Source organism: Sabethes cyaneus, chromosome 1, assembly GCF_943734655.1.
Source record: "Sabethes cyaneus chromosome 1, idSabCyanKW18_F2, whole genome shotgun sequence".
Taxonomy (NCBI): Eukaryota; Metazoa; Arthropoda; class Insecta; order Diptera; family Culicidae; genus Sabethes; species Sabethes cyaneus.
In genome coordinates this window covers 112,991,784-113,568,499 of record NC_071353.1, presented here as the reverse complement: position 1 = coordinate 113,568,499, position 576,716 = coordinate 112,991,784, and the positions used below count along the sequence as shown (strand labels likewise).

Below are 576,716 nucleotides of genomic sequence, written 5' to 3'. Positions count from 1 at the left end.
TTGGCCTTTTTTTATCACGTTGTTTTGAAGCGCAATGGCTAGAAAAGGTTAACAATTCGTAACTGGGACACCGATCAGCTTTATTATTTCTACTAGAAAAGTTGGGGTTTAGTTTCATCGGCAAATCTGCCACCGTTGAACAGGTTTGTGAAGCGGGACGTGTTACCCGTGAGGTGCGGCAGTGCGGCAGTCGCTATTGCACTATGGGGGATTTCCATACAAGCAGGCGGACAAAAATATTTTCGAATTTTTCCTAGGATTTTTGACGTTTTTCTAGTTGATATGATTAAAATATGTTGTTAGAGTACATTTGCAAACATTTCACGAACATATTTTGAAAAGGGTTTAACTGTTTACCTTTGCCATATGTGAAAAACTAATATGGGTCATTCCATCTCAAACGTTTGGATTCGACCATCAGCGATTTCAACCAAAGTTGGCATAATTGTTCATTCCGACCCCACAACCAATTTCCCGAAGTTATACGACGATTGATTAATTTCCCTAGCAGCGGCGCTGCTTACTTTTTTACAGATTTTCAAAAAAAGTCATTTTTCGGGCTTAAATATCTCTGCAACAGTTTGATGTGAAGACATGCCAATATACTTTTTCTATGGGTTTTTGACCGCGCAATCGAGTGATGTTATCAGTTTTTATCTAATTTGTCAAGATCATACATTTTTTTGCAATTTAAAACCAAAAATGCGAATATCTCAAAACCCCCCCAATTTTATTTTCAATTAAATATGCTCAAAATATTCCCCAGACAAATTCTACATAAGAATCACTTAACTAGAAAAGACAATATTGGTAGTTCGGGAGATATGGTGTTTTGAATATCCGGGGCATGCGTTATTCTATCTGAATTATTAGTAAAAGTATGTTTAAATACGTTTACCTGAAGCTGTCAGACATTTGTATGACTAAATAATGTATTTTAATGAAAAAGATGCATTTTCAACATAGAATCAACATAATAAATTTTGAGGTTCTGGATACATTTATATGTATTTAAATAAAAGTAATAATTTCGTACCAATTTTTATAGTTCTATTTAATTGTGCTATTTATTTGTGCAATATTATTATGGTAAATTATTAATAAAATTAATAAATAAATTTTAAATAATAATAAATTAATAAAATTATTATGGTATTTCACTTCTGAAATTATTCGAAACTTCGAAGTAATTTTGAAAATGGCTTTATTAGCACTACGGGAAAACCTAGCCTAAAACGAACGAAATTCAGAAACTGCCTGGCAATTGATCAAATATAACTGACCTTATGTAAAATTTTCCGGCAAATCTCATGGTGTCCACCCCTTCCTTAATTGTCATCGGAAAGTATTGCTGATTTTCCCCTATTCTTAACAATATTTTAACTTAATGGAGTTTATCAGGCCAGTTAAGTTATTCATTCGTCCCATATAAGCTTTGTAAGATTTACCGATATTGGTCCATAAGTTCAGCAGATCTAGAACATATCTTGAAATAGGCCATAGGTCTAAAAATTCAGCATACTCAATATGGATTGCAATTTAAAATTTTCGAAGACATTTCTTCGATGAACTTAACAGGAGGGGCGCATGTTTTCTTCATTTAGTTCCATTAACGTTGTATGGAGGAAATCTCGATGGTGACTCCCTATTTATTATTTCATATTGAAATCTGTTTAACCCAGTTTCTAAATATGCCCAGTAAACCATTTGGTTTGTATATCTCGATTGCAACTGAGGTATACGAAATCATATCTGAACGATAAAGTTATATTTCACACCATATAAGAGCATATATGCACCAAAGTGGAGGCGATATACGTGCGAAAATTTTGACAACTATTTGTGATTCTATTTTGCGCAGTTTTTATAACACGCAACTAAATACTCCTGAATATATGATATAGATATAATCAAATATTGCAATTGTCTATCCTGCTTTATAATTCACAGTCATGAATTGTATATGAAGACACGCACGACTGCAAAACAACTTATTGTTCACTTCAATTTGACATACTCTAATCATTATAGAACTCCAATATGAAATTGACATGAAAACGATTTAATGTGAATTTTCTATTACGATTTTGTGTTATCTGGGTGATTATACTAAATGCTTCTTCTGTTGACATAATTTCACGTTGAGCAGTTAGCCGTGTTAGCGCTTGTGTGTGTGTGTGTGTGTGTGTGTGTGTGTGTGTGTGTGTGTGTGTGTGTGTGTGTGTGTGTGTGTGTGTGTGTGTGTGTGTGTGTGTGTGTGTGTGTGTGTGTGTGTGTGTGTGTGTGTGTGTGTGTGTGTGTGTGTGTGTGTGTGTGTGTGTGTGTGTGTGTGTGTGTGTGTGTGTGTGTGTGTGTGTGTGTGTGTGTGTGTGTGTGTGTGTGTGTGTGTGTGTGTGTGTGTGTGTGTGTGTGTGTGTGTGTGTGTGTGTGTGTGTGTGTGTGTGTGTGTGTGTGTGTGTGTGTGTGTGTGTGTGTGTGTGTGTGTGTGTGTGTGTGTGTGTGTGTGTGTGTGTGTGTGTGTGTGTGTGTGTGTGTGTGTGTGTGTGTGTGTGTGTGTGTGTGTGTGTGTTATTCGCTGGAAATATATTTAATCTTGAAATCTCTCATGGTAACTAGAAATTTTCAAAACACTATATTTCGCAGAGTGGCGCATGGTGGCACGTAATTCTTTCATAAGTTGATAGTATATACCTGAGACTTAACCCAGAAGGAGAAATTAACCTGGAGATATCTGGAGAAAAAAAGTTCTCGACTAAGAAAGCAGAAAATTCTCTTATTTTTTTATATTTTCCTGCTTCTCATGCTTTTTATTATTATAATTTCTCCTCTAGCCGTCTAAACAATCTATTTTCCGGAAAGCTCATTTCATTACCTTTCTAATGACATATAATACATAAGATTTAATTTTGGAAATAGTGTTTAAAAATTGATTTGAAAGTAAACGTGTTTGAATGGCAAAAAGCGTATATGTCATATCGTTTTTCAACTTTGACAGCCTCTATCTCAGAAACAACATCGACTACAGACTTTCTTTTTTGGGTTTTTCTTAATTGAAGTATTTGCTATCAATAGAAAATTTCATTAAGCGGATTAGTGAAAGTCAGTTTTCTGATTTTTGTCCGCCTGATATCTCATAGTGTAGTGTGAAGCAGCAGCAGTTCATTCATTTAGCATTTCTAACTCACCACAGCGTGCAAGTGCATCACGCCTTGGCAGTTCAGCGATAGTAAATGTCTCGGGCGCGCAACTAACGAACTCTGTCCGGTTCCTCCACAGGTGATATATATATATACAGCGAAATAGCTTTTTTCGTGTAAGCCGAAAAGTAACTTAAATTTTTGTTGCCGCGCAGGCTTAAGTACTAAACATGTCGTGTCTGTGAATGACCGTGTTATTTATGCAGGTAGCATCGTATTGTTTTTTTTCGGTCGTCCGTCGAGTCTCTCGCGCAATTGTACGGCGGGGATCATCTTCGCAGCAGCAACTGCAGAACTGGCTGTTTCTAAAATATTTAATTTGCACTGTTAACAATTGATTACCAACGGAAATTCAAAAATTGTGTATTTATTACTTACTAAACGTACTTAACCGGAGATGGCCAGTGATTATTCGCCACTATGCGTAGAAATCCCACAACAAAAATAGGGCCGAATGCAAAACAAAACACAAACTGCGTATAGGCTTTTTCATACAGAAGGGCCAAAGCACAAAATGAAAACTTTGTTGCCAGTTTTCACATAAGGCTTTTTCAAATTTGCTTTTTAAGACTCATAAAGTTTTCAAATCGCTATGATGTTTGGTATTATTATAGATACTTAAAAAAGCTTTAAATATAACCAAAAAACCAGTTTTTTTATATTTTGCACTTGGGCCCTATTGAAATGTTGCTCTTGAATTAATCATCGAACAGTGTCTTTCGTTTCAACAAAGCCCGTTACCGGGCGAAGCAAAACAAATTTCGTTTCAACAAAGCCCGTTACCGGGCGAAGCAAAACAAAGCAAAATGACTTCAGTGCAGTGTAATGTGTGTGCGCACACTATTTCGGCCGAATCGGATCGCATCTATTGCTTCGTGGGCTGCGAGAGGATCATGCATGCGAGGTGCGGTGACGTGAGCTCAGCGGCTGTGAGCGCTATGCAGGAGAATGTTGCCCTGAAGTATACAGCAGTCCCCCGAATAACGCAGTGGGTGGTGGTGTAGGCCCATGGCGATTTCTTGGTTGTCCATTGGCCGGTAAAGTTGATTTTTGGTATATTGTTAGTATGTAATACATTCTAGTCTGCTGCCAAGGATCAGCTTTATTGGTTGATGGACCGCTGAGATGTCGCAATGGGCGTACAGCCCCACCCATCGCGTTGTTCGGGGGATTCCTGTATGTGTTTTGAATGTCGGAAGAAACAGATCTGCCTTAATGAGGTGCATTCGATGTGCAATGTTCTATTGCAGAGAATTGATAAACTGACCGATGTTGTGAATAAATGCGAATCGAAAGTAAATGTTATCGCTTCCGGTCAATGTGCTTTGGTTGAAAAACATCTTATTCCGAAAATAAAATCTACGGTTAAAGAAATTATTACTAATGAATTGAGCGTCCTGGGCTCGTTTTCGGTTGGGCGAGATGCCTCTGGTGAAACAACGACTAATGTTGAAAGCGGTAATACTGCAGCTACCAATAACACTGCACACGGTGCTGCTGCAAAATCCTATGCGAGTGTAGCACGTGGTAATAAAGCAACACTACCCAAACGTAAAGCCACTGATGCAATACCGAGTGTTTTAATAGATTGCGATGATGACTGTGGTGCTCTGAGATCAGGCAAGCGGCGAAGGGTGGTAAATCCTAGCGTTTCGACTGAACTTCTAACAGAGCTACCAAATACCCCCCCGCCTCGTTCTACGCCAAATCCGACAATATCGAGGATGGAACAAACTGTAGTCATTAGACCGAAGGCTAGTCAACGAGCCGAAGTGACAAAGCAGGCTATCCGCTCGAAACTTGACCCTACAGCCTTTTCAGTCAAGGTTGTTCGATGCAAAGAAAATGGGGACGTTGATGTTCTATGCGAAACGAATGATCTTGCTCAGAAATTAGTCAATGCTGCTGCAGATATCATGTCTGAAAACTACGAAATTTCAATTAGGCAACCTCTGAAACCGAGAATAAAAATTATTGGAATTTGCGGTGACTTGACAGCTGACGAAATCGTTCTCAAACTGAAACAGCAAAACAATCTTCCGCTTTCCTCGAATATCAGCGTTATTCGCATCCGCAAAAATGAGAATTGGACTTACAATCCACTGGTGGCTGTCCTAGAGACTGATGCCCTGACATTCGAAACACTAATAAACCTACAAAGTGTCAACGTGGGATGGGATCGATGCAGAGTGGTCGAAGAAGTTAATGTTTTGCGCTGCTTCAAATGTTCGAAGTACGGACATAAGGCATCTTCCTGCAATAATCCTTTCTGCTGCCCGAAGTATGCTGGAGATCATGAAGCAAAAGATTGTGCATCCTCGTTCGAAAAGTGCGTGAATTGTGAATTGACGAACAAAAAACGTAACCTTCCGAAGGATAAGGAGGTCTGCATAGACCATTCAGCGTGGAGCGCCAACTGTCCTGTTTATCAAAACCGTCTCAAGAATGCCCGGCAAATGGTTAACGACTCGATTTAGCAATCAACCGAATCTTCCGTGGATGGTACTGGTTCTTCACTGGGACGCAACGATTTTGGTATTATGGAAGCCACTGGTCTACCCACCACAGTCGCGCTACTGCAGCAGCCTTCGTTCATCAGTCGTCCCGGCCCTGTGTGTGGTGTTGGAGCAGTGGTCTTCCAACCTGAGAAAAATGGCTAGTACAACAATTTAACGACCATATCAGCTTGTGACCCGTTCACCAGTTCCAGCTACCTGACGACCTATTACCAGCCTGACATGACGACCCATTATCAGCCTGACATGACGACCCATTATCAGCCTGACCTGACGACTCATAATCTACCTGAACCTGAATTCCTGTTTCCGGGACGCAATAGTGTTGGTACCATGGACGCCCCAAGTCCCCCCCAGTCGTCCTGGCCCTGTGTGTGGGTGTGGAGGAGGGGTCTGCCGTCGCTTTACCCAAGGCAAGTACGATCAAGTCTCGAGCCATTCTTCTCCTGAATTGTCTCATGGTTCTAGCGCTGTGGATGGGCTGAATGGCGGAGGCGACACGTTGGCCCCATCGGCAGTTGCTGACGTTACGGTGGAGGAACACTGCTACCCTCCTTCTGCTACTGTGGACACCCTTCCAAAATCTATCTTCCAAATTCGCCTATACTATCAAAATGTTAGAGGTCTCCGCACCAAAGTCGACGACTTCTTCATCTCAGTCAGCGATGCTGAATTTGACGTGGTGATTCTCACCGAGACCTGGCTCAATGACCGGTTCCATTCACCGCAGTTGTTTGGAACGGAATATGATGTTTACCGCAATGACCGCGACCCCCTTGGCTCGGGCAAATTAAGAGGTGGAGATGTGCTTATAGCAGTTTCAAAACGATACAGTTCTTCTGAGTCAGCAGTTGTCGATGATCGTGAGATTGAACAGCTTTGGGTTAATGTGAATGGAGGCAATCGAACTATCTGTCTAGGCGTTGTTTATATTCCCCCTGTTTTCTCTACTTCGCCGAAGTGCGTCGAGCGACATATAGATTCTGCATTCACGTTATCCGAGAAACTAGGACCATTAGACTTTCACCTACTGTTCGGTGATTACAACCAACCCGGCCTTCGTTGGAATTGCCCAACTTCTGGAAAAGTTCGAATCGATCAGACTAACTCAGTATTCACTGCTGCAAACAGTGCGCTCGTGGATGGTATGGCATTACTCGACATGCAGCAGATAAATCCATTCACGAATGACAGTGACCGGGCCCTGGACTTGGTGTTTGCTAATGTCAATGCAGTCAATCAGTGCGATGTAATTCAACCACCTGAAGCCATTATCAAAATCGATCCGTTACATCCTCCAATTCTTGTCACTCTTAGCTGTCCACCTCTCATTCGTTACGAAGAGGTACTTGACGAACGAGAGTTTGATTTCTATCGCACCGATTTTTCTGGCCTGAACGAAGCTTTGCATTCAACGGATTGGTCGTTCCTGGGTGGGGTTGATGTGAATATGGCTGTATCCCTTTTTAACCAACTGCTTCTATCATTCTTTCGTGACTTCGTCCCTCGACCCAGGCCTAAGCGGAAACCACCCTGGTCAAATTCATGGCTTCGTCGTTTAAAACGTAAGAGATCTGCAGCACTGAATAAGTACTCCCGTTTACGGAACGAGATCACCAAACAAGAGTTTGTTAGAACCAGTCGTCGATACGGAACACATAACCGCCATCTTTACTCGAGATATGTTTTTGGTCATTCGTTCACGAGAAGCGCAAGGAAACTGGACTTCCTGCCCAAATGTCACTAGGGGATCTATCTGCCAGCAATACTGAAGACATCTGTAATCGTTTTGCTCAGCAATTCTCTAGCGTATTCGTCAGCAGCAGTACTTCAGCCCATGACGTCCAGGAAGCTCTAAAGTTCGTTCTTGCAAACGTGTGCGATATAAATATAACTAGTTTCACGCAAAATGAAGTTGAAGCTGCCTTGAAGCAGTTGAAATCATCGGTGTCTCCCGGGCCGGATGGAATACCGTCGATTATACTGAAAAATTGTGCATCTACTCTTTCGAAACCTCTACAGTTTATTATTAACCAATCGCTTCTTCAGGAAGCATTTCCAGTATGCTGGAAAAAATCCTATATGTTTCCCGTGTTCAAAAAGGGAAACAAAAACGATATTGCCAATTACCGCGGAATTACGTCGCTTTGCGCTGGCTCGAAATTATTTGAAATCCTCACACAGAAGTTTTGCACAATACATCTCAACTGATCAGCATGGCTTTTTTCCTGGTCGCTCGATCAGCACAAATCTGGTGGAATTCAGCTCATTTTGTCTACAACATATGGAAGGTGGAGCACAAGTCGACACGGTGTATACTGACATCAAAGCTGCGTTCGATCGAGTTGACCACACCATACTGCTTGCTAAGATAAAGCATCTCGGTGCCTCTGCTGCTTTTGTCCGGTGGTTGAAATCTTTTCTTGAAAACCGCTGTCTTTCTGTGAAATTGGGAAGTACTGAGTCTTGCGGCTTCCGGAGTACCTCAGGTGTCCCTCAGGGCAGCAACGTCGGACCCTTGCTATTTTCGCTGTATTACAACGATGTCTGCATGATACTCCCTCCAGGATGCAGAATCGTGTATGCTGATGACCTCAAAATCAACGCTGATTGCATCGAATTACAGAAGCTAATCGATTTGTTTTATGGTTGGTGTGTATGTAACCGGCTCAGTATCAGTGTCTCCAAGTGCTCTGTAATCAGCTACAGCCGACAGAAGGCTCCAATCCAATACAGTTATTCCATAAACGGCCAGAATATTGAACGCGTAACTGTCGTCAAGGATCTTGGTGTTCTGTTGGATACCGAGCTTACATTTCAGGACCACTACAGTAGCATCATTTCCAAAGCAAACAAGAACCTGGGGTTCATAATGAAAATTGCAAGAGAGTTTCGTGATCCATACTGCCTAAGAGCCTTGTATTATGCACTTGTACGCTCATCATTGGAGACGGCAGCTGTTGTTTGGAGCCCTTACACCGGCCTTTGGACTGCACGGATCGAATCTGTACAAAAAAGGTTTATCAGATACGCGCTTCTTGATCTGCCCTGGACGGATCCAGTCGAACTTCCTCCATATGAACACAGGTGTAAGCTGCTGGACATGGACACATTGGAAAAGAGAAGGGATGATATGCGTGCTGTATTTGTTAGAAATATTTTATGTGGAAGAATTGATGCCCCTTGGATTCTGGCAAGGGTCAATATGAACGCGCCCTCGCGAGTTCTACGTTCTACTGACTTCCTCAGAATTCCATTTCATCGGACATTATATGGACAAAATGCACCTGTTACCGCTATGTGTGCAGTTTTTAACTCTGTGTTCTACTTGTTTGATTTTAATATTGGCAGTGAAACGTTCAAGTGTCGTTTACGTAATCGTAGTTCATTTTAATTTGTTAGTTAGTAGTTTTTTTATCTCATGTAGACCTTGTTGTCAGATGATCCGAAGAATAAATAAATAAATAAATAAATAAATAAATAAATAAATAAATAAATAAATAACATTTTTCGAAACTTTGTACTTTTTGAGCTTCACGGGGGTGAGATTGTGCCAAGCCATAATGATCGATCCAATTTGTGGATTTCACATACACAACAAAAGTACGTTAGTATACACCAGCACAGTCACATTCTTTACTATTGAGCACAATATGTTGACAGATTAGATTGCATCATCCATTTTGGAGCAAACAGCATCATAGGTCTGCTAAATAATTTAAACTAATTTTTACCTTTTCTCTGGAAATTTCAGATACTTTGAATAAACACTCTAATACAAGATGAATATATTATACCGTGTATAAACTGCCAGTTTTAAGGAGGGGGGAGGGGGGTGGGAGGGGGCCACGTGTTCTGCGGCCGCGGATTCTCGAACGAAGTAATGGTTACTGTTGTTAAATGATCAAATAGGTATGCCTCCTTAGAATACACCCCTTCATATATCTCCCCATTGTTAACCCTAGAAACGCTACTGGCTATATAAAGGCCGTCCATTGACTACGAACTTATTTTTAGTTATTTCAGACCTCTTCGGGTTATTTTCGTTCATACTTTTTGTATGATGCGTTGTTTTTGGCCGACCCCCTGCCCCTAATAGTCCACTTAGTTCATTGACGGCCCCATGTAAACTACTTTATACTGATATTTAGGTCGCAATGTTGCAAATTTTCATCACGATGAAGGCTCACCACCTGCTCATCAGCGATTTAAATCTTATCAACTGGCAACTGTATCGTATCCTGATTGCTTGCGATGAATCGCCGACGCAAAAACTGGTGAGTAAAATATGAATTGAAGATAGAATTAACAAAAGGGCGAATGTCGCAAGCGTAAACAAACCGAGTGAGGGTTGATTTTCCTATGCTGGGCCAGCAAAAAGTAACTCTCACCCGTTTTGTTTACATTTGCGACATTCGCCCTTTTGTTAATTCTATCTAGAATTGATTACGCTCGAAAATACTCGCTCGGTATCTCAGTCTCACACTCATCGCTAATCACCGTTAATCGCTGTCATCCAACCGAGAATGTGTTTTGCGATGAAACGTAAACAAACATATTTTTTGGCAAATTACAAAAGAAATATTACTCGTTGAAATATAAAACGTTATTCCTATCACATATAATAATTATGAATTTGTCAAACGTCAACATATACTTGCAACGCCATACACAACCAGTAACTTCAAGCGGCACACGGACAAACAAAATGGTTTCAAGATTTAGTTTCAATGAAATGCAAACCTGGTGCAATATTATTATTATTAATTGGTGCCTCGAAGGTTCGAAGCTATGAAAAATAATACACCTTCTTCTTGTGTGACTAACGATGAAGGCTCATAATAAAAATATCGTCAGCTACTGTTCAAAATTGGATCCTTTGAGCTTGTCATTGTCACGAAAAAAAAAGATTTATGCTGCACTCTACCTGAATGTTGAAAAATTATGAATAGCATGTTAAAATAATTTAATGAGATTAAAAGTCTTCTGGGTGTAGAAAAACGTTGATGTTTTGAAGTGCATTTATGTATTATGTCGCAAAAATGTATATTCCAAGTATCTCAGGTGCTAATAGTCGAACTGAAAAACCAACATAAATGTTAGGTACATGTTTTTTTTTTTGACGGTATAATTCAATATCCGATAGCGCTTTTGCCCGTTTTCCAAAATTGATAAATCATCGCTACTCATCGCGATGAGTAAAATGCGAGGTATTCGTTTTTGATTCGCATCACTAGCGATCAAATCATTGCGTGAAAAAGAGTGGTAATTCGCTTTTCTCGCACTCTCATTAAACAATTCTCAGCTAGAAAAGCATTGCCAGAGAATTTGACGTTATGGAATCACCTTTGAGTGTGTTTCGAACCGAATCAGTACTTTTATCGATGAATAGCAATATTGTTTATGTGTATTGTTTATAAACATGCTAATGTGCACTGTTTAGGTTTTTAGCCTAACTTTATGTTTTTGGCACAATGTCACCCCCTAGAAGGGGTGAGATTGTGCCAAAGTTCATGCACTTCCAGTAAAATTAGGTTTCATTGTAACTAAACCATCTCTACGGTAGATGTTAATTGAACAATTTAGTATATATTGACAGGTTTGAAATCAACTTAGTTCCTAAATTGTGTGTATACTGAGCTAAAGAACAAAAATATATGCTTTTTTGGCACAATCTCGCCCCGGATGACGGTAGCTTTAACCAAGTTATAGTTAAACTAGTTGAGCCCGAATCTTACGATCCGGAAAATATAAATGTCTGTTCAGAATTCAGAAAACTACGGATACATTCCATTGGCCAGTGTTTGCGAAAATGTTTAATCTTAGTATTAGATCTTTGAGTTCTTATATTGCATATTATAGCTCCAAGATGTTGTACATAAAAGAGTCATAGCCGGAAAGTGAAACAAATAGTTTTTATGGTCGTATTGGATTTTATTTAACTGAATAAAAACATTACCTCCACTGTACTGATTCTACAGGCGGGCAATATGGCTCTTTTGTGTGAGTGGCTCTGAACCGTCCATTGTCTGCCGCAAACAGATTCATATGGTCGGTGTTAAGTCAGACAGAATCGAGTGGCAAAATTCTGACTTCGAGAAAAACGCATTGAAAGTTTGCTGCATTCGAAATCATCTTCTAACTCTGGCTGTTTGCCACGTTTATGTACACTGAGGCAAATTTCCTTATACGCTTTATGTGTGAAACTACATAAATTTTTGCAATTTGACCTGACAAATAACATTTACGTGTGAGGCACATAAATATCATTTGTATCGCCATGAATAACATTTATGGCCCTATCAAAAGTATGTACAAGAGCACATAATTTTCGACTATAGGATATGAAACATAATTATTATAGCAGTTCACACATAAATATAATTTCTGAGTCATATACCTTTTATGGGCTGCCTCATTGTTGCGGATAGTTAAACACCGTTTTGTTAGTTGCTTATACTTAGCAGCTACAAAGCTGGAATATATTATAATTTCAATTACAATTGTGTTTACCAGGTAAGTATTTAATTTTAACTTACATTTTCAGTGTTTTTTCTCTATTTACAGGTTCTTTATCTACTGGATTCGGAAACACGGGCAATCTACAACTACAGGTAAGTATACAAGTATGTACTTTCAGGTTACGGACTAGTAACGCGACGGTAAGTAATTTCTTTTATTCAACCTACCTTGACTGGAATAAACTGTATTTATTTTCGACTTTTACTGTACTAGGTGAACTAATTACTTATTACGGCTACTGCTACTGCTTTCAACTGTTGACTAAACTATATATTTTACTGCAACTTTATTTACAACTGATTCTGCAACTAGCGATATCGATGTTCGGTTTATTTATAAGCGACTGTCATTCCGTCAATGTATTCGCTCGTGAAGAAAGGTAAGTTGTTCACTTTTTCACCATGACGAGGGGCTCGTCAACATACCCCGACCCGTGAACCACTACCGTTTCCGAAGCGACTACATCCACATCCTTATTGCCCAACATATTTAGCACTTCTCAATTTCACGCTGTTTTATCGAACACTACTCTAGCTGTTTGAACTGAGGCGCACCTGCCCAAGTATTCCTAAAATTCTCTGCAGAATAATTCGTGCCATCAGCTGCGTCACACCGACTAGTGTGTAACAGCGTATGATGACGTAAGCGGCACCCATCTATTCCGCACTCTCTCTGTGAACGACACGGCCATTTCCGATGCGGAATCAAGCACAATCGGCACAAATTCTTCTGCCGCATTGCCTTCCAGCGGGCTCCAATATCCAAGGACTTGAAATTGCAGCAATTCGCGATCTGATGACTGTCCCTCTCGCAGTACGAACAAGCGTTCGATGCCAAACCGCCGACTGCATTGTCCGTGTACGACGTGGTCGGTGACTCACTCCTGTGAACGAACAGCCTTTCCTTGTGCGGACTGTCCGTGCTTGATTGCTCGGTGTAATTTTGCACGAAATCGCTCCCAACGCACAGCTCAGAAGCCAGATTTACTAGCTTAGACATGAAGGCGTTGAACGTCGCCAGGTTCACGCACATGAATCCTTGTTTGAAGGATGCCCACTGCATTTTCAACGGGGTTGGTAACTTCTCAATCAACTCCTGAAGCAGCATGGGGTTGGACAAGTGAGCTTGCTGATCGGTCAAGACAATATGATCAACGAGATTCTGAATCACTAAGCCGTAAGCAACTATGCTGGTTAGGTTTTCCGACTTCGGCGGAGGAGCATTCCTGACCTTCTTCAGCAACGAGCTGATGAGTATCTCGGGCCTTCCGAACAGCTTCTGCAACGTTGCCATTACGTATGGAACGGATGCGGGCAAGAGCAGACGGCTTTTAACTGCTTCCAATGCCGCACCCACTAAACTACGCTGCAGTCGAGCTAAGTTCTCGGCATCCCTGTATCCGCAGACTTCCGTCGTGTTCTTGAACGAACTCAAGAAAATTGGCCACTCTTCGGGATCCCCGCTAAACCTCGGTAACTCCCGCGGCATGACTTGCCTAGCCGCCAACTGGGCGCTGGTTGGTCCTATTATACTGATCGATGGACTTATCACAGCTTCGCTGACTCCTACAGCTGGTATCGTAAAAGTCCTACTCCAGATCTCGTTACTGGGAACGGAACTGTTGTTTCTGGATACGGATATGACACTGAATTCGCGGGAAACGCCATACTAGATTGAGTATACAAGTGAGGATAACCTGACGGTGGCCCAATGAAAGTTGTTGGTAACCCGAACGAACCTACCGTGGAGAACGCCATGGGATCTACATACACCGCAGGCGCAGGATGAAGAGAAACTGGAATCGGTACTTGTGACGATCCTTGTTGATGTACATAACCTCCACTCACATCATACGGGTTCAAGCCAGCTGCTCTCGGAACATTTGTTCCGTAAATGGCACTTGACCCGTACGAAATTACCGGAATTAACCCAGCTGAACTCGCAATCATTTCAGAATAAACCGGTGTTTTACCGAGACTACTGGGGAGATTGTGGATCCCGCTGCCCATAGAAATAGGAATCCTTGGAATCGTCGGAGCACACGAAACAATCGTCGAAGAAACAATTGGGGTAGCAACTACGGACGTAACCCTATTTTCACTAACTGTTGCCACTACCGTCACTGGATTCGTCGATATGGTGGATACACATGTTGAAATACTTCCAGGTATCGGTGTAACAGCTAAAGCTTCGTATGACTTCGTTAACGAAGTGACGGTACTACCGGGAACGGGGATAGTTGGATCCGAATACAGCATACCCTGATTCAGTGTAATCATCTGGGAAGAGGTTCCTACGGTCGTGGTTGGTGGTAGCGCAGTGGTTACTGAATTCACCTTACTGACGGTTGCAACTGGTAGGGTATCTTTCTGTACCGGTATAGATGGCTTGGAATGTCCAATTTCGTCCCTCTGAGCTTCCTTGGCGGACCACTCCTTCCTCCGATCGCGTTTACTTTTCACGCTGACTTCACTTTTCCTACTACACGACTCCTTTTCGTCCTCTATCTGCACCATCAACTCGTGTCTTTGGTTCAGGTACTCCTGCTCCTCGTCTATCTCCTTCAACTTGGCCTCTTCTTCCAGCTTCCGCATACGTAGTTCCTCTTCGGCACGCTTCTTTTTCAATTTCCGTTGCTCCTCTAGAAGTTGCAGACTGAGCTGCAATTTCTGCGACACTCGGCTACTCTTGCTGACCGACGACTCGTTGAATGATACACCTGACTTCGATGCAACATCCCAATTTGCCATGCAATCACTGCACTTCCAGCTTCTATCTGGCTCTGCAATTGAATCAGTCACGCCCGCGCAGCAAAAATGTACCCACGTATCACACCCGTCACAACACACCATGCCTTCCTGCACATCGGTACGGTCGCACTTTTTGCAATATTGCGTATTGCTCGCGGCGGTCGTATTATTGTTCCCGTCCGACATTTCGAGACGCGACCTAGCTTGCCTAACAGCTGATTAACTCTAACGGTACTTAAGACTATTTTTACAACTAGCAGCTTACAACGGCTGGGCAGAATTAAATGATACTGACTATTTGTTGTAGTTCAACTCCGGTCCGCACTCAACGCTGCAGATGAAACCCGTTGCTCCGGCAATGACGTCCTATTTGCAGGTTGGTAAACTCCAACAAATCATCCAACTTCGGATGAAAATCTTTGTAGAATGTTGCGGATAGTTAAACACCGTTTTGTTAGTTGCTTATACTTAGCAGCTACAAAGCTGGAATATATTATAATTTCAATTACAATTGTGTTTACCAGGTAAGTATTTAATTTTAACTTACATTTTCAGTGTTTTTTCTCTATTTACAGGTTCTTTATCTACTGGATTCGGAAACACGGGCAATCTACAACTACAGGTAAGTATACAAGTATGTACTTTCAGGTTACGGACTAGTAACGCGACGGTAAGTAATTTCTTTTATTCAACCTACCTTGACTGGAATAAACTGTATTTATTTCCGACTTTTACTGTACTAGGTGAACTAATTACTTATTACGGCTACTGCTACTGCTTTCAACTGTTGACTAAACTATATATTTTACTGCAACTTTATTTACAACTGATTCTGCAACTAGCGATATCGATGTTCGGTTTATTTATAAGCGACTGTCATTCCGTCAATGTATTCGCTCGTGAAGAAAGGTAAGTTGTTCACTTTTTCACCATGACGAGGGGCTCGTCAACACTCATAATAAATAAGAAAATTCTTTTGACATTTATATTTAAGCAAATAAATAAAATGTTTTAAGTAACATGAAAAGTATGTGTTCAGGTCCTATGATTGTTGGGTTTACAATTTTATAAGTGTAGTTTGATTAGAGTAAAATGTTGCTTAGAAAATTCTTGATCGTTTGCTATTATTAACTCATTTTTTAAAATTTTGCGACTTGGTCCGGTCTGATTTAACACCGACCATATGGTATCACGACAAGCAATCGAATAAAGCAATCGAGTCAAGAAGTTGGGTCGAGCAGTCGAGTCGAGCAGTTGAATCGAGTGGTCGAGCCGAGCAGCCAAGTCGAGGAGTTAAATTGAGCAGTCCTGTCAAACAGTTTAATCGAGTAGTTAAGTCGAGTAGTCGAGTCGAGCAGTTGAATCGAGTAGTCTAGTCGAGCACTTAAGTCGAGCAATCGAATCATATGGTTCAGTCAAGCAGTCGGATCAAGCGGTTAAGTCGAATAGTTGAGTCAAGCAGTTCATTCGAGTAGTCTAGGCGAGCTGTTGAATCAAGCTGTCAGTTGAGTTGAGCAATCAAATTTAGTAGACTAGTCGAGCTGTTGAATCGAGCAATCGGGTTGAGCTGTTGAGTCGAGCAGTCGATTCGAAACGTCCAATCGAGCAGTTTGTTTATTCGTTTATTTGTAAAAAAAATCATCGGACACAAGGTGGTCTTCATGATATAACCACATATGACAGTAAATACATACAATAGTACAATTACAAATTTATCGTCTACGAGAGAGTCGTCATTGAAACTTATTAGGCGTCATGTTGAAATCGAACCAACTGTAGAGTTCGTTGAACCGCATTGCCATTGCGCGTTCCGTCCCTGCAGGTGCAGGAAATACCTAGTTCTAAGGGATCGTTCAGGAGCATACAGATTCAGTTGACTCAGAAGTTGACTCTCCTAATAGCAATCTAGCCAGGAACGTGGCTTGAGCGTTGGCACGTCTTCTTTCAAGAGTCTCCAAATTAAGCACACGGCAGCGTTCCTCATATGGTGGAAAGTTTCTGGGATCACGCCATGGAAGACTGCGCAAAGCATACCGTAGAAATTTTTTCTGCACTGCTTCGATTCTAGTGATCCAAATTTGTTGATAAGGACACCAGATCACTGATCCGAATTCCAAAACAGACCTTACAAGTGCATAGTACAAAGATCGAAAACAGTACAGGTCACGTAACTCCTTTAAAAATAAATAAATAAATTATTTTAAAAATAAAATAAATCCGAGTTGCTTATTGGCTCTGGAGATAATGTCGTTGTAGTGTATACGGAAGGTTAGTGCGCTATCCAGGACGACACCAAGATCACGAATGTGATAGGCGCGTTGTAACAAATGTCCTGCCATGTTGTAGCTAAAAGCTATAGGCTTATTTTTACTATGAACGGAGGTGGTAAAGCACTTTGAGATACTGACGGTAATCATATTATTCGAGCACCAATCTTCAAATTTGTCCACAAGGTGTTGCAGTTCAATGCAGTCGGAGTTCATTTTAATTACCTTAAAGATTTTTACATCGTCGGCATAAAAAGACCGACAGTCTGGTGGCAGAAGAGATGATAGTTCGTTTATAAAAAGAGAAAAGAGCAAGGGTCCAAGGTTGCTCCCCTGTGTGTTAGGTACGAATGTAGCCACTTGCAGAACGGTGCGGAAACTCCCAGCTTCTCCAGCCTAGTAAGTAGGATGCCGTGATCTACCCGATCAAACGCAACTTTCAGGTCCGTGTACACTGCAACAATTTGCACCCCTTCATCCATGTTGCGCAGGCAGACCGAAACGAAATCGACGAGATTCGTGGAGACTGAACGTTTCGGAAAAAAAACCATGCTGGTCTGAGGAAATGTAGTGTTTACAGCTAACGAACAAAGCGTCGTTCACGATTTTCTCGAGCACTTTAGAAGTTGTTCATTCGAGCAGTTGGATCGAGTCCAGTCGAGCAGTGGAATAAAGCAGTTGAATCGAGCAATTGAGTCGAGCGTCGAATCGAACCGTTGAGTCGAGCAGTCTACTCGAGCAGATGAGTCATGCTGTCCAGTCAAGTAGTCCAGTCGAGTCGAATAGTCGAATCAAACAGTCCAGTTGACCAGTTCAATTTTGTAGTTAAGTTGAGCAGTCGGGTCGAGTAGTAAGTCAAACAAATGCGTCAAGCAGTCGAATCGTATAGTTAAGTCGAGTAGTCCACTCGAGCAGTTAAATCGAGCTATTCAGTCAAGCAGTCAAGTCGATCTGTCCAATCAAGCAGTTGAGTCGAGCAGTCGAATCGACCAGCCCAGTCGAGCAGTCTTGTCAACCAGTTAAGCAATCGAGCAGTCCAGCAGTCGACCCGTGAGGTGACTGAAAATACAACCCATTGCTACGAAAGCGTGATGTCATGTCAGGGACCTGTTTTTAGTTACCGATAAGCCTCTTAGGACTTCGGTACAGTCATAAGCCTCTTATATAAATAGATAGATAGAAGATAGATTCTACCACTTTATAGGGACTGTTGTGCCCAGGCTGCAGCAGGATCTCTGTTTGAAATTTAACAAAAAACAAAATAATTTCTGTAACCTCAAATTTGTGTAATTTGTGATTTATCATATTTGACAATATGTCGAAATAAATCATATATACTTTTCTGTTCCAATTAGTACTTCTAGTAACAAACTTCGAAGCAGCTGCGAGAGAGGTGCTACTGTTTTACTTGACTCACTGCGGATATGCGTATTATTGAAATAAAACGTAACCATACGTTTTATTCGTTTATAACGCATATGCAGTTTATATCGATAACAAACGATTTTTCATAAGTTGTGCTTTTGTTATTGCATTTAATTTGTAAAAAGTTGCATAAATAACTATTCAGTTTCCCGATACAATTATTGCGTACTACTGGCACATGAAATACATCGTTTAAGTACGTTATTTTTAGTGATCAAAATTAACGATATTTTCGATACAAGGGCGATATTTTTCGAAACCTTTCGAACCAACACGATCCTGCGAATACAACGCATATTCGCAGTGAGTCAGGTAACACAGTAGGCACGACGCGTGGAAGACAGCGTGACAGGCTGACAGGGATACCAGACTTGCAGATTTGTCTGCAAATTCCAGATTTTTGGAACGGTCTTGCAGATCATTATAAATTTGCAGATATTTGCAGTTTTTCTGACTTTAATTGTTTTGGTGCAGATTTTTGTTCGAAGCTCTTTAAACTTTCACAGACTGCCTAAAAAAGTGTGCAGATTTTCCCAGATTATTTTTAAACCAGAAAATTCGAGTAGCCGCAAACTGCTCGATTTTTTCGGTTTTCGAGCAGTTGCAGACATTTTTTTAGAAAATATGGCATCTCTGGTGACAGCTGGTTTGATGCCGAATGCCAGAGAGTGACAGATGAAAAGAACCAGGCCAGGAGTCGCATGCTCTCTGCGGCAATGCGTCAAAACAGAGAGAGGTACAGAGAGACTAGAGCTGCGGAAAAAAGAATCCATCGTCTAAAGAAACGCGAGTACGAGGACGAGTACGAGCAACGACACAAGGAGCTTCTATAAAACAGTGAGATGAAGGAATTTTGCAATGCTTGTGATGTGCAATGATAGTGCTGGCAACCTGCTACCGACAAAACGATGGTAGCAGCCAGGTGGAAGGAGCACTTCCAGACACTGTTAAATGGAGAGGTAAATGCGGAGATCAGCAGGGACAGGATAGGAATTGTAAGCGATGGCCAAGCTGTGGAACCACCAACGCAGGAAGAGGTTAAAAAGGCAATCAGTGAGCTGAAAAACGGTAAGGCTGCTGGGAAGGACGGTATCCCGGCTGAACTTCTAAAAGCTGGGAGCGAGCGGTCGTACGAAGCAGTCCACCGGATCATTGTCAGGATCTGGGAGGAAGAACAAATGCCGGAGAGTGGCTGGATAGCCTCATTTTCCCAATTTTCAAAAAGGGACATCGACTGGAGTGTAAAAACTATCGAGGAATTACATTGCTCAATTCTGCCTACAAGGTGCTTTCCCGTATCCTGTTCTGCAGACTGAGGCCGTTAGCGGAGTCCTTTGTCGGCGAGTACCAAGCTGGTTTTCGTGAGGATCGCTCCACGACGGATCAGATGTTTACCCTGCGTCAGTTGCTAGACAAGTTCCGGGAGTACAACTTGCAGACACACCATCTGTTTGTGGACTTTAAAGCGGCGTACGATTCAGTCAAACGAAATGAGCTGTGGCAGATAATAACAGAACATGGCTTTCCGACGAAACTAATTACGCTGATTACGATACCATCGGAATCAACCGTAGAGCAGTGGAAGAGGCCTTCAGGCCTTTTAAAAGAGAAGCGGCGAGAATGGGACTTACCATTACCACAGCCAAAACGAAGTACATGGTTGCTGGTAGGGAACGTGGGAGTCCAAGTGGTTTTGGTGCCGAGGTGGAGTTAGATAGGGAACGATATGAAGTAGTGGAGGAATTTATATACCTTGGTACACTCGTGACATGTGACAACGATGTAAGCCGCGAAGCGAAACGACGAGTTGCAACCGCGAATCGGGCTTTCTACGGATTACGCAGCCAGCTGAAGTCCCGTAGTTTGCAAATTCGCATAAAACTGGCGCTCTACAGAACACTAATCCTCCCGGTGGCCCTTTACGGACACAAATTATGGACGCTAAAGGAAGCTGATCGGCGAGTGCTTGGGATTTTTGAGCGTAAAATTCTGCGATCTATACTTGGTGGCAAAATGGAAAATTCAAAAAAATGGCAAAATGGAATCACGAGCTGTACCAAGTATACAAATATGATGATATAGTGAAGGTAGCGCAATGTGGTAGGCTGCGGTGGGCTGGACACGTGGCCAGAATGCCCGACGAAAGAGTAGCCAAAACTATTTTCAGCAGAGAACCAGGAAGAGGCCGTAGACTCCGAGGCAGACCCCGCATCCGGTGGGTGTGTGCTGTCGAAGACGATGCACGTTCAGCTGGTGTTCGTGGGGATTTGAGAATGGCAGCCCAGGACCGACGGTACTGGAGGACCATAATTCGTTCGGCGCAGGATCGGTAACGGACCGTTACAAACTTTGTTGATAATCATGAGCCGAAAAAGTAATCCTAGTTTGTTGGAAGATTGAGATATATTAACGAGACTGTAATGTGAAACAATATATCATCAGTTACAATATCTAGACATTATTATTGAGCGCGCCCTTGCAAATAAAAAGAGTATGCTTAGCTCGAACTGAATACGACGCATCAGAAAATTTGGTCCAATAGACAGGGTCAGGGCGGTATCCGTAATGCAATCCTCCATCATCCAGAGCCACGGCGAGTCGAGTCAACTACGTGACAACCGTGTCACCTAGGTGACAAACCCCTATCACCTAAGTGACATACCGTGTCACCTAGGTGACAAAGTGAGTCCCCTAGGTGACAATTGTCACCTGATTCGCGGCGACTCCAAAATAGTCACGTCACTCGCCTCGCAGAATAACGGTGAATGTGTTATATTGAAACACATTCTTATATTTTTGAGTCAATGTGAATAATAACTTTAGTTTCTTAGGCACAAATTTTCTTATAAGTATGAGGAGCGTGCTGGTTGAGGCAAAATATTCTGATTCCCGATTTCTGGTAGACGGCTCTACAGTAACGTTAGGTAAAAATATGAATGTGATATGATGCTCACTCTATGGACATAACCCTAACATACAGATCTAAAACTGAGTAAAAATATTATATTATAATGCATTAAGCTGATATGGTTGCACGATACAGAATGGGTTCTGAAAAGCTTTTATCGGCCGATATTCTAAGCATCCCGTCGATGCGCAACCTACCATTAGTTCAATTTCTGCGCAATAATAGCATATGATGTGTGTGCAAAAATTTAATAAAAATTAAACATCTGCATTTTCCACAGTGGCGCAAACCGCACGCAACAACCATAAAAAGACCCGCACCATTTTCGCTGTTCCATCAGCCAGCGTGCTTCTCTGTTATTATTTATCATCATCTGGGACCAGGGTCGGAGCAGGTTGGCGCGAGCGGGAATCCAGCCCGATTCCATTATTTCTTATCGGAACGTATATTATTCCATTGTGAGGGACAGCAAGCCAGCCAGCCAGCCCAGCAGCAGGCTGTTCTGCTTGTTGTCCTCATCGCGCTATGACCGATGAAGAAGGCATTGAGGATGATGCTCGTCTTTCCTACCTGTTTGGCCCGTACTTCTGTACCATAACAGGCTGGCCGGTCGGTGCTGGTGGAGTACCGTATACTTTCATTATACAAATTATCGACTTTCAAGCTACGGGTAACATATGGTTGATGGTATCATAAATAAAGTATTCGGCGCTGGCTGTGCAAAAAAATAGAATTTTGGCACGTTTGCGGGGATTTGGGGAGGTTGGCGGCTGTACTGGCCTTCGTTGTCCGGCGGGATAAATGGGTTGGCTAATTTAGACGCAGATCTTGCAAAAGTGGCTGATTTATTCTAAAGATAATTTGAGCGAAGAAGACTTGTAAATGTTACTCATATTATCGTCCATGTTTGAAGCGCATACAATCAAAGACGGCAGGAGTTTTCCGCTCTTGGAAGTTAACCCTTTAATGGGCAACATCGTAAAAAAGATGCCACTATTTTTTCTTGAAAGTACACCTCAAAGAAGATCAAGTTTTGATTTTCATGCGAAAATAATTATCTGGAGGAGAGCGCCTGGTAAGAAATAATCTAAGTTTTTTTGTCTTCAAGCATTCTTCCATGTATACACTTGATGTCATTATTGAAGAAGTGATGAATGGGTCAGTCATCAGTCTACAACTACATATCCCTTGCCAGTTCATGGCATTCTTTGCGAATTTATCAGCAAACGTGAACTTAAACTTGCCTGAAACATCGCCACGCTCAGTGGCAATGTAAAATTTTTGACCGGGAGGCTGCTTGAAATCCATTTTTACGTAGGATCCGTCGTCCATCCAAATACATCCGATGAATTTCGTTAAAACTTGCCCGTACAAACAGCTAGTATGCTTCTTGGATGTTTACTGGCACTGTAAGATCTATAGCCTTCTCGAGCGAGGATATTCCGCGTGATTTTATAGTTGGCATCGTGCCTTTTAGCCATATCCCGGATGGAGATGCCAGGGTTAGACTAAACGCACCTCAATATCTTCCCCCTCAGCTTTCGGTCCCTAGTTCCGGTTTTCTTAAAAGTTCTTTGCCACCTCTCCACACCTAGGTTCTCCTTATAACCTTTTAGAGCATTTCACACTGTTGATTTTAGTATTTTTAGCACTTTCGCCAACTTTGATCCAGACCTCACTAGCTTTTCCAGGTGTTTGCGCAAGATTTTTTACGTCTATCGAGTTCCATTCCGTACCGCTCCGCAATGTGATGGACTATTTTGACGAAGCTTGCACCAATTGTTCTTAGTAAACATGTAAACAAAGTTATGTCAAATGGTTCCAATTTCTACCACAAGAGGATCCCACACGAGGGGCGTTCAGATTTGCTTTTAGTGAGTCTGTACGTCAAACAGATATTTCCAGTTCAGCCAAAGCAGAAACCAAACGACACAATTCCTCTGGCGTCTAGACGTTAAGTCGTTTTCATACTACACCACAATTATTCTACTAATTGTACATCATTTCAGGTGCTATAAAGTTCATCTATCACACAACCTTTAACGATAGTGTAATCAATAGGGAAGATAATGTTATTTTTCTCAAGCCGTTATGAATACTACGTCACGGAATTTCCCCCACATCCATACCCCCGTTCGTAATTGGCACCAAGTCGGAAGCGCTTATAGACTACAAGTTGCCACAATAATCTGATTATTGTGCACATTTTATTTTTACCATATATTAGCCGTACGTACTGCCATCGCTATATCGACGGCAGGGCCTATTTAAATAACAAATTAGAACGGGAGAGAACTAGACAACAATGGGCAATGGGCCGCCCTGGAAGGCAGCGGCGGCGCGGCGGTTATCTCGTGCATCTATTTAGATTTTCATTCAATGGGAAATGTTTCCCCACTTTTGCACCCGGTGGCGGACCTTCGTCACCGAGCCCGTGCTGTACCAAAAAAAAACTCGATGAAATGAAATTCTCCCATGACGGTCGCCCGAACTCGATGAGAGTGGCCTCTGTACGAAAGATGCAAAGAAAAATAGCGAATGAATTATCTCTTCCCTATTCTCATATTTTTATAATAAATTTTCCTCGGGTTTTCGAGTTCGGCAGAAGCAATAAGAAGGAAACTGTTTAAATGGCTGCGCGATTGCGAGAATCGAGTGGGAAAAAACCTCCGAATGGAAAGCGCTGCGAGTATGCATATCCACGCTTCCAGAATAGGAGAAAAATAGTGAAAAAAAGTGGCCGACCAAGCGAAAAAAAACCTATAATGCAGTCGACCGACTGCGTCCAATCAGCAGATCGCCCTAATCAATGGGGATTAATTCTAAACCTTTCCGTTCTTTTTGCCTCGTTTCGGGTGGTGTTGAGAGCGCGCGATAGCTCCGACCGACGACCGTGAGAGGACGCTTGACTCACACGCATCGTCGGCCTTCAAAGTGTCACCCGCCGAGGGGTATAATGTATGGTCATCCAATGGGACCGACTCGATTTTCGCAGGGTTCGTTCACTAGCCGCGCATTGATGTTTTTCTTGTTCTATTCATCCGAGAGCGAAATGAACTTCAATTTTTTTGTTGCTAACTTTAGTGGAACCAATGTGAATTTGATAAAAAATAAGAAAGAAATACATTTAATTGTTGAGGCGATTAATGACTTTTGAGAATCGAAATATATGGTTGAAATCCGTTTTTTCACTGAATTGGATGATTTCATACACTTGTACGTACAATTAACGTTCGTGGATCATTTGTATAAAAACCGGCACGTTTAGTCGCAGAAGGGTAACATAAGTATTAGGTAGTTTTCTGTTACCAAATTCCGTTGTATATCTTATAAAATCTATGTTAGAATGCAAAATGAAATCCGTTTTTCGTGTTCCGTACTCTTAAAAACTAAAAGCAAGGCAACGCCTGGCGCTACATTCCATTTTCGTAATACTACCGACGCTTTACTATTACTAGGTCCGTAACTATTCGGTATGATTCTGGTCACCGCTTTGACAGCTTTTTCGCAAGCGTAGTCGACGTGGCAGTTGAAGTTCAACCGGTCGTCTATCACGCGCAGCACGCGTTGAAGTACTATCGTATTCTCTGACAGTAATGCGTACGCGTACAAGCGGTACATTACAGTTCACAACCAGAAGAACCTCTGTTTTATAGAGGTCAATTTGCAGCTTTTACCCTTGCATCCAGTTCTCGATAGTTCCAATCGCCTCTTTCACCAGCATTTCTACCAACTCCAGTGACTCACCTGTCACACCGATAACACGATGTCATCGACAAAGCCGACGAGCACCATGCCTCTGAGCAACTGCCTCTGAGTTCAAGTCCTGTTCCTCCTCTACTCTGCTCTCCACCTCATTCGTTTCTTTGTTTTTCGGCAGAGAGAGCTTGCGCGGTAAGAAATCGTCCACTGCATCAGTGACCGGCTCGATGCAGCAAGGGCAAATTGCTGTGGAGGGCGCCCTGGTACTCCACAGGCTCCGTTGCGGCGAGAGAATTTATAGAACCCCCTCCACCATTCATTCCTCGGCACGGGTCACGTCACACCTTGGATTAGGGGTTTACCCATTCAAGTTTTTACATAATAGCCATGGATAACAGCTATTACAACCATCTTCTTTAGGGGTTTTGGACCCTCTGCTTTGGTTCCTGGGAGTCAAGAGAACCGTCCTGCAGGCGGAGAGTTTACACTTCAGTCTTGGCATGAGTGCCCCCTTCTCTGTCCGCATACGACCCTAGTTTCCACCGGTTGTCCGATTTCCACTAAGGAACGTATCCCGGATGGTACCACGAGGAGGTCGAGATAGGAGTTGCTTAATAAGAGACTGTGGAACCTCATGGTGGTTCTGGAGCGCATTATTCAACCATTTACCATCCTCTGAGCAACTCCAAAGACAGTGAACCGTGGCCGGTGAATGCCCTAACCCAGCGAAGTTATGGTGCCGAACAAAGCCGCATTCGACTTTGCGCGACCTCATATAGCCACTAAGATGGGAGCGGGATCTCTTATCTCTATCTCCACGCTGCCTACCTTCACCCTCAGTTATGTACTAACAGGGAGAGGGGGGCACGTTGTGCTTGCGGGTGGCGTGGTGCAGTGGTGGTGTAGGCTCAGATGATACATTCCTGACTAACGCTGATCGGATGCTGACATCTCTGCCCCCATGAAGGGTAGGGGAGAGTGTCCCTAGCCATGGCCTCACTGCTTGCGTAGATCACCATGGGATCGTTAAGGCTACTACACAATACGAGTGGAGTTAGCGGCTTAGAGTTTGGACCCATAACCAATAAGACTCAAAAACTGACAGGGGAATCGAACGCGAGCGCTGCTGGAGGCAAAGAAGATATCTTTGCCATAAGCAGTAAATTGGCGCACTCGCCGCCAACGAGGACTGGTAGCCCCCCGTTACCGGGGACGCGACCCAAGAAGGGAAGCCCGCCGAAATCGGGGGCACAGCCCAAACAGGGAAACAGCCGAACGGGGGTGATACCGAAGAAAAAGTTGACTCCACCAAAGTCTAACACCCAGTTAGAACGCCGGTGGCTACCGCTGCTAACTCAGCCAAGAAGACGGGCGACAGCGGTAGGAAAAAGTCAACTGAGGACGTGGTGCATCCTCTTGCAGCGGGAGTTGGGCTCCCTCCAGCCAGTAGCAAGCTGGAGGAAATCAAAAGGTTGGTGGACGAGTTGTACTCGTTCATCAACTCGTGGTCAAATGTCCATCTCGGCATTAAAAAGCTGGCGGTGAGCCTCCGCTCTACCATCATAGCTGCCGAGGTGGAGAAGTAGGAGCTTCTGCAGCGATGCGAGATCGCCGAAGCTCTGGTCATAGCCGCTAAGGCTGTTGCCATGCCTAGTCAGGCGCGTACGCCGCTTACCAAGCGCAAGGCGGCTACGCCCGACCATGGACCAACGCTGGTGGCCAAGAGGCAGCAGACTACGGACCGCTCCTCTACCAGCGAACACGCGGAGGCGGTCCTGGATGGTGCTGCAGGAGCTTGGGGCCAACGTGGTGAAGACCCGCCGAACCCAGGCCGGGGATATGCTCTTCGTGCTCAAAAAGGACCCAACGGGTCCAGAGCTCGAATTACAGGCGACTGGTTGAGCAGTCCCTGGGCGAAGCGGGCCAGGTCAAGGCGCTGTCGCAGCGTATTCTTGTCGAGTATAAAAACCTCGATGAGATTACGACGGCAATTGACCTGAAGGATGCTCTGCGGGATCAGCATAATGTTGATGTGCCACCCGCAGACATCCGGTTGCGGAAGGGATATGGAGATATGCAAACCGCAACCTTAAACGTGCCGGAGGCAATCGCCAACAACATGTTGGCGTCTGGCAAAATTAAGGTGGGCTGGTCAGTCTGAACACTTGCGTCCAAACGGCGTATCGCACGCTGTTTCAGGTGTATGGGCTTTGGCCATCGGGCAGCCAAGTGTAAGGCCCCCGATCGGTCTAAGCTGTGCAGGCGGTGCGGCGAAGATGACCGCTTCGCCAGGGGATGTAGCAATCGCCCCAGGTGCTCGCTCTGCAAAGCCGAAGCGTGAAATAAGGATGACACAGGTGGCCCACTGTGTGCGGCTTATAGGAGGGCTTTGGAACGATAATGGTGCCGATTATAGAGATTAACCTGAATCACTGTGAGATGGCACAGGAGTTGCTTCGGCAAACGGCAGCCGAAACGGGGTGCGATATTGCCATTATCGCGGATCCCAACCGGGTCCCCCGGGGCGGCGCAAACTAGGTAATCGACAAGGGTCGGATGGCATCGATCGCTGTGATGGGGAGATACACGATTCAGGAGGTGGCTTCGTCCAACCAAGAAGGGTTCGTGATTGCTGTAATCGATGGCGTCTGCATTTGTAGCTGCTACGCTTCACCTAGGTGGTCGCCGGAGCAGTTCGACCGGATGCTAGACGTGCTCACCGACGAGCCCACGGGCTGCAAGCCCGTTGTCATTGGAGGAGACTTCAAAGTTGGGCTGTCGAATGGGGTAGCAGGTGCACTACGTCTAGGGGACAAAGCTTGCTGGAAGCTCTGTCCAAGCTGGATCGTAAGGCTAACGTGGGATCCGTCAATATCTTTTGTAGGGGAATACAGCAATCGATCATCGATATCACCTTCTGCAACCCAACGTTACTTGCCAACATGAGCTGGAGGGTGTCAGATGAGTACACGCATAGCGACTACCAAGCTATACGGTACACGATTGAACGACGGATGCCACGGCCACGCGAGTTGAAGTCGACAGGGAGGAGGTGAAAAGTGAAGTCCTTCGACAAAGACTTGTTCGTCGAAGCACTCAGCGCAGAGAGCAACCGCTCGAATCTGACTGCCCGTGAGCTGACTAACGTCCTAGTACGGGCATGTGATGCCACTATGCCCAGGACGGGGTAGCCAACGAACAGTCGTCGCTCGGTATACTGGTGGAGTGATACCATTACCCAGCTCCGCTCCAGACGCCACAGAGCGAGAAGGCTAGCGCAGAGGGCCCGGACCGATGCAGATGCTGAAGCACGGGGGGTCGAACTTAGAACAGCCAGGTTGTCGCTCAACAAGTAGGTTAGGCGTAGCAAGCAATCCTGTTTTCAGGAGCTTTGCCGCGATGCGGATTCGAACCCCTGGGGTGGTGATGATGAAATAGATGAGGGGTGCATCCGTTAAGCAGGAAACCTGCTCCCACAAGCTGAAAGTCATCGTGGAAGGGCTCTTTCCGTAACACCATTCAGTTTGGTGGCCTCCGACTCCGCACGGTCAATCGAACGATGTCCTCATTCCGGTCACGAATGAGAAACTCATCGTAATTGCCAAGGGTTTAAAAACGAAGAAAGTGCCCGGTCCTGACGGGATTCCAAACGAGGCACTCAAAGTGGCGCATATCCCGATATGTTTAGAGAGACGCTTCAGAACTGCCTAATGGTATGCGAATTTCCAGACAAATGGAAAGTCCAAAGATTGGTATTGCTGCCAAAGCCGGGGAAACCACCTGATGATCCCTCGTCGTACAGGCCAATTTGCCTATTGGACACGGTAGGCAAATTGCTAGAGCTGGTAATCCTAAACAGGCTGGTGCCTATGGTGGAAAGTGATGTCGGACTGGCAAGCACGCAGTTTGGCTTCCGTAAGGGGAAGTCCACTGTAGACGCCACAAAGTCCGTGGTGGAGAGGACCGAGAAGCCTATGAAACGGAAAAGGTGAGGCGACAGGTATTGTGCCATAGTCATCCGGATACCGGAGTCCGAAGTCATAGGTACCGGATCATCTATGCAGGTTACTTAAAAGTTACTTCGAGAACCGGACGTTAGTGTGCGACACGACGGATGGGGCGAAGAAGTACAAAGTGAAAGCGGATGTTCCACAGGGTTCGATTCTCGGCCCCACGCTCTGGAATGCCATGTACGATGGGGTGCTGAGGCTCGAACTACCCACTGGGTCGAGATCACTGGCTTCGCCGATGATATTGTCCTTACAGTGCTAGGCGAGTTTCTAGAGGAGGTTGGAATGCTGGCATCGGACGCCATAAGCATAATAGAGGGTTGGATGGCGGGCGTCAATCTACGATTGGCCACAAGACCACAAGACGGAAGCGGTGATGATCAGTAACCGTAAGTCGGTCTTAGAGGCCAAAATCATAGTTGGAGGACAGGTGATTGTCTCCAAACGAAGTGTGAAGTACCTGGGTGTTATGGAAGACAACAGGTTGAACTTTACCAGCCATGCGGATTATGCTTGTGGTAAAGCGTCAACGGCGGTTACTGTGCTGTCCAAGATCAAGCCGAACGGCTACAGTCCTAGCAGAAGTAAGAGACGCCTGATGGCCAGCGTTGCCATGTCGGTGCTACGGTATGGTGCATCGGCATGGGCCCCGGCTTTGGAGAGTAAGCGCAATCAGGCATGTCTGAACAAGGTAAAGCTTAACGTAGATCTAGCCAACGTCGGCAACACTGAAGGTACTTCAGTAGGAACGGTGCGTCGTCTATCATCGACGTGACTTTTGGCAGTCCTGTTCTGATAGGAGACTGGAGGGTAGACAATGGCTACACTCACAGTGACCATCAGGCGGTCCGCAATAGGGTCGGTCAGATAACGAGGCGGCAGGCGGCGTGGCAGGTGGCCAACCACCCGTGCATGCAAGACATCATACTTCGATTTCGAAGTATTTGTGGAAGCGATCCGAAGAGAGTGCGGTGATCGCGATATGCCCGATCCGAACGCTGATCATTTGATTGAGATACTGTCACGAGCGTGTGAGTGTGTGCTCACGTGTGCAGCGTGTGCTGCCATGCCTAGGAAAAGCCGTCCTAGGTATGGGAGGTCACTGGCTTACTGGTGGACAGCTGAAATTGCGGAACTCCGAGGATCGTGCTTTCGTGCGAGGAGAATTATGCAAAGAGCTCGTTCGAACGAACGTTGGGCTGAATGTCGAGTAGCACTTGTCGCTGCACGCACAGCGCTTAAGAGTGGGATAAAAGCTAGTAAACGAGCCTGCTTTGAAAGGTTATGTGCTAGTGCTAATGCGAACCCGTGGGGTGATGCTTGGAGGGTCGTAATGGCAAAGACCAAGGTCGTGATGGCGCCCGCAGAGCGATCGCCAGAGATACTGGAGCGAATCATCGAGGGCCTCTTTCCGGGCCACGAGCCAAGGCCCTGGTCTCAAGCCGCTGAGTCGTCCCACGGCCGACGTTCCAGTATCTCAGACCATAGCGAAGGATGGTCGGCCTCCAGGCCGAACATCCAAAGTAACGTGGGCGACGGTGGCTTAGAGGTTAGGGAGGAAGCGACGGTTACGAATAAGGAACTCATTGAGATCGCTAAATCCCTAAAGGTGAGCAAGGCACCGTGACCAGACGGAATCCCGAATTTGGCCATTAAACCGGCTATTTTGGAGGCTCCTGAATTATTCGGGGCAGTAAGGAGTAGATGCCTGGAAAATGGGTACTTCCCGGACAGATGGAAACGACAGAACCTGGTCCTATTGCCGAAGCCGGGAAAACCTCCGGGGGTCCCCTCGTCATATAGGCCGATCTGTCTGCTCGATACTGCCGGCAAGGTGCTGGAGACAGCTATCCTTAACAGACTCGTACAGTACACGGAGGGTACAAACGGTCTGTCAAGGAACCAATTCGGCTTCCGTAAAGGCAAATCTACGGTGGATGCCATTTTGTCAGTCACTAAGACAGCCGAGGTGGCAATCCAGCCTAAGAGGACAGGTATCCGTTATTGCGCAGTTATCACGCTTGACGTGAGAAATGCGTTTAATAGCGCTAGCTGGGACTCCATAGCCAACTCGCTTCGGAACGTCCAAGTGCCGGTGTCGCTGTACAGAATTCTAGAAAATTATTTCCAGAATCGTGCGCTATGCTACAACACGGAGGAGGGTCAGAAGTGCGTTCCAATCACCGCAGGGGTTCCGCAAGGTTCCATACTGGGCCCGGTGTTGTGGAAAGTCATGTACGACGTGGTGTTGAAGCTAAAGTTCCCAGTAGGGGTGGTGATTGTCGGCTTTGCGGACGCCGGACGATATCACCTTGGAAATCTACGGTGAATCTATCAGAGAGGTTGAGTTGACGGCCGCCCACTCTATAAGCATTGTTGAAGATTGGATGCGCTCCAAGAAACTGGATCTAGCGCATCATAAAACGGAGGTTATCGTGGTGAACAACCGCAAGTCGGTGCAGCAAGCAAATATCAGCGTCGGGGACTGCACTATTTCGTCAACGTGGTTCTTAAAACTCCTGGGAGTCATGGTCGACGACAAGCTCAAGTTCGGGAGCCACGTCGACTATGCCTGCAAGAAGGTTTTCACAGCTATTTCGGCATTGTCTCGTATGATGTCTAATAGCTCTGCGGTATATGGCGGCAAGCGAAGGCTTTTAGCCAACGTGGTCCAGCCCATACTTAGGTATGGCGGGCCGGTGTGGTCATCGGCGTTAGGAACCAAAAGCTACCTAGGTAAGCTGGAAAGTACTTATCGTCTCATGTGCTTGAGAGTGGCGAGTGTGTATCGCACAGTTTCACAGGACGCAATCTGCCTCTTAGCGGGTATGATGCCTATTGGCATCATCATCAGTGAGGATGTTGAGTGCTTCAACCAACGTGGAACTAGGGACATACGGTGTACCACAAGATCGGCCTCGATGACCACATGGCAGCGGGCATGGTCTGATTCCACAAAGGGCCGGTGGACACACCGACTTATTCCGGAAGAATCCGGGTGGGTCGACAGGCGCCACGGCGAAGTCAACTTCCACCTGACACAGATTCTGTCAGGGCATGGTTGTTTTAGACAGTATCTGCACAAGTTCGGGCATGCGGAGTCCCCCGCGTGTCCCGATTGCGTGGATGTTGAAGAAACTGCAGAACATACTTTCTTCATAAGCCCTCGTTTCGCGGGCGCGAGAAGCAACATGATGGCAATGAGCGGACAGGATACAAGAAACAGCTGAGGAGAGACGAGCACGAGAAATACTCGAGCAAACTACAAAACGGGTTGGCGACCGCTTGGAAACTGGATTGCTATGGAAGACAGATGATCATTGGTTCCCTGACAGTTTTCCCATGGCCCTGCGAAGGATGAAACAACTGGAGAAGCGATTGGAAAAAAATCCCGAGCTGCATGAAAACGTGTGCAGGCAAATCGACGAGTACCAGTTGAAAGGCTACGCGCAACTTGCTACTGCGGAGCAGTTGAACGGAACAGAAGCAGGAAAGTCCTGGTACCTTCCACTTAACGTCGTGCAGAACCCGAAAAGCCCGGGAAAGTGCGCCTTGTGTGGGACGCGGCAGCTACTGTGCAGGGAGTGTCTTTAAATTCACAGCTGTTAAAAGGTCCGGATATGCTGGTTCCTTTAGTGAAGGTTATGGTCGGATTTCGCGAACGACGGATCGCTTTCGGTGCTGACCTGAAAGAAATGTTTCACCAGCTTAAAATTCGTACAGAAGATAGGCAAGCACAGCGGTTTGTGTTCAGGAAGCACGCGAACATGAAACCAAGCGTTTACGTCATGGACGTAGCGACATTTGGGTCGACAAGCTCCCCTTGTTCGGCCCAATTCGTGAAAAACAAGAATGCGGAAGATTTCGCTGCTCAGTATCCAAGAGCAGCTACGGCGATTATAAACCGCCATTATGTCGACGATTATTTCGACAGTGTCGATCATGCAGCTGAAGCAGTGCAGTTGGCTAAGGAGGTGCGCTTCGTTCATTCGAAGGCGGGTTTCGAAATCCGCAACTGGGTATCGAATTCGTTGGACGTATTGAAGGGTTTGGGCGAAGAGAAACCGTTGTCGCCGGTACATTTTAACCAAGATAAACACACTTCCGAAGAGCGCGTCTTAGGAGTGATTTGGGATCCGATGTTGGACGAATTTGCTTTCTCGACGAAGCACCGTGTGGAAGTTTTACCGTACCTGTTTGAAGAGAAAAGACCAACAAAAAGACTCGTCGCTAGCTGTGTGATGGGATTTTTTGACCCACTCGGGCTGCTCTCCCCGTTCACAATACATGGAAAAATAATCATCCAGCATTTATGGTGCTCTCAATGTGACTGGGATCAAGAAATCGATGTCAGGTGCTGGAATTTGTGGAAACGTTGGACTGGTTTGTTACCGGAAGTCGAGGCTATTCGGATTCCACGTTGCTATCTCGGCAAAGCATTGACCGCTGAAGTGGATTCATTGGAAGTCCACATATTCACTGATGCAAGCGAGCACGCTTATGGCTGCATGGCATACTTGCGCGCCGTCGTCAAGGGAACAGTGCAATGCAGCTTGATAATGTCCAGGGCAAAAGTTGCACCGTTGAAACGCCAGTCAATTCCTCGCCTGGTTTGTTGCCAATTGCCGACGAAAAGTGAAGGGTGAACCGATGGTGACCACGCCGGCTACAGTTAAACAGAAGAGGTTAACCAAACGAATGATAAACTATGTCACGGTTCAAGTTTCTCTTACAAAGGAAGAACTCCAGCAGGCAGAAACGATTCTGTGGCGACAGGCGCAGTGGGACAGCTGTCCTGATGAAATGAGTCTCTAAAACTTGAACTTGAACCGCCAAACGGGCGAGCCTTAGGAGTTGATCAAAAAGTTCAGTCCGATATACAAGAGCTCGCCAGTGCTTGACGATGAGGGCGTGCTGCGAATGGAAGGAAGACTAGCAGAAGCAGTTTCGGAATCCTTTGACAGGAAATATCCCATTATTCTGTCACGTACACACGGGATTACGAAGAAGCTCATTCAGCATTACCACGAAGAATTCGGGCACGGAAATTCAGATACCGTGTTTAATGAAATGCGTCAGCGGTTCCATATTCCGAAACTACGTTCAGCAGTACAACAAGTGGTACGAAATTGCGTTTGGTGTAAGGTGAATGAGTGTTCTCCAAGTTTCCCTAGAATGGCTCCGTTGCCAGTTGAACGTGTAACCGCTCATAAAAGGCCCTTTGATTCTGTGGGTATTGACTATCTTGGTCCACTGGAGATAACAATTGGTCGGCGAAGAGAGAAACGTTGGGTGGCGGTATTTACTTGCCTGACAATTCGGGCGGTGCACCTGGAGGTTGTGCATAGCCTCACCACTGTATCGTGTCGGATGGCAATTAGTCGTTTCCAGAGTAAATTTGGCAAGCCAACGCACATTTTCTCGGACAACGCTACGTGCTTTAGGGGAGCAAATAACGAAATAGTGAAGATGAAGAGGATCAATCAAGAGTGCGCAGAAGAACTCACCAGTCCTGTTACCGCCTGGCACTTCAATCCTCCCGGTACGCCGCAAATGGGCGGGATCTGGGAAAGGATGGTGCGTTCTTTGAAGGAAGCAATGCGTGCGTTGATGGATGGTCGGAAATTGACGGAGGAGGTACTAGTAACAGTACTAGCAAAAGCAGCGGATATAATCAACAGACGTCCGTTGACATACTTACCGCAAACTGCAGAGGAAACAGCGGCACTGACACCGAACCATTTCTTACGGGGGACGGTGACCAGCGCTGACGTCGAAGAGGATAGCCAAGTTACGAGCTCAGGAGATGCACTCCGGAACAGTATCTCGCCGACAAGATGTGGGAGAGATGGAGCAGGGAATACCTACCTACGATCAACCAGCGTACGAAGTGGTTCGACGAGCAAAAACCGCTAGAGAAGGGCGATTTGGTGTTTGTTATCGACGGTAAGAACCGGAAGTGTTGGAAAAGGGGTATCATCGAAGCAACAGTAAAAGGTGCCGATGGACGTGTTAGACAGGCGGACGTGAGGACCTCTGATGGCAGCGCACAGAGACGTGGTGCGGTGAATTTAGCGATACTAGAGATTCAAATCCGGAAGTGCCGGATGTTACGGGCGGGGGTGTTACGACATAGCATATACAGCAACACTGCCAACATAGCGGTTGACGTTTATGTTAGGCAGAATAGAAAAAGAGTTGCAGGTAAATAAATAGAAAAAAAAATCACCATTGTAGAAAGTGCTCCATATTGTAGTTCAACAGCTTAATCCCAATTAATCTAAGAAAAATTCTCTGTAAAGTGCAAAATATTAGCAGGATTGCGAAATAGCTTCTGCCAAGTGCTAGAGAAATTAGAAAAAAAGTGATTAGAGTGGTAAGAAATGAGATAGTGAATGAGTGTAAACCTAAGGATGTAAACAATATATATTTAACTTACCTGCAGATACAGCGATCACTGAAATTTACCTGGAATACTTACCTGTTAAAAGAATACTAACCGTAGTTCCCAAAAATCCTGTAAGTAACCTGAAACAAAACGAAAATTTATACTTACCAGATTAAATTTCCTAATAGCATTTGCAACCGCAGAAGTCAGAAGTAGGGTAGCTCACCCCAAAGTTGTCCCTAGTCACAAATAAATTGCCGAACCGTAAGTTGAAATAAATATTTAAGTGAAGCGAAATAAACAAACTGATGTGCATTGATAGGTAAACTGAGATCAGCGTAGGATAGGGAGAAGGTCTAAACGGTTATCAGTGAAACCACTTCTTGTAAGTAATCAGTAATTATTCTCTAAATTTATTCTAACGAAAATATATATTATTTAGTTTGAGCATTACCGAAAAATAATCGGTTGCTACAAAAACTGGTTCATATCCGAACAAGCACAATAGCCCCTCCCTGAAGTAATACCGATAAGGTGGTGCCAGGGGGGATTTAGGCTGGAGACTCGAGTAGAGTTTTAGTGGGTCTGGGTTCTCACGCTCCATTAGGGGGGTCGGGATACCAAACTCCACTCCCTGAGTTGTCTTCTCGGGTGTCTGATAGTACCGTATCTTCTAAGGTGGTCAGCAGATTTTCCTACTCGTAAAAAAAAATATGACGCCGATCAAATTGCAAACCTTATTTCAAATCAAAAATCTGGTTTAATTTCAAAGTCCAATTTAAGTACGATTTCATGTCCAATAATCCAGGGAGCAATTTGCTGCACAGAGTGCTCTGGTACCATGCAGGCTCCGTTCAACCTTTGAAAAATTAATTCAAGCATTCATCCCTAGGCACGGCTCACGTTACATCGAGGATTGTAGTCGAGGGATTCGCTTAGAACGTAGCATGCTCCAAAACTGCTTACTACATTGAGAATTGTAAATTTTTTACAAGATTTGTCGCGGCAGTAATTCGGATCCGGATGAATCCACTACAAATTTTCCATTAAGTCATCCGGAGCTGCACACCAAGGGACAAATCTCTACACTACTTTTTTATCCTGGCTTGTGGCTTAGTCCTAACCCGATCCCCATCACTGTGCTTGTCGTGTCTACCTTTATCGATCATTTCAGTGTCCTGTTCGACATTGGGGATTCGATGGCTGGTTTTTCAACGCCAAAGTGGCTTCAGGTCGATCTTCGGCGGTAGGTGTGGATTCTTCTGTTGCTTGAAGGCTATAGAAATAGCAGCGAGTGGATGCGCAATATTTGCAATGGCTTAAGCTTGAAGTTCAAATAAACGATAGCTATTAATTTTAGGCACGTAACGTTTCGTTACGCGCCAATGAATCTCCAGTATTCATTTGGTAATAAAAATGACGGAACTTTAAAAGCAGGAAACGTCATTAACGTAATTTTACGTTTTAACGTTTGATTACAGCAAAACTGTATGAGTCAATTCAAGAGCATCACGGAACACTAGGACACATTAAATGTCATAAAATGGCAATAAATTGAAATATAAACTGTCATCAGCTGGAAGAAAGCGCCTCAAAGAATTCTCTCCTGAGTTAACTTCCTACCCGACGTTCGTTGGCCCAAATAGTCCCAATTGGTTCCGGTGGAGTCAAATTAGCTGGAACTAGCCAAACGTTTCTCCATTCATTCCACGGATAGTTGCGTTGATTGCATGATTATTACACAACATACAACATCAAGTGAGTTGTTTACCACAGCGAGAGAACAAAAAAAAAAACAATTACAGAGGTACCTCTCAGTCGCAACATGCTTGCTTCCAGTGTTTTAGTAACTCGCAAGTCAAGTCGAATGGGTCGCTTTTTCTCCCATCTCGGAGCAAACCCACTGGATCGTGTTATTTTTCTGTTAACAATTTACACTAGGATGCGACTGTGTGACTGTTTCGCACTGTTACTAGCCGGGTAGCTATAATTTCCATCCCATTATTGCACGCTTTTCGGGTGTCTCTCGACCCACCCACCTCCTCCATGGTAGTTTTCCTCGCGAGGTTTTTCTACTTGCGAAAAAAAAAACCTCACAGATCGGGTTCAACAAACTCATAAAGTCACGACGGATTGCGCTTTGGTATGTGCCGGTTTTATTTGTTTTATTCTTCCGTCACTTTTGTCTTGAAACCGTCGATTCGCGGTGGTCTTCTTTTTCGGGAAAACGAACGCGAAAAACGGCGATGGTAAACTTCCGGGAATGGGATTTTTTATGGCTCTCATTTCGTACTTGCCTCCGCTGCTTCTGTCATGCCACCGGACCGCACCACACCGCGCTGCGGCGCTGGTCCAGAAGATATGGTTCAGTTTTTACGGTCGTGCTGCTAGTTAATTTGTGCACGCTGACCGCTGAATTAATTTATTTCGTTTTTTTAGTGAGCGTGAAATGGAATCCAGAATGGCCGCAAAATTAACACGGCATTGTTGTTTGCGATGTTACAATTGAAAGACAACGGAACCTTGCAGTTGTTGCTCGGAAAAAAAGAGAAAGAAGATGAGAATGTTACAAACGAGTTGATAAAATATAATCAGCTCGACGGGAATTGCCTCTTGTCAGAACAGAGGAAACATGCTATTCGCAAGTATGTTCAAAGTTCAATTATCTACGATCGGGTTATAAAGTTTATGTTTGAAAAATTTCAAGAAAATCGTAGAGTGAATCTTCATGCCCGAAGAGCCATCCATTTACATCATTTACCTGAAATTGCAAAAATAGACAAGCCGACATATTCTACCTGTTGGCTACAGACGTTGCTGAAGTTCATTATAATTCTCTCGTTGCCCTTCAATAAAAAAAATCGTTTTTTACTAAATTGGCAGTTTTTTACCATTTATAGGATTAGCTATACAACAGAAGGAACGGGTTCCGCAGCAACCCCTAACTGAAATGATCTTCTGTCGTACCTTTCTTTCCAGTTCTAATAGCTCATTCTTAACTAGACCTACCGCCTGAACTACCTGGACAAATTCTGCAGAAAATATCGAACCAGGTACAATCCGACTCATTCTTAAAATTGGCAAACATATTGGAAAGCAATTGTGGGCGGTTTGTTTTGGATAATAATCAAAAAGTTTATGACATTCTATTGTACCGGTTCTTACCCCCTTTTGAAAGCTTTCAGTTCGCCGCTTCCCCACAAGGTCGAACGGGTACGTACGGGTGTGACACTAGACGATCGTAATGAGTGGGCGTGACCCGGTTGTTCCTTGTTGTTGCCGTTTTCAGTCACGACGGAACGTGAGAAAAATTAGCAAGAAAAAAGGCTTCCCATGTTCGCCAATTGGATTATTGCCTTGCATTTTGCCTTATGCGGAACGTCGCTCATTCAAGCGTGACTACCAAAAGGATTGACGAAAAGGATTTTATTGGTTTATTTTCAAATCTGGTAAAAGATGCAAAATTTGCAAAGTTTTTTGCTTGAATTGAAGGCAATCAACGCAATTTTACAGCATAGTAACAGTGACAAATCACTGATAAATATTAGATTTCTCTCACTAATTTAATCACTTTTTAGATGCAGGTAAATTTTCTAAGCATCCCAGAAAATATCCTTTAGGTCCTCCAGCGCCGCAGGTCCTGCAAGACGCTATACAACTATAAAAAAAATCAATAGGCAACGATCGAATAACAAAAACTTTAAGGTATACAGCCCTAAGGGTTGTACGAAAGGGTAACGTAGGACTATGTCGGATCATTAGTTCAAAGACTAATGTAAACTGCATTTCTGGCATACCGTTCTGATTCAAGCTTAGAACAGTCTCAAACTTCGAACACTTCAGAATAAAATGCTCGTTAGGACCGCTAATTTGATAGAATATTATACTTGTTGTACACCACCATATTCGTTAGGATGTCCTCTATCCGGTGAGGTATGACATTGAACTGTAGGACACGTTATAAGAATTCAGCAGGCGCTGGAAAAAGTGAGAACTCAGATTTTAACTTGGTTCGCTTACTCTTAGCGTTTCGTATAAAAGTCGCTGTTTTTTCGTTTGCATTATTTCACAAAATTTAGAACATTTACCTTCCCATTTAGCGATTATTAGATAAGCGCAAGAAATGTATTTACTACAGCATTGTTGAAATACAATATTTCATGCATTACTTCAAAGATATTAGATAAATTAAAGTGTTCGAAGTTTGAATCACGTTTTGAGGAGTGATTCAACCTTCGAACAGCCACGAAAAATCTTAGGTTTTTCCCGTTTTTCCTTCCGGTAAATGAATTGTCATGATCGTAAAGCTGTAAACAGTCAATTTGCATGAGATGTGATACATGCAGATCGAAAACATTAGCAATTAACTACAAAAGTGCAGATTGTAACTAATTTTTATGTGAAAAATTTAAATCACACTATTAGATGGATTTAAAAACACAGTATTTAGAAAAAAGGATATAATTTCACTTATTTATGTTGAGTGGCACTAAAAACATTAATATTTATCAAAATAAAACTAGTCTTCGATGTCTGAGTCAGAAAAATTCGACGTGTTTTTGCATTGTAAAACGATATTTTATCGCCATTTTGAACATTTTCCCAAGAAAATAAATAAATTGTCATGCTGTTAAACCATTCGAGACGGTAAGATAACGAAAAATTCGAGCATTTTTCTTTGAACAAAGTTTCAGCATAGCTTAAGTGTTCGAAGGGTGAATCAGAACGGTATGTATGTTTGTAAGAATCAGTGAGTGCCATTGTTTAAGTGAATGTTTAAAACAGAAGAGCGAAATATTCAGATTCGATTCTTCATTGAAAGCAATGGTGGCTTTGAAAATACGTGGACGGGGGTTCATAAGTACAACGCCTGCGACCATTGAGACATACAGATTTCTTTCAAAAATTACTTGAGTGCATCATACAGGTTGAAATAGCAATGAATGACCAGCCCACAGATTATTGTATTAAATATGATTATGCGTATGCGTTGGGTATGAAATGGAGAGAGTTACCTGGAAGGAGCGTCAAACATAGCTCTGGCTCTCTCAAGCTCCCACCTGGCGCCTCCACGCAGATCTAAGTCAAATGATGACGGTCGATGGCCTTACCCGGAAATGCTTCATGTACTTACTGAAGCAGCTAAGCTAGGAGGTGCGAACCAGAGTGCCTGTTCATCAGGTGAGGGGCGGCTCACACAGCGTCTGTCTCGTAACGGGCGGCTGAATATGAAATGCTATATCCCGCAAGCTATACCTAAGATGGCAGACCCATCAGCGGTATGTAGGTATCGCGACCCCGGTGAGGTAGTATACCGAAAACTCAATTACCACGAACAACGAACAAAGAAATTCAGGAAGGAACAATCGGTATAGGACACGGCAAGGGACAAGGAAACGAATTAGGGATAACGATTGGAAACTTGGTACCTGGAATGTCCGAATTCTCCATGAACCGGCACGGGCTGGCTTGCTTGCTCGAGAGCTGCATCAACTCGGAGTGGAGATCGCTGCTATTCAGGAAGTTCGGTGGCCAAATTCCGGAGAAAGGGAGTTCCGTGCAGTAGACCCTATTGCAGGCACTTCTTTTAAGTACCACATCTACTACAGTGGCGGTAAGAAAGCAGAACATAGAGTCGGTTTCGTAGTGTTGGGAAAGCAAAAGCAATGAGTTATCCGGTGGAGGCCCGTAGATAACTGTATATCTCAACTGTGTTGAGGATTAAGGGCAAATTCTTCAACTATAGCCTAATCAACTTATACGCACCGACAAATAATAAATCCGATGATGCTAAAGACGAGTTTTACGACAAGCTTGAGAGGACCTATGGAGAGTTCCCAAAACACGACGTGAAAATCATCGTCGGAGATGCAAACGCGCTGATCGGGAGGGAGAAATTCTTCCGTCCAGTTATTGGAAGACACAGCCTGCATCTGTCTACCAATGATAACGGTCTGAGGCTCATAAATTTTGCCGCGGCCAGAGGGATGGCCATCTGTAGCTCCTACTTTCCACGTTTGAATATTCGGAAACACACCTGGAGGCATCCAAATGGAGACTCTAGCTCTCAGATCGATCATGTCTTGATTGACGGTCGACACTTTTCGGATGTTATCGATGTACGGTCTTTTCGTGGACCAAATATCGACTCTGACCACTATCTCGTAGTGAGTAAGATTCGCGCAAGGCTGTCGAACACGGCGAAAGCTCAGACTGAGAGGACGCTGCGTTTCAACATCCAGCGGTTAACGGCAGACGGCGTAGCAGTGGAGTTCGCCAGGAAGCTTGACCAGCGAATCGCAGAACAACAGGTAGAAGAAGAAGATGTAAATGGGCTGTGGAGGAACATCCATGGTGCCATCCAAACAGCAGCGAGAGAGGTGGTAGGCACGACGCGTGAAGACAGCGTAACAGCTGGTTTGATGCCGGATGCCAGAGAGTGACAGATGAAAAGAACCAGGCCAGGAGTCGCATGCTCACTGCGGCAACGCGTCAAAACAGAGAGAGATACAAAGAGACTAGAGCTGCGGAAAAAAGAATCCATCGTCTAAAGAAACGCGAGTACGAGGACGAGTACGAGCAACGACACACGGAGTTTCTATAAATCGGTGAGATGTAGGAATTTTACCATGCCTGTGATGTGCAATGATAGTGCTGGCAACCTGCTTACCGACAAAACGATGGTAGCAGCCAGGTGGAAGGAGCACTTTCAGACACTATTGAATGGAGAGAGAAATGCGGAGATCAGCAGGGACAGGATAGATATTGTTAGCGATGGTCAAGCTGTGGAGCCACCAACACAGGAGGAGGTTAAGAAGGCAATCAGTGAGCTGAAAAACGGTAAGGCTGCTGGGAAGGACGGCATCCCGGCTGAACTTCTAAAAGCGGGGAGCGAGAGGCTGTACGAAGCAATCCACCGGATCATTGACAGGATCTGGGAGGAAGAGCAAATGCCGGAGGAGTGGTTGGATGGCCTCATTTGCCCAATTTTCAAAAAGGGACATCGAATGGAGTGTAAAAACTATCGAGGAATTACATTGCTCAATTCTGCCTACAAGGTGCTTTCCCGTATCCTGTTCTGCAGACTGAGACCGTTAGCGGAGTCCTTCGTCGGCGAGTACCAAGCTGGTTTTCGTGAGGGTCGCTCTACGATGGCTCAGATGTTTACCCTGCGTCAGTTGCTAGACAAGTTCCGGGAGTACAACTTGCAGACACACCATCTGTGAGTGGACTTTAAAGCGGCGTACGATTCAGTTAAACGAAATGAGCTGTGGCAGATAATGCTAGAACATGGTTTTCCGACGAAACTAGTTACGCTGATTCGTGCGACGCTGGACGGATCCAAATCATGCGCTAGAATAGCGGGTGAGACCTCAGCTGCTTTCGTGACGTTGGATGGACTGAAGCAAGGGGATGCACTCTCTAACCTGCTATTCAACATTGCCTTGCATTACGAAGGGCAAACCTGGAAAGGAATGGAACTATCATCACGAAATCTCACATACTTCTTGGTTTTGCGGATGACGTCGATATCATCGGAATCAACCGTAGAGCAGTGGAAGAGGCGTTCAGGCCTTTTAAAAGGAAAGCAGTGAGATTAGTACTTACCATTAACACCGCTAAAACGATGTACATGGTTGCTGGTAGGGAACGTGGGAGCCCAAGTGGTGTTGGTGCCGAGGTGGAGTTTGATGGGGAACGATATGAAGTAGTGGAGGAATTTATATACCTTGGTACACTCATGACATATGACAACGATGTAAGCCGGGAAGTGAAACGACGAGTTGCAGCCGCGAATCGGGTTTTCTCCGGATTACGTAGCCAGCTGAAGTCCCGTTGTTTGCAAATTCGCACAAAACTGGCGCTCTACAGAACACTAATCCTCCCGGTGGCCCTTTACGGACACGAATCATGGACGCCAAAGGAAGCTGATCGGCGAGTGCCTGGGGTTTTTGAGCGTAAAATTCTGCGATCTATACTTGGTGGCAAAATGAAAACTGGAGTGTGGCGCAGACGCATGAATCACGAGCTGTACCAAGTATACAAATATGCTGATATAGTGAAGGTAGTGCAATGTGGCAGGCTGCGGTGAGCTAGACACGTAGCCAGAATGCCCGACGAAAAAGTAGCCAAAACTATTTTCAGCAGAGAACCAGGAAGAGGTCGTTAGACTCCGAGGCAGACCCCGCACCCGGAGGGTGTGTGCTGTCGAAGACGATGCACGTTCAGCTGGTGTTCGTGGGGATTGGAGAACGGCAGCCTAGGACCAACAACGAAGAAGAAAATAGGGATCGGAACAATCGGCGTCGACCTACGCGACGAAATGAGGACTACGATTGGAAACTCGGAAACATGGAATTGCAAATCGCTCGCCTTCCCGGGTTGCGATAGGATAATCTATGATGAACTACATCCCCGAAACTTCGAAGTCGTAGCTCTGCAGGAACAGGGCTGGACAGGGCAGAAGGTATGGAAAAGCGGGCACCGAGCGGCTTCATCTACCAGAGCTGTGGCACCACCAACAAGCTGGGAACCGGCTTTATAGTACTGGGAAAAATGCGCCAGCGTGTGATTGGTTGGCAACCGATCAACGCAAGGATGTGCAAGTTGGGGATTAAGGGTCGTTTCTTCAATTACAGTATCATCAATGTGCACTGCCCTCGCGAAGGGAGACCTGATGACGAGAAGGAGGCGTTCTACGCGCAGCTGGAGCAGGTGTAAGATGGCTGTCCGCGACGGGACGTGAAAATCGGCATCGGTGACATGAACGCGCAGGTAGGACGGGAAGCTATATACAGACCGGTAATTGGGCCAAACAGCCTGCATGCCGCAACGAACGACAACGGCCAACGATGCGTAAAATTGCAGCTTCCCGCGGTATGGTAGTCCGAAGTATCTTCTTCCCCCGCAAAAATATCCACAAGGCCAGCTGGAGATCACCAGACCAACGAATAGAAAACCAAATTGACCATATTCTAATCGACGGTAAATTCTTCTCTGATGTTATAAACGTTCGCAGTTCGCACCTACCGCAGTGCGAATATAGATTCGGACCATTTCCTAGTTGCAAACTGCATGCGATCAAAACTCTCGATGGTGTATAACACGCGTCGAAGTCGTACGCCGCCACCCAACATCGAGCAGCTACGAGACACTGGAGTTGCCCAGGAATATGCACGGCAGATGGAAGCAGCGCTACCAACGGAGCTAGCAACTTGGCGCAGCAACTCTTGAAGATGGTTGGAAAGTCATTAAGGTTGCCATCGGTAGTACTGCTCTAGCGGCCCTAGGTGCACTGAATCCAAACCGAAAAAACGATTGGTTCGATGGAGAATGCAAACAGTTAGTGCAGGAGAAGAATGCCGCACGTGCGAGAATGCTGCAACACCGTACGAGGGCGAATATGGAGTGATATAAACAAGCACGGAACAGGTAAAACTTGCTCTTCCGGAGGAAGAACGAGTTCAAGAGGCGTTGGAAGAACTGTATACAACGGACAACGATAAACGGAAGTTCGACGAGAAGTTAAACCGTTCGCGTAAAGGTTATGTGCCGCAGGCCGATATGTGTCGGGACTCAGACGGTAATCTTCTCACGAACGAACGTGAGGTGATCGAGAGGTGGAAGCAGTATTATGACGAGCGCCTTAACAGCAATATAGCTGAACTTGAAGGTGACGATATGGCAATAGATCTTGGAGCACGTGCAGTAGACGACAGAATACCAGTCCCTGGCCTCCAGGAAGTAGCAGAAGAGATCGGTCGGCTGAAGAACAATAAAGCGGCTGGGGCTGATCAGCTACCCGACGAGCTGCTAAAATACGCTGGTGACGCACTGGCTAGAGCGCTGCATTGGGTCATTGTCAAGATTTGGGGGGAGGAGCTACTACCGGAGGAGTGGACGGAAGGCATCGTGTGTCCGATCTACAAAAAGGGCGACAAGTTGGATTGTTATAATTACCGCGCAATCACACTGTTGAACGCCGCCTACAAGGTACTTTTATGTCGTCGATTATCAAGATTTGCAAAGGAGTTCGTGGGGCAATATCAAGCGGGATTCATGGGTGCCCTTGCCACCACGGACGTTGCAGAAATGTCGCGAATACAACGTTCCCACGCATCATTTATTCATCGACTTCAAATCGGCGTACGACACGATCGATCGAGATCAGCTATGGCAGATTATGCACTACTACGGATTTCCGGATAAACTAACGCGATTGGTCAAGGCGACGGTCAAGGGGCAGTCTCGAGTTCCTTTGAATCTCGAAGAGGGTTACGGCAAGGTGTTGGGTTTTCATGTTTGCTGTTCAACATCGCTTTGGAGGGTGTGATAAGAAGAGCGGGGATAGACACGAGTGGCACGATATTCACGAAGTCCGTCCAGCTTCTTGGTTTCGCTGACGACGTTGACATCATTACACGTACCTTTGAGAGGATGGCGGAAACGTAACTCAAAGCTGAAGCCATACGGATTGGACTTGTTATTAATGTATCGAAAACAAAATACATGAAAGGAAGAGGTTCTAGAGAAGTGAATGCTGACCTCCCTCCCCGGATTCATTTAGACGATGATGAAATCGAGGTGGTAGAAGAGTTCGTGTATCTGGGCTCACTGGTTACCGCAGACAACGACACCAGCAGAGAAATACACAAACGCATTATGGCAGGAAATCGTGCCTACTTTGGACTCCGTAGAAAGCTGCGATCGAGCAAAATTCGCCACCGCACGAAGTTAACAATCTACAAGACGCTGATTAGACCGGTACTCCTACACGGCCATAACGCATGGACTGTGCGTGGAGAGCCAACGCGCCCTTAGTGTTTTCGAACGGAAGGTGTTGCGCACCATCTGCGGTGGAGTGCAGATGGAAGACGGAACGTGGAGGAGGCGAACGAACCACGAATTGTATCAGCTGCTTGAGGAACCACCCACCGCTCACACCGCAAAAATCGGTCACCTGCGATGGGCTGGACATGTCGTGTGGATGTCGGACGACAGCCCGGTAAAAAAAAGTTCTCAATATTGATCTGACTAAAACGAGACGAAGGGGCGCGCAGCGAGCAAGATGGATCGATGAAGTGGAAGGCGACCTGCGGACCCTACGCAGACTACTTACTTACTTACTTACTTACTTAGGTGGCTTGCCATCCTAACACAAAGCCTGTTGAACAAAGTTTCTCCATGTAACTCGGTTGAGGGCTACCGCCCTCCAATTCCTCGGACACCGAGTACTCTCCGCCAGATCTCGCTCCACCTGGTCTAACCATCTTGCTCGCTGCGCTCCTGGTGGTCTTGTCCCTACCGAATTTGAGGCGAACACCATCTTTGCAGGGTAGTTGTCCGGCATTCTTGCAACATGTCCTGCCCATCGTATCCGTCCACCTTTAGCCACCTTCTGGATATTGGGTTCACCATAGAGCTGTGCGAGTTCATGGTTCATCCTCCGCCTGCATACTCCGTTCTCCTGTACGCCGTCGAAGATCGTTCTTAGCACTCGTCGTTCGAAAACTCCTAGCACTCGCAGGTCCTCCTCGAGCATTGTCCATGCCCGTAGAGAACAACCGGTCTAATAAGCGTCGTGTACAGGGTGCACTTTGTACGGGGACTTAGTCTGCTCGACCGCAATTGCTTGTGGAGTCCATAGTAAGCACGACTTCCACTGATAATACGCCTCCGAATCTCACGGCTGGTATCATTGTCCGCCGTTACCAGTGAGCCAAGGTAGACAAATTCATCGACTACATCAAACTCATCGCCGTCGATCAATATACTACTGTCCAAGCGGTGTCGGTCGGTTCCGCTGGCCAGCATGTACTTTGTTTTAGACGTATTTACCTTTATCCCAATCTTTTCTGCTTCGCGCTTTAGTCTGGTATACTGTTCAACCACCGCCACAGATGTTCTGCCGATAATATCCATGTCATCGGCAAAGCAGACGAATTGACTAGATTTGTTAAATATCGTGCCCCGCGTGTTGATATCCACTCGGTTCATAACACCTTGTAGCGCTATGTTGAACAGCAGGCATGAAAGACCATCACCTTGACGAAGCCCTCTGTGTGATTCGAATGAACTTGACAATCCACCCGAAATCCGAACACAGCACTGTATACTATCCATCGTAGATTTAATCAGTTTGATGATCTTCCTGGGGAAGCTGTTCTCGTCCATGATTTTCCATAGCTCTTTCCGGTCGATGGTAGCATATGCGGCTTTGAAGTCAACGAATAAATGAAGCGTAGGAACTCTGTATTTACGGCCCTGTTGGAGGATTTGCCGCAGTGTAAATATTTGATTTGATTTGATATTAATATATGTATGACCTCATTCCAAGGTCAAGACTAAAAACTTGAGATTAGTCTATTACATAGGAACGGGGCCTTCCCTCGAAAAACCGCGCTGAGAAACGCGGCTAACATACGCTGACAGACGAACAGCGTCACGTGCAGTACCTTGCAAGTCGTAAGGGCCGGCATAGTGTCGTCGTCCTGAAAGTAAATAGTAGTTAGATTAAAACTTCTCGCTCGGTGGTAATCTGCAATTGATGCAGGAAGCGGCACAATATGTGTCGATAGCCCAACCAAAAAACGCATCGCTATCCTTGAGAAGTGGATTTTGCGGTCTCCTTTTGTCCAGCGCCTCTATGGTTCAAAGGTACAAGTACCAGCGAACCACATGCCCTGGAGGGTGTTGTGAGTTCGAATCCGGTTGTAATCTCAGATTACAGCTTGATTCGACTCATGCACCTTCCAGCATTGGACAAAACGTAGGAGTCAAAATGACTACTTGCCAAGCATAGCTACCAATACCCCCCCCCCCTTTCCTTTCCGCTCTTCCCCCTCCTCCTTCACCAAAAAATTTTCCATTTCTTTCCCCTACCGTCCCTTCATCAATTGTAGAACCATCGTTTCAAAAAAAAATATTTGATCCGTTGTAGACCAACCTTCGATGAAGCCGGCTTGATAAGTTCCCAAAAATCTATTCGCAACTGATGATAGACGGCGGAAAATGATTTGGGACAGCACTTTATAGGCGGCATTGAGAACGGTGATCGCTCGATAGTTCTCACAGTTCAACTTGTCGCCCTTTTTATAGATCGGGCAGATAATCCCATCTTCCCACTCCCATCGGTAGCTGTTCCGTATCCCAAATTTTAAGAATTAGCCGGTGTATGCAAACGGCCAGCTTTTCTGGTCCCATTTTAATAAGCTCCGCTCCGATGCCATCTTTCCCAGCTGACTTGTTGTTCTTTAGCTGCATGATGGCCTCCTTAACTTCGCCTATCGTTGTGGCTGGCACCTCTTCCCCGTTTGTTGCACCGTCGAAATCGTTTTCTCCGCCGCCATGATTCTCCGTCTGGGCGCCATTCAGGTGTTCGTCGTAGTGCTGCTTCTACTTATCGGTCACCTCACGATCGTCCTTCAGAATACTGCCAGTCTTATCCCGACATATTTCGGCTCGCGGCACAAAGCCTTTGTGGGATCCGTTCAGTTTCTGGTAGAACTTTCGCGTTTCTTGAGAACGATGCAACCGCTTCAACTCTGCATATTCCTGCTCTTCCAGGTGCACTTTTTCTCCCGAAAGATTTGGTTTCGCTGCATCTTCTTCTGTTTGTGTTTTTCCACGTTCTGACGTGTGGCACTGCATATCTTGGTCGCCCGCGCAGCGTTCCCCTCATCCATCACCCTCCTACATTCATCGTCAAACCATTCTTTCCGCTGATTCCGATGGAGCTCTCCGCTACACTGCTGATGGCTGTTTCGATAGTGTTCCAACAGTCCTCGAGAGAGGCTTCGTCCAGCTTGTCCTCTTCCGGCAGCGCAGCTTCGAGTGAATGCGCGTAGTTTGCGGCGACCTTTGGCTGCTTCAGCCGCGCGAGATCTAACCGAGGCTGGTGTCGGTACCGAATGTTGTTCACAACGGAGAGTCTTGGGTGCATTTTAACCATCACTAGGTAGTGGTCCGAGTCAACGTTAGCGCTTCGATAGGATCTGACGTCGATAATGTCTGAGAAGTGCCGACTGTCGATCAAAACGTGGTCGATCTGTGATTTTGTCTGATTTGGTAGTAGCAAGTGTACTTGTGATGGACTCTGTGCTGGAAAAAGGTACTACGTACGGCCATATTCTTGGAGGCGGCAAGGTCGATAAGTCTTAGGCCCATTTCATTGGTTCGCTGATGCGCACTGAACCTTCCAATCACCGGTTTGTATTCCTCCTCCTGGCCGACCTGAGCATTGAAATCCCCGATGACGATCTTGATATCATGTTTTGGGCAGCGGTCGTATTCACTCTCCAACTGCGCGTAGAATTCATCTTTGTTGTCATCGGTACTTCTGAGGTGAGGGCTGTGCACGTTAATAATGCTTATGTTGAAGAATCGACCCTTGATTCTCAACCTACACATTCGAGGATTGATTGGCCACCACCCAATCACCCGTTTCCGCATCTCGCCCATCACTATGAAAGCTGTACCCAGCTCGTGTGTGTTGCCGCAGCTCTGGTAGATGGTATGTCCATCTCTGAACGTACGTACCGTTGAGCTCTTCCAGCACACCTCCTGCAGTGCTACGACATCGAACTTGCGGCTCTTCGATACGTCGGAGAGCACTCGAGTGCTCCCTTGGAAGTTGAGAGATCGGTAGTTCCACGTCCCGAGTTTCCAATCCATAGTCCTTTTTCGTCACGTGGATTTATTCCGATTGTTCCAGTAAGAATTTATTTGTTCTTCGGTCCGTGCTTTAGTATTTTTCGTGGTGACGGCTTGCAAAGGCTGCTACATCAACGAGGGCCAACGAAGCTCGACAGAGCCCTTCTTTCCTGTCAGCATACGACCTTGGCTTCCACCGGGGTTGGTTACCCAATCTCCTCCAAAGTTGCTCGTATCCTGGCTGGTACCACGAGGAGGTAGGAATAGGAGTTGCTGAATAAGAGGCTATGAACCACTGTAGAGTCTATTTTATGCCCTCACGTGCACAAGGCACCGACGGTACGCATTATTCAGCCGTTTACCAGCCTACGCAGACTACGTGGCTGCCGAATTGCGGCCATGGACCGAGTGGAATGGAGTCGATTTCTTCGTACAGCAGAGGAAACCACGGCCTGGAGCTGATTAAGTAAGTAAGTGGAGTGGAAAAGATAGAAAAAGTAACCCGCTAAATAAAGGAAAAATATGAAGTCATAAACAGAATAAACGTGACAGAAAAGGAGAAAAGATCATAGTTCAAAAGATGAATAGAGTTAAAACAGAACAAACGAAGACGAGAAACGAGAAGGAGGAGAGTTAGACAAAGGCGAAAACTGTAAATGAAAAATTGAATGTGTGAAGGAAAAAGACAGAAAACGGGAAAAATAATTACAAAAACGAGCGAAAAACAGAACTGAAAATAAAAAAAATGGGTCAGAAATGTTGAAACAGAAGAGAACGGAAGAAAAAAGAAATTTAGTGAAAGCAAAAATCAATAAAAAGGTGCAAATTGGAGAAAAAACGGAACAAAAAGTGGTAATGGGACTGGAAAAGAGAAAAAAGGAACAGAAAAGAGGAACAAAAAGTGGAAAAACGCAACTGGAAAAGAGAACAAATTCATAGAAAAGAGGTAAAACGTGTAAGTGAGTAAAACGAAATATACGCAAAGCTCTGGCTTATAAAAGTCATTAAGACTTGATCTTTCTTTATCGACAGACTTCGCAGGTCGCAGTTGGTTATTAGAGTACAGGACAATTACGGGGCTAGTGCAACGATCCTACTTGGCTCTAGCAGCACCACCTAGCCGAGATACTAACATACGATGACTCACCAGCATCGTACTTCGCAGCTAGCTGAGTGGTTGAAGACGAAATATGTTAATCCTAAATTCAGGTCTAACGTCGGGTCTAATGTTTAAATTCAAGTCTAATTTGAATTCCAATTTCAAGTCTACCCATGTTCCCAATAAGCATTAATATAAGCAGTAAATCAATCGTTTATTAGCATCATTGGTGTTTTATACTGCACGTTGCTGTATATCAGCATTTTGACAGCTGTTGTGTTGTAATTGTAATATTCCCAGGCAGTTAGCTTCTATTGTCCTGCGGAATCTAGTCACAAAAAACTATTGTCCGTTCGACCGAACGGGATACGCAGGAGCTATTGTTCTGAATGTGGAAGAAATCTATTTACTACAAGTGTATACAAAGCGTTCAATAAATAGCAATCAGTATTCAGTGCACTAATAGCCACCGCCGCTAGCGGATGGTTGTCTCTAGACATCTTGTTTTATTTTACTGTGTCCTGTGTGAAGAAGCCAGGCCCGTTAGTAATCGGCCTACCCTAACGACGATCCCGAACAGAAGGTTATCAGTAAAGCGATTATATTTTGTCTTTTAAATAGCATTTGAGGTAACTTAAATGCTTATTGGCTTATATTTAAACTGTTCTAATAATGTTTATTGGTTACCTGGATAATTTCAAATGTAATTCTAAACCAAATCTCAAGTCTAATTTAATTCTAATTTTAAGTTCAATATCGAGCATAGTTTCAAATCCAAGTTCATGTCCAACTTCATTCATAATTTCAAATTCAATTTCAAGTCTAATTCCAAGTCTTATTCAAGTAAAATTTCAAGTCTGACGATTACCCGATATTCCTGGCCAAAACATTCTTCGGGTGCCCCACCTTTTGTTTATGTCCGGGCCAGCTAGCGCTAATACAACTAATAATTTACAACTAATATGAGCTAAGCGCTATAAATGAATACTTGTTTCTTTATCCACATTCTTCCAAGAGTCTAAAAAAATCGCATAACATTTGTTTCGTTTTTCATCACTGCATTCAAGAACATCCAGATGCGCCTACTGAATGCAAAAGGATCCAGATGCAAGAAGGCAAAAGCCTTCTGAAATCTTAAAATCAAAGTAATTACGAACAAATCAGAAAATCGAATAAATCTTTTTCTATTATTTCCTACCATCGGAACCGCACGGATGTAATTAACCGCAGGTATGGGATTTTTAATGTTTTGTACACAATTAAACTCAACGGCGATCTTGCAACACGAACAGTTTCCGTGATACCGTGCATTACGTAACAATTAAAAGCTCTTCAAACCGGCAATCAGAAACGGCACCGCCGCTGACTTCGACCCTAATGATGACGTTATTGCCTACGCACGGTTGCAATTTCACCTGTCTTCGGATGGACCGTTTGCTGGAGCCGCGGAGGTTCAGGTGAACAACAAACACTCGCACACACACACACACGGACATGCCACTAATGTTCCACCTGTGCCGTACCGGTGCTCGGGCGGTGCGGTAAATTGGATTGCACAATCTGGGGAAGCGTAAGGAGCCAAAACCGTCTATCAGATCATCATCATCATCATCATCATCATCATCAGCAGCAAAATCATCGAAACCATTCGGGCATCGTCAGCCAGCGGGTGGATTTCTGCCGCGTGTTCCGTCAAGTTGCGCTTAGAACCGATACCGGGAAAGACGCGAACCGGGGGCTGTTCTTCGGCTAAGGTAGATTACACTTCTTTCTTCACGGCTCAGGGCTTTCCACGGTACAGTAAATTGTTTTATTATTATGCTATTTTCTTCTAGCATGAAGAATTTCGTCTTCTTCGCCCTCTTCTTGTCCGCGAGTTACTAGACTAGATACCACCGACATGGGAAGATATCCGGTGGAGCAGCTGGGTGCTGTGAGAGGAGGACGAAGGGGGTTAGTAGCTAGTTCTGCATGAGGAACAAACTTTCCGGGAACTTCCAGCAGCAGTAGCATCTGAGATGAGAAGAAAAAAAAGCATTTCGAACAGCAGAGCATAGAACAGTGTTATTTAGTTTCGCCGAAGCAGAAGTGGTAAACCCACCAAGTGGAACAGCACATACGAATGGAGGTGGAGCGTGGAGCGTGGAGCGTGGAAACGAAAGCGGAGGTCTATGCCTACAAGTCTTTCTCGAGTCAAGTTCGTGTTCTTCCGACGTGGCTCGAAGCCCTAGTTATTCTAATAGATTTTTTACAACTCTCAGAACAAAACAACATGCGATACAGTGGTTGTTAGTGTAATTGAAATTAGCTCAAAGATAACATTTTCCTGGAAACTGCACACAGTCAATGATTCTAATCAAACCGTCGATCAGGTTTCCCTCGAATTAAATACCTATTGAACCAACTATAGAAGACATAATTAATTCCCAATCGAAATCAGAGCAACGGAAAAATTTAAAGCACACGATTAGGGCAACCGCGCCCGTATCTTTACAGATATGATATCATAAATATCGAACCTGAATTCAACGCCTAAATAATCAGGGAATTGGTCTTTCTAACCCAATGACTGGGTCCAATCCAATTCCGCATGGAAGAGATCATAAAATGCTTAAGATATACATACCGAACGCGCCCCTCACGAGCCGATTACAAAACGCACCTAACTAGTTTCGGTTCAATCGGTCCTAATTAATCGCCAATCGACGAGCAACGGTGCGTCGTCGTTTCGGAGTAATTCTACATTCATCCGTCGCTGTAGGGTCGATTAATCTGATTTTAAGAGGTCTCGGGAATGTGACACACTCTACACTATTAACTGTAAACGGCCTACAGGGGGAATGAGCAACGGGCAGAAAGGATTCGAATGAAAAAAGGTCACTATCAAAAGAAACTGGCCCAAAAAAACAAACTGGAAAGCAGTTGTCCCATCTTACCTAAACTTAAAACATGAACTAGAATTTTTTTCTCCTAAAAATACCCAGTTCCACACCTGATGCGAAGGTCAGGTCACGCGTTCCCGTTGTGATCGCCGATCGGTGCGGCGGCGACGGCCGACGGGATGGATTTCCCGAGTAACATTTTGCGTTTACCTTTCCGGCTGCCTGCCTGCCTACCGGTCATCATTTTCATGGTCGGAGGGTCAATGGCCTTCCGCTCGTTCTCTGTGTACATTCGCTCTCCTCCAACGGCCAGCCCAGCCAGCCGGCAGCTCCGGTAGCGCTTTTCCTTACCACCCGCCAAACTATCGCGAAAATTGCACCGAAATAAGCATTGCTGATCCGAAAGTATTTACCGAAATAGAAGTGCTGCTTCCAGCCAGCGAAAAGCTTACCGAAGCAGAAAACGAAATCATCAACAACATCTTTGGACTAATTGGAAATACAGTTTTTACTTCTCGCTTTATTCGGGACTGATAAAATTGAGTGGAAGGTTGAGCTCATCTTATGGCTTTATTTGCTGTTTTTAAAAATTTGAATCGAATTAGACTTTGAGAGGTTCAGTTCCAGTGCTATCGTATTGTTATTTATTTATTTACTTACCAATTTGTATAGTTCATTAATTGCTATCGTTTGTTGTGAAAAATAGTTATACTAAAAACATAAACAGAGCATTGTGTTCATTATATCAACTTAAATTTTGCTAGTTTTCGATTTCTGATTTTGACTTATATTTTTATCGGCTACGGAAGGTTCGAAAATTAAGATTCACTCAACTGTTCTAGCAGGGATGGTTCGATCACTTTGACTCAATTTTGATTCATTTGACACTACCGTCTCAGCCGAGCAAAATTTGACAAAGTTAAGTATGAGACATTTGTAGAACTCGTTATTGTTTATAATTTTGCAGAATAAAGTGTTGCTGTAACTTTTATAGTTACGGCGCTACAATGCTAGTACCTCTTTAGTAAGTAAATGAACGTTCATTTAGTTACTAATGCGGTACTAGCATTGTAGCACCGTAACTACAAAAGATACAGCAACACTTTATTAAGCAAAATTGTAGATCTAGTTATTATCTACAAATGTCCCATATATCAATTTGCCAAATTTTGCTTGGTTACGACGCTACTGTCAAATGAATCAAAATTGAGTCAAAGTGATCGAACCATCCCTGTGTTCTAGTTATATGCTATAATTATTTGGTATAATCACGCACACTTGCGTGCCCAGACATATAAAAGGTGGGGCACCGAGCCTTTCAGGAAAATGATAATTGGACATTAAATCACACTTGAATTTGGACATGCACACGAAATTGGACATGAAGTTTTACTTGAAATTGACATATTTCATTTTACTCTGTCTCACGTTTAACCTCCTTTCTGCTCTTTTTTTCTTTTCTGGTCCGTTTTTTCACGTTTTGTTCCATTTATCTTCTTTTCTGTACCGTTTTGTTGGTTTTTGGTTTAACTTTTCTTCTTTTCCCTTACGCTTGTTTCTCTTTTAGTCTCGTTTTTCTGTTTATTTCCTCTCCATTTTTTTCAGACTTTTTCCTTTTGATTTACTTTTGATTTACATTTCTTATACTATAACAAAGGTTTAGAAATTGGTCGAAAAACATGAAACTGACCTAAGCCTCATATACCAATTGATAGGATTCGACGTATTGAGCAATGTCTGTGTGTGTATGTATGTGTGTAAGTGACGCTTGACTTTAGTCGTCTGCTTCTCGGGGATGGCTGAACCGATTCGTTATGCTTATTTGAAAGGTGTTATCACCTTGTAGATCACTATTGAATTGTTTTGCGATCCGACATTTCGTCTAAAAGTTACAAGCAAAAATGTAAAAATTGCGTGACGTGATTTTCTCCGGAACCACTCCATCGGTTTAAACAATTTTAGTATCAACTGAAACCTCGTGCTACCCCAAAAGTTCTGGGAGAGTTTTATTGAAAACAGTCAAGCAGGTCGAAAGTTACGCTTAAAAATGAGCATAATATATCTAATGCCCGCACGAAGGTAGACCTGACGATGAGAAAGAAGCGTTCTACGCGAGGCTGGAGGCAACGTACGACAGCTGGTCGTCACGGGACATCAAGATCGTCATCGGGGATATGAACGCCCAGGTCGGTAGGGAAGAGATGTATAGACCGGTGGTAGGACCCCATAGCCTGCACACCGACACAAACGATAACGGCCAACGATGTATAAATTTCGCAGCTTTTCGAGGCCTGGTGATCCGAAGCACCTTTTTCCCACGCAAGGATATCCACAAAGCCACCTGGAGATCACCTGACCAACGTACAATGAACCAAATTGACCACGTTTTCATAGAGGGCCGGTTTTTCTCGAACATCACGAACGTACGCTCCAGTCGGGGTGCGGATTGATTCTGACCATTACCTAGTAGCAGTACATGTGCGCTCAAAGCTGTCCACCATATACCGGACACGTCAAAGCCGCCCTCCTCGGCTGAAAATCAGGCAGCTAGATAACCCACAAGCTGCCGAGAACTACGAGCGAGTATTGAATGAGGCACTGCCTTCTTCCGAGGAGTTAGGTGCTTCAAACCTCGAAGACGGTTGGGGCAGAATACGCTCGGCCATCGAAGAGGCCCTAGGTTGGTTTGATGGGGAATGCCAACAAGCGGTGGAGGGGAAAAACTGCTTGGAAAAATTATCTAAGTATTACCTTTAGACTTGGGTTTTATCGGCTCATCAGTCAGAAAAAAAAAATAAACGAAATTTAGCTTTGCCCTAACGTTTCAACATTATATTATGTCTTTTTCAAAGAGCTGTAAGGGAAAGGGGTACACAAAATATATATGGTTTTACATTAATCGGAAACATTTCTTACAAACAAATTTTTCTCAGTGTACTTACATAGCTATTCGTTTTGTCGTATTATTGTTTATATAGGTATCGTCATTGTGCGTCAAATGTATCGTCCTGTTATATGAATTGTCAAAGGTTTCTTAATATATAAACGTATAGTGTAGACGAAAAAAACTCACATGCATATAAATAAAAACAAAAATAAAAACAGAAACGTACACTAACATCACACACTAAACAATTCTGCTCATACCGCCATCACATCATTCACATGCAGCGGTTTGTCCTGCGTTCTGTTTGCTATTGTTGACAATGGTATGAAAGATGCCGGCGTATGTTGTACTAAGGCCTGCGATGTCACTTCTCTTGTTGACTGTGTTGGTGTTTGTCGCTATGTGGCACATCTCGAGAATCGGCAGTGCTGCCATATTCTGGTGTTGGTCGAGTATTGTTGTGTCGTGAAGATTGAAAGTGTGTTTTGTTTTTATACAATGTGCCAACAATGCTGTTTTTTCACTGAGTGTTGTAAATTGTGAATCATCGAAACTAGTATCTGAGCTAATCAATTTTTTTTTTCGTCTACACTATACGTTTATATATTAAGAAACCTTTGACAATTCATATAACAGGACGATACATTTGACGCACAATGACGATACCTATATAAACAATAATACGACAAAACGAATAGCTATGTAAGTACACTGAGAAAAATTTGTTTGTAAGAAATGTTTCCGATTAATGTAAAACCATATATATTTTGTGTACCCCTTTCCCTTCAGCTCTTTGAAAAAGACATAATATAATGTTGAAACGTTAGGGCAAAGCTAAATTTCGTTTATTTTTTTTTTTCTGACTGATGAGCCGATAAAACCCAAGTCTAAAGAATTATTGAATACAGTCGATAACCACGTCAAATACTAAGTATTACCACTAGAAAGAACCTGGCCAAATACCGACGAGCTAGGAACCAGTTGACCACGATCCTGAGGAGGGAAAAGCGTCAAAAGGAGGACAGAGATCGTGAAGAATTAGAGCAACTATTCCGAGCTAATGACACGCGCAAGTTTTATGAGAAGGTGAACCAAACTCGGAAGGGCTACACACCGAAACCTGACGTGTGTAGGGACGAGGGAAGGAATATAATCACAAACGAGCGCGAGGTGGTCGACAGATGGCAGTTCTTCGATGAACACCTCAATGGCGAAGTCGCAGAAGGAGGCGGAACGGAAATTAACCAAGGAGCGCCCATGGAAGATAGTAATGTCCTAACACCTGATCTCCAAGAAGTCAAACGAGAAATCAGGCTGCTGAAGACCAATAAAGCCGCTGAGAAGGACCGCCTACCGGCAGAGTTTTATAAACATGGCGGAGAAACGCTAGCAAGGGCTACATTGGGTAATTTCGAGGATATGGGAGGAAAAGCTACCGGAGGAATGGATGGAAGGAGTGGTTTGTCCCAGCTACAAAAAGGGTGATCGGCTAGACTGCTGCAACTATCGTGGTATTACGCTGGTAAACGCCGCCTACAAGGTACTCTCCCAGATCCTGTTACGTCGGTTGTCACCGATAGCACAAGATTTCGTAGCGAATTATCAGGCGGGTTTCATGGGGGCTCGCGCAACTACGGACCAAATTTTTACTATCCGACAGATCTTGCAGAAATGTCGGAAGTACAACGTGCCCACGGATCACATCTTTATTGATTTCAAAGCAGCATACGATACAGTCGATCGAGACAAGCATTGGCAGATAATGCACGAACACGGTTTTCCGGACAAACTGACGCGACTGATCAGAGCTACATTGGATCGAGTGATGTGTTTCGTACATATCTCTGGGACACTCTCGAATCCCTTCGAGACGCGGCGAGGGTTGAGACAAGGTGACGGTTTATCCTGCATGCTGTTCAACATCGCTCTTGAGGGGGTGCTCCGACGAGCGGGCATCGAAACGAGAGGCACGATTTTTACCAAGGGTAGCCAACTTCTAGGCTTTGCAAATGACTTCGATATCGTGCCTACTTTTTCCTTCGTAAAACGCTACGATCAGGAAGCGTACGCCGCCGCAGCTAACGATGTACAAAACCCTTATTAGACCGGTAGTTCTTTATGGACTTAAAGTCGTGACGCAGCTCACGGAGGACATACGCGCCCTTGCCGTGTTCGAGCGGAAGTGCTGCGGACGATATATGGCAGAGTACAAACTGAAAGTGGAGAGTGGTGGAGGCGTATGAATCTGCAGCTACAGACTCTGCTTTGGGAGACTCCCATCGTACATCTAGCGAAAGTAAGCAGGCTACGGTGGGCCGGACACGTCGTAAGGATGCCGGACGGCAGTGCGACAAAAATAGTGCTCTTCAACAACCCCACCGGCACCAGGAACAGGGGGGCCCAACATGCACGATGGCTCGACCAGGTCGAGAGCGATATGCGACTTCTGAGACGACTAGGAAATTGGCGACGAGTGGACCAAGACCGATTTGAATAGAGACGAGTGCTTGAAACAGCACGAGCCACCCCGGCTCTATGCTGCTGAAGAAGTAATGCAAAAAATCTTTGAAAAAATCAAAGGGGTTGTGTACAAGACACGACCGCATATATAGGTGACGCAGGACTACGTAAGTCTCTTTGTATAGTGATAGTAGCATGTATTCATGCTTGTAATCATTTGATTCTTCATGTATACATGCTATATGTAACATATTTACATGCTACATGCGTTGTATGTAACATTTATCAAAGTAGTAACATTGCATACGTTCAATTCTCAAAAGATTGTGCATTTGAAAACAATTTAACAAAATCAAAAACACAAACTATTGCTTTCCTGCTACCTTACTGAAATTAAAGATTGTTTTTATTATCCATGGCTTCCCACGTTGAAGGGATTTTACAAATTCAATCCTATTTTATCAACAGCACATCTTTTCACTACACTTCTAATGAAACGGCAAGCATGCATATTCATTAGAGTGTCCCAAAATAGCACTATGTCAGAAAACCCGGGGGCTCACCCTTCAAATGATAGCTTAGGGTGTCACAACAAAACTTTTATATGACGTCAACATTGGTTGACGCGGTTTAGGGGTCGCATATTTGAGTTTTATGAAAAAATGGCATTTTTCAGGAGTAAATTCAAAAAAATATTTCTAGAAATGTTAAAGTAGGTGAAACAAGGTACTTAACTATTTTTTCACAATCATTGAGATCTGATACATTCATAAAAAAGATATGGGTGCATGTCTGGAGTCATATTTGGTTAGAAAAATTTATTGAATTCGGCCAAAATTTAAAATTTTCGAAATTTCATTTAAATAAACGTCAAAACAGGGTATCGAACAGTGTCTCAGAGTAACGTGGCTATACTGTATGAATAGGAAATTTTATGACGAACAACTTTGCCGAAGAAAGTATAGACGTATGTCCAAATCTCGCTGAGGTATTCACGTTTTTCTGAAGGCGGAACAAAACATATTTTCGCAATTTTTAAATTTTTGCAGTTCCACGTGAAAAAGGTAAATGATAAAACTTGAACTTTTTATACTAAACGTCACTTACCTTTTTGATAAGAGGAAATATGCACCTTTCAAAGAATTCGGCACCATTTAGGCTCAAGAATCACTTTTGAAAAGGGCGTATTTATTTTATTAGGTACTATGTTTGAAAAATTGTTTGCTCCAAAATGATGGCTAAGCGTGAGTTGTTGAAAATTGAGTTTTAAACATGAAAAAATAAACACTGAAAAAAAATTCCACTATGTTCTAAAGTCAGGAAAAAATGTAAAATAAGATATACAGGAAATGGTAACTTAGATTTTTTTCTTTTGGAAAAATAGTGGTGATTTGATGCATTTTGAGACTTTTTTCTGAAATGGTGCAATATTTATCAAAGGATTTTGTAGAACAACGACTTTTACGAATATTTTGTAACCTAAGATTATTATTGTATTTCTTATTATCATTCTTATATTTCTCGTTATACATATATGTAATTTGAATTTTAAGAACAACTTCTTATGTGCTTGACAACACAGTGTTCAAAATAATAATTAGCTTCTAAATGCAGCCGTATTCAAGATATTTAAAAAAAAGTTTAATATATTTTATTTTTTTATTTTAAACGTACCCTTTTCATATGTTATCCGTGTCATATTACCAAGTTATGAAATTGTTAGCAAATAGAATAAATATTACCTTTCAATTTGTCCGAATACATCTCGCTGATTCTACCATCTACTGATTGTACAAAAATGGTTAAAAAAAATTTCAGTGTTTATTTTTTCAGGTTTAAAAATCAATTTTCTACAACTCACGCTTAGGCATCATTTTGGAGCAACCCTAGTTTCGGGAGGTACGACTCTTCAAACATAGTACCTGTTAAAATAAATACGCCCTTTTCAAAAGTGATTCTTGAGCCTAAATGGTGCCAAATTCTGTGGAAGGTGCATATTTCGTCCCATCAAACACGTAGGTAACGCTTAGAATAAATAGTTCAAGTTTTATCATTTACCTTTTTTACGTGGAACTGCAAAAATTTAAAAATTGCGAAAATATGTTTCGATCTGCCTTCAGAAAAACGTGAATACCTCAGCGAGATTTGGACATACGTCTATACTTTCTTCGGCAAAGTTTTTCGTCATAAAATTTCCTATTCATACAGTATAGCCACGTTACTCTGAGAGACTGTTCGATACCCTGTTTTGACGTTTATTTAAATGAAATTTCGAAAATTTTAAATTTTTGCCGAATTCAATAAATTTTTGTAACCAAATATGACTCCAAACATGCACCCATATCTTTTTTATGAATGTATCAGATCTCAATGATTGTGAAAAAAATAGTTAAGTACCTTGTTTCACCTACTTTGACATTTCTAGAAATATTTTTTTGAATTTACTCCTGAAAAACGCCATTTTTTCATAAAACTCAAATGTGCGACCCCTAAATCGCGACAACCAATATTGACGTCATATAAAAGTTTTGTTGTGACACCCTAAGCTATCATTTGACGGGTGAGCCCCCGGGTTTTCTGACATAGTGCTATTTTGGGACACTCTAATATTCATACAGAGTCATATTGTAACCGAACACTACAGCTGTAGCACATTTTTCCAACACAGATTTCAAAATCGCCTAGGTTTAATCGTCTCGCAGCAAAGAATTTGCGATCTATTGGGACAACGAGCTTGTGTCAATTTTTCTGGCTCACTTCCCTAACACAGACATCAAATTGGACTAGGTTTAATCGCGTTCGTAAGAAATCTGTTGGCACGAGGGGGCTTTGTTTCTCTCTCTGGCGTACTTCCCAAGCAAGGACATCAAAATGGTCTAGGTTGAACCGCGGTGTTAAGAAATCTTGTTGAAATGAGGAAGCTTTTTCACTTGTTTTGGCTTACTTCCCAAGCACAGATATCAAATTGGTATAGGTTTAGATCATCGTGTAGAATCTTCCAACCAATCACGAAGCGAGAACTCTGGTAAAACATAGGTTCATTATTTTCAATTTTTCACTAGTTCAACATCAAGAATCCATACTTTTCTTCATTTGAGTCAATTCTTAGAAGATTTTCCGATAGATTGGTGTAACAATATTGAAAATCGATCGGAAAACCGCTGAGCTATTAGCGCTCAAAACCTTTCATTTTTCGTGACGCTCGCATTTTTCGATTTTTTGGAATGACACCCTATCTCAAAACTTGCCGTAAGACGTAGTCCTACGTCATAATCATGTTTCACATGCTTGTTGTTATAAAATAATTTTTTGAAATAATACATTGTCTTATACCGAGGTGAGCGACCAAAGGCGTTATAACCTAGGTATTTACCAAGGGCAAGTAAGTAAATGTACGTGCCCCATCCCCGGAGGATCCGGAGTATTATTTAAACTTTACTAGCTAAATACTCCCAACGAAATTAAAATTGCAAATAATCAGAATCGGTTGGTACGAGACGTCCCCGACTCTTCGTCCCCTGTTGATTTAGAAATGCATCTATGTTTGAATAATTTATTCACACAAGATTCATTTCGTATAATCGTCTTTGCGGCAATACTTGGCAAGAAAATAATTTAAAATATTTCTATATTTAGAAATCCTTTCTATAATTAGAAATCCAGGAATTCTTTATTATTGCTGTGATGGTATTAATAAGAATAAGGATAAGAAATAAATTGTCTTATATCGAGGTATACCTGTATGACTCTTTTAGTACAAAATGGTAGAATTAGGTCGATAAGTTGAAACTGCGTAAGAAGTTCAAATCAAATAGAATTCATGATAAAAATTCAACCAAAAAATATAAATATATTTGGCATATTTTCGAACTGCGTATTAAATCAAAAGTGACAAATTAAAATCGATTCGCGCCACTCCGTGGAATCACTCAGTAGGTTAACAATACTAAAATCGATTTACGCGAATATAGCATAAGAGTCTTGCGGAAGTTTGCAGCCTCTGGCTTCTACCACCGCAAATCACACGGAATTAAACCGCATTCCACAGGGGCTGGTCGATCAACTGCAGTACTCTTCCGATCGTTACCATAATCCTCCTTCTTTACAAAAAAAGCAAAGCCTAGCCTAACTAAACAAAAAGCAAACACAACAAACCCATCAATGAAATGGCGCTTGCTTGCCTCGCACTCTTCGTTCCGCTATCCGAAACACATTAAACACCTCGTGCAAACCGACAAAACAACAGTCTGTCGGGTGATGGGTGCAATCGCCCCCACACACCACCCAGCAAAGAACAGCCAGCGAACCCACCCGGTCGGAGAAAACTCGATCCGCTTCTAACGAGAGCCGCCGCAACCAATTTGCATCCCAGCAGAAGCGCAAAACCCATCTTCTGATTGAACAAATTTGATCGATCCCGTTGCACTACTACTGGCTGGAAGCAAACTTTCTTCCCAAATTTCCCCACATGGGAGATTATTTTTAAACGCCACCGCTGCGCTGTTTTCTGCTTTCCACACTTGCTAGGAAAAGCACGGTAGAGGAAGGCAGCCAACGAACGCAACGGTAGGAAAACTTTCTTCGCTTTCCTGTCGCCATGTAGATGCGCGATCCCGAAGGAGGTGCTGCGGAACGGATCGCTGACTGGGAAGAAAAAGTTCATTCACCCCAACCGGCAGCACCTTCTGGTGTTGGTTCCGTTGCTTTTTCCGACGATAATATTTCCGATCTTCTGCGCGAGTCATTAGCGCGTGGTTGGTGAGGGGATGAGCGGAGAATGAACAGATACGAATCGGAAGTGATAATTATGATGGGTTTTGGATGCAGCTGAAGGCTTGCCAAAAATAACTGAGAGGATGCCAGTTTCCTCCGCAACGCTCTGCACCAGCAGGGGAGAAGGTGATCCAAATGGGTAAAAAAAAGATTATATTTGAACTCACAATCACGACTACTGCTGGGTGGGTACTGGGTAATTATTTCCCCCGAAAGCTGGCCAAATAAGGAGTCTCATAAATGATATGTATCAAATAGAAAGAACTGCGCATCCAAGTGGTGAAGTTAAGTTTCCAAAGCGATTTATTTGGGTTGTTATCTGTGGTTCTCTAGCGTAGCGATAGAGCACTGTGATTTCGTGAGATTTATTGCTTCGAGATTTCAGGATGTCGCGATGCGTGAAATGAATGATATCTCTATGATTTTGAGCTTTGTGCCGGAGCTTCATTTAGACGCAGAATGACAGAATGTCTTGATCAGTTAGTGCTAGTGTATTCAGTTATCGAATATTTATTCGAAGTTCCGCTTTGTGAAACCGAGTCTGTTTGCTTGATTGTATGTCTTTTTAGATAGACAAAAAATAAAAACGAATTATGTTATAATTTGGAGAGATTTATAGTACTTCGGTCATTAAATTTGTAACCGATTCCATAATATTTCTAGGGCTCGAATAATTTGAAATGTCACAGAAAATGTGGACATATATAGCGAGTTCATAAATTAAAGCTTGCTTCAGATAGTATTGGAAAAAAACAATTGCGTGTATTTCCGTTATTTATTACTGGATTCAACATCTTTTCTTACACAAGTGTAACATTCTCTTCATACTTTTAAGAAAAAATACGGATAAAATTATTCGTCACGATTTCGAAGGAATTCTCGAACTTTTCCTGTAATATGGCTCATTAGGCGGCGCACACTTTCTTCGGCCTTCGTTTTGGCCACGGGAATGACACTTGCTATTCGCTATGACGGCACCGCACGACCTCTTCCACTTACAGAACTGCCCGTAGCTGAATGCGTGAAAATTATTTCCGACATATTTCTGTCTTTTGCACTCTTTAACAAATCGCTATTCTGCTTCACGCATACTCGAAACTAATGTAGGTGTCTCCACTGCGGCGCCGTCATAGCGAATACCAACCTTTTTTTTTGTATTGTTTATGCAGGGAGAAAATCTTCATAGACAGCACCTTCACGGTGCCGAATAGGATTCACATGGTGCCAACATGCGCCTACCTACTAAACACTATCCTGCTGCTCCTTACTGACCCTAGCTAAGCTATCTCAGGCCCTGTCGTTGCAAACGTTCTAGCCGTTGCAACTCCGTTATCACCTCCGTTGCCACCCTATCGATGGCACCCCATGCGCGCTGCTCAGCGCACATTCTCTGCACGACGTTGTCGGCATTGATGTCTTCCCCAACGACCGCAAGCATCACCCGCCGAGTGGACGTGAACCGCGGGCAGTGAAAAATCACATGCTCCGCCGTTTCCTCGGCTACCGTGCAAACGGGGCAAAAGGGTGAACCTACCCGCCCACGTGTATGTAGATGCTTCCTAAAGCATCCCTGCCCCGACAGAAATTGGGTAAGGAAAATGTTTACCTCACCATGTCCTCTACCGATCCAGGACGATATGTTCTGGATCAGCCTATGGGTCCACCTACCATGATCGGTGCAATCCCATTCCGCCTGCCGACGCCTAATAGAGGATAGCCTAACTCTGTCCCTAGCGCCCCTGACGTTCCTGTGCCTATGGCACTCGATATCCTCACCTAGAAGTATGCATATGGGAATCATGGCTGCAATAACCCCAATCGCATCCAACGATATGGTACGGTAGCCGCACGCAACGCGCAATGCTAACAGCCTGAACACCTTGTTCAGACATACCTGATTGCGCTTACTCTCCAAAGCCGGGGCCCATGCCGGTGCACCGTATCGTAGCACCGACATGGCAACGCTGGCCATCAAGCGTCTTTTACTGCTGCTAGGACCGTAGTCGTTCGGCATGATCTTAGACACCGCAGTAACCGCCGTTGACGCTTTACCACAAGCATAATCCACATGGCTGGTGAAGTTCAGCCTGTTGTCTGCCATAACACCCAGGTATTTCACACTTCGTTTGGAGACAATCACCTGTCCTCCAACGATGATTTTGGCCTCTAGGGCCGACTTGTGATTGCTGATCATCACCGCTTCCGTCTTGTGGTGGGCCAATCGTAGATTGACGCTCTCTATAATGCTTATGGCGTCTGCTGCCAGCATTTCCACCTCCTCTAGAAACTCGCCTACCACTGTAAGGACGATATCATCGGTGAAGCCAGTGACCTCGACTCCAGTTCAAGCCTCAGCACCCCATCGTACATGGCATTCCAGAGCGTGGGGTCAAGAATCGAGCCCTGTGGAACACCCGCCGTCACTTTGTACTTCTTCGCCCCATCCGCCGTGTCGTACACTAGCGTCCGGTTCTCGAAGTAACTTTTAAGCAACCTGCATAGATGATCCGGTACCCTCATCCTATGCAGCGCTAACGCGATTGCACCCCAGATAGCGCTGTTAAAGGTGTTTTTGACATCGATTGTGACTATGGCACAATACCTATCGCCTCGTCTTTTCCATTTCATAGGCTTCTTGGCCCTCTCCACCACGGACTTTATGGCCTCTACAGTGGACTTCCCCTTACGGGAGCCAAAGTGCGCGCTTGCCAGTCCGACATCCCTTTCTAGTTTCCACCACAAGCGTCAGCCTGTTTAGGATTAGCAGCTCTAGCAATTTGCCTAATGTGTCCAATAGGCAAATTAGCCTGTACGACGAGGGATCACCAGGCGGTTTCCCGGGCTTTGGCAGCAGTAGCAATCTTTGGACTTTCCATTTGTATGGAAATTCGCATACCTCTAGGCAATTCTGAAGCGTCTCTCTAAACATATCGGGATATGCTTGGATCGTCACTTTGAGTGCCTCGTTCGGAATCCCGTCAGGACCGGGCGCTTTCTACGTTTTTAAGCCCCTGGCAATTACGATGAGTTCCTCATTCGTGACCGGAATGAGGACATCATTAGATTGACCGTACGGGGTCGGACGCCATCAAACTGGATCGTGTTACGGAAAGAGCCCTTCCACGATGACTTTCAGCTTTTGGGATGCGCGGATGCACCCTTCATCTTTTTCATCACCACCTGGTTTGAATCCGCATCGCGACATAGCTCCAGAAAACAGGATTTTTTGCTACGCCTAACCTCCTTCTTGAGCGCCGACCTGGCAGCTCTAAGTTCGACCCCCCGAGCTTCAGCGTCTGCATCGGACTGGGTCATCTGCGCTAGCCTTCTCGCTCTGTGGCACCTGGAGCGGAGCTGGGCAATGGTATCACTCCACCAGTATACCGAGCGACGACTGTTCGTTGGCTGCCCCGTCCTGGGCATAGTGGTATCACATGCCCGTACTAGGACGTTGGTCAGCTCACGAGCACTCAGGTTCGAGCGGATGCTCTCTGCACTGAGTGCTTCAACGAACAGGTCTTTGTCGAAGGACTTCACTTTCCACCTCCTCCCTGTCGACTTTAACCCGCCTGGTCATAGCGTCCGTCGTTCAATCGTGTACTGTATAGCTTGGTGGTCGATATGCGTGTACTCATCTGACACCCTCCAACCCATGTTGGCAAGCAACGTTGGGCTGCAGAAGGTAATGTCGATGATCGATTGTTGTACCCCCCTACAAAAGGTGCTGACGGATCCCATGTTAGCCAGACTTACATCCAGCAGGGACAGAGCTTCCAGCAAGCTTTGTCCCCTAGGGGTAGTGCACCTGCTACCCCATTCGACAGCCCAAGCATTGAAGTCTCCTCCAATGACAACGGACTTGCGACCCGTGAGCTCGTCGGTGAGCACGTCTAGCATCCGGTCAAACTGCTCCGGCGACCACCTAGGTGGAACTTAGCAGCTAAAGATGCAGACGCCATCGACCACAGCAATCACGAACCCCTCTTGGTTGGACGAAACCACCTCCTGGATCGGGTATCTACCCATCACGGCAATCGCTGCCATCCGACCCTTGTCGATTACCCAGTTTGCGCCGCCCCGGGGGACCCGGTAGGGATCCGCGATAATGGCAATATCGCACCCCGTTTCGGCTGCCGTTTGCCAAAGCAACTCCTGTGCCGTTTCACAGTGGTTTAGGTTAATCTGTATAACCTGCACCATTATCGTTGCAAAGCCCTCCTATAAACCGCACACAGTGGGCCACCTGTGGCATGCTTATTTCCCGCGTCGGCTGTGCAGAGCAAGCATCTGGGGGAATTACTACATCACCTGGTGAAGTGGCCATCTTCTCCGCACCGCCTGCATAGCTTAGACCGATCGGGGGCCTTACACTTGCCTTTTTTTTAACGAGTAGGGAAATCTGCTATCAGACACCTGAGAAGAGAACTCAGGGAGTGGGGTTTGGTATCCCGACCCCCCTACTGGGGCGTGAGGATCCACACCCACTAAAACCCTACTCGAGTCTCCAGCCTCAATCCCCCTGAAATCACCTTATCGGTATTACTTTAGGGAGTGGCTATTGTGCTCAACGCACGCTCTTAGATAACTACTGGACTATGGTAGTTAGTCTGTTTATTCGCCGTTGATCGGCTTTCCAGCGGTTTTGTAGCTCAAATACGATCTGGGTAGCAGTCGCATTGACCGCACCCCAGACGTCCGAGCTAGAACACATCCTTTGGACTAAGTTATCCGGAGTAGTGTCCTATCCGCTAACTGCCATCATGTTGCTTCTCACGCCCGCGAAACGAGGGCATATGAAGAAAGCATGTTCTGCAGTTTCCTCAACGTCCGCGCATTCGGGACACTCGGGGGACTCCGCATGCCCAAATTTGTGCAGATACTGTCTAAAAAAACCATGCCCTGACAGAATCTGTGTCAGGTGGAAGTTGACTTCGCCATGGCGCCTGTTGACCCATCCGGATAGTTCCGGGATAAGTCTATGTGTCCACCGGCCTTTTGTGGAATCAGACCATGCCCGCTGCCATGTGATCATCGAGGCCGATCTTGTGGTACTCCGTATGCCTCTAGTTCCACGTTGGTTGAAGCACTCTACGTCCTCGCTGATGATGATACCAATAGGCATCATACCCGCTAAGACGCAGATTGCGTCATGTGAAACTGTGCGGTACGCACTCGCCACTCTTAAGCACATGATTACACTTGCCTGCCCGATGGCCAAAGCCCATACACCTGAAACAGCGTTCGATACGCCGTTTCGACGCCAGTGTACAGACTGGCCAGCCCACTCTAATTTTGCCAGACGCCAACATTTTGTTGGCGATTGCCTCTGGCACGTTTAAAGTTGCGGTTTGCATATCTCCATATGCCTTCCGCAATCGGATGTCTGCGGCATGCAGTGTGGCAACATTAACATTAAGCTGATCCCGCAGAGTATCCTTCAGGTCAACTGCCGTCGTGATTACGTCGAGGTTTTTACACTCGACAAGAACACGCTGCGACAGTCCCTTGACCTGGCCCGCTTCGCCCAGGGACTGCTCAACCAGTTGCCTGTAATTCGAGCTCTGGACCGTTGGGTCCTTTTTGAGCTCGAAGAGCATATCCCGGCCTGGGTTCGGCGGGTCTTCACTACGTTGGCCCAAAGCTCCTGCAACTTGGGGTCCACCCGAACCTTACGCAGTAGGTCGGCGTACGATAGAATACCTGTCAGTTTCACTACTAAGGCGTTGCCCTTATGGACACGCCTTGGCTTTGGCTTTGCAGCCGCAGCCTCGCTCGGTTTCGACCTAGGCGGTTTACGCCTAACCACCCGCCAGTCGTCTTCCCCGGTCCCGGCAGCACCGTCCGGGACCGCCTCTGCGTGTTCGCTGGTAGAGGCGCGGTCCAAGGTCCGCTGCCTCTTGGCCACCAGCGTTGACCCATGGTCGGGCGTAGTCGCCTTGCGCTTGGCAAGCGGCGTACGCGCCTGACTAGGCATGGCCACAGCCTTAACAGCTATGACCCGAGCTTCGGCGATTTCGCATCGCTGCAGAAGCTCCTGCCTCTCCACCTCGGCAGCTATGACGGTAGAGCGAAGGCTCACCGCCAGCTTTTCAATGTCGAGGTGGACATTTGACCTTGAGTTCATGAACGAATACAAGTCGTCCACCAACCTTTTGGCTTCCTCCAGCATGCTACTGGCTGGAGGAAGCCCAACTCCCGCCTCAAGAGGTAGCGGTAGCCACCGGCGTTCTAACTGGGGTGCTAGACTTTGGTGGAGTCAACTTTCTTTTCGGTATCGCCCCCGTTTTCGGGGGGCTTCCCTTCTTGGGTTGCGCCCCCGGTAACGGGGAGCTACCTGTCTTTGCCGGCGGTGATCTCGCCAGCTTACTACTTTTGGCAGAGATATCATCTTTGCCTCCAGTAGCACCCGCATTCGTTTCCTCGGTACAAATTTTAAAAAATTTATCCATACTTATGGGTCCCAACTCTAGGTCGCTATCTCCACTCGTAATTGTGTAGTCGCCTTAACGATCCCGTGGTGATCTATGCAAGCAGTGAGGCCATAGCTAGCGACACTCCCCCTACCCTTCATGGGGGCAGGGATGTCAGCATCCGATCAGCGTTAGTCAGGAATATATCATCTGAGTCCACACCACCGCACTTTGACGTGAGTGACGAGCTTTGAACGTACCTAGAGACCAGCCACGGTTTTAACGGGACGGAAGGCAGCTGTACCATTAGCCTACTCGCCGTTTCTGGAAGGTACCACCCTTCCTTACCTAAGGTAATAGAATAGCACAGTCACCAGCCCTATAGCGCCGAATCCAAACGTTTTTTCCCGCCCTTCCTGTACACCATAATTAGGATCTTCCTGGAACCAATCCTAATGTGCCCACGGCACTCCTGACCCGGCTTTTTCGCTTAAAGTCCTGAGCTCTACCAGGACACTACGGCGTCCGCAGCTAGCTTATAGGAGTTGAGCCCCGCTCGCCTCTTAACACCACTGCGCCACGCTACCCGCAAGCACAACGTGCCCCCCTTTCCCTGTTAGCACACAACTAAGGGTGTAACCAAAGACTAGTATTTGGTCCATAGGGACCCTAGGCCCAATTGCGTCCCGGCCGGCACCGCGTGGAGGTAGGGATAAGAGTTCCCGCTCCCATCTTATAGTCGAATGCAATTTTGTTCGGCACCATAACATCGCTGGGCTATACCAACCTGTACAAAAAAACGTAGCCAACATAGAGCGGGCCCAAGCTGACAACTTCATAGATGGACTCAAGCTGACAACTGAGTCGGATGTGTGAATTGTTGAATTTTGTTAGTTTTAGCTTGATTTTTGTTAGTTTTAGCTTGAGCAAGGTTTTAACATCACACAGCCAATGCCAGGCAGGTAATTGATTCGATATATGTGAAACTGTGAAAATGGTTAGTTAAATTCGTTTTGTGAAATCGTTTTGCGTTTGCCGCCTTTTTCATGTGAGCAACGAAAATATGACGTCATATCAGCCCCCTGGTTTTGACTATCTTATTCCACCAGGTCTTCATCTGATTGATGTCTTTGGCCACTTTTCTCTTTGCCTTGAGTCTCCTTTTCATGATTGCCCAGTATTTCTCAATAGACTGGATCTGGGCACAATTGGGTGGGTTAAGATATTTCGGAACAAACTGGATCCCTTTCTCTGCATACCATTCTTGAACGACTTTGCTGTACTGACAGCTTGTCAAATCTGGCCAATGGGATGGGTCACGGGATGGTGGTGAGATCGAATGCACGGTTAAATTCGTTTTCAGAGACACTTCTTTTGGTACGGTTTCGACGTCATTGTCTTATTTGTAACGAAAACTTTCAACTTACAAATGCCCTGCCAAGTTATAAATTTGCGTGCAAATTTGTCGACAAAAATAAATTTAAATTTGCTTGGAACATCCCCCCGAGCCGTTGTCAAGTAAAATTTTTGACCTGGCATTTGCCCAAAGTCAGCCTTGACATAAGTTTCATCGTCCATCAGAAGACACCCGTCAAACTTGGTTAGCACCCGGTTGTACACACTTAACAAAAAGCACCGAATTCGGTAAAATTTTACCGAAATCTAAACAGCTGAACGTTCGGTAAAAATTTCGATGGTGCCAATCGACGTTTACAGATCATTAATAATGTTTGGTGCAATAAAAAATTTTACCGAATGTTCTGTTGTTTCGATTTCGGTAAAATTTTACCGAACCGATTAAGTGTGTATAGCTTTCGAGCTCGGATTTCTGTCACACTATTCTGTTTTATGGTTCGGTTTGGCTGTTTGCTAGCTCGCTACGACTCGATTCCTTCCCGGAGTCGAATTCTCCTCACGGTACTACCCAGGTAACCAATAAGCATTAGTATAAGTAGTAAATCAATCGTTTATTAGCATCCCTGGCGTTTTATACTGTAGGTTGTTGTTTATCAGCCTTTTGACTGCATAATTGTTGTATATTGGCATCCACAATTCTATTTAAATTCTTCTTGTCGGTAACTAGCTGCAAATAAGCATTGTCAGCACTATAAGACGGCTAGCAGTAAAGTAGCCGTATAGTTTGCCAAAATAGCATTTAAGTAGCAATTAAGCGAAGACTCCAGAACTCAAGACTAGGCATAGAAGGAGGTTCGCATATACACAGCAAAGGATGATACTACTAACGCCATCTTTTACCTTAAGGGAGTTACTACTGCTTATGAGTGTTGATGATCGCCAGCATCTGAAAGAATGCATGCGTGTGATGTTGATGTACGATGTCATACAATGATGTTTGTTGTGATGCTAGAGTGATGACACATATATAAGTTAAAAGTTACCACCGTCATCCATAGAGGGCGTACCGACCCTGTCCGTCGAGATTTGACATTGTGATAGAAGGGTGAATTAAGGAAACTTAAATGTTTATTTGCTTGCATTTAAATTGCATTGTAAATGCTTATTGGTTACCTGGGTATGGGCAGCACCGAATTTTCTGGCCAAATCACGGTCCGACAGATGGGTTTTCCTCTTGATGGTCTTCAAAATCTTATCACGCAGGTTCCGGTCGACAGTTCTACTCCGATGATTAGCTGGAGGCTTCCAAATTGTCGTCAATATTTCCTTATACCTAAAGAAACTGACTAGCTCTAGACTAGACTTTCGAGCTCAATATTTAGGCGATTTTATGAACTGTACGCTACTAATTTGATTGCCTGGTGTTTCTGGTGGTGGTTTGATGATACGATGATATTTGTTGCCATTTGCTTGCAGTCAATATTTTCTCCCGCGTTTTCTCCTCAAGTTTTCGAGCAAAAGATTTAGAAGTTTTTATCGAGATTTATGTGCACTTGGTTTCGGCGAACCGTTAATGAGCTCCAATGTCATTTCTTCAGTCAGTTTCTTTACTTATACCGTTTGATAACGCGCCATACGGTATTTCTGGGCGATTTCAGCTGTTTAGTTAGCCTAGATGCAGCCCACAATGGATTTTCCAAGCGCTACTCTTTTTGTTTGGACGCCATTTTTGTAACTGAAGAGCAAATGTCAAAATTAAAATAGAGGCATAATTCTGAACGCACACTCTTACAACATTAGGGATGTCTAGGTTTCTTAATGCTCGATTAAAAGTAATGCGTTAAGTATAAGTCGACCAAATTTGACCTAGGGCATGGAGCACGGATCATAAAGGATGGTGTCTTCATAACTTAAGTGCCATAAGTCGCACTTACGCCACCTGCGTCGGCACCTTTCTACTACAGTATGCCTTACTTACTTATTTACTTAGGTTGCTTGTCGTCCTACGACAAAGTCTGTTGAACATAGTTTCTCCATGTAACTCGGTAGAGGGCTACCGCACTCCAATTCCTCGGACACCGAGTACTCTCCGTCAGATCTCGCTCCACCTGGTCTAACCATCTTGCTCACTGCGCTCCTGGTCCTCTTGTTCCTACCAGATTTGACCGGTAGTTGTCCGGCATTCTTGCAACATACCCTGCCCATCGTATCCGTCCAGCTTTAGCCACCTTCTGGATACTGGGTTCGCCATAGAGCTGTGCGAGTTCATGGTTCATCCTCCGCCTCCATACTCCGTTCTCCTGTACTCTGCCGAAGATCGGTCTTAGCACTCGTCGTTCGAAAACTCCTAGCACTCGCAGGTCCTCCTCGAGCATTGTCCATGTTTCATGCCCGTAGAGAACAACCTGTCTAATAAGCGTCTTGTACAGGGTGCACTTTGTACGGGGACTTAGTCTGCTCGACCGCAATTGCTTGCATAGTAAGCACGACTTCCGCTGATAATACGCCTCCGAATCTCACGGCTGGTATCATTGTCCGTCGTTACCAGTGAGCCAAGGTAGACAAATTCGTCGATTACCTCAAGCTCAACGCCGTCGATCAATACACTACTGCCCTTGCGGCATCGTTCGGCCTCGGTTCCGCTGGCCAGCATGTACTTTGTTTTAGACATATATACCTTTGACCCAATCTTTTCTGCTTCGCGCTTTAGTCTGGTGTACTGTTCAGCCACCGCCACAGATGTGCTACCGATAATGTCCATGTCATCGGCAAAGCAGACGAATCGACTAAATTTGTTGAATATCGTGCCCCGCGTGTTGATATCCGCTCGGTTCATAACACCTTGTAGCGCTATGTTGCACAGCAGGCATGAAAGACCATCACCTTGACGAAGCTCTCTGTGTGATTCGAATAACTTGACAATCTACCTGAAGCCCGAACACAGCACTGTGTACCATCCATCGTAGATTTAATCAGTTTGATGAGCTTCCTGGGGAAGCTGTTCTCGTCCATGATTTTCCATAGCTCTTTCCGATCGATGGTATCATATGCGGCTTTGAAGTCAACGAACAAATGATGCGTGGGAACTCTATATTCACGGCCCTTTTGGAGGATTTTGTGTCCATGTCCGCCGGTCTGGCAGAACAAAGGGATGAAATCAGAGACCCGCCATGGCTTTTACCTGTCGCCAGGACAGGTTCTCGTCTACCACCCGGATGTCGTTGGTAAGCTCCGTCGCCATGAGCCTCTGGGTCTGCCTCTTCTACGTTGTCCTTGTGGATTCCTGTCGAGTGCTTCTCTGCAAACCTCATTCGCTCCTTTCCTCACGGTGTGTCCGATCCACTTCCATCTACGTTCACGAATTTCTGTGGCTATCGGCCGTTAATGACACCGACGATGGAGTTCCTCATTGGATATCCAGTTATCAGGCCACCAGGCATGAATGATGTATCGCAGGCACCGGTTAATGAATACCTGCAGTTTTTGCGTTGTGTTGCGTTGAGACGCACCACGTTTCGCAGGCATACAGCAGTACGGATTTAACGTTTAAATTAAAAATTCGGGTTTTCTTACGTAGAGTGATCTGGTTTGAGCGCCAAATGTTTCGCAGACCTGCAAAGGCACCCCTGGGAGCCTTGATGAGATGGGCTAGCTTATCTGGAACTCCTCTACGCCTAAGTGCGCCCCAGATGTTTTCGTGGTTGAGTCGGTCGAACGCCTTTTCGAAGTCAACGAACTCCAGCAGAAGAGAGTCCTGGAGCCTTGATGAGATGGGCTAGCTTATCTGGAACTCCTCTACGCCTAAGTGCGCCCCAGATGTTTTCGTGGTTGAGTCGGTCGAACGCCTTTTCGAAGTCAACGAACTCCAGCAGAAGAGAGTCCTGGAATTCGTTGATCTGCTCCAATATAATGCGGAGCGTTGTGATATGGTCTACACATGATCGGCCAGCACGGAATCCAGCGGAGGATTTGCCGCAGCGTAAATATTTGATCCGTTGTAGACCGACCTTCGACGAAGCCGGCTTGATAAATTCCCACAAATCTGTTCGCAATTGGTAATAGTCGGCGAAAAATTATTTGAGACAGCACTTTATAGGCGGCGTTGAGAACAGTGATCGCTCGATAGTTCTCACAGTTCAACTTGTCGCCCTTTTTATAGATCGGGCAGATAACCCCATCTTTCCACTCCTCCGGTAGCTGTTCCGTATCCCAAATTCTAACAATTAGTCGGTGTATACAAACGGCCAGCTTTTTTGACCCCACTTAACTTCGCCTATCGTTGGCGCTGGCACCTCTTCCCCGTTTGTTACACCGTCGAAATCGCTTTTCCCGTCGCCATGGTTTTCCGCCTGGGCGCCATTCAGGTGGTCGTCGAAGTGCTGCTTTCACCTATCGGTTACCTCATGATCGTCCGTCAGAATACTGCCAGTCTTATCCCGACACATTTCGGCTCGCGGCACAAAGCCTTTGCGGGATCCGTTCAGTTTCTGGTAGAACTTTCGCGTTTCCTGAGAACGATGCAGCCACTCCAACTCTGCATATTCCTAATCTTCCAGGTAGCGCTTCTTCTGTCGAAAGATTTGGTTTCGCTGCATCTTCCTCTGTTTGTGTCTTTCCGCGTTTTGACGTGTGGCACTGCGCATCTTGGCCGCCCGCGCAGCGTTCTCCTCATCCATCACCCTAGTACATTCATCGTCACACCCATCGTTCCGCTGATTCCGGGCCACATGCTCGATGGAGCTCTGCGCTACACTGCTGATGGCTGTTTTAATAGTGTTCCAACAGTCCTCGAGAGGGACTTCGTCCAGCTCGTCCTCTTCCGGCAGCACAGCTTCGAGTGATTGCGCGTAGTTTGCGGCGACGACTTGGGCTTTAGCCGCGCGAGATCTAACCGAGGCTGGCGTCGGAACCGAATGTTGTTCACCATGGAGAGTCCTGGGCGCATCCTAACCATCACTAGGTAGTGGTCCGAGTCAACGTTAGCGCTTCGATAGGATCTGACGTCGATAATGTCTGAGAAGTGCCGACTGTCGATCAAAACGTGGTCGATCTGTGATTCTGTCTGATTTGGTGACCTCCATGCGTACTTGTGATGAATTCCGTGCTGGTAAAAGGTACTACGTACGGCCATATTCTTGGAGGCAGGAAAGTCGATAAGTCTTAGGCCCATTTCATTGGTCCGCTGGTGTGCGCTGAACCTTCCAATCACCGGTTTGTATTCCTCCTCCTGGCCGACCTGTGCATTGAAATCCCCGATGACGATCTTAATATCATGTTTTGGGCAGCGGTCGCATTCACTCTCCAACTGCGCGTAGAATTCATCCTTTTCGTCATCGGTACTTCTGAGGTGAAGGCCGTGCACGTTGATGATGCTCATATTGAAGAATCGGCCCTTGATTCTCAACCTGCAGATTCGAGGATTGATTGGCCACCACCCAATCACCCGTTTCCGTATCCGTCAAGCTTTCGTCAAGCTTCGAGTGGTCCCTCTGAAGTTGAGAGATCGGTAGTTCCACGTCTCGAGTTTCCAATCCATAGTCCTTTTTTGTCGCGTGGGTCTATTTCGATTGTTCCAGTAAGAATTTCCTTGTTCTTCGTTTCGTGCTTTAGTATTTTTTGTGGTGACGGCTTGCAAAGCCTGCTACATTAACCCCCTGTTTCGCCGGAGAGCCAAACAAGGCTCGAACGAGCCGTCCTATCCTGTTGGCATACGACCTTGGCTTCCACCGGGGTTGGTTACTCGATCTCCACCAAAGTTGCTCGTATCCCGGCTGGTACCACGAGGAGGTAGGAGTAAGAGTTGCTGAATAAGAGGCTATGAACCACTGTAGGGTATATTTTATGCCTACACGTGCACAGTCCAAGCAACAATGTGGGTTTTATTGTACTCTTATGGCGGTTTTCATGACCAATTTTGGTCTGAAATGCCATCATATGAATGTAATAAAACCCAAATTGTTTCTTGGGAGGGCACCGACGGTACGCATTATTCAGCCGTTTACCAGCCAATGCAGCATGCCTTACGAAAGGCAATTAACCATAAGCAGAAAAAATCTCTTCTGAGTATCTTATTTAACTTAGCGTAATGGCATACATTATATATTTTAACTTCACTTATATGAAGGAATCTTATGCTAAATTTGTCGATGAAGTATACCATAATTTTCTGTCTCGCCTAGACCGGTTCATTTAAAAAGTACCTTCAAAAACATACATTTTCGGGACAATTTATGTCATACAACGATTTGCTTACGAGTCATTGTTTACATGATAGTTATTTTTCTTTTGTTTTCAAATAAAATTTAGATTGAAAAAAATTAGCTTACATTCTACAGTCTTTGTTCAAATTGAAATTACTTAGGGTAAGGGATCTAGTTTTCAACCCTGTGCTAGTTTTCGCACCACTGCTGAAACATTCATCAAACAGATTCCTAAGAAAAAGGTAGAGAAAAGCTATTATTTAGGATATTGTCAAGGTTGTTATTTTGCTAGAAATTTTGCAATACTTCATCAAAATTGGCGTCTATACGTCCAAATAATCAAATTTTTTAAGCTGGGACTGGAGTTCGAGTGTTTTCTTTTCGTCTTGTGAATACAGATACGAAATCAAAATTTCCGTAAATTGTGTATATTAGGACACTGAATTCATGCAATATGTTATTATACAAAGAAAAGGCAATATATCTGTCCAATTTTCTTTTGTTACAGTGCATATTTGTTTTTTATAATGTAATTAAAGACGTTTAAAAAAGTACGAAAATTGAAACGCGAAACTGTTTGTGATCTAGCTTTCGACCGGTCGAAACAGCCTGCTCTATGCTTTCAAAGACGCTTGTTTCATTTTTCGACCTCGTTCAAAAGTCATGGAAGTGGAAAGTAACCAGACCCGAAAGTAATTGTATGATTTCAGGCGTTTTCCGGGATTGCATTTCAAACATTTTCCATCTATTCATTCAAAGCAGAAGGGTAACTGAAATAGTCTACAAAACCCGATTTAATCCACCTAGTGGTGAAAGGAACCTTTGTTATACGGTCTTACTTGCTATTTGAGATAGAAATCGAAATCGTCTTCGAAACATAATTCATCTCTTGGTTATCGTTGCGTAGTACGTTGGTTTACATAAATTTTTTGAAAATTGAATAAGTTTACAAAATTTGAACAAAATAGGAACACTTTTAAATTTTGATAGGTCCTTTTTTCATGAAATTTCTGAGTACGGATAAGTAAGTTGTTATTAACCTGAGTAAGTGCAAATAAAAGTAAGTTGTAAGAGGAAATCTAATTCTTTAACATATACATTGTCTACTAAAGGTCTAGTTTATAGGTTTTTGAGCTATGCATAGTTTCCTGTAATGCCATTCTATTTTAATCACATCAATAGAGTTTTATTGAATAATTTTCATCAATTTTTATTAACCTTCGGTTACTCACGCTGTTGTATTTTGTACAACACGTGTAGGTTTTTCAACGCCATATTGTTATAAAGTTACAAAACGTTGTTTAACTAACGTATATTCTTCAACAAACTTATTGTGCGCAAAATGTCATAATTATTCAATGCATTAATAATTTAAATTGTTGGGAAAGTGTCTAAGTGTAAGTGACTATCAGCAAATGTAAATGTTTGAAATGTATCCGTCTACCCGACTACCAGGGTAATTCTGAGTCAAAATCAGGGTATTCTTTATAATCAAAGTTCTACAGTTCCTAAACAAGCAAACATAGAGGTATACTATTTTCAGCAAAGTTGTGTATTTTTACTATTTGTACAATTTTGTAGTACATGAAAAAGTCATACAACAATTACAAAAAGAGCAAAAATAGAAAAACTGATTTTACAAATTCATATACAATAAATAAGATTTTTCTATCTTCGCTGCAGAGATAGAAGCTTACTGTCTTTAGCAAAATATCTTGTAATAATATGCTCTATAATTTTGCAGAACACATCAATGTGTTATATTGACACTGAAGAAAAATATTTTATTTATTTCACTTTTAGGGGGATTAATCAAAATTTGAATTCCACCAAACGATAGAGCTTTCAATTTCAAGAAACTCTTCCAAAGGTTCGATAAACCTAAAACCAAGTTTTCCCAGTCAAAACTCTAGTGCACACGTTTTGTTTAGTTTGAGGCTATCGTGCGCGCGAGTAACTGCGTTACAAAAGTTGGCGCGAGTGTTGAAGGGTTAATATCTTTTGACCGGTAAAACCAATTCTTATGAAATTTTGCATATATATTCGTAGTGTCAAAACCTCTCGTTTGATACTAAAATAATTGAAATTAGGTTAATTATCTTGGTTAAAATCTGAATTAATTTTTGTTAATTTTGGTGTGGTGTATACAGTTGCTCGTAGCTTTCAAATTAAACGTCCAATCAAAAAATCATTCAATAGTGATCTATTAGGATATATTATCTTTCAAATGAGACTAATAGCGCATAAATCGGTTTGGTCATCTCTAAGAAACAGGCGATAATTATTACCTTGTCAAAACAGATTTTTTAAGCATAACTTTTAAACTGCTTGTTTGTTTTCAATTAAAAATCGCTGAACAATTTAGTTTTAATAAGGGCTTTCATTTGTTACTAAGATCGTTGAAATCGCTCATGTAGTTCTAGAGAAACCAGTGTCACGTATTTTTCACATTTTTGCTTATAACTTTTAAACGAAACGTCGTGTCACGAAGCAACTCAATAGTGATCTACTAGACAATAATACCTTTCAAACAAGAGTAATAGCGAACGATTCGGTTCAGCCATCTCTGAGAAACAGGCGATAGAAAAAATCATTACATACATACACACACACACACACACACACAGACATTGCTCAAATCGTCGAACCCTATCGATTGGTATATGTGACTTGGCCCTCCGGGCCTCGGATCAATTTCGTGTTTTTCGACCAATTTTTAAACCTTTGTTATAGTATAACAAAGGTAAAAAAGGTTTACGGTTTAGTTTAAAAAAAAAATAACACCAAAAAGATATTACAGAAATGTTGCAGTTATTTTCTTGCATTAAATTCATCAATTTAAACAACCCTCGACTTTGAAAATACTTTAGTTTGTAATTGGGTCGAATATTAGAACACGCAAGGGTCGAAAACTAAAACGAGGGGTCGAAAATTAGCCCAATGGAATATTGAATTGAAACGATAAAATGAGTGAAAAATATGCATCGTACACTTATTTCCTTTAAAATGTTATTTAAATATACATCCTTTTGTACTATTCTATCATATTTTCGTAAAAATGGCGCTATTTGGACAATATATTGCAGTTTGTTAGCCTTGTGTTGGTTTCATAGGTCGAATTATAGTGCCCTTACCCTATAAATATTGAGAAAGACGAGAAAAATAAAAAATAATGATCGTGAAAAAACATCGGGTGCAAATTAGAATAACAACGGAAACATCACTGATCGCTGTTAATTGTGTTCTGTGAAATGATTTTCACCATCACCACCTCACTGTCCCTCACTATCTGATCGCTGCTATTGACCGCGTACAAATTGCTTCATCGAAATAATTATAGGAAGCTCTAGCGATCCTTGTCACCGTCGCGTCGTGGCCGCCCTTGCGCTGAACTTTAGCCGTTTGCGCACAATAACTTGTACCTACCTTTTCTTACTCCATAACCCGTTGTTGGCAGCGGACAGGAGCGAGTGTCCGACCCGCTGACGATATCTGCTCGGGGTGCATTTGCATTTATTATCTGGCCGGTCATTTAACGTTGAGCTGATTAGTTCATTGCTCGATCATATTTTGCATAATATGCAAAGTGCAGTCCTCACACGAAAACAGACGCAGCTTGCGGCAGCCTGAGGGCCACAAAAACCGGAATCCGCTACCGCAAGCGGTTCAGTGTCACCGGTTACTACTTCCCCGTGTACTTATTTCTAATGACGGCAACTGCTGTGGATTTATTGCTTCAGCCGTTTTTAATACATTAATTTAAATGTACAGGGAGAATGATTTGTTCAATCAGCAATTAATGAGAATGTTCCGGTTCTACATGCGACGAACGCCACGAGCCTAGTTTTCCAAATAGGAGAAAAAATTACGAACGCTCCAAATTCTCGCCTGCAGCAAAAGTTGTCCGTTTTCAAGATCAGCTCTTGCATCAGCAGCAGCACAGCACAGCACACCACGGCAAGGTCTGCTCCCAAAAACCACATGGGTTCAATGGCCTCCCGTTTATGGTGGTGGCGCCACGTGAGAAAGCGCACAAAAACAAAATTAAAAGTAGATTGAAGTTTCTTCTTTTCGCGCGATTCCTCTAGCCAAGTATGCTATCGAAAATTTTGGCTCTGCTCGTGATGCGAAACGTACCCGGGAAGCGGAAAAGGCAACAAAACACCCTACGCGGCTAGAGAGGAAGCGATCGCGTTTAGAGTTGTTGCCCCTAGGTTTTGGGCCAAACTAAATTTGTTGACTGTTTACTGTTAAGCGTGCTAATCAGAACTGTCATAAATTTTAGTATCTTTTTTCAAACTAATAAACTATAATACAGAAAACAGCTGCTGTCCCAGGAATTCTTAGGCTGAAACTGGCACCACCTCCTCTAGTTGCCTATGCGCAAACCCAGCGCTCAAGCGCGAGTGATGATGCAAATCGTGGCCGGTGGATGGCCGATGTGAGGAATTTGTAATTGCGCGCTGAATCGAGCGGCCTGGCCCAAATCCCAATTTCTCCCAAAACATGGAAAATAAATACGCAATAGCTACTCAGTGGCCAGCTCACGTTGGCAAGTGTTGTACGAGTGTCCGAAGAGGGCAATAACCTCCTGGGGATGGGATTCCTCCATCCAAGCATCTTGTCCGCATGCCGTCGTAATCGGATAGTGTTATAATGATGCTCTTCAGGTTGAGTTGAACAGTAGCACTCTTACTGCTGAATCGGATCTTCGTAGAAAGAGTTAAGTATTAAAACACTAAACAGTCATATTAAAACTTGGAAAAAGGAAGCCAATGAAGAGTGTCAGCCGATATCTTCCAGTGCAATTCTTCGCCGAACGGGTTGTCATGTTCGATCCGGTTCTGATGGCAATCGGCACTCCAGCACATCCCTTTCCGCCGCGGTTGGACGCAAAACAAGAAACGAGAATTGTGCCTGCCAGTCTTTGGGGAGGGGGAAGAAGAAATCCGGGAAGACTTGTTTGTCTTTGACAAACAGGTCCCGAACGGCTTCCTTCCTAAAGGGTATTTATATACTTTCCTGCAATAACAGCAAGTAAGATGATGTTTCATCTGGATTCGACTTATAAAATTCTATCAAACTGCTATGCACGCTCCGCCGCCACTGCCTTTGGTTATTAGTCTCTCGAGATCCGTGTCACATCTTCACACAAACAAAATTGAGGTTATGATAATTGTCTGATCTAACAAACTGTCTGTCAGAACTGACTAATGGGGGAATACTAGCTTTTTGCCGCAGTCAGGTTGCATTAAATCTATACAACAAACAGATCATTTCTATTAAAAAATTTGTTTGTTGGTTTTTATCATATTTTAGTAGTTATTTTCTAAATTTTACTTCGACTCCGTGTATCTACAGTTGAATCAAAGCCTATCAATTTATACTTCAATGTTTAGTTAACAACTGCCACAAAGATGGTTTAGTTACAATGAACATTGATTATATTAAGGTGAAATTAATCATCATCGATGCTGCCAATTTCAAAAGCAGTTTTTTTGTTTGAAATAAAAATTTTGCTCATGAAAATATATTCGCTGTGTTCAGATTGACAAGAAGAATGCAGAATTTACATTTTTACAAACAGAACTCCGTTTTTTGGGCCCAAAAACTGCTTCCGAAACTGGGCTTTCCAACGAAAAATCAATGACTGCGGTTAAAATTTCCCGTTAAAATTAAATAAACTTTGGCACAATTTCATCCCTTCTAGGGGACAATAGTCCGTATGAATAAAACAGTTTACTTTGCTTTTCCCGTTTAAATCGTATGGGAGCATTTGCTCTAACTCTTTTATTCATACAGCCTAATGTGCCAAAAACATAAAAATTAGTTAAATAAATAATAAACCAACAGTAGCTTATCTATGAGTAATACACATAAATAACAGCATGAACTAGTTCGTATGGGGCCGACCGTGAACTACGTATACTATTAAAAGTCGGCGGACGATGTATGCAATGTAGGGAATGTCCCAAATTTTGTTAATGTTAATGGTCCTAGACCTCACTCTGTGCAGCACTTCCATAGCTGAGAAGGTCAAAAACTGGCATGTCTCTGACGAATCAAGTTTATCAGACCACAGGCAAATCGTTTTTGATATGGAGGCAAACCCTCTCAGAAGAGAACAATACAGAAATCCGAAGAAAACCAACTGGAGTTCATTCAGAGAACATCTGGGAAATTCTCGGAATTCCTGTCACATTAATATACGTGCACCAGCTGAGCTGGACGCTGCAGCCAATGACCTACACGCCGTTGCTCTGCAAAATGATGTTTTGCTTAAGCGGTGCATTCTGCACCACTTTACCCAACGTCTACTTTTCGTTTATCATATGATCGTTATGGTTTGAAAAATAGTCCATTATACCATATGTGAAACCCAACGAAAAATAAATATTTTGGATAATAAATGTAATGTACTCAAACTTGCTCTCGTACTATGCTGGCAACAGGTTATGTGGGAAATTAAGGGAGGCCCTTTTTATTTCTGCGATATTCATAAAATTATAATTTTCTTATATTACCCAAGCAACAAACTGAGCTTTATTGTAGTCTTATGGTGGTCTTGAAGACCAATTTTGGTCCTAAATACCACAATAAGAGTATAATAAAACCCAAATTGTTACTCGGATAGTTTCATTTAAGTTATAAGGGAAAATATCAGAAATTTGATTTAGTTTCATCTAAAGCTGTGTTATTAGCCATATATTTCATCAATTGACACTTAAATACAAGTATGGCCAAAACAGGTGCTATGGCTAAAACCGGTGCTTCTGCCCTATGGGACATACAACAATGAAGAGTGACCCACATCACATTGCATCACGATAAAAACGCTGCAGAAAATTACCCATTGGGTATTTTCTGTTGAAAATTTGGGTACAAGTAGTTTAGAGTGTATTGTTTACACTGTATTTTTATCGCTGTCAATTTTTCGAAAATTGCAAAAAAAAAGCGTCACCCGAAAACCGCGAATTGATTTTGCGCAATCACCTGGAAAATCCTCAACTCTCTCACCGGGACATTGGAAATCGACTCGGAATCGTGCAGTCAGCGGTGAGTCGTGTGATTAAACGTTAAACGGAATCCCAATGCTCCGGTCAGGGGTGTAGTCAAAAAGTTGAATCTGCCCACGACTTTTATTCAGACAGCTAAGGACCGGGAGGGACTGCATACGCACAAAGAAATTTGCAGAAGACTCCAAATCGTGACGAACGGCAAAATACGGTGGGAAAGTCACGGGCATTGAATGTTGTACGCCCAGATGCTGACGAAGCCTCATTGTCTCATCATGGGTGATGAGAGTTAAGTCAAGTGGGACTTCCGGCAGCTTTCCGGGCTACTGTTCCTCACTGTCTAGTACAAGTTTGATGTTCCAGAGGAAGTAAGGAGGCCGGTTAAGGCCCTAACCCAGCGAGGTTAAGGTGCCAAACAAAGTCGCATTTGACTTTGCGCGACTCCGTATAGCCAATAAGATAGGAGCCGGGACTCTTATCCCTACCTCCACGCGGTGCCGGCCGGGACGCAACTGGGCCTAGGGTCGACCATATACCAGTCTTTGGTTACACCCTCAGTTATGTGCTAACAGGGAAAGGGGGGCACGTTGTGCTTGCGGGTAGCGTGGTGCAGTGGTGTAAAGAGGCGAGCGGGGCTCAACTCCTATAATTCAGCTGCGGACCGCAGAACTTTAAACGAAAAAGTCGGGTCAGGAGTGCCGTGGGCACATTAGGATCGGTTCTAGGAAGATCCTAATTATGGTGTACTGGACGGGCGGGAAAAAACGTTTAGATTCGGCGCTATAGGGCTGACGGCTGTGCTATTTTACTACCTTAGGTAAGGAAGGGTGGTACCTTCCCGAAATGGCGAGTAGGCTAATGGTACAGCTGCCTTCCGTCCCGTTAAAACCGTGACTGGTCTCTAGGTACGTTCAAAGCTCGTCACGTGTAGGCTCAGATGATACATTCCTGACTAACGTTGATCGGATGCTGACGTCCCTGCCCATGAAGGGTAGGGGGAGTGTCCCTAGCCATGGCCTCCCTGCTTGCATAGATCACCATGGGATCGTTAAGGCGACTACACAACTACGAGTGGAGATAGCGGCCTAGAGTAGAAACCCATAAGCATGGAAAAATAGCTAATTTTGACAGAGGAAACGAATGCGGGTGCTACTGGTGGATGATAAGACGATATCTTTGCCAAAAGCAGTAAGTTGGCGAGATCACCAACGGCAAAGACAGGTAGCCCCCCGTTATCGGGGGCGCGACCCAAGAAGGGAAGCCCGCCGAAATCGGAGGAACAGCCCATACAGGGAAGCCACCCGAAAACGGAGGCGATACCGAAGAAAAAGTTGACTCCACCAAAGTCTAACATAAGTCTAACGCCGGTGAGCACCGCTGCTAGCTCAGTCAAGAGGGCGGGCGACAGCGACAGGAAAATGTCAACGGAGGGCGCGGTGCACCCTCTTGAAGCGGAAGTTGGGCTTCCTCCAGCCAGTAGCAAGCTGGAGGAATGCTGCGTATGCTGACCTACTGCGTGAGGTTCGGGTGGACCCCAAGTTGCAAGAGCTTGGAGCCAACGTAATGAAGACCCGCCGAACCCAGGCCGGGGATATGCTCTTCGAGCTCAAAAAGGACCCAACGGTCCAGAGCTCGAATTTCAGGCAACTGGTTAAGCAGTCCCTGGGCGAAGCGGGCGAAGTAAAGGCGCTGTCGCAGCGTGTTCTTGTCGAGTGTAGAAACCTCGACGAGATTACGACGGCAGTTGACCTGAAGGATGCTCTGCGGGATCAGCTTAAGGTTGATGTGGCACCCGCAGACATCCGGTTGCGGAAGGCATATGGAAATATGCAAACCGCAACCTTAAACGTGCCAGAGGCAATCGCCAACAAAATGTTGGCGTCTGGCAAAATTAAGGTGGGCTGGTCAGTCTGAACACTTGCGTCCAAACGGCGTATCGAACGCTGTTTCAGGTGTATGGGCTTTGGCCATCGGGCAGGCAAGTGTAAGGCCCCCGATCGGTTCAAGCTTTGCAGGCGGTGCGGCGAAGATGTAGCGATCCCCCCAGGTACTTGCTCTGCACAGCCGAAGCGGGAAATAAGCATGCCACAGGTGACCCACTGTGTGCGGTTTATAAGAGGGCCTTGCAACGATAATGGTGCAGGTTATACAGATCAACCTAAACCACTGTGAGACGGCACAGAAGTTGCTTTGGCAAACGGCAGCCGAAACGAGGTGCGATATTGCCATTATCGTGGATCCTTACCGGATCCCCCGGGGCGGCGCCAACTGGGTAATCGACAAGGGTCGGATGGCAGCGATTGCCGTGATGGGTAGATACCCGATCCAGGAGGTGGTTTCGTCCAAACAAGAGGGGTTCGTGATTGCTGTGGTCTATGGCGTCTGCATCTGTAGCTGCTACGCGCCACCTAGGTGGTCGCCGGAGCAGTTTGACCGGATGCTAGACGTGCTCACCGACGAACTCACGGACCGCAAGCCCGTTGTCATTGGAGGAGACTTCAATGCTTGGGCTATCGAATGGGGTAGCAGGTACACTACCCCTAGGGGACAAAGCTTGCTGGAAGCTCTGTCCCTGCTGGATGTAAGTCTGGGTAACATGGGATCCGTCAGCACCTTTTGTTTTGTAACAATCGATCATCGACATCACCTTCTGCAGCCCAACGTTGCTTGCCAACATGACCTGGAGGGTGTCAGATGAGTACACGCATAGCGACCACCAAGCTATACGGTACACGATTGAACGACGGACGCTACGGCCACGCGGGTTGAAGTCGACAGGGAGGAGGTGGAAAGTGAAGTCCTTCGACAAAGACCTGTTCGTTGAAGCACTCAGTGCAGAGAGCATCCGCTCGAACCTAAGTGCTCGTGAGCTGACCAACGTCCTAGTACGGGCATGTGATACCACTATGCCCTGAACGGGGCAGCCAATGAACGGTCGTCGCTCGGTATACTGGTGGAGTGATACCATTGGCCAGCTCTGCTCTATGTGCCACAGAGCGAGAAGGCTAGCGCAGAGAGCCCGGAACGATGCAGATGCTGAAGCTCGGGGGGTCGAATTTAGAAGCAGCCAGGTCGGCGATCAAGAAGGAGGTTGGGCGTAGCAAGAAATCCTGTTTTCAGGAGCTATGCCGCGATGCGGATTCAAACCCCTGGAGCGGTGCATACCAGGCGGTGATGAAAAAGATGAAGGGTACATCCGCTCCGCAGGAAACCTGCCCCCAAAAGCTGAAAGTCATCGTGGAAGGGGGCTCTTTCCGCAACACGATCCAGTTTGGTGGCCTCTGACCCCGAACGATCAATCGAATGAATGTCCAGCGCCTCTATGGTTCAAAGGTACAAGTACCAGCGAACCACATGCCCTGGCGGGTGTTGTGGGTTAGAATCCGGTTGTAATCTCAGATTACAGCTTGGTTCGACTCATGCACCTTCCAGTATTGGATAAAAGGTAGGAGTCAAAATGACTACTTGTCAAGCATAGCTACCAATACCCCCCCCCCCCCTTCCTTTCCGCTCTTCCCCACCTTCACCAAAAAATTTTCATTTCTTTCCCTACCGTCCCTTCATCAATTGTAGAACCATCGTTTCAAAATACATTAATATATATGTATGACCGCATCTCAAGGTCAAGACTAAAAACTTGAGATTAGTCTAATCGAATGATGTCCTCATTCCGGTGACGAATGAGGAACTCATCGTAATTGCCAGGGGTTTAAAAAAGAAGAACCGAACGAGGCACTCAAAGTGGCGATCCAAGCATATCCCGATATGTTTAGAGAGACGTTGCAGAATTGCCTAGAGGTATGCGAATTTCCAGACAAATGCAAAGTCCAAAGATTGGTACTGCTGCCAAAGCCAGGGAAACCGCCTGGTTCCCTGGTTTCCAAAGCCGGGGAAATCCCTCGTCGTATAGGCCAATTTGCCTATTGGACAGGTTAGGCAAATTGCTACAGCGGGTGATCCTAAACAGGCTGACGCCTGTGGTGGAAAGTGATGTCGGACTGGCAAGCACGCAGTTTGGCTTCCGTAAGGGGAAGTCCACTGTAGACGCCATAAAGCCCGTGGTGGAGAGGGCCGAGAAGCCTATGAAACGGAAAAGGCGAGGCGACAGGTATTGTGTCATAGTCACAATCGATGTCAAAAACGCCTTTAACAGCGCTAACAGGGGTGCAATCGCGTTAGCGCTGCGTAGGATGAGGGTACCGGATCATCTATGCAGGTTGCTTAAAAGTTACTTCGAGAACCGGACACTAGTGTACGACACGGCGGATGGGGCGAAGTACAAAGTGGCGGCGAGTGTTCCACAGGGCTCGATTCTTGGCCCCACGCTCTGGAATGCCATGTACGATGGGGTGCTGAGGTTCGAACAACCCACTGGAGTCAAGATCGCTGGCTTCGCCGATGATATCGTCCTTACAGTGGTAGGCGAGTTTCTAGAGGAGTTTGAAATGCTGGCATCGGACGTCACAAGCATAATAGAGGGTTGGATGGCGGGCGTCAATCTACGATTGGCCACAAGACCACAAGACGGAAGCGGCGATGATCAGTAACCGTAAGTCGGTCTTAGAGGCCAAAATCATCGTTGGAGGACAGGTGATTGTCTCCAAACGAAGTGTGAAGTACCTGGGTGTTATGGCATGCAACAGGCTGAACTTCACCAGTCATGTGGATTATGCTTGTGGTAAAGCGTCAACGGCGGTTACTGCGCTGTCCAAGATCATGCCGAACGGCTACGGTCCTAGCAGCAGTAAAAGACGCTTGATGGCCAGCGTTGCCATGTCGGTGCTACGATACGGTGCACCGGCATGGGCCCCGGCTTTGGAGAGTAAGTGCAATCAGGCATGTCTGAACAAGGTGTTCTGGCTGTAAGCATTGCGCGTTGTGTGCGGCTACCGTACCATATCGTTGGAAGCGATTGGGGTTATTGCGGCCATGATTCCCATATGCATACTTCTAGGTGAGGAACGTCAGGAGCGCTAGGGACAGAGTTAGGTTTGATTCTATTGGCGTTGGCAGGCGGAATGGGATCGCACCAACCATGGTAGGTGGACCCATAGGCTGATCCAGAACATATCGTCCTGGATCGGTAGAGGACATGGTGAGGTAAACTTTTTCCTTACCCAGTTTCTGTCGGGACATGGATGCTTTAAGAAGTATCTACATACGCGTGGGCGGGTAGGCTAACCCTTTTGCCCCGTTTGCACGGTAGCCGAGGAAACGGCGGAACATGTGATGTTTCACTACCCGCGTTTCACGACCACTCGGCGGGTGATACTGGCGATCGTTGGGGAAGACACCAACGCCGACAACGCCGTGCAGAGAATGTGCACTGAGCAGCGCGCATGGGGTGCCGTCGATAGGGCGGCAGCGGTGGTGATAACGGAGTTGCAACGACCAGAACGATTGCAACGACAGGGCCTGACATAGCTTAGCTAGGGTCAGTAATGGGCTGACAGGGCAGCCCTGGCCCTAGGTGAAGGGTAGTGGCGGTATGAAGTGACAAGGGAGTTGTGTGAACCCATATACGCAACGGATGAGTCGGAGGGCTTAAGCACGTCCTCCCACCTGAAGTAAAACCTAACAGTAGTTCCGAGAGGGGTTCAGGAACGGGCAGCAGGATAGTTTTTAGTAGGTAGGCGCATGTTGGCACCATGTGAATCCTATTCGGCACCGTGAAGGTGCTGTCTATGAAGATTTTCTCCCTGCATAAACAATACAAAAAAAGAGGAAGTACGGATGCAGAAATTTTCAAAGTTTGCCAAGAAGTACATGATTTGGCAAGCCATCTGCTCATGGCCTGCCATCTGTGGCAAACGGAGTGTGCTGTTCGTGACTACCGCGATTGTAAACGGGCAGATCTACCCCAAGGAGTGTCTACAGAAGCCTCTGCTTTTTCTGTTGAAGTAACACGAGAGCCCTACGATCTTCTGACCGGATCTAGTTCGTGTCACTATTCATAGGATGTCCTGGAGTGGTACGAAGCTTACGGGGTTACTCTCGTACCCAAGGACGTGAACCTCCCAACGCAGGCGCTTCGGAAGCATCCCAAGGAGGTCAAATCTGAGGAAGACATGAAGAAAAAGTGGGTTTCCGTACAGAAGAAGCTGTAGCCAGATGTTGTACAGAACCATATGAGTGGAGTTAAGTGTAAGGTGCAAGCATACGATTATGGTGTTGAAGTTGAATGAAATAAATATGCAAAAAGTTCAATTAAGTAATTTTCAACAGCGTTTTTCCGTGATGCAATTTGTTGTGGGATACCCTTTATTCCTTATCAATGGACTCAGTTATGATATGGCTCTTAGGAAAGGGAAAAAGCGTAAAAAAACTCAATCGATCAACCGGGTACAATCGTACCCATACCATTAGGCATCAGATCCTTGTTATTTATACAATTTTTAGTACATTTGAACGTTTGTATAGAAGCGTTCATATTGACAACCGGGGGTTCCGGTTACGCGAATTTTTGCCGGATTTTCCGTCAATCATTCCAATGTTAAAAAAGCTTACATTATATTTCCGTCAATTGAACGGGTTCGTTCTATGTATCGGCCGAAAGGCAATTCGAGCTTTTATTGGACAAACTTCCTGCTTCCTATTTTGTGCCGGAAACAACCGTAATGTCTCACTTTACATGCACCAACCATCTGCACCCACTCGAAAATATTCCCATGCCGGATTTGACGGAGGGCGGAAAAAAGTTTGAAATTCACACACGCACAAATTCCGTTTTTGCCAAGAAATTTCCCACCGAAAGCCTATTATCGCCATTCTTTGCGATAGCAAATCGAAAGCCACAAAATATGGATTTGCTCTACTTTGAATTCATTCACGCTATTCATGTCATTCACTTCTAACAAACAAATCATATCTCATCGTTGTTGAGGCCCACGAAAAAAAAGGTCGCTACTGCACATCTGTAGCCGAAAGAGAACAAAATCATGCATTCATCCGTATCACTTCTATTAGTCTTTATTTTTTTTTTTTGCTTTTTTACTTTTGCAGGAAACCCAAGAACCTTTCTGGATCGAGTTGCGCCTCCATGGGAAAGCCGTCTACCTACTTCGGCAGCTACCGGCAGGTCGTAAAAGCAGCTCGTATGAATTAAGCAAATCCAAAGATGCAAAGGAAACTGCCAAACTGCTTCATCATTTCCGATCACTGCGTTCAATCGGTAGGTAACACGCTTCGTACTGGAGAAAATAGAATGGACGGACGAGGTGAAATGCAAAACATTTTAACGTGCAATCCCAGATTCGGAAGCTGACTTCGTGAGGTTTGCACTGCATTTCGACCTACCTTTTGCGGAATCAATAACTAGGTGCAAAAACATCCTAAACATACAGTGAATCGAACGGGTTGAAGTTTATGATGTTCTTCTATTATTTTGATATCTCGTTCATGAGACAAGCCGACAGGAAAAAGGATCGATCTTGATGAGCCGGGATCCGACAGCCTTCCGGCACAGCGGCGCGGCGGGGGTGTGAGAAACAGGGCCAGATTAGGATCAGGTCGTTTCCACCCGAACGAGCAGATCGGATATCATAAATTTATTACGGTTATCGGTGGGAAACGAACGGCGAACATGTACAGAAATACACAGGAGGCGAATAAAAATGACAAACTATCGATCTTCACCTGGCACACATGACTGCCATCGATGGGAAAGGGATTAGCCAAAATCGTGAAAGGATGCATAAATCGCAAGCGTGGGAAACCGCGACTGTTGAACCAGAACGTGGAAGGGCCCGGAAAAGAGACATTCAGTTGCCCGACTGAAGGGATTGACGGGAATTGTATTGAAAAGCAGATCGTAGCAAAGACAATATCGGCGAAATGTGGACATTAAAGTGAATAATTTATAATTTGAATTTGAATGCCTCTAATCCTTTTCGAATGAGTTGTTACGAAATCAGCGAGTAAATAGTGTACCTGCCTAATTTTGACGAACAAGAACCAGATCACCGGTATTCCATCGACCATGCCAAAACTTCGGTTTTCCTATAAGAACCACGAAGAATTTCTCGTTTCTCTGTTCCGCAGATAAACTGCTTGGTGCATCGGGAATACCGCACATTCCGGACACAAACAGTTTTGCCTCTAAAAGGAGGTTAGTACGGCCGTCTGGCCGACTGCAGTGGACGCAATTCTGCTTGTTTCTTGTTTGGGGAATGTTTTCATTTCTTGTGCTCTTCTGCTAGCCAGCACGCTCCAGCACGGCCAAGCTGCTGCTAATTTATTTTACCCGTTCTGTGTTAGGTATTTTATCTTCTACCTCAAAGTTTATTGACAGTTTACAAGGTAGCTGTTGATTGTTCAGTGAATGTTTACCTCAATGGCCCTCATTGAGGAACCAAATTGAGAACAAATAATATTTATTTCGATTTCAACATAACATAAAAATCAATCGTCAATCATCAAACCGTCATACCTTTTATTTTCCAAAAGTACTTTGCATTCCCATACCCACAACCCATGCGCGATGGTAGTGCGCCTACAAGGAATTAAATTCGTCGTCCGAGCTTGCATCCGAACGGCATGAATGCCAGTGCAGCTTGTTCTCAGAAAGGACCTGTTTCCTGACTTGTTCCTGTTCGCAGTTGTCATTTAGGGCTTATGTTTGCAAAGATGTTTCAAAGAAGCCTTCAGTCTGCTTATAGAATGCAATGTTGTTAATGGAAGAACACTGTCTTGGGCTTTGGAAAAGTTTTTTGTGGATATTGGACCAATCGAATGCACAATAAGTGTGGCTCCTACATCGGAATGCGTTCAACTTGAATAATTTCCAGCTCAAAGTTGGTTAACAGTGGTAAATAACGTGGCATTTAACCAGTGATCGTAGAAAAGGAAGGTTACTCAACTATTTCACATCAAGTACGGAATGCGGAGTCCACATAAAGCCAAAGCTAGCCAGCTATTCAGCATTTATAAGCATTAACAAAAAATTTTTTCTGAATCTTTAGTAAATTGGTGGTCAAATCCGCTAAATGCACACTAAATATCTTATTATACAAACGATCAAATGATTCAAAGGTTCTGCTTGATGATTACCCAATATTTTTCGATTCGCGCGACCCCCAGCGAGGAGGCTTTTTGTACTTGTAGTATACCATTTCTGCGCCATTTTCTCGTAGTGACAGACAACGAGATCTGGCCAAAACAGCACGGAGCAACTGTGCAAAAGCCACTTGCACTGTTGTTTTCTGTAAAAAGGTCGCAAGGAACGGTTCAAATATAATTACATTAATGTCAATCAAATTTCTGCATTTTTGCAGCCTCCGCCTCCGCTGCCTCTGCCGAACTGTGTCACAAAACTCACTCCTTTTTCTATTATGTACGCCACACAAACTAACATAGTCATGTTTGGTTATTTTTACCACCATAAAAAGGGGGATTTTAAAAGTACAAACAGACAAACAGACGAGACACTTGCGTTAAATTCATCATCCATGCATCACCAATCAATGCAATGGGTGGATTGGCAGTGGTAATATTGGTACTTTTCCCTGGAATACGCGATCACTCCACCTGAAACATATTCCTTTCTACGCCTACGTCAAATTTGGGCTTAGTTGGGAATGTCTCCGTTTTGGTCAAAGTGGCGCTTTTTGACGAAAGAAGGGAAATTCCCCATAAAAATACTTGCTACTTCGAGGGACACCCATGTTGCTATTTGATATTCGGGAATGTCGATCATAGATGGTGCTAGTGTTCAGGCTAAATGTGAGGTATGATAATTTTTGCTGATTTTTCTTCCAAGAGTTATCTCTGTTTGTCTGTGCTTAATCGTTTCAATTTATGTAAAATTATGTAAATAACAAGTATTTGGAGTCTTTTGACGATATTTCGAAAGGAACTGTGCGAAATTGGAACTCGAAAATTTTGACAAGGGTACAGGTGTACCCGGTTGATCAATTGAGGGTTAAATAAACATGATTGTTAGCAGACAAATATTTGGCATAGAAAATTACCTTATTAAATTCGACTCTTAGTAGAACCAAAATACGCCGAAAGCTTACAGTTTATGGTTTAAGAAATGACTCATCAAATTTGAGTTTTTAGATCTCAACAAAAAGCAAATCTTTTTCATATTACTTTCTATTCCTCTTAAAATACCTGCATTCATAATGTTCGATTAAATAAATAACTATATTGTCCTATTTTTTCAATGTGTATTGGTTAATAATTGGAAAAAGATTAGGATTTTGTCAATTTCTTGCACACTAGTCGCAAATGCCGCTAAGCTATCCTTTACTTTGTCATTCTTACTTGATCCAACTTGATCCAACTCCTTGAAATTTCACCACTATTTTGATGTCTGATTAAAATAATTTCAATAATTAGGGGAACTGTGGGTAAGATGAACTGGTTAAGAAGAACATCTAATATAATACAGAGAACTTATGATTTATAAAAGCTAAATACAGTTTACTTCAGTTCAATATACTGTTTTCAAAAGCAGCTAGTGAAATATTTAATAAAGAATGTTTTTCAATGTGTATTTTGAGTTTCAAAAATTGTCCGAAAAAGTAAACTTTTTTAGTGCTGCGGGTGAAACGGATAATGTGTGGGGGTAACATGGACAGGTACTGTAAATCGCCCCAACTGAGAGCATATAACACTATTTTTGACCATTAACAGATTAAATACGTAAAATGTGGTGGTGTAGTGTGCAAGAAGTGAAGGAGGCAACCCCCCTCCCTCCGGGTGCTACCAATCGAAAATTGTTTAATAGCGGCAGTATGAACAAGTATTCCAAAAACTATTTCATGGCTGGCCGCTGCTAATTTAGTTGAAGTCCACGTTTTCCGGTTAAATTTTCGTTTATATGCATGAGATGTTACTAAGAAGCAAAATCAACAATTTTATTATAACACTAGCTGACCCGACAACCTTCGTATTGCCACAAATTAAACTGTGTTGTACATAAATTGTCACAATCTTCAGTTTTGCAAGTTTCTAGGGAGTTCGTGAGTGTCTTAATATACAAATTTTTCTCACAGTTAAGTAGAAAACAACTCTCCCATTGCTTAGTCTGATAAAATAAAGCGGATAGCATTTAAATATTCATTACAAACCATTTTGCCGAATACCATTTTGCGGAACACCAATTATCGGTTGACCATAACGCGGAATATAGAATTTCGCAAAATACCATTTCACGAAAAACCTTACGCGGGATGTACCCTTTCACGGAAAATCTTTTCGTAGAAAGTACCATTTCGCAGGGGTGATCCAACTGAAGGTAAGTGATAGAGATCAGTAGATCTAGGAAAATAAATAAACCTAGATAGAGGTGATCTCTACGGGGGGCTGCCCCCCGCAGTGGCCGGCGCTTCTGACAGCAGGTCGCCGGCAACACTTGCGGCCTGTGGCCGGCTCGCGCTGAATTATCTAATGTTACTATTGATAGTTTTTGGTGGTCTTGATATTGATTAATGTTTTATGAAAGAGTCTAAAATTTCTCGAGTTCGATTAGTTTTTGAGTTACGCAAAAATTTCTGTTTTATTTGTATGATAGTCCTTATCCACCTACCACAGGGGTGAGGGGTCTCAAACCATCATTAAAAAAAATCTTGTCTCCAAAACCCCCCACATACCAAATTTGGTTCCATTTGCTAGATTAGTTCAGGAGTTATGAGGAAATTTGTATTTCATTTGTATAGGAGCCCCCTCCTAAAAAGGTAGGGGGTCTCAATTCATCATAGAAAAAATTCATGCCTCCAAAAACACCCACATGCCAAATATGGTTCCATTTGATTAATTAGTTCTCGAGTTATGAGGAAATTTGTATTTCATTTGTATAGGAGCCCCCCTCCTAAAGTGGGGAGGGGTCTCGATTCACCATAGAAAAAATTCTGTCTTCAAAAACACCCACATGTAAAATTTGGTTCCATTTGCTTGATTAGTTCTCGAGTTATGCAGAAATTTGTGTTTCATTTGTATGGGAGCCCCTCCCCTTGGTGGGGGAGGGGTCTCTAACCACCATAAGAACCTTCCCTGGCCCCAAAACCCCCTATATGCAAATTTTCACGCCGATCGGTTCAGTAGTTTTCGATTCTATAAGGAACATTCGGGCAGACAGATAGAAATCCATTTTTATAGGCATAGATTTGTATGGGAGCCCCCCTCTTAGTGGGGGGAGGGATCTCTAACCATCATAAGAACCTTCCCTGGCATCAAAAACCCCTACATGCAAATTTTCACTCCGATCGGTTCAATAGTTTTCGATTCTATAAGGAACATAGAGCAGACAGAAATCCATTTTTATAGGCATAGATTTGTATGGGAGTCCCCCCTCTTAGTGGGGGGAGGGGTCTTTTGCCATCGAGAGAACCTTCCGTAGCCCCAAAAACCCCTACATGCAAATGTTCAAATTTTCATATTTTTTTGAAACGATGGTTCTACAATTGATGAAGGGACGGTAGGGGAAAGAAATGAAAATTTTTGGTGAAGGAGGGGAAGAGCGGAAAGGAAGGGGGGGTATTGGTAGCTATGCTTGACAAGTAGTCATTTTGACTCCTACCTTTTGTCCAATGCTGGAAGGTGCATGAGTCGAACCAAGCTGTAATCTGAGATTCTCAGATCTCTCAGATTCTCAGATCTCAGATTACAGCTTGGTGTGTAACTTGTTGATACATTAATTAGAAAAGTAGAAATTGGGGGGATGAAGATAGTCTCCTGTGGCTCCTTACGATATCTTGGCTTCTACATGACGGCCACGTTGAATCGACCCGAAACCGTGCGTCAAAGAACCCTAAAAGCAACGCGAGTGAGTAAGGTTATACTACCGTTTCTACAAAAAAACAAACCACCCTGGAATATAGTTCGGAGAATCTACGCAACGGTCATTATCCCAACGGTATCTTTTGGCCTTAATGCAATGTCGCTCACCTCTCAAAACCGTAGATCACTTCGAAGATTTGAGAGAAAAACCATTTTGGAATGGCTTGAGGCTTGCGGGTATAAGAAAAGTACATCTACAAGACGATTGTTATTGAATCGTACCATCACAAAGAAAAGTGCAGACCATGAGTGCAGACCATGCGCTACCTGGCATCAATCATTGGATAAAGACCTAGCAGTGTTTGGGAAAACAAGAGACGACTACATGGGGTTGCTTCATGATAAATCTCTATTACGTAAGGAGGTGTACAAACTGTACGAATTACCGGAAGTTTCGGACAGTGAAGAGTCTGAACCTGACTTAACAGAAGCAGAAGGCTGCTCGGAAAGCAGCCTCTCAGACTGAATATAAATTTATAAAATATAAAATATAGCAAATATATAAATGATACGACTTTGCAGAAAAAGTATGTGAATAGGAGTCATTCTTCGAAGGTAAAGTAGAAAAGAAAACAGAATTTTGAATTCGTTTACTAATATACAAATACACCTATACACCTATAAATACACCTATAAATATCCATTTCTTCTCATATCTTCTTCTGGTCAAAATTATTTGCGCCGGTAAGATTATTTTATTACTTTATACCATATTTCTGCGGTTCCCTTGATTGCCTTGTTATGCTTTTGTTTTGTTTTGTTTTTGTTTTTGTTTTGTTTTGTCTCTTTTCAGAGAGCGAATTAAGGCGCTATAACCTTGGCCTATTGCAGCCTGGCTTTTGGTCTAAAAACCACAAGCTCATCCCCGAGGGTCCGGAGTATTACTTAATCCTTATTAGGAAAGATACTCCCAACGACTGTATACTGTACAATGAAAACTGGAAATATATCAATTCCTTTATTGGAAGCGTTGGTACGGGAGGTTCACGCTTTCTTCCTTCCCCTCGATTTCAAAGGTTTGATTGGAATTAAGTATAATTTCTAATTCCACTGGAATCTTTGGAATTCTCTCTGCGGTACATGCTGCGCAGTTGGCCTGGCCGTTGACAAGAAAAATGATTGATTCAAGCAATCGTCATTTTCCAGGATGCCTTCAAGTATTGGCTGCGTTAGTGTGAGATTAGATTAGATTAGATTAGTAACTTGTTGATACATTAATTACAATACAATTGTAATACAATAATATTTTAGTTAGTTATCTATCATACGCGATCAATCAAAGTGAGCTGAGATCCATTTTAAATGCTTTCTATCATTAAAGAAGTCCTACCAACCAAATTTCCTACGTCAATGTCGACTAATCGTTTTATTTTCCGTCATTCATAAATGAAAATAATAATTCACGCAAGGCATTGTTGTTATTCTACAGCCAGGAAAACTTGCCTGACCTGCAGAAATTTGGCAGTATAACATTTGTCATGTCGTCCTACAGAAATACATGCGCGTTAAAGCCTAGTATCCAGCTGAAAAGAAAACAGCTCAAGAAATAATGCTGGTATTTACCGAAGAAATTTTGACAACTGCAAGGCAAGCAATTATCTGTCATTTTTCTTGTGGTAATAATTGCGCCGGATATTATTCCGTACGCAAAAGTGACGTTTCAATTCACTAACATGTAAAACTGCGCCATCTGAAAGTAAAACAATATTTCTTATGAGGTGCATACTGGTAAAGAAATCGCAAACGGAAAATCTTTTCTTTAGCATTTCTTGGCCTATCTTATTGCCCATTTCTTTTCAGGTCGATACTAGGCTTACCTTCGTAAACATTGTTGTGATTTTTAGTTCGGACGATGAAATATTTTGATGGACGGATTTTAAAACGGTACGACGAATTTTAGAAATAAAGTCAGTTGCGTAATTTCAATAATATGCTTTAATAGTCGCTTTTCAGTGATTTCCAAGGTCACGGATCGGAAGGTAAGTGTGTTTTAGTCAAATCAGCACAAGAACTTTTGGAGTATTCATTAAATCCAACCAACAAATGATGAAAATTAGAATGGCTTTACTTATTACGACGGGAATTAGAAAAAAACCTAACAGATACAGACGATTGGCTGTGTGCATCGTGTGAATCACAATACAAACAAAATGAGTGACCTTTTTTTCGCAGCTAGCTAAGATGTAACACTGTGATCGACTGCTGAGATTGTTTAGAGAACAAAATCTTGTGATTAACGCTAAAGATTCACTGTTTGTCATGATCTGTACGGATCGTGAACTGTGCCTGTGGCGATAACTCACAGATTTTATCAAAATCACTGATCTTCCATCTCTGGTCGGAAAACAATAAAAAACTGATTTTCTCAAAATTTTGAACCAATCCTTATATTTTTTGGTATGACTTTCTATGATAGTATCTAAAATACATTATGTAGACTTATCTTTTTATCAAAACAATGATTCTAGCTAAAATTACAAGACTTTAAAGTTGATGGATATTTGGGGTTTCTCAAACAAACGAGAAATTTTCGGTGCACTTGAGTAGTTTTAGGCCGTTTTTATTCAAACTTGTGATCTATTCATGTTCATAGTATGTAATTTGCTACCATATATCACTGGGGATGTTAATTTAGTACGTACCGCTAAAAAGAAGAAGAGGGGAGGGGCGCTAAATATTATTTATTAAAAATTTTGAAGTAGAATAATACAAGTTTTAGAAAAAGTTTTGTTCCTTTTTTAAACGAATTTTTTACCATAGTTTGCATTTACCTATTAAAAAATAAAAGGTAAGTGGAATAACGGCGGTTTTTGAATTGCATAAATGGACCAGAGTAACATGAATTCACATCGAATAGAATACCTTGATACTTTGCTAGTAGTAATCAAATATATTACACCCAGAAAATAAGCATTTTAAATCTTGGATAACAACCGTACTATGATTATGGAGCAGAATCTGAGAATAAGGGTCTGTTCTCAAATTACGTTATACCAAAAAGAAATGGAGATTCAATATTTCGAACGGATAAAATATTGATTTTACAGTTACTCGGGAGTGCTCGACGGATTACTCACATTAGGAAAAGCAACGAGTTAACAAAAAAGATAAATAGAAGATTAAACCTTTTATTTATATGTTGTGCTATTATTAACATTGTATAGTAAATGGTGAGTTACTGCTTTTATGTGAGAAACGCATGGATAGTTTAGTCTGTCGATTTCCGGAACGTGATTGCTACAGTTTTTACTGTATCTAGATTACAAGAATGGTTTATTTACGTTTATCTTGTCGACCAACTAATCCAAGCTTGTCTAAATTTGCAATCAGCTCTCACTAATTCAGTTAAAATATCCTTTTCTTTTCGATTTTATACGCCGTTCTTTTACTTAACTTTCGCCTTGTATTCAGTAGTCCGCCGAACACTATGTTTCTTCTTTTTGACTGACTCCAAGTCGAAATTTTTCGATTCCAAAGACATTTTGATAGTATTGAATTGTGTTGCGAATACTGCTTACAACATTGCACGTAAATATTGAATGATAATTCTGAACCTATTTGTATGAATGGCTTGGTATGACCATTTGTATGGAATGGCTCAGTACGACCGTTGAACAAATAACCAGGTAACAATATAAATGTCAAACGGTTTTGTAGCACCATTATATGAAGTGGTTTGGTGGCTGGAATAAAAATAAGTTTTAGAAAATGATTCGGTACGATCATTATTTTAGGAAGTACATGGTACGACCATCAGTAAGTGAAATAAGTCAGTACGATCATTGTAGATGAAGTATGTGGTTCGGTACAACCATAGATGAATTAAATGATTTGGTACGATCATTGTTGAATGATATATATGGTTCGATACGCCCATCGATAAGACCATAGACGGATGAAACTGCTTGATACCATCAGAGATAAATAAAATGGTTTTACACTCAGTCCACAATCATGGATCACATACAACTGGGGATCATTTTAGCTTCATCTGCTAATTTCCGTCTAAATATCGCCTAATGATAGATCAAATTATTAGTGTTATATATGAGTAACAATTTTACCAATCATGTACTATAATATTCACGCATTAATTGGCAGATAAAGCTAAAATGACCCATAATTTTTTGTGACCCATGGTTGTGGAGTGACTGTATATGATCATTGTCGAAAAGATGGCTTTAATCAGTGTGAATCAAGTACCAGATTATATGCATAAGCAGTAATACAGATTTGCGCTATTGATTTATTTGGATTTTTGGCGTTTAAAATGGTACTTCGGTTGGAAATCTCAATTGTATCGTCTCGGCAAAGAATCCTACGTGACCAGAAAGACATAACAAAGCGGGTGCAGAAAAGTTTACTTGTCAGACTAGAAGGAATGGTACTTTTCCACATTGCTGAAAAGACAACAATAGCAATTACGTGAAGTCAAAGTTGCTCTTAAGCTTACCCTGCGAGTCAAATCATCTTCAATGCTGAAAGAACTAGAGACTTGTGTTTTTCTCTCAGAGAAAAGTAAATGATATGGGGGTGTTAGGATAATCCATTTGTTTTCACCAGGTAACTTCTCCTTGTAGCAATAAATCGTGTTCTTAAAGGTGCAATTAGTCGTCGTCGATTCTGCAAATTTCAAAAGCAATTTTTTTGTTTGAAAAAAAATTTTGTTCATGAAAACATACTCGCTGTGTTCAGATTGACAAGAAGAATGCAGAAACAGAGCTCCTGTTTTATGTCCAAAAACTGCTTCCGAAATTGGGCTTTCCGGCGAAAAGTGAATGACTGCTAGTTTCCCGTTAAGCGGCAGCATAGCTGTCATCTGGAAATATCATCAAAGCATTATATACATATAAGAGGAAGTTGTCCGGTACTCAGAAATAGAATAGATTTTACCTTGTTAACACATGGATTTATTCACTCGACAGATGTATGTGTATGTATATATGGGGTTAGCCACCATCACCTCAAGGGTTTCCCATTGTATGCAAGTAGAATTACTGCAGAATCGAATTTATCTACCTAGCAACTTTCATATCAATGCCAAAGGGCCAAAAGGGGTTGGGTGGATCGATAAGCAATGTCGCTTATATGATTCCACGGGATATAAGACACTCCTTCCACCATAGACTTCCGGTTTCTAGATACATAACTTCGCCGTACAAACTTATCTTGCATGATGATTTGTGACTTGGGCTAGTTACCACATCCCTCATCCAGTCTTCGATTCATTCGATACCTTGATGCTCCTTCCCCTTTACGATAATGATGGTATATGGCAATGTAATAAAATATGTGTTATTTGAATATACATTATATGAAGATATATAGACAAAAACAGAACAATCTCACCAGCAGTTCTTCGAATGGAAAAGAGTTGCATCATTTGAGTTTACATGAGTGCTTCCATTATTAATTTAATTTTTTCTTGTGGTATCCATAAGCATTATTCAAACTTTCTTCGGCCCGAGTTTTCTTTGTATAGTAGGAGGTGCTTGCTCCATGAGCTAAAACGAAACAATTCATTAAAATAGCTTATGTTAAGCTTACCTACTAACAAGGTCGTGTTGCTCAGCCGTCATCCAAATCCGCAGTTTTGAGATCAGGCAGCCGGGAACCACCCATCATCGCAGCTCCTAGCTTGGCTACTCAAAAGAGCATTACCGGGTAAGGCCACGTGGAGGCGCTAGGTAGGGGCTTGGGATGGCTGGAGCTATGTTGGACGCTTCCTCATTTGCTTTCCCCATTTCATATCCAGATTTATTCACTCGACAGATGGTCCGAAAATTTAGCAATTTTATCATGGTCCGCGTCCCAGGATACCACGTAGCGTAATCGGCCATCAGCGCTCAGTCGTGAGATGCAACAATATGATTCTATTTTCTGTATCGTATATTGCGTGGCTTCTCATCTGCTGGCCGCAATTGTTGCGTTATTATGGCCATCTCGGTTGAAGTATAGTACAAATCGACTTCCAGATTCGCACACAGAATTGTTGGAGAAACGCTAAAGTGCCTAGTTCCTTGGCGGCATGACATTGACCTGTACATTTATGGCAGTCAAACGTTTTAAAGTTGTTTCTACCTGTCTCTAACAGTTCTAAATAAAACGCCAATTCACCTCGTCACCACACACCGGTTAAACAGTTGAACGCCCCACCGTTGAGACTAATTTCATGATGCATTAGGCCACTGTAATCAACATTTTTACAGCAGAAAATTAGCCACCGCTTAAGTTTCGGCCCCTCGTATCGGCAATATTCATTTAGCTTATAGAACAAGTTATATGTATCTTTCTTTGCGTCTTTGCGTCCTGTGCGTTTAAATAATGTTCTGTCCCATTAGCCGATAACGATAGCGTTTGGCAGCGCTGACTGCAAGCTGCATTTTACATGATGGGCGCCCATCCCAAATATTTATTCCGGAATAAAAGGTGCTTTTCGATCTGCGCGAACGCGCTCTGGCAGCGAGGGTAAGTCATTTACCGTGTCTTAGCGCAGGTGCAAATTACGCTAAACATCCAAAAACGTGATCATTTTCAATTAATTTGAAAATCAGTTTTTTTAGCAACATTACCACGAGCCGTCACTGTTCGTAGCGAATTTGATACGTCGTTCTTCAACAATGTTGACGCAGCAGCCGTCCGTCGCTTTCGTTAGCATAGGAAATAAATTGATTCCGACGATTGGGCAAAGTCAGTCGCTGGCAATGTAACGCTACGCAGCTCGTTCCGCCGCTCCGAATGCAAAACGTGTCCCAAAACTGCAACTATCTATAGAGCGGAGCGGTGCGGTGGCACGGCACTCACACAGCCAACACAACCGGGAGGACTAAACTGAACCGGAGTATTTAATTTGATGGACAACACGTATTAAATTATACACTCACCGCGGGCGAGCAGCTTCAAATTACGCACATTGAGCCTAAAGCTGACGACGGTGGCACGGAATGACATCGCCATTCTTCGAGTGGCTGGCGGCGCGGCGGTGCGGCCGAAGGTGGTACCTTGGCGGAAACGCGCGAATCGTGCGGTAACACCACCGCTACTGCCCGGTTGGCTCATACATAAAGAGAGCTGACTGTGCCTGCCACTGCCACCGCACCGGCACCACGGCGGCTCGGCGGAGGTAACCTTAGCCTTGAAGGAACAGTTCTTCTTATTTTCTTCTTCCACCGCGATGTTGTTCACATTATTGTTCACCTTACCTACCTACCCATTGCGGACGTAGGATCGTTTTTTTTTGCAGCAGCAGTATGTGAGCGGAAACGCAGCATGCTGTGCTAAATTAGTTTGGACGATTAGATCGAATACAATAAAATACAGAATGTTGATGTGCTTTTGATGGGGTTATTGATTTGAATCACTTATTGAAAAGCAAAACTACTTCAGCTTACCGTACAGTTAGTCTTCCCCGCAAAGCCTTCGTTCGATTTCGATCATTGATTTCCTATAAAATTATGTTAAACAGTTTTTCGATAGAAGTACATTTGTGCATTTAAAAATAATAACAATTAGTGAAGCAATTTAAGGAAATTGGCATCAAAGAGATAAAGTCTAATTTTCACTCAATGCTAGTTTAACTAATAAATATTTTAATATTTGTTTAATGATAAACTTGGAATTTGTTTCTTTTTTTTCTTATGAATACCTACCTAATCAAATCGATTTTTAGAGAATTGAATAAAAAAATATAATCAAAGAAAATGCTCATAAAAACTGTACTCGGAAAAAGTGAGAAATACAAAAAAATTACGCCACCAATTCATTTTAAGTTGGATTATCTCGAAGACTACAGCACTCAAGACTAGGCATTCTGTCAAATCTCAACGGACAGGGTTAGTACAGCCCTTACCGCATCGTGAGGGGCTCTGACGTGGCGGACTTTTCTTTCCCCTCAACTCGTGGGATTCTTATGGAATACAAAATCAAAAATACAACACGCGTAGGTACGGTGAAAAACCCGTTCGCGAGAGGAAGCATCCAGCGTTCTCCACCAAGGGTGGAGAAGGATGCAACTAGGAGCGCTAGTGTGGGTGGCAAAGGCAGCGGTATGCCTACCACGCTGGACGCAGCGATGAACGACCCAGGGCGATGGAGAAGAATAGAGACGCTGTACCTAAAGTGGTAGCAGCATCACAGCAGCTCGATATAATAATCGAGTTCACGTCAGGTCGCGGCAATTTCTCCAAGGACCTGAAGCAGAACTTGCTCATGCTTCGGAGAACCTTGAATGCAGCGACCAAAATGCACAACGACCTCGTGGCGTGTGCAGGAGAGGGAAGAAGGTGACCGTGACGGCGTCGAAGGCAGTACAGACGGACGCCTGACCGTTGACGGAGGGTCGCAACGCGGCCCAGGAGGCCAGCAGCGATAAGGCGTCCGCCAAGCGTTTGAGACAGTCCCTGGGGGATAGAACGTCTGGTGGACCGAAAAACGCCTTATCCGCAAAAGCCCCCAAGCTAGCGGGTTGGCAGAGCTAACCGATGAATCAGCGGGAAGCACCAAGACGGGTGGCCCGTGGACCAAGGTTAAGGCCAAGAGGAAAGGCGGAGGAGGCCCCAGTAAAAAAACAGCTCCTCCTAAACCGGCAAGGAAGCGAGCGAAGAAGGGTGACGCTCTTATCCTGAAAATCGACGGGTCGAAATACTCGGAGGTTCTGAAGGCCATGAGAGGGGACGCCCTACTCAAGGATCTGGGCGCGGACGTGCGGAGCATCCGCCCGCCGCTCACGCACGAGCGATGTGATCCTCGAGTTAAAGAAGAACGCCACCAAGAAAAGTTCCGCATACAAGTCCATAGCGGAAGAAGTGCTCGGGGACGGAGTTCAGGTACGTGCTCTCACACCAGAAGTGACTCTCCAGCTTAAGAACCTGGACGAGATCACCGAAGTGCGCGAGGTCGTACAAGCTCTCGAAGAACAAAGTGGCGTGGTGGTGGCAACCGACGCGGTTGACCTACGCAAGAGTCCGGCCGGGACCCAGGTAGCCGCCATACGACTTCCGCTGATTGACGGAAACGAAGCCCTGAAAGCTGCTAGGCTAAACGTGGGGTGGTCGGTATGGCCACTGAGCGTGCTCAAGCAGTCGGAAGCTTGCTTCCGGTGCTGCGAGCACGGACATAAAGCCTGGAACTGCAAGGGGCCAGATAGGAGCCAGTTGTGCAGGAGATGTGGCAGTGCTGGCCATAAAGCAAGGGACTGCGCGGAGCCTACCAAGTACCTGATCAGCACCGGTAAACGGGACGCAAAGCACGTAACGGGAGGTCCAAGGTGCCCGGCCGGTGTGCCGGCGACTAAGCCACTGCAGCACGGCTCAGCAGTTGGTACACCAAGCAGTTCCTGAGTTAGCAATGGACATTGCCATAATCTCGGATCCATATCGCGTCCCTGCCGGAAACGGCAACTGGGTCTCGGATAGGTCTGGGACGGTGGCTATATGGACGACAAGCAGGTTCCCGATTCAGGAGGTTGTGTCTACTGCAGACAAGGGATTTGCGGTTACCAAAGTGGGTGGAGTGTTCTACTGCAGCTGTTATCCTCCGCCGAGTTGGTCTATCGAGCAGTTTACGCGGATGGTAGACCGAGTATCAGTTGTGCTAACTGGTCTAAGGCCGGTGGGAAGTCGTCGCACGAACCATAGGGGTCGGATTCTGCTTGAGGCTCTGGCAAAACTCAACGTAGATTTGGCCAACGTCGGCACCATAAGTACCTTCAGTAGGAACGGTGCGTCGTCTATCATCGACGAGACATTCGGCAGTCCTGATCTGATAGGAGACTGGAGGGTAGACAATGGCTACACTCACAGTGACCATCATGCGGTCCGATATGGTGTTGGTCAGATAACGAGGCGGCAGGCAGCGAGTAGAGCCGACACTCCAACCACCCGTGGATGGAAGACATCATACTTCGACCCCGAAGTAATTGTGGAAGCAATCCGAAGAGAGTGCGATGATCGCGGTATGCCCGATCCGAACGCTGATCATTTGATTGAGGTACTGTCACGAGCGTGTGACGCTACCATGCCTAGGAAAAGCCGACCTAGGTATGGGAGGTCACCAGCTTACTGGTGGACAGTTGAAATTGCGGAACTTCGCGGAGCGTGCTTTCGTGCGAGCAGAATTATGCAAAGAGCTCGTTCGGACGAAGGTAGGACTGAATGTCGAGTAGCACTTGTTGCTGCACGCGCTTAAGAGTGGGATAAAAGCTAGTAAACGAGCCTGCTTTGAAAGGTTATGTGCTAGTGCTAATGCGAACCCGTGGAGCGATGCCTACAGGATCGTAATGGCAAAGACCAAGGGCGTGATCCTTATGGGAAAACTTCGAGATGATATATGTCGCTTATGTGGCATAGAAAAAGGAGACTCGGAACACCTGTTATGCCGATGTCCGGCAATTTTTAATAAAATATTAAGGTTCTTCGACAGAGGGCTGTTAAACCTTTGATATTTGGAGAACAATTCCCAGTACGGTAGTGCACTTTATCCGAAATGTATCACCGGACTGGACAAATGCTATTAGTCAAACAATGACGGTCGCTTCTAATAGTGGTGCGTCATCTTGACAACATAGCTATAGTAAAATGGGGGATAAATCACAATAGATCAAACAAATGGTCGCAGTAATAAAAATACCCAACATGGAAAAAACGTGTGCGATGGTTCATTTTGCTATTTTGGAGACTCCCGAATTACTCGGAGCAGTAATGAGTAGATGGCTGGAAGCAGGCCACTTCCCGGACAGATGGAAGAGACAGAACCTGGTCCTATTGCCGAAGCCGGGAAAACCTCCGGGTGTTCCCTCGTCATATAGACCGAACTATCTGCTCGATACTGCCGGCAAGGTGCTGGAGAGGGCTATCCTTAACAGACTCGTACAGTACACGGAGGGTACAAACGGTCTGTCAAGGAACCAATTCGGCTTCCGTAAAGGCAAATCTACGGTAGATGCCATCTTGTCTGTCACTAAGACAACCGAGGTGGCAATCCAGTGTAAGAGGACGGGTATCCGCTATTGCGCAGTTGTCACGCTCGACGTGAGAAATGCGTTTAATAGCGCAAGTTTAGACTCCATAGCTAACTCGCTTCGGAACGTCCAAGTGCCGGTGTCGCTGTACAGGATTCTGGAAAATTAGTTCCAGAATCGGGTGCTATGCTACAACACGGAGGAGGGTCAGAAGTGCGTTCCAACCACCGCAGGGGTTCCGCAAGGTTCTATACTGGGCCCGGTGTTGTGGAACGTCATGTATGACGAGGTGTTGAAGCTAAAGTTTCCGGTAGGGGTGGTGATTGTCGGCTTTGCGGACGACATCACCTTAGAAGTCTACGGTGAATCTATCGGAGAGGTCGAGTTGACGGCTGCCCACTCTATAAGCATTGTTGAAGATTGGATGCGCTCCAAGAAACTGGAGCTAGCGCATCACAAAACGAAGGTTATCATGGTGAACAACCGCAAGTCGGTGCAGCAAGCAATGATCAGCGTCGGGAACTGCACTATTTTGTTAACGCGATCCTTAAAACTCCTGGGAGTCATGGTCGACGACAAGCTCGAGTTCGGGAGCCACGTCGACGTTCGTCTGCAAGAAGGCTTCCACAGCTATTTCAGCATTGTCTCGTATGATGTCTAATAGCTCTGCGGTATATGGCAGCAAGCGAAGGCTATTAGCCAACGTGGTCCAGTCCATACTCAGGTATGGCGGGTCGGTGTGGTCATCGGCGTTAGGTAGCAAAAGCTATCTAGCCAAGCTGGAAAGCACCTATCGTCTCATGTGCTTGAGAGGGCCGAGTGCGTATCGCACAGTTTCGCATGACGCAATCTGCGTCTTAGTGGGTATGATGCCTACTGGCATCACCATCAGCCGTAGACACGTAGAGTGCTTCAACCAACTTGGAACTAGAGGCATACGGAATACCACAAGATCGGCCTCGATGACCACAAGGCAGCGGGTGTGGTCTAATTCCACAAAAGGTGGTGGACACTTCGACTTATCCTGGAACTATCCGAGTGGATCATCAGGCACCACGGCGAAGTCAAATTCCACCTGACACAGATTCTGCCAGGGCATGGTTGTTTTAGACAGTATCTGCACAAGTTTGGGCATTCGGAGTCTCCCATATGTCCCGAATGCGCGGATGTTGAGGAAACTGCAGAACATGAATTCTTCATATGCCCTCGTTTCGTGGGCGCGAGAAGCAACATGAAGGCAGTGAGCGGACAGGACACTACTCCGGATAACTTAGTCCAAATGATGTGTTCTAGCTCGGACGTCTGGGGAGCGGTTGTTACCCAGTTTGTACTTGAGCTACAAAACCGCTGGAGAGCCGAACGGCGAATAAACAGCCTAACTACCATAGTCCACTGGTTATCTAAGTCAGTGCGTTAAGTACCATAACCCCTTCCTGAAGTAATACCGATGAGGTTGTGCCAGGGGGGCATGAAGGCTGGAGACTCGAGTAGGGTTTTAGTGGGTCTGGATCCTCACGCCCCATTAGGAAGGTCGGGAAACCAAACCCCACTCCCTGAGTTGTCTTCTCAGGTGTCTGATAGTACCGTATCTTCTAAGGTGCTCAGCAGATTTCCCTACTCGTAAAAAAAATCTTGCGAGATTTACCGCGGTGGGTGTTGGTACCGAATGTTATTCACAACAAAGAGTTTTAGGCGCATCTTAACCATTACTAAGCAGTGGTCCGAATCAACGTTATTGCTTCGATAAAATCTGACGTCAATGATGTCTGAGAAATGCGGATAGTCGACTAAACTTGGTAAACCTGTGATTCTATTCGAATCGATGACCTTTTAGGGGTAATTGTGTTGGAGTCTGTGCTGAAAGAAACCTCTACATATGGCCATGTTCTTGGAGGCGGTAAAGTCGATAAGTCTTAGGTCCATTCCATCGGGCAGCTGGTTGGCGCTGAACCCTCCCATAACCGGTTTGTCTTTCCCATCCTGGTCATCTTGTTTTGGACAGTGGTCCTATTCACTCTTCAACTGCGCATAGAATTCATTCTTGTCGTCATCGGTACTTCTGAGGTGATGACTGTGCACGCTATGATACTAATGTTAAAGCTCTTAATTCTCAATCTGCGCATTCGAGGATTGATTGGTCACCACCCGTTTCCGCATCTCACCCATCACTATGAAAGCTGTATCCAGCTCGTGTGTGTTGCCACAGCTCTGGCAGATTGTATGTCCATCTCTGAACGTACGTACCGTTGAGCTCTTTCAACGCACCTTCTGCAGCGCTACGACGTAGTTGGTACCACGAGGAGATAGGGATAGGAGTTGCTGAGTAAGAAGCTGTGAACCACTGTAGGGTATATTTTATACCTACAGGTGCGCAAGGCACCGACGGTACGCATTATTCAGCCGTTTACTAGCCAACTGTATGGTCCATTGTATCTAGGCGAATTCCGTTTGCCCGGTTCGGTATTGGTGGATAAAAAATCGCCAAGCGGGGTTGTCTCTACACGAGGAATTGTCAGCAACAACTGAGTGGTAGACGTAGCCCAATAACTTTTGGAATTGGGGTTATCAAATTCTCGGAAAGCAATACCTTTTAGCTAAGGACTTGGATCAAGTGCGACACTGCGATATATTTTATCCAAAGCAATTTTGAACGAGATGTAGTTCATCGCATTTAGTTAAGCATCGTTCTTCAGAAGCGGAATCATTGTAAGCAGTCCCAAACTAATTCTGTAACGATTTCGGACTTTACGCTAGGATGGAATCCAGTCATGTTCAGCCAAAAGAGCTCCTTTGGGGGAGGGACAGTCGGTACAGCCACTGAAGTGGTAGACTTGGAGCCGATGAGGAGTGGCAAGTAAGTCTTCACTCGCTCTTCACGGAGACGTTTCAGTGCTGGTTCTCTTAAAGCGATTTTGGAAGTTAGCGGTGTCAATGCTGTCTTGGTGACCTTTTTGACCGAAAAAGCTTCTTTATGCTCACTAATGACTTCACGATGGCTGTCTTCAATCGAAGAGACAGCTAGGCTGACTAATGACATGCCCGCTTGGAAGCAAACCATTTTCACCCATCCAAAGTAGGTTTTTTCGCTCAAGCAGAGCTTTCATGAAAGGCGAGTTCATTTTGGCACAATTTTAGGTTTATTTTGCGCAAAACATAAAATGCGAGTACAAAGTTTGGAAAGTACCGAAACGAAGTGACAAATAGAACACGCATTGGCGTGGCTAGAGGGGTTGCCTGGGGGACAAGGCCCCCTCCAGAAATTTTCCACACTGGAATTTGCAAACCGGAAAAAAATCACTGAATATGTTCGCAATGAGTAGATGTATTTTTGCAAACACGCAGTTATTGTCGTCGTCAGCAGCCTAGAGTCGAGGTGGCTCACGAGTAATTCTCGCTGAAACGGGGCCACTACTGACACGAGGTCCTCAAATATTGGAACTTTTGCGCTTAAATGGTTGAAAATGATTAAAAAATAAGAATTACACTTTTGATACCCCGAAATAGTGGATCCCTCGTTCGCCAAGGGGTCTAACAGGTTAAAAAAAGTTGGATTTTTAGCAAACCTTAAGATCTATAGCATGTGATATTTCATAAATTTGCCATGAAACAACTAACACATGGCCCGCTTCTGTAAAGAAGAAGAACAGGGCTATCAAATGGAAAAAAAAATTTTTGGCGGCCTTCTGGATCGGTCGCCATATTGGATTTTATCAAACAATCGCCGTTTTCACCATGAGCCTCCCCAACTGATTTTCATTTTAAGACAGCCATTGGATAGCTGAGGAAAAATGCTACAAGAAACATTCATAAAATTAGGTGTGCAATGGCATTAACTGAATAAAACAACCAGTTATTGGTAGCAAAGTTCACAACTTTCATACAATTATTGTGATATTTCCAAAATTTGCTATGAAACAAACTACAAACGACACGGTTTTGTAACGAGGTGAGATAGGGTTTATAAACAAAGTGAAAAAAAATCGACGGCCATCTTGGATTTGGCCGCCATGTTGGATTTTATCAAAAAATCGCCGTTTTCGCCATGATCCTCCAAACCGATTTTAATTTTTAAACCACCATCGAAAAACTGAGAAAAAATTCTATAAGGAACATTTATCAAATTACATGTGTAGTGGCATTAAATAAACGAAACAATTTATTATCTGTATCAAGGTTTACAGCTCTCATATAATGGAATATCTTGCTACAGAAAATTAATTGTTTTATTTAGTTAATGCCATTGTACACCTAACTTGATGTATACTTCTTATAGCATTTTTTCTCAGCTTTCCGAGGGTTGTTTAAAATAAAATCGGTTGGGGGAATCATGGCGAAAACGGCATTTTTTTATAAAATCCAACACGGCGGCCAAATCCAAGATGGCCGCCAATTTTTTTTTGACTTTGTTTATATCCCCTATCTCTTCTCTTTACATAACCGTGTCGTTTGTAGTTTGTTTCGTAGCAAATCTAGGAAATATCCCAAAAATCATATGAAAATTGTGATCCTTGCTACCAATAACTGGTTGTTTTATTCAGTTAATGCCATTGCACACCTAATTTTATGAATGTTTCTTGTAGCATTTTTTCTCAGCTTTCCAATGGTGGTCTTAAAATGAAAGTAACTTGGGAGGCTCATGGTGAAAATGGCGATTGCTTGATAAAATCCAATAATGCGACCAAATCCAAGATGGCGACCAAAAAAAATTTACTCCACTTGAAAGCCCTGTTCTTCTTTTTCACAGAACCGGGCCATTTGTTAGTTGTTTCATGGAAAATTTATGAAATATCACATGATATAGATCTTAAGGTTTGCTCAAAATTCAACTTTTTTTTAACCTGTTAGGCCCCTTGGCGCACGAGGGGTTCACAATTTCGAGGTATCAAAAGTGTAATTCTTATTTTTTTACCATTTTCAACCAATTAAGCGCAAAAGTTCCAATATTTGAAGACCTCGTGTCAGTAGTGGCTCGTTTCAGCGAGAATTACTCTATGCTGTTTTGAGCAGTCGCCATTCAACTTGATTTTGGGCCACTCGTCGCCAATTTCCCAGTCGTTTCAGAATTCGCAATCGACCATCGAATCACTTTGGACCTGGTCGAGGCATCTTGAACGTTAAGCTCCGCCGTTGAGGTTATTAAAGAGAGCTGTTTTCGTCGTACTGCATCTCCGGCATCCGGCATCTTAACGACGTGTCCGGCCCACCGCATCCAGATGTACGATGGGAATCTCTCCAAGCAGTGCCTGTAACGGTATGAATCACGATACGCCTCCGCCAATCTCTACCTTCAGTAGAGACTCCGCCAAATATCGTCCGCAGTGCCTTCCGCTCGAACATGGTCAGGACGCGTATGTCTTCCGTGAGCAGTGTCAAGGCTTCAAGTCTGCGTTTTGCGTAGGGCAAAGTAGCCCCAATGTCCCGTTTGAATGCATGATTTCCCGATCCCAAATACATGAACTCATCTACCACTTCTAGTTCGCCCCGTCAACGGTTAACGTCCGTGGGAGGCACACGCATTTGTTTCCTTTTAGCCTCTTCCTTTCATGTATTTGGTCATCGACGCATTTTTTTGTTAACTTTGAACCCGGGTCCTCGGCGTGAATGCTAACCACTACACCGGGACTGCATTTCTTTTTAGCTCAATCCTCCTACACTTCGCTTGCAATCTGGCACAGATTGCCGACGCAGTTGAAACATACCTGGCTATGATTTGAAAGTCATCTGCAAAGCCTAGGAATTAGTGAAAATCATGCCTCCCCGATCAGACAAACATAACAAAATTATAACAAATCATGATATTCTGTTATGACGGCATTTCTAACATGATTTGCTATAATTTCGGTCTCGTTAGTAGTTAAAATATCAAAAATTCTATCAGAACTTCTTAGCAGCAGTAGCAAAAATGTAACAAAATTTGTTATGTTTTGAACAAAATTGTATCAAAATTGGTTATGGTATTTGTGACAGGTTTTGTTATAATTTTGTTAAAGTATAAAAAAAAACTTCTTTGCCTTCATCTGCTATATCGACATTTTATTTCGGCTAAATTGCCAAAAATAGTACAACTGTGTATTAGGAATATTCACAAATAGCACAGAAAAAAACTTTCAGACATTTTCAAAAATCCTTCCGGCCTCGACCGGGATTGAACTCACGACGCATCGCACAGAATGCAACAGTCTTAACCTCTGTGCCAGAACTACTCTTGAATGAAGGTAGATTAAATGATTATATGATTTAGCTGATAGCTCATTCGGGGCTGTCAGTTTTTGCTTCGAGACGTTTATAAATAGATATAAAGCGTTCAATCCAAAGCCGATATCAAGAAGACGAAGAAATCGAATCCGTTTTATCAGTGTTGCGCCATTTTAAGAATGTTGCACGAATTGCCATCAAATATGTTCGGTGTTAAATCAGACTGGACCAAGTCGCAAATTCAAAAAAATGAGTCAATGACAGCTAGCGATCCACAATTTTCTAAGCTGCATTTTACTTTAATCAGACTATTATAAATGTTGCAATCAGCCATAGTTATCAGATGATTTCGAACGATTAATAGGTATTAACCATATAGAGCAACAAACTTTGAACGCTTTTTCCTCGAAGAGTTTTGTCAGTTCGGTTTGACTTAAAGACGACCATATATGATCGGTGTTAAGTCAGACTGAACCAACTGACAAAACTCTGATTTCGAGAAAAACGCGTTCAAAGTTAGCTGCTGCTGTGTAGTTTAAAGCTATCAATCATTCGAAATCATTGCATATCTTTGGCTGTTTGCAACATTTATGTAATCTGATTAGAGTAAAATGTAGCTTAGGAAATTCTCAATCGTTTGCTGTCATCAACTTACTTACTTACTTTACTTTAGTGGCAACGGTCCGTTACCGATCCTGCGCCGAACGAATTATGGTCCTCCAGTACCGTCGGTCCTGGGCTGCCGTTCTCCAATCCCCACGAACACCAGCTGAACGTGCTGAACGATCTGAGAGCTAGAGTCTCCATTTGGATGCCTCCAGGTGTGTTTCCGAATATTCAAACGTGGAAAGTAGGTGCTACAGATGGCCATCCCTCTGGCCGCGGCAAAATTTATGAGCCTCAGACCGTTATCATTGGTAGACAGATGCAGGCTGTGTCTTCCAATAACTGGACGGAAGAATTTCTCCCTCCCGATCTGCGCGTTTGCATCTCCGATGATGATTTTCACGTCGTGTTTTGGGCACTCTCCATAGGTCCTCTCAAGCTTGTTGTAAAACTCGTCTTTAGCATCATCGGATTTATCATTTGTCGGTGCGTATAAGTTGATTAGGCTATAGTTGAAGAATTTGCCCTTAATCCTCAACACGCATATACAGTTATCTACGGGCCTCCACCGGATAACTCGTTGCTTTTGTTTTCCCAACACTACGAAACCGACTCCATGTTCTGCTTTCTTACCGCCACTAGTAGATGTGGTACTTGAAAGAAGTGCCTGCAATAGGGTCTACTGCACGGAACTCCCTTTCTCCGGAGTTTGGCCATCGAACTTCCTGAATAGCAGCGATCTCCACTCCGAGTTGATGCAGCTCTCGAGCAAGCAAGCCAGCCCGTGCCGGTTCATGGAGAGTTCGGACATTCCAGGTACCAAGTTTCCAATCGTTATCCCTTAATCGTTTCCTTGTCCCTTGCCGTGTCCTATACCGATTGTTCCGTCCTGAATTTCTTTGTTCGTTGTTCGTGGTAATTGAGTTTTCGGTATACTACCTCACCGGGGTCGCGATACCTACATCCCGCTGATGGGTCTGCCATCTTAGGTATAGCTTGCGGGATACAGCATTTCATATTCAGCCGCCCGTTACGAGACAGACGCTGTGTGAGCCGCCCCTCACCTGGAGAACAGGCGCTCTAGTTCGCGCACCTCCTAGCTCCTAGCTTAGCTGCTTCAGTAAGTACATGAAGCATTTCCGGGTAAGGCCATCGACCGTCATCATTTGACTTAGATCTGCGTGGAGGCGCCAGGTGGGAGCTTGAGAGAGCAAGAGCTATGTTTGACGCTCCTTCCAGGTAACTCTCTCCATTTCATACCCACTCATCAACTTATTTTTTGAAATTTTGCGGCTTTGTCCGGTCTGATTTACCACCGACCATATAAGAAAATAATGCAATGACTCCTATGCTTCAGTTTTCGAGTTTGTAGACTTTTCTGCTCATTATAGCAGGATTCAACCACAGAAAAAATCAAATACAACCATGAACTTAATTATTTAAATGATGTGTACGGTTGAAAGCCCAATTAAGAAGTAAATAAATAAATAAATGATATGTAGAAGAAACTATTTCTCAGTAATTATGCGACCTATTTATTATTTATACCTATGTGCGACCAATTTTTTTGTTTTGTTGGTAAAGGTTTGGAGAAAATTTTAACTACTTTTGAACTTTGTAAACATACATAAACCGAGAATATAAAAGATAAGATTTTATTTTATCGTCCATCCATATTTTATATGTTGTTTTGCTCAGTTATGTTTAGTTCCATGTATCTTGCAATAAAATATAAGTGTGAGTAAACGAGACATTCTCCAACTACATGCCATTAACTAAACAAACTGGTTCTCTCATATATGAAATTCTACAATGACATTCAAAAATAACTCTGTAGGTTATTTAAACAAAGACTTCTGTCAATACGTTCTTTAATTTATAGTAATAAACTGCATGAAATTCCCCAAGCGTGACTTGGCAGGAGCGGCATCATGTTACTGCATCGAGTACGTTTCTTAAGGTGCATTTAGATTAGAACATTTTTTAGCAACATGTAGAATGCGACATGTTGCTAGTTGTTGCTCGCATTAATCGTGGAGAGGACCAACCAGCACCAAATTTAGAATTTTTACATTCTTACCTAAAACAAACAATCTGACAAAATCTGGTTCAAATCCGTGAAGGTCGATTACATCTCGGACACTTCGCGTAGAATTACCCTAATACGTCATTTTTGGATTTTAAATTTGCAATAATTTGAGAACGACTTAAGAAAAAAGTTTATATGGCATAATTCAATATTATTGTTCAATATTATGCGTAGAATTTGATGTTATTTTAGTTTTGCAAAAACTTGTCAATTTTCAAAGATTATAAAAATTCCGAAAGAGTTCTTTACCAGATTTTAGATCATTATTTGCGCTTAAAAAAATCTTTAAAAAAAGACATGTTTTGAGATAATTCACAATTTATGGTTTTTATCGCGTATTTGCAAAGCTTTTTCTTTCAGTGCAATTGTTTACTGAAAATACACTTAATTTACTACAACTTTTCCTTTGACGTCATATTCATAAAATAAATAGTTTTCGAGATAGAATTTTTTGAAAAAAATAATCTCATTTCTAAATACGATCTTTTTAAAAGTTACTCTTGACGAAAAAATATATTTCGAGGAAAACGTTTCGGTGCGTGATTGTAATGTATTCGTAAAACTTCATTGCAATCAAAAATAGTCGAGACAGACCGTTTGCAAGCTGAAACAAGCAGAAATTGCTCTGTAACAAAATTATAACAAATTTTGATATAAAAACAAAACTTTTGATATAAAAACTGATCAAAAATATAACAAGTTCTGTTATTTCTATCTAATTGAGATATTTTTTGTTATATATTTGTTATAATCATTTACTCGGGTCTCGTTTCGATTCCCGCTCGTATCCTTGTCTCAACTCTCGTCGCATCTCGATAGGATTCGAGAGTGTTCCCGAAATGTGCATGAAACACATCACTCGATGCAATATAGATCTGATCAGTCGCGTCAGTTTATTCGGAAAACCGGGTTCGAGCAATAGCTGGTATCGATGGACTGTATCGTACGCTGCTTTGAAATATATAAAGATGTGATGAGTGGGTATGATGTATTCTCGAGATTTCTACAAGATCTGTCCATTGCTGTTAGTGCTATTGGCGACAGCCGCCGTAATAGGATCTGAGAGAGCACCTTGTGGGCGACGTTTTCCAGCCTTTTTTGTAGATACGACAAGCCACTCATTCCTCCGGCAGCTTATCTTCCCATATCTTTGAAATAACCCAGCATACAGCCGTTGTCAGAATTTCTCGGGAATGTTTATAAATATCTGCTGGTAGGCAGTTCTTACCAACGGCTTTTTTGGTCTTCCATGGGCACTCCTAGGTTAACTACCGTTCCGCCTTCTTCTGCAACTTCGGCATTGAGGTGTTCATCGTAGAACTGCTTCCCCCTGTCGGCCACCTCAAGCTCGGTTATCATTAGATTCCCTCCTTCGTCCCTACACATGCCAGGTATCGGTGTGTAGCCCTTACTAATTCACTGTCTCGTAAAACTGCAACCTGAAAAGTTTTGCGTTTGAGAGTTTTCCGCTGGAGCATTCGTATTACTCTTTACATCGACGCGACGTCTCGGCAATAGTTTAGAAAATAAATGAAATATTGATGGTGAGAAAATTATAGATGTTTTTATAGATTATTATAGATGTGCCCCCTCCAGCAAAAATTCCTAGCTACGTAGTGGAATTTTTTTGGAAATTGAAAAAGTTTACAAAATTTGAACAAAATAGGAGCACTTATAAATTATGTTAGAGCTTTTTTTTCATGAAATTGCTGAGTAAGTATAAGTGAGTTGTTACTAATTTCAGTAAATGCAAGTAAAAGTAAGTTGTAAGAGGAAATATTATTATTTAACATATACATTGCGTAGTAAAGGTCTAGTTTAAAGCTTTTGAACTATGCATAATTTCCTGTAATGCCATTCTATTTGATTCAATAAAGTTTTCATCAATTTTTATTAACCTTCGGTTACTCACGCTGTTGTATTTTGTACAACATGTGTAGGATAAAGTTACAAATCGATATTTAACCAACGTATATTCTTCAATAAACTTGTTATGAGCAAAATGACATAATTATTTAATGCATTAATACTTTAAACTGCTGGCAAAATAGATCAGCAAAAACTGACATCACAGAAACGAAGCAATCAGTATGTGAGGTGTACCGCAATCGGTCCCAACTGGAATTTACTCTCGTTTTTCCATATGGAAAAATGGTGTCTGTATGCAACAAAACTATCAGTAAATGTTTTTTTTTTTTTTTTTTTTTTTTTTTTTTTTTGAAACGATGGTTCTACAATTGATGAAGGGACGGTAGGGGAAAGAAATGAAAATTTTTGGTGAAGGAGGGGGAAGAGCGGAAAGGAAGGGGGGGGGTATTGGTAGCTATGCTTGACAAGTAGTCATTTTGACTCCTACCTTTTGTCCAAAGCTGGAAGGTGCATGAGTCGAACCAAGCTGTAATCTGAGATTATAACCGGATTCGAACCCACAACACCCTCCAGGGCATGTGGTTCGCTGGTACTTGTACCTTTGAACCATAGAGGCGCTGGACAAAAGGAGACCGCAAAATCCACTTCTCAAGGATAGCTACGCGTGTTGGTTGTGTTATCGACACATATTGTGCCGCTTCCTGCATCAATTGCAGATTACCACCGAGCGAGAAGTTTTTTTTTTTTTTTTTTAATCTAACTACTATTTACTTTCAGGACGACGACACTGTGCCGGCCCTTACGACTTGCAAGGTACTGCACGTGACGCTGTTCGTCCGTCAGCGTATGTTAGCCGCGTTTCTCGGCGCGGGTTTTCGAGGGAAGGCCCCGTTCCTATGTAATAGACTAATCTCAAGATTTTAGTCTTGACCTTGGAATGAGGTCATACATATATTAATATTTTTTTTTTTTTTTTTTTTTTTTTTTTTTTTTTTGAAACGATGGTTCTACAATTGATGAAGGGACGGTAGGGGAAAGAAATGAAAATTTTTTGGTGAAGGAGGGGGAAGAGCGGAAAGGAAGGGGGGGGGTATTGGTAGCTATGCTTGACAAGTAGTCATTTTGACTCCTACCTTTTGTCCAATGCTGGAAGGTGCATGAGTCGAACCAAGCTGTAATCTGAGATTATAACCGGATTCGAACCCACAACACCCTCCAGGGCATGTGGTTCGCTGGTACTTGTACCTTTGAACCATAGAGGCGCTGGACAAAAGGAGACCGCAAAATCCACTTCTCAAGGATAGCTACGCGTGTTGGTTGTGTTATCGACACATATTGTGCCGCTTCCTGCATCAATTGCAGATTACCACCGAGCGAGAAGTTTTTTTTTTTTTTTTTAATCTAACTACTATTTACTTTCAGGACGACGACACTGTGCCGGCCCTTACGACTTGCAAGGTACTGCACGTGACGCTGTTCGTCCGTCAGCGTATGTTAGCCGCGTTTCTCGGCGCGGGTTTTCGAGGGAAGGCCCCGTTCCTATGTAATAGACTAATCTCAAGATTTTAGTCTTGACCTTGGAATGAGGTCATACATATATTAATATTTTTTTTTTTTTTTTTTTGAAACGATGGTTCTACAATTGATGAAGGGACGGTAGGGGAAAGAAATGAAAATTTTTTGGTGAAGGAGGGGGAAGAGCGGAAAGGAAGGGGGGGGGTATTGGTAGCTATGCTTGACAAGTAGTCATTTTGACTCCTACCTTTTGTCCAATGCTGGAAGGTGCATGAGTCGAACCAAGCTGTAATCTGAGATTATAACCGGATTCGAACCCACAACACCCTCCAGGGCATGTGGTTCGCTGGTACTTGTACCTTTGAACCATAGAGGCGCTGGACAAAAGGAGACCGCAAAATCCACTTCTCAAGGATAGCTACGCGTGTTGGTTGTGTTATCGACACATATTGTGCCGCTTCCTGCATCAATTGCAGATTACCACCGAGCGAGAAGTTTTTTTTTTTTTTTTTTAATCTAACTACTATTTACTTTCAGGACGACGACACTGTGCCGGCCCTTACGACTTGCAAGGTACTGCACGTGACGCTGTTCGTCCGTCAGCGTATGTTAGCCGCGTTTCTCGGCGCGGGTTTTCGAGGGAAGGCCCCGTTCCTATGTAATAGACTAATCTCAAGATTTTAGTCTTGACCTTGGAATGAGGTCATACATATATTAATATTTTTTTTTTTTTTTTTTTTTTTTTTTTTGAAACGATGGTTCTACAATTGATGAAGGGACGGTAGGGGAAAGAAATGAAAATTTTTTGGTGAAGGAGGGGGAAGAGCGGAAAGGAAGGGGGGGGGTGGATTTTGCGGTCTCCTTTTGTCCAGCGCCTCTATGGTTCAAAGGTACAAGTACCAGCGAACCACATGCCCTGGAGGGTGTTGTGGGTTCGAATCCGGTTATAATCTCAGATTACAGCTTGGTTCGACTCATGCACCTTCCAGCATTGGACAAAAGGTAGGAGTCAAAATGACTACTTGTCAAGCATAGCTACCAATACCCCCCCCCTTCCTTTCCGCTCTTCCCCCTCCTTCACCAAAAAATTTTCATTTCTTTCCCCTACCGTCCCTTCATCAATTGTAGAACCATCGTTTCAAAAAAAAAAAAAAATATTAATATATGTATGACCTCATTCCAAGGTCAAGACTAAAATCTTGAGATTAGTCTATTACATAGGAACGGGGCCTTCCCTCGAAAACCCGCGCCGAGAAACGCGGCTAACATACGCTGACGGACGAACAGCGTCACGTGCAGTACCTTGCAAGTCGTAAGGGCCGGCACAGTGTCGTCGTCCTGAAAGTAAATAGTAGTTAGATTAAAAAAAAAAAAACTTCTCGCTCGGTGGTAATCTGCAATTGATGCAGGAAGCGGCACAATATGTGTCGATAACACAACCAACACGCGTAGCTATCCTTGAGAAGTGGATTTTGCGGTCTCCTTTTGTCCAGCGCCTCTATGGTTCAAAGGTACAAGTACCAGCGAACCACATGCCCTGGAGGGTGTTGTGGGTTCGAATCCGGTTATAATCTCAGATTACAGCTTGGTTCGACTCATGCACCTTCCAGCATTGGACAAAAGGTAGGAGTCAAAATGACTACTTGTCAAGCATAGCTACCAATACCCCCCCCCCTTCCTTTCCGCTCTTCCCCCTCCTTCACCAAAAATTTTCATTTCTTTCCCCTACCGTCCCTTCATCAATTGTAGAACCATCGTTTCAAAAAAAAAAAAAAAAAAAAAAAATATTAATATATGTATGACCTCATTCCAAGGTCAAGACTAAAATCTTGAGATTAGTCTATATCAGTAAATGTAAAATGTTTCAAATGTATCCGTCTGTCTATAGTCGAGTAATTCGGGGTCAAAATTAGGATATTTTTATAATCAAAGTTCTACAGTTTCTAAACAAGCAATCATAGAGGTATACTATATTTAGCAAAGTTGTGTATTTTTACTATTTGTACAACATGAAAAAGTCATACAACAATTACAAAACGAGGTAAAATGGAAAAATTTACAAATTCATATAAAATAAATGAGATTTTTCTCTCTTCGCTGAAGAGATAGAAGGTTACTGTCTTCAGCAAAGTTTCTTGTAATAATATACTCTTAAACTTTACAGAACACATCAATGTGTTATATTGAAACTGAAGAAAAATATTTTTTTTATTTCACTTTTAGGGGGATTAATCAAAATTTAAATTCTACCATATGATAGAGCTTGCAATTTCAAGAAACTCTTCCGAAGGTGTGATAAACCTAAAACTGGGGTTTCCTAGTCAAAACTCTAATGCGCACGTTTTTTTGGTTTTGGGCTATTGTCTCCCGCGAGCAACCGTGTTACAAAAGTTGGCGCGTGTGTTCAAGGGTTAATATCTTTTGACCGGCAAAACCAATTCTTCTGAAATTTTGCAGATATATTTGCAGCAATAAAACCTCTAATTTGATGCCAAACTAATTTAAACTAGATAAATTATCTAAGATGAAATCGTCGAAAATAATTGTCAATTTTAATTTGTTGTATACGATTGCTCATAACTTTTGAATTAAACGTCCAATCAAAAAACAAATCAATAGTGATCTATCCGGCTATATTATCTTTCAAATGAGAATAATAGCGCATAAATCGGTTCAGCCAACTCTGAGAAACAGGCGATTATTTGTACCTAGTCAAAACAGGTTTTTTAAGGCTAACTTTTAAACTGCTTGTCCGTTTTCAATGAAACTTGGTAAAAAGTTTATTAATAGAAAGAGCTTTCGTTTGGTACTAAGATCGTTAAAATTGGTTGCGTAGTTCCGAAGAAACGCGTGGTACGTAATTTTCACATTTTTGCTTATAACTTTTAAACGAAACGTCGGACCGCAAAGCAATTCAATAGTGATATACTAGGCAATAATACCTTTCAAATAAAAGTAAAAGCGGTCAAAAAAAAAGTCAAATCGGTTCAGCCACCTTCGAGAAACAGGTGATAGAAAATGAGCTGCGCACACACACATACACACACACACACAGACATTGCCCAGTTTGTCGAGCTCTATCGATTGGTATATGTGATTCGGTCCTCCGGGCCTCGGATCAATTTCGTGTTTTTCGACCAATTTCTAAACCTTTGTTATATAGTATAACAAAGGTAAAACTTAAAAAAATCAAAAATGGATTATTTTTGTTATCTTGACTTTAAGTTTATTTTTCTGTTCTTCTTTCTAAAACGAAGCTTAGTTCCTAAGCTCCTAACACTGAGAAACTTTCACCAAGATCGAAGGATTTCTCCCATAAATAGATTGTGCTAAAAGATTTCGTTTTCATTGATTTAAAATCTCTACCTCAATTCACGACCGACAAAGTAAGACCGACGTGTGTTTGTTAGTAAGTACCTACGTCAGAATACCTGCGCTGCGACAGCTTCCGTAGAAACAGCAATAACAGTTAGCATAATTCCGTACGTAAAACAAAATACAATTAAATCCGTAGGTATAACCGTGATAATGGCTGTCCTGCCCCCCAAATAATTGTCTTTTCCTCGACAGGGCCGGGCCGGATCGGACCGGACAACCAGCAAGCAGGCACAGGCAGGTTTTTACTTTTTTCTTGTATTCTAGCTTCTCCGTCCAATGTTAAGTGCTGGCCATCCTCCTCATCATTGTCGCTTTTCCTTTTTTGTTGACGCTTGCTGCTGTTAGTCGAAGATCGCTCATTGTTACTCGTTTTTTTTCTTGTTCCTCAGTAAGAGCATTTTGGTATCACCGTGGCTGTGTGGTAGTGGACATGCTTCAGTTCACAGTGTGTCACATAGCCAATTCCAATCGAAGCCACCGCAAGTAGCCAGCACAAGCAGCAGTCATTGATCAGTAGGTAATAGGGGAAACGGGAGCTGCTCTCCACGAGTTCTTTTCTTACTCGTCTTCTTCGGCTCTTCATTCTAGTTCGAACCACATATCATATCTACGGAAGAAGACGATCGGCTACGGAACGGTGCTTAAGCATATCTTTTCGCTAACCTCTGCTTATGGCAGTCTTCGTTCAATTCGACTTCATTCGTTCGCGTATGCATGCGAACGCGGTGGAGCACCTATACGCTCTTACTCGCGCATACGAACGACAAAAAAACATTCTCGATCACGTCCGTTGATCGTCAAATTATTTTCGCTGTGTGAAGGCAGTAGAACAATGAAGAATTGATGGGGATGGGAGAGAATGAATAATAATTCGATCGTCTGTGATGCGTCTCTCTGGTCTCCGCTGTTAGCTCGCAAGGAGAATTGAAGAAAAAAGAGATCGCGAACCGATCGATCGATCTGCACCTTTTGCTGTATAGATAAATCTGGTTACATACATGCAGCCGATTCACCTGCGAGCATTAACGCACACATTGATGCCCAAGCTGGTGCAGTTTACTCTTGTGGTGAAGCTCGCCGGTCGTTGGCACTGTGGACTGGAACCGGTGATTAATGGACAAAATATGTTTATCGTACATTAATCAAATGGAACAAATAATCAAAATTAATTGCATAAACTAATAAACAGATAAACTATTACTGGTATATCTATCCTATAAGGAGTCTAGTACGGAATGAAATCGATAAAAAGTTATTAACGCTATATCACTACCATTTATATTTAGTAATTGCCTGGTTCGCTGTTTTTGTAAAATTTCATTCATAATCCTTCTTTCATACTTTAGCTGTTGATTTATTGGATTGGAATGGTTGAACGAAGATAGAGTCAGGAGGATTTTTGCCCTAGCCCCGTAACTGTTCTGTACTCTAATAGCCGGCTGCGAAGTCTGTCGATAAAGAAAGGTCAAGTCTTAGGAAGCAAGTTTAATCCCACCGCTTTGCTTTGCTTTGATTGAATGGAAATTTTGTTTAACTACCCGGGCAACCATTTCTTCAACTTTCTTTATTTTTCGTTATCTCGATCTTTAAAGTTGTTCATAACAGAAATCGATAGCGATCGTCACCATTTCTTACAGAAATTTATTTATTCGCATTATTGGTTTAAAGTTCTCTCTGTAAAGACGTTTGTCGAAATATCGATACCAATTGAAACCGATGGAAAGTTAAAGATTTATTTTTTAATATCGATATCAACCCCTAACGATAAAATGATGATTCTCGTTGACAGTTTATTCGTAATGTTTACATGAATCTATTTTTAGAAATACAGTAATGACCCGATTTTGTCACCCCCATGATGAATTTAGGGGTGACAAAAACGGGACAGTGACAAAATCGGGTATTTTTTCAATTTTTATTTTTTGCAGATAACTTAAAACGAACTACGTATATTTCATTCTGACTTTTAGGACATTTCGCACTTCCATCTACCTCTCTGTAGATATTTGTCACCTGTTCACAGCACAGGTCCCACAGGTATGAAAACATGCGTTTTTTAATTGCGCCGAAATGGTTGATTATACTGGTTAACTACGTTCAGAGAAATTTCACAGCGTAAAAAGCTCTTTCTTATGGTATGAACGATTCTTTGATTAATCCCCCTAAAAGTAAGATAGAAAATTTATTTTTCAAGCAGTAAGAGATAGAGCAAAACAATGTTCTACAAAATTTTCGAGAAAATTATTATAAAGAACTTTGCCAAAGAAAGTGATCTTCTAGCTATTATAGTTGTTGAGATAAGAAACAACTTTTGTGAAAACTCCACGATGATCAACACAGTTCTTTTCACAGTGTTTTAACACATTTGACATGTTTGAAAATGATTTTCAAACTAAGCTTTTAATAAATCAAAAGCGTGACAAAATCGGGTAAGAAACGTGACAAAATCGGGGGTGACAAAATCGGGTCAAAAACGTGACAAAATCGGGGGTGACAAAATCGGGGAGTGACAAAATCGGGGAGTGACAAAATCGGGTTACCACTGTATTAAAATAGTAGTAGTAGTATTAGTAATAGCTTTTTTATTACGGGGTTTTCAGCCGTAGACTGGTTCGCCCCGGAAGTATAAGGTTACATTTCATTTTAAATCTAAATTATATATTATTGAATAAATTTGCATTTTTTAGGAATTGGATCATTGTTGATTCTGTCACTGGATCGTTATTGAGCGCTTCTCTTAAGCTATTAAAATATTTTTAATCACAGAAACAGTTAAAAAAAGAATCAGGTATTGGTTTTTAAAAATTCAACCACACATTTGGTGTGGTATGTTATTTATATTGTCAATTACATTTTGATTGTTTTACACGAGATTTTTTTCATTTACGTTGCTATACCTGTCGCTGCTAACCTCGGATCTATGGACGCTGTTGAAGAGCTGCGTTCATAATGAGGAATACATTATACCATTTGGTACAATGGAATATCGATGCATTCAGTCATACATCTTTGAACTTGTTTTGTCTTTGTCAATAACATCCTAATCTAGTCGGTCCAGCAAACGAAATGCCAAGAATCTTACCATGGGTACTGAAAAACCGGCGCAGAGTGTATCGTCGTAAGGTTAAGGAACATCCGTATCAGTTTCCGACCGGTATCCCCGTTAAGTTACCTGTATATAATACTTTAACAGATGTGTTGGAGCTATGGTCAGAGATTTTTTCTTCGAATGATTTTATAGACGTGGAGTATTCGACTGAAGGGTTTGAGCAGACAACATGCCAAATCGTTGATCCTAGGATTAAAAATGATGTACCCTAATAAATTTTAATTCACACTTGTGTTAAATATAATATTCTTTGTTTTCTTTGCAGCTTTCCTATGAAATAAACACAACAGTTTCTCATAACTCCCAACTAGGGCTGTCTAACCGGTAGTACCGGTAGTACCGAAACCGGTAATACCGGCCAATTTTTGGATACGGTTTTGGAAAGGCAAAAAAACCGGTATTTCCGGTATTTTCTAATCTGCTTGTTTTTTCCAACTCCTTATTCGAATAAGAACTAAATTTGATAAGAGATTATAAAACTCTTAGAAAAACAACTTGGTGTTAATGCCGACGAGATTCTTCGACTACTAACAATGAAGAGAGTGAAATTGTGGGTCATATAATTATAGCTCTTGAAACCGCTTAAAGCACAGTAGCGTAACATTGCTGTAAAAATGTTTCATTGTATGAGCCAGACGTCGCGTTTCAATTTATTTTTGAACAATTTGATATTCAAAAGCCACCAAATTATTCGAAGGCCTCAATTAACGAATTTAGGAAACAAGATCAGGGACTAGAAATGTCACTTACAATAGTAAATTGTTATTCAACAATAAAGCAATGAAGCTTCAGTTTCAACAGAAGCAGCGCCGCTTCGTTTCAAAATTGGCTTCAAACAGCGTCATTGAAAGGATTTTCATTTCATCATGACGACCGGTTTTAAGGCTGCATTTGAATTTCTCTATCATATATTCAGAAAATGGTCAGCCTAGACTTTGAATGCAATTGAATTGATTTTGAGTAACATTTCCTACAATTTACCGCATATTATGATTAATCTACTCAACATCGATAATTCGTGGCTGACTGTCAATCGTCGTCATTTGACACAGTCAGTAGCTTCAGCTGAAGCTTGCTTGAAACGTTCTGTTCAACAAATGAAACGAGTCGCTTCATGTATGAAGCGAAGGTAAGGGAAAGTTAGCTTCATTTATTTGTTTCGACGATGCCGGGCTTTGATTAGAATACGGGGATCTTTGCGCTTTTTGAGCATTCTTGCCATCAAAGGATCTACCAGGAAAGAATTTGGAATATTTTTCAAGCCTTTCGAGTGATACATTAATCCCACTATCTTCGAATAGTGGAATTGTTAATAGAGAAGAGAAGGTATTTGTGAACGATGATGAAGAGGATGACGTTATGCAGGAGTTCCGGTTTGGGGATGGAGTAAAAATTGTTGAGAAGCTGTAGAAGACCGGGGCATTAATTATGCTGGAAGCTACAAAGCAAGATATTTTGTAAATAATTAAAGGCGGGTTTCCCTGCTATAAATTTGAAGAAATGAAAGAAAAATGCCTGATGTGCTTAGAGCCGTTCACCAGACATCGATGAAAGCAGAAGTTTTTTCAATTGTTGGAAGTCAGGCTTGGCATACACTTTTCGCTTTGATTTTGTTCTTTTGATTACTGCTCCTCAGCCAAGCAGAATTTCAGAAAGTGTTATATGGGGCATTTGTAGAGCTAGTAATTATCTATAATAATGCTGAAGAAAGTGAAGTTGTATCTTTAGTATTTACGGCGCTGTAAGGCAGCAACGCCGTTGGTAGCAAAAAGAGCGCTCTTTTTGCTACCAAGAGGGTAGCAGCCTTATAGCGCCATAAATACAAAATGCACAGTAATGCCAACTTCAGCAATATTGAAGATAATAACACAATTCTACAAATGCCCCATACATCACTTTTTCAAATTTTGCTTGGCTGAGATGCAGTAATCAAAAGAGCAAAATCGAGGCGAAAAGTGTATGCCAAGCCTGTTGGAAGTGTTTGCAAATGAATTCGTTCTAGTAAGGGAATTAAATCACTAAGAGTATTATATCTACTTAAATTCTACTTTGCTAAGCAACAATACTGAAGCTAAAATTTCAAAATGAAAAGATTTACTGAAAAACAACGACATTTCTATTGATTTCGAATAATCTGCCAATACCGGAATTTAACCGGTATTACCGGTATTTTCTACGCCAATACCGAAATACCGGTTTTTACCAAAAGCGCCCAATACCGACAGCCCTACTCTCAACTGAAAGCAGATCTGGTTGGATGGGTTTCGAAATACAGTGTTCCGCTGGTCGGTGTTTCCGACTTGTTAAAAATTTTAAAGCAAAATACAGTATTGGATTTGCCAGAGGACGCGCGTAGTCTGCTCAAAACACCAAGGAAATCGAACATACGAAAAATGTGCAATGGAGAATACATTCACTTTGGTGTAGTAAAGTATTTGAATCATTTTAATTTCACCAAACATATCAAAGAAGGGCAACAAATTATGCTATCTTTTTCTGTGGACGGAACAACAGTTTCAAAAAGTGGTGCCAACGATTTGTGGATTATATCAGGAGCCGTCCATACCGAAAGGTTAATGCGTCATGTGTTTATTGTTGGTGCTTTTAATGGGCCGTCGAAACCAATATCTTTTAATACATTTCTTGAAGAATTTGTCAACGAAATGAATGAGTTGCTTACCTACGGTTTTCATAAAGATGATAGAGTATATACATTGGCGGAACTAGCGCTCATTTCTAGGGGGGGCTATAGCCCCGGAATTTTTTTCCACCGTTTTGTTGGTCGGCCAAGTCAATTTTCCTAGTGGGGGCTAAATTTCTCCTAGGGGAGGCTTAGCCCCCCCTAGCCCTCCCCTAGTTTCGCCAATGAGTATATACCGTAAAAATTAAATTTTTCACCGCAGATGCGCCAGCACATCAAGTGCATTAAATCACACGGAGGATATTCAGCATGCCCAAAATACGAGATTCGAGGGATTAATATTCCAGGTACAAGAAAAATAGTATACCTGGATGTAAATGCTCCTTTACGTACTGATGCAAAATTTAGACAAAGAATGTCGAACATTGATAAAGATGATCACCATATGTCTACGGTCCATTCGATTCTGGAACACTTACCAATTGATATGATCGAAGATTTCGTAATTGACAAAATGCATTCTGTTGACGAAGGAGTCTGTAAAAAAATACTCGTCACATTTACGGACAATTTTGCTATTGGGCAATTTTGAAGACGGGGCTAAGACTTTTCCTTTGAATACATCGTTAGCTAAAATGGTTTGCATTCCTTATAATTTCAATGGCTCTGAATATTTTGTCACACTTCTCATTCATACTAGTGAATAATTGTAAGTCATTTTTTGTTATTTTATTAAAGATATTGAAAGTTCAAAAGCTTCTCTTTCATTTCAAAATTTACATTTCCGTATCTTCATCCTCGTCCTTTGCATGTCGAAACTCCGCTTCAAGTGGAATAGACATTTTTTGTCTACCGATTCGTTTCCGGTTCATAGGTTCGGATTGCTTGCGTTTGTTGCTCCTGATTCGATCACATGCGTGTTGCATTTGGTACCTAAATTCAGCGCACGCTTGGGTAGCCGGGTCATCCGTGTTGTCGAATAGCGAATGATCAACGAGAGCTTCTGTAAAAATAATAATGAATACATTTTGACATGAATGAGAAGAATGAGCTTACTTATCAACACTTGCGTTGAGCACAAACTTTTCAGTGCCTGTTTGTCACCAGCCCCTAAGTAGTTAACTTGAGCTTGCAATTCCAAGGCGTACACCGTCTCTATAAAAGCCATGGTCATTTCTTTCAGAGGCTTTTTGAACAAAACAAAAGACGCTAAGAATAGCTCCTATAAAAAAGAAAGCGGTATCAAGCATTAAAAATCAAGAGATTAAAAAATACACAACTTACAAATTTCTTCCGATTTTCGTCGTTTCCTAGCGAGTCATCAAACTTGATTAGTGCATTTATAGATTCTAGAGGCATGAGCTCTTTGATAGAATCAAAATATCTGTTTGATGGTACCGCTGGTGTTCCTTGCTGAATTAAGAACTGGATTTGCTCCTTAATAAAAGTTACATCCGTCTGCAGCGCTTTGATTGCATCTAATTGCTCGTTGTACACGTCCAACGGCAGGGTCACTACTATTGGATTATTGTTGGTTGTTTCGTCCAACACCTCTTCCTTAATTTCACAATCAGACATTTTAAAATTATATGAAAGGATTCGAAATAATCCTGTACGATCCGATCCACTGAGTTTTTTTTTCCTTTTTTTTACCAGTTCAATGTTGTCATTTCATATACATCGAGCTTTTTTTTACCTATCGATGCAATTCGATATCGAGGGGTTTGTATAAATTCGGCGATACCATTCTTAATTATTCTTTGTCGAAGTTTGCCGTTTTCATGGTATCGGAATTTAATGTATTCTTAATAAATATCTCTGAAGAAAATTAAAGTTTCTTTGATATATCGATTTTGAACGAAATTATTTAGAATATCTTTGAAGATTTCTGTCATATGATAGACAAAGTAGTTTTCTTATATGGGTGTATCGATCTATAAACATACTTAAATAAATATAAAAGGAGTAAAGAAAGTTGGAATGTAAAGATGTATTGCATCTATTGCATCTATCATGTATTGCAGTTGTATTTGTTTTTGCATAAAGAACTCTAAAGAAGTATCACGTGTGGTTGGCCGGGTACGTATAGAGCAATTTCAGATTAAAATGCTGAAAAAACTCGACTATTTTTCACTGGAATTAAATTTTCCTGATATGTTGGTTACCACGCAAGAATACATTTTCCACTAAACTTGTTATTTTTTGACATAGGACTACGTCTCACTGCGAGACGCAGTGATGGTTGAGAGAAGGTGACGGCTTGTCCTGCATGCTGTTCAACAGTGCACATGAGGGGGTGATCCGACGAAATCCGAGTCTAGGAGGAGTGGGCTAAACATTGATGCGTCGAAGACCAAGTACTCAAAGGAAACAAACGCGTGCCTCTCGCGGACGGTAACTGTTGACGGCGGCGAACTATAAGTGGCAGATAAGTTCGTGTATTTGGGATTGCTGGTGCACACGGACAACAACGCTAGTAAGGGGATCCAGCAGCACATTTAAGCGGGAAATCGGGCCTACTTTGCCTTTCGCAAAAGGCTACGATTTAGAAGCATACTCTACCATACGAAGACCAGTAGTTCTTTATGGACTTGAAGTTGAAGCCATGACACTGCTCACGGAGGACATATGCGCGCTTGCCATGTTCGAGCGGAAGGCACTGCGGCAAATATTTGGCGGAGTACAAAATGAATGCGGAGAGTAGCGACGATGTATGAATCTTGAACTACACGCTCTGTTTGGAGAGATCGCCATCGTCACCTGGCTACATTGCAGAGAAAATAATATAACTATGCATCGCAAACGGATGCATAATAAAAAGTAAATATTTACGCAGCTAGAACATATACACTGAATTTGTTTCCGGTTTTGAAATTCTAATGGAGAAATTTTCTGGAGGGGATCTGCAGTATTCTGCAGGGGGCCTGGCACCCCTATAGCTACGCCAATGGCAGCCACTAATGTTTTACTATGATTTGAACACGGGGACGAAAGACTAATACATCGAATTTTTGTGTGCTATTTTTCGCCCCCTTTTGAAAACAATAAAATCTCTCTAAAATTCACCATTATTACGCGTTAATGCATTTTAATCATAACTATCATCAATGTATATCAACGTATATCATCAATCTATATCAACGTATCATAAATAGCATTAATTTATTGTATTTTCCAGCATTTCAAAATAAGCTCAATTTTCTACATCCGTAGAAAATACTGTTGTTTAGTGTGAAAATAGTGGCGGCATTTTAAAGTTCAAAATTTCAACATAAATAAATTACAAAATTCTACGCAATTGATGTAAAATGAAAATGGGTCATTCCACGTCAAGTGTCCGAGTCACTTGTAATCGACCTCCTCGGATTTCTACCAAATTGGGCCAGATTGTTCATTTTGGACCAAAAAATAAAACTTCCAAGTTTGGTGCCGATTGGACATCCCCTCGATTTATGGGAGCCCCCCTTTTTATAAGAAAAAGCCTCATTTTCGTCAAATCCGCTTATTTTCTTTGGTTTATATCTCCGAAAGTAATCGGTTTAGAAAGAAACTCTTCTCTACATTTTCAAGGGAAATTATCTGAGAAATCTGAAAAAGATATTGGTTTATAACGGCAGTGTTTTTATTTTTCGATATTTTTCGGCCAAGTATTTTTATTTTCGATCTTGAAACTAAATTTGCATTTTTCTCTCAATGAGTACAATTTGATCTCAAAAATTTCAACACCGTCGTATTCCTCAGAATTTTTTACATGAGAATCACTCATAACCACGAGGTGTTCTTTGCCGATCTCGAGATATAGCGTTTTGGAATAAACAATTCCTGATTTTTCAAGTAAAATCATAAGCAAAATAGAGCTTCTTAACAATAAAAGCAAATAAAAAAAATCAGATGGGTTGTGTACACGACTGCATATATAGGTGACGCAGGACTACGTAAGTCTCTTTATAATGATAGTAGCATGTATTCATGCTTGTAATCATTCGGTTCTTCATGTATACATGCTATATGTAACATATATACATGCTACATGCATTGTATGTAACATTTATCAAAGTAGTAACATTGCATACGTTCAATTCTCAAAAGAGTGCATTTGAAAACAATTTAACAAAATCAAGAACACAAACTATTGCTTTCCTGCTACCTTACTGAAATTAAGGATTGTTTTTATTATCCATGGTTACCACGTTGAAGGGATTTTACGAATTCAATCCTATTTTATCAACAACACATCTTTTCACTGCACTTCTAATGAAACGGCAAGCATGCGTATTCACAGAGTCTATTATAACCGAACACTACAGCTGTAGCACATTTTTCCAACACAGATATCAAATTCGCCGAAGTTTAATCGTCTCGCAGTAAAGAATTTGCGATCTGTTGGGACAACGAGCTTGTGTCATTTTTTCTGGCACACTTCCCTAACACAGACACCAAATTGGACTAGGCTTAATTGCGTTCGTAAGAAATCTGTTGGCAAGAGGGGGCTTTGTCACTCTTTCTGGCGTACTTCCCAAGCAAGGACATCAAAATGATCTAGGTTTAACCGCGGTGTTAAGAAATCTTGTTGAAATGAGGGAACTTGGTCACTTGTTTTGGCTTACTTCCCAAGCACAGATATCAAATTGGTATAGGTTTAGATCATCACAAAGAATCTTCCAACCAATCACGAAGCGAGAATTCTGGTAAAGCATAGGTTCATTATTTTCAATTTTTCAATAGTTCAACATCAAGAACCCATACTTTTCTTCATTTGGGTCAATTCTTAGAAGATTTTCCGATCCTTTCATTTTTCGTGACGCTCGCATTTTTCGACTTTTGGAATGACACCCTATCTCAAAACTTGCCGTAAGACGTAGTCCTACGTCAAAAGCAATATAAACCTGAGCAATCTAAAGACAGTTTGGACTATTGTGGAAGAAAATAAACAGTATAAAATATAACTATAGAGTGTGTTTCTGAGTGTCTTAGTAGAATACGAAAGTTGAGGGAGCGAAAAGTCAGAACTATTTTCATAATTAAATTCCACTATTAGTTATAGTTCAACAGATACGCGTTTCACCTACGAATTGCAGACTTCATCAGTGTCTGTTTTCGAATTGTTTCGAAGCTTCAATTTTTCTGTCATTCTACAGTATATAATACAGTTTTCTGAACAGTATTATTAACTTAACAGTATCATGATCAGTTTTCAGTATTATTGAAACGCTATCAAACCGTATCAATATTAGTATCAACAGTATTGATATATTTTTATTTCTCTTAATAATTATTCCCTTGTACTTTTTCTGCTAACTTCCTTGATACTACCTTGAATGTAGTCTTTTATTTTGATTCGAAAACCGTTTTCATTATAACAGGGTTGCTACTAGAAGGAATTGCAGCATTATAGATCAGATACCAAGAATAGATGCTGCTGACTTGAAACGGTCCTTTTCTTCGCAACATTCTGCGGCCGAAACGAATTTTTCCTTTAGGTTATAATTATTTAGCGCCTAGTCCTGAAGTTGTTTGGGTATCTGTAGAGTGGCCTTTTTATAGTTTCCCCTATTCCGTCTTTCAGTTCTTTTCCATGTGCTGTAGCGAAGTAGTACCGCTTCAGCAGAAAACCCAAAATCCTTATGATAGTTATGTAAGTTACTTTCACCCTCTCCTACCCCCAAAATGGCTTATGTTGAAAAATGTATTGAAAAATTAACAAATTTTTCTCAAACTACATCATGTAATATAGGTTCATAAATTTCCCTTTCCAGGAAAACATCATGGATCTTGAATGCTTTATGGCGAAGTTATTCCCGTTGTGTCACTGTTTCTGCTGTCTCACTGTAGACTACTCTCCCCTACAGTAATTTTTTTGTCGCAGGCGGACACAACCCCACTGGCTTGTCTGATTGGACGCTGTCTTGAATAGTGTTCGACATCGGAACGAAAATTGAAGTCCGGGCTCAGGTCCAGTCCGGTTAAAAGCCGGCGCGAACTTTGTTATTCCGACTATAACGACTAATAATATACTATTTTAATAAACTAATCGATTGTGACTTGCTTTTGCTTATGTGTGGCATATTTGTATATGTTTGATAGATGAGGGCGAAAACTGGTTCACGCAGTAAGTTCGGTTAAGTATATACAGATTCGACCCGGGCGAATTTTGGAACTCATATGATTCACAATACCCAGTTTTCGCCCAGTGCATTTATGTTCTATTTTCTGCAGAATTGTGAAAAAATATTAAAATAAAAGCACAATTATGAAATTTGAATCAGATATAACCAAATTGATGCGAAAAAAGTGCAAGGAGATACGATTTTCCGTCGCGTCCTAAATACAATACCTATTTTTCAAACCACATTAAATCAAAACCCGAATTAATCCACCTAGCGGCGTGACCTAGCCTTTCTACTGCCACAATAATCATTATTTAATTTCTCAGGAACATCTATAATTAACTTGACTATATTTTTAAATATCCGTTCCGTATTCCTCAAAATCCTTATTTGCCAGTAAAATTCACAACGTATTGCGTAGAATAATTATATTTTCTTTCCTTGGGTGCGTAAATACTTGTAAGCGTCATTTATGTTATTTGATGAACACCTTATTTAGTTTTATAATCGGTCGGCCTTAACTTTTGGGTTTCAGAGCCACATACGAAACTTGTTTTGAACTGACAATATGAAATATATGTTCATAGCAGATTTTTTGATTTTTTTTTTGAGTGGTTTTAGCCCAAAGGGTAGATTTTTTTTGATATTTTGATATTAATACCATGCGTTCAAAAGTTAGCATCTTTGCAAAACAAGAGTTCAGAAAAATTATTATATACTTCACTTTTGAAGAAAAAGGATTTCGACAACAAAATGATTAATCTCAAAATTTTACTATTAGTTTGCTTGGCTTCAATTGTGCAATATATCTGAATCAGAAAAAATAACTAAATAGAGCATTAGATATGAAAAAGAGAAATTGAACTTTTTCTTAGATGGCGCTCCTTCAGATAATTATTTTTGCATGGAAATCAAAACTTGAGCTTCTTTTGAATGTACTTTCATGAAAAGATAGTCATTAGCTTGATCGCATCGTTTTTACAATGTTAGAGGGTTAGGAAAACAAGATGAGGTCGAAAAATAGTGCAAAAACTGCCATAAACATGCTTGAGAATGAGATATATGATCTGATAAGACATCTGACATAAGACATCTGTCCTTTAAAATGTCACTAACGAAAACAAATCTTACAAAGTTACTACCGTGCAACGTTTACTTCCTATTTTTCATACAACATTTCTAAGTTCTAGTATCTATGGATTGAAAAGAGCATATATTGATGCGCAAAATTTGTTTGAAATTTGTATAAATTTATTTGGAAAAATCAACTCACTAGTATTTTGATCCTATACACCACTATACTTATATACTTAAATTAACTGCTTTTCTCCGCTTTTTGCTTTTCGTGTACAATTGTGAGTAACAGCAAGTGAAGAAAATGACAATTGAAATCTAAAATCAAAGAAAAGAAAAAACTTTGCAATTGAATCCCGCTATTTAATATTTATTTGCGACAGATACGTAGTTCACCTACGACGTGCAGGCTTCATCAGTGTCTTATTTCAAAGCGTATACGTACCTGTCGCGAATAAATATTAAATAGTGGAATTTAGTCGGTAAAAGTTTTTTTCTTTTCTTTTATTTCAGAGTTCGTATTCCACTAAGAGGCTTCAAAAACTTCTGACTATTGACATGTTTCTCACTTTTCTTGAATTTCATTGCAAATTGTCATCACATACACATACATACATACATACATACATACATACATACATACATACATACATACATACATACATACATACATACATACATACATACATGCATACATACATACATACATACATACTTACATCGTACACATTGAATACAATCAACATTTGATTGATACGTTTTGATTTCACACGTTTTAACGGTTTAATATACGGTGCTTAAGTGTTAAAGTTTGAATAACTTTTGAATGAACCGTCCGATTTTAAATAACTCGGTTTCGTTTGATAGATCTCAGCAGTAATTTTCAAATAATAATAAAATGTGTGACGTTTTTCATTGAATTAATTCTTAAATGTTACAAAAATATGTTTTAAATACTATTTTTTCACATTTCTTTATGTAACTTTCAAACTACAAGTCCAATCATCATGAAATTTAGAAGTTAAGGGTTTGGAAGGCTCCTCTTTCATATGCAATCAATTTTGTTCAAATCGGTTAAGGGATCTATGAGATAATGAAGTCCCATATTTTTCGTATTTTTATACATAACTTTTGAACTAAAAGTCCGATCAGTATGAAATTCAGTAGCGACCAATGGGACACCTAGACCTTTCATTTGACACTAAGAACATTAAAATCGGTCCAGCCATCTCCGAGAAAAGTGAGTGAGATTAAAAGCGTTACATACACACACACACACACACACACACACACACACACACACACATACATACACACACACAGAAAATGCTCAGTTTTCGAAACTGAGTCGAATGGTATATAACATTCGGCCCGCAGGACCTTCTTTCCATTTTCGGTTTTCCAAGTGATTTCTATACCTTTATACTATATATTTATATAGTAGAAAGGCAAAAAATACATAAAACAACACAACGAATTCTATTCAAATAAAGCTATTACAAATATTTTAAAAAGTTTTTGTCCCTCCGGTGTTAGGCCCACTGAAGGAGGGGGGGGGGGGGCAAAGAAAAACAAAGTGAATTTTTTAATCGAGCAAAAAAATATTTGGATTTTAGGTATTTTTATTTTAAGTTCAAACGTGAAAACCAAATCTATTGCTTTTATTATATACGTTATTAATTTCCATGCAAAAATCTACGAAAAAAGACAAAAACGAAAGATAATTTTTTTGACCGATTTTCGGTAATTCCGCTGTTTGAATTTCCATTTCTATTTCATGCTAGAAGCGTTAACTCAACTCGTATACTCATTTTTTAAGTTTTTCAGGTTGAAGAGTCCACAGACAATTGATTTTATAAAAAAAAAATTAACTCATATCCTGCAAATTATTTTTTTGCCCCCCCCCCCACCCCCATTATTCAAGCCAATATCAAAGGGGGGGTGTGGCAAAAACTTTTAAAATGATTTGCAATGGCTTAACTGAAAACTGAGTTAAATTGAATATACATTAAACTAACAACTTATAATTCAACTATATATTGAGCTAAATCACGTGAATACCAATGGGAAGGTGAATTCTAGGGTGGGGTCGAATTGTGGGGTTCTTAACCCATACATTTTGTTCCAATGCCTAAAGGTTGAGATATATAATAAAAGCAACTTTTACCTGGGGCGCGAAAGATTGGGGAGGGGGCGAAGGCCAATGCATCTCCCCTAACACCATTCAAACGCGAAATAAAAATTTTGGATTTTCTTCTAGGCAACAAAAGTTTTCTTTTATTTTTTTTGTCTAATTCATTATAACTATTTCACCGTTTTAGCTGTCAATTGAACAAACATTTTTGATTTTTGTACAATTTATTAGTGTTGATCATTTGTTCATTCATTCGAAAAATCGCATAAAAATGCTAGACATAATTCTTTGATAAAAATTGAAAATAGATCAGAAATAACTTAAATAATAAACTAAGATGAAAATATTTACTGAATGTTTTAAATAATAAAAACACTCCTTTTGTTTTGTTAATACCGCACCCACTATCCCGTACGTTAAAGGCCGGCTTCGCCGCAGCCAGCCGGGAACGTGTTTGTATGGGTGTTTCTAAGCTCAAGTAAAGCTCCCGTGGTACCAGTATAAACTCGGTCATGAGATTGTAGTATGCGCAAGAATGTAGCGACATGCGCGGCATGCCGCTGCAGCACACATTACCACCTTCTCATCTCACCTGTACACGCAGTACAGTAAGCAGGCGAATTATGTGCTTGGCTTGCTTGCCGTGCCCTGCTCTGCTCTGCTCCGCTCTGCTGGTGCTGGCAGAGAGCCAGCGGAACAAACCGTAAACTTCTTAAGGTACCAGTACACTGTTTGCTTTATCGTCAAATTTTCTTCCTGTCAGAATTTGGGCAAATTTTGGTATTTGACAGACATATTTGTCTTGCCCAGTACACTGTTTGTCAAATTTGATGTCAAAAATTCGATCTGAGACGTTACCCGTGTTACAAAATCAAATAAATTTTGACATATTTTGTGGGGCCAGTACACTGTTTGCAAAACAGCATGAAATTCGTGAGATTATCAAATACATTCGGCCCGAAAATGTTTGCGCCAGCAGATTTCTGTGCAGATCAAACAGAGCAAATACGCAAAAAAAAGTACGCTCGGAAAGTGAGGCTATTCATTTAACAGGAAGCTGAAAGCCATTTTAATTTTTTTAAACACGTTTTAATACAGGCATTATTATTAATTCAAAATAATTAATACAAATTACTGCGGTATGAAAAAATGCAATTTATATACACTGAAGTCGCCTTTTACGCGACTATTTTCACGCGGTTTTCGGAATTTACGCGGGTTTTTACGCGGTTTTCGGAATTTACGCGGTTTTCGGAATTTAGGCGGTTTTCGGAATTTACGCGGTTTTGATTTACGCGGGACGTATCCTTCGCGTAAAAAGCGACTTGAGTGTAAATTCAATTTCTACATTTAGTGATGTCCGGTAATTTCTCGATTAATCGATTACAGCATGGAATAATCGAATAATTTGTAATCGAATACTGCCGGCACGAGTAATTCATTAATCGAATAGTTTAAATAAGATTAACCCTTTGTCTGTACACTGGGGTCAATTTGACCCCAGGCCACTTTGAGTAGCTATAACTTTTTTATTTTTCAATGAATTAATCTACTTTTTTCGCGACTAGGTGTGTCTACCGGAGATCTTTTATAATAGAAGTTAATTGATAAAAAAATCTCGAAAGCTTACGTTTTGCGACAATTTTATTGAAAAACTTACGTTGTCTGTACATTGGAGTCAATTTGACCCCAAAATTCAAATTGCTATATCTCAGCGAAAAATTGACGGATTTCCGAATTTTCAGATGTTTTAGAAAGGTAATTGAATGGACCAAATGGTAAAATTATGAATGGTGACTTGGCGAGGGGGACCTTTTACAAGGAGGGGTTTTAGTAAAGAAAAGTCGGAAAAATCGAATTTTTTCAGATTTGTGACGTTTATATCACGAAATCCTTACCACCTACAGCGATGGTTCCTTCTACAAAAATATACGCGTACATGGGATCTTCAAGTTACTTGCTACATTTTACAGGATTTGCTCGCTAGGTGGCGGTAAGGCGAGAATAATAAACTTTTTTTGTCTTAAATTTATGAATGGTACTCGTGTAAATCGTTCTTGCTCGCGGAAAATTAGACAGATAGACAAGATTTGCAGTAAATATGGTCTTGTGACACATAAAATCTATGGCTAATAGTGTGATTCAGAATTTGATCGCTAGGTGGCATTGATGCTCCATTTGTTTTTATGTTTTTATCGCAGCTTAGTATACTGACTAGATAGAATATTTTTTGCCTACGGTGTAATTGTTCAAATAGTCGAGACCACTCTATTCCGAAAATTTTGGTACAAAATTCGGTCGCCAGGTGACGCTGACGATGTATTCATTTTCTTCCGGTAGTATGTTCAATTTTTGCGGATCGTTTTAACATACATCCTGGCTGAATCGGTAATGTATTGGCTATATAGTATTGCGAATAATTGTTACTAGTTTATTTTTGCTAATTAATGTGGAAGACGACGATCTCTTGTCGAAACAATATGTTCATACACAATAAATAAATTAAAACAAAAGGTATACTAGCGCCACCTGGTGGTTAAATACTGTGCTAAGCTGTCTATCATAGAATGACCTGACCAATCTTGCCGTAGACAGGAAACTTGCAAGTCATCTACTTGTTTGACTGCGACCAATATTTATAAAATAGTACACGTACACCACCTGGTGGATGAATTCTGAACCGTTCACCAAGGTCTTATCTACCACCGGACTATGTATACTTCGTATCTTGTCTATATAATCAACTTCAGCGAGAACGATTTACACGAGCAGAAACCAAAAATTTGAGACCAGAAAATATCGTTTTTTTGGATAAACGCCACCTAGCGAGCAAATCCTGTAAAATGCCACACGTAACTTTGAAGATCCCATGTACGCGTATATTTTTGTAGAAGGAACCATCGCTCTAGGTGGTAAGGATTTCGTGATATAAACGTCACAAATCTGGAAAAATCCGATTTTTCCGATTTGTTTTCACTAAAACCCCTCCTTGTAAAACGTCCCCCCCGTCAAGTCGCCATTCATAATTTTATCATTTAGCACATTAAATTACCTTTCTAAAACATTTGAAAATTCGGAAATCCGTCTATTTTTCGCTGAGATATAGCAGTTTGAATTTTGGGGTCAAATTGACCCCAATGTACAGACAACGTAAGTATTTTTTTGTACAGACAGAAGGTTAAAAAAATGAGAATAATCCCCATTAATCGCTCATAATCGTAAGATTAATCGAATAATTTAACGAAATATTCGAATATTTATAGTCGAATACTACTAGCTAGTGTTCGACATCGGAACGAAAATTGAAGTCCGGGTTCCGGTCCGGTCCGGTTAAAAGGCGGCACGAACTTTGTTATTCCGACTATAAAGACTAATGATCCGGTCCGATTTGGCTCTGTTCAGGTTCCGGAACCGGAACAGAGCCAAATCGGACCGGAATAAAGTCGGAATAAGAAAATTCGTGCCGATTTTTACCGGACCGGAACCCGGACCTCAATTTTCGTTCCGACGTCGAACACTGGAACACTACTACTAGCACGAATACTGAACTAATCGACCAGTGCCTACTCGATCGATTAATCGGCAATTGAATAATTAAAAATTTCGGACATCACTAATATCAATACCAATGTCAGCCGTGTCGCTGATATTGGTATTGGAATACCAGCCGACTTGTCCGTGTTACGAACCATAACAACATTGCTGATATGAAGTATTCCACCACGCACACATATAAAGATTTTTTGACATTAGCTGAGGCCCGCGCTGAGGCTGTTTGCAGTAGGAGTAATATCAACAACAGCAAATTCCAAACTCCCGGATCCCCTCCTCCACTCTTTGCTCCCCTCTCACTCCTACATAAGCGATCCTCAGCAAATGTCATTCTCGTTGGTGACGAAACCGCAAATTACTTCATTGATTTTGCTTCACAGCTGCCAGAAATACAGATATTTGTGCATGCATAAATTTGGAACCCTACCGTTTTCTCCGGAGTATTTAATTTTCTCAATCTAATCTTTTAAATAATTGCTTATTGCTATTTAATGTGGTTTTAACCAATTGGTCATTCACCAATTCTTTTAAATAACATAAATAGTTTATGGACTACTTTAAAATTCAGGAACATTAGTAGCGCCAGAAATCACAGCAACTGAAATAATTGATGGGTCCCAAATTTATGTATGCACAAATATCTGTATTTGTGGCAGCTCTGTTTTGCTTTCCCGTGGGGCATCTGCGGATTGTCAAAGTACCAGCACAGCACAGGGAAAGCGCAACATCGATATCAACAAGTCAGCATGTCGCTTTGTCACGTAAAATGCTCTTTACATAAAGGCATTGCTTGGTATATAATAAGTTCGGCACCAACTTTTCAAAAGGTCGTAAGCAGATGCCAGATATATCCAACAAACATTTCTGTTGAATAACAGTTAATCAAGCGCTTATTACCCGGTAATCTATACCCCTACTATTCAAGAAAAATGAATACTGCGGAAAAATAATGTCCCAAATTTATGCATGCACATAAATTTGGGACATTATTTTTCCGCAGTATTTCATTTTTGCAGTCTAATTTTTGCTATAATGTACATAGTTTATGAAGTACTAGTACGTATTATAGATATTGCTGACATTTACCGCACGCACAGTTCGCCGAGTATACGTATACGCGGTTTGTTTGCATCTCCAAATTTTTTTTCGCTGCGAAAAATTTTTCACGATGCACACAAACCACTGTATTAGTCGCACATTAGCAATCCTGATACCGTCCGTTATTATGTCAGATGGTGTAAAAAGCTGGATAGCGCATCACTGTGCGACTACAGCGCACTATTTGCGACACACAAAACCAGAATAAAATTGAATGTCACACAGCTATCCACCTATTCGCGTGCGTAATGACGGCTATTGGATACAACTTTCGGAAAACGTTAGCATGCTTTTGGCAGCTTTGTTCACGTTAAGTTAATATTTCCAGCCTTAATTGTCGTTGTAGAACTTTCAAGCATACGTGAGCGAAGTTCCCAAAAGCAAATAAACATTGTCGAAAAACGTACCCACTAGCCGCCATTAAGCGCGCGAAAAGGTGGATATGCATACAATTATTGTTCATATTTTCTAGTAAATTATCCATGTTAACAGAAACAGAATGTAGCCTTTCGATCCTGAAATGAACGTTTACATGCTGACTATTTACTAGATTTACTAGAATAATGTTTCACATATGTAGTATTATATACGTGGTAGTGCCTAATTTTAGAGGGTATTTAAGGTGAAATTAGTCGTCATCGATTCTGCCAATTTCAAAAGCAGTTTTTTTGTTTGAAACAAAAATTCTGTTAATGAAAATATATTCGCTGTGTTCAGATTGGCAAGAAGAAGGCAGTATTTATATTTTTACAACCAGACCCCAGCTATTGGGTCCAAAAACTGCTTTCGAAATTGGGCTCTCCGACGAAAAGTTAATGACTGCTATTTTCCCGTTAAACAAATCATGTTCGAAAAACAGGTATATTAAGTGATCTCCTCATTATTCATAATCTTTTTAACTTTTCACTATTGATTTAATAATGTCCTGATTTATTCCAGTGTCATTTCCTTTGCAAAACTTCCTTTCTGCACGATTTTTCCTGTACCAAATTCTATTTTGACAGCAGTTCAAATAATAAACATTGTGAGCTTTTTTGATAAGTTTCAAGCAAACAAACCGGCGAACAGCGCAAAATGTTGCGAAAACAAATTTAATTTGAATGGCATATTACACTGTTTTACAAACCGCCAAATTTTATTGGAAAAGCTCGGCGACATTTTGAAAAATAAAATTTGTTCGAATATTTGGTTGGGTCAGTACACGGGTTTTCAAATTTATTTGATGAAATAGATCAAATATTGGATGATTCAGCAAACAGTGTACTAGTACCTTTATGCCCGCTTGTTTGTTGAACACGATCGGCTCAACATCGGCAGTTCTCCCACACATGCAAATATATGGCAGCAGCAAGCAACGGGGCACAGCAAAGAATAATAATAACAGAACTCGGCCTACTCACACAGCGGTCGAAGCAATACAACAGGTATTGGCGGTGTCGGGAAGAGAAAAAAAGCATACATAGAGCTTTCCATCCCGTTCCGACTGCTGGATAAAGTTCTGCAGTTCACTTCACACCCACAGCCTCTCTCCGCTAGGCACCTTAGCGATCGACAACGGTGGCTGAGTGGTGTTAGTGTTGCGTTCCGAATCTAGCTGTAATTCTGTTTTTTTTTCGCTTAGCTGCTGGAGCGGTTCAGCAAGCAGACTCTCGGAACTTGGGAACTGTGGAACACAGTGTACAGTAAGTGAAAGAACGCCGCCAAGAACGAACGTATCTGCTTAAGTAGCGCGCGTGTGTTACACTTTTCCCCAACATTTTTTTTCTGCTCTCCATTGTGTGTGACGCCAACAGTGACATCCCCGAGAACGGAACAGTGCGTTACCGACCAACCGTCCGGTTTGGGAAGAGCTTTGTGACCCAAATATCTATATGTCCAGGAGTGTTGCGCAGCAGCGAAGTTGCTAATAATTCAATTATTATTGTTACCGGAAGAATGTAAAACGAACGTCCATTCCGACTGATTTTTTTTTTTGCTTTCTAAATGCTCCATACATACTACTCAAAGTGCAATATTTTCTAAGAATTAGATTTAAGCGTACAAGTTTGTAAGAGTAATTAAGGATTGTGTCCGCCTCTTTGGAAACGAGTTTGGATGATTCGGATCTACCTACGGTGTGAAAGTTATACATTATACTTCTAAGTTTAGTGATGATCAAGGCCTGTAACGTACTAGCAAGTCAGTGAACAGTGGAACCAAGTCCCCGTGTGTGTGTTGTTCTGATCACGAATGAAATTGAATGAAAAGTGATGAAAAGCGCTGACTGACAGCAACTGACAAGTGACAGCATCATTAACGCGCGCACCGCGTAACCGTTCGCGAAATTTGGATTACTCTTTTTGTGCCTCGTTAACTGGGGCTGTCCGTTTCCCGAGCGGCTGATCCCGAGCAACCGCCGCCACCATGCCGAAGCCTAAACGATTGATCAAGGACTGGATCCACCTCGAGCGGCTGCTCGAGCCGATGCCGCTGAAAGAACGCTGGCTGTGGTTGATCGAATCGCAGGAACATGGCGCACCGGATGCCGACGGAACGGGTCCCCCGGGCACCGGTACCGGTTCCGGCAGTGAACCACTGTCGCTGGTCGCGCGTGACAAGGAACCGAAGGAAGCAACAGGTGAGTGTTGTGGGTTGTTGGCAGACCATACCGCAAGGTTCGGGTTGCGATAAATGACCGGTAGAGAGAGCTTACATGGGGAATTTCGTATGCCGTCTTTTAGCAGAACAGTAGGAATTCGAATTTGGCATGCCTCGATTTTGGCAACAAAAGTATCCGTTTTTGGCAACACAAAATATTTCCCTTACAAAATATGCTTAAAAATTAGTCAGTTTTCGCATACATGCTTTAAATGATGCAAAAATGATGCCCTCAGTGTGTTCATGAAAAAAGTTTGTTGTTATAGAATGTTTCGAACAATAATGTTTTTATTGTTCGTAGGACCACGTTTTACCGCAGGTTGCCAAAAATTTACTTGCACCGAACGGCTAGCTCTTGGCGGACTTTTCAAGCATAAAATGATTGCAATCGTCGATTAATAATGATTACTCAATTTCTAACGCATTTACATTAAATTTTTTCATATCAAAAAGGGTCTCGATTTTGGCACGGATTCGGCGACACGCATTTGTTGCCAAATTCGAAATCCAACTGTATAAATATAAACTATACGGTATAAAATGTGTCGGAATTTTCCATATATTCGACTCTGAAGCTTAAAGAGGCCTGAATTGGTTGACCTACAAAGGGACATCATCGCAAAATTGGAAGTTGCCAATTGGAAAATCATTGATTTTTAATATATTGAACAAATTTAAAGTAACAATTTCAATTTTTTCAATTAAACTGCTGGAATTGATTAGTGGGCCAGAGGTCTATAACGGTAATTTCAATGGAAAATTGTCAATTTCTTCTTCCGAAATTGCTTTTGGCCGCCTGCTGATTTTTGTAGACGTTTTTACCTTTTTTGCACATATTTTGAGTTCGTTATGGACTCTTTTCCGATTGTTTATCGACTCTATGGACCCTTTCTGAGCGCTTTTTAGATTCTGTTTTAGAAATTTTTCGGATTTGTTCTGGATTTTTGAGACTTTCTGAACTTTTTTCGCAGTATTTTTAATTTTTTAAAAGTTTTATCGATTCTTCACGTGCTTTTGGTTTTTCTTTACCGCGTTTTAGATTCTCGTTGGACCCCTTTCGAGCATTTTTAGACGCTTTCGGGACTTTTTGTACACTTTTTGGTCCTTATTTTGCACTTTATTTTGGACTGTTTTGTGACTCTCTGATTTGAAAATCAAGTCCAATATTTTGGGTTCATTTGTGACTCTCTTTGGATTTCTTTTAGACTGTTTTCGGACTCGTTTTGGATTTATATTTGTCTTTTTCAACTTTTTTGGACTCTTCATAATCTCTTCAAACCTTTTCAGATACTTTTATGGAATTTTTGAATTCTTTTTGGTTTCGCAAAGGATTTTTGGAACTTTCTGGACAAAAAATATTTTTTTTTAAATCTTAAACACGTTTTGAACGTAAGCACATTTCAAAAAACCTATTTAAAATTTTTTTTTTCACCCGGATAATCGAGTCCGACCTGCATTTTGAATTTTTTAGAGATTTTTTCGACTCCTTTTATATAGTTTTGGACCCCTTTTTTACTTCATTTTGGAATCGTGGCCCCTCTCGCCCGTCTTTTGCTTTATTTCTGGACTTTTTGTAGAGTTTTTGGTCTTTATTTTGCGCCCATTTGTGACCAAAATAAAAACTGTTTTTGGACCGATTTTGGATTTATTTTAGTCTCTTTCGACTTCTTTAGAGGCTGTTGAGACTCTTTTTGGACTCTTCATAATCGCCTTCGAACATTTTCAAACATTTTTAGGGTATTTTTGAATCCTTTTTGTGTTCGTTTTGGATGTTTGAGACTTTTTTTATTTTAACTTTTTCGAGTCTTATTGTATGTTTTAGTTTTTTTTAGCTCGTTTTGTGTTCTTCTTGGGCCACTCGGGTGTTTTTAGACTCTCTAGACTTTCGGTACACTTTTTGAACTTTATTTTGGGCTCACGGAAAAGAGTTCCAAATCTTTCTGAATTTGCTTTGAACTGTTTCTGGACTTATTTGGAATTTATTTTAGTGTTTTTCGACTCTTTTAAGAGGCTATTTAAGCTCTTTTTGGAACCCTCGAGATCGCTTCGAACCTTTTCAATCATTTTTATGGTATTTTTAGAATTCTTTTTAGATTAGCTTTGGAATTTTGAAACTTTCTGGACTCCTTTCCTACTGTTTTGAATTTTTTAAAGATTTTTTCGACTTTTATGTGATTTTGGACTGGTTTTTACTTCGTTTAGGATTCTTCTTGGACCCCTCTCGCGTATTTTTATGACTTTCTGGACTATTTGGTCCTTATTATGGATATTAATTTGGGCTCTTTTATGACACTTTCTGGATTCGTTTTGGACTGGTTTTGGATTCGTTTTGGATATTAATTTAGTATCTTTCGATTCTTTTTGGACTCTTCATAATGCCTTGCAACCTTTTTGAACACTTTTACGGTATATCCAACGAATTCAGGATTTTTGAGACTTTCGGGTCCGTTTTCGGACTATTTTGAATTGTTTAGAAGTTTTTTTTATGTGCTTTTGGACTCTTTTTTTAACTCGTTCTGGATACTTCTGGACCTCTCCCAGACGTTTTTAGACCTTTTCTGGACTTTTTGTACACTTTTTGGTCCTTATTATGGACTTTATTTTGGGTTCTTTTGTGACTCTTTCTGGATTCGATTTACACTGTTTTCGAACTCGTTTTAGATATTAATTTACTATCTTTCGAAAGCCCTTTTTAGGCTTTTCGTAATCGCGACGAACATTTTCAGACGCTTTTATGACATTTTTGAATTCTTTTTTAAATCGTTTTGGGTTTTTGAGAATTTTTGGACCGTTTGGACAGGTTTTTTCGACTTTTCATGTGCTTTTGGCCTATTTTTATACTCGTTTTGGATTCTTCTTAGGCTGCTAAAGGGCGGTTTTTAGACTCCTTCTGGACTTTTTGTACGCTTTTTGGTCCTAATTGTGGATTTTCTATTTGGCTTGTCTATTTTGTAAAGGCCCAGACACAATGCATACGGATTTTACTACGTTGCGGCAATTTGATAGTTTTTCCATGGGTTTTCTGGCAAATTGTTGCAACGTAGTAAAATCCGTGTGCATTGTGTCTGAGCCTTAACTCTTTCTGGGTCCGCTTTAGACTGCTTTTGGACGCATTTTGAATTTATTTTAGCATCTTTCGATTCTTTATGGACTCTTAATATTCTTTTCGAACCTTTCCAGACAATTTTATGGCATTTTTGAATTCTTTCAATTCAGGATTTTTCAGACCTTGACAATTTGGTTTTTGGACTTTTTATGTGCTTTTGGGCTTTTTTGAACTTGTTTAAGATTCTTCTTGGATCCCTCTTGGATCTTCTATAGACTCTTTATACTGGTTTTAGCCCTTATTATGGACTCTGTCTGTCATCTTTTTAGACGCTTTTACGGAATTTTTAAATTTCTTTTGGATTCGTTTTGGATTTTTGAGATTTTCTGGACCCTTTTTGGACTATTTTCCATTTAGTAAAAGTTTTTTTTTCTATTTTTTGTGTGCTTTTGACTTTTTTATACTCGTTTTGGATTCTGCTTAGGCTCCCAAAGGTTGTTTCTTAGGCTGCTCTTGGAGTTTTTGTACAATTTTTGTGGTCCTTATTATGGATTTTATATTGGGCTCTTTTGTAACTCTTTCTGGACTCATTTTGCATTTATTTTAGTCTCTTTCGACTCTTTTTGTGCTCTTCATAATCTCTTCGAACCTTTTCAGACCCTTTTATGGTATTTTTTAAATTCTTTTGAGATTCGTTTACGATTTTTGGGATGTTCAGGATTCTTCGGATTATTTTTAAATTTAAAGATTTTTTCGGCTCTAATCATGTGCTTTTGATCGTTTTTTGATTCGTTTTGGACCCCTCTGGGGCGGGTTTTTCACTTTTTCTGGACTTTTTGCACACTTTTTGGTCCTTATTTTGGACTTTATTTTAGGCCATTTCATTATTCTTTCTGGATTTGTTGTAGCTTGTTTTTGGACTTGTTCTGGATTTATTTTAGCCTTTTCCAACTCTTCCAGAGGTTATTTAAACTTTTTTTTATACTCTTCAAATTCCCTTCGAAACTTTTTGGAAACATTTATGGCATTTTTGTATTATTTTTGAATTCGTTTTGGATTTTTGAGACTTTCTGGACACTGTTGGGAATATTTTAAATTATTTTGAATAATGATTTGACTCTTTCCATGCGCTTTTGGATTCTTTTTGGACTCGTTTTGGATTCTTCTTGAACCCGTCTCGGACATTTTTAGTCTCTTTCTGAACTTTTTGTACGCTTTTTGGTTCCTATTATGGACTTTGTTTTTGGCTCTTTTGTGACTCTTTCTGGATTCATTGTAGCCGGTTTTTCAGACTCGTTTTGGATTTAATCCAGTATCTTTTGTCTCTGTTTGGTTTTTTCATAATCTCTTCGAAACTTTTCAGACACTTTTACGGTGTTTTTGAATTTGTTTCGGATTTTTTGGATTTTCTGGACCATATTCGGACTATTTTGAAATTATTTAAAGTTTTTTCGCCTCTTTTCGTGTGTTTTGGACTATTTTTGAACTCGTCTTGGATTCTTTTTTGGATCCCCCTAGAGTGTTTTTTAGACTCTTTCTCGAATTTTTGTACACGGTACAGTCCTTATTCTGAACTTTATTTTGGGTTCTTTTGTGACTCTTTCTAGATTCGTTGTAGACTCTTTGCGGATTCAATTCGGACGCGTTATGGATTTGGATGGTCTCTTTCAACTCCTTAAGAGGCTATTTAAACTCTTTAAACTTTTTTGGACTCTTCCAAAACCTTTACTGCTACTCTCTTCGAATCTTTTCAGATACTTTCACAGTAATTTTGAATTCGTTTTGGATTCGGTCTGGATTTTTGAGACTCTCTGAACTCTTTTCGGATTCTTTTAACTCTTTTTATTATTCTGTTTTGACCCTTGCGAACTCGTTGTGGATTCTTTTTTAACTCTTTTTAGCTATTAGCAAATCGAGTTTCAATTTCACTGCCGAAACCAATGAAATTCTTGATATTTTTATGAACTGACGATGTGAAGATGATGTTTATTTCACATCGTCAATCAGCGTTCGGAACGTAAATCTGGTTAATTAACACAAATAAACAGTACGGTTAATACTGAAACTATTATTCTACTACAATAAAGTCTGAGGGTCACCGTCATAATAAACTAGCGCATAGACCACATACTTCGGATACATATGAAAATGCTAGCTGGGCCTATCCTTACCTTATTTTCCGTTCTTTTCCTTCACGTCTTGTCACACGCTGGAGTGGAGATACTATTAAACACCTACGTTTCATGGCCTTTTTTGTCCCATTTTCTTCACCCATTGGAAAGACTGTACAATAGAATCTCTTCTTACGTCGATTCATTTTATGTGGCTTGTTTTTACGTCCAGTTTTTTACGTCCGAAATTTGAAATAACGTCTTTTCTTTTTGTGTTGTCTCGGTTTATGTCAAAAATTATTAATTAACGTCTTCGTCAAAAACCATGAGGTAATTAGGAGGAAATTCGAAATTCCTCTCTTTTTACGTCCAATATTTGAATTGACATCCTCTCTTTTTAAGTCCAAAATTCGAATTGACGTCTTTTGTTTTTACGTCTAAGATTTGAATTAACATCCTCTCTTTTCACGTCCAAAATTAGAATTTACGTCTTCTATTTTAACGTCTAAAATTTAAATTACCTTTACGTCCCAAATTTGAATTGACGTCTGCTCGTTTTACGTCCAATATTTGAATAAACGTACTCTCTTCTTACGTCTAAAATTTGAATTAACGTGCTCTCTTTTTACGACCAAAATTCGAATTGACCGTCCTCTGTTTACGTCCGAAATTTGAAATAACGTCATTGTTTTTAAGTCCAAAATTCGAATTGATCGTCCTCTGTTTACGTCTGAAATTTAAAATAACGTCCTCTGTTTTTACGTCCAAAATTTGAATGAATGTCCTCTCTTTTTACGTCCAATATTTGAATTAACGTCCTCTCTTTTTACGTCCAAAATTCGAATTGACGTCCTCTGTTTTTACGTTCAATATTTGAATTAACGTCCCCTCTTTTTGCGTCCAAAATTCGAATTGACGTCCACTCTTTTGACGTCGAACATTTGAATCGATGTCGTCTCTTTTTATGTCTGAAATTTGAATTAACATCCTCTCTTTTTGTTCTAAAATTTCAATTAACGTTCTCTCTTTTTATACATCCAAATTTGGAGTTAATTTCTTCTTTTATAATCTCAAACATTTGGATTAACAAAGGGACTAAAACGGTTGACATGTTTTTCCGACATTTTCCAGCATACAGTGTCATGTCGTCCTCTAAATCAAAACCGTCGTTCCGTACTAGTTTTGTATCGACTTTGCCTATCTCTTACGAGAGTGGAGAGCAACCCGATTACGTACATGACAGTAAGAAAACATTTTCTTATATACGGTGACTGTTCATTTAAAATGTCATGACATTTTTTCCCTGTTGTGATTTCTTTTGTTGTAATGTTGCAATGACCGAAACTGAAACGATGAATGAAACGAAAATGAGGTGTAAATTGTTAATCTGGTTTTCACTTAGCAGCACCTTTTAACCAATTTACTATTTTGGGGCAGACTGTATTGATATGATCCAATAGACCAATAGACCGAATGAATAAAACAGTTTACTTTACTTGCTCCATAAGGTTTATACGGGCAAAGCCAAAATCATCCCTTGATGTGCTCAACAAATGCGGACTAACAACGGGTTAAGAAATCTCGTTTGTACTTGTTACGTACTAGTGAACAAAATAAAGTTAAAAAAACACGTCTGGATTCGTCACAGCAGCGATCATAGTCTGCAAACACTTCATACATTTCTTGTGATGCATATCATTAGAAGGATGGAGAAGAGTCTGTACCGCACCGAAGTGTAAACGACACAGAGGGAAAAATGCCATCTCCTTCATGACATTTTTTCTTGGTGCGTGAATAATAAAAAATGTCGAATTAGGGTTTATTTCTAATTCCCGTCGTAGTAAGTGAAGCCATTCTAATTTTCATCATTTGTTGGATGGATTTAATAAATACTCCAAAAGTTCTTGTGCTGATTTGAATAAAATACACTTACCTTCCGATCCGTGAAGTTTGAAATCACTGAAAAGCGATTATTAAAGCATATTATTGAAATTACGTAACTGACTTTATTACTTAAATTCGTCGTACCGTTTTAAAATCCGTCCATCAAAATTTTTCATCATCCGAACTAAATCACAACAATTTTTACGATACTAACGCGCATGTATTTGTGTTGGACGGCATGACAAATGTTATTCTGCAAAATTTCTGCAGGTCAGGCAAGTTTTCCTGGTCGTAGAATAACAACAATGCCTTGCGTGAGTTATTTTCATTCATGAATGACGGAAATTGAAACGATTAGTCGACATTTTCTTCTTCGTCGCACGAAAAAACGTAGGAAATTTGGCTGGTAGGACTTCTTTAATGATAAAACGCATTTAAAAAGATCTCAGCTCACTTTGATTGATCGCGTATGATAGACAACAAACTAAAATATTAGGGAATAACTAGTTTTATATTGTGTCATAAAAATGCTCATATTTTGAATAATTTTTGTTGGATAGGACGGGAATAGGCAATTACGACGAAGTAGCAGCATACCCTACTTTAAATTCATGTCACCAACCAGTACATTTAACAGTCCTGAACTTATGTCCTCTCTTTTTACGTTAAAATTTTGAATTGACGTCCTCTCTTTTTTCGTCCAAAATTTGAATTAAGGTTCTTTCTTTTTATTACCAATTTTTTTCACATCTCCCAATAGTGGTTAAAAAAAAATCAAAAGTCTGACTTCATTAAAATGTTAACACAAAAACATGAGGTTCAATCTTGGTATTAAATAAAAAGAAAACTTATCCAATTTAATTCTACTATGTATATTTATCTACTAAGACGCTCCAAAAACTTCAATGAGGTTCAACTAAAAAAATGAACTCGACGAGGTTTTCAACAGAACTGGTTTCGTCAATTTTTTCATGACGCACATTTGGCTCACGAAGAACATTGTGCAATTTTACTGATTCGGGTCAATAACGGAGTGCAACCGTTGATATGTGAAATCAGTCTATGCTAAAACACACTCGGTTTTGTTGTCCGTGCTTGGGAAATTAAGCGATCGTGAAGAGAGTGGTCAGACTGATGTCTGTGCTAGTGAAACACCTCATTTTCTTAGCAGTTCTAAAATTGACAAAAATAAAACCTGCCACAACATTTCGTAATTTTTCAAAATGGAGCCTATAAGTGGAAGATTTTCCATCTTTCTCATTTCAATTCTGTCCCAGAAAATTAAACGATCTTCAGTATAAGTTAAAAAAATACACGGAAACGGGTCAACTGTTTTGAAATTAGAATCCACAAAATTAAACTTTCATCGACTTGCTTTCAAATTATTCGAAAAAACAACATGCAGCGTTCATTAAAAGTCAGATTGTTGCTTCGCACGGGTCGTCACGTTGGTTGTTGGTCTGCAGTTGAAGTTTGCAAATTTAGCAGGAAAATATGCGACATCAAGTGGCGGCAGGATGCATTCCGGCAGCGATAAAGTAGAGTTGAGTGGCGATCGGATTTGGTACGTGATAACGCTGTGGATCGAACACGATCTAAAAACATTTTTTTTTCAATAAATTTATTCTAGATTAGATTCCAGATCGTGGTCTGAGCAACAATCACAGTGCATCATTACGAAAGCCACAAGCATTGGAGTGATTCGTGCAGTTTTTACAGCCCTGTTTATTTTTTTTCTTCACCAATGCATAAACACATTCCGAATGCATTTGGAGCATCTGTGGTGGATGCATACCAATGGAAAGGTCGAGAATTTTTCAAACCAGAACAAATCGTCTGTCCTGTCCGACCAGCAGTGACCAGTGAGTGGTCAGCTGGGAAGTCTATCCCAAAGACGGCGCAGCCGCAGCGCAGCCAGCTCTGAATTATTTCAATTATTCATATGTTTGTTTGTTTGCTTGTCCGTTTCGACAGGCCGGCCGCAGAAACGGAACCGCTTCACACTGTCACACTGTATGTGTCGCTGCTTGGTTGGATGGCTATACACTAAACAGGAGAACAGTTAGGAGCTGCGGGCGCGCGAACGCTCGCACAATCGCATTTCGCAAATCAAATAGAACGACGATTTTGTTACGAAATCGGAGAATGTCACGTGGTTCGTCGACCTCGGTGGTTACGTGAAGGACAACACTGTTTTCTGTTTTTCTCACTCTCTATCCAGATGAGTTTAGCAAGTCCAATGTGCATCGTGTTGCCGAAATTTGCATATGATCTTGCATTTTATCTTCCGAGCACCATCCACCATCGGGTGAATATTTACCGTCCTTCGCATCCCAGCTGGTCAAGCTTTCAAACTTTGGGATTTTGAATTGTTCTTCTTAAGTTTTGCGTAATTGAGAATACTTTCCGTTCTGCAACCAGAACCAGTACGCAGTACTGCTGTGCAAGGCAGTGCAGCTAAACGTCAACAACAAAGTTTCGGTGTTTGGTGTGGAAAAAAGTCACGCCCTAAAGCAGCATCAAACCAGCCGAAAATGCAACAACAATCGTTGTTCTGTGCCGTGCTGTGTTTTGCCATCATTTTCATTGCAAATTTTCGGTTGTTTACGAGCCTGTCAAGAAATTGTTTCTTCGATCAAGCATGCTAGATTATGCGCATATCTAGCAGAGCAGCTCGTGTTCGCCTTTTTTTTTTGAGTGATACTCTTCCTGGAAAACAAAAAACAATATTCGAGCAGTTTTCGAGCACTTTTCGAGTAGTTGAAAAATGAATCCTTCGATGGTTTTTAAGGCCGCTGGATGTTTCTTAACTTATTTGGAGCAGCTTTTGATGGTTTTAAACTGCTCGAAAGATGTAACAGGTTTGTTTGGTGCGCACTTTTCCGGTGGCAGCCTTGAAAATCGAACCGGCCGGTAGTTGAACTCGCCTGCACTGGCATAAATAGGCATGATTTGATTGACACACGGGCTGCAAGTCAGCAGAAAATATGCGAGCTGCGTTCGGTTCGGTCCCGACTGTCGTGTTGTCACTAGCTGACACGGTTTCTGCGTGGCGCGCGGTGTGCATGATTTTTCACACCGTGATGTGATAATAATTTCGCACCTAGACGCGCTCCACTGACCATCACCTGTCGCTGCCTCTACCGGCCAACCGGAGTACCGTTACCATTTTTATCGCATCGCGCATGCCTGCTTGGCTCGCGAACGCAAACATTGTCACGAAGGCAACCCCTTCTTCTCGGGATTGTTTGTGTGTTTGTGTTCAAGTTTTGTCATTAGCATCGTTCGCCTTACTATAATAGTTGCAACTACGGCCAACGATGACTGCGCGACGTTCATGGTTCTCACCTTGGCAGTCAGGCAGAGGTGTTGTTGTTGTTTTATTTCGTTTTATTTTCGCGATCATGAAATCCGACTCCACGAACGCGACGCGATAAGACGCGCGGTTTTGCATACCAACTGAACCTGAGACCGCGCACGGCAGGCAAAAGCAGGTGATTTTTTTTTCGAAGAGGTCGCCGCCGATGAGCAATCGACGGTGGGTTCGCACAAAATAGGCGATGTGCTCAAAAATTCAAGAGTGCCAGTTTCATGTTTCGCCTCAAATCATCGGCTCGAGTTTCGTCTGATTGAAACCCCAAACCTTGCCCACCTTTTTTCATGACGTCAGCACCCTTTCAAGTGGCAGTCGCAACCATGATCTTCGCCTTCGTTCACCAAAAAAAATGCGATTGACATTGACTCCTAGTTCCTCTCGTTTTTATTTATGGGAGCGTCAAAGTAACTCCAACACACAAGCCGTCGCCGTCGCCGCCGCCGGAGCATGTGCCGTTTGAGGTGTGTGTGGGCGTAATCTATGCGGTGTCCAAACTTGACCCAGATTCTCCGTGGGCTTCGCGAACCGGTATTTCGCGTGCGGCCAAAAGCATTCCTCCGCGCCGTTAGTGTGCAGCTAGACTGGTGCGCTGCCTGTTGACGCTGCCGATCTACTTCCGAAGGATATCGACATTAAGTCCAGCCGTGACTGATGGCGACGGAGATCGGAGATTTGTGAAGGGTCCAATGGAGATAAACGAAAAAAAATCAGTTTCATTATCATACCACACAGTCAAGTGGTGCGCGTTGCTTTTAACGACGACGGCCCATATAAGCGCCGGCAGTTGCCATCAACGACATGTCGTCAACCCTGACCTAAAAGCTTTATTTACGCTATGAGTGATTATTTCGCGCTCCGTACCTTGCCTTACCGTACGGCGCATAGCGGTCGATTCACGCTACTTATGGCGACTGAGGTGCACGATATTTCAAGCGTCGTCCGTATCGTCCGTCACCCGACGGATTACCGATGGTCAAATGGGTGGCTAATAACGGCTAGTGCCGTTTGCTAAACTACCACAACCGTAGGCGATTTGGCCTCCGAGAACCTGATCGGCCCCGAGGGGTCTCTCGGTTTTCGTCATTCAACTGAAATTTCACCACCAACCTGAAGGGTTTCAGCCGTTTGTTACCGGCGGGAGACCCCTCACCGGTTTGGTGGAACCACTACTAACTGTTCTGAGTCGCCCAGCTAGTTCCCATCGAAGCTCTGCTGCAAGTTGTAGCATTAATCAACGCAGCAACTTGTTCGTGACTGTCATGATCGGAAAATAATTCTGCCACCTTCCCGCCTGCTGTCTCTTTCTCGCTCTGTCGCGCGCGCCGCAGCATCGCCGTCGGCGCAAGCTGCCTCTGGAAAAGGAAAATGTATGCCAAGACCAAGGTTACTCTTATGACGGACGGCGGAAAGAACGAGCGAGCTCCGGGCTCGAACCGCGAAATCTCCGTCGCACTCTCCACCGTGAACGTTCCAACGATCGAAGTGTTGGGGTGCGCGAAACAAAGATCAAGGGTACAGCAGCCGTCGTCGTTTGTCGCTCTCTCGCGCGCCGCTAAGGTGAGCAAGTACCAGCCGAAGCGGTTCGTGCGCCTTTGCCGGTGCAGGAACCGTCAGCACGGGCTCGAATGCGGGCTCGGACTCGCGACTTCTCAATTAACTTCTGACGGTCAGCCGGATTTTCACTCTCCACTCTGAAGGATGTTTCCGCCATCCGCACGCTAATGGGGGAGGGAAATTTTAAAAGTCGAGGAAAGGCGGTGAAATCTATTCGAGGCAAGGACCATCCGGTTTTCCGTTTGTTTCCGCGGTAGTCCCGTGCTGGCCCGATCAGTAGAAATGTGGGCCGGCTAAGCTAACCTAACCTAGCCAGCCAGCTCTTTACCTCGCCCATAAAAGCGGAATTTTTTCCAACCCAAGATTTTTTGTTTGGCTCGCTGTTCGAACCGAACCTCTCTCTAGCTGTGGAGGACTTTAATGGCTTTACAACGACCGTAACTTGTTTTTTACGATTACTGCAAATAATGAATTAATGGCCCATTGCCTATAAAACCTTTTCACCCCGTTCCTGTTGGTTTGCGTTCATAACGAAGAAGATTCCAGCAGATAGAACATCCGTACCGAAGCGGAGAACGAAAACAAGCTCCATCTACCTACCTTCGTGTCCTGCTGGCCAAAGAAAATAGGTGCAACAAACGGGGCGGAAAAGAAGAAGTCCGCTGGTTCTATTTTGTTGTTCTTCTCTTTGTTCCCTCTTGAATGGATGTTTTTGCTTACGTTCGTACCTACTGTCTGAAGAATTCTTATTTTTATGAGATAACCGAATATGTAACTGAATGCAAAACTAAGCCCTTCGCTGGTTAACAGTTGGAGAATTTTTCCGTTTTTTTTTTGATTATTTAAACTAGAGACAAAACAATTTTATAATGATGTTTGCCCTAAACTAATATCGAACTATGATATTTCAAGCTATATTAAACACAATAATGATTCTTGCTATGAAACCATCTAAAAACAGCTTTGTAGTCAATAAAACATGCGTAAAACTGCACTTGAAATATTCTCCCTAATTCATAAAGGATTTAATTTCGCGTGCCGTTCAACTTCTAGCGCTAAGTGGAATTTTACCATCCATTAATTGTTTAAATCAATAAAATGTCGAATAATTGCAGGTAATATTCAAAATACACGTAACTGTAAAATGAAACGCACCATGATGACCATTGATGGTGCAACCATCAAAAATACCAACATAAAAGATGCAATTTTCTGCATGGCATTATGTTCCGAGAGACCCAATGATAAAATCCTGCAGCATACTTTATAACCCAGTAGATAATGAAGATGATCTGCCCTTGTGTATACTTCGAGATAAACTACCCAATGTTTCGCAAAAAAAAGAAACGTTGAGCCTTGAAACCAAAAGGAAAAAGACGAACATTGCGAATTTTTGAAAGACGATGGTATTGTCGAAACAGCTCTTAACCCCGCGACAAGATAACACCTAAGTATGTCAAAAATGAAAATACGTTACCAGCCATCGATGATGAAATAAGTTTTGCTAACGATGACGGATTGAATTTAGTATTGAAGTATGCAGAAGAAAATGGTTGGCAACTGAACTCTCAGTTTATGTTGTAGCAACTGCGTTTTCAGTTTTGATAAGATAAATGGTCTCAAATGATCGATCTCATTAAAAACAGTTTTTCTTAGATGTAAAAAAGTATATAAATAAATAAAACGAGCAAACCATCCTGTTTGTTGTTTCTTCAAATAAAATGCTTAATACTACCCAAAACAGGAACTTTCTTTTGTCTATATGAGTACTGATTTGGTTCGAAAGATCTTAAAATACTACACAAAATCAAAAATAGTACACTCAAGTAGGGATGACACAATCACTTTGATTCAATTCACATTCATGTAACAGTACCGTCTCAGTCATGCAGAATTTGAAATAGCTATATATGGGACGATTGCAGAACTAGTTATTATCTACAACTTTTCTGAATAAAGTATTGCTGTATCTTTTGTATTTACGGTGCTACAATGCTAGTACCTCTTTAGTGACTAAGTGAACGTTCGGCAAGTTGACAAATCGTGAAGGGAATGGCCCCAAAAACAAGTTCATTCAAATTTTCCAAAGCGTGAAAAAATTACTCTAAATCAAGCGCACATTTGTCTGAAGCTGCCCTGTCGATAATCAAACTTTGATGTCTGTGGTAGTAAAATACTTCGTTTTCTCAGCAAAAGTACTGAAAATGTTAAAAATAGGTGCATGACATTTATCAACTTTTTTATGGAACAAATCAAGATTCATCGTTTTTTAAATTCTTTATTCAATACTGAAGTGTTGCACGAAAATGTGGGAATAAAGAAAGATTCATTATTCTCTCGGTTCAACTGCCAATCGTAGTGGTCGTTTGGAATTAATTACCCTACTCTCTTAAACATTTTCATCCACAAATTGGTTGAGCTCATTCAAAATCCCCCTCAAACATATCAAATTTTTGAGTCGCTTTGATCAAAAAATAGCTAGAAGAAACTTCGAATTAGATTTTTACAGTTACAACTATGCATTGACAGAAAACAATATCTACTCAGAATCGCGCGTTTGTACACTTTAAGAAGACCTTTAAGCTCCCGACATCAAAACTAAGGATGCCTACTTGATTTTATCGCCATTAATTTTTGTACGATTTTTATCTAACGCGTCTTCAAAGAACCACATTAGAATGGTCTTTAATGGAAAAATATGTTGTCAAAATTATCCTGGAGCTATTCCGGATCGCTGAGAGATCACTTTTCACGTCATAGGTAGTAACTTATCTGACTTGCTGCACACTCCACATTATCGGTGGACAGAACTACCGAAACATAAAATTAGTTATTTTCAATTCTTTTTCCTACAAACGTGGCAAATGAAGTACACAGGATTTTTGAAGACTACTTGGATGACCATTTCTACTTATTTTGACTTTGAGCCAATCTAGATAGTCCTAAATATTTTGAATTAACTTTGAAGCCGAATTTTACCTAAAATTTTTCTTATTTTCGAGCTCAATTTGGATCGAAATTAAGAACTGAAAATGGATTTCAATTTAAACCTGAATTTGAACCGGATTTGGACACCGGACTTCGGTCCTAATTTGGATTGAAACTTAAAATATACCTGAGCTCGGACCCAAATTTGGACCTGAATCGAAACCTAAATATGGCACTGAACTCAGACTTGAGCTTGTACTTCAATTTAGACCTGAATTTTAAATAAACTTTGGTTCCAAAGTCGCACCTTGAGTTGGACCTCAATTTTTTCTTATTATAGAGCTTAATATGTATTCAAATTTGGATCTTGCAATAAATTTGGGAGGTAATTTAAATTTGAACTAGAATCTAAACTTGAATTCAGATCTAATTATGGACCTGAATTTTAACTGGATTGGCACATGAATTTGGTCCTCGGTATTGAAGCTAATTTGGACTTGAGTTTGGACTGGAATCTAGAGCTGAATTCGAATCAAATTTTGAACCTGAATATAAACCTTAATTTGGGTCTGAACTAGGACTTGAGCTTATACTCCTATTAGACCTGAATTTTGAATAAACGTTGTACCCAGATTTAGACCTTGATTTAGACCTGGAATTTTTCTAATTACAGAGCTCAATTTTAATTCAACTTAAATTTGGACTGGAATCTAGAACTGAATACGGACCTCAATATAAACCTAAATATGGGGCTGAACTCGGACTTGAACTTGTACATCATTTTAGACCTGAATTTTGGATATACTTTGGACCCAAATTCTCGATTAAATTTTTCTTATTTCAGGGCTTAATTTGTATCCAAATTTGGATCCAAGAGTAGATTTTTATTTAGACCTAAATTTAAGATGAATTTGGTCATGAACTTGAAAGGCAAGTTGAGCCTGAATTTATATTTGGACTAGAAGCCACTAAGCCAGACCCAAATATGGACTTGTATTTGGATCTGAATCTGTACTGGTATTTCAATTTTATCTGGATTTTGAATTAAATTTGAAGCCGGATTCGCACCTTGATTTGGATCTGAAATTTTGCTTATTTCATAGCATAATTTGGACCAAAATTTGGATTTGAGTATGCATTTTAATTTAGTCCTGAATTTGGAAGAACCTTCTGAGAACCTGAACATGTTTTTGAAGTAAAATTTAGACTTGAGTTGAGTCCCAAATGAAGACTTGAATATAAACCTAAACATTACTAAACATGGCTGAATTCTAACTTGAGTTTTGTAGTTCAATTTAGCTCTGAAATTAGAATTAATTTGGACCAAAATTTAGATCTGAGTATGCATTTTAATTTAGTCCTGAATTTGAACATGAATTTGGACCTAAATTTGGAACCTAATTTGGATGCTATTTTAAATTTTAGACGGACTTGAATATGAACTAGAATCTAGATCTGATCTAGATTCAGACCCAAACATGGAGCAGCATTTGAACCTGAATGCGGATTTGAACTGGTCCACTGAAGTCACTTTTTACGCGACTATTTTTACAAGACTTTCAGAATTTACGGTAAAGCGACTGGAGTATATTTCAATTTGAACCTGAAGTTGAACATGAATTTTGATTTTAACTTTGCATTTGAATTCGGCCTCCTATTTGTACTTCAAATTTGGATCTGGAATTTGGATGGAAGTTAATTTAAACCTGAATTTGGATTGGAATTCAGATTTGACTTTGAACCTGGTTTTGATACTAAATTTGGATGCCATTTTGAATCTGCATTAGGACCTGATTGGGGCTTGATATAAACTTTCGGAACTGATTCTGGACTCGAATTCAAAGCTGAATTTGGATCTCTAGATCAGAATTCTGAAATCTGAAACGCACTGAAGTATGGACCTGAATTTAAACCTGAGTTTGGACTTGAACTCGTATTTCAATTTGGACCTAAACTTGAACGTGAATTAGGACCTGAATTTAAGTTAACTTTGAGTTAACTGGATTCGGTCTGGATGCGAAAAAAAAAATAGTTTCAGTTGGGATCCTAGTTTAGACCCGAATTTGGATCCCAACTTGTCCGTTAATATGAACCTAAATTTGGACCGGTACCGAAACCTGAGTTTGAGCCTGTATTCGAAACAAAATTTCGTTGAACTTTAAACTGGAAGTTGATTTCAATTTCGACTTGAATCTAAACTTATATTTCTTTCTGAATATGGACCTGAATCCAGATCTAAGTTGAGATGAAAATGGTTATTAATTCGAACCTAAATTTAGATTTGAACTCGTATTTTAATTTGGACCTCTTCTTGGGTCTGAACAGGAACCTAAATTTGCACTTGGATTTAGACTTGAATTTAGACCTGTATTAAAACTTGAATTTGGAATTGACTATTTGAATTTGGAACTTAATTTGCATCTGAATTTGGAGTTGGGTCTGAATTTTGACGCAAATGTTTAGTGAAATTTTGACCTGAATTATGACCTAGACAATTGGACATGAATTTGGATTGGAACTTAGACCAAGGACCTGAATTTGAATCTAAATATCGATCAGAATTTGGAGTGAAATTCGAACCTCAATTTGCTCCTAAACTAAGACCAGAAACATTAATCTTGATTTACACTTAAATTTGGTCCTTAATTTATTCCTGAATTTTGACCTGAAGCTTGAAATTATTTAAATTCAAAACTGAACTTGGATTCGAATGTTAAACTTTAAGGGTTGATGAAAATTCGAAAGAAGATTGCATTTTAATGTGGACTTGGCTTTGGATCTTAATTTGGATCTGAATTCTGAATTGAATTTGAGCTTGAATCTTGACCTGAGTCTGTACCTGAATGTGGATCTGAGTTTGTACATGAACTTGAAGCCAAATTTTAACCCTCTAACGGGCAACATCGTAAAAACGATGCGATCCAGCAAATGACTACCTTGTCATGAAAGGACACTCAAAAGAAGCTCGAGTGTTGATTTTCATGGAAAAATATTCATCTGGAGGACCGCCAGGTATGAAAAAGTCCAATTTCTCTGTTTTGTTTTTCATGCCTGACGCTCTACCCAAATATTTTTTCAGTTCAAATTTATTACAAAATTGAAATAAAGCATGTAAATGACTAATGGAAAACATTTGAGGTCGAACATTTTGTTCTAGATGTTCTTTTTCTTTAAAATTAAAAAAGCGAATATTCGCGCCATAATTTTTTTTGGAATTTTTCGGAATTCTTGTTTTTGAAAGATGATAACTTTTAAACGCATGGTCAGAATGTTGTGATATATTTACCACAATAGATCAAAATAATGGTCGCAGTGGTCAAATCTTCCGACAAAAAATGTTCTGATATTAATATCAAAATGTTAGGGAATCTGTTCTGAACATATTTTTCATATTGTCAATTCAAGGCAAATTTCGTATGTGGGGAGTTGATTTGCTCTTTTCACTTGTTTTCACACAGCTCCAGTGTCGTTAGTAACAAAAATATGAACAGCTGTAATCACAAGAGCAAAACAAGCCTGTAAGGTTTAAGAATATAAATCTGAATTTACATGTGAATTTGAACCTAAATTTGGGACCGAATATAAACCTGAGTTTGGTACTCACTTTGAATTTGGATTGGATTATAAATTTTCTTCTAAATTTTTAAATTTAATTTTGACTTGAATTTCGATGCAATCAGGCCTTGAAACTGGACCTGACTGTATGCTGAATTTGGCCCTCGATTTTGACTTGAAGTTGGATACGAATTTGGGGTTCAATTTGGATCCGAATTTTTGACCGAATTCGGATCTAAACTTGTGCCTGAGTTAGGACCTAATTTTTTATTTAAATTAAAATTTAAATCGAATCCTGAGTTTGAACTCGAAGTTAAAACCGAATTTGCTGCATTTCAAACTGGAATTGGATCTGAATTTCTGAATCTAAACTTGCATTTCGATCTGAATATAGACCTGAATCTAGAATCGGCGTAGAAATCTAAATCAAATTCAGATTCCTTATAACGAACTTTTTTGAATCTGAATTTGAACTTGAACTTGTACTACAGTTTTTTTTTAAAGTTAGAGAAGCGTTTGGTTGGAAGAATGATAGACTAAATGAAACTTCGATATGGGGCCAAAAATATATTGAGTAGTTCCATTGCTGAGTGGAACTCTACCCAAGTAATAATTTGGGTTTTATTACACTCTTATGGTGGCATTAAAGACTAAAATTGGTCATGAAAACCGCCATAAAACTCATATTGTTGCGTGGGTAGTTCGCACTCTTTCGGTTTGCGCCCAAGTGTTTTGACAGTTAAACTATCCGCGCACGACACACTGTACATATTAGATAGCCTTACGTCTAGTTTCGATCACTCCAGTCTAACCATTCATTCGTACGCACACACATACGCTCTGTTCTTTGTACTGAATTCGAACCTAAACTTGTACCTCGATTTAGATTTCAATTAGGACTTGAACTTAAATTTAAATTTGAAGTTGAATTTCTTTGTTGAATTGGGGTAAAATTGGAACTAAATTTTAACCTGAATTTGAATTTCGATTTAAATTGGGACATGACAAATCCCAAATTAGAATTTAGAAAATTGGACTTGAATTTGGAAGCCAATTAACTGTAGCTAGTTGGATCTAAATTTGGAAGCTAATTAGTATCAAAATTTCAATCTACACTTGAATTGGGATTAAAATCTGAATCTGAGTTTGGACATGAGTTTTTAATTAAATTTGGTTATAAATTAGGATCTGGAAAATTGGACACAAATATAGACCTGCTAATTTGGCAGCTACCTCGAATCTGAATTTGGACTGGATTCTAGGCCTGAATTCGGACCCAAATCGGAACCAGCAAATTGATCTGAATTCGGACTTGAACTTGTACTCTAATTTAGACTTGAATTTTGAATTAACTTTAAACCCGATCTCGTACCTTGATTTGAACTTGATATTTTTCTTATTTTGAAACTTAATTTGAATCTGAGTATGGATTTTGATTTAAATAAAAATTTTGGACCTGGATTCAGATCTGACTTTTGGACCATAATTTGAACCGGAATCGACGCTCAATTTAAGCCCGAATCAGGACCTGAACATGAACCTTTTAATTGGTCGGTGTTAAATCAGACCGGACCAAGTCGCAAAATAAGTTAATGACAGCAAACGATTAAGAATTTCCTTAGCTACATTTTACTCTAATCAGATTACTTAAATGTTGCAAACAGCCAGAGATAGGAAATAATTTCGAACGATTGATAGCGTTGAACTACTCAACAGCAGCAAAGTTTGCCTTCGTTTTTCTTGAAATCAGATTTTTGTCACTTGGTTCGGTCTGACTCAACACCGACCAATTAAGATCTTAATTTATAGTCTTAATTTAGTCCTGAATTTGGGCCTGAAGCTTTATATTGATTTGGAAAGTCGGAACTGATTCTGAATTCGTGTTTCAAAGCTGAATTTAGGCACGAATCGAACTTGAATTTAAATCTCAATGTGGATCTGATTTTGTACTTGAATTTTCAGGACCAAAACTGTAAATTTTAAGGATTGAAGTCGAAAGAAGAGTGAATCTTAATATGAACCTGAATTTGGATCTTAATTTAAACTTGCATTGCAATTTAAACTTGCGATCTGTATTTAAATCTGAGCTTTGAACTGAATTTAGATTCGAACGTGGATATGAATTTGAATCTGAATGCGGTCTTGAATTTGTATTTTAATAAATTTGAACCTTAATCTAAAGCCGAATATTGAAGTCAATTTAAAAGGGGATTAAACTTTATTTTGGACTAGAAATAATCCCAAATCCAATGATAGGATTCGAAAGCAATTCGAAGATTTCAATCTATATTAAAATATTCAACAAACAAGTTTCATTGATCCATCGTAATCTGATAGCAAGTGCCAAGCACCCTTCGGACAAAAAAATTGGAGAAATTCCTACCTAGAAAGATAAACAAACTGCGAATCCAATTACTTACTTCTTCGTGCTAAACGACGGTTGGGACGGTGAAACCGTACCCCGATAGGAAGCTGCATCGGATGTAGCACAAACGTTCTCCTAGAAGAGCCACAGAGCGCGTTTGATAGAGAGCCCAATGCAACACTGCGTTGCAATGCAGAAAAGAATCAATATGCGGCCGGGTTAAAAAAGGTCCCCGTAAAAGCTACCTGCCTAGATTCTTTGTTTTGTCGTTTTTTTCTCTCTTTTTCTATACATTCAATTTTATTTTCCTGCTGATCAAACAACAAACGGGTGAGCCTCGAACGTACGAATGGGATAGGAAAAGAACTTCCAGAATCATCCTCGATCGCGTTGCGAATCTGAAAAGGTCGAGGTCGTGAACCGTGTGTGTCGGGACTGAGGGTAGGGCTGGCACACCGATTCGAATAGAAATCGTGGGAGAATTTTTGCGTGCGGCCCGGACCAGCCAGCGCAGCGCAGCGCAACAGTTGGGACGCGTCGAAGGAGGAGGCCCGGCAAGGATAGGATAGGAGAAACCTTCGTCGCTCTCTTTCTTCGCCCTCTGGTTGCTCAAGCATTTGTCTCGTCGTCGCATGGCAGCATGCAGGATCTGGTAGGCTGTCGCAAGTGGCAAGATCTATTGTCTAATAGCCGCATAGGATCGGCATCATGTGAGCGATTCGAAGGCTCGGCGTGACAGTCGATAATTTCCCGGTATCGAGGGGTGCAGGGGAAGATGACTATCAAATTTCTAATGCTTCTTCTCATGCCAGTCGGAATCGGAATCGGGTAAACTGATTCAGGAAGGGGTGGAATTTGATCGAAATAAATCTCGATAATTGGAGGCCGGATTTACGGATTTATAGAGGTTGAGAGTATAGACTTTTGTTCGAATCCCATCGGGTGTCGGTTTGTGATTCTGGAGGAAATTTTCAAGCATAAATCATTCCGTGGGTGTAGGCACGGTAATTTCCTCTATTTTGAGCGATTTGGTTAGCGGGTTAAAGTCAGTTGGATGCCGCATGTTGCGTCTAATTGACAGTGCCTGCAAGCGGTTTGTTATTTCTCTCTGCGCCAGTTCTTCCTCTAGCAGCAAACGAAAAGACAATCTGCGATAATTATTTTTCTCGAAAAAAAAATCCATGCTAAAGGAATAACCGTTCTTGCTCCACTGGTTGTGAATCCTAGCTGTTACGTGCCGGCCCGGTAGGCAGCCAATGCAAGGTCAATATCTTCTAAAAGTTTGACCTTGATAAAACCTGATTTCGCTTGGTGCGGTTCGGTACAGAAGCATTGTGGCCTCGTATGTAGTGTAGCTGTGGGGGACGAGGGTGAGGAGAACCCGCAACAGCCACTAGTCCGAGCAGCGTGTAGAAGAATGTTTTCATATAAGTATAAAGACGGGACCAGCGATGGTCCGCTATATAGCAGCGCACACATTCTTGCCTGCTTCGTGTCGTTTGCGCGAGGTCTTCTCCCGTCCCGATGATGATGGTCGTCGTCCACAGCACCGGGCGGACAGATAGCAGGAAATTGTATACAAGGCACTCCATAAAAGCACCGGTTGTTGTTGTACTCGGCTGCACACTGAGCCGCGCACAACCGGACGGACTGGGGCGGGAGCTCGCGGTTGGGGTTGGGGGGATAGTTCGGGGCTGGCCCATTATATTGGCGAAGGCAGGCAAACACTTTTCATGCCTTTGTGCTGTTACAGCAAGCGGGCAGAGAGAAGAAGGAAAAAACCAGGCCCGCTGGAAATAAAACGAACGAACATGGGTCTGCCATCGCTCCTGGCACGGGAACGAAGCTTTTCTTCACGGTTCTTGGCCACTTGCACGGTAAGATGGGTTCGTTGCCTAGAAGAGTGCGAACGGATGTTTTCTATTTGCGCGTTGAAGTCTTTTGTTGGCTGGAACCTGGTGCAAGCAAGGGATCGGCGCGGCGGCGGTTCCTTCGAAACGCCCGACGAGGGCGAAGGAAAAAATGGCTAGCCGAAGAAAAGGGGGGAGGAAGTAAAGATTCTTGATGAGATGAAACATTGCTCGTTTCGGTGGGTATTTTTAGATTAAGCACTTGAACGGGGCGCACCTTCTGGTTAGATTTCAGTACCTACATAGCCAAGTTGTAACTTGACGGTTGATTTCTGCGCCGTTTTGCAGTTTGATTTGTCAGCTCTCTAAGAAACGTTTTATGACGATGATGGTTGGTCATGAAATTCTATCCCATCAATTTTATGAACTATTTCAATCGTTCCCGAGAAACCGTAACCGGACGTAGAAAAGTGATTATTTTTGGATTTGTCGCAAAGGTTCTTCTGGTTTAATGTTTGTGGCTCTACTGCCACATATACGCAGAAAAAAGGTTTTACCTGGTCATTGAATTTCCCGTTCAAATATATGTTCTTTAGTTTCATTCAATGAAAATAACGTTCATTTTTGTATTGTTTCGTTGCAGGTAAATCACTCAATCGGATAGTAAACTCAAACACTACACTGACAGGGCTGTAATGTGAAACGTGAAAGAACTACGCGCTAGCAACAATTCCCTGATCCCACCAAAAAACTGAGAATTTCGATCAAGAGGATTCGGCTGGATTTATCATTGTTCCGATAGGAACGCACCGCACAATGTGGCGCACAGCACTTCGCAAGTAGTAAAGTCTACATGCTTTCAGCGTCCCGGTTAGAAAACACATTAGATTAAACTTCTCATTCGACAGGCGGGTTGACACAATACGTGGGTCTAAAAATGATTCAGCTCAACCAGTGATGATTTTGGTGTCGAATCCGATAGCAATCGGATCGAATTTACAAATCGTTACTTACTCAGTATTTGCCTAGCTGACCAAAATACGATGTACTATGAATCTAATAAGTGTCCTTTGAATAATCCCAATTTTCTCGCTCTTTCCCCCTCATTTCTTGTTCTACGCTAAGAATACTCTTCATACCTTTATTCGATTACATTTCGCTACATTGCATTACATTTCAATATACTCTGTCTATTGTAAAGATAGCAATTTTTAATCTAACAAACGCGACACATTGCAGCAAACCTTGAAAAAGACTTAAATATAAAGTCGAAACGTCGGAATTGAAAAGCTGTTCTGACTTTAACAACAGACTGAAAAGCCAGACAGAAAGCAAAAATTAAGATAGTAAAGACACAGACAAACAGACGATACAGTCGCATTAATTCCATCATCCATTCAAAAACCATTCATTTTTCAAAAAAGAATATTTCGCAACATGGCCACACCGTGGATTTCGAGTGTTTCTTCGAGTTTTCAATTCAAAAGCATTCAAATGTAAAAACCTTATGATTTAAAACCCTACAAATATAAGCTACATCGCAACATGTATAACAGAGCGTGCTAGTGTGCCATGTGTATGTATAGGACGATGGTTTTTAAAGCATTTTCTTCTTTGTGTTATGTCAGTTCGCGAGTGGTAAAGATTATCACTACAAAAAATTACTCCACAGAATGGTCTTAAATTTGACAGCAAAGCAAAGCTTTGGGCATAATTAGAAAGACATTTATGCCTTCTTTATCAACAGGCTTCACAGCCGGCTGTTAGAGTACAGGACAGTTACGTGGCTAGTGCAAAAACTCTACTGACTCTATCTAGCAGCGTCTAGCCTAGCCGAGCTTCAAACATACGACGACTGGCTTATTAGACCAATATCGTGCCCCGAAGCTAAATTTGGCAGTTTGATACTAAAATAGTTTATTACTCAATTAGAAACAAAGAATCGATACAAACAAAAGCGGAAATAGCAAAGCCGACGCTTTCAGGAGAAGAAGTGCGACGAACTCGAGCAGCTGTACCGCTTTCACGACACATGGAAGTTCTTCCAAAGACTCAACGAATCTCGCAAAGGCTTTGTACGATCATTATCCTCAATACCGACTACAAGGTGCTTTTCCAAGTCATCTTCCATCGACTATCTCCAATAGCCAATAGAATTGCGGAAAGTTACCCGCCCGGCTTCATGAACGGTCGATCCACGACGGACCAAATCTTCACCCTGCGGCGAATTCCTAGTTTCCATGCATCACCTGTTCATCGATTTGAAAGCCGCATATGATAGTGTAAACCGACAAAAGCCAGGGAAAACTCTGGACGAAAATGGTTTTCCGAATAATCATACATATATCATACTAGACGCACCATAACCACGATGGATGGGATCCAGTGCTGTGTAAGAATCTAGGGTGGATTATCGGACCCATTCGATTCGCAGAGGACTTCGACAAGAAGATGGTCTTTCTTGCCTGCTATTCAACATTGCGTTTGAAGTTACTCCAAGACGAGCAGCGATCGAAATGTGGGGCATGAACTTCAATGAAACCAGTCAATTTATCTGCTTTGTCGACGACGTGGATGGTATCAGTAGAACATTTAAGGAGGGCACCAATAGTCGGTGGATCAAAGAATCACTAGGTGTAAGAACATCTGGTTCATCTGGATATTACTTAAGAGCTGCGTAAGCAGTCTGGAGCTTAAGCTTAACTTACTCTAGATCATCCTTTAACAAGACTGATGTAGCCATCAGATGGCTCTTGCAGGATTTTATGGCGGCTTCCCGTATTCCCCCGAAGTTTGGAGAATGCGGAGGAATGAACGGTATGCCTGTTTCACTGCGGTGTGAGTTTACGATGTGTTGGTGATGTTGGAAAGAATACTGCTTGGACATATTCGTTAACAGGGTCCAACGAAATTTTTCGCATTATTGCATTCGATCACGGCTGGACCTCGACATGATGCCAAGTGCTGTAAAGCTGTCGTGAGCGCAATTAGAGGTATTAAAGCGTTTTGTCGCTGTAGCTTCGATAAGTTTGGCAATTAGAGCATGTGCCACTAGAAATTATGGCTAGTTGGTTACTCATACGCAATGTACCTTGCGTACAAGTTAGCGGAGTTTTCTCTTTCTTAGAGCCGCTCATTTGCTATTCGCAAAACTCAAATTTCGAAGCACGAAGCTTGGACTGGCTTGCCATGTTTTTCTTCAAATTAGCCCGAAGGAAGTTCATTAAACTCGGGAACATGAAATCAGCACTTTTAGCTGCATAAACTTATTTATAACCAGAATTAGTCACATACCAGTTACCACAACTACTTTATAACAACTGTGTTAGTAGGCAAAAATGGCAACGTAGGCTTTAACTGGAACTGATTTCCGTTCAGACATCTGTGATGGTGGTACCCCACACAGATCGACCCCAGTGTGTAAAAGCGGGTAGGTTGGTTGGAGTTACTCGTTCGGCAGATAAATCTCCCTTTTCAAACAGCTCATATTTTCCTAGTCAGGTTGCGAGCTCGCAATGACCAAAACCTTTCGCGTATGCTGACTATCAGTAGCTGCGAGGTCCTGCGTGTAAGTGTTTCTCCTGGTAGTGCATCATGACGAGGCTAGTGAATGGGTTAGAGAACGGGTCTCTAACGAGGTTAGAGACAACCTCCTACTTTTATTATCCTAAAAGTCTTGAAGAATAGGTGCGAGGGTTTCTAACGCAGAGTTGGGTTTAGTCCTCGCAAATGGGCAAAAAATACTCTCATATTATGGCTCATATTCCTGCTGAATTGCGTTATGAATGCACCGTTCTGGAATTTGATTCCAAGGCCACAGTTAAAACTTTGGGTCTGAAGTGGGAACCTGCATCAAATGAATTTGGTTTCCATCTAAGTGCCTATGTGAATCAACAACAAATTTATGATCGAAATTCTTTGCAATGATCAAATTACCCAGTATAATTAGAAAGAATAATTAGTTTTAGTCATGTTTTAGACAAAAAGAGTGATTGCATGCATTGCTTTCCTTAGAAAAATGTGATGCAATAATGCGCATTTTTAGGCACAGATTTTTTATTCATGTTCCAAATTCTGCGCAGTAATGTATCCTACGAAGAAAGCGCGAAAGAATACGGAACCTCGCCCAAATGGCTGAGGTATGGAGGCATGAAAATTCAAGTAGAATCTTTAACTTCCATTGATTGGAATCCTGTGCTGTGTCTCGGGGTTCGAACCCACGAGCGCCAATTCATGAAACCATGTCTTCTATTTTTTTTAATGTCCAACCTCAAAGGGCTGTCAGAGAGTGGGGCAGTGGTTTCTATATGAAAACACAATTTTTGGTATTAGTCTAAAGTGTAATGTTCAGTATGCAGAAAACCCGAATCAATTCCCCCCTCACGTTATCGAGAAAAAAATATTTAAAATGAAGCAATCAAAATGGTAACAATATTCCTTTGCCACCCGGACAGCACAAGAAGGCCGGATCATGGATTTAATTATGGTAATGGCTAATGTCGGATTTTTTGGTGTGCTTTCAGCGTATAAAGACATAAACAGCATGACAGTGGTATTTATTTTCACTTTTTGGGTGCGCAGAATTAGGAGCAAACATGCGCAGAATTAGGAACATGGGCAAGAAAGTGCGCAGAATTAGGCACCGTGGATAAATTTACAAAACGAAAAATGCACTCAATTGTTGGTCGACTTATAATTCCCATATTTTTTACCAGATATTATTGACCGTAGCACTACACGTTGCTGCTATCCACGTTGTTAATTTAAATCTAGAATACTTAGAATAGCGGAAGAATCATACAAATGTCTTAACTGCGCAGAATATGGTACGTTCACGGTATGCATATAGATTAATTGCCATAATTAGGATTGGTTTGCCTACACAAACAAAACTATTTACTGGTACCGCTTAAAATATTCGTGTCAAGTTAAAAATAATAAAACAATTAATCTAGTATTTAACCCAATTTATGATAGTTAAAGAGTGCTAATCATTGGAGTACAGGAATGCCACCCTTTTTGTTGGAAATTTGTGTGTCAATTTTGTTTGACATAACTTCAAGGGTCTTAGCACCAGTAGCAGTAAGTCCATTATTTTGATCTTTGGATTTTATTATATTTGGTCTTTTGGAGAGTAAGTCCATTAGCAAATTCATAAAGTAACCTGGCTCATGTTACAATCGATTAGCGCTCAGTTTTAATCGAACTGCTGTCAAAGCGTTCATAAACTAATCGAGAGTTCATACTGAGTTAAACTGCCAATGTTCAGCTCAGTACTATCGCGTAAGTACATATAATTTGTTTCAATTCGAGCTACTCGGCAATTCGTGTCATATTTTGTCTTAAAGTATTCTGTAGTTGTCGTACTTATAACTGGGCTGATACTGGAGCCGTACTTATTACTTAATTGCAACTGTTTAAATTCCACATTCCGCTGTCGGTTATTAACATTGGAAAAGTAACATTTAGCAAAGCGAAATTGCTGAAGTATATTCAGCATTACTCGCGGATTTCCCAGATTGGATAAAAAGGAGTGGTACACTACTACTTAAGCATTGCTTCAAGGGCCCTTCCTTAACTCATTTTGCCGCTTCTTTCCCTTCGCGACTGGTACAGTTTGAATCCTACCAACATCTTTTTTTTCGATACTTTTTTCTGCGTTCCGAGATATCGTCAAATATTAAAAAAATAGTGTTAAAGCTCCTGATGCCATACGACAGATTCAAATAAACAACAACACTGCAGAAGGAAACATGAAAAAATACTCCTTGATGTAAAAACCCGCTGGAACTCTACTTACTACATGATTGAAAGGTTTCCAGAGATGTGAAAAACATTGCTCCAGTTGCTAATAAATGATAACAATTCAATGCCTTCATCTACTGAAATAGCAATTTCCCGGCAACTTATGTTAGAAGGGTCTCAAATACATGACGAGAGAATTAAGCGGAGAAAAATATGTTACATTGTCACACAAATCATCCTTATAATCAATTGCCTTACACTTCAGATCGGTTCACTTAAAAGTAATATAGCTGAAACGAAATTAGTACAAAAATACTTTATGAAGGAAATTAAAAAACGTTTTGGCCAAATAGAACCGTTGTCTTAAATTGCGATCGCTACAATACTCGACCAGAGATTAAAAAAGACTCTGCTGGTTGCGCAAAACCATTAAATTGGATTCGCAACACCATCTCAAAGAATACAGAAAACAATCAATGTCATGGATATCGCGTATAAACAATAAAATCCGTAATTGTTTGTGGAAAAATGCTTTTGAACGATCCGATTCTCAAGAGAATCGAGGCTCAGGCAACAAATTTTTCTATACTAGTATCGAATCGATGCTTTTGTAAATTCCAACGTCACTACCTGTAGCTTCACTGTTAATGGTCGATAGACAATCTGCTTTATGACTATCCAATAATATTCCTTTCCGTCCGAACAGGTTTTGTTCTATTTTCTGTGTTCCATCGCAACCAGGAAGCCACGAAAATTGGTACACAGCAGTCACAGCGTATACAGTTATGACGTCCGTGCTTGAGACATTGCGAACAATCGTGCCGAAATTGATTTTAAAGAGGATTTCTAAGCTAAATTTTCAAAAGTGAAAAAAAAAAATTTGACCAGTCGGCAGCTGCACTTTTACAATGATCAAACTGATGTCTGTGCTAGTAAAACATCTCGTTTTCGTTGTATCATTACTGAACATGACGTTAAAAAACGTTAAAAAATCGGTGCAGTCCCACCTAGGGTATTGAGGCTGGATCATCGATCATAGAACCACCGCATTAACGAGAGCATAGAACTAATGATTGTAACATAACTCAACCACAAAAAACATCTTAAGCCTTCCAGCTAGAGCACATTCCACACTTTCTTCTTCAACACCACCGGTTTATTAGTTCTATTTTCAACCAGTCAAAGATAGCCTGGATCCGATGGTATCTGCTCTAGAATGACCTTTTGGCTGGAAGTGACGGAGACCGATAACATCGATTGATCGGCGCCCACTTTTTTGCGTTCATTTTTTTTTTGTTTTTGTTTCTTCTTTAGAAACAAAGCAACTTCAACTCAAGCTGCAAGTAAGTAAGGAACCCTCATCATCCACTCATCGATCAATGATCGAGTGAAAGTTCATTAACCTTGCTTTTCCTCTCGGAAGCGCACAATCTATCGCAAAGCTCGTCGCTGGTGGTCCTCGCCGCAAGAACAGAACACGCGGCACTACTGGGTGACGATGATGAGCTCTAATTGCTGCTGCACCCCTTTCACCGAGATTAATTCAAACCACCGTCGTTGTTGTGTCCCTCAAACATCTAAACCGACAGCAGTGAGATGACGACGGATGGCCAAGCGGTCAGAACAGACGCGAAGGAAAAAGGAAAACCCCCATTCTAATTTAATTTCTCATTTCCTTTCTCCGCCATTTTAAATCGCCACCAGAAGTCTTGAGCTTGAAACAAAAACCAACCAGCGGCAGCGGCAACCGCGCGGCTTCAAGTCCAAGATCTCCGCCGAGCAAACATGCTGCCGCTGTTACTGTTCATGGCTCACGGCCACGGCACTGAGTGTCATGATCAAAGTCACGGTGAAATGGTGGTCTTCTATGTTGCCTGCTGCTGCTGCTGCTGCTGCCTCGGTTCGGCTGTAGACAAAAACATACCAGCAGAAAGCCACGCTAGAAAACCAAGTCTCGAGCTTAGGAGATCTTGAACGACTTCGCCCGAAACAGCGAACCACCAACTACCCCTCGATCTCGTCTCACTCGCTCGCTTCCCTTGACAGAGAATGCGACTGTGGGGTCGGGTCTGGCGGAGCGAACCAGGTGTGGGGTGGGGTGGTGCGACCATAAAGAAACAGAAAAAAGTTAAATGAAGGTGAAGAACGCCGAGTCAGCTTTTTTTCAGTCGTCGACGAACACACCACCAACACACCCTTGGAGAGAAGCAGCAATACTAGCACCACAGTAGAAACAACGGCAAAGCACTGGTGCTGCTAACTGTACTTCTGCGGCGCGGTTCGTTATGCGGGAAGGCTTGAGCGCACTCTCGCGAGTCAGCCAGCCCCGGTGACGCGAAATCGAGAAGGTAACGCACACCACCAGCCGGCGCGATGTGCGATCAGGTATCGTCTATACAAGCCTGCTGACGCAGCCGGCAGCGACTGTGTGAGTAATATGTACGCGCCGCGATTCGGGTTCGATCTTCGGAGGCCCACAATCGTAGACTAACTAACATAAACTTGATTACATCATTAAACCGAGTTACTTATTCTGTAAGCCAGTTTTTCCTTACCTCTCTTTTCCTGCAATCCGAGCTGATGGTGTTCGGGATGTACAGGTATGTTAGTTCATCATACTGTGAGTGCTGTGCGCACATACAGCGAAATGGTTGGCAGTATGCGATCGATCACGATCGCAGACCGAGTGCGCTAGATGCGACAGGGTTATAAAATTCGAAAATTTACTGTGAAATTTAACGAGAGAAGAGCGCATCAAGATTTCAAGAATGTGCTGAGCTGCACTATGTGCCGCGGAAGAAAAAGGTCTATCCTGAAACTTACACGGCGAAAAACTCTATTCCTGGGGCTTTCCAGGTAGAGCGGCAGTAGGTGGATAGCATTTTGGCTTAATTTCCGAGATTCCGACAAATTTTTTACTCGAGTTTTTAATGAACTTTGACTATATGCGAAATTCCTGCGAAAGAGCCAGAAATTGAGACAATGTGGTTTCTGGGCCATTCGTAAGTGGGCTAGGGTAAATGGTTGAGTCATAGTTTATCTGCATTAGCACCGTACTTTTCCTATGCATGCCATGAACTTGAGCTTGTTTTCTTTCTTTTCGTTCTTTTCAGTTGCCCAACACTGGGAGGACAAAAACTTTATAAAATATTTGTAATAACCTTATTGACTAATGTTTTATGGAAGAGTCTAAAATTTCTCGAGTTCGATTAGTTTTTGAGTTACGCAAAAAATTATGTTTTGTTTGTATGAGAGTCCATATCCCACTACCGCAGGGGTGAGGGGTCTCAAACCATCATAAAATAAATTCATGCCTCCAAGAACCCCCATATGCCAAATTTGGTTCCATTTGCTTGATTAGTTATCGAGTTATGAGGATATTTGTATTTAATTTGTATGGGAACCCCCCTCCTAAACAGGGGAGGGGTCCTAACTCATCATAGAACCATTTCTTGCCTCCGAAAACTCCCACATATCAAATTTGGTTCCATTTGCTTGATTAGTTCTCGAGATAAGAGGAAACTTGTATTTCATTCGTATGGGAGCCCCCCCCCCACCTCTTAAAGGGGGGGAGGGGTCATAATTCCCCTCCAAACGAGAGGAGGGGTCTCAATTCATCATATATTATTCACCATTGTATATTCACCATATGTTATTATATTGGTACTTTTGACATCATGCTTGTGCTGTTTTAATGGCAATCTGGAGTATTTTACACTTTATCCGTGAACCACTTTTGCATCGCTTTTGTGCTTATTTGTCACTTGTGACCTTTTTGTGACCCGCTCAGTTAGCTTCGGGGTACGATGCTGGCCTAACAAGCCAGCATTCGTATGTTCAAATCTCGGCTGGGAGGTGCTGCTATAGAGTCAATAGGATCATTACACTAGCACCGTAAAAGAGGTTTTCCGTCAGATCATACTCCTCCTTTTCTTATTTTTTCTTGAAAGTACTCCCAATACGAGTGACAATGGTGCAAAAATATATTTTTTGCGTTGACTCTAGAATTTATTACGATTTTTCAAATAATGGCACAAATGGTTCCGAAGTGGTGAAAATAGAGGACACTGGTACAAAAAGGCATGTAATACATCCGAGAAGTGACGGGTTGAAATATACGTATTTTAGTTTTTCATTTTTACAGTAGTTAGGGTCTTTATTACAGAAAGTGAAGCGACCCTCATGCACAAGCCCATGGAATGCACCTGTGCTGTGCGTACCAAAGAGGCCAGATGCGGATGGTTACAAAAAGTACCGCATTGTGGTAGACTTCAGAGCCTTGAATGAGGTATCTATATGGGTATCATTTCTAAGAGTCAAAACCGAACATTTAATGAAAAAAAATGTTTGACGGAAAACCTCTATTGTCCTGTACTCTAATAACCGGTTGCGAAGTCTGTTGATAAAGAAGGGTTAAGTTCTCAACAGGACATTTATACCCATGTCTTTGATTTTTTTTACCTTTTTGGGTCGTTGCTACGTTTACATCAGTTTATGTTATTTTTGTCTCAATTTAGAGTCATTTTTGGGCAGTTTTTGTTCCATTTTGCGCCAATTTTGAATAATTTTGTTTTATCTTTGTGTTATTTTTTATCATTTTGTGTCATTTTTGTATCATATCTTACATATTATTATGAATTTTGTCTTTTTTGTGTCATTTTTGCATACTTTCTTTTATAATTTAATTTTTTTTTTGCTCTTATATTTTTGTTTCAGTTCTGGCCCATTTTTGTATATTGTATATTGTTCATGTCATGTTTGAATCTAGTTTGTTTAATTTTTTAATCACTTTTATAGGTACGTTGTACTTTTATTTGGTACTTTTATTGTGTACTTTTATAGGTTTTGTTAAATTTTTGTTTTATCTTTGTATTGTTTTGAATCCCCTTGGATTATGTTTTGTGTTCTCTTTGTACCCCTTTTTGTATTTTTTATTTTTATTTACTGAAAAGGGAAGAAGTGTCTGATGTGAAGAATGATTAATTGGGCGAACTGGAATTTTCGATATAGACTAATAATACACTAAAGTCGCTTTTTACGCGGTTCTTTTTTCACGCGACTATTTTTACGCAAATTTCGGAATTTACGCGATTTTCGGAATTTAGGCGGATGTGCTCAATTTTTTCACGTAGTGTTGAAATCCAGTTTTTTACGCAAAATTTTGGTTGTTTTTACGCGAATTGCGGAATTTACGCAGTTTTTTTACGCGAATTTCGGAATTCACGCGGTTTTTTATGCGAATTTCGGAATTTACGGGGGACGTATCCATCGCGTAAAAAGCGACTTGAATGTATATCAGATTTTTCATGGCCCCCACGCCCCCACGTTCTTTCGGTTTTATGTTTTACTCACTGAACTACTACTGCCCGTTGAATCCCTTTTCAGTAAAAATGAATTGTGTTATTTTTGTATCATATTTCAAACATTTTTGTATTTTGTAAATATTTTGGCTTGCATGTTTCGTCATTATTTCTCTTTCGTGCGTTGTTTTATCATTTCTTGAATTGTTTTCGTATTACGTTCTTCTATTTGTGAATAATTTTTTTGTCATTTTCGCGTCATTTTTGTTCATTTTTCGAGTTATCATTACCATGATATTTGTATTATTTTTTTCATGTCGTTTTTGTGTCATTTTTGCATCTTTTGTGTTAATTTCGTATTTCATTTAGGTTATTTTGAATTAACTTTGAATCCCATGTTGTATCGTTTTCTATTTTTTTTTATTATCTTTGTAATATTTTTATGTCAAACATCATTCAATTTTTTTCATCGTTTTAGTATCATATTCTCGGTGCCACTTTTTGTATCAATTTTCATCATTTTCATCATTTTTGTGTAATTTTTTATAACTATTTATAACATTGTTGTTTCATATTTTGATGTCGAATATCGGTTACTAGTACCGTTTCTATTTCATTCTTGTCATGAAATTTTGATGATTTTAGATTTTCAACAAAACTTGATTCAACATTTTATAATTTTTAATTATTAGTCAAAATATATTGAACAAATTTATTTGAAGTATTTTTACATCATTTCTGCCATAGTTTTGTGTCCTTTCTGTGACAGTTTTCGTGTTATTTTTTGTCTCTTTGGGGTTCTTTTCTGTCTTTTTATTAAATGTTTATTTGTACGTTATTTATTATATTAATTGGTGTCATTTTTGTAAAACAATTTTTGTAAATCGAAAGGTTTTAAACCCGTATTGTTGATTTGGTGCTTAAGTTGCCCCCTTAGGAGGCAACATAAAATGAAAAACAATTAAGTTCGCCTAATTTGAACAAAGTTAATGCACTTTCAAATTTCGATAGTACCTTTTTCCATGGAATTGCTGATTTAATGTAAGGGGTCATCCGCAAATCATTATGTAATGACACTGAATTTTAAACGAAATTTTTATTCGCGGTTCTGTTCTTTGAAGTCAGCAACTAGATGTTAGTAAGTTTAAAGAATATGATACGAATGTTTTTAAAATTTTGGTTTTTCCATTTTTTGGAAGAATGTTTTTTATAAAATTTTATTGGCAAATTTTATTGACTAAATAGGTTCAAATGAACCAATTGATGTTTTAATTCAATGATTACGAGGTTCTAAATCTTAACATTTGAAACTTGATTAAGATGTGACTTTTTGTGACTTGATCCAGTGAAGATAAAATCTGCAGTTCCACAAGGCTTACGTGTTGGACTTTTGCTGTTCATTTTAGTCGTTTTTGATATTTCTCCCCTAAAGTACTAGTTTTGGTCATTAATTCTTAGTTTTCAAAGTAGACTAATAAAAAAATTGAGCATTTAAAAATTGTGCATCGGCGAAGCTTCCCACAAAATCATCAGATTTGTGCAACAATTTTAATAATAACTTGCTTTTAACTGCCCAGTTAGCTTCGAGGTACGATACTGGTCTAGCATACCAGTCGTGGTATGTCCGATTCTTGGCTAGGTGGTGCCGCAAGATAGGGTCAGTAGGATTGTTGCACTAGCTAGCCTCGTACAGGACAGGTAATTGTTCTGTACTCTAATAGCCGGCTACGAAGACTATCGATATAGCAGGGTCAAGGCTTAGAAAGACCAAGCCCATGGATTTGCGTTTTTGTTCTTTACAGCAACGTGAAATAAAATGGAGTGGTTCTTTACTAACAATATAATTGCAATTGAATTATATAGCACTATACTCAATTGATTCAGACTTGCCTTAAAAAAGTTAGTGCTAGTATCCTACCATTTTCGTTATTTTTCAATTACGATTCCAAGAATGTAGTCTACGATAATAGTCGAAACAAATAAAGAAACCAAATTTTCGACGTGGAAGTCGATCGTCGATGCGCCAGCGGCGGGCAGGTGAGGTGGACGAAAACAATTGACAGTTGAGGGGTGGGACAGCGGACCGTTGCTTCTCACTTTCCGTTTGTTTAGTAGGATGGTATTCGAACGGCATTTGCATTGCTCGGAATGGTCTCAAATTCACGACGTACATATGGCGGCCAAAAATTGTCGCGTTCACTGGTTGTTTGCCAATTTTGTTGCCATTCAGCAGCTATCGCAAAAGCCGTATCGCTGCTGTTCAATGCGCTTCGTCCGGCCGCCGCCGACAGGTGCTACTTAGTAATTCAAATGACGTAAATAAACAGCACTAACAACGGCCCAAATGAAGCTCGGTCCTCCCGGGTGGGAAAGACAATGGATCGACTGCCTATCTGGGGGAAGGGGATCTCTGCATTCCGGAAGGCGGGAAGGTACTGTCGAATGGCGTGCAATTCAGCCTGCTTCTAGTAACATTGTTACTAGATAATTCGAAATGAAAAAAGTTCTAGTAAATAATACAAAGAACTGTACAAAGAAACCACCGCTCACGGTACGGGTACGGACACGCTTTGCCCCGAGCAAGCCATGCTTTAATTTCCGACCGACTGAGCGCAGAGAATGTTGCACTCTATTATACTTAGTAGAACAAAGCTTGTCGGTTGACAACAACGGGCTTAGGTTGAAACTGGTTCTGATAACAACACCGACGACGGTGTGATGGTTCTGGCGACGACGACATACGGCGCGGCGGGTCCACTGATAAATCTGTCGAGGTGGCTGAACTGTCGCAGGGCCGATGTTCGGTTTTGTTTTTCGATTCAAACTCGGTGGAAAAGCATTTTCAAACTGTTTATTGTTACTTTCAGCACATCTATGTGAAACGTTTACAGCATTCCGCTGTGAACTGCGCCCCGCTGGCACCCAAACTGACGGTGGTGAGCATCGTTACGGATGGAAAGAGTTGCATCATTTCCGTGCTGTTGCTGGCATCACTTCTTCTGCGTACCGATCGCTTACAGCAGTGTCGTCCAGCACCGGAGCGAACCAGATGGAGAAAACTGTGGCGAAACTTTTCGTTCATGTAGCAGTAGATGATCGGATTATAGCAACTGTGGGACATGGCTAGCCAGTGGAAGAGAAACCACAGGTAGGGCAGCGGTCGCCATTCCGGATCCAGCGGGATCAGCATGAAGATGTTGAACGGCAGCCAGCAGACGGTAAAAACCAGTACGACGGTGATCATCATTTTAATCATTTTGCGCTTGGATCGAAGGATGCGCTGGTCACGTTGTTTCACCGATTCGCCGGGTGGAATTTTAGCCCAAACTTTGAAGGCTATCCGGCTATAGGTGAAGACGAGTACGACCAGCGGAAGCAGGAACTGGAGGGTGATCAGCGTTATGGAGTAGTTCCAGTCGGAGCGATCGTCCGGCCAGACTTCGGTGCAGATTGAGAGGTCACACTGATCGTACCATTCGGTCGGTTGGATGAGAGTTGAAAACACTGGAATCGGCGCTGCTGTGAACAGTGCTCCTGTCCACACTAGGAGTATGAGGAATTTGGCGATTTTTTTAGTGACCCGTGGCCGAAACGGGTACATTATTGCGATGTATCGGTCGGCACTGATTGCGATCATCGTGTAGGCACTGATCAGAACCGAGATCGCTTGGGAGTAGTTAACCAGCTGGCAGATGGCCGCTCCGAAGGGCCAATACTGCAGCACGAAGATCGACACGAAACTGAACGGAATGCAGAAGATGGTCATCAGTATGTCGCCGACGGCGAGATTCGCTATGAAGTAGTTGGTAACGGTTTGCATGCGTGGAATGAACGCGACCACCAGAAACACTGCCACGTTACCGACGATCGAGACCAGGAAGATGGCCGTGTAAGCCAGGTAGATCAGAATCTGGAAACGCAGGGTGGCGATCCCTTCCGGAATGGCGGCAGAAGCGGCACAGTCGTACTCGTAGTAGATGGTTCCGTTGATCCAACTGTCGTTCTGATGATGGTAGCTTTCGTCGTCGTCGGGCAGCACCGTTCGGTTCATTTCGTTCGGTTGGGTTTGCCGGCTAAACTTGAACTGACCGCAATTCCATCTGCCACCAACGCAGACGCACACGGTCGCCATCCGATGAATATGGTCACCTGTAACTATCGTACCGATGATAAATGATCAGCTAGTTAGCGTGGAGATAAGAAAAATTTCACTTGCTTCCAATGCACAGTGATGTTGCCCAGTTTGTCTGAATGGAAGTCCGTTTATTGAACCTAAAATTTTATACTCACTGTTTATGCGATTGCGCCACAGCTTTTTATTCGATTTGGGATGGTTTTTTTTGCGCGTCCTTCCATTTGAAGTTTGATGTCATACGTAATAATTCGTACCCTACCCTAAGTTCCATTAAAACGTAGTTCTCTGTTCATAGGCCAAGTTATTTCACTAACCTGATTCACCTGATGACTAGGAATGACTGAGGAGCGTAAAAATTTTCAATTTTCTCGCACATCGCTTATCCAAAACAATTTATGACTCTTGAACCAATCTTTGATGATCATATTTTTCAATGAAAATGCAAATAAGATTTCTCACTTATCCCGAAAAAATAATTAACAAAATTTCGGATACCATTTTCTCTAGAACGCTGAGGAAATTCGCTTACATTTTCATAAAAAACCAGTGTTTGAATCGACCTTAAAGAAGCAAGTATGAGATAAAATACGCATCTGTCAAACTTCTGCGCAAGTAGCAGATTTAAAAGATATAGTCATCTTCCTCAATATCATGGAAGGGACATCAGATAATATTAAAAATGATACAAAGATGACACCAAAATATTATAAAATCGACAGGAAAAAATGACATGATTAATGCACAAATTTATACGAAAATAATAAAAGAAATAATATAACACAGAAAGAAATAAAAATTTGAAAAATCTGAAAGGTACAAAAATAACAAAAAAAAACTAGAACAGGAATGAAAAATAATACGGAAAAGATACCAAAATGACACACCAAACTGTCGGTTTTTGGCTAAAAACTAGGTTAATGGTACGCCAATTCGCATCACGCTTTAACAAAAAAATGTAATCGTATTGCCAATGAAATGTGGTTTGCATGGTCCAAAAATGATATAAAAATAATACAAATAAGGCTTGTTCGCGACAAAATCTGGACGCCTCAATTTTGCAATAAAACAAATTTGCTAGAAGTTTAATCCATGAAACAATTTTATATCATTTATGTGTGTATCGTTATTAATTATCAAACAAATTAACATTACTTATTTGGTCTGGATGAAAAATTGGCGAATTTTGGAGTTTACCCTTGCCATGAGGGTCAGTGCCGACTTGTTGTCAACCAATTCAGCTGCGTTTGTCCAAGATTTTCGAAATTTATCTATAGTTGTTGCTTGCTGTTTGTGCTGGGACAGCTCTCTCTCTCTCTCTTCACCAAAGCCCAATACCGCTCGAAGGGGCGTAATTCTGGACAGTTAGGTGGATTCGCCTTCTTCGGTACAATATGGACTCCATTAGCATCATACCATTCCAAAACATCTTTGGCGTAGTGACAGGATGCCAAATCAGGCCAAAACAGCGAGGGTACATCATGGCTGTGTAGGAACGGTAACAATCGTTTCTGCAGGCATTCTTCACGGTATATTTCCTTGTTAACCGTTCCCGTAGTGATGTAACTTTTGCTTGCTCGAGCACAGCTGCATATGGCCTGCCTTACTAAATATTTTTTGGGGAACTTGGCTTTCTTCTTTGTCCTAAAATGCTCTGCAACGCCATTCCGTTTCATGGCAGTGTAAAAAGACATACCAGGAAGCTGTTTAAAGCCTTCTAGGACATACGTTTCATCGTCCATTATAACGCGTGGAAACTTCGTTAATTATTCGCGATAAAGCTTACGAGCGCGTGTTTTGGCCGTCGTATTTTGCTTATCATTACGGTTTGGCACAGTCCTCACCTTGAAAGACTTCATGTCTTGTCGTTGCTTACAAGTGTGCACGAATGTTGGCGACATTTTTATTTTACGAGCAATGGTACGTACAGAAAGATCTGATCTCCTCCGTAATATTTGTTTTACCTTCGCATCCTTGTGGTGGTTCCTCAGATCCGTTTTTGTTCCACTTTCCTTCTTCCCAGCTGTTGTCAAGCAAGTATCGAACGATTTTAAAACACTGTGAACAGTGCTTGGAGGAAATCCAAGCTGTTTGGCAAGTTTTCTTAACGAGAGATCCGGATTTTCATTGCGACCGCACACAATTGCTTTTCGCACCTGCTCTTCTTTCGACGCCATTTTACGCTGAGCGCTTGTAATATAAACAAGTGTTATATTTTTAGAAAGAACAGACATACGTCTACCACTTTGCAAAATATTTCACTCATTGTTAATGTATTTCTGAAACTGTGTGTGTTTAGGGGTGTCCAAATTATGTCGCGAACATGCCTTAATGATAGAGAAATGACGAAAATGACATAAAAATGATACAAAAATGGCCTGAAAATACAAAACTAAAACCAAAATTACACAAAAAATATCAAAAATGTTACTTATTCCTATTTATACCTTTTTTCTCGGGAAGGACTTGAAAAAGTTTTTATTGGAAGAACTTTTATTCCTTAAATATTCCAATTTTGCAATATATTCAGAAGATTTTCTAAAAGCCATCCATAGATAATTTTTTTGTAGGTCCTATAATTTTCGAGTGATATTTTTATAACAAAAAAATCAGAGGGGTTGTGTACAAGACACGACCGCATATATAGGTGACGCAGGACTACGTAAGTCTCTTTGTAGTGATAGTAGCATGTATTCATGCTTGTAATCATTCGATTCTTCATGTATACATGCTATATGCAACATATATACATGCTACATGCGTTGTATGTAACATTTATCAAAGTAGTACCTAGTAACATTGCATACGTTCAATTCTCAAAAGATTGTGCATTTGAAAACAATTTAACAAAATCAAGAACACAAACTATTGCTTTCTTGCTACCTTACTGAAATTAAAGATTGTTTTTACTACCCATCGTTCAAGGGATTTTACCAATTCAATCCTATTTTATCAACAGCACATCTTTTCACTACACTTTTAATGAAACGGCAAGCATGCGTATTCATACAGAGCCGCATTTTAACCGAACACTACAGCTGTAGCACATTTTTCCAACACAGATATCTAGTTCGCCGAGGTTTAATCGTCTCGCGGTAAAGAATTTGTGATCTGTTGGGACAGTGAGCTTGTGTCATTTTTTCTGGCACACTTCCCTAACACAGACATCAAAATGGACTAGGTTTAATCGCGTTCGTAAGAAATCTGTTGGCACGAGGGGGCTTTGTCACTCTTTCTGGCGTACTTCCCAAGCAAGGACATCAAAATGGTCTAGGTTGAACCGCGGTGTTAAGAAATCTTGTTGAAATGAGGGGACTTTGTTACTTGTTTTGGCTTACTTCCCAAGCACAGATATCAAATTGGTACAGGTCTAGATCATTGCAAAGAATCTTCCAACCAATCACGAAGCGAGAATTTTGGTAAAACATAGGTTCATTATTTTCAATTTTTCAATAGTACAACATCAAGAATCCAAACTTTTCTTCATTTGGGTCAATTCTTAGAAGATTTTCCGATCGATTGGGGTAAGAATATTGAAAATCGATCGAAAAACCGCTGAGCTATTAGCGCTCAAAACCTTTCATTTTTCGTGACGCTCGCATTTTTCGATTTTTTGGAATGACACCCTATCTCAAAACTTGCCGTAAGACGTAGTCCTACGTCAAAAAATTAAGCACTTTCCAAAAGTAGGTCTAGACCAATTTTCGAAAATACCAAAATACCTTTTTTCCGGATAAAGTTTTTGTTAGAAAAACTTTTTTCCCTTAAATATGCACCATTTTGCGATGTGTGGAACAATTGTAGGCCATATAATTACCTATCTTCAAAAAAAGTCCATCAATTTCTGAGATGGCTTTTTTTGGAAAATCGATTTTTAGTTTTCAAAATGCTTTTTTCTCAGTGTAGAAATTGATTTTTATTTTTTTCAGTATTTTTTTATGAAAACTCAGAAGATTTTCCAACAGTCTTCCATAGATCATTTTTTGTAGGTCCTATAATTTTCGAGTTATATTTTTTTTAACATAAAAGAAAAAAAATTAAGCTTTTTCCAAAAGTTAGTCTAGACCAATTTTCGAAAAACTAAGTATGCAAAGTAGTTTATTTACATGAACTCTTTACACACACAAAGTTCCATTGAAATCTGAGAGGGTGCTGCCAACTCCATAGACGAGTTGGCGTGAAATCCGTCCCTTGTGGCACTCCAGAAAGGTTGTCCCCCAGAGCATTAGATCCAAGTGGGATCCAAGTTTTACACACAAACGACGGTTGGCAAGACATGACGCTACCGCTTTACACCTTATAAAGTCTGGGTGCAGCCACACCAATCGGGTGCACCTAGACGATCGATTTTGTCGAAAAAATTTTGTGATAGACTCTATCAAACGCTAATTTCAAGTCCATGTAGATTAAAAATATAGAAAACGAAAATAATACAAAAGGGTTCGTTACAACTATGATACACATAAATTATCAAAATCCAAGAATAACAAAAATACAAAAATCTTTAAAAATATCACGAAAGGTATTTAAAAATGATACAAAAATGTCACGAAAATGACATAAAAGCTACATCAAAATGACAAAAATGAATCAAAAATAGTATTTATACGGTTTTACCGGCGAATTTTGGAATTTACGTGGACTACGCAATTTATGCGTAGGTTTGGAAATGCCAATTCTTTCAATCGAAAAAGTATGGAGGACTGTGCTTAAAATCAATTAAAATATCAATTAGCTAAAGTCCTCTGCATCGCATGCTACCGCCCAGTTAGCTTCGAGGTACGATGCTGTTCTAATAAGCCAGTCGTCGTATATTCGAATTTCGGCTACTTTACAGCTATTTGCATACTTGACAGAAATACAATTGAAACTATGTAAAGAATTGCAAATAACTAACTGTTGAAAAGCAGCAAATGAAACGCTCAAAAACTATTTTCGGATAAGACAGTCGCTTATTTTCCTTGCTTCGAGAATTGCTGCACCATTTTACATGCACAAATATCCGTTCAGCCCTATTTTCGTGCAAGACAACTGTTTAGAACAAACTGTAGTAGGCAGGATATGGATGCAATCTGGCAAAAGAAAAGGATGGTCGCTCACTTCTCTAAGACGGCTTACTTTCAAGACTTCAAATTTGTCTAGGCTCAACAACAATAAGATTTTCGGTGAATTTCGGATGTCTTTTTGAGTTTCGAAATTTATTCGGTTTTTGACGCAAGTGCCGGGGCAAGTGGGACCTATATTCAAATTTGAATAAAAAGTGTAAAACAACAGAAAACTGTGTATGTTAATACACAGCAACGTTAAAGCATTGCAAGAAACAATCAAAGACAATGTTTTTACGAATGGTTCATTCAAAAATGACGTAACAAAATCAGATCACAACGAGCGACTTTATAATAAATATAAAACACAGATCGTGAGCAATTACGATGTAATGCATTATTGTAATGAAATGTAGTTGAATCCAATTCTTGGGAGACGTAATTTATGACTAACCATTCTTTAATAGCTCGAAAATACGATTATGATCTGTTTGTTCTAACATACCCAAATACGATAGAGTTACTAGTGAAAATATCATAAGCGATAGTTATGCTGTAACAACCACAACACTTTATTGTTTCAATTCCAGTTGTAGATTTGCTTAATTATATCAACTTTGCCTTTCCAGTCTCAATTAACATTGTTTAGGTATAACCGAAATGTGACCAAACTGTTTATTCCCTCATAAACTGTACTAATCGATTTCTTTTTTGGGTCAGCTTGGATTAGTCCTTTATTTCGGTTTTATTTAAAGCTTTACTGATATAAATATTAGGCCATTACAAATATTTTAAAAAGTTTTTGTCCCTCCGGTGTTGGGCCACTGAAGGCGGAGGCAAAAAAAAACAAAGAGAATTTTTTAATCGAGCAAAAAAAATATGGATTTTAGACATTTTTACTTAAAGTTTAAACGTGAAAACCAAATCTATTCTTGCTTTTAATATATACCTACGTTGTTATTTTCCATGCAAAAATCTACGAAAAAAAGACAAAAACGAAAGAAAATTTTTGGGTGACAAAATCTTTAAAAATGATTTGCAATGGCCTTATGTGATTGAACTAAAATTGCTCGGAAGTACTTGTAAAAAATGTATTAAGACAGGATGTTTTGCGCTGAAACACTTTATTTTTAATAGGTCCCACTTGCCCCGGGTGCTCTGGAGTGCCGACCTTATTTCGACTCAAATTAAACAGCTAGTTTTCATGTGTAACCTATTAATACACTCATTATGTTCACCTACTATCAAAGAAACATGTACTTCCACGGAAACCTGTGGCCAAAATATAGAAAGGTACCTCAAACTCACAACGCAAGTTGAAAATAACGCTCAAATTTAAAGTCCAATTTTGGTGTTGGGAATTCCAATTATAAATAACTTATAATTTTAATGCATGCGTTTGAGTTGTATCTTTCATTTCCAGAATTCTTCGGTTGGAGAAAATGAGGTTGAAGAGAGTTATGAGCTCCGTTCCCACTTACCCCGTATTCCCACTTGCCCCGGGGTACCTCACTAAAATTGACAAAAATAATACAAAAATGGCATAAAAATCTATTGCACTTATGTCACTTTTTACGCGGTATAGAAATAACATAAAAATAACACGAAAGACAAACAAATTTAAAATGCATACAATAACGACCCACAGGTGATTCAAAAATAGCACAAAAATAATTTCAAGATGATGCAAAACCTTATGTAAAACAACTACAATTAAAATGACACAAAAATGACAAACATGATACAGAAATGGTATAATGACACAAAAACATACGAAAATAACCTAAAAATATACAAAAATGGCACAAAGATGATTTGAAAAAATTTAAATATACAAAACAGATACAAAAGTGTCAAAAACGATACAAACGTAAGAAAAAAAAAGATTAAATACGATTGAAATGTAATGCATTACAGAAATGAAACATTCGTGCTTGGGCTTACCATTACCAAACTGGGCGTCACAGTAGATCCAATTTTATCTCACCAAACGCTTCGCTTTTATCAGTATTAATTCGTTTTGTTTCGAGATACCATCTGGCGTGCCCCGAAGTAGCCATCTAGGGCCTTTGATACTGGTACTTTTGACGTAGAACTACGTCTTTCAGGCAGACTTGTTATAAACACCGCCCGGTGCGACACGGTTGCCACCCGTCCACATACGCACGGCACTTTGTGCTTTCGATAATAGAACGCACTGGCGTTGCTACATACTAGCACGCTCCCCGACAACACGAAAACCCGATCGAAGTGCCTTGCCTTCGGTTAGGCACCAACGAGCACGGTACTACCGACGCGCCATATGACGGCTTGCATGATTTCGTTCTTTGCTTTCTTTCTCATTCGTTCATATTCGGTGTACGTCACTGAGTTGGCAGGACGTTCAGGCACCGTTCTCTTGCCGTGCTTTTGCCGTGCTCTAGCAAGTGCCGACTGGTGTACTGGCACGCCGTTTCGCTCGCAAACTAAAAAACCTATATAACTGCTTGGAGCGATACGGTAAAAACTTATGAACGGTAGCGGGTGCCTTCCACAACGCCAACGGGTTTTCAATTGAGAGATGTGAATATAATATTCAAATAAAGTATGGTTTAAAAATTCGTTAATTTAATCTTTAATCGTTTTAACTTTCATGTCCATATTATTCGCTAAACGCTACAGAATGTTTTCGGATAGGTAGATAAGTGCGCAGCGCAGATAGCACGAAAGAAAGAAAACAGCAGAGTGGGATGCTCGGCTGTCGGGGTTTCGCCCGGTGCCGCACGGTGCCCACTCAACACACATAAAACCAAACCTAACAAAAAAAATCGGCACCGATGTGCGGAGTCATATTTGTTCGTACGAGAGTCGGCGTAATGCACTGAAACCGGGTGCGTGTGACGTATGAACGAAGGAGAATGTTTTAGCACGGCGTGCGGAGCGGCGCGTGCTTTCACATATCTGCTTTCAGGAAGGTAGCTGGTATAGGGGGTAATCCCAAAAAAACCTTTCTCGAAAAGTGGTCAGGTTTCGAACGCTAATAGCTTAGTGGTTTTCCGAACGATTTTAAATATTCTTACACCAATCGATTGGAAAATCTTCTAAGAATTGGCCCAAACGAAGAAAAGTATGGATTCTTGATGTTGAACTATTGAAAAATTAAAAATAATGAACCTATGTTTTACCAGAATTCTCGCTTCGTGATTGGTTGGAAGATTCTTTACGATGATCTAAACCTATACCAATTTGATACCTGTGCTTGGGAAGTAAGTCAAAACAAGTGACAAAGTTTCCTCATTTCAATAAGATTTCTTAACACCGCGATTAAACCTAGACCATTTTGATGTCCTTGCTTGGGAAGTACGTCAGAAAGAGTGACAAAACCCCCTCGTGCCAACAGATTTCTTACGAACGCGATTAAACCTAGTCCAATTTGATGTCTGTGTTAGGGAAGTGTGCCAGAAAAAATGACAAAAGTTCGTTGTCCCAACAGATAGCAAATTCTTTACTGTGAGAGGATTAAACCAAGGCGAATTTGATATCTGTGTTGGAAAATTGTGCTACAGCTGTAGTGTTCGGTTATAATATGACTGTGGATGAATACGCATGCTTGTCGTTTCATTAGAAGTGTAGTGAAAAGATGTGTTGTTGATAAAATGGGATTGAATTGGTAAAATTCCTTCAACGTGGGGAACCATGGGTAATAAAAACAATCTTTAATTTCTGTAAGGTAGCAGGAAAGCAATAGTTTGTGTTCTTGATTTTGTTAAATTGTTTCCAAATGCACATAGAAATAACTCTGAAATCTTTTGAGAATTGAACGTATGCAATGTTACTACTTTGATAAATGTTACATACAACGCATGTAGCATGTATTTTTTTAACGAGCTGGGCAGCCTCGAGACCTCAAGACCACTTGGGAAGCTTTTAATATTTTTGGCCTTAAATTAGTATTCGATTGATATTAGTTTTTACTCAGTTGAACCATTGAAGTTGCTTTTTATCTATTCACAATTGATTTTCACTTAACCTGGTTCGTCTCAGACTAAGCTTGAAGGGGTTTCAACAGATTACGTCAGTTTGGCTTAATTTCGTTTCACAATTGCGCCCAATTTGGCTCTAGTTTTTCCTTAAATTTAATTAAATTGTCTACAGTAAAGTTCTTTGTCAATTTTCCGAGAACACTTGAAATCATAGCGGAAGAAAGCTTGCTCGAACACCACAGATTTGGGCTGCCATCGAATTACGCACAACCGTTGTTTCATATTCTAATCAGACACGGAATGCGTGCCGTATCGTGCCGCGGTCGCCATATGGAAGTGACGAAATTTGACACATTAGCATAAACGCGCCATCAGGAACGGCCACCAAAATGGACAGTTCGTGTTCCTCCACAACGCCCGGGAGCGATCGCCTTTACAAAGAGAATGTTAATTACCACGATGATGCGAAAGCATGAAATATATGGAGGAAAAAAACACCGAACATAACAGAACTGTTTCAGGCGGTCATTATAAAATGACACATTCACTAGCTCGCAGCGCAGCGGTGCTGTAATCTCCTGTGTGATGGAAACGACCGACTGTATTCGAAGCTGCGTCTCGCCCACCAGCTCAATTCGCATAATTAGTCAGCAAATGAATGTTCTGGTGGAAATCAACGGAAAATTACGTCGGAGGAAGTAGTCCCCTTTGTGGGGTCGTAAAGAGTTACCTCGGATGATGCTGCTGCCTGCTGCCTGATGGTGAGCAGCACCTATCAAACCACACCGGAACACCGTTTGAATGCTGATGAATGTGCGTTTTATGCTAAACATGAATGAACTGAACTGATCATTAACCTTCCCGTCGCGGCATCTGAAGAACCGGAGCGAATCCGATGGAACATCATTAGATGCAAATTTCAGTTTTCCAGCAAAGAATGACGATCGAACCAACGGCGGCAGCGGCACGGCCACGAAGAGAACAGAGGAACAAACCGGCTTAGGGCTTGGGAACGACGCACGTCACACGCTGTGCTGTCGTTTCTGCAATGTTCACTGACTTAATCAGGCCAGGCGCTAGTTTTTTAGTTAGTTATCAGTGAAGAAGACGGATTTTTAAATTTCCATAAATATTGCAATTAAAATCCAGTGATTTATAGTTTGTTTTTAATCTTTTTGACCAGAAATTAACGAACGAGACCCTAGAACAGATTTGCTCTTTTTCCCCTCGTCCTGTTATGGTTTTGATTTTGGATCGAACCGCCAAGAGTTTTTCCAATCTAGTAGAGGTTCGCGAATGTCATCCGTTATACGATTTATATTTTTATGACATCAATTAGACCTGCTCGTAAAATGCAAAATTAGTTCTAATAGATTCAATCAGAATCATAATAAAACCCGCTTCGGTTCGCGACGTCGGAAATGTTGGCGGAATTTTTCCATGCCCATATACGTGTACAAAACAATTATAATACAGTTTCAGTTACATTTTGTTTCATCAATTTTCATCAGCGCAGCGCCCCGGTGGAATACAGCGTATCGGGAAATAAATTTAAAATGAACAGCCGCTTTTATGTGGTTGGCCCAATAGCGGCGGGTGTAATATACAGGGGTTTATGATTTTATACGTCGTCATATAAGAAGAGAATTACCTTTGTTGTAACCCTTTCGACGTCGGCATGAATGTCGTAAAAGCCGCAGTTGATTCTGCTACTTTTCTCAACCTGTTGTCAGTTTAAATTCTACTGAAATACTATTTACATTTTCCACTCACCATTCACTCCGTTTTTTGTACGCACTGTTTTGGATCTTGACATTGTCGTTTTTATTATCTGAGAAACAGTGGTAAAAGCTCTGTTTTTGTTAATGGAAAAATAGGTTTGATTTAATTAAAACAACCTGAAGAAATATTCCTCTTATCTGCGAAGAAACAGATATTTCAAGCAAGGAAATGAACAATTTGGCTTTGTTTTTTTTTTATTTGTCGTTTTCATAATAGTTCAGAAAGACACTATGCGCCTCCGTTGCCTTATCGAAACTTAACTTCTTAAAAAAAAATATTTGAGATACATAGAAAAAAAAGAACTTCCTGGGGAAAATACTAAAGTCGAGCTACAAATTATGCATCATTGCGAAGGAAGTTGTTCACTGCTCCTTTTTATTCAAGCTGGAAGATCCGCAGATCGAACCAAGCTGTAATTGGAGTCAATTATAACCGGATTCCATCCTACTTCTCCTGCTAGGCCTTGTGGCTCGCAGGTAGTGATGAACCTTTGAACCACAAACCACAGCAGACTGGACAAAAGGAAGACTCCAGAACCCCTTAATTAAGCGTGCAAAGTACTTCAAACTCTACCAACACTGGCGGACACAAATCGTGCCTCTTCCTCCGTCTATTGTAGTCAAACCACCGAACGTGAGGTTTAATTTAACTTGTTTACTAACCGGGACGACGAAACTGTGCAGGCACTCACTACTTACGTCGTTCGTCCGTTAGTGTATTAGCCGTGATTCTTAACGCTCCGGCGAACGGGGAAGAATCCGTTCCTATGCAATAGCTCAATCTCGTGTTTTTGTCGACCTTTATTGTGGTCAAGCCAGGCAACGGTTGGACTGATATTGCTTTTGTCGCTTAAACATTGACTAATAAGATGCCCTGAAAGCACACTAACCAAACGTTTAAAGTTAAAGCAAGCCAATTCAATAACTTATCAAAGTAAGTATTGATCAGATTACCGTTGCAATATCTTCGTTAATAAAAAAAGACATTATTATACTACAGCATTACTATTTGAATTATATAACAATTTGCCAGGATGTGAGAATTAATAGAACGCGCTTCAGACCACGTTATATCGTCAAATATGAAAAAAGGCGGAGAAAATCGGAAAATGTAATATTGCTACTAGTTGCCAAATGTGAATCTAAATATTCTTTTGTTATTTAAGAATTAAATGTAAATTTCAACTGTTATTCGTTTTCCAAGTAAATAGTTTGCAAATTGTCATTAGGGTCAGCAGACAGAAAATTTGTACAAGAAAAACTTCCAGTCTGTGGAAATATGATGAACAACATAGTAGTGCAGATGAATCTTATTTCGTAAGTTAAAAATTTAATATTAACAAACTGTTACAAAATGGTAAAATATATTAATAAAACCTACTGCAGTGTGACATATTAGTAATATGACTAACAACTGTCTGAAAGCCAGAACGTGCGCAATAATACCTTCACTTTAAACCGATTGTATGGATATGCCGATCAAAACTGATGTCTGGCAAGAAAAAGATTTTGAAAATGATGTAAATCTTTTGTTTTGTCTTCACGTTTTCTAATTTACTTGAGGTATTAGAAATAACAGAGTCAAACATCAAATGAAATGAACAAATTTTTATTGATTTGAAACGCACAAGATTAAATCTGTGCTAGTTTCTAGTAAAATTACAAATTCAATTTCAAATCCGGGTTGAAGTCCAATTTTAAGCTCGATTTAATTCCGATTTCCGATGGCCCTGTAATTTCCCTGTACTCTAATAACCGGCGGCGAAGTCTGTCGATAAAGAAGGGTAATGTCTAATGACGATTTAAGCCCAAGGTTTTGCTTTTTAATTCCGATTTCCAGTTTTGATCTTTATCTTTTAACTTTTGATTTTCAAATGTAAAATTTTGATTTGACTTCTGATTTGTGTTGGATTTCAAATGTTGTTTTTATTTTAATTTGCTTTTTGACTTGATCTTCGTGTTTTTTTGGTTTTGATTTTGAGCGCTCGACTTTGGATTTTCGCCTTTTAACTATTAATTTTTGATATTTAATTATTAAATTTTGACTTGATTTCGAACTTCTGTTTTTATCTCTTGGCCTTTGACTTTCGACTTTCAGAATTTACCTTCGGATTATTGGCTTTTAGCGCTGAAACTTTGACTCTGTTCATTTCTATCTTTTGACTTTGGAATTTGGTTATCGACTTTTGACTTGTGTAATGTTGGCTTATGGCGTTTGACATTCATTTTTTCAACTTTGACTTCTGAATTTTAACTTTTGTCTTTTGTCGGATGTTCGAGATTTTATTTTTATGCTTTGTGTTTTGACTTCTTGCTTGTGACTTTGACACTTTATACATTTGATGTTTGACTTTTTGAATTCTGAATTTTATGTTTTCGACTTTTGACTTTACACTCGAACTTTAACTCCGATTTTTCTAATTACAAATTCAATTCTAAGTCTTATCTCAAGTCCTATTTCATGTTTACTTTAGGCCCAATATGTACAATTTCAAACAAAACTTCAAGTTAAAGTTTGAGTTCGAATTCAGACATTTTTAACCTGTAGCGCGAATGTTGCTCGATAATTACCTGGAAGCTACGCAGATTTATGTCGCTATATCAAGACTAGTTACCGGAAACATGTGAAAGATCACAGCTTGATATAACCTGTTCGACCTGATAATGCCTCAACTTGGTATCTTTATACGAAATTCATGAAAAGCTCTATACTATCAATATTGAGGAGTGGCACTGTAGCTACATTTGTAGTCCTATGCCAAGCCTGCTTGATTGTGTCCCGAGACACAGACATTTCTACTTTTATTTTCAAGCTTTGAATTTTCTACAATTTTTTTTCGGTAGAGCTCATTTATACAGGTATACCTCGATAGTACGTCCACCTTCGCTTCGTTTAGCGTACGTATTACCGAAATGTACGTACTATCGAATCTATAAATATATATTTTAGTGGTATTGATTTAATATAGCGGGTATTTTTTAACTTTTTTAAATCAATGATTTTCCCTATTGTGAAACTTGGAATGAAACAAATAAAGCGTTACTGGAAAGTGTACGTACTATCGAGGCAAAATGTACGTACTATCGAGGATACGTACTATCGAGGCAAAATGTACGTATTATGGAGGGTACGTACTATCGAGGGTACGTACTATCGAGGTATACCTGTACAAAGAAACGTAACAAATAGAGAGAGAGAGATCGAATTTGGCATTCCCCGATTTTGTCTCGAGTAAAAGTGGTTGTTTTTAGCATCAGAAAATAGCCTGTCTACTAAAAATGTGATAAAACGCCAGCTTTTTTAACATATCTTACGAGCCGGAAAATATATATGTCTGTCAAGAAAACTGCTCTGAGATGTAGTAGATAAAAGAGTCATAGCCTGAAACGAAACAAATAGTTTTAATGCTCGCATTGGGTTTTATCGAAGACCCCATTATTAAAAAGACTGGCCTCTCCAGTATTTTTCCATCTAAATGTTATGCGTCAGCATCAGCAACACTTCTATTTGCGAAGGTGGTAAATTGTGCATGAGTGCTAGTAAGCTCACTGAAATTCTGTATTGGTGTTTGTTCGACTACGTTGGTACGATGGTATGCATATTAGCACTCACACAGATACATCCAGGGACCACCTTGGCCGGCAGAGCGAGCTACCATCAGTTTCTCCCGAATAATGGCAGAGCTGCCAGTCTTCTTGTTATGGGGTTTTATTTAACTGAATAAAAACATCATCATACATTATGATGGAACAACATCGCTTTTTTCAAAAGTGATGCACAAACTTGCTGCAGTTTAGTTCGTTCTGTCTCCGTCCTATGGAGAAGGCTGCTCGAGTTGATACAGTATATACGGATCTCAAAGCAGCTTTCGATCGCATAGATCACCAAATTGTGCTACAGAAACTCAACTGACTAGGGGCTTCTAATGAATTCGCAAGCTGGCTCCAGACATATCTGACGAACCGCAGCCTATCAGTAAAGCTTGGTTCTACCGAATCGTTTAGTTTCTGCAACCAGTCCGGCGTTCCACAGGGTACTAATTTGGGACCACTATTTTGCATCATTTACTTCAATGATGTTTATTTCGTAATCCCACCGGGATGCAAACTTCTATACGTGGTTGATCCAAAAAATTTCCTTGCTGTGCGATCTGCAGAGGACTGCAAGCAATTACAAGAATTTATTAATCGAGCTGCGGACTGGTGTCGTATGAACAACCTGACTATAAACGTCAACAAAGGTTCAGTGATCACCTTCACTTGAGGTAAAACGCCAAACCAGTATGATTACTGGATCGAAGAGTTTCTTCTTCAACGTGTCGTTAATGTCAAACACCTGGGAGTAGAAATGGATTCCAAGCTCACCTTCCAAAACCACTATTCCAACATCATATCCAAAGCAAACCGAAACTTGGGGTTTATCATGCGCTTAGTTAAGGACTTCCGTGATCCGTACTGTATGCGCGCCCTCTCCTTTCCTTAGTACGATCTATTCTGGACACTGCCTTCGTTGTATGGAGCCCATACACACGTCTCTGGAGTTCAAGAATCGAAGCTGTGCAACGGAGATTTGTTAGGCATGCATTACGACACTTTCCATGGTCTGATCCACCGTACGAAGACAGGTGTAAATTAATAAATATGGACACCTTAATTAAAAGAAGGAATGCTTCTCGAGAGCTATTTTCGTAGCTAAGTTGTTGAAAAATGACATTGACGCAAGGGGGGCCAATCCCGGCATAGTGGTTAGCATTCAGGCCGCTCACGACGAGAACCCGGGTTCAAATCCCAACCCCGCAGAAGTTACGAATGATCTAAAAGTGTTGAAGTGACTATAATCTAACAAAAAAAAAAACATTGACGCACCAGAAATTTTATCGATGCTGAACATTAACATCGCACCTAGATCTCTGAGATCCCGAGAATTTTTTCGACCAGAATTCCACCGTACTATCTGCTATGTATGGAATGCATAAGCCAGTCCAAGAAATGTGCCGAATTTTTAACAGGGTTTATCATTTGTTCGATTTGCACCACTCATCAGACTATTTCAATCATAAAATATACCAGTGTGACAGTGTGGCATACCAGTGATAGATGCATAATGCTGAAAATTTGCTTAATTGTAATCTTGCAACCAAAAGCTTTCTTTTTGACAAACCAAAATATTCCTAAATCATACCGCAAATTTCTAATCCCACGTAACCATTTGGGTTTGAATATATTAGTTCTGAGGATGGCTGAATAAAGTAAGCAGAAACGTTAACAATACTAAATTAATTCAATAAATTCACCAAAAAGAGTTAATTTGAATCTGATAAGAAAAAAAATTGGGTTTTATTACCAACCCTAAAATGGTAATGTTGGCAGAATCCCAATAAAATATCAGTGCAGTTCGTTTGACATCCGTTAAAAACTGGTCAGAAACCATAAACTTAGAGGAATCTCCACATTTTTTTCTTTCATTTTTTTTCATTTCAACAATGAATTTTTTCTTGAATTTTGTTTTTAAAATAAGTATTATATTTTCTTACTTTTATATAAGGCCATTACAAATATTTTATAAAGTTTTTGTCCTTCCGGTGTTCGGCCACTGAAGGGGGGGGGGGCCAAAAAAAACAAAGTGAATTTTTTAATCGAGCAAAAAAACATGGATTTTAAGAACTTTTATTTAAGATTTAAACGTGAAAACCGAATCTATTCTTGCTTATAATTTATACGTTATTATTTTCTATGCAAAAATATACGAAAAAAGACAAAAACGAAGGAAAATTTTTTTGGACGATTTTCGGAAATTCCATTGTTCGAATTTCCATTTCTGTTTCGTGCTAGAAGTGTTAATTCAACTCGGAGACTTATATTTCGAGTGTTTCAGACGGTAGAGCCCACAGACAATTGATTTTATAAAAAGAAATTTGACTCATATCCTACAGATTATTTTTTTTTTCAAGTCAATTTCCAAGGGGGGGGGGGGGGGGGGGGTGACAAAAACTTTAAATATGATTTGCAATGGCCTAATGTGACTCATTATCAAGGCTTTACCGAATTGTTATTAACAATTTTGTTCCTAATTTATTCTATATTTTATTATGGACGGCAACACTCGCGACCTGGGCCGTCTCGCTCTGGATCGTCTAGTTTTACTATAGGTAGTTTTTGGTGGCATTGTTATCGACTAATGTTTTATGGAAGAATCTAAAATTTCTCGAGTTCGAATACTTTTTGAATTGTGCAAAAATTTCTGTTTATTTTGTATAAGAACCCTCCTCCCTTTCAGAGGGGTCACAAACTACCATAGAAAAAAAACTTGCCTCCTAAAACCCCCACATGCCACATTTGATTAGTTCTCAAGTTATGCAGAAATTTGGGTTTTCTTTGTAGAGCCCCTTCTACTAAAGGTGAGAGGAGTATGAATCCGGCATAGAACAAATTCTGCCTCCAGTAATTCCCACACGCCAAATTTGGTTCCATTCGCTTGATTAATAGTCGAGTTATGAGGAAATTTTTTGTTTATTTGTATGAAAGCCCCCCCCTCTCAGAAGAAGGAGGGGTCTCAGTCCACCATAGAAAATATGTTTGCCTCCAGAAACTTTCACATGCCAAATTTTGTGCCAATTGCTTGATTAGTTCCCAAGTTATGCAGAAATTTGTGTTTTATTTGTATGGGAGCCCCCACTTCTAGAGGGGAGGGGGGTCTTAAACCATGCTAACAACATTCCTCACATCATACGCAATGTGTATGCTAATTTTCATCAAAATCCGTCGAGCGGTTGGCGAGTCTATACCGGACACACGAACAGCATTTCATTTTTATATATAAAAAAAGAAAAAGATGAAGAAGAAGAAGATATTTAAAGTAAGCTTCTAGACGTGTATGTTTGCAATAGTCCTTGACCATGACAATCTATGTAATTTCTATTTGTAAGGCTGTACGCAGTAGTGAAGCAAAAGATTATGGATTTTTATGCCGATTTGAGAATGATGTCAAAGTTGTCAACTCAAATCGGCTTTTCCCATACACTTCCAGAAGATGTTAAATCCGTTGAAGTTAAATAAAGAAAATAAAATAAAATAAAAATTATCTCCACTATGCTGATTCTATAGGTGGGCAAAAGGGCTCTTTTGTGTGGCTCTGAACCGCTCATTTTCTGCCGCGAACCGATTCAAATGAGCATCATGTTGATATCGCGACGAGCAATCGAGTCTAGCTGTCAAAACAGGCAGTCGAGTCAAGCAGTTAAGTCGAGCAGTTTAGTCGATAAATAATAAATAGAGTAGGGCGGGGCATAAGTGCGATGTTTGAAGTTGTCATCAATTTTCATGAGATATAAATAAATAAGCACAACAATAAAATATATTTTATATCGTTGCAATAATTCAATATCTTCACATTGAACTATAAATCATCTGGGGTTATAGTGTTATGCAAAACAAATTCTTTATTTTTCTGATTAGCTGCCGAATCGCACTTTTACCCCACTAGCGGGGCAAAAGTACGAATACGGCGGGGCAAAAGTACGAAGCTCGAATCCATGAAATTAGCACAGCAGTAGCTAACAAAACCATAATATCTTCAATCTGCGATACGTTTCGGTAAGGAGAATATTTGTACCTTTCCTATTTTCCGCTGGCGTGCTGCAGCCCCCGTCAGATCGAAACTTTACCAAACGTTTTTTTCTTGTTACACCAGCGGATAGTCAGTGTTTTCCTTCATCCAGCATCTATAGAGCACTCACTTTTCTGCGTAGTATCTGTAATATAGTTCCTAAAACTGTATATATTTATCTATGTATTTTGGCCTCGTCCATCACTCGCACTTTTACCCCCATAGGCGCTTGACAGGGTTTAATCAAATTATGGAAAAGCGAAATATATTTTGTAAACTCTTCTCACCGCATTTTCAAAAGAGATGTGTGAATGATGTAAAACGCGGCTACAAATTTTCAATAAGTAATATCCTCCTGCTGACATTGTATTTGCCGTGTAACGAAAAATTACATCAAAACGGCCCTAAAATAACATTTGCACGTAACTCAGCAACTATGCTTTGTAAACAACCAAAGTTTACGTTAGATTTTAGCTGTCAAAGTAGTCATCCATCCATGCCAAAATAGTCAATTTACTCTGAATCTGCACCGATAAACCATTGAATCGCACTTTTACCTCCATCGCACTTTTGCCCCTGCTTACTCTAATAGTTTTGATTGTTTGACATGACTGCAAAGCTATTTTTGTGCTTAATTGAATCCTGTGAATTAACTGTGTCCATATGTCATTTTCGCAGCTTGCTTCTTTAAGTTTCATCATCAAAACAGCTGTCGGATCAAGGCGCGAAGATAAAGCAGATTTGCTCGATGGGTACATAAATATGCTGAGATCAGAACACCGTTGAAAGTCGAGCTCAAAAAATATCCTATTTGTATGACTAAAAAAGAGGTAGTAGTAGTAGTAGTAGTAGTAGTAGTAGTAGTAGTAGTAGTAGGGGAAAGCCAGCATCATTTCAAGGACTTGCCAATGTATGTGGGTAGAATTACAGTAGATCAAAATTTGATTATCAAATGAATTTCACACTAATGCTGTTACAAAAGGGCCAAAAGCGATTGGGCGGACCCACAAGCTGAGGCACTTGTGCGCATTCCGGGGTTATAAGAGTCGCTTTCCAGCATTAGGATCCTTCCATGTAATAATCAATTTTGCTGTACCAACTTTAACCCACGTGATGATTTGCTTGTTTTGAATTGAGAAATGCCATATTTGCTTCAGACCTTAAGGATTCAGGTTGGCAATCCAGCCTTCCACATTTATGATATCAATAATAATACTGTTAATAATATGATATTAAGTTGAAATGTTGTATATATGGTAAAAATAGAACAATCTCACCAGCAGTCCTTCGTATGGAATAGGGTAGCGTCTTTTGAGGTTCCATAATTGCTTCTAATAGTTAATTTAATTTTTCATTCTGGTATCCATTCTGGTATAGTATTAAAACTCGTTTTGGCCAAAGCTTTTACTATATAGCACGAGATGCTTCATAAGCTAAAACGAAAAAAAAAATAACTTATTAGATAACCTATTAGCTAGGCCGTGTGGCTCCGCCGTCTGCGGTTTTGAGACCAGGCAGCCGGGAACCACCCAGCATCGCACCTTCTAGCTTGGCTACTCAATAGAGCATTACCAGGTATGGCCACGTGGAATCGCTAGGTAGGGGCTTGGGATGGCTAGAGCTATATTGGACGCTTCTCATTGTATTTGTATGACTAAAAGAGAGGTTAGTATAAATTTAAAAAAAAATTACAGCTTTGAATGTTTTACAAAAAAAAAACAAAAACAATAATGCAGCATCCTTGATCCATAGAAGATCGATCTATTTACTTCGAATGTTTGGATCACCGTTCAATTATATGTTTGGGTTTGGTTGATTTTTTTCGGTGAGGAATGAAACAGTTTTAGATTTTCTGCGTTACGCGTTTCAGCCTACTGTATTTCATTCAGCCATCTTCGGACGCAAGAAAACACGTCTTAATCCTATGAATGTTTCATACTAATTAGTATGAAACATTCATAGGATTAAGACGTGTTTTCTTGTTTACTTTTCATACTAATTAGTATGAAACATTCATAGGATTAAGACGTGTTTTCTTGCGTCCGAAGATGGCTGAATGAAATACAGTAGGCTGAAACGCGTAACGCAGAAAATCTAAAACTGTTTCATTCCTCACCGAAAAAAATCAACCAAACCCAAACACGATCTATTTACTTGTTGATGTCGGAATTTTAATCGCAATAACAATTAAATTGCAGCTAAAAATGTTCTTCCCGAAAGGTCAACGGTAAAATCGAGCAACGGTTTGCTTTTGCTGTTTTAGTTAAATAAGTATTTGAAAAGGTAAGATTTCTTGGATAGTGATCTTATTATCTTAGGGAGTATTGACCTTTGTCGATCAAACCCTGAAAAAGAATGAGTTACAGGATGAAACAAGCTCGTCTGCGGAGAATTCGTATACATTTAATATCAAGCTTTTTTTTATGGCATCAGGCATCAAAACAAGAATTTTATTTCCTGTGCTTGCCATTTACTACGTTTCTAATTAGAAAAGCAGTAAACTAAGACTATCTGATTAATATAAGTTTGTCGGCAGCGACACATAATTTGCGCTAATGACAGCTATAATTAAAAATGTTCTAAAGTGTTTATTAAAAGTTTTTAATTCTATCTGACGTCTCCTGTAACAGTGGAACCGTTCAACACAAAACTCCCGTTAGCAATAACAACATCGACAAATGGTGTTCTAGACGTGTGTGCCAAGAAATTTACTTATTATGAACAAGGTTAGAACGATCCGGGGGGAAAAGGTCTTACTAACCTAACTCAACACTAGCACCAGCACCAGCACCAGGCTTTATAATAGGGGTTTAACACCTGATGAAGACGTGTGCAACTGGCGCTGCTCGATGTTCAGTTTCGTCGTCGTTACAACTCAGTGTCAGCAGTGCTATGTTGTTGACGGGGACGGGGGCAGGGGGAGACCTCAGCCCCGAATGACCCCGTTTTTCGCAGTGCGCGAACCGTTCCCGTTGACTGGGCTCTCTACTCTTACTAAACTCGTTGTTGTTCCCGGGACTTCTCCGCGCCTGCTGTCGATTTCGTAACCGTTTCCCGTGAGGAAATTGGATAATTATGCCTGCACGGATGCAAGAGAGAAACATGTTGCTGCCGCCGCGGTCGGGAATTGCGTCTGTTGCGTTGTTTCGCCGGAATTGCGGAACTTCTCTCGTTTGACACATGTAAAACATGTGCGAAAAAAGGCAAAAGGCAAACAACGATAGAGGACCACGATAGTGTTGACCTTAGCGGTCCGTTAGCGATGTGCACTTTTGTCGGTTCGGTCTGTCCGTCGGTCGGTCGGTCGGCCGGTTTCCAGCTAACCGGAAAGAATCCCCTTTTTATCCCTTCCGAGCGAGTGCCGGCTGCCCGGTTTTTGGCTCCCCAGCAACCGTAGCGGGGAATAAAATTGGTACAAGTGTTTCATTATTTTGATGTTTTTTTGCTGCTCTTTACTCCGGCCGTACCATATGCCAAGTTAATAGCTTATTTCCAAAGTGTTATTATCGCCTGTTCCTCTGGATGTTGAATTTGATGTTACTTCTCCGTCTATTTCGGTTGCCGTACTACCGTGACTGCTGGTAATTCCGCGCACTTAAGGCGCAGACAATGTTATGATCTGTGTAAAAAATTCAAATGGTGAGTTAGAATAACCATAACTTCACCATCGGATAGAATTTTTAGTCCTTTTTATGAGAAAAATATGACGGTTGGTGTAAAGTTCCAATAAACAAGAAAAAAATGCTTCAGCCGGTTACGTGTCAGTGCACATAATTCCGCGCACTAATTTATGACTTGATTATAATTCCGCTCAGACGCGTACATAATTCCGCGCACTATATTTTCATCGTAATAATCACAGGCACAAAGTCTAAAAAAAATTTTGCCCATAGGCAAACTTAGTCTAAAATTGAAACGAGTACATTTTAGGTCCGGACTTCTGGTAGGAACTGGAACCATAGACAAACAGACTTAGCAACACAAACAAGCATGTACATAACATCTTGGAGTATAATAAGAAAGAGTGCTAATAATAACACATGGCAACAACTAAATAAAAAATGGACTGCACTCATCAACGATAATAGATTAAAACTGCATAAAGCCGGAAAATAGCTCAAGCTAAAATGTTTGGACAAATTTAATTGAATAGCCTCTAGGCCTACACGATCGCTACATTTTAAAATTAGCTTAGCGATAATAATTATATTGATGACTAAAATTTGCTTCTTTATTTTTCTGTCACACATATTTACAATTGTTGAAAAGGTATTAAACGCGTTCAGCGTAATTCGATAGTTCAGAGTTTTATTCTCGTTTGTGATGCTGAAATTACGCCATTTCACATTGGTCCAAAACTAAAAAAACGTGCGCACATGAATTTTACGTAGGAAAAGTGTTTGTGAAACCTTTGCAAGTGTTGCTTAAAATTGAAAGCTCTATCCTTTGGTGGAATTCAACTTTTGATTGATCCCCCTAAAAGTAAAATAAAAAATTTATTTTTCGTCATTTTCCATATAATACATTGATGTGTTCTGCAAAGTTTTAGAGCATATTATTATAAGAAATTTTGCTGAAGACATTAACCTTCTATCTCTTTAGCGAAGATAAAAAAAACCGAAGATTGAAAAAATCGTTAAACTCTGTTTTAGCTCTTTTTGTAACTGTTGTATGACTTTTTCATGTTTTACAAAGTTGTACAAATGGTAAAAATACACTACTATGCCAAATATAGTATACCTCTATGGCGACATCCATTTAGTATGTCACGCAAATTTAGACCAAAAACATCCCCTCCTCCCCCCTTTCAATATAAAAAAAGCCAATTTCGACCCCGATTTACTCAACTAGTATGTATCGGCAGACGGTTACGAATGAAACCTTCTGGATTTTGTAGCATTTTTCATATAGTTTCTAGTTAATGTTATTACTTAGCTGACGGCTGCCGATAGTCGAGTAATTCGAGGTCAAAATTGGGGAATTTTTTATATTAAAAGTTCTACAGTTCCTAAACAAGCAACCACAGAGTTATACTATATTTAGCAAAGTTGTGTATTTTTCCTATTTGTACAACTTTATAAAACATGGAAAAATCATACAACAACTACAGAAAGAGCTACAGTAGAAAAATTGATTTTAACAATTCACATATAAGAAGTAGAATTTTTCTATCTTCGCTGAAGAGATAGAAGATTACTGTCTTCAGCAAAATTTCTCATAATAATATGCTCGAAAACTTCGCAGAACACATCAGTGTGTTATATTGAAACTGAAGAAAACTGAGTTTTTCATTTCACTTGTAGGGGGATTAATCAAAAGTTGAATTCCACCAAACGAAAGATCTTTTAATCTAAAGAAACTGTTGCAAAGGTTCCACAGACCTAAAACCAAGATTTCCTACTCAAAACTCTAGTGGGAACGTTTTGGTTCACTGATTTTAGATCACTGTGCATTTGGTGCTTTTCATTCCGTAAGGTACTGACCGGAATCCTGGTCATTTTCGCAGATTTCCGTACTGAACAACCTTATTTTACTTTCTTCAACGTATCTACAAAGTTTTCTGTAGAGTAATGCATATTCTGCTATCCGTTTTTTCCCCGATATGATCCTGCTACATCCGCGCGGAATTATAAACAACACTAATTTATCTGCTCTTAATTCCGCTCACAACAAATCTTTAAACAAAACAAACAGAAAAATGAGTTATTCATAACTATTTCCATAAAACAGTTAAGTGTACATCTATGTACCTATGTAGCACAAATTCATAATAAAAAATACTTTTTGGAGCGAAAAAAACCTTCCGATAATTTAGGCCTCCGCTTAGAACAATTGTTAACAAAACATTCGGAAATCACGTTTTGGTCAGCGTGCAATGAAATGGCCTTTGGTTTGGCCAGACGAACGAAGCAAAAGTTGTCAGTTTTTAACAAAAACAATAAAGGAACATGGTATTCCATGATAGTATACTTATTAATGACGTTTTAGTGAAATTTACTGTTGAAAAATAGATTTTTAGGATGAGTGCGCGGAATAATGTGCTGCGCGGAATTACCCGCAGGCACGGTAATTAGAGGAATTATTTTTTTTTTGGTGCGTTTTTCTTCTCATTGTATGCTACCCGATATTGTTGAGGTTTTGCATCGATTTTAAAAATGTTTTCGATCGGTTAAGCTGCTGATAAAAATGGTTGAAAACTCTTCAACTCCGTTGAGCCAGCATCCGAATGCAAGGAAATATCCATGATGGAGCACAGCACGACAGCATCATTTCGAACAGCCTCGAATCCAAGGAAAGAAATTTCAAATTTATTATTCTCATCAGATTCTTTTCCCCTCGCGAGCCGGAAAACCGGTTTGCGATGAGTTGCTTTTGGGTTGTTGCTGCTTTCCATCCAGACCAGATCGGACCAGTTACTGTTGCTGTTGTTGCTGCTGCTGCTGCTGCTGCTGTTGTTGCTAATGTTGTTGATTTTCGCTTGCGGTCTCGCCGTGTTTTGTTCCTCTGTAGTGCCACTACTCGCTTTATTGAGCGTACAAGCATTTATTGAAGCCACGAAGCGTTCTTCTTTAGCGAAGCGATATTCTTGTCCTGTTAAGTTTTATGACCGTGTTTGGTACTGTTGAATTCAACGCACTCTTCCTTGGATGGGTACTGGCATTTTTTCTGGATTGTTTGTTCTGGTTTCGCTACTTTTAGCGGCCATTCGGTACTCACACTAACCTAAATAAGGTACTTTCAAACAAGAGACTTCATTGCGTGCATTAAGTGACGAACCTCAACCAGTGTAATTTCGTTTTATTTTTATCTTTTTGCATCACTTCAAATTCTAAGCGTTTCATAACTTTTTTTTGCAGAGCTATTCGTTGAGGGGGAGCGAGTCACTCAACATACTTTAAGTTTCACAGTTAAGTGTGCAAATTGCGTCCCATGACAGAGCATTTGGTACGCTGTGTCCGTTGTCAAGTACTCCACCCGTGTAGATTCACCATGACGTAATGTTACCCCGGGTCCATTTCGCTTGATAGCAATCCAAGGTGGTGGCTATTTTAAACGGACCATCCCGAACCAACCAGAGGAATGAATCACATTTCCTTTCACGCCCTCAAACAGCGGCACGGTTCGACCTACATTTAAACCGTTCACAGCACAGCCAGGCAGACTCGCGCAAATGACCGTCAACCAACGCAACGCGCGCTCGGAACCCCGCAGGCGCAGATCACAAACGGTGCGCACGGCCCACACTTGAGACGCGACGCATGTCGATCGGTTCCTTCTCTGCGGCAGTAGCCGCGCACGCGGTTGCATAAGGTCGCCCTGCGAAAATCGTGCCGCGGTCTTGGGGTGTTTTTCATTGTCAATATCGACCGACGTGTGTGCGAGCGAGGTGTATCACACCTCGTTTGCCTTCGCCGGGCTGAACCGCATCTCTCGCCGAATGCAGCTTCCGCCCGATCGGGCCCGTCTCTGTCTGATAGTCATCTCCGCGCGTAGCCCCACTTATTGCCACGTTTTATGGGTTATTTTTTTTTTGTTATCGTGCTGTTGTTTATTATTGAATTTGGCTTGCAGTCGCGTGAAGTCGGTGTCTGTGAACTATTAACACTTGTGGGATTCCTTGTCGGTGTATGTCCTTCCGTTGATTTGCGTTCGCAAACAACCGCTCGACGCCTTCGGAACTGGCGTATGGAAATGCATTCAAGCAGGAAGTGCGCAGCTAAGTCTAATCGTTGTGACTTGTGAATCCTTGACTGCGCGCCTCTCGTGCCGCTCGGACCATATTTTAATGATACACAATTCACTTACAGTAAATCAAACGCTGGATCGCGGCATCTAATTACCGGTACTTGTACATGTCGAAGTTAAGCAGGAGACAGTTTCGAAACAACGATTTACTGGCGAATGGCAGTCTCGAGGAAGTGCAATAAGACACGGTACACATGATTGTTGTAGCGTCAAACTTCAGTTATAGTATGGAACAGCTGCACCCAAAATCTCCCTCATCATGCTTTAAAAGTAATACGTAAAATTCTCCCTTAACTGTTAATTTTGTTACTTAGAAAGTAACCAGTCAAACAATGTCTTAAACTAACGTTTTGGACATTTTCTAAATGTTAACGAATTTTGCTTTGAGCGCAGCCCTTTCTTGTCCCGAAACGACATTTTCATGCAGCTGCGATTCTCTTTACTTCGATTCCAAAAAATATCGGAGTCTACTTCGATCCTAACAGATACAATGGATACTAATTTTTTTCACCATCTAAAATGGATTATAAATCTGATGACACCACAACTATTTCGTACGTTGAGAATTCATTTGCCCTTCAATTACTCTAGGATAGCCATTTGGCGGTAAACTTTCTACTTCGTTATTGTCTGATGTAGAAGAAAGATTATTAGCAAGAATGCCAGCGAGGAAATGATATGAATAATCTACTACAGTGGTATTCCGATTATATCTACACCTGTTTTAATCTACACCCGAATTTAGGTACCCCCGATTTTGTCTATCATTTAGACCCGGTTTTATCTACCTTTTTTTAAATTGTCATTTCGGCATGAAAATTTGGAAGATTTCATGAATTTATGCATAACAGAGAATATTTCTCTGTATTTTATAGTTTACTATATGGCATCTGTGGCACATGTAATTATAATGCTGAAGTCAAATACGCAACGTAACTTCCATTTATTTTGTAATGCATATTTTTAACATTTCATAAAGATCCTTTGTGATATTTTTCTATACCGTAACGCTTACGGGCACACCCCGTCTCCGCCAGAAACTATGGTTATCACCTTTCTTTCCATAAAAATTCTAATCTTTTGAACCATTGAACCGATTTTAATAAGTTTATTTCCATATAAAAGGAATTTTATGAGCTTTTCAGAAAAAAAAACAATAAACTGATGTTCAAGGCTTTTTATGATTGCAAAAACATTTTTTGTAGGGGCCTTGAAACTCTCAAAATCACTTAAAACAATTAAAATATTTTGCCTTTCGAAATGCCTTTGCCACTCGAAAACCCGGAATGGCAAGCTAGTTGTTCATATACGATATCAAAAAACAGATATCTGACAGTTTTAGTTTTTTAGATACTCTTTTTTAAGAAATAAAGATACGAAAATGCAATGAACTCGCATGGCGTTTTATATTAGAGACACATTTCTTTGTCAAAAAAACTCTTTTATTACAAGTAAAAACAAAAACCATGCGTCTCCATTGTATTCTCGATACTTTAAGAAAACTTTCTTTGGTTTTTTGGTCTGCACACCATGGAAACATAAGAAGTGAATGTTTTCAATGTTTTTGCGATAATAAAAAAAAGTTTGGGCTTTAGTCCAATATTTTTTTCTGAAAAGCTCATTAAAATACTTTCCATTTGGTATTAACATCATTGAAATCGGCTCAATGGATCAAAAGTTATGACTTTTCAAAGAAAAAAAGGTGGAAAAATGGAAACTTTTGGGACCACACTTACTCAGAAAAGGAAACCCTAAGAAATAAAAATAACCAAATAAAAATACGAATCTAAAATTTACTGCAAAGGAATAAGTACACAAAATTTGAATAAAATCGGAGTAATTTTGAATTTCGATATGTCTTTTTTCATAATATTGCTGAGTTGACATGCATTATGGCTAATGGTTGATATGAATAAAATGTGCCCTATGCGTAAAATTACGCTGAAATCTATACCTATAAAAAAGGATTTCTGTTTGTCTGTCCCTATGTTCCTTATAGAATCAAAAACTACTGAACCAATCGGCGTGAAAATTTGCATGTAGAGGTTTTTGGAGCCAGGAAAGTGATGGTTAGAGACCCCTCCCCCAACTAAGAGGGGGGGCTCCCATACAAACAAAACACATATTTCTGCATAACTCGAGAACTAATCAAGCAAATAGAACAAAATTTGGCATGTGGGTGTTTTTGGTGACAAGAATTTATTCTATGGTAAATTGGGACCCCTCCTCTCTTTAGAAAGGGAATTATGACTCCTCTCCCCTTTAAGAGGGGGGGCTTCCATACAAATGAAATACAAATTTGCTCATAACTCGAGAACTAATCAAGCAAATGAAATAAAATTTGGCATGTGAAAGTTTTCGAGGGCAAGAATATTTTCTATGGTGAATTAGGACCCCTCCCCACTTTAAGAGGGAGGGCTCCTATACAAACGAAATACAGATTTCCTCATAACTCGAGAACTAATCAAGCAAATGGAACCAAATTTGGCATGTGAAAGTTTTCGAGGGCAACAATATTTTCTATGGTGAATTAGGACCCCTCCCCACTTCAAGTGGAGGGGCTCCTATACAAATGAAATAAAAATTTCCTCATAAGTGAAGAACTAGTCAAGCAAATGGAACAAAATTTGGCATGTGAAAGTTTTCGAGGGCAAGAAAATTTTGTATGGTAAATAAGGACCCCTCCCAACTTTAAGAGGGGGGGCTCCTATACAAACGAAATACAAATTGCCTCATAACTCGAGAACTAATCAAGCAAATGGAACCAAATTTGGCACGTGGGTGTTTTTGGAGACAAAATTTTTTTCTATGATGAATTGGGACCCCTCCCCACTTTAGGAAGAGGGGCTCCTATACAAATGAAATGCAAATTTCCTCATAACTCGAGAATTAATCAAGCAAATGGAACAAAATTTGGCATGTGAAAGTTTTCGAGGGCAAGAATATTTTCTATGGTAAATAAGGACCCCTCCCCACTTTAAGAGGGGGGGCTCCTATAAAAACGAAATACAAATTTTCTCATAACTCGAGAACAAATCAAGCAACTGGAACCAAATTTGGCACGTGGGTGTTTTCGGAGACAAAAATTTTTTCTATGATGAATTGGGACCCCTACCCACTTTAGGAGGGGGGCTCCTATACAAACGAAATACAAATTTCCTCATAACTCGAGAACTAATCAAGCAAATGGAACCAAATTTGACACGTGGGTGTTTTTGGAGACAAAATTTTTTTCTATGATGAACTGGGACCCCTCCTCACTTTAGGAGGGGGCTCCTATACAAATGAAATAAAAATTTCCTCATAAGTGAAGAACTAGTCAAGCAAATGGAACAAAATTTGGCATGTGAAAGTTTTCTAGAGCAAGAATATTTTCTATGGTGAATTAGAACCCCTCCCCACTTTAAGAGGGGGGGCTCCTATAAAAACGAAATACAAATTTTCTCATAACTCGAGAACAAATCAAGCAAATGGAACCAAATTTGGCACGTGGGTGTTTTCGGAGACAAAAATTTTTTCTATGATGAATTGGGACCCCTCCCCACTTTAAGAGGAGGGGCTCCTGTACCAATGAAATACAAATTTCCTCATAACTCAAGAACTAATCAAGCAAATGGAACAAAATTTGGCATGTGCGTGTTTTTGGAGACAAAATTTTTTTCTATGATGAATTGGGACCCTTTCCTCTATAGAAAGCGAGTTATGACCCATCTCCCCTTTAAGAGGGGGGCTTGTACACAAATGAAATACAAATTTCCTCATAATTCGAGAACTAATCAAGCAAATGAAACCAAATTTGGCATGTGGGAGATTTTGGAGTCCTGAATTTATTTTATGATAGTTAGAGACCTCTCACCCCTGTGGTAGGGGGATATGGACTCTCATACAAATAAAACAGAATTTTTTGCGAAAATCAAAAACTAATCGAACTCGAGAAATTCGAGACTCTTCCATAAAACATTAGTCAATAACAAGACCACAAAAACTATTTATAGTAACACTAGATCATTCAGGACGAGACGAGACGGCCGCGAGTGTTGCCGGTGACCCGCCGTCGGAAGCGCCGCCCACTGGGGGGAGGCAACTCCCCGCAGAAATCACTACTGTCTAGGTTTATTTGTTTTCCTAGGTCTACCTGGGTTTCCTGGAACGAGCGATAGCGAGTAAGGAGAGGATCGCGAAATGGTACTTTCCACGAAAAAGTTTTCCGTGAAATGGTACATTCCGCTTAAGGTTTTTCGCAAAATGATATTCGGCGAAATGTTGTACAATCATGGCGAATATTACTATCCGCTTTCAGGCTATGCACTGAGGGGACAGGGGAGTTGTTTTCTACTTTACTGTGAGGAAAAATTGCCAATTTGCATATTAAACTACCCATTCCTGCATTAACATAAGCAGCAAATCAGCATATCTGGCATTTTATACTGCACGTTGTTGTATTGTATATTAGCTTCTGCATAGGTGTTGTAAATTGGCTTCCAAAATTGTATTCAAATTCTTCGTATCGGTAATTAGCTGTAAATTAGCATTATCAGCACTATAAGAAGGTTATCAGTAAAGTAGTTGAATAGCATTGGTGATGCTTATTGGTTACCTGGGATGCTTTCATAGTTACGTAACTGCCAAAATGAATCATCTAAGGTTGAACTCCTTAGAAGCTTGCAAAACTCGAGATTGTGACAAAGATCATCCGATATTCATGATTTATGTACAACACAGGTTAATTTGTGGCAATACGAAGTTTGTCGGGTCAGCTTGTTATTAGAGAGTTATAATAAAAAGTGAGCACCTAGTCGCAAATGGCAACTGCGAAAATGTAAACAAGTGCCGAGTTACTAAACTTATACTGTGCTAAACAGTGCTTAGTAACGAAGTTAAAAGTGCACTAACTGCGGAACTGTTTGTTACGTTATAAAATTGCACGAAAGAACCTAGTATAATTTGATGTCCTGAAAGTAAGCAGTGTTGTAGCAGTTTATAACTTCAGTAGAATTTCGAATTTGGCAGCAATGCGTATCGCCTTTGTTGCTAAAATCGAAACCCTTTTTATATGCAAAGAATCAATTGAAGTGTGTCTGCAAGTCTGCAATGATTCTGCAAGCATCAACGAAACAGTATCCTGCCAACGGAGTCATGCCGGTGCTGTATTCGGTGGTTTGGAAGGGGTCTTCCAGCCTGCTATCTCCGGCAAGTACTCGTGAATTCTCAACTTTTCCCGCCCTGATGTTTTTCAAAATTTCAGGGAAAACACTTCGAACACTTCAATGCTTCAATGCGATATCTCTTCGCGTGTCGACTCTTTGCGTTCCAGCATAATCGCCACTAACGGTCCGATCGCGGTGCTGAATACTATTGCAACGGCAAGTGACCAGCCAAAAACCCCCAATGAGCCCATCTGCATCTTCTACCAGAACATCCGTGGATTGAAGTCCAAGATCTCCGAAGTGTTTCTGGGTACCTCAGAGTTCGCGTACGACGCGTACGTTTTTACTGAGACGTGGCTTGACGATCACATCGCCTCTCGCCAATTGTTCAGCAATGATTACAATGTCTTCCGGGTTGATCGTGGTGCGCATAATAGTTTACGGCATAGAGGTGGAGGATTTTTAGTAGCCGTTGCAAAAAACATAATGGATCAAAATCGCTTTTCATGACAAAGTTATTTTCCTTGGTGTTGTTTATGTTCCGCCGAACAATAGCAAGAATTGCGACCACATTCAATTGCATTTGGACACTGTTGTTGAAATCGTGAACCGTTCTGACTGTAATGAGATAATCCTCTTTGGTGACTTACACCAGCTTGTCGCACATTACTCGATGGTTTGTCGTTTTGCCGTTTGAGACAACGTAATGCAGTTCGCAACTCCAGGGACCGAATTCTTGGCTTGATTTACACTTCTGACTCTATCACTAGTACTGTAGTAGTAGTAGTACCGCCGAAGAAGCTCCCGAACCTGTTGTGCGACTGGATCCTGATCATCCTGCTCTTTTGTTCACCATCAAGGGTCTGCCCGCTGTTGCTCATACCAATGACGTTGATGTATCCGAGTACAACTTCCGTAAAACTAATTTTGACGCCCTCAATGGATTGATCTGATGTATACGCCACTCTGAATGTTGATGACGCAGTCACTGCTTTCAATAATAAATTGCGTCGCTGTTTTCCTAAGGTGGTACCCCCTTTTAGACCTCCGAAAAAAACACCTTGGTCTAATGCGCGGTTGAGGTATCTGAAACGACAACGTTCTAAAATGCTAAAGAAATATTGTCTGCATAAAAACTAGTTTTCCAAACGCCAATTTGAGGAAGCGAGTCGAAGATACCGTTGCTACAATCGACCGCTGTATAGACGACATCTCAATCAGACAGAACGTAGCTTACGCAGGCACCCGAAACGGTTCTGGACGTTTGTAAACTCTAAGCGGAAGGATTATGGTCTACCTACGTGTATGAAGTTTGGTGATCTAACCGCTTCTACTGTCGATTGAAAGTGCCAACTTTTTGCTTCACATTTCGGGAGTGTATTCAACTCTACCGCAGCCCTCCATCCCGGTGTTGTCCCCGACGTTGTTGACGTGGATGTTTTCAGTATTAATGCCGAGATGACAGTTGCGACTCTCGTGAAGTGGAAGTCATCATATATTGCTGGGCCGGACGGCATCCCATCGTGTGTGCTGAAAAAGTGTTCCGGTGATCTAGTAGAACCTCTGCAAGCGATTTTCAATCTCTCACTGCAACGTCGAACATTTCCTACAATCTGGAAAAGCTCGTGCATGCAAAAACTACATTACACCATCTCAGCACGGATTCTTCCGCAAGCGATCTGTGGAGTCGAACCTCTGTGAGTTTACTTCCTTCTGTATCAGCAAAATGGATGCTGGTGTACCAATTGATGCAATATACACGGATATCAAGGCTGCTTTCGACACAGTGAACCACGAAATACTTTACGCCAAACTTCGACGTCTCGGTTTCTCAGATAGACTCTGTGATTGACTGAAATCTTACTTAGCAAACCGACAGCTATACGTAAAGATAGGATCTACTGAATCAACAACATTCAGTCCGTAGTGCAGGGTTCCTCAAGGAAGTAACCAAGGACCACTTCTATTCGCTCTTCTCTTCAATGATGTCTCTTCGATTATACCGAACGCGGATGATTTAAAAATTTATCTCGTCGTCCGCAAGCTAGATGATTGTTTCCGTCTACAGGATATGCTCGACAGCTTTACCAGGTGGTGCCGGCTGAATCATCTCGTGATTAGTATAGCAAAATGCTGTGTGATTTCCTATCGGCGTCTGAAGAATCCTATTCTGTTCAACTACTCCATCTACGGAACTGTTTTGAATCGTGTCGATCAAATTAAGGATCTAGGCGTTCTGTTAGATTACCAACTGTCTTTCAAAGCGCACTACTCTGCTACTGTGGACAAGGCTAATCGCCAGCTTGGTTGTGTTTCGAAAGTTGCTGCTAATTTAACTGATCCACTGTGTCTACGCGCATTGTACTGTAACCTTCCATGGACGAATCCGCAAGACCTGCCTCCTTATAAAGACCGGTGTGCATTGATTGGCATCGAAACATTGAAAGATCGACGAAATGCCAACCAAGCTGTATTTCGTGCAAAAATTTTACAAGGTGAAATTGATAGTCCCGCCCTGTTTGATCAACTTCACATCTACGCACCACAGCGCATTCTAAGGCCCAGACAGTGGCTACGACAACCTCCTAGAAACACTGTGTACTACCACAATAGATCAAAATAATGGTCGCAGTGGTCAAATCTTCCGACAAAAAAAAACACTGTATATGTCAATAATGACCCAATGTTGAGTGTGAGCGGACGATTCCAAGAGGCGTATCATTTATTCCGTTTTAACGTGTCTACAAAGACACGTTCCGTCAGCGAGTTTATAAAAGCATGTGATATATTACGTTACTTTAGATCATTAAGACTATATGCTGTCAGATGATTTTTTATATAATAAACAAATAAAAAATAATAGTTATCACTAATCAATGATTTTTCCACGAGCACGCAAGCATGTTTTTCGTAATCATAACAAAAGTTCAATTCAATGGACAAAGTAGTCTAAGTACCCCCCAATAAAAAAGACGTAATCATACGTTAATAAAAATATCTTTCGAAACGTTCTATAACTAATGTTTTACAACTGATATTTTGATTTGATTTGATATGAATTGCCATGAATTTTTTTTTGCATTCTTCATAAAAAACTTCTATTCTACGATGCTTGGTTCAATAGTTATGAACTTTAGACATAATGCCCGAGAAAATCGGAAAAATTCAATTGAATTTGTCTGGGAAAACAGGACAGAATAGTCTTTCCATTAATAAGGTGATAAACTGTGCCCTTATGGGAAATTAATTTTGAACGAAGCTGTCAAATAAGGTTGTTATTATAACCAAGTCGTCGGAATCCTTGTTCTATTTGCACTAATTAGGTTTACTCATTTTACACAACTGCCCCTAATAATAATCTTATTACTTAATAATTTTAAACTGTTGAACATTTAAGCCTTTAGATACAAAGAACATACAACAAAGAAACGGTGAGATGATGAAAAAGTCATGAAAAGATGACGAAAATACGATGAAAAGTGGACAAAAAGTAACAACATGAAAATACGATGAGAAATCGACGAAAAGACACCAAGAACGCGACAAAAAACAAGACACACGAGTGTCAAAAAGGCGACATAACATGCAAAAAGGATGCCGAAAAGAGGACGAACACGAGAGACAGAAAGAGAGCGAAAAATCAGTAAGAAGACAACATTTGTGTTGCCTCCACAACAAATGGAATATCAAAAAAATTGCATACATAGACGAAAAGACAACAAAAACGGCCAAATAATGACAAATGCCGATGAAAAGATGACAACAAAACGAAGAAAAGATCATAGCATAACGACAAAAAAATGCCTTGCGCATTTGAAAAATTGCACAAAAAAAGATGACAATTTGTCGAAAATTTGTCGTTAAAACTGCTAAAAAAACTAAAAGCAGACGTCGAAATCCAACAATCAGACGTCAAAGAACGTCGAATACGGTGAAAAGATGTCAAAAAGACCATGTAAAAGACGACAAAGGGATGATGCAAAGACGATGAATAGGAAGAAAAAACGATAAGGAGATGACAAAGGACGGTGAAAAGAAATCGAAAATAAAATTAAATAATAAGATGACGAAAAGAACGACGAAGAGGCGGTGGCAACGAAAAGACGGTAAAATGACAAAAAAGTGATGTTAAGTAGGCGAAAAGTCGAAACTTGAGAAAAATACGGTGAAAAGACAACGAAAAAACGCTAAAAAAGCAACAAAACAAAAAACGACAATAAAACGTTTATAAAACGTCAAAAAGAACTCATTGATAGCAAAAAGACGACGGAAAGATGACGAAAACGTGTTGGCAAGTAGACGAAGAGACGTCGAAAAATAGACGAAAAACAACAAAAGTGCGATAAAAGGACACTGAAAAGTCGCGAAAACAGCGAAAAACAAAACGAAAAAGCATGGCAACAAGACGTTTAAAAAGCTCCAAATAGGTGACAAAACATGCAAAAAAGATAACAAGAAGATGACCAATTTACGGCAAAAAGATGACGAAAGAACGACGACAAGGCAGTAACAAGACAACATTTTAGTTGCCTTGACAACAAATAGGACGACGAAAAAACACCAAAACAGTAACGAAAACGACGATAAAAACGAACAAAGCAGCCGAAAAGGCAACAATAGACAAAACAGATCCCAAAAACGATGAAAATATGACAAAAAAGCAATGAAAAGCTGACAAAAATACGAAAGAGAGATGACACACAGATGGCGAAAAGAAGTCGATAAAACGTCAATAGGACGACGAAAAGAGAACAAAAAGGCAATGAAAGGGCGTCGAAAAGACGACAGAAAGATGATGACAAGTAGACGAAAAGACGTCGAAAAACAGACGTAAGACATCAAAAATACGATAAAAAGAAAACGAAAAGTCACAAAAACAGCGACAAAAAAAAAACAAAAAACATGACAAAAAGATGTTTAAAATACGCCTAAGAGGTGACAACACATGCAAAAAAGACGATGAAAAGATGACGAATATACGACTACAAAACGATAAAGGAACAACGAAAAGGCAACTTGTTGTCTTCACAACAAAGAAGACGTCCAGTAAATTGCAAGCATAGACAAAAAGACAACAAAAAACGGCGAAATGATGACAATATACGACGAACAGGTACAAAAATAAAAAAGAGGAAATGACGATAAAACGACAACAAAAAGATGCCAAACCACCAACAACAAAAAAGACGACAAAAAAGGCTGAAAGTAGGCCGAAAACAGCAACAAAGAAAATGAAAACCTTAACGTCTGGTTTTCGATCAGTCGTCAAAAAACGTCGAACACTGTGGAAAGATGTCAAAAGCCCCATAAAAAGACGACAAAGAGATGATACAAAGACGATGAAATGAAGAAATGACAATAAAGAGATGACAATGAATGGCGAAAAGAAGTCGAAAAGAAAGCAATAAGATGACGAAAAGAACAACAAAAAGGCGGCGAAAAGGCAGTGAAAAGATGACGAAAGACGCTAAAAAGAAAACAGAAAGACACCAATACAGTGACAATATAATAAATATTACAAAACCGACAAACGCATCAAAAAAGGGACAAAAAATGTCAAAGAAGACGATAAAAAGATAACAAATATACCACAGAAAGACTACCAAAAACAAAGCAAAGCCTTGGGAATACCATCTTTAGACATTACCCTTCTTTATCGACAAACCGCAGCCGGTTATTAGTGTACAGGACAATAACGGGGCTAGTCATCGATCCTACTGGCTTTAGCAGCGCTGCCCAGCCGAGAATCGAACATACGACGACTGGCTTATTAGACCAGCATCGTACCTCGAAACTAACTAGGCGGTTACAAAGACGACCAAATGCTAGTAAAAAGATGCCATATTTGCTATCCTGATAGGACGACGAAAAACGACAAAGACGAAAAGACCACAAAAAATCAAAACCAAGCCAAAAGACAATGCAAAGAAAACGTCAAAAAGCAACAAACGGTGAAATGATGTCAAAAATATCATAAAATATTCGACACGAATGCACTAACAGGTGTAAAGTGTTGCGAATAAAAAATAACAACAAAAACAACAACCATAAAATATGACAAAAATGTGACGGAGACGTGAAACAAAAACGACTAAAATGAAAAAAAGACAAGGAAGAGATAAAAAAATACGGTTGAGAAGTCGTAACGAAAACAACGAGAAGATGGTAAAATGACGAAACAATGATGACAAGTACGTAAAAAGATGTTTAAAAAGACGAAAGAAGACAAAAAATACAATGAAAAGTTTTTGCCTAAATAGTGATAAAAGAAAAAAAAAGATGACAAACAAAAGCAAAACGTCAAAAAGGTGGGAAAGATGTCGAAAGTACGACAGAAAGGTAGTAACAAAAGAACATTTTTGTTTTCTTGACCACAAACAGGACGATGAGAAAATAGCAAAAGAAAATAAAAAACGACGAAAAGAAAATAAAAAACGACGAAAAGCAGGGTGTCGATTTCCTGGAAAAACCTGGAAAATCAGGGAATATCAGGGAATTCATTTTTGGATCAGGGAAATCAGGGAATATCAGGGAATTTCGAAATTCAATCAGGGAAATTTTGTTCACGCGGCAATATTGTTGATCAACTTTGGAATCAAATCAATTTTCGTGTAAAATATACGCAGATTGATCGGCTGAATTAAAACTTGTTACATGTCAAGTGGCGATTCGATTATCTTTCAGTTTGCCGTAAATTTTTTATTTGTTTTGCGCCGTACAATTGTCAGACTTCACTCGCTGTAGTGCTCGAAATCGGCAATGGCAGGCCTCACGCACTTCACGGTGCAGACATCAAGAGCACAAAGCGGGACACATACTGTTATTTACACGCGATCTACAGTGTTTTCACCAATTGCAGAATTTTACACTCAGAAGCCCCAAGCATTGATCATCTTCCTTCAGTATCCATGATTCATGTCCGTTAAGGGTTACCGGGAGCATTAACGTTCTGTAGAATTTGCGTTTATGCGAGTTGGCAACCTTCGGGACTGGTTCAGCTGGATGCGTAATGCGCAGAAAGCTTACATGTTTCTCTGTTCTGATATGATCCGCAGTGAGCAACCGACTCTTGGCCTGGTTCTTCTCATCTGTCATTTTCTGGCATTCGACATCAAACAAGCTGTTACACTCACCCTTATTCTGCGAGGCGAGTGACGTAACTAATTTGGAGTCATCGCATTGTCACCTAGGTAACACGCTTTGTCACCTGGCGAGTCGCAGCGAGTGACAATTGTCGTATTGAGTCACGTGACTCGCAGAATAAGGGTGATTGTCTTCCCCACGTCGTGCCTATCACTTCCCTCGTAGTTGTTGGCGCCATGGCGGATCCTCCACAGCCTACTTAGACTTAAGTCTTATTCCCTGTCGTCATGCTGTTCTGCGATTCGTTGATCAAGCTTGCTGGTGTACTCCACTGCAACGTCATATGCCGTAAACCGCTAGATGTTGAAATGCAACATCCTCTCAGTGCGAGCCTTCGCCGATTTCGATAACCTTGCGTGGATCTTACGACGAGATAGTGGTCAAAGTCGCTAAGAAAAGACTGTATATTGTGAATCCCAAAAAGTATTGACCGAAACAGGATCGATCTGGGAGCTAGAGTCTTGAATTTTCAAGTTGTGCGCACCCCATAAATCCTTTCGAACCTGTCATAGAATTCGTCCCTAGCAAAGCAAAGCAAAGTCTTGAGCATTAACTGTCACTAGACATTATCCTTCTTTTTCGACAGACTTCGCAGCCCGCTGTTAGAGTACCGGAAAATTACGGGGTCAGTGCAACGATCCTACTGATTCTATCTAACAAAAACCGGCTAGCCGAGATTCGAACACAACTGGCTTGATAGATCAGCATCGTACCTCGAAGCTAACTGGGCGGTTCAATTCGTCCCTAGTATCATCGAATTTATGATTTGTTGGTGACTATACGTTGATTTAGCTGTAGTTGAAGAATTTGCGTTAATTTTCAACGCCCATATACGGTCATCGGACCGAACGGCCGGCCACCGAACTACCTTCGAGTCAATGTTGCTCTCAAGCCTCGATAGTTGCAATCCGAAACCATGACACACAGCTTTAGTCTTAACTTCGCATACTGTCCACCATTGAGGGTTAAAATATTTGCCATTTGGACATTTTCTAACAATACATCTAGCTAAAGTTTTGCCGTACCTCGAAGCCAGTAAAACGCACATGTTTGTACCAAAAATCTTTGGGGAATCATCTCCTTAACCCCATACTTTTTGCAGCAAAGATCGAGAATTCTGTGTGATGCCGCACTGCTACTGCTGGGAGATTGCGATTGTACGCAAAGCTGAGTGATATCGATTCTCTATATTTGACTTCTGGACTGCAAACATCTGATCGTCTATTACAAGCGTTGATTGAACTGTGATCTATGCGAACTGAATGAATTTTAGTTGTAGTGGATGTAGGCGTAGGTTGTGTTTCCTCCTTAGTTTGGCGTTTTTTGTGCTGGTGAGTTTTGTGGGTTACTGTCGTTTAATGACTACTCGCTATATCATTGATGACTAAGGATAATTTAATGAACAGCAATGTCTCTAACACTAATTTACTTATTCCTAGAGCTGTACTCAATGTTGCTTTGAACAATGATAAATTGAATGTTTGTCACATTAATGTGCAAAGTTTATGCGCTCGGAAACTGATTAAATTTAACGAACTGAAAGCCACTTTTATGAATACCAAAATTGATATAATATGCATGTCTGAGACTTGGTTGAATGAATCAATTAACAATTCCATGATAAATATTGATGGATTCAAACTTATTCGACATGATCGAAATAGGCACGGAGGAGGAGTATGTGTTTATATTAGGAAAAACTTGTACTGTAAAGTAATTCGTAAATCCGATGATGATCGAACGGAGTTTCTGCTGCTTGATATTAAATGCGGCGAGAAGAAATTCTTTTTAGGAGTTTATTACAATCCCCCGGATAACGATTGTTCGAACATTCTACTGCATCACTTAGATGAGTTTATTGCGAAATATGATCATTCATTCTTTATAGGCGATTTTAATACTGATCTACTGAAAAACTCAAGCAGATGTCGGCGTTTTCGAGACGCACTCGAAAGTACTTCTTGTTCTTGTATTAACATTGAACCAACGTTTTTCTTCAATTCAGGCTGTTCTTTACTTGATTTAATAATTTCAGACTCCCCTCACATAATAGTCAAACAAGATCAAGTTTCTTTGCCTGGTATCTCCAACCATGATTTAGTTTTCTTTTCTCTAGATATCCTGTCGGTTGCTCCTGTACAAACGAATTCGTATAGGGATTACGTTAACTATGATATTGCACCGCTTCATGAAGCATGTCGTCGTATAAATTGGAACGAAGCTATGAATATCAGTGACCCTGATCGTATCGTCCAACTGTTGAACAGCCATTTGAATTATTTACATAATGAGTTTATACCATTGAGACCTATTAGGACGAGACCGAATGCTTGGTTCACTAGTGAAGTGGAGACAGCTATCATTAATAGGGCATTGGCTTATAGAAAATGGAAACAAACCAAGCTACCTGATGATTTGGCTGCTTACAAACATGCTCGAAACAGAGTTAATAATTTAATTAGGAGAGCTAAAAATGAGTATGATAGGAGAAAATTTAATATCAATGTTACCTGCAAGCAGTTTTGGAGTAACATTAACAAACTTGGTGTAACAAAAAAAGCTTCCGTCGACAATATAGAGTACACAGCGCATGAGATTAATGATTATTTCATCTCAAATTTTAGTACCGATCAATCTCCCTCATTACCTTTGAGTGATCATAACAGTTTTGGTTTTCGTCGCGTTGACGACAATGAAACCATAAATGCTATCTACTCAATCAAATCAAATGCGTATGGTTTGGATAATATTCCAATTGCCTTTATAAAAATAATGTTGCCTTTGATTCTTCCAGTGATTACACATCTATTTAATTCTATTCTTTGTACATCAAAGTATCCAAGAGACTGGAAGCTCGTGAAAGTAATACCGCTTAAGAAGAAAAGCAATTCAAATGACATTACAAACCCCAGACCTATTAGTCTCCTGAGTACTCTTTCTAAGGCTTTTGAGAAGTTACTTAAAGCACAGATCTCAAATCATATTCAAATAATGAACTATATCAGTCCTTTTCAATCGGGTTTTCGAAAAAATCATAGCACAGAAACTGCGTTATTAAAGATTCACAACGACATTGCACAGACCCTAGATAGAAAGGGAATTGTTATTCTTCTCATGGTAGATTTCGCCAAAGCCTTCGATCGTGTTTCGCATAATAAGCTTGTTAATAAATTAGTGTCATTGTTTGATTTTTCTGCAACTGCCGCCAAGTTGATTAGGTCGTATCTAACAAATCGGTATCAAGCTGTTTCATGTAATGAGGTTTTATCTTCCCTTGAACCAATTTTGTCTGGGGTCCCTCAAGGATCTGTTCTAGGCCCACTTTTATTCTCGCTTTTTATTAACGACCTTCCGACTAACTTGGACTATTGTTCTATTCATTTATTTGCCGATGATGTGCAAATATACTGCTGTACTAATGGTGACTCTGGTCTAAATGATGTTGCTCGCAAAATAAATCATGATCTAAACAAATTATCTGCATGGTCCAATACAAACCTTTTGTCGATCAATCCGAGTAAAACAAAGGCTGTATTATTTGCTAAAAACAATAACAACATGACTCCTCCTCAGTTATTCCTACAAGGTGAACCTATTCAATTTTTTGACAAAGTTACCAACTTAGGTGTCATTTTTACATCTCAGCTTAAATGGGAAGCTCACATAAATGCCCAGTGTGGTAAAATATATGGAACGCTAAAGCAGCTCAATTTGGCTACTAAACATTTTCAAACATCAACTAAGTTAAAGCTTTTTACATCAATATTGCTACCACATTTTGTTTATGGTGATGCACTCTACGCTAACACTTCTGTAGGAATCTTGAATAAATTTCGAATGGCGTTAAACGCATGTGTTAGATACGTATACAACCTTTCCAGATTTTCTCACGTTTCTCACCTACACAAGTCGCTATTAGGTTGCACCTTCTCAGATTTTTATAAATATAGGTCCTGTTTATCGATATTTAAGATTAACTATACTAGGAAACCTGAATATCAATTTACTATTTTGCAACCCCTAGGAAACTTGAGAACTAGAAATTTTTCCGTGCCGCATCACAGCACCAGAGACTACAGTTCGTCACTTTTCGTTAGAGGCATTGTCCATTGGAACTCACTACCAACTTCGATAAAATCGAGCTCAAGCACGAGAGTTTTTAAGCGTCAGTTGCTTGCACGGCTCAACAGCACATAGTTATTCCCTTAATTCAATGTAGAGGAAACACAATATCACTTAGAATAAATATCAATTTAGAAATAAGTTTGGTAGTCCAACTAAATTCGAGATCAAATCTTATTGTAACAATTCAAAAGGCTTTGCCTTACGTTACATATGTCAACAAATAAATAAATAATAAATAAATAAAGATAACAAGCTGAAACTTCCAGGAAAGTTTTGTTTTAGTTTAACTGAAAACCCGCAGACATGTGTCCATCTGCCAGCGGCAAAGTTACTAGTTTGAGCTGACTCAAAATGAGCAAGATTTGTTATGTTTACACGGCTGTAATTTTGTTGTATGTAACATCTAAGCTTTGTGCAAAAACAGGTCGATTAGATTATGTCTCAATCTTTGTTTCTTTGGATTCAAGTTGATACCTTAAACATAACTGTCCCTAGACTCGATAGAAGAGGGCGTTTTCGAAACGCTGATAAGAAATAGGTTAAGAATCTTTGATATGTATTCTTAAAACATGAAGAAATCTAGCTTTAGTTTTCAGCAGCTCGCATAAACCATGCTAAAGGGTTAAAAACTTAAGCCAGAAATCGCCCAAATAAGCTTGATATTCGAGTTTTGAGGGTCAGGGAAAAATATTTAAAGCATCAGGGAAAATCAGGGAAAGTTAGGGAATTTTATTTTTGGATTTGAGTCGACACCCTGAAAAGACAATGGAAAGATGACAATAAAGAATGAAGAAAAATTAGTGACAAAAAGATGCCAAAAACAGCAACAACAAAAAATAAAAGCATATGTCACAAACAGGGCTTCGACCGATCCTTTTTCTACCGCAGTCACACCAACGCGCATTCAAGTTCACACCGTCCGTTTAGTGGTGGAATACGAACGCTATGCATAACACAACTGGCAGTTTGCTCAGTCAGACGCCGATTGCACGCAGTAGAACGAACGCGTTCTAAAGCTTTTTAACATTTTCGTTTCGATCAAGTTGCCTTTACCGTTTGGAGCAGCGAATGACTGCAAAACAGTCAAATGACTAGCAGTCACCACGCTAACGAAAAGTAACCGCACAATCGTATGATTCAATACTACAAAAAAACAACCACTACATGTGCATGGAAGAAGTCGGTCGGACTCCGTCCAATACAAACGAATATTTTGCTTGCGTCGGACCGACGTCCGGGTGACAAACTATTACTGTGAGCAGCCGATTTGGAGACAAAAAGAGAAACGAAAAAATACGTCAACGTATGCTTCCAGTCAGTTTGCAGTTTATATTCTCAAAGCGCAAAGCAAAACGGGAGATCAACTGTTTGCTTTTGCTGAGATGCCGCATAAATTGTAAGGCGGCAGCAGCGCAAGCGGCAGATTGACTGGATTAAAAAAACAGTCAAATGATCGTTCAAAAAGCGGAGTTTGAATGCGGAAAGTTCGCATTCACGGCAGTCACATTCAACTTGCGAAACCCTGGTCACAAACGTAAATAAACAAACGAAGAAATACGTTGAATAAGGTAAAAAGATGTCTAATAACATGGAAAATACGACAGAGACATGACCCAAAACGACGAATACGAAGAAAGGACAACAAAGAGATGACAAAAACGGCAAAAAAAATCGAAAAGTGACAAGTAGACGGAACGACAACGGAAAATACAGTGGAAAAACAATGAAAACACGTCAAAGCCGCGAAAAACAAAAAACTTCACAGATCACGGCAAAAATGCGTTCAAAAAGCGTCATGAAAACATGCAAAAAAACGACGCAAAGGCCATCAAAAAGACGACGAAGAGGCGGCGAAAAAACGACTGAAAGATGACAAAAAAGGATGACCAGTAGATGAAAAGACGATGAAATAAGACGGCAGACTACAAAAATATAATGAAAAGACAACGAATAGACGCCAAAACAGCGACAAACCAAAAAACTACAAAGAGACGTTTGAAAAGCGTTAAAACATGCGAAAAAGGCGGTGAAAAAATGACGAAAATACCGTAGATAGGCGACGAAAGAACAACGAAAAGACAGATATCATCTATTTTGTTGTCTTGATCAAACAAGACTACGAGAAAATGGCAAAAAGTGATGAAAAATGGAAAAATAACGACAAAAACGATGAAAAGGTGACGATTAAGGGGTTATATACAGTTAGCAGGCTTAAAAAAGTGGATTTTTCTAGAATTTTTCTAGAACCTAGAGAGTGATTAAAGTGAAAACTTGTATACATCTCACTGTAGTTTTTGGCTGTATTTTAACATATTTTGTTTTTGAGAAAAGTTATTTAAGTAGCTGCTATCGTTAATCTTCTGGAACTCTTCTAAAATAAGGCATCTGGCGGTGAGCACGCTATCTTTGAACTGACTCATCGGAAATCGGAAAACCAAAATGGAATCGGTGATAAAATATATTATCTATAGATTGATCGAAGGATTTAGCAATAAAATCATTTTTGACGAAATGGCGGCTTCCTGAAAATGAAAAATCAGTGAAGAAAAACCTTCGATTAATCTGTAGAATATATCCTTAGAACACTTGTGTCAAAATTTGAAGTGATTCGGAACCAAAAGCAGACGTCACGGAACGACGAAAATATGGTCAAAAAACAGAGAGAGAGATGACACAAAGACAAAGAATACGAATTAAAGACGGCGAAAAGATAACAATAAAACGACAAAAATGTGATGAAAGGGCGCGGAAAAAATTCTAAAGAAGTGACAAAAAATGTCAAAAAACGATGAAAAGGCTATAAATAGTTGCGGATTAAGCGATACGGACACAAATTACACAAATCGCTTGAAGGAGGTAAAAATACGATGTAATAATACCTGAAAGTAGATGTGGCAAAAAACAAGAAATGGCTAACAGGCGTTAAAAAACTACTATAAAATGACAGCAAAAGGCGGTAGAGTCACGTAACAAGAAAAGATGAAATATGAAAGACAAAATACGAGAAAAAATGAGAGATGTACTTTAGACGGAAAGACACAGACAATGATGAAAGATCAAGAATGCAAGTTATATAATTTAGCTTAAATCGCAAGTGTAGCATGAAGTGGTTTGATTTAAAATAGGTATTAATTTCCTTCAAATAGAATCATGAACAATACCTAATGTCGGTTGAAAGTTTAACCAACTTATATTTCATTTGCAATTTGCTTAAATTTTTCTTCTTTCTCGTTTTGAAATGAAATTATAGCTTACATGTGAATTAAAATCCGAAGTATTTTGAGAAAAAAATTAAACACCCCAAGTTTTTATCGGATAATCTATTAATTAGATTATTTATTTGTTGATGTTAACATTAACCCATATACTGAAAACTATCATTACAGTAAACAAAAACAAAAAACCTGTTCTCATCGAATCCGCATCTAAATTGCAACCCGACGACAAATGACCTGCCGCGTTGCTATTGCTGCTTAACTGTTTGCTCCAATCTCATTGTAAATGCAGTTCGTCGGCAAATGCACTCGCGCCATATATTAGCTACATTGGCCTGGCTACTGAACGGAACTCGCCAGCCAGCGCGCTGACTACTGCCTGCCACTATACGGCTAGATACGTGACAGTGTTCGCACTCCGTCTCTGAAGGTTCAGGCTTGCTCCTAACAGCGAGCGCTTTGAACACGCACAAGGCAAACCGCTAAGCGGTAGTCCTCTCGTCTCTGGGGAGGGGAGGAAGCAACATGACACAATCGTGTGCGAGTCGCTTTACTTTGCGATGTTTTACTAGCAGACTGTGCTGTGTACTGCTACCTGCCACCTTCCGTTCTGTTCAATCCTACCTGGAGTTTGTTGCTCGGTCGGGGTCGTAGAATTAGAATTAGCTCTAATTGTAGGGTAACCACAACAGTAGAAACCAGATCACTATTAAGTGGGAATGCGATTAGGATCTTCCCTCGAGATTGGCTCTGTCTCAAGCCGAAAACAATTCTGAGAGAAATTGACCCGCACTCGAGCTAACAACAGGGAAGTCCCAAGTTATACACATAGAAAAGTCACGCATCTACTGCATGTATAATGAAACAAAATTAGTATTTATTCAGACTGTACGAGACTCAAACCTGACCGTCCACTCAGGGCAGATGGCAGACCGGAGAACAATGGCTCATCATTGAAGCGTTGCCCTCTCCTAGCTCATCCAGCACTGGACTAAGCTATCAAATTTTCATTCACGGTTGGTCTAAACTTTGACTCCGTAAATGATCCACCGCCACCAAATTGCGTACCAAGAATTGCACGCCTCCCTCATTAGACGCAGCTACGGACGATAATTCTATTCTGACTTTAATTTCTCATCTTTCCTTTTTCTATTCGCTTCAATGAGCGACGGTTTGAATTAGCGCAGAATGGAAATCTCACGTTCGCGGCCACGTATCCTCGTACTCTTTCAGACGTCGCGGGGGAAGAAACTATCGCCAGCGCAAATCGGTTCGCTCTGCCCTGTCATGTACAAATTGAAATTTCCAAAACCAATTATTTCACGCCACCTCACCTTCGATTGCCGTTACTTACTTATTAGATGTCACCGCACCATAATAATATCCATCGTTTTTTTCTTTCTTTTTTCCTCACAGTTCGCGACATCTTCGGCGAAGAAAATCGTCTCAGCCCGCCCTGTCGAGAGAGTTCTGCTTCTCCATCGTCATCATCATGCAAAAATCTCGCGGCCACCGCCGCCAAAATAGCAGCCGCCCACAGCAGCAGCAGCAGCAGTCCAACGCCGACGGCACCAAGCTCACCGCAATCCGTTCCGCTTTGTCTCCAGCGGACAATCGCCAAAGAAAACCAACAGCAAAACGAGCGGGAAACTGCTTCCAGTACGACCAGCTGCACCCCAAGCGGGCGTCGATTTTTCCCTGGACGGGATTCAGTTCCGTACGGCAATAGGGGACACGTACTGACACTAGCCGAACGCAAAGATTACCCCCCGAGCAGACCCGTTACACCACAGCACAAGCCACCTCTGCTGGAGAAAAAAGCACCCCCACACAGCGGCAATGGGCCACCCATTCGGAACGATCGAAATGTACTCACCGAAGAGAGACCACTGCTGTCGATCAAACCACGATCTCCCCCTCCAAAGGATCGCGTTCCATCTCCTCCACCGGCACCGGGTGCCGCGGTGCGATGTTCCGTCATTCAGCGGGCTCCAACAGCGGCTGTCTCGCCCCGACGACCAAGTCCCGAAAGCAGCCCAAGGGCTGTCGATCTAAAGGTACGCGCGCCCGAGGTAGAACCGATGCAGGAGCAACCGATTGACTATCACATACCAAAACGAAGCGGTGATGGAGCTAAGGAAGACGAAGAAAAGGAAAAACGCATGCAAAGGGCCAAACAGGCGGCCATTCTTCGAAAGCACTTCTGGATCCGCGCTCATCGATTTGGCAATCTGAACGGGATTATGCAAGCAGCTGCTGGACACGGTCGGTCATCCAGTGGAGGAGGACAAGCTGGCAGTGGCCATAGTGGACACAGCGGTGGAGGAAGTATTAACTTTTCATCCGGTTCAGGGAATCTGGGAGGATCCAGCGGAGGCGGAGGTGGTGCAATCGGAGGTGGTGGCGGATCTAGTGGAGGCATGGGAGGACGCGATGGACGATCCAACTACGGTCCAAATAGCCCTCCAACTGGATCTCTACCGCCGTTTTATGAAAGTCTGAAGGGGGGAAATGGCCTCAACGGATACAATGCTAACGGAGGTTTCCTTAATGGCAACTGGAATAACATGGATTGCGATACAACCCAGGATCTCACTAATATTGGAGCCTACACGGACGCTAACGGGAACAGTAGTAACCCGTCCAAACAATACTCTATGTTGCAGAATGCATACGGAATCGCACTGAAGGATGAGGCAGACCTGGATTACGACTCTAAAATCGACTCACTCTCTAACCTTTACGGAAGCTATGACGTCAATGATTCCATGATGGTTGACATGAACGGAGTGGGGGTCGATCCGCTTCAGTTTACCGCAACACTAACCTTCTCCTCACCTGGTGATAACGCTCTGCTGGATAGTCTCACCGACGCAGTCGATCTGAGTCACTTCCTCAATCGATTACCCTCGGACGAACATTCCAGCAACTGCAACGATCTGGAGCTAACCTCAACACCGTCACTCACGCCCGACTCCGTTTCGACCTCCCTCCAACAAGTAGAAGGTCACGATGGCCTGGAGCAATACCCCGAGCATCTACTCCTCTCCCGCAGCTACAACACCAATTTCAACAACAACAACAACCACAAATATATGCACCATCATCCGGAGAACCCGCCCAGCTACCAATCCGCACATCAGTTTCAGTCCCTCAGCAGTTTCGACCTCGATTCTCACAGTAACCTATCCCTCCCATCGCCCAACAGTAATTCCCTCCAATCACCGTCCTCTTCCTCCTCGCCACCATCGTCATCGTCCTCAACGGCAGCAGCTGCTGCCGCCGCCGCTGCAGCCGCGGCAGCTTTAGCCGCGGGTCTTCCGGCGCACGGTCACCATTCGGTTGGTGCCCTCGGCGGAGCTGCCGCTGTCGTCGCGGCACCACCGCCAGCCGTCGTCGCCTCAACCATCCAAAACGTAAGTCGAACTTCTTCTTCCTCGGCCAGTAGCAGAACTGGCCGACAACCGTCGTCGTTCTATCACGCCATTTCCTCCTCGCTATCGTCACCGCCACCGACGGGCCGGCTTTCGTCATCTTCGTCGTCGTCGTCGTCGACGTCGTCCTCGTCGACTTCACCGTGCTCTGCGACTACCCTGTCCTCGCCGCCTCTCTCCACCATTCCCCTGTCTCCAATAGTGGCCGATGTGAAATTAAATGTTTTACAGCAAAGGGTAAGCAGAGGCATTCGGGCGGAAGTGGGTAAAAGCTTCTGCGCTTCTATTTCGGTGATTTGTTGCACTCACACGCTACATATCTCCTATCTAACTCACACCACCGCGTGGCACTTGCTGGAAATGGGAGTTTTTGAACATTCTATTCGGTAGCAGTGCGATTCTTTGCTTCCTGTTTCCAGAGTGTCGTTCGATCAGTTTTATATCGGATCGGGAATGATAAACTTCCCAAACTAGATCGTCGATTATAAGCGAACATCTTTAGGCTGTGAACCATTCCGCGAAATTTTTAACTTTTTGGTTAAAATTTGACAGTTCGATGGTTTTCCGAAAATAACCCTGCTCGGGAGCATGGTTAGTTTTAACCAAGTTCTGAGAGCCAATGAGATATGCACAGGTGAGGAAGAGAGCTTCGACAAGTTTCACTGATTTTTCGTTAGATTTTTTTTTACATTGGTATGGATGCTTATCGCATTATAAATTTGTTCAAACAACCCGGGTTGAAATGAGATGAATTTTATCTATCAAACAAAAGCAAATGAACATCAAAAATTCCTCCGATTTTAACTCGGACAGAAAAAACAATATTTTCATCCTCACCTTATATGCTCTCATTGAGCAAAAAAACTATCAATCCGTCAAATATGAAATGGTTCACATTCTGAACTGATTTTAACCACTCAAGGAGAAATAACCATCGAACTGTCAAATATTAACCAAAAAGTTAAAAATTTCGCGAAATGGTTCAAGCCTTAGTCCAGGTTATGTCAATTCAGTATCTACCGTAGACCTCCACTGATGACATTTTTTTTCGGGTGAAGCGGGTTCGTTTATCATTTTGTCCAGCTAACCTAACTATGAATTGGGTATGACGTTTGGTTATTTTTAGTGGGAACGCATTCAACTTAGTGAGGGTCAGATTCAACAAAGGCTGGTTTAAGTTATTCATATTAGCGGGGGTCCACGGTATTTGATCGAACGGCACTTTGGACAGGATTAGCGATTAGATTAACAGTGCTGTATCCTTTCTGTATAAATGATTAATTTTTCACCGGTGCTGATTACTGTCTTCTAACGTTTCCTGTTGTGGGCCAGCTTCTGAGATCAAACCGAACCATTGGAACTTTTGAAAGGGTTGTACCTAGAATACTTAGTTTAGGGAATGGAGTCAGTTGTTTTAGTTTTGAAAAATTGAGACCTCTATTCAAGCCAATGGGTTCTAGAGCAACTAGTGGAAAAGAGCTCTAGCTGTAATTGCAAGACTCAGGGAATTGATCGTTTCTTCATTAACATCGTTCTGATCTAGAAACACCCATTAGTTAATTTAGAAAAAGTGTGTCTTTCTCGTTCACGTTGTTCATTCTGCAGCCCCAGTAGGCAAAGGTTGGTAAACAAAAGTAAGTTAGGTGGAGAGCGTTTCTCACGTCTCTTCACTTAACTTGCGCACTCTGAGACATCACGCCGGTTCATATGTTTATTTCGTATGTTTACTTTGTTCTCGGAGCCACAAGACATGCGAAAGTAACGGTTTACTTAACCTTCTTGTTCAATTTCAACTTCTTTGCGCGCACCAATGGATTTACCGGGATTTAATCCTCCGAATCCATGAGCTGAAAACGCTACTAAGAATAACTTTTTTTGTATGCCGGAAGGGCATTGGATTAAAAGGCCACTGCGACAGTCTTTTGTGGCAAGTAACAACTATTATTTTGAAGAACAATCAATCATGCTGCTTAATACCATAACTTGCTACTTCCGTTGATCCTTTTTTCATTCCTTCGCAATGCGAAGTCCAGCTTTACTCCGAAAACTGACGCGTCCAATTGGCTTCGTCAAGACTTCAGATCGTTCGTAGGGATATTAGATACTTTCTTTTTCGGCAACAATCTGATTACTGATTTAGTGCCGAATCTAGGATAAGTCTCCACATGTATCGGTCTCGGTCGCCAATCTCAAATCACCTGCTGTTTAGTATCCTCGTGAGCAGCACCCATCCAACAGGTACGTAGTCTGCCTCGGAACCGTTGTCCTCTATCGGGTTCTCTGCTGAAGATTCCTTTTGCTGTTATCTGCCTTGGTTTAACCGCTTTACATTTATCACATCTTTACACACCTGTTTCATGTACCCGCACCATACTCCTTCTATTTTGTCGTCAAGAATTTTCTTTTGCAAATCTTACGCGCAAAACTACTTTTGTTGATAAACCATGTTCAAATGTAATCCCATACAGCTCATCTCGTTTATCTGAACCATACACCGCCTTGAAGTCTATATACATGTTTTGCAAATAATGCGCCGTTATAGGGTAGCTCTGCGTTCAGGTTCATGCATCGCGCCATCTTGGCCAACGGTCGATTCTTGCGTTCTGCAACACCGTTCTGTACGAGTGTGTATACATGACATCTTTAAGACTTGACACTTTTTATCGACTGGCTTTACAGCCGGTTATTAGAGCACCGAACAAGTACGGGACTAGTGCAACGATCCTACTGAACTTTAGCACCACCGCCCAGCCGAAATTCGAACACACGACGACTGCATTGTTAGACCAGCATCGTAACTTAAAGCTAAGTGTGCGGCTCGATTATTCATAAATTCTTCAAATGACCTTTCCGTTTTTAATCGTAAGCTTCAAAGCAGACATCAAACTGATTTCCAAATTCAGTAAAAAGAAAGTCTTTCACTTAGACTCAACGACGACTAAAGCATCCGCCTTTGAAGAAAATTCGAACTGTTCTCTGTCTTCCTTCGCTACATTTACTTTAAGGCGACTTTTAGGTTTTGACTTATCTGTGTCTTCCATTTTCTCCATCTGCTGCATCCACACTGTCGGGAATCTTTCTATTTGTGACCAGGCTTCTGATAAAAGTGGTACAGATCTGTTTTCTCCCGTACTTTGTTCTCAACACTGATTCGACCCCTCTCGCTTGAGTTTTTGTGCCTAGCAATTTCATTTACCTCAGCTGGGGTTCGAACCAATTCCCTTGTCAAGCCTGTATGCGGACGACGGGCTGTTAAATGTGTTACTTGGTGATATATAGAGTGTTAGGTAGCTTAGTGCAGATATTTCAGGGCTTGATAGAGGATTATATTTGACGAAAAAAATCCTGCTACGCATATGGCCCAATCTTAATCGTTCTGGTTTCGACTGTGAATAGTATTTGGTTTAGATATACGGCTTTTGCAGTCTACGAAATGATTTTAAAATGATATTTGTTGTATATCCGACGTTTCGGCCGTTGGTTTCGACCTTTTTACAACACAACACAACATATACAACAAATATCGTTTTAAAATCATTTCGCAGACTGCAAAAGCCGTATATCTAAACCAGTTACAGAGTTATTAAGCATTTTTAGTTTTCAGTTCTGTTTACCTTAAATTAGCTTTTATACAAAAACTTTGCTAGCTAGCAAAGCTCAAGCTAGCTCAATTGTGTGACTTTCATTCGAAAGCTGAGAAAATTTTGTACTGAAAATTGGTCTTAAACCTCCTACTTCATGAGATTTAATAATTTTTTAGAAGCAAAAAGAAGCTTGGAAATAAGTGTTTTTCAAGGAATGTATATCGAACTTTTCCTAAAAAGGTGTGTTAAAACTGATTACTATTATTCACCAATTTAAAGCTCTAGTACCGTTCTACAATTTGTTCTTTGCCGTAAAACGCCTATCTCTTTTAGCTTCGTTGCATTTTCATTAGGTTGGGTTTTGGTGTTGAATTAACATCTGAAAGCTGCTAGAATTCATACATCACCCATGCAACTACAGCGAAAAATGTCGCAGCAGGAAAAAAATGTCGTGACATTTTCTGTGACCAATCGAATGTTTTCTTATTGTTATGTAGGTACGTACGGATTGGTCTTGACTTTCACAAAACATAGGCACTCTCGATAGATAAAAAAAAAAGTACGGAGCCATGGTACATGCGAGTCGGCGTCAGTCGGCTCGGTTCCTGATCCAGACGTTTCTCGAAAGCTGCGTTCATTCCCTATTTGGTTAGCGTAAACCCCAACATCTTCACCATCAACGTACTGCATCCGTTTTACTTTCTGTAACGAACAGTGTAACGATTACTCTAGCAAGAGTAGTAAGAGACTGATTTCTTCTATGTTTTCAGTGATGGCCTGCGCGAAAAAAAAAAGATTCGCGCAGCGCAGCGTCTGTGGGGTTCCTCTCATAGGACTCGTCAGGAGAAATTCTGCAGAAGATTTGTGCAGAATAGCTTTCTTATAAGATATCAGGATTCTTCTACGAAGGAGAAAGAATAGACATATTTTTGATTAGGTTGATTGAACTCCACAAGCAGAGCCCAGCCGTAGCTCTCGTCCGTTTGTTCTCATCGTCACACTCGGAAAATTCTGCTCCACTGCTCCGTCGCTGATCCGGGTCGCTGACTGGGCTTTATGAGCTTCCACAGCATCTTGTATATCATTATAAGTTCCTTTTACTTTTTGATTTCCAATCAAACATTTTGATTCAAATGTCACAATTTTTCTTCTCGTAGCTTTCCAAGGCAGAATTGATATATCCTGGGTCTTCAACACCATACTTACTGCCAGGGTGGCTCGTGCTGTATTAGGAATTTCTCTCCACTGTTCTCGGTCCTGTGCTACCCGTCGCCAATTCATTGAGCGTTTCGACACACGCTAGTCGGCTTCAAACTGGATGGGCCATCTAGAGCACGTTGGGCCGCTCTGTTCCCGGTGCTGGCCGGATTGTTGAAGAAAACACTGCACAGTCGTCCGGCATCCTTACGACGTGGCCAGCGCATCATAATCGTGGTTCATATATGCACCACTCCGCTCCGTTTTCCGTCACATACTCCGTCAAAAACAGTCCGGAATACCTTTCGTGCATCGCCCATCTTGCTTTCATCTTGAAAACGTTGGCAAATTACTTTACCCAGCAGTGAGCAAAGATGCCAAACTCATCAACCACTTCCAGTTGAGCGCCGTCAGCAGTCATCGTTCATGGGAGGAGAACGTTGTTTTCTCTAGAGCCTCTTCCTGCCATATATTTGGGTTCAAAGCATCAATGCATCAATGCATCAATGATTTGTAACCCAAACCTCCTAGCTTTCGTTTTTAGGCCGGCATCGATAACCTTCGCCGTCCCAAAGTTTCTAGTATTGATGTCGAGGTCGTCTGCGAAGCCTTGGAGTTGGCTATTTCTACCGAAGATCATTTCTCTAGTTTGGTCCATCCCCTTGCCATAACCCTCTGCGCGTACGTACTATAGCACATCACCCGCTCCGGGTAGCTTTGATCAGCCGGGTCAGTTTGCTCGGAGCTTTGCACCGTTCTCGTTGCATTATCTGCCATAGCTGTTTTTGCTTGACTATATCGTATGCTACCCTGAAATGAACGAAAATGCGATGCGATAATGTGATTTGTGGGAGTGTTTGTGGCCCATAACCTCTTCAGAAAACAAGGAAAATATGTTTGCTTGGGCTAAACGACTAACTAGGAATGGCTAATAAGGAATTATCATGAAAAGCAGTGAACCATGGTACATAACGTGCTGGCTTGCTACTTCCGTGATCTCATTCAACCGCTCGCTCCGAAGCAGATCCCATGTTGACGTAGGTCTACGTCTAAACATAGGGTGTCGTTCCAAAATTTAGATTCAGGCGAGCGTCATGAAATTTGGATTTGGAACACTAATAACTCGGCCAGTTTTGAACGGATTATAATGGTTTGTATTCCAATCGACTCATAAAAGTTGTAGCAATTGTATGGTATTTTCCCAATACATTTTCGATGTGATCGCCTTAGTTCTCAGACACAGCGGACAGTTAGACTCACGTCCTAGCTACTGAAATCTTAGTGACTTCAATTTACTAAAAAAGGGTAACTAAGTCTCTTTGTTTCAACAGCACAGATATTATTTTTGTCGTTTGAACATCGTTCCAAACTTTGGAACAAATTTGGACCGGTTTCTAGACCAGATTTTGGATCACATTTTTGATCAGATTTTGGGCTAGATTTTGGACCTGGAGCAAATTTTGAGCCACAACTTTTTGATCAGTTTTTAAACCAGCAGCCAGATTTTGGATCAGGTTTTGAACCAGATTCCGGACCCGGACCATATTTTGCACTTAGACCAGATTGCGAACCGCATTTTTTATCAACTTTTCTTTTTGATCATGGAATAGATTTTTACTAGATTCTGGACCACATTTTGGACCACATCTTTGACCAGGTTTTGAATGAACCATATTATGGACCTGCATCAGATTTGGGCCACATTTATTTTATCACATTTTGGACCTCATTTTTGATCAGATTTTAAATCAGATTCTGGACCATATTTTTGAACAAATTTTGGACCGGTTTCTAAACCTGGACCAGATTGTGGACCTTGCCGCGATTCTGGACCACATGTTTTATCAGATTTAGACCAGATTATGCATCAAATTTGGGCCCAGATTCTGCAACTGGACTGGAATATAAACCAGATTTTGGGCCACATTTTTGATCCGATTTTAAACCACCATCACCAACCAAATTTTGGATCAGATTTTAAATCAGCTTCTGAAACTGGATCATATTTTGGATCTGGGCTTATATTATTTTATCAAATCTTGTTTCACATTTTGGAACAGATTTGACCTAGATTGTGGACCATGTTTAGGACCACATTTTTTATCAGGTTTTGAATAAGTTTCTAGACCTGGTTCCGACCTGGTTGGCGAAAACCCGATTTGGCGCCCCCTCGTTTCTTATAGCGTTTTTGTTTGGATGCAGCCTGGGTTCGCACTAGTTCGAACGGCTGTCAAAACGTTTGTTTTTTCACTCAGGTTGAACTTAGTTTCGCTCTGGTTTGAATTTTTAGACGTCGGGATCGCTCTGTGTTTTTTCACAGTTTCAACCCCGCTGTAAGCAATACACGGACAACCCGAAAATGTTTGTTTATTCAGTGGTCAAGTTGGTACTAACCCAGGTAAAAAAACAAAAACGGTACTTCGAAGTTTATTATTTTTTAGAATAAGATTGTCATACATGGTTCGTTCAACTCCCTGTATCTCTTGTTACTTCGCTACACCTCGAGAGTGGTGCCCCTTAGAGCTATCGCCCTATGCTGCATAGCATAGCTTCGCAGCGTGAGTATTTGGCCAAACCGATGCGTTATAGCATGATCGGGCAGTTGCCAAAACATTCTTGTTTTGGATTACTTTAATAAATCCATTTTTTGTCACCCTGTATTACGCTGTAATGAAGAAAGCCCTTCCTTTTTTGCCGCTGGAGCACAGTTGATCACAGACGAAAAAATGACGTTCAACATCCATCTTGGTTTCAAATCATAAGGAACGTAAGTTCTTTGCTTTTGAATCATTTTCAGCGTATACAATCGCTTGGAAATTACTTGGCGGGTAACTCTTTCTGCTGAAGCGAGCTATTCTTGCATTAAGCATGGAGTTTTATCGAGCAATGCCTGCAGTTCAGTGTTTCTCAAACTTTTGATACGCTTCAGCCGCTGTATTCTTCGAATGAAATGAGAAAATCAACACTTTCCAACGATTATTTGGCATAAAATTCCGTATATTCACAAAAATAATATCACTAATGTGTCAAAGCGGTGTGTTTATGATTTGTCTAAGCTCCATTCGCTATGTAAGCACAAATCGATCTCTTGTACTCTCATGGAACTGCCATATGGAAAGTTTGTGAAGATTTTGTGCAAAGTTTTGTCTATCCTTTTCACTCTTTAACAAACCTGTGCACCGACTTCACAAATAGAACAGACTTGGGAAGGTGGCAGCACCGTTTCGCGCACATAGCGAATTCATGACTTTTTTGGGTAGCACTTACTGCTGGAGCCATCTATTGACCAACATCGGGAACTTAGTTGCGTTCGCTAAATTGCAAAAGGTTCCGCAGGGCTGTACTTTACATTCGCTACAATTTTGGTTCAAAACTAGTATATTTTTCAAACCAAACGGAAAATTGTTCAGAGGCGGGGTCGCGATACACTGGCAAGCGTTACAAAGCGTTCGGTTTATGTCACAGAAGCTGGCCCACTACACCTACTATCTGTCTCAGCAGTTCTCCACCAATGCGCCTGTTGTACATAGCTACTTCGCTCACATCACACGCGCATATCTGAACCCCCCGCTAATCCGTTGTCCCGATTCTCCTACTTTGCAGCTCGGTCTCCCGGCGGAAGTTCAGCTGGAGTTCGTCAACGGTGGTCACGGCATCAAAAACCCGCTGGCCGTCGAGAATGTGCCCGGACGGTTGCGCGACGAGGACAAACACCACACCAAACTGCTGCAGCAGCAGACCGAAGTCGTCAAGCTGGACGAACCAGGCGAGAGCGGCGGCGGCGGTGGTCAGAATCAGAAATTCTGCTGTCGCATCTGCCAGAAAACGTTCACCTTGCAGCGGTTGCTTAACCGGCACATGAAGTGTCACTCCGACGTCAAGCGCTACCTGTGTACGTTCTGCGGTAAGGGTTTCAACGACACGTTCGACCTGAAACGGCACACCCGAACGCACACCGGCGTCCGGCCGTACAAGTGCAATCTCTGCGAGAAGTCCTTTACGCAGCGCTGCTCGCTGGAATCGCACTGCTTGAAGGTGCACGGAGTGCAGCACCAGTACGCGTACAAGGAGCGACGCACGAAGGTAAGCTCAAAGAAAATTCGCCTAATGCGATAGGATATTGATTTGTGTTGTTGTTTTTGTTCGACAGATGTATGTTTGCGAGGAGTGTGGCCACACCACCAACGAACCGGAAGTGCACTACCTACACCTGAAGGATAAGCATCCGTATTCGCCGGCGCTGCTCAAGTTCTACGACAAACGCCACTTCAAGTTTACCAATTCGCAGTTTGCGAACAATCTGCTTGGTTCATTCCCGATGCCGGTGCAGAATTAAGCGCGGAAACATTAGAACGAAGCGAGAGAGAACAAAAAGACGACGGTCACTACTCAATAAGCACAGCTGCAGGTGAGATGGTGAATGAGACAAGATCGAAGGTTGATGAAGAGTCGAGGAAGCCAGTACGCGATTCCTGTTTTCTGCGCCGCTACTTTGGTTGGAGACTAGTATTAAGAGAAAGCGTTTTGAGGAGTTTTTAGCTTTTAAGTGTAAACCGTTAGTAGAGCGACCGCCGAAGAGGCGAACAGTAGAAGAAGAAACGCATAAAGAAACACTAACAATTATTTATTTGCTGCAATATTATTTTATATTATTACTAATCGCTTAGGTAGTTAAGTGTAGAGAGAGGAGGAGCGAAAACAGGAGAGAAACAATCAATCTGAACAAACACGAGACAGAACGAGACTGGAGAGGTAGGCAGATCGCGTATTTTTTTGGGCGGATAGACAGCAAACAACAGTTATTAGCGAAAAGGAAAAAAAAAAACAAAAAGACAGTTAGGGCTTTTTAGTGTAGTTTTTTTAGGATTTTTGTTCGTTTTCGACTGGAGAAAAACGCGCGTAGTAGCAGCGTTATAAAAACATAACCACAAAATAATCAATATTCAAAACACGTGATACTGGCCGGATCAGCATCGCCGATTTTGCGTTGGTCTGTGTATTTGCTAGAGCGCGTGGTTCAGAACGAGTTACGCAGCCTGGGGCAATCGACCTGAGCGGTTCTAAAGTTGCGGGCATTTGCTTCTTGATTCTATTGTTATTTTTTTTTTAGAAAATATTTCGAATTTTGAACACGCGCATGTTTTTAGTGATCGATGATGGTTTGTTTGAATCGTTAGAATACAAACATAAAACATGTAAGTTCTTTCGTAATAAAAACAATCTGTTAAACCGTTAGGATCCCATTGTTTTCAGATTTTCATTAGACTCAGCTCACGTGCTTAAAAGAAACGGAGCCAAGTTTTTTTCTTTTTAAATTCCTAAGGAAACTAGCAACGAACGAATTGGTGAAAACTAACTTTCTCATACAAGAAAAACAATGCACTTTAAAGAAAAACATTATAGGTAAAAAAGCACCACATTATAAAGCAAAATAAAAGTCTGAATAGAAGTTAAAGTACACACACACAATCATAATAAACAAAAAGTAAATCGGACGGAAAAAGGTTCGAAAGCGCCCGTCCAGGTCCGGGTCGGCGGACTATCGACGGAGGATTTCCGGAACAAATGTTTTTGCACTCAGCCGGAGCAAAAGAGTGCATCCTTTATACCTAGGGTGATTAGAATTCGCAAAACTAATACTAATCGCTAGCTTGAAACTTTTTCCCGGCACTGGAGGACGCAGAAGAAGAGGGACGTGCGAGCAATCCGGTTGATTGATTGTATGGGAAATCATCACTTTGCTGCGTCCCTCTTCAGCAGGGTCGGTGGAGGACGCGCGCACCCCCTCCTCCCGCCCGGGAAAAACAAGAATCAAAGAACGGCATTTGAGGACGAACAAGGGATGACCAATTAACTCACAGCAATCAAGCAAACAAAACAAAACAAATACACACACACTCATAATCGCAAAACAAATCAAAGTATATCGGGGTTTTTTGTGCAATCACTATTTTCGGTGTCGGAATAATTAGCTTAGAGTAATCGAAGGACGGTAGGAATCAGGCTAGGAAGGAGGAAATTAGCCTGCGCAAGAGACGAAAAGAATGATCTTGAATAGTTAGACAAACGACAGAACAATAATTATACACACTATTAAACTAAACAATTGCTTTTCGGTAGATTTTAGTGAGTGTTTCGGATACAGAGAAAACCAGATCGGAGTCAGGCGTTCGGAAACTAAACGCCACCATCGTAACGAAAGGAGAGCAATAGAATCAAAAAAATTTTAGTGAAAATAAGATAAAAACGGAAACGTCAGTGCTGTAGTGCATGGCCTACTATAACTGCTGCTATTATGGTTATTTTTACACACAACAGACACACACACACACATTTAACTGTAAGGCGTAAACAATATGAGTACCTTTTTATCTAGTTTGTAAGTTGATTTTTTTGCTAAATTATGCATTCCTTTCTGCATTCCTGCGTTGTCCAGAAGAAGCAACAACAAAACCGCTGTATTCCCAATTGTAAAATAATCTCGTTCTTCCCTCTACTGATCTTCCCAAACCTGATCGGCATAGCGTAAATCTTTAGACTTTATCTTCCGAATTACTCTTCCTTTCAGAATTATTTTTTTATTGTAAAATTTCTGTAGTCATAAATTTTAGTGATATAAGCATTTGTTGATTTGATTTCCATTTTCGAACAAACATGAAGCTAGTTAAATGTGTTTCTTCCACTTTCCCTTTACCGTAAGTGAAGCAAAAATAATCTACAATTTTTTTGGAACAAAAAAATGAGATCTTCCATCCTTTTAAACGTTTAAACTTATCTGTATAAATTATATCTTTAGCAATATTTTAGGAAGCAGACGAAACTGAAAAAAAACACACGAATCTCATGGCTTTAACTTTCCATATTTTTTTACGTTTGCTGCTTGTTTAATTTGTATTGTTGAAACTCAGTTTAGCAAAACAAACAAATGATTAAAGAGAGGGGATCAATCACTCAAACTAACTCTAACCTTTAGTGAAAACAAAACAAACCATTTTGCTGCAAAATGCCTAGTTGAAATTGATAACGATAAAATACATCCCCTCCCTCACCCCCTTTACTCTCCCCCGCGAATCGTTGCATTTATTATTCAGTTACTTTATTATACAATATTATTACGATGACGACGATGACGATCATGATCATGATCATGATGATGATGATGATGATGACGATGAGTGCTTGTCTGACTGTGACCATCAGCCTCTCCATAGGCCGAGACTACGGCGCAACAGACAAGCAAGCAAGCAAACTGCTGGAAGTAAACAATTACTAAAAATAAAAACTCAAAGTTATTTGTGAAAAATAAAATTGAAAAATAATCGCATCGGTTTATGATTCGGGGAATCAAAGCGATAGAAATGAAAGAAGCCCTTTGGAGGGAGTCGATTTTACATGCAAAAGCAGTTATTTCTAGTGAGCGACATATAGATCAGATTCGCTTGACTAAATCATACGTAGTCTTGAAGGCTGTGAAAAATTAGTGCATCTAAGTAAAATGAGTAAATGGTTCATCTTGAGCCTTGAATAGAGATCCTTAAGCGAGACTTTCGGCATGTGTTAAGTTTAACCAATGTACCAAACGTGTTATGATTTTTTTATAGACTTTGCCTATTTTGGCATTCGCCTCTATCGTGCTATGATTATGTCACGTATTATTAATTAAGTAGTTGAAACAACCTTCTTTGCTGGTGCGATGATACAAACAAAACGCCCAATAGCTGACCATCGTTGTAATTATTTATATTTGACGTGGTTATCGACTGTATTCAATAATTCTTTAGACTTGGGTTTTATCGGCTCATCAGTCAGTGATCAGTCTGACTGATGAGCCGATAAAACCCAAGTCTAAAGTAATTATTTATGTTAGAAATTACTGAGTTGAAATGCATAAAATTATTCATTTCACGTTTCCATACGAATCTTCAATAATTCCTTACATTGATCGAAAAAAGGAACTGTTACAATAAATTTTTCTTTCAGGACATCAACTTGGTTAGGTTCGGCTGGAACGAAAGAACTTGGTCGATTTTTCTAGAAATACTCGGAGCAGTTTGCACAAAGATTGTTTCTGTTTGCTCAATATTTTACTCAATCGTATGACGGCGTCTACACATTATTCTATCCACAAGTTTGTTGAAATAAATGCATCACGTTACTGGATCCTGATTCATTAGTGTAGTGTGTTGCTGTACTAACAGCTGTGATATAATGTCATTTTGACCAGCAACTAAAGTTACTGTTATTTGCTAGTTTTATACTTACTTTACTTTTTCGGCGATAATCAGCTTATCGAGTCAATGCCGAATTCAGGAGCCGTCTCCAGATTACTCGGTCTTGGGCTGCCACTCTCCAGTCGCCCGTAACACCCGCTGTTCTAGCATCCTCGTCAACAGCGCTCATCCAACGGGTACGGGGTCTGCCTCGAAGTCGTCGGCCTCTGTCGGGTTCTCTGCTGAATATTGTTTTCGCTGGTCTCTCATCCGGCATCCTTTCTACGTGGCCAGCCCACTGCAGCCTGCCGTATTTTAGGCGCTTCACAATATCCGCATCTTTGTACACTTGGTATATTTCATGATTCATGCGCCTGCGCCACACTCCTTCGTCTAATATGCCGCCAAGAATTGATCGCAGGATCTTACGCTCGAAAACGCCAAGAGCTCGTCGGTCGCTCTCTTTCAACGTCCACGCTTCGTGGCCGTAGAGTACCACCGGGAGAATTAGCGTCTTATAGAGCGCGAGTTTTCTACGGAGTTGTAGGCTACGGGACCTCAGCTGGCTACGTAATCCGTAGAAGGCCCTGTTGGCAGCCGCTATCCGCCTTTTTACTTCACGGCTCACATCGTTGTCACATGTCACTAACGTACCAAGGTAAACAAATTCGTCGACCACTTCAAAAGTATCTCCATCTATCACCACCGCAGTTCCAACACCCGAAGGGCTACCACGCTCTCTACCAGCCACCATATACTTTGTTTTGGTAGAATTTATGATAAGCCCTATCCTCGCAGCTTCCTCTTCAAGATGCGTGTACGCTTCTTCCACAGCTTTACGGTTAACACCGATGATATCGACGTCGTCCGCAAACCCTAGGAGCATATGAGATTTCGTGATGATGGTACCGCTTCTCTGCACGCCGGCCCTTCGAATAGCACCTTCCAATGCAATGTTGAACAGCAAGTTCGATAGTCCGTCACCTTGCTTCAAACCATCTAACGTCACAAACGAGTCCGAAGTCTCACCCGCTATCCTGACGCTTAATTTTGAACCATCAAGGGTAGCACGTATCAGCCTAATCAGCTTTGTTGGAATACCATGTTCAAGCATAATCTGCCACAGCTCGTTTCGTTTAACTGAATCGTACGTCGCCTTGAAGTCTATAAACAGATGATGCGTCTGCAAGTTGAATTCCCGGAATTTATCGAGGATCTGTCGCAAGGTGAACATTTGGTCCGTCGTGGAGCGTCCCTCTCGAAAACCGCACTGGTATTCGCCAACAAAGGTTTCCTGTAACGGCCTCAGTCTGAGAAACAGGATGCGGGAGAGAATTTTGTATGCAGAATTGAGGAGAGTAATTCCTCGATAATTGCTGCATTCGAGTCGATGGCCCTTTTTGTAAATTGGGCATATGAGACCTTCCAACCAGTCCGTAGGTAATTCCTCCTCAGTCCATACCTTTAGTATAACCTGATGGATTGCACAATACAGCCGTTCGCTCCAGGCTTTCAAAAGTTCGGCGGGGATGCCGTCCTTTCCAGCTGCTTTGCCGTTTTTCAGCTCTCTCGCTGCTTTCCTAACCTCGTCCAAAGTTGGTGGATCCACAGCTTGTCCATCATCCTCAATCGTTATCCTGTTTCTGTTGACCGCTCCATCTTGTTCACCATTCAACAATGCATCGAAATATTGTTTCCAACGCCTAACCACCTCCGATCTTTCGGTAATCATATTCCCCTCCTTGCCGTTGCATATAACAGGGGTTGGCACGGTTCGGATTCCGTTGATCGTATTAAAGAAGCTTCTTGTATCGTGCCTCTCTAAGCAATTCTCCGCCTCCGCAAGATCGCGATCCCAGTGCTGACGTTTCTTACGACGGTGAAGTTTTTTTGGGCAGCTCTAGCATCTCGGTATCTCTCTCTGCTCTGGCGTGTCACAGTTGTAGCCAAAATGTGACTTCTGGCTCGATTTTTCTCATCAGTCACTCGCTGGCACTCTGCGTCAAACCACTCACTGGAAGTGGTTGCAGCAGTAGAACCCAACACTTCCCGCGCTGTAGTACTGATCGCGTCGTGGATGTGTCTCCACTGTTCGTTCAGGTTCTCTCCGAGAGGTTCACCGATCCGCTCATCAGTCTTCCGAGAGTACTCTGCAGCAACTCCCCCCGTTGATAAACGCCGAATGTTCAGTCGTATCTTCCTCGTTGGCTTCGATTTGAATACGTTGGACAACCGGGCGCGGATCTTGCTTACTACGAGATAGTGGTCCGAGTCAACGTTTGGTCCCCGGAAGGATCGCACGTCTGCGACATCAGAAAAGTGCCGGCCATCAACCAGAACGTGGTCGATCTGAAAGCAGGCCTCTCCATTAGGGTGTTTCCAGGTGTGTTTCCGAATGTTCCATCGTGCAAAATGGGTACTACAGATAACCATTCCTCTGGCTGCAGCGAAGTTGATTAGCCTCAGGCCATTGTCGTTTGTGGTAGAATGGAGGCTTTCTCTACCAATAACGGGACGAAAGAACTCTTCACGTCCGACCTGTGCATTTGTATCCCCGATGACTATCTTTATGTCATGTCTTGGGCACTCTCCATATGTTCTGTCGAGAAGATCATAGAACGCCTCTTTTACGTCATCGGGCTTGTCGTTCGTCGGTGCGTACACATTTATCAGACTGTAGTTGAAGAATTTGCCCTTAATTCTCAACACGCATAGACGGTCATTGATGGGCCTCCACCTAATGACACGCTTCATTTGTTTTCCATGTAATACGAATCCGACCCCATGCTCTGCTTTATCGCCGCCACTGTAGTAGATGTGATACTTGAATGTCGTGCCCGCAATAGGATCTACTGCGCGGAATTCACGTTCTCCCGTCTTCGGCCACCGCACTTCCTGGATGGCTGCAACCTCGACCTTCATCTTCTGCAGCTCTCTTGCCAGGATACCCGCGCGTGCCGGTTCAAGTAGAGTCCTGACATTCCAAGTACCAAGTTTCCAATAATCGTCCTTTTTCTTTTGCCTGGGTCCATGCCGATTATCCGGTTGTAGTTCCTTTCCTGAATTTCTCCTAGCGAAAGTTGTTTAAGCATACTGCCTTACTGGGGCTGCGATGCTTAGTCTCGCGGACAGGGCTGCTGTCTTGGGTATAGCTGGCGAGACACAGCGTTTCATAAGTCAGCCGTCCGCTCCGGATCAGTCACTGTTGTATGCCGCCCCTGACCTGGGATACAGCCGCATACCTGGTACGGAAACGGCGATTCACCGTGCAGTGGAATCACCGTCGCGAGCCGCCCCTAACCTGGAGTCAGACGCTCACGGCTGGCAAGGCTGTTCCTTTTGCCCCACACTCAGCAGATGCATGAGTGCCTCCTTCCCTGTCGGTATACGACCTTAGCTTCCACCGGGGTTGGTTACCCGATCTCCACCAAGGTTGCTCGTATTCCGGCTGGTACCACGAGGAGGTAGGGAGAGGAGTTGCTGGATAAGAGGCTAATGACCACTGCGGGGTCTATTTTATAACTGCAGGTACGCGGGGTACCGATGTTACGCATTACCCAGCCATTTACCAGCCTAGTTTAATATTTACAGCAAAAGTGGCCATTTGGTGTCATTCGCACTGATAGTTAGGAACATGGTTGGTTTTCCAAGTTGCCGAATCTTAGCAAAAAAATCACGTTGCACCGAATTCAGAATTGGTTTGAGAAATGAAGGATTTCAGTCAACACAATTTCCCAAAAACTTTCTGATGCCTAATATGGTACGTGTGATATTGGGCGTTGCCGTTTATCTAAACGTAAACTGAAGTCTCTTAAAAACGCGCAAACGGGGATCTTTCATAGCCACATATAACAAATGTCACTCTGATCTCTCTTCAAATGTCGAATATAACAAATTTTGCGGTTCAACACCTCAAAGAACACAACGTCACAGCTCACTGGTGGCAATCTTGAATGGGTTCTTCCGAGGTAAAGGTTCTCGCGCAACCTCTTTCGAAAATTTCGATGTAACGGTGCGACTCCTCGCACATCTTCTTAGTAAGTACACCGCTAGGAAATGAATTTTACGTTGTTCCAGCGAAACCTTAATGTAAAGGACGCTACTAGGAGCGACTGCGTCATTCCAAATTTGATCGTTTTCCTTAGGGACAGGAGTACTTCCTTGAAAGAATTTCATTTGATTGGAATTAAATTTTACTGATAAGTTGGATATGTACCACTGTTTCTCTGCAAACTGACCGCTGATATATCTCTTCGCAACGTTTTTCTTCGAGAGGGTGTGCCTTACTTTCTCCGACATCCCCACAGGCCCAGAAGCGCTCAATCGAAGCATCCAGCCTTTGTGAAGCTGAAACGCGCCAGTTAATACGGACTAATCGAGAACAGTTTAATAACCCTCCACAGATTATTCAGCCAAATACTGAATGGTTTAGTGCTGGCATTTGCTTATGTTCAAAGTTAATTCGCTATGATGGAGCTGTTGGTATTTTTAGGGTTTTTGTATGCGAAAAAGAGGGAGAGAAATATTTTTACTTTTGTTTTCACGCACGCGTTGACAGTTCGGCATGGGATTTCATGTAAGTGTGAACAGGCCTAAAAATCTTTTTCGGCTCCGTCATATAGCGAATGTCAGGGTTTCCAGCGGAAAAATATTGATCATTGTTCCCAGAAACATATTTTTTCCTTTATGTCAAGAAAGACCTGTAATGTGAAGGTAGAATCCCAAGTAACAACGGTAGCTGAATTGTAAGAGCAATGGCTGTTTACGGGTTGGTTTAAGGCGATCAAAGCTGCATAAAGTAAGCACTCAAATGGTGTTTAAATAAGCGATGTTTAAGCTACTTTAAGTTTTTCAAACCAGTTCTCTGCCAAAAGCTGATAATAAAACTTAATAACGTATTTTTCTGCTAAACAATCTGCTTCTAGACAGCCATAAACATCAAACCGTTTTACGGCTGCTTAAAGGTGTTAAAATGTAGAGTGGAAGCTTTCATTAGGCTCACAGCTTTCAAACTACTTTAAGTCTGCTTAAGGGTGTTAAAGTGGCTTTACAAACTTCTACCAAGTTTTTTTTCGGCTCACAGCACACATACTGTCAGATCATAGAATTTCGCAATTCGGCTGACAGCCAAAGTTTATCAGTTATCGACATTATCGACTGCTTCACGCTAGGCGGGCTAGGCTTCAGGTGTAAAGATATTCTCACCGTCTGTTCTGCAGATGCAAAGGGGGCGGATCATACGGTGAGTGCTTATGGATCAAAAGATGGCGGGTTCAATTCCCGGAAAAAAAAGACATGCATTTTTAATTAGCTAGCTTACTTGTACGAATTAAAGTTATTCGAAACTAAAAATATATCGCGTTGACGGCGAAATAAAAATGACGCGTTCCATTTTTTTTAATTTAAAAATAGATTTTTTTTGGCTGCATAAAGGTTGATGAAGCGTTGATTAAGCGACTGGAAAAGTAGATTGCAAAACTATTTCTCGTTCTAAAAATAGAATTGACAGCGTTGCGCAAACTGGCTATTTAAAAGTGCAAAAAAGTTTCTATTAAGCTTCATTGCAGCTTCAAAAGCAGCTATTAATTAGCCTGAAGCTTGATAAAATCACCAGATTTAGATGTTTAAGAGCTGAAAAATTCATGGTTTTCATTTCTAAATCTAAACCATAGATCAGCCGCAGGTTGAATAAAATCAGCTATAAAAGCGTTTGATCAGCTTGAAATTGTTACTTGGGAATGGTTCCCCCACGTTGAAGAGATTTTACCAATTTAATCCTATTTTATCAACAACACATCTTATCACTACACTTCCAATGCAACGGCAAACGTGCGTATCGACACAGAATCTTATTATAACCAAACATTACAGCTGTACCGCACTTTTCCAACCAGATATCAAATTCATCTAGGTTTAATCGTCTCGCCGTAAAGAATTTGCAATCTGTTGGGGTTGGAGATTTTAGTCATTTTTTCAGGCACACTTTCCTAACACAGACATCAAATTGGACTAGCTTTAATCGCGTTCGTAAGAAATTTGGCGGCACGAGGGGGCTTTATCACTCTTTCTGGCGTACTTCCCAAGCAAGGACTTCAAAATGGTCTAGGTTTAATCGCGATGTTAAGAAATCTTGTTTTAAGACGAGAAAGCTTCAAGCTTTGTCATTTGATTTGGTTTACTTCCCAAGCACAGATATCAAATTGATCGTAGTTTAGATCAAGGTTAGTCAAGAGAGGTTTTCTGATGTTCAAATTTGTTTTCCACCCCCGCTAGGTTACCATTGACGATCACTGAAATTTTCAAAGCGGAAACTGTTGAATGTATAAACAACGTCGATGGTTGCTAACCAATCGTTCCGCGCACTTCTGTTCTACAAACTGTGAAAACTAGATCACCTATTTCAACTCACCTTGGTTTAGATCATCGTAAAGAATCTTTCAACCAATGACGAAACGAGGATTTCCAGTTGGACAATGCTTAATTATTTTCAATTTTTCAATAGTACGTACTTTTAAATCAATAGTTTTCATTATTGGTGTATTGGTGAAGATTTTCCAATCGATTGGTGCTAAAATTTTGAAAATCGATCGGAAAACCGCTAAGCTATTAGCGCTCAAAATCTTTCATTTTTCGTGACGCTTGCGTTTTTAGATTTTCTGGAATGACCCCCTATACTAGCTACCTTCCTGAAATACGTAGTCTTCAAATCAAAAAAAAATTCTACATATTTATAACAATTTCTACAATTTTTTCACATAAAAATCTGACTTAAAAATCAGCACATTCCGAATAAAGTGTATTGCCGACAAGTAAACCGAATGATTGATAAGACTAGCACTGCTCTTGACTAATCTAGTATTTGGAAAAATTTGCTGTTTTGCCGTGGTTTATATTGCCAAATAATTTTAGTGAGTTGTTTGCTCCTAGCTGCTGTTTGTTTGCGAGATTGTTCTATAAAAAGATATTCGACTTTTAAAGGTGATAATATTATGTACCATATCCAATCCTTGTTCTGCATCATTTCGTTTTGAAACAATTTATGTTTTATATTTTTACTCCAGGTACGTCATGAAGCGAGGTGTAACAAATTTTCAGGATACATGGCTCAGCATTTCTGAATTTAAACCATGGCTGCGACAGATAGCTGAAAACTCAAGCGCAGCATGGGTAAGCAATCCCTTGTAAGCCACATGAACGCCAAAAAACATGTACAGCGATGTGGTACTGGTAGTGTATATTGTATACTTCAACTACTACTACTACGAACCTCCAGCCGGAGGTCCATCGGAGAAACGTCGGTTGTCTTCGGTGGCACTGGAAAAATTTCTGGTGAAGGATGAGGTTTCAAAGGCAGACATATTGTGGTGCCTTGAGACAGTTATGGCACACAAGTCTGTGAGATCTACCGAAATTGATCTGCCTATTATGACTCTAATATTCAGCGATAGTCAAATAGCAGCGAAAATCCAGCTTGGTCGGGACAAAATCAGTTATAGGATCACGCATGGATTAGCACCATTATTTCGAAAGTATCTCACAGAACTGATGAAAAATGCAGATGTCATCGTTATAGCTTTCGATGAATTTTTAAACAAAATTTTTAAGAAACAGCAAATGGACTTAAACGTTCGTTTCCGGGACGTGGACAAAAATGAGATAAATTTTATGATTTTTCAGATTTTTAGGTTTTTTTCGCCTTGAGCCTCCGTTTGGCAACAGTAATGCCGATAGAATCAACGACACGCTTAGCTTCCTTGGTGCAGGCTGTAACAAAATAAGAAAACCTATCGACGTCTGATTGGTTTGTTTTTTTTTACGTAGGACTACGTCTTTCAGAAAGGTAGCTGGTATAAGGTGTCATTCCAAAAAATCTTTCTCGAAAAGTGGTCAGGTTTTGAACGCTAATAGTTTAGTGGTTTCCCGAACGATTTTCAATATTCTTACACCAATCGATTGGAAAATCTTCTAAGAATTGGCAAATTTCTTACGAACGTGATTAAACCTAGTCCAATTTGATGTCCGTGTTAGGGAAGTGTGCCAGAAAAAAAGACGCAAGTTCGTTGTCCCAGCAGATCGCAAATTCTTTACTGCGAGACAATTAAACCAAGGCGAATTTGATATCTGTGTTGGAAACATGTGCTACAGCTGTAATGTTCGGTTATAGTATGATTCTGTATGAATACGCATGCTTGCCGTTTCATTACTATATATAGTTTCCTTGTGTCTGATTGATCCAAGCGTGCTATTTAATTGAAAATATAAAACTCGCCTTCAAAGGTTTTTGTATCGTTGCTAGCCAAGATAAATAAACAGGTGTAAATGAGTGTTGTTATTTGTTTCAATTGAGCTGATCAATCTATACCTATAAAGCAGGATTTATGTCTGTCTGTCTGTCTGTCCGTATGTTCCTTATAGAATCAAAAACTACTAAACCAATCGGCGTGAAAATTTGCATGTAGAGGTTATTGGGGCCAAAGCCCCCAGGCCTCCCCTCACTAAGAGGGGGGGTCCCATACAAATGAAACACAAATTTCTGCATAACTCGAGAACTAATCAAGCAAATAGAACAAAATTTGGCATGTGGGTGTTTTTGGTGACAAGAATTTATTCTATGGTAAATTGGGACCCCTCCCCACTTTAGAAGGGGAATTATGACTCCTCTCCCCTTTAAGAGGGGGGGCTTCCATTCAAATGAAATACAAATTTCTTCATAACTCGGGAACTAATCAAGCAAATGGAACCAAATTTGGCATGTGAAGGTTTTAGAGGGCAAGAATATTTTCTATGGTAAATTAGGACCCCTCCCAACTTTAAGAGGGGGGGCTCTTATACAAACGAAATACAAATTTCCTCATAACTCGAGAACTAATCAAGCAAATGGAACAAAATTTGGCACGTGGGTGTTTTTGGAGACTTAATTTTTTTCTATGATGAATTGGGACCCCTCCCCACTTTAGGAGGGGGGCTCCCATACAAATGAAATACAAATTGCCTCATAACTCGACAACTAATCAAGCAAATGGAACAAAATTTGGCATGTGAAAATTTTCGAGGGCAAGAAAATTTTCTATGGTGAATTAGGATCCCTCCCAACTTTAAGAGGGGGGGCTCCTATACAAACGAAATACAAATTTCCTCATAACTCGAGAACTAATCAAGTAAACGGAACCCAATTTAGCACGTGGGTGTTTTTGGAGACAAATTTTTTTTCTATGATGAATTAGGACCCCTCCCCACTTTAGGAGGAGGGGCTCCCATACAAATGAAATACAAATTTCCTCATAACTCGAGAACTAATCAAGCAAATGAAACAAAATTTGGCACGCGAAAGTTTTCGAGGGCCAGAATATTTTCTATGGTGAATAAGGACCCCTCCACACTTTAGAAGGAGGGGCTCCCATACAAATGAAATACAAATTTCCTCATAACTCGAGAACTAATCAAACAAATGGAACCAAATTTGGCACGTGGGTGTGTTTGGAGACAAAATTTTTTTCGATGATGAATTACGACCCCTCCCCACTTTAGGAGGAGGGGCTCCCATACAAATGAAATACAAATTTCCTCATAACTCGAGAACTAATCAAGCAAATGAAACAAAATTTGGCATGCGAAAGTTTTCGAGGGCAAGAATATTTTCTATGGTGAATAAGGACCCCTCCACACTTTAGAAGGAGGGGCTCCCATACAAATGAAAAACAAATTTCCTCATAACTCGAGAAATAATCAAGCAAATGGAACCAAATTTGGCATGTGGGAGATTTTTGAGTCTTGAATTTGTTTTATGATAGTTAGAGACCTCTCACCCCCGTGGTATGGGGATATGGACTCTCATACAAATAAAACAGAAATTTTTGCGAAACTCAAAAACTAATCGAACTCGAGAAATTCGAGACTCTTCCATAAAACATTAGTCAATAACAAGACCACAAAAACTATCTATAGTAACACTAGATCATTCAGGACGAGACGGCCGCGAGTGTTGCCGGTGACCCGCCGTCGGAAGCGCCGCCCACTTTGGGAAGGCAACTCCCCGCAGAAATCACTACTGTCAAGGTTTATTTGTTTTCCTAGGTCTACCTGGGTTTCCTGGAACGAGCGACAGCGAATAAGGAGAGGATCGCGAAATGGTACTTTCCACAAAAAAGTATAAGGGTCCATGCCTAGTGGCACAGGCGCAGGCTTGAAGTAGGACTACGAATGTAGAGCAATTCGTCTCCCAATCGTAACACCGGACAGAGCATTTCCCACCAATTTAAGCCGTTCTGCTTCCGCGACCAAAATTTGGGTTTTCTAGCTTATTTAATATTCTATTATAGCAGCTTATTGTCAATTGCAAGTAAAATTGTACCATCCAAAGTGCGATATCGCTCATAAAAGTGCTATTTTGCATTCGGCGCACTTTTTCGTTATCTTCCAAGCAATAAGTGCGCCGAAGAAACCGAAACGATTTAAGCTAAAATAGCCTTTGCCTTTGCTATGGTCTTCATTGACTTAGTAATCTTGCTTCTCGCTAGCAAGTTTGGTAGACGAACGAACCGGAAGCGCCAGTTCTTTGTTTGGACCAGCTTTCTCTTGTTGAAAACTAACATCAAAGCCTTTTTCACGAATGTGTCCAACCTTGAAACGTCACAATTGTAGCTGGCGGCGATATACTTCTAGACGGCTTGCAACGAGGATCCGTTGACTCTTCGGTTTATTGGCGTCTCGCTTAGTGAATTTGGATGTCTTCGTTGCCTTATTCCGGGGAAGTAGCAACAGCTGAAGCTCAACGATTTTCGAGCGGATTCTATAGAGCGTAAATTAAATACAATCAAACTTTGATCCCTTTGATTCAAAGGGAATTTAATCCATAGCTCTTCTCCTATATATTTCTGTCATCCGTGTTAGGGAAGCATTGGCGTGGGAAGGCAAAAATTTTTAGCAAAAATAAAATTAAAGCAACGTCATGAGTTAGAAGACCGCATACTGAGTCACCACATATTTAACGTTTTATAGATCAAATCAGAAGAAATTCTTCATGATTTAAAGAATCAGCGACATTTGGAAATTTAATTAAAGAAATTTAGTGTACAGAAAATTTTCATCTCTTCATAAACAAATTTGTTCGTCCTAAAAAGGACGGGTTGTGGTAATTTATGTGGTTGAAAATCCGCCCAGCAGAATGGCTTGAATGTTTGAAACAACACCTCCCAGGGCAATGGTGACAATGCAATGGTTACCGGACAGAGCATTTTCCATTGATTCAAGCTCTTCCGCTCCCGCAACCAAATATTCTAATATAGCAGATAATAGATCGATGCTCCGGTACCAACGCGTTCGGCGCACTCTACACCAAACAATGATCGGCTGCTGCTGCCGTTGCGCTGCGTTTTACCAGTTTGCCGAGTCCAGTGAGGGAGATATAATCGCAACTCTCTGCTCTGTACCGTACCGATGTCAATGCGAAAATGATGCCGTTCGCCGGCTTACTTCTGATTATATACCAGAGCAAACGGCACCAAGTTGTAACAAAGGCGGATCAACGTAGGGCAGAGAATCATAGACACGAAAGAAAGGCGGTACAACGTACAACGAAACCGTACATTGTTTGAACAAAACCGGTGTCCGGTGCTTTCTTAATGAAGAGCTACCAGTTTCTGCAGAGCAACCTAATATGAAGCATCGGCATCGTCTTCATGCCACCGAAAATCAGTGGAAAGGCCGCAAAGCGCGATAGGAAAAAGAAGACAGAAATATTCTTCGGAAGGTTTGTCTTAATACAGTTTAAACAGTCAGTAATTTCTGACGGGCTCGTACTTCGAACGCTCATACTAAACTGCCAACATCACTTTAAAATGTGAGAAAAATCAATTTTACTGCTTCGTATACTTTTATTCAGTAGTTCTTAAAAGAACTGATTGTTTTCTACCAGATATTAGTAATGCAAATCAACGAAATTTACATCTAGGCAGCAGTTTTATTCGGGCACTTTCTCCGCTGGAACGACTTCCTTTGACTCTGGGGCTTTCGGTGCCTTTGCTACGGTTTTCATTGGCTTAGTAGATTTTTGTTCGGGGGCACCATCGCATATTTACTAGTACAGCTTTAATCGGAGCCGCCTTTGCAGCAGTTAGCAAAGATAAATTGTTTTCGTCCGTTTTATCAACCTTGAACGAATCGGAATCGCCTGTTCTTTTTGTTTGGACCAGCTTTTCGACAGCTAATTTCAAAACCTTTTTCACGAATGTGTCCAACCTTGGAACGTCACAATTGTGGCTAGCGGCGATTTACTTCTAACGGCTTGCAGCGAGGATCCATTGATTTTACTGGGTATTGATAGTAGCAAAAACCATATCGTTCGCTGGCGGACGAGTCGCTTCTTCGGTTTGTTGGCGTCTTGCTTGGTGAATTTGAATGTCTTCGATGCCTTATTCCGAGCAAGCAACAACCGCTGAAGCTCAACAATTTTCGAGCGGATTCTATAGAGCGTAAATTAAATACAATCAAAGGTCAGCTTAACCCATAGCTCATTTCGTATATATTTCTGTCATCTGTGCTAGGGAAGCATTGGCGTGGGAAGGCAAAAACATGAAAATAATGATGTCTACGATCACGTCAACGAGTTACGTACGCAGCCTCGAGTATAACACAGGCGGCTTGGATGCTGTCGGAGTTCGATGAGCGGCAATCATTAATTACTCAGATGAAGAGAGTCATCGGCTTATATCATAACTCATGCGAAAGAACTGAACAGTCAAAAACCGATCACGATCGAAGCCGGTTCACAGGGCGAGGCCCTTGATCAATTAATTGTTAGAGTTAAGAGTAAAATATATGTACTACTTAAGAATAAAAGTGTCCGTATTGGCCATAGCGGCCTGACGGCACCTCTCATTATTATCTTGGTCGCTGGACCTGTGCAAATGCTATACAGTGCGAGGGTATCAGAACTCGATTGTCATTCGAGAAGAAAATAAAACAATAGAAAGAAGATCAGATAGGACGCTGCATCTCATTGCAATTCCAATTTCCTAAATAAGTAAATTGCTAAAGCTAAATTATAAACTATAATTAGTGCAAGTTTCACCGTGAATTATACTACTTAAATTTCTCAATCAAAATTTCCTAGTCGGTTAAAACTAGACGCTACAATCAGAAGATTTGTAAGCTGCAGTCAGTTAAAGCTATAGATACTACAAGTAAGAGATTTATAAGCCGAAGACGTTAGGCGCTATAATCAAAATATTTGTAAGCTGCAGTCGGTTAAAGCTCTAGATGCGATAATAAGAAGATTTATAAGCCGATATCGGTAAGCGTCATTTTCTTAAACCTAAATAGTTATACTTAGATGTCACTTACATACTAGATTAAAGCTGCAGACGCTATAATTGAAAGCCATAGAAAATTACTTTGCTCATATCAACCACTGAGCCGATCGACATCAGATAACGGCCAAATTAATTAATCGGACAAAACGTAAGTCTAATAAATATAACCTGATAAAATTTAGAATCTAAGAGTTTAGAAGCTCGGCTGCTAACCAGTAATCATAGGAGCAGTTTCAAAAGCGATCTCAAAAATATTATATCTATTAAATTAATTCGTGTGTTCTACAGGAAAATTATATTCTGCTGCAACCAGAACCTGCTTTTCATTTATCCCGGTTGGCGAATATAATTTCGGAAATCATTTACGTTGAAACCGAGTTTTCAACAGCATATAATTTTCGTTTTTTGCGTACGAAGCGGTCAGTTTACGTCAAAATGCCGGTACGTGGTAATAAATCAAAAGCGAAAAGTAATAACGCGATACAATGTGGTGTGGTTGAATGTTTTGGTGGTGATAATGAGATTCAGAGTTGTGCGATACAAAATGTTGTTGATAACGCTAAGGCAGTGTCATCGGATGAATCACGTGAGGGACATGCTTGTAAGACGTGTCGCGGGCCGGACACTGAAGAGATGGTCCAGTGCGACGCGTGTGACGGCTGGCATCACTTTGCTTGTGTAGGTGTATCAGAAGAAATAGCCAATCAGAGCTGGAGCTGCACAAGCTGCGTTACGGCAAAATGGGTTCAGCGAACTAAGGCAGCTTCTGATGGAGCACCAGTACATGAAAGCGTAATCGATGATCGAAGATCACTGCGCAACCTAAGCATCGGGAAGATCGTTACCAGTAACCGTGGAAATCCAGTTATTCCTCCGGTTCTGCTGTCAACAAATCAGTTGACAGTTTCGTCATCTAACCAACAGCCAGTTCCGCTGGATACAGTGCCTGCACAAATGGCACCGCAGTATCAACTGAGAGGTGTAAGCAAACCAGGAGTTTGTATAAACGAAACGTCATCAAAGCCAACCCAGTCGTTGAAGGCTCCCCCAATCCAAGAGCGACGGACAGATCCAGCCCCAGCGTACTGTCAGCAGAATCAAAGGCCTTCATTGCCGGCTGTAAGTCTGCAAGTGATCGATGTAGAGAAAGCTCTCTCAGAGATCTCTATATCCTCATCGCGAAAGTCTGCAAAGGATCGTGCAAAGCTCCAGCTCATGAGGCTACAGGAAGAACGAGCATTTCAGTTACAGCAAGAGGAAAAGGCAGCGCAAGAGTATAAGTTGTACTTAGACAATAAATACAAAATCCTTGAGAACCTGGCGAACGATAAAGCATCGAGTCGAAGTTCAAATGTATGCGGTAGCCGAGTAGAAGAGTGGGTCCGAGGCACTGCTCCTATAGCCATAGATACAGCTGAAGCCGCCGCTCCAGAACGATCTCGGAAGCACGACGACGTATTTCAGCAGCAACGGGAGGAATTGGAAAAGCAAGCAAGTACAATCAATCGAATGCGGGAAGAGCAGTTGGAACAAGGTAGGCTTCTACGCGAGCAGCAACAGCAGTTATCGAATTGGCATGCAGAAGTAAGGTCGCAACCGCGAAATCGAATTTCTTCTCACCAGGAGCCTGGACGATTCGTTCCACACGCTCTACCACAGTCAACACAGCTCCACCCGAGAGAGCCTGGTGTGTTGCGTAGCACGCACGAGAACCCGACCAACGACCATAACACTTTCTCAGTAAAATCATCGTCAGTGGACGAGTACGATCAGTTCCAGCTGTCACGTTCTCAAATTGCTGCCCGACAGGCAGTTTCCAAAGACCTGCCTATATTTTCTGGGAATCCTGAGGAGTGGCCAGTTTTTATGTCGATGTACAATCGCACCACCACAATGTGCGGATTTACAGACGATGAGAACATAGTTCGGCTGCAAAAGAGTTTGAAGGGCAAGGCCTACGACGCTGTAAAGAGTCGATTGATGCATTCCGGAAATGTTTCAGGGATACTAACTACCTTGAAAATGTTATTTGGACAACCCGAGGTAATCATACAGTCGTTGATCGATAAAATAAGCTCACTGCCGCCGATCCGAGAAGACAGGTTGGAAACGCTAATAAACTTTGCTGTGAGTGTTCAAAACTTTTGTGCAACCGTAGATGCATGTGGAATGCAGGAATACATCTATAACGTTACCATGCTCCACCAGCTCGTCGGAAAGCTACCATCGTCGCTGAAACTAACCTGGGCTCAGCATCGTCTCACACTAAAAAATGTCAACCTTGCATCCTTTGGACAGTGGATCTACACCTTGGCGGAGGCAGCTAGTGTCGTCGTTTTCCCACCTACGGTACGAGGAATGCAATCCACTCATAATGAAGCTCGTGGATCAAGGAAAGGAAACGCATACCTTGGCGCGCATTCTGAAGCATTTCATCCTCAAGAAAACTACGAAAGCGATACGGAAGAACCATCAACGGTGGCAGCAACGTCATTCAGAGAAGCCTGTCCAGTTTGTAAAGGAAGCTGCAAGTCTGCTGACAAGTGTCAACGCTTTTTAGAGCTCTCTAGGGAATCGAAATGGGCAGTCATAAGAGAATTTGGATATTGCCGAACATGCCTGCGAATTCATAGAGGAGTTTGTAAAGCAAAACCATGTGGCAAAAATGGATGCACTTACAGGCACCACGCACTGCTACACAATGATTCCAGACAAAAAATAGCAGGGATTCCTGAACGCACACAATCTCCACTACCCGGTACTAGCCGTTCCGACTGCAACACTCATCAAGCAACAGGAAGCTCTGCACTATTCCGTTACCTTCCTGTAACACTTTATGGAACAAAAAAGGCGATTCGCACATTTGCATTCCTGGATGAGGGATCCGCGCTTACGTTGCTCGATCAGGATCTCGCAAATGAGTTGTGTCTTGAAGGTTCAACACGACCGTTGTGCCTTCGATGGACCGGAGGAACTGAAAGACATGAAGCTAACTCACGCGTTTGCAACCTCCAAATTGCCGGAATCGACAAGGAAAGTAAACAATTTCAACTAGACGAAGTTAGAACTGTTGAGGAGCTGTTATTGCCACAGCAGACGCTAGACATATCTGAACTGTCACAGCTGTATCCGCATTTGCGGAATTTGCCGATTGAATCATACAGCAATGCTCGCCCTCGTATTTTAATCGGCATGAAACATGCTCAACTCATTCTAATGCTTAAGTGTCGAGAAGGTAGAATGGGTCAACCAATCGCTATAAAGACGCGTTTAGGATGGACCGTATGTGGGGGATGGAGCACAGCAAACGACGCTAGCCTACACCATTACACCTTTCATGTCTGTCAATGCAGTGATGGGTTCGACGAGAATCTACATCAGGCAATGAAGGATTACTTCGCTCTGGATAGTCTTGGAGTGACGAAGTCGGAAAAGCTATCCCTGTCGACCGAAGATAAACGCGCGATGCTTCTACTTGAATCGCTTACCCGTTTAAAAGAGGATCGATACGAGTGCGGTTTGCTCTGGAGATACGACGATACCCGTCTCCCTGACAGCCGATCAATGGCACTGCGGCGATTCGTATGTCTTAAGAAACGACTCGAGAAAGACTCTGACCTAGCAAAAACGCTCCAGGATAAGATAATCGATTACGAGGCGAAAGGCTATATTCGTAAGCTCACCGAAGAAGAAATTATGCAGCGAGTGCCGCGACGTTGGTATTTGCCGGTTTTTCCCGTGACGAACCCGAACAAACCTGGCAAGGTTCGGATAGTTTGGGATGCTGCGGCTAGCGCTCACGGCACGTCATTGAACTCCGCCTTAATAACAGGACCGGATCTGCTGGGCTCTCTGTTTGAAATCTTACTCAACTTTCGAAGACGTAGTGTCGGGCTCACAGGAGACATCCGTGAGATGTTTCACCAGATAATGATTCGGCTGGAGGACCAACCGAGCCAGTGTTTCTACTGGCAAGATAGTCATGAAGATACAGTAGTGTACGTTATGCGGGTTATGACATTTGGGGCTTGCTGCTCCCCCACCACAGCACAGTTTGTGAAGAACACCAACGCTGAACGATTTGCATACGACTACCCAGCAGCATACGAAGCCATTACGAAATCTCACTACGTCGATGACATGCTCGTAAGTGTTGATACAGAAGAGCAAGCTATTCAGTTAGCCAAAGACGTTAAGCATGTCCATGCGGAAGGTGGATTCGAGATTAGAAATTGGATAAGCAACTCAAGCAAAGTGCTGGCGTCGCTAAAAGGATCGGAGGCCGATGAAAAATGCCTTGATTTATCCTCCGAGCTAGCGACGGAAAAAGTTTTGGGAATGTGGTGGAACACGCGTGACGATGTGTTTACATATAAAATCGGATGGCACCGCTACGATACGGCTCTGTTAGCCGGGCAACGTCGTCCCACGAAGCGGGAGGTACTGCGCGTGCTCATGTCGATTTTTGACCCACTTGGATTGATTTCTCACGTTCTCTCGTACTTGAAGATTCTCCTACAGCAAATCTGGCGTTCTGGCGTTCAATGGGACGAGCCCATCAACGAAGACTCATTCCACAAATGGCTAACTTGGCTAAAGGTTCTGCCGCTCGTTGAACAATTACGAATACCTCGGTGCTATAACAAGTTATACTCAATGGACGATGCAGACGAAATACAGTTGCATACGATGGTGGACGCCAGTGAAAATGCAATGGCTGCTGTTTGCTATCTCCGTTTTCTTAAAGATGACATCTTCAACTGTTCTATTGTAGCCGCCAAAACAAGAGTTGCTCCACTAAAATTTGTATCAATTCCAAGAATGGAACTGGAAGCTGCACGCCTTGGTGCGCGTCTATCTCTCACGGTAGCAGAATCGCTATGTATTCGAGGCTTCAAAAAGTTTTACTGGACAGATTCTAAAAATGTCCTCTCTTGGATCAACTCAGACCATCGTCGATACAACCAATATGTTGGTCATCGTGTCAGTGAGATTCTGGAGATCTCGGAAAGGTGTGAATGGCGATGGGTTCCTGGAAAACTTAACCCTGCGGACGACGCTACCAAATGGACTAGTTTACCAGATTTGTCATCCGACCACAGATGGTTCAAGGGAGCCGAATTTCTTCAGTTATTGGAAGAAAATTGGCCTAAGTCGTCATGTTGTAACGAGGCGACCGAGAATGAGCTACGATCTTGCTTCCTTGCATGCCACACTCATCCGATATCAGTTCTTTCGTTTATTGATTTCTCAAGCTGGAAAAGACTTATTAGAGTCGTAGCACAGGTTCACCGATTTGCGGACAACTGTCGTCGTAGGCGAGCTGGGAAGTGCGCCACCACAGGTACGCTTACAACCGACGAATTGTTAAATGCTGAACAATCGCTGATCCGGCTTGCGCAACGGGAAATGTACCCTAACGAAATTGCAGCTCTTCAAGGTTCAAATCGTGATGCCGGAACCTCTGCCAAAGTCATTCCCAAAAGCAGTTCACTCTACCAATTAACGCCTTGGCTAGACGAACGAGGAATTATGCGTATGCGCACTCGCATTGCGGCATGCCACTATGCCACCGAAGACGCAAAGCAGCCGATCCTTCTTCATAAAAAACACCACATCACTAGCCTTATTGTAAACCATTATCACCAAAAGTATCACCACCAAAACCACGAAACGGTAATAAATGAGATTAGGCAAAAATTTCGCATACCACAGTTACGAGCATGTTATAACCAGGTACGAAGGTCCTGTCAAAGATGTAAGAACTATAGTACAATACCAAGGCCACCGTACATGGCTGATCTCCCGCCGGCACGCTTGGCTGCGTTTTCACGACCCTTTACACACGTGGGCGTGGATTATTTTGGGCCCATCGAAGTTGCTGTTGGAAGAAGAGTGGAGAAGCGGTGGGGCATGCTAGCCACCTGTTTAACTGTACGAGCGATTCATATCGAGGTCGTATACTCACTTAGTACAAGCTCGTGCATCATAGCCATTCAAAATTTTATTGCACGTCGCGGCGCTCCGCAGAAAATCTACAGTGACCGCGGTACCAATTTTGTGGGGGCGAATCGAGAATTACGGCGGATTTCGGAAACCATCAATCAGCACGAACTTATGAAGGAGTTTGCCGATTCCGGAATCGAATGGGTATTCAACCCACCTCTTTCACCCCACATGGGCGGCAGCTGGGAACGGCTAATCCGGACCGTTAAAAGTAATCTGATGGTAGTTTGTCGATCTAAGAGGCCATCTGACGAGGTGCTCCACAATCTACTGGTACAGGTGGAGAATATAGTTAATTCACGCCCGTTAACTCACGTGCCGATTGACGAAGATTCGGCCCCAGCTCTAACACCGAACGATTTTTTGCTAGGTTCGTCCAACGGATCGAAACCACTTACTACCCTAGACGACAGTGGTGCGACCCTTAAAATGAACTGGTGTACTTCGCAAATCCTAGCAAATCAGTACTGGAAGCGGTGGGTGTCAGACTACCTTCCAGAAATCACTCGACGAACAAAATGGTTTAGTCGAACAAAACCGCTTTCAATAGGAGATGTAGTGGTGATTGCGGACAACAAAATGCCCCGCAATTGTTGGCCCAAGGGGAAAATCATTAGTACCAGAGTAAGCACAGATGGACAGGTAAGATCTGCGACTGTACGGACAGCGAATGGGATTTATGAACGCCCAGCGACGAAGCTAGCAGTACTGGATGTCCGGTGCGACGAATAGTAAGCCAGCAAACAGCTGGCGTACTCGGGGAGGAGTATTGGCCATAGCGGCCTGACGGCACCTCTCATTATTATCTTGGTCGCTGGACCTGTGCAAATGCTATACAGTGCGAGGGTATCAGAACTCGATTGTCATTCGAGAAGAAAATAAAACAATAGAAAGAAGATCAGATAGGACGCTGCATCTCATTGCAATTCCAATTTCCTAAATAAGTAAATTGCTAAAGCTAAATTATAAACTATAATTAGTGCAAGTTTCACCGTGAATTATACTACTTAAATTTCTTAATCAAAATTTCCTAGTCGGTTAAAACTAGACGCTACAATCAGAAGATTTGTAAGCTGCAGTCAGTTAAAGCTATAGATACTACAAGTAAGAGATTTATAAGCCGAAGACGTTAGGCGCTATAATCAAAATATTTGTAAGCTGCAGTCGGTTAAAGCTCTAGATGCGATAATAAGAAGATTTATAAGCCGATATCGGTAAGCGTCATTTTCTTAAACCTAAATAGTTATACTTAGATGTCACTTACATACTAGATTAAAGCTGCAGACGCTATAATTGAAAGCCATAGAAAATTACTTTGCTCATATCAACCACTGAGCCGATCGACATCAGATAACGGCCAAATTAATTAATCGGACAAAACGTAAGTCTAATAAATATAACCTGATAAAATTTAGAATCTAAGAGTTTAGAAGCTCGGCTGCTAACCAGTAATCATAGGAGCAGTTTCAAAAGCGATCTCAAAAATATTATATCTATTAAATTAATTCGTGTGTTCTACAGGAAAATTATATTCTGCTGCAACCAGAACCTGCTTTTCATTTATCCCGGTTGGCGAATATAATTTCGGAAATCATTTACGTTGAAACCGAGTTTTCAACAGTCCGTGTTTAGTGTAACAATAAATTGTGTTCTGAGTTTAAGTGCATGTTTTATTAAATCGACCGATCTGCATGCATAGGCCGGCGTGCCTATAGCCATCTCGCATGGACAGGTCATCTGAGGCCCCGTGGAAACTTGGAAGGTAGCATCTCGTTGGACACACGAGAGCCGGGCTTATCGGAAGGAAGTGCTAGTGGGTTTCACGCGCTATCGAACAGCTGGTCCTTCGAGCCGGATATTATCCGGTGGATTTCGGTTTTCGAGGACCCGTGACGCCATTGCTGCTGGAAGGGACGCGGCGTTGTCTCATTGTCCTCGGAAATAATAACCTACAATAGCACAAAGGAATCTATTGCGGCCTTTGGGAACGGCCACCATTGTTAAGGCAAACACCATTGTCATCACTCCTGGCACGGAACACGCGGTCGGTTATACGGAAACGACGGATCGGACTGAATCTGCACATCGGAATCAACGCTCTTCTGATAGAATAATCTTAGCGATTATTCTAACTTTTTGTAAGGTTAGTAGAACCGGTATATGTGCAGCCGAAGCGTCGGTCTACATTATGCTAACACGTGGATTTCGATCATTATTCTTACTGTGACTCAACCTGGAATGAGAATTTGCTAGCTCTACCGTTGCTAGCTGGTCCATCGTGGCAGTCGATCGACGTCTTTCGATCGGCGTTTGGATTACAATCGCATCTAATCTGCAAGGTCCATCGGTCGGCAATTTGGGTCGGCAACTTGGCCGGCAATCCCGTCAGGCATTTTTTTCCCGTCGGCAATCGGTGTCGGCAATTCTGGTCGGATTTTGGGTCGGCAATTCGGCTGGTAATCTGAGTCGACAATCTGAGTCGACAATAGTTGCGACGTACATCGCTCAGGCTTTCACGGACTGCACAGAGCATCGCCATATTTTTTGGCAGGTAAATTTACACAATTAATATATGTCCAGCCGTAGCTGGGGTTTCACGGGTTCTACACAATAAAATACACTCCTTCTCGGTGAATACTGGACCACTTCTTTCTTGTGCTGGTATCCCTGTGATTTGAGTCTCTCGGGACAAGGAAACTGTATTCTGGTGTCATTGCTTGTCGCAATATATCGGTTAGCGAGCATTTTGTTGGAAGGAATTCGTTGGTGCAGTTGTTTTTTGTCCAGGTGAGGCAAGACGGTATATGTCCTGCCGTGGCAGGTCGCTTTTCGATACTACATCCATTATTACTTCCCGATTCTGCTAAACTGGTGTACGCTGAGCATACATAAAGACGATTGGTGTAGTGCAGTGCTGAATTTTCGATTGAATACTTTTGTTATTCAGTGCAGTTAAAAGTTTCAAAGGTAAAGAGCATAGTATATGTCCGGCCGAAGTGGGCCGTTGGATACTACATCACCATCTTTTCGCTTCTGGATTATTAAATCTACCTGTCCTGAGTGGTTGTTGCTGCATTCGGAGTTTCGTCAGGTTTAACTGAACAACTCATCACCCCTCGACAACACCATGTCTCCAGCCGTATCCGGATCCAGCAAGAAGGGACCTTCGTTGAAGTCATTATGCACCAAGCTTAAGGGACAGCAAACGTCGCTTAATAATATTTCACGATTTGTTGAGGACTATCCGGAGGGCACCACGGCTAGTCAAATTACTGTGCGGCTTGAGCGATTAGACGATCTTTGGGAGAAAATTAGTGATTCTATCTACGAGATTGAAGCTCACGAAGACTTTGCAGAGAATGAAGCGTTTTCGAAGGAACCTACCGATTTCGAAAACCGGTATTACGACATCAAGTCATTTCTGCTTGACAAGGCGAAGGAGTTTCATGATACGACCCTCGTCGAAGCAAGTCGGTTAGGTGATACCACTATGCAGAATGGTTTGGACCACGTTCGCTTGCCTCAAATTAAGCTACAGCAATTCGATGGCAACATAGACGAGTGGTTGAGTTTTAGAGATTTATTTTGTTCGCTTATCCACTGGAAAACCGAGTTGCCGGAAGTAGAAAAATTTCACTACTTGAAAGGTTGTCTGGGAGGCGAGGCTAAGGCACTAATAGATCCGCTCAAAATAACTAGAACTAACTATCAAATTGCTTGGGATACTTTAACTAAGCGTTATAACAATAGTAAGCTACTAAAAAGGAAGCAGGTCCAATCGCTCTTTAATTTACCGGTGCTAGGAAAGGAATCGGTCGCTGATCTTCAAGGACTTCTCGAGGGTTTCGAAAGAAGCATTCAGACTTTGGATCAAGTGATTCAGCCGGCAGATTATAAAGATCTGTTGTTAATCCATCTTCTGGGTTCTCGCTTAGACCCAAGCACACGTCGTGGCTGGGAAGAATTCTCATCAAACAATGAACGAGATACCTTGAAGGAATTAATAGATTTTATCCAACGTCGAATAAGGATTTTAGAGTCGTTGCCGCCAAAGGTTTCAGAACAGGTTCGTAAGGATTCGTCTCAAACAAACAAACCTAAACCATGGGTCCGAGCCACCCATAGTGCGGTACAGTCGGTTGTAGGAAAATGTCCCGCTTGCTCTGAGAATCATATGCTGCATTTATGTAAAACGTTTCTACGAATGACGGTTTCTAATAGAGAATCACTACTCCGTTGTCACTCACTTTGTAGAAATTGTTTAAAACGAGGTCATCAAGCAAGAGATTGTTTATCGAAATTCAAATGTCGAAAGTGTAGGGCTCGACACCATACAATGCTATGCTTCAAGGGTGATCCAGAAAGGGTCAGCGGTCGGGACAACGAGTCTAGTGAAGTGGCAGATAATAAGGAGGGTCAAGTTGTGGATCAATCCATAGCAGGACCATCATCAAGGAACACGGTATGTTCTAATATGGCATATGGCCGAGTATCAAACGTACTGCTTGCCACCGCAGTCATACTAATCGAGGATGACATTGGCTGCCGGTATCCTGCGCGGGCATTATTGGACTCTGGGTCCGAATGTAATTTTATGACGGAGAAATTAAGTCAACGCTTAAAGGTACAACGAGAGAAGGTAGACGTGTCGGTTCTAGGTATTGGCCAGTCAGCGGCGAAGGCGAGGCAGCGTATACGAGCGGTAATAAAATCTCGTACTTCATCTTTCTGCAAACCATTGAGTTTCTTGGTGCTGCCTAAGGTTACAGTAGATTTGCCAACGTCGTCAATCCATACAACTAGATGGAATATACCAGAAGATGTAGAATTAGCAGATCCAGCATTCTTCAAGTCGTCGGAAGTGGATCTCGTCATAGGAATTCAAGCCTTTTTTAGCCTTTTCCGTACTGGAAGGGAAATTGCTCTTGGGGAAGGTTTGCCTCAACTAACGGAAACGGTGTTCGGATGGCTAGTAACAGGTGAAGTGGCGGAAACATCATCAGTAACAAAAACGGTTTGTAACGTGGCGGTATCGGAAAATTTGGAAATGCTTTTGGAACGGTTTTGGTCCTGCGAGGATGTGGGAGCCGTTAATAATTATTCTCCACAGGAAGCGCACTGCGAGGAGCAGTTTGGGCGCACGGTTGAAAGAGGCACGGATGGTCGGTACACCGTAACCCTCCCGAAGAATGAGGCAAAATTTTCGAAGCTAGGAGAATCAAGAGAAATCGCGATGAGGCGTTTACACGGGATTGAAAGAAGACTGGCAAGGCAGGACGACTTGCGGAAACAGTACCACAATTTTATGGCGGAATACGCGCAGCTAGGACACATGCGAAGAGTTGACTACAGCGAATTAGACGAAGTAAAGCGATGCTATTTACCGCATCACCCGGTTATAAAGGAAGCAAGCACAACAACGAAGGTGAGGGTGGTTTTTGATGCCTCCTGTAAAACAGCTAGTGGAATCTCTCTCAACGATGGTTTACTGACCGGGCCCGTCGTGCAACAAGATCTCCGTACCATCGTTCTACGCAGCAGAACCCATCAGGTGATGATAGTTGCCGACGTCGAGAAAATGTTCCGGCAGATAAAAATGCATTCGACTGATACCCCACTCCAAAGCATATTATGGCGGTTAGAATTAGGTGAAATCGCGACGTACGAGCTAACCACAGTAACATACGGCACAAGACCTGCACCCTTTCTTGCCACTCGTACGCTCAAGCAGCTGGCTATAGACGAAAAGGTTAGATTTCCTTTAGCGGCTCAGGTTGTAAATAATGACGTTTATATGGACGACGTCATTTCTGGTTCAGACGATGTCGAAACTGCAATAGAATTGCGTAAGCAATTAGATGAAATGATGGCCAATGGCGGATTTATACTTCGGAAATGGGCGTCCAATTGCTCAGCGGTACTAAAGGGAATTCCGCCGGAAAACCTAGCACTTCCGAGTTGCGAGGAAATCAATTGGGATGTAGATCAAACTGTTAAGACGTTGGGATTGGCGTGGCTGCCGAAAACGGATAAGTTCAAATTTCAATTCAACCTACCTGCGATCAAGCCAGGCGAAATTCTTACGAAACGTAAAATTTTATCGACCATTGCAATGCTTTTCGATCCTTTAGGACTGCTGGGGGCGGCTGTAACACTGGCAAAAATTATGCTACAACGTCTATGGAGTCTAAAGGATGAAAATGAAAATCGTTTAGACTGGGATGCTCCGGTACCATCCACGGTGGGTGAGGAATGGAGAAATTATCATGCGAAACTTGCATCATTAAATCATTTGCGTATTCCACGTTGTGTGATCATGCCAGGAGCGCAATCAATTGAAATTCATTGCTTCTCAGACGCCTCAGAGAAGGCGTATGGGGCTTGCTTATACATACGCAGTATTGATAGTAGCGAAAATATATCGGTTCATCTCTTTATGGCCAAATCTAAAGTAGCTCCTTTGAAGGTTCAATCGCTACCACGCTTGGAGCTCTGCGGTGCGTTACTAGCGGCACAAATTTTCGAGAAAGCAACAGAAGCTATAAATAGACGCTGCAAGGCTTATTTTTGGACTGATTCAACTTGCGTGCTAAGGTGGATTAGCGCTACTCCCTCTACTTGGACTACGTTTGTTGCGAATAGGGTCGCTAAAATACAAGGCATTACCGAAGGGCACAGTTGGCACCACGTACCAGGTGTGTGCAACCCAGCAGATATGATATCCCGCGGAATACAGCCAGATGCCATTCAAGAAAATAGGTTGTGGTGGGAAGGTCCAGATTGGCTAAAGGAAAATATGGAGCAGTGGCCATTTCGGGAGCCAGACAGTCTTCAACCAGCGGAGTTTTCGGAAGAACGACGTAAAACAGCATGCACGGCTGCAGTAGAGGAACCATTTGGCATTTGGTTCATTTCAAAATTTGCACTAAAGCGGTTCATTTAGAACTCGTTTCAGATTTATCCACTGAACGATTTCTCCAGGCTTTGAGGCGATTCGTTGGTCGGCGAGGCAAGTGCACTGACATCTATTCCGATAACGGAACAAATTTCGTCGGAGCCAAAAATCAACTGCGTGAGCTGTTTAATTTATTTAAGAATGCGTCTCATAATGAAGCCGTCACTAGAGAATGTGCAAACCAAGGGATTCAGTGGCACTTCAACCCCCCAGGCGCCCCACATTTCGGAGGATTGTGGGAGGCCGCGGTCCGATCAACAAAACATCACCTTTTGCGTGTCCTAGGAGGAAACCCGGTACATTCCGAAGACTTCACAACACTACTCGTTCAGGTAGAGGCGTGTCTGAACTCCAGACCTTTAACAGCACTATCAGACGACCCTACGGAGCTTCAACCGTTAACTCCAGCACACTTTTTATCCGGCGGACCGCTGCAGGCTCTACCAGAGCCCGATTATAGTACGGTTCAACTAAATCGTCTCAACCGATGGCAGGTTGTCCAGCGACAGCTTCAGGAGTTTTGGAGGCGTTGGCGTATGGAATACCTCTCGCAGCTACAGGCTAGAACAAAAAACTGGAAACCAGCTATAGAAATCGATGTTGGTAAACTAGTGGTAATCGTCGATAGTAATTTGCCACCCTTACAGTGGAAAATGGGTCGGATTCATCAACTTCATCCAGGAGCAGATGGAGTGACGCGGGTAGCAACTATAAAAACAGCAACAGGATTTCTGACAAGACCAATTGTCAAACTTTGCATACTACCAACCCAAGAAGATTAATGCGATGTCGGACAACGTCACAGTTGACAATGCCAGTGGTTCCCATCCAGTTGGTCGAGAGGGAGATTTCTTTATTTTCAGAAGATGCAAGCTACTTCAGGGTGGGTGAGGATGTCTACGATCACGTCAACGAGTTACGTACGCAGCCTCGAGTATAACACAGGCGGCTTGGATGCTGTCGGAGTTCGATGAGCGGCAATCATTAATTACTCAGATGAAGAGAGTCATCGCCTTATATCATAACTCATGCGAAAGAACTGAACAGTCAAAACCGATCACGATCGAAGCCGGTTCACAGGGCGAGGCCCTTGATCAATTAATTGTTAGAGTTAAGAGTAAAATATATGTACTACTTAAGAATAAAAGTGTCCGTGTTTAGTGTAACAATAAATTGTGTTCTGAGTTTAAGTGCATGTTTTATTAAATCGACCGATCTGCATGCATAGGCCGGCGTGCCTATAGCCATCTCGCATGGACAGGTCATCTGAGGCCCCGTGGAAACTTGGAAGGTAGCATCTCGTTGGACACACGAGAGCCGGGCTTATCGGAAGGAAGTGCTAGTGGGTTTCACGCGCTATCGAACAAATGAAATAATGAATATCCGTCTAAAATTTTCTCAATTATTAAACGTTTGTTTGGAAAACATGGAATCTATTGTATTGTTATGGATTTTTTGAAAAATTTCCAATCGATTGATACCAATATCTCTAGAATCTGTTGACGGATGACTGAGTTATAAGCGTGCAAACCATAACCACTTTTCGTTACATGTTCCCTTTTCGTTTTTCTAAAGTGCACCCCAATATAGAAATCAAAGAAGTAGTCCTACTTCAAAAGTTTTCCGTGACATGATACATTCCCTTTAAGGTTTTTCGCAAAATGATATTCTGTGAAATGTTGTGCAATCATGGCGAATATTACTATCCGCTTTCAGGCTATGCACTGAGGGGACAGGGGAGTTGTTTTCTACTTTACTGTGAGAAAAAATTGCAAATTTGTATACTAAACTACCCATTCCTGGTAACTAATAAGCATTAACATAAGCAGCAAATCAGCGTATCTGGCATTTTATACTACACGCTTTTGTATATTTCTTTTTGACTGCATAGGTGTTGTAAATTGGCATCCAAAATTGTATTCAAATTCTTCGTGTCGGTAATTAGCTGTAAATTAGCATTGTCAGCACTATAAGAAGGTTATTAGTAAAGTAGCTGAATATTTTGCCAAAATAGCATTTAAGTAGCATTTAAGACTACTTAAATACTTTTTGGCCTACATTTGAATAGCATTGGTGATGCTTTTGGTTACCTGGGAAGCTTTCGTAGTTACGTAACTGCCAAAATGAATCATCTATGGTTGAACTCCTCAAAAACTTGCAAAATTCGAGATTGTGACAAAGATCATCCGAGATTCATGATTTATGTACAACACAGGTTAATTTGTGGCAATACGAAGTTTGTCGGGTCAGCTAGTAATATTATAAAAAAATTAGTTTTATTTGCTTTCATTTGCATTTTAACCCATTTGTTGCGTTTAACAATATGTAGAAACTGGTGTCTCCAAATACCCGCTAACGAAATACGGTAACGAAGGTTTCGTGCCTATCTAGACCCGCAGGGATTTTGAAAATTAATCAGGAGTCAAACGTCATACGTTCGCGAGAAACGACAGAGCAAAGACAGACCCGACAATCGTCGGATGCTAGAGTTCATGCCGTCCGTCGGAAAGAAAACAGCGTTCGATCCAAGGAAATTAAGGTACCAACACAAATTCCATTTGAAAGACAAACGGTGTATTGTAATCATACTATTGACCAGCAGCGATCCTCAGTGCAAACGGAAGTCTCAAACGAAGCAGCGGTGCAACAGCATAACTGTGCTGCTCTAAATTGCATTTTCCAATTCTGTGGGTCACGGAATTTTTTAAAGGAGCTACCAGCGGACAAAAAGTTCAATTCCTGTTGTCACAAAGGGAAGATAAAACTCCCGAAGCCTATGGATGTTAATGGCAATGTTTTGCAATATCCCACCATTTTAGTTTCTCTTCTGACTGACCCACCAAACCCACATCAAAAAAAACTTTAGAACACATATTCGATCATATAACTCCGTGTTGTCGTTTGCTTCAATGGGTGCACAAATTGCTGAACCTCCCGGAACTGGACGTTTTCCGAATCCATGGAACAGTATATCATCGCACCACTCACTTTAATCCACCTGAGGGTGTATCAAGAAAATTTGCGCAACTAGGTATATGTTGTAGTCAGCACACAGGCTGTGGAACAAAGAATGGGGGAAAGAGAAAATGAAGGGTGCAGCTCTGAATTGGGTATTTTACGGGTATTTAAATTCTCACATATTATGATAATATATGATGTCACTGTAAAGTCACACGAAGACTTTTTCAAATTTGACGATTGAAAGTAATAAAAAAAAATCATAGGGGTTGTGTACAAGACACGACCGCATATATAGGTGACGCAGGACTACGTAAGTCTTTTTGTAGTGATAGTAGCATGTATTCATGCTTGTAATCATTCGATTCTTCATTTATACATGCTATATGCAACATATATACATGCTATATGCAACATATATACATGTTACATGCGTTGTATGTAACATTTATCAAAGTAGTAACATTGCATACGTTCGATTCTAAAAAGATTGTGCATTTGAAAACAATTTAACAAAATCATGAACACAAACTATTGCTTTCCTGCTACCTTACTGAAATTAAAGATTGTTTTTATTATCCATGCTTTCCCACGTTGAAGGGATTTTACCAATTCAATCCTATTTTATCAACAGCACATCTTTTCACTACACTTGTAATGAAACGGCAAGCATGCGTAGCGTATTCATACAGAGTCGTATTATAACCGAACACTACAGCTGTACCTGTAGCACATTTTTCCAACACAGATATCAAATTCGCCGAGGTTTAATCGTCTCGCAGTAAAGAATTCGCGATCTGCTGGGACAACGAACTTGTGACATTTTTTCTGGAACACTTCCCTAACACAGTCATCAAATTGGACTAGGTTTAAGCGCGTTCGTAAGAAATCTGTTGGCACGAGGGGGCTTTGTCACTCTCTCTGGCGTACTTCCCAAGCAAGGACATCAAAATGGTCTAGGTTGAACCGCGGTGTTATGAAATCTTGTTGAAATGAGGAAGCTTGGTCACTTGTTTTGGCTTACTTCCCAAGCACAGATATCAAATTGGTATAGGTTTAGATCATCGTAAAGAATCTTCCAACCAATCACGAAGCGAGAATTCTGGTAAAACATAGGTTCATTATTTTCAATTTTTCAATAGTTCAACATCAAGAATCCATACTTTTCTTCATTTGGGTCAATTCTTAGAAGAATTTCCGATCGATTAGTGTAAGAATATTGATAATCGATCGGAAAACCGCTGAGCTATTAGCGCTCAAAACCTTTCATTTTTCGTGACGCTCGCATTTTTCGATTTTTTGGAATGACACCCTATCTCAAAACTTGCCGTAAGACGTAGTCCTACGTCAAAAGCATTTTTTCATTTAAAAATTTTTTTTAGGATAAGACGATAGCTTATAAGTAAACCATTTTTCTTCTCAGCTCGCTCAGCTCAGCTCAGACAACACAGTGGATAGATAAACTATGGTCATCAGCCGATACAGGTTTCATACTAGGACAGGACGTGCCAAGCGTCAACCGCGGCGTTGACCCAAAATTGACTCAATTTCTGATTGGCTGAAAGCGACGAGCAACCGTTGACTGGAAAATATAACGCGGTATTGCTTTCAGTGTTGCTGAAACTCATTAGTGGGAATACGACAATAAGTTATTATTTCCGAATTTTCATTTCTTTTGTATTCTGTAGTTCTATGCTTGGTTCACCATTAGTTTTGTTTGTACACGAATTTTTATTTTCAAAATGAAATGCAAAACCTGATTTTGGTCGCATAAACTGTGGTGTACTCGGGAGCTGTTGTTCGGCAAACAAAGTTATTCTTAAAATAATATGTGCAGGCAACAGTGGTGCAGAGTGTAACAAAGAGTATTCAATCGGGATGGCGGTAATAATAAGAAGAAGAGTAAGAAGCCAGTTGGCACGTCCTGTCCTACACGCTCAACCTCGGCTACTCAAAATTGAGTAAAAAACTACTCAGTTTCGGAAAAACCGTGGGTACGCAAAAATGAGTAAAGGTGCTGTCACTCAAAAATGAGTAGGCATACATTTTCTCCAAAATGAGTAGTTTTTGCTCAGTTTTATTTACTTGGATAAATGGGTGGAAACTACTCATTTTTGAGTAACCGGGCATTTTGTCAAAACAGAGTAGTTTCTACTCAGTTTAATTAACTAGAATAATGGGTGGAAACTACTCATTTTATTGAAGGAAATGGTTAGAAAATACTCATTTCGAATATGTTATTTCAATTAAAATATCCAATTTAGTATGATGTATTATTATGAATATTTATTTGTAATTAATTTGTAAATTAATGTAATGCATTACGAACATCGGAAAAAGTTTCACATTATTTGAACTTAAGTTTTGAGTTTGCCCTCATTCTACCGTTTTCAATCCGAATTTCGTTTTCTTTATCTCGTTTCAAAGATATGACCCAAAACTGGCACCTAAAGTAAGTTGAGGAATATTTTGTTGACTAATGGCCACTTCAGCGTCGGTTTCGGAACATCCGGTAACTGTTTCGGGTGACATTTTTGACGTAGGACTACGTCTTTGTTTACATATACTGGGTAGCAATTTGTGAAAACGAAAATAGAAGTGTAACGTTTTAATGAATCTTTCAAATGATATTGTCAATTGCAAGGAAAATTGTCCAATTAATCAGTGCGCAATCGCTCATAAAAGTGCTATTTTAGCTTAAATCGTTTCAGTCTCTTAGGCGCACTTATTGCTTGGAAGATAACGAAAAAGTGCGCCGAAGACACCGAAACGATTTAAGCTAAAATAGCACTTTTATGAGCGATATCGCACTTTGGATGGTACAATTTTCCTTGCAATTGACAATAATAACTACTAAACTACTGAATGAAACCGAACCGGGATTTCTGTCTATCTGTCTGTCTGTTCGTATGTTCCTTATATACTCGGAAACTACTAAGCCGTTCGGCGTGAAAATTTGCATTTAGGGGTTCTTGGGGCCAAGAAAGGTTCTTATGATAATTAGAGAACCGTATCTCTCCTAATACGGGGTGCTCTCATACAAATGAAACACAAATTTTTGCATAACTAGAGAACTTATCAAGCAAATGGATCCAACTATGACATGTGCGGGGTTTTGGAGCAAGAAATTTTTCTATGGTGAATTGAGACCCCTCATCTTTTTAAGAGGGGGCTCCCATACTAATAAAATACAAATTTCCTCTTAACACAGACATAACTCTTATAAGAAAAATCAACAATAATTATCGTACCTAACATTTAGCCTGAACACTAGCACCATCTATGATCGACATTCCCAAATATCAAATAGCAACATGGGTATCCATCGAGGTAGCAAGTATTTTTTATGGGGAATTCCACTTCTTTCGTCAAAAAGCACCAATTTGACCAAAACGGAGACATTCCCAATTAACCTAAATTTGAAATGACGGTTTAATCGGTACGAAGAATGGAAAACGAGTGTTATGTCTGTTTGTCTGTGCTCTTAACTTGAGGACTAATCAAGCAAATGGAAACAAATTTGTCCTGTGGGGGGTTTAGGAGGCAATACTTTTTGACGTAGGACTACGTCTTTGTTTACTATACTGGTAGCACTGGTAGTCAGATGCTATACATTAGTTGAATAAGCTACTTGTAAACAAAAATGTTTCTCGTGACGTGATTTTGCGGCTGCCGTGCGGGAATGGGATAAGCAATTGCAACAAAATATGTTGGAATGATAGCGTAAACCGAAGATATCAGATGGCTCTGCAACATGTAGGCTGACTGCCTTTTCCCTGAGAGGGCCAGGCTAAAATACTCAGCAGGTTGCTATAGGCATTTCCTTGCAGCATGGAGGATTTCGTCACTTCACAACTTAACTTATCAATTTAATAATTGATACAACAAGTATGAGTATGAGTTGCTATTAAAAAATGTGATGTGATTTCATTATTTTTTCGTGCATGAAAATCTTACGTAAGAAATGATTAAACTCCCTCCCCCCATCATGCCTGAAAACAAGCAGTTGTTTTACGATTCATTAATCTATACCTATAAAGAAGGATTTCTGTCTGTCTGTCTGTCTGTCTGTCCGTATGTTCCTTATAGAATCGAAAACTACTGAACCAATCGGCATGAAAATATGCATGTAGAGGTTTTTTGGGGCCAGGAAAGGTTTTAGTGATGGTTAGAAACTCCTCCCCCCACTAAGAGGGGGGCTCCCATACAAATGAAACACACATTTTTGCATAACTCGACAACTAATCAAGCAAATAGAACAAAATTTGGCATGTGGGTGTTTTCGGTGACAAGAATTTATTCTATGGTAAATTGAGACCCCTCCCCTCTTTATATGGGGAATTATAACTCCTCTCCTCTTTAAAAGGAGGGGCTTCCATACAAATTTCCTCATAACTCGAGAACTAATCAAGCAAATGGAACCAAATTTGGCATGTGAAGGTTTTCGAGGGCAAGAATATTTTCTAAGGTGAATTAGAACCCCTCCCCACTTTAAGAGGGGGGGCTCCTATACAAACGAAATACAAATTTCCTCATAACTCGAGAACTAATCAAGCAAATGGAACCAAATTTGACACGTGGGTGTTTTTGGAGACAAAATTTTTTTCTATGATGAACTGGGACCCCTCCTCATTTTAGGAGGGGGGGCTCCTATACAAATGAAATACAAATTTCCTCATAACTCGAGAGCTAATCAAGCAAATGAAACCAAATTTGGCATGTGAAAGTTTTCGAGGGCAAGAATATTTTCTATGGTGAATTAGGACCCCTCCCAACTTTAAGAGGGGGTGCTTCTACACAAATGAAATACAAATTTCCTCATAATTCGAGAACTAATCAAGCAAATGGAACCATATTTGGCATGTGGGTGTTTTTGGAGGCAACCATTTTTCTATGATGAATTAGGACCCCTTACCTTTTTAAGAGGGGGGGCTCTCATACACACGAAATACAAATTTCCTCATAACTCTAGAACTCATCAAGCAAATGGAACCAAATTTATCATGTGGGTGTTTTTGTAGGCAAGAATATTTTCTATGGTATATTTTCTATGGATTTCCCCACTTTAAAAGGCAGAAATTTTTTCTATGGTGAATTACGACCGCTTCCCCTTTTAAGAAGGGAGCTCCCATACAAATGAAATTCAAATTTCCTTATAACTTGAGAACTAATCAAGCAAATGGAACCAAATTTGGCATGTGGGAGATTTTGGAGTCTTGAATTTATTTTACGATAGTTAGAGACCTCTCACTCCTGTGGTAGGGGGATATGGACTCTCATACAAATAAAACAGAAATTTTTGCGAAACTCAAAAACTAATCGAACTCGAGAAATTCGAGACTCTTCCATAAAACATTAGTCAATACAAGACCACAAAAACTATCTATAGTAACACTAGATCATTCAGGACGAGACGGTCGCGAGTGTTGCCGGTGACCCGCCGTCGGAAGCGCCGCCCACTGGGGTGCTTGCAAAACTCGAGATTGTGACAAAGATCATCCGAGATTCATGATTTATGTACAACACAGGTTAATTTGTGGCAATACGAAGTTTGTCGGGTCAGCTAGTAAATTAATAAATTAAATAACTTATGTAGCCTAAAATCATCCCAAACTCGGGAACCGTATATTATACGACTCCAAAATGTTCCTATAGTACATCAGTCTCATTTCATCATTTGTTCCGGGATCGACGCTGAAGTCGCCATTAGTCAACATCAACAAAATATTCCCCAACTTACTTTAGACGCCAGTTTTGGGTCATATATTTTAAACGAGGCAAAGAAAACAAAATTCGGATTGAAAATGGATGAATGAGAGCCAGCTCAAAACTTGGGTCGTTTTCACCCCAATGAATAATGCTCATGAACATGAGGACCACCTACCGGTAGTGTCGTATAAACATGGAGAAACGCTGGCAATGGCTATAGATTGGATAAATTCCAAGATTTTTGAGAAGTAGAAGCTACCAGAGGACTGGATGGAAGGAATGGTTTGTTCCATCTACAAAAAGGGCGATCGGTTCGACTGCTGCTGACCCTAGAAATGAGCGCAAATTCCGCCAATGATCAATTCCAAACAATTCCGGGGCAAAATTTGTGGTAATAACCAAGGTCAGGCTGCAATAGGCCAAGGATACAACATCTTATTCTGCTCCCTGAAAATAGAAAGACGTACCAACTACTAAAGATGTGTAAGAATAAAAAAACAAAAGTAGTAAAGTACAGTGGACCCCCGTTCGTTTGAACGATTCCTCATGCAAACTAACGGGGTTACTTTTTAATTTGAACAACTGGTAACCCGAAATATGCTGAAACCTGTGTGAACTGGCCGCCCTGATCTTTGTTATTGTTTTGGTGGTTTGTTTTAGTTGGCAGTTGCAAGTGCGAATATTGCATTTTCCGATCGGATTTGTCTCTTAATCGTTAGGAAAACGAAATGTGAAACCGATTAAGCACGCTAGGTCAGTACAAACGAATCGAACAAATGATGTCATGTTGAGAATGACATTTGAACCATTTTTAATTTGCACGTCGTGCAAACCAACGGGGTTCAAATTAAAAAGTGTTCAGATTAAAAATGGTCAAACGAACGGGGGTCCACGGTAGTTGCTTAATAAACCAATACATACATAAAGAAATGATGAGAGTGCATTCATTGCAAAGCTTGGTTAATAAATAATGCATATAAATTATTATTGATATTCGTGTGCAATAATTGATGTATTCGAAATTGATGCAAGATTACAGAGGTGGGCACTGCTAATCAGCTAACCGCGAACTAGCTAGCGCATAGTGCGTTCGTCAGGTTTCAAATGGGTTAGTAGTTTTGTTAGCTTGGTATAATAGGTTTTTATAATCTTATGAACGCATAAGGTAAATGGTAAAAGATGGTAAATGGTTGGATAAAGCGCAAAACAGATCCCATAGTTGTGCTTAGCCTCCTATCCCTACGTCCACGTGATACCAGCCGAAATACGAGCTACCTCAGCGGAGATCCGGTAACCAACCCCGGTAGAAACAGAGGTCGTATACCAACAGGGAAGGAGGCACAGTGTTGTCTCGACACTTTAAGATGGCAACCCCATCACGAGACTTGGTAGCGTAGGCCTTAGTACCGTCTAGTAGTGTCTAAATCTAAAAAACTAAGAGTCAAGAAAATTGTACTCAGAACATTCGGCATAGACAAAGGCGACGAAATAAGGACATGCAATGGAATCTTGGTACTGCAACTGCAACTGGAACTGCAGATCGCCAAATTTCGTTCGGTGGCGACAGAGTGCTACTCGATCAGTTAGAACCCCGATATTTTAGCATCGTGGCACTGCAGGACTGTCGCAAAGGCGAAAAGGTATGCAGGGTCCGTGGCGGCAACGTGCAATTTTACCAGAGCGTCGGAGCGACCAACGAGCTGGGAACGGGCTTCGTAGTGATGGGCAAAATGGAGGATCATAAACATGTATTGTCCACACGAAGGTAGACCCGACGACGAGAAGGAAGCGCTCTATGCGCACCTCTAGACAACGTACGAGAGCTGCTCACCACGGGACATCAAGATCGTCATCGGGGATATGAACGCCCAGATCGGCAAGGAAGCAATGTTTAGACACAGAGAATAGACATTCAAGCAAAAGATCCCCACTAGGATAAAACTTATGTCAAATTAGTTGAGAAACTATAGAGATTTTGTCGCTAAAGACGCATAAAATTCTACAATAAACTCACAACAACTAGCTTCTGGCGCTATTGTCACGCTTATATATACTAGCGCCTGAGGAGCCAAAGGTTATCAGTGTGCAAATCAAAAGAGTCATTTAGTTGGGAAACTATAGTCTCTGTGCTATAGTGGTGGTGACGCTAGCACACGCTATGTCCGAAGGTACTTATTATTTAATTTACATACACTTCAGATTTCTCTTCACAGGATTCACAATCCCCCTTGCAGTGACATGCAGTGAAAAATGAGTATTTTCGAAAATCTGAGAAAAATGGAGAAGCGTCACTGCAAGGGGGATTGATCAATCCGTACAAAACTTTGAGAAAATGAATGTGGGGTCGAAATGAGCAATTATCCCAAATTTGGTTGAAATCGGAGGTGGTGGAATACAACGGATATGATCACTAGAGAGGGGGTGACCCCTAAATGACCTTAAATATTGAATTTTGCAAAAAACCTAAGATAAAATATTTTAAGACCTTCATTGAATTAATTGTTTTGACTAATACTAACATCCTGTGAAGAGAAATCTGTGGTGCATGCCGGTTAAATAATAAGTACCTTCGGACATAGCGTGTAGCATATTAGGTGTTTTAATTTGAAATTTTGTCCGAGAATTCCCGAAAAATTTGAAAGAGTCTAAAATTACTCGAGTTCGATTAGTTGTTGAGTTACGCAAAAATTTCTGTTTTATTTGTATGAGAGTCCTTATCTCCCTACCACAGGGGTAAGGGGTCTCAAACAATCATAAAAAAATCCTGCCTCCAAAACCCCCCAAATGCCAAATTTGGTTCCATTTGCTTGATTAGTTCTTGAGTTATGAGGAAATTTGTATTTCATTTATATAGGAGCCCCACCCCTCCTCAAGTTGGGAGGGGTCCCAATTCACCATAGGAAAAACTCTTGCCTCCAAAAACCTTCACATGCCAAATTTGGTTCCATTTGCTTGATTAGCTCTCGAGTTATGAGCAAATTTGTATTTCATTTGTATGGAAGCCCCCCCTCTTAAAGGGGAGAGAGGTCATAATTCCCCTTCTAAAGAGGGGAGGGGCCTCAATTCACCATAGAAAATATCTTTGTCTCCAAAAACACCCACATGACAAATTTTGTTCCATTTGCTTGATTAGTTCTCGAGTTATGCAGAAATTTGTGTTTCATTTGTCTGGGAGCAGATACCCCTCTTAATGGGGGGAGGGATCTCTAACCACCATAAGAATCTTCCCCGGCCCCAAAAACCCCTATATGCAAATTTTCACGTCGATCGATTCAGTAGTTTTCGATTCTATAAGGAACATACGGCCAGACAGACAGAAATCCATTTTTATAGGTATAGATTTGTATGGGAGCCCCCCCCCCCTCTTAGTGGGGTAAGAGATCTCTAACCATCATAAGAACCTTCCCTGGCACCAAAAACCTTTACATGCAAATTTTCACTCCGATCGGTTCAGTAGTTTCCGATTCTATAAGGAACATACGGGCAGACAGAAACCCATTTTTATAGGTATAGATTACCAACAAATGCATATTTAATTTTTATCGTAGAAGCCACTCAAAAATTAAAGCGCAGCCTTCACGGTTTAATTGGCTTTGTTAGCGAATATCGTTTGCCAGACACCCAAATAAGTAAAACTGTTTTTAGTAATCATTATAAAATAGATACGATAATAAGAAAACCGCTTAAATAAACAAGAGATAATTTGACAAAACAGATCTTAAAACATTTAAATCAATCAAAAACTGAATTGCTTTCCATCTGGTTCCTCTCTGACGTCACTGTTCTGGGGCAAATTAAGCAGTGTCGTTTGGCCGACTGGCATATAGGCAACACCTCGCGATATCCTCTGCAGCCTCAATTCTTCGCATTTCTACAAAACCGTCATCGCCAATTTAGCCAAAAAAATTCGCTGCTTCAGCATTCCCCTCCGCCGATACGACAGCGGCTTTCTTCTTTTGTTCGGCATTCTCGATTATGAAACGATCTTGTCAGCTTCCCGTTAGGCAACTTGTTACATTTATATCGCTTGGGTAAATTCATTGCCGAAAGTCAAATGAGTAACGGAAATGTGAATTGGCCAGGCTGAAGCCGACTTGCGTGTGTCGAGACGCACAATTAATTGGCTACGAGTAGCGCAGGATTAAGTACAATGGAGTGGAATTCTTGATGCGGCAAGAGCCACCGCGGCTCTCGGCTGGTAAAGAAAAAAGAAAGTTCTGGAAGCCTCCGATAAATTAAATATTTTCAAAATAATAACAAAAATAAGCATGAGATGGAAAAAATGATAAAATTGACCATTGGCGGTCGCGATGCGAGTAAATATAATTGATATAAATAGATAGTTGCATTATTTCCAAAAAAATCCTATACTTATTTAACTAAAGTTTATTTAGTGGAAGCTAATTGGAAGCGTCAACCCATTTAAAACCTAGTGAACACACTATTCGTTAGCTAATTCGCGGTTAGCTGATAAGCGGTGCACACCTCTGCAAAATTAAATTAGTAAAACATAAAAAGTCAAATTTAAAACTATACAATTTACGATTCTGCGTTTAGCACGCAGAACATCGTAGCTATGTGAAATAATTAAGTTCAAAACAATCTCACCGGCACTTACAATATGTTCTCTTGTCCGTTTCATCAGCAGCAGCACATCTATGAATTTGCTGCAGTCCAAAGCAGGTCAAGGTCATCTCCAACAGTAATTAAACAGTCAGCTCTAACCGCTCCAACTCGCGATTTGCACCGAACATCCACCAGCAGTATTTAAAAAGTTTGATGACTCGTGAATCTTGCGTTCACTTTTGTTCACAAAAATAAACCAGTAACTACTTTAAAAAACTTAAAAAAAACAAACGAGAGCGAACAAGCGTTAAATCAACAACAAATTTTCGCGAAAAAATCTGATTGCGGCAACACTCAATTTTGAGTAGTTTTTGCACAGTGACAATATGCAATTCTACTCATTTTTTGACAGCCCCGTACAACGATTAAAAAATGAGTAGTTTCAACTCAGTCACTGAGTAGCCCTGGCTAAGCGTGTATAGGTTTCATATGGGAGCTGTCAAAAGCTCGGTCAAAATGAAAAGCTCTATCAGAAAGATAGAAGAGAGGAAGAGAACTTCTGACATTATTTCAATCAATTGGTTTGGTTGATATCTGTCAAACAGCAAATCATTCTATTTTTGATTTTTATTAATTTTTTCATCAAATATTCACTTAATTGAAATAAAAAAAGAACTGTTAGATTCAGAAAACGACGGGCTATCAAATGAGGCAAAAAAGCAACTTTTTTGGGAAAATTAAAATACCCAATTGATTGACATTATTGATAGGTTTCTTTGACAAAATAATCGATTTGCCGCGACATACCAGATGATTCGGGAAATCGAGGAACGAGCCCGCGAAAAAGCAGAGCGAGAAAATAGATCGATTCCAGTGGTTAACATGGTGATGCGTCGTGATTGCCAAAACGATCAGCGCCGTTACAACATGCCAACTTCTAACGAAATAGCAATGGAGTTTGTGAATGATAACGGCGAGCCACCATTCGACCGAGACATCAGAATTTATCCGAAAAATCGGATAAATGAGAACCAACAATTCATGAACATCATCATTTTAAGTCCAAACCTTGATCCGATGACGTATGTGATCCTTTATCCTTACGGTGACCCGGGTTGGCCACCAGAAGTTGCGCCAGGGACTTGCAGATCACGTTGCAGATGTTGCCGGAGACGCTGAACTTAAAGCAGGAACTCCAATCATTTTGCCATCATCCTTCGAACGATCTCCACGCAATATGAAAGAGCGACTCCAGGATGCAATGTCAATATTCGGAAGGTATGGCCCGTCAGATCTTTTCATCACGTTCACTGCGAATCCACATTGGGACGAAATTAAAGGCAACTTGAGAAGTTTTGAAAAAGCGAGTGATCGCCCTGATTTAGTTGCTCGAGTTTTCCGCTTGAAACAAAAAAAAATCCTAATCGAAGATGTAACAGTGAAACATGCACTGGGAAAATGTCTTGCTTTTGTTTATACGATTGAATTCCAAAAACGTGGACTTCCTCACGCTCACATTTTTGTAGTGTTGGAAGAAGAGGATAAATTCAGATCCTCAGAGCGCGTTGATACAGTTGTTTGTGCAGAAATTCCTGACCGCAGTCAGAACCCTATCCTGTTCGAAATAGTCACATAGTTTATGATACATGGGCCATGCGGTTCTTTTCGCTTAACAGCGCCATGCATGGAAAATGGTGAGTGCAAGAAGCAGTTTTCAAAACAAATTCAACTTGAAACAGTTACCAGGGCTAACGGCTATCCTCTGTATCGTCGACGCGATGTTGCAGTTAGGACTATTGGAAATCGCGACCTTGACAATCGTTATGTACTGCCATATAAAAGATATCTTCTACTAAAATAGCTAGATTTATGTATGCGAATACATATCTTTCAACCTACTTGACATTCGATTTTCGTTTCATTAACTCATCAATAACTTTTAGTTAAAACAATAGCCGTTTTTTTCAAATGCGAAAAAAGTGGAAATTATTGAAAAGGGACAAACGTCAAGCTCTTAACTATTAAAACCCTTACCATTGCTTGGATTCGATTCCAAGCAAATGACTGTTCCAATTGTTTAAATTTATGTTGGAAAACAAGCATTTAATTTAACGATTGTAATAAAATTAAAATATAAGGGATTAACCCCGGCGTAGTAGTTAGCATTCACGCCTCTCACTCCGAGGACCCGGGTTCAAATCCCAACCCCGCAGAAGTCACGAATGACCCAAGCTGTTAAAGTGACTATAATTTAACAAAAAAAAAATTCTGTAATCATTGTAATCATCAGTCCAAATTATGCTTTTGTTTTGAATCTAAATTGTATTCGTACTGAATGAATTGCGAACCAATATATTTTGACTGTTCTAGCCACGACGGGTCAACCTAGTTAGAAATGTAGTGAAAAGATGTGTTGTTGATAAAATAGGATTGAATTGTCCAAATCCCTTCAACTTGGGGAACCATGGGTAATAAAAATAATCTTTAATTTCAGTAAGGTAGCAGGAAAGCAATACAGGGATACCTCGATATAAGACAATTTATAATTTCTAAAAGTTTAAGGAAATTGTCTTATATCGAAACCTGGTTTTTTCAAAAAAAAAATTGCATTAGAGGTCGCCAGTTTTGCTCTGTGTTATGTGTTTACGGTTTTTGAACTATTTATTATTGTTTGAACTATTAGTTTTTTACTATTTTTGGGGTTATTTTGAAATAATGAACATCTTCATGGCGCCGATTTCAGAATGGAAAATCAGCTCTGGTATCGTTACCAGCTATGTCAAAGGGATTTGTTTCGATATAAGACAAAAATTTCCGCCAATTCTCCAAGTTATACCCGAAAGTGAAACTGGCTCGAAAGAGGTTGATGAGCACGGATATTATAACACCGTCCGTTTTTTGTAAGAATATGGGTAGAATACCATCCGGCCCTGGAGATTTCATTGATTCAAAAGAGCGGAGTGCCCAATTGATCGAAGCCTCCGTAAACAATCAGCGTGCAAGTAGATCCGAATCAATTGGCGCATTGTGTGATGACCCATTCCACTGTTGCCCGCCTATGTTTTGTCCAGTGGTCGCTGTCGAACCAGGGAAGTGCGTGTTCATTAGAACTTCCAGAGTTTCCCTGGTGGTAACAATGAGACTCCCATCCTCTTTTTTTAATTGCCCTAGACCATTGCAGTGGTCCTTAGACATCGCTTTCTGCAAACGCGTAGAGCAGACAAACTCTGGCAGAGTTTGAATGCTTTCGCAAAATTTAACTCGTGATTTCTTTTTGGCTTTGCGTAGCTCAGCGTTATATTTGGTGAGGGAAGCTCTGTAGTCTTCCCAGTTAGACGTGATTTTGGCCCTGTTGAACAGACACCTTGTTTTCCGACGAAGATTGCTAAGCGTCTCATGCTACCAGGGCACATCACGGCAAACTGTTCGCGTGTTTACGGGACAGTTTGTGTTATACGCGTCTGTGATCCTACATTGCAGGTCACTAGCGGCGATATCCAGCACAATTGGAGTTCGTATATTATTGTGACAGGAATTACGTAAGGCAATCAGATGATCCTTAGAGGAACTCCAATTGGTTTTCCTCGGATTCCTGAATTGTTCTATCTTTAGAGGATTAGCCTCGATGTCGAAAATGATACGTCTGAGGTCTGATAAACTTGGTTCATCAGAGACATGCCAATTTTTGACTTTCTTAGCTATAGAGGAGCTACATAGAGTAAGGTCTAAGACCTCTTGTCTGATAGCGTTTATAAAGGTGGGGTCATTCCCATTCATTACATTGACATCGTTAGAAGTAAGATATTCAAGTAGGTACTCACCCCTGTTGTTTGTGTTCGAGCTGCCCCATATCGTGTAGTACGCATTTGCGTCGCAGCCTCTCACGTACGACTTGTTGACTGCCTTGCAGTACCGCACGAGCTCAGCAACCTCGGGCGACGGTATTTCGTCTTTGTCCCCTGGAAAGTAGGCGGACACAACGACTATCTCCTACTTACCTCTAGTCGTCGGGACAACCATCGCAATGGCCACGACGTCGCGTCGGATGAATTCTGTAATTGGAGAAAATGTTATTTTCTTATTTAACAGCAAAGCAAAATAGCAGTTCTAGGCTTGGACTGTGTATTACAATAGATCAACTTACCATTAGCGTCGGATAGACCGAGGATCGTGATATCGTTGATCCATGGCTCCTGGATCAGAGCAGCACTTAGCTGCTCATTGGTGAACCTCCGGCATATGACACTAGATGCACCCTTGGCATGGTGGAGGTTCTCCTGAACGCAGCGAAAGCTGCTCATTTTGTGGCAGGATTACCGTTTTCAGCTTGATCCAATAATGGATCGAGCCTTAGCGAACGGGTACAAGCAGCGTTTTCGCTGAGTTGAGCGGCCGAGTCACCCACACCGGCAGGCTTCGGTTGCCGCAGGCGACAGACCCCAGATATGCGACTCGCACTTAACGGCGGATTGAGCCTCTGAGGTCTGCTATCGACTGGTGGTTGCTACGTACGCCTCTTGCGAGGTTTTCTCTGCGCCCGTCTAGTCTTCGCATGAGTGCATTGTTTAGGTGGCGCTTCCAACCTCAACGTTGAGGGATTGCATTGTCTTGGTGGTGGCGGGGCGCTCCCAGAAGGGAGTTCCGCTCGTACCGTCCTCGACTTTGCTGCAGAGACTTTTGCGCCTGTGTTAAACAGACCTCTGCCAACCTGTGGCATGCGTGCTTTGCCAAACATATAGTTCAGCATAAAGCGCTGCTCGGCGATCTGGTTGATTCAATCTCCATCAACAGTTCGACGGTCTTTCCAATCATATTGCGACGGCGTATCTGCCACGCTTGTGTTGAAAAGTCGTCGCGACGTGTCGTTCTGATTCTGGAGGAATCTCAAAATTCTCTCGTCCGTGGTGCCGACACTGTCCTGGAAGTACCCTATGAAGGTATGTGCCTTCGGCAGATCCTTCATGTCGTAGGCCCGTAGTTGTGCCCCTTCCCACGAGACGAGAGTAGATGCCGTTTGCTCCAGCCAATTGACCGTGTTCTGGTTAGAGCAAGCCAGTGTCAAGTAGCCGTTCTTGAACTGGCAGCTCCTGAGCTTTGGCCTAATGTCTGGTGTCTCATGGTCAGCAATGTGATCCAGAAGAACGGCGCGGACAGTCTGAAGCTGATCCGCAGTGAGCAGGGAAACGGGATAATCACCTGTAGTTATGGCTACGCTGAAAACATCCACTATTTCGCTGTATGTGCACCCCGAGGGTTGTTTTGGTGCCGAACGACCCGCGCAGGCTCGGCTGCGTGATCTTTTATTAGTGGGACCTTTGTTGCTGATATTCGGGGACGCCGTATCGGTTAGGTTGGAATCAATTAGACTTTTAAAAGTGTCTCGCAAAACCAGTGACTGACCTGTTAAAAGAAGGAAGCTTTACTTCGGGCAGCCTCGAGCCCAGAGCTACCACAAATGCAGATATTTGTGCATGCATAAATTTGGGATTTTCTCCGGAGTACTTTATTTTCGCGGTATAATCTTTTAAATTACATAAGTAGTTTATGGAGTACTTTAAAATTCTAGAACATTAGTAAAGCCAGAAATCACAGAAACTAAAATAATTAATGAGCATTTGTATAATGTACCTATTTGTGCCAGCGCTGCTCGAGTCTTTTCTGCAGATCCTATTCTCTGGACGCAAGCCACACCAGCTGCTGTTCACGAGGTCGAATCAAGTTAAGTTTTGACACTGTCTTATCTTGGTTGCTGTTTGATTTCGCTTATGCCACTATTCCGAGCGGGTTTGCCGATCTAAGCGGAGTACAGTTTAAGTCACTATTTATTTAGCTTTTATATGTACTACTAGCTGACCCGAAAAACTTCGTATTGCCACAAATTAACCTGTGTTGTACATAAATCATGAATTTCGGATGATCTTTGTCACTTCTCGAGTTTTGCAAGCCCCCCAGTGGGCGGCGCTTCCGACGGCGGGTCACCGGCAACACTCGCGACCGGCTCGTCCTGAATGATCTAGTGTTACTATAGATAGTTTTTGTGGTCTTGTTATTGATTAATGTTTTATGGAAGAGTCTCGAATTTCTCGAGTTGGATTAGTTTTTGAGTTTCGCAAAAAATTCTGTTTTATTTGTATGAGAGTCCATATCCCCCTACCACAGGGGTGAGAGGTCTCTAACTATCATAAAATAAATTCAAGACTCAAAAATCTCCTACATGCTAAATTTGGTTCCATTTGCTTGATTAGTACTCAAATTATAAGGAAATTTGTATTTCATTTGTGTAGAAGCCCCCCCTCTTGAAGTGTGGAAGGATCCTAATTCACCGTAGAAAATATTTTTGCCTCCAAAAACCTCCACATGCCGAATTTGGTTCTATTTGCTTGATTAGTTCTCGAGTTATGGGGAAATTTGTATTTCATTTGTATTGGAGCCCCCCCTCCTAATGTGGGAAAAGGTCCTAATTCATCACAGAAAAAATTCTTGCCTCCAAAAACACCTACACGCCAAATTTGGTTCCATTTGCTGGATTAGTTCTCGAGTTATGAGGAAATTTGTATTTCGTTTGTATAGGACCCCCCCTCCTAAAGTGGGGAGGGGTCCCAATTCATCATTGAAAAAAAAATTGTCTCCAAAAACACACACATGCCAAATTTGGTTCAATTCGCTTGATTAGTTCTCGAGTTATGAGGAAATTTGTATGGAAGTCCCCCCTCTTAAAGGGGAGAGGAGTTATAATTCCTCTTATAAAGAGGGGAGGGGTTTCAATTCACCATAGAATAAATTCTTGTCACCAAAAAAAACACCCACATGCCAAATGTTGTTCTATTTGCTTGATTAGTTCTCGAGTTAGGAGGAAATTTGTATTTCATTTGTACAGGAGCCCCCCCTCTTAGAGTGGGGAGGGGTCCTAATTCACCGTAGAAAATTTTCTTGCCCTCGAAAACCTTCACATGCCAAATTTGGTTCCATTTGCTTGATTAGTTCTCGAGTTATGAGGAAATTTGTATGGAAGTCCCCCCTCTTAAAGAGGAGAGGAGTTATAATTCCTCTTATAAAGAGGGGAGGGGTCTCAATTCACCATAGAATAAATTCTTGTCACCAAAAAAAACACCCACATGCCAAATGTTGTTCTATTTGCTTGATTAGTTCTCGAGTTAGGAGGAAATTTGTATTTCATTTGTACAGGAGCCCCCCCTCTTAGAGTGGGGAGGGGTCCTAATTCACCGTAGAAAATTTTCTTGCCCTCGAAAACCTTCACATGCCAAAGTGGGTTCCATTTGCTTGATTAGTTCTCGAGTTATGAGGAAATTTGTATGGAAGCCCCCCCTCTTAAAGGGGAGAGGAGTTACAATTCCCCTTATAAAGAGGGAGGGGTCTCAATTTACCATAGAATAAATTCTTGTCACCGAAAACACCCACATGCCAAATTTGGTTCTATTTGCTTGATTAGTTCTCGAGTTATGAAGAAATTTGTATGGAAACCCCCCCTCTTAAAGGGGAGAGGAGTTATAATTCCCCTTATAAAGAGGGGAGGGGTCTCAAATTACTCTAGAATAAATTCTTGTCACCGAAAACACCCACATGCCAAATTTGGTTCTATTTGCTTGATTAGTTCTTGAGTTATGCAGAAATTTGTGTTTCATTTGTATGGGAGCCCCCCCTCTTAGTGGGGGAGGGGTCTCTAACCATCACTAAAACCTTTCCTGGCCCCAAAAACCTCTACATGCAAATTTTCACGCCGATTGGTTCAGTAGTTTTTGATTCTATAAGGAACACAGGACAGACAGACAGAAATCCATTTTTATAGGTATAGATTAATAATTTCAGTACCATAGAGCCTCGAGACTTCAGCTTATTGTTCACAATGCTAACACACCCTATACGATGGCATTCGCAGTTTTTTTGCTTTTGATCGGTGCAAGACTGACACCGTCGGCGAGAATGTAAATTTTACGACAAATGTTTGTCGCGGTCCGATAACTATACACTAATTATACCGAGGTCAACCGATCCGGCTCCGAAGCATCATTTTCTTTCTACTGGCTATTCTATACTAGTTATATGTTACGTTCAGTGTCCGAAAGCAAACACGATCACGAAATGGGTTACAAAGGTCTATTGGAATCTTAACGATTAGAACAGAAGAAAGGATTCTTGCTATGGATATTATCAGTCTTTTTAAGATTGATGGTGTAATAAAACGATTTGATAGTTGCGCCCCAATCGCGAAACACTCCGGATTTATCATTTTTTGGTACCGGAAACGCGACAAATACTGCCTCATTATGCTACACATTGCACTCTTTTAAGCTTTGAACGCCTACTGTTCATCTTCATTCTAAAATTACCTTTTTTCACGTGCTCCCAGCACTCGATGAAGAGTTTCCCTTTGATGAACTCCAAACTCATATCATGTTTCGGTTAGCTTTTCACTGAGCTTGTTAATCTATCGCAGGAAACGTGCTGGCAGTCCAAGATCAACCAATCGTCACCAATCGACGAATTCATACTCAAGAATCCGTTATGGGGCCAATCCTGGTGTAGTGGTTAGCATTCATGCCTTAATGTCTCTCACGCCGAGAACCCGGCTCCAAGTCCTAACCCCGCAGAAGTTACGAATGACCCACGAAGCTGTTAAAGTGACTATAATCAAACAAAAAAAAAGAGTCCGTTATGGCATTCGCAGTTCCCGCAGATCGAAACAGAGATTTAGCGTCTCACACCATCACGGCATTAACAATGCTTTCCTGACGCTTGATCATTCTAATCATTTTCGTTGAGAAACCAACCTCATCCAACATCATAATCAATCAAAACTATTGCGCTGGCGCTGTCTTGAAATCTGTGCACATATTTGATTCGCCACTCTTGCCCACAAAGGGTTTTCTGCAAAAGCTCATGGAACAGGAATTCCTTCTTCCTTCTAGTCTGAGACACCGCCATTTAGAATGGAGTTCAATAATTTTCCTAGTGGAAAAGCTTCGATTATTTAGTACCTACTAAATTAAGTTTTTTCCCCTTTATTGTAATTACCACCACTTGCTGTGTGGGGCACGCTAATAGTAATAAAAATGTTCCTACTTAAAAGTTGCTCCCTATGAGAAGTCAGTGTCGTGTGTGTGTGTATGTGTGTGTTGTAATTGCTTAGCAATCTACTACCATAATGGAGGAGAATACGGTGTCCCCGCCGGTGAACGTGTATATATTATGATGATGTATCGATCGATCCGATTGAGGTCTGCTCTGTTATCCGTTGATCGTTGACTACAACTTCGCTAAGTTAAAAACCATTACTGTACTGACTGATAAATCGTATCGAGTTCGTAAAACTTACTGCAACTAGCTACGTTAACGCGCTATCAACAAGAGTCGTTTCGTATCATAACTATATCCTAGTTAATTCGCAGGCATTTAGAGGCGTGAGCTATTATTTGTTCGGCATTCTATCGGCTACTAGCACTTGTAGTATTTGTGTTAATTGTTGCTAAAGAGTTAATATATGTGTACCGTAACAGGATAAGAAATCACTTATTCGTTTTTTGTCTTTTGCTGGACAATTTTGGGTATGAATTTCAAGCAGCTATTAGTTGGTTACGAACATTTTACAAAGCACAATTTTTATACTATATATTAGAGTTAAAAATAGTAAAGTTTGTGAAGCATTCAAAACAACTGATTTCCTAGAATCCTAATATAAAATCTACTGCACTATTCCAGTTAAAATCCATACCGTTAGAATAATTGTGTTCTGTGTGTGTAATGCTAAAAATTGTAAACTGGCTTCGTTTGTGCAAGGTACTCGATTCTATAGTGTTTTGACTGCTGGCCGTATGCTAGCAACTAGGCGATGAGTGTAAGATTTACTTTGGTAATTCAAAAAAAGTAGTTTTTTTATGTCGGCAACGAATGCCGCCGTACAAATTCAAATTGTGCTACAGGGAAACAATCCGTGCGACGATTCATTTCCCCCTAGACGGGCACTCCGGTTCTGTCCTTAATTTTTCCCATGACGCTGGAATGCATCTTCGAATAGCCACCACTGCTGTGCGACTTGGTTAATTTAAGGTCGGTTTGGCCGTACCCAAGCGAGTGGTTGGTCAGCTGGTGAGCGCTGCCACCGCTGCTCATTCCTCCTAAGGCGCCTTCGGAGAAAAACAGCGGCGAGGAACCTTTCTCAATGCCACCTCCAGCGGATTTCGGCGAGCCGCTTGATTGCGGCCCGGTCCGAGAACCTCCCAGATCGTACCTTTTGTTTTTATCGTCTCCAGACGACGAAACAACTGTCGCGGAACTGTTACAACGCTCCAACTCCTCATCGATGCACTTAAACTGCCAGCTCCAGTTGGCTCGGTACAGGAAAGGCCTATGGTCGAAACGATTATCGTCCGGGCTGTACGATTCGGCGTGATACGCCGGTGTTAACACCGTCATCTTGTGCCGATTGATGGCGTAACATCGGAAGAAGTGTTTGACTTTATCGGCCACCACCTGCGGGCTCGAGCAGCTGTCCTTCCACATCGAGAGCAGCTTGCAGAACATGCTGTACGGTCCACAATAGGCCTGCTTTCGTAGACGACCGAATTCACTCAACTCGGCGTACGTCATGCCCATATCCTCCTCGTCCGTTTGGGCAAGGGCACCATCGTGCAACGGTTCCAGCTCAGCAGTAGGTGGTGCCGTTACTATCTCCGCTACAATCGGAAGGTTGAACCTAAAAAGAAAAACCAAATTAGGAGCTACCTACTTACGAATATTTTATGTACGCTTAATGAACTCACTTATCCTTGGCAAACAGTAGGAAACGTTTCAAATCAGCTTTGGAAATTCCTCCGATTGGATTGACATCGGCGGACGAACAGTCGTACTTGGTCATGTAGCCTCGCAGAGCTTCGTCCACGTTGGCGGAACCGAGCACCAGCAGCCCACCGGGCCGGTTGCGAACCCACAGCATAAGCTGCGCAAATAGATAGGAAAGAACCATTCTCGTTCGAGCTTGAATATTTTGCAGAGCAAGGTTTTGTCTGGGGCAGCCTCCTTGCGATTTGAACTGCGGTTTCATTCCGGTGACGACGTTGAAAATTGCCAACAAGGCACTTACGGCCCCGTCGATGTTGATCTCCAGATGGTAGCTCCCGATCTGGCTAGCCAAAGTAGTAGCCCTCTGGCGAGTTTCCTTGCTGGAGTTTTCACTTCCCATGTAGCAGGTAACCAACAAACGATTACACAGTGTGACCGGATTATCCGGAATGAATTCGGGATCTGCCAAAATTTTCCTAATATCATGCAGCACCTGAACATCACCGAGCATAACCGATTTCACCACCAGGCGGCACATGGAGTGTACGATGATGGCTGTGCTGCTTGAATCAACACCACCGCTGAGAGGTAGGAAGAATCCTCCTTGCCCGGAACGTCTGAGATAATCCCACAACCAACAGGCTGGCCCAAGAGCAATCTCCTCCTCTGGGCTGTGTTTGATCCACTCGGTGGGGGCACTTTGCGGTATATTTAGACCACTTGGTTGCGACAGCTCGAAGTCTACGTCGACTCGCGGATAGGTTGGAGTGGCCGCCGCCACTGAACAACGCGACCGTAAGGTCACACGATACGATCGAATATCCTCCAAATCGATAGTAGCCGTAGTCACTTCGACCTCTTCCAAAGCGAACTGCTTTCCTCTGGCAATGATTTGCCCATTCAAAGCCACCGCCGAGCACCCGTTGAAGTACACCCGCTGGCCATCGCAACCACGCAGATTACTGTACAAATACGCTCCACCAGCTTTGTAGCTGGCATTCCGTATAAGGTCAGTCGTGATGTAGGCTTTACGCAGTTCCATGTAGCTGCCCGAACTGTTAACCATAATCTCCACCCCCGATAGGGACATATCGATGTGAGTGCTTCGAGGGTTCCACAGCTCTTCACAAATTTCATACCCCAAGCAGGTGTCCCGAGTTGCAATCACCGCGTCACCGATCGGCACCGTGCGTTGACCGATGGCGTCTGAAATCATCCTTGGCAGATAGTACTCCTCCGTTTGACGTTCCTAGGAAAAAATATCCAACAAGACAAGTCGTTAACAGTGCAAGTCAGTAAGTCAGTGCAATAGGCGGTACCTTGAACCAGGACGTGAACCAGCGCGTTTCCCGGTAGTTACCGTCGTCACTCATCGCCATCTTCGGTCGCACCAGCAGGATGCGCTTGTTGTGGAACACAACCCGGCAATTGTAAGCAACGTTACGGTGCTGCACCGGCATACCGACGTCGATCAGCATGTTCTGACAGTGCGGGGACATCATGATCTCCAGCAGGACTTCCCACGAGTGCAGATAGGTGTCCGATTCGTGGAAATGGTCCTCGCAGCTGTAGCCGCTGTAAGTTGAAAAGTTTAAACAAAATTTTTGATTATTTTCCCTAAAACATTGACTGGAATGTGTTTTACCAAAAATAAGGGGGCGAACACTTACAACTGTCGAGCAACATTAGAATAGGGCGAATAAGCCAAACGTCAAACAGATCGAGTAAGAGTTATTTTTTGCTCGTTCTGTTTGACGTCTGGCCTATTGGTCCTTTTCAAATGTTGGTCGACAATTGACCATAACTATTTTTCCACTGAGTAAAGGGCGTCCCACATCAAATTGCATCACGGAAAAAACGCTGTAGAACATTACCTAGTTTCCCAATTCTTTTCAAACTTTCAGACAATAAAATATAATCCTTTAATAATCTTTTGGCATATTTATTATATTCTACTTCAATTTCATAACCGTGCGCTCGCACCTTACGCTTAACTCCACTCATAAGGTGCTGTACAACATCTTGCTGCAGCTTATTCTGTACGGAAACCCACTTTTTCTTCAAGTCTTCCTCAGATTTGACCTTCTTGGGATGTTCCGTAGTGCCTGCTTCATAATAGCCCAGTATTTTTCGATGGGCCTATGGGTCCGTACTTGGGTACGAAACTTACTTAGGTAGCTTGCCGTCCTAAGACAAAGCCTGTTGAACAAAGTTTCTCCATGTAACTCGGTTGAGGGCTACCGCTCTCCAATTTCTCGGACAGCAAGTACTCTCCGCCAGATCTCGCTCCATCTGGTCTAACCATCTTGTTCGCTGCGCTCCTGGTCGTCTTGTTCCTACTGGATTTGAGGCGAACACCATCTTTGCAGGGTAGTTGTCCGGCATCCTTGCAACATGCCCTGCCCATCGTATTCGTCCAGCTTTAGCTACCTTCTGGATACTGGGTTCGCCATAGAGCTGTACGAGTTCATGGTTCATCCTCCGCCTCCATACTCCGTTTTCCTGTACGCCGCCGAAGATCGTTCTGAGCACTCGTCGTTCGAAAACTCCGAGCACTCGCAGGTCCTCCTCGAGCATTGTCCATGTTTCATGCCCGTAGAGAACAACCGGTCTAATAAGCGTCTTGTACAGGGTGCACTTTGTACGGGGACTTAGTCTGCTCGACCGCAATTGCTTGTGGAGCCCATAGTAAGCACGACTTCTGCTGATAATACGCCTCCGAATTTCACGGCTGGTATCATTGTCCGCCGTTACCAGTGAGCCAAGGTAGACAAATTCATCGACTACCTCAAACTCATCCGTCGATCAATATACTACTGCCCAAGCGGTGTCGTTCGGCCTCGGTTCCGCTGGCCAGCATGTACTTTGTTTTAGACGTATTTACCTTTAACCCAATCTTGTGTCTGGTGTACTGTTCAGCCACCGCCACAGATGTTCTGCCGATAATATCCACGTCATCGGCAAAGCAGACGAATTGACTAGATTTGTTGAATATCGTGCCCCGCGTGTTGATATCCGCTCGGTTCATAACACCTTGTAGCGCTATGTTGAACAGCAGGCATGAAAGACCATCACCTTGACGAAGCCCTCTATGTGATTCGAATGAACTTGACAATCCACCCGAAATCCGAACACAGCATTGTGTACCATCCATCGTAGATTTAGTCAGTTTGATGAGCTTCCTGGGGAAGCTCTTCTCGTCCATGATTTTCCATTTCACTTGGGTACGAAAGTGACTCCGTTGGCTTCGTACCACACCATGACATCCTTTGAGTAGTGGCATGAAGCTAGATCCGGTCAGAAGATCCTCGCGTTGCTTCAACAGAGGAAGCCGATCTGCCCGTTTATAGTCCCGATAGTCATGAACCATTTGCCGCATGAGCAGATCGCTTGCCAAATATTTCTTTGGAACATCAAACTTGTGCTGGGCGGTGAAGAACAGTAGCCCTGGAAGCTGCCGGAAGTCCGCTTTGCCGTAAGTCTCATCATCCATGATGAGACAATGAGACTTGGGTGTACAGTTTCCGAGCCCTTGTGTTGAGGACGAATAGACTGGGCGCACTGCCTAGCAGCCCCTGTCGATAAGGATGAGTCGCTGAGTAAATGCGATGAGTCGATCTTCGATCTTGATCGAGTGAAAAAGAGGACACCCATGTAAACGTCAGAAATAAAAACAATCGAATTAAGTAGGCTGTTGAACGGCTAGTGAGTCTATAAAATATTTAGCGAGCTATTTAGTGCGGTTTATTAAATAATCAGTGGATAAAAAATTAATCTATATAGATTTTTATCAATTTGTTAGTACTACACACGTAAGTTAAAACAGAAAATTGAATATTCTAGTTAAAACAATTCTAAATCTAAACAGGCTTACAAAAGACAAAGATTGGTTTCCGTATTCGAACAAAGGATTACAAGATTGAACATTGTCACGATTAAAAAACCTATAAAACTGTAAGTAATTTATCTAAAATCGAAATGTCTAACTTACTTGCTAAAATCTAAATATAAAAAAAACTTACACGCAATTTACAAAATTAAAATAGGTATTAATAGTGGATCCGTCTGCAAGAGAAATCGGATTGAACACTATAATTGTAAGTGAATCCTCAGTTTGATTAATAATCGTTTAAAACTTATTCTAAATAAAAAATGTTACCGTTTTGATCAGCTTTAAAAGAGAGATTGCAAGGACTTATAAAATTTCAATTCCGAACATTATCAAAAAATTATAACCTCAAAGGATGGAATCCGCCAAGGAATGTATGTTCTGCGATGCTCCGAATTCCGCATGCGACATGGTACAGTGCGATACATGTGAACTTTGGGCTCACTAATCCTGCGCTGGAGTGACGGAAGCGGTGAAGGATCACGACTGGAATTGTAGAAACTGCACTAAGGAGTTGCAAGTTCCGAAAGTGAAGAAACCGTCGTCCAAGAAAACCGGAAGCCAGAGATCAAAAAGCGACGGAGGATCGGTACAAAAATCGAACATGTCGTTGGAAGTTATGCTGAAAAACTTGGAGATAGAACAACATGCTAAGGAAAGGCAGTTGGAAGAGGAAATGATCTTGCAGGAGAGAAAGATGGAATTAGAGAGCGTTGAAGGAAAAGCGGAGGCAGAAAGAAAAGGAACTTCGTGAAAAGCAGCTGGCACAAGAGCGGGAGATGAAGCAACGACAGCTGAAGGAAGAGCGAAAGATGTACGAAGAACAACTGGCGAAAGAAGCGGTTTTTTGGAGGAACGTAGGAAGATGCGGGAAGAGTTCCAGAAAGCAAAGAAAAATGTCGTCAGGCAGTATTCAAAAGAAGACGAAGCCTTTGGTGATGCGCGAAAAGAACAAAAGGATATGCCTTTCGATAAGAAGGTGGAGTTCTGGTTGAATAAACAAGGAGAAAGTTCGAAGCCAGTTACAAGGAAAAGTTCAAGTGCAGGAGAAAAGTCGTCGAAGGCCGCAGCCAAGAAAGTGCGGCAAGAAGAAGATGAGAAGGAAGAAGTAGAAGTAGAAGACGAATTCGACGAAGAAGAAAGCGAAGAAGATGAAGAAGGAGACGATGAAGAAGAAAGCGAAGATGAGGAATTACTACGTACCGTGCGTGTCGCCAAGCAAGATAGGACGGGGAAGTGTCAAAGTAAGCGGATCGAAATGATAGAGCGAATGCACAAGCAGGGAAGCGGCATATAGCCGCTAGGCAGGCAATCTCGAAACACTTGCCTGTGTTTAAAGGCGAACCGGAAGTCTGGCCAATTTTCGAGTTCACGACGCAGGCCTGCGGTTTTTCTAATCTCGACAACCTCAAACGGTTACAGGATTGTCTGCAGGGGAACGCGCTAGAAGCTGTAAGAAGCAGGTTGGTTCTTCCGGATTTGGTCCCGGATGTCATCGAAGATCTTCGGCGTCTTTTTAACAAGCCTGAAAAACTCCTAAAAACATTACTCGCTAAAGTCCGCAACTCGCAAGCTCCCAGAGCTGACCGGTTGGAAACATTTATCCAATTCGGGCTCACCGTGAAGCAACTGTGTGACCACTTGGAAGCTGCAAAGCTAAGGGAACACCTCCACAATCCAATGCTGGTCCAAGAGTTGATAGAGAAGCTTCCTGCGAACTATAAGTTGGACTGGGTACGCTTTAAGAGAGGGGAAAAAGGCGCGCCTCTCCAAATGTTCACTAATTTTATGAACGACATCGTGTCCGACGTTTCGGAGGTATCGGAGTTCTCGGTTCTAGATTCAAAGGAGTCTCCATCGCCGTCTTCGTTCAATAGAGTTCAACAAAAGAGGAAAGAGTTCGTCAATGTCCATAATACCGATCCCAACATAGTCGACAACTCTCCAGCAGCGAGGGGACCCAAACCGTGTTGGGTCTGCAAAAGAACCATAAACCATAAACTGAGGTTCTGTGACGATTTCAAACAGATGCAAGTGGCTGATCGATTGAAGGTGGTGGAACGAAATAAACTGTGTGCTCTCTGTCTGAACAACCACGGGAAAAGTCGCTGCAATTTCAAACTCCGATGCAACGTTGGAGGTTGCCAAGGCGAACACCATCCGTTGCTGCATCGCGTGGAAGAAGCTGTTCAGTTGTCCAAGGTGGAATGCAATGCGAATGGCCAAAAGCGACAGACCATAATTTTCCGAATGGTTCCAGTTACCGTTTACTTCGGAAATCGCGCGCTGGATACACTAGCTTTCCTCGATGAAGGCTCTTCCACCACACTCGTAGAGGAGTCGGTCGCAAAGCAGTTAGACGCCAAGGGCTTCGCTAAGCCGCTGGTGGTAACGTGGACCGGAAACGTTAAGCGGTACGAGAATACATCCCAGAGAATGGATCTAATGCTATCGGCTAAGGGATCGAACCAAATGCTGCCATTGATGAATGTGCGCACTGTAACGGAGTTGAAGCTGCCGAAACAAAGCCTGCAACGCCAAGAAATGGCCGCTCGTTATCCGCACCTTCGAAATGTGCCTGTGTCAAGCTACGATTACACCGAACCTGGAATAATCATAGGCTTAGATAACCTACATGTATTCACTCCTCTTGAATCGCGCGTGGGTCAATGCGGAGAGCCGATCGCAGTGCGGTCGAAACTGGGATGGATGGTGTACGGACCAGAGCGCCACTCACCGACGGCTGAGACTCGTTTGAATTTCCACTCATTTGATCCGATCTCAAACGAAGGCCTTCACGATCTACTCCGTGAGCAGTAAGTTTTAGACGACACCGATCCGGCTTCCGCAGGGCTGCTTGAGTCGGCAGACAATCAACGAGCACGGAAAATCTTTCAAGCTATTACAGTAAGAGTAGGTGACCGATTTGAAACGGGACTGCTGTGGCGTGACGACGTGCGACGATTTCCTGATGGTTATCCCATGGCCGTTCGGAGAATGAAAGCGTTAGAGAAGAAGCTAGATAAAGATCCAGAACTACCCCGAAATGTGCATCAGCAAATACGTGATTACGTTATCAAGGGCTACGCGTATAAAGCGACGGCTGAGGAGCTAGCGGAACCGAATCGAGCAAAGGTATGGTATCTTCCATTGAACGTTGTGCTAAATCCACGAAAACCGGGGAAGGTACGTCTAGTTTGGGACGCGGCGTCAACCGTAAACGAAGTGTCGCTGAACAGTGAGCTGTTGTCAGGTCCCGATATGCTGCAATCTCTCCCAACGGTGATCAATCGGTTTTCGAGAACGACGCATTGCTTTCGGCGGCGATATACAGGAGATGTATCACCAGATTCGAATCCGATCCGAAGACAAGCCGGCCCAGAGGTTCTTCTTTCGTGCGTGCCCAACTGACGAGCCCGAGGTGTACGTAATGGACGTCGCTACTTTCGGGTCTACCTGCTCTCCGTGTTCAGCTCAATTCATCAAGAACCTGAACGCGTCTGAGTTTGCGGAGGAGTTTCCTGAAGCTGCGGCGGCGGTAGTAAACAATCACTACGTTGATGATTACTACGACAGCGCTGACTCTGTGGAGCAGGCTACCAAGATGGCCAGGGATGTAAAATACATCCACTCTCGCGGCGGGTTCTACATTAGGAATTGGGTATCAAACTCGCCGGAGTTCCTGCAAAACATTGGTGAGTCGTCTCAAAAACCCATTCACTTCAATCGGGATAAAGATACGATGGTCGAACGTGTGCTGGAGATTATTTGGGATCCAACTGAAGACGTATTTCGCTTTTCTACCGCCGTGCGGGATGAATATCAGCCTGTAATCCAGGGAATCGAAAGGCCAACGAAGCGTATAGTATTGAGCTGCGTGATGTCCATGTTCGATCCGCAGGTTCTTCTTTCGCCATTCACTGTGTTCGGAAGGATGCTGATTCAGGATTTGTGGAGGACTGGTTGCGATTGGGACGATCCAGTGGACGATACGTCGTTTGAAAAATGGATGCGATGGTCGAAAGTGCTACCTCAAATTGCCGCAATCAAGGTGCCACGAAGCTACTTCGGGGATGTCAAGTTCGACGACGTCGAGAACGTTCAGCTCCACATCCTAACGGACGCAAGCAAGGGAGCCTACGGTTGTGTCGCCTACCTTCGAGCAAGAGTGAACGGTGATGTAAGGTGTGTTCTAGTGGCAAGTCGGGTGAAAGTAGCACCCCTGAAACCGACCTCCGTTCCGCGACTGGAGTTGCAAGCGGCTGTTCTGGGTGCGAGACTGGCAGCTGTGGTGCGGAAGCATCATTCCTTCAACATAAGTCGACAGTTCTTCTGGACGGACTCGACCACTGTGCTTTCATGGATCAGGTCGGATCAGCGGCGTTATAAAGAGTACGTCGGTCTGCGCATCGGGGAGATCCTGACCTTTAGTAGGCTTCCGGAGTGGCATTGGATCCCCACAAAGTTAAATGTGGCGGATCAACTAACAAAATGGACACGAGATCCAGAAGTGCGCTCCGCCGACATCTGGTTTAACGGCCCGGAGTTCATGTACAACGCAGAAGAAGACTGGCCGAAGCAGAAAATACCGCAAGCGTCAACGAAGGAAGAGTTGCGGGCGCATCTTCTAATTCACGATGTGGCACTCCCAGCTGCCTTGATTGATATCTAGCGAGTGTCAAAATGGACGGTGTTAGTTCGTACGGTAGCGACAGTATTCCGTTTTCTGTCAAACTGTAGAAGAAAGGTGAAGGGATTGCCGCAAGAGACGTTGAGAGCCACACCGGGGCAGGCGAAGATGTTAAAGGCGGTAACGTATCGAGTTGTGAGAGTTTCGTTGCAGCAGTGCGAGTTCGAGAAAGCGGAACGAATACTGATGAAGATGGCGCTGGCCGAGGCGTACGGTACAGAAATAAAGATTCTCCTGAAGAATAGGGAACTACCAGCGGACAAATGGCTACAGGTCGAAAAATCTAGCTTGCTGTACAAGCTAACTCCGCTTATCGAAGACCAGGGATGGCACCTCCTCAGAAGAAAAAAAGAGAAGAGAAAAATTCAAACTGTGCTCAGTCTTCAACGCGATTTATTCTACTCCGTTTCGTTTTAACTGTGCTCTTTCTTGCTGAACGCAGTTGTATGAGCAACCGCACACTGTGCTCCTCATTGAGGAGAATATTAATACACTTTGAATAAGTTGATGCGAAGCGCTGACGTATGAAAACTACGGGTAGTTTTAACATGGGTAGTGCGTTGAGAAAAAACGACGATTGTCAGTAGCGGTCATTGCCATCAGAAAAATATTAATCCATTAATGCAGTTGAATCATGATTCTTACATTTAGTATATTCAGTTGAGTTTGGCTGCCCGTGAACGCAACTGCATCATATGGTTAGGCATGTCACAACGGCAACAGTGCGAAAAATGTTATTTAGATATGGCAACATTTGAATTCCCATACATATGCTTCTTGTCGCGTACCAACAGGAAAGTCCCATTATAAACAAAGGCAATTCTCCGCTAAGATTCAAAATATAACGACTTTTGATTGTCTTGACGCCTCTGAGTCTATAGCTGCTGTACGCGCACCGGTTGTTTTGTTTCCAGGTTTACTGCTGTAGCTACCGAGAGGACCGGGAGCAAAACCGAAAGTTGCTCATTTAAAGAGCGCATTAAGAAATTTTTCTGCACGTCAGTTTTTCTCATTGTGTTTAGTCTGTTTCTCATTGTGTGGATTTACTTCTCATTTCTGAAAGCAGTTCTGCTCATTGTGTGGAACAAAAAAAGTTGCACTTTTTGCACAATGAGTGAGGAAATAACAAGCCTGTCGACGACCAAGGAATCATTCGCTCAGAAGGTCGTTCGGAACATGGTGTTACGGCGAAAATAGTGCAGCATTTCCACGAAAGATTCGGACACGGCTACCGTGAAACGGTGAAAATAGAACTTCGTCAACGCTTCCTGATCCCGAAAGCCGGCGCAATTATCGCAGATGCTGCGAGATCGTGCATATGGTCAAGGTGAACCGAAATCGACCGCAGATTCCTAGGATGGCTTCCTTACCAGTTCAACGGTTGACCCCCCACCTGCGTCCTTTCAGCTACGTTGGTGTCGATTATCTCGGCCCTTTTACGGTATCGTCAGGTCGACGCAGCGATAAACGGTGGATCGTCATCTTCACGTGCTTTGTAGTCCGGGCTATTCATCTGGAGGTCGCTCATTCGTTGACGACGCAATCCTGTCTCATGGCCATCCGTCGTTTCATTAGCTATCGTGGTCCTCCCTTGGAGCTCTTTTCTGATAACGGGACGAACTTTAAGGGAGCTAGCAAGGAGATAGCGACCAAGATTCGGGATATCGACGAAGAGTGTGCAAATGAATTGACGTCAGCACGTACAAAGTGGTCGTTCAACCCTCCAGCCACCCCTCATATGGGCGGGGTCTGGGAGAGGCTTGTCCGGTCCGTAAAAGACGTACTAGTGGCATTGGATGATGGCAGACGATTGACGGATGAAATTCTGCTGACGTCAATCGCAGAAGCAGATGATATCGTCAACTCGAGACCTCTTGTCTACGCACCGCAGGAATCGGATGAAGCTGAAGCGCTCACGCCGAGTCATTTCCTTCGGGGAGTCTCGCCGAATGAACCGTGGCAAGGAGCTCCACCTGTGAACCCGGCGGAAGCACTGAGGGACTCGTATCGTCGATCGCAACAGTTAACGGAAGATATGTGGCGACGATGGATCCGTGAATATGTTCCGTCAGTCAACCAACGTTCTAAATGGTTCGCCGAGGCAAGGAAACTGAAGGCAGGCGATCTTGTATATGTGGTAGAAGGTGGAAAAAGGAAGTGCTGGGTGCGTGGCGTTGTCGAAGAACCAATCATATACAGTGACGGGAGAGTTCGACAGGCATGGATTCGAACAACAAGTGGTATTAGCAAGCGAGCTACAGCGAACCTAGCAGTGCTGGAAATTCAAGATGGTGACGCTGAGCCGGAAGTCGCTTCCGGTACAGGATCAGGGGCCGGGGTATATTGAGGACGAATAGACCGGGCGCACTGCCTAGCCCCTGTCGATAAGGATGAGTCGCTGAGTAAATGCGATGAGTCGATCTTCGATCTTGATCGAGTGAAAAAGAGGAAACCCATGTAAACGTCAGAAATAAAAACAATCGAATTAAGTAGGCTGTTGAACGGCTAGTGAGTCTATAAAATATTTAGCGAGCTATTTAGTGCGGTTTATTAAATAATCAGTGGATAAAAAATTAATCTAGATAGATATTTATCAATTTGCTAGTACTACACACGTAAGTTAAAACAGAAAATTGATTATTCTAGTTAAAACAATTCTAAATCTAAACAGGCTTACAAAAGACAAAGATTGGTTTCCGTAGTCGAACAAAGGATTACAAGATTGAACATTGTCACGATTAAAAAACCTATAAAACTGTAAGTAATCTATCTAAAATCGAAATGTCTATCTTACTTGCTAAAATCTAAATATAAAAAAAACTTACACGTAATTTACAAAATTAAAATAGGTATTACTAGTGTCAGTAAAGGAGTGGATCCGTCTGCAAGAGAAATCGGATTGAACACTATAATTGTAAGTGAATCCTCAGTTTGATTAATAATCGTTTAAAACTTATTCTAAATAAAAAATGTTACCGTTTTGATCAGCTTATAAAATTTCAATTCCGAACACCTTGATTTTCCCACAGTATTTTGACGTTTGTCACGACTTGGAGCTTTCTGCACGCTGTATGTATACAGTTCCTCCCGGTATTTGGCTCTCTGAACGAAAGACTTGGACAGATTCGTTGACTGCACGATTCCTAGTTGTTTTCTGATGTCCCGATGAGAGAGTTCAGAGTTTTCCAGATGCTTGCGCAAAATCAATTCGCGTCGTTGCTTTTCGGGTGACGCTATTTTTTCCAATTTTCGAAAAACTGACAGCGGTCAAAGGACATAGGTCTATTTGAAAAATTACGCGAGAAATGATATTGTCAAGAAGGTCGGCGTTTCATAAAACTACGTCCAAAAAGTCAAGACAAAAGCTGGATTACATGCATGTAAGGTTCAAAACTTCCTAAACCGCGATGAATGCCATAAAACGGTTGTCAAAATCCGCACTAGAAAGTTCTACACGAAGATGTTGACCAGATACAGCTGCTGTGTGATGGATGCAGAAACATACGTCAAAGCTGAATTCCACCTAATCCCAGGACAGGGTACGCCGTCAACAGACTGATTCGAAATGACTTGTTAAATCGAGATCCATATGAATTGTACTTTTGGTAAAATAATGGCACCAACCCTCAGTTGTTTAATTTGCGAACACATTAGCGTATTCAGAAGTATATCTGCCTCCTATTGTTTTCTCTTCCGTATTACTTCGTCATTAAATCTCGGCAGGACAGTATTGCTAGGATCAGCAGGATCGTATTCGTAGCGTTGGCCCCGTGGTTGTCCTGTACTCTGATGACCGACTGCGAGATCTGTCGATTAAGAAGTGTTAAGCCTTAAAGACTTTTAAACCCTAGGCGTTGATAACTCCATCAGTGAGACATTCTGGCAATGCTGAAGTGACTTTTCCATACCATACGGGACTGGTTATAGTCTCCACATACCAGCAACAGATAGGAATTATCATTCCACAACTCCTTGACCGTTGCTATGTGCTCACCTAACACGGTAGCATCCTGACTTTTCTCAGGTGGAATATAAAACGTGCAAAATAGAATTTTCCCGTAGAGTAGTAGCAAAATATTTGCTGCAGATGACTAGCGTTAACAGTTTCTACACTCTACCAAACCGTCAACTACTGCTGTTGAGTCTAGCGAACCGAAAAACCGGTAACTTGTACCAAGGAGTTACTGTGACAGAATACAGTCGTCAAGACTGGTTTCTTAACTCCGCCTGCAAATGACGGGTCTCAGTAGAAGCATGTTCATTAGAGTGTCCCAAAATAGCACTATGTCAGAAAACCCGGGGGCTCACCCCTCAAATGATAGCTTAGGGTGTCACAACAAAACTTTTATATGACGTCAACTTTGGTTGACGCGATTTAGGGGTCGCACATTTGAGTTTTATGAAAAAATGACATTTTTCAGGAGTAGATTCAAAAAAATATTTTTAGAAATGTTAAAGTAGGTGAAACAAGGTACCCTACTATTTTTTTCACAATCATTGAGATCTGATACATTCATAAAAAAGTTATGGTGGCATGTCTGGAGTCATATTTGGTTACAAAAATTTATTGAATAAGGCAAAAATTTAAAATTTTCGAACTTCCATTTAAATAAACGTCAAAACAGGGTATCGAACGGTGTGTCAGAGTAATGAGGCTACACTGTATTGATAGGAAATTTTATGACGAACAACTTTGCCGAAGAAAGTATGGACGTATGTTCAAATCTCACTGAGGTATCCACGTTTTTCTGAAGGCGGAACAAAACATATTTTCGCAATTTTTAAATTTTAGCAGTTCCACGTGAAAAAGGTAAATGATAAAACTTTAACTATTTATTCTAAACGTTATTTACGTGTTTGATGGAATGAAAAAAATGTGCACCTTCCACAGAATTTAACACCATTTAGGCTCAAGAATCACTTTTAAAAAGGGCGTATTTATTTTATTAGGTACTATGTTTGAAAAATCGTATCTCCCGAAACTAGGGTTGCTCCAAAATGATGCCTAAGCGAGAGTTGTAGAAAATTGATTTTTAAACCTGAAAAAATAAACACTGAAATTTTTTTAACCATTTTTGTACAATCAGTAGGTAGTAGAATAAGCAAGATGAATGCGGACAAATTGAAGGGTAATACTTATTCTAGTTGCTAACAATTTCATAGCTTGGTAATATATCAGCATCTTTGGCTCGAGCAGCACGTTCCTCATAACACGGTAATATAACACGGATAACATATGAAAAGGGAAAGTTTAAAATAAAATAAAGTATATTAAACTTTTTTTTAAATATCTTAAATACGGCTGCATTTAAAAGCTAATTATTATTTTGAACACGGTGGATAAGAAGTTGTTCTTTAAATTCAAATTACATATATGCATAACGAGAAATATAAGAATAATAATAAGAAACATAATAATAATCTCAGGTTACAAAATATTCATAAAAGCCGTTGTTCTACAAAATCCTTTGATAAATATTACACCATTTCAGAAAAAGTCTCAAAATGCATCAAATCACCACTATTTCTCAAAAAAAAAATTCGAAGTTCCTGTATATCTTAATTTTACATTTATTCCTGACTTTAGAACATAGTGGAATTTTTTTCAGTGTTTATTTTTTCATGTCTAAAACTCAATTATCAACAACTCACGCTTAGGCATCATTTTGGAGCAAACCCAGTTTCGGGAGATACGATTTTTCAAACATAATACCTAAAAAATAAATAAGCCCTTTTTAAAAGTGATTCTTGAGTCTAAATGGTGTCAAATTCTTTGGAAGGTGCATATTTCCTCTTATAAAAAACGAAAGTGACGATTAGAATAAATAGTTAAAGTTTTATCATTTACCTTTTTCACGTGGAACTGCTAAAATTTAAAAATTGCGAAAATATGTTTTGTTCCGCCTTCAGAAAAACGTGGATACCTCAGCGAGATTTGAACATATGTCCATACTTTCTTCGGCAAAGTTGTTCGTCATAAAATTTCCTATCAATACAGTGTAGCCTCATTACTCTGAGACACCGTTAGATACCCTGTTTTGACGTTTATTTAAATGGAAAATCGAAAATTTTAAATTTTTGCCGAATTCAATAAATTTTTGTAACCAAATATGACTCCAGACATGCCACCATAACTTTTTTATGATTGTATCAGATCTCAATGATTGTGAAAAAAATAGTAGGGTACCTTGTTGCACCTACTTTAACATTTCTAAAAATATTTTTTTGAATCTACTCCTGAAAAATGTCATTTTTTCATAAAACTCAAATGTGCGACCCCTAAATCGCGTCAACCAAAGTTGACGTCATATAAAAGTTTTGTTGTGACACCCTAAGCTATCATTTGAGGGGTGAGCCCCCGGGTTTTCTGACATAGTGATATTTTGGGACACTCTAATGTTCATGAACCTGAAAATACTGAGAACCAGAGTAGAGGGTCCAAAGCCCCTCTCAGCCGCAAACGAAGCCTGTGGAGTACCAGGGCGCCCCCCATAGTAATCTGCCCTTACCGCATCATGAGGGGCTCTGATACCGGAAACGGCAACTGGGTCTCGGATAGGTCCAGGACGGCGGCTATATGGATGACAAACAGGTTCCCGGTTCAAGAGGTTGTGTCAACCGCAGACGAGGGATTTGCGGTTGACAAAGTGGGTGAAGTGTTCTACTGCAGCTGTTATGTTCCGCCGAGATGGTCTATCGAGCAGTTTACGCGGATGGTAGACCGAGTATCAGTTGTGCTGACTAGTCTAAGGCCGGTGGTTGTGGCGGGAGACTTTAACGCTTGAGCGGTAGAGTGGGGAAGTCGTCGCACGAACCATAGGGGTCGGATTCTGCTTGAGGTTCTGACAAAGCTCAATGTAGATCTGGCCAACGTCGGCACCACAAGTACCTTCAGTAGGAACGGTGCGGAGTCTATTATCGACGTGACATTCGGCAGTCCTGGTCTGATAGGAGACTGGAGGGTAGACAATGGTTACACTCACAGTAACCATCAGGCGGTCCGTTATGGTGTCGGTCAGATAACAAGGCGGCAGGCAGGAGTAGAACCAACACTCCAACCATCCGTGGATGGAAGACATCATACTTCGATCACGAAGTGTTTGTGGAAGCTATCCGAGAGATCCTTCCTCTCAGCCGAACATCCAAAGTAACATGAGCGACGGCGGTTTAGAGTTCGGGGAGGAAGCGACGGTTACGAACGAGGAACTCATTGAGATCGCTAAATCCCTAAAGGTGAGCAAGGCACCGGGACCAGACGGAATCGCGAATTTGGCCATTAAAGCGGTTATTTTGGAGGCTCCTGAATTATTGGGGGCAGTAATGAGTAGATGCCTGGAAGATGGCCACTTCCCGGACAGATGGAAGCGACAGAACCCGGTCCTATTGCCGAAGCCGGGAAAACCTCCGGGTGTCCCCTCGTCATATAGGCCGATCTGTCTGCTCGATACTGCAGGCAAGGTGCTGGAGAGGGTTATCTCTAACAGACCCGTACAGTACACGGAGCGTACGAAAGGTCTGTCAACTAACCAATTCGGCTTCCGTAAAGGCAAATCTACGGTGGATGCAATCTTGTGTGTCACTAAGACAGCCGAGGCGGCAATCCAGCGTAAGAGGACGGGTATCCGCTATTGCGCAGTTATCACGCTCGAAGTGCGACGTGTGAAATGCGTTTAATAGCGCTAGTTGGGACTCCATAGCCAATTCGCTTCGGAATGTCCAAGTGCCGGTGTCGCTGTACAGGTTTCTGAAAAAATATTTCCTGAATCGTGTGCTATGCTACAAAACGGAGGATAGTCAGAAGTGCGTTCCAATCCCGCAGGGGTTCCGCAAGGATCCATACTGGGTCCGGTGTTGTGGAACGTCATGTATGACGAGGTGTTGAAGCTAAAGTTCCCTGTAGGGGTGGTGATTGTCGACTTTGCGGATGACATCACCTTGGAAGTCTACGGTGAATCTATCAGAGAGGTTGAGTTGACGGCTGCCCACTCTATAAGCATTGTGGAAGATTGGATGCGTTCCAGAAAACTGGAGCTAGTGCATCACAAAACGGAGGTTATCATGGTGAACAACCGCAAGTCGGTGCAGTAAGCAAAGATCAGCGTCGGGGACTGCACTATTTCGTCAACGCGGTCCTTAAAACTCCTGGGAGTCAAGGTCAACGATAAGCTCAAGTTCGGGAGCCACGTCGACTGTGCCTGCAAGAAGGCTTCCACAGCTATTTCGGCATTGTCTCGTATGATGTCTAATAGCTCTGCGGTATATGGCAGCAAGCGAAGCTATTAGCCAACGTGGTCCAGTCCATACTCAGGTATGGCGGGCCGATGTGGTCATCGGCATTAGGTACCAAAAGCTATCTAGCCAAGCTGGAAAGCACCTATCGTCTCATGTGCATGAGAGTGGCGGGTGCATATCGCACAGTTTCACATGACGCAATCTGCGTCTTAGCGGGTGTCTATTGGCATCATCATCAGCGAGGACGTAGAGTGCTTCAACCAACGTGGAATTAGAGGCATACGGTGTACCACAAGATCGGCCCTCGTTTCGCGGGTGCGAGAAGCAACATGATGGCAGTGAGCGGATATGACATTACTTCGGATAACTTAGTCCAAAGGATATGTTCTAGCTCGGACGTCTGGGGAGCGGTCAATGCGGCTGTTACCCAGATTGTACTTGAACTACAAAACCGCTGGAGAGCCGATCAACGGTGAATCAATACTGATAGTACCGTCATCCGGGCCGAGGTTGTGCCAAAAAAGCATATATTTTTGTTCTTTAGCTCAGTACACACACAATTTAGGAACTAAGTTGATTTCAAACCTGACAAGATATACTAAATTGTTCAATTAACAACTACCGTAGAGATGGTTTAGTTACAATGAAACCTAATTTTACTGGAAGTGCATGAACTTTGGTACAACCTCACCCCTTCTAGGGGGTGACATTGTGCCAAAAACATAAAGTTAGGCTAAAAACCTAAACAGTGAACCTTAGCATGTTTATAACCAATACACATGAATATCAGTATAAAGTAGTTCATATGGGGTCGTCCATGAACTAAGTGGACTATTAAGGGCAGGGGGTCGGCCAAAAACAACGCATCATACAAAAAGTATGAACGAAAATAACCCGGAGAGGTCTGAAATAACTAAAAATGAGTTCGTAGTCAATGGACAGCCTTTATATAGCCAATAGCGTTTCTAGGGTTAACAAGGGGGAGATATATGAAGGGGTGTATCCTAAGAGGGCATACCTATTTGATCATTTAACAAAAGTAACCATTACTTCGTTCGAGAACCCGCGGTCGCGGAACGTGTGGCCTATCCCACCGCCCTCCCCCTCCTTAAAACTGGCAGTTTATACTCGGTATAATATATTCGTCTTATATTAGAGTGTTTATTCAAAGTATGTATCTGAAATTTCCAGAGAAAAAGTAAAAATTAGTTTAAATTATTTAGCAGACCTATGATGCTGTTTGCTCCAAAATGGATGATGCAATCTAATCTATCAAAATATTGTGCTCAATAGTAAAGAATGTGAGAGTGCTGGTGTATACTGACGTATTTTTGTTGTGTATGTGAAATCCACAAATTGAATCGATCATTATGGCTTGGCACAATCTGACCCCCGTGAAGCTCGAAAAGTACAAAGTTTCGAAAAATATTATTTTCGTAATCAAAACTTATCCAACGCATAGTAGCTTTTCAATACATTGTAAATGATTAGTTTATATACCTTCAAAATAGCAAGTTGATGCGATTTCTTGTTTGGGTTGGTTTATGCGGGACATTTTTTACAAGCGTTATTTCCGAGTATTTTTGATCGCGTGAAACCCTGTTTAGGCTAAATAGTTTGTTAATATTATCTGTGTTCCATTCTAAGCTATGAATAAATATGTTATGTTCATCATCATTTTGAATTTAGGTCACTAGTTTCTATAGATATAATAAATTTTCACAAATAAACATTTTTGGTTTTTGGCATAATCTCACCCCCGTGGCACAATCTCACCCCGGATGGCGGTATTGCAAATTAAAAATATTTTATAACCAATATATGCGAAAAACATGCCTAGTTAATGCCGTTTTTGTGATGAATCATCGAGTATGACAGTATATCAATTAGATAGACTGTATTTATTATGAAATTTGCATACCGACTAGCGGTAAAAGCTTAAGAAAAAACCGTGATTTCTTACATGTGGAATGAGATCGCGGATAATCGTTTGATTTTATTGGATGTGGCTATGTTTGATGCTTTTATATTCTACACAATTATGAATTAGCTTGTTTTACACCAAAATAAAATGCGCGTTCATAATTTTACCAAATAGTTTCCGCGTTTTTAAACAATTAATAGCATGGGCCATTCTACCCCCCCGGTGCGTTCTGGACAGTCTTCCCCTACGTTGATGTGACTGCGGTAGAAAAAAGGATCGGTCGAAGCCCTGCTAGCAAGTGATAATGGAAAACATGAAGGGTGCATCGACTCCGCAGGAAACTTGCCCACGAAAGCTAAGAGCCGCCTGATGAATGAGTAATGAAAACTTTTTTAGAATGGAGGGGAAAGAGCGGAAGGTGAGAGGGGGGGTTATTGGTAGTTCGTACGCGCAGTATCTTGTAAGTCGCAAGGGCCTGCATAATGTCGTCGTCCTGCCAGTAAAAAGTAAAAACAAGTTAGATTAAATTTCTCGGTCAGTGGTTTCTACAGTAGACGGAGGAAGAGGCTCGATTTGTATCTATAAATAACCCAACCAGATACGTCGCTACCTTAATAAGGGGATTGTGCAGTCTCCTTTTGTCCAGCGCCTCCATGGTTCAAAGGTGTATGAGTACCAGCGAGCCACATGCCCTGGCGGGTGTTGTGGGTTCGAATTCGGTTATAATCTCAGATTATAGCTTGGTTCGACCCATGCATCTTCCAACATTGGACAAAAGGTAGGAGTCACAACGACTACTTGTTAAGTGTAACTACCAATAATATATGTATATGTAATATATGATATGTTTAGAAACTCGTTGTTCTATGACGTACGTTCACGAAAGTTGCTCCACCTGAGAATAACTTTTAAAAGACGGCAAATTACTTATATTTTTCCAAAAAATTAAAAAAAATCAAAAATGTTATATCCCCTTAAGCATTAGCTCACACAATTTTGTAGGTGAAAGCTTTTAGTAAAAAGACTATCTAAAATCGGTCGCTAGACCAGAAAAGAATAAAAGTTGAGCAACGTGAGTTGAATTGTGTGTAATTAACACTTCATATTCCAATAGTTGGGGTATGAAATGGAGACAGTTACCAGGAAGGAGCGTCAAACATAGCTCTGGCTCTCTCAAGCTCCCACCTGACGCCTCCACGCAGATCTAAATCAAATGATGACGGTCGATGGCCTTACCCGGAAATGCTTCATGTACTTACTGAAGCAGCTAAGCTAGGAGGTGCGAACTAGAGCGCCTGTTTTCCAGGTGAGGGGTGGCTCACACAGCGTCTGTCTCGTAACGGGCGGCTGAATATGAAATGCTGTATCCCGCAAGCTATACCTAAGATGGCAGACCCATCAGCAGGATGTAGGTATCGCGACCCCGGTGAGGTAGTACACCGAAAACTCAATTACCACGAACAACGAAGAAAGAAATTCAGGACGAAACAATCGGTATAAGGCACGGCAAGGGGCAAGGAAACGATCAAGGGATAACGATTGAAAACTTGATACCTGGAATGTCCGAACTCTCCATGAACCGACACGGGCAGCTCGAGAGCTGCATCAACTCGGAGTGGAGATCGCTGCTATTCAGGAAGTTCGGTGGCCAAATTCCGGAGAAAGGGAGTTCCGTGCAGTAGACCCTATTGCAGGCACTTCTTTCAAGTACCACATCTACTACAGTGGCGGTAAGAAAGCAGAACATGGAGTCGGTTTCGTAGTGTTGGGAAAACAAAAGCAACGAGTTATCCGGTGGAGGCCCGTAGATGGCCGTATATGCGTGTTGAGGATTAAGGGCAAATTCTTCCACTACAGCCTAATCAACTTATACGCACCGACAAATGATAAATGCGATGATGCTAAGGACGAGTTTTACGACAGGCTTAAGAGGACCTATGGAGAATGCCCAAAACACGACGTGAAAGTCAGCATCGGAGATGCAAACGCGCAGATCGGGAGGGAGCAATTCTTCCGTCCAGTTATTGGCAGACATAACCTTCATCTGTCGACCAATGATACCGGTCTAAGGTTCATAAATTTTGCCGTGGCCAGAGGAATGGTCATCTATAGCACATACTTTCCACGTTTGAATATTCGGAAATACACCTGGAGGCATCCAAATGGAGACTCTAGCTCTCATATCGATCATGTCTTGATTGACGGTCGACACTTTTCGGATGTTATCGATGTACGGTCTTTTCGGGGACCAAATATCGAATCTGACCACTATCTCGTAGTGAGTAAGATTCGCGCAAGGCTGTCGAACACGGCGAAAGCTCGTACTGAGAGGACGCTGCTTTTCAACATCCAGCGGTTAACGGCAGTCGGTGTAGCAGTGGAGTACGCCAGGAAGCTTGATCAACGAATCGCAGAACAGCAGGTAGAAGAAGAAGATATAAATGGGCTGTGGAGGAACATCCATGGGGCCATCGAAACAGCTGCGAGAGAGGTGGTAGGCACGACGCGTGGAAGACAGCGTAACAGCTGGTTTGATGCCGAATGCCAGAGAGTGACAGATGAAAAGAACCAGACCAGGAGTCGCATGCTCACTGTGGCAACGCGTCAAAACAGAGAGAGAGATACAGAGAGACTAGAGCTGCGGAAAAAAGAATCCATCGTCTAAAGAAACGCGGGTATGAGGAGCACGTGCTCGCTGGCGCAGAGGAGCGATACGCCAGTAACGACACACGGAGTTTCTATAAAACGGTGAGATGCAGGAATTTTGCCACGCCTGTGATGTGCAATGATAGTGCTGGCAACCTGCTTAACGACAAAACGGCGGTAGCAGCCAGGTGGAAGGAGCACTTTCAGACACTGTTGAATGGATAGGTAAATGCGGAGATCAGCAAGGACAGGATAGAAATTGTAAGCGATGGTCAAGCTGCGGAGCCACCAACACAGGAGGAGGTTAAGAAGGCAATTAGTGAGCTGAAAAACGGTAAGGCTGCTGGGAAGGACGGTATCCCGGCTGACTTCTAAAAGCGGGGAGCGAGCGGCTGTACGAAGCAATCCACCGGATCATTGTCAGGATCTGGGAGGAAGAACAAATGCCGGAGGAGTGGTTGGATGGCCTCATTTGCTCAATTTTTAAAAAGGGACATCGACTGGAGTGTAAAAACTATCGAGGAATTACATTGCTCAATTCTGCCTACAAGGTGCTTTCCCGTATCCTGTTCTGCAGACTGAGACCGTTAGCGGAGTTCTTCGTCGGCGAGTACCAAGCTGGTTTTCGTGAGGGTCGCTCCACGACGGCTCAGATGTTTACCCTGCGTCAGTTGCTAGACAAGTTCCGGGAGTACAACTTGCAGACACACCATCTGTTTGTGGACTTTAAAGCGGCGTACGATTCAGTTAAACGAAATGAGCTGTGGCAGATAATGCTAGAACATGGTTTTCCGACGAAACTAGTTACGCTGATTCGTGCGACGCTGGACGGATCCAAATCATGCGTTAGAATAGCGGGTGAGACCTCAGCTGCTTTCATGACGTTGGATGGACTGAAGCAAGGGGATGCACTCTCTAACCTGCTTTTCAACATTGCCTTGGAAGGTGCATTACGAAAGGCAAACGTGGAAAGGAATGGAACTATCATCACGAAATATCACATGCTTCTTGGTTTTGCGGATGACGTCGATATCATCGGAATCAACCGTAGAGCAGTGGAAGAGCCCTTCAGGCCCTTTAAAAGGGAAGCTGCGAAATTGGGACTTACCGTTAATACCGCCAAAACGAAGTACATGGTTGCTGGTAGGGAACGTGGGAGCTCAAGTGGTGTTGGTGCCGAGGTGGAGTTAGATGGGGAACGATATGAAGTAGTGGAGGAATTTATATACCTTGGTACACTCATGACATATGACAACGATGTAAGCCGCGAAGTGAAACGACGAGCTGCAGCCGCGAATCGGGCTTTCTACGGAATACGTAGCCAGCTGAAGTCCGTAGTTTGCAAATTCGCACAAAACTGGCGCTCTACAGAACACTAATCCTCCCGGTGGCCCTTTACGGACACGAATCATGGGCGCTAAAGGAAGCTGATCGACGAGTGCTTGGGGTTTTGAGCGTAAAATTCTGCGATCTATACTTGGTGGCAAAATGGAAAATGTAGTGTGACGCAGACGCATAAATCACAAGCAGTACCAAGTATACAAATATGCTGATATAGTGAAGGTAGTGCAATGTGGCAGGCTGCGGTGGGCTGGACATGTGGCCAGAATGCCCGATGAAAAAGTAGCCAAAACTATTTTCAGTAGAGAACCAGGAAGAGGCCGTAAACTCCAAGGCAGACCCCGCACCCGGTGGGTTTGTGCTGTAGAAGACGATGCACGTTCAGCTGGTGTTCGTGGGGATTGGAGAACGGCAGCCCAGGACCTGAAAATTGCGAAGAACGCAACGTTCTTAAACGGATATTTATAACATCTTGATTTTAATTACATTTTTTTCGAAAAATCTTTGAGTGTATATTATTTTCACGCTTAGAAGTCAATTTTCTACAACTCTTCCTCAGACATAATTTCGAGCAATCAATAGTTTTCGAGACACGATTTTTCCAACACCCATGAAAATAAATACGGCCTTTTAATAAATGAGTCGTGAATCAAAATGGTATCAAAATCTATGGTGCATATTTCCTCCTACGAAACACGTTGGTAAAGTTTCATCCGAATCAGAAAGGTTCATTTCAGGTTACAGCTTTTTTAGAACGGTTTCGCGTGGATAAACCTCTCTCGTGAATCCTGAAATGCTCCACAAAGTACCACGTGCACCCACTGCGTTATAAATCAATGGACTAACATGGTGTTCTACCACATGTGCTAGGCGCTAGTACTTCAGCGATGCCAGCGAACGAACTTGTAATTATGTAACAGCTTGCATAAATGGATACTAACCATATTTCCAGCTCCGGCCCAGTTCGATAGGTCGCGCCTAGCTCCCGTGCCTCCACGATCGACTCCATTATTCTCGACATATTGCCCTCGAAGTCCAGTGCCCATTGATTCAGCGTGGCAACGGCGACCGTCACTTTGCGACCCATTTTGCGTCGTTTTGGCTGAAATTAAAACAGAACAGAAACAGAATCGTTACATAGAACCTATGCGATAAAGTTGAGTGAAAAAACTGTACTTGTGAATTTATTACTAGCACAACAACTAGGTAGAGAACGAGTCCTCCAACAAAAAGTGATAACTCTTCTAGCCACTTGTTTTTATTTTCGAACCCTTTAGGAAACTTCAAGGTTCCACTCGTAAGACACTAAGCGAAGAAATCAAAAAGAACGGCAAATACTAACAACCATTTTGCAGCTGCTTTGTCCAGTTTGTTGCTCCTACAAACTGCGGTTAGGCACAAACTTGCGGTTGATTTACTACCACTGGTGTTGTTAAGCTGTGAAAAAGTTGCCACCACTGCTGCTGTTGCTGTTGCTGTTGCTGCTGCCGGATATCAACCGAACCCCGCAGCCTGAGGCCCTAGCTGGCAGCCGGCGGCAAAAACTACTTGCCTTATGGAAGTGTACCGAAAAGTGGTTGCAAACTATCGACGAAACTTTTTCGCTTTCCCGCACTTTGTATGGCGAATGTTTCCATTGGCAACGGATGGCCGCTGACTTTAATGGGTGTTTTTGAGCTTTGGGCTGTGTCGTCGGTCGAATACAACGCAACGGCTGTGCCGGCGAGCAAACGAACGAGTGTCGGAATGTATTCACAACCAAGAAACGCTGCTGCTGGCAGGCAGTCAGCGGGAAGGGTTACTGAACCGACTGACTGAATGAGATATGTACTGAAAGGAGTTTTAAGAACGGTGATAACATTAAATTCAGCGGTATTCGACAGATTTTTTATATCAAATGAATGGGCTATTTAACACCCATTTCGCAGTTTTAAATATATTCAAGCGCACAGTTATTGCCACGGTATTTTTGGTTCGTGAAGGGATTTAAATGGAGAGTGATATATTCGAAATTATAGTATAGCTCCGATAATGGCCACGTGAAGCAATTCTGTTGGACGGGCCGCTTATATCAGATGTTGCTCTCGACAGGCGGCTTTGTAACAGAATCAAATGTAAATAATTCAAATCAAAGTGGGATAGAAAACCAAATCATAGTTGGATATGGATAGGAAATTGGAAGCAAGGGTAGATGTACCAAATATGGTGGATATATGACATCTATTACGACAAATTTACATATAAATATCCAATTATAACCTAAAAATAAAAAATAAGAAAACTTATCCAATTTAATTCTACTATGTGTATTTTATTCAATGACAGATACGTATTTCGCCTACGACTTGCAGGCTTCCTCAGTGTCTGTTTTCGAACTACGAAAACAGACACTGAGGAAGCCTGCAAGTCGTAGGCGAAATACGTATCTGTCATTGAATAAAATACACATAGTAGAATTAAATTGGATAAGTTTTCTTATTTTTTATTTTTAGGTTTCGTATTCTACTAAGACGCTCCAAAAACTTCAGTCAATCCAATTATAACTTAAAACGTATAATACCTATAAATTTTCTAGTAATCTGAGATCAGTAGAAAATGAATCAGTCTTCAGTTTTAAAGATTTTTCTATTAAAAGTTTCAAAAATATGATTTGAAAATATCATTGCAATGTACTAATCATGGTAGTAGTGTTTCTGGCATACCGTTATATATGTGTACCAATTATAGAAATATACTGGAACACCAAAGACTAATTTGTAATAATCAATTGATAATTTAAAATAGATTCAAAATGAACAACGAAAAATATATCACGACGTTTATTTATTTAAATTCTATTTTTTTAAATAATTAGAAACGGTTAGTATCTTTTATATATATAAGAGCCTTGTCTGTAGCCAAACCGAGGGGCGCGATATGTATTTTCGTGGTAATAATCGCCCACATTATAGCATATTCGGAGCGGAATATTCGGCATCGACCTAGGCGACGGAATAAGGACGACGAATGGAGACTCGGGACTTGGAACTGCAGATCGCTAAATTTCGCAGGTTGCGAACGGGTGCTGATTGAACAGCTGGAACCCCGCAAACTCGGCATCGTAGCTCTGCAGGAAATCTGTCGCAACGGAGAGAAGGTGTGGAAGATCCGTGGCGGAAATGCCCAGTTTTACCAGAGCGGTGGCGCTACCAACGAACTGGGAACGAGCTTTGTAGTGCTGGGCGGAATGCAGGATCGCGTGATAGATTGGAAGGCGATCAACGAGAGAATGTGTGTATTGAGGATAAAGGGTCGTTTCTTCAATTATAGCATCATTAACGTGCACTGCCCGCACGAAGGTAGACCCGACGATGAGAAAGAAGCGTTCTACGCGAGGCTGGAGGCAACGTACGACAGCTGCTCGTCACGGGACATCAAGATCGTCATCGGGGATATGAACGCCCAGGTCGGTAGGGAAGAGATGTATAGACCGGTGGTAGGACCCCATAGCCTGCACACCGACACAAACGATAACGGCCAACGATGTATAAACTTCGCAGCTTCCCGAGGCCTGGTGATCCGAAGCACCTTTTTCCCGCGCAAGGATATCCACAAAGCCACCTGAAGATCACCTGACCAACGTACAATGAACCAAATTGACCACGTTCTCATAGAGGGCCGGTTCTTCTCTAACATCACGAACGTACGCTCCCGTCGGGGTGCGGATATTGATTCTGACCATTACCTAGTAGCAGTACATGTGCGCTCAAAGCTGTCCACCGTATACCGGACACGTCAAAGCCGCCCTCCTCGGCTGAACATCAGGCAGCTAGATAACCCACAAGCTGCCGAGAACTACGCGCGAGTGCTGAATGAGGCACTGCCTTCTTCCGAGGAGTTAGGTGCTTCAAACCTCGAAGACGGTTGGGGCAGAATACGCTCGACCATCGGAGAGGCCGCTACCGCGGCACTAGGTATTGAACCTCGGAGTACACAAAATGATTGGTTTGATGGGGAATGCCAACAAGCGGTGGAGGCGAAAAAAAATGCTTGGAAAAATTATCTAAGTATTGCCATTAGAGAGCCTGGCCAAGTACCGACGAGCTAGGAACAAGTTGACCACGATCCTGAGGAGAAAAAACCGCCAAAAGGAGGACAGAGATCGTGAAGAATTGGAGCAACTATTCCGAGCTAATGACACGCGCAAGTTTTATGAGAAGGTGAACCAAACTCGGAAGGGCTACACACCGAAACCTGACATGTGTAGGGACGAGGGAGGGAATCTAATTACAAACGAGCGCGAGGTGGTCGACAGGTGGAAGCAGTTCTTCGATGAACACCTCAATGGCGAAGTCGCAGAAGGAGGCGGAACGGAAATTAACCTAGGAGCGCCCATGGTAGATAGTGATGTCCTAGCACCTGATCTCCAAGAAGTCAAACGAGAAATCAGGTTGCTGAAGACCAATAAAGCCGCTGGGAAGGACCGCCTACCGGCAGAGCTTTATAAACATGGCGGAGAAATGCTAGCAAAGGCTCTACACTGGGTTATTTCGAGGATTTGGGAGGAGGAAAAGCTACCGGAGGTATGGATGGAAGGAGTGGTTTGTCCCATCTACAAAAAGGGTGATCGGCTAGACTGCTGCAACTATCGCGGTATTACGCTGGTAAATGCCGCCTACAAGGTACTCTTCCAGATCCTGTTACGCCGGCTGTTACCGATAGCACAAGGTTTCGTATGGAATTATCAGGCGGGTTTCATGGGGGCTCGCGCAACTACGGACCAAATTTTTACTATCCGACAGATCTTGCAGAAATGTCGGGAGTACGAATTGCCCACGCATCACATCTTTATTGATTTCAAAGCAGCATACGATACAGTCGATCGAGACAAGCTATGGCAGATAATGCACGAATACGGTTTTCCGGACAAACTGACGCGACTGATCAGAGCTACATTGGATCGAGTGATGTGTTTCGTACGCATCTCTGGGACACTCTTGAGTCCCTTCGAGACGCGACGAGGGTTGAGACAAGGTGACGGTCTATCCTGCATGCTGTTCAACATCGTTCTTGAGGGGATGATCCGACGAGCGGGCATCGAAACGAGAGGCACGATTTTTACCAAGAGTAGCCCACTTCTAGGCTTCGCAGATGACTTCGATATCATTGCCAGGAACTTTGCGACTGCGGAGGCAATCTACGCCAGACTGAAAGCGGAGTCTAGGAGAATTGGGTTAAAATAAATGCGTCGAAGACCAAATACATGAAAGGAAGAGGCTCAAAGGAAACAAATGTGCGCCTCCCACGGACGGTAACCGTTGACGGCGACGAACTAGAAGTGGTAGAAGAGTTCGTGTATTTGGGATCGCTGGTGACCGCGGACAACAACACTAGTAAGGAGATCCAGCGGCGCATCCAAGCGGGAGATCGGGCCTACTTTGCCCTTCGTAAAACGCTACGATCAGGAAGCATACGCCGCCGCACGAAGTTAACAATGTACAAAACCATTATTAGACCGGTAGTTCTTTATGGACTTGAAGCCGTGACGCTGCTTACGGAGGACATACGCGCCCTTGCCGTGTTTGAGCGGAAAGTGCTGCGGATGATATTTGGCGAAGTACAAACTGAAAGCGGAGAGTGGCGGAGGCGTATGAATCACGAGCAACAGGCACTGCTTGGGGAGACTCCCATCGTACATCTAGCGAAGGTTAGCAGGCTACGGTGGGCCGGACACGTCGTAAGGATGCCGGACGACTGTGCGACGAAAATAGTCCTCTTCAACAACCCCACCGGCACCAGGAACAGGGGGCCCAACGTGCACGATGGCTCGACCAGGTCGAACGCGATTTGCGACTTCTGAAACGACTAGGAAATTGGCGACGAGTGGCCCAAGACCGAGTTGAATGGAGACGAGTGCTTGAAACAGCACGAGCCACCCCGGCTCTATGCTGCTGAAGAAGAAGAAGAAGAAAACGAATCAGTCTTCAGTTTTAAAGGTTTTTCTATTAAAAGTTTCAAAAATATGATTTGAAAATATCATTGCAATGTACTAATCATGGTAGTAGTGTATGTATTTTCGTGGTAATAATCGCCCACATTTAGCAAAGACTCAAACCGACCATACCAGATTGCATTCAAGACGAGCAAAAGCAACGTAGTTGCACCTCATAGAGTTACATAGCGTTAGCGTTACGTAGTGTACCTCCAATTTGCTCTCAATTAGACGCGAGGAGACGCGCGCGGGTTACAGCTAGTATTACATAACGCGTCAAAAAAGGAAGTAAAGATACCTAATACCATTGCGGCATGAGAAAATCTTCCAGAGGAGCATTTCCTAGGGCAGGGAGAAGTCAGAAATATTAAAATTGTATCAAAAACGTAATTAATGCATGCTTCTGGTGTGATGGAAAATCCGGGATTGCGAAGCATAAAATCATGCAATGTCCTGAAAATGAATAACATACTTAATATGTTTGGATAATGTTCAGGAATTTTTAGGGATCAGAAGAATGGTCACGAAAGAATATTGAATAATCAGAAGTACGACCGCAATACGCGAGCACCGTTTGCTTCACAAAATTTTGCATCGTGTTCTCTCGTGATCCCTACTAGTCCCAAATAAAATTCGGTACTTCGGTACAAGTGTATTTCCTTGGCTGATTATTCCGGAACGGCGTGATCCGCTCATTTGTTGTCAGGTACTCACTAACTTTAAGCAGAAGTGCTTATCGAGAAACAGTAAAACCCAGATCCTGCATACCTTTTAACCAGTCGGCAATTTGCTGCCCCTATTTTTTGATAGCTCGTGCCATAAGTATATCTTAAATCTCAACATCCGTCATCGCGACGTCAACGTCAACATCGCGAACCGAGCTGTCTGTCAAAAGCCAGGAGAAAGGAGGAGTTTTTGAAACGATGATTCTACAATTGATGAAGGGACGGTAAGGGAAAGTAATGAAGAAGGATTTTTTGAGAAAAGGAGGGGAAAGAGTGGAAAGGAAGGGGGGGGGGGTAATAAGTAGCTACGCTTAACAAGTTGTCGTTGTGACTCCTATCTTTTACCTAGGTACCCGTGTACCTTTGAACCATAGAGGCGCTGGGCAAAAGAAGTCTGCGGATGGTGGATCCATCCGGAACTGCACATCGAGTCTCTTCCGCAGCAAATCTTGTAAAAATCTTTTGCTCTCAATATAGCAAGTAGTCTAGGAGCATGCTACATTCTGAGCAAAGTGCAGAGGAGGACCCCAATCCTCGGTGTAACGCGACCCGTGCCTATGGATGAATGCTTGCCCAAGTTTCCCAACGTCGAACGGAGCCTGCATGGTTTCAGAACACCCTGTGCAGTAAATTGCTCCCTCTATTCCAAGCTGGTAAAGAACAGTTGATTTTCTCCCCAGCAGATAGTACAACCATCGCCATGGATAACCTTATAAAAATAATTGATGGGGTAACCAACGACCCCCAAGAGTGATAAACACCGGAGTAGGTGTAGAGGTGGCGCACGATGGTAGACCGGAAGTGCGCAGTCCGATCGGCACGGACGATACTGGCGGAGTGATTGATACAGGGATGGAAGAGGACTTTAACCTCGACAGTATGTCGCTGGAAGGAGGACTCTCGGCTTCATTCCTGATCCTGAATTCACCAACAGGGAATGTGGAGAGTGACGCGGATAACCTTCCCGATCCGGCGACGCTACCTGAGGTCAAGGGACAACCTGAGACTTCCGGAGTTGAGGCCAAGCGTCTCACCAACGCGCAATGGCGACGGCAGAAGTGGTATCGTAGCAAGGGCTAGTCAAAGGAGGAAATAGAGGAACTCGCCCTTCTGCCGGTTGACCAGCCTGGCCAGCGGGACCTGGTCGTTACCAAAAGGGAACGATCCGCTGATACGGCGTCGCCGAACATCAGCAACACAGGTCCCACTAAAGAGACCACGCAGTCGAGCCTGCGCGTGTCCTTCAGCACCAAAACCATCCTCGGGGTGCACTTACAGGGAAATGGTGGATGCTTTCAGCGGAGCCATAACTACGGCTGATTAACCCGTTTCCCTCCTCACTACGGATCAGCTCCAGACTGTCCGCGCCGATCTTCTGGATCACATAGCTGACCAGGAGACACCAGACATTAGACCAAAGTTCAGGAGCTGCCAGTTCAAGAACGGCTGCTTGACACTGGCTTGCTCTGACCAGAACACGGTCAATTGGCTGGAGCAAACGGTATCTACTCTCGTCTCGTGGGAAGGGGCACAACTACAGGTCTACGACATGAAGGATCTGCCGAAGGCATATACCTTCATAGGGTACTTCCAGGACAGTGTCGGCACCACGGACGAGAAAACCTTGAGATTCGTCCAGAATCAGAACGACGGCTTTTCATCGCAAGCGTGGCAGATACGTCGTCGCATTGTGCGTGGAAAGACCGTGGAACTGTTGATGGAGGTTGACCACAAGTCGGCAAGTCAGATAGCTGAGCAGCGCTTTATGCTAAATTATTTGTTTGGCAAAGCACGCATGCGACAGGTTGGCAGAGGTCTGATCAACACAGGCGCAAAAGTCTCTGCTGCAAAGTCGAGGAAGGTACGAGCGGAACTCTCTTCTGGGAGCACCCCGCCACCACCAAAACAATGCAATCTCGCAACGTTGAGGTTGGAAAGTGCGGAAAGTGCTTCCCTCCGGAAATGCCCCGCTGCCACCTCAACAATGCAACCCTGCGTAAACAAGTCGGGCGCCGCGAAAACCTCGCAAGAGGCGTACGCAGCAATCACCAGTCGATAGTAGACCTCAGCGGCTCAATTCGCCGTTAAGTGCGGGTCGGACATCTGTGGCCTGTCGCCTGTGGCAACCGAAGCCTGCCGGTGTGGACGACCCAGCCGCTCAACTCAGCGAACACGCTGCCGCCAAGGTTCGATCCAGTATTGGATCGTACTGAAAACGGTAATCCTGCCTCAAAATGAGCGGCTTTCGCTGCATTCAGTTGAACCTCCACCATGCCAAGGGCGCGTCTAGTGTCCTATGCCGGAGGTTCGCCAAAGAGCAGCTGAGTGCTGCTCTGATCCAGGAGCCATGGATCAACGATACCACAATCCTCGGTCTATCCGGCGCTAATGGTAAGTTGAGCTATTGCAATACACAGTCCAAGCCTAGAACTGCCATTCTGTTAAATAAGAAAATAACATTTTCTCCAATTACAGCATTCATCCAACGCGGTGTCGTTGCCATTACGGTGGTAGTCCCGACGACTAGAGGGAAGCAGGAGATAGTCGTTGCGTCCGCCTAGTTTCCAGGGGACAAGGACGAAATACCACCATCCGAGGTTGCTGAACTCGTGCGGTACTGCAAGGCAGTCAACAAGCCGTACGTGATAGGCTGCGACGCAAATGCGCAGCACACGATATGGGGCAGCTCGCACACAAACAACAGGGGTGAGTACCTACTTGAATATCTTACTTCTTACGATGTCAATGTAATGAATGGGAATCACCCCACCTTTATAAACGCTATCAGATAAGAGGTCCTAGACCTTACACTATGTAGCGCCTCTATAGCTAAGAAAGTCAAAAATTGGCATGTCTCTGATGAACCAAGTTTATCAGACCACAGACATATCATTTTCGACATCGAGGCTAATCCTCTAAAGAGAGAACAATTCAGAAATCCGAGGAAAACCAATTGGAGTTCCTCTAAGGATCATCTGATTGCCTTACGTAATTCCTGTCACAATAATATATGAACTCCAATTGTGCTGGATATCGCTGCTAGTGACCTGCAATGTAGGATCACAGACGCGTATAACACAAACTGCCCCGTAAACACGCGAAAAGTTTGCCATGATGTGCCCTGGTGGAAAGAGACGCTTAGCAATCTTCGTCGGAAGGCAAGGCGTCTATTCAACAGGACCAAAATCACGTCTAACTGGGAAGACTACAGAGCTTCCCTCACCAAACACAACGCTGAGCTTCGCAAAGCGAAAAGAAAATCACGCGTTAAATTTTGCGAAAGCATACAAACTCTGCCAGAGGCTACGCGTCTGCAGAAAGCGATGTCCAAGCACCCCTGGTCTAGGGCTATTAAAAAAAGAGGATGGGAGTCTCATTGTTACCACCAAGGAAACTCTGGAAGTTCTAATGAACATGCTCTTTCCAGGTTCGACAGTGACCACTGGTCAAGACATAGGCGAGCAGCGGTGGAATGAGTCATTACACAATGTGCCAAATGATTCAGTTTTACTTGCACGCCGATTGTTTACGGAGGCTTCGATCAATTGGGTACTCAGCTCTTTTGAACCAATGAAAACTTCAGCTCCGGAATGTATTATACCCATATTCTTACATAAAACGGACGGTGTTATAATATCCGTGCTCATCAACCTCTTTCGAGCCAGTTTCACTTTGGGATATATCCCGGAGAATTGGCGGAAAGTAAGGGTGGGGTTCATACCTAAGGCTGGCAAAAAAGACAAAACCATGCCTATGGCTTTCAGACCGATAAGTCTGACTTCAACGCTTCTTAAACTGATGGAGAAAATCACGGATAACTATCTCCGCAATGAGTTTTTAAAAAACTCTCCGTTACATGTAAGTCAACATGCATATCAACACGATAAATCTACGGAAACTGCACTGCACTGCTTAGTGACGTTAATTGAGAAATCGCTCAAATATCAAGAGACAGCACTTTGTGCTTTTCTTGATATTGAAGGTACTTTCGATAACACGTTCTTCGCGTCAATTAATACGGCTCTCTGTAAAAAGAGAATCGACCACACTACAATGAGCTGGATTCAAGCAATGCACTCGAGCAGAGAAAGTACAGCATCATTGGGAGATGCGTCGGTCATGATTTCGGTGATCAAAGGATGTCCACAGGGAGGAGTTCTCTCCCCCCTGCTCTGGTCACTGGTGGCCGACGTACTCCTTCATAAGCTATCACAGCTTGGTTATGAGACCTTTGCTTATGTCGACGACGTTGTACTTGTCGTCAGAGGTATGTTTGACACAGTATTGTCAAGTCGCTTGCAAGGAACTCTAAACACCACCATGTTATGGTGCTCACAAGAGGGACTTAATGTTAACCCCATCAAAACAGTCGTTATACCATTCACTAGGCGAAGGAAACATACCATTACTCTTCCTATACTGAATGGTGTCAGACTGGGCTTCAGTAATGAAGTCAAACATCTCGGAATAATTCTCGATAAAAAAACTGAACTGGGCTGCCCACCTAGATTATGCTGTTTAGAAAGCAACTTCGGCTATCTGGGCATGCAGGTCACTGTTTGACAAAACCTGGGGATTGAAACCTCAACTAGCCTTTTGGTCATATACTACTATTGCACGGCCTAGGATAACCTATGCTGCAGTCGTATGGTGGCCAAAGGTGAATGAGGTGACAGCCCAAGCCAAACTAAACAAAGTTCAGTGCCTGGCCTGTCTTACAGTTACCAGTGCCATGCGTACAGCACCTACTGCAGCCATGGAGGCTATGCTATGCTTACTACCTTTGCTTCTTCATGTGAAGAAAGAAGCAGAGCTCGGCGGACTACGGTTGCAATGGAGTAAAACTATACTCGAAGGTGACCATATCGGTCATCTTCGCATACTTCGGAAATTCAATCTGACACCCTTAGTAACTTCAGTCTCTGACTGCATGGAAGCCAGGCCCAATATGGACGTTCCATATGAGGTGATTGAAACAGATCGCTCAATGTGGAATAATGGAGGGCCAGATCTTCCATCTGGAACTATCTGTTTTTTTACAGATTTCAAAAAGGGGGGCCTGCACAGGCTCCGGAGTCTAAGGACCCGGCGTCAGGGAAACTATCTCATTAAGAAAGTGGCCCACCGTTTTTCAAGCAGAAGTATATGCGATACACGTCTGTGCAACAATATGCTTGAAACGAAAGTACAGGCATGCGAAAATCGGTATCTTCACGGACAGCCAAGCAGCACTACTGGCACTCAAGTCCGCCAAATGCGTGTCCAAATCAGTTTGGGAGTGCAGCACAGCATTGAGGGAACTCTCCCGCCAAAACAAAGTTTTGTTTTAATTTTTTGATCACCGTAGTATATTTATGTTGTGGCTTTCGGGTTGATGTTTTTCGGTGAAAATCCAAATTTATATTTTTTTAAAAACTACGTTTCGGCTTACTGTTTTTACTCAGCCATCATCAAATTCTTAAATAAAACAATTTTCATTACACACGTTTAAACAAAATACAAACCTTACCTTACCTTAAGAGACCCATAGGTCGGCGATCCCATAGGCCCATAGAGAGGCGATCCCATAGGCAGCCCCTGGACTTGAGAGAAAAGCTTGTTGTTGTATTTGAAGAACGATGCATCTAACACTGTTTTCATGGCTGTTTTGAAGCTGTCCCACGGGATGGATGTGTGGTTTCGCAGTTCATTCCATTTTTGTTCCACACATTGGTATACATCATCAGCTGGAATGTTAGTGTAGAGCGAGTCGACATCCAGGGAATACATCACGGTACCGCCTGGGATCCGAAGTTTAGATATTTCTTCGATGACCGGACTCACACAACATGCGGTAGAACACGGCCATGCTTTCAAATTCTCGGAGACTGTCATCTTAGAGAGAGAGCAACGAAGCTAAACGACTGAACACGGAAACACTACACATAAAACTACACGAGGGGAAAACAGTAAACTTGTAGCGGGACGCACTAAGCTTCTCCAATGTATACGACGGCGCCCTGAACAAACTAAGAAGATTCGAACAAACCAGAAGAGAACCGCACACGACGCGAACAGCGTCGTCATAGAAGAAACAGCGGACGACAAAAGTTTAGTGCTTCTTAATTGACTATAAATGTTGTTTGTACGTAAGATTTGTATTTTGTTTAAACGTGTGTAATGAAAATTGTTTTATTTAAGAATCTGATGATGGCTGAGTAAGAACAGTAAGCCGAAACGTAGTTTTTAAAAAATTATAAATTTGGATTTTCACCGAAAAACATCAACCCGAAAGCTACAACAAAACAAAGTTTTATTACTTTGGATGCCCGGTCACTGCGGAATCGAGGGCAAGGAATTTGCTGACAACCTAGCAAGACAAGGATCAGCTCAGCAATTTATTGGTCCTGAACTGGGTTTCTGGGCACCTCCACATCCACCGTAAAAGGCGAATTGATGACATGGGAAAAGCTAAAAATAGTATCCCGTTGGAATCAAACACAGGGTTGTAGACAAGCTAAACAGTTTATCTACCCAAACCCTGCAGCTAGCTAAAAAACTACTTCATTTAACTCATAGTGAACTACGCACGATCACGGGACTCCAAACAGGGCACAGCCCCGCTCTTTATCATTTAAAGAATATCGGCAAGGTATCATCCGACAGCTGCCGATTTTGTAACTCTGAACCTGAAAGTTCAGCGTATCTGCTCTGCAATTGCGGAGCTCTTGCATTATCAAGGCAGAACTTCGTCGGCAGTTTCCTTCTTACTCCATATTAGGTATGGAGCCTAAATCCCAAAACGGTCATTGCCTTTATAAACCATGTAGTACCGAATTGGGGCACAGGATTACAGCTATTCCGCTCAACTCCATCACTGGGTATAAGCGATCCGTAAACTGTATACAACAATCGGGGCCTGCCACAAAAGATGATCATTAAGACTGTCGCAGTGGCCTTTTAACCCAATGCCCTTCTAGCATGCAAAAAAAAGTCGCGAGTCGGGCTCTCTACGGAGTACGTAGTCCCGTAGTTTGCAAATGCGTACAAAATTGGCGCTCTACAGATCATTGATCCACCTGCTGTCTCTTTCCGGATATGAATCATGGATGCTTAAGGACGAATGCTGATCGACGAGTGCTTGAGGTTTTTGAGCGTAAAATTCTGTGATCAATACTCGGCGGCAAAAGAAAATAGGGTAAGAACCCCACAATTCGCCCCCACCCCAGAATTCGCCCTCCCATTGGTATTCCCGTGATTTAACTCAATATATATTTGAATTATAAGTTGTTAGTTTAATTTATATTCAATTTAACTCAGTTTTCAGTTATTTGAATAGAATTCGTTGTGTTGTTTTATGTATTTTAATGATTTAATGTGGTTTGAAAAATAGGTATTGTATTTAAGACGCGATTTTTCCATTCTCAAGAACGAGCACGAAAAATAAAATTGAGGAAAAGTAATGGAAAATCGTATCTCTCTGCACTTTTTTCGCATCAATTTGGTTATATCTGTTTCAAATTTCATAATTGTGCTTTTGTTTTAATATTTTATCGCAATTCTGTTGAAAATAGAACATAAATGCACTGGGCGAAAACTGGGTATTGTAAATCATATGAGTTCCAAAATTCGCCCGGGTCGAATCTGTATATACTTAACCGAACTTACTGCGTGAACCAGTTTTCGCCCTCATCTATCAAATACATGCAAATATGCCACACATAAGCAAAAGCAAGTCACAATCGATTAGTTTGTTCGCTGATTTATGTTTATCAAAATGGTGAGTAAAAGTATCAAATAAATAATATTTTGATGCAGAAAGCACATCATATCTTCATTTGAATTCATCTAACAAAAGAATTACCTGCTAAACATGGGCTAAGGGGCTTCTACCAAACGAAATGTTGAATTAGCAATAATCGACATCGAAATTGATAATAAGATTAAAACTGCACGAATTAGTAAGACGCGCATAATATTCTCAAAAATCACAATTTTTCTTGTCATGAGAATAAATCTGACTATTGGAAAATCACACGAAAAATCCGTTTACTATTTTATAGCATCTAAGCGCAATAAAATTGTTGTCATGGATAAAACTTTGAAAAGTATTTAATGTGCAATGCAGACAACAAAGAAATAATCGCGGTGATAAAATAGAATATTTCGATAATATCATGAAAACTCTAATATCTTAGCATTACAAACCCGGTCTAACAAAAGAAGAATTCCAAGTTATGTCAAAAAATATCCTAGTTGAGTAGGTAAGATGGGTATGCTTTGCAGTTACCAGAAATATTTAATAAGGTAAACCAGCATACCCATTTACAGACAGTGATTTACTAAACAATTTTTTTTCTTCATCTTTTTATTGACTATATAGCAGTTAAGCTTAGTTATTTCTTGGGGAAGAGGTTAGGTTGTGGACTCGAGTCTCACCTTCGATTAGTTAATATATATAGCCGAATATCAAGATTTTCCAGTTCATCTAATTTTTTATTGTTCACAGTAAACATTTACTCTTTCCCAAAAAATTACTAAACAATGATATAAGTAATCATTAAGGTTATTTAAACTATTAAAATAAACATTGTACCATTCTGTAGGCACTGAATTGTATTTATTCGCCCACAAATCAATAGTGAAAATGAATTCAACAAAGGACCAGAAAAAGCACCAACAGGACCATTCATTTTAAATATCTTTGACGAGTGTCAAAAGCCTTATTTTACTGCAATAAAAATAAACATTTAGTAAAAACCCACCTTCTCTGTGTTTTTTAGTTTTACTGAATCAGGTATCAGGAGGTGATCATGATCAGTTTATTTAAATTTAGATTTACATTTAACGAATTCCTGATACAAATTGATTGCCATATTAATCACTGAATAGACATAATCTTAACGTTAAATAATAGTAACAACAATTCTAATAAAATAATTGAGGTTATTTGGGAAATTTGCAACAAATAACAAGTGGGCGAAATTTGGGTCACATGGGGGACGAATTTTGGATCGCTATGGGCGAAATGTGGTACTAGAGGTTCCTGCTCAAAATTGGGTCTTTGGCTATCAAATTTCAATTTTCGCGATTCCGAATAGCCAAAATAGATAGAATATTAATATATAGTCATACTTGTCTGAGTTCAGGGCTGATTTTATAATAATATGGCGATTTATTCATTTTACAGCATAAAAACCTGATAAAAGGGGCGAATTCTGGGGTCGTTACCCTACGCATGAACCACGAGCTGTATCAAGTATAAAAATACGCTGATATAGTGAAGGTTGTGCAATGTGGAAGATTGGGAGAATGCCCTAACCAAATCTATTTTTAGCAGAGAACCAAGCGGAGATCGAAGACTTCGGGTTAGATCCGGCATCCGATGGATGTGCGCTGTCGAGCACGATGCACGTTCGAGGGGATTGGAGAGCGGCACTCCAAGACCTACAGTACTGGAGGACCGTAATTCGTTCGGCGCAAGATCGATGACGGACGGCCGCTAAAATCTATACCTATAAAGAAGGATTTCTGTCTGTCTGTCTGTCTGTCCGTATGTTCCTTATAGAATCGAAAACTACTGAACCAATCGGCATGAAAATATGCATGTAGAGGTTTTTTGGGGCCAGGAAAGGTTTTAGTGATGGTTAGAAACCCCTCCCCCCACTAAGAGGGGGGGCTCCCATACAAATGAAACACAAATTTCTGCATAACTCGACAACTAATCAAGCAAATAGAACAAAATTTGGCATATGGGTGTTTTCGGTGACAAGAATTTATTCTATGGTAAATTGAGACCCCTCCCCTCTTTATAAGGGGAATTATAACTCCTCTCCTCTTTAAAAGGGGGGGGGCTTCCATACAAATTTCCTCATAACTCGAGAACTAATCAAGCAAATGGAACCAAATTTGGCATGTAAAGGTTTTCGAGGGCAAGAATATTTTCTATAGTAAATTAGGACCCCTCCCCACTTTAAGAGGGGGGGGGGGGCTCCTGTACCAAAGAAACACAATTTTCCTCATAACTCGAGAAGTAATTAAGCAAATGGAACCAAATTTGGCATGTGGGTGTTTTTGGAGACAAAATTTTTTTCTATGATGAATTGGGACCCCTCCCCGTTTTAGGAGGGGTGGATCCTATACACATGAAATACAAATTTCCTCATAACTGAAGAACTAATCAAGCAAATGGAACAAAATTTGGCATGTGAAAGTTTTCGAGGGCAAGAATATTTTCTATGGTAAATAAGGACCCCTCCCCACACTAAGAGGGGGGGCTCCCATACAAACGAAATACAAATTTCCTCATAACTCGAGAACTAATCAAGCAAATGGAACAAAATTTGGCATGTGCGTGTTTTTGGAGACAAAATTTTTTTCTATGAAGAATTGGGACCCCTCCCCACTTTAGAAAGGGGGGCTCCTATACAAATAAAATGCAAATTTCCTCATAACTCGAGAACTAATCACGCAAATGGAACCAAATTTGGCATGTGAAAGTTTTCTAGGGCATGAATATTTTCTATGGTGAATTAGAACCCCTCCCCACTGTAAGAGGGGGGGTCTTCTATACAAACGAAATACAAATTTTCTCATAACTCGAGAACTAATCAAACAAATGGAACCAAATTTGACACGTGGGTGTTTTTGGAGGCAAAAATTTTTTCTATGATGAACTGGGACCCCTCCTCACTTTAGGAGGGGGGGCTCCTATACAAATGAAATACAAATTTCCTCATAACTCGAGAGCTAATCAAGCAAATGAAACCAAATTTGGCATGTGAAAGTTTTCTAGGGCATGAATATTTTCTATGGTGAATTAGAACCCCTCCCCACTTTAAGAGGGGGGGGGGCTCCTATACACACGAAATACAAATTTCCTCATAACTCGAGAACTAATCAAGAAAATGGAACCAAATTTGGCACGTGGGTGTTTTTGGAGACAAAATTTTTTTCTATGATGAATTGGGACCCCTACCCACTTTAGGAGGGGGGCTCCTATACAAATGAAATTCAAATTTCCTCATGACTCGAGAACTAATCAAGCAAATAGAACCAACTTTGGCATGTGGAGGTTTCTGGAGGCAAAAATATTTTCTATGGTGAATTAGGACCCCTCCCAACTTTAAGAGGGGGTGCTTCTACACAAATGAAATACAAATTTCCTCATAATTCGAGAACTAATCAAGCAAATGGAACCATATTTGGCATGTGGGTGTTTTTGGAGGCAACCATTTTTTCTATGATGAATTAGGACCCCTTACCTTTTTAAGAGGGGGGGCTCTCATACAAACGAAATACAAATTTCCTCAAAACTCTAGAACTAATCAAGCAAATGGAACGAAATTTATCATGTGGGTGTTTTTGTAGGCAAGATTATTTTCTATGGTATATTTTCTATGGATTTCCCCACTTTAAGAGGAGGGGGGGCTCCTATACAAATGAAAAACAAATTTCCTCATAACTCGAGAACTAATCAAGCAAATGGAACCAAATTTGACATGTAAGTGGCTTTGGACGCAAAATTTTTTTCTATGGTGAATTGAGACCCCTCTCTTCTTTAGAAAGCGTGTTATGACCCATCTCCCCTTTAAGAGGGTGGGCTTCCATACAAATGAAATGCAAATTTCCTCTTATCTCGAGAACTAATCAATCAAATGGAAACAAATTTGGCATGCGGGAGTTTTAGATGGCAGAAATTTTTTCTATGGTGAATTACGACCCCTTCCCCTTTTAAGAGAGGAGCTCCCATACAAATGAAATCCAAATTTCCTTATAACTTGAGAACTAATCAAGCAAATGGAACCAAATTTGACATGTGGGAGATTTTGGAGTCTTGAATTTATTTTACGATAGTTAGAGACCTCTCACCCCTGTGGTAGGGGGATATGGACTCTCATACAAATAAAACAGAAATTTTTGCGAAACTCAAAAACTAATCGAATTCGAGAAATTCGAGACTCTTCCATAAAACATTAGTCAATACAAGACCACAAAAACTATCTATAGTAACACTAGATCATTCAGGACGAGACGGTCGCGAGTGTTGCCGGTGACCCGCCGTCGGAAGCGCCGCCCACTGGGGGGCTTGCAAAACTCGAGATTGTGACAAAGATCATCCGAGATTCATGATTTATGTACAACACAGGTTAATTTGTGGCAATACGAAGTTTGTCGGGTCAGCTAGTAAAGTATAATAAGAACCGAGTGGAAATCATTTGGTGGCGTTTCTCAAAGGTTTCTTTTTCGTTTTTTTTCGTCCCTTTAATTCTACTCGACAAAAATAAAAATAAACGCTTTAAAGAACTTATTCGCGATTCGATTTTTTTTACATTCCATATAACAACGCTCGGTGACATTGTCTGTAGTCGCATCAGCAGTTACCAATCATTGCTGAGTAAACTTTTTTCTGCCGCTCACTTATGTTGAGGGACAGTGAAATGCAGGCTTGCAGTGTTGAATGTTTGCAGTGTAAATATTCATTTCCCTGCTACAATGTTTCCTGCAGCATACTTATACCTACTAATGCAACGGATGCCGACATACCTCGGGGGTACTATCAATTATCCAGACAGGATGCCTTCGTTCGATGTGCTGTGCCGATGCCGAAGAGAGTAGCAAGCAAGTAAATTGAGTTTGTTTAGTATTACATTGTTCTCCTAGCATTTTTCCTTCTCGACAGAGACTTTTATTTCGCAAGTAATAGCATCGGTTCCCTTTTACGTGGAATCCGACTCGATCGAGTTGAGTGTTGGAAGTTTGCTGTACTGCTAAGAGTATCGATTTCGTAGCTTACAATTAGCGTGTTACCGTGTAGTTCAACGAACCTTTCAGGAGCCATTGTTTGATTTGCGATAGTCATCATCCATTGTGGTAGTTTTGTGTTGAACTATTTACAGGAGTTAGCTTGCAAGTTTCCGATTTCAGATTAACTGCCACCGGCAGCAAACATGTTTACTTTTTAGTTGAAAACAAAAAAAATGATTTTATTTTTCGAATTAAAAGCTTAAAAAGTCCCTAAAGCGAGAACTTTATCAACAATCATAACTTTGTATGCTGCGTTTCAATCGATTCGCAGCACCAGCAGGTTAAATATAATTCTAAAGTAAAACTTCGTTTCACATTTCCATAAAGAAGCACGATTCTTGTCTAACTGGCGAGCAAAATCCCGGCGAAAAAGCGAAGGAAAACTTTCCTCCCAACTTCAACAAGCAGTTCTTTCCGGCTTTACTGTGTATAGTAAGAATGAATCCTGGCTTCAGCTTCGCTACCTGCCCTGCCGGGAGGTGAAAGCAAACTTTCCTTATATTTATTTATAATATCGAATGAAAACGAAACTCGACAAACTTGTTCAGGTCTGATTTGAAATTGAAATACATCGTGTTCGTTCTGTGTTCAGTCTCCTCCTCATGATTCGTCTATTTGTTCCACACCGAACCATTGAAAAGTTTTCTATATTCGAAAGCCATTTGCCAAAAAGTTCCAGGTACCAAGCTCTAGCAGGTTCAGTGCAATGCGTTGCCGGTGGATGCAAATTCCCAGTACAAAGAAAAAGTTTTCCCTACTGTTACACCAAGCAGGGGGAAAATGTACATGCAGCCAATCGGGACGCGTGGTTGTCGTTTCGTTTCGTATCAGCGGGCTCGCATTGTGACAGTTCCAATTAGGTACGAAGGGAGTTTTGCTTGCTTTCGAAACACTTGTCGTAGACAAAATCTGGGATGCACCCTGAAAACTCTAATGCATTTTTTTTCGCCCTTATTGATCGTTGCTAGTCTAAAATGGGACTTAAGATTGGTTTTAAATTCAGCACACATTACCGAAGGTAGATAGGTATGTGTTTGCTCGGCGGTGGTAGTGTCAAGGTGAATTTAAATTTAATTTATTGTGCTGTGCAGTGCAGCAGAATGAAAAACAACCTTTATTAACTCTGTTAGCAATGACTTATGGGTCGGTCCAGGCTATCTGGAACGTCACGAAACGATAAATATGTTTTCTATTCCGTGACGATGGCGTTTATTTTCACGGTTAAGATTTTTGCTCGACTTTTGTTTCGGGTTTAACCCATTAGTAAGCTTTTTTTGTTGGCATTTGTCGACTCGAAACAAAAGGTTCGTAGCCGAAGTTGGTGCGGCCCTCCGGTGCGGTTTACATCGGAAATGACGGGAATAGCGGTCAACCACGCTTACCTTGGTGTAGTTATTTATCAGAAGTCCTTGCTAGCAAAAAACAAACGAACTCGTTGTAACCTCATGTTTTGAAGTCGGCACACACGCCAGCAATCCCTTGAGTGGCTGCATAAGTTGAGGCCTTTGAATTCAAATAGCTTCAGCAGTTGTTTGCTCAAAGTCCCAATGCGAATACTTTTAAATGCCTCCATCATTGTATATCAGTACTTTTATATCCAAGGATTTACATAAACTTGCCGCTTAAAATAGAATGCATGTCGCCGTACAAAAGCTTCGCTCCAAACAAAAGCGAAATTAATGACTTTGTGCTGCATTCTATAAAACGAGACGAGTTTGCTACAGCTAGGATGGATTTACAATGAATGCAGTTTGCGATTTTAGCTTTCTCATGCCGCACTTTGAACCGATGCGATGGAGTCCGCAAAATGAATGACCGCACTTTTGCAACCATATCTGTTACAGCTGAGTTATACTCGCTGAAACGTGACCAGTACTGACACGAGGTCTTCCAGTATTGGAACTTTTGCGCTTAATTGGTTTAAAATGGTTAAAAAATAAGAATTACACTTTTGACACCTCGAAATAGTGGACCCCTCGTGCGCTAAGGGGTCTAACAGGTTCAAAAAAAAGTTGAATTTTGAGCCAACCTTGAGATCTATATCATGTGATATTTCATAAATTTGCCATGAAACAACCAACAAACTGGCCGGTTCTGTAAAGAAGAAGAACAGGGCTTTCAAATGGAGTAAACAAATTTTTAATGGCCATCTTGGATTTGGTCGCCATACTGGATTTTATCAAACAATCGCCGTTTTCACCATGAGTCCCCCAACCGATTTTCATTTCATTCATTCACCACCATTGGAAAGCTGAGAAAAAATGCTACAAGAAACATTCATAAAATTAAATAAATTAAATTAATCAATTAAAATTAATTGGAAAATCGATTTTTAGTTTTCAAAACGCTTTTTTTTCGGTGTAGAAATTAATTTTTATTTTTTTCAGTATTTTTCATGAAAATACAGAAGATTTTCTAAAAGTTACTCATAGATCATTTTTTTGTAGGTCCTATAATTTTCGAGTTATATTTTTTATAACACAAAAGATAAAAAAAATAAGCCCTTTCCAAAAGATAGTCTAGACCAATTTTCGAAGAACTAAGTATGCAAAGTTGTTTATTTATATGAACTCTTCACAAACACAAAGTTTCATAAAATTCTGAGAGGGTCATGCCAACCTCTGGTCCAGTTGGCGTGAAATCCGTCATATATGTTCTAATAGACACGAAAGCTCACGGTTTTTCATGACAGGCATTATTATTATTATTATTATTATTTATTAATCATGATTTCAACCGACACTTGGTCTAAATGAAATATTTTGTGGCTGGGAAAAGCCACTTTGAGTAGAATATGCTATCCCTCCTCAAAGTGGCATAAAAACCCAACATCTTTTTAAAATAGTTACAATAACTAACGATTTACAAAACAATAATATACACTAACAAAACGTTTAAAAATTAAAATCACTTCGTTGATTGTATGTGACTGCTAAATGCCGGATCGGTTCATGTAAGCCATAGTTGGTACGCCGCGTCCCCACACGCAGAAGGTGTTGGTGCCGCTGAGGTCGGAATGGGCAATACATTTGAAGCAACGAAAGAATAGCTGGGCAGTCATACATTCCCACTAAAATCTTATGTGCCATAGTGGCAATAATGTTTTTCCTTCGTAGTTCGAGCGGGGTGATACCTATCAATGTGCACAGATCCTCATATGATGGTAAATTATCAGGATTTCTCCATGGTAATCTGCGGCAAACATTTCGAACGAAGCGTTTCTGGATACTCTCAATACGTTTGGACCAAAACTCAAACTGTGGATCCCAAATAACACAGCTTGTTTCCAGAATCGATCGCACCAACGAGCAGTAAAGTGTACGCAAAGTGCCTGGATCCTGGAACTCTTTTCCGATCCTTAGGATGAACCCGAGTTGTCGATTGGCTTTGTTGATAATCGAATCGTAATGTTGTCTAAAGGTCAACTGGTCATCCAGCACAATGCCGAGATCAGTTACCACATTACTTCGTTGCAAAGACTGACCACATAGGCAGTAGTCATAGATCAATGTTTGTTTTTTGCGGGAGAAACTAATAACAGAGCATTTGGGGATGCTAATCATCATACTGTTACAATCACACCACTCAGCAAATATATTGATCAGCTCTTGTAGTCTTAAGCAGTCCGTTTCAGTACGAATGATCATGTAAAGTTTCGTGTCGTCAGCATAAAATAGTCTTGTGTCAAACGGTAATAGCCGGGAAAGGTCATTTATGTACAGTGAAAACAATAAAGGTCCTAAAGTGCTGCCCTGAGGAACACCTGAGCAATTTCCAAACCAATCAGATTGAGATGCTCTTAATTTCACGGCCATTTTGCGATCTAGTAGATAAGAACCAAGCCATGCTATTAAACTAGCCGACGCTCCTAGTTTACTAAGCTTAGCTAGCAGAATATTATGAACAATAGATTGTAGTTTTGGTTATCTATACCTATACAAATGGATTTCTGTTTGTCTGTCCGTATGTTCCTTATAGCATCGAAAACTACTCAACCGATCGGCGTAAAAATTTGCATGTAGGAGTTTTTGGGACCGGAGAAGGTTCTTATGATGGTTAGAGACTCCTCCCTCACTAAGAGCGGGGGCTCCCATACAAATGAAACACAAATTTCTGTCTGTCTGTCCGTATGTTCCTTATAGATTCGAAAACTACTGAACCGATCGACGTAAAAAATTGCATGTAGGAGTTTTTGGGACCGGAGAAGGTTCTTATGACGCTTAGAGACCTCTTCCCCACTAAGAGCGGGGGGAGGGGGGTCCGCCATACAAATGAAATTCAAATTTCTGCATAACTCGAGTACTAACCAAGCAAATGGAACAAAATTCGGCATGTGGTTGTTTTAGGACACAAGATATTTTCAAATGGCGAAATAGGACCCCTCCCCATACAAATGAGATACAAATTTCCTCAGAACTAGAAAACTAATCAATCAAATGGAACCAAATCTGGCATGTGGGGGGTTTGCAGGTGGGGGGAGGCAGGATTTTTTTTATGATGGTTTAGACTCCTCACCCGTGTGGTAGGGGGATAAGGACTCCTCTTATACAAATAAAACGGAAATTTTTGCATAACTTGAAAACTAATCGAACTCGAGAAATTTTAGACTCTTCCATAAAACATTGGTCAATAACAAGACCACCAAAAACTATCAATAGTGACATTAGATGATTCAGGACAAGCCGGCCGCAGCACAGTGGTTTGATTTGTGAACTTTTTTAATAACTCTTTTCATTTTGTTTTTTCTTTCAATATGGCGTCTTCGGAAGAATTTCTGTATATCAATAGACGCAACAACTGGTGGTTAGTATTAGATCGGAACTCAAACACAGGCGCTGCTGCAAAATTTAACTTTCTAATTTTATGATATAGAGCTATAGTATGTTCTACAAAGTTTTAGATAATCTTATTATGAAGCTTTTTGCTGAAAACATTATTCCTCCAAGTATCACAGTTTTCGAGATATTAAGCGTCTTTCATGACGGACTCCCACAAATCGGGTTTTCACTGTAGCTTCAAAATGATGTGATTTAGGGAAAAATAGTGTTCTGCAAACATTTACATCTACTAAAATCACACATTTTTGCAGAAGAAAGTGAACACGTATCTTCTATACAGAGCGAGTTACTGACCGATTAAGTAAAAATTAGCCATATTTCGTACTGCTATACAATAAAAACTTGGAAAAACTGGCGACCGAGATATAATTAAAGTGAAAGTACATTCAAAACTGATCTTAAAACATGCTAAGTCATTTGTCTCTTTAAGTATCTTCATCATTTAATTTGCATTTCCAAAAAGTGTTACTCAGTCTTTTAGAGACATATATATCAGAATGTTTGCTATATCCCATCGCCCTGTTAATAATTAATACAAAGTTATTAGGTCTAGGATAGAACAATTTCACATATTGAGAAAACATATGCGATCAATAATGGCTGTTGTAGAATGTTTTAACTAATTTGTTACTAGTAACTCCCTAAACGGGGTAACTTGCAACAAGCAATATTTTTTTGAAATTTAACGAATTTAATGATTTATATGAGTTTCTTTTGACTTGAATTTGCAAATGATAATCCGACTTGCGATTTTTCAAGCTTTTGCTATGAATATATGCATAAATGTCCTATGTCACGTTAGTGAAAATAATTTATAAGCCCCGTAATGGAAATTACGAATTAAACTTTTTATATTATTCATGCAGTTGATATTCCGTGCCTGGAAGTAATAGAGCTGCCTTCTTTAAGTGCCATCACATATTACGTAACGCACTTAGGGGAACGGTAGTTGTGTGACAACGCATTACACGTCGTAAATCCACTATGAAAAATCGCGTCACGAAATGGAGCGGGGGAGTTAAAAATCATAGATATCTTGGTTACGTAATATATGAACGTTCATTACGTTACGAGTGATCGTAATTAGACACTATCATATTGCTGGTCGATTTCTCTCAGGATATTTTCTTTTTGACCTCTTCTATGGCCATTTTGAGTATATCCAGAGAAAAACTGGCATATTTCCGACTTACCGAAAGTATCTTACACTCTTCAGGTGTGCTTTAGTATTGCTTGATGCAAAATGAATGATAACTTGCCTCGTGAAGTTAACGGAACACAGCTTTTTATATCTACCAGCTGTTGCAAGCTACCCCGTTTAAGAACTTGTTTTACGAATAATGTGGGAACAAGCAGGATAAACAAAACTAGTCATCATGAATCAATTATTTTGTTTCCTTATTATTCATTGTACTATAAAAAATATATGTTAGGCTTCTTTTATTTGAATTGTTTGTGGGCGACATTTGTGACGTTTTACGGGCGAAAAATTGGCGATGAATTTGACAGCATATTGTGGGATTTTTTAAAAATCACCAAAACAGCAGAAAATCAACATAGCAGTATCTAAGGTTTCTTTGAATTGTTAACAATAAGATTCAGTGACTGATATAGATCAAAAATTGAAGTAACAGATCTAAAAGTACAATAAATTGGATCGATATAGCGTTGTTGCATGTTACCCCGCTTTTGCAAGTTACCCCGTTTGACGGTACGTGTTCATTTTCTTCTGCAAAAGTGTCTGATTTTAATAGATGCAAATGTTTGCCGAAAACTATTTTTCCCTAAATCACATCGTTTTGAAGTTTCAGTGAAAACCCGATTTGTGGGAGTCCGTCATGAAAGACGCTTAATATCTCGAAAACTGTGATACTTGGAGGAATAATGTTTTCAGCAAAAAGCTTCATAATAAGATTATCTAAAACTTTGTAGAACATACTATAGCTCTATATCATCAAATTAGAAAGTTAAATTTTGCAACGCCACCTGTGTTTGATTTCCGAACTAATACTAACCACCAGTTGTTGCGTCTATTGATATACAGAAATTCTTCCGAAGACGCCATATTGAAATAAAAAACAATATGAAAAGAGTTATTAAAAAAGTTCACGATTCCAGAGCAATCAAACCACTGTGCAGCGGCACTGGGGCAAATGGGGTATCAAACCAAAGGATTTTTCAATGCGAGTCCTTGCGTGGACTTTTGGATGTATTTTGACCCGATCTGGACATTCCGGAATATCCGTTGTCGGTTCTACCGGAACTGAAAATTGGCCAGTTTGAATTCTCGTCAGTAATATGGCAAATGGGGTATCAAATCAAAGGATTTTTCAACGCAAGTTCTTGGGTGGACTTTAGAAAAGATTTTGAGTTGGTTCTACGGGAACTCGAAATTTGTCCCATTCGCCATATTACTGAAGAGAATTCAAAACGGCCAATTTTCAATTCCGGTAGAACCGATACTGGATGTTCCGGAGTGTGGGACATGAACTTGCGCTCTACAGGATAGTGTAAGATTTATTCTTATTGACCACAAATGAAATGGATAACTTTTGCGTACTCTGTTAAGCAGATTTAAGAGTTTTATTTCTCATGTTACTTATGACGTCAAAAAAAATACCTCTGCGATCTGAAATATCTCCGAGAAAATGGAACCATAATTTATCAATTTTTTTTTTTATTAAATGCCAATCTAATATGGTTCTTTTAAGACCAATTGCATCAAAATCGAGTGAAAATAAGTGGAGATATAGCCAAAACTGTAGCTGCAAGTACCATCATTTTTTATGTCGGGGACGTAAAGGTAAAAAAAATGTAGGGGAGAGTAGTCAACAGTGAGACAACGTGAATAAATTCGCCATAAAGCATTCAACACTACACTAGCGTAAGCAAAACTATACGAAGGCTCTACGGATCTGTAAAGCTTTAGGTATAACTTTAGACAAGCGACAGGTAAAACGGTTGATATTCCATTGGATCTATGTGTGAGATGCCGGAATTACCTAGGCCTCTTTGGTTCGGTAGCCAAAAACAAAGAGTTACCTACACGGAGCGAAATAGCTCCAGTTTGTTTCAAACAAAATGATTGTTGCTTTGAGCCTCGATAAAATATTTTTATAACAACCTGAAAATATTGTTGTTTCAAAACGAGATTCTGTTTGAATCAAGAAAATAACAGTTTTGAATTATATGTAAAGTATTTTTAAATTTGAAGTTAACATTGATATAACAATAAATATTTTCATTTGAATCATACACTTCAGTTTGAAACAAATCGAAATTTTTGTTTGTGCGTAAAACAACCACAAATATGGTTGAAACTACATTTTTATTCTCCGTGGAGGAACAGTTTTCTAGAACGCATCCACGCGCCCATCTGCCACAGCATAATCACTATTTTGGCATTCAAAAAATACGAGATACATCTTCAAATATACCTTAACCAGTAACCAAAATACCCCAACACTCAATTTTAACTCTAGCATCCGAAAAAATTTATGAAAACCCCTTATTTTTCGACCTTCTAGAGTAGGGTCCCCCTTAACAAAAAGTTATATGTACTTTTCATTTCAGAATGTAGTTGTTGTAACGATTCTGACCTGATTTTTACATAGGACTTCGATGAATTCGAAAATAAGGGCGAAATCTTTTGGAAACCACAGAGTTTTTAGCATTTATTTTGTTTAATGCTCAAACACGGGTTATTGATTTCTAGGGTTTCAAAAGCAGTTTTTATGCTTAAAATAATAGTTATGTTCATGAAATTTCAATCTTTATTAAAAGCAAGCATATGAAATTCCTTGACCATATCAATCATGTATAGACAAAAAACCAAATCAAAGACAAAGACAAAATCAATCATAAATGCATAAAGGTTATCTGCATCTGTGGAAGGTGTAGCGGCAGTATTGCGAAAGCATCTTTTGCCATTTTTAGCAATTGTTATTCTAGAATCATGCTGACCAATTCGATGTCACGCCTTTTATCCCCTAGACCAGAACAGAAACCATTTATATTTATATTTATTAACTTCCTTCATCGGTGAAGGTTTGTACGGGAAAAGCCGGTTTGAGTTGAGATTAATAATTTCATTCTCAAATCGGCACAAAAACCCATTATCTTTTCACGATTAATCAATTTAACATTAACATTTAACTTATTACATAGAAATATAAACCAAACACACAAAACAACTCGTATCACATTAAACTTGTCTTAATTCTATTTTCAAAAGTATTCGTCGTAACCGTCAACTCAAATTGGTCATACACGTCATTAAAAACACTGCAGATCGCCTGGATTGGTTCGTGTTGTCCGTATTGCGTACGATGATAAGGAGGCCGAAGAAATTCTCGGGATCTGAGCCGTCGAGGCATAATGTTAAGGTTAATGCAGGATAGAAGTTCAGAAGCATCGATTTCGCTCTTTAGGAGCTGAACAACGAAGACAGCTTTTGATATAAATCTCCTGCTACTCAGCGTTTCGTAATTAAGTAACTTGCATCTGTCCTCATATGGTGGGAGATTTCTGGGGTCCGACCACGGAAGATGTCTCAGCGCGTATCTGACGAATCTACGTTGCACGGACACCACACCACAGAAGCCATGTCAAGAATCGATCGCACCAACGAAAAGTATAAAGCTCGCAACCAATGTAGATCACGGAAATCGTCGGCTATGCGCATTATAATGCCTAAATAGCGATTCGCTTTAGAAATGATAGACTAATCTCAAGTTTTTTAGTCTTGACCTTGAAATGCGGTCATTTTTTTCCATGTGTGGACTCATTACTGCGACCAGTATAGTTGATCTATTGTAATATCGCCCGGGTGTGTTTGCTGTATGACCTGCACTGCATTTCTTTTTGCTATAATCGCTATTGAGTGAGCGATATGCTTATTAAATTTTATGCGTGCTTGCGTGTATTGGGGTTTACCCTTCCTTCAAAGCATAATCTACTTTACCCACTTATTGCTCGCTGCCAGCACTATCCCATATTATAGCCGTCCTTGGCGAGGACTCATTCGTACCTCTGACCAGTACACTTAACTATAGGAGGGACATTTGCACTGTCAAGAGGCTTCAGAGGGTAAATATAGAATTCAGCACGAAGGAAGGGTAAATGGAGGGGCCTGAGAATAAACCCATGCTAAAGTCACTTGACATCGAATGGCTTGATTCTACTAAGATTCGAACCCACGACCACTCGCTTGTCAAAGCAGACTCGGTAACCTTGCGGCTACGGAGCCCCCCTAAATGCGGTCATAAATATATATTAATATTTTTTTGAAACGATGGTTCTACAATTGATGAAGGGACGATAGGGAAAGAAATGAAAATTTTTTGGTGAAGGTGGGGAAGAGCGGAAATTTGGCTTCAGATTAAATTTGGCTGTCAGATAAGGCAACCTTACCATCAAACTTATTGTAGTCCACCATAGCTTTTATGGTTTTGAGAGATTCGATCATACAAATGACGGATTATTAAGTGTCCTAATAATAAAAAACCTATTTTTTCGCGAACAAAAGTTTTCATTAGCAGTTAAATGTTATCACCCTTGAATGATAATTTTGTTTAAGTAAAAAGCAAAATAGGGTAAGCGTACCCTTAGTGGAGGTAGTACCAATAGTGGTTGTACTTGAATAAAATACGCCCATCATGAGATAAAACGCAATTATGCTTCTAGACAACGTTTATATAATCTGCACCTGGGTTATACACGTTTATTAGAAATAATCGTCTCTTCTCTTAGTAGTAAAATGAAATTTATAGCAATATTCCACTGGTTTTGTTGAGATTTTTTGAATAGAATTTAATTTTGCATAGCTGCTAAAATAGGTTCTGAATTTTATCTTTTTCTGATATTATTTATTCATGAATTCAAGAAATTTAAATCTGTCGAGCATATAAAGTGAGTACGTAAGCTCATGCAAACAAGCAGAGCCAGTTTGTATAAATTTTTATTGCAGTAATTGAATGTTTAATGTGTTGCCTCCATTATGGGCTCGCGATACTTCCAATCTAGGGACCTCGGTAGCAACCATACCACCACTATAGGTAAACAAATGATCGTAGAAAAAATCTTTCTCTTTAATAAAATTTGAATTTTTAATGATTCCAAACGTGATTTTTAGTAATATTAAGAATGTTTCAATCATATCGTGCGCGTGTGCAGGTATATTTGTTCTGATATCACTGTATTTCGACCATAAATTTGAAATTTTACTACTAAATACGCCACTACTGGTACGCTTATCCTATAATCAAAAAAGGAAGTCAATTTGTGATGAAATATGGCCAATTCTATTCCATAAAATGAGAAACAAAAATATGAATAAAATTTGAATGTGTAGCACTTTGACAATAAATTTCAATGTTCACAATAAAAGCTTTTGCAGACCCCTTGTTTCTACTACATAATTTAATGTATTTTTTTCGCAACAATTCTCAAAGTGAAGAATCAAAGAGTCACAATTCTTTTCATACTTTTGATTGTATTGCTATAAAATGTATGAAAATAACCCAAGAGCAAAATGCCAAGAAATCTTCTAAGCTGCTGATAACATTATCTGATAACATGATCTTTTTTCCTGGAATAATTTTTAGCGGGCATTCCATATGTTAGTTGATAAATATACTTTTACACAATCTGTCAGAATGAATGCTATTTTCGAAGAAATTAAATTAGTGATTAATTCTATATTTTTTTCGATTCAACCAAAAGTTGTGCGTTCAACGACTAATGTTATATGTTTTGAGAAAGTTTCTTAAGCCAGTTAACAAATACCATTCGTTTTGGCAGGTTTTGATTAAATGCGTGCAGCATATGGACGCAATCGGGCGACGGGAAGAAATGGTCGCCCTATGTTACGAGCATATTCATTCAGGACATCAAATTTCCCAAGCAACAATGTGAGTTTTATTGTACTCTTATGGCGGTTTTTATGACCAATTTTGGTCTTAAATGCCATCATAAGAGTGTAGTAAAACCTAAATTGTTACTTGGGTGGGTTAGGTTCAATGTTGAAATGAATATCTCAAAGACTAAGGATAAGAAATACAGTTAAATCGACCGATATTAGTACGCTTCAGAATCGAAAGGAGAGCAAGACGAAAAAATAAACAACTAAATAAAAACTAAATCTTGAAAATAAATCACGTTTGTATTAAATTTTACATTCTTCATAATATATCATGTTATACATTCTTCAAAATATACCATTTCTTATATTAATACTGTTTACGACTAAACTAATCTAGATCTAATGTCTAATAACTACTGTGTACGACTAGTACAATCTAGCTCACGGACTCAACGCCGTGAACCACCCTTCAAGCCCTTTATAGAGGTCAACAACTTGGCCATCAACGGTGCCTTTTTCGGCTTCCCTTGCACCGGAACTTTAGCCTTTGCCCCAACAACAGCAGCCTTCAGGCGAGAATCTCCTACTTTAACGACATTAGTGGACGTACTCTGCAACGCCGGCACTCTAGCTGCCGGCGACACAACGGCAACTCGATCAGTGCCGTATTTGATCTGCTTGCTGATCACATTGCGCGGTGGCTTCACAGTCGAATCCATGTGTAGCAGCTGGGTTTTCCGTACAGGGGCCTCTCTTTGCACTGTGGACTGCTTTATGATTTGTACGAGACTGGCAAGTTTTGCGTCTCTTTCTTGGGAGCAACGGCCGTACATTTCTCGCCAGGACTCACACTCCTCTTCTTTGCGCTGTTGATTGCGAAACTCGCGCCTGCAATGCTGTTCCCAGAGGACATACGTCTCTTCCAGTAAGTAGGGATTTAATTGCTCTAACTTCGTTAGCTGATTGGGCGTAGCTTTTTCCAGTACTGGCCGAAGTAGATCGAATGGAATTCTGCCACCCAATACGCCGATCTGATCGACGTTTTCCTGTAGCGAGCGAGTTGCCAGGGTGAAAAGTTTCGGTACACTCGGTTGGCGAGCTTTGGCGCCTGAATATATCTTCGTACGTGACCTTTTCGATTGTATGCTACTCTCCAGAGCGGCTTCTTCCTCAAGGAATGCTCTCGGTCTTTTCTGCGACCGAGCGTCGTTAGAACACTTGCAATCCATAATCGGTAACTGATTCACAGATTTAATCGCGACCCTAAAAATCAGAGGAACAACTGCTTACGATAACTTTCGAGTGCTGACTGCTATCACAAGATACGATGTTCTGCTTTTGTACCTTCCTGTATTGATAGCCAGCTTGTGAACTGTATTTGTATCATCAACTATGGTAAAATGACTATCCCTCAGGTAAAATCAATTGGTAGTAGCATTTTTGTCTGAAAACAAAGGTAAAAAGATAGTACCTATGCACAACCTATACTGTACGCTTACGAGATCGAAGGGTCCCGCCTTGAATGTGTGTGTGTGGTTAAAGATATAGGGGGTTGACCTGGACTCTAGAATGACCTTCCAAAACCACTACTCTAACATCATTTCTAATATTTTTTTTGAAACGATGGTTCTACAATTGATGAAGGTGAAGGATTTTTTGGTGAAGGTGGGGAAGAGCGGAAAGGAAGGGGAGGGGGGTATTGGTAGCTATGCTTGACAAGTAGTCATTTTGACTCCTACCTTTTGTCCAATACTGGAAGGTGCATGAGTCGAACCAAGCTGTAATCTGAGATTACAACCGGATTCGAACCCACAACACCCGCCAGGGCATGTGGCCCCCCCTTCCTTTCCGCCCTTCCCCACCTTCACCAAAAAATTTTCATTTCTTTCCCTACCGTCCCTTCATCAATTGTAGAACCATCGTTTCAAAAAAAATATTAGAAATGATGTTAGAGTAGTGGTTTTGAAAGGTCATTCTAGAGTCCAGGTCAACCCCTATATCTTTAACCACACACACACACACACACACACACACACACACACACAAACACACACGTTCCAGGCGGGACCCTTCGATCTCGTAAGCGTACAGTATAGGTTTTGCATAGGTAATAGGTTTTCAGACAAAAATACTACAACCAATTGATTTTACCTAAGGGATAGTCATTTTACCATAGTTGATGATACAAATACAGTTGACGAGCTGGCTATCAATACAGGAAGGTACAAAAGCAGAACATCGTATCTTGTGATAGCAGTCAGCACTCGAAAGTTATCGTAAGCAGTTGTTCCTCTGATTTTTAGGGTCGCGATTAAATCTGTGAATCAGTTACCGATTATGGATTGCAAGTGTTCTAACGACGCTCGGTCGCAGAAAAGACTGAGAGCATTCCTTGAGGAAGAAGCCGCTCTGGAGAGTAGCATACAATCGAAAAGGTCACGTACGAAGATATATTCAGGCGCCAAAGCTCGCCAACCGAGTGTACCGAAACTTTTCACCCTGGCAACTCGCTCGCTACAGGAAAACGTCGATCAGATCGGCGTATTGGGTGGCAGAATTCCATTCGATCTACTTCGGCCAGTACTGGAAAAAGCTACGCCCAATCAGCTAACGAAGTTAGAGCAATTAAATCCCTACTTACTGGAAGAGACGTATGTTCTCTGGGAACAGCATTGCAGGCGCGAGTTTCGCAATCAACAGCGCAAAGAAGAGGAGTGTGAGTCCTGGCGAGAAATGTACGGCCGTTGCTCCCAAGAAAGAGACGCAAAACTTGCCAGTCTCGTACAAATCATAAAGCAGTCCACAGTGCAAAGAGAGGCCCCTATACGGAAAACCCAGCTGCTGTACATGGATTCGACTGTGAAGCCACCGCGCAATGTGATCAGCAAGCAGATCAAATACGGCACTGATCGAGTTGCCGTTGTGTCGCCGGCAGCTAGAGTGCCGGCGTTGCAGAGTACGTCCACTAATGTCGTTAAAGTAGGAGATTCTCGCCTGAAGGCTGCTGTTGTTGGGGCAAAGGCTAAAGTTCCGGTGCAAGGGAAGCCGAAAAAGGCACCGTTGATGGCCAAGTTGTTGACCTCTATAAAGGGCTTGAAGGGTGGTTCACGGCGTTGAGTCCGTGAGCTAGATCGTACTAGTCGTACACAGTAGTTATTAGACATTAGATCTAGATTAGTTTAGTCGTAAGCAGTATTAATATAAGACAAATGCATCAAATTGCTTGCAAGCTACAATCACCTTTTTGTAAAATCTTAAATGTAGAAGGCATACTTTGAAGAATGTAAAATTTAATACAAACGTGATTTATTTTCAAGATAATTTAGTTATTTATTTTCGTCTTGTTGGATACTCCTTTCGATTCTGAAGCGTACTAATATCGGTCGATTTAACTGTATTTCTTATCCTTAGTCTTTGAGATATTCATTTCAACATAGTAACCCAAGTAACAATTTGGGTTTTACTACACTCTTATGATGGCATTTAAGGCCAAAATTGGGCATGAAAACCGCCATAAGAGTACAATAAAACTCACATTGACATTGACTACAATAAAACTCACATTGTTGCTTGGAAAATTTGATGTCCTGAATGAATATGCTCGTAACATAGGGCGACCATTTCTTCCCGTCGCCCGATTGCGTCCATATGCTGCACGCATTTAATCAAAACCTGCCAAAACGAATGGTATTTGTTAATTGGCTTAAGAAACTTTCTCAAAACATACATTAGTCAAAAACATACATTCTACATTAGTCGTTGAACGCACAACTTTTGGTTGAATCGAAAAAAATATAGAATTAATCACTGATTTAATTTCTTCGAAAATAGCATTCATTCTGACAGATTGTGTAAAAGTCATATGGAATGCCCGCTAAAAATTATTCCAGAAAAAAAAGATCATGTTATCAGATAATGTTATTAGCAGCTTAGAAGATTTCTTGGCATTTTGCTCTTGGGTTATTTTCATACATTTTATAGCAATACAATCAAAAGTATGAAAAGAATTGTGACTCTTTGATTCTATACTTTGAGAATTGTTGCGAAAAAAAATACATTAAATTGTGTAGTAGAAACAAGGGGTCTGCAACAGTGTTTATTGTGAACATTGAAATTTATTGTCAAAGTGCTACACATTCAAATTTTATTCATATTTTTGTTTCTCATTTTATGGAATGGAATTGGCCATATTTCATCACAAATTGACTTCCTTTTTTGATTATATTTTGCTTTTTACTTAAACAAAATTACCATTCAAGGGTGATAACATTTAACTGCTAATGAAAACTTTTGTTCGCGAATAGGTTTTTTATTATTAGGACACTTAATAATCCGTCATTTGTATGATCGAATCTCTCAAAACCATAAAAGCTATGGTGGACTACAATAAGTTTGATGGTAAGGTTGCTTTATCTGACAACCAAATTTAAATGTTTTTACAGTATTTCGTATTCTACTTTAACAATATATCTTCGTGTTATTTTTTTCCGGATCACATGCATGAATATTCCGTATTTTCTACCTCGTTTCCATACAAGACTTGATTTCCGGGTATATTCTTACAATTTTTGATATAATCGGGTGAGAGAAAGGGATGCACGGTGGTCCGATTTTGAAACCGTAGCAATTGTGTAAAACCGTAGCGGACCGTAGCAATTGTGTAAAAAATGAGTTCTTGCGTGGTATCCAGCACGTTAGAAAATTTCATTCCAATCAAAAATAGTCGAGTCAAATCGTTTTGCTAGTCGAGCTGGAATTGCTCTATGGATATACTTTACATGTAAGAACTTACTACGTGAGAATGTATCGTTCTGTGATGCTGCCAATTTTTATGTAGGACTAGGAATAGGAGAAGGCAGAGTGCTTTTCCAAAAAATCTAACCAAGTACGAGCATCATGACAGATTTTGAGATTAGGTTAGGTTAGGTTTTGAACGCTAACTCAGCGACCTTTTGATTGATTTTTGCACAAATTTTACAATTAAATTTTCCACGAATCAATCAGTTCCAGTAAAGAAAACTATTGATTTTTATATTGATATTGATTCGCACATGTGATGACTGCCTTATCAGACCAGTATCGTACCTCGGGGTCAACGTTTGCTTAGGTTAATACTATAGCAGAGTTGAAATCTTATTATTCACTATTTACTGAAATCAAAGATACATTGTCCATTGTCTATTGTTGAAAAAAATTAGTGAACATTTTGAAAACGGTCCGTAATCGGCTGTTCGGTGAAGCCCCCCCTTCCTTTTCTCAAAAATTCCTTCTTCCCCTCCATTCCCAAAAATTCCTTCTTCATTACTTTCCCTTACCGTCCCTTCATCAATTGTAGAACCATCGTTTCAAAAAAATAATAATATATGCCTGACCGCATTTCAAGGTCATGACTAAAATCACGAGTTTGGTCAACTTTCGTCGTCCAAAACAAAGCAACACAAAGTTTCATAAAATTCTGAGAGGGTCATGCCAACCTCTGGTTCAGTTGGCGTGAAATCCGTCATATATGTTCTAATGGACACGAAAGCTCATGGTTTTTCATGACAGGCATGAACAATAGATTGTAGTTTTGGTTATCTATACCTATACAAATGGATTTCTGTTTGTCTGTCCGTATGTTCCTTATAAAAGCGAAAACTACTGACCCGATCGGCGTGAAAATGTGCATGTAGGGGTTTGTGGGGCCGGGAAAGGTTCTTATGATGGTTAGAGACCCCTCTTCCCACTAAGAGGAGGGGCTCCCGTACAAATGTATACCTATAAAAATGGATTTCTGTCTGTCTGCCCGTATGTTCCTTATAGAATCGAAAACTACTCAACCGATCGCGTGAAAATTTGCATGTAGGGGTTTTTGAGTCCGGGAAAGGTTCTTATGATGGTTAGAGACTCCTCCCCCCACTAAGAGGGGGGACTCCCATACAAATATATACCTATAAAAATGGATTTCTGTCTGTCTGCCCGTATGTTCCTTATAGCATCCTACATATTTGCTCCTACATGTTTATTTATTCAACATCAACAGACTACAATTGTCCTAATGATGGTTTCTTATACTATATACTATATACTATATACTATAGCATCGAAAACTACTCAACCGACCGGCGTAAAAATTTGCATGTAGGGGTATTTGGGGCCGCGGATGATTCTTATGATGGTTAGTGACTCCTCTCCCCACTAAGAGGGGGGGCTCCCATACAAATCTATACCTATAAAAATGGATTTCTGTCTGTCTGTCCGTATGTTCCTTATAGATTCGAAAACTACTGAACCGATCGACGTAAAAAGTTGCATGTAGGAGTTTTTGGGACCGGAGAAGGTTCTTATGACGCTTAGAGACCTCTTCCCCACTAATAGCGGGGGGGGGGAGGGGGGTCTGCCATACAAATGAAATTCAAATTTCTGCATAACTCGAGTACTAACCAAGCAAATGGAACAAAATTCGGCATGTGGTTGTTTTAGGACACAAGATATTTTCCCATGGCGAAATAGGACCCCTCCCCATACAAATGAGATACAAATTTCCTCAGAACTAGAAAACTAATCAATCAAATGGCATGTGGGGGGTTTTGGAGGCAGGAATTATTTTATGATGGTTTAGACTCCTCACCCGTGTGGTAGGGGGATAAGGACTCTCATACAAATAAAACAGAAATTTTTGCTTAACTTGAAAACTAATCGAACTCGAGAAATTTTAGACTCTTCCATAAAATATTAGTCAATAACAAGACCACCAAAAACTATCAATAGTGACATTAGATGATTCAGGGCGAGCCGGCCGCAGCACAGTGGTTTGATTGCTCGGATTCGTGAACTTTTTTAATAACTCTTTTCATAGTGTTTTTTTTCAATATGGCGTCTTCGGAAGAATTTCTGTATATCAATAGACGCAACAACTGGTGGTTAGTATTAGTTCGGAAATCAAACACAGGTGGCGTTGTAAAATTTAACTTTCTAATTTGATGATATAGAGCTATAGTATGTTCTACAAAGTTTTAGATAATCTTATTATGAAGCTTTTTGCTGAAAACATTATTCCTCCAAGTATCACAGTTTTCGAGATATTAAGCGTCTTTCATGACGGACTCCCACAAATCGGGTTTTCACTGAAACTTCAAAACGATGTGATTTAGGGAAAAATAGTTTTCGGCAAACATTTGCATCTATTAAAATCAGACACTTTTGCAGAAGAAAATGAACACGTACCGTCAAACGGGGTAACTTGCAAAAGCGGGGTAACATGCAACAACGCTATATCGATCCAATTTATTGTACTTTTAGATCTGTTACTTCAATTTTTGATATATATCAGTCACTGAATCTTATTGTTAACAATTCAAAGAAACCTTAGATACTGCTATATTGATTTTCTGCTGTTTTGGTGATTTTTAAAAAATCCCACAATATGCTGTCAAATTCATCGCCAATTTTTCGCCCGTAAAACGTCACAAATGTCGCCCACAAAAAATTCAAATAAAAGAAGCCTAACATATATTTTTTATAGTATTTTCATTTCAATTTTGTTTATCCTGCTTGTTCCCACACTATTCGTACTGAATTAAAGTTAAATTTTGCAGCCCCGCCTGTGTTTGAGTTCCGATCCAATACTAACCACCAGTTGTTGTGTCTATTGATATACAGAAATTCTTCCGAAGACGCCATATTGAAAGAAAAAACAATATGAAAAGATTTATTAAAAAAGTTCACGATTCCAGAGCAATCAAACCACTGTGCAGCGGCACTGGAGCAAATGGGGTATCAAACCAAAGGATTTTTCAACGCGAGTCCTTGCGTGGACTTTTGGATGTATTTTGACCCGATCTGGACATTCCGGAATATCCGTTGTCGGTTCTACCGGAACTGAAAATTGGCCAGTTTGAATTCTCGTCAGTAATATGGCAAATGGGGTATCAAATCAAAGGATTTTTCAACGCAAGTTCTTGGGTGGACTTTAGAAAAGATTTTGAGTTGGTTCTACGGGAACTCGAAATTTGTCCCATTCGCCATATTACTGAAGAGAATTCAAAACGGCCAATTTTCAATTCCGGTAGAACCGATACTGGATGTTCCGGAGTGTGGGACATGAACTTGCGCTCTACAGGATAGTGTAAGATTTATTCTTATTGACCACAAATGAAATGGATAACTTTTGCGTACTCTGTTAAGCAGATTTAAGAGTTTTATTTCTCATGTTACTTATGACGTCAAAAAAAATACCTCTGCGATCTGAAATATCTCCGAGAAAATGGAACCATAATTTATCAATTTATTTTTTTTTATTAAAGGCCAATCTAATATGGTTCTTTTAAGACTAATTGCATCAAAATCGAGTGAAAATAAGTGGAGATATAGCCAAAACTGTAGCTGTAAGTACCATCATTTTTTATGTCGGGGACGTAAAGGTAAAAAAAATGTATGGAGAGTAGTCAACAGTGAGACAAGCAGGAGTGAATAAATTCGCCATAAAGCATTCAACACTACATTTATTTTGAAACGATGATTCTACAATTGATGAAGGGACGGTAAGGGAAAGTAATGAAGAAGGATTTTTTCGGGAATGAAGGGGAAGGGTGGAAAGGAAGGAGGGGGGGTAATAGGTAGCTACGGTTAACAAGTTGTCGTTGTGACTCCTATCGTTTGTCCAATGCTGGAAGGTGCATGAGTCGAACCAAGCTGTAATCAGAGAATATAACCGGATTTGAACCCACAACACCTGCCAGGGCGTGTCGCTCACTGGTACCCGTGTACCTTTGAACCACAGAGGCGCTGGACAAAAGAAGTTTGCACCCCCCCCCCCTTCCTTTCCACCCTTCCCCTTCATTCCCGAAAAAAAAAGTCCTTCTTCATTACTTTCCCTTACCGTCCCTTCATCAATTGTAGAATCATCGTTTCAAAATAAATATTAATATATGCCTGACCGCATTTCAAGGTCATGACTAAAGTCACGAGTTTGGTCAATTCAACACTACACTAACGTAAGCAAAACTATACGAAGGCTCTACGGATCTGTAAAGCTTTAGGTATAACTTTAGACAAGCGACAGGTAAAACGGTTGATATTCCATTGGATCTATGTGTGAGATGCCGGAATTACCTAGGCCTATTTGGTTCGGTAGCCAAAAACAAAGAGTTACCTACACTGAGCGAAATAGCTCCAGTTTGTTTCAAACAAAATGATTGTTGCTTTAAGCCTCGATAAAATATTTTTATAACAACCTGAAAATATTGTTGTTTCAAAACGAGATTCTGTTTGAATCAAGAAAATAACAGTTTTGAATTAAGCATAAGCATAAGCATAGGATACCGCCCGTGTGCTGCTACTCCGTTATTGACCAGGATCGATGAAAATTGCAAAATGATGGCTGGAAAGAGCATACTTGGGACAGCACGCTATTCCTCATTGTGCAACCTTATCAGGTCCCTGCATGCTGATCAATACCGACGCCGGCCACGTCCGAATGCGGGTCCTGGTGGGATGGGAAGGAATGTTAGTCCAATACTTGTTGCTACTAAAGACCAGGGAATCCTCTGCATCTTCACAAGTATTTCGGGAAAGGAATTGTTGTTAGTAGATGGGGGGAGTTATATAAGACTAACCTGACTATTCAAAAATTTTCTGGTAAAGCCAGTAATTACGAAAATTAAGATACCTTCAAAAAATACCTTTTAATAAATTTAATATAATGCCATTGGTGCTCATATACAACCATAATTTGATAATTTATATCTAAAAATAATATGCACATGCGAGATTTAAAATGACTCGAAAACCTCGTGACAAATTTGAATTTATTATACCTGAAAACAAAAATCAGGCATAATGAAACAAGCCAATATAGTTCCTAAGTTGATAAGCATTTCCTCCTATCAACGCTAATATGCAGAGATATAGCGCCCTACACGCTTTATAGCGCCCTACACGCTTTCAAGAAAATAACAGTTTTGAATTATATGTAAAGTATTTTTAAATTTTTAACATTGATATAACAATAAATATTTTCATTTGAATCATACACTTCAGTTTGAAACAAATCGAAATTTTTGTTTGTGCGTAAAACAACCACAAATATGGTTGAAACTACATTTTTATTCTCCGTGTAAGAAGGAACAGTTTTCTAGAACGCATCCACGCGCCCATCTGCCACAGCATAATCACTATTTTGGCATTTAAAAAATACGAGATGCAAATATACCTTAACCAGTAACCAAAATACCCCAACACTCAATTTTAACTCTAGCATCCGAAAATTTTATGAAAACCTCTTATTTTTCGACCTTCTAGAGGGTCCCCCTTTAACAAAAAGTTATATGTACTTGTCATTTCAGAATGTAGTTGTTACGATTCTGGCCTGATTTTTACATAGGACTTATTCGAAAATAAGGGCGAAATCTTTTGGAAAGGAGAGTGCCTGGAAACACTGCATGGCGAACAGTTAGGTTTTGTTACCGCGTATGTTCTAGATAGTTTTTCGGCGTGTTGCAACGCGAGTGGAAGTGATTGCTAGTGTGCCAAATGAAGAATAGTGATCAATTTCATCGTAGAGAATGAAGAATGCCATATACTTCTATTGAATTGTAATATAGTTTTTGGTTTATGTTTGCCGGTCATCGAGTCAACGAGTTGCCATGTTAACGAAAGAAGCAAAGCAACGAGGGATAAGTATTAGTATTATTTCATACAGGGTTACAAATTAATTCAACACTAAATGCATCAAATTAAACACTCAAACATGTATCCATTTTCATATTTCATATAATTATTTTAAACATACTAACTTAAATGCAAACATTAAATTCTTTCTTAGTGATAACAGTTATTGAAATCATACTAATTACAAGCTTTCCGATATCAATACATCTGCAGCCCCCTCGCGAAGCAAGTGCTGCACCGCACCGATCCATTACCGTTTATCCTACAGACAGATTCTTATTAGAACTAGTTACCTCTCTCTCTCTCTTTCTCATATTTGCACTTGCAACTGTAAAATACCTCTCTTTATCTTATTTAGTGTCACGTTTTTTTGGTGAAGCAGATATGATGTGAAGCGTGGGAGAATATTGTCATTTTTGATTTTATTCGTCATGTTTGCTATCCGCGTGCGCATGTCGTTGAACACCATTGACTTATTTTTGTTTCGTAAATGCAGTTACATGAGCTCACTGTGCTTCCAGGTCGAGCCTTATATTGCGGGACGGTAAATCGGCATTGTGCAGATTTCATAAAAGTGTTTAACCCTTGGTTTGGACTTGCAATTAATTGAAGGTGCGGTGGGTAAGGATGCATTTTTTTTCGCCTTTGGACATTAGCTTGGCTTTAAATCAGCTAACTGGCACCTTTATCTCATTTGCTTTGCGTTGACGAGAGCTAACATCGGGCGGGCTCAGGAGTCGTGGGCCCCACTGACAGCTGAAGAGCTGACTTGCGTGAGGAGTGGCGAATATATGATTTCTCGTTTACGCTAACGCTGACATGTTGGCATCGAGAGCATGGCTGCCTACCAGCTACTTGCTTTGAATAGATTCTTTTGATGGTTGTTTGGAAGACCTGTGAATTCTCAGCTGTGAATAGGTTTAGTGCAAATGTGTTTTAAGCAAATTTGGATAATTTGACATTTTCTCAGTCAACTGAAAACTATGTATTGTCTGTTGTTTCGTTTTTTTATGTTGTTCAGAGCTCTAGATATATGGAATTTTGCCTGTTTGGGGACGCGATAGGTAACTTTTTCGACACGTACAGAGTGGTCGTGCGGTTCTGAGTACACTTAGGTATCAGGCTTTCACTTTAATCTGTAGACTTCGTTAGCGGTTGTTGCCGCCACACCGCATCAACTATTAGAAGCATATAATTTCCTTCAATATATTTCTTATATCGCGTGATAAAGATAATAATAACTACTAGTTTAAAATTGTAATAAGTAGCCAGTTTCATTCATGTTACCGAGAGTTATGAATATTGACTTATTTTACCCAACTACCATCTTTCGGTTAGTAGTATTTATGTTTAAACGTACTATTCGTACTGTACTATGAAACACCAGGGATGAGACATTGTCGCGGTTATGCACGATTTAGCAACACTCCCTACAGCCGGCTGTCTGGAGTTTAAATTGCTATAAATACTTTTACCTAATATATAACTCTCTGCTTAGACTTAGTAAAAGTGTGAGTACTCATTCAACTTTTTCATTGGAACAAATATAGTCTCAAAACTATAATAAATGAAAAAATTAAATACGATAGAATAAATAATGAATAGACGAAAAACATACCTAAAATTCTACATTTTATAAAAAAACAAAAAAGCAACGATCGCATCACTTATCAAGGTGAATCCTGATCCAACAAACCCAACCTTACTCGCAAAACTCCTTCCTGTAATCTTTGTAGGGATGCAGAGGTTAACACGGTCCCTAGAACAGCAAAGATTACACTAACATTCCTTCCCCGTTCCCACCTGATTGCAAGGACGTGGCCGGCGCAGTTATTGATCATTACTATGTCGAATCACTGAATTTTGCACAATGAGAATGATCGGTAAATCCCAACCACATTCATTTGATTCATTGTGCAATTTCACTGGTTCTGGTCAATCACTGAGTGCAACCATTGATATGTGCAATCAGTCTAAGCTAAGCTAAGCTAATAAGGGCGAAATCTTTTGGAAACCCCAGAGTTTTTAGCATTTATTTTGTTTAATGCTCAAACACGGGTAATTGATTTCTATGGTTTCAAAAGCAGTTTTTATGTTTAAAATAGTAGTTATGTTCATGAAATTTCAATCTTTATTAAAAGCAAGCATATAAAATTTCTCGACTATATCAATCATGTATAGACAAAAAACCAAATCAAAGACAAAGACAAAATCAATCATAAATGCATAAAGGTTATCTGCATCTTTGGAAGGTGTAGCGGCAGTATTGCGAAAGCATCTTTTGCCATTTTTAGCAATTGTTATTCTAGAATCATGCTGGCCAATTCGATTCGATCACGCCTTTTATCCCCTAGACCAGAACAGAAACCATTTATATTTATATTTATTAACTTCCTTCATCGGTGAAGGTTTGTACGGGAAAAGCCGGTTTTAGTTGAGATTAAAAATTTCATTCTCAAATCGGCACAAAAACCCATTATCTTTTCACGATTAATCAATTTAACATTAACATTTAACTTATTACATAGAAATATAAACCAAACACACAAAACAACTCGTATCACATTAAACTTGTCTTAATTCTATTTTCAAAAGTATTCGTCGTAACCGTCAACTCAAATTGGTCATACACGTCATTAAAAACACTGCAGATCGCCTGGATTGGTTCGTGTTGTCCGTATTGCGTACGATGATAAGGAGGCCGAAGAAATTCTCGGGATCTGAGCCGTCGAGGCATAATGTTAAGGTTAATGCAGGATAGAAGTTCAGAAGCATCGATTTCGCTCTTTAGGAGCTGAACAACGAAGACAGCTTTTGATACAAATCTCCTGCTACTCAGCGTTTCGTAATTAAGTAACTTGCATCTGTCCTCATATGGTGGGAGATTTCTGGGGTCCGACCACGGAAGATGTCTCAGCGCGTATCTGACGAATCTACGTTGCACGGACACCACACCACAGAAGCCATGTCAAGAATCGATCGCACCAACGAAAAGTATAAAGCTCGCAACCAATGTAGATCACGGAAATCGTCGGCTATGAACGAAATGATGTTAGAGTAGTGGTTTTGAAAGGTCATTCTAGAGTCCAGGTCAACCCCTATATCTTTAACCACACACACACACACACGTTCAATGCGGGACCCTTCGATCTCGTAAGCGTACAGTATAGGTTTTGCATAGGTAATAGGTTTTCAGACAAAAATACTACTACCAATTGATTTTACCTAAGGGATAGTCATCAATACAGGATACTGGCTATCAATACAGGAAGGTACAAAAGCAGAACATCGTATCTTGTGATAGCAGTCAGCACTCGAAAGTTATCGTAAGCAGTTGTTCCTCTGATTTTTTGGGTCGCGATTAAATCTGTGAATCAGTTACCGATTATGGATTGCAAGTGTTCTAACGACGCTCGGTCGCAGAAAAGACCGAGAGCATTCCTTGAGGAAGAAGCCGCTCTGGAGAGTAGCATACAATCGAAAAGGTCACGTACGAAGATATATTCAGGCGCCAAAGCTCGCCAACCGAGTGTACCGAAACTTTTCACCCTGGCAACTCGCTCGCTACAGGAAAACGTCGATCAGATCGGCGTATTGGGTGGCAGAATTCCATTCGATCTACTTCGGCCAGTACTGGAAAAAGCTACGCCCAATCAGCTAACGAAGTTAGAGCAATTAAATCCCTACTTACTGGAAGAGACGTATGTTCTCTGGGAACAGCATTGCAGGCGCGAGTTTCGCAATCAACAGCGCAAAGAAGAGGAGTGTGAGTCCTGGCGAGAAATGTACGGCCGTTGCTCCCAAGAAAGAGACGCAAAACTTGCCAGTCTCGTACAGATCATCAAGCAGTCCACAGTGCAAAGAGAGGCCCCTGTACGGAAAACCCAGCTGCTGTACATGGATTCGACTGTGAAGCCACCGCGCAATGTGATCAGCAAGCAGATCAAATACGGCACTGATCGAGTTGCCGTTGTGTCGCCGGCAGCTAGAGTGCCGGCGTTGCAGAGTACGTCCACTAATGTCGTTAAAGTAGGAGATTCTCGCCTGAAGGCTGCTGTTGTTGGGGCAAAGGCTAAAGTTCCGGTGCAAGGGAAGCCGAAAAAGGCACCGTTGATGGCCAAGTTGTTGACCTCTATAAAAGGCTTGAAGGGTGGTTCACGGCGTTGAGTCAGTGATACACATTCAAATTTTATTCATATTTTTGTTTCTCATTTTATGGAATGAAATTGGCCATATTTCATCACAAATTGACTTCCTTTTTTGATTATATTTTGCTTTTTACTTAAACAAAATTACCATTACCATTCGGTGGTCCGATTTTGAAACCGTAGCAATTGTGTAAAATCGTAGCGGACCGTAGCAATTGTGTAAAAAATGAGTTCTTGCGTGGTATCCAGCACGTTAGAAAATTTCATTCCAATTAAAAATAGTCGAGTCAAATCGTTTTGCTAGTCGAGCTGGAATTGCTCTTTGGATATACTTTACATGTAAGAACTTACTACGTGAGAATGTATCGTTCTGTGATGCTGCCAATTTTTATGTAGGACTAGGAATAGGAGAAGGCAGAGTGCTTTTCCAAAAAATCTAACCAAGTACGAGCATCACGACAGATTTTGAGATTAGGTTAGGTTAGGTTTTGAACGCTAACTCAGTGACCTTTTGATTGATTTTTGCACAAATTTTACAATTAAATTTTCAACGAATCGATCAGTTCCAGTAAAGAAAACTATCGATTTTTATATTGATATTGATTCGCACATGCGATGACTGCCTTATCAGATCAGTATCGTACCTCGGGGCCAACGTTTGCTTAGGTTAATACTAGAGCAGAGTTGAAATCTTATTATTCACTATTTACTGAAATTAAAGATACATTGTCCATTGTCTATTGTTGAAAAAAAATTAGTGAACATTTTGAAAACGGTCCGTAATCGGCTGTTCGGTGAAGCCCCCCCTTCCTTTTCACTCTTTCCCCTCCATTCCCAAAAATTCCTTCTTCATTACTTTCCCTTACCGTCCCCTTCATCAATTGTAGAACCATCGTTTTAAAAAAATATTAATATATGCCTGACCGCATTTCAAGGTCATGACTAAAATCACGAGTTTGGTCAACTTTCGTCGTGCAAAACAAAGCATTATGACGTCTTCGGAAGAATTTCTGTATATCAATAGACGCAACAATTGGTGGTTAGTATTAGTTCGGAAATCAAACACAGGTGGCGCTGCAAAATTTAACTTTTTAATTTGATGCCGCTGGGAAGAACTGCCTACCGGCAGAGCTTTATACACATGGCGGAGAAACGCTAGCAAAGGCTCTACGCTGGGTTATTTCGAGGATTGTGAGGAGGAAAAGCTACCGGAGGAATGGATGAAAGGAGTGGTTTGTCCCACCTACAAAAAGGGTGATCGGCTAGACTGCTGCAACTTATTTATTTGAGAAGGGAAAAGCCCGCTGGAGTGGAACAGCTTTGACATTCCTTCTCCAGTAGGCACAAAACCTCCTATCTTTTTGTACCAACAGTTTCCACCAAATGATACATAGCTTTTTTAATGCTTAAAACTAGGAATACATTGCATTAAATACTAATTGTACAAAAGTTTGAGCTTAGGAGTAATAATTTACTTATAACATGATTAACAATAGTTACTTTTATTTCAAGGCACGACGATTTTTTTTTAAAACGGTACGAGATAAATAAAAATCGAACACATTGTAACATTGATTAAAAGCACGACACAAGCTACTGAGAGGCTCGTTTCTACCGTAGTTGGTACGTGAGACAGGCAGGTAGAGAAAAGCATGGGATCGAAGAGTTCTACGGCGGATGTTTATGTTCAGCAGTTGTAGAATGTCGGGGCAGTCAATATATGATGTTAGGATATCGGAGATAAAGGTAGCCTTGGCAACCACACGCCGTAGTACCAAGGTATCAAGCAAGACTAATAAGGTTACACCGATCTTCATAACTTGGAAGATTCAGAGGATCATTCCAAGGTAGAAGTCGTAGGGCAAAACGCACAAATTAACGTTGAATGGCGTCAATCCGTTGAATGCTATTTTGATAGTACGGTGCCCATACATTTGAAGCGTATTCTAGTACAGATCGCACTAAAGAACAGTACAAAATTTTTAAACATGGAATGCTCGTAAACTGTTTAGTGACTCTGAATAAGAAACCAAGATTTTTAGAAGCTTTTGAACAGATAAAAGCTATGTGATCCTTAAATGTCAATTTGGAATCTAATAAAACTCCTAAGTGTTTTACAACGTTTTCCCGCGTAAGAACAGTGTCCGAGATTTTATAATCAAATCGTTTGCGTGTAAAGGAAATACAAGAGCACTTTGAAGCATTTAACACCATTCTGTTGATATTGCACCAATCAGCAAAGATCTCCAACTGCGATTGTAAAAATTGGGTGGCCGAGATATTCTTAATTATGGAGAAGAGTTTGAAACCATCGGCATACGATAATTTCATGCATTTAAGGGTAAGATGAATGTCATTAAGGTACCTTAAAAGAAAAATGTAAGGACCTAGATGACTTCCTTGTGGCACACCAGATGTGACAGAAAAAGGTAGAGAAATAGTATTTCCAATTTTAACGGACATAGTCCTACCGGTAAGATATGATTCAAACCAGTTAAGGATATTGCCACTTAATCCAAGCCCCTGAAGTTTCGAGACGGCGATCTGATGATTTATTTTGTCGAAAGCTGCTGATAAATCCGTATAGATTGCGTCGGCCTGAAGATGGTTTTGCATTGAGCGAGCAATGAAGGATGTGTAGGAAATCAGGTTAGTACAGGTTGACCGTTTGGATACGAAACCGTGCTGACTTTTATCAATGTAGCTAGAGAAATTGTAAGTAAGGAATTTCAGAACAACCAGCTCGAAAAGCTTTGCAATGGCACAGAGTGATGCTATTCCACGATGGTTTGAAACGATTTGTTTTGGACCTTTTTTGTAGACTGGTAAGACATATGAAGTTTTCCATGCGGTAGGGAAACTACCCGAAAGCAGAGATATGATGAAAGTGCGGACGAGTGGAGTACAAAGAGCCAAACCACAATTCTTCAGTATGATTGAAGGAATCCCGTCTGGACCAGGATTTGTTCAGCTTTTCAGTTTCAAGCAACTTTCGTGGTATTACGCTGGTAAACGCCGCCTTCAAGGTACTCTCCCAGATCCTGTTACGCCGGCTGTCACCGATAGCACAAGGTTTCGTAGGGAATTATCAGGCGGGTTTCATGGGGGCTAGCGCAACTACGGACCAAATTATTACTACTATCCGGCAGATCTTGCAGAAATGTCGGGAGTACAACGTGCCCACGCATCACATCATTATTGATTTCAAAGCAGCATACGATACAGTCGAACGAGACACGCTATGGCAGATAATGCACGAACACGGTTTCCGGACAAACTGACGCGACTGATCAGGGTTACATTGGATCGAGTGATGTGTTTCGTACGCATCTATCGTACACTCTCGAGTCCCTTCGAGATGCGACGAGAGTTGAGACAAGGTGACGGTCTATCCTGCATGCTGTTCAACATCGCTCTTGAGGGGGTGATACGACGAGCGGGCATCGAAACGAGAGGCACGATTTTTACCAAGAGTAGCCCACTTCTAGGCTTCGCAGATGACTTCGATATCATTGCCAGGAACTTTGCGACTGCGGAGGCAATCTACGTCAGACTGAAAGCGGAGTCTAGGAGAATTGGGCTAAAAATAGCTCGACCAGGTCGAAAGCGATTTGCGACTTCTGAGACGACTAGGAAATTGGCGACGAGTGGCCCAAGACCGAGTTGAATGGAGACGAGTGCTTGAAACAGCACGAGCCACCCTGGCTCTATGCTGCTGAAGAAGAAAATTTGTGGCTGTAACTAATTTAGCTATTAACCAATATGAATGAAACTTTTTTTCAGACAACTAGAAAGATATACCTTTTAAATGGAATAAAGAGATCGTTGATAACCAAAAAATTTTTAAAAATTTTGGAAAAAAGTGCCTCAATGTACGCGTCTTTCCCCTACCGTATACTTTTTGCCGAGATCCTAGTGTAATTCGTAGAAGTGTACAACGAGCTCACGAAATGTCTCTAATTTTGACACCATTTTGAGTCAAATAAACACCGCTTCTTTGAGAGAGAGAGAGAGAGAGAGAGAGAGAGAGAGAGAGAGAGAGAGAGAGAGAGAGAGAGAGAGAGAACATACTCTCTCACTAACACTACACTAACGTAAGCAAAACTATACGAAGGCTCTACGGATCTGTAAAGCTTTCGGTATAACTTTAGACAATCAACAGGTAAAAACGGAGGATATTCCATTGGATCTATGTGTGAGATGCCGGAATTACCTAGGCCTATTTGGTTCGGTAGCCAAAAACAAAGAGTTACCTATACGGAGCGAAATAGCTCCAGTTTGTTTCAAACAAAATGATTGTTGCTTTAAGCCTCAATAAAATATTTTTATAACAACCTGAAAATATTGTTGTTTCAAAACGAGATTCTGTTTGAATCAAGAAAATAACAGTTTTGAATTATATGTAAAGTATTTTTAAATTTTTAACATTGATATAACAATAAATATTTTCATTTGAATTATACACTTCAGTTTGAAACAAATCGAAATTTTTGTTTTTGCGTAAAACAACCACAAATATGGTTGAAACTACATTTTTATTCTCCGTGTAAGAAGGAACAGTTTTCTAGAACGCATCCACGCGCCCATCTGCCACAGCATAATCACTATTTTGGCATTTAAAAAATACGAGATACAAATATACCTTAACCAGTAACCAAAATACCCCAACACTCAATTTTAACTCTAGCATCCGAAAAAATTTATGAAAACCCCTTATTTTTCGACCTTCTAGAGTAGGGTCCCCCCTTAACAAAAAGTTATATGTACTTTTCATTTCAGAATGTAGTTGTTGTAACGATTCTGACCTGATTTTTACATAGGACTTCGAGGAATTCGAAAATAAGGGCGAAATCTTTTGGAAACCCCACAATTTTTAGCATTTATTTTGTTTAATGCTCAAACACGGATTATTGATTTCTAGGGTTTCAAAAGCAGTTTTTATGCTTAAAATAATAGTTATGTTTATGAAATTTCAATCTTTATTAAAAGCAAGCATATAAAATTTCTCGACTATATCAATCATGTATAGACAAAAAACCAAATCAAAGACAAAGACAAAATCAATCATAAATGCATAAAGGTTATCTGCATCTGTGGAAGGTGTAGCGGCAGTATTGCGAAAGCATCTTTTGCCATTTTTAGCAATTGTTATTCTAGAATCATGCTGGCCAATTCGATGTCACGCCTTTTATCCCCTAGACCAGACAGAAACCATTTATATTTATATTTATATTTATATTTATTAACTTCCTTCATCGGTGAAGGTTTGTACGGGAAAAGCCGGTTTGAGTTGAGATTAATAATTTCATTCTCAAATCGGCACAAAAACCCATTATCTTTTCACGATTAATCAATTTAACATTAACATTTAACTTTTTACATAGAAATATAAACCAAACACACAAAACAACTCGTATCACATTAAACTTGTCTTAATCCTATTTTCAAAAGTATTCGTCGAAATCGTCAAATCAAATTGGTCATACACGTCATTAAAAACACTGCACATCGCCTGGATTGGTTTGTGTTGTCCGTATTGCGTACGAGTAGGCCGAAGAAATTCTCGGATATGAGCGGCGATGCCCTGGCGGGTGTTGTGGGTTCGAATCCGGTTGTAATCTCAGATTACAGCTTGGTTCGACTCATGCACCTTCCAGTATTGGACAAAAGGTAGGAATCAAAATGACTACTTGTCAAGCACAGCTACCAATACCCCCCCCCCCTTCCTTTCCGCTCTTCCCCACCTTCACCAAAAAATTTTCATTTCTTTCCCTACCGTCCCTTCATCAATTGTAGAACCATCGTTTCAAAAAAAATATTAGAAATGATGTTAGAGTAGTGGTTTTGAAAGGTCATTCTAGAGTCCAGGTCAACCCCCTATATCTTTAACCACACACACACACACACACGCGTTCAAGGCGGGACCCTTCGATCTCGTAAGCGTACAGTATAGGTTTTGCATAGGTAATAGGTTTTCAGACAAAAATACTACTACCAATTGATTTTACCTAAGGGATAGTCATCAATACAGGATACTGGCTATCAATACAGGAAGGTACAAAAGCAGAACATCGTATCTTGTGATAGCAGTCAGCACTCGAAAGTTATCGTAAGCAGTTGTTCCTCTGATTTTTAGGGTCGCGATTAAATCTGTGAATCAGTTACCGATTATGGATTGCAAGTGTTCTAACGACGCTCGGTCGCAGAAAAGACCGAGAGCATTCCTTGAGGAAGAAGCCGCTCTGGAGAGTAGCATACAATCGAAAAGGTCACGTACGAAGATATATTCAGGCGCCAAAGCTCGCCAACCGAGTGTACCGAAACTTTTCACCCTGGCAACTCGCTCGCTACAGGAAAACGTCGATCAGATCGGCGTATTGGGTGGCAGAATTCCATTCGATCTACTTCGGCCAGTACTGGAAAAAGCTACGCCCAATCAGCTAACAAAGTTAGAGCAATTAAATCCCTACTTACTGGAAGAGACGTATGTTCTCTGGGAACAGCATTGCAGGCGCGAGTTTCGCAATCAACAGCGCAAAGAAGAGGAGTGTGAGTCCTGGCGAGAAATGTACGGCCGTTGCTCCCAAGAAAGAGACGCAAAACTTGCCAGTCTCGTACAAATCATAAAGCAGTCCACAGTGCAAAGAGAGGCCCCTATACGGAAAACCCAGCTGCTGTACATGGATTCGACTGTGAAGCCACCGCGCAATGTGATCAGCAAGCAGATCAAATACGGCACTGATCGAGTTGCCGTTGTGTCGCCGGCAGCTAGAGTGCCGGCGTTGCAGAACACGTCCACTAATGTCTTTAAAGTAGGAGATTCTCGCCTGAAGGCTGCTGTTGTTGGGGCAAAGGCTAAAGTTCCGGTGCAAGGGAAGCCGAAAAAGGCACCGTTGATGGCCAAGTTGTTGACCTCTATAAAAGGCTTGAAGGGTGGTTCACGGCGTTGAGTCCGTGAGCTAGATCGTACTAGTCGTACACAGTAGTTATTAGACATTAGATCTAGATTAGTTTAGTCGTAAGCAGTATTAATATAAGACAAATGCATCAAATTGCTTGCATGCTACAATCACCTTTTTGTAAAATCTTAAATGTAGGAGACATACTTTGAAGAATTTAAAATTTAATACAAACGTGATTTATTTTCAAGATAATTTAGTTATTTATTTTTTCGTCTTGTTGGAGACTCCTTTTGATTCTGAAGCGTACTAATATCGGTCGATTTAACTGTATTTCTTATCCTTAGTCTTTGAGATATTCATTTCAACATTGAACCTAAACCACCCAAGTAACAATTTGGGTTTTACTACACTCTTATGATGGCATTTAAGGCCAAAATTGGTCATGAAAATCGCCATAAGAGACAAAAAAACTCACATTGACATTGAGTACAATAAAACTCACATTGTTGCTTGGGAAATTTGATGTCCTGAATGAATATGCTCGTAACATAGGGCGACCATTTCTTCCCGTCGCACAGAGGAGTAACTAGAGCAAAAAGCTGGCCAAAATTATTTTCTTACGTATTAAGTAATATTTCGCTCGAATATGAAATGAAACGTAAAAATAGTTAATTTTGTAACAAACTGGTGCCATTACAAGTCATTTCAATTCACTTAATAGTGCAAATTATGCTTTTTTTCTATTCACTATTCACTATTTAGCCTTCTCCAAAACCTACAAATGCATGAGTAAATCAATGAGTATCTTGTTTGTCTCTGATTCATATAAAAAAATGACATTGGTTAATACCAAATTGTTGATACTGGAGTAGACTGATTCTTCGACACTAAATCAACGCAGATGTCTTCTCTGTGATATATAACTTTTGTTATGCAATTTATCACATAACAATCGCGCCACACATACTATTACATACTTTACCGTCACCCAACTAACATTTTTCCTACTATTTTTGTCAGCGAATTTTGTTGAATGGGAATGTAGATTCAAATAGTGACATATTTGGAGAACAGACCTCATAATCCCTAGACATGTAGTATTGCTAGTTTACCCATTGTATTGAAGGTGAATTATCTTGCACAGAAGATAGTACGCAACTAGATGCGAATGGTCGATATTTCCTTCAAAACAATGTGAAACATACAATTTTCAAAAGGGTCGCAAATGCCAGTCCGGATGTTTCCGGGTGAGCTTTAGGTACCGATTTGTTCAGAATACCACAAAGATTCATTCCTTCATAGAATGTATGACCAGATTCTGCAAGATTAGATAACTTTTTTACCGTTGAAAAAGCACAAAATTGCAAAAAAATAGTTGTTTGACAAAACTATTTAAAACAAGTCATATTTTCAAAATTTTAAATTTTCTTCCTACAAACCAGTTAGAATTACTTATGATGAACCTATGTTTTGATAAATATCCTTTGTTAATCTTTTTGTTTACTTCTAATGGAATCCGTTTCCTGATGCTTGATGATTTTTCAAAAAAATGTTTCAAATATTGTCAATGTTTGTACACCTGCCAAAACTTACAGGTATGTTTCCATGTGTTTTGACTAAGAGTACTTTGTGCAGCATCTATTTAAGCATACAAAAATATATATATTATATTAGAAGACCGAAAAAAATGTTTTTCTTATTTTGGCCAGCTTTTTGCCCTAGTTACTCCTCTGTGCGTCGCCCGATTGCGTCCATATGCTGCACGCATTTAATCAAAACCTGCCAAAACGAATGGTATTTGTTAATTGGCTTAAGAAACATTCTCAAAACATACATTAGTCAAAAACATACATTCTACATTAGTCGTTGAACGCACAACTTTTGGTTGAATCGAAAAAAATATAGAATTAATCACTAATTTAATTTCTTCGAGAATAGCATTCATTCTGACAGATTGTGTAAAAGTCATATGGAATGCCCGCTAAAAATTATTCCAGAAAAAAAAATCATGTTATCAGATAATGTTATCAGCAGCTTAGAAGATTTCTTGGCATTTTGCTCTTGGGTTATTTTCATACATTTTATAGCAATACAATCAAAAGTATGAAAAGAATTGTGACTCTTTGATTCTTCACTTTGAGAATTGTTGCGAAAAAAAAAATACATTAAATTGTGTAGTAGAAACAAGGGGTCTGCAACAGTTTTTATTGTGAACATTAAAATTTATTATTAAAGTGCTACACATTCAAATTTTATTCATATTTTTGTTTCTCATTTTATGGAATGGAATTGGCCATATTTCATCACAAATTGACTTCCTTTTTTGATTATATTTTGCTTTTTACTTAAACAAAATTACCATTCAAGGGTGATAACATTTAACTGCTAATGAAAACTTTTGTTCGCGAAAAAATAGGTTTTTTATTATTAGGACACTTAATAATCCGTCATTTGTATGATCGAATCTCTCAAAACCATAAAAGCTATGGTGGACTACAATAAGTTTGATGGTAAGGTTGCCTTATCTGACAACCAAATTTAAATGTTTTTACAGTATTTTGTATTCTACTTTAACAATATATCTTCGTGTTATTTTTTTCTGGATCACATGCATGAATATTCCGTATTTTCTACCTCGTTTCCATACAAGACTTGATTTTCGGGTATATTCTTACATTTTTTGATATAATCGGGTGAGAGAAAGGGATGCACGGTGGTCCGATTTTGAAACCGTAGCAATTGTGTAAAACCGTAGCGGACCGTAACAATTGTGTAAAAATTGAGTTCTTGCGTGATATCCAACACGTTAGAAAATTTCATTCCGATCAAAAATAGTCGAGTCAAATCGTTTTGCTAGTCGAGCTGGAATTGCTCTATGGATATACTATGGATATACTCTAAGAACTTACTACGTGGGAATGTATCGTTCTGTGATGCTGCCAATTTTTATGTAGGACTAGGTCTAAGGAGAAGGCAGAGTGCTTTTCCAAAAAATCTAACCAAGTACGAGCATCACGACAGATTTTGAGATTAGGTTAGGTTTTGAACGCTAACTCAGCGACCTTTTGATTTTTGCACAAATTTTACAATTAAATTTTCAACGAATCAAGCAGTTCCAGTAAAGAAAACTATCGATTTTTATATTGATATTGATTCGCACATGCGATGACTGCCTTATCAGACCAGTATCGTACCTCGGGGCCAACGTTTGCTTAGGTTAATTTTTGCACAAATTTTACAACTAAATTTTCAACGAATCAATCAGTTCCAGTAAAGAAAACTATCGATTTTTATATTGATACTAGCTGACCCGACAAACTTCGTATTGCCACAAATTAACCTGTGTTGTACATAAATCATGAATCTCGGATGATCTTTGTCACAATCTCGAGTTTTGCAAGCCCCACAGTGGGCGGTGCTTCCGACGGCGGGTCACCGGCAATACTCGCGACCGTCTCGTCCTGAATGATCTAGTGTTACTATAGATAGTTTTTGTGGTCTTGTATTGACTAATGTTTTATGGAAGAGTCTCGAATTTCTCGAGTTCGATTAGTTTTTGAGTTTCGCAAAAATTTCTGTTTTATTTGTATGAGAGTCCATATCCCCCTACCACAGGGGTGAGAGGTCTCTAACTATCGTAAAATAAATTCAAGACTCCAAAATCTCCCACATGCCAAATTTGGTTCCATTTGCTTGATTTGTTCTCAAGTTATAAGGAAATTTGAATTTCATTTGTATGAGAGCTCCCCTCTTAAAAGGGGAAGGGGTCGTAATTCACCATAGAAAAAATTTCTGCCATCTAAAACTCCCACATGCCAAATTTGGTTCCATTTGATTGATTAGTTCTCGAATTATGAGGAAATTTGTATTTCATTTGTGTACAAGCACCCCCTCCTACAGTGGGTAGGGGTCCCAATTCATCATAGAAAAAAATTTTGTCTCCAAAAACACCCACGTGTCAAATTTGGTTCCATTTGCTTGATTAGTTCTCGAGTTATGAGGAAATTTGTATTTCGTTTGTATAGGAGCCCCCCCTCTTAAAGTGGGGAGGGGTCCTTATTCACCATAGAAAATATTCTTGCCCTCGAAAACTTTCACATGCCAAATTTTGTTCCATTTGCTTGATTAGTTCTTCAGTTATGAGGAAATTTGAATTTCATGTGTATAGGATCCCCCCTCCTAAAATGGGGAGGGGTCCCAATTCATCATAGAAAAAATTTTTGTCTCCAAAAACACCCACATGCCAAATTTGGTTCCATTTGCTTAATTACTTCTCGAGTTATGAGGAAAATTGTGTTTCTTTGGTACAGGAGCTCCCCCTCTTAAAGTGGGGAGGGGTCCTAATTTATTATAGAAAATATTCTTGCCCTCGAAAACCTTCACATGCCAAATTTGGTTCCATTTGCTTGATTAGTTCTCGAGTTATGAGGAAATTTGTATGGAAGCCCCCCCTTTTGAAGAGGAGAGGAATTATAATTCCCCTTTTAAAGAGGGGAGGGGTCTCAATTTACCATAGAATAAATTCTTGTCAGCGAAAACACCCACATGCCAAATTTTATTCTATTTGCTTGATTAGTTGTCGAGTTATGCAGAAATTTGTGTTTCATTTGTATGGGAGCCCCCCCTCTTAGTGGGGGGAGGGGTTTCTAACCATCACTAAAACCTTTCCTGGCCCCAAAAAACCTCTAAATGCATACTTTCATGCCGATTGGTTCAGTAGTTTTCGATTCTATAAGGAACATACGGACAGACAGACAGACAGACAGAAATCCTTCTTTATAGGTATAGATTGATTCGCACATGCGATGACTGCCTTATCAGACCAGTATCGTACCTCGGGGACAACGTTTGCTTAGGTTAATACTAGAGCAGAGTTGAAATCTTATCATTCACTATTTACTGAAATCAAAGATACATTGTCCATTGTCTATTGTTGAAAATAAATTAGTGAACATTTTGAAAACGGTCCGTAATCGGCTGTTCGGTGAAGCCCCCCTTCCTTTTCACTCTTTTCCCTCCATTCCCAAAAATTCCTTCTTCATTACTTTCCCTTACCGTCCCATTCATCAATTGTAGAACCATCGTTTCAAAAAAATATTAATATATGCCTGACTGCATTTCAAGGTCATGACTAAAATCACGAGTTTGGTCAACTTTCGTCGTCCAAAACAAAGCAATATGACGTCTTCGGAAGAATTTCTGTATATCAATAGACGCAACAATTGGTGGTTAGTATTAGTTCGGAAATCAAACACAGGTGGCGCTGCAAAATTTAACTTTCTAACTTGATTACATAGAGCTATAGTATGTTCTACAAAGTTTTAGATCTTATTACAAAGCTTTTTGCTGAAAACATGATTCCTCCAAGTATCACAGTTTTCGAGATATTAAGCGTCTTTCATGACGGACCCCCACAAATCGGGTTTTCACTGTAGCTTCAAAACTATGTGATTTACGGAAAAATAGTGTTTTGCAAACATTTGCATCTATTAAATCACACTCTTTTGCAGAAGAAAGTGAACACGTATCTTCTATACAGAGCGAGTTAGCAAGGTAAGATGCTAATCTAACGAGCCAGTCGTCGTATGTACTAATCTCGGCTGTGTGGTACTGCTAGAGTTTAATAGGATCCTTACACTAGTCCTGTAATTGTCCTGTACTCTAATAACCGGCTGCGAAGCCTGCCGATAAACAAGGGTAATGTCCTCAAGACGATTATACCCAAAGCCTTGCTCTACTTGCATCGCAAGAGACTAGCAAGAAAAGCAAACTAATGTTAGGTAATTAAAAGTGTCTTAGCAGAATCTCGAATACAGGATAGTGGATAGATTTTTGTTAGGTAACAGAATTAATCGCAATCTTTTTCTTCAACTCGTCATGTTAGGGGTTTTTAATTTCAGGTAAATGACAACATAACCAAACTAGGTAACTAGGTATTGAGGCTCGGAGTACACAAAATGATTGATTTGATGGGGAATGCCAACAAGCGGCGGAGGAGAAAAAAAATGCTTGGAAAAATTATCTAAGTATTGCCACTAGAGAGAGTCTGGCCAAATACCGACGAGCTAGGAACCAGTTGACCACGATCCTGAGGAGAAAAAAGCGCCAAAAGGAGGACAGAGATCGTGAAGAATTAGAGCAACTATTCCGAGCTAATGACACGCGCAAGTTTTATGAGAAGGTGAACCAAACTCGGAAGGGCTACACACCAAAACCTGATATGTGTAGGGACGAGGGAGGGAATCTAATTACAAACGAGCGCGAGGTGGTCGACAGGTGGAAGCAGTTCTTCGATGAACACCTCAATGGCGAAGTCGCAGAAGGAGGCGGAACGGAAATTAACCTAGGAGCGCCCATGGAAGTAGTAATGTCCTAGCACCTGATCTCCAAGAAGTCAAACGAGAAATCGGGCTGCTGAAGACCAATAAAGCCGCTGGGAAGGACCGCCTACCGGCAGAGCTTCATAAACATGGCGGAGAAACGCTAGCAAAGGCTCTACACTGGGTTATTTCAAGGATTTTGGAGGAGGAAAAGCTACCGGAGGAATGGATGGAAGGAGTGGTTTGTCCCACCTACAAAAAGGGTGATCGGCTAGACTGCTGCAACTATCGTGGTATTACGCTGGTAAACGCCGCCTTCAAAATACTCTCCCAGATCCTGTTACGCCGGCTGTCACCGATAGCACAAGGTTTCGTAGGGAATTATCAGGCGGGTTTCATGGGAGCTAGCGCAACTACGGACCAAATTATTACTACTAGCCGGCAGATCTTGCAGAAATGTCGGGAGTACAACGTGCCCACGCCTCACATCTTTATTGATTTCAAAGCAGCATACGATACAGTCGATCGAGACACGCTATGGCAGATAATGCACGAACACGGTTTCCGGACAAACTGACGCGACTGATCAGGGTTACATTGGATCGAGTGATGTGTTTCGTACGCATCTATCGTACACTCTCGAGTCCCTTCGAGATGCGACGAGAGTTGAGACAAGGTGACGGTCTATCCTGCATGCTGTTCAACATCGCTCTTGAGGGGGTGATACGACGAGCGGGCATCGAAACGAGAGGCACGATTTTTACCAAGAGTAGCCCACTTCTAGGCTTCGCAGATGACTTCGATATCATTGCCAGCAACTTTGCGACTGCGGAGGCAATCTACGTCAGACTGAAAGCGGAGTCTAGGAGAATTGGGCTAAAAATATGCATCGAAGACCAAATGCTTGAAAGGAAGAGGCTCAAAGGAAACAAACGCGCGCCTCCCACGGACGGTAACCGTTGACGACGACGAACTAGAAGTGGTAGAGGAGCTCGTGTATTTGGGATCGCTGGTGACCGCGGACAACAACACTAGTAAGGAGATCCAGCGGCGCATCCAAGCGGGAAATCGGGTCTACTTTGCCCTTCGTAAAACGCTACGATCAGGAAGCATACGCCGCCGCACACCAACAATGTACAAAACCATTACTAGACCGGGAGTTCTTTATGGACTTGAAACCGTGACGCTGCTTACAGAGGACATACGCTCCCTTGCCGTGTTTGAGCGGAAAGTGCTGCGGACGATATTTGGCGGAGTACAAACTGAAAGCGAAAAGTGGCGGAGGCGTATGAATCACGAGCTACAGGCACTGCTTGGGGAGAGTCCCATCTAGCGAAAGTTAGGCTACGGTGGGCTGGACACGTCGTAAGGATGCCGGACGACAGTGCGATGAAAATAGTTCTCTTCAACAACCCCACCGGCACCAGGAACAGGGTCCAACGTGCACGATAGCTCGACCAGGTCGAAAGCGATTTGCGACTTCTGAGACGACTAGGAAATTGGCGACGAGTGGCCCAAGACCGAGTTGAATGGAGACGAGTGCTTGAAACAGCACGAGCCACCCTGGCTCTATGCTGCTGAAGAAGAAAATTTGTGGCTGTAACTAATTTAGCTATTAACCAATATGAATGAAACTTTTTTTCAGACAACTAGAAAGATTTAAATGGAATAAAGAGATCGTTGATAACCAAAAAAATTTTAAAAATTTTGGAAAAAAGTGGCTCAATGTAGACGTCTTTCCCCTACCGTATACTATTTGCCGAGATCCTAGTGTAATTCGTAGAAGTGTACAACGAGCTCACGAAATGTCTCTAATTTTGACACCATTTTGAGTCAAATAAACACCGCTTCTTTGAGAGAGAGAGAGAGAGAGAGAGAGAGAGAGAGAGAGAGAGAGAGAGAGAGAGAGAGAGAACATACTCTCTCACTAACACTACACTAACGTAAGCAAAACTATACGAAGGCTCTACGGATCTGTAAAGCTTTCGGTATAACTTTAGACAATCAACAGGTAAAAACGGAGGATATTCCATTGGATCTATGTGTGAGATGCCGGAATTACCTAGGCCTATTTGGTTCGGTAGCCAAAAACAAAGAGTTACCTACACGGAACGAAATAGCTCCAGTTTGTTTCAAACAAAATGATTGTTGCTTTAAGCCTCGATAAAATATTTTTATAACAACCTGAAAATATTGTTGTTTCAAAACGAGATTCTGTTTGAATCAAGAAAATAACAGTTTTGAATTATATGTAAAGTATTTTTAAATTTTTAACATTGATATAACAATAAATATTTTCATTTGAATCATACACTTCAGTTTGAAACAAATCGAAATTTTTGTTTGTGCGTAAAACAACCACAAATATGGTTGAAACTACATTTTTATTCTCCGTGTAAGAAGGAACAGTTTTCTAGAACGCATCCACGCGCCCATCTGCCACAGCATAATCACTATTTTGGCATTTAAAAAATACGAGATACAAATATACAAATATACTTGTCATTTCAGAATGTAGTTGTTACGATTCTGGCCTGATTTTTACATAGGACTTCGAGGAATTCGAAAATAAGGGCGAAATCTTTTGGAAACCCCAGAGTTTTTAGCATTTATTTTGTTTAATGCTCAAACACGGATTATTGATTTCTAGGGTTTCAAAAGCAGTTTTTATGCTTAAAATAATAGTTATGTTCATGAAATTTCAATCTTTATTAAAAGCAAGCATATGAAATTCCTCGACTATATCAATCATGTATAGACAAAAAACCAAATCAAAGACAAAGACAAAATCAATCATAAATGCATAAAGGTTATCTGCATCTGTGGAAGGTGTAGTGGCAGTATTGCGAAAGCATCTTTTGCCATTTTTAGCAATTGTTATTCTAGAATCATGCTGGCCAATTCGATTCGATCACGCCTTTTATCCCCTAGACCAAAACAGTTACCTTTTATATTTATATTTATTAACTTTCTTCATCTGACCTTATGTCTAAGCGAAGGTTTGAACGAGAAAAGCCGGTTTGAGTTGAGATTAATAATCTCATTCTCAAATCGGCACAAAAACCCATTATCTTTTCACGATTAATCAATTTAACATTAACATTTAACTTATTACATAGAAATATAAACCAAACACACAAAACAACTCGTATCACATTAAACTTGTTTTAATTCTATTTTCAAAAGTATTTGTCGTAACCGTCAACTCAAATTGGTCATACACGTCATTAAAAACACTGCAGATCGCCTGGATTGGTTCGTGTTGTCCGTATTGCGTACGATGATAAGGAGGCCGAAGAAATTCTCGGGATCTGAGCGGACGAGGCATAATGTTAAGGTTAATGCAGGATAGAAGTTCAGAAGCATCGATTTCTCTCTTTAGGAGCTGAACAACGAAGACAGCTTTTGATATAAATCTCCTGCTACTCAGCGTTTCGTAATTAAGTAACTTGCTACTGTCCTCATATGGTGGGAGATTTCTGGGGTCCGACCACGGAAGATGTCTCAGCGCGTATCTGACGAATCTACGTTTCACGGACACCACACCACAGAAGCCATGTCAAGAATCGATCGCACCAGCGAAAAGTATAAAGCTCGCAACCAATGTAGATCACGGAAATCGTCGGCTATGAACGAAATGATGTTAGAGTAGTGGTTTTGAAAGGTCATTCTAGAGTCCAGGTCAACCCCTATATCTTTAACCACACACACACACACGTTCAATGCGGGACCCTTCGATCTCGTAAGCGTACAGTATAGGTTTTGCATAGGTAATAGGTTTTCAGACAAAAATACTACTACCAATTGATTTTACCTAAGGGATAGTCATCAATACAGGATACTGGCTATCAATACAGGAAGGTACAAAAGCAGAACATCGTATCTTGTGATAGCAGTCAGCACTCGAAAGTTATCGTAAGCAGTTGTTCCTCTGATTTTTAGGGTCGCGATTAAATCTGTGAATCAGTTACCGATTATGGATTGCAAGTGTTCTAACGACGCTCGGTCGCAGAAAATATCGAGAGCATTCCTTGAGGAAGAAGCCGCTCTGGAGAGTAGCATACAATCGAAAAGGTCACGTACGAAGATATATTCAGGCGCCAAAGCTCGCCAACCGAGTGTACCGAAACTTTTCACCCTGGCAACTCGCTCGCTACAGGAAAACGTCGATCAGATCGGCGTATTGGGTGGCAGAATTCCATTCGATCTACTTCGGCCAGTACTGGAAAAAGCTACGCCCAATCAGCTAACAAAGTTAGAGCAATTAAATCCCTACTTACTGGAAGAGACGTATGTTCTCTGGGAACAGCATTGCAGGCGCGAATTTCGCAATCAACAGCGCAAAGAAGAGGAGTGTGAGTCCTGGCGAGAAATGTACGGCCGTTGCTCCCAAGAAAGAGACGCAAAACTTGCCAGTCTCGTACAAATCATAAAGCAGTCCACAGTGCAAAGAGAGGCCCCTGTACGGAAAACCCAGCTGCTGTACATGGATTCGACTGTGAAGCCACCGCGCAATGTGATCAGCAAGCAGATCAAATACGGCACTGATCGAGTTGCCGTTGTGTCGCCGGCAGCTAGAGTGCCGGCGTTGCAGAGTACGTCCACTAATGTCGTTAAAGTAGGAGATTCTCGCCTGAAGGCGGTTGTTGCTGTTGTTGGGGCAAAGGGTAAAGTTCCGGTGCAAGGGAAGCCGAAAAAGGCACCGTTGATGGCCAAGTTGTTGACCTCTATAAAAGGCTTGAAGGGTGGTTCACGGCGTTGAGTCCGTGAGCTAGATCGTACTAGTCGTACAAAGTAGTTATTAGACATTAGATCTAGATTAGTTTAGTCGTAAGCAGTATTAATATAAGACAAATGCATCAAATTGCTTGCAAGCTACAATCACCTTTTTGTAAAATCTTAAATGTAGAAGGCATACTTTGAAGAATGTAAAATTTAATACAAACGTGATTTATTTTCAAGATAATTTAGTTATTTATTTTTTCGTCTTGTTGGATACTCCTTTCGATTCTGAAGCGTACTAATATCGGTCGATTTAACTGTATTTCTTATCCTTAGTCTTTGAGATATTCATTTCAACATTGAACCTAAACCACCCAAGTAACAATTTGGGTTTTACTACACTCTTATGATGGCATTTAAGGCCAAAATTGATCATGAAAACCGCCATAAGAATACAATAAAACTCACATTGACTTTGACTACAATAAAACTCACATTGTTGCTTGGGAAATTTGATGTCCTGAATGAATATGCTCGTAACATAAGGCGACCATTTCTTCCCGTCGCCCGATTGCGTCCATATGCTGCACGCATTTAATCAAAACCTATCAAAACGAATGGTATTTGTTAACTGGCTTAAGAAACTTTCTCAAAAGATATAACATTAGTCGTTGAACGCACAACTTTTGGTTGAATCGAAAAAAATATAGAATTAACTTAATTTCTTCGAAAATAGCATTCATTCAGACAGATTGTTTAAAAGTATATTTATCAACTAACATATGGAATGCCCGCTAAAAATTATTCCAGAAAAAAAGTCATGTTATCAGCAGCTTAGAAGATTTCTTGGCATTTTGCTCTTGGGTTATTTTCATACATTTTATAGCAATGCAATCAAAAGTATGAAAAGAATTGTGACTCTTTGATTCTTCACTTTGAGAATTGTTGCGAAAAAAAAATACATTAAATTGTGTAGTAGAAACAAGGGGTCTGCAACAGTTTTTATTGTGAACATTAAAATTTATTATTAAAGTGCTACACATTCAAATTTTATTCATATTTTTGTTTCTCATTTTATGGAATGGAATTGGCCATATTTCATCACAAATTGACTTCCTTTTTTGATTATATTTTGCTTTTTACTTAAACAAAATTACCATTCAAGGGTGATAACATTTAACTGCTAATGAAAACTTTTGTTCGCGAAAAAATAGGTTTTTTATTATTAGGACACTTAATAATCCGTCATTTGTATGATCGAATCTCTCAAAACCATAAAAGCTATGGTGGACTACAATAAGTTTGATGGTAAGGTTGCCTTATCTGACAACCAAATTTAAATGTTTTTACAGTATTTTGTATTCTACTTTAACAATATATCTTCGTGTTATTTTTTTCCGGATCACATGCATGAATATTCCGTATTTTCTACCTCGTTTCCATACAAGACTTGATTTTTGGGTATATTCTTACAATTTTTTGATATAATCGGGTGAGAGAAAGGGATGCACGGTGGTCCGATTTTGAAACCATAGCAATTGTGTAAAACCGTAGCGGACCGTAGCAATTGTGTAAAAAATGAGTTCTTGTGTGGTATCCAGCACGTTAGAAAATTTCATTCCAATCAAAAATAGTCGAGTCAAATCGTTTTGCTAGTCGAGCTGGAATTGCTCTTTGGATATACTTTCCATGTAAGAACTTACTACGTGAGAATGTATCGTTCTGTGATGCTGACAATTTTTATGTTGGACTAGGTCTAAGGAGAAGGCAGAGTGCTTTTCCAAAAAATCTAACCAAGTACGAGCATCACGACAGATTTTGAGATTAGGTTAGGTTTTGAACGCTAACTCAGCGGCCTTTTGATTTTTGCACAAATTTTACAATTAAATTTTCAACGAATCAATCAGTTCCAGTAAAGAAAACTATCGATTTTTATATTGATATTGATTCGCACATGCGATGACTGCCTTATCAGACCAGTATCGTACCTCGGGGCCAACGTTTGCTTAGGTTAATTTTTGCACAAATTTTACAACTAAATTTTCAACGAATCAATCAGTTCCAGTAAAGAAAACTATCGATTTTTATATTGATACTAGCTGACCCGACAAACCTCGTATTGCCACATATTAAACTGTGTTGTACATAATGTCCTGAATCTCAGATGACCTTTATCACAATCTCGAGTTTTGCAAGTTTCTGAGGAGTTCATGAGTGTTTTAATATACAAATTTTCCTAACAGTAAAATAGAAAACAACTCCCTCCATTGCTTAACCTGATAAAATAAAGCAGACAGCATTTAAATATTCGCCATCATTACAAACCATTTCGCCGAATACCATTTTGCGGAACACCCATTCTCGGTTGACCATAACGCGGAATATACAGTTTCGCAGAATACCATTTCGCGAAAAACCTTACGCGCGATGTCCCATTTCACGGAAAATCTTTTCGTAGAAAGTACCATTTCGCAGGGGTGACCCAACGGAAAGAAAGTAATAGAGGTAAGTAGATCTAGGAAAATAAATAAACCTAGATAGAGGTGATCTCTTCGAGGGGCTGCCCCACCGCAGTGGCCGGCGCTTCCGACGGCAGGTCGCCAGCAACACTCGCGGTCTGTGGCCGTCTCGCCCTGAGTCATCTAATGTTACTATTGATAGTTTCTGGTGCTCTTGTTCTTGACTAATGTTTATGAAAGAGTTTAAAATTTCTCGAGTTCGATTAGTTTTTGAGTTACGCAAAAATATCTGTTTTATTTGTATGAGAGTCCTACCACAGGGGTGAGGGGTCTCAAACCATCATAAAAAAATTCTTGCTTCCAAAACCCCTTACCCCCCAGTAGGCGGCGCTTCCGACGGCGGGTCACCGGCAACACTCGCGACCGTCTCGTCCTGAATGATCTAGTGTTACTATAGATAGTTTTTGTGGTCTTGTATTGACTAATGTTTTATGGAAAAGTCTCGAATTTCTCGAGTTCGATTAGTTTTTGAGTTTCGCAATAATTTCTGTTTTATTTTTATGAGAGTCCATATCCCCATACCACAGGGGTGAGAGGTCTCTAACTATCGTAAAATAAATTCAAGACTCCAAAATCTCCCACATGCCAAATTTGGTTCCATTTGCTTGATTAGTTCTCAAGTTATAAGGAAATTTGAATTTCATTTGTATGGGAGCTCCCCTCTCAAAAGGGGAAGGGGTTGTAATTCACCATAGAAAAAATTTCTGCCATCTAAAACTCCCACATGCCAAATTTGATTTCATTTGATTGATTAGTTTTCGAGATAAGAGGAAATTTGCATTTCATTTGTATGGAAGCCCACTCTCTTAAAAGGGAGATGGGCCATAACTCGCTTTCTAAAGAAGAGAGGGGTCTCAATTCACCATAGAAAAAAATCTTGCGTCCAAAACCACTTACATGTCAAATTTGGTTCCATTTGCTTGTTTTTTGTTTGTATAGGAGGAATTTTTTTTTTCATTTGTATAGGAGCCCCCCCTTCTAAAGTGGGTAGGGGTCCTAATTCACCATAGAAAATATTCTTGGTTCCATTTGGTTCCATTTTGCTTAATTAGTTCTCGAGTTATGAGGAAATTTGTATTTCGTTTGTATAGGAGCCCCCCTTCTTAAAGTTGGGAGGGGTCCTAATTCACCATAGAAAATATTCTTGCCCTCGAAAACTTTCACATGCCAAATTTTGTTCCATTTGCTTGATTAGTTCTCGAGTTATGAGGACATTTGTATTTCATTTGTATAGGAGCCCCCCCTCCTAAAGTGAGGAGGGATCCCAGTTCATCATAGAAAAAATTTTTGTCTCCAAAAACACCCACGTGTCAAATTTGGTTCCATTTGCTTGATTAGTTCTCGAGTTATGAGGAAATTTGTATTTCGTTTGTATAGGAGCCACCCCTCTTAAAGTGGGGGGGGGGGGGTTCTAATTCACCATAGAATATATTCATGCCCTAGAAAACTTTCACATGCCAAATTTGGTTCCATTTGCTTGATTAATTCTCGAGTTATGAGGAAATTTGCATTTCATTTGTATAGGAGCCCCCCTTCCTAATGTGGGGAGGGGTCCCAATTCATCTTAGAAAAAAAATTTGTCTCCAAAAACACCCACGTGCCAAATTTTGTTCCATTTGCTTGATTAGTCCTCGAGTTATGAGGAAATTTGTATTTCGTTTGTATAGGAGCCCCCCTTCTTAAAGTTGGGAGGGGTCCTAATTCACCATAAAAAATATTCTTGCCCTCGAAAACTTTCACATGCTAAATTTTGTTCCATTTGCTTGATTAGTTCTTCAGTTATGAGGAAATTTGTATTTCATGTGTATAGGATCCCCCCCTCCTAAAACGGGTAGGGGTCCAAATTCATCATAGAAAAAATTTTTGTCTCCAAAAACACCCACATGCCAAATTTGGTTCCATTTGCTTAATTACTTTTCGAGTTATGAGGAAAATTGTGTTTCTTTGGTACAGGAGCCCCCCCTCTTAAAGTGGGGAGGGGTCCTAATTTACTATAGAAAATATTCTTGCCCTCGAAAACCTTCACATGCCAAATTTGGTTCCATTTGCGTGATTAGTTCTCGAGTTATGAGGAAATTTGTATGGAAACCCCCCCCTTTTAAAGAGGAGAGGAGTTATAATTCCCCTTATAAAGAGGGGAGGGGTCTCAATTTACCATAGAATAAATTCTAGTCACGGAAAACACCTACATGCCAAATTTTGTTCTATTTGTTTGATTAGTTGTCGAGTTATGCAGAAATTTGCGTTTCATTTGTATGGGAGCCCCCCCTCTTAATGTGGGGAGGGGTTTCTAACCATCACTAAAACCTTTCCTGGCCCCAAAAAACCTCTACATGCATATTTTCATGCCGATTGGTTCAGTAGTTTTCGATTCTATAAGGAACATACGGACAGACAGACAGACAGACAGACAGACAGACAGACAGACAGACAGACAGACAGAAATCCTTATTTATAGGTATAGACTAGCTGACCCGTCAAACTTCGTATTGCCACAAATTAACCTGTGTTGTACATAAATCATGAATCTCGGATGATCTTTGTCACAATCTCGAGTTTTGCAAGCCCCACAGTGGGCGGCGCTTCCGACGCACAGTGGGACAATTTAAAAAATAGTGAGACATAAGGAATAACATCGAAACCTTAAAGCATAGCATAATAGTATCTTCAGAAAAGTTTCTCCATTCAAAAAGCGCTTTCTAGTGGGGGAAAAATATTTGAACATTAGGGTGTCCCTAAGCAGATACAAAAAATATTTTCTCTATTTCAAGTCAGAAATGATTACGATCTACAGAAGATTTATAGATAAACTAATTTTAAGAAACTTTGTTGAATACTGAAGGTTTCTATCTCTTACATGAAAAAAGTTATAGAGCCAAACTCTTAGGGATACCCTTAAAAACAGTTTTTTCGATGTAGCTCTTGAATTACGCTTCGTATACTTTTCAAATGTACTAAGAAATTGGTAATCTAATTAAATTGCACATTTTTGTCGAAGATAGTAGAGCTCTATCTTGTTCCCTTTAGAAGCCATCACTGGTTTTTATATTTTTTCACGTAATCTTTGAAGGGGTGTATCTCGGGGTAGAGCAGCTATGAGCAGCTAACCTCATTTGTTATTTGTGAATCAATTTATGCTGTATCCCACCATGTACAACTTAGGGTGGAACACTGTGGAACATCTGAAAAAACTTATCACGAAGGCAACCGTTTTTAAAACCTTCACTAAGCCAATAAAATATTAAGACATTGTAGTTTAATAGGATTTTATTTAAATTGATGAATTCTGGCTTTAGTTTTCATAAGGTCGCATAATCAACCCTTTTGCTTGGATTATGCGACCTTTTGAAAACTAAAGCCAGAATTGTGTGTTGTTGTTTAGTATAGTAATTTTGCTTCGGTTGGTCAATTCTCCAAACGGTTTCCTGGGTCGACAGAATTTTTCTGGATTTGGGGTATTCATGACTAGGCATGCTTCTGGGAAAACTTTCTCTGATAGCCAAATAATGTTTTGCTTGCGGAAACGGACAACATCTCGTTGGCTTTTCTCCCATCTCTTTTGAAGCTTGTAGCAAAACATTGATACCTGTCTTTCCATCCTGCACGTGAAATGCGCTTTCTCCTCAAGCTTATTTTTTATGTAATCAACGCAGTGATTCTTCTTGCTATCTGCTCCTGACTTGCATTTTTCTATCCACACTTCGAATAAAGTCGATCGTCGCAAGTTATACATATTCATCTCACTATTTGACGCGATAAAACAAGTATAACTAAAGTATTGACAGGTTTTGTATCGGGTTACTAAGTTACCGTTACAAAATTAGTTGATTTGATTCAGAGAACATGCGAAAGCGGTACAAAACTATGGTTTTCATAGTTTCAGGCTTTAAAAACGGTTGCCTTCGTGATAAGTTTTTTCAGATGTTCCACAGTGTTCCACCCTAAGTTGTACATGATGGGATACAGCATAAATTGATTCACAAAAAACAAGTGAGAATAGCTGCTCATAGCTGCTCTCCCCCGAGATACACCCCTTCAAAGATTACGTAAAAAAATATAAAAACCAGTGATGGCTTCTAAAGGAAACAAGATAGAGCTCTACTATCTTCGACAAAAATGTGCAATTTAATTAGATTACCAATTTCTTAGTACTTTGAAAAGTATACGAAGCGTAATTCAAGAGCTACATCGAAAAAACTGTTTTTAAGGGTGTCCCTAAGAGTTTGGCTCTATAACTTTTTTCATGTAAGAGATAGAAACCTTCAGTATTCAACAAAGTTTCTTAAAATTAGTTTATCTATAAATCTTCTGTAGATCGTAATCATTTCTGACTTGAAATAGAGAAAATATTTTTTGTATCTGCTTAGGGACACCCTAATGTTCAAATATTTTTCCCCCACTAGAAAGCGCTTTTTGAATGGAGAAACTTTTCTGAAGGTACTATTATGCTATGCTTTAAGGTTTCGATGTTATTCCTTATGTCTCACTATTTTTTAAATTGTCCCACTATGCGACGGCGGGTCACCGGCAATACTCGCGACCGTCTCGTCCTGAATGATCTAGTGTTACTATAGATAGTTTTTGTGGTCTTGTATTGACTAATGTTTTATGGAAGAGTCTCGAATTTCTCGAGTTCGATTAGTTTTTGAGTTTCGCAAAAATTTCTGTTTTATTTGTATGAGAGTCCATATCCCCCTACCACAGGGTTGAGAGGTCTCTAACTATCGTAAAAAAAATTCAAGAGCCCAAAATCTCCCACATGCCAAATTTGGTTCCATTTGATTGATTAGTTCTCGAGATAAGAGGAAATTTGCATTTCATTTGTATGGAAGCCCACCCTCTTAAAGGGGCGATGGGCCATAACTCGCTTTCTAAAGAAGAGAGGGGTCTCAATTCACCATAGAAAAAAATCTTGCGTCCAAAACCACTTAAACCAAATTTGGTTCCATTAAAGGTTCCTCTTAAAGTGGGGAAATCCATAGAAAATATACTATAGAAAATATTCTTGCCTACAAACACTCTAGAACTAATCAAGCAAATGGAACCAAATTTATCATGTGGGTGATAAATTTGGTTACATTTGCTTGATTAGTTCTAGAGTTATGAGGAAATTTGTATTTCGTTTGTATGAGAGCCCCCCCTCTTAAAAAGGTAAGGGGTCCTAATTCATCATAGAAAAAATGGTTGCCTCCAAAAACACCCACTTGCCAAATATGGTTCCATTTGCTTGATTAGTTCTCGAATTATGAGGAAATTTGTATTTCATTTGTGTAGAAGCACCCCCTCTTAAAGTTGGGAGGGGTCCTAATTCACCATAGAAAATATTTTTGCCTCCAGAAACCTCCACATGCCAAATTTGGTTCTATTTGCTTGATTAGTTCTCGAGTTATGAGAAAATTTGAATTTCATTTGTATAGGAGCCCCCCCTCCTAAAGTGGGTAGGGGTCCCAATTCATCATAGAAAAAAGTTTTGTCTCCAAAAACACCCACGTGTCAAATTTGGTTCCATTTGCTTGATTAGTTCTCGAGTTATGAGGAAATTTGTATTTCGTTTGTATAGGAGCCCCCCCTCTTAAAGTGGGGAGGGGTCTCAATTCACCATAGAAAATATTCATGCCCTAGAAAACTTTCACATGCCAAATTTGGTTCCATTTGCTTGATTAATTCTCGAGTTATGAGGAAACTTGCATTTCATTTGTATAGGAGCCCCCCTTCCTAAAGTGGGGAGGGGTCCCAATTCATCATAGAAAAAAATTTTGTCTCCAAAAACACCCACGTGCCAAATTTGGTTCCATTTGCTTGATTAGTTCTCGAGTTATGAGGAAACTTGCATTTCATTTGTATAGGAGCCCCCCTTCCTAAAATGGGGAGGGGTCCCAATTCATCATAAAAAAATTTTTGTCTCCAAAAACACCCACATGCCAAATTTGGTTCCATTTGCTTAATTACTTCTCGAGTTATGAGGAAAATTGTGTTTCTTTGGTACAGGAGCTCCCCCTCTTAAAGTGGGGAGGGGTCCTAATTTACTATAGGAAATACTCTTGCCCTCGAAAACCTTCACATGCCAAATTTCGTTCCATTTGCTTGATTAGTTCTCGAGTTATGAGGAAATTTGTATGGAAGCCCCCCCTTTTAAAGAGGAGAGGAATTATAATTCCCCTTTTAAAGAGGGGAGGGGTCTCAATTTACCATAGAATAAATTCTTGTCAGCGAAAACACCCACATGCCAAATTTTGTTCTATTTGCTTGATTAGTTGTCGAGTTATGCAGAAATTTGTGTTTCATTTGTATGGGAGCCCCCCTCTTAGTGGGGGGAGGGGTTTCTAACCATCACTAAAACCTTTCCTGGCCCCAAAAAAACTCTACATGCATACTTTCATGCCGATTGGTTCAGTAGTTTTCGATTCTATAAGGAACATACGGACAGACAGACAGACAGACAGACAGACGGACAGAAATCCTTCTTTATAGGTATAGATTGATTCGCACATGCGATGACTGCCTTATCAGACCAGTATCGTACCTCGGGGCCAACGTTTGCTTAGGTTAATACTAAAGCAGAGTTGAAATCTTATTATTCACTATTTACTGAAATCAAAGATACATTGTCCATTGTCTATTGTTGAAAAAAATTAGTGAACATTTTGAAAACGGTCCGTAATCGGCTGTTCGGTGAAGCCCCCCCTTCCTTTTCACTCTTTCCCCTCCATTCCCAAAAATTCCTTCTTCATTACTTTCCCTTACCGTCCCTTCATCAATTGTAGAACCATCGTTTCAAAAAAAATATTAATATATGCCTGACCGCATTTCAAGGTCATGACTAAAATCACGAGTTTGGTCAACTTTCGTCGTGCAAAACAAAGCAATATGACGTCTTCGGAAGAATTTCTGTATATCAATAGACGCAACAACTGGTGGTTAGTATTAGTTCGGAAATCAAACACAGGTGGCGCTGCAAAATTTAACTTTCTAACTTGATTACATAGAGCTATAGTATGTTCTACAAAGTTTTAGATCTTATTACGAAGCTTTTTGCTGAAAACATGATTCCTCCAAGTATCACAGTTTTCGAGATATTAAGCGTCTTTCATGACGGACCCCCACAAATCGGGTTTTTACTGTAGCTTCAAAACTATGTGATTTACGGAAAAATAGTGTTTTGCAAACATTTGCATCTATTAAATCACACTCTTTTGCAGAAGAAAGTGAACACGTATCTTCTATACAGAGCGAGTTAGCAAGGTACGATGCTATTCTAACGAGCCAGTCGTCGTATGTACTAATCTCGGCTGTGTGGTACTGCTAGAGTTTAATAGGATCCTTACACTAGTCCTGTAATTGTCCTGTACTCTAATAACCGGCTGCGAAGCCTGCCGATAAACAAGGGTAATGTCCTCAAGACGATTATACCCAAAGGCTTGCTCTACTTGCATCGCAAGAGACTAGTAAGAAAAGCAAACTAATGTTGGGTAATTAAAAGTCATTACTTTGAGCGTCTTAGCAGAATCTCGAATACAGGATAGTGGATAGATTTTTGTTAGGTAACAGAATTAATCGCAATCTTTTTCTTCAACTCGTAATGTTAGGGGTTTTTAATTTCAGGTAAATGACAACATAACCAAACTAGGTAACTAGCTATTGAGCCTCGGAGTACACAAAATGATTGGTTTGATGGGGAATGCCAACAAGCGGTGGAGGAGAAAAAAAATGCTTGGAAAAATTATCTAAGTATTGCCACTAGAGAGAATCTGGTCAAATACCGACGAGCTAGGAACCAGTTGACCACGATCCTGAGGAGAAAAAAGCGCCAAAAGGAGGACAGAGATCGTGAAGAATTAGAGCAACTATTCCGAGCTAATGACACGCGCAAGTTTTATGAGAAGGTGAACCAAACTCGGAAGGGCTACACACCGAAACCTGATATGTAGGGACGAGGGAGGGAATCTAATTACAAACGAGCGCGAGGTGGTCGACAGGTGGAAGCAGTTCTTCGATGAACACCTCAATGGCGAAGTCGCAGAAGGAGGCGGAACGGAAATTAACCTAGGAGCGCCCATGGAAGTAGTAATGTCCTAGCACCTGATCTCCAAGAAGTCAAACGAGAAATCGGGCTGCTGAAGACCAATAAAGCCGCTGGGAAGGACCGCCTACCGGCAGAGCTTCATAAACATGGCGGAGAAACGCTAGCAAAGGCTCTACACTGGGTTATTTCGAGGATTTTGGAGGAGGAAAAGCTACCGGAGGAATGGATGGAAGGAGTGGTTTGTCCCACCTACAAAAAGGGTGATCGGCTAGACTGCTGCAACTATCGTGGTATTACGCTGGTAAACGCCGCCTTCAAAATACTCTCCCAGATCTTGTTACGCCGGCTGTCACCGATAGCACAAGGTTTCGTAGGGAATTATCAGGCGGGTTTCATGGGAGCTAGCGCAACTACGGACCAAATTATTACTACTATCCGGCAGATCTTGCAGAAATGTCGGGAGTACAACGTGCCCACGCATCACATCTTTATTGATTTCAAAGCAGCATACGATACAGTCGATCGAGACAAGCTATGGCAGATAATGCACGAACACGGTTTCCGGACAAACTGACGCGACTGATCAGGGTTACATTGGATCGAGTGATGTGTTTCGTACGCATCTATGGTACACTCTCGAGCAGGGATGCCACATAAAATTCTGTGTTTTTTGTTGGAAAAATCTGGTCATCTGTGCATCGAGGAAAAATATCTGTGCAAAAATCTGTCCAATGCAAAACAATGAGAGTGAAAGAGACAGAGAGTCATTTTGCTGACTATTTCCATCGCTTTCACTCTCATATGAAAGCTCGAAAATCTGTTTATTCTGTGTAATTGGCGAAAATCTGTATTCTGTGCATACAGATTCTGTACAGGCAATTTCTTTCAAATATCTGTCAAACACAGAATAATCTGTGCATGTGGCAACCCTGCTCTCGAGTCCCGTGAGACGCGACGAGAGTTGAGACAAGGTGACGGTCTATCCTGCATGCTGTTCAACATCGCTCTTGAGGGGGTGATACGACGAGCGGGCATCGAAACGAGAGGCACGATTTTTACCAAGAGTAGCCCACTTCTAGGCTTCGCAGATGACTTCGATATCATTGCCAGGAACTTTGCGACTGCGGAGGCAATCTACGTCAGACTGAAAGCGGACTCTAGGAGAATTGGGCTAAAAATAGCTCGACAAGGTCGAAAGCGATTTGCGACTTCTGAGACGACTAGGAAATCGGCGACGAGTGGCCCAAGACCGAGTTGAATGGAGACGAGTGCTTGAAACAGCACGAGCCACCCTGGCTCTATGCTGCTGAAGAAGAAAATTTGTGACTGTAACTAATTTAGCTATTAACCAATATGAATGAAACTTTTTTTCAGACAACTAGAAAGATATACCTTTTAAATGGAATAAAGAGATCGTTGATAACCAAAAAAATTTTAAAAATTTTGGAAAAAAGTGCCTCAATGTACGCGTCTTTCCCCTACCGTATACTTTTTGCCGAGATCCTAGTGTAATTCGTAGAAGTGTACAACGAGCTCACGAAATGTCTCTTATTTTGACACCATTTTGAGTCAAACAAATCCCGCTTGTTTTGAGAGAGAGAACATACTCTCTCACTAACACTACACTAACGTAAGCAAAACTATACGAAGGCTCTACGGATCTGTAAAGCTTTAGGTGTAACTTTAGACAAGCAACAGGTAAAACGGAGGATATTCCATTGGATCTATATGTGAGATGCCGAAATTACCTAGGCCTATTTGGTTCGGTAGCCAAAAACAAAGAGTTACCTACACGGAGCGAAATAGCTTCAGTTTGTTTCAAACAAAATGATTGTTGCTTTAAGTTGCTTTAAGCCTCAACAAAATATTTTTATAACAACCTGAAAATATTGTTGTTTCAAAACGAGATTCTGTTTGAATCAAGAAAATAACAGTTTTGAATTATATGTAAAGTATTTTTAAATTTGAAGTTAACATTGATATAACAATAAATATTTTCATTTGAATCATACACTTCAGTTTGAAACAAATCGAAATTTTTGTTTGTGCGTAAAACAACCACAAATATGGTTGAAACTACATTTTTATTCTCCGTGTAAGAAGGAACAGTTTTCTAGAACGCATCCACGCGCCCATCTGCCACAGCATAATCACTATTTTGGCATTTAAAACCCGATTTAATCCACCTAGTGGTGAAAGGAACCTTTGTTATACGGTCTTACTTGCTGTTTGAGATAGAAATCGACACGTCTTCGGAACATAATTCATCTATTGGTTGCTCTATCGTTGCGTAGTGCGTTGGTTTACATAAAATTTTTGAAAATTGAATAAGTTTACAAAATTTGAACAAAATACTTTTAAATTTTGATAGATCCTTTTTTCATGAAATTGCTGAGTAAGGATAAGTAAGTTGTTATTAACCTGAGTAAGTGCAAATAAAAGTATGCTGTAATAGGAAATCTTATTCTTTAACATATACATTGTCTAGTAAACGTCTAGTTTATAGGTTTTTGAGCTATGCATAGTTTCCTGTAATGCCATTCTAATTAGGGTATTGATTATAATCAAAGTTCTACAGTTCCTAAACAAGCAAACATACAGATATACTATTTTCAGCAAAGTTGCGTATTTTTACTATTTGTACAATTTTGTAGTACATGAAAAAGTCATACAACAATTACAAAAAGAGCAAAAATAGAAAAACTGATTTTACAAATTCATATACAATAAATAAGATTTTTCTATCTTCGCTGCAGAGATAGAAGGTTACTGACTTTAGCAAAATATCTTGTAATAATATGCTCTATAACTTTACAGAACACATCAATGTGTTATATTGACACTGAAGAAAAATATTTTATTTATTTCACTTTTAGGGGGATTAATCAAAATTTGAATTCCACCAAACGATAGAGCTTTCAATTGCAAGCAACTCTTCCAAAGGTTCGATAAACCCAAAACCAAGTTTTCGCAGTCAAAACTCTAGTGCACACGTTTTCTTTGGTTTGGGGCTATTGTGCGCGCGAGTAACTGCGTTACAAAAGTTAGTGCGAGTGTTCGAGGGTTAATATCTTTTGACCGGTAAAACCAATTCTTATGAAATTTTGCATATATATTCGTAGTGTCAAAACCTCTCGTTTGATATTAAAATAATTGAAATTAGGTTAATTATCTTGGTTAAGATCTGAATTATTTTTTGTTAATTTTGGTGTGGTGTATACGGTTGCTCGTAACTTTCAAATTAAACGTCCAATCAAAAAATCATTCAATAGTGATCTATTAGGATATATTATCTTTCGAATGAGACTAATAGCGCATAAATCGGTTTGGTCATCTCTAAGAAACAGGCGATAATTATTACCTTGTCAAAACAAGTTTTTTAAGCATAACTTTTAAACTGCTTGTTTGTTTTCAATTAAAAATTCCTGAACAATTTAGTTTCAATAAGGGCTTTCATTTGATACTAAGATCGTTGAAATCGGTCATGTAGTTCCGGAGAAACCCGTGTCACGTATTTTTCACATTTTTGCTTATAACTTTTAAACGAAATGTCGTATCACGAAACAACTCAATAGTGATCTACTAGACAATAATACCTTTCAAACAAAAGTAATAGCGAACGATTCGGTTCAGCCATCTCTGAGAAACAGGCGATAGAAAAAATCATTACATACATACACACACACACACACACACACACACACAGACATTGCTCAAATCGTCGAACCCTATCGATTGGTATATGTGACTTGGCCCTCCGGGCCTCGGATCAATTTTGTGTTTTTCGACCAATTTTTAAACCTTTGTTATAGTATAACAAAGGTAAAAATACGAGATACAAATATACTTGTCATTTCAGAATGTAGTTGTTACGATTCTGGCCTGATTTTTACATAGGACTTATTCGAAAATAAGGGCGAAATCTTTTGGAAACCCCACAATTTTTAGCATTTATTTTGTTTAATGCTCAAACACGAGTTATTGATTTCTATGGTTTCAAAAGCAGTTTTTATGCTTAAAATAATAGTTATGTTCATGAAATTTCAATCTTTATTAAAAGCAAGCATATAAAATTTCTCGACTATATCAATCATGTATAGACAAAAAACCAAATCAAAGACAAAGACAAAATCAATCATAAATGCATAAAGGTTATCTGCATCTTTGGAAGGTGTAGCGGCAGTATTGCGAAAGCATCTTTTGCCATTTTTAGCAATTGTTATTCTAGAATCATGCTGGCCAATTCGATGTCACGCCTTTTATCCCCTAGACCAGAACAGAAACCATTTATATTTATATTTATTAACTTCCTTCATCGGTGAAGGTTTGTACGGGAAAAACCGGTTTGAGTTGAGATTAATAATTTCATTCTCAAATCGGCACAAAAACCCATTATCTTTTCACGATTAATCAATTTAACATTAACATTTAACTTATTACATAGAAATATAAACCAAACACACAAAACAACTCGTATCACATTAAACTGGTCTTAATTCTATTTTCAAAAGTATTCGTCGTAACCGTCAACTCAAATTGGTCATACACGTCATTAAAAACACTGCAGATCGCCTGGATTGGTTCGTGTTGTCCGTATTGCGTACGATGATAAGGAGGCCGAAGAAATTCTCGAGATCTGAGCCGTCGAGGCATAATGTTAAGGTTAATGCAGGATAGAAGTTCAGAAGCATCGATTTCGCTCTTTAGGAGCTGAACAACGAAGACAGCTTTTGATATAAATCTCCTGCTACTCAGCGTTTCGTAATTAAGTAACTTGCATCTGTCCTCATATGGTGGGAGATTTCTGGGGTCCGACCACGGAAGATGTCTCAGCGCGTATCTGACGAATCTACGCTGCACGGACACCACACCACAGAAGCCATGTCAAGAATCGATCGCACCAACGAAAAGTATAAAGCTCGCAACCAATGTAGATCACGGAAATCGTCGGCTATGCGCATTATAATGCCTAAATTGCGATTCGCTTTAGAAATGATGGTAGAGTAGTAGTTTTGAAAGGTCATTCTAGAGTCCAGGTCAACCCCTATATCTTTAACCACACACACACACACACACACACACACACACACACACACACACACGTTCAATGCGGGACCCTTCGATCTCGTAAGCGTACAGTATAGGTTTTGCATAGGTAATAGGTTTTCAGACAAAAATACTACTACCAATTGATTTTACCTAAGGGATAGTCATCAATACAGGATACTGGCTATCAATACAGGAAGGTACAAAAGCAGAACATCGTATCTTGTGATAGCAGTCAGCACTCGAAAGTTATCGTAAGCAGTTGTTCCTCTGATTTTTAGGGTCGCGATTAAATCTGTGAATCAGTTACCGATTATGGATTGCAAGTGTTCTAACGACGCTCGGTCGCAGAAAAGACCAAGAGCATTCCTTGAGGAAGAAGCCGCTCTGGAGAGTAGCATACAATCGAAAAGGTCACGTACGAAGATATATTCAGGCGCCAAAGGTCGCCAACCGAGTGTACCGAAACTTTTCACCCTGGCAACTCGCTCGCTACAGGAAAACGTCGATCAGATCGGCGTATTGGGTGGCAGAATTCCATTCGATCTACTTCGGCCAGTACTGGAAAAAGCTACGCCCAATCAGCTAACGAAGTTAGAGCAATTAAATCCCTACTTACTGGAAGATACGTATGTTCTCTGGGAACAGCATTGCAGGCGCGAGTTTCGCAATCAACAGCGCAAAGAAGAGGAGTGTGAGTCCTGGCGAGAAATGTACGGCCGTTGCTCCCAAGAAAGGGACGCAAAACTTGCCAGTCTCGTACAGATCATCAAGCAGTCCACAGTGCAAAGTCCCCTGTACGGAAAACCCAGCTGCTGTACATGGATTCGACTGTGAAGCCACCGCGCAATGTGATCAGTAAGCAGATCAAATACGGCACTGATCGAGTTGCCGTTGTGTCGCCGGCAGCTAGAGTGCCGGCGTTGCAGAGTACGTCCACTAATGTCGTTAAAGTAGGAGATTCTCGCCTGAAGGCTGCTGTTGTTGGGGCAAAGGCTAAAGTTCCGGTGCAAGGGAAGCCGAAAAAGGCACCGTTGATGGCCAAGTTGTTGACCTCTATAAAAGGCTTGAAGGGTGGTTCACGGCGTTGAGTTCGTGAGCTAGATCGTACTAGTCGTACACAGTAGTTATTAGACATTAGATCTAGATTAGTTTAGTCGTAAGCAGTATTAATATAAGACAAATGCATCAAATTGCTTGCAAGCTACAATCACCTTTTTGTAAAATCTTAAATGTAGAAGGCATACTTTGAAGAATGTAAAATTTAATACAAATGTGATTTATTTTCAAGATAATTTAGTTATTTATTTTTTCGTCTTGTTGGATACTCCTTTCGATTCTGAAGCGTACTAATATCGGTCGATTTAACTGTATTTCTTATCCTTAGTCTTTGAGATATTCATTTCAACATTGAACCTAAACCACCCAAGTAACAATTTGGGTTTTACTACACTCTTATGATGGCATTTAAGGCCAAAATTGATCATGAAAACCGCCATAAGAATACAATAAAACTCACATTGACTTTGACTACAATAAAACTCACATTGTTGCTTGGGAAATTTGATGTCCTGAATGAATATGCTCGTAACATAAGGCGACCATTTCTTCCCGTCGCCCGATTGCGTCCATATGCTGCACGCATTTAATCAAAACCTATCAAAACGAATGGTATTTGTTAACTGGCTTAAGAAACTTTCTCAAAAGATATAACATTAGTCGTTGAACGCACAACTTTTGGTTGAATCGAAAAAAATATAGAATTAACTTAATTTCTTCGAAAATAGCATTCATTCAGACAGATTGTTTAAAAGTATATTTATCAACTAACATATGGAATGCCCGCTAAAAATTATTCCAGAAAAAAAGTCATGTTATCAGCAGCTTAGAAGATTTCTTGGCATTTTGCTCTTGGGTTATTTTCATACATTTTATAGCAATACAATCAAAAGTATGAAAAGAATTGTGACTCTTTGATTCTTCACTTTGAGAATTGTTGCGAAAAAAAAAATACATTAAATTGTGTAGTAGAAACAAGGGGTCTGCAACAGTTTTTATTGTGAACATTAAAATTTATTATTAAAGTGCTACACATTCAAATTTTATTCATATTTTTGTTTCTCATTTTATGGAATGGAATTGGCCATATTTCATCACAAATTGACTTCCTTTTTTGATTATATTTTGCTTTTTACTTAAACAAAATTACCATTCAAGGGTGATAACATTTAACTGCTAGTGAAAACTTTTGTTCGCGAAAAAATAGGTTTTTTTTATTATTAGGACACTTAATAATCCGTCATTTGTATGGTCGAATCTCTCAAAACCATAAAAGCTATGGTGGACTACAATAAGTTTGATGGTAAGGTTGCCTTATCTGACAACCAAATTTAAATGTTTTACAGTATTTTGTATTCTACTTTAACAATATATCTTCGTGTTATTTTTTCCGAATCACATGCATGAATATTCCGTATTTTCTACCTCGTTTCCATACAAGACTTGATTTTCGGGTATATTCTTACATTTTTTGATATAATCGGGTGAGAGATAGGGATGCACGGTGGTCCGATTTTGAAAAAGAGCGGACCGTAGCAATTGTGTAAAAATGCGTAATTTTCAAGGGTGTTGTCTTCGGAGAAGTTTAATAATAAAATAAAACACATCTTTTTGCATTATTAGGGTGACCGTGAACTCACCATTTAGGGTGATGCGAACTTTTGTTTTTTTTAATATTTAAAAAAAAAATTCTCCAAAACGTACTAAAACAAGAAACTGTGCTGAATACAGTAATGACCCGATTTTGTCACCCCCATAATAAATTTTGGGGTGACAAAACGGGACAGTGACAAAATCAGGTATTTTTTCAATTTTTTTTTTGAAAGATAATTTAGAACGAACTACATATATTTCATTCTGATCACTTTTAGGACATTTCATACTTCCTTCTACCTCTCTGTGGACATTTGTCACCTTTTAACAGCACAGGTCCCAACGGTATGAAAACACGGGTTTTTTAATTGCGCCAAAATGGTTGATTATACTGGTTAACTATGTTCAGAGAAATTTCACAGCGTAAAAAGCTCTTTCTTCTGGTATGAATGATTCTTTGATTAACCCCGCTAAAAGTAAGATAGAAAATTTATTTTTCAAGCAGTAAGAGATAGAGCAAAACAATGTTCTACAAAATTTTTGAGAAGATTATTATAAAGAACTTTGCCAAAGAAAGTAACCTTCCAGCTATTATAGTTGTGGAGATAAGAAACAACTTTTGCGAAAACTCCACAATGATTGGGAGCGTGCGGGGCGCTATATCTCTGCAAAATTGCGATGATAAGAGGAAATGTTTATTATCTTAGGGACTGTAGTTTTCAAGTAGAGATTGGTAGTGTATCAAGTAGTGAATTTCATTACGCCAGATTGTAGTTTTAGGTATAATAACCCCAACTTTTGAGCATTACAGTTGAGGAATTTTATAGCAATGCATAAATTGGTAAACATCTTTTCCTACATTTTGATGAACCCTTAAGAATTAATTCTTTTTCACACAAATGGGTGATGATATTTTTTTAATAAGAATAGGACACCATACGAACCGTTGCTTTTCAAGAGATGGCGCTTTTCTAGTGGTAGTAAAATCAAAATTTCTCACTTATTTACGTTTACCTACCTAAAAAACAATCACTAATCATATTTTATTTGTGGTACAGTTACTCTGTTATACTTAATTTTCATGATTTCTGCCTAATTTTGATAAAAAAGAAACATTTCCTATGCCTCTCCCTAGCATCTTACTACCAGTCATCCGAGAGCCCTAAAAAGCTAAAGCCCTATAAAGATACATTTATAGGATAGGGCCTTATGAAGAGTCTGGCCAAGAGCCAGGAGCTGGTATGTTTGCGATATTTCAACAATTCGAAAAAAATAAATGTCGCAACATGAACGCAATAAATAAAAATAATGTTTACCAATTATTTATTGGTTCAGGTGTCAAACGTTATATTGCGATAGGCGATAAACACAAAAGAAACTGAGATGCATAAGAGAGTAAGGGTGTTGTGTTCAGTAAATTTATTGTCGCGCAAAATTCAGCTATTGCGGAAATGCACACTATGCGCTACGAAGTAACGACGTAACGTAACTGAGTAACTACATTTTTATTCTCCGTGTAAGAAGGAACAGTTTTCTAGAACGCATCCACGCGCCCATCTGCCACAGCATAATCACTATTATGAATTATGAAAACCCATTATTTTTCGACCTTCTAGAGTAGCCCCCCCCCCTTAACAAAAAGTTATACGTACTTGTTATTTCAGAATGTAGTTGTTGTTACGATTCTGACCTGATTTTTGCAAAGGACTTAGAAGATCAGGGCGAAATCTTTTGGAAACCCCACAATTTTTAGCAGTTATTTTGTTTAATGCTCAAACACGGGTTATTGATTTCTATGGTTTCAAAAGCAGTTTCATGCTTAAAATAATAGTTATGTTCATGAAATTTCAATCTTTATTAAAAAAGAGCGTGATTTTAATAGATGCAAATGTTTGCCGAACACTATTTTTCCCTAAATCATATAGTTTTGAAGCTACAGTGAAAAACCCGATTTGTGGGGTCCGTCATGAAAGACGCTTTATATCTCGAAAACTGTGATACTTCGAGGAATAATGTTTTCAGCAAAAAGCTTCATAATAAGATTATCTAAAACTTTATAGAACATACTATAGCTCTATATCATCAAATTAGAAAGTTAAATTTTGCAGCGCCGCCTGTGTTTGAGTTCCGATCTAATACTAACCACCAGTTGTTGCGTCTATTGATATACAGAAATTCTTTCGAAGACGCCATATTGAAAAAAACACTATGAAAAGAGTTATTAAAAAAGTTCACGATTCCAGAGCAATCAAACCACTGTGCGCAGGCCGCGAGTTTTACCGGCAACCCGCCGTTGGAAGTGCCGGCCACTGTGGGGGCAGCCCCCCCGCAGCGTTCTCTTTTATCTAGTTTTTTTAGACTAATCACATGTTTGTATTTTTGACCTTGAAATGCGGTCATACATATATATGCATGTCAAGACTAAAAACGTGAGATTAGTCTATTTCATAGGAACGGGGCCTTCCCCCGAACACCCGCGCTGAGAAACGCGGCAAACGCGCTGGCAGACGAATAACTTCACGTGTAGTACCTTGCAAGTCGTAAGGGCCTGCAGAGTGTCGTCGTCCTGCCAGTAAAAACAAGTTAGATTTAAACTTCTCGGTCGGCGGTTATCTACAACAGACGGAGGAAGAGGCACAATTTGTGTCTAAAAAACCCAACCAGACGCGTCGCTATCTTGATAAGCGGATTTTACAGTCTCCTTTTGACCAGCGCCTCTATGGTTCAAAGGTACAAGTACCAGCGAACCGCATGCCCTGGCGCGTGTTGTGGGTTCGAATCCGGTTATAATCTCAGATTATAGCTTGGTTCGACCCATGCATCTTCCAACATTGGACAAAAGGTAGGAGTCACAACGACTACTTGTTAAGTGTAGCTACCAATACCCCCCCCTCCCTTCGCCGCTCCTCAATTTTCTGCTCTTTCCCCTTCTTTATCAAAAATTTTGATTTCTTTCCCCTACCGTCCCTTTATCAATTGTAGAACCACCGTTTCAAAAAATACTAGGTTTATTTATTTTCCTAGGTCTACTGACCTCTATTACTATCCTTCAATTGGGTCCGAACGAGCGGCAGCGAGTAAGGAGAGGATACCCCCTGCGAAATGGTACTTTCCACGAAAACATTTTCCGTGAAATGGTACATCTATATTCCGCGTTATGGTCAACCGAGAAGTGGTGTTCCGCAAAATAGTATTCGGCGAAATGGTTTGTAATGATGGCGAATATTTAAATGCTATCCGCTTTATTTTATCTGGCTAAGCAATGGGGGGAGTTGTTTTCTACCTTATATTGTGAGAAAAATTTGTATATTAAACCACCCATGAATTCCTTAGAAACTTGCAAAACTCGAGATTGTGACAAAGGTCATCGGAGATTCACGATTTATGTACAACACAGTTTAATTTGTAGCAATACGAAGTTTGTCGGGTCAGCTAGTTTAAGAACAATACAACATTTCATGCCATATTTTACCTTATACAGGTATACCTCCATAGTACGTACCCTCGATAATACGTACCCTCCATAATACGTACATTTTGCCTCGATAGTACGTACATTTTCCAGCAGTGATTTTTTTTATTTTCTAAATAAAGCAGAAACTTTTTTATGAATATTTATGAGTCAATACAAGCAAATGCGTATTCAATAATTCTAAATTTTTGAATAATAGTTATTTCTGTTATGTAAAAACCATTACTTTAAAATTAAAAACAGTTCCTAAATAGTAAATTAATCAAATATACGTTCTAAATGACAGTTATTTTAGCATTCTGATTTTGCAGATTTTTGCTCAGGGAATTAACCTTTTCTGCGATTCACAATCTTTCCAACTGCGATGGAGGGAACAGCAGGCAATGTTATATTCGTTTATTTGCAGATATTGCCCAAGCAACAATGTGAGTTTTATTGTAGTCTTAAAGCCATATTCACGAGCAATTTTGGTCTTAAATGCCATCATAAGCGTGTAATAAAACCCAAATTGTTACTTGGGTGGTGTTCGTTAAATACGATTACTACCCATAAAAGCGTAACTGTCCCATATGGACAAAAGTGAAGTGTGGAAAAATGAGACTGCAAAGAACTGACTAATTCATAAATATGTATGTTGTGCGTCATTATACAAGAATTATTTTACTTTCTTCGGAGGAAAAACCACGTTGCGCTAGAAATTAAACTATCCCTATTAATTTTGTTATAAAGTTAAACACAAAAGCATTTTTTTTTTTCAAAATTTCGAAGATTGGTCAGTTATGCTTTCATTTACAAGCGCAAGTTGCTAAATAAAAGCATGTCTGTCCCATAAAGCATAGTCTTGGGCTTCTTGAAGCAATTCTTGAAGGTCCCTAAGTTGATAAGCATTTCCTCTTACCAACGCAAATATGTAGAGATATAGCGTCCTACACGCTCCCCTGATAATTATTTATATTATAATATATTAAAATTTGGAAATTTTAGACAATATTTAGCATAATAAAAATAATACTTTACATTAAAAATTGTGATTCGATATTACGTACGTTTCGATAGTACGTACGCTAAACGATGCGCGGGTGTACGTGCTATCGAGGTATACCTGTCACTTTTTACGCGGTTTTTACGCGAATTTCGTAATTTACGCAGTTTTTTTACGCGAACTTCGGAATTTACGCGGTTTTTTTTACGCGATTTTCGGAATTTAAGCGGTTTTTTACGCGATTTTCGAAATTTACACAGATGTGCTCAAAACGTCTATTTTTGCGCGTAGTGTTGAAATCCACAAAATTTTTTTACACGAAATTTTGGTTTTTTACGCGAGTTTTAGAATTTACGCGGTTTTTTTTACGCGAATTTCGGAATTTACGCGGTTTTTTTACGCGAATTTCGGAATTGACGCGGTTGTTTTACGCGATTTTCGGAATTTATGCGGTTTTTTACGCGAATTTCGGAAGTTACGCGGTTTTAATTTACGCGGGACGTATCCTACGCGTAAAAAGCGACTTGAGTGTATTGGTTTCAACACACGAATGAAGGCCATAAAAAACTTTTCCCATTAAGGGTTTTATAGCAATAACCTAACTGAACCTAACGTATTCCTATGACAACCATGCGATCGGGTGTAAATCACAATCTTTTTGAGTTTGGTTACTGTAAATCATTGAATTATAATATCAGCGTGAGGTGTGCCATGCAGAATGCCCAATCGGGGCAAAACGCACTACTGTGATGTATTTTCGATTTTTTCATTTGATTTTTTTAGTATTTATGGCTTATTTATTCAATAATTCAACATAACAAGTGACAGCGAGTAAGGACAGCATACGTCCCGAAGTTTCCTTATTCGCACCCCATCGTTTCCAGGGCTTTGTTCACATCCCATCAAACAATGAATTAATTTTCTAGTTGAAAATTAATTAACCTTTGTGTAAGGAACAATCAAAAAATTGAATTTGTGATGCTTTTTCAATAAATCCCCAGAGTTAAAGTATTAAAAGTGCCGTGATTATTTTGCGAAAAACTCTACGTGAGTGCTTCGAATGTTCCTTCAACTCCGTAGAGTATGTCATATCATGTACTCTACATACTTAGCAGTTTATAGTATCGGGGTTCAGACAACACTAGTATTTGCAATAAGGGGAACGCGCTAGTTGTTGGATCGTTACCGTCGTACGTCTTATTTCACGAACTTTGCTCGGTTGTGAAGTAAAGCAATATGTGCTGCACAGCAGCAAATGATGCCTGCCTGCTCCGTTCTACTCTAGCTTCTTCCTGTGTGGTGGTGGTGGTGGTGGTGGGGTGGTGGTGCTGGAGGTGGGAACATCGAAAGACAAACGACGCGCTGCTTTTACACACGGTATCCATTACTAACGAAACTTTTCGCGCCCCATGTGTGACAGGCACAAAGTGTGAACAGCTGGCGATCCAATCGTTTGCTTGCCATCTTGCTGTCACAGCCCAATACAATAACAAGCGCAAGCCGTTTGATTTTAGAATTATTTCTCTTCACGAAAGCTTCGGGAAAATATGTTGCTTTTGGAGGGGCAGACCACAGGAATTAATAAATTGGAATTGTTGTATTAAATTTAATAAGTAACCTAGTTACAGCGCTCAGCTCCAGAGAGCACAATGTGCAAAAGAATGAACGGAATCGACATTCCAGCACAGCACTGATAGTCCCGGTGGGTCCTGCCGGGAGGGTACACGAAAGTGGAAATGGAAGAGGACACGCGACGGTTGCCAGCAGCGCACAGGAAAAAAAAACGCCACTAGAGTAGGTCGTCCGTCGTCGGTTGTGAACGTGGAGCACCCGTTTTGGATTCAGTCTGTTGAGAGATACTCGAAAGATAAGAACGGGGTAGGAATTTCCCTCCTGGCTAAATGGATGCCAACCGAGGATTCGTACTCGGACGTATCGTATAGCGCGAATCGGTTGTGCCGAGATTGTTGCATTCCGTAATTGCGTATCTATCTGGCAGGGGATGATTGAACCGAAAAATGGGAAATCGAAGAGAATACAAGTGATCAGCGGAACGGTGATGGATCGACGTAAATTGGAGTCCTTGGACGAATTGACTGTGATTGATGAAAAGGCAGGAAAACTGTGTCTAGGATAAGCGGAAGAGGCAGTGCCGGGTAGTGATGAATCTTCTATCGTGATGACAGAAATTGATGAAACATTTGAAGAGAAATCAATTACTGCTGGGGTTATAAACGGTTGCTGCGGCACGAACGACGGAAATAATTGCTTTGGTTTTATGGAGTATCGTTTGAACCGAACGACCGGACGATAACTCGGTTGCGAAAGTAAAAGCACGACCTTAAAGTTGAGCCTGAACTGAACTGGGTAAAGTAGAGCATGCCGTGTCATTTTATCGAAGGCAAAATCATTGGCTTGCTTGTTTTGGTGAACAACAATGCAGCCTTTTCGGGTCCGCGTAAAGGAATGGTTTGAAATTCATTATGCGGATTAGTTCATAACCCCGTGCTGTCGGAGTCGATAAGAAAGAAAAAAGTAAAATATGTTTCTGCAAAACGGTCCCGTATTATAACATGTAGTCAATGATCGGCTGAGAAATGTAAAAATTATTATGAATTAGGTATTGTGCATGGTGGCTTTCATTGTTTTTAGTAAGTTTGAAATAACGCAAACTATTGCGGTTCATGCGGCTGAGACTGGGAATTGACAGTTGGTCATTCGTTTCGTTGTCCGTCTAACTTCACATGAATGGCCTTTCTGCATTTCGCTCTTCTTCAGATGACAATTTTTGTTTGTCCAATAGAAATTACAGCAATATCTTACAAAATAATTTCAAGTGGATATTTATCTTCCTCGAAAAGAAACCACGATAATAAGGCAAGACGGAAATAATCGTAGATAATGCTTACAGCATAGAATAGAACAATGCTGTCAGTTGTAGCTGATGCGATTCACGAAAATAGTGTATAATGTTTGTAAGGTTTAAAATTGATTATACTGATTAACAACCTCTCAATTCAACCAAACTGAAAAACGAAACCATTGTCCTTTTTTAACCATTTTTGGCATTAATTTAGAGCCCTGATTTTGTATGAATACCTTCAGCAAATTGGTAAACAATCGTGCGTTCACTTGCGCTTTGCATTTAATGGAGGCGCTTGGTCTCTCAGTAATTAGCTACATATAGGTATATACAGTACTGGACAAAATAAAGTACGCACTTACCGCATCTTGAAACTTTCATGCTTTTCTCATTATTTATAGTAGATAACTATTCACAGTGATCGAACAAAAATAACTTTATAGATATACTTTCAGAAGATGTTTTATACAGAGGCTTTATACTCCAGAGGTTTGTCGATATATTTTTGTGCAAATTTAAGACGTTTGATCCTATACAAATTAATATTACTTAAAAACAAATATTGAATATGAAATAAACAAACCTGTTAACATTTCGGATAAATGGCCTTCGTTGAGCAAATCCATTTTTAAATCCCATTTCCTTCAGTCTTCTACGAACAGTTCGTTCGGAAATATTTAAATTCGTATTTTCTCGGATTACACGGCTGGTAGAGAACAGATCTTTAGCCACTTCTCGACGAATCAGGCGATCATCACTGGTTGTAGTCCTCCGCTTTCTTCCTCTTTCAGTCCGGTCTTTTACGCTTCCAAGTTCCTCATATTTTTTCAATGTTTTTCGTACTCCTGCCTCACTAATTTCATATCTTCGAGCAATTTCTCTATTCGAGAAAACTTTCTTACGATTTTTAACGATAAGTTTACGGATATCTTCAAAAATTTGCTTTTTTGCCATCGTATCAGATAAAAACGCGCACCAGTAATGAAAAATCAATCACAAACAATTTGTTTTGACACTTCGCTGTAGTGTGATGGTGAGGAAACTATTCGTATGCAGTCGGCGGCGTTGTGCAGTCATTATATTAGTAGTGCGTACTTTATTATGAACAACTAAAAATTGACTTTTTCTAGAAAAATACAATAGCTTGATCAAAATAGCTAATGTTTATATTTAACGATACAAAAATCGTTTAAAGCATTGAAAATTCTACAATTTGTCCAAAAATACCGAGTTCATATGTTTGACAATAAAAAAGATACCGCGTGTTATATAGTATGAGAGCGGGTGCGTACTTTATATTGTCCAGTACTGTAGGCTCATGGGAAGTCATAATGCATACAGGCCTATTAAGATATGCCAAAACACAACGCAAAGAAATAATTTGTTTTAATCATGCTTTTGAAAACTATGTCAGAAGGGTCATCGGTATCTAAGAGCGTTACATGTTAACAGCTTTATTTTGGAAATTGCTAGTATCATGATGTCAAAACAATTCAAAAACTAGTACGGCAATTCTATGGAAAAAGTGCTATTAAAATTTAAAACTTGTGCATGTTGTGATGTGTGTATGTATGTGCGAGACGCTTTTTTTCAGTAGTCTGTTTTTCGGAGATGGCTGAACCGATTCGCCTGCTATTACCCTTGGTTGAAAACTATTATTTATTTATTTATTTTATTTATTATAATTATACTTGTGAACTTAAGACCTCAAGTGTTCTCGTTACTAAATCTTAGCAGGAAGAAGCATGTAAAAAAGCAGAAAACAAACAACAACACCAGTATTGAATTGCTTTGCGGTCCGACATTTCGTTTAAAACTTATAAGCAAAAATGGGAAAATTACGTGACATGATTTTCTCCGGAACCGCACAACCGGTTTCAATCATTTTAGTGTCAAATGAAGGGTCCTGCTATCGCAAAAGTTTTGGAGGATAAAACTCCTCCAATCGAGCAGTTTAAGAGTTATGCTTAAAAATGTGCCTTTTCAAGGAGTCAATATCTCGAACATTTTTCAGTGATGACCAAAGCGATATATCTCTTGAGCTGGAAGTGCAAAGTTAGCAGAACATAAACCGCAATAGAGTAGGGCGGGGCATAAGTGCGATGTTTGAAGTTGTCATCAATTTTCGTGAGATATAAAAAAGGACAACAACAAAATATATTTTATAGTGAAGCAGTAACTCAATGTCTTCACATTCAACTATAAATCCTCTGGAATAATAATGTTATCTAGGGTTTATTTCTAATTCCCGTCGTAATAAGGAAAGCCACTCTAATTTTCATCATTTTTAGGTGGATTTAATGAATACTCCAAAAGTTCTGCTGCTAATTTGACTCAAACACACTTACCTTCCAATCCGTGACCTTTGAATTCACTAAAAAGCGATAACTTATTAAAGCATTTTATTCAAATTACGCAACTGGCTTTTTATCTTAAATTCGTCGTACCGTTTTAATTTTTAATTTTTCATCGTCCGAACTAAAAATCCCAATAATATTTACGAAGCAAACGCGCATGTATTTGTGTACGACGGCATGACAAATGTTATTCGGCAATATTTCTGCAGGTCATGCAAGTTTTCCCGGCTGCAGAATAACGACAATGCGTTTTTTTCCTTGTGTGGACTCATTACTGCGACCAGTATAGTTGATCTATTGTGATATCGCCCGGGTGTTTGCTTTATGACCTGCACTGCATTTCTTTTTGCTATAATCGCTATTGAGTGAGCGATATGCTTATTGAGTTTTTTATGCGTGCTTGCGTGTATTGGGGTTTACCCTTCCTTCAAAGCTTGGTCTACTTTACCCACTTATTCCTCGCTGCCAGCACTATCCCATATTACAGTCGTCCCTGGCGAGGACTCATTCGTACCTCTGACCAGTACACTTAACTATAGGAGGGACATTTGCACTGTCAAAAGGCTTTAGAGGGTAAATACAGAATTCAGCACGAAGGAAGGGCAAATGGAGGGGCCTGAGAATAAACCCATGCTAAAGTCACTTGACATCGAATGGCTTGATTCTACTAAGATTCGAACCCACGACCACTCGCTTGTCAAAGCAGACTCGGTAACCTTGCAGCTACGGAGCCCCCCTACGACAATGCGTTGCGCGAGTTATTTTCATTTTATGAACGACGGAAATTGAAACGATTAGTCGACATTTTCTTCTTCGTCGCACGAAAAAAACCAAGGAAATTTGGCTGCTAGGAAAAACTGGCATTTAAATAAAACTCAGCTCACTTTGATTGATCGCGTATGATAGTCAACAAACTAAAATATTAGGTAATAACTAACTAACCCCTCCCCCCACTAAGAGGAGGGGGGCTCCCACACAAATGAAACAAAAATTTCTGCATAACTCGAAAAATATTCAAGCAAATGGAACAAAATTTGGCATGTGGGTGTTTTTGGAATCAAGAATTTTTTCAATCGTGAATTGAGACCCCTCCCCTCTTTAGAAGGGGAATTATGACTCCCCTCCCCTTTAGGAGGGGGCTTCCATACAAATGAAATATAAATTTCCTCATAACTCGAGAACTAATCAATCAAATGAAACCATATTTGGCATGTGGGTGTTTTTGGAGGCAAGAATTTTTTCTATGATGAATTAGGACCCCTTATCTTTTTAGGAAGGGGGGCTCCCATACAAATGAAATACAAATTTCCTTATAACTCCAGAACTAATCAAGCAAATGGAACCAAATTTACCATGTGGGTGGTTTAGTAGGCAAATTTTTTTTTCTGTGGTGAATTGAGACCACTCCCTTCTTTAGGTGGGGAATTATGACCCCTCCCCTTTTCAATAGTGGGAAGGGGCTTCTATACAAATGAAATACAAATATCCTCATAACAAAATCAAGCAAATGGAACCAAATTTGGCGTGTTTTGCCAAATTTTTTGCGAAACTCAAAAACTAATCCAACTCGAGAAATTTTAGAAATTTTTTCGTAAAACATTAGTCAATAACAAGACCACCAGAAACTATCAATAGTAACATTAGATGATTCAGGGCGAGACGAACACAGGCCGCAAGTGTTGCCGGCGACTGCCGTCGTTGGGTCACCCCTGCGAAATGGTACTTTCTACGAAAAGATTTTCCGTGAAATGGTACATCCCGCATAAGGTTTTTCGCGAAATGGTATTCTGCAAAACTCTATATTCCGCGTTATGGTTAACCGAGAATTGGTGTTCCGCAAAATGGTATTCAGCGAAATGTAATGTTTGTAATGATGGCGAATATTTAAATGCTATCCGCTTTACTTTATCAGGCTAAGCAATGGGGGGAGTTGTTTTCTACTTTACTGTGAGGAAAATTTGTATATTAAAACACCCATGAACTCCTCAGAAACTTGAAAAACTCGAGATTGTGATAAAGGTCATCCGAGATTCAGGATTTATGTACAACACAGTTTAATTTGTGGCAATAAGAAGTTTGTCGGGCCAGCTAGTACAAAATAAATTCTTCATTCTTCTGATCAAGTGCCGATTCGCACTTTTACCCCACTAGCGAGGCAAAAGTGCGAGGTTTAATTCCATGAAATTAACACGGCAGGTAATAAAACCATAATATCTTCTATCAGCGTTGTGTTTTGGTAAAGAGTATTCGCAATTTGCACCTTCCCTATTTTCCGCTGGTGTACTGCAACCTCCTCCAGATCGAAGCTTTATCAAACTTTTTTTTTTGTTTCACCAGCGTATAGACGAAAACAGTGTCTCGGCCAACATCTGTAGAGCACACAGTTTTCTGCAGATCTTCCAGTTCTAGTATCTGTAATATTGTGCCTAAAGCTGTATATAATTAGTTATACATTTTTGCCCCGTTCATGAATCGAACTTTTGCCCCATCCGTGAATCGCACTTTTACCCCGCTAGGCGCTTGGCGGGGTTTCATTAAATTATGGAAAAGCAGTGTTGGGCACAATTTCGCTAATTCGCTTGTTAGCGGCGCTAAATTCTGGTTAGCGAGTTAGCGTTTTCGCTAAATTTTGAATACGTTAGCGAAACTGTTAGCTTGGCTAAAAATAAACCCTTGAAATCGCTAACCGCTAAATCGCTAAAGCTGCATGAAAATTGTAAAAGCATTCAAACTTTACTTCGTCATTTTTATATTGCATTGGTTTTTTTTTTCCATGTTGGGTATTTTTATCACTGCGACCATTTGTTTGATCTATTGTGATATATCCCCCATTTTACTACAGCTATGTTGTCAAGATGACGCACCACTATTAGAAGCGACCGTCATTGTTTGACTAATAGCATTTGTCCAGTCCGGTGATACATTTCGGATAAAGTGCACTACCGTACTGGGAATTGTTCTCCAAATATCAAAGGGTTCTAACAGCCCTCTGTCGAAGAATCTTAATCTTTTATTAAAAATTGCCGGACATCGGCATAACAGGTGTTCCGAGTCTTCCTTTTCTATGCCACTGAAGCGACATATATCATCTTGAAGTTTTCCCATTTGCTTCAGATGATAGCGGCTCGGACAATGTCCTGTTATTAGACCAGTATAGATGCTTAGATCTTTCTTTGAAAGCTCCAGTATTTTGCGAGTCATAGAAATGTTTGGAGAGATAAATCGTTTCGACTGCCTAGCATTGAAGGTGTTATTCCAATTTGATTCCACTTTCCTACATTCCCATGCCTTCAGCTCCATTTTTAAAACAGAAGCAGATAGGCCGCAAAAGGGCTCAGGTCCTATAAATTGATGAGAAGATCCGAATCTTGCAAGCGCATCAGCCCTTTCATTTCCATCAATTCCACAGTGACCTGGGACCCAATATAAGTTGACTTGGTTACGGCAAGATAATTTTTGGAGTGATTGAATACATTCCCAGACATGTTTTGATGTGCATGTCGCCGACTTTAAAGCATTTAGAGCTGCTTGACTATCGGACATGATGCATATATTTGAATGTCTATAGTTTCTGCGCAAGCACACAGTAGAACACTCTAGAATTGCTTGAATTTCAGCTTGGAACACAGTTGGCCATCTACCCATAGAAATTGACATGTCTATTCCTGGGCCAGTTACTCCTGCTCCCACTTGGTTGTCCATTTTTGAACCATCTGTGTAAAAAACCGTCGAGCCTTGGCGAGGATCGGGACCACCGTCTTCCCAGGAATCACGCCTAGGCTCAAATACACGAAAAATTCGGTCAAAGTTGTATTTTTTCGCCATCCAGTCTTCATTATTGATTACCAGAGGATTAATACTAATAGTCTTTAGAATACTGATATGACCTGTAAGATCACCATCAAAGAGGTTCATAGATCTTTTGATCCTCAGAGCACTCTTTTCAGCTTCTAATTGTATGAACTGATGCAGTGGAAGCATATAAAGTAAAGCATCCAATGCCTTCGAAGGTGTACTTCTCATTGCACCTGTTATTGAGAGAGTGGCTAGCCTCTGAAGTCTTTCTAGCTTTTTCTGAGAAGCTTTCTCTTTTGTTTTTGGCCACCAGACCAACGAGGCATAGGTAATCCTGGGTTTCACAATAGCCGAATAGATCCACTGGATTATCTTCGGTTTCAGTCCCCATTGCTTACCAAAAGTTCTTTTACATATCCATAGAGCATTTGTAGCTTTGTTTACAGCTTGCTCTAGATGTGTATTCCAATTGAGTTGTCTGTCAAGAAATACTCCAAGGTATTTGACAGTGTCTGAAAGTTTCAAGAGTGTTCCTTTCAAACTTATGTTACTCAATGTAACTTTTTTTCTTCTCGTAAATGGTATGATAGTAGTTTTATTGGCATTAATGTTGAGGCCCTGCCTATCACACCATGATGAAATAAAATTCAAAGCAATTTGCATCCGGTCAGCGATGATAGAGTCAAATTTCCCACGAACAATTACGACTATATCATCTGCGTAGCCAATTATTTCAAAGCCTAAGGCTGTCATCTGCTGAAGAAGATCATCAACTATTAAAGACCACAATAGAGGTGATATTACGCCTCCTTGTGGGCACCCTTTCATTGCTCTAACGCTAATGGATGTGCTTCCAAGTTTTGCTGATATATCTCGTTTTGATAACATTTCGCCAATCCAGTGGATAACGGATACATCGAAACCACGTTTCATCATAGCCGCAATCATTGAACTATGGGATGAGTTATCAAATGCGCCTTCTATATCTAGGAAGGCTGCTAGTGATATTTCTTTCGCTTCAAAAGACTTTTCTAGTTTCCTTACAACCGTATGTAATGCTGTTACTGAAGATTTACCTTCTAGATATGCAAATTGATATTTGCTCAGAGGGTTTTTAACTAAATATGATGATTTTATATGCTCATCAAGTATTTTTTCCATTATTTTCAGCAGAACAGACGAAAGGCTTATCGGCCTAAATGACTTTGGTGAAGTCTTGTCCTTTTTATTGGCCTTCGGAATAAAAGTGACCCGCACTTGTCGCCATGCTGCTGGAATATGGCCTAGTATCAGGCTGGACTGATAAAGGTTTGTCAGAGTAGGTGTTAAAAACGCCTTGCCCTTCTGTAGTAGTACAGGAAAGATTCCATCCCTACCCGGTGATTTGAAGGGTTCAAAGGAGTCAATTGCCCATTCCACTTTGCTTCTAGTAAAAATTTTTTTGGCCAAAGTGCATGCATCATTCCTGTTTCTGTCTAGCCCAGTCATTTCATTCACTATTTCATGAATGTCTGTCCTGGTTTCAAGAGTTACAGTTCTCAATGCCGGTGTACTTTGGTCTTCGTATGAGTTAATGACTGAGCATGGAAAATGTGCTTTCATCATTAGCTCTAATGTTTCTTTAGTAGATTTAGTAAAAGAGCCATCCTCTTTTTTCAAGGTGCCTAACCCATTTGAATGATCTTTAGCGAGGATTTTCTGCAATCTTGCTGTTGCTGGAGTATTTTCAATGTTCTCACATGTATGCCTCCAGTGTATCCTCTTTGATCTCCTTATTTCTTTATTATAGGCAGTGAGGGTTTGCTTATATGCTTCCCACTGTTGTGTCCGTTTGGCCTGGTTGAACAGTTTCCGGGTTTTCTTCCGAAATTTATCTAAGGTTTTGTTCCACCAAGGTACATCTCTATTAGTAGAGCGTTCCTTTGTAGAACAGCTTTTATGATACGCTTGTAGGATCAGGCTTGAAAGTTGCGTCGTGTTGTTTTCTAGCTCTTCATACGTTTTTGAGCAACCTTTCAAGCTATTGACTCCTACTTTGAGATTCAAATCATGTTGCTCCCAGTTTGTTTTCCTAGGATCTCTTATAATTTCATTCAGTTGTTGATTAGCTTCGTAATCAAATATAATTTGCTTGTGATCGGACAGGGATTCTTCGTCCGAAACATGCCAGTTCTATATTCTATCAGTCACCGTTGGACTGCATACTGTCAGATCAAGAACCTCTTGTCTTATTCTATTTACGAAAGTTGGTTTGTCCCCTTTATTACATATATCGATTTCATGCGATGATATAAAATCTAAAAGGTACTCACCTCTCTGGTTGGTATCTGTGCTGCTCCACACTGTATGATGCGCGTTTGCATCACATCCAATGATAAATGCCTTGTTATGTCTCTTACAATAAGAGACCAGATTTACAACCTCCGGTGGAGGTACTTCTCCCATGTCTCCTGGAAAGTACGCTGATGCAATACAAATTTCAGTTGTGCCATGGGTCGTTGGCACCTCCATCATGATTGCTACGGTATCTTTTGTAATCTGTAATAGGAAAGAAATTTGCCCTTTCGTTTACCAAAATTGCAGCTCTGGGCGAGAGCTGGCTCTCAGCGTAAATCAACTTACATGAATTTGTAGGGATTCCTTGTATCCTACTTTTATTAGTCCATGGCTCCTGGATCAGTGCGACATCCAGTTTGCTTTCTGTGAATCTTCTCCAAAGTACAGCAGTTGCCCCCTTTGCATGATGAAGATTCACTTGAACAAATTTTATATTTTTATTGAATTATTTTGTTTGGGTTGCCGCGTTGGCGTGGTAGACTTTGCTTCCCAACGTTAGCTCCGCGGTTGCCAATATTTGGATTAGCATGGAGATTTATTTCTCTATACTCCGGTGCTGATCCCTGATTTGCCAGTTCGACTTTTGTGGTACGAGCAGATTGCTCCGGGTTTAGCCCCGCATCTTGGACACCACTTGATCCTGGGATGTCACTGATCATTTCAGTATCACCAGTTTCTTCGTGGGTCTCAATGACGCTAGGGTTACTCCTGAGCGCTGACACCCCACTTATTTGTTTTTTTTCTTCGCCTGGCTTCGTTTCTGTTAGATTTCTTTTATGAAACTTTTTTCTGATTTGTGCATTCCCGAATTTGAAGTCGAGCAAAAACTCACTGCTCTTGATCGAGTTCATAGAGACTCCAACGACAGTAAAAATTAATTCCAGATGTTAATTTACGATGTTGCGTTGGAGTATTCTCCACGCATCAACCGCTAATCCATCATTCTGGCTCTCTAGAAGTGTAAGAATTCTCTCATTACTGTCTTCTGCACTCCATGGGAAGAACCCAATCAGTATTTCTGGACGAGGAATATCTTTCTCGTCTACTGCTACTAGTTCTGCTCCCTCCCAAGGTTTAAGGGACGGAACGATAGTTTTTAGCCAGGTTGCTGTTTCCTGGTTTTTGCAAAAGATCACAAGATAGCCCGATTTGAACGCACAGTGTCCAAACTTAGGTTTTAGAGTATCTTTTCTTTGCTTTTCTACTCTAATCAAAATTTCATTTTGCGTAGCTATTAATTGTTGTGTGGTGAGTTCTATGTTAGGATAGCTTCTTGGAAGAATACCTAACTTTACACCACTGACAACATCTCGGTATAATGGATGCATCTTACCCTCAGTTCCTCTTGATTGGTTAGAAATTATGTCACAAATCAACAATTTTGTATGCGGTTGAATCACCAAAATAATAGTATTACTGTCTGGTGAATGACATACCGATGATATACCGAGAGGTCCACTCATCTTTTCCAGACAAGTCGAATTCAAACGAGTTCTAATTGAATCGAAATTTCATTTCCGGCTATAATAACATAAGAAACAGACACTTATCCAGCTTTTTATGCGCTATAATGTCGGACGTTATAAATTGTGTTCGTAATATGCGAACAATCTTTTTGACAACTCTGCATACATCAAAACTGGGCACTCTTCTCCTGTACGGCAGTGTTGCTCTTTCTTTCGTTTACGCAAAAGAAGGAGAGCAATAGTTTTGTTTACATTTCGCACATTTTTGGCCTCCTTCTTTGGCGTAAACGAAAGAAAGAGCACGGTAGTGTTGCAAGCGAAGAGTGACAGACTTGATGAACACGCTTAAAAAATTTGACCCACTTTCACGAAAAGTGAAACAGCTCAAAACATGCGTATTTTTTACACACTATTTTGAGTACCTCTTACTCCTTTTATGACTTCAACGTAGAAGCTCATTAATGAGCAATATTTACTCAAAAATGAGTGCCATTTCACCCAAAACTGAGTAGTACTTACACAAATTACGAGTAAATTTAACTCAGTTATGAGGTCGGCCTAAACTACTCAGAATTGAGAAATTGCCATTACTCATATTTATGGGCTGTTCCACTTTTTGTCAAAGTGAGTCGGTTTTTACTCATTTTCGAGTTGAAACTCACTCATTTCTTAATTAATCTTATTCATTCGAGACTTAAATTTTTAAGCGTGTATGGAGAGTTGTCAAAAAGATTGTTCGCATATTACGAACACAATTTACAGCGTCCACCATTATAGCGCGTAAAAAGCTGGATAGAGCATGAAGTATTCCACCACGCACACATATAAAGATTTTTTGACATTAGCTGAGGCCCTCGCTGAGGCTGTTTGCAGTAGGAGTAATATCAACAACATCAAATTCCAAACTCCCGGATCCTCTCCTCCACTCTTTGCTCCCCTCTCACTCCTACATAAGCGATCCTCAGCAAATGTCATTCTCGTTGGTGACGAAACCGCAAATTACTTCATGCAATATGGAATTGAAACACGAATATTTCTGGATAATAGATACTAAGTTTCTAAGTTTCTTTCTTTAACACAAGTTGTGGAAATAACGTATGCATTACAAAAATAAACAAAATACGGACCGCGATTAAAAGAACTTTTTTGGGAAATGACGTATGTAGTCAAACTAAAATCGTAACAAATTTTTAGTTACTCTCCGACATTTCGCTTTCTATTTTTAAAGATGAAAAGAACTACAAAAGGTTTCTTTGAATGCTACTTTTATTAAGCCTTCTACAACAAATGCTTCGACGCCCTGTAGGTCGGCCTGATGGCAGTTAGCCGAAACCTTAGTCATGGCCGATAAAACAATGAAAATGTTCTATTGTTTGCAGCTGGGAGACACCGGAAGGGTTGATGGTATTCAGTACAATGATTATCTTTAACCTCTTCTCCATTGATCTTTTGGCACACTGGGACGAGGCCTCCGGGGCAGCCAAAAAACCACCTTCTCCAGGCGGTAATTTTCAGCATTCATACTGCATGTATCCCCGTTCACCACAAGCCCCGAAAGAAAGAACAACAGCTTGAACATTCGCTTCTCGCTGATCGTCAGTTTCAGAAGGACATTCTTTGGGAACTTTCTGTGGGAGATATATTTGACGCCATCGCCTACCTTCTTGGTGAGGCGTAATGTCTGAAGTTTTTGGAGCGTCTTAGTGGAATACGATACCTGAAATTCTATACTATCTATATTTATTCGCGACAGATACGTATTTCGCCTGCGACTTGCAGGCTCCATCAGTGTCTGTTTTCGCATTAAAGGCATTAAAGGCACAAAGTGCCTCACGATTTCCAACTTCTTCACTCCGGGCTGCATCTGGCAGTACGAACAAAGCATCGAGTATAGTTGCTTGTCTGTTTTCGTCGCAACTGCTAAAAATCAATTGATAATCCTGTCAAGTTATTTATGTACACAATCAAATCCAATTGGCGGTACATAGGTGGGTTCATCACCAGCTGACTGGGTAGTCGCATGAAAAAATACTAAAATCAGTTCATTTTTTATGCATATATATTATGTCCAAACTTATATAGTATATGCTCAAAACAAAAATGTTTTTGGGTAATTCAGATTTAGCGATTAGCGATTAGCGAAATTTTCGCTAATCTGAGATTATCGATTAGCGTTTAGCGATTAGCGAGCTAACTTTTTCGGTTAGCGAATTAGCGGTTAGCGACGCTAAATTTTCAGTTAGCGGTGCCCACCACTGTGGAAAAGCGAAATTCATTTTGTAAATTCTTTTCACCGTATTTTTAAAACAGATATGTGAGTGATGTAAAACGCTGCCACAAATTTTCACAAGTTACCGTTGAATACGATATCATTTTTCATCATCATTTATTTTCTGTCACGTTTACTTTGTTTTTGGGTTTTTAGGCTCTCCAGTTTTCCTTTTCTCTCTCTTGTTTTTCCTCATTTTCTCTCCCATTTTACTTTTTCATTCTTTGAAAAATCAGTTTATTTTCTTTTTTTTGTCCCATTTTCCCGTTTTTCATCCCATCTTTCTCCTTTTATATCCTTTTTTCTTTCTTGTTATTCTTTTCTTTTTTGGTTTCACTTGTTTTCTGTTTCGTTTTCTCTATTTCTCTCTCTCGTTTTCCCATCTTTCCTGGCTCGTTTTATTCTTTTTCTGTACCGTCTTTCCTCTATTTGTCTTGTTTTCCCCCTTTCTCTAGTTATTTCTTTTTCCATCCAATGTTTCCTCTTTCTCTTCATTTTAGATTCCGATTTACCCCTCGTTTTTCCTTTTTGTCATTTGTCATTTTCAGTCTTGTTTCGTCTTTTTCCCTTTTTAACTCCTTTCTTTTCTCCAGGTTTCTTTTCTCGTGTTTGTCTGTTCCATTCTTCTTATTCTGTTTACCTTTTCTGTCGCATTCTGTTTTTCTCTTTGGTTTCTTTTTGACTTCCGGTTTTATTTTTTCTCGCAATTTTCTTTGTTTTCTATAATCTTTTCTGTTAATCCATGAATGTCTCTTTTTCTTTTCTTCCTTTTCTGACCCGTTTTTTCTTTTTCTGTCTATTTACTTTTTCGTTTATCAATAACGACCGTTTTTCTCTCATTTTTCTGCCTTTTTTTTCTCTGTACAGTCTCCTTTTTTACTACGTCTATCGAATCTCGGCTAGGCGGTACTACTAGATATAGTCAGTAGGATTTTTGCACTTGCTCCGTAACTGTGCTGTACTCTAATACTCTAATAGCCGACCGTGAAGTCTGTCGATGAAGAAGGGTCAAGTCAAAGAAAGACGTTTAAGTCCAAAGCTTTGCTTTTTTTTTACTACGTATTACCGCGAGGTGTCATTCCATAATTCAGATTCTAGTTACCGTCACGAAAATATGAGATTTACGGCCTACAACAAGTCGTAGATTCTTTACGCCGTTTAGAATTACACTGAAGTCGCGGTTTTACGCGGTTTGTTTTTTACGCAACTATTTTTACGCAAATTTCGGAATTTACGCGATTTTTTACGCGATTTTCGAAATTTACGCGGATGTGCTCAATTAGTCTATTTTTTCGCGTAGTGTTAAAATCCACAATGTTTTTTTATGCGAATTTTTGTTTTTTTTTATGCGAATTTTGGAATTTACACGGTTTTTTACGCGAATTTCGGAATTTACGGGATCTCAATTTACGCGGAACGTATCCTTCGTGTAAAAAGCGACTTGAGTGTACACTAATTCGATATCTGTGCCTGCTAAGCATGCCAGAAAAGTGATAAAGCCCTATTGTTCTAACAAAGTTTCTTAGGACCGCTCTAAACCTAGACCAATTTTTTGAAACGGTGGTTCTACAATTGATGAAGGGACGGTAGGGGAAAGTAATGAAAAGTTTTTGAAATGGAGGGGAAAGAGTGGAAAGGTGCGGGGGGAAGAGTAGAAAGGTGAGGGGGGGAGGTTATTGGTAGCTACTCTTAACAAGTTGTTGTGACTCCTATCTTTTGTCCAATGCTGGAAGGTGCATTGAACAAAAAATAGGAGTCACAATGACAACTTGTTAAGCAAAGTTACAAATAAACCCCCCCGCATCTTTCCATTCTCTCCCCTCCATTTCAAAAACTTTTCCTTTATTTCTCCTACCGTCCTTTCATCAATTGTAGAACCACCTTTTCAAAAAGTATTAATATATGTTTGACCGCATTTCAAGGTCAAGACTAAAAACACGAGTTTTAGTCTAGATTAATTTGATATCTGTGTTAGGAAAATGCACCAGAAAAGTGATAAATCTCCTCATCTCAACAAGATTTCTTAGGACCGCGATAAACCTAGGCCAATTTGATGTCTTGAAAGTGAACAGTTATAAAATGGTGAGCGACCAACCCTATCTTTCACCCAATTGTATCCACACTCCACAGACTGCAAGACTTTATTCAAAACTGATGTCTTATATGAAAAAAGGGTTGACGGAATATTCATGCATGTGACGTGATGCAGCAATTTTCAAATTGAGGAAGAATTAGCGACTGTCTGATGCGAAAACACGGTTTGGGCGCTTAATTTGTTGTTTTACAATTTGCGGCATGCAATTGTTTACATAGGGTAAAGAACTAGTTTTAAGCAGTCTAAGCGGGTTACTGATTGTTTTACCTTATTACAAGCGATGGGTTGACTAAGTTGACTAATCAGCATACCAATCTTCTTGCTATCTTTAGTTCTTCAAGCTGTTACCATTGGAAGACACTATTGTTGAGCTAAACTTTTGATTTTTCGCTTTAAAAGTTGGAGCGGCGGAACTAATTTTGAACACACCGAACCCATTTTCACCCGCAAGGTGCTATTTTAAGCTATCCTGAAATCTGAATTTTTTTACGTCCCGTTAAAAAATCCCTCGAACTTTTCCCCCTATTCAGTAAGTTCGCGTTCCTATCCGCGACCTACTAATCGGCATCTGATGCGTAATCGGCATAGCGTATCGGCATAGATGCGTAAAATGCCATCTGTCTAAATTGTTTATCGGGGCATACACTCACCGCACCGTTCGGCAAACGGTATTCGTCGTCTCTTTTATTCTCTGGTGTTCTTATGGGAAACTGCGAGTTTGACGTCTCACTCGCTGTTCATAAGGATGGTGGGAGAACAAAAGAGGTAAACATATAGAAGTACAAACGATCAGTGTTCAGTGTCAGAACAGTGTTGTCAAAGCAAATAACATTGAAACACATCGTTGCTTTATTAAATCACTGAGAAAATCTTCGAAAATTATTGAAAAATCTGTCTTTTGTGTTGTTTTTAATAAAGAAAAATTAATTATGAACATACATTTCTCTTGAAAGTATTGAACCAAGTTTTCACCATAAACTCAAACTTAAAATTCTTATTTCCAGAACCGAAACAGTGTCTTGGCAACACGATAGTTCATCAGTTGTGCTGCAGCTGCTGCTAGTGGTGAACAGGTTCCGTCAATTCAGAATTTGTTTTCAGTTTTGTTAGAAAATAATAAAACTTTTGGCTAGTGACAAAGCCTTAGATAATAGAAAAAAAGAGACTGAATAATATGGTATGTGACAATTGAGTGTTTGACTTTCAGAGTGGTTGTAATCAGTGCTGAAAATTTGATGAATTCGTTAGTAGCGAGGTGGCGATTGCTGAAGAGCAGCTGAAAAATGTACGTTTTTGGACAACAATTTTTAATTCATCATATTTCTTGTCGGAAACCCAGTAAATTGTGTTTGTGTGAATCTAATGTATGGTTAAGTGATTTGTGAAGATGATCCTATCAAAAGATTTTGAAAATATGAATAAAAAAGTGCATTTTCGGATCATTTATGTTCAACTGATTAAAATAGGTAACACTGCTTAACTCGTTCCTTACCCTACTTTCGATTGTATTCCTGTCAAGTGTGTGATATTTTTTTCTTTTTTTGAATAACCCACCACTACCCCCACACTAAAAAGCTCTAAGTACGAGCCCCCTGGTAGTGGACTCGTCTAAAGTAATGAACAACGAAAATAAACAAAGAACGAAAAAGATATATTACAATATAAAATAGAACGTGTAACTAATTGGTGTCTTTGAAAGCGATGAACTACGAAAAGGGGATTCCCAGTGGAACTTTGTTCCTTTCAAGGGATCCCAAAAATCTAAATAAACATAAATAGTGGATTTTACAATACAGGTTACAAATAAGAAATAATTTTACCTAAACATTTATAGAGTGTATTTACGTATTATTATTTATGTATTATTATTACATTAAGCTGTGGTTGATTCGAAATTAAATCTACTATATAAAAATGGATTTCTGTCTGTCTGTCGGGATGTTCTTTATAGAATCAAAAACTACTGAACCAATCGGCGTGAAAATTTGCATGTAGAGGTTTTTGGGGCCAGGAAAGGTTTTAGTGATGGTTAGAGACCCCTCCCCCACTAAGAGGGGGGGCTCCCATACAAATGAAACACATATTTCTGCATAACTCGAGAACAAATCAAGCAAATAGAACAAAATTTGGCATGTGGGTGTGTTTCGTGACAAGAAATTATTCTATGGTAAATTGGGACCCCTCCCTTATAACTTGAGAACTAATCAAGCAAATGGAACCAAACTTGGCATGTGGGTGTTTTTGGAGACAAAAATTTTTTCTATGATGAATTGGGACCCCTACCCAATTTAGGAGGGGGGGCTTCTATACGAACGAAATACAAATTTTCTTATAACTCGAGATCTAATCAAGCAAATGGAACAAAATTTGGCATGTGGGTGTTTTCGAGGGCAAGAATATTTTTTACGGTGAATTAGGACCCCTCCCCACTTTAAGAGGGGTGGCTCCTGCACCAATAAAATACAAATTTCCTCATAACTCGAGAACTAATTAAGCAAATGGAACCAAATTTGGCATGTGGGTGTTTTTGGAGACAAAAATTTTTTCTATGATGAATTGGGACCCCTCCCCACTTTAGGAGGGGGGGGGTCCTATACAAATGAAATACAAATTTCCTCATAAATCGAGAACTAATCAAGCAAATGGAACAAAATTTGGCATGTGGGTGTTTTCGAGGGCAAGAATATTTTCTATGGTGAATTAGGACCCCTCTCCACTTTAAGAGGGGGGGCTCCTATACAAATGAAATACAACTTTCCTCATAACTCGAGAACTAATCCAGCAAATGGAACCAAATTTGGCATGTGGGTGTTTTTGAGGCAAGAATTTTTTCTATGATGAATTAGGACCACTCCCCACTTTAGGAAGGGGGGCTCCTGTACAAATGAAATACAAATTTCCTCATAATTCGAAAACTAATCAAGCAAATAGAACCAAATTTGGCAAACGGAGGTTTTTGGAGGCAAAAATATTTTCTATGATGAATTAGAACCCCTCCCCACTTTAGGAGGGGGGGCTCCTATGCAAATGAAAAACAAATTTCCTCATAACCCACAAACTAATCAAGCAAATGAAACCAAATTTGACATGTAAGCGGTTTTGGAGGCAAGATTTTTTTCTATGGTGAATTACGACCCCTTCCCCTTTTAAGAGGGGGCTCCTATACAAATGAAATACAAATTTCCTTATAATTTGAGTACTAATCAAGCAAATGGAACCAAATTTAGCATGTGGGGCTTTTAGGGGGCAGAAATTTTTTCTATGATGAATTAAGACCCCTCCCCTGTTTAGGAGGGGGGCGAAGGGGTCCCATACAAATGAAATTCAAATTTCCTTATAACTTGAGAACTAATCAAGCAAATGGAACCAAATTTGGCATGTGGGAGATTTTGGAGTCTTGAATTTATTTTATGATAGTTAGAGACCTCTCACCCCTGTGGTAGGGGGATATGGACTCTCATACAAATAAAACAGATTTTTTTGCGAAACTCAAAAACTAATCGAACTCTAGAAATTCGAGACTCTTCCATAAAACATTAGTCAATAACAAGACCACAAAAGCTATCTATAGTAACACTAGATCATTCAGGACGAGACGGCCGCGAGTGTTGCCGGTGACCCGTCGTCGGAAGCGCCGACCACTGGGGGGAGGCAACTCCCCGCAGAAATCACTACTGTCTAGGTTTATTTGTTTTCCTAGGTCTACCTGGGTTTCCTGGAACGAGCGACAGCGAGTAAGGAGAGGATCGCGAAATGGGACTTTCCACAAAAAAGTTTTCCGTGAAATGGTACATTCCAATTTACGTTTTTCGCAAAATGATATTCGGCGAAATGTTGTACAATCATGGCGAATATTACTATCCGCTTTCTGGTTATGCAAAGAGGGGACAGGGGAGTTGTTTTCTACTTTACTGTATAATTTGTATATTAAACTACCCATTCCTGGTAACTAATAAGCATTAACATAAGCAGCAAATCAGCGTATCTGGCATTTTATACTGCACGTTGTTGTATATTATGTTTTTGACTGCATAGGTGTTGTAAATTGGCATCTAAAATTGTATTCAAATTCTTCGTGTCGGTAATTAGCTGTAAATTAGCATTGTCAGCACTATAAGAAGGTTATCAGTAAAGTAGCTGTATATTTTGCCAAAATAGCATTTAATTAGCATTTAAGGCGACTTTAATGCTTATTAACCTACATTTAAATAGCATTGGTGATGCCTATTAATTACTTGGGATGCTTTCATAGTTACGTAACTGAATCATCTAAGGTTGAACTCCTCAGAAACTTGCAAAACTCGAGATTGTGACAAAGATCATCCAAGATTTATGATTTATGTACAACACAGGTTAATTTGTGGCAATACGAAGTTTGTCGGGTCAGCTAGTTATGAATATATTGACTTTAGACTTGTAATACTGTTTCAAGCTTTTCTTAAATAGCAGTCTATTGTTGATTAGCTTAAAGTGCTCTGGAATTTTATTATATGCAGAAGGGCCGTAAACAGATATTCGCGTTTGACCAAGGGCACCGAGTGCTCGGGACCTTGCCAAGTTATTAGCGTACCTTGTATTATGGCCATGAGCTCTAACCGGCAAAATAATATTATGATGCATGTTTGAATTTTTTGTAACATTATAGATGAATAAACAGGTTTGCAGTTCGCACAGCCCTTATGTAGATCAGAAATAAAAGTGACCCGATATTACTACCTTGTGGCACGCCAATATTAAAAGTTTGCAAGGAACGTCGTGAGTCCTCGATAGCTACATATTGCTGTCTATTCTTCAGATAACTTCGAATAATATCATTTGCTAGACCTCGAATCCCATAGTATTCTAACTTTTGAAGCTTAATGTTGTGATCCAAAGTATCGAACGCTTTTTTAGATCGATAATCAGCCCACCAACAATACATTTGTTATCAATGTTACTTAACAAAAATTCAACTAGTTCCACTATAGCCAAACTCTTAGGGACACCCTCAAAAACAGGGGTTTCGATCTAGCTCTTTAATAACGCTTCGTACACCTTTTAGATGTTCTAATAAATTGGTAATCAAATTAAATTGCACATTTTTGTCGAAGATACTGGAGCTCTATCTTTTTCCCTTTAGGAGCTATCCCTTGTTTCTTTCATTTCGACATGTTCACCTACGGTTGCCTTCATAATACCTTTTTTTAGATATTCCTCAGTGTTCTGTCCTATATTGTATATGGTGGAATACAGCATAAATTGACTCACAAAAACAAGTGAGATTAGCTGCATATAGTACATGTAAAAATAAAAAAGCCAGTAATAGCTTCTAAAGGGAACAAGATAGAGCCTACTATTTTCAACAAAAATGTGCAATTGAATTAGGTTACCAATTTATTAGAACATTGGCAAGCCATACGAAGCGTTATTAAAGAGCTAGATCGAAGAAAAAAAACTATTTTTAAGGGTGTCCCTAAGAGTTTGGCTCTAAAACTTTTTTCATGTACGACTTTTTTCAAATATAAATCTTCAGTATTCAACAAAGTTTCTTAAAATTAGCTTTTATACAAATGTTTTGTAGACAGCAATCATTTCTGACATAAAATAGAGAAAATATTTTTTGTATCTGCTTGAAGACACCCTAATGTCCGAATATTTTTTCACCACTAGAAAGTGCTTTTTAAATGAAGAAACTTTTCTGAAGCAACTATTATGCTATGTCTTAAGGTTTCGATGCTATTACTTATGTCTTACTTTCTTAGCATCCCTCCCACTGCGCGACGTAGTTTGTGAACAACCCCACAATTACGTAGGCGAAATAGTGAAAGACAAATTAACAACACATTTTTGGATTATCCCTTATGTACAGAGGGCAGCAACAGCGATAATTAACGAATATTAAATAAACAGATTTTTCGTGACGTTACAACGGAGCTACGAACCTCTCTGTGCAAAGCAGAGCGTTGTAACGTCACGAAAAGTAAAAGCTGTTTAAAAATTAACTTCACTAACTATCAGAATTCTGAAAACGGCAAGTTGTTCAGTATTCATCTCTTATCAAATCATAGAAGAAAATCTTGAGATAAAATTTGAAAGAGAGCAGAATTTTCATGTTTTTACCTTTGTTATACTATAACAAAGGTTTGAAAATTGGTCGAAAAACACGAAATTGATCCGAGGCCCGGAGGGCCAAGTCACATATACCCATCGATAGGGTTCGACGATTTGAGCAATGTCTGTGTGTGTGTGTATGTATGTAATGATTTTTTCTATCGCCTGTTTCTCAGAGATGGCTGAACCGAACGGTTCGCTATTACTTTTGTTTGAAAGGTGTTATTGTCTAGTAGATCACTATTGAGTTGTTTCGTGATACGACGTTTCGTTTAAAAGTTATAAGCAAAAATGTGAAAAATACGTGACACGGGTTTCACCGGAACTACATGACCGATTTCAACGATCTTAGTATCAAATGAAAGCCCTTATTGAAACTAAATTGTTCAGGAATTTTTAATTGAAAACAAACGAGTAGTTTAAAAGTTATGCTTAAAAAACCGGTTTTGACAAGGTAATAATTATCGCCTGTTTCTTAGAGATGGCCAAACCGATTTATGCGCTATCAGTCTCATTTGAAAGATAATATATCCTAATAGATCAATGATTTTTTGATTGGACGTTTAATTTGAAAGTTATGAGCAACCGTATACACCACACCAAAATTAACAATAATTTATAATGATTTTAACCAAGATAATTTACCTAATTTCAATTATTTTAATATCAAACGAGAGGTTTTGACACTACGAATATATATGCAAAATTTCAGTAGAATTGGTTTTATCGGTTAAAAGATATTAACCCTCGAACACTCGCGCCAACTTTTATAACACAATTACTCGCGCGTACAATAGCCCCAGACCAAAGAAAACGTGTGCACTAGAGTTTTGACTGGGAAAACTTGGTTTTAGGTTTATCGAACCTTTGGAAGAGTTTCTTGAAATTGAAAGCTCTATCGTCTGGTGGAATTTAAATTTTGATTCTTCCCTCTAAAAATGAAATATAAAAAATATTTTTCTTCAGTGTCAATATAACACATTGATGTGTTCTGCAAAGTTATAGAGCATATTATTAGAAGAAATTTTAGTAAAGATAGTAACCTTCTATCTCTGCAGAGAAGATAGAAATATCTTATTTATTGTATATGAATTTGTAAAACCAGTTTTTCTATTTTTCCTATTTTTGTAATTGTTGTATGACTTTTTCATGTACTACAAATTTGTACAAATAGTAAAAATACACAACTTTGCTGAAAACAGTATACCTGTATGTTTGCTTGTTTAGGAACTGTAGAACTTTGATTATAAAGAATACCCTAATTTTGACTCCGAATCACTCAACTACCAGCAGACGGATACATTTTAAACATTTTACATTTGCTGATAGTTTTGCTGCATAAATTTTACCAACAATTTAAATTATTAATGCATTGAATAATTATGATATTTTGCTCACAATAAGTTTGTTGAAGAATATACGTTAGTTAAACAACGATTTGTAACTGTATAACAATATGGCGTTGAAAAACCTACACGTGTTGTATAAAATACAACAGCTTGAGTTAATAAAAATTGAAAATGAATGATGAATGAATGAATGAATGATGAAAATTATTCAAGAAAACTCTATTTATGTGAATTAAATAGAATGGCATTACAGGAAACTATGCATAGTTCAAAAACCTATAAACTAATAACTCAGGTTAATAACAACTTACTTATCCTTACTCAGCAATTTCATGAAAAAAGGATGTATCAAAATTTAAAAGTGTTCCTATTTTGTTCAAATATTGTTAACTTAAGCAATTTTCAAAAATTTTATGTAAACCAACGCACTACGCAACGATAACCAATAGATGAATTATGTTCCGAAGACGTGTCGATTTCTATCTCAAATAGCAAGTAAGACCGTATAACAAAGGTTCCTTTCACCACTAGGTGGATTAAATTGGGTTTTTGACAGAAGAACCAAAAGACGTATTTCTGGCGCGTTGCAACGTTTCGCTACATATTTGCTTTCCAAAACAATCTGGGCAAAGCAAATGCTATTAATTTGTTTACTTTCAATAGGAAATTTTATGCTCTTTCCAAATATATAATAATATTTGGGGGTTTCTCAACGATTTTCCCAGCTAAAGCATAAATACTGTGCAAAGAAAAGTCAAAACGTTGTAACGTCTCGGCGGAATGTGTTAATTATATTTCAAATCAACTTGTTACAATAAATGGTGCTATACATCAATTATTTGCAAGAATATTTGCAATTGACGAATGTGAACCAGTGGTAAATGACAACAAACTCTAAGAAACGAATAAAACTGATATATAGAGCATGGGCATTCAGGAAGCTTAAACTTGTCTTCTTGTATCACATGTATAGCAATGTTTCAAAGCATTTATGACAATACAGTAGATTAAAAATTTACATGACAAACGTTTGCAAAATGTCAAACATTGTCGAATTGAACCTGCATGCGTAGTCCTACGTGAGATCCTCGTTCGTGCCCCTAAGCACGGATCTTCATACTTTTTCTGTCCCATTTACTTCTTTCCACTTTTTTCTCTTTTTATGTTCCGCTTTCCCTCCCATTCTGTTACTTCTTTCATTCATTTGTATTTCGCTCTTCTTCACTTTCTATTCCATTTTTGCTTCTTTTTCTCTCTCGCTCACGTTTTCCTCTTTTTCTATCTCGTTTGTTCAGTTTTTCACACAATCTTCTTCGTGCTCTTTTCTGTTTTTTCTCCTTCTGTCTTATTTTTCTTTTCCTGCTATTTTTTTCGGAGAACAGCAAGAGATGGACTACCACCAGATTTATGGGGAATTCATCTGTGAATCTGCTAAGAAAATTTTCGAATGTAAATTTGCTCTAAGCTGGTTCATGAGATATGAGTTTTTGAAACAGGTAAATATTCAGTAAAACCAAATTTGGCTAATCATTGGATGAACAATTGGTGTTCATTCACTTCAATTTAACTTTGTTATTAACCCGTGAAACGGTGGTTGACGAACGAATGCACCATTCTGTAACTTTGCTGAGCTCCAACCTAATCCAAGTGACCTAGACAAGTTGCCTCTCTTCGAATGTTGATCGTCATTGAAGGCTTCGGATAGCAAAACGTCATATCTTTTAGCCCGCGGCTGTCGACGCAATCAATTGTGCAAATCAGCAGTGAAGATAATCACCCAACAACAACGGTGGAACGTCGTCGGTCGGTAATTGCGATGCAGTGTTAAGTGCACGAATGCCGGAATCTCTCCCGCGGGAACTGTTGAGCAGTGTAGAACTACTGATGCGAATGGACTAATTTGACGGGTGGGCCATGCCGTCGTCAACCATCGTGTCGTGAAAGATGTTCCAGTGAAAGGAAACCCCGAGGATGTATCGCGTCGCGTCGCGTCGCCTCCTGTCCTGTTAGCGCAGCTCAGAAGAAACAGCTGTAGCCACCCATTAGCGGGTGTAGTGAAGAGGCGAATTTAATTTAAAATTCAAATATTGATGTTCTTGTGTCCATTATTAGGAGCGGCTGGTAGGGTGTGTGTGTGAGAGAGAAAAGCAATTTCCATCGAGCATCGAGCAAAGGGAAATGAAAGCACTGTGAAAGTGAGTGTCTGGTGATGCCGAGATTGGACGAGCTTACGGTGCAATTTTAGTCCGGTAACTAAAACCTAGCGAACCTGAGACTACAGCTACAGAGTGAACTGCCAAGCGGAAGAGTGCTTTTTTTTTAGCTGCAAGATGATGGATGCTCCAGTGAATTTTAATGAAGGTAAGTACCTTTTGCATCATTCCGTACCGACAGTAAGACACATAGGCAAGGTACAAATGCCCTAATTTCGAGAATTTTTATTTCTGAATCCAAGCGGCGATTTTTGCTTGACATATTTCCGTTTCGGATTGAGTGAATTCATATCGGCTGTACATGATTTATGGCAGTTTCCTGCACCTACAAAACCATATAGCTGGTAGGTATGTTCGTGTCAGTTGGATTTCTAAAGATGCATTCATGAGAAGCGAAAAACCACCGCAAGGAAATGTGATAAATCTACCACAGACAGCTATCATCGCACGATATAATACCGAGTCCCCCTCCCCACCACCCAACTAATCGAAGCCCGTGAAATGCAATCCAAGAAGGTTTGCAATGAATTTCAATGCACTGCATCTTTCGGTATGTGTATGTGCCGGTGATAAAAAAAATATGAATGAAAATGAGAGAAAAAAATCGAGCAAAGGGCGCCGAAGGGTTTACCATGGAAGCCACACGGCTGGTGGCAGCAACTGGAATCGATCGGCGTTCGTTGACTATAACAAAAGCCTAGGATCCTTCTTCGTTCGGTTTTTTTCCTACTCTACAACGCCAGCAGGGATTTCGGAGTACGCCATAGAAATGCAATGACACTGTGCGCCACAGGAAATCATTTGCCTTCGCTAGGATCTCTTCTGTTGCAAATTTCGTTCCAGCTGATGTCGTCACAAAGAATTTAAAATTAATTTTTTCAACGTTCGGAAATTTTTGGCTGACAAAATTGTGTGGGTTCCATTTGGATGCTAATTCGGTGCGATTAGCAACGAGACAACATTAGGTAGGTTTATCGAATTCCACCAAATTCCAAAGAAAAGACAACAAACAACATAAAATCGTTACACGAAACATCTATTCGGGTCAGTAGGACGTAACTTAGGGATACCGAAAATTGTTTAGTTAGATTTCTGCCGCGTCTTTTTCGCCTGACAACGAGGAACAGACAGCGGTTATTAATTCTAGCTGCAGGATTTATCATTATTCTGCCTGTCGAGGATATTTGCTTTCAAGGCCAAATTTCCAATCATTTCACATTGAATATTTGTGTGATTAACACCGGCCTTGTTTCACCACAGCCAGCCGTAGGTGAAGTTCTTTGTTTGCCCGAAAAAATTGGTTTCTTCTCCCGATTAATAGAGCCATTTCTGCTGTTGACGTCAATTTTGTACAGCGATACAGAGCGACTAGCAGAACGGCAGTGAAAACGGCGACGAGCCGGTCGGATTGACATTTTTCCATTGCTTGGAAAACCCGGCATTGCTTCGACGGCACGGCGGTGGCGGCGGTTGGCTGCAAAGGAACGACAAAAAATATTTTTTTCCGAAAGCCGAAGCATCAATAAATAATAATACAAGTGGAACGTTTTACGACCTAGTGCATGTCCAATAATTGATTTAGTGTTGTTTCTATGGCAAATTGATCATTCACGACACACAACGCCAATGTTCTTAGCGTCCTTGAGTGATTTGGTGCACAGTAACTGAACAGTTCGTTGCTACCAGGTGGAATAATGGAATTCTTCTAAGTTGGAACATTATTTCTATTTATAAGATAATAGTAAGATGGAATCGAAATAGGTTTTGCCTTTCGGAGAAAAAAGTTTTTCCGCCTGTCCATAGTGTGTTCATCCTTTTGGAGGAATGCCTCTCGGTTAGATGTTCGAATTTCTTTTTCTTTAAAATGTGGAATAAATCGACACATTTTGAATCAATATGCATCTGCGTAAATTACTTTTGGTATGCCTCAGTTTTGAATGACTAATTGAAGGATATTTTTTTTAGTTTTGGGTCATTCTGGAATTGTTCTTCATCCAACAGTAGTAGCAATCTTTCACTGTGCACTCAGCTGTGAAAGTTATTTTTTTATGTTTGATATCAAGCCAACAAAAAGAGGATGACATAGCGTCATCCCGTGTAAATGATTATAACAAAAAGATAACAAAAAATATCTCAATTAGATAGGAATAACTGAATTTGTTATATTTTTGATCAGACAAAATAATGAGGCTAACAGAATTATTACAGGTTTTGTTCTTATATCAAAATTTGTTATAATATTGTTATAGAGCAATTCCAGCTCAACTAATAAAGCGGTTTGTATCGACTGTTTTTGATTGCAATGAAATTTGGTTATACATTGAAACCACGCACGATTATTTTCCATGAAACATATTTTTCGTCAAGAGTAACTTTTAAAAAGGACGTATTTAGAAATGAGATTTTTTTTTCGAAAAATCCTATCTCGAAAACTACTTATTTTATGAAAATAATGACAAAGGAAAAGTTGTAGTAAATTAACTGTATTTTAAGAAAAAATTACACTGAAAGAAAAAACTTTGCAAATAGGGTGCTGGGCGGCTTCGTCTACTTTCCCGACATAGACACGAAAAACAAGCATTGTAACTAACTTTGAGGTGAATTACATTCAAACTAATACTTGGCATCAATATTTATGTATTGTGAATGAAAGAATAATGTAAGAAAACCACTATTTCCACCATTTTTCAGAAATAACAGTCCTCTTGGTTTTACTTTCCGCTTTGAATATGATGAAGAGCATCAGCAGCACATCAGCAGATTACTCGGAGTAAAAACATTGATAGCTAAGCTCTGATTCAATCTACTTGCATTGTTTTTATGCCAGTTGAATACCTCATGCCCACGGCGTTACGAATACATGCACAGATTTTTGTAAACAAATGTGTTTGTCCATGGTGGAGAAAAGCAAAACTTCCGTATGACGAAGTGCAGTTTTCAACGACGAACTGCCGCTGAACAAGAAAATTTGTGTCTGTAAAAAATATAAATTTCGAAATATTTTATCTGTGGGTGTACATGTATGGGCAAGAAGTGAAAGATTTATTCCGTGCCAAAAACTTGAGTACTTGTGGATATAATTCTTTTAAAAACTCAAAATAAAGTGTCAATCATGATTACGTATGACGAGGTGGTCCCCAACCCTACGCTGCTTTTCTGTAAAACTAAAATAAAATTCTAAGCTTAATTTTACGCAAATTCTACGCATAATTTTGAACAAATTATGTCACATAAACTTTTTTCTTATATCGTTCCCAAGTCATTGCAAATGCAAAATCTATATAATACGTATTAGGGTAACGCGGCTTAGGCTGGGCGGAAGTATCCAAAATGTAATCGACTTTCACAGATTTGCACCAAATTTTGTCAGATTGTTCGTTTTAGGTCAGAATGTAAAAATCCTAAATTTGGTGCCGATCGGTCCTTCCCACGATTAATGCGAGCAACAACTAGCAACATGTTGCATTCTACATGTTGCATTTCACATGTTGCTTAAAAATTGTCTAATCTAAAGCTAAACGCACCTTAAGAAGCATACTCAATGCAGTCACACGCCACTCCTGTCAAGTCATATTTTTTTAGCCTCATACACTTTATTATTAGAAATTACAGAGTTTAAATAACCTAAAGAGTTATTTTTGAACGTTATTGTAGAATTTCATATATGAGAGAACCAGTTTTTAAGTTAATGCTACAACTATGGCATGTAGTAGAATTTTATGGAGAATCTCTCGTTTACTCAAACTTTTATCTTGTTGCTAGATGCTTGGAACTGAACGTAACAGTGCAAAACAACATAGAATATATAGATGGAATGGATAAAATGAAATCTTATCCCTTATATTCTCGGTTTATGTTTTGTTTACAAAGTTACATAGTCACAAAGTCACATAGTTACTGAAAAATAATTTTCTAAGCATCATTTAAATAATTAAGTTTATGGTTGTTTTTAATCTTTTCTGTGGTTGGATCCTGCTAAAATGAGCAGAAAAAATCTATAGACCCGAAAGCTGAAATATACTCGTAAGACTCATTGCAAAACAATCTTGACGGCCTTGTTTTATTATACACTAGCTGACCCGACAAACTTCGTATTGCCACTAATCAACCTGTGTTGTACATAAATCATGAATCTCGGATGATCTTTGTCACAATCTCGAGTTTTGCAAGCCCCCCAGTGGGCGGGGCTTCCGACGGCGGGTCACCGGCAACACTCGCGACCGTCTCGTCCTGAATGATCTAGTGTTACTATAGATAGTTTTTGTGGTTTTGTATTGACTAATGTTTTATGGAAGAGTCTCGAATTTCTCGAGTTCGATTAGTTTTTGAGTTTCGCAAAAATTTCTGTTTTATTTATATGAGAGTCCATATCCCCCTACCACAGGGGTGAGAGGTCTCTAACTATCGTAAAATAAATTCAAGACTCCAAAATCTCCCACATGCCAAATTTGGTTCCATTTGCTTGATTAGTTCTCAAGTTATAAGGAAATTTGAATTTTATTTGTATGGGAGCTCCCCTCTTAAAAGGGGAGGGGGTCGTAATTCACCATAGAAAAAATTTCTGCCATCTAAAACTCCCACATGCCAAATTTGGTTCCATTTGATTGATTAGTTCTCGAGATAAGAGGAATTTTGCATTTCATTTGTATGGAAGCCCACCCTCTTAAAGGGGAGATAAGCCATAACTCGCTTCCTAAAGAAGAGAGGGGTCTCAATTCACCATAGAAAAAAATCTTGCGTCCAAAACCACTTACATGTCAAATTTGGTTCCATTTGCTTGATTAGTTCTCGAGTTATGAGGAAATTTGTTTTTCATTTGTATACGAGCCCCCCTCCTAAAGTGGGTAGGGGTCCCAATTCATCATAGAAAAAATTTTTGTCTCCAAAAACACCCACGTGCCAAATTTGGTTCCATTTGCTTGATTAGTTCTCGAGTTATGAGGAAATTTGTATTTCGTTTGTATAGGAGCCCCCCCTCTTAAAGTTGGGAGGGGTCCTAATTCACCATAGAAAATATTCTTGCCCTCGAAAACTTTCACATGCCAAATTTTGTTCCATTTGCTTGATTAGTTCTTCAGTTATGAGGAAATTTGTATTTCATGTGTATAGGATCCCCCCTCCTAAAACGAGGAGGGGTCCCAATTCATCATAGATAAAATTTTTGTCTCCAAAAACACCCACATGCCAAATTTGGTTCCATTTGCTTAATTACTTCTCGAGTTATGAGGAAAATTGTGTTTCTTTGGTACAGGAGCCCCCCTCTCAAAGTGGGGAGGGGTCCTAATTTACTATAGAAAATATTCTTGCCCTCGAAAACCTTCACATGCCAAATTTGGTTCCATTTGCTTGATTAGTTCTCGAGTTATGAGGAAATTTGTATGGAAGCCCCCCCTTTTAAAGAGGAGAGGAGTTATAATTCCCCTTATAAAGAGGGGAGGGGTCTCAATTTACCATAGAATAAATTCTTGTCACCGAAAACACCCGCATGCCAAATTTTGTTCTATTTGCTTGATTAGTTGTCGAGTTATGCAGAAATTTGTGTTTCATTTGTATGGGAGCCCCTACAAATGCTATCATCCCCTCTTAGTGGGGGGAGGGGTTTCTAACCATCACTAAAACCTTTCCTGGCCCCAAAAAATCTGTACATGCATATTTTCATGCCGATTGGTTCAGTAGTTTTCGATTCTATAAGGAACATACGGACAGACAGACAGACAGACAGACAGAAATCCTTCTTTATAGGTATAGATTTGATGGCACTTCGTGCAACATTCTTAACGTGCTGCAACACTGATAAAACGGAATCGATTTCTTCTTCTTCTTCTTGATCACGGCTTTGGACCGAACGTTTTTTGCCTATTAATAGCCAGCTCGAACCAAAAACTGACAACTCCGAATAAGCTATCGGCCAAATCATATAAGCATTTAATCTTCCTTCATTCAAGCGTAGTTCTGGTATAGAGGTTAAGACAGTTGTATACTGTGCGATGTGTCATGAGTTCAATTCCGGTTGAAGGAGGAAATTTTATTGATAATGTGTGGAATAAATAAAAAAAAGTGTGTGGAATAAGGTTTTTTTCTGTGCTATTTGTGAATGTTCTCGAAAATAGTTGTACTATTTTTGACAATTTCGTCTAAATAAACTGTCGTTATAGCAGATAAAGGCAAAGAAGTTTTTCTTATATTTTAACAAAATTATAACAAAACCTGCTAGAAATATTACAGCAAGTTTTGATATAATTTTGCCTTGAACATAACAAATTTTGTTATATTTTGCTACAACTGCATAGAAGTTCTGATAGAATTTTTGATATTTTAACTACTTATGAGACCAAGATTATAACAAATCATGTTAGAACAACCGTCATAACAGAATATCAAGATTTGTTATAATTTTGTTATGTTTGTCTGATCGGGATTCGCTGGTTTTATTTCGGTAAAAGCTAGCAAATACCGTTCTGATTCAAACTTAAAACAGTCTCAAACTTCGAACACTTCAGAATAATATGCTCTTAGGATCGCTAATATGATAAACTATTACTAAGCGGTTCAATAAGCGGTTTGCTTGTTGTATACCGCCAGACAGGGGACATTCTAACGAACACGGTAGTATACAATAAGCATAATATTTTATCATATTAGCGATCCTAAGAGCATATTATTCTGAAGGGTTCGAAGTTTGAGACTGTTCTAAGTTTGAAGCAGAACGGTACATTGAAAAGCCATTTACAAAACATATTTTTCCTGTTTGCAAAACCATGGCCGGTGGACAAAAATTCCTTCAGTTAACCCAGTCTGCTGTTCTCCATTCCTTGGGCATCGTGTACTTCATCTTGTTCGTACCGGATTTGCATGACCTGCCTATCGAATCCGTTTAGTTTTAGCCATCTACCATTTAAATACCGGGTTCTCTGTAAAGCTACGCGAGTTTCTCTTCGAGCATTGTACATGTCTCATGTCCGTAGAGAACAACCGAGCTAATTGGTGTCTTGTACAGGGTACGTTTTGTCCAGGGGCGTAGTCTGTTCGACTACAATTGCTTGTGAAGCCCATGGTAAACCTGACTTTCGTTGGTATTACGCCTGGTATTGAATCTCGCGGTTGGTTTCATTGTGCGATGACATCAGTGAGCAAACGTAGACAATTTCGTCAACTACCTTGAACTCATTGCCGTCGTTCGTTGCACTACTGTCCTCAGCACCGGTGGCCAGCTTGTACTTTGTTTTACACATCTTTAACCTTTCTGGTGTACTGTTCTGCCACAGTTACAAATGTTTTTCCGATAATGTCCATGACGTCGGCAAAGCTGACCAATTGACTAGATTTATTGAACCGCTTAGTTGGTTTCGAAGTACGATGCTGGTCTAACAAGCCAGTCGTCGTATGTTCGAATCTCGGCTAGGCGGTGCTGCTAGATAGAGTCAGTAGGATTGTTGCACTAGCCCCGTAACCGTCCTGTACTCTAATAGCTGGCTGTGAAGTCTGTCGATAAAGAAGGGTTTAAGAAGTTTAAGAAAGACGTTTAAGCCCAAGGCTTTGCTTTTTTGTGTGTTTCGCGTCTTGATATCTACTCGATTCATAACAGCCTAAAGAGTAGGCAATATTCGTGTTCGTCAACACAGTAGATACTATGTGATTCGAATGAACTGGATAGTCCACCCGGAATCCGCATAGAACACTGCGTACCACCTTAGCCCTATTGAGTCCGATCAGCATCCCGAGAAAACCGTGCTCATTCATTCAGTAGATACTACGACATTCAGCCCTGCCTTCGTCCGAACGAGCTCTTTGCATAATTCTCCTCGCACGAAAGCACGCTCCGCAGAGTTCCGCAATTTCATCTGTCCACCAGTAAGCCGGTGACCTCCCATACCTAGGTCGGCTTTTCCTAGGCATGGTAGCGTCACACGCTCGTGACAGTACCCCAATCAAATGATCAGCGTTCGGATCGGGCATACCGCGATCACCGCACTCTCTTCGGATTGCTTCCACAAATACTTCGGGGTCGAAGTATGATGTCTTCCATCCACGGGTGGTTGGAGTGTCGGCTCTACTCGCTGCCTGCTGCCTCGTTATCTGACCAACACCATATCGGACCGCCTGATGGTCACTGTGAGTGTAGCCATTGTCTACCCTCCAGTCTCCTATCAGACCAGGACTGCCGAATGTCACGTCGATGATAGACTCCGCACCGTTCCTACTGAAGGTACTTTTGGTGCCGACGTTGGCCAAATCTACGTTGAGTTTTGCCAGAGCCTCAAGCAGAATCCGACCCCTATGGTTCGTGCGACGACTTCCCCACTCTACCGCTCAAGCGTTAAAGTCTCCCGCCACAACCACCGGCCTTAGACCAGTCAGCACAACTGATAATCGGTCTACCAGCAGCGGAAGTCGTATGGTGGCTACCTGGGTCCCGACAGGACCCCTACGCAGGCGAACCGCTTCGGTTGCCACCACCACTCCACTTTGCTCTTTGAGGACCTGTACGACCTCACACACATCGGTGATCTCATCCAGGTTTTTAAGCTGGAGAGTCATTTCTGGTGTGAGAGCACGTACCTCTCCGAGCACTCCTTCCGATATCGGCTTGTATGCGGAACTCTTCTTGGTGGCGTCCTTCTTCAACTCAAGGATCATTTCGCCTTTGCGTGAGCGGCGGATGCTCCGCACATCCGCGCCCAGATCCTTGAGTAGGGCATCTCCTCTTATGGCCTTCAGAACCTCCGAGTATTTCGACCCGTCGATTTTCAGGATAAGAGCGGCACCCTTCTTCGCTCGCTTCCCTGTCGGTTTAGGTGAACCTTTTATTTTTGGTGGAGCTTCCTTTTTTTCCTCTTGGCCTTGACCTCGATCCACGGGCCACCCGTCTTGGTGCTTCCCGCTGCTTGGTCGGTTGGCTCCACCAACTCGCTAACCTGAGGGCTTTTACCGATCAGGCGTTTTTTTGGTCCACCAGGGGTGCCATCCCCCGAGGACTGTCTCCGACGCTTGGCAGATGCCTTCTCGCTCTTGGTAGCGCTCTCCGTGGCTTCCAGGGCCACGTTGCGACACGCCGTCAACGAGCAGGCATCCGTCTGTACTGACTTCGACGCCTTCACCGCTCCTGCACGCGCCACGAGGTCGTTGTGCACTTTGGTCGCTGCACACAAGGTTCTCCGAAGCATGAGAAAACTCTGCTTCAAGTCCTTGAAGAAATTGCCGCGACCTGACGTGAACTCGATAATTATATCGAGCTGCTGTGACGCTGCTACCACTTTGGGGTGCCTGCCTATGCTTTTACATCGCCTTGATTAGCGATAGGCCGTTCATCGCTGTGTCTAGCGTGGCATGCGTACTAGCACAAGGCGATCTATGGAACGGGGAGAACCATGCGAGGGTTGGGGCAGCGCCTTATGGGCAACTGCACCTCAGAGCCAGATCGGCGTAAATCAGGAAAAAGCATCTGAACCTACTCCCGCCCGGTGGTCGCCGGTTGATAGATTTGGAACGTACTTGAAGGCCTGCCAGGTTTTACGGGACGGAGACACATGCACCGTTTGCCACATCGCCGTTTCGAGTCGCTATCACGTGACTTTACTAGGGGAGCTCGTCGCAAATGCCAGCCCTAAGTCGTGTTGTATATCGTGTCCGAATCATGTCCAATAACATAGCCGCCAGTTTACCGAAGTTGAAACCTTACTGGCCCCAATGGGTCCCAACGGACCGTTCAGACACCTGGTAGACCAGAAGTCTAAGGTCTAGGTGTCCCTCTCTCCCTGTCTGTTTACAACCACGGGTCCAACCAGAGGGGAGTTTCTGGTTTTCCCCGGGACTTGTTTGTATTACCAGCTGGCACCACGAGGAGGTAGAGATGCAACTCCCTTATAACTGAAAGTGGTCAGGTTACACTGTTATAGCCATTCACCAGCCGGTTCTTCGCTCTGGAATGCCATGTACGTTAAGGCGCTGAGGCTCAAGCTACCCGCTGGGCTTCGCCGATGATATCAACCTAGCAGTGGTAGGTGTGTTCCTCCAGGAAATAGGGATATTGGTATCAGATGCCATAAGCGGTTTTTTTGGTCTCTGACATTTAAGACTCGGAACAATTGTTCCGTTGAACAATTGAAAATGTTCAGTCGCTTAAGGTCAACAGCCAGCAACTACTAGCTTTGTCCTTTAGCGGCATCTTGGTATTCATCCTGGCACCACTAAGTACAGGGTCTCTTGTTCCGACTACTACTTACTTACTTACTTACTTACTTAGGTCGCTTGCCGTTCTAAGACAAAGCCTGTTGAACAAACTTTCTCCATGTAACTCGGTTGCGGGCCACCACTCTCCAATTTCTCGGACACCGAGTACTCTCCGCCAGACCTCGCTCCACCTGGTCTAACCATCTTGCTCGCTGCGCTCCTAGTCGTCTTGTTCCTACCGGATTTGAGGCGAACACCATCTTTGCAGGGTAGTTGTCCGGCATTCTTGCAACATGCCCTGCCCATCGTATCCGTCCAGCTTTAGCCACCTTCTGGATACTGGGTTCGCCATAGAGTTGTGCGTGTTCATGGTTCATCCTCCGCCTCCATACTCCGTTCTCCTGTACGCCGCCGAAGATCGTTCTTAGCACTCGTCGTTCGAAAACTCCGAGCACTCGCAGGTCCTCCTCGAGCATTGTCCATGTCGTAGAGAACAACCGGTCTAATAAGCGTCTTGTAGGGGGGCTCTGTAGCCGCAAGGTTACCGAGTCTGCTTTGACAAGCGAATGGTCATGGGTTCGAATCTTAGTAGAATCAGGCCATTCGATGGCAAAGTGACTTTAGCATGGGTTTATTCCCAGGCCCCTCACCAGCACCACCCTTCCTTCGTGCTAAATTCTATGTTATCCCGTTATGGCCTATTGACAGTGCAAAAATGAGACCCTTATAGTTCAATGCACTGGTTAGCTGTTCCAGGGATGGCTATAATTGGGGACAGCGCTGTCATGTGGAACGAGTTGGGTAAAGTAGAGAAAAAGCATTGAAGGAAGGGTACTCAAATTACACACAAGCACGCATAAAATTCAATAAGCATATCGCTCACTCAATAGCGACTATAGCCAAAATAAAAATGCAGTGCGGGTTATACAACAAAACACCCGGGCGATATCACAATAGATCTAACCATACTGGTCGCAGTGATGAGTCCATACAGGATAAAAAAAAGCGTCTTGTACTGGGTGCACTTTGTACGGGGACTTAGTCTGCTCGACCGCAATTGCTTATGGAGCCCATAGTAAGCACGATTTCCGCTGATAATACACCTCCGAATCTCACGGCTGGTATCATTGTCCGCCGTTACCAGTGAGCCAAGGTAGACATATTCATCGACTACCTCAAACTCATCGCCGTCGATCAGTATACTACTGCCCAAGCGGTGTCGTTCGGCCTCGGTTCCGCTGGCCAGCATGTACTTTGTTTTAGACGTATTTACCTTTAACCCAATCTTTTCTGCTTCGCGCTTTAGACTGGTGTACTGTTCAACCACCGCCACAGATGTTCTGCCGATAATTTCCATGTCATCGGCAAAGCAGACGAATTGACTAGATCTGTTGAATATCGTGCCCCGGTTTATAACACCTTGTAGCGCTATGTTGAACAGCAGGCATGAAAGACCATCACCTTGACGAAGCCCTCTGTGTGATTCGAATGAACTATACCTGCATTTCGCACAGTATGGAATGGATGGAATTTGATTCTTCTGATGTTTGACAAAATTTGGAAGCTATTTGAGGTCGTTTTACGAGCGGCATAAAAGTTTTAATACTGTTTAATTAGATTTTATCATGATTTTTGGGGAAAATAGGGTAAAATGGACCACTTTCCGAAGCCTGCGCAGGATGAAACCGTCACCAATCGATTTCCCGCATTTTTTACATAAGAATAGGTATCTTGTAGGATTCCAAACCAGCGGCTTCTAATACTTGGGATTACGAGCTCGTTTTTGCCCATTGTGCAATGTTTGAAATACCTGCTTAATAACAAAATGTGTTATCAGTGTATTTCCATACCTATTCAATAACAAAATATAGTATTATACTTTAGTTTGATATAGTTTTGATATTATTTTGCTCTTCGCTCCTGCTCGAGTAACTCTCCCTGGATGAAGAAAAACTTTTCAGCCCGGTTAACAACCGAATAAGACGAGAATAAATGAAACTCGGTTGTCGGATAACCAGGTTATTTTTCGATTTATGTAGAAAATCGAATCATCGGACAAACGAATTATCGGATAATCGAGTTTGCTGCGTATTTGCAAGTTGCCTCTCGTTGCTTATGTGTGAAACAATGCTACACAATGCTGATATGTATAACTGGTTTTCCCGATGGAAAAAGAGCTTAAAAATGAAATATAGTAGTATTGTTAACAAAAAATCTGTCAAAAAGTCCGTAAAACATGCCACAATCGTGATGGTCGTTTAACTTCGTACTCACAAAATGATCTCGGAATAGAAATGATTCTATGACAACGAAAACGTTGAAAGGCCAACCAGCCAGGATATGTGTGCAACGATGAACCTTGCAGACCATAGAAAGCAGCTCGGGAAAGTTAAGCATTTCTATCGTGTTTTGTGTGCTCCAAAATGAAATGTCTCCGTGTCATGTGCAGCTGTTCGGCGAACAGTTGTAATATTTTTGCTTCTCATCTGGGAATGTAGAAACTTCCTTTTTTTGCCCATCCGCCGACTGTGTTGTGTGGACTTTATGCCAAGGCACAAACGTTCCCCTCTACTAGAATGAATGAACTGCTGGAATCAAATTACTGATACTAATGTGTCGACATTATACCATTATATTGCATGCCATTTATTGCTCAAATCGGAAGAACTCACATTTTCTTAGCCATTCTCCAACGACTTTCGGTTGTGTCTCTGAAAACAAACAAAAAAAAACAACTGCCCAAACATCACATTCCGTTAAATGCCATCATGGACATTGCCAGCAAATCGCAACACAGAATGGTAAACAACACTTTGCACCGTTTGTTGCTAACGGAATCGCTATACATACCTACGAGGGTACACACGGTAGGCAAGGATACCTGCCACTATCATACACCGCACCCCTCTCCAAAGAATCGGGCAACATGCTGATGAAGTATTGGCATAATGTTATTTAGTTTATGCTTCGTCAGCCGTAATGTTTGGATAAATTGAGGCAGGAAACTTTTCAGACTTTTCTTTTGTAGCATGAAAAACAGATAAAAAATTTGTAGCAAGAAAAACTATGGTTGTTTTTAGATGATGTAATGTTCTAAAGTTCTAAATCAAATTAATTTAAGATTGACTTAATTTGATGATTAGTTTAATTAATTTGATAATCATCAACTATAGTTTTACGGCTACTACTGTTATGAAAGAAGAAATAATAATCCCTTTAAATGCTAACAACATACCTCACGCTAGCCGACCAGATAGAAAAAAACAAGTTAATGAGAAAAATGCCAACATAATCATAGTTTTAGTTTGGCCATTGCCAACGAATCCGAAAAGGATGATTGTACCATACTTGCTTATCACACCAAAACCCGCATATGTTTCAACATTCACTTTGATGACAGCTCCGTTCGCTTGGTTCCGCCAGTAAATCGGTTCCATTCGTAATCGGAACTGAATTCCGTTGGTTGTGCAGTTGAGAGTCAGCGCACGTACAACTTCTTCACTTGTATGGAGTCTTTTTTTCCTCTTTCCTCGCCATCCATTAAATACAAAAATCGAAAAACGAAGCTATGTGATCCTTGACAACCGTGCGATAGGAATTACTGCTGTCGGTAAACATTATGGTAGAAACCGTACCGTAGCAGTAGGGGAATGCCGTCAGGGTTGGACTGCATGTCGTCTTGGTCGAAAAACCGAGCTTTTTTGGCAGTTTCTATTGTCAAAACTTATTTCCAGTGACAGTACATTTAAAAATTGGAGCGTGGAAATAAAACATGTGTCTTTTTGCGTTTTTCCAAATCATTTCACCGTTTGCGTAGCACGCAAATGGATGAAACGGTCAAAATTCGAACCAATGTCCAACCCTACAAAAATTCTCCTACAGCGCGTGTTGTTCATTGAACGCGAAAGGGCAAGCAGACCCATATCCCCCCAAAAAAATGAGTTTGTTTGTTCGAGCATGACAGTGAATTTTTCCCTTTGATGATGAAAAACACAAGAAGCAAACCGTTTATGCTTGGTGCTTGCCGGCCAAACCAGTGTCAGTGCCGTTGTTGGCAGAGGCAGACAAGATCGCTTAATACACCCCCTCCCACCCAAACAAGCGGGAAGGCATGTGCATGGGTGGAAAGCTTGAGCTTGAGCTTTCCAGCTGAATATCGCTTGTGTGTAGAAGTCACGTCTTCGGTCTTCAGCGTGCTCACCAGCACAAGATTGGCAAATTGACGCAATGAGCAAAGGTAACGTTAAACTCATCTTACGCAGATACCTACATTATAGTGTAGGCAGCAAAAGAAAATGAAACCTGCAAAAGCGGTTGAATAAAGTTTCCCCCAGCTATTGTGATAGCTTTCAATGAGAATGAGAATTTGGAATTTGCTGTTGGCAATAATCTCGAAACCCTTTGAATGTGGATGGTTTCATATAGATACCGGACAAGGGCACTGTGTTCTCATTGGTGTATTACAGCTATTCAGCAATGCCGTTGAAATTCAAACGAATAGAAGAGGTGGAAGTTATGCCGGTCGAAAGATTGAGGTATATGTAAGCTTTTATTGAAAAATAATTGTCTTTTAATTCACCATCCTTAAAGTTTTCTTCAATTTTCATGAGATACAGAGAAGCACATTGTTCAGAGTAGAGTACCAGGTAGCCAATAAACATCAACATAAGCAGTAAATGAACCAGTTATTCACATTTTAAGCAATTTTAGCAAGCTAAGTTGTTGTAAATAGGCATCCAAATTCATTCCAAATGCTATTCAAATTTTTCTTGTCAGTAAATGGCTGCAAATAAGTATTATCAGTATTATAAGACGATTAGCAGCAAATTGTCCGTATTTTTCACCAAAGTAGTTTTTAAGTCGCATCTAGATTCATTCCAAATTCTATTCAAAATTTTCTTGAATTGCATTGATGATGCTTATTGGTACCTGGATAGTTCAGCCCACTCTGTCTCTTTTTTTGCGAGCGAAACTAAACATACGAGCCGCTTTGCCAGATTTTGGTGAAGAAAAATCCGTAGTTTTTCCATCTGTGTTTGCTGAAAAGTGTAAATTAATTTCGATATGACGAGCAACATTTCAAAAGGTCCAATGTGCAAACGAGAGATTCGCATTGCGTCTCTACCCTTACGCTTATCACGGCGCACAGTGGTCAAATTTTGAAAAAAACGCGGACATTAACAATTGGGTAAAAAATGCGTAATTTTTCAAGGGTGGTTTCTTCAGAGAAGTGTAATAATAAAATATAGTGCATCTTTCTGCATTATTAGGGTGACCGTGAATTCACCTATTAGGGCGATACGAACTTTGGTTTTTTGAATAATTTAAAAAAAAAAATTCTTCAAAAACTTGCAGAACATACTAAAATAAGCAACTTTCCTGAATACATCAACTATCTATCTCTTACCGGTTGCGAAATATAATGATGTGTTACAAAGGTGCGCTTAAAAATCAATTATGCTCAATAACTTTGCACACGATTTTTTTTACTGCTTTCGAGTGTTCTACAAAGTTATTCAGTATACTAAAAAACACATTTTCACTGAAGACAGTTTGACGCTAGGACGCATATTTAATAAGTTATAAAATAAATAAAAAAAAAAATTTGCAATATAATAAAAAAAAATTTAATTTCGGGCAGCTTCGCACAAACCAGACAACCATGTTATTTTTTGATAAAATTTTTTACAGCTTATTAAGCGGAAGAGGTAGAGTGACAGTATTTAATAAAGTTGCTTATTTTAATGTGTTCTACAATTTTGCTGAAGACACCATACCTTTTTTAACACCACCGTAATCACCGTATCACCGTAATGAAACCACCAAAGTCACAAAAGTTCGCTATAACGCAAAAATGAGTTATTTTTGAGGCATACCCGAGCAGGAGCGCAGCAAAAAATAATATAAAAACAATATCAAACTGTGTTATAATGCTATATTTTGTTATTGAATAGATATGGAGATACATTGATAACACATTTTGTTATTGAGTAAATATTTAAAACTGTGGTTGTAAGATGAGTTTAATAACTAATTTTGTTATCATATCTTATTTTGACCTTAAAATGACATTCGAAATATTTCATAAATTTTTTTTAATGATAGAAATTTTTGGATTATAAATATTTTATAAAATGATTTTTTAATATCTCATTTGTTACTACATTTGTTATTCAATACCTTAATAATCTTAAAATATGTTAATCTAAACTCTGAATTCGGTCATGTTATTGTTTTGTTATTCAAATAACACAAGTAGTTATTCTTTTGGCCTTAAAGGAGCAAAATTTTGATATTATTTTTTGTTATTTTACCAACTATGTCAGGCAAAACAAGACCAAATTTTGATATGAGTTGTTCGATTTCCATAACACATTTTGATATTATTTTGCTCGTCGCTCCTGCTCGGGTAGTGTCTTTGGAGAAGTTTAATAATAAAATATACACTCAAAATAATCCGCACATAACTAATGGAAAATTTCCATATGAAAATCCTTATGATTATTATGTGCCACATATAAACACAATCCGATCAGCAGTACACATGAAAATTATATACATATGAATAGTATGTGCAAATTTTAAAGGTAAATTTTAAAAACACATAAATGGTAACAGTTTGGCACATAAAGTTCATTTACTTGGCACATGGAAAAAATCTATGTGTGAAACACATAGAAACTATACGAAAAGTTTTCTCAGTGTAGCGCATCTTTCTGCACTATTAGGGTGACCGTGAATTCACCTATTAGGGTGATAAGAACTTTTGTTTTTTTAAATAATTTAAAAAAAATTTCTTCAAAAAGTTGCAGAGCATACTAAAATAGCAATTTTGCTGAATATAGTACCTATCTATCTCTTACCGGTTGCGAAATATAATGATGTGCCAAAAAGGAGCACCTAAAAATCAATTATGTTCAATAACTTTGCACACAATTTTTTTATTGCTTTCAAATGTTCTACAAAGTTATTCAGTATGCTAAAATACATATTTTCTATGAAGACTGTTTTTCACCAAGATGCATATTTAATAACTTATAAAAAAATTTTATCAAAAATAACACATTTTTCAATTGAATTTTCTGAGATTCCTTTGGAGATCTCCTGATGGAAATATTTTTTTATAGATAGAATATAGTACTTTCACCTAATGGTTGTCTGGTCTGTGCGAAGCTGCCCGAAATTGAAAAAAAAATTTGAATACTACAATTTTTTTTTTCATTTATTTTATAACTTACTAGCTGAACCGACAAACTTCGTATTGCCAAAAATTAAACTATGTTGTACATAAATCGTGAATCTCGGATGACCTTTGTCACTATCTCGAGTTTTGCAAGTTTCTGGGTGTTTTAATACACAAATTTTCCTCACAGTAAAGTAGAAAACAACTCCCCCCATTGCTTAGCCTGATAAAATAAAGCGGAGAACATTTCAATATTCGCCATCATTACAAACCATTTCGCCGAATACCATTTTGCGGAACACCAATTCTCGGTTGACCGTAACGCGGAATATAGGGTTTAGCAGAATAGTATTACCATTTCGCGAAAAACCTTACGCGGGATGTACCATTTCTTCATTTCAACATAGATAGAGGTGATCTCTACGGGGACTGCTCCCCGCAGTGGCCGGCGCTTCCGACGGCAGGTCGCCGGCAACACTCGCGGCCTGTGGCTGTCTCGCGCTGAATTATCTAATGCTATTGACAGTTTTGGGTGGTCTTGTTATTGATTAATGTTTTATGAAAGAGTCTAAAATTTCTCGAGTTCGATTAGTTTTTGGTTTAGCAAAAATTTCTGTTTTATTTGTATGAGAGTCCTTATCCCCCTACCACAGGGGTTAGGGGTCTCAAAAAATTTATTTTTTCAGCCGAGAGCCGGGGTGGCTCTTGTCGTATCAAGAATTCCTCTCCATTGTACTCGATCCTGGGCTACTCGTCGCGAATTCGTTGCGCGTCTCGACACACGCAAGTCAGCTTCAACCTGGTCGAGCCATCTAGCACGTTGAGCCTCTCTATTCCTGGTGCCGGTGGGGTTCTTGAAGAGAAATATGGAAATAAACAATGATGATTCAGAACGGATTTCACTACATAGTCGTCCGGCATCCTTGCGACGTAGCCGGCCCACCGTAGTTTCCCAACTTTCGCCAGGTGTACGATGGGAATCTCTCCAAGCAGCGCGTGTAGCTCGTGATTCATACGCCTCCGCCACTCTCGGCTTTCCGTCTGTACTCCGCCAAAAATAGTCCGCAACACCTTTCGTTCAAAGACGGCAAGTGCACGTATGTCTTCCGTAAGCAGAGTTACTGTCTCAAGTCCGTAGAGGACTACCGGTCTTATTAGCGTTTTGTACACCATCAGCTTTGTGCGGCGGCGTATGCTCCTGGATCGAAGCGTCTTGCGGAGGGAAAAGTAGGCTCGATTTCCAGCTTGACTGCGTCGTTGGATCTCCTTACTCGTATTATTGTCAGCGGTGACTAGAGATCCCAAATATACGAACTCATCAACCACTTCCAGTTCATCGCCGTCAATAGTCACTGTCCGTGGGAGGCTAACATTACTTTATCGGGAGCCTCTTCCTACCATATATTTGGTTTTCGATGCATTAATTTGTAACCCTATCCTCCTAGCCTCCGTTTTAAGTCTGGCGTAGATTGCCTCCGCCGTCCCACGGTTTCTAGTAATGATGTCGAGGTCGTCTGCAAAGGCTAGGAGTTGGCTACTCTTGCTGAAGATCGTTCCTCTCGTTTCGATGCCCGCTCGCCGGATCACACCTGCAATAGCGATATTGAATAACATACAGGACAGTCCATCTCCTTGCCGTAACCCTCTGCGCGATTCGAAAGGACTTCAGAGTGTCCCCGAAACGCGCACGTAGCACATCACTCGTTCCAGAGTAACTTTGATCAGCCGCGTCAGTTTGTCCGGAAAACCGTAGTCGTGCATTACCTGCCATAGCTGTTCGCGTTCAACGGAGTCGTAAGCTGCTCTTAAATCCACGAAAATATGATGCGTGGGCACGTTGTACTCTCGACATTTCTGGAGGATTTGTCGGAGAGTAAAAATTTGATCCGTAGTAGCACGGGCCCCCATAAAGCCCGCCTGATACTGCCCTACGAATTCTCTTGCTATTGGGGATAGACGACGCAACAAAATCTGGGAGAGCACCTTGTAGGCAGCGTTGACCAGCGTAATGCCGCGGTAGTTACAGCAGTCTAGCCGGTCGCCCTTTTTGTAGATGGGACAAATTATGCCTTCCATCCACTCCTTCGGTAGTTTCTCTTGTTCCCAAATCCTCGAAATCAGCCAGTGAAGTACCGTTGCTAGCGGTTCTTGACCATTTTTGTAGAGTTCTGCCGGGAGTCGGTCCTTTCCGGCGGCTCTATCATCCTTCAGCAGACCGATTTCTCGTCGGGTCTCTTCGAGATCGGGAGCCGGTACGCTGTTGTCGTTTGTAGGTACTCCGAGGTTAATTTCCATTGCGTCTCCTGCTGCTATGTCGCCGTTGAGGTGCTCATCGAAGAACTGCTTCCACCTGTCGACCACCTCGCGCTCGTTTGTGATTAGATCCCCTCCCTCGTCCCTATACATGTCAGGTTTTGGTGTGTGGACCTTGCGAGTTTGGTTCACTTTCTCGTAAAACTTGCGGGTGTCATTAGCCCGGAATAGTTGAGCTCCTCACGATCTCTGTCCTCCTTCTGACGCTTTTTCCTCCTCAAGATCGTGGTCAACTCATTCCTCGCTCGTCGATACTTGGCCGAATTCTCTCTCGTGAATATGCTCAGATAGTTTTCCCAAGCTCTTTTTTACCTCTCTATCGCTTCTTGGCATTCCCCGTCAAACCAATCGTTTCGTCCCGAGCAGGAGCGAAGAGCAAAATAATATCACAATGTGTTATGGAAATCGAATAACTCGTATCAAAATTTGGTTTTGTTTTGGCTGACATAGTTGGTAAAATAACAAAAATAATATCAAAATTTTGCTACCTTAGGGCCAAAAGAATAACTACTTATGTTATTTGAATAACAAAGCAATAACATAACTGTATTCAGACTTTGGAATAACATATTTTAGTATTATTAAGGTATTGAATAACAAATGCAGTAGCATATGACATATCAAAAAATCATTTCATAAAATATTTATAATTTAAAATCTCGTTAATCAACAAAAAAATTTTTTATTAAATATATCGAATGTCATTTTAAGGTCATAATAAGATATGATAACAAAATCAGTTATTAAACTCAACTTACAACCAATGTTTTAAATATCTACTCAATAACAAAATGTGTTATCAATGTATCTCCATAGCTGTTCAATAACAAAATATTGCATTATACTTCAGTTTGATATTGTCTTTATATTATTTTGCTCTTCGCTCCTGCTCGGGGTGCCCTCGAGGTTTCCACACCTAGCACCGCGGTTGCGGCCTCGTTGACGGCCGAGCGTATCCTACTCCATCCGTTTTTGAGGGTCGAAGCATCTAGCTCCACAGAGGAAGGCAGAGCTTCATCCGGTACGTGCGCGTAGTTTTCAGCAGTTCGCGGGTTGTCTAGTTGCCGAATGTTTAGCCGAGGAGGGCGACTTTGTCGCGAGGTATAAACCGTCGATAGTTTTGAGCGCACATGTACTGCTACTAGGTAGTGGTCCGAGTCAGTATCCGCACTCCGTAGGGAGCATACGTTGGTGATGTTCGAGAAAAACCGGCCCTCGATGAGAATATGGCCGATTTGGTTCGAGGTTCGTTGGTCAGGTGATCTCCAGGTGGCCTTGTGGGTATCTTTGTGGGGAAAGAAGGCGTTTTTGATCACCAAGCCTCGGGAAGCCACAAAGTTGATGCATTGCTGGCCGTTACCGTTCGTGTCGGTGTGCAGGCTATGGGGCCCGATCACCGGTCTATACATTGCTTCCCTGCCGATTTGGGCGTTCATATCCCCGATGACGATCTTGATGTCCCGTGGTGAACAGCTGTCGTACGTTGCCTCCAGCTGCGCATAGAACCCTTCCTTCTCGTCGTCGGGTCTACCTTCGTGTGGACAATGCACATTTATAATGGTGTAGTTGAAGAAACGGCCTTTTATCCTCAACACGCACATCCTCTCGTTGATCGCATTCCAGTCCATTACGCGATCCTGCAATTTGCCCAACACTACGAAGCCCGTTCCCAGCTCGTTGGTCGCTCCACCGCTCTGGAAAAATTGGGCTTTGCCGCCACGGATCCTCCACACCTTCTCGCCTTTGCGACAGATCTCCTGCAGTGCCACGATGCCAAACTTTTGGGGTTCTAGCTGATCGAGTAGCACCCTGTCGCCACCAACGTAGTTTAGCAATCTGCAGTTCCAGGTATCAAGTCTCCATTCCATGTCCTTATTTCGTCGCCTTGGTCCATGTCGAATATTCCGAGAAGATATTTCTTGATTCTTGTTAGTTTTTTAGGGTTTAGATAGGTAGCCGCACTAGGGCTTACGATATCGAGTCTCGTGATGGGGCTGCCATCTTTCAGTGTCGAGACAACACTGTGCCTCCTCCTCTGTTGGTATACAACCTTAATTTGCACCGGGGTTGGTTACCCGATCTCCGCTAAAGTTGCTCGTATTCCGGCTGGTACCACGTGGAGGTAGGGGTAGGAGTTGCTAGATAAGAGGCTAGGGACCACAATGGGGTCTGTTTTACGCATTATCAAACTATTTACCAACCAGGGGTCTCAAACCATCATTAAAAAATTCCTGGCTCCAAAACGCCCACATCCCAAATTTGGTTCCATTTGCTTGATTACTTCTCGATTTATGAAGAAATTTGTATTTCATTTGTATGGGAGCCCCCCCCCCCTCCTAAAAAGGTAAGGGGTCTCAATTCATCATAGAAAAAATTCATGCCTCTAAAAACACCCACATGCCGAATATGGTTCCATTTGATTAATTAGTTTTCGAGTTATGAGCAAATTTGTATTTCATTTGCCTAAAAACCATTTCATTAATTTTAGCCTAAAAACAGTTATATCTTATTAATTAATGCAGAAAAAGCGAAACAGTCTCCAGTAAAAATATTCCTCTTTAATGTGCAAAATCTTGTCTAGAACATCACATTGAGCTGTCTGTTGAAATAAACATGTTACAAGAAGAAATGTGATTTGAGGGGTCGTTTATAAACAAAGGTCTATTGCTGAAAACGGGTAAAAGGTAGAAGTTTGATATCTTCAGAAAAAATACTTGAAATTGGTTTATCTTTAATTTCCTGAAACCATAAAGGTGAAAAAAAAATTACTCAAAAAGTTATTACTTAAATTGTTGTTAAAGTAACACGTAAATATTGGACGACCCCTTCAAAAGAGGCATCATTTTTTCATTCAAAAAGTTGCCGAAGACTATATTGAGCTGAGACACGCCGTTTAACCGCAAATATATTTGTCCCGAAATTTCAATTTCTGGCCCATAGTGCCATGGCCGCAATTCATCAGTCACGTAGTCTGCGTAGGGTCCGCAGGTTGCCTTCCACGTGATCAATCAACCTTGCTCGCTGCGCGCCCCGCCAACTCGTTCCGGTCGGATTATTATTGAGAACTTTTTAAGCCGGGCTGTCGTCCGACATCCTCACGACGTGCCCAGCCCATCGCAGGCGACGCAGGTGGTTCCCAAAGCAGCTGATGCAATTCATGGTTCGTTCGCCTCCTCCACGTTCCGTCTTCCATCTGCACTCCGCCGTAGATGGTGCGCAACACCTTCCGTTCGAAAACACTAAGGGCATAGTCCATGTCTCATGGCCGTAAAGGACAACCGGTCCAAAGTAGGCACGATTTCCTGCCATAATGCGTCTTTGTATTTCTATGCTGGTGTCGTTGTCTGCGGTAACCAGTGAGCCCAGATACACGAACTCTTCTACCACCTCGATTGGGGGAGGGTCTGTAGCCGTGAGGTTACCGAGTCTGCTTCGACGTGGTCGTGACTTCGAATCTTAGTAGAATCTTAGTAGTAGAAACCATTCGAAGTTAAGTGACTTTAGCATGGGTTTATTCTCAGGCCCCTTCACATCCTTCCTACTGCATTCTGCATTTACTAACAATGAAAGCCTCTTGCTAGGGCAAGTTCATAGGAGTGGTACTTGCTTGAGGTGCGAATGAAGCCTCTTGTTCAAGGGTAAATTATAGCTTGTTCCGCTTCCTGGTTCTAGGAACGAGATTGGTAATGTATAAGTAGTAGGGAACACATACGTACACATATACACACCCTCACTCTGTGCTGAACTCTGCTTTACCGATCATGAAGCCTTCAGCCGGGACTGGTTAATGATACTTGCTCGAGGTGCGAATGATGCCTCTTGTCCAAGGACAAATTGTAACTAGTTTCCGCACTTCCTGGCTCTAGAGCCAGATTGGTTGAAAAGTAATAAGAAGCGTAGAGGGAAAAAAGGGGTGAAAACACACCGACACTTTAAGCACGGATAATAAAAGCAGTTCGCTATAGATACTGCAATAACAACGAAGTGCGGAACAACACCTGGATAAGATCACAATAGATCAAAATGCTGCTCGTAGTGATAATATCCACATACACAAAAAAAACACCTCGATTTCATCACCGTTTAAATGAATGCGGGGAGGGAGGTCAGCATTCACTTCTCTAGAATCTCTTCCTTTAATGTATTTTGTTTTCGATACATTAATGACAAGTCCAATCCGTTTGGCTTCAGCTTTCAGACTCTGATTTAAAGGTCGCTCAAATATTAAGAGACCGCACTCTCTGCTTTTCTTGATATTGTAGGCGCATTGGATAACACGTCCTTCACTTCAATTAATACGGTTCTCTTTAACGAGTTAATCACGCACGGTTTCAGCGATTAAAGGATATCCTCAAGGAGCAGTTCTCTCCCAGCTACTTTTGCCATTGGAGGTCGACGCACTTCCACACAAGCTGTCACAGTATTTCCGACGACGACGAGTTATCTTCAGAGGTAAATTTGAAAGTTAGTAAACTGGAGGAAGATACTGAAATTTCTGAATTTCAAATCAATTTCAGAATCGGTTTCTTTTTTATTTTTCCCATATTTAATTTATGATTGGCCAAATAAACTTTCCAAGATCGCCATTTAGTCAGAGTAGCACGTTTCCAAAATGTGAAAAGAAAGTAAAACAGTGTCTGATTTTGCATGCAAGATACTTAATTATCATGACTTCACCGTACAAAGGAATATGTTTGGACGCAACCAAAATGAGTATTATGCTGTAAACCGTTCAGCATGCATAAAAACATTAAAATCACGAAGCGAAAAAAGGGTTTTTTTTTGTTCCGTCAAAAGTAAAGATATAACAAATGAGCTGCTAGAGACACTGAAAGAGACAGCACGAATAGTTGCGAACACAGAACAGATAGGTGTCGTGAAGCACTGTCTGTTTGTCCACCAGAGTTCGTTCGACTGCCCGCACATTCCCATAGCTACCACATACCCACCACCACCGGCTTATGTTTCATACTCTTCCGATAAAAACAGCAACTTAAAACGGCACCCGTACGCCCACCTGTTTTTGCATCTCACTTTCGCTCCCTCGTTTTTTCTCTCTCTCTCTCTCTCGACTCGTGCTCCGTGTGTTTTCCTACTCGCTCTTCCGCTGATAGTGCCTGCGCTGGCAAATGGAAACCTGCTGCGTTGTCGGTTTTCGTTCCACAACGGTGGGCTTCTTCGGGCAATCCTCGATCAAACATGACTCGGGCAGGAAGGTGAAATTGATTTACGCTGCCGGTTAGCTGTAAAAAAATTTCCCTCCTTCTTCGTCCTTGCGCGTTTTCAAAACATCACCAGCATTCTTGCCGCTCGCTAGCTGCTGTGTTCGCAATCAATTTAAGATTTCCGGCGAATTTGTGTTCCGTAGCGCGTTACTGCTCATCGATACCAGAGCGCGAAGCGATCCTTAATGCTGCCGAATCGTGTGTGGGCGTGAGTGAGTGTTTTGTGCCAAACCTAGTAGTAGCAATCCGGTTCGGAAATGATCACAACAAAGTGAAATTTACTCCCCGAAGAGGCATCCTAGGCATGGACTGGGGTGCGACAGCTGGAGACCGAGTGAGATGCTTGCAGACACAATTGTTCCCGGTGTGTGCTACGTTGGCCGCCAAAGGTAGGATATGTCCCAAACCATCTCAATCGTTCCCGCAGCAGACGACCATCGGCAGTTCGAAATTGTGATATTTAATCAATAAATTGATTGTCTTTAAAAGCAAAACAAACGAAACGAAAGCAGTTTCCACATTGAAAGAGTGCAGTTAGACCTACGTGCCGTTGCTGGCGGAGTAGCGGATAGTTTGAAAAATTGGCTAACAGTGATATGCGGGAGAGGCACAAAAGTGCAAAACACTGTCGGCGTTTTTCCTTTACTTGCCGCATAATAGAGCAGACAGACACACTCAGTAAGAACACCTCGGCGGCGGTCGGTCGGAGGTATCCAGGAACAATAACAACATTGGTAACACTGCCGGAAGTGTTGTTACTCGATAGGTAGCTGCGCGCTGAAAGTTACGAACCGATGAGTTGTTACGAGACGTGCCCAATGATGCAAGTGGTTTATGATACCGTTCTACGACGGTTCCTGCCGGCTTCGAAACAGTCGATGGAGCCGCATGGTAGTTGGTCGGTTCGAGCTTAAAAGCGGCAGATAGGACCTATGTGTATGCAGCCGCTGCCAGCGGCGATATTGTGTTTGCTTTCTTCTTACGTTGAAATAATTGGGCGTCTACAGGACAGATGCGTTGCTTCCATTTATGTTTTGTTGTTGTTGTTTTTGTGGGTGCATGTGTCTGAAAGGTAGGTGGGATTGCAAGCAAAATAAACAAGCATACATATTGGAGCGTGGCGTTTTCTCCGTTGCCGTCATGTGAAGCAGAAGATAGAAAGCATGAAAAAATTATGCTCAACCGTTATAACATTCTGGAATGGTAGAACCTAAATGAGAAAAACAGTAAGTGCTTGTGGGAGGGATTTTTAATTATGCGCTGTTTTCACTCATCCTTGCAATCGCTGCCGGATTGACGATGATAATAATCCAATTAAGTGAAAATGAATTTGGGGCCTGTTTTTAACTAACCTCAAAGCACTCATAGGACTCAAAGTTGAGGCACAATTATCTAGATGGCTGAACACCTCCTTTTTGCAGCTTCAGTCGAAGTAGGTAATTTGCGAGGTCAGAAAACCCAACATCAATTTTCGCATTTTACACTCTATTGCTAGATTTAATGGTTATTTTATACAAATAGAACAAAACTAGGACGTCCCTAATATTATCGCTATCGACCAATAATTTTAATGAGGTATGAGTTTTAATGAAAAACATAGACTTGAAGTTTTAACTTTTTATAGCTTTTCTGATGGTAGGAGTGCACAGTGGTCCAAAAGGGTAGAAAGTGGAACTTATTTCCCAGTGTCTTTTGCTTTCATTTAATCGTTTATAGTTTTCAGCACTTCCCAAGTAACAATTCTAAAGTCAGTTGGTTTTACTTGAATTTTATAAAGGTTTTATTACGACATTAATCATTACCTCTGGTTTTATTGTAGTATTACGCAATTCCAAGAGGATACAACTGTGCAGAGTTTAAATTATGGCCACAAAGAATCGTCCAAGCCTTTATTGTTTAGTCAACTGAATACGACTGACTGTGCTTAGCAGTCAGGTCTTTGAACGCGGTTGGAATCTAGACGACAACGATGATTGCCGACACGACGATGCACCGAACTGTTCAGACAGCTCGTCGCATCGGCGGCACAGTGTAACGCTGCCAAGATGTTATATAGCGCGAGGCATGTTCTAATGCTGGCATAAGCGATGTCTTGTACCAAGGGCATTCAACCCACACATCTCTCCTCTTCTCACATGATGAAATATGAAAAAAAAACTTAATACAAAAGCATAGAAAAAGAGCCTAACTTACATACTTCACAAAAAAAATTATTAACGAATTTGCCATTTACTATATTTATTTGGAGATAAAAGCCGATTTTGTCATCCATTCAACTGATATATCACAATCAAACAAAATCCTGAAAATAACTCTTTTCAATGAAATTGTGCGTTTGTAGCAGAGGTTAATTCCTGTATCTGATCACCCGAAAGGTGCAACAGTTCGGCATCACTACCACCCTACCACTACCACTATTATTGAAACCCTTAGCAATTTCGAAAATCATTTTAAATCAACATCGTTAAGAGCACGACTTACTGGTACCTGATTAAGTAACCTGGTGAAAACATATGGATATCCTAGCATATCCCCCTCCATATCATTGACTTTTCTCTGAGAGGAAACACAAGTTTCCGACTCTTTCGGCATTGAAGATGATTCGACTCGTAGGGTAAGCCTAAGAGCAACTTTTCCTTCACGTAATTGCTATTTTTGTCTATTGACCAAACTCGTGACTTTAGTCATGACCTTGAAATGCGGTCAGGCATATATTATTATTTTTTTGAAACGATGATTCTACAATTGATGAAGGGACGGTAAGGGAAAGTAATGAAGAAGGATTTTTTTCCGGGAATGAAGGGGAAGGGTGGAAAGGAAGAGGCCCTTATGTATATAATCTGGTACTTGATTCACACTAAATAAAACTCCATTTTATTTATCTCTGATCATATCGAGCAGTTTCATCTGTCTATGGTCTTACCGGTCCATATTTTTCCTCTTATTTCTTTTACTTCTTCTCATATCTATTTCACCTATGGTCATACCGAACCATATACATCATTCAGCAATGATCATTCCAAGTCATTTAGTTCATCTATGGTCGTACCGAACCATATACATTATTCAACAATGATCGTATCGAATCATTTAACTCATCTATGGTCGTACCGAACCAAATGCATCATTCAACAATGATCGTATCGAATCATTTAACTCATCTATGGTCGTACCGAACCATATACATCATTCAACAATGATCATTCCAAGTCATTTAGTTTATCTATGGTCGTACCGAACCATATACATCATTCAACAATGATCGTATCGAATCATTTAACTCATCTATTGTCTTACCAAATCATTTGGTTCATTTATGGCGTACCGAACCATATGCATCATTCTACAATGATCGTATCGAATCATTTAACTCATCTATGGTCGTACCGAACCATATGCATCATTCAACAATGATCATTCCAAGTCATTTAGTTCATCTATGGTCGTACCGAACCATATACATCATTCAACAATGATCGTATCGAATCATTTAACTCATCTATTGTCTTACCAAATCATTTGGTTCATTTATGGCGTACCGAACCATATGCATCATTCTACAATGATCGTATCGAATCATTTAACTCATCTATGGTCGTACCGAACTATATGCATCATTCAACAATGATCGTACGAAATCATTTAATTCATTTATTGTCGTACCGAACCATATACATCATTCAACAATGTTCGTACCAAGTCATTTAGTTCACCTATGGTCGTACCGAACCATATACATCATTCAACAATGATCGTACTGAGTCATATAATGGTCATACCGAGCCATTTTCCAACACTTCATTATCGAATTCATCACCGATCGCGCTCACCAAATCATTTTATTTAATAGTAGTACCAAGCGGTTTTGATAAAATGGATATACCAGACAATTAGGTCTTATACTCATTTTCTCCTTATATTAATGCTATTATTAACAAAAATAGAAACAGATAAAACTCTGTTCATACATCCTAGTTTTATCGAAAAAGTGTTTTATTGTATAAAATAACTTCATTGTATCAAAATGCTCTATAATAAACCAAAAGAAAAATACTTTATAACTAAAAATAGTATCATTCGGTACTGTGAGATTTACCGATAGAAATGGGCTAAACTTCTTCTTCTTCTTCTTCTTCAGCAGCATAGAACCGGGGTGGCTCGTGCTGTTTCAAGCACTCGTCTCCATTCAACTCGGTCTTGGGCCACTCGTCGCCAATTTCCTAGTCGTCTCAGAAGTCGCAAATCGCTTTCGACCTGGTCGAGCCATCGTGCACGTTGGGCCCCCCTGTTCCTGGTGCCGGTGGGGTTGTTGAAGAGGATTATTTTCGTCGCACTGTCGTCCGGCATCCTTACGACGTGTCCGGCCCACCGTAGCCTGCTAACTTTCGCTAGATGTACGATGGGAGTCTCCCCAAGCAGTGCCTGTAGCTCGTGATTCATACGCCTCCGCCACTCTCCGCTTTCAGTTTGTACTCCGCCAAATATCGTCCGCAGCACTTTCCGCTCAAACACGGCAAGGGCGCGTATGTCCTCCGTAAGCAGCGTCACGGCTTCAAGTCCATAAAGAACTACCGGTCTAATAATGGTTTTGTACATTGGTAGCTTCGTGCGGCGGCGTATGCTTCCTGATCGTAACGTTTTACGAAGGGCAAAGTAGGCCCGATTTCCCGCTTGGATGCGCCGCTGGATCTCCTTACTAGTGTTGTTGTCCGCGGTCACCAGCGATCCCAAATACACGAACTCCTCTACCACTTCTAGTTCGTCGCCGTCAACGGTTACCGTCCGTGGGAGGCACGCATTTGTTTCCTTTGAGCCTCTTCCTTTCATGTATTTGGTCTTCGGCGCATTTATTTTTAGCCCAATTCTCCTAGACTCCACTTTCAGTCTGGCGTAGATTGCCTCCGCCGTCGCAAAGTTCCTGGCAATGATATCGAAGTCATCTGCAAAGCCTAGAAGCTGGCAACTCTAGGTAAAAATCGTGCCTCTCGTTTCGATGCCCGCTCGTCGGATCACCCCCTCAAGAGCGATGTTGAACAGCATGCAGGATAGACCGTCACCTTGTCTCAACCCTCGTCGCGTCTCGAAGGGACTCGAGAGTGTCCCAGAGATGCGTACGAAACACATCACTCGATCCAATGTAGCTCTGATCAGTCGCGTCAGTTTGTCCGGAAAACCGTATTCGTGCATTATCTGCCATAGCTTGTCTCGATCGACTGTATCGTATGCTGCTTTGAAATCAATAAAGATGAAATGCGTGGGCACGTTGTATTCCCGAGATTTCTGCAAGATCTGTCGGATAGTAAAAATTTGGTCCGTAGTTGCGCGAGCCCCCATGAAACCCGCTTGATAATTCCCTACGAAACCTTGTGCTATCGGTGACAACCGGCGTAACAGGATCTGGGAGAGTACCTTGTAGGCGGCGTTTACCAGCGTAATACCACGATAGTTGCAGCAGTCTAGCCGATCACCCTTTTTGTAGATGGGACAAACCACTCCTTCCATCCATTCCTCCAGTAGCTTTTCCTCCTCCCAAATCCTAGAAATAGCCCAGTGTAGAGCCTTTGCTAGCGTTTCTCCGCCATGTTTATAAAGCTCTGCCGGTAGGCGGTCCTTCCCAGCGGCTTTATTGGTCTTCAGCAGCCTGATTTCTCGTTTGACTTCTTGGAGATCAGGTGCTAGGACATCACTATCTTCCATGGGCGCTCCTAGGTTAATTTCCGTTCCGCCTCCTTCTGCGACTTCGCCATTGAGGTGTTCATCGATGAACTGCTTCCACCTGTCGACCACCTCGCGCTCGTTTGTAATTAGATTCCCTCCCTCGTCCCTACACATGTCAGGTTTCGGTGTGTAGCCCTTTCGAGTTTGGTTCACCTTCTCATAAAACTTGCGCGTGTCATTAGCTCGGAATAGTTGCTCTAATTCTTCACGATCTCTGTCCTCCTTTTGGCGCTTTTTTCTCCTCAGGATCGTGGTCAACTGGTTCCTAGCTCGTCGGTACTTGGCCAGGTTCTCTCTAGTGGCAATACTTAGATAATTTCTCCAAGCATTTTTTTCTCTTCCACCGCTTGTTGGCATTCCCCATCAAACCAATCATTTTGTGTACTCCGAGGCTCAATACCTAGTGCCGCGGTAGCGGCCTCTCCGATGGCCGAGCGTATTCTGCCCCAACCGTCTTCGAGGTTTGAAGCACCTAACTCCTCGGAAGAGGGCAGTGCCTCATTCAGTACTCGCGCGTAGTTTTCGGCAGCTTGTGGGTTGTCTAGCTGCCTGATGTTCAGCCGAGGAGGGCGGCTTTGACGTGTCCGGTATACGGTGGACAGCTCTGAGCGCACATGTACTGCTACTAGGTAATGGTCAGAATCAATATCCGCACCCCGACGGAAGCGTACGTTCGTGATGTTAGAGAAGAACCGGCCCTCTATGAGAACGTGGTCAATTTGGTTCATTGTACGTTGGTCAGGTGATCTCCAGGTGGCTTTGTGGATATCCTTGCGCGGGAAAAAGGTGCTTCGGATCACCAGGCCTCGGGAAGCTGCGAAGTTTATACATCGTTGGCCGTTATCGTTTGTGACGGTGTGCAGACTATGGGGTCCAACCACCGGTCTATACATTTCTTCCCTACCGACCTGGGCGTTCATATCCCCGATGACGATCTTGATGTCCCGTGACGAGCAGCTGTCGTACGTTACCTCCAGCCTCGCGTAGAACGCTTCTTTCTCATCGTCGGGTCTACCTTCGTGCGGGCAGTGCACGTTAATGATGCTATAATTGAAGAAACGGCCCTTTATCCTCAATACACACATTCTCTCGTTGATCGCCTTCCAATCAATCACGCGATCCTGCATTCCGCCCAGCACTACAAAGCCCGTCCCCAGTTCGTTGGTAGCGCCACCGCTCTGGTAAAACTGGGCCTTTCCGCCACGGATCTTCCATACCTTCTCTCCTTTGCGACAGATTTCCTGCAGAGCTACGATGCCGAGTTTGCGGGGTTCCAGCTGTTCAATCAGCACCCGCTCGCAACCTGCGAAATTTAGCGATCTGCAGTTCCAAGTCCCGAGTGTCCATTCGTCGTCCTTATTCCGTCGCCTACGTCGATGCCGAATATTCCGCTCCGTATATGCTTGAATGTTGTTAGTTTGTGTTGTTTAGGTGTGTAGCCGTACTGGGGCAACACTACCGAGTCTCGTGATGGGGCTGCCATCTTATAGTGCCGAGACTCACTACCTCCTTCCCGGTTAGTATACGACCTTAGTTTCCACCGGGCTATGGGCTAAACTACACTTTATATTTCTCTCGTAGTGAACTGCCGGGGGAGAAAAAAAATTAAACCGCTAAAACAATGTGTTTTTTTACACATACATAAAACATCACCTTGCATAACATATTGCTTCCGAAACTTCCCTAACATAATGTCAAAACTGCATCAAGTTATTCGGTTAGCATATTTCATACGAGAAGAAGAAGAACACCACGAGCAGAAACAAAATTGAATTTGTTAAAAATTTTGAGTAACCCATCGAGTACTGTATTATCCTTCTTTGTTATAACATTTGTGCCTAAAGCAAAATGAAATGCAGAACGCCAACAGACTCATACTAACAACATTGGCCTGCTCTGACTGTCACCGCTCTCATTATCGTCCAACACAGCCAGTAAGAATTCACGAAATTCACTAGTGATTCGAACAATTTCCAATTTGAGTAAGTTATCGTCGATGTGAACGTGACAGCACTAAGTAGCGCAATAAAAAACAGTGGCATTGACGATGCGTAAACTACTACAACTATTTCAAATCAAAAATATAGTGCTAAACGGTGTAACTACACCGCAAAACGCAAAATAGCATTATTCATATATATACACTAGCTGACCCGACAAACTTCGTATTGCCACAAATTAAACTGTGTTGTACATAAATCCTGAATCTCGGATGACCTTTATCACAATCTCGAGTTTTGCAAGTTTCTGAGGAGTTCATGAGTGTTTTAATATACAAATTTTCCTCACAGTAGAGTAGAAAACAACTCCCCCCATTGCTTAGCCCAATAAAGTAAAGCGGATAGCATTTAAATATTCTCGCGATCATTACAAACCATTTCGCCGAACACCATTTTGCGGAACACCAATTCTCGGAATACAGCGGAATACAGAGTTTCGCAGAATACCATTTCGCGAAAAACCTTACGCGGGAGGTACCATTTCACGGAAAATCTTTTCGTAGAAAGTACCATTTCGCAGGGGTGACCCAACTGAAGGAAAGTATCTGTTACAGTCAGGTTTAAGGAACCTTTGGGAGAGTTTCTTGAAATTAAAAGTTCGATCGTATGGTGAAATTAAAATTTTGAATAATCCCCCTAAAAGTGAAATAAAAAATTTATTTTTGTTCAGCTTCAATATAACACATTGATGAGTTCTGCAAAGTTTTGGAGCATATTATTACAAGAAATTTTGCTGAAGACTGTAACCTTCTATCTCTTCTGCGAAGATAGAAAAATCCTATTTCTTAGATGTGAATCGTCAAAATCAGTTTTTCTATTTTAGCTTTTTTTGTAGTTGTTGTATGACTTTTCATGTTTTATAAAGTTGTACAAATAGCAGAGATACACAACCCGGAAACAATACCCGAATTTTGATCCCCAATTACGCAACTATGCGCAGACGGATACAAATGAAACTTCCTGACTTTTTGTAGTTTTTTATTTAGTTTCAGATTCATGTAATGTAATTTGTATCGCTTTGCGCATAGTTGAGTAATTCGGGGTCATAATTAGGGTATTTATTATAACAAAAGTTTTACAGCTCTAAAACAAGCAAAGATAGAGGTATACTACATTCGGCAAAGTTGTGTATCTTTGCTATTTGTACAACTTTATAAAACATGAAAAAGTCATACAAAAACTACAAAAAAAGCTAAAATAGAAAAACTGATTTTGACGATTCACACCTAAGAAATAGGATTTTTCTATCTTCGCTGAAGAGATAGAAGGTTACGGTCTTCAGCAAAATTTCTTGTAATAATATGCTCTAAAACTTTGCAAAACTCATCAATGTGTTATATTGAAGCTGAAGAAAAATAAATTTTTTATTTCACTTTTAGGGGGATTATTCAACATTTTAATTTCACCATACGATAGAACTTTTAATTTCAAGAAACTCTCCCAAAGATTCCATAAACCTAAAATCAAGTTTTCCCACTCAAAACTCTAATGCGCACATATTTTTGGTTTTAGACAACTGTGAAGCCCCATGGGAATATGTTCCGGAATGGCCATGCAGTGGCAAAGTCATCAGATAGAATCAAAATAATGAAAAATGGCCTTCTGGAGTAATTTCATGAATTTAGACACCCATATTGCCAGTGCTGCAAACCAAACAGTTTTATGACCACATGAGGTCCCACGGGAACTTGTCGCAGAATGGCCGTTCCGAGGATATATCATTGTATTGTTTTAAAACAATGAAGAATGACCTTTCGGAGTAATTGGAAGAACTTTGGACACCCATATTACTATAATTACATCCAAAAATATAAAAAGTGCTTTAGTTCCGGAACACATCCTCGGAATGCCGGATTTCCGGGAACCAGATGAACCACTTCCGGCTCTGTTGTAACCACACTGGAAGTGGATAAGTTCCTGAATCTTTCGGTGATAAAAGTGTCCGAATCGGTCAAAAATTGCCAAAGTTGCAAGTGTTTCAATTTGTGAGTACCCAGGTACCCTTGTCGAGCACTTAAAGGGTAAAAAAATTCGAAGCCCCTCCATTCCACCCCCTTAAGTGCTACATGAAAACTTATTTTATGAAAAGTTGTAATTCAACTAGTTCTTAGATGTCACAGAGTTTCAGTATCCTTGATCAAAGAAAACTTTAGAATTTCGTACTTTGAAAGCTGAAAAGGTACCCGGGTACCCTGTCGAACACATAACGGTTAAAAGAGCGAAATATTCAGATTCAATTCTTCATTGAATGCAATGGTGGCTTTGAAAATAAGTGAACGGGGGTTCAGAAGTACAATGCCTGCAACCATTGAGACCGAGATTTCTTTTAAAATCATTTGTGTGCATCATAAGGGTTGAAATAGTAATGAATGACCAGCCCACATATTATTGTACTAAATATGATTATGCGTAGCTTGACATGTTTCAATAATCTTACTTTAACTTGTGGCCTTTAAAAGGCCCATTGGTTGCAAATAACATTAAAGCCAAAGTACGTTCATAAAATACATAACATACTTTTGACATAAATGGCAACTGGCACGTAAGTGATGATGATGGAACCGAGGATTTAGTGGCGTCGATTCACTGTCTTTTGCTCCGAGAAGGTTTTACTAGTTTAAGTACACAGCTTACCGCATGTTACATAGCAGAAAATATGGCACAAACGCAAAAATTTCTGTTTTATTTATTTTTTCATTAGAGTTAGGAGGAAATTTGTATTTCATTTGTATGAAAGCCCCCCCCCCTCTTAGAAGGGGAAAGGGTCTCAGTACACCATAGAAAAAATTCTTACTTCCAAAAACCCCACATGCCAAATTTGGTTCCTTTTGCTTGATTAGTTCTCGACATATGTAGAAATTTGTATATTAATTGTATGGGAGCCCCCCTCCCTTCTAAAGAAGGAAGGGGTCTCAATTTACCATAGAAAAAAAATCTTGCCTTATGAAACCCCTACATGCCAATTTTGGTTCCATTTGCTTAATTAGTTCTAGAGTTATGATGAAATCTGTATTTCATTTGTATGAGAGCCCCCCCTCTTAGAAGGGGAAGGGGACTCAGTACACCATAGAAAAAAATCCGCCCTTCTAAAACACCCACACGCCAAATTTGGTTCCATTCGCTTGACTAGTTCTCGAGTTTTGAGGAAATTTATGTTTCATTTGTATAGGAGCCCCCCCTCTTACGCCCTCCATAAAATTACTCTCTTACCCCCTCCATAAAATTGCTGGTCATTTTATCTATCCAACGACATATAAATTGTTCAGTTTCGTTCAGTGGTTTAGTAGTTATTAGCATTTGAAATCTTTCATTCAAACGTTACACTTCTATTTTCGTTTTCACAAAGTGCTACCCAGTCCCATATAGCAAACAAAGACGTAGTCCTACGTCAAAAATTCTTGTCTCCAAAAACACCTACATGCTAAATTTGGTTCCATTTGCTTGATTAGTTCTGGAGTTATGAGGAAATTTGCATTTCATTTGTATGAGAGCCCCCCCCCCTCCTAAAAAGGTAAGGGGTCCTAATTCACCATAGAAAATATTCTTGCCCTCGAAAACCTTCACATGCCGAATTTGGTTCTATTTGCTTGATTAGTTCTCGAGTTATGCAGAAATTTGTCTTTCACTTGTATGGGAGCCCCCCTCCTAGTGGAGGGAGGGGTCTCTAACCATCATTAAAACCCAAACCCAAACACCTCTACATGCAAATTTTCACGCCGATTGGTTCAGTAGTTTTTGATTCTATAAGGAGCATCCCGACAGACAGACAGACAGACAGAAATCCATTTATATATATAAGATATTATGGGATATTTTATTATGGTCGCTATAAACCAAATCGATCAGAATGATCTGACAGTAAAACTTTAACCACAGACAAACAGACGAGACACTCGCGTGAATTCCATCGTCCAATCAAAAAGCACTCATTTTTCAAAAAAGCATGTTTCGCAACATGACCACACCGCGGCGCGCGGGTGTTGTTTCGAGTTTTCAGTATAAAACCATACAAATGTAAAAACGGCACAGCATAAAACCCTGTAAATGCAAGCTACTCCGCAACATGCATAACAGAGGGTGCTGGTGTGCAAGCAAAATGTGTAGGACGATGATTTTTAAAGGATTTTTTTCTATGTGTCCTGTCAGTTCGTCAGTGCTTTAACTTTTTCTGCTCACTCGAAAATACATCCGTTTCAAGTTGACAAACTGATTTAACTTTTACCAGAGCGAAAGCTTTATTAAACTATACCAAGCAACGAAGGCTTGATCGGTTTTATTGCTGCTTTCAGCAGAGCCTGATACGACTACTTGAGCTTATAAACTGATTCTTATAGAGGTTATGAAAAGAAAACATTCTGAGGAGTGGGCTAGGCAGCTTTATAGTGGTAATCAGTAATTTCTGATGAAGCTCATAGGTTTATTAGCGGTTTTACAAAATTGGTCATGAAACCCACTATAGGAACGAAATAAATCTTACAATTGTTATTTGGGTGGAGACTGCGAACAATAACATTAGAAAAGAAATCCAGCGGCGCATTCAAAGGGGAAATCGAGCTACATACGCACTGCTTGGAGAGATTTTCAGTGTACATCTGGCGAAAGTTGGTAGGCTATGGTGGCCTGGACATGTCGTAAAGATGCTCTTCGTATTGCAACTTCCAAGGCAGCACTTGCATAGCAGGTTTTTGACGTAGGACTACGTCTTTGTTTACTATACTGGAACAGGGTAGCACTTTGTGAAAAAGAAAATAGAAGTGTAACGTTTGAATGAAATATTTCAAATGCTAATAACTACTAAACTACTGAACGAAACTGAACGTCGTTGGATAGATAAAATAATCAGCAATTTTATGGAGGGGTAAGAGAGCAATTTTAAGGAGGGCGTAAGAGGGAGGGCTCCCTAGAAATGAAGTACAAGTTTCCTCAAAACTCAAGAACTATTCAAGCAAATGGAACCAAATTTGGCATGAGGGGTTTTCAAAACGCAGGGCTTTTTTCCTATTGTGTACTGAGATCCCTTCCCCTTTTAGGAGGGGGGGGGGGCTCCCAACCAAGTGAAATACAAATTGCCTCATAGCTTTAGAACTAATCAAGCAAATGGAACCAAATTTGGCATGAGGGGGTTTCAGGGCAATAATTTTTTCTATGGTGAATTGAGACCCCTCTTCAGGAAGGGACATTATTCCTTTACATTAGTCTTTGATCTAATGATGACATAGTCCTACGTCACCCTTTCGTACAACCCTTAGAGCTGTATACCTTGCAGTTTTTTCTCGTATGGACTTAGCACTGTGACCAGCATCTTCGATGTATTGTGATATTGGCCGGGTGTTTGCTGTATAACCTGCGCTGCATTTTATGCTATAATCGCTATTGAATGAGCGACACTGACTCATTAGCTCCTATAGTACTTTGAAACATGATTCTGACCCATCCAACGTCGTTGTCAGCTTAACAAATTTCGTCTGAAACCCATGTTCTAGCATTATCTGCCATTTCGTGTAACTAAATCATACGTCACCTTAAAAACAGCAAACAGATGCAGGTTATTCTGTCGGAACTTGTCCAAGAACTGACACAGGATAAAAATCTGTTCGGTCGAACTAAGGATCCTCCATACAAAGGCTGGACAAAGATTGAAAATTTGTCCTAAGATGCTGAAAAGGATAATTTTAGGTCGTTGAAACCGATTTTTACATTTACACAAGAATTTAGATTTCAAACAATATAAAGTTCCTTTTTTAAACTGCAGCTAAACGCGTCCGACCGTGTCTGTCGCACACGGTGATCTAGTGTGCAATGCGTGTTGTATGAGTTCGTGCAGTTTTCAGACTCTAATTCAACACCCAAAACGATACGTTTAAAATTAAATTGCAAAGAAACTAAAAGAGATAGGCATTTCATGTCAAACTTTCATTCAACTTAATCACACTTTTTCAGGAGAAATTTGATGAAAATGTTTTGAGAAACACGTATTTCAGAGCATTTTTCTACTAAAAACTTTATTAATTTCATGAAGTAGGAAGATGAAGGACAATTTTCAGTACAAATTTTTTTCAGCATTCGAATAATAGTAATAGAATTGAGTTAACTACCAAAGTTTTTTGTACTACAGTCAATTGAAGGCAACCGAAAATAAACGGATTACCTACGAATGGCCGAAACACAAAAGGCCGAACGCCGTATTCGGCGGAAAATATTCACAGCCTTCAACCTGCGAAAACGTGGGGTACAAGCTGTTCTTATTCGCTGTCGCCCGTTCGGACTTAACTAAGGAATAATCCTTACTAGTCAGTAAACCTAGGAAAATGCATGCACCTAAATAGAAGTGGTTTCTGCAGGGGGCTGCCCTCCGCGGGTCACCGGCGCACACTCGCGGCCTGCGGTGTTCTCTCCCTGAATCATCTAGGAAACATTTGCTACTTACACGGTAGATAAATCTCACACATAATAATGAACGAAGTTCATTAGCGCTTAGACACAGGCAAAGAATTATCAATCATCTATACTCTATAGTAAATAGTTGTGTTGCTTATTTTGTTTTTTGTTTGATTAAAGTTATTTGTTAACCACTTGCCAAGTCATGTTTTTATTGAATAGTTTTTAGGTATTCCAAAAAAATTGGGCCTTTCGTGATTCGGCCTTCTGTGCCTGCTGTTGAAATCGGCCATTTGGATTTCGGCCATTCGGTACCAGCCCGAATGAAAACATCTCCATTGCATGGAGTGAGTGGCTCTAAGCCGTCCATTTTCTGCCGCGAACCGATTCAAATGAGTGGCACAGTGATATCGCGACGAGCAATCGAATCGAGTATTCGAATCAAGCAGTCGAGTCAGCAGTCAAATCGAGCAGTCGACGAGCAGTTGAATCAAGCTGAGCTGTTCAATTCAACTGGATCGAGCACTCGGGTCGGGTAGTAAGCCTAGCGACTGATTCGAATAGTCGAATCGAGCGGTCTAGTTGAGCAGCCCAGTCGAGCAGTCGAGTGTACCAGTTGAGTCGAGTAGTCCAGTAGAGCAGTTGAATCGAGTGGTCTAGTTGAGTAGTTGAATCGAGTGATCTAGTTGAGCAGTTGAATCGAGTAGTCAAGTCGAGCAGTTGAATCGAGCAGTCCAGTTGAGCAGTTTAGTGTCTAGTCGAGCAGTTGAATCAAACTGTTCAGTCGAGCTGCTAATTCGGGCAGTCGAATCGAACAGTCCAGTCGAGCAGTTAAGTCATGCAGTCGGGTCGAGTAGTAAATCGAGCAGTTGAGTTGAGCATTTGAATCGAGCAGTCAGGTCGAGTAGTAAGTCGAGCAGTCGAACCGATCAGTTGAGTCGAGTAGTTCAATCGAGTAGGTGTGTCGAGCAGTCGAATCGAACTGAAGAATCGCAATCAAGTCGACCAGTTGAACAATCAAGCAGTCTAGTAGTCGACCAGGGAGGTGACTGAGAATAGAACTCATTGCTACGAAAGCATGACGACCTGTCAGGGGCCTGTTCTTAGTTACCGATAGGCCTCTTATAATGTCCTGTCAGGACCTGGTTTCGGCAATAGACAATCCTCTTATATATATGAGAGATGTAGCGCAGTCAATTAGTTTTATAATGGTAATATAAGCAACCACTATAAACTGGCTTAATTAACAGTTTTATTATGGTTTTATAGCTGGCTATAAGCATGTTTTGACTTGTATCATCTTGTTATTACTGTAAAGACCAGAGGAAGAATCGACTTGCTCTTACTCTATCGAAGATTCTCTTTTCCAAATGACAAAAAGTATTTCCCCGGCAAGGCTTCTACTACTGCTTCACTTTGTCAATGAGCACTGATGCACTGATGCGCAATGAGCACTGATTTTTTTGCATTCTCACTTTTTTTTCCTACTGGAGGACTATAAAACGCAGATCTCAAGGTCATTAAGCAAATCGGTACAGCCGGCATAATGTCTGTCCGATAGTCCTCTTTAGCACACGGAGCAAATAGTTTAGTCTCCAGGATGCGAAGAAAAGATGCACTCTGCTTACGGTTGTGTTCATTCGGTGCAAGATGAGTTGTTTTTGGAGAAAACAACACTTCGCAGTATTCGGAGGCAGGACACAAATGAAAGAGAAAACTGACATCGCTGAGTCGTAACGAGAACCATATTTTTCTGTCTCTTTAGTGCAAAGATGAGCAAACAAAAGCCTAACCTGATTAAAAGAAACAATAGCCCCGGGTATTTGTTTCCAACTACTGATCCAGAGCGAACGGTTGATTCACAGACAAACAGACATAACTCTTGGAAGAAAAATCAACATAAATTATCGTACCTCACATTTAGCCTGAACCCTAGCACCATCTATGATCGACATTCCCAAATTTCAAATAGCAACAGGAGTATCCCTCGAACTAGCAAGCATTTTTTATGGGGCATTCTCCTTCTTTCATTAAAAAGCGCCACTTTGATCAAAACAGAGACATTCCCAACTAAGCCCAAATTTGAAATGATGCTTATGATGATGCTTTTATGGTTAAAATTGGTTATTATCACAGGCAATAAGAAAATCGTGTGTTTTACCTTATAAACATCATATAAACCTTCAACAACAACAAAATGAACTCTGTAATTTGTTTTACTTCGGAATATGAAGAAAAGAGACGTTTCTCTAAGTGATACACATTTAACTACAGTATTTAATTGATTTTTACAAAACTTTCGACTAGCTAATGCTATTCATCGTACCATTCATCCTATGCCTTGCCTCTCGTATGTTCATACTTTGTCTTTGCCGGTTTTGTAAAGTAAAATAAGTTCACTCTACGTTCGCGGGCTCAACAAACGTTTGTTGATGGTTAGTGTAAGTTCGGTTACCATGTGAAACGTTTTCCTTTGCTTTAGTACCTAGCCATACTTAGGAATGTTGTCGTCGTGCACCGCACACAAAGCACTTACCATTGATAGCGGAGGGAGGCGGTGCACATCAAAGAGCACTACTATTCATGAGAAGCTTCACCCACCAGTGCACAGTGTGCTTTGGGCAGGCACAGTATAAAACGTCTATTTATTTGCCTTTCAAAGATACCCAAACACCCGAACACACCCACACGTGCAAAGTTTTCTAGAGCCGTTTATGTTTCGCGAGTCTGCTGATTTCCCCCGAGAGTCTAAAGCAGCAGGAATCTCGACTTCATTGATGTTGCACTACACGACGGCAGAGGTACGAGTTAAGAATGGGAGGAAAAGGAACTTTGTTGAATTTGTGTGGCTGTGTTTTTTCGCGTTAAGTAGTCGTGCGCGTCTTTTTATTGCTCTTTTACAACTACTTTCCTTGTTTTGAAAGGTAGAGGGTGTGGAAAACTTTAGAGCCACCTTGTCGTTGCAGTTTTCGCGGGAAAGTTTGTTGCGCGTTTGTTGTTCATGAAGTTTTAAATTAGGAAAATAATTTTCCCTCCCGCTCACACCTGGTTATCGTCGAGCTAAGTTACACATGACAGTATTGGGTGAGCAAAATCAAAACTTTTCGATTTTTACAATTGACAAATCTTTACTCACCTCACAATGCATCATCTCAAATTAATTTAAACTTTATTCTATCCGATGAGTAGAGAGCAGCTGTGCGTTGAGAATATCTAACTCTTCGTTAAATTCAAAGCAATCTCACAAGACTCACGTTTGCGTTCGTTACGTACAATTCACCACCACTCGCTTAGAAAATGGATTTCTGAGTCGATTTGAAACATCCTTTCAAGTAGAAGATAGGAAAGCAACTAAAAGCCGAATGCGAGCATCAACGGCACCGATCGGAGAAGCTATTTCACTTTCGGCGCTACGATGGTGGCTGCTGAATATATTGCACACCCGCGAGAAGCTGGGTCTACGTTTTTTTATCGGGAAAACTTTATCGAAACTTTTATAAAATGCTGGTTTTGAAACCATTTCTACGCAAAAAAGGTGTGAAGGAAAAGTTTTGTGATAATGATGGTTTTAATTTAATGGTTACTTCTTCGTGAAAAAAAGTAGATAAACTCCTAATTTCGTTACAACCAGCGAGAAACATGATTACATGATTCAACAATCTGGACTGTTTTGTTTTTGAGTAAGGAAATTGAAATCTCATCAGGTAGATTTACAATGAGTAAGTTGCGTTTTGAATTAAGTTATGAATAACTTATACTCAAGTTACTTTTTACGAGAAGGTATGTTCCGCGTAAATCAAAACCGTGCAAATTCTGAAATCCGCATAAATTCAGAACTTCGCGTCAAACCGCGTGAAACCCAAAATTCGCGTAAATTCCAAAACTACGCAGAAAAATAGACACGTAGCATATTCGTGTAAATTCCGACAATCGCGTAAAAAGCGACTTCAGTGTATTATCTTTTCACATCTTCAGCGTTATCATGTTTCCACAGAGTAGAATAATTCATAATTATTATTTTCTTGAATTCGAATTTTAAAGCAAAAAAATCTGGTGTTTACTTTTTTTCTTTTTGTTTACTCAAATATGACTAAACGCGTACAATTCAATGTTCAATCAATGCTTCACGAAAAACAGTACAGTACAGTACAGTACAGTATGTCAAAAGCAACACCGCACAGAAGTGAGCTGTCAAATGCGTCAAATTCACTTATTGAGTACTAGTTGAGTCCGAATCTTACGATCCGAAAAATATAAATGTCTGTTCAGAATTCCGAAAACTGCGAATACAGTCCACTGGCCAGTGTTTACGAAGATGTTTAATCTTTGTATTAGTTCTTTAAGTTCTTATATTATATTATATTATATTATATTATATTATATTATATTATATTATATTATATTATATTATATTATATTATATTATATTATATTATATTATATTATATTATATTATATTATATTATATTATATTATATTATATTATATTATATTATATTATATTATATTATATTATATTATATTATATTATATTATATTATATTATATTATATTATATTATATTATATTATATTATATTATATTATATTATATTATATTATATTATATTATATTATATTATATTATATTATATTATATTATATTATATTATATTATATTATATTATATTATATTATATTATATTATATTATATTATATTATATTATATTATATTATATTATATTATATTATATTATATTATATTATATTATATTATATTATATTATATTATATTATATTATATTATATTATATTATATTATATTATATTATATTATATTATATTATATTATATTATATTATATTATATTATATTATATTATATTATATTATATTATATTATATTATATTATATTATATTATATTATATTATATTATATTATATTATATTATATTATATTATATTATATTATATTATATTATATTATATTATATTATATTATATTATATTATATTATATTATATTATATTATATTATATTATATTATATTATATTATATTATATTATATTATATTATATTATATTATATTATATTATATTATATTATATTATATTATATTATATTATATTATATTATATTATATTATATTATATTATATTATATTATATTATATTATATTATATTATATTATATTATATTATATTATATTATATTATATTATATTATATTATATTATATTATAGCTCTAAGATGTTGTACATAAAAGAGTCATGCCGGAAACTGAAACAAAGTTTTTATGGTCGATTTTATTTAACTGAATAGAAACTTCTGGCTATTTGCAACATTTATGTGGTCTGATTAGAGTAAAATATTGCTTAGAAAATTCTTGATCGATAGCAAACGACCAACTCATTTGTTAAAATTTTGCGACTTGTTCCGGTTTGATTTAACACCGAACATATGATATCGCGACAAGCAATCGAGTTGAGCAGGCGAGTCAAGTAGTCGAATCAAGCAATCGAGTCGAGCAGTTGGGTCGAGCAGTTGGGTTGAGCAGTCGAGTCGAACAGTTAAGTCGAACAGTCAAAACGAGCAGTCAAGTGGAGCAGTTAAATCAAGCTGTTCAGTCAAGCAGTCCGGTCGAGCAGTTGAGTCGAGTAATCTAGTCGAGCAGTTGAATCGAGTGTTCGAGTCGAGCAGTCAAGTCGAGCAGTTAAATCGAGCAGTTAAGTCGAGTAGTTCGGTCGAGCAGTTGAATCGAGTAGTCTAGTCGAGCACTTGAGTCGAGCAGTTCATTCTTGCAGTCGAGTTGGGCAGTTCATTCGTGCAGTGGAGTCGAGCAGTTCATTCGTGCAGTACAGTCGAGCAGTTCACTAGAGCAGTCGAGTCGAGCGGTTGAGTCTTGCAGTTGAGTCGAGCGGTTGAGCCTTGCAGTTGAGTCGAGTAGTCCAGTCGAACGGTTTATTCGAGCAGTTGCGTCGAGTAGTCCAATCGAGCGGTTGAGTCGAGTAGTCCAGTCGAGCAGTTGAATCGAGCTGTCGAATCACACGGAAGTCAACCAGTTGAGTCGAGCAGTCAAATCGAGCAGTCGTCGAGCAGTTAAATCAAGCTGTTCATTCAAGCAGTCCAGCTGAGTAGTTGAGTCGAGCAGTGGAGTTGGGCAGTTGAATCGAGTAGTCTAGTCGAGCGGTCGGATCAAGCGGTTCAGTCGAGCAGTCAAGTCGAACAGTTGAGTCGAGCGGTTCAGGCGAGTAGTCCAATCGAGCAGTTGAATCGAGCAGTTAAGTCGAGCTGTCGAATCAAACAGTTAAGCCAAGCAGTTGAGTCGAGCAGTCGGGTTGAGTGGCTAAGTCGAGCAGTTAAGTCGAACTGTTGAATCAAACTGTCAGTTGAGTCGAGCAATCAAATCGAGTAGTCTAGTCGAGCAGTTGAATCGAGCAATCGGGTTGAGCAGTTGAGTCGAGCAGCCGATTCGAATAGTCCAATCGAGTAGTTGAGTCAAGCAGTTCATTCGAGCAGTCGAGTCGAGCAGCCGATTCGAGTAGTCCACTCGAGTAGTTGAGTCAAGCAGTTCATTCGAGCAGTCGAGTCGAGTAGTCCTGTAGTGCAGTGGAAACAAGCAGTTGAATCCGGCAGTTGAGTCGAGCGTCGAATCGAACAGTTAAGTCGAGCAGATGAATCATGCTGTCCAGTCAATCAGTTCAGTCGAGCAGTCGAATCGAACAGTCCAGTCGAGCAGTTCAATCGTGCAGTTAGGTCAAGCAGTCGGGTCGAGTAGTAAGTCACGCAAAAGTGTCAAGCAGTTGAATCGAGTAGTTAAGTCGAGAAGTCTACTCAAGCAGTTAAATTGAGCTGTTCAGTTAAGCAGTCAAGTCGATCTGTCCAATCAAGCAGTTGAGTCGAACAGTCGAATCGAACAGTTCAATCGAGCAATTTTGTTCAGCAGTCCAGTCGAGCAATCTAATCGCCCAGTCCAGTCGAGCAGTCTAGTCAACCAGTTAAACAATCGAGCAGTCCAGCAGTCGACCAGTGAGGTGGCTGAGAATAGAACTCATTGCTACGAAAACATAATGTCCTGCCAGGGGCCTGTTTTTAATTACCGATAAGCCTTTTATGACGTCCTGTTAGAGACCTGGTTTTCGGTACAGACATAAGCCTCTTATATAAATAGATAGATAGATAGATTGTGTGACGGTTTTCAGCTTATCAGTCAACTATATTTAGCAACCGATTCTTTTGCTTTAAACTATCCGACGGTTCGGCGATATATTTCACCTTTGTCTATGACCTATATCAGAATTGTATTATGAATTAAATGTTGATTTAACTATAAGGCTTGTTCGCGACAAAATTTGGACACCCATAAACACACACAATTTCGGAAATACATTAAAAATGAGTGAAATATTTTGCAGAGTGGTAGACGTATGGCTGTTCTTTCTGAAAATATAAACTGTTTATTTATTTATTTGCTATAAGTCTTCCGCCAAGGCAGTACAGGCATATCTTATCTTAATTTTAAAATTTCATTCTTAAACCTAGTTTTACAAATGTTAAAATCAAACACGTGGTTCACTTCATTGGACAGCCGACAACACCAATCCAATGGATTAGTCTGGCCATATTGAGATCGATGAGCCGGAATCCAGAGGAGAACTCGATTTCGGAGAATACGACGAGGTACATTAAGGGGGCATAGTACTTTTTACACCATATTTTTGGCCTTATTTCAAATATTTTTTTCTTGATAACGTGGAAGGCGAATCGATTCGGGTTTTTTGCATTCTAAACATTGTATTTTAGACTAATATTTACAATTTTGTTTACATATAGGAACCTCTTCCCCCTGCCCTACGGCTCCTTGAACATGATCCTTCGAAAAAAACATGAATTGCGGTACCATGGATTGGCGCTCGGGGGCTTATCCGAATTGAAAAATTCCAGAACTACATGAAAGTATACTAAATTATCTCGTGTTTGACCCATCCTTTTCTTAAAATTCGAACGCATAATAAAATGGCGGACATTCAAACATAAAAGTAAGTAGTTCGTTGTGGTTTCGATTCCGGCGACTACATGACTACATAAATAATATGTCAATAACGCACATTACACATTCCAGGCAAATCCTCTAAAAACATGCTGCGACAACCCCCCCCCCCCTCCTTGCATTTTTTGAAGGCAGGACCTACCGGCCGGTTTTTGTAATTTTGAGACTTGGCAACCCTATTAGTGATCAAATTTGAATTCGAAATTTTTTTTTTGTTTTTTCTTTTAGTTTAGGTCCAGACAATGATGTAATGACCCATTACGATTTTCAAATGACGAAAAATTAACTTGGTGAATCCTAACATCATCATTTTTTGTTGGTTCAAAATCACCCGCTTAACAAATTCTCACCTCGAATGATGCTACGAAGAACACCCTGCCAGCCAGTTTCGAAGGGGCGGAAAAATGTGAATCGAAATTTTCTCACCACTCGCGAGAATCCACTTGCTCACATGCGCTCGCAAATTGGCACGCTTGATCCGTAGCTCGGAAACCGAACCGATTTCGTTAGCGTCCCCGTGTCGTGCCAGCAACAGCAGCAGCAGCAGCAGCAGTAGATTCGTGTTTTGCTTTCGCCTGTTTCGTGTTTACCTACCTACCTGCTCCGGTTGGTGAGCCTGGGCACCCTCCCACCAGCCAACCAACCATCGTTCGTGATGACGGCACAAAGAACGCCGCGACTCGACTGTGGCGGCGGCGTCGGCGGCTGCTGCTCTCGGGAAAATTGCATCCCACACAAACCTGCTCGGGCCGGCCAGAGTCTAGAAAAGCACCAGCAGCCAGTTTGACCAGCCAGTCTAGCAGTCAGTCAGTCAGTCAGCCAGTCGTTCGTTAGATTTGCACCCGGTCAGGCCGTGTAGATCATCATCTTTAAAGGTCGAAAATTTTGATTACGCTTCGTCTGTCGTTCCGTTGTTTGCTGCTTAGGCACCTGCCAGTATAAACAAAAAACCTATTCTAGGATTAACTTGTTCTGAAATTTAAATTTCAGATTATAAGTGAATGGTTCCGTTCAATTTGGATACAACAGAACAGAAGTGTCAAGTGCGTGTTTGTTGCGTTTTCTGTTCGGAATACGTTAGCCGCGAGTGTTTGCCAAAATAAAATGCAGTGAAATCACCAATTTGAACTTGAAAAACGAAAGCAAGCATCGAGTACTGTCGTCATCGTCTTTCGCTTGGTAGTTGTGAGAAAAAAAAGCTTGACAACAGCTGATTCAACCCTTTGAGCGAGACGAAATAATTAGCTACACTTGAAAAGGGTAAACAACGCGGAAAACAGTGCCCTTAAAAATTGCATAACCCTATCGGATAGTAATTGCACGATCTAATAGTGTACAAGAAAGGTAATTGAAATCGAAACGAATGCCGGGATAGCTTTGCCAAGAAATCATTCTCGTACGGGGTGAGCAAAAAAAAAGTCTGTCACATTTGGTTAGGCCTCCCTGCTGTTCTGCCTGATGTCTCATCATAGGATACATACTTCCCAAAACAAAACAGAGCGTTGTTGTTTTTCTCGGGTGAAATTAAATGAATCTAGCCGTGGAAAGCAAACCGAAAACTGTCGGAAGCTCGGAAGCACGTTTCTCCGTTAGAAGATTTGTGCGGCGCGTGCCTTTCGGTACCGACCGCCCGGTTGTGATGGATAGATATGAAGTTTCCTCTAGCTACCAGCTCTTGCTCTGGTGTGGACTATCGTGCGACTCCATCATTGCGTGAGCTGGTCGATGGGGACGCGCGGTGCACAGTCATTAATCATCCATCGTTCGGTGGATTGCTGTTAAGTTCGATCAATCCGGTTTGTCAACAGATTCTGTTGGTACAATGTACAATTAATTGTGAGCGGTTTGTCAATATAAATGACTGAAAAATTAAAATGTTTGAAATATTTAAATGGCAAACAACGCAATCGGTAACGATAATTGAACGTCTTCATTTTGATTTGTTACTTCCACCATCGCTAGAAGTTTGGTTTCAAGTCACAACTACTGGTTTATGTACTGTATTATGTGTGAGCATAACTTGTTGTTGTTGTTATTAGTTTACTGGGACTTTTTTAGTTATTCCACTTTACTCCAGATAACGTAATCTGCAAATAGGATTGACATAGATCAATCGTGTCATTCGATGAGCTTGTATCATTTCTTCAACGGCAAGCTACATGGTGCTTAGCACAGCGTTTTTTCAAAAAACTGTATTATGTTGCCATGTTGCTGTTGCTGACATATTCAAACTTAACAAAGGCTGTTATACGGGAATTTTGAGAACCAATTCAGAATCCCTGCGCATAATATCATCCACTGTATAAATTTTGTTCATGACGTTGCTGAAGATACTTACTTATTTTGTTGCAACAATTCTATGTTTTTGGCAGATCTGAAAGAAACGGGGGAAATAATTGTACAATCAGTTAACTTGGGATCTGTTTACATTCGAAACTACGCGAGAAAAAACAGGAACACTTCTAAACGCAATCATCTTCATTTTTTTAATGAGGTTGATATTAATAAAGCGACAGTATAACACAAATATTGAATAGAAAATAGTTTCAAAGAAAATTTCGCCTTAATTTTCAAAAGCAAGAAAAAACTAGAATTCATCAAGCACACGTTTGTTTGTAATCGCACTGACAATGATTACAATGAAACTATGAAACTGATGTCTGTGCTAGTAACGACAACGAAACTGATGTCTGTGCTAGTAAAAGAATCGTAAAAAAGCGTATAAAATGGACTGAAGGGTCTCAGAATTACATGGAAAATTGCATACGAGCATGGTTCATAGACTTATTGAAAACGACATTTAAAAAATTAGAGCATCATAGAACCGAGTTGCATCTTGCCGTATCAAGAATTCCGCTCCACTGTACACGGTCTTGGGCTACTCGTCCCGACACCCGGCTTCGTTGAGCGTCTCGACGCACGTAAATCGGCGGTCCTGGTGCCGATGGAGATCTTGAAGAAGAGCACGGATTTCACTGCACAGTCTATCGGCATTCTTGAGACGTAGCCGGCCCACCGCACAGTGGTCCAAAAGGGCGAAAAGTGAACTTTTCCTAGCGTCTTTTGCTTTCATTTTATCAATTACACAGTGTTACACAGAAAAAATACTTCGCAAATGACCTAGTGTACGTTGTTAGTCACACCTAGTACATCATAAAAACACATTTGAAATCTTCCAAACACCCCCAAAATTTCAAGTTATTTCAAAAAAACGTTTTTTGGCTAGGTGTACCAATACTATCATGAATAACTCAATAATTTTCCAAGCAATTTTAAGTTTTTTTATACATTTTTTAGCAGCTTAAAGGATAAGCTTTCAGGATATATATATATACATTCACTATAGTTCTACCAAAGTTAGTCGAGATTTTTTCAATTAAACATGAAATTTAACTAAAAAATTAAAAATTTTCTCACTTTAGGGCTCCTTAAAGTGACCTTAAAAATGACCCGCATTTCTAAGCTCAACATCACTTGTTTTATATTCAATCCTAAGACTTTGGTCAAAATTTCAGCCAAATCGGTTAACATTTGCAAATTTGATACCATTTCTAAGAGTTGTAGAATTTGTTGCTTCTCATATATCACCCGTCTAATCTTACAACTGAGAATCTTGTACACGATGAAAGATTAGGCGGATGATATATGAGAAGCAACAAATTCTACAACTCTTTAAAATGGTCTCAAATTTGCAAATGTTAACCGATTTGGCTGAAATTTTGCCCAAAGTCTTAGGATTGAATATAAAACAAGTGATGTTGAGCTGAGGAATGTGGTCATTTTTAAGGTCACTTTAAGGACCCCTAAAGTGAGAAAATTTTTAAGTTTTTGGTTAGATTTCATATTTAATTGAAAAAATCTCGTCTAACTTTTGTAGAACCATAGTGAATGTGTATATATCCTGAAATCTCGTCCTCTAAGCTTTCCAAAAGTGTTTAAAAAGCATAAAGTTGCTTAGAAAATTATTGAGTTATTCATGATAGTATACGTACACCTAGCCAAAAAACGTTTTTTTGGAATAACTTGAAATTTTGGGGTGTTAGGATGATGTCATATGTGTTTTCATGATGTACTAGGTGCGACTAACAACGTACACTAGGTCACTTGCAAAGTATATTTTTTTTGTCACACCGTGTTATGGTCTTCAGCACTTTTGTTCGCATGAATTTAAAACTGTTAGTTATCGCTTACTATTATGAAAATAAAAAAATAACTTTTTTGTGTTACAAAATATAGACATAGTTTCTTCGGCAAAGTTGTGGATAATGTAAAAACAAGCAACTTTGCTGAAGAAATAAAATTTCTATCTTTATCGAGTGCTGAATTATAGGGCATATTCTTTAAAATTTCTTTAAAAATTAGTTTTTTATACTTAGCTTTTGTTAGTTGCATTTTACAAGAACACATTGTTCTAGGAATTTATCGAAGCACTTAAAATACACGTTTTTGCAGAAGAGCGCAAGTCTCTTGGACCTTTACTTGCTAAGTTATCGCATATTCAAGTTTTAAATTTCTATAGCTTCACGAGCCTATGGGGTAAAATGGGGCAAGTGGATTTATGAAATCAGTGCTTCATCTTAAAGCTTAAGTCAAGTACTATAAATTTGTATGGGTTCCGCTTGTCCCCAACCACCCAAATGAGAGTACGGAAAGCATACGTTTTATGTGCTGCGCATTCGCTAATGGCTCGATACAGGTCCATTCTGTTGTGTTAGTAGATAGACACATGGTTTCTACGGCAAAGTTATTGAAAATAGCCAGGCAAATAACTTTGGTAAAGAAATGACATTTCTATCTCTATCGAGTGCAGAGCTATAGAGAATGTTCTTTGGAAATTCTTTAAAAATAAGTTTTTCATACTTAGCGTATGTTGGTTGCATTTTACAAGAATAAATGGTTCTAGGCGATTATTGAAAGACTCAAAATACACGTTTTTGCAGAAGATTGTAAATCTCTAGGATCTTTCCTTACAAAGTTATTGCTTTTGGCTCGTGACGTTAAGGAAAAATGAAGCTGTAATAAGCGATAACTTTTTAAGGAAAGGTCCTAGCGATTTGCAATCTTCTGCAAAAGCGTGTATTTTGAGTCTTTCAATAATCGCCTAGAACCATATATTCTTGTAAAATGCAACCAACATACGCTAAGTATGAAAAACTTAGTTTCGAAGAATTTCCAAAAAAAATGCTCTATAGCTCTGCACTCGATAGAGATAGAAATATCATTTCTACAGCAAAGTTGTTTGCCTTTATATTTTCTATAACTTTGCCGGAGAAATCATGTGTCTATCTACTAACACAAAAGAATGAACGTGTATCGAGCCTATAGCGAATGCGAAACACAAAACGTATGCTTGCCATACTCTCATTTGGGTGGTTGGGGATAGGCGGAACCCATACAAATTTATAATATTTGACTTAAGCTTTAAGATGAAGCACTGATTTCATAAATCCACTTGCCCCATTTTACTCCATAGGCTCGTGAAGCTGGAAATTTAAAGCTTGAATATGCGATAACTTAGCAAGTAAAGGTCTAAGAGGTTTGCGGTCTTCTGCAAAAACGTGTATTTTAAGTGCTTCGATAGTTGCCTAGAACATTGTACTCTTGTAAAATGCAACTAAGAAAAGCTAAGTACGAAAAACCAATTTTTAAAGAAATTTTAAAGAATATGCCCCATAATTCAGCACTCGATACAGATAGAAATTTTATTTCTTCTGTAAAGTTGCTTGTTTTTATATTGTTTACAACTTTGCCGAAGAAACTATGTCTATATTTCCTAACACAAAAAAGTTATTATTTTTTTATTTTCTTTATAGTAAGCGATGACTTACTTTGGACAGTTTTAGATTAAGGGGGATATTCATATGAACAAAAGTGTTGACAACCATAAATGATAAAATTAAAAAACAAAACACACTAGGAAAAAAGTTCCACTTTTCGTCCTTTTGGACTACTGTGCACCGTAGTCTTCCAACTTTCACCAGGTGTACGATGGGAATCTTGTTTTATGTAGATGCAAGAAAATTTTCTCATCAATCTGAAGAAAATATCAGTTGGAAAAGGTTTTTCACAAAAAGTTGCAAGACGGATGAAAACTGTAAAGAAAACTCGGATAAAAATTGTTCAAGTTCATAGACAATTTTGAGCTTTTTTTTTCTTATTTGCCAAACTCATTATTTTTCAGTTTTATAAATTTTACTATAGGACCCGGCGCGCATTCTAAAAAGGGGGTACATGCATAATCCTGAAGATTTGATTAATTGTAACCTTGCAACCAAGAGCTTTCTTTTTGACAACCCAAGATATTCCTAAATCATGCCGCAAATTTCTAATCCAACGCATCAGCATTTGTGACTCGAGCAGCAAGTCCAACGTAACGATTTGCGATTACCAACCCTTAAAATGGTAATGTTGACAAAATCGTAATAAAATATCAGTGCAGTTCGATTGAAATCAGTTGAAAACTGGTCAGAAACCATAAACTAAGTGTAATCTCAACATTATTTTCTTCATATTTTCATTTCAACACTGTATTTTCTCTTCAATTTTGTTTTTAAAATAAGTATCATATCATCTTACTTTTATTTAATATGACCCATTATCTAGGCTTCACCGATTTATTCTTAAAAATTTTGTTCCAAATTTCTCTTATATTTTAGTACGGACGGCAACACTCGCGAGTTCGAATATTTTTTGAATATTGCATTGTTTAATTTGTATGAGAGCCCTCCCCCCTTCCAGACGGGAGAGGAATCTCAATACGCCATAGAAAAAAAGTCTCCAGTAACCCCCAAATAATTAATAATTGCTTGATTAATAGTCGAGTTATGGGGAAATTTGTGTTTTATATGAATGGAAGCCACCTCTTAGAAGAAGGTTTCTCAATCTACCATAGAAAAAAAATTCTACCTCCAAAAACCTTCACATGCCACATTTGGTTCCATTTGCTTGATTAATAGTCAAGTTATGAAGAAATTTTGGTTTTATTTGTATGGGAGCCCCCCCTCTTAGAGGAAGGAGGATTCTCAATTTACCATAGAAAAAATTTCTGCTTCCAAAAACTTTCACATGCCAAATTTGGTTACATTTGCTTGATTAGTTCCCGAGTTATAAAGAAATTTGTGTTTCATTTGTATGGGATCCCCCCTCTTAGAGGAAGGAGGATTCTCAATCTACCATAGAAAAAATATCTGCGACAAAAGATAGGAGTCACAACGACAACTTGTTAAGCGTAGCTACCTATTAAACCCACGCCCCCCCTTCCTTTCCACTCTTTCCCCTCCATTCCCAAAAAATCCTTCTTCATTACTTTGCCTTACCGTCCCTTCATCAATTGTAGAATCATCGTTTCAAAAAAATATTGCTATTTTACAAGTCAAGGTTTCTTCGCAAAAACCCGCCCAACGCAATTCTGCGCAAGCTACGCGGTTGCATTTTCGCATCTATTTTTCGCACATTTTTGACAGTTGCCAATATAATTTCTGTAATGCGATAGAGCTGCAAAATCCTTTACTACTTTTAACGCGAATAAGAATGTTTTTTCTATACGTAGCTGAAATCTTTGTTTTATTTGCATTAACTAGCTTTACTATTTTTACGCGATAATTAAAAACTGTTGAATATTTAAGTCTTCAGAAAACACAACAAAAAGGCAATCGAAAGATGTCAAAATACGAAGAGAAAACAACGAAGAAAGGGCGATAAAATGCTGTAAAGATGAAAAAACCATGAAAAGATTACGTGAAGTGATGAAAAGATGGCAAAAATACGATGGCAAATTGACGCAAGACATCTAAAGTACGATAAAAACAATATGAAAATACTATGAAAAAGCGACGAAACGACGCCAAAACAGCGAAAAGAAACAACACGTCAAAAAGATATTTGAAATGTGTTAAAAAGGTAACAAAACATTTTAAAAAAGACGATGACGAATATACGTCAAAAAGACGACGAAAAGGCTGTCAACAAATAGGACAAGGAAAACAAGGCAAAAAATGACGAGAAGGCAATAACAACAAAAATCGGCGAAATGACGGCAAAATTTGACAAAAACGAAGAAAAGACGACAAAATGATAATGGAAAGTCGCCAAAACAGAAAAACGACAAAAACAGTAAAACTGTTGAAAAAACGTCAAAAATGAAAGAAAGGTAAAAAACGGCGAACAGACGACGAAAATACGATAGCACATAGACTAAGAAATTACTAAAACAAACATTCTACACTTTTCAGCAAAACTAATAAACAATTAGTTTTGACAAACCCTTGATTGAAGCATAAATTTCGGTTAAACCTTCACTTAGCTAAAATTTGAATAAATTGAATAAATGCTTCTTGCTTAATTTTGAAACGAAATCAAATCCAAGCAATGCTGCAAACCCTTTGATCAACGAGTTTCAACAGGGTTTCGTCGAACCTCGTTCTGCAACATGGCTTATAACAACACGTCTTTCCCTCCCAAGCAACACAGCTTGTTATAGAACAGTATACATTACATATATCAGAACTTCTCTATTACCATGAAAGCGCAAAAAATTGAAGTCTAATGAAACAAAAATTGAAAGAAGTATGTATCAGGTTATTTCATATCAATTTAAAACGTTACTTTAGCATACGCTCAACTTGTTCTTCAGTTTAAATTTAGCAATGGAGATATAATAAAAACTTTGTGTTGACATGTTGACATAAACAAACTTTATTCATTTGATATGAGCTGCCAATTAAATTCATGTTATCACAAAACATCTCAAAACCTTAATAATAGCGACATGTGTTTTGAAAGTACGTTTATAGTACTCTTAAACGACTACTTTCCATGAATATTATTTCCTAACTTTTTTTGTGGTTGAATCCCGTCGCCAAGTAGATTCAATTTACGTAGATTTTTCGAAAGATTTTGGCATTGTTCCGCACACGTTCGTAATCGACAAAGTTGCAAGGTTTCCCAAGTTGGATAGTTCAGTGGTAGTTAGAATCATACCTCACCGGACGAAAATCTTTCGTTCATGTTGACCATGAAACCTCAGCAACATTCATCGTCACTTTAGCAGTTCCTCAAGGGAGTGTATTGGTCCCGCTTATTTTTATCCTGTACGTAACCGACCTCGCGTATTGGCTGTTATCTGGAAAATCTTTCGGGAAATCTCATCCGCCATAGATTGCACCGCCTTACAAAGCGGCATTGTTCAACTCTTGATGTGGTGTGGCTCGAGATTGTTGCTCTCCGGATTTCTTAGGCATCTTACGCTTCATGTATGTATGTCTTTGAGGAGTTCCTGACCTTGATTCTCTGAATCATCCCAATGCCTGTTTCAAGCATTTTAGCCAAACCACCCGTCAATACCGATCGGTGTCGTTTGATACTACTTTGATACTGTTAGATGAGTTACTACTTCAGAATCCACCAGGCGCTAGCTGGAACCAGGATTTAATCGGTTTCGGCTTTCAGACAAATGACATAACTTTTCTATGATTCAATTCCAGATCTCAATAACTCGAACAATTTCCTAAAGTCTTCCCTTGATACAAATTTGATAAATACAGTTACATCGACTTGCTTTTCACTTTATCTATAAAGTAATCGATAATTTTACTAAATAAACTAAATCATCCCTCTAAGTAAATGGCCAATATGAATATTTAAGCCTATAGTAGGGTAAATCGACAGAATAAAATTCTACTATCATCGTAACTCTGTAGGAATGGATATAGAAAGTTCAGAACCAGATTAATTTTTATCACTCTCTTTGTGCTCACTATCCGTTTATAGACTGAAGGAAATATACATGTTAGGCCCATCATAAATTAAACATCAATGATTGTAAAACTCGCGAAAGGGATAAAACATCCTTTAGGTGAACGAAATGGGTAACGAATTTTGACGTAGACCCAACATAGCTTTTAGTCAAAATATTACAATTCCTTTTACGTGCCATGCGTATGCCAACAAGAAATAAAGGAAAGTTTCTCAGCACGCGAGCCTGTAATTGGATCTATCAATTTCCCGTCGCGAAAGCCACTCTATCGCGGGCAGTGTTTCGGGCCAAGAGAGTGATTTATCATCGAACAGAGGAAATACCTGCGGAAAGTGCGTCGAACGCATTGTTATTCTGCTCACGTTTTTCTGGCACGTTCCGTTATCGACTCGCAGGGACTCGCTCGTAGGCGAAACACCCGTTCTATTCTCGCTTGCCGCGAACTAAACCTTCAACCAAGTTTGCCTCTTCGTCACGCAAAGGAACACTTTCTCTTATCCGGCTTATTTATGTGACAGTTACACTGCAAAAAAAAAACAGACTGCTTCAAAAAATAAAGACAATAACATGGTTATATTGAAATGTTGTTACCAGCATTAAATTTTTTGTCGAGCATTAAATTTTAGATTAGAAATTTATCCTTTCATGTAACAATTTTCATTAAAACTCCCAAAACAATCAGCAAAGAACTTCTTTCAGTGTCTACCCCATCCAAAATTAGTCACAAATATCATTTATTGACAGCGCAAGTCACATCTCGCTTGAGTACCGATGCGTACAGCATCCCACCGTCAAACCGCGTCCACCGTTTTTGCCTCCTAATTAATAATCGTTTTCGTCTGTGAAAGAAACGAAAACATGCCCGCTCAACGTGAGGGGAAAAAATGTAGTAATTGTAACGATCGACCGCGTCTACATGGCTGCACTGCACACGGCCACGCGGAAGATATAAGTGTATATTTCTTTTCCCAAACATTTGCTGCCGGCATCCCACGGTCCTACCTAAATAATGCTTGTACGCAAACGAGCAGCAAGCAACCGATGTCACTCATCTCGATTGTTTGGATACTTGTTTGGCGTAAAACTCGTACACAACAAATTTGAAATGTACCCAAAATTAGCACTTTTACGACCATACATAATACTCGAACTCGATTATCGTAACAAAACCGAAAAAGAAAAATAATTTGAATGACACAGGTCAACTGCAGGTCCGGTTCATTTTGAGTAAATCCACTTTTCCGTGTATGCGTGAACGGCTCGACGGCAATGACATGACATTGGCGTTTATTTTCAAGTATATACGGCTCCGGTCACTGTGTTTCGCACCGCACCGATGAACGCAACAAATGTCAACCGGCCTGTCATTTTGCGCCCAAGTTTGATGTTTGCCGAAATTCTCCGCCTACCTTCTAGGTGTAATGTTTTCGGCTTAATTTTATGCACAATACATTGCGTAATGCTTTCTAACATTAGCTACCGGCTTTTTTGTTAGGTGCCTTATTTACCATTCCACCAGCCGTTTTTTGTTTTTTTTCTGCGTTTAAAATTTGAAACGCGTTTTTCTCAGTAGCCTTATTTTGTAACGTCTTTTATCCAAAACTATTGTCATTATGACACTATTAAATTTTCCGCACTTTCCTCTCCAAAAATTGTTCTATTGTTAGGGTACTATTCACGTTTTTAATACTCCTTAATACGACTAATGATTCTGAAAGGCCTTGAAGTCCAGATGCAAAACACAGAAATGTTAGTTTTTAATGTTTCTGAAAGGTAGGAACTTCCTATTTGCAGTGCAAATTTGTAAGCTGACGGGATTTTCTTTGTTTTTTTTCACTTTTCAGAAGCGTTGAAAGAGAAAAGGATTGAAAGAGAGAAGCGTTACTCTCTTCTGAATTTCAGGCATCGTCAGATCGGTAGTCAAACTCACCAGTCGACAAAACGTCGTATAGTCGTTGAAGCGAAGCCAAACGACCTTTGGAGAATGAGTACTTTTCGGTTGAATTTATAACCAGACGAAACAAGTCTTGCGAATCTGCGGCGCCCTCCCTACAGTAGGGGCACTTCTCAGTTACCGTTGTCGCGAGTGCTTATTACTGCAGTAGCAGGTTACTTGCAATTAAGTTACTTCATAACACGTAAAGGGCATCGGCATTCGGCATCGACCTACGCGACGGAACAAGGACGACGAATGGAGACTCGGTACTTGGAACTGCAGATCGCTGAATTTCGTAGGTTGCGAGCGGGTGCTGACTGAACAGCTCCAACCCCGCAAACTCTGCTTCGTGGCTCTGCAGGAAATCTGTCGCTGTCAGGAGAGAAGGTATGAAAGATCCGTTTCGGAAAGGCCCAGTTTTACCAGAGCGGTGGCACTACCAATGAACTGGGAACGGGCTTTGTAGTGTTGGGCGGAATGCAGGATCGCGTGATAGATTGGAAGGCGATCAACGAGAGAATGTGTGTATTGAGGATAAAGGGCCGTTTCTTCAATTATAGCATCATTGGCGTCCACTTCCCGCACGAAGGTAGACCCGACGATGAGAAAGAAGCGTTCTACGCGAGGCTGGAGGCAACGTACGACAGCTGCTCGTCATGGGACATCAAGATCGTCATTGGGGATATGAACGCCCAGCTCGGTAGGGGAGAAATGTATAGACCGGTGGCAGGACTCCATAGCCTGTACACCGACATGAACGATAACGGCCAACGATGTATAAACTTCGCAGCTTACCGAGGCCTGGTGATCCGAAACACCCTTTTCCCGCGCAAGGACCTGACCACAAAGATCTCACCTGACCAACGTACAATGAACCAAATCGACCACGTGCGGATGTGCGGATATTAATTCTGACCATTACCTAGTAACAGTATACAGGACACGTCAAAGCCGCCCTCCTCGGCTGAACATCAGGCAGCTAGATAACCCGCAAGCTGCCGAAAACTACGCGCGAATACTGAATGAGGCACTGCCTTCTTCCGAGGAGTTAAGTGCTTCAAACCTCGAAGACGGTTGGGGCAAATATGCTCGGCCATCGCTGAGGCCGCTGGCACTAGGTATTGAGCCTCGGAGTACACAAAATGATTGGTTTGATGGGGAATGCCAACAAGCGGTGGAGGGAAAAAAACTGCTTGGAAAAATGCTTGAAAGTATTGCCACTAGAGAAAACCTGGCCAAATACCGACGGGCTAGGAACCAGTTGACCACGATCCTGAGGAGGAAAAAGCGCCAAAAGGAGTACAGAGATCGTGAAGAATTAGAACAACTATTCTGAGCTAATGACACGCGCAAGTTTTATGAGAAGTTCAACCAAACTCGGAAGGGATACACACCGAAACCTGACATGTGTAGGGAATCTAATCACAAACGAGCGCGAGGTGGTCGACAGATGGAAGCAGTTCTTCGATGAACACCTCGATGGCGAAGTCGCAGAAGGAGGCAGAACGGAAATTAACCTAGGAGCGCCCATGGAAGATAGTAATGTCCTAGCACCTGATCTCCAAGAAGTCAAACGAGAAATCGGGCTGCTGAAATCCAAAAAAGCCGCTGGGAAGGACCGCCTACCGGCAGAGCTTTATAAACATGGCGAAGAAACGCTAGCAAAGGCTCTACACTGGGTTATTTCGAGGATTTGGGAGGAGGAAAAGCTACCGGAGGAATGGATGGAAGGAGTGGTTTGTCCCATCTACAAAAAGGGTGATCGGCTAGACTGCTGCAACTATCGCGGTATTACTATCCGATTTTTACTATCCGATAGATCTTGCAGAAATGTCGGGAGTACAACGTGCCCACGGAGCACATCTTTATTGATTTCAAAGCAGCATACGATACAGTCGATCGAGACAAGCTATGGCAGATAATTCACGAACACGGTTTTCCGGACAAACTGACGCGACTGATCAGAGCTACATTGGATCGAGTGATGTGTTTCGTACGCATCTCTGGGACACTCTCGAGTCCCTTCGAGACACGGCGAGGGTTGAGACAAGGTGACGGTTTATCCTGCATGCTGTTCAACATCGCTCTTGAGGGGTTGATCCGACGGGCTGGCATCGTAACGAGAGGCACGATTTTTACGAACAGTAGCCAACTTCTAGGCTTTAAAGATGACTTCGATATCATAGCCAGGAACTTTGCGACGGCGGAGGCAATATACTCCAGACTGAAAGCGGAGTCTAGGCGAATTGGGCTAAAAATAAATGCGTCGAAGACTAAATACACGAAAGGAAGAGGCTCGAAAGAAACAAAAGCGCGTTTTCCACGGACAGTAACCGTTGACGGCGACGAACTAGAAGTGGTAGAGAATTTGGGATCGCTGGTGACCGCGGACAACAACACTAGTAAGTGGATCCAGCGGCGCATCCAAGCGGGAAATCGGGCCTACTTTGCCCTTCGTAAAACGCTACGATCAGGAAGCATACGCCGCCGCACGAAGCTAACAATGTACAAACCCCTTATTAGACCGGTAGTTCTTTATGGACTTGAAGCCGTGACGCTGCTCACGGAGGTTCGAGCGGAAAGTGCCGCGGACGATATTTGGCGGAGTACAAACTAAAAGCGGAGAATGGCGGAGCCGTATGAATCCCGAGCTACAGGCACTGCTTGGGGAGACTCCCATCGTACATCTAGCGAAAGTTAGCTTTACAAAGTTATTATTTACAATCCACCACCTTAATCGGTTATACATTGGAATCCTTGAAGAGCCCAATCCCATAGTACAACAGGTTCTTGACAACACACTGACTAGAAGCAAATTATTTTTGTTAATTTCGCATTTAAATATTTTCATTAATTTTACATTACATTCAATGCTTTTATTCAGAGTCAATGCTGTAATCCAGTGGAATGCTTCAAATATATCTCGACTCTTAATAAGCTAACATATCCGGCGTGCTAGTGGGAAAAACTGAGTATCATATCGAGTAGCCTTGTGTAGCTAGTTTGTTTCATCTTGACGTGGACGACAGCTATCTTAGACGCGACTCATGATTCGAGCATATGGAATCTTTTAAACAGTTAAATATTTGACAATTAGTAAGAATTAAGAACCTATTTTTCAACTTCAAACTAATCAATAAGTACCCACCGACAAACAATAAACCTGATAACGAGAAAGATGCATTCTATGAGCAAAATATATGCCCAAAAGTTGCCCAGAACATAAGGTTTTTTTCATAAATGACAACCAAGCAAAGCTACTGAAAGGCCTGCAGACTCAACAATAATAGTAATTATCTAAATATTACCCTGTTCAATTTTCATACAGATTTCAAGGCTGTATTCGACCGAATTGATCATCACATTTTGCTTTAAAAAATATATTTAGCAGCTTCACAGAAGTTTGTCACGTGGTTCTAAAATCATTCTTATTGGAAAGTTTCTCAAGGTAACTGTAGATCAGAGTTATCACTTACATTTTCAAACAAATTAGATGTACCGCAAGGCGGTTCTCTCCTTCATTATTTTTTTCAATGGCATGACGCAGGAAATACACTAGAAAATGGTAGTTTACAGCGATAACTTAAAGATTTATTTGACGATTCGTAGCACTGAAAATCGATATCGTTATCAAACATTATTAGATCAGTTTGTCGGGAGATGCAAACTAAATTTAGCAATAACCACTGGCATGCCCAAAATTGGGGCATCAATTCTATAAAAAATGTTTGAACTTAGTAAACCTCAAATAAGTAGATGCAAATATACGTGTTTCAACTTCCAGTGCAATATCTAAGGCTGCATTTACTAGTACTGTACTTCCAGCTGCCGAACGTGTCATCAACCGTAAGAAACCCTTGACCGCCTTATGGTCAGGGGTTTCTTGCGGTTGATGATACATTCGACATACATCCTCCATATTCCATATTCCGTATGATGTTACATAAAGACTGTACTCGAAAAAAATACAACAGACAACTATGATCACAAATTTTTTTTAAGTCGGATATTTTTGAAACTCCTAAGAAGGACTCGTGAAACTCTTAGCTATGTTTTTGCAAAGTTGGTTTATTCAGCCTAGACTAAACCCAGACTAAACGCTACTCATCAAATCCTGTGCAACAGAATTTACAGAATTTGCAGGAGAAGTTCTGGCAAGCTTGGTGGATTTGCCTCCTTCGGCAGAAAAGCGACATCGTTGGCTTCGTACCACTCCATCCGTTATGGCACAATACCACCGGTTTCGCGTTATGGCACAATACCAGATCCGGCCAAAACAGAGTGTCACCTTCGTAGGACCGGCGGAAGAGCAGCGAGCGTTTCTGGAGACATTCTTCTTCATATATTTGACCGTTAATGGTACCGGTCTTTATGTTCGGCTTGCTGAATTTGACACACCCACAGATAGCCTGCCACATCAAGTACTTCTCGGCAAATTTGTCGACCTTTTTCTTCCGGATCTTGCCCGGAACATCCAGGCGAGACTTGCCGACGAAAAACTCCAGGTCAGGGAACTGCTTGGCGTCCGCTTAAATGTACGTCGTCCATTGCGTTTTGGCTGCTGTCTGGCGCCGGATGTGGTCACCGAATGCTATTTATCGGTTCGATTAGGCGCCTTGCTTACCTTGAACACATGAAGTCCAGCCCGCTTCCCTGTCATTGGACGAACCTGACGGAAAAATTTACCTTCTTGGCCATGTCCCGAATCGAAAGGTTCGGATTGTGCATGAAGTAATCCCTCGTTTTCCTTGCCTTCACGGGTTTTCTTTCGCTGCCTGCTCGCCGCTGGGTTGTCTGAGTCTCCTTGAACGATTTCACCACACGAAACACGGTCGAGTGCCCGATTTCAAACTGTTTCGCGATACACCTGTGGGACTGGCCGGGATTTTCCACGACCGCGTCCATACTTTTTTGTCGAAGCACTTCTTGCTTGGATGCCATCCCGATAATCATTTGACAGATTATGACGAAATTTTACACATGTAAACATTACACTACAAACTGGTTTTACCTAAAATTTATCAATTTTTACCAATCACTTGTAACACCATAGACTTCAACCCTGCGAAAAATTGAGACGAAATCGACGAAGAGGCTGCAGCCGTGTACGCGATGGAGAGAAGTGGGCAGTCTTGGACTGATAGCCTTATTGAACGGTCCTAATTATAAAAGTTTACTTAAAAATTATATAAAATTTATTGTTCACTCCGCGACTTTTAGTAATAAAATAATCCGAAACAATCAGTCGTTTCAACTTGGGGGCTCAACCGGGATTAATCCCAAGCCAATCCGATATAAAATTGTTATCAGCTCACAAAACTGTGAGAGTGACTTTTATAAAATAGAACAATAACCATCGAACAAAAGAGTCGAACAATGAAACCACGTGCAATTAGTGAAATTATTATCAAAACCACCCCAAATATTAAAGTGAAAAATATTTCTACGGTCTAAATAGGCTGAATAATTAAAAACTTATCGGACAGAAAATTTTGTGTCATCATTCTGGAAATAAATACCTGATAGCAGATATATAGTCTTATACAAGGCATGCGAAAGCCTATAGAAGGTGAGTAGCGTTCCATTACACAATAAGTTACCGTTTGGGTCTACCGGATCTTACTTTTACACAGGATCATTACCCCTCTGTACAAATGAATCATCCGGACCCCCGTCTTGGAGAAATCTCTGGTTGGAGCTTGGAATCGCCCAACGCAGCCGGATTTTCAGCCTGCTCATCGATCATAATGGATCCTTCCGTAGTTCACCATTCGAGAGTGCTTCCAAGTGTGCCGATTCTTAGTCAACACAACGCAATGACATCAGCAGGTGATAATCGCCCTGACCAGCCCAGACCAGCAGCGGCGACGAACGAGGGAGAGGCACCTGTGCCACGAGAAATGCCAACACCGCAGTTAAATTCTACAGAAAATGAGAACTCAGCCGAAGGCGAAAATACTGGCTCACCAACCGATGCGATAATGAATACGATCACTCGCCTATCTGGAGCTGTCGAAATGCTATCGAACAAAATAAGTGTCATGGAACAATCTCAGTCAATGCAGTTTTCCCGACTGCAGCAAGAACAACAGCACCGTATCCCGTTTGCTAGACCCTTGCTAGCCCAGCCGCCCAGGATTTAGTCAATACGGCAATCTGAGCATTTTCCAGCAACCAAACGAATGGGGAGGTCCACCAAACATAACGCGTGGAGCAGAAGCAAATGGTCCAGCATGGCCTCCGAATAATATTACAATACAACAGCCCTCGAATGCAGGTAGTACAAATATGAACAGTTTTAGTGGCCAGTGCTCTGGAAAATCGTACGACGGTCCGAAACCATCGTTCGATGGTGATCTTGAGTCCAACCATCCGGTTGAATTTTTGCAAGAGTTGGAACAATACATGTTTAATACCCGGTTGGATCCACGTTGCCGCTTACAACTTGCCTTATCGTGTTTGGAAGGACCAGCAAAAATCTGGGCCCGTGGATTCGGATATTTGTTAACTGATTATGAGAAATTTAGCTCCCATTTTCTACAACACTATTGGGGCCAGCGAGCTCAAAGATTAGTTCGTGAAGAGCTATTAGGAGGCAGTTATACGCCCCGTAGTCCATCTAAAATGGCCGAATATTTTCTAGGATTAGTGGCAAAAGCGCGATATTTGAGTACCGCTCCGACAGAGCTGGACCTCATCTTACAATTGACACAGCATTTTTCTCGGAACGTAGCGATGCGTTTGAGCTCCTGTATAGATATACCGTCTGCATATTTCCTGCTTCAAACAGAGGACTACTACCAAAATAATAGTCAAAGGGCTAACTCTAATTGGCGAGGCCGCAATGATTACAACCAAGCTCCAGCACAAGCGGGACCTAGTAGCAGAAACTGGAGAAGTATGTCTAATCAATCGAATGAAGCTCCAGTAAACAGAAATATTCGGGCCACGATCGCGGAGATGGATGAAGAGCAAGAACTAAAAACCCATCCTGTTGCTAATATTTTTCTCGGTTCGGATGAATTGCTGAGGGAAGCTGAAACAGGAGAGATAGCGATTCGATTCGAGAAATCACCGATTATTGAAGTGAATATTGACAGTTTAAAAAAGACTTCGCTGCTGGATAGTGGTAGTGAGCTTAGTTGCATCGACAAAGCCTTATATTGTGAGCTAAAAGCGAGAGGTGCAAAATTTTGTGAGTTCCCGGTACACAAAACTTGTATACAAGGTGCTTACGGAAAGAAGAAAAAAACAATTTCCAATCAAATATTCGTCCCTATCAAAATACGTGGAGAGTCTGTTGATGTGGCCTTAATAGTGGTGGATGAACTATGCAGCCCACTAATATTTGGCATGGACACGTTGAACCACCTGAAAGCTCAGCTATTGTTCGAGAGTCGGGAAGCAGTTGTAGATATAAACGGAAAAATACTAGTTTTGCCGTTTAATATCGATACCGGACCATTAGGTGTACCCATCCAACTGAACGCTATCGATGCCGATGTGAAACCAGAGTCACCAACCAAACCCTATGATGACTTATCGCCTTTATCTGGCGATTTCGAAATGACAACGAAGCAGAAGTTCGAATTGAGTGAGCTGGAAAAGGAATTTGCTGATATATTCTCGGACAAGCCGGGACGTACTTCACTCTATGAGCACGAGATTCGAGTTACTGATGTTACCGCTTTCAACCAGAAACAGTATCCTATTCCGTATCGTTATATGGACAATGTACGAGAACAGATCGCGAAAATGGAAGAGTGGGGAATTATATCAAGAGAGCCTACTGCCTACGTCAACCCCCTGGTGACCACTATAAAAAAATCGGGAGAGGTCCGTGTTTGCCTGGATGCTCGTCGTCTTAATAAAGTGTTGGAAAGAGATAACGAGAAGCCTCCCGAAGTTCATCGAATGCTCCAAAAACTAGATGGATCTCGCATTTTTTCGCTCATCGATTTGACCAGTTCTTATTGGCAAATACCCATTAAACGGGAGCATCGTAAGTACACCGGGTTTCTATTCGACACACGCAGCTACGTTTTTAATGTACTTCCCTTTGGACTTACCACGGCGGTCGCTAGCTTCTCCAGGGCAATGGATATTGTTTTGGGGCCCGAAATCCTGAATTTTATCGAAAAGTATTTAGATGACCTGTTAGTGCGCTCCACTTCATTCGATGAGCATTTATCGCACCTTAGACGATTGTTTACACAATTACGAAATGCTGGACTCACCATCAGTCCCAGCAAGAGTGTATTTTGTAAAACTCGGCTTAAATTTTTAGGCCATATCGTTGGGCAAGATGGAATAGCGGTTGACCCAGAAAAGCTCTCAGCCATATCTAATTTTCCAGAACCTACTGACCAGCGAAGCTTGAAAAGTTTTTTAGGGCTAGTTAGTTACGTTTCCCGATTTACACCAAATTTTGCAGCCACCGCGAAGCCTTTGTATGATTTGTTGCGAAACGGGGTCGAGTGGATATACACAGAGGTAGAACGTGAAACCTTTAAGAAGGTAAAAGACCTTTTCTTGAGATACACTACGCTTCGCTATCCCCTCTATGGCAAACAGTCGCTTAATAAATGGCGACAATATTTGCTGGGAACGCAATTTACTGTGTTCACCGACCATAAGGCACTAGTATTTCTTAAGAGATGTCAGTTGTTGAATGGGAGGCTGACCCGATGGATTTTGTTTTTACAACAGTTTGACTTCGACATCGAACATTGTCGAGGAGAAGATAATGGATTAGCAGACACTCTTTCCCGTTTCCCGCAGTACGCGATGGGTGCGACAGCTAAGCCTACTGAAAGACGGATGGTAATCGCTCGGTTGTCACCAGAGGAGAAAGATTTTAGAAAGGGTATGAATAAATTACCTTTCTATCAGGCGAATGATCAGAAACTTGCTAAGATGTGGAACGCAGCCAATGAAAACATACAGCAGCTGGGAAATATGAAAATATTGAAGACTAAAGGAGTATTGTTTGTCAACCAACTTCGAGTAGACGGGTGGTGCATAGCGGTACCTACATCCATGATTGAAGTTGTCCTACGATTTTACCACGACCAATCGGGGCATTTTGGGCTGCAGAAGACTATTAAAGTAATGAGGAAATCTGTCTGGTGGCGGGGAATGCGCAAGCACACTAAAGCTTATATTCGATCTTGCTTCACTTGCCAGCGGTCCAAACCAGCATTATTTACCTTGCACGGCAATACACGCAGCATTCTTCCAGATGGACCAAACGAAATCCTTTCGGTAGATCTTTTTGGACCACTTCTACCTGGGCCCGCAGGAGTTCGCTACGTATTTGTAGCTATCGATGTGTTCACTAAATACGTGACCTTCGATGCAATCAAAAAGCCCACAGCCACCATACTTTGGAAAAAGCTAGATCGACGCATACAAAACCTTGGCAAGTTTACCGTGAAGTTTTGGAGCAGGACCTTGAAGGAACATGGGATCAAACTGGTTTTTACGTCTGTACGCCATCCACAAGCAAATCCAGTGGAACGGACAATGCGCGAATTGTCTAGATTATGTCGCGCGTATTGCCAGCAGAATCATCGCAGTTGGGCTACAAATTTGGGTCGGTTCGCAGAATGGATAAATTGTGCTCATCACGAGTCCACAGGGGCTACACCTCACGAGTTGCAATATGGAAACTTACCTAAGGATGCGATGAGAGAGTTAATTAAATTTCCTGAATGTGGACCATACACTGTAAACTATGACAAGGTTCGGGTGGAGCTTCGAAAAAAAGCCAAACGCAGGAATCAGGGGGCCAAGCAGCAGACTGTATATTTCAGTGTAGGTGATCTAGTGCTTTTAAAGGCTAACCCTATATCATCGGAAGCAGACTCTGTAGTGAAGAAATTTTTCAATGTGTATGAAGGGCCTTACGAGATACACCAGATCATTCGGGATGATGTATATATTCTTAGACACCCGGAAACCAAAAAACCAGAGGAATGTTTCATATAAATCTCGTAAAACCGTTTGTTCAGCGATGTGGATTCGCCGCAACTGGCGATTTTCATGCCGATGCAGTTGCTGAGGGGGGGAGTTGTAACACCATAGACTTCAACCCTGCGAAAAATTGAGACGAAATCGACGAAGAGGCTGCAGCCGTGTACGCGATGGAGAGAAGTGGGCAGTCTTGGACTGATAGCCTTATTGAACGGTCCTAATTATAAAAGTTTACTTAAAAATTATATAAAATTTATTGTTCACTCCGCGACTTTTAGTAATAAAATAATCCGAAACAATCAGTCGTTTCACACTATCGACTTCCAAAAGTTCAGCGGAGATGCCGTCCTTTCCAGCTGCTCCGTTTCTTTTTCAGCCTCCTCCAAAGTTGACGGATTGTCCATAGATCATTATCCTGTTTTTATCGACAGCTCCATCTTGTTAATCGTTTAACAGCTCATCGAAAAGTTGTTTCCTCAAGTTTTTCTCCTTGTCGTTTCACACAACAGGACTCGGCACGATCCGATCCTTATCCCGTTAATCGTTTTGAAGAAATTTCTCGAATCGTCCCTTTCGAAGCTAGAACGTGCCCTCCAGTGTTGACGATTATTACGATCTTGGAGTCTCCTTCGATGGCTCTCAGTATCTCAGTGTATGGCCTGTTACAGTTGCAGCTTATAAGTGCGTCCTGGCACGATTCTTCTCATCAGGTACCGGCTGGCTCAATGCGTCAAACCACTCACTGGAAGTGGCTGCAGTAGGTTCCCAATAATTCCCGCGCTGTACTACTAATCACATCATGGATGGATTCAGGTTCTCTGCAACTCTCCAACTCTAACATCTGCTTTACGAGAGTATTCTGCAGTTAATCCTTCCGCTAATAACCGCTGATAACCGAAGTTCAGTTGTATTTTGCTCGTTGGTTTCGATTGGAATACTATTATTCTTAGAGCTTGTTGATTCTTTTCGGTGAAAATCAAAAACTATTGATTTGGTGTGACGTTTCTGCCTACTGTTTTCCTTCGGCCATCATCAGACGTCTACAAAACAATTATAAAATTTATTTACTACTACATTTTACATACAACATAAAATTTTTGCAGTCAATTTGTTAATTACAGTACATTTACTTGGTCTAATTTATCACTTACAATAACGCGTCAAGGAAAACAGTAGGCAGAAACGTCACACCAAATCAATAGTTTTTGATTTTCACCGAAAAGAATCAACAAGCTCTAATAATATTAGTGTTACGGTGATCTAAATAAGCAAATCGATTGCAATACGTTGGGCCACCAGGCGCGGATCTTGCTTACTACGAGGTAATGCCTCGAGGTTTCGTCCTCTGAATCACCGCACGTCTGCAACTTCGGAAAAGTGCCCACTATCAGCCAGAATATGATCGATCTGAGAACAGGTTTTATTTCTAGGTATGCTTCCAAATGTTCCGTCGTGCAAAAAGAGTGCAGATAGCTTACCTGTTTGTGGTAGAGTGAAGGCTTTCGCTACTAGTAATGGGACGAAAAAACTTTTAGCGCCCGAACTGTATATATGTAACTCCGATGACTGTTTTAGTGTCATGTCTTGGGCTTCTCCAGGACATGACATAATGCCATTGATAGCGAAACGAGCGCTCTGGCTACCAACGGGTTAGCAGTCCCATAGCGTCATAAATACAAAAGAACAAACTATATTTTCTTTAACAATATCAATGTAGATAGTAATTAACTCTTCCATTAGCCTATACACCAGTTTTCCGAATTCTGTTTCGCTGAGACGCTGTAGTCAAAAGAGAATATACTGAGCTAAAAACAACAAATGAAGTCTGCTTATTAGACGATACTGAACGCAATTATTGGCAATCTAACCAATTCATAACACAACATGAATCGGCCAGTACCATAGTCCAGCAGGTTCTTAGCATGATATAGACTAGAGCCACTGACTGACATAAAGCCAATTTCATTGCTTTTTTACATTATACGCTTTTATGTCAAATACTTAATGTTAATATCTTTCACATGTAGGTGTTTCCGTCAAAGGATTAAAGGTTAAGGTCCGTGGAACATACAATTCTAGGAGCTGCTTGATTTTTTCATTTCTTGACAAACTCATTTTCCAATTTTGCAGCAACCCCTCACCTTTTTAGGAGGGGGGCTCCCATACAAATGAGATACAAATTTCCTCATAACTCTAGAACTAATGAACCAAATAGAACCAAATTTGGCATGTGGGGGGTTTTGGAGGCAGGAATTTTTTTTATGATGGTTTTAGTTCCCTCACCCCTGTGGTAGGGGGCTTAGGACTCTCATACAAATAGAACAGAAATCAACAGAAATTTTTACGTAACTTAAAAACTAATCGAACTGGAGAAATTTTAGACTCTTCCATAAAACAACCGCCAAAAACTTTCAATTAGGTTTTTTTTTTATTTTCCTAGGTCTACTGACCTACTACCTACTATTACTTTCTTTCAGTTGGGTTCGAACGAGCGACAACGAGTAAGGAGAGGATAACCCCTGCGAAATGGTACTTTCCAAGAAAACATTTTCCGTGAAATGGTACATCCCGCGTAAGGTTTTTCGCGAAATGTTATATAATCATGGCGAATATTTTAATGCTATCCGCTTTATTTTATCAGGCTAAGCAATGGGGGTTGTTTTCTACTTTACTGTAAATGTGCCTAATATAGTGTTTTAGTGTCCGCAGATGATGAGCGAAGACCAGTAGTAGCTCGAAACGTCCGGACTGACTGGTAATTTAAATCTTCATACTTATTTCGCCGAAAAACGTCGATTAAATCGAACAAACATGTAGAGAATATTTATTTAGGATTAAGCTAGGCCTTGTTCAACCCTGCTTGTTTTATGAGTAAATGGTGTGATAAGTGCGTAAAGTGAATGACTGATAGATGTAAGTTTACTGACCGTAACCATCTTGGGATGGATTGTTTCTCCAATTGAAATTTATATAAAGTTTAGCTGAGGAGACCATGTTACATAATTTAAGTATGTATTATGACAACCAAACTAAAAATGTCGTATGAGGTGTTCGCATGAATTGTTATTTTATTCATGGTTTAGTAATTTTAGAGATAACTCTGCATTCTTAGGCAATTACACAATATTTATATACAGATTTTTTTACGGTACCCTATCGAATAATTCGTTATAACAGGTTTTGAAACCTTTCTAAATAACATGTACAACGTTGATGCTAAGATCTGGTTATATTCGTTTAATTCTAAATAATACTGTATGGCGTATAGCTACAACCTTTAATCCTTAAAGCAAATCCTGAGCCTGTCAAGCAGCCGGTCGCAGTCAGTCGGATTTCAAAAACGTACACAGCACCAGTAATAAATTCAGCAGAAAACGGCAAATTAGTAACTCTAATGCACCGATATTAATAACATGTCCCCCGCGAAATCCCATTCAGTAGCGCTTATCTGGCAGAGAGCGCACAAAACAATGGCCAAACCAACCGTCTGAGGAACGACGACGGCCGGCACAGGCAAAACAGTCCCTCATTAGTCTCGGTACACTCGGTCTCAAAGTCGCCGTCAGCAACGATGCTCGTATGCCAGAGATTTATGCCACCTTTAGGCCATTTTTGCGACCAACCCAAAACGGGCAACGATAACACTTTTTGGCATCGCGTCCAGGGGGTTGTTGTGACTCCGTCCGTCCACACAGCGTAGCAAGCAAGCAAGCAGCGGCCCACAACGCTTTGTCACTGGAACTGTCCACCTACTTCCGTTTTACTTGATGTGAAATTGTACTGTTTTCATCCTGGTGCTTCCTTCCTGCGGCGGTTGTTCGTTTCAACAACTGGTTAAAGTACATATGTCTAAAATAAACATTGTGAATTCTCACTGGTCTGCTTCTGCTGCTTTAAAAGTGGTCACAGCTTTGCATAACATGCTCATAATGTTGGTTACGACTTTTTCAGTGGATTGTTATGATTCAAATGCTTACCGTTCAAGAGATGAGCTGTAACGAGAAGAACAAACAGTGCATTAGAGAACTAGCTCATTTTATTAGTTTTCTTTATATTAACAGTAGCAAAGATAACAATTTAATGTTGTTTTCGCTTTTATTTCTCTCCTCCTTCCCTTCCCGCTAGCCGGTTACCTCGGCAGTTTTCTGTCCAACAGTCTCAAGACCAACCAGCTGGAGGTCAACACCGATTCGAAAACGCTCCGACCAATCGCTCGCCTGAAAGAACCACGTGAGCTTTTCGCACTGCCTAAGGAACGGGATTATGACTGCCCCCAGCAAGCCCCCAGATGGCCGATCGAGTGCCAGGTAAGATTTTTCCCATCCCTTAAGTATGGTAAGACAATAAGGGACATTTCTTCGCAACACACACACGCAAAACTAATTTACTAAAGTCGTTCCAATCGGAGCTATTTTTCACTCTATACCGAATGCGAAGCCAAACAAATTTTGTTTACACAAATACCAGCTGACCGAGAAATCCGGTGTCTATGTCTATGTATGATGCAGAAAATGCACCCCACGGCACAATACACCATCGCATGGCGCGCAAATCCGTACCTACTTTCGTTTCGGTTCGACCCGCATTATCCTCACTACCACCCACCCACGGAGAAAAACGGACCGGTTTTGATGTGTTTCCACCGAGACGTGGATGTCATGTTTAGGCGGTGAACGCTCTCGTGTACCAAGCAACAGTTTGTGTCGACGAATTTTTTTTTTGTGTGTGATTTTTCGTTGGCGCCCACTGCCCGACGGCTGTTTGTTTTGATTAGCTTAATCCGGCCGGTCTCGTGTGCAGATTTCCCGCGGCGGTTGTGCGGCTTTTCAATTTGGACAGTTTAATGCTTCCGAGCTTGTGCTGGATTGATTGGTGCGGTGTTCCGTTCGTTCGGGGACTATGTATGATCTAAATCAGACCAGCCGACAGAGAAGTACACCTAGCTAATGATGGAAAGTAGCTGCTGGCAGAGAGATGGACTCACTCGGCGCTCTCGTCGACATCTTTTGACATTAAGTAACAAATGCCGAGCGGCAGATGGTAATTAGTGAATTTGTCGAGGCAAACTAGTACTTGTGTCCAGCTGTTCACTGGCCGGAAGCATGGGGATTATTCTTGAAATACAAATAGATGTGAATAATTTTTCGATTGAGTTGATTGGACAGCGGTAAGTCTGACGTATAAAATAATATTGTAAATTTCCCATTCTTTCGCACGCGATGAATAATAACCGTCGCGAACGAGTTTATTTTGTCAAGTAAACCAACAGCTTATGTGCTAGTCAAACAAAATATGTACGCTTAACCCACTTCCAACCAAGCGTTTTTGCCTGCGACGATTTCAAGCTGCCAAAAAATCGTTTTGTTATCAATGCGCCTCGACGGGCAATATTTTTATCGACTTTTGCCTGGTAAAGCCAAAAGACAAAGTTCTGGCGAATGAAAAAAAATTGCATAGTTATTTTTATGACAGAAAACCTGACATCTGGATAAAAACACGCAATGCCCTCGAACTGTATTTCTATCTAACCGGTCACAATTTATTCTGAGCAAATTAAGCATGTCAATATCATTCAATCTTATAAGTCTGGGTTACGTAGATTGAGATTCTACAATAATCTAGGAGACAGAATCAAAGAATAATCGAACTGTTCAGTAAGCAAAACCGTAAACATAATGCCCATAGCACTGACGAACTGACATGACACATAGAAGAAAATCGTTTAAAAACCATCGTCCTACACATTTTGCTGGCACCCTCTGTCATGCATGTTGCGGAGTAGCTTGCATTTGCAGGGTTTTGTACTGTAGGGTTTTCACATTTGTATGGTTTTATACTGAAAACTCGAAGCTACACTAGCGCGTCGCGGTGTGGCCATGTTGCGAAACATGCTTTTTGAAAAATGAGTGGTTTTTAATTGGACGATGGAATTAACGCGAGTGTCTCGTCTGTTTGTCTGTGCCCATTGCTTTTATAATCTCCTCTATTCTTCTCCTCCATACATAACATTTCGGTGGAGGCGCGAAGTGCTTTATAAAAATGTAAAATCTAAACCGCATGTTAGCATTTCGGACAACTTGTATTCTATTTTTAAACTGGTGCAAAAAAGTTTAAATAATTTCAGATTTTTTGTTAATTTGCTTTACCCGATTATTACTTAGTTTGCTCACTTTAATGGCGACGGTCCGTTATCAATCCTCCGCCAAAAAATAAACATCTGGTACGTCGTGGAGCGACGTGGATACGGGAAAGCATCTTATGAGCAGAATTAAGGAATCTAATGCCTCTATAGTTTTTTGCACTCGAGTTGATATCCTTTTTAAAAAATAGAGCAAATGAGCCCATCCAACCACCCCTCTGGCATTAAATGCCACAAACTTTGTTTTTCCTCCCAGATCCTGAAAAGCATCCACCGAATCAGCATTGTACAGTCGCTCGGTCCCCACTCTTGGAGGTTCAGCAAGGATACCGTACTTTCCGGCAGCCTTATCGCCTGATTGCCTTCTTAACCTCTTTCCGATTCTATCACAATTTAGCCATCGCGCACAATTCTGATCCTGAATTCCGCTTCTCAGCCTACTGATCTCCGTGTTTACCTCTCCATTCAATAGCGTCTGGACGTGCTCCTTCCACCTGGCTGCTGCTGCCGTTTTGTCGGCAAGCAGGTTTACAGTACTATCCTTGCCCATCACAGGCATGGAAAAATTCCGCTCCGTTTTGTAGAAACTCCGTGTGCTTTTGCTGGCGAATTGCTCCTCTGCACCACCGGCGAGCACGTGCTCCTTCTTCTTCTTATACCAGTCCAGAACCGGAGTGGTCCTTGCCATATCAAGAATTCCTCTCCACTGCACTCGGTACTGGGCCACTCGTCGCCAATTCGTTAAGCGTTTTGACACACGCAAGTCGGCTTCAACTTGGTCGAGCCATCTAACACGTTGAGCCCCTCTATTCCCGGGGCCAGCTTAAATACGTCGTTGGATTTCTAGTCACTGCCGACAGCGGTCTCGAGTAAGCAGGAAGTAAATACTCGCTTAAATACTGAGAAAGGAGATACCCTTATTGTTGTCAATGGTGATAAGAAATCCCAACTATATGAACTCATCAACCACTTCCAGTTCATTGCCGTCAATTGTCACTGTCCGTGGTAGACAAATGTTGCTTTCTCAGGAGCCTCTTTCTACCATAAATAATACATTGATTTGTAACCCAATCCTCCTAGTCTTCGTTTTTAGTCTGGCGTAGATGGCCTCCGACGTCCCACTGCGAAGGCTAGGAGTTGGCTACTTTTGTTGAAGATCGTTCCTCTCGTTTCGATGACCGCTCGCCAGATCACACCTTCAATAGCCATGTTGAATAACATAAAGGACAATTCATCCTCTTGCCGCAACCCTCTGCATGATTCTAAAGGACTCGAGAGAGCCCCCGAAACACGCACGTAACACGTCACTCGCTCCAGGGTAAGACGCGTCAGTTTGTTCGGAAAACAATGCTCGTTCATTATCTGCCATAGCTGTTCGCGTTCAACTGTATTGTATGCTGCCCTGAAATTCACGAAAATATGATGCATCTGCAAGTTGTACTCCAGACATTTCTGGAGGATTGGCCGGAGAGTAAAAATTTGATCCGTAGTAGCACAGGCCCGCATAAAGCCTACCTGATACCCTACGAATTCCCTAGCTATTGGGTATAGACGACGCACAGTGGGACGGCTTCAAAAAAAGGCTAAGCTTTTGCGTAGAAACTACTAAGTTTTCTGCATTTGAGTCTTTACAAAAGTTTCTTGATTTTTGAAGTACTTTTTTTGTTATACCAAAAAAATTGCATCAACGGGGTGAGTCAATAAATAATCATCATTTAACTTTTTCATTTAAATCCAGTAATGAACAAAACCCGAGAAAAAGTTGTACAAAATGTACTTTAAGAAGTTTTTGTCGAAGAAAGAGAACTTCTATCTTTTAAGGGAAAGAAGTTATAGTGCTACAAACCCCCTTAATACAAGTTTTTCTAATTTTTCCTGGTTATTTCGACTTCTACGCAGTTTTGATGTTCCACGAAGTTTAACATACTATGAAACTACACCTTTTTGCTGAAAGAAGTGCAGCTCTACCTTTCTTGGTTTTTGAGATATTCCTGCTTTTGTCTAATATTCAATCAATTTCATCAATGTCATGGTGGATAACGGTGGAACATTTAAGAAAACTGTAAATGAAATCACCAATTTCGCACGACTTTTTACTTTGAAATCAAAATATGCTAGGCGCAAATGCCAAAAGTATGTCAAAAACTTTTATTTTTGCTCGAATGTGAGTATCTCAAATAAGCACCGCAAGCCTTGCCACGTGATTATTGATTATATTTTGTAATATTTTTTCTTGCATATTTTGATTCAGAATAAATAAATCATGCAAAATTGTAAATTTCATTTGCAGTTTTCTTAAATGTTCCACCGTGATCCACCGTGACATACATATGAAATGAAACAACTACATTGCAGTACGTAAAGTGGCTGAGATTGGCTGCGCATATCTACGCCCTTTTAAAATAAAGCCCCTTAAAAACTGATTGAAAATTAGACAAAAGCTGGAATAGCTCGAAAACCAAGAAAAGTAGAGCTGCACTTCTTTCAGCAAAAAGGTGTATTTGCGTAGAATGTTAAACTTCATGGAACATCAAAACTGCGCAGAATAATCAGGAAAAATTAGAAAAACTCGTACTAAGGGGATACATTAGTTTGTAGCACTAAAACTTCTTTCCCTTAAAAGATAGAAGTTCTCTTTCTTTGACAAAAACTCCTTTAATAACACTTTGTACAACTTGGGTTTTGATTATTTCTGGCTTTAAATAAAAAAGTTATATTGATTATTTATTGATCCACCCCCTTAATGCAAATTCTTTTGATATAACAAAAAAGTACTTCAAAAATCAAGAATCTTTTGTAAAGACGCAAATGCAGAAAACTTAGTAGTTTCTACGCAAAAGCTGATGGCCACCTTTTTTTTTGACTGTGACCCACTGTGCGACGCAACAAAATCTGAGAGATCATCCTGTAGGCGGCGTTGTCCAGCGTAATGCCGCGATAGTTACAGCAACGTAACCGGTCGCCCGTTTTGTAGATGGGACAGACTACAGCTTGGCTTAGCTTAGATAGTTTTCCCAAGCTGTTTTTTTCTCTCCATCGATTGTTGGCATTCTCCATCAAACCAACCATTTCATGCGCTCGAGGTACCCTAGCACTAGCACCATAGTTGCGGCCTCGTTGACGGCCAAGCGTATCATAACGCATCCGGTTTCGAGTTTTCGTCGAAGCATCTAACTGCACAGAGGAATGCAGAGCTTCATCCAGAACGCGCGCGTAGTTTTAGGCAACTTGGGGGTTGTCTAATTGCCGAATTGTTTAACCCAGGAGGGCGGTTTTGTCGCAAGGTATAAGCCGTCGATAGTTTTAAGCGCACATGTACTGCTACTAGGTAATGGTCCGAGTTGATATCCGCAAACCGCAACCCGTAGAGAGCGTACGTTGGTGATATTCGAGAAAAACTGGCCCTCGATGAGAATATGGTCGATTTGGTTCGTGTTTCGTTGGTCAGGTGACCTCCAGGTCACCTTCGGGTCCGGGTCCGGGAAGCTGCAAAGTTGATGCATCGCTGGCCGTTATCATTCGTGTTGGCGTGTAGGCTATGGGGCCCGATCAACGGTCTATATATTGGTTCCCTACCAACCTGGGCATTCATACCCTCGATGACGATCTTGATATCCCGTGGTGAGCAGTTATCGTACGTTACCTCCAGCTGCGCATAGAATGCACCCTTCTCGTCGTCGGGTCTACCTTCGTGTGGACAATGCACGTTTATGATGGCGCAGTTGAAGAAACGGCCTTTGATCTTCAACATGCACATCCTCTTGTTGTTCGCTTTCCGATCCAATACGCGATCCTGCATTTTGCCCATCACTACGAAGCCCGTTAGAAGCCCTTCTTGCAGATAGGGCAAATAACCTTATCTTTCCACTTCCCAAGTAGTACTTCCGTACCGGAAATTTTAACAACCAATTGATGCAACTAGCTGACCAACTTGTCCTGGCTTATATTGATAAGTTTCACTCCAATGCTTTTCTGCTGCTTTGTTGTTCTTCAGCTGGTGAATGGCTTCGCTTTAACTATTACGGTCTTCCACTTGCACGCCATTCAGGTGTTCATCGTAGTGCTGCTTGCACCTTTCGATCACCGCACGGTCGCCTGTTAAAATACTTCCATTTTTATCACTGCACATTTCGTTCCACGGAACAAAGCCCTTGCGAGATTCGTTGAGTCTTTGATACAACTTCCCAATGTCGTGAAAGCGATGATGCTGTTTGAGTTCATCACACTCCTGGTGGTGTTTCTTCTCCTGGAAGAGTCGGGGTCGGGGCTGCTGTCTCCGCTTTGGTTTGTATCGCTCTACCCAGCAAACCACAAATCGTATAATAATGTGTGAAAATCATCTTAGCTAAACAAACTCTAAATCGTACATAAAGCGCACCCTAGTTTACATTTATTCGTACAAAATGATAGTAACTGATTCACATACGATTTTCGTCACAGAATTGTATAGCATTATGGAACTAATCATGTTGAATCGGATTTCATCGTATACAAATACTTATGAATGTGAATTGTTGTCATATAATTTGCAGTATGTATATCGCCTCCAAAACAGTACGCATATGCTGGTTTCGTGCATCGAATGCGATTTTTCTAGATATATATCGGTACATATATCATATTTGTTACTTTGATATACGTACGGAAATGTTTTGCTGGGTATATTCTGATGAATGGCTCTACGGGTGGGCAAATGTTTTCGATACAACGTTCATCTTTAGCCGCTGTATCGCCTCCACTGAACTCTTGGCAAAATGCACTGAGGCCCGATCCGGTCAAAAGTCTGCGTCCTCCTTCGCGTGATACTTCTTGATGTAGGCTGCAACTTCCGGCAGGCTTGTCGTACTGTATATCTCCTCGTTCCCCACAAACCCCGAAGGAAAGAACAGCGGCATGGGCATTCCATTCGCTACTCGCCCTTCTGCGAAAACTGTGTATGGGAGATAAATTTGACATCATCGCTTATCTCCTTGGTGGAGACGTAAAATACCCGGCCCCTACCAGCCATTCATCAGATAGGTCTCGTCATACATTATGACCAAGACATCGCGCTTCACCAGAAAGAAGTTTTTCGCCATCCTCCTTTAACCACTACTTCTGGTTGATAACCTACTGCTCAGATACGACCGACGCCGGCTGACGTTTCCGCATAAAAATGTTCACTTTGGTCAGGTACTTCTTCACCGTTTGACCATTTGTTTCGAGTTCCCAGCCCAGCGCTTTGCCCTTGGTCTTCTTCTTCAGCTTCTGCTGCGATTTACGGTCGCGCAAGTGCATCAGGCGGTCCGAACGAGACTTCCGTTCAACGCTCTCGAAGTGCCTCACGATCTTCGCTGCGAGGTGGAGCTAGCCGTACGAACAAAGCATCGAGCGCAGTTACTTCATTGCTTTCGCCATAGCTACTGCAAATCAATTGATAACGCTACAGCGGTACGCAACAGCGTTGCCCAGGTGGATTCACCAGGTGGCAGGGTAATCGCATTAAAGACGGCTAAAATCAGTCAATTTTTAAAATTCAATGTATACGTCAGAGTTCACTGTACGGAACATCCTTTCTCCGAGGTTTGGCTACTGAAATTCTTGAATAGCAGCGATCTCCACTCGATTTAGCTCTCGAGCAAGCCACCTCGTACCGGTTCTTTGAGAGTTTAGATACACCAGGTAACCAGGTCCAGGTCTTAACTCGTTATCCATTATGCGTGTCTAAGTTCTTTGCCGTAGTCTATGCCGAATGATCCATTCTGTATTTCCATGCCCGTTTTTCGTGGTATGTAAGAGTTTCGGAATACTTACTTACTGGACTCGGAAAACTTACAGCCCGCTGATGAGACTGTTATTTTGGATATAGCATTTCGTATTCAGCCGCTCGCTTCGAGACAGGCACTGTTTGAGCCCGGGAAAAAGGCGCTCGAGTTCGTACAACCCTGTCGTAGTTAATAGCTTCTTCAGTATGTACATGTAGAATTTCCAGGTATGACTATCGATCGTCATCATTTGACTCAGATCTCAGAGGAGACACTAAATAGGGGCTTTTTTAACGAGTAGGAAAATCTGCTCAGTACCTTACGGTACTATCAGACACCTGAGAAGACAACTCAGGGAGTGGGGTTTGGTATCCCGCCCCCCTACTGGGGCGTGAGGATCCAGACCCACTAAAATCCTACTCGAGTCTCCAGCCTCAATCCCCCCTGGCACCACCTTATCGGTATTACTTCAGAGAGGGGCTATTGTGCTTAACGCACCCTCTTAGATAACTACGGGACTATGGTAGTTAGGCTATTTACTCGCCGTTGATTGACTCTCCAGCGGTTTTGTAGCTCAAGTACAATCTGGATAGCAGTCGCATTGACCGCTCCCCAGACGTCCGAGTTAGAACACATCCTTTGGACTAAATTATCCGGAGTAGTATCCTGTCCGCTCACTGCCATCATGTTGCTTCTCGCACCCGCGAAACGAGGGCATGAAGAAAGCGTGTTCTGCAGTTTCCTCAACATCCACGCATTCGGGACATGCGGGGGACTTCGCATGCCCAAACTTGTGCAAATACTGTCTAAAACAACGATGCCCTGCCCTGAATCTGTGTCAGGTGGAAGTTGACTTCGCCGTGGCGCCTGTTGACCTACCCGGATAGTTCCGGGATAAGCCGATGTATCCACCGGCCTTTTGTGGAATTAGACCATGTCCGCTGCCATGTGATCATCGAGGCCGATCTTGTGGTACTCCTTATGCCTCTAGTTCCACGTTGGTTGAAGCACTCTACGTCCTCGCTGATGATGATGCCAATAGGCATCATACCCGCTAAGACCCGTGGCCTCGTTTACTAGCTTTTATCCCACTCTTAAGCGCAGCGCGTGCAGCAACCAGTGCTACTCGACATTCAGCAGATTGCGTCATGTGAAACTGTACGATACGCACTCGCCACTCTCAAGCACATGAGACGATAGGTGCTTTCCAGCTTGGCTAGATAGCTTTTGGTACCTAACGCCAATGACCACACCGGCCGGCCATACCTGAGTATGGACTGGACCACGTTGGCTAATAGACCTCGCTGGCTGCCATATACCGCTATTAGACATCATACGAGATAATGCCGAAATAGCTGTGGAAGCCTTCTTGCAGACATAGTCGACGTGGCTCCCGAACTTGAGTTTGTCGTGGACCATGACTCCCAGGAGTTTTAAAGACTGCGTTGACGAAATAGTGCAGTCCCCGACGTTGATATTTGCTTGCTGCACCGACTTGCGATTGTTCACCACGATAACCTCCGTTTTATGATGTGCTAGCTCCAGTTTCCTGGATCGCATCCAATCTTCAACAATGTGTATAGAGTGGGCAGCCGTCAACTCAACCTCTCTGATAGATTCACCGCAGACTTCCAAAGTGATATCGTCTGCAAAGCCGACAATCACCACCCCTACCGGGAACTTTAGCTTCATCACCTCGTCATACATGACGTTCCACAACACCGGGCCCAGTATGGAACCTTGCGGAACCCCTGCGGTGATTAGAACGCACTTCTGACCCTCCTCCGTGTTGTAGCATAGCACCTGGGGCCAGGGCCTTGGCTCGTGGCGCGGAAAGAGGCCCTCGATGATCCGCTCCAGCATCTCTGGCGATTGCTCTACGGGCGCCATCACGCCCTTGCCATTACCACCCTGTAGGCATCACCCCACGGGTTCGCATTGGCACTAGCACATAACCTTTCAAAGCAGGCTCTTTTACTAGCTTTTATACCACTCTTAAGTGCTGCGCATGCAGCAACAAGTGCTACTCGACATTCAGCTCTGCCTTCGTCCGAACGAGCTCTTTGCATAATTCTCCTCGCACGAAAGAACACTCTGCGGAGTTCCGCAGTTTCATCTGTCCACCAGTAAGCCGGTGACCTCCCATACCTAGGTCGACCTTTTCTAGGCATGGTAGCGTCACACGCTCGCGACAGTACCTCAACCAAATGATCAGCGTTCGGGGCGAGTATACAGCGATCGCCGCACTCTCTTCGGATCGCTTCTACAAATACTTCGGGATCAAAGTATGATGTCTTCCGTCCACGAGTGGTTGGAGTGTCGGCTCTACTCGCCGCCTGCCGCCTCGTTATCTGACCAACACAATAGCGGACCGCCTGATGGTCACCGTGAGTGTAGCCATTGTCTACCCTCCAGTCTCCTATCAGACCAGGACTGCCGAATGTCACGTCGATGATAGACTCCGCATCGTTCCTACTGAAGGTACTTGTGGTGCCGACGTTGGCCAGATCTACGTTGAGCTTTGCCAGAGCTTCAAGCAGAATCCGACCCCTGTGGTTCGTGCGGCGACTTCCCCACTCTATCGCCCGCCACAACCAACGATCGTAGACCAGTCAGCACAACTGATACTCGGTCTACCATCCGCGTAAACTGCTCGATAGACGGAGCATAACAGCTGCAGTAGAACACTCCAACCACTTTGGCAACTACCTGGGTTACCGCCAGTCCCTTACGCAGACGAACTACCTCGGTAGTCACCACCACGTTACATTGCTCCTTGAGAGCTCGTGCTAGTTCGCTCGCTTCAGTGATCTCGTTCAGGTTTTTCAGCTGAAAAGTCATCTCGGGCGTTAGCGCTCGGATCTGTACGCTATCGCCGAGGACCTTTTCTGCCAGCACTTTGTAGGTAGAACCCTTCTCAGTGGCATTCTTTTTGAGCTCAAGGATCATGTCGCCCGTGCGAAAGCGGCGGATACTCCGCACGTCCACGCCGAAACCCTTCAACTGATCGTCCCCTCTCATGGCCTTCAAAACTTCCGAATATTTCGGACCCTCAGTTTACTAAATAGGGGCTTAAGAGAGTCAAATCTACATATGACACTGTGGAACTTCGCCAACCACCGCTAATGGAATCACTCGAACGCGCCGAAGCTATCGTCACCACGTCTTACCTGTTGGGCTGCCTGTGACAGAAGAGGCCGATGGGCGATGTCAGAAAGCCATTGAGTGCTGCTCGATGTCAATCGAAGAACTATAGTTAGCTGGCAATGGATAGTCTCGCTCGTATCCTACATCTTCCCTCTGCTCTTATAAAGAAAATATGAGTATCTGTACCCAAGCAACAATGTGAGTTTTATTGTACTCTTATGACGGTTTTCATGACCAATTTTGGTCTTAAATGCCATCATAAGAGTGTAATAAACTGTTACTTGGGTATACAGGAAGGTTTCGAATTTTATTTAAAAAAAATCGTGATATGGTTTCGATTGAACAACAATTCCGCTTAATTCACAACATTTCGTTCACATTCTTTTCGTCAACATTTGTTTAAAATAAGTAATTCTAACTAACTTCTAGATCAACAATTCCTTTCAATTAATTCAGAACAGCTTCGTTTCTTTCACACTTCCGTGCTTACGCCACTCAGATTACATCGCGCTACGGGCACCAGTAACATTTCATTTAATTACATAAGTAAAATATGAATATTCCAACCGTATTAGTCAAATTGCCACGAAGAAAAACCAAGAAATGAACGACTACGTCATTGAGTCGCCTATGGTACGGTAACAACTTCAACGTTGTTCCGTCCGAGCTCTTGACTGTGGAGGCAGATGGAGGGAGGCATCAATTAGAATAATTGTCGCCTTCAAGGGCGGGAAAAGCTTTCAAACGCGCGAAGTTTCCAACTGAACTGCGTAGCAACTTTCGTGCGCACCAAGGGCAAGGTGACGGTGGTCGTGGTGATTCGAAAGGACAACTTACTCACCTAAGAGGATGCAAATGCGAAGAAGTCGATAACGGTTTATTGAACCACGCAGTTCAGTGGCATATTCGTGGTTTTCCCATTTCCAGAGTTTGTGTGTGGTTTTATACGTTACCAGCTGGGCACCAGCGAGAAAATAATGATGATTCGGCTATACCGAGGCCGATTACCGAGGTTTTTTCCGTCGTTTTCTTTTTGCGTCGCTGCAGTTTGTTTTCCAGGAATTGTACGACTCGAAAGAAAGCAGTGATTGTGGTTTTCTTCCATTCGTTAGCGAGTGAATTGTCGTTAATTTCATGTGATGCAATTGTTTTAAAATGGTTGAAGGTCTATCGGAGCGATGTCTCTGCTTAAATTAAAGGTTTGTATGTTCCTCTAAAATATTGCAAACAAAAACACATTGTCGGTTGTGATTGGTATTTTATTAGAGAATATTTATATATTTTTTTATATTTATATTCATCTGATCTGATCGGTTTCTACAAAATAATGATTGCACAATGGTTTCAATGCCCAAAATCGAGAACTTCTTTAATAACTTTTTTAACGTCTCAAATGTCTTAACACGAATTCAAATCAATTTTAAATGTACTTTCAGTTTATATATATTTCTGTTGCCACATTTTGAACTTTTCTATAAAGGCTCGTAGTCTTCTGCAAAATGGTGTATTTGTATGATTTTCACATACATATCTGTAGAACATTGCTATTGTCTAAATTGCATAGTTTTAAATATATACTGATAAAATTGATTTTTAGGAGTCTGTCAGTCACAAATGACGCGTAATATCTCAAAATGTTTATGCATACATTTTGCTACCTACACACTCGTAAACACACAAGCTCGTAGCCTCTTGATACAAAACTCGCTCACAAGGCAAGCTAATATCAACAGCTCGTGAGCGCGAGCAGTCATTAGGACTCAAACATTCTTACGACGTGCCCAGCCAGTATTCGTACATTTAGCAATGATATAACGCGTGAATGTATGTCCCTTATCCATAAAGCCGAATTGAATCATTTGTTTGTGTCAATACTCATGAATATATTGCTTACCGATGCTCGATATAGATTCCATTTGCAAATTCTCCAACCTCCGTTTCTTGGGAATCAAAAAACCTAAACAGAAACTATTCAAAATATTTTAATTTAACTACTAATGAAATCAGTTCATAAAATAATAGTTGTACCTAAGATAACATTGGACCAAACTCGTAGTTTTAGTCTTTGACCTTGAAATGCGGTCAGGCATATTAATATTAAAAAAATAATTTTTTTTTGAAACGGTCTACAATTGATGAAGGGACGGTGCACAGTTGGACGGATTAAAAAGAATACGGACATCGATATTTGTGACGAAACTACTAAAAATATCACCTTAACATCTTCTGCAAAGTTTCTTCATTTTATGAGAACTTTTTTATGGCGTTGGAAAATTTGGGATTAAGGGGATAACACAACAGACAGAAAAAATAACTTTTTAGTTTTAAGCTTAACGTCTTCAATTGGTAAGAAATATTTGTAGATATTATTATTTTAAGCAACTTCACTGAAGAAAGAAAGTGGCTATCTCTTAAGGGAAAAAAGTTACGGAGCGAATCTTGCGGATACCCCCTTAATATTGGTTTTTTACATAGTTCTTTTATTTCAACTCTTATAAACATGAAATGTTCTGCAAAGTTGTAGACAATGCTAATTTGCATATTTTTGTAAAATATTTGGAAACTCTACAATTGCCGGTTTTCAAGTTGTTGAAACTTTTTGCTTTTTTATTGCAAACTTTAAGGGGACGTATCTTGAGTAGTAGCAGAATGTAGCAGCTGACTTATAATGTTTTTGCAACATCCACTCTTTATGTATAAGAGCATGTATAAATGACAGTGGGATCTCATGGGCCAAATTTTACAAAACTATTATAAAGTTCTCATAAATCGAAGAAACATTGCAGAAGACAGTAAGTTGATATCTTTGGTAGTTTCGTCGCAAATATCGATGTCCCTCGTATTTTGAATCCGTCCCACTGTGCGGTGGGGGAAAGTAATGAAATTTTTTTGGTGTGGAGAAGAAAGATCGGGAAGGTGAGGGGAGGGAGTTATTGGTAGCTACGCTTAATAAGTAGTCGTTGTGACTCCTACCTTTTATCCAATGCTGGAAGGTGCATGGGTCGAACCAAGCTATAATCTAAGATTGTAACCGGATTTGAACCCACAACACCCGCCAGGGCATGTGGCTCGCTGGCATCCGTGTACCTTTGAACCGCAGAGGCGCTGGACAAAAGGAGACTGCAAACCCCCTTACTAAGGTAGCGACGTATCTGGTTGGGTTATTTTTAGATACAATTGCGGCGAATTGCGAATTGCGGCTAACACGCTGACAGACAACAGCGTCAGGCGCAGTACCTTGCAAGTCGTAAGGGCCTGCATAGTGTCGTCGTCCTGATAGTAAAAACAAGTTAGATTAAACTTCTCGGTCGGTGGTTTCTACAGTAGACGGAGGAAGAGGCACAATTTGTGTCTAAAAATAGCCCACCCAGATACGTCGCTACCTTAATAAGGGGGTTTTGCAGTTTCCTTTTGTCCAGCGCCTCTGCGGTTCAAAGGTACACGGGTACTAGCGAGCCACATGCCCTGGCGGGTGTTGTGGGTTCAAATTCGGTTATAATCTTAAGTTATAGCTTGGTTCGACCCATGTACCTTCCAGCAATGGACAAAAGGTAGGAGTCACAACGGCTACTTGTTAAGCATAGCTACCAATGACCCCCCGTCACATTCCCGCTCTTTCCCCTCCACTCCAAAAAAATTTCATTATTTTCCCCTAACGTCCCTTCATCAATTGTAGAACCATCGTTTCAAAAAAATATTAAGATAACATTATTAGTCCAATCTTAGTCCAATTTCTCATCTATCACTTTTTAACTCATCCGCAGGTTTTGGAGGAACGTATCTACCACATCAACTATGCTCCCGAATCACCGGAACCGTACTATCAACCTACGGGGAAGGAACTTCAGCCCCGGCCCGTCGGCGAAGAAAACGGAGTGATCCTATTCAACTACAATCCAACAAGTGCCGTTCACTATGTAAGTACGCTCTTGCTTGTACTCGTCAGCACTACCGGATAAATTTCCCGCGTGTCCTTTTTCCGTCAAAACCTGTCTCGTCTCGTTTGTGCGTTGTGCCTTTCTAATGCTTTTGCGTGAAAATACTAATCCGAACCATTTCCGGAGTGCGGATTCTCTAAAACGGAAACTTTCTTTTGCTACACAACCCGTCTCTCTCTCTCACTCTCTACTAATCGACACACTCACCAAAGACCCCTCCCAGTTCACTCAGCTCGTCGCCGCCTCTGCTATCCCTGCTACCTCAAACTCCTGACGAATTTTATCACTGTTCTGCCACTAACGACTACCACCTGCTGCAAGAGCTAGCTTTGGAGTGCGTTCAATATCTGTTTCAAGATGAACCCGCTGAGTATTGCTCCACTACCGATGCCGATTATGATGATGATTGTAATCAAGATATAACCGAAGAAATCGCTCTAATTACTGATCAAGATAGCCAGAGCGATTCGGACGCAAGTAACACTTTCCCATCCGTACAGGGTCACTCCTCGGACCGCTCGTATACAAGTCCAGATTTTGATTTAGACGATTTACGGTGGCGTTGCTACGGCTTCCATAATGACAGTGACGATGAAGATTCCCGTAGTAGTGAAACAAGCAATAGCAGCATTGACCAGAATATGTTGCGATACGATGCCAGCGAGTATGGCGCTGCAATGGCATACGAAGAAATCAATGATGAGTCCGAAATTTTTACGCGAGAACAACTGGAGAAGCTGGCTTTAGAACAGTTGCAACGTGACACAGAAACTTTGAACGAGAATGAAGATCTGTGTTCATCGGCAAGTCCGATTCTCGCTGAAGAACCACAGCCGTACGCAGCAAGTAGTGATGAGTGTAGTGCAGAAACAAACCACGCTGGGATTCGCAGTTGCAATAGCAGCCACAGCTTCTATGCTAGTGAGCCGGAATCCGACAATGACTCGGAAGGCGAGCAGAGCAAACATGACGGGATCGACGAACCGGCACTCCTTCTCAACCCCGCAATCACACAGCACACTCGAGACGGCACCGACGACGTTGACGAAAACAACAACAAGCACACTTTCTCGTCTTCCACCGATAGCTCACCGACTCCTACCGTTCCTCCTGTTCCGCAGTTTAGCCGCTCGACGGTCGGTGGTTCCAAGGCGCAACCAACGGCGCATCCCAATGCGTTCGAACCGGACGATCTGATCTTCGAGTCCCGCTTCGAGAGCGGTAATCTCGGTCGGGCCATTAAGATAACGCCAACTTACTACGAGCTGTACCTGCGGCCGGATATGTACACCAATCGGCACACGCAGTGGTTCTACTTCCGAGTGAAGAACACCAAGGCCAAGGTGATTTACAGGTGAGTGGTTTGCCCCGTTTGCTAACTGTTGTTTGCAATACCCGGGGTACGGGTAATAAAATAGGACTACATTTATTATTAATCGGTCAATCCCAGCGAACAACCGAAATCGGTGAAAACACGATTTCGAGAAAACTAGTGCAACTTTTTGCTTTTCTCCCATTCTAAAAATAACCCTCACTCGGTGGCGGCAACAACGCACGGTTTATTTTCCTTTCAACACGGGGAATGCGTTTGTCCAGCTTTTAGTCTGTGTATTTGTGTGGGTGTGCGTTTTTGATTTGTATGAAGGTACATATATAGACCGGATGACACCATTTCGGTTCGCTCGCTAGAACTGACCTGTCCGGGCCGGAGGCCGACTCTCCTTGGTTGAACAACTCTTTGATGAATTTATAAATATTTTGACTGTGCTTCCAACCACCACTTGTTGCTTGTTGGCCACTCACTTCGGATTCGGTGGAGGCGAATCGAAGGAAAGAAGGAGAAACTCACAAACTTTCCCTTTCGAATGATCGTCGACATCAATCAATGCGGTTCACGATTCGGATTTTTGTTGAGGGTGGATTCATGTTCAAGTTTGTTTACGAAAATTGCAGGATATCGACGTACAGAGATTAGGTAGCGATGGGAGGAAAGTTTTATTGCCCACGTGGGCAGTTTCGTAAAAGTACAAGTTTGTTCCACGAGACTGGCGTATTTGTTTTGCAGAAGATTTACTTTGTTGTCTAGCGGAGCTTAATGCAGCTTATGTGTTTGATGCTTATTTTGTTGATAAAGTGTTGCTCCATTATTGATCGAAGCCCCCCACCGTCGCTTGAGAGGTGAATGGGTTGTAATCTATGAATACCAGCGAATGTCCGCTGATTGTAAACGAATTAAAAGTTTTTACTGTAAGTCTAGTGTCAGGTAATTAATACTTTGCTGTTGTTTGCCAAGTAAAAATGTCTACACCTTAAAGTGCTGCACATTTTTACGAATAATTTATTACAACTGTGTTTCTACGTTCGATGATTCGTTCAATTTTAAAATCGCAACACACGTTTATCTTTTTTTGTACGTGAATTATCACTTTTTATTTTTAACTAGCTGACCCGACAAACTTCGTATTGCCACAAACTAAACTGTGTTGTACATAAATCGTAAATCTCGGATGACCTTTGTCATAATCTCGAGTTTTCCAAGTTTCTAGGGAGCTCATGGGTGTTTTAATATACAAATTTTCCTCACAGTAAAGTAGAAAACAACTCCCCCCATTGCTTTGCCAGATAAAATAAAGCGGATAGCATTTAAATATTCGCCATCATTACAAACCATTTCGCCGAATACCATTTTGCGGAACACCAATTCTCGGTTGACCATAACGCGGAATACAGAGTTTCGCAGAATACCATTTTTCGCGAAAAACCTTACGCTGGATGTACCATTTCACGGAAAATCTTGGAGAAAGTACTATTTCGCAGGGGTGACCCAATTGAAGGAAAGTAATAGAGGTCAGTAGATCTTATAAAGAAATAAAGAAGATAGAGGTCATCTCTACGGGGGGCTGCCCCCCGCAGCGGCCGGCGCTTCCGACGGTAGGTCGCCGGCAACACACGCGGCCTGTGGCCGTCTCGCGCTGAATTATCTAATGTTACTATTGATAGTTTTTGGTGGTCTTGTTATTGACTAATGGTTTATAAAAGAGTCTAAAATTTTTCGAGTTCGATTAGTTTTTGAGTTACGCAAAAATTTCTGTTTTATTTGTATGAGAGTCCTTATCCCCCTACCACAGGAGTGATGGGTCTCAAACCATCATAAAAAATCCCTGCCTCCAAAATTCCCCACATGCTAAATTTGCTTCCAATTGCTTGATTAGTTCTCTAGTTATGAGGAAATTTGTCTTTCATTTGTATGAAAGCCCCCGCTCTTAAAAGGGAGAGAAATCATAATTCCCCTCCTAAAGAGGGAAGGGGTCTCAATTTACCATAGAAAAAAATTGTCTTAAAAGACACCCACATGCCAATTATGGTTCCATTTGATTAATTAGTTCTCGAGTTATGAGAAAATTTGTATTTCATTTGTATAGGAGCCCCCTCCTAAAGTGCGGAGGGGTCCTAATTCACCATAGAAAAAAATCTTGCCTCCAAAAACCTTCACATGCCCAATTTGGTTCCATTTGCTTGATTAGTTCTGGAGTTATGAGGAAATTTGCATTTCATTTGTATGGAATCCCCCCTCTTAAAGGGAAGAGGGGTCATAATTCCCTTTCTAAAGAGGGAAGGGGTCTCAATTCACCATAGAAAAAATTCTTGTCTCCAAAAACACCCACATGTCAAATTTTGTTTAGTTGTCGAGTTATGCAGAAATTTATGTTTCATTTGTATGGGAGCCCCCCTTCTTAGTAAGGGGAGTGGTCTCTAACCATCATAAGAACCTTCCCTGGCCCCAAAAACCCCTACATGCAAATTTTCACGCCGATCGGTTCAGTAGTTTTCGATTTTATAAGGAACATAGGGACAGACAGACAGAAATCCATTTTTATTGGAATAGATTTGTATGGGAGCCCCCCTTCTTAGTGGGGGGAGTGGTCTCTAACCATCATAAGAACCTTCCCTGGCCCCAAAAACCCCTACATGCAAATTTTCTCGCAGATCAGTTCAGTAGTTTTCGATTCTATAAGAAACATACGGACAGACAGACAGACAGAAATCCATTTTTATAGGTATAGATTGCTTTATTGAATCTCCTCTCCTCATCCATCATATTAACCCTTAACCCTCTCTGTCCCATGGTAGCACAGGTGCTCCATGACTTCCGATACTAAAATTGGCCGATAAAATTTTTGAGGCATTCAAATATGGATATTTTGATTTCATAACGTAGTAAAAACATTGTTTTACAAGCTGTATAATTGCGTTTGACGAATTGCTAATTAATAGCTTTTTTACATGATCAAAAACTGTAAACCACCGAAACACCCCTGGGACAGAGAGGGTTTAAATGCGCACGCTGAAAAAAATCATTTATAAAGAAAACTTACTTATCTAAAGGCGGTAAACATAATTTACTCTGGGCAGAGATGGTTCGATCACTTTGACTGAATTTTGGCACTGTTTTCTCAACTCGATGATGAAGTAGAATAAGATATTCGAAGGAACCATGCGCAAAATTTTAACAATAAACTATTCATTAACAATTTGGCTGTAACTGAAATTTGGTTACAAAAAATTTCTAGACCTTCACAATCTACCAAAACACGCTGGCATGAAAATGACACTGAAGAATATAATACATCAACATGATTACCGCTGCTGGTTAGAATATCCGATGAGTTATATTCACAGCCACCGTTACCGTCAATAGGAGACGGTCGTCCCAATTCACTGGCCCCGCTCGGATATGGCCGATGCATGCATGCATGTACGTAGCCACCACACAAATTATAGACCTTCTCCGTTTCGCATTCGGTCTCACTGCTCACGACAGCTTCTATATCAGGAATAATTTATACACCGGCTTCAACAGATCAGAAGGGCCGCGCGGGCCCATCTATCAACCGAGCAAACCGAATGCGGCGGCGGCGGCAGTGTTGGTAGTGCTGATCCTCGGGGGAGACTGTGGGAGTTTTTTTTTTCTACAAGCGAGCGAGTTGATTAAATCAGCAGGAGGCCGAGAAACATCCACTCGGTCGGCGGTGCTCGCTGACTGGCTGGCTGGTTGGCTCACTGGTTGGCAAAATATTTATGCAAACAACCGGGTTGATTCACGCATTTCTCGGAGGACCTTTCTTTCCTTTTGCGAGTGCAATTTTTGTAGAAAGAAAAAATTCTATAAAATAGGTGCAGCACTGTTAAACACCGTTGAATTTACTCCGCTCCGCGGTAGCTGCCTGCATTATTACGCTGCGCTGTTATCAGTTATGAATGCATATATTTTGCTTTTGACGACCTAACGGTTTCGGTCATAATTCTTTTTTGTTCTGAAGTGTGGTCAAATAATAAATAGGTATATGATTAAAATACTAAAAAATATGAGATTTTTTTCTCACTGAATAACTGCGCTACAGCAGATGCTCGCTTTTTATACATTTGCATAGGTACCTAGTGGAATGAACACGAAATCGTAATTAGTTTGATCTGCACATTTTTTCTACTCATTTTTTGTTTGCATTTATTTTATGCGATGGTATCAGTGTGAAAGGTTTTTTCTGAGTCGATTGCCTGCGGACCGGTAATTATGTTCGCCGATGTGAATTGCGAAGAGCACCAAAAAAGCCAGAATACGAAAGCCATTCATCATTCGTTGGGCTGGACAAGTATGAGCAAAATTTCGTGCTGAAGTTATTTTGATGATTTTTTTATGTTCAAACTCGAAACTAACCATTCGACAACGGAAGTTTTGTTTTGCCTGCGTTTCAGGGTCCTTCTCATTAATGCTTAATCTTTTCTACAGGTTTTCAATCATTAACCTCACCAAACCGGACAGCTTGTACAAGGAGGGAATGCGTCCGCTCATGTACTCCACGTTAGATGCCGAGTACAACCATGTAGGATGGCAACGTTGCGGGGAAAATATTTCCTATTTTCGTAATGATAGTGATAACGGGTGGGTCACAATGTGTGGAAATATTTGGAAAATTTAAATAATCAATTGTTTTTTTTTGCTGACAGTTACAACCACGGCAGCTACCATCACCGGCCAGCCGACGACGACGATGACGACTATATGGGAAATAGTTCGTTCACGCTATCGTTCAACATCGAGTTCCGATTCGATGACGATACGGTTTATTTTGCGCACAGCTACCCGTACACTTATTCCGATCTGCAGGACTACCTGATGTGCATCCAGCGGAATCCGGTCAAGTCCAAGTTCTGTAAGTTGCGGTTGCTGTGCCGTTCGCTGGCCGGCAACAACGTGTACTACCTGACCGTAACGGCGCCTTCGACGCACGAAGATGACAATCAAAAGGTTAGTGCTGAAATTCTCTAGGTAATCTAGCCATCTTTAAAAATTCGGAACCTCACCTGAGAAGAAAGAGAAACAAAACCATCATTAATTCAATTTATTTGAATCCAAGTGCAAACTTAAAAACGACATTGGCAAATAAAATCGTACACGACTTATAAAATTCCACTTGAACGGACATGGACAGCAGCGAATTTAACTCTTCCAGAAAGGAAAACTAGCATTCGCGACAGTGGGGTGGGACAAATTTTTACGAGGTCCCATTAGAAGGCAAAAATTATAATTAGTCAGAAGTATAAATCCTCCTCCTCGTGCAGCTGTTACTTATTCGCATTTCGCTTGGTTGAATGGAATAAAATAAGTAGTACAAGATTCCATGCTCTCGTTCATCAAACGGAGATACATCGAAAGCAGCTGTCTTTGCTGGGGAAAATTCAAATGTTTGTTTTTGGCATAGTAAATTGTGGGATGCGCACGCTGTAAACTATGGTAAACGATGATGTTAACGCCGCGCCGCCCAGTCAGTCAGTCAGTCCGCCAGTCACTCAACTGAGAAGCGGAGATGTCAAAAAACCCGGAATTCATTGCGGTGATGAGTCTGTTGTCTGGGAACATCATCACCGCCGGGGCGACAGTGAAAACGGTGCACCGTTTAATGACGTCAAATTGTAGTCTGCGGGTTGATCGCGCAAGATGATGACACAAGCGACTTGTAGTAGATCGACAACAATGCGACCTGTGTGACAGTGAAATCAGTCACGGTTCGGTTCGCGTGCCAATTTACCGCATTCTTGCTGATTACCGTGTGACAGGCATTTTGTAGAATGATTCTTGTGGCAAAAGTCCAAGACCAAAAATTGCTCATTAAACTATTAGATTCAATAGGCAGAACAAAACTAATTGAAAGGTTAACCCTAGCTAAAAAAGCTATAATTGATCAGCTGCAATTGCAATGATCTAATCGATTTGGTTTAGTTTTTTTCTTTTCGACGGGCATAACCTATTTCTAGACGCGTGGCGGCAGGTGCTGTCTCGTGTGACCAGACGTCATTCTACTACAACATCGCTTGTCGTGACACTACTGTTTTCTATTTGCAGAAAAAGAAGGCGGTTATTATCACCGCACGTGTTCATCCTGGCGAGAGTCCTTCCTCGTGGATGATGAAGGGTCTCATGGACTTTATCACCGGTGATTCATATGTGGTGAGTAGCTTTGACAGCTTTCCTCGAACAATCCAGTTCTAACCGGATCTAACCTCAATCTCCAGGCGAAGAAACTTCGCCACAAGTTTATTTTTAAGCTTGTGCCTATGCTCAATCCGGATGGGGTTATCGTGGGGAACACCCGTAGCTCCCTAACCGGTCGTGATCTCAACCGACAGTACCGGACCGTAATCCGGGAGACATATCCGTCGATCTGGAACACGAAAGCAATGATTAGAAGGTAAGTGATTCAAAAAAATACAGATGTGTCTACAATAACTACAATTATTATTAATATTTCAACAGACTGATGGAGGACTGCGGCGTGGCAATGTACTGCGACATGCACGCCCATTCACGCAAGCACAATGTGTTCATCTATGGCTGCGAAAATCTGAAGCGACATCCGGACCGGCGCCTGCTGGAGCAGGTCTTCCCGCTGATGTTGCATAAGAATGTGGCCGATAAGGTTCGATCGAAATTCGAATGCTCCGATTTCGAGTGAATCCTAACCGTTTCATTTTCATGGCAGTTTTCGTTCGAGAACTGCAAATTCAAGGTGCAGAAAAACAAGGAAGGCACCGGCCGAATCGTGGTGTGGGTCCTGGGCGTCACCAACAGCTACACCCTGGAGGCTTCCTTCGGTGGAAGCACGATGGGCGGTCGAGCCGGGACGCATTTTTCCACGGCGGTAAGTCGGCGGCACCGCGAGTCATCCTGTGCGATGTAAACAGTTGCTTTTAACGGCTTTTTTTCTTTCTTCCCGGCAGGACTACGAGCACATCGGTCGGGCGTACTGTGAAACGCTGATGGACTACTATGACGATAATCCGATTAAAGTAAATTTTCATCTTAAACGCTTGCGAAGATTGCGTAGGAAGGAGAAAAAACTGCGCAAAGCGCGACGCAAAGCCCAGCAGCAGGCTTGGTGGTGGATTAATGAAAGCTAGCGATACTTTGGTTTTACTTCATTTTGGTTGTTTTTTACGGTTTTTATACCGTTCAAAATGTGGTTGCTAATTCATCGATTTGAATTCAACCTAATATTTTGGGTCTCGTCGTTTTCTAAAATATTTGACGGTTTTTTGGCAAGTTTATTGATTAAAATGATATAAATTAAAAGAGTAGAGATCTTTCACAATGGAGTTGTGTTGTGGATTGCGTAATTGGAAATAATGAAAGAGTACACTTTCGCCCACTCGATACTTCTTCTTCTTATTAGAAGTCTGTCAACGATCGCGTGCTCAACGGAGCTTTTTATTATAAAAGATATGGAAAATCACGCGCCGCTTATTTGTGGAGGCGTCTTTTGCGGGCGTCACGTGCTGCTGTATTTCTTGGTCTGCGACACTTGAGCCTCGGAAAAATTGTTCAAAATGTTCTAAGGTTTCAAAGGCAGGGTTTTCCGCTAGATCATACACCTCCTCAAACTTTTCTGGTTTTCTGGCAGCATTGCCCAACATGCTACTGAGGACGAGCTCAACGACAGGTCAGAATCTATGGAGAGAGCCCAAAACGCAATGATGGGATGAGATGACATCATCGGAGATGCAAATGAGCAGAACGGGAGGGCGGAATTCTTTCGTTCTGTCATTGGAAGACGGATGTCATCGATGTACGGTCTTTTCGAGGACCAACTATCGACTCTGATCACTATATCGTCGTGTATAATAGCATTTTTGTTTTTGCTTCGATCCAACCTAGGTTCGCCCTAGTTCCAATCGAACGGCTGTCAAAACGTTTGTTTTTTCACTCAGGTTGAACTTAGTTTCGCTCTGGGTTGAACTTTTTAGACGTCGGGATCGCTCTGGGTTTTTTCACAGTTTCAACCCCGCTGTAAGCAATACACGGGCAACCCGAAAATGTATGTTTATTCAGTGGTCAAGTTGGAACTAATCCAGGTTAAAAAACAAAAACGGTATAAGATTCGCGCAAGATGTCGCGGCAAAGGCTCGCATTGAAAGCACGCTACGTTTCAACATCCAGCGGTTGACATCAGAGGCGTGGCAACGGAATACGCTAGAAAGCTTGATCATCGAATCACAGATCAGCAGTAAGAAAGGGAAGAAGATATAAGTGAGTTTTGGAGGAACCGTCATGGAGCCATTGAAACAACTGCGAGAGAGATTGTAGCTACGACACGTGGAAAACAAGAGCTGGTTCGATGCCAAATGCCGGAGAGTAATAGATGAGAAGAACCAGCCTAGGAGTCGTATGCTTACTGCAGCTACACGTCAGAACAGAGAAAGGAATAGTGAGACCAAAGCTGCAGAAAAAAAACACACCGTCCAAAAAAATGCGAGCACAAAAAGCACAAAAACGCAAGCGCAGAGGAGTTTCCACAAAACGGTGAGGTGCCGGAACAAAACGACGAGTGCAATGATAGTGCTAGCAACTTGCTTAATGACAAAACGGCGATAGGAACCAGGTGAGTGAAGCACTTCCAGACACTGTTAAACCGCGAGGTTAACACGGAGATCAACAGGAGTACTATAAGAATTATGCGCGATAGCCAAGCTGTGTAACCATCATCACAGAAGGAGGTTAAGAAGAAAATGAGCTGCAAAACGGTAAGGCTAATGGGAAGGACGACAGTCCCACCTGAACTTCTTAAAGCGAAGAGCGAGAGGCTGTACGAAGCAATTCACCAAATCATTGATAGAATCTGGGAGGAAGAACAAGTACCGGAAGACTGGTAGGATGGCCTCATTTGCGCTGTTTTTTCCCGTGTGTGGATTCATTACTGCGACCAGTATAGTTTATCTATTGTGATATCGTCCCGGTGTTTTTCTGTATGACCTGCACTGCATTTCTTTTTGCTTTCATCGCTATTGAGTGAGCGATATGCTTATTAAATTTTATGCGTGCTTGGGTTTGCATTAGGGTTTGCCCTTCCTTCAAAGCTTGATCTACATTACCCACTTATTCCTTGCTGCCAGCACTATCCCATACTATAGCCGTCACTTGCGAGAACTCCTTCGTTTCTCTGACCAGTACGCTTAACTGTAGAAGGGACTTTTGCACTGTCAAGAGGATTCAGTGGGTAAATATACGCTATTTTTAAAAAAGGACATCGACTCGATTGTAAAAGCTATCGAAGCATTACATTGCTCAATTGTGGCTATAAGGTGTTCTCCCGTATCCTGGTCTGTAAATTAAGACCATTGACGGAGTCCTTCGTCGACGAATATCAAGCTGGTTTTCGTGAAAGTCGCTCCACGACGGATCAGATGTTCACCCTGCGTCAATTACTAGACAAGTTTCGGAAGTATATCTTGCAGACTCATCATCTGTTTGTAGACTTTAAGGCGGCGTACAATTCAGTCAAACGAAATGAGCTGTGGCAGATAATGCTAGAACACGGTTTCAAACGAAACTAGTTCTTTCAAGACAAAGTGAGGGTTTACACAAGGTGATGACTTGTCCTGCATACGCTTTAATATCGCTTTTGGGGGGAGGATAAACGAATAGATGTCGGAACAAAAGGCACGAAGGTTAAGTAATCCCTATGCCTTTGCCAGAAACTTTGCGACGGTGGAGACAGTGTACACTAAGTTGAGACTAAGAGTCTAGAAGATTGTACTAAAAATAAATGCGTCGAAGACTAAACAAATGACAGAGATTCAAGAGATACAGCGATGGCAAGATGGCGTTTTAGTAGAGGAAACATATTTACGACCGAAATTGTCAGTCATCATGAATCAGTTGCCACAACTGTTTTATAACAACTGTGTTAGTAGGGAATGCTCGGATAAAGAGGGCTCCCAAATGCGTGAAATGCACAAAAACCCGAAGATCGTACAACGTTGCTCCCGCGGAATATTGATGGACACTTTATGGTGACTATTAACGCCGATGAACCCGAAGCAGCTGATGAGTTTACTTGTTTAAAGACTCTGTTCACCACCAACAACGACGGTAGTAACAACGCTAGACTAAACGACGTATTCAAGCTGGAAATCCGCAAAACGTTCCGATCAAGGACGTAGCTCATGGAGGGCATATGTCCTCTTGCCGCATTCGAGAGGTCTTTGGCGAAGTACAAACTGTAAGCGAAGAGAAGCGAAGGTAGATGAATGTAGCTCAAACAACTGGCACTGCTTTGAGAGACGCCCATCATACAGCTGGGGAAAGTCAGCATGTTAAGGTGGACCAAAAAACAAAGCCATGGGTATAAACGTCCTGCAGAACTTGACCCTTCTTTATCGACAGACTTCGCAGCCAGTTATTAGAGTACAGGAAAATTACGGGGCTAGTGCAAAGATCCTATTAACTCTGTAGCGGCACCGCCCAGTCGAGATTCGAACATACGACGACTGGCTTGTTAGGCTATCATCGTACCTCGGAGCTAACTGGCTGACCGTATTCTACAACAACCCTTCCGACATTAGATATAGAGGCACCCAATGCGTGAATTTACTCGACCAGCACGAGGGGGACTAGCGACTTTTGAGAAGCCTGGTAAACTGGCGAAAAGTAGCCCTACTTGGAGAGATTCCCATCGTATACCTGGCCTCTAAACTACTAGAGAAGGAGAAAGAGAAGGAACATCGTAGTTAACATGGAACAACATTCAAAATAGTCCATTACCTTGTCTCAATTCTCTCATCTTATTTCAAATCAAAAAATATTCCAGTGAAGTCCCGGTACTCGTTACTCTTCACCGTGTTTTTAGATTTCTACTGCCAATTATAGTAGAAAAACAATACTTCCAGTTGTATATCCCCGAGACTCGAATCTTTGCCACTGTATCGTTTTTATTCCATTAAACCAAGAAAGTCGCGATTGGTTATAATCACCGCAAATGAGAATGCATTCGTTTCAAAACCCTATGTCACGTTATTAGCGCTGGGCGAAACTTAACAACATTACTACTGTCAGGTGGGATGTACACTGCTACTTACTGCATCTGTACTTTATTCCTTTGATGATAGCAGAAACACGGACTTGATCGAGACAATTTCCATGTCTAGCATTGTTAAAATGATCAGCGAACTAGAAAACTGTTGAGCAACAGCAATCACTACGTCACCAAAACTACTTTTGTCACTATTGTTCGAGCTACGATCACAACGATACACGTTAAAGGTAGATCCAAACAGCTGAAGGGAATCGATGCAGCCATCTAAGCCGGTTTCAGTTAACATGATTACATCATTGTTGCAGTCATTAGATGCAAGGAATAGGTCGTCTATTTTAATTCTCAAACCTCGCACATTTTGATAGTATGCAAAAATATCATCCGCGTTATTGACGTGTGCAGAAAGCTCTGAAACAGAACTTCCTGCACATGGAGATTCTCAACGGAACGTCTTTAAGACTTGATCCTTCTTTATCAGCAGACTACGCAGCCGGTTATTAGAGTACAAGACAATGATCCAACTGAGTCTAGCATGCATTTAAAAATTGATTAATTTCGGATGGCGTCGAAAAAAAAACAAGACACTTACACGGAACAATTTTTTCTCTAACTACGTTTATTAAGCCTACTACAAAAATGCTTCGTCACTCTGCCGGACGACCCTGCACCTTTAGTCGTTGGTCGGAACCTTAGACTTGACCGATGAAAAGATGGTTATCGGCACGTTCTTCTACTTTTTCGTAGCCTAGGTGAGCAGATTATTGAGACAGATCCTCCGTTCGAGGTTTGCCTAGAAATTTTCCATCGGTCGCAGCTGGTAGATGTAGGGAGGGTTGACGATCTTCGATACAACGTTTATTTTCAGTTGGTTCGTCTCCTCCAGTGGTTTCTTTACATAATAGGCCGAGGCCAGGTTCAGTCAGAAGACCACATCCTCCTTGGCGTGATATTTCTTAACGAAAGTGGCAACTTCCCGCAGGCACTTCGTATTGTGTATTTCCCCGTTTACCGCAACCCCCGAACGATAGAACAGCGGTAAGGGCATTCCCTTCTCGCAACTCGTCAGCCATAGAAGGACCTTCTAGTCATCCACTATGAGCAAGACGTCGCGCTTTATAAGAAAGATGTCTTTCACCAGCACTTTCAGCCGCTCCGTCGGGGTGTTTGCTTGCTGCTCAGACACGGCCTCGACTGACGCTTACGTATAAAAATGTGCATTTTGCCCAGATTTTTCTTTACCTCGGAACAAGGCTCGGAACGATGAGGTTATCTTGCCCTCGACCTTTATCTTCAGCTTCTGTTGTACTTTACGCGGTCGCGCAGCACCTTAGAGCGGCCGGAACTAGGCTTTCGTTCGATGCCTTCGCATTTCTCCGGCAGGGAAAGGATGTTCAACTACCGAATGGGCTATATCCGCTGGAGACGGAGTGCCTCACGATGTCCAACTTTTTCGGTTCGATGGGTGGAGCTGCAGTACGAACAAAGCATCGAGCGTAATTATTTGACTGTTTTCAATAGATAACGCTGCCGAATTTTTTCTATTCACAGCAGGGTTGCTACAATTGACGATGCATGGGTGGATTCACCACCAGGCGGTAGGGTAATTGCATGGAAAATCGTTAAAATCGGTTCCGTTTTTTAAAAGCATACACTTATAGCTGCATCATCACAAATCTGCAAAGCTATAAAATGGACTTTCCCAAAATGTCAACTAAATGCGTCACAATTACACCAGAACATACATATTTATTTTTCCCATCTTCTTTCACATCACTACCTTTCATTTTCTAACTTTCCTGTCACCTAACAACTCGACTCTATTTTCTATCACCAAACATTTTCTTCTTCGGCGTCATGCCACTCTTCCCACTTTCTTATGGACTATTCTTACTTGCTCTTCGCTCCTCCACCTCTTATCCTCCGCCACTTAGCATAACTCGCTGACGTATGCAATGGTCGTCACCATGCAACATTGCCAAACCAAAATCTTGCACGAGTCGTTGTGCACCGATCGGCTGCTGGAGAAGTCCAATGACGTCCCGGTCTAGTGCCGCACCGAATCAATATCGCACAGCGCTGTCTCGACACAACCTTGCGTCGGTTATGTGCTGGTTGAGAAAATATCCGACTGATGATCTTGATCACGGCCACAGTCGAAAAGCAGGAACCGGAACAGAAGAACCCGACGTGCGATCTGAGGACGAGAAACAAAAACCCTGGACGAAAGTCATCCAACATTAGCCGCCTGCATCCACTGTGAGCATAGAAGTATTACCTCCTCGAAGGGTTTTTATCCTTCTGGTCGTTCTCGTTTCTACGCCGCGATTTTAGCCAATGAACTCAAAATTATTCTCAGAGTCGAACTCCGGTACGGATTTTTCCAGAACGAACGCACGTGTCGATCACACCAGCTCTTGGTGATTGCTGTGTGAGTGAATGCTATCAGTGAGTGCTCATTTAGCGTCATGAAATTTTACCTCTCCGTGCCGGATCTTTTCCTGTTTGTCCCTCACGGCTAGTTCTGTAGATCAGCAGATTGGCCGGTAACTTGCGTGGCCAGTGAATCCGTATGCGTACACGACACTTCCGTTTATTTTGTCTGACGGCCTTCGTTATATCCTAACCTGTTCGAAGCAGAATTCAACTCTTTTATCCGGCAAGTACAATAGGGTGGTATTTCACTCCTGTTGCTAGCACGTTTTCGTTTCCTAGTGCTATGTGATTCGGCTTTTCTTTCTAGCTAGAACGAAATCAGGCTGGTATCTAACGGCACCCTCAGTATAATGCTGCTTTTAACGAAAACTGCTGCCACCGTTTAAGGCTCGACGATGGGCTTCTGGCACAGTGCACAGTCACGAAACGAAAAACGTTTTTGCTGGGATCTCCACTTTTATGTTCCTCTATCGCGTCGAAAACGGAAGACTGTATGACAGCTTCACTTATAGGCGTCCTATTGCGTAATTTCAGGCGAGCGGCAACTGTCACTTGACGTTAAAGGAAGGTGTGCTTACACGTCTAACACTACTTAAGCTAATTTGAGAGTAATTAACCTACGGATCATAACAAGTAATCCACAAATCGTTACACACTATTTGACAGAAATTAGATTTTGTTTATTAGCACATTATTTTGTTTAGATAAGGGATAAGATGGAAGAGACTACTCTACTTACAAGGGTAATTTCTATCAACAAACCAAAGAAGCACCTATGTGCAACTTGTTTTTATCAAAACTTCTGTGTGAGTGGTGATTCAATCTGCACTAAGTTCAAATTTCCAATTGTGAACGCAAAATATGCAATCCCAACAAATGTCATTGTGATGTTTCCTCTTATATAAATTAAATTAAATAGCATTTAACTAAAATTAAAAAAAAACTGAGCATAAACCGAAACCGTTTTGCCTTACCTGGAAATCGTCAAATTACGAATATGTAACAAAGAATCAAAAAATAATAAAAAAATACGAAACGCGCAAAATCGTCTGTCGTCGATGCAGTTTTTTCTCTCATTTTCTACGCTGATCTACTCAGGTAGTTGTAGGTGTTAGAAAACAATAGTCTCAGCAAGGCACAAACAATACCTAATAGAATTAGTTTGCAAGCGATTGTTTTACAACGGTAGTTGCAATTAGTTAGGCAAACATTAGTTCTTTGTAAATAATAGCACCAAAAAAAATTCCTGGTTTCTGTAAAACACCCACGCGACCGAAAATACTCAGAAAGAAACTCAAACTCTGACCGACAAAGAGAGAGAAAGAGTATTTTACTCTTGATTTTCGCACTTTTTCGGCTTCGAAAACAGTTCAGAAAAAATTCCGATGAAAGGTTATGTGTTCTCATCTGGATATTGCTAAAAACTCGAACATTGTTGCCTGATTGTTAATATTGGTTATGTTTATGCTGTTAATTTTTACTTTGATGGTAGTATAAAAATCCTTTTTTCAGCGTGTTTAAGAATCCATCCTCTGTAATTAATAGCAAGCTATTGCGGTGAGCTACGGCCATGAACAGTAGTGCTCCATATTTCTCAGCACGTTTTCACACATACTCACGTAGACACGCAATCAACACCGGGCACTAATAAACATCCTCCAACCAGCTCGCGTACCGCCGACTCGCTGGCAAGTATTTGCTGCAATTCGAGCAACTTAACTTCGATCATCTGTACGAGCTACCAAATCTGGCCGCCATGCGCCGACGGATGGCCGATTTTTTGCGATACCCGGTGCCCCGAACCGAAGAGGAACGGGATATTTTACGCGAGGAGCGAGCAGCCGCTCGGAAGGCACGGCTCGAGGAAGCCGAAAGACGGCGGGCCGAAAAACCGACCCTACGTCCACCGACACCGCCCATCGTGTTTCGTTTTGACTGGCGGAAGTTCTACTGGGCTTCCAATCGTGGACGTCAGTGATTAGATGCACATATTCACGATCTGTTCCACGTGCAAAATGATGGTTTGCAGAGAGTTTGCAGTAAACGAAGGAACACATCGAAATAAAATTTGCAAATGTGTATTAGGGCTTTCATCTGTTATGGGAAACATATATTAGGACGATTGTCTTCATGGCGTACGATTGTACGATCTTCGGAAAATAACATTCAGCGGTAGGCAAACTATTATCTATAACTTTGCTGAGTATAGTACATTACGATTCGACCATTCTTTATTCTCTAATTCCACTATGGTTCGTGCTAATAAAAGTGTTCCGCTACGAAACATGCTATTCCTGTGGAATGTACATCAATAATTTTCACGAATGTCAAACTACCTGACATAAATGTCCTCTAAAAAGCTGGCTAAACAGCTGCATTACATGTAAAAACTACATTCCCCAGTTCATATGTTATCTATCTACAAAAAAAACAAAAACTGCAGACTACACTTTCACTTTCACATTGTCACTACAAAACACCAGAGTATCTACCGGCAAACCGTGAGCAAGTACATTTGGTTTCTGTCGAACCTGTGCAACCCTAGCCCGACAACGATGACGACGACGATGACGACAGCGAGCGAGGACGCCATCCAGCGCCGACTGGCCGAATTCGTTCGAATTCCCGTACCACGATCCAAGGAGGAAAGGCGAAATCACCGAAGGGAATGTAGAGCTGCTATCCGAGAACAACTCAAGGAGAAGCAACGTCGAGAAACAATGGAAACACAAACTACGCTGGCTAGACTGAGACAACACTCAGACAACACTGATGACATCTTCACGTAGATTGATGTGTATGTTATCTGTTATTATCCATGTTTGTCTTGTTTAGAAATGATTGTCTACAGTGAGTTAGAGCATAGAGTTGATGCTCTGATAAAAATGGAATCGAGAGGAAGCGATGCCTAAACTGCGACTTCGGAACTTCGGACCGACTGAGACTTTACTACACTGATGACGTCATAGCGTGAATTGACGTATTTGTATAATTGTTTGTGTCAGTTTTGGCGATAAGTTACTGTCTGAAATTACGTTAGGTCATAGCTTGGGATAGGCTAGATTATTTGTTGAACTCTTTAAATAATCCTAGCTTTTGCTTCTTTTCTTACCTTGTTTATTAACCATAAAACCGCGCACCACAATTTCACGTCGCACTTGCTTTGAACAAAAATCAATCACTGAACAGCGTGTGTATCGGCATAAAGTGCGCCAGTGTTTACGCTTTATTCTAAACTTGGCCAAGCCGGATTCGATTCCACCATCGGAGGAGGCTATTCAGCGGCGGTTGGCATACTTTCGGGCCATTCCTATTCCCCGCTCGAAAGAAGAACGCGAAGCGTTGCGGCGCGAACAGCCGCCACCTAAACGCGTCGTTCGGCGTACAGTGAGGGTGGTGAAACGGGCCAAACCCATATATCCAGACCCGGAAGCGAACTTACATCGTATTATCCTAGATTCTTACTACCTGTAAATTTGGGTTCTCTATCATAGATATTATAGTAAATAAAGTTACTTTAGAAGCCTGTAGTGATAGCACGTAGTTTTTAGTTGTGTTGCACCGAAAGCACCTTTGCAGCAAAAAGAAAATACTTTTATGGAACTGGTTGGTACCTTTTCAAACATGCCTTCACCTCTAAGGAGAAACTACGTATGAAGATCCTGACCCGGTTGTCTAAAGAGGGTTCTAGCGCGGAAGAACCGCTTAATATTCCACTGTCGGACTATTCTAGCGACGAAGGGGACACTAGCACGAGCAGCTCCGAGGATGAGGGTAAGTGTTTAGAGTAGATTGTCACTATCGCGTTAGTGTCTTCGTTGGAATAAAATAATAAATAATTTGGGTTTTATTGCACTCTTATGATGGCATTTTAGACCAAACTTGGACTAGAAGACCACCATAAGAGTACAATAAAACTCACATTGTTGCTTGGGAGACCAGCACTTTATTTATAACTGCTCAAGGTATAAATTTGATGGGTGAAATACATTATTCGCTTACTTCTGATAGCTTCCTCTGTCAGTGGGACATAGTTTTCACTCGGAATTGGTTTTTCAATATCCTTTATAACAAGGTCTTGAGTTACCGCGACGTAATGTTACATCAAAATCAGAAGCCGCAACGAATGAAACAATATCTCAAATAATACGCCCAAGTCTCCCACGGGTGTATCATTTGCATCATACTGCCATATGAATTCCAGGCTACAGGTGATATACGTTATTGGCTTGACTGATTCATACGCTGCCTTGAAGTCTTCATCAGGCGGTACGTTCGTAAATTGTATTTTCGGAATTTATCGGAATTCTATTTCAAGGCAAACCACAGTGGAGCGCCCCTCTCCAAATGTATTCGTCTTCAATTGGTATTCGTCAAGTGATTTTCTACAACGGGTCCGTCACAAGGTCACAAGATGCGGGATGGAATTTTTACAAGAGTTCAGGAGATTATCGATTGCTTAAGGCGAGGCGGCAGCCTTTTTTGTTAACAGGGCGTACGAGTCTCTGCTCTTTAATTCGCAACTAATACTCAGGAGAATCCGAGGGGGGGGGGGGTTGCCATTGTGGTCTCTGGTCTCTGGACACTTCGCACCCTCCGAACACCGACGCCGCTTTCCCTTCCGGATGTTGGGTGGATGCGTTTGGGCACCTGCTGTCGGTATTATAGCGACCGGACCACCGGATCGGGATGATCCTCAATAGCGATTATTGGGAATAAAATGAGGTCTTGTGAGCACAATGGGAGGAATTAGAAAATGATTGGTGGGCGTAGCTGTTTTCCGCTTAAATTCGGCTAATTTTACCTGAACGACCAGTATATGCGGCAAGATCCTCTTCTTTACTCTTTCACCTTTCAGCCTTTACTTTTCAACTTTACGGCTCTCCACTTTAATCTTTCGTTAGCCAATCTTTGTTAGCCCTTCTGCTTTGTTTTATACCTATTTGTTTATGTATTGTATTTGTTTATACCTTTCGCTTTCCGATTAGCCGGATTATTGGATCGTTTAGGATGACGGATAATATTTTACGCTCTCCAACAGCGCACCTATTAATTCCTTCTCATCTATGAGAACGTGGTAAAGTTGTCTCATTGTACGTTGATTAGGTAATTTTCATGTGGCTTTGTAAATATCTTTGTGTTGTGTTTTGGAAGACCAGGTCTCTAGAAGCTACGAAGTTTTTACACCGTTGGCCGTTATCGTTCGTGTCGTTGTGCAAATTACGAGACCCCGTCACCAGTCTATACATTTTCTCCCAATCCCCGATGACGATCTTGATATCCCGTGGCGAACAGCTGTTGTATGATGCACGTTGATGATGCTAACGAAACGGACCTATATCCTCGGCTCGTTCCCAGTTCGTTGGTAGTATCACCGTTCTGGTAAAACTAGGCCTTTCAGCCGCGGATCATCCAAACCTTCTCTTTTTTGCGACAGCTTTATTGCAAAGCTACAATGCCAAGTGTGCAGGGTTCCAGCTACTCGAGAAACAACCTATCGCCATCTGCGAAATTCATCTATCTGCAATTCTAGCTACCAAGCTTCCATTCCATGTGTCTATTTCGTTGCATCGGACCATGCCGAACATTGTGAGGCAAATATTCTAAGTAGCTCGTAGGTGCTGTATTTGGGTAGGTTGCCTTACTGGGACCACGCCAGCATGTGTCGTGGTGACTGTCATCTTGGCTTTATAGTTAGACATAATACGTTCCTTGATTCAGCTGTTCGCTCAGATTCAGATGCTGTTATCAGCAGTTCCTAAAATAGAGTGCCTTGAAGTGAAATCACCGTCATCATCCTAGTAGCGAGTACCAGTAAAGTAATCGGTTTTACCGTGTTCCACAAACCCGCCTTTAACATCACCAGTTCAGCCAATTGTTAAGCGCAATTGAATGCGCTATCTAAAACATTTTCTACTGTATACACGGAGTACAGTGGATTCCATAGTGAATGGCTATCTTTAATATCTGATGAAGCCCTGTTCCAGAAAGAAAATAAACATGTTGCTTTTGAAGATATCTACAACGATGATGTAAGTAAGGCAGTAGAAGCGCTGCTGTTGGAAGCAAAGAACCGTGCCGTGACATCTGCACCTATCCCCTCATCTCAACAAGTGATTATCCAATAACATGCCCTCAAGATGCCAATGCCTTCATTTGCCGCATGGATGAAGTTCAAGGCTATTTTTCAAGACATGATGGTCAGCTCGGGAGATACAGATGCCATAAAACTGTATCATTTAGATAAAACTTTAGGTGAAAATGCGGGTGGTGCACTAAATGCCGAATTTCTAAATGAAGGGAAATACCAACAGACCTGGAGCGGGTTGATGGACGAGAAATGCTGGCCTCTTCCATCTCCAATAAACAACTTCATACCCTCGTGGATGAAGCAGTCAACCGCATCGAAAGCCTGCGCCATCTCCAGCATGATGGTGTCAGCTCTCGAGAACAGCATGCGTCAGACTTGGGAAGCAACGCAGAAGAAGGGTGAACCGCCCAAAAACCAGCAGATTGTCGTCTTCCTGAAATCTAGATGCCAAGTTCTGGAGAACTGTGAAGAAGCCTCGTTGAATCCTAAGCAAATTCACCTACCACAAAGAAGTCATGCGACGTCAACCAGCCCATCCCATCCACCAGTCACCTGTGAAATTTGTGGCGGTTCCCATCGAAGCGTGCAGTGTTCGGCCCTATCCAACCCAACCACAGCCTAGAAGAACGAGAAGATCCGAAAGCAGCTGGAGTGGTTTGCCCTTCTATCAAGACATTCCACAAGTGTTAACGTCGACAACTCAAGTTGTCAAACGTATCACTTCCCACCGAAATGGCAGCAGTGAACCAACCGGTTTCAAAAACGTGTTTCGCAAACTTTGCTCTGTCAACCAACACTGTGCCGTTGTTGACTGCAGTGGTGCAGGTCTACGACATGCCGTGTGCTGTTGATTCCCAGGTCAACCTTATTACGGAAGTGACCAATTGTCTTGACAACATGCCAATTATTGGAATCAAGGTCCACGAACCACGCTCGTAATAAGGTGAATATCAGGTTTCGATCTCGTGTATCATCGTTCCACGCCAACCTGGAGTGTCTGATCACTCCAAGAGCGACTGGGATAATTCCAACTTCCAAGATCGACACCGCCCACTGGACGATCTTAGGACTAGTCCTTACTGATCCCAAATTCCACATATCCGATAAAGCGGACTTGCTGATTGATGGGAAATTATTTTTCGACATACTGAAACCATCATAGGCATACAACGTTTCTCCCGAGTATGTACAGGTCCACGCATACTATAAGCTGCAGATATCGAGCGGAACATGCAACAGTTTTGTCAAATCGAGAATGTATCAGATGTCCTCAACCTGTCGACCGATGAAATAGTATGTGAAACACCTATGCACAAGTAGTCGAAGTGCCATCGGATCATCGATTCTTGAGAAGCCGTCGTACGCGTTGTGTGTATTGGAGTTGACTCCGGCGGAGCAAAGAGTGACCGAAACCATAAAGGTGTTAGGGTTGCGAATTCACCTTAGAAACGTACGATGTAGTCCGAGATCGCCAAATTCTTCGACCCCCTTGGACTGGTTTCACCGACTACGACCTCATGACCTGACTGTCCATGAGCTACGCCGTGCAACAGAAACCATCATCCATGTCGTACGGCATGCACATTTCGCGGACGAAATCAAGCGGGATCTCGACAACGAGCCATGCAAGCGGTTAGGAAGTCTTCGTCCTATCTACATCAACGGTTTGCACCGTGTTGATGGTCGATTTGACCGATCGCTATTACCTTTGAAACTCACCATCAAATTATTTTACCGAATAAGGATCCGGTGATTCAGCAGTTCGTCCAGTATATGCTTATCGAGCTTCTTCATTTGAGTCTCTGATTTGAGCAATGGTGCTTTCCTGGAATCGGTGGAAGGATTCATGAATTGCACTCGGACAACGCCACCAACTTCCGAAGTGCGAATCTTGAAAGAACAGCATATACCAGCAGTTCCAGAATCAGCAAGATAAGAACGCCATCGAGTGCTTTTCACAGCCGTGAAATTGAATGACACTTCATCCCGCCAGATGCACTACAATTTGGAGGCTTGTGAGAAGTAGCCGTAAAATCAGTCAAAACACATCTGAAGCGTGTCGTCGGCAACGTGATGTTGTCATTCGCGGAGCTTTCGACTGTCATGGCTCAAATCGAGACCATCTTACATTCTCGTCCTTTGTTCGTCTCGAAGGACCCAGTGGATCCGCAGGCTACCACGCTAGCTAACTACTTCATCGGACGACTACTCATCGCTCCAGCTGAACTATCCATAAACGAGCTCAGCTTAACCCGTTGGCAACATCTTCGTAAACACTTTTGGCCGTTCACATCATTCACATCGCAGCAAAGGGGAAGAATTAATAAAACCTGTTTGTTAGCATAGCAGCCGGTGTCCTCTTTCTCCCACGGTCCCTCGGAAGGAGAGCGAGCAAAGTCAAATTCTAAACCCTTTTTTTATGGTCATTCTCCACTCTAAAGGCCCGCGCAGAATTGGTACTTTACGGTTCCGTTTGCGCAAATCTGACAGTTCTCCCATACAATTTGACAGATTATCTGTCAAATCTACGCAAACGCAACCATAAAGTACCAATTCTGTGCGGGCCTTAAGCCCTTTTAAGCGCTAAGAAGAGTTAGTTTTTTCCGTTTTTTCACTTAGACTTTTGCCTTCGCTGCCGCATACAGTCCACTTTACAGTTAGAGTTTGCCCAATGAATGTTTTCGTTCTATTGCTTATTAGAATTTTTCAAAAAATCTTAACGCTTATTTAACTACAGCTGGCAAGGACAGTATGGCCGAGCTGGAAGGACCCTGCTGTTCGTCGCTCAGAGTGCCTCCATCTTCTCCGGTACTGCCTCAGAAGCTGAAAGGCAACAAGAAGGTAATTGCATATCCCGCTGCTCACTTATCCGTATCCGATAAAACATATTTAATTACCCTCAGAACAAAAAACAACCCCCCAAATCCTATCGGAGACGGTCTCGAAACGCACAACGCATCGTGCTGGATATTCCAACGGCGGAACCGGCCAGCGACTTTTTTGATTTCACATCCGACGAGGAGTCGCCTCTCGGCCATCATCGTTTTGCAGCGTCCGACACAGAGAATAGGGTAAAGAAAAACTTTCGACGTAGATACAAACGACACTCGGACCGTATTAAGAAACTAACGGCGCTGGGTTGCGAGACACAATTTCTGATGCCACCGGAGCTGATCGTTCGCTCGGCTACCAGCCGGTACATGTCCGAAGACGAGGACGACAAGAATAAAATGGTGATTAGTATAATCAAGGAATTTCCCCCCGTGATTGGAAAGGAACGATTATGGCAGGGCTTTAACCGTGCCAATGCCGAGAGGTCACTCTTTCTAGTATATGTTTTGCGTTTCATAAATTTAGATTTTCTTTTAACAGAACTCGAGAGCTTACGAAACCGATTACTCCGGACAACTTCTATCCACAGATATCTTTCCGGCGTTCGATTTGGACTGGTACACATTCCGATGGTTATGTTAATGAAATTACTTTAAGCCCGAAGCCTTTGTCCTGGGGTGTGCCGCCAGTGTTGGTTAAATCCGCACAATTCGATAATGAAGCTCTGCTTACGTAACAAACATACTTGGCTAATGAACTTTAAAACATTTTATTAATTCGTTTTCCGTTTGTAGAGCCTGTTCTCAAAAGCTAGCAGCCTGGAAAGACGAAAAGCGCCATTTAAAAGAACGACATCACAGAAACATATCTCGGCTGACCGCAGCAACCGGATCTCGCGGAGACAAAGAGAACCGTTCAATTATAAGCAGTGCCGTTCCGAGAACAAAATTAACATCAAATGAACAGCATGGCAAGCCAAAATTAACTATGGACAAAAAGTTAGGCGATAGTTTTGAAGGAACCGGAATGGTTAAAGTTCGCAAAAAAACAAGGTTACTATAAAATATGAACTTCAGTAAATCAGTAAATCTTCATGGTTTTTCTTTTTCAGAAACACACTCAACAAAATTTCCGAAAAAGCAGAAATGTTTTCGAATCTTTCACGAAGTGCCCGCTCTAGCCAATCGCGCCGCATAGTGGCCGCCGCATTTCTCTCAAGTGGTTCGCCCCGAAAAGCGACCAGTAGCAATAACTTGTTGACAACTACTAGCTCTATGGTACAAACCGTACCGACTGGGGCAAGTGCCCTGATAGTTTCTAGTCAATCATTGAAAACTCCAAACCACCAGGCAGGTGGAAGCTCCAAATTTAAAACCGGAGGAATAGTTGTAACAGCTGCCCAGCCATTTCCGAAACAACGCAAGGGAACCCTTCGGGCGGTACGAACTCCCATCACAGTCCTGCCATCAGCCGGAAATGGAAATCCATCGCCTACGAAGCTGCCTCCGGCGCCAACAACGCACACAATCGATCTACAACTGACTACACTTTGTTCCGAAACGGAATCGGAAAAGAACCTTCGGGTTCAGATTGGTTCGAAGAAGCATAAAAAGAAACGGATGGGAAATAAGGATAAATCGGTCCGAATTGTGACACTGAACTGAACTAAGCCTGCAAATTCCCTTTGAACGTTCAACCCACTAGAATAGAAATCAAAATGTTTGTCAGTGTGAAGAAAAAAATATTCCAAACATACCTAATCGATGCGACACAAAACAAATAAAAATTGCAATTTTTGAATGGAGTTTTGATTACGATTGATGACACTAACCTGATGAATGAAAAGGCAGGCAAAAGCTGTAATCAAATCGCCGACACTCGAAACGTAATGTTAACAAATTGCACACCCGAAGTAACTATACGAGAAACACAAGTATAATTGATTTTCTTTTCGGTTTTAAAACGAACGATAGCACTATGAATTAACTAAACGTTGATTCCACTGTATACCTACTAATAATTTTTGATATGGATTTTGACACTTGCACTGCACTGCATTATGCCAAAGTCGCCAAAATCACCGGAGATGCAAAAACCGTAAAGCAAAAACAAACAGGTGTATTGATGAGCAAAACGAGCAAAAGCAAAGCATAAACAGAGAGGTGATAGAGGTGAAACCGAAAATTAAAGCAGAATGAGAACAAAAACAAGCTGTCTTTCTGTGGCAAAGACACCTTCACATCTTTATTCACACCGAAGTACAGTGGGATAAAGGATATTCGTTTAGTGGTAATAATTACAGAGACCAGATATTGTCAAGTGCAAGGAAAATTGTACCATCCAAAGTGCGATATCGCTCATAAAAGTGTTATTTTGCATTTAATCGTTTCGGTATCTTCGCCGCACTTTTTCGTTATCTTCTAAGCAATAAGTGCGCCGAAGGTACCGAAACAATTAAATGCAAAATAGCACTTTTATGAGCGATATCGCACTTTGGATGGTACAATTTTCCTAGCAATTGACAATATTTTCGAGCCATAATGGCGGACGGCGTAATCTTGAAATACTCAGAGTATAGAGATACGTGGAAACAGCCATCTTGGGAGCCAATCGAGCAGCGAGAATTGTCAAAAGGGAGCCAATCGAACACGCGTACTGTTTGATTAAATAAACATTTACTTTTAACAAGAACAGTGGCCCAATTAACGAATTCAGGCTGTATATGGTAGCTGGTAGAGAGTGTGATAGCCCTTCGGTTGTTGGAACTGCGGTGATGATGGAGACACTTTTGAAGTGGTCGATGAATTTGTTTACCTTTTGGTACGTTAGTGACATGTGACAACGATGTGAGCCGTGAAGTAAAAAGGTGGAAAACGGCTGCCAACAGGGCCTTCAACCAATTACGCTTATAACACTGAAAAATAAAACAAACCAAACTTGAGTTCGTTTTACTCAATTCGGACTAACACTGAAACACGTCGAAATTAGGTAAAGTGCATCGTACCCAAAAATAGGTAATCGAACCTGAACAATAAATTGCGTAAAAAGCAACCAAAAGTAAGTTATCGAACCTGAACCATAAATTGCGTAAAAAGCACCCAAAAGTAAGTAATCGAACCTGAACCATAAATTGCGTAAAAAGGACCCAAAAGTAAGTAATCGAACCTGAACAATAAATTGCGTAAAAAGGACCCAAAAATAAGTAATAGCACCTGAACAATAAACTGCGCCAAAAGTACCCAAAACTAGATAATCGCGCGTCAGCAATAAAATGCATCAAAAGTACCCAAAGGTAAGTTGTCGGTTTGTAGTAAAATATACCCAAAAACTCAATTCAGAATACCCAAAATAAAGTTCAACTTACCCAAACCAAATTTTGATTATTTTTACAAAAAGAAGGCAAAAATACGGGATTTATCTAAAAACGTTGTTTATTTAAATTGGGATTTATTAGGGACAGACTGTCCGGTGGATAATACACGGTCTAAGTGGCATTTCCCGTAACTTCCTCCTGATTCGTACGGGCTGAGTAACTATACACACTCGTCTACAGTTCGTTTGCCAATCCATTCCAGCTGTGTCTTGAGAGATGCCAAACACGCGACACCTTGGTGACCTTGTACTGACCGGTGCTAAATTCCTTTCAAAGTGTCTCAGTAATTTACAACCCAAGTTCAGATGAAATTCTTGTAAACGCAGTCCAGCGAGTTGGTAGTATTCTTGCAGTGTAAAATGTCGCAACATAGTCAGGATATGGATGGGATGGGACTTCATGGGTATCCTCATCTGTATCGTTCTAACACTTGGACGTGTCATATAACGAGGCTTCTCCACAATGCGATTACAACTGTAAAAGAAACTGCTAGTGTAAAACTGAATTTAATAATAAAACAATTTAACCTACCTGCAAACTCCATTTCTCCATTGAACCCATCACTTGTCATGTTTCGAGAGTCAGTATTTCCACCGCAGCCATATGTCTGAACGATATATTTTGATCGTCTAAATTTTGTTTAAATTATTTTTCGAGTAAACTTTGCCAAACAATCCTCGGCAATGAAATCCAGTCGAACGATAATAGGGACTTTATATAATAGCTGCGCATCATCTCAAAGTCTCCAATAGAGTATGTTTCGTTGATTAAATTAATATCATGCAATCATTATCAGATTTTCGAAAAATCGTCTGACTGATTACACAGCTATTGCACCAAATCTTCCACCAAGGAGCGAAATCGGTGTGGATGTCTTCCCTGTTATGAACTTTATTTTGCCGTCCACTTTTGACAAGCTGGATTTGTTTTGTAATCTCTAACTGAAACAAACCAAATTATTTAGAACGTACCAAAATTTGCCAGATATTGTTTCGAACACTTACCTTCATCGAGCTTTGTTATAGTTTCCAGATTATCCCAATTCTCGTCGCTTCTGTTGCGATTCAGATTTGCGTCCTACCAGTCGTAAACATAGCTTTCCGGTTGGACTAAAGCATGACGCTAATCCAACAAATCAGTCGTCGCATATTCGAATCTCGACTGGAAGAATTTAGGACTAGCTCCGCAATTTTCCTGTGTTTTGACGATTGGCTGCGATGTCCGTTGGGCGTTTTAACGCAGCTTTAGCTAGGTATTGAATTCTCTCCAGAGAAATTAGTGCTGGTCGTTTTTAGGAAGCATGTTCTAAAACAATCACAGCTAGTATTAACGGGTAAAATTATCACTCAAATATTATCTTGAATATATCTGAAACAAAAAAGTCAACAAAAAGTAAACTTTATAGAACTTAATGTGGCGCTGTTCCAAACAGCCTTAGTCACTATTCAAAAATTTCATAACGCAAATGTAGGTCGCCGATTTGTAACAAACCGATGCATACCCTCCCTCTCTTCCACCAAAGTTCCTTACGTAAAATGGTTCGTCATAGTGCTATACCAAACCAGTGAGTATGTTTATAGAGTAGCCGATTTTATGTGCTGAATGATACTGGTAGAGTAAAAATGAATATCGAATGTCATTAAGAAATTCAAAATGACAAACCGAATTGCTTTATAATATGAAGTATGACAATGAGGCATGGGTGTAGAGCCAATTCTTGAAGGCATCCTGGAAAATGACGATTACTTGAATCAATCATTTTTCTTGTCAACGGCCAGGCCAACTGCGCAGCATGTACCGCAGGGAGAATTCCAAGGAATCAAGTGGAACCAGAAAAAATACCTAATTCCATTAAACTCCTTGAAATCAAGGGGAAGGAAGAAAGCGTGGACCTCCCGTACCAAACGTTTCCCATATACATAGATAATGATTTATTTACAGTCGTTGGGAGTATCTTTGCTAATAAAGGTTAAGTAATACTCCGGACCCTCAGGGATGAACTAATGGCATTTAGACCAGAAGCCAGGCTGCAATTGGCCAAGGATATAGCGCCTTATTTCGCTCTCCAGAAGAAAATTTGTTCTACACTTTCATGCTTAAAATTTCAAAGCCAGCTGTTTAGAGTGCAGGAAAATGTATGTGTCTAGTTGTACGATCCTCTCGGCGTCGTCAGCAGCTTAGAGCCGGGGTGGCTCGTGCTGTTCTAAGCTCCATTCAACTCGCTCTTCGGTTACTCGACGCCCATTTCCCAAGTCGCAGTTTTTTACTAAAGAAATAAAACTGCAAGATATACAGCCCTAGGGGTTGCACGAATGGGTGACGTAGGACTATATCAGATCGTTAAATCAAAGACTATTGTAAACTGCGTTTCTGGCATATGTATGTTTATAAGATTCTGTGAGTGCCATTGTTTAAGTGAATGTTTTAAAGAGAAGAGCGAAATATTCAGATTCAATTCTTCATTAGCGGGAAACCAGCAGTCATTAACTTTTCGTCGGAAAGCCCAATTTCGTAAGCAGTTTTTCGGCCCAAAAACGGGATTCTGTTTATAAAAATGTAAATACTGCATTCTTCTTGCCAATCTGAATACAGCGAATATATTTTCATAAACAGAATTTTTGTTTCAAACAAAACAACTGCTTTTGAAATTGGCAGAATCAATGACGACTAATTTCACCTTAAATGCAATGGTGGCTTTGAAAATACATAGACGGGGGTTCAAAGGTACAACGCTTGCAACCATTGAGACATAAAAAATTTCTTTTAAGAATCACTTGTGTGCACCATAAAGGTTGAAATCGTAATATATGACCTCCAGATTATTATATTAAATATGAATATGCGTAGCCTGACATGTTTCAATAATCTTACTTTTACTCGCTTGTGACCTTTAAATGGGTCATTGGTTTCAAATAACATTAAAGCCAATGCACGTTCATCGCAATTATGACGTGCCATTCCTTCTCTTTTGACATGAATGGCAAGGGCAACAGGCACGTAAGTTAACGGCGTTGATTGATTGTCTTTTGCTCCGAGAAGGTTTAACTAGTTTACTTTCACAGCTTACCGCTTGTTACATAGCAGAAAATACGGCACATACGCAAAAATTTCTGTTTTATTTGTATGAGAGTTCTTATCCCCCTACCACAGGGGTGAGGGGTTTCAAACCATCATAAAATAAATTCATACCTGTCGTGTCTCTCCTTTTAATGACTGGGATTTTCACGATTAGGAGCATAATTCAGCTCAAAATCTACCATCGACACAACATGATAAACATGATATTTTCAAAGCAAGTCTTAGAAGAGGTACGTCGCGTCTTTCATCCATTTCCATTCATCCAGAATCTCCTTCCAAGGGCTAAGTCACCTGATTCAATCGTTGAATAAACCGTCTTAATGCAGAATGACTCCAGCAGGTGGGGAGAAGAGCCCGCTCATTATCCACGACGTGTTGTTAATCGGGCCAAGATTAACCCTAGAAAGTTGACTGTTTTACTCTCCCTAGGCCCACCGCTTCAAACAAGTGCTCTGATGGTCCCTCCCTCTTCCCGATTCTAGTTTATTTATGAAATGTGGTATATATGGGTAAAAATAGAACAATCTCACCAGCAGTCCTTCGAATGGAATAGAGTTGTGTCCTTTTAGTTTCCATAAGTGCTTCTAATAATTAATTTAATTTTTCTTCTGGGATCCAATATCCATGTACAGTATTAACACTCGTATTCGCCAAAGATTTCACTATAAAGCAGTAAATGCTTCATACGCTAAAACGAAAAAAATAATTAAAATAACTTATATTATGCTTACCAGATCGTGTGGCTCCACCGTCTGCCCAAAACCTCGATTACGAGATCAGGCAGCCGGGAACCACACAGTATCGCATCTCCTAGCTTGGCTACTCAATAGAGCATTACCGGGTATGGCCACGTGGAGGCGCTAGGTAGGGGCTTGGAATAGAGTAGGTAGGAGGTAGGAGGTAGGTAGGAGGTATATTGGGCGCTCCTCATTTGCCTTCCCCATTTCGTACCCCGGCTTGTTTTCCTTTCCAAAACACAGAAACAAAGCTCGCTCAAGTTGTCTTCCGAAAATACCAGCATAATGAAATTTCTAGACTACTATCGAGGTCCCCTATCGAAGTCCGCATACCAGCGTATTTTACAAAGCATTCATGGCCCTCCCAGAGACGCTAGAATCACGCACACAAGCGTTTTTTAAGGTCTTCGCAGTGGCACTTAAACCTAGCATACAAGCAATTTTCATGAGCTTTCCAGAGGCACTCCAATGACGCACGCAGCAATTTTTCGTGGCTTTCCCAGAGGCGTACAAACCACGCAGCACGCACACCAGCGAATTTCAAAAAGTATTCTGCCTTTCCAGAACGCACGAATCAATTAGACGCGCGCAAGCGTACTTCTTTTTCTTATCAAATGCACTCTTACATTCGGTTCCGGCCGCAAAATTAGGCACTGTCTTCGCCTGCGCACTACATGAAAAAGAACCACATTATCACGCAATTGAGAAAACATATCACAATAATTTTCTTAAATTAATGAGGCGCCAGCTTCATTTTTCAAAACACCTTCGGCAGCACTTTTTTCAGAAAGCCGTGCTCATCCTTTGGGAGCAATATTTGCGCCATTGTCGTGTCTCTCCTTTTAATGACTGGAATTTTCACGATTTGGAGCATAATTCAGCTCCAAATCTACCATCGACACAACTTTCTAACTCCGATGAAACACGTCCGTCCAAGCTTACATCTTCCAAAAAACTGCCTCTCTTGTTTCTCGCAACGCCTTTAATAAACTCGCAACCGCAATTCGAAACGAACGATTCGCTCTCCTTCCCTCGGTTCTGCTCAGACAAGAGAGTATTGAGCCACACATTTTGTGCGCACGATGCATGATCTCGTTCACACATGCAGAGGAATTCTTACACTCATACCAGTAAACAAGATCTATATGCCAACACCATTTTGTAACACGGAAAGGAATACAAACATTTATAACCTAACTGGATTAATTATCCAACCAATATATTTTGCAAGACGCATTCCCTACAATGCCTACATAAACCCCCACATGACGAATTTGGATCCATTTGCTTGATTAGTTCTCGATTTATGAAGAAATTTGTATTTCATTTATATGGGAGCCCCCCCTTTTAGAAGGGGAAGGGGTCTAAGTACGCCATCGAAAACAATCCAAACTTCTAAAACTCCCACTTGCCAAATTTGGTTCCATTTGCTTGATTAGTTCTCGAGTTTTGAGGAAATTTGTCCATAAAATTGCTCTTTCGCCCGTTTAAAATTGCTGGTCATTTTATCTTTCCAACGACACATAAATTATTCAGTTTCGTTTAGTAGTTTAGTAGTTATTAGCATTTGAAATCTTTCATTCCAACGTTACACTTCTATTTTCGTTTTTACAAAGTGCTACCCAGTCCCAGATAGTAAACAAAGACTTAGTCCTACGTCAAAAAATGTTGCATTGAACCTGGACGAGTCATCTCGCACGTTGAGGCCATCTGTGCCGATGCCGGTGGGGCTGTACAGAACCGTTTTCCTTACGACGTGTCCGGTTCACTGATCAAGTCTTCCACATGATTGTGAGGCACTTCCAGCTCGAGCCAAAGATACTGATACCGGTTCACTGATAGTTTACCGACTTTCGTCAAATGTACGTTGGTAATCTACCCCTTTGTTGGTTGCACTTGATTCATCCACTCTCGCCACTCTTCGCTTTCATCTTTTACTTTGCCAAATGTCGTCAGCAAAGACGCGTAAGTCCTCCGTGAGCATGGTGATCTTATAGGGGGTTTGTACATTGTCAGGTTCGTACGGTGGCCTATGCCTCTTAATCGCAGCGTTTTGCAAAGAGTCAAGTAGGCTCGATGTCTTGCTTAAATATCTGTAATTAAATAAAAAGAAAACTTATCCAATTTAATTCTACTGTGTATATTTATTCTGGACAGATACGTATTTCGCCTACGACTTGCAGGCTTCCTCAGTGTCTGTTTTCGGAATTTTTTTTCTGAGAAAGCCTGCAAGTCGTAGCTGAAATACGTATCTGTCAAGAATAAATATACATAGTAGATTTAAATAGAATAAGTTATCTTTTTATTTAATTCCAGGCTTCGTATTCTACTAAAACGGTCCAAAACTTTCACTGCTTGAATATGCCGCTGGATCTACTTATTTGTGTCGTTGTCCGCGGCTACCAGCGATCCCACATAAACGAACTCATCTACCACTTCTGGTTGTGGTCCCGATCTTCGCCAAGGCTCGACGGTTTTTTACACAGATGGTTCAAAACTGGACAACCAAGTGGGAGCAGGAGTAACTGGCCCAGGAATAGACATGTCAATTTCTATGGGTAGATGGCCAACTGTGTTCCAAGCTGAAATTCAAGCAATTCTAAAGTGTTCTACTGTGTGCTTGCGCAGAAACTATAGACATTCAAATATATGCATCATGTCCGATAGTCAAGCAGCTCTAAATGCTTTAAAGTCGGCGACATGCACATCAAACACGTCTGGGAATGTATTCAATCACTCCAAAAATTATCTTGCCTTAACCAAGTCAACTTATATTGGGTCCCAGGTCACTGTGGAATTGATGGAAATGAAAGGGCTGATGCGCTTGCAAGACTCGGATCTTCTCATCAATTTATAGGACCTGAGCCCTTTTGCGGCCTATCTGCTTCTGCTTTAAAAATGGAGCTGAAGGCATGGGAATGTAGGAAAGTGGAATCAAATTGGAATAACACTTTCAATGCTAGGCAGTCGAAACGGTTTATCTCTCCAAACATTTCTATGACTCGCAAAATACTGGAGCTTTCAAAGAAAGATCTAAGCAACTATACTGGTCTAATAACAGGACATTGTCCGAGCCGCTATCATCTGAAGCTTATGGGAAAACTTCAAGATGATATATGTCGCTTATGTGGCATACAAAAAGAAGACTCGGAACACCTGTTATGCCGATGTCCGGCAATTTTTAATAAAAGATTAAGGTTCTTCGACAGAGGGCAGTTAGAACCTTTGATATTTGGAGAACAATTCCCAGTACGGACAAATGCTATTAGTCAAACAATGACGGTCGCTTCTAATAGTGGTGCGTCATCTTGACAACATAGCTATAGTAAAATGGGGGATATATCACAATAGATCAAACAAATGGTCGCAGTGATAAAAATCCAACATGGAAAAAAAACCTCTTCTGGTTCGTCGCCGTCAACGATTACCGTCCGTGAAAAACGCATTTGGTCTTCGTTTATTTTAAGCTCAATCGTCCTAACCTCTGCTTTCAGTTTAGCGCAGATGGCCTTCGCCGTGACAAATTTTCTGGCATTACTATCCTAGTCACCTGCGTAACCAAGAAGTTTGCTACCTTTACTGAAAATAAAACCTCTTGTTACGATATTTATTCGTCGGATCACCTTAAGAGCGATGTTGAAAATCATGCAGGATAAGTTGTCAGCAGCCCGCACGCCGCGTCTCGACGAGACTCGATTCTATGAGCTCTAACAGCCTCTCCCAGCTGAGATTCGAACATACAACGTACATTTGTCTTCTATTATTTCTATTTGATTTTTTTTCTGATGAACCCTCAATTTCAACCAAAATAGCTTTTAACTAAAGACAATTCTCCATTTCCTGGATAAACTCCTTACGGTTAGGCTATGTGAGGTTTTTCTTGTAAATCCTCTCCAAGGAAAATTGTACCCACCAGCCGCCATTATAGGCATGCGATAAGCTGAATAGCTCGCTAAGAGAAAAGATAAGGTTCCGATATTTAGCAAAATTACTTTTTTGGAGTCCAGCGCCTCTGTGGTTTATAGGTACACGGGTACCAGTGAGCCACATTGTGGCGGGTTCGAATCTGGTTATATCAGATTATAGCTTGGTTCGAGCCATGCACCTTCCAGCCACAAAAAATAGGAGTCACAACAACTGGTCGTAATGCTTCCAATTGGGTATTTTAGCGGTATTTAAATTCTCGCATATTATGATAAGATATGATGTCACTGTAAAGTCACATGAAGACTTTTTCAAATTTGACGAATGAAAGCAATAAAAAAAAAGCATTTTTTCATTAAAAAAAAATTTTTGGGGTTAGACGATAGCTTATAAGTAACCCATTTTTCTTCTCAGCTCGCCTTAGACAACACAGTGGATAGATAAACTATGGTCATCAGACGATACAAGTTTCATATGGGAGCTGTCAAAAGCTCGGTCAAAATGAAAAGCTCTATCAGAAATATAGAAGAGAGGAAGAGAACTTCTGACATCATTTCAATCAATCGGCTTGGTTGATATCTGTCAAACAGCAAATCATTCTATTTTTGATTTTTATTAATTTTTTCATCAAATAGTGACTTAATTGAAATAAAAAAAGAACTGTTAGATTCAGAAAACGACGGGCTATCAAATGAGGTAAAAAAAGCAACTTTTTTGGGAAAATTAAAATACCCAATTGCTGTCAATTATTGTATATACCAGGAGCTATGCATACTAGATTAGAAGACTATGAATCTTTAATATATTACGATACTATATCTACTTTTCCCTTTTTTTATTTAATTGTATGCAAGTCAATAAAGGCTGTGCTTCCACGTTTGGATTACGTTTTAATGTTTCAAGTATCAAGGCTTTATTGTGTTTGTTCGTAAACATATATATATATATATATATATATATATATATATATATATATATATATATATATATATATATATATATACTAGCTGACCCGACAAACTTCGTATTGCCACAAATTAACCTGTGTTGTACATAAATAATGAATCTCGGATGATCTTTGTCACAATCTCGAGTTTTGCAAGCCCCCCAGTGGGCGGCGCTTCCGACGGCGGGTCACCGGCCATTTCCTGGATAAACTCCTTACGGTTAGGCTATGTGAGGTTTTTCTTGTAAATCCTCTCCAAGGAAAATTGTACCCACCAGCCGCCATTATAGGCATGCGATAAGCTGAATAGCTCGCTAAGAGAAAAGATAAGGTTCCGATCTTAGCAAAATTACTTTTTTGGAGTCCAGCGCCTCTGTGGTTTATAGGTACACGGGTACCAGTGAGCCACATTGTGGCGGGTTCGAATCTGGTTATAATATCAGATTATAGCTTGGTTCGAGCCATGCACCTTCCAGCCACAAAAAATAGGAGTCACAACAACTGGTCGTAATGCTTCCAATTGGGTATTTTAGCGGTATTTAAATTCTCGCATATTATGATAAGATATGATGTCACTGTAAAGTCACATGAAGACTTTTTCAAATTTGACGAATGAAAGCAATAAAAAAAAGCATTTTTTCATTAAAAAAAATTTTTTGGGGTTAGACGATAGCTTATAAGTAACCCATTTTTCTTCTCAGCTCGCCTTAGACAACACAGTGGATAGATAAACTATGGTCATCAGACGATACAAGTTTCATATGGGAGCTGTCAAAAGCACGGTCAAAATGAAAAGCTCTATCAGAAATATAGAAGAGAGGAAGAGAACTTCTGACATCATTTCAATCAATCGGCTTGGTTGATATCTGTCAAACAGCAAATCATTCTATTTTTGATTTTTATTAATTTTTTCATCAAATAGTGACTTAATTGAAATAAAAAAAGAACTGTTAGATTCAGAAAACGACGGGCTATCAAATGAGGTAAAAAAAGCAACTTTTTTGGGAAAATTAAAATACCCAATTGCTGTCAATTATTGTATATACCAGGAGCTATGCATACTAGATTAGAAGACTATGAATCTTTAATATATTACGATACTATATCTACTTTTCCCTTTTTTTATTTAATTGTATGCAAGTCAATAAAGGCTGTGCTTCCACGTTTGGATTACGTTTTAATGTTTCAAGTATCAAGGCTTTATTGTGTTTGTTCGTAAACATATATATATATATATATATATATATATATATATATATATATATATATATATATATATATATATATATATATATATATATATATATATATATATATATATATATATATATATATATATATATATATATACTAGCTGACCCGACAAACTTCGTATTGTCACAAATTAACCTGTGTTGTACATAAATAATGAATCTCGGATGATCTTTGTAACAATCTCGAGTTTTGCAAGCCCCCCAGTGGGCGGCGCTTCCGACGGCGGGTCACCGGCAACACTCGCGACCGTCTCGTCCTGAATGATCTAGTGTTACTATAGATAGTTTTTGTGGTCTTGTATTGACTAATGTTTAATGGAAGAGTCTCGAATTTCTCGAGTTCGATTAGTTTTTGAGTTTCGCAAAAATTTCTGTTTTATTTGTATGAGAGTCCATATCCCCCTACCACAGAGGTGAGCGGTCTCTAACTATCGTAAAATAAATTCAAGACTCTAAAATCTCCCACATGCCAAATTTGGTTCCATTTGCTTGATTAGTTCTCAAGTTATAAGGAAATTTGAATTTCATTTGTATGGGAGCTCCCCTCTTAAAAGGGGAAGAGGTCGTAATTCGCCATAGAAAAAATTTCTGCCATCTACAACTCCCACATGATAAATTTGGTTCCATTTGCTTGATTAGTTCTAGAGATGAGGAAATTTGTATTTCGTTTGTATGAGAGCCCTCCCTCTTAAAGTTGGGAGGGGTCCTAATTCACCATAGAAAATATTCTTGCCCTCGAAAACTTTCACATGCCAAATTTGGTTTCATTTGCTTGATTAGCTCTCGAGTTATGAGGAAATTTGTATTTCATTTTTATAGGAGCCCCCCTTCCTAAAGTGAGGAGGGGTCCCAGTTCATCATAGAAAAAAAATTTGTCTCCAAAAACACCCACGTGTCAAATTTGGTTCCATTTGCTTGATTAGCTCTCGAGTTATGAGGAAATTTGTATTTCGTTTGTATAGGAGCCCCCCTCTTAAAGTGGGGAGGGGTTCTAATTCACCATAGAAAATATTCATGCCCTAGAAAACTTTCACATGCCAAATTTGGTTCCATTTGATTGATTAATTCTCGAGTTATGAGGAAATTTGTATTTCATTTGTATAGGAGCCCCCCTTCCTAAAGTGAGGAGGGGTCCCAGTTCATCATAGAAAAAATTTTTGTCTCCAAAAACACCCACGTGTCAAATTTGGTTCCATTTGCTTGATTAATTCTCGAGTTATGAGGAAATTTGTATTTCATTTGTATAGGAGCCCCCCTTCCTAAAGTGAGGAGGGATCCCAGTTCATCATAGAAAAAATTTTTGTCTCCAAAAACACCCACGTGTCAAATTTGGTTCCATTTGCTTGATTATTCTCGAGTTATGAGGAAATTTGTATTTCGTTTGTATAGGAGCCCCCCTCTTAAAGTGGGGAGGGGTCCTAATTCATCATAGAAAATATTCTTGCCCTCGAAAACTTTCACATGCCAAATTTGGTTTCATTTGCTTGATTAGCTCTCGAGTTATGAGGAAATTTGTATTTCATTTGTATAGGAGCCCCCCTCTTAAAGTGGGGAGGGGTTCTAATTCACCATAGAAAATATTCATGCCCTAGAAAACTTTCACATGCCAAATTAGGTTCCATTTGCTTGATTAGTTCTCGAGTAATGAGGAAATTTGTATTTCATTTGTACAGGAGCTCCCCCTCTTAAAGTGGGGAGGGGTCCTAATTCATCATAGAAAATATTCTTGCCTACGAAAACCTTCACATGCCAAATTTGGTTCCATTTGCTTGATTAGTTCTCGAGTTATGAGGAAAATTGTATTTCGCTTGTATAGGAGCCCCCCCTCCTAAAGTGGAGAGGGGTCCCAATTTGTCATAAAAAAAAATGTTGGTCTCCAAAAACACACACATGCCAAATTTGGTTCCATTTGCTTGATTAGTTCTCGAGTTATGAGGAAATTTGTATTTCATATGTATGGAAGCCCCCCCCCCCCCTCTTAAAGGGGAGAGGAGTCATTCTAAAAGTCCCTTTCTAAATAGGGGAGGGGTCCCAATTTACCATAGAATAATTTCTTGTCACCAAAAACACCCGCATGCCAAATTTTGTTCAATTGGCTTGATTAGTTCTCGAGTTATGCAGAAATTTTGGTTTTATTTGCATGGGAGGCCCCCCTTTTAGTGGGGGGAGGGGTCTCTAACCATCACTAAAATCTTTCCTGGCCCCAAAAACCTCTACATGCAAATTTTCACGCCGATTGGTTTAGTAGTTTTTGATTCTATAAGGAACATCCCGACAGACAGACAGACAGAAATCCATTTTTATATAGAAGATTTAGTTAGTAATCGATACATTTTTGCCGTTCTCTCCGAAAACATAGTTGAACTACTGTTGGAATACCAGACCGTTTGTTTCCTTCAACCTCCTTTTTTAGAAATACATATAAAACCATATACAGTGGACCCCCGTTCGTTTGAACGATTCCTCATGCAAACTAACGGGGTTACTTTTTAATTTGAACAACTGGTAACCCGAAATATGCTGAAACCTGTGTGAACTGGCCGCCCTGCTCTTTGTTATTGTTTTGGTGGTTTGTTTTAGTTGGCAGTTGCAAGTGCGAATATTGCATTTTCCAATCGGATTTCTCTCTTAATCGTTAGGAAAACGAAATGTGAAACCGATGAAACACGCTAGGTCAGTACAAACGAATCGTGTTTATGTGCATTGTCTGCATAAACAAATGATGTCATGTTGAGAATGACATTTGAACCATTTTTAATTTCCACGTCGTGCAAACCAACGGGGTTCAAATTAAAAAGTGTTCAGATTAAAAATGGTCAAACGAACGGGGGTCCACGGTAACGGGTCTCATATCTAATTTTCTACGTTAAATGTTGACGAAAAATCCAAGAGACAACTTTTTACGCGTAGCTAGCAATAACCCCCCTGATGTAATATAATCAATAATGTTGTGGTCAGAGTGACAAGCCCATACAAAAAAAACCCTCCTCTCACCTTTATACTCTTTCCCCTCCATTCAAAAAAATCCTTCTTCATCAATTGTGGAACCATCGTTTCAAAAAATATTAACCGGTTTTACTCAATAAACTTCAGTCTTATAACTGCATTGATTAGAGAGCGTACTAACCGGATATATCCGGAAGGTTAGCGCTTACTCTAACTAATACCAATCAATTCGTCTTTGAGGTGATAAATGAAGACCCTTCTCCTGACCTAAGTATAGTTCCGCCGAAGTATTATATATTCCGTATAAGTATCGTATAGTGAACCGCCGCCTTAAGAATTGCATAGGGGGTCTCAATTCACCAAAAAAAATCCTGCCTCGTAAAACCATCACATGCCAAATCTGGTTCCATTTGCTTAATTAGTTCACGAGTTATACAGAAATTTATGATTCATCTGTATAGGAGCCCCCCTCCTAAATGAGGGGACCTAATTTACCATAGAAAAAATCCTGCCTCGTAAAACCCTCACATGCCAAATTTGGTTTCATTTGCTTGATTAGTTCTCGAGTCATGAGGTAATTTGTATTTCTTTTGTATGGGAGCCTTCTCTCTTAGAATGGGGAGAGGTCCTAATTCGCCATAGAAAAAATTCTGCCTCCAAAAACCCTCACATGATGATTTTTGTTCAATTTGCTTGATTAGATCTCTGCCGGTGGAAGCATAACTGTCCCATGTTACATTTTGTCATTTTCGACATTTTGTTGTCTAACGTTATAATTATATATTTTTATAATATGAATCGAAAACATGGTGTTTATACTAGAAAAACTCGAAAAAATTTGAAGCCAATTTGTCCCATTGGAAAAATGGACGCATATTTGTCTCGCTGCATATACCTTTTTATATAAAATGGTTTCAAGTTGTATACAAAATTTAGTGAAGTTTTTCAACATTATCTCAAAGAGGGATGAATAACAACATGGAAACTAAGTAATTTTATAAAAATCAGTTTTTCAACTTTGAGTGCGATTTTCTCATTTTCGTGTTTTGTAACATGGCACAGATATGCTTCCGGCGGCAGTTCTCGAGTCATGAAAAAATTTGTAGTTCATTTGCATAGGAGCCACCCTCTCAATTACTCCTTCTAGATATATACAAAATAAGAAAATGCGGCTTCGTAATATTTGCTACAATTGAGTCTGAAAATATAGATATCTTAATAAACAAAAATCTACCTATTTGGCACCGAGCAGCAACCAGTTCCGTGTCCGTCAAGCCATGTTGTATATTCCGAACAATAAGGAATTCCGTTAGCAACTGTTGAAACGATTAAGGATTTTTTTTACTCTTCACTTTCCTGCAAAGTAAATATGTACATATAAGTTTTTGCCTCGGTTTTTGCTTTAAAGAATAATGTGGTAGATCAATGAGTTCCTATATTTACATGATGCAAAGCAGCAGCAAGCTCATCCGTACCCATTGTTTTTGTTATTTCGAAAGTGCGATCAGTTACGTGATGCTGGAATACTGACTCCTCTAGCAGGAAACAGACGATAGCCGGTAACAAACTTCCGAATGTTGTATGCTTTGCCGGATCTTCTCAACGTTCCGTTCTGACTAGTTGGTTACGGGCAGACAGGCTCAGGAAAAGCGGTGCAGCGGACGGCACCAATAGCAACTGTAACAGAAATGGGACGTGAAAGATCGTAAAAATAAAATCCAAAGGAAGGAAACAACTTACCAGCAGCAGCGGTACATCAAACATTATGAACTCTTCCTCAATATTTTGCGTTCAACACTGTGACCGCAAACACAATTCAAAACCTCCGAAAATCACTGCGTAATATTAAAAACACAGAGAACAGATTAACAGGCTCGAAGGAAGTAATCGATTTTTTGTGTGTAAAATCTGTCGGTAGCGCCCTCCAGAAATAGTTTGCCAAACGCATCAAAAAATATCCATGTACCTTTATCAATATTTCTTTGTGCTGGAGTTACATAGCAGCGATGGCAGCGACATCAAGATTTAGTTTGCCACTTACTGCTCGAGGGGTGCTCTATTGAAGGATTACTCGTAGATTACATAAAAACCTTTTACACACTTTTTGTCAATTACCTGGTAGTCTGTTCTCTGTGTTAAAAATTCGAACAATTAAAACAACCCGTAGTCACGGTAGCTAGCCGCACATTTGGAAATAAACAAATCGCGAAAACGTTTGACAGCCGGCCGACGATCGAACAAGCTACACGACAAAACAAGACAAAACAAAGACTTACTCAAATTTTGCGTTGAAATTACCTAGGTTCTAGTTCGCCATTTACCCAAACGTCAAGTTCGCTGAAGGTACACAAGAGTTGAGTATTTTCAAACTGCAGGTTGGGTAATTTCAGTTTTCAGTGAAGACTGTTTACGACGACAGTTTATGGTTTATATTCGAGCAGTGCAGTTTGTTGTTGTTTACATTGTTATGAAGAAGAAGAAGAAGGAAACACTTCTGGTATCCGCTCACACTTACACGGAATCGCGTAAGCAATTTTCAGAGAATTTGTGACATCAAAACCAAATATATTTCTGTCTCTCTTTTACTAGTACATGTTGTCGTTACCAGTAAGTGTCAAGATCATAAACAAACAAAAAACATACATGGTATTAAACGTCACGTAAAATACTCTATTCTCCCGGTGGTACTCTAATACGAAAGAACAAGAACGACCGACGAGCTCTCGTCGTTTGTGAGCGTAAGATCCTGCGATCAATTCTTGGCGGCATATTAGATGAAGAAGTGTGGCGCAGGCGTATGAATCATGAAATATATCAAGTATGCAAAATGTGGATATTGTGAAGCGACTAAAATACGGCACGCTACAATAGGCCGGCCACGTAGCAAGGATGCCGGAAGAGAGATAAGCGAAAACAATATTTAGCAGAGAATCCGAGAGAAGCCGACGACTTCGACGCAGACCCCGTACCCGTTGGAAAAGCGCTGTTGACGAGGATGCTAGAGCAGCGCGAGTAGCGGGTGTTAGGGGTGGCTGGAGAGCGGTAGCGCAAGTCCGAGAAATGTGGAGACGGCTCCTGAATTCGATATGCGGATTGCCGCCGAAAAAGTACAGTAAGTAAGCGCGCCTAATTTTGCGGTTGGTTCTGCGCACCGCATATTTGCATTATTATAAATTGACATATGCAGTCTCAAACTAACAACTAAATGTACACACATTTAACTAGATGCGTTAACAAAGATAAAAATTTACAGGAATTTACCAGTTTTGGCTAGAAGATGCACAGAATTAGGCGCGCTTACGGTAAGACTAATTTCAATCCAGTCACTTGTATCGGCTGTGGTTGAGATAGCAGTGGCGTAAGGATATGAATGAGGACGCAGGATGATTAACTCTTCCGGTTCGAGCCTCATCATAGGGAGAGAGATGACCATTATTCAGCATTTCGAAAAATGTGTCGCTTAATTAAATTGCTAATAAAATGAATAACAATTGTTCCCGTTGAGGAAGCTCACCTAGCCTCGCGGTTACGACCGAGCGTATCCTACTCCACCCGTCTTCGAGGGTCGAACCACCTAAATTCACAGAAAAAAGTAGTGATTCATGCAGTAGCGTAGTGCTCGGCAGCTCGCGAATTGTCTAATTGCCGATTGTATAACCGAAGAGGGTGGTTTTAAGTGCACATGTGCGCGTTTCGATCCGAAACGATATCCGCACCCTGTAGGGTATGGAGCGTACTTTAATGATGTTCGAGAAAAAGCGGCAATCGATGAGAATACGGTCGATTTGGTTCAAGGTGCGTTGGGCAGGTGATCTCCAGAGGTGGCTTTGTGGATATCTTTGCGGGGAAAAAAGGCCTTGGGAAGCTGAAAAGTTGATGCATCGCTGGCCGTTATCGTTCGCGTCGGTTTGCTGGCTATGGGGCCTAATCTCCGGTCTATACATTGCTTCCATGCCGACCTGGGCGTTCATATTCCCAATGAGGATCTTGATGTCCCGTGGTGAGCAGCTGTCGCATAGAACGCTTCCTTCTCGTCGTCGGGTCTACCCTCGTGTGGACAATGCACATTTATGATAGAGTAGTTAAAGACACGTCCTTTTATCCTCAACATGCATACCTTCCATACTACCCAATTAGCTTCGAGGTGCGATGCTGGTCTAACAAGCCAGTCATCGTAGGTCGAATCTCAGCAGAGCGGTACTGCTAGATAGAGTCAGAAGGATCGTTGCACTAGCCCCGTAATTGTCCTGTATTTTAACTGCAAGCTGCGAAGTCAGTTGATAACGAAGGGTCAAGTCTTAGAAAGACGGTTAAGCCCAAGACTTTGCAATTTTGCACTTCTTTTCACTGATCGCTTTCCAGCGTATTACGCGATCCTGTATTCTGCCCATCACTACGAAACCCGTTATTAGCTCCACCATTGGTCGCTCCACCGCTCTGACAAAACTGGACTTTTCCGCCACGGATCTTTCACACGTTTTCGTCTTTCGACAGATCTCCTGCGGTGCCACGATGCCGAACTTTCGGGGTTCTAACTAATCGAGCAGTACCCTGTCGCCACCCACGAAATTTAGCGATCTGCAGTTCCAGGTAACAAGCATCCATTCCATGTCCTTATTTCATCGCCTTTGTCCAGCCGAATGTTCCGAATCGAATCTCCTTGATTGTTCGTAGTGTGTAAGAAGTAGGCAATCCATGGAATCCTCCAGGTTGGATAAAAGATTGCGATACACAACTTCTTAAGCGTTGCTTCATATGACCCTCCTTTACTCCCTCATCTACCGTTCTTTCCCCTTCACGCCTGATCTTAATCTGTTAGACCCTATCAACTCTGTCTCATTACTTTCTTCTACCGTTCCGACCGTAAATTGTAAAAATTACCGTTATAAAAACTTAATTGTATGCCTGACCTCATTCAAGGTCAAAACAAAAATCACGAGGTTAGTCTATTAGGAAGGATGCCTGAAGTAGGGCCATGGTTTCGAGTTTCGTGATGGACTTGCCATCTTATAGTGCCGAGGCGACACAGTGCCCCCTTTCCTGTCAGTACGTGACCTTCCACCGGGATAGGCTACCCGACTTACTCTAAGGATGCTCGTATTCCGACTGGTACCACGAGGAGGTAAAGATAGGAGTTACTGGATAAGAGGCTAAGGACCACTAAGGTCTGTATTACGCAATATGCAGCCGTTCACCAAGCCGGCTGCAACCGTGCTAGGTGACCTTAGGCGCCTTCGGAATTATTGGTTTGACGGAGAATGCCAACAAGCGAAAATGAAGAAAAAAGCTGGAAAAAACTACATAAACATTGAAACAAGGAAGAATTTGGCCAACTATTGACGAAGCCGAATGAGTTGACCACAATCCTGAGGAAGAAAATGCACCAGAAGGAAGACAGAGATCACTAGAGCTAACTGTTCCGGGGTAATGAGACGCGAAAGTTCAATGAAAAGGTGAACCAATATCGTAAAGGAAACATATTGAAGCCTCCCAACAAATATTTCTGTTTAAAAATAGCTTATTCAACTACATGTTCAGACAATTCCCGTGGAACAAGTGCTTGATTATGAAACCGAAACATAATGGAGCCGCCGGAAAGGACAGACTTTCGACACAACTTTATAAAAATGACCAAGGACCGCTAGGCAATGGTACTTCACTGGATAATTTTAAAGATTTGGGAGGAGAAACTACCGGAGGAGTGGATGGAAGGTGTGGTTTGTCGTTTGTCCCATCTACAAAAAGTGCGATTGGCTAAATTGCTGTAATTGCCGCGGCATTACGCTGGTCAATGCCGCCTACAAGATGCTCTCCCAGATTTTGTTGCGTAGTCTATCTCCAATAGCAAAGGCCCCAGAAATGTCGGGAGTACAACGTCTCCACGTATCATATTTCCGTGGATTTTAGGGCAGCATATGATACAGTCGAACGCAAACAGCTATGGCAAATAATGCACGTGTACGGTATCCCGGACAAACTGTCGCGACTGATCGAAACGAGGCAGTCAGTTGCTTGTGCAACATGTCATTTCTTTAGAATTGTTAATTCTTGAAAATTGAGAAAAAAATTCGAGCATAAAAGAAGGCTGGTATTTGTTCGGCGAAATCCTATATGAATGACTAATATTTTTTCACTAGGTGTGTTATTTAGTAAAATTTGTCAATATATGAGACACATCGATATGAATGCTTACAAGTGGCTCAGAAAAATCGAACAGATTAGGTTTTTTAAACTATACCAGGATAAATATTGATTGGATTGCTTTTTTGAATTAATCATCAGAGTAAAATCCAACGGGCAATTAATGTTCATAATATATATTTATTTAAATTGGCGTGACATAATTATACATTTGAAATTTCAATAAGAAAAAGCCTTATCTCATAATTACAGCAATAATCAGGTGATTCCGCAAACCGAAATTGGTGCGCTGTATAAAATGACGTTCGAACATAACGAATAAATATGAAAATAATGATATATATAAATGTAGAACGAAAATAAATGTGCAATAAAATGTCGTTGGAAGATCGTTGCCGTAGTGTTGTACTTGAGGTCCATGGAATCATGTCTTCTCTTACTGTTTATGCCGTAAGGAACTTACGCAGTTCAGTAAATTGGCAATCTGGTTCAGTGTTTGCCGTTCCTGGTCCTGCAGCCGTTGGCGGGTCACCTGTTTCGAAACGTACAGTTCTTCCATGGTTTGCTTCTTCTGCTGGAGCTGTTCGTGGCGTGCCTTCTGCAGAGCATTGCGTCGTAATAGACGCTTGCGTAGTACTTGGTCTATGATGTGCAGGGGATTAAATGATGTAGGATGGGTTTATTTACAAGGAGGAGGAAATGGAAAACGAACGTAAGCAAAAAGAAAAATAACATTGGAACAAAATTGGAAATCATAACAACGTAATAGAGTAAAGCGGCGCGAGTCACCTGACTTTCGGTTACGCACAATGCAATTGTATCGAAATCAATGTGCCTTCAGAAAGCACTGTGAAACTATAAAGTATAAATAAGCTATTTGGAACGTATACTACTGTTATTTCACTACCACAATAACAACTACTACTGCGTTCCATGGAAAGAAAACTAATGATGCTGAAATTTACCCCGCTGCTGAGCCTGTAGGGCGACCGCCGCCTGTTGCTTCTTCTGTAGACATACCGGACAAATATTGTCCTTTTGACGTAGCAGTTGAGGATTAAAAATGCTGTTGCTGTGGCAGCACAGATGATAAATGTTACAGCAGTACACGCAAGCACTGAGTGTGTCCGAAGAACCTGAGAATAGTTGGATAAGATTGAGAAATTATGTTATTAGTGTTAATTTCCATAAACAAAATTCAATAACTAACCTGATTTGTTACAGACAATGCAGGTTTTATTTTCTAGTTCGCTCAACACGAGTTTAGAACCATCACCGGTTCGTGTCGTCGACGATGCTGCCGTTGTCGAGGAAGCCGACGATGAACCTGACGATCCAGAACCGGAACGAACAGTGCCCGCACCGGTGCTCGAGGCTAGCAGATCAAAATGCTTTCGTTTCTTAACATTACGGGTGGCCGGTGGTGAATACAGAATCGGACGTTTATTTCTCCGACGGGTAATGTGGTGCATGTGCTGCTCGTAATAGTCGATTTTTCCGTAGTGAAAATCCTTCCGCTCCGTACTATTACAGCTGCGACGTTTGCGTTCCGTCTTACGGGTGGCAAGTGCCTTACTTTCCTCCAGCGTTAGGAGGCCGAAAAATTTCAAAAATACACACTGTTCTAGCTCGAATATGTCGCCTGGTTGCGGTTCGATGTGCTCTTCGATTGGGTAAAGAGCACGATCGACGGAATCGTCGGAAGCCTTACCCGAAACTGGAGTGGAAGACCGCGAGTTTGGAGAAGAATCAGAAGATCCGCCGGTGGAAGGACGCTTGCTTGGCAGTGGATCACTCTTGGTCTTTGTGATGGCTTTATTCTGACGAGTAAAAACCATGGCAGTAGGTTTCGAAGTCTCAGCCGGCTGGTTCATAGTGAGGCTGCTGTTTTTGGCCTTGTTCAATGCTTGAAGCAAATTGAGTCGGCTCTTTTTGATAGCCACCGTAGCCGGCAATTCCTGAGGTTCGTAATCAGTTTCCTGGTTGATTTCCACTTCCTTGAGCGTCACTTTGGTTGCTATCGGACGCGGTAAGGGCTCCGAAAGAGGCGGTAGAGTCCGAATCAGTTTCTTCGGAACTACGATCGATTCCGGAGCTATCTGGCGCAAAGCTGCTTCGTTGACGAGACTTTTGGCATTGGAGAATGTAATATTGTTGAAGGGTGGAACTGCGTTGGAACCTTTCGGAGCGACACGTTCTTCTTTCGGCTTGAGCAACGAGATCTGCTTCTGGTTGCTCTGGTAGATTGAAGTTGGCGAAATCGAGCAGCTGGTGCTACTGCGAGACTCGTCCTTTTCCTTCTTGGGGCGCGGATCATCGAAGGAGGCGAGTCTTTAGAGATATGGATGGAAAGAGGTAAAAACAAATTTATGAAGATCTCATCAATGCAATGCTTATAGCGTCTTAAATGTTTTTGATTAAAAAAAGTAGATTTTGCCGGATCATTCGGAAATCTTTAAGATTTAAAACATATTGAGATTTTACAGGAAATTGAGGTATAGCATAATATTTCGTAAAAACTAGTTGATGAATTATTCAGAATCAAAAACAAAATCGTCGTTCACACAACTTTACATAAACGGGAGATCCGGAAGGATTTACAGAAGCTTTCATCTAAATATTATATTAGGATCGATAAGCAGCTACAAAACAGCCCAATTTCAATCTGATAGGTATGAATGTTGACTTTTGTATAGAGTAAAATGAGAAATAAAATTCGTGCTAACAAACAAAAAACGACAAGGGAACTTTACTCACTCGTACTTGTGCACCAGCTGTGCTTCGTTCAACCGTTCGGTCACATTTCTCGGCGTATACTTGGTGTTAAAGGACATCTCATAGTGAACGGACAGGGCCCGGGTCACGTACCCGTAGGCGATCTCCCGGTCGTCCTCTAGCAGTTCTGAGCTTGCCAGCTGCTTGAGATAGCATCCAATCAGTTTGTCCAGCTCTTGAACTAGCGGGCGCTGCTCGTTGCCGATTTCAACCATTTCTGCTTCCAGCTCGAGCAGGTAGCCTTTCAGTTTATTCATCTAAAACACGTAGAAGAAACATTGCCAGTTCAGTATAAAATAGACGAAATGCTTATTATTATGCGGTTTACAGAATCCATCGTCTCTAATGTGTGAGTGACGTTTCATAAATTACACTTTTATGAGTTGCAAACAATTAGCATGACGTATTCACAACACTTTTATTGTTTCATTATTGTAATGTTGCTCACGTTTTAACAATCTACTATAGTTAAAAGGGGCTAATGTGACTTGCAATTGCCTTTTATAGATGTTATTTTCCACAGAGATAGATTCTGCAAGCCCGTTGCTCGCTAATATTTCTGATCAATGAAATTTAACCAAAGCACGAAATAAACAAAAAAAAGCAACGAACATCTCACCTGACTCTGATTCAACCCATTGGATAGTTTTGCGGCCAACAGCTGAAAAAATAAGAATGTCAAACACGTACTACATCAGCAATAATTATTTACTTATAAGTAATACTATATACATTGAAAAACAAAACTTCTAGGTTTATCAGTACCAACTACTGTTACTTTTGATAGAAGTATGATAATCTAATCTCAGGAAGATCGACCTAATCAACATGGCAGTAAGGTTCGCATTCAGCGGACGACAAAGCAAGCGCCCGGAAATAGTTACTAATTAAATTTTCGGTCATGCTGGCGATGTGACCGTGAACTTGTGCTGTTCATCATAATAAAAATTGATCGCAATCACTTTTCTATTCAGACACTTTTTCACTTCGATTAGGAATTACCTGGTGTACTTTAACGAAATGACGTAGGGATCGCTGGCAGTACACGAGATCGTCCTTCAGTTCGTTCGGTATTTGAAACCGAAGCATTTTTTCCTTGAGACCTGCGACGTTAACCATTAGCATTGACTGTCGTGTAACTATACTCTAAATAATCAACACACTGCTTTTTGCTTATCACTTGAAACCAAAACTTTGCACTTTAAATAATTAACAGTTCGGTTGCGGTGCTGTCAGAGCTAGCAAATTGCAACAATTTCGTATCAAATTTTGCTGCCTCCTTCACACACTCACTGACTGTTTCTGACGACCCAAATGAGAATGCGTTTCATGAGGTTTTATGCTACGACCTACAACAACTAAACCAAACCAACTAAACCACCGATGAGCCAGGTTTGGGCAACTTCAACTTTGATCGGCTAATGGTCGAATAAGTGCAAGCGGCGAGAAGAGCCGCACACCGGGACGGGATATGGGACGAAATTCTCTCAAATTGTTCTCTGTATGCTCTCTCCGCTCAGTAGCACATGATTTTGACAAATGCGCGCGATGATTGTATAAAATTATACACCAAAAGAATTCGAAATTAGCACAAATTTCAACTCAAAATCCTCTATTTGTAACTCTATTGCTCTTCTGAAGTCAAATGAACTACTTTCATAAGTACCATGTCGTTTTTAAATACCCAAAAGGAAAGTCCGTGAATCACGGGTAAGCAAACGGAAAATGCATGTTCTCCTTGCGTATCTCCATTTTCCATTTTGACAGAGAGCCATATACCATGGTTGATGAATAAAGCGTTAGGTAGGCCGGTGAAGGGCGAGCTTCCGCGCGTGTAAAAAAAAACACTGAGTCAAATCAAAATCGCGTTTAAATTTATAGGTAAATGAAAGAAAAGTCGAAACTTTGTTCAAAATAAATTCTACTAGCTATTTATTAATTCCTGTCGCTAAAATCTAAGTTGACTTTAAAATTTTAGTGTAATATATTTTTTTGTAATATGTTATAATTAAAATTTTATAATGTTAATAGATACAATTGCAGACCAACAATCATACCAACTTCAAGTTTGTAAGATGTAAATTTAGGAAGTTGCAAAACGTTAGGTTCGGTGCTCATTTCGAATCCAACATGTCGTATACGTGCACGTTATCACTGTTTTCCATACTTGTGTTTCAAATATTTGAAAAAATAGCATTAAACCACAGAGAAATTAAACCGTGTTTCCCCGTTGATCCGATACTCGACAATCTGATGGCTCGTGAATCTGGATATTCAGACTAATTCAGAAAATTTCGGATTGAAAAACATTGCGCCCTCAAATCGGATAAATTTATCGATTCTTTCCCTCTGCCTAAAACCCTAAAACGATCGTAAACCAAGGGAATGCTCCATTAACGAGAGCAGCGAGTACAACATCAAACAATCAAACTCGATGTTTTGCTTTTTTCTTTTTTTTCTCGCTATGTTATTGGCATTGGAGTTTGACACTTTTGGAAGCGTTGATAGTTTTGGAAGCGCGATGGTATCCTCTGTCGAATACTTGGTCAAATACATAGCAAGGGATAGCACAGCGCATCCCCTCGTCGTAAACATGTGTGGTGACATCCTTCCAACTCTGTTTAATTTAACGAAGATCTCAACATACTTTTCCTTTTAAACATAATTAATTACATAAATAGGTATCATTTATACCCTATCCTCCTCTTTTCAAAGAGCCAAAGTGCAAAATGTAAAAAAATCGAGTGAAGGCTTCTTTCCCTTTATGCGACCGTTTGAAAACTAAAGCTAGAATTTTTCAATAAAAAACTGCGTACAAGGCCGGTAATGTTTTGAATACTAGTTTGTGTGCATTCATATTCTGTAATATAAATGGTAGCATAAATATGTTTAATTCAGTTTCCTTTCTGCGGAGAGCGTTTAACTGCCCACGGGGTAAATCATTTCCCGCATAAATATTCAATGGATTTCTGTCTGTCTGTCCCTATGTTCCTTATAGAATCGAAAACTACTTAACTAATCAACGTGAAAATTTGCATGTAAGGGTTTTTGGGGCCAGGGAAGGTTCTCTCGATAGCAAAAGACCCTCCCCCACTAAGAGGGGGTCTCCCATACAAATCTATGCCAATAAAAATGGATTTCTGTCTGCCCTATGTTCCTTATAGAATCGAAAACTACTGAACCGATCGGAGTGAAAATTTGCATGTAGAGGTTTTTGGGGCCAGGGAAGGTTCTTATGATGGTTAGAGTCCCCTCCCCCAACTAAGAGGGGAGGCTCCCATACAAATGAAATACATTTCTGCATAACTCGAGAATTAATCAAGCAAATGGAACCAAATTTGGCATGTGGGTATTATCGGAGACAAGAATTTTTTATATGGTAAATTGAGACCCCTCCTCTCTTTAGAAGGGGAATTATGAATCCTCTCTCTTTTAAGAGGGGGGCTTCCATACAAATGAAATACAAATTTCCTCATAACTCGAGAACTAATCAATTAAATGGAACCATATTTGGCATGTGGGTGTTTTTGGAGGCAAGAATTCTTTCTATGATAAATTAGGACCCCTTACCTTTTTAGAAGGGGGGGCTCCTAAACAAATTTTATTTTTTATTTTTATTTACTTTAAATACATGACCTAAGACAAAGTTTTTTAGAAAGTCATTTACGTGAGCATTATGATTTAAACTAAACTAACAACACAAATCTTTCTATAAACATTACACAAACTCTTCTTCTTTAATCTCTCTGATTGAAAAATGACAAGCAGCCTTTCTTGAACAGCACTTCCGATTCAAGGAGCTTCAATTCAGGAGGTAACATGTTCCAGTATACCACACTCCTCACGAAGAAAGTTTCGCCATATTTCGATGTAGAATGCACGGGAACCACCAAGTTGTTAGTTCTACGACTATGCGATGCCGTCAGCTTAGTGAAGATGTAGTTTGGAGCTCGTTGTTTTAAAACCTTGCGCAGAAACAAGCACGATCTTAAGGCATAAAAACACCGGAAAGGACAACCCAAAAGCTGTTTCTGCAGATGACGTACTGAGCTTCTCCGATCTATGTTGAAGATGAATCTAGCGCAGTCATTCAAAGCTATTTCCAATTTCGAAGTCATGGCAGCACTCATGTTTAGGTGTACAATGTCACAAAACGTAAAATGTGGTAAAATCAAGGACTTGAACAGCTGCATCTTAGTCCCTTGAGGTAGATGGTACGATGTTGCCCTCAGTATACGGAGACAGGCATAAATTTTGCCACATTGTACAGAAACCGCTTTATCCCACTGAAGGTTGTCTTGAAATACAAGCCCAAGGTTATTGGACTCACTACTTAGCTCAATTTGGTAACCTTCAATTGTAACTCCTGGAAGTGTCGATATGGGTACGCGCCTTGGTCCAAACAGCATTACTTTGGTTTTAGCAGGATTCAGCTTCAAAGAGTTGCTTCTCGCCCAATCAACTACATGTTGAATATCATGATTGATAAGCCCGATCAACTCTTCTATTGTGACGTTGGGATTGATACAAATCAGCTGGACATCATCTGCAAACATTTGCACACTACAGTGCCGAAGGACATTAGGTAAATCGTTAATGTAAATAGAGAAAAGTAGAGGACCAAGAACGGACCCCTGTGGTACCCCTGATGTCACAGCCAGTTTACTCGAGTGCCTATTACCGCAAATCACAGATTGAGTCCTTCCTGTGAGATAGGATCGAATGAGTTCTGTAGCTGAATAATGGAATTGTAGACGGGATGACAATTTGATACACAACCGCCGATGCGAAATCGTGTCGAACGCTTTGGAAAAATCCAGTAATAGAAGAAGCGCATTCTGCTTTCTATCAACTGCGACAGCAATATCATCATACACTCTTAATAGAGCAGTGCTAACTCCTTGACCCTCTCTAAAACCTGCTTGTCGATCTGTCAGTAGATTACGTCGTTTTAGGTAAACACATATTTGATCCTTCAAAAGTTTTTCGAATGCTTTCGATAACCCACACAACAAACTAATCGGTCGGACAAATGAAAAACAAATTTCCGCATAACTCGAGAACTAATCAATCAGATGGAACCAAATTTGACATGTGAAGATTTTAGGAGGCAAGAATGTTTTCTATGGAGAATTAGGATCCCTCCCCACTTTAGGATGGGGGGGGGGTCCTATACAAATGAAAAACAAATTTCCTCATAACTCGAGAACTAATCAATCAAATGAAACCAAATTTGGCATGTGCGGGGTTTTGAAGGCAGGAATTTTTTTATGATGGTTTAAGTCGCCTCACCCCTGCGGTAGGGGGATAAGGACTCTCATACAAATAAAACAGAATTTTTTGCGTAACTCTAGAACTAATCGAACTCGAGAAATTTTAAACTCTTCCATAAAACATTAGTCATTACTTTCTTTCAGTTGAGTCCGAACGAGCGACAGCGAGTAAGGAGAGAATAGCCCCTGCAAAATGGTACTTTCCACGGAAACTTTCCGTGAAATGGTATATCCCGCGTACGGTTTTTCGTGAAATGGTATTCCGCGAAACTCTATATTCCGCGTTATGGTCAACCGAGAAATGGTGTTCCGCAAAACGGTATGCGGCGAGATGTTATATAATCATGGCGAATATTTTAATGCTATCCGCTTTATTTTATCAGGCTAAGCAATAAGAGGGGTTGTTTTCTAGGAAAATTTGTATATTAAACCACCCATAAACTCCTCAGAAACTTGCAAAACTCGAGATTGTAAGAAAGGTCATCTGAGATTCACGATTTATGAACAACACAGTTTAATTTGCGGCAATACGAAGTTTGTCGGGTCAGCTAGTCTTTAATAAAAATGAGACAAATCTGAGGGGACATGTTTTGAGATAATTCACGTTTTATAATTTTTATTTTGATTTTGCAAAGTTTTTTCTTTCATTGTATTTTTTCCGAAAATACACTTAATTTCCAACAACTTTTCCGTTGACATCATTTTTGATAAATAAGTAGTTTTCGAGAAATATTTTGAAAAAAATCTCATTTAGAAATACACCCTTTTGAAAAGTTACTCTTGACGAAAATAATGATTAGCGTTTTTGTTTTTCAACCTGGGTTAGTTCCAACTCGACCACTGAATAAACAAACATTTTTGAGAGAATAAACAAACGTTTTCAGGTTGTCAGTGTATTGCTCATGGCGGGGCTGAAACTGTAAAAATACCCAGAACGAACCCGTCGTCTAAAAAGTTCAACCCAGAGCGAAACTAAGCTCAACCTGAGTGAACAAAACCAACGTTTTGACAGCCGTTCGGTAGGAACTAGAGTGAACCTAAGTTGGATCTAAGCAAAAACAAAAACGCTATATGTTTCATGGAAAATGAATGGTTTCGTGGCAAAATTTTATTCCAATAAAAAATATTTGAGGTCAACCGTTTTGTTAGTTGAACTGGAATTGCTCATAAAGTGCATTTACATCCCTTTCCTTCCAAGTGAAAACAAACTTTTATT

The 576,716-nt window shown here is 41.1% G+C and overlaps 12 protein-coding genes across 13 annotated transcripts; 8 read left to right on the top strand and 4 right to left on the bottom strand.

The window, feature by feature from the left end:
- Positions 1-183,750: 183,750 nt before the first annotated feature.
- On the bottom strand, positions 183,751-210,712 carry LOC128746125 (RYamide receptor-like). Its single transcript, XM_053843173.1, has 6 exons — positions 210,478-210,712; positions 209,822-209,995; positions 191,695-191,762; positions 191,402-191,432; positions 184,918-185,027; positions 183,751-184,845 (listed from the first exon to the last, which is right to left on the bottom strand). Exons 1-6 carry the CDS (start codon positions 210,710-210,712, stop codon positions 183,751-183,753), a joined length of 1,713 nt encoding a protein of 570 aa, XP_053699148.1.
- Positions 210,713-216,241: 5,529 nt separating this feature from the next.
- Positions 216,242-243,331, top strand: LOC128746124 (transcriptional regulator ovo). The gene is made up of 5 exons (XM_053843172.1): positions 216,242-216,297; positions 216,396-216,721; positions 232,197-234,196; positions 242,599-243,078; positions 243,146-243,331. Exons 1-5 carry the CDS (start codon positions 216,242-216,244, stop codon positions 243,329-243,331), a joined length of 3,048 nt encoding a protein of 1,015 aa, XP_053699147.1.
- Positions 243,332-260,950: 17,619 nt separating this feature from the next.
- LOC128746123 (uncharacterized) lies at positions 260,951-267,138 on the top strand. Its single transcript, XM_053843171.1, has 2 exons — positions 260,951-266,997; positions 267,072-267,138. The coding sequence occupies exons 1-2, from the start codon at positions 260,951-260,953 to the stop codon at positions 267,136-267,138; spliced, it is 6,114 nt and encodes a 2,037-aa protein (XP_053699146.1).
- A 28,580-nt stretch (positions 267,139-295,718) lies between these two features.
- On the bottom strand, positions 295,719-547,079 carry LOC128732920 (glutamine-dependent NAD(+) synthetase). Of its 2 annotated transcripts, XM_053826377.1 has the most exons (7): positions 546,886-547,079; positions 506,340-506,354; positions 483,036-483,071; positions 321,170-321,330; positions 298,826-299,081; positions 297,488-298,755; positions 295,719-297,420 (listed from the first exon to the last, which is right to left on the bottom strand). In XM_053826377.1, exons 4-7 carry the CDS (start codon positions 321,313-321,315, stop codon positions 296,679-296,681), a joined length of 2,412 nt encoding a protein of 803 aa, XP_053682352.1. In that variant the 5' UTR covers positions 321,316-321,330; positions 483,036-483,071; positions 506,340-506,354; positions 546,886-547,079; the 3' UTR covers positions 295,719-296,678. The 2 variants fall into 2 exon arrangements, with proteins under 2 accessions (XP_053682352.1, XP_053682353.1); XM_053826378.1 differs by lacking the exon at positions 483,036-483,071.
- LOC128746121 (transcription elongation factor B polypeptide 3-like) lies at positions 351,860-352,639 on the bottom strand. Its single transcript, XM_053843170.1, has one exon. It carries the CDS (start codon positions 352,637-352,639, stop codon positions 351,860-351,862), a length of 780 nt encoding a protein of 259 aa, XP_053699145.1.
- LOC128746120 (transcription elongation factor B polypeptide 3-like) lies at positions 353,748-354,527 on the top strand. Its single transcript, XM_053843169.1, has one exon. It carries the CDS (start codon positions 353,748-353,750, stop codon positions 354,525-354,527), a length of 780 nt encoding a protein of 259 aa, XP_053699144.1.
- LOC128746119 (transcription elongation factor B polypeptide 3-like) lies at positions 365,448-366,227 on the top strand. Its single transcript, XM_053843168.1, has one exon. The coding sequence runs from the start codon at positions 365,448-365,450 to the stop codon at positions 366,225-366,227; it is 780 nt and encodes a 259-aa protein (XP_053699143.1).
- Positions 372,379-373,158, top strand: LOC128746118 (transcription elongation factor B polypeptide 3-like). Its single transcript, XM_053843167.1, has one exon. It carries the CDS (start codon positions 372,379-372,381, stop codon positions 373,156-373,158), a length of 780 nt encoding a protein of 259 aa, XP_053699142.1.
- Positions 382,930-384,192, top strand: LOC128746117 (transcription elongation factor B polypeptide 3-like). The gene is made up of 2 exons (XM_053843166.1): positions 382,930-383,072; positions 383,373-384,192. The coding sequence occupies exons 1-2, from the start codon at positions 382,930-382,932 to the stop codon at positions 384,190-384,192; spliced, it is 963 nt and encodes a 320-aa protein (XP_053699141.1).
- On the top strand, positions 399,519-400,831 carry LOC128746116 (transcription elongation factor B polypeptide 3-like). Its single transcript, XM_053843165.1, has 3 exons — positions 399,519-399,692; positions 400,047-400,434; positions 400,506-400,831. Exons 1-3 carry the CDS (start codon positions 399,519-399,521, stop codon positions 400,829-400,831), a joined length of 888 nt encoding a protein of 295 aa, XP_053699140.1.
- LOC128746115 (uncharacterized) lies at positions 498,676-546,718 on the top strand. The gene is made up of 17 exons (XM_053843164.1): positions 498,676-500,389; positions 506,488-506,669; positions 521,157-521,309; positions 521,543-522,684; positions 527,119-527,271; positions 527,337-527,637; positions 528,733-528,837; positions 528,903-529,078; positions 529,144-529,306; positions 529,370-529,528; positions 529,608-529,676; positions 539,773-539,905; positions 544,960-545,063; positions 545,126-545,538; positions 545,595-545,786; positions 545,849-546,106; positions 546,166-546,718. The coding sequence occupies exons 1-17, from the start codon at positions 498,676-498,678 to the stop codon at positions 546,716-546,718; spliced, it is 5,970 nt and encodes a 1,989-aa protein (XP_053699139.1).
- Positions 547,080-567,646: 20,567 nt separating the features above from the next.
- Positions 567,647-571,622, bottom strand: LOC128741348 (uncharacterized). The gene is made up of 6 exons (XM_053837120.1): positions 571,230-571,622; positions 570,847-570,888; positions 570,210-570,484; positions 568,663-569,783; positions 568,418-568,588; positions 567,647-568,094 (listed from the first exon to the last, which is right to left on the bottom strand). The coding sequence occupies exons 1-6, from the start codon at positions 571,350-571,352 to the stop codon at positions 567,889-567,891; spliced, it is 1,938 nt and encodes a 645-aa protein (XP_053693095.1). The 5' UTR covers positions 571,353-571,622; the 3' UTR covers positions 567,647-567,888.
- Positions 571,623-576,716: the final 5,094 nt, after the last annotated feature.

What these genes read in the sequence shown, in the direction of transcription:
- LOC128746120 (XM_053843169.1), top strand. Translation starts at nt 353,748, where the DNA reads ATGGATTGCAAGTGTTCTAACGACGCTCGGTCGCAGAAAAGACTGAGA.
- LOC128746123 (XM_053843171.1), top strand. Translation starts at nt 260,951, where the DNA reads ATGCCGGTACGTGGTAATAAATCAAAAGCGAAAAGTAATAACGCGATA. An exon ending in GCAAATCAGTACTGGAAGCG is followed by an intron (nt 266,998 to 267,071) that starts GTGGGTGTCAGA and finishes CGCTTTCAATAG; the next exon opens with GAGATGTAGTGGTGATTGCG.
- LOC128746125 (XM_053843173.1), bottom strand. Translation starts at nt 210,712, where the DNA reads ATGCAACCGCGTGCGCGGCTACTGCCGCAGAGAAGGAACCGATCGACA. An exon ending in TTTTGAATCACCTGTGGGTC is followed by an intron (nt 191,433 to 191,694) that starts GTTATTGTATGC and finishes TAAAATTATAAG; the next exon opens with TTATTTATAATTGGAATTCC. An exon ending in TGGAATTCCCAACACCAAAA is followed by an intron (nt 185,028 to 191,401) that starts TTGGACTTTAAA and finishes CGATAGTTACAG; the next exon opens with GTGACCATATTCATCGGATG.
- LOC128746118 (XM_053843167.1), top strand. Translation starts at nt 372,379, where the DNA reads ATGGATTGCAAGTGTTCTAACGACGCTCGGTCGCAGAAAAGACCGAGA.
- LOC128746115 (XM_053843164.1), top strand. Translation starts at nt 498,676, where the DNA reads ATGAACAGTTTTAGTGGCCAGTGCTCTGGAAAATCGTACGACGGTCCG. An exon ending in GGACGCATTTTTCCACGGCG is followed by an intron (nt 529,529 to 529,607) that starts GTAAGTCGGCGG and finishes TCTTCCCGGCAG; the next exon opens with GACTACGAGCACATCGGTCG. An exon ending in GAGCAGCTCCGAGGATGAGG is followed by an intron (nt 539,906 to 544,959) that starts GTAAGTGTTTAG and finishes ATTTAACTACAG; the next exon opens with CTGGCAAGGACAGTATGGCC.
- LOC128746124 (XM_053843172.1), top strand. Translation starts at nt 216,242, where the DNA reads ATGATTCTGCAAGCATCAACGAAACAGTATCCTGCCAACGGAGTCATG. An exon ending in AACGGAGTCATGCCGGTGCT is followed by an intron (nt 216,298 to 216,395) that starts GTATTCGGTGGT and finishes TCAAAATTTCAG; the next exon opens with GGAAAACACTTCGAACACTT. An exon ending in TCGCCTCAACCATCCAAAAC is followed by an intron (nt 234,197 to 242,598) that starts GTAAGTCGAACT and finishes CCTACTTTGCAG; the next exon opens with CTCGGTCTCCCGGCGGAAGT.
- LOC128732920 (XM_053826377.1), bottom strand. Translation starts at nt 321,315, where the DNA reads ATGGGTCGCAAAGTGACGGTCGCCGTTGCCACGCTGAATCAATGGGCA. An exon ending in GGTTCACGTCCTGGTTCAAG is followed by an intron (nt 298,756 to 298,825) that starts GTACCGCCTATT and finishes ATTTTTTCCTAG; the next exon opens with GAACGTCAAACGGAGGAGTA. An exon ending in CTACTGTTTGCCAAGGATAA is followed by an intron (nt 297,421 to 297,487) that starts GTGAGTTCATTA and finishes TTTTCTTTTTAG; the next exon opens with GTTCAACCTTCCGATTGTAG.
- LOC128741348 (XM_053837120.1), bottom strand. Translation starts at nt 571,352, where the DNA reads ATGCTAATGGTTAACGTCGCAGGTCTCAAGGAAAAAATGCTTCGGTTT. An exon ending in ATGGGTTGAATCAGAGTCAG is followed by an intron (nt 570,485 to 570,846) that starts GTGAGATGTTCG and finishes TACGTGTTTTAG; the next exon opens with ATGAATAAACTGAAAGGCTA. An exon ending in CATTGTCTGTAACAAATCAG is followed by an intron (nt 568,589 to 568,662) that starts GTTAGTTATTGA and finishes AACTATTCTCAG; the next exon opens with GTTCTTCGGACACACTCAGT.
- LOC128746121 (XM_053843170.1), bottom strand. Translation starts at nt 352,639, where the DNA reads ATGGATTGCAAGTGTTCTAACGACGCTCGGTCGCAGAAAAGACCGAGA.
- LOC128746117 (XM_053843166.1), top strand. Translation starts at nt 382,930, where the DNA reads ATGTCTCAGCGCGTATCTGACGAATCTACGTTTCACGGACACCACACC. An exon ending in TCGGCTATGAACGAAATGAT is followed by an intron (nt 383,073 to 383,372) that starts GTTAGAGTAGTG and finishes TCTGATTTTTAG; the next exon opens with GGTCGCGATTAAATCTGTGA.
- LOC128746119 (XM_053843168.1), top strand. Translation starts at nt 365,448, where the DNA reads ATGGATTGCAAGTGTTCTAACGACGCTCGGTCGCAGAAAAGACCGAGA.
- LOC128746116 (XM_053843165.1), top strand. Translation starts at nt 399,519, where the DNA reads ATGTCTCAGCGCGTATCTGACGAATCTACGCTGCACGGACACCACACC. An exon ending in GATTCGCTTTAGAAATGATG is followed by an intron (nt 399,693 to 400,046) that starts GTAGAGTAGTAG and finishes TCTGTGAATCAG; the next exon opens with TTACCGATTATGGATTGCAA. An exon ending in ACAGCGCAAAGAAGAGGAGT is followed by an intron (nt 400,435 to 400,505) that starts GTGAGTCCTGGC and finishes AGTCTCGTACAG; the next exon opens with ATCATCAAGCAGTCCACAGT.